Source organism: Gopherus flavomarginatus, chromosome 1, assembly GCF_025201925.1.
Source record: "Gopherus flavomarginatus isolate rGopFla2 chromosome 1, rGopFla2.mat.asm, whole genome shotgun sequence".
NCBI lineage: Eukaryota > Metazoa > Chordata > Testudines > Testudinidae > Gopherus > Gopherus flavomarginatus.
Window position 1 is genome coordinate 228,664,417 of NC_066617.1, and position 576,716 is coordinate 229,241,132.

The window sequence follows — 576,716 nt, forward strand, 5'->3', positions numbered from 1 at the left end:
CCCCGGACTGGTGGCCAGGACTTTGGCAGTATGAGTGCCACTGAAAATCAGCTCGTGTGCCCCATTGGCATGAGTGCCATAGGTTGCCTACCCATGGACTAGATGATGACAATGATCCCTACTAGCTTTAAAATCTAGGAATCTATAAATGTGATAAATCCTCACATTATAGATAAGATGACTAGTTGCATGACTCAAAGAATTACCATCGTAATTTCAGACATCATAAATGGATGGGACATTAACATTGGGTCTGGAGGGGGAGTAAGGACTAGAGCTTTCTGAAAGTTGGAATTTCTGTTCTACGGAAAATTCTGAAGTTCTTAAAATAAATGTGCTCCATTTCAGAATGAGAAGCACGCACTTTGAAATTTCCTGTGGAAGGGAAATTTGAAAAAAAATTGTTTAGGAATTTTTAAAATGTAATTGACCCTCAGACCCCAACCTCGGAGGCTCCCATCTCAGCTCTGCAGTAGGAAGCCTAGAAGCTGTGAGAGCACTCAAAGTTTCCAGACTCCTGACTCTGTGGTAGACCCTGGAGCTGCTGATTGTGGAAGCTCTGGGGTCCCCAACTCCAAGGCAGTCCTCGTGGCTGTGCTACCCTAGAGCCACAGACCCTGGAAGACATGAGGTCCCTAGCAGTCCACCAGACCAAGCTGTCAGAGCATCAGGCAGGTTTTTGTTAAAAACCTGTCTGTGATTCAGTGGAAGCTTTATGAAACAGATACCTTGCCACAAAATATTTAGGTTTAATTAGATGAGCATTTTCTGATGATAACGTGTTTCATTGTAAAATTCTTGACTAACTCTAATATGGACAGGATTTGCAGCACTAAGATTAGGTGGCTACAGTTACAGTAGCAGTTAGCAAAGTTACAGTTGAATTTGTCTTAATATGTAGCCACGTGGATTGTGTTGTACAGTAATCCAATCGCATGACCATGGCAAAGTTCTCTTCCACATGACGAATGTGAAGTATCCAGACAAAGCACTGACCCTGTAAATAGGAAGGTTACAAACATCAGGATCTTATTTTACTGGGTTGGAATCCCAAACTGAAAAACTCCTATATTGTATTGCACTTCTTTTTCAGTCAAGCATTCTAACCACAAAACATCAAGATGAGGTAAAAATATCCATTGTCCTGGATCCTACACACCTTACACATTTGTTAAACTTTACAAACATGAGCCATTCTGTTGAATTCAATGGGACTATTTACATCAGTAAAGTTTAGCACAAGTGTAAGTGTTTTCAGGTTTGGAGCATTGGTGTCTATTAGTGAACAGGGATCAATTACAACACATGGTAAATTGGGCATGATGCATCACAACACCAACAGACTATCACCTTTTAAAAAAATGCTATCTGAGTTGTGCTGAATACCTTCACTATTATGGATCCATGTACTAATATAGTGTGAATGGGGTAATCCTCTCATATCTAAGTTAATAGCAGTAGAAGCAGGGTGTTAGGGCAAATGATGCTACTTTAATAGCAATGTTTGGAAATGCTTCATTTTAAAATATAAAAATACACGCACATCAAGGAAGCACTTTACCATTGATTTTATGTGTCCACACAGAAGATGTGATGTAAAACGGTCATGAACCGGGCATCTGGATTTGCTGTGCTACATTTCTGGAATTTCCATTTAAAATTTCTAGAAATAAATATCCTCTCCCTCTCCTTCAAATCCCTTCTCAACACCTATCTTTTTCCACAGCTTCTGAAAGAACTGTTCCACAAATCTTTGTACCTAGACTCCAGCAGGAATGTGGTAATGGGCGAAGAAATGTGCAGCACACATAATGTGTGACACTTGGCAAGTTTACACTTTAAAAAATGTACCTATAGCATTTTGTAAGCAATCATTACTTTTTTAATTTTCCATTCAGATCTTTCAGTGTCCCTGCTCAGATTAAAGCACATCCTCTCCTCTTTCAAACACAGAGACGTCAAATTAAATTTCAAGAAGGACACATTCATTCAGATAATTCCAAATGAAATAATATAGAGGATTTTTCTACGTCCAACATTATTGTAATGTGTTAAATCTAGCACTAAAAATGCAGACTCTGGTAGCTAATGTTTTCATCACTGATAATCATGGTGTAATTCCAGACAAGATATTGTACCTACAGCCATGTGATGTGCCTATGGATTCACTCTCAAACTACAAAGGCAGACTTCTGGTCTTCAGAAGAAAACTAATTTTCTGAATTTTCTGAAGGATACAGTTAGATCCCAGTCTCCTTGGCGGCCTGCAGAAACAACTGGATCCAAACATAAAGGTATATATGCTGGAATAACAGACACAATACAGGCAGAGCGGGCAACGAGCAATCTTTGGGTAAAGAAATGAAAGCTTGACAAGACAAAGCAAGCTTATAGACAAAGCAAACACATTATAGGTGCAGCTGGTATCACTGCCTTAGTTAGGGTTGACTGACACTTCACTATAAGACCCCATTTACAGTTGTTCATAACTTTGCCAAAGTTAAACTTTTTGTGCTGAAATTTGCCAAGCTGAGTGTCTGCCTCACACTGTTATTTTTTGGGGGGGCAGGAAGGGGAAGGGAGTGCAAGAAGATTTCAGCTAAAATGCCCCAGTGATTTCCAAGAATGTGTTTAGAGAAACTCAAACATGTTTTGTCCATATTAAAAAATTCTTACAACCAATTTTTTGAGAAGCTGTAGTGTCCTCCATGCTTTGGAGGAAAGGCTTGAAATTTGGCAATCACTCTGGTGTCATGTCAGGGTTGTGTCTTTTGTTATTCCTGTGACATTTCATGGAAATTTGGCCATGTTATAAGTGTCTGAAAAATCTGTGTGCACATGCTCAGTAGAGACATCTTAAAGTTTGGCAGCTAAATTCTCCAAAGAGTCCATCTGTATCGAGCCTGCTCCATCCCTTCAGAACTCCTGCCTGTGACTGTACTGCACATGGGCCATTCCCACAAAGCAATTGAACATGCTGTATTCCAGGGCTGCAGGGACTGAACAGGTTTTCCTGGCGGTTGGTTATCCCAATCACCAGTAGCCACTATAGTGCCAGGCACAGGGACTGAGAGCAGGGAGGCTGTTTCACCTGAGCTCTCAATAATCACCCAGCTGGACCCCTAGCAGTATGAAGGAAGAGGAGGAAGCAACCAGAGTACAGCAGAGGGGTGAGTAGAAGAAGAAAAGAGGGGGCCCAGGGGCATGAGCCAAGCCTAAGAATCTACATTCCTCTACTGTCAGCAGATAGTTTTGAAACCCACTGGCAGGGTATGTGTCTCATCCCCTTCTAATATTTGCATCTCATAAGAGATAACAGCCTACTACAGCTACCAATAGTAGTTCTGTTAGGCCAAGTGGTAAAGTTCTGTGCTGGGGATCTAAAGATCTGAACCCTGCTGATGACCTAAACTGGGGGATCAATGTGGTTCCCCAAGATAATACCTCTGGTTTTTCTCAGTTTTTTTTTTAATTTGGAAACTACATCCAGAACACTATGATTAAAGGACATTAAGATTACAAATTCAAGTGCTCAATTTTTGGGAAATGCCAGAATTAAGGTTACCCAGGCTTAACTCAGCCTCTGTTTATGTATCCATTACGATGCAGTCTTTAATTATATGATCCACATGTATTTTTTTCCATGGGATGCTTTTCCAGGGAACTCTCAATTAACAGGAATTCTACATACATTTGCATTGAAGTAGATTTGTACACGTTATGAGGCTTTGGATATGAGCAGGGGAATCTGTGCTAATATATTCTTTAGAGGTGTCTGGAGGACAATGATTCCATTTTGAGTGACATTTGGTGTCAGAATGTTCTTTTTCAGATGAAATTGATTTAGGAAGATTTTAGTAAGTAAGTGACTCATGTGCTATAGCCTGGTACTTAGGGCATGGCCTAGCACATGGGAACCAAGGTTCAAGTTTCTATGCTGGCTGACTCAGAGCAGAGTTTGTCAAGCCAGATCATCCTGAGGTTTTTGTAGAAACCGATATGTCTCCACTAAAAGTTTCTGCTTTGTTGAAATGATCTAGCTCTATTCTTTATGCGTTATAGTCCCTGGAAAGAAATGGGGGTGTTTTGTAAAATAAACAAATTTCATTTTGTTTTTTAAATAATTATTTTATAACAAATTCAAATTATTTTAGATGCTTTTAAAATATCCCTTTGGGGTGTTCAATAGCACTGAAACACTTATAACATGCTGTTAAGTGTGAATTCTCTGTAATAAAAGTTGCTGTGTCCCATTTTATGACCAAGAGATGTTCTTTATTTAATTAGACAATCTGTTTTTTTGAGGAAACAATTTTCTCTTTGACCAGATGTTCTGTCTCATCAATGTTTAGAGTAAATACAGTGCCAGAGCTTACATCAGAGGCACCTGTTTGCATTAGGAAACTTTTGGTAAAATATAAATGGACCAACACAGGCTTGTTCAACAGAACCATGTCAAGCAGATGCAGACAATCTAGAATGCTTGAGACAATATAATTTCATGTTTCAGAGTAGCAGCCGTGTTAGTCTGTATCCGCAAAAAGAACAGGAGTACTTGTGGCACCTTAGAGACTAAGGCCTGGTCTACACTACTTGTTTAAACTGATTTTAGCAGAGTTAAACCGATTTAGCGCTGCACCCGTCCACGCAACGGGGCCCTTTATATCGATATAAAGGGCTCTTTAAACCGGTTTCTGTACTCCTCCCCAACAAGAGGAGTAGCGCTGAAATCGGTATTACCATATCGGTTTAGGGTTAGTGTGGCCGTAAATCGACGGCATTGGCCTCCGGGCGGTATCCCACAGTACACCATTGTGACCGCTCTGGACAGCAATCCGAACTCGGATGCACTGGTCAGGTAAACAGGAAAAGCCTCGTGAACTTTTGAATTTTATTTCCTGTTTGGCCAGCTTGGAGCTCTGATCAACACGGGTGGCGATGCAGTCCCAAATCCAAAAAGAGCTCCAGCATGGACCGTATGGGAGATACTGGATCTGATTGCTGTATGAGGAGACAAATCTGTTCTATCACAGTTCAGTTCCAGAAGACGAAATGAGAAAGCATTTGAAAATATCTTCAGGCAATGATAGACAGAGGCCACAGCACAGTGCTGTGTGACAAGCGTAACGGAAAGCCAAAGAATGAAATGGACGCTCATGGAGGGAGGGAGGGGATACTGAGGACTCCAGCTATCCCACAGTCCTTGCAGTCTCCGAAAAGCATTTGCATTCTTGGCTGAGCTCCCAAGGCCTGTAGGGTCAAACACATTGTCCGGGGTGTTTCAGGGTATATGTCGTCAATTTACCCCCCCGCCCCATGAAAGAAAAGGGAAAAAAATCGTTTCTTGACTTTTTTATATGTCGCCCTATGTCTACTGCATGCTGCTGGTAGACGCGGTGCTGCGCCAATGAATAGCAGCATCCTCTCCCCTCCCCTCCCTGGTGGCAGACGGTATAGTATGACTGCTATCCATCGTCATCATCAGCCCATGAGTGCTCCTGGCTGGCCTCAGGTGAGGTCAGCCGGGGGCACCTGGGTAAAAATAGGAATGACTCCTGGTCATTCCCAGTAGATGGTACAGAACAGCTGGTAACCGTCCTCATCATAGCAACTGGGGGCTGAGTTCCATCAGCCCCCCCCCCCTTTCATGTCTAAAGAAAAGATTCTGTATTGCCTGGACTATCATAGCAGCAGTATTCTGGGCTCCTCTCCTAGCCACCGTTTAATGTTCTGCCTGGACTATCTTAGCAGCTGGAGGCTGCCTCCCTCTCATTTTATCTCACTAAAAAGTCAGTGTTTCTTATTCCTGCATTCTTTATTACTTCACACAAATGGGGAGACACTGCCACAGTAGCCCAGAAAGGTTGGGGGAGAAGGGACTCAACGGGTGAGGTCGTTGCAGGGGCACCCTCCGTGAATGGCATGCAGCTCATCATTTCTGTGGGATCTGACACGGAGCGGCTGTGCTCTCTGGTTCTCTGATACACTGGTTCTCTAGTACACTTGCTCCATATTCTAGGCAGGACTGACTCTATTTTTAAATAAACCATAAAGGAGGGATTGACTCGGGGAGTCATTCCCATTTTTGTCTTTGCGCCCCCGGCCGACCTCAGCTAAGACCAGCCAGGATCACCCATGACAGCAGCAGACGGTACAGAACGACTGATAACCGTCATCTCATCACCAATTTACAATGGCACAGCAGACAGTACAGAACAACTCTGTTACCATCTCTGCTACCTTGCAATGGCAAATGAATGCTGCTTTGTAGCACTGCAGTACCGCCTCTGTCAGCAGCATCCAGTACACATACGGTGACAGTGACAAAAGGCAAAATGGGCTCCATGGTTGCCATGCTATGGTGTCTGCCAGGGCAGTCCAGGGAAAAGGGGCACGAAATGATTGTCTGCCGTTGCTTTCATGGAGGAAGGAATGAGTAACGACATTTACCCAGAATCACCCGTGACACTATTTTTGCACCATCATGCATTGGGATCTCAACTCAGAATTCCAATGGGCGGGGGAGACTGCGGGAACTATGGGAGAGCTACGGGATAGCTACCCACAGTGCAAAGCTCCGGAAATCGACACTAGCCTCGGACCATGGACGCACACCGCCGAATTAATGTACTTAGTGTGGCCGCGTGCACTCGAATTGATACAATCTGTTTTACAAAACCGGTTTATGAAAATCGGAATAATCCCGTAGTGTAGACGTACCCTAACAAATTTATTTCAGCATGAGCTTTCGTGAGCTACAGCTCACTTCTTTGGATGCATAGAATGGAACACACAGACAGGAGATATTTATACATACAGAGAACATGAAAAGGTGAAAGTATGCATACCGACAGGAAGAGTCTAATCAATTGAGATGAGCTATCATCAGCAGGAGAAAAAAAACTTTTGAAGTGATAATTAAGATGACCCATAGAAGGTGTGAGGAGAACTTAACACAGGGAAATAGATTCAATTAGTGTAATGACCCAACCTTTCCCAGTCTCTGTTTAAGCCTGAGTTAATTGTATCTAATTTACATATTAATTTGAGTTCTGCAGTCTCTCTTTGGAGTCTGTTTTTGAAGTTTTTTTGTTGCAAAATTGCCACCTTCAAGTCTGTTACTGAGGATTTAGAGATGTTGAAGTGTTCTCCCACTGGTTTTTGAATGTTATGATTCCTGATGTCAGATTTGTGTCCATTTATTCTTTTGCGTAGAGACTGTCTGGTTTGGCCATCTGACATCAGGAATCATAACATTCAAAAACAATACATTGTGTTTACTTGCCTTTTGTATCGCCTTTTATCAGATATGCTAAAAGTCTTCTGTTTCAGTAGACTGCCTTTAGCTAGACTAATAGTCATCTCCTACACTGTGAAATCTTTCTGGTAGAAAGACTGAACATGACTGAGAGATATACAACTGTAAATTAGTTTATATTATATGGAAATTCTCTCACACACAAAAAACTTCATTAAGATGCATTCAAGTTACTAATATATATTATCAGCCGTAAGGCCAAAGAAACCTCTCTAGATCAGTGGTTCCCAAACTTGTTCCACCGCTTGTGCAGGGAAAGCCCGTGGCAGGCCAGGCCAGTTTCTGTACCTGCTGCTCCCACTGGCTGCGGTTCGCTGCTCCGGGCCAATGGGGGCTGCGGGAAGTGGCGCGGGCCGAGGGACGTACTGGTTGTCATTTCTCACCATCCCCATTGGCCTGGACCAGTGAACCACGGCCACTGGGAGCTGCGATCGGCCGAACCTGCGGATGCGGCAGGTACACAAACCGTACCGGCCTGCCGGGGGCTTTCCCTACACGAGCGATGGAACAAGTTTGGGAACCACTGCTCTAGACTGCTATAGTTTTAAAAACCAACAACAAAATTAAGCATTCAGTCTCAGAAAAATAAGAGTTTAGGTTAAACTTTAAAGAAATCTAAACATTTGAAAATATGGAAATGCACAGTTAAAACACCCAAACAATCCAGAACCTGTCCCTGTAGTGATACTAATCTCCAAATTTTCTTTTATTTTCTTTTCATTTTTGGGGCCTGATCCTGAATACCCTTACTCATACAAATAATGGTTCGCAGAATCAGCTTTCTACTTTGTCAGATGTGCTATATTTGGACCAAGTACATTTACTGAAGGGTTTTTAAGAAGTTACAGACAAACTCAAAATTCTGAGTTAATCTCAGTGCAGTTTAAGGGTAGGGAGCAAGTTCTGCATTCCATGGATTCTGGAGATTTCCTTTGTGGCTTCTCAGGTTTTGGAGCTGGCTGGCAATCATTCTGGTCCCTGTGTAAACTAGAACAATTTACACCACATTGTAATGGCCAACAAGTAGCTGAGAACAGGCAGAGTGCAGAGGTGTTCGGCCTTATTCCTCTCTCCCAGCTATGCAGGTAATCTGTAGGATTGCAGAAATGAGTATGGATCAACATCTTTGGAATTTAAATAATGGTGCTTCTGCAAAGATATTAAGATCTGATATGGTGTTGTAGTTAGGCCTTAGCAACTTATCCCACCTGAGCCAAATAACTTCCCCGGTGGCAGAAAGATCCATCTTCTATACCTGATGTTTTTTATCTTCATATCCAGTTTTTTTTAAAAAAAAAATACATTTTTATTGCTTTTCTTATTGGACTATGTAAAGATTTTTTTCTCTAAAGGAGAAACACCTTTGTCTACAAGATTCATCTGCTGTATCTTTTATAAATTGCAAGTTAGCCTTTTATAATACCTCCTATAAAAATATTTCTTAGCACTAATTCAGATTCATTACTTTTATCACTTACTTCAGGCATACTGTGCCCATTTTTTCACCATAAATGCAGGATTTTTCAGTTTACACCTAGAAAAAGTACACATTTAACAAGATTTTTTAATAACAAATATCTGCTAAGGTGTTTCACAATACCACTTTACATTTTCAAGTAAGAGTCATATGAAAACTGGACAGTGTATATTATTTGTGGGGATTGAAAAAATACTTTGTATTTATTCAGAAAGGCTTTGACCTGAAGTAAGTTATTAAATCATCGTACTTACTGTGGTGTTTATGAGTATGGTGGTGTTCAAAAAAACACTATTAACATTGAAGGATGCATGATATTTCCTGATGCAGGCCAATTTTTGGGCAATGTTGGCTGGTTTTTCAAGAGTAATAATCCTATGGCAGGCTCTGGTTTTATTTTACAGAGCAGAATCTTTTTCAATTTTCTTACTTACATGTGTAGTCTGGGAGGTTATCATAATTACTATTTGAATGACTAAAACTATGGGGAAAATTCAGATATCTTACTACACTAAATTCTGGAAAAAGGCTTAGAAAATATTTCTCCTGGATCCCCATTCTCTGATTCCATTCATTGCCCTCTTTCCTGTGGTTTTCCATGCAGGAGTTATTACATGTTCAAAATAGATTTTCAGCCAATCACAGTTCTATACTCAAAGTTCCAGAGCTTCTCTGCAGAGCCAAAGTTGGTCTCATGAGAACATTAGAAGCTGTTTCCTTCTAGTTCTTGTAAATTTATATTTAGTTAAATAAAGATTAAAACACTATTTTTTCCATCCTTTCTTTTATATTCCACTTGGAGCTGTGAAAATGTATTCCAGACAAGTATCATTATAAGGTTATTTTAGGAGGAAGTCTTGGTTTAGGTCCAGTAACTGAAGTGAGACCCATCAGAGCACTGCAAATTTGTATGCTTCTAATGTTCTTCATGTTCTGATTCTGTTGCTGACTCACCATCTTTCCAGTGTTAAATTTGCAACATTTAGTCTCTCTCTAACTCTCTCTAGGCTTTCTGAAGTCCCTATCGTTGTACTATCTAAGCACTGTTTCGACAACAGGAACAAAACAAATCAGAACTTGTACAGTAAAACTTTTATAGCACCTCTCAAGGATCTCAAAGTACTTTACAAATATGAATTAAGCCTCAAAATATCCATATGTAGTAACTATGTATTAGTAAATTGTCTTTTCACAGATGGAGAAACTGAGGGGTATGTCTACACTACGAAATTAGGTCAAATTTATTTAAGTTGACATTTAGCCTTCGATTTTACAAAGTTGATACTGCATGTCCCCTCTAAGCACATTCCGTTGGCGAAGTGCATCCTCACAATATCAACTCATGGAGCTATCCACTGTGAGCAGCTATCCCACAGTTCCTGCTGCCAATTGGAATTCTGGGTTAGGCTCCCAATGCCTGTTGGGACAAAAACATTTTCACGAGTTGTTTTGAGTACATTTCGTCAGCCTCTCATGATGCACTTGTCTCCTCCCTGCCTGCCTCCCTCCATCCCTGAAAGCAACAGCAAATAATCATTTTCATGTCTAAGCCTAGGTTACCTGTGCAGATGTCATAGCACGGCAAGCATGGACCCTGCTCAGCTGTACACTGTTGTTGTGAGTGTCCCAAACACCTCGCGCAGCATCCTGCGGTATTTGCAGAGCCTAGCCAGGGGCCGCAGAGCAGAAGAATGTGATACCATGCAAATAGCCGTGCTGGAAGCCATGGAATGGAGCAATTCATACGTGGTGGCTGTGGCAACCGAGCTTGTTAACATGGTGGAATGCCTCTTCTGGGCTCGGAAAACAAGCACAGACTGGTGGAACTGCATAGTTATGCAGGTAAGGGATGAGGAGCAGTGGCTGCATAACTGTCGAATGCGTAAGGCCACTTTCCTGGAACTTTGTGAATTGCTTTCCCCAGCCCTGAAGTGCAGAAATTCCAAAATGAGACCTGCTCTGATCATTGAGAAGTGAGTGGCAATAACCCTGTGGAAGCTTGCAACGCCAGATTGCTACTAGTCAGTCTGGAATCAGTCTGGAGTGGGTAAATCTACCATTGGGACTGCTGTGATGCAAGTAGCCAGGGCAATCAATTCACTTCTGCTAAGAAGGGTAGTGACTCTGGGAAATGTGCAGGACATAGTGGATGGCTTTGCTGCGATGGGGTGATAGACGGAACACATATCCCTATCTTGGCACCAGACCACCTTTCCAAAGAGTACATAAACTGCAAAGGATACTTCTCAATGGTATTGCAAGCACTGGTGGATCACAAGGGCCATTTCACCGATATCAACGTGGGTTGGTCAGGAAAGGTACATGACGCTCGTGTCTTTAGGAACTCTGGTCTTTAGGAACTCTGCAAGAAGGAACTTTCTTCCCAGACTGGAAAATTACCATTCATGATGTTGAAATGCCAATAGTTATCCTTGGAGACTCAGCCTACCCCTTGCTCCCATGGCTCATGAAGCCGTAAATAGGCAGCCTTGACAGCAGTAAAGAGCAGTTCAACTATAAGCTGAGCAAGTGAAGAATGGTGGTAGAATGTGTCTTTGGACATTTAAAAGGGCACTGGCACAGTTTACTCACTACGTTAGACCTCAGCGAAAGCAATAATCCCATTGTTGTTGTTGCTTGCTGTGTGCTCCATAATATCTGTGAAAGTAAGGGGAAAAGTTTCTGGCAGGGAGGGAGGTTGAGGCAGATCACTTGGCTGCTAATTATGAGCAACCAGACACCAGGGCAATAAGAAGAGCACATCGAAGCACACTGTGTCTCTGAGAGGCTTTGAAAACCAGTTTCATGAATGATCCAACCCTGATGTGAAAGTTCTATGTGTTGTTCCTTGCCAGGCTGCCCCCTTTTTTGCATGTACTGCCCTGTAAACTAAACTCCCATCAAGCACAGTGTGCAAAGTGAATAAAGAGCCTCTTGTTCTCAATCCATGCATTTTTATTATGCTAACAAACATTGATCAGAGACAGCAATGAATAGCGAAGATAGCCTGGGTCTAAGGGCCTGATAACACAGGGGGTGGGGTGGGGGGAGGGCAAGGATACACAGCTTATTACAATTGCACTGTCTAGCAATCAGAGCTGTGTGAATGAGAGCCTTCTGCTCCAAGAACCATCCCCTGGAGTTGAGTTCAAGGGATAACAGAGCTTCTACCCCCTGCCCTCTGCATTCTAGGACATCTGGGAGACAGGGTATGGGGCTTGGTGAGGAGGACAGCTGGTTCATCATTGGGTGCAGCAGGACTCTAAAGTCTAGCTGCCTTTCCTGCACCTCAACCAGACACCTCAACATGTCTGTTTGCTTCCCCATAAGCCGCAACATCTTCTCTTGCATGTTACGCTCTTGTTCCCTGCATGCTTTCCTGACCTCTTGGTCAGTGTGCATGGTCTCCGACAGTGTAAGCCTCCATGTATTCAGCTGGGCCCTGTCAGTCTTGGAGGAATGCATCAAATCACAGTACATGTCTTCCCTGGTCTGCTTTTTTCGCCTTCTAATCTGGGACAGCCATTGTGATGGTGTGGAGAAAGCACCCACAGACAAGGTTGCAGCTGCAAGAAACCGCCCCCCAAAGGTAGCCTTACAGAAAATACATTGTTGAAAACAGAAGGTTAACTCTTGCAATGAATGAAACACTTTACAGCCGTAAATACATTCCCTGAGGTACACGGACACATTTTGTCTTTTAAAAGAAGTGCCTACCAGTAAGGTATAACACATGGCAGAGAGCTGGGCAGCAGATTTCAGTTTTCAGGCGGGCATGGTAAGCATGCAAAAAAGGGTAGGAGGTGTCAGGGCCACCTAGGGACATTTTTTGGTGGGGAAACTCTTGGCACATAAACAGGCTTTTCTGGGAAGCACACTTTGCATAGCTGGACTGGCCACCACTGTATCCCAATTGCTTACTTCAGATTAAACATTAACCACAATTGCATTTAACCCCTGGAGTGTGATTACAAAGTGTGCACTCACCAGACGTGCCATCCCCACCATCACAGTCCTGCAACAATAGGTCCTGGGTGGGGATTGGCTCCAGAGTTAGGAAAAGGTCCTGGCTGTCAGGGAGAATGGATCCTCCACTTGCCTGCTGCGCATTCTCCTCCTCTTCCTCATCAACAATGTCCTCTTTGTTGTTGCCCGAGGCAGCCTGGGGCCCCTGGGAGGTATCCACAAAGAGTGTTGGAGTACTGGTGGGGTCCCCGCCTAGAATCTCATGCAGCTGCTCATAGAAGCAGCATGTCTATGGCTCAGAACCAGAGTGACTGTTTGCCTCCCTTGTCTTCTGGTATGCTTGCCGAAGCTCCTTTATTTTCACACGGAACTGCTGTGTGTCCCTTATGTAGCCTTTGTCCCCCCTGCCCTGTGCGATTTTGGCATAGATGTCAGCCTTTGTTCTTCTGGTTCAGAGCTCTGTCTGCACAGATTCTTCTCCCAACACAGTAATAAGTTCCAGTGTCTCCTGTATGCTCCATGCTGGACCTCGGCAGGTATGGTCAGATGTGGTGGTGAGTTCTCCAAGCTGATCAAACAGGAAATGAAATCCAAAAGTTCCCAGGGCTTTTCCTGTGTACCTGGCTGAAGTGCAGTGGAGTTGACAGTGCTGTCCAGAGTGGTCACATTGGAGCACTCTGGGACACTTCCTGGAGGCCAGTCCCGTCGAATTACACAGTGTTGTGTCTATACTACCCCTAATTTGACCTGAGAAGGTCAACTCTAGCGCTGTTCCGCTCACCGAGGTGGAGTAATGTGTTTTCTGTGTAATGCTGTCACCTTAAGAATAAACGTGCTTACTTAGAAAGAACTGTGTGACTGCTGGGAATTCACACTGTCATAGACCCCACACATGTTGCTACCACATATGCCACAATTCAGGGCAACTGCACCTGCATTCCCCCTGTGTGGTTCCTTGAGAATACGCTAGGCTCTTGGTTCTTCAGTCATCATTCTCTGGGTAGAGCAGCGTGTCTCTCTCCCTCCATACGAGGATTTTTTCAGGTTACACAGTTCCCTGCCTATCCTGTGATAACCCCAGCAGTACCTAAAGAGGCCAGCACCTGTGCTTTGCTTTCTCTTTGAAGGCTATGAACAGCTGTGTCCAGTTTTAGGCACCACACTTTAAGAAAGATGGACAAATTGGAGAGATTCCAGAGGATAGCAACAAAATGATAAAAGGTTTAGAGAACCTGACCCATGAGGAAATGTTACTAAAATTGGGCATGTGTAGTCCTGAGAAAAGAAGACTGAGGGGGACCCTGATAACAAAAACATTCAGATCAGAGCGAATGTATATAAAAGCCTGTTCCAAAGTCCACTGAAGTTAATGGAAAGACTCAAATTACTTCAGACGGCTTTTGGATCATGCCCTAGTTGCTTTGTTACTTTTAGTGCAATGCATTTGTTTGTATCAAACAATCCAATTAAAGTATTTCCTGTGACTCACTGAAAAGTAAACAAGTGTTTTAATGCAATCACCATGTTGGTTTTATGGCAGCAATCTAATACCAGTCCAATGTACAGGCAGTGTTATACAGAGCAGTAAAATATTGTAAGCCACTGATATGTTAATAAGGGAATGATAATTAAAGCACCATTAGCAAGAAATCAATCCCTGGGGATTGGTCTATGTAAAAGGAGTATTCGATTAAAGATTATTTAACTTGCAGTATGAATTGATTTGTGAAACTCTGCTCTCTACAATTAGCTATGTAATTTAATTACTGAGCTCCTGTATTGATTTTCTTTTGCTATAGAAAATATTATTTAGTGTAGTAATTTATAGATGAGTAAATGCACTGAGATATAATTAATTACCATAGTAACTCTACTATCTGACTATTATTGAAAACAGAATCTTTTGAAGACAAAAATACTCGCATCCACATTTTATAAACTTTAGTGAAACTGTAAGGAACATGGGGAAAGAAAATATATAAAATCCCAAATAAAGAAAAAAGTCCAGAGTTCCTTTTCAAACTAACATAAAAAGGGAACCAAGACTGGTGTTGATTTCTCTGGCTAACTAAAATTTAAAACAGGTTGTAATAATTTTCTATTGCAATGTAGTTGTTACACACAAGTAACTACACGACGTGTCAGATTACTTGTCCCTCTTATTATATATATATTAAAACCAGGACTATCCAGTGCTATCTAATCCAGATTGTGTTTTATACTGGGAACAAAATTGTCTTTTGCCTAAACAATAACAGGTCACCTGAGGATCTTAAAATGTAGAAGGATTTTAAATCAACTGAAAGCTCTTCCTCTGCTTGCTAATTCAAGTGAAACATGATCCATTCTAAAAACCTAGAATAATGTCAAGGTCACTGCCAATAGCTTGGATAAGCAATAAAAAGAGACACAGAAACAGGCTAATGATATAAGGACATTAAAAATTAAAAAGGAGCTATTGATTTAAAGGTGCTATCTCAAAGGCTAAGTAGCACTAGCTATTGACCAAATGGTGGATCATATATTTCTGACAATGTGTGCACCGACCTATTAGTGTTTATCAGGCTTTTCCAGTTGCCTTGTAAATGTTACCTATTCTGCATTTTATCTGGACAGTTTGCATGTAGTTTTTAATAACATAATAAATAAAGAAAATGGGCATTCCAACCTTTTCACAACTCATTACAAACACTCATTTGAGCTTCTATATTTAGAAAAAAATTAGGAAAGGTAGTAAATAACAGAGATTATTTTAGGGACATTGCCGGCCTCATGAAAAGGTTTTGCACTGTGGCACAAATCTCTCCGAGCACTAAACTCATGTATCTTGACTGAACATTTGGGATCGCTGCTGATGGAGCAGGGGAATCCTCCCTGGAAGATGAAATATTCTTTTCATTATGTATGGAGGTTGGGGCTGCAGAGATATGATCAGAGAACTGGTGAAATAGTGAATGCCCTAGCCTGGCCTCTTCCCTAGGCATCACCAGCCCTGTCCCCAAACAACCCTTGTGCTCTTTGCAGAGTTGGCCTATGCACTGTACAAAGGGTGCATATCTCTTGTCTGGTTCTCCAAAATCTTGCTCTCATCTTGTGCAAGAGAACTACACTGCCAGGAATATTTCCACATGACCAGAGGAGGGGTAGGATTTGTCCCTGGGTGTTCAAATTTTAAATGTAGGCATTACCTACAGCGCCGGTCGCCAAAACGTGCAACTATTCCATAGGTGCAACTTCCACTGTATACTTGCCATTAAATCTCCAGACACCCTCCTTTGTGGTAGTTACCATAAGGAGAATGTTACATGCTTGAAGTGCATGCTGCCATTGGACTTGCTATCTCGTGAGCCCCAGTTCCCACCCAGCCTCTCCCCTTGCTCTGAGTGGGGAGCAAATTACTTGACTCTCTTTTGGAGTGCAACATACTCCCCCTGTGCATTAGGGGCAGCCATTTCAACTCCTCCCTGCCAACTTGCTCTGAGGGAGAATATTGTGTGAGCAACCATTGGCTGCCCCTTTGTGTCTAGAGCCCCCATCTGAGCAGCCCTCACTTGGCTATGCAAAGAAAGTAGTTATGGGGCCTTACACGCCTGCACAGGCAAGGAATATCTAGGGAATATTTAGATCACTACGTTTATGCCTTGGGAGAATCAAACACCAACAGAAACTAATGATGGATTGAGCAAACTCAAGTCAAGGAGTATCTTAGAAAAAAATTGTTCTTATTTACCACTGTGTAAATCCAGAGTAACTTCATCAGCTTCAGTGGAGTTCCTCCAAAATTATACCAGTGAAGTGAGACGGAAACCCAGCCCAGCTGTTCAATGGAACATTATTACATTGCGAAGCTGATCTCAGCACCCAGAAGAACAACACTTTTCATTTGTATTAAAATGAATGTTTAGATTATAGGGAATCTCGTAACATCCCTTTGGGATGGCTGAATTCTGAGACTGTGTACTTTTATAATTAAATTCAGGTAGAGCTGTTTGTCTAAGGATCAACTTTCAAATAGTATAATGAGTGATGTTTATGTTGCCATGAATGCACGTGGTTCTCTTTCCCTAGAGGATCTGCCCAACCTTAGCATATGTGTTGTATGTGGCTCTGTAGAGGGTGCACAACTGCCTAGTGGTCAGGCGAGGGTTGACCTGTCACCTCTCAGTTGAAACACAGTCCTGTCCTTCAGTGCCCCGTCCCAAGGGTTTCCAGTCCTCCCTTTTAGCACAGGGCTTTGCGGGTGGGGGACTTGGCCCCTCAAAGGGTCAAAGTCTTCTCCAGCGGGACTCTCACATAGGTGAAAGCTCTTGTTGTAACGTCCTCTTGGAGTGGGTGAGGGAGCCCTGGCTCACCCTCTCCACTAGGCTCCAGTCCAGGAGTGGGCAGCTCCAATCGGCACCTTGAAATGCTAATCAGCTGCCAGTAGGACCTCTTCTGACTCCAGCCTCCTTTAGCTTCCCAGAGTAAATCACTTCAGTCTAGTTTCTGACCTGCACATGCTGTCACCGGCCTCTCCTTGGAATGTTTGTACAGGTCTGTGCTGCCAGGTCCCAGGCAATGAGCTTCTGGGCAGTGCTTTCCCCATGGAGCAGCCATCTGTTGCCTTCTGCTGCCCACCCTTCCCAAACTGCTCTGCACTCCTTTGTAAAGCCCTGCCTCCAGCTTGTGCAGGCTTTGCAGTGTGTGTCTGGGCAGGGATACCTAAGCCCAGAGCTGTTCCTTGCTCTCCAGTGTGGAGTTTGTGTACACCATGACAGGCTCAAAAAAGATTACATTGTAACCTTGTGACCATCAAATCCTGGGATTAGAGGTACAGTTACGTCAGTGATCATGGGGCTAGGATTACCTGAAATTTATGGTACAATAGGATTGGACCTGGAGGCCATTCGGATAAAGATTGATGCTACCTACTGTCTTCCCCCACCTCTCAGTTCAGGAGCTTTTGGGTACAATTCACTCTATATCTGAGGTTAGATTGAAGTGTGTGGTGGTGCTTCAAAGTGCTCTAAACAGTCCCTTCCTATCCTACAATCTCTTACAGACTATCATCAGCATTAACTGAAACATATTCCTGTTTGTGCTAGATAATCTGAAAAACTCTATGTCTTACCCCAGACTATCTTTGCTAACATCATCACGCATCCTTATTCTTAGCAATTAAACTAGAAATATCAAAAGGACTTATTTCTATCAAGATAAATCCTGTTTTATAACTAGAGCTTTCCCATAAAGTAATGGCTTTTGATTCATATTGTGGAAATACAGATATTACACCCAAAGCCACAGACGCCGATTGCTAAAGAGAATGATGATGCCCTTCATGGCTAAGGAGAAGCCCAGGCTCGGGTTGCATCACTCAGTGGCTGAATGGTAAAGGCAATCATTTTCAGCATTCCTGATCCTTTCATCTTCATGAATAGAAAATACATCCAGAAAAAATGAGTGAGCCCTGATGGAAACAGAACTGCCAGAAAGGGAGGAGAAATTGAAATCCCTTTTTGTTTTCTGCCTACAGTATTGTACTGATTGACAGTGAGCCTCAGCATTCTGCAGCCCAATTTCATCCATGACTGTTAGGTTCATTCTACAGACCAGTAGGAAGGACCTTATGAGCCACTAATGATCCATGCACCCTACCCTGCGAATCACTGCTGCACAAGGGACAAACAAGTCAGAATCCTCGTCTCATGATATGCAACAAAAGCCTACTCCAGTAAAGTGTTGAAAGATAATTTTCTTCCTGTTTAATAAAAGTCAAGCATATACTCTTTATATTGTAATGGCTGACATGCATGTCTAAGTTTTATACCTCTCATTCACATGTAACTGTAAACTAGGGCTGTCAAGTGATTAAAAAGTAATCATGATTAATCACAAAATTAAAAAATAATCTGTATTAATCACTGTTTTAATTGCACTGTTAAGCAATAATAGAATACAATTTATCTAAATATTTTTGGATGTTTTCTACATTTTCAAATATATTGATTTCAATTACAGAATACGAAGTGTACAGTGCTCAGTTTATATTTATTTCTGATTATAAATATTTGCACTGTAAAAAAAATAGTATTTTTCAATTAATCTAAACAAGTACTGTTAGTGCAATCTCTTTATCGTGAAAGTTAAATTTACAAATGTAGAATTATGTACAAAAATTATGTGCGAGATGAGCTAAAGATTGATATGTCCCTTCATGCTTCAACCACCAGTCCAGACAACGTGTCCATGCTGATGACGGGTTCTGCTCCATAACGATCCAAAGCAGTGCAGACCAATGCATGTTCATTTTCATCCTCTGAGTCAGATGCCACCAGCAGGAAGTTGATTTTCTTTTTTGGTGATTCAGGTTCTGTAGTTTTCATATTGGAGTGTTGCTCTTTTAAGACTTCTGAAAGCATGCTCCACACCTCATCCCTCTCAGATTTGGGAAGGGACTTTGGATTCTTAAACCTTGGGTCGAGTGCTGTAGCCATCTTTAGAAATCTCACATTGGTACCTTCTTTGTGTTTTATCAAATCTGCAGCGAAAGTGAACAACATGTGCTGACTCATCATCCAAGACTACTATAACAGAGCTGGAGACATACAATTCTCCCCCAAAGAGTTCAGTCACATATTTAATTAACGCATAATTTTTAAACAAGCGTCATCAGCATGGAAGCGTGTCTTCTGGAATCGTGGCCAAAGCATGAAGGGGCATACAAATATTTAGCATATCTGGCATGCAAATGCCTTGCAATGCCGGCTACAAAAGTCCCATGCAAATACCTGTTCTTACTTTCTGGTGACATTGTAAATAAGAAGTGGACAGCATTATCTCCCATAAATGTAAACAAACATGTTTGTCTTAGCGATTGGCTGAACAAGAAGAAGGACTGAATGAACTTGTAGGCTCTAAAGTTTTGCATTGTTTTGTTTTTGAGTGCAGTTATGTAACAAAAAATATCTACATTTGTAAGTTGCAGTTTCACAATAAAAAGATTGCACTACATTAGAGGTGAATTGAAAAATACTGTTTCTTCTTTTATCATTTTTACAGTGCAAATACCTGTAATCAAAAATAATATAAAGTAAGCACTGTACACTTTGTATTGTATTGTACACTGTGTTGTAATTGAAATCAATATATTTTAAAATGTAGAAAAACATCCAAAAATATGTAATAAATTTCAATTTGTACTCTATTGTTAACAGTGCAATTAAAACTGCGATTAATCACTATTAATTTTTTTAAGTGTGATTCATTTTTTTGAGTTAATCACAAGTTAACTGTGATTAATCTACAGCCCTACTGTAAACCGAACAATAACAATATAACACAGGTTCACATACAAGTATCAAAAATGGGTCCTCACAAAGATAAATTCTTTTGGTTACTAGCTCTACGAAAACACTGAAGCAGCCTGGTAATACACAGTAAAATGGGCGTAGGCAGGGAACAGGTTTTTCTTCTGACATTAAACAAAAGCTTTACCTTCCTGAATAATTTTTGCACGCCTCTCACACCCAGATAGAAAAACTCTATTTGGATAAAAAGGATCACTTATCTTCAAATATGTTCTTTTAAATAGCAATTGTTGTCTTCTTTTACAGAATTGTAGTTTCATACACAAAGCCACATAAGGCATAGTGCTGCTATATAGTCTCACTCAAAGAAACCTTAGACATTTTTTAGTAAAAGGTTCAGTGTAATATAAAGATTAAAGGACCTGGTCGTGCCTACTGCAGGGAAACCTGCATACAGGCCCAGAGATGCTGCTAATGTCTGACAGGTCACTCCATCAGGGATGGGAGAGGATTTGCCTATGGAACAGGCAAAGGATATGGCCCACTGATCTCAATACATCTGTCTCAGGCTGGGGCATTGGTACAATTTTTTGGGCCTGCATCTCCCTCATGGCAAAATGCTCCTTCAAGAAATGTGCTTCCATTGCTTCCACTTCTGCCCCTGCCCCTAATTTGTCTCTCCAAGGAGCACAGGAGCTCACATAAGCTCACAAGTAATGCAGTCAAGGTCAGCATTACACAGGGAAACCTCTGCCTAACAGAGGGGAATGATGCCAAAGACAGGTGTCATTGGGGTGAAAGTAAATTTGAACTCTTACCCATACGGGGCCAATTCTGCCCTCCTGGAAGAGGTGCGGCCTTAGGCGGGAGGGGCGGGGCTGGGGGTCAGCGTCCCTCAGCCAGCCCAGCTGTGCTGCCTGGCCCACGCTGCCCGGGGTTCCAGCAGCAATTTAAAAGGCATGTGGCTCCGGCAGTGGCAGCCTGAGCCCCGGGCCTTTTTATATCGCCAGCCCTGGGCCAGCTGCTCCTTTTGCCCCCCTCCCCCATTGGTGGCCTGGTGGGGATTTGCCATCCAAGAACCTCAATAATTCTCCAGGAATGTATAGCTTACAATCAGACATTCTTGCTACATTTATAATTCGATGATGATTATGATAAAAAAAATCGAGAAATACAGAGTTCTGCTTTTCGTGAGTTTGAAACTGTGAGTGTCCTTTGTATTGTGTGAAATTGACCTAGGTACAAAATGCCAGCACAAGGACCTCTGTACCACTTAAATGGGAGCATCATACTCTTGAGGGCATTCTGAGAGAGAAATAAAAATTATGCACCAAAAATTCAAATTCTGGGCACACTATTTTAAAATTCTGCAAATGTTATTCGTCAAATAAATCTGCAGACTCTAGTGTGGCATTGGGGAGCACAGGCCACTGACTGTACAGAGATGGGAGATCACTGTGCAGCTCCCCCTGGGACATGGATTCAGTGATGAGGCTGCACCCAACCCTGACACAGTGCAAGGATCGGGCCTGCCCCAGAAACACTCCAGGGCCCTGCTCCTCCATGCCATATGCACCAGGTGTGGGCAGGCACGCTCAGCAAGGCAGGATCCAAGTGCGGAGGGGCTTAGTGTGGGGGGATCCAGGTGCGCGTTGAGAGGGTTCTGTGTGGGGCAATCTGGGTGTGGGCAGCTCAGTGCGGGATCTGAGTGTGGGGGGAATCTGGATGCACGGGGACTTCTTGGGGGGTTCTGGGTGCAATGATAATGGGACTATTCAGGAGGGTCCAGGTGAAGGAAATCGGGACTAAGTGTGGGGTGTGGATCTGAGTGTGGGAGGCTCAGCGAGGAGTCCAGATGCTGGGGGGAGTGTGACTCAATAGGGGTGGGGATCCAGGTGAAGCTGGCTGGAGCTTGGCAGGGTGGGGAATCCAGTTGTGAGTGGCTTGTCGGGGTGATCCAGGTGCAGGGGGAATGGAGCTTGTCAGCGGCAGGGGCTGAGGGTGGGGGGTGAGGCTTGGCAGGAGGGTCTGAGTAGGAGAGGGTCTGGATGCATAGGGGTTGGGTGAATGGGGGAGCAGCTACCTGTACAGTGATCCCTCCTTCTGCTACTGGAGAGCAATAGGTGCAGGAAGCATGGGGGGCAAGGGGAGGAGAAAGAGTTTGCAAAGCTTCCTATAGTCAGGGGAGAAATCTGGGGGTGGGCTCTGACACGGCCTCGGATGCCGTGCACAGGAAGAGGAAGTCCCATCCTCCCCAGCCCAGCCAGGACTAGCATCTGAGCCTAGTGCAGGGTAGGAGCTAACAGCTGGCTCTTCCTCAGTCTCGCGCCCTGCCTCACAGTGATTTACCTCTCTGCCACCTGCCGTGGGCATCCAAAACATACTGCTAAGAAGGATCTCATAATCACTCTTGTGGCTTCCCTTTGCTTCCCCATCAGAAAGTCATTTTTCTGCATGGAAGCAAAGAAATCTGTGGGGGACATAAATGCGCAATGGTGCAGAATTCCCCCGGGAGTAGCATAAGTAGGTCATAAGGAGGGCACAAATCTGGCACTGGCCCACAGCACAGGGATGAATTTCATCCTATATGGAAGGGTAGGATATCACTCATTGCCTTTCAGAAAGTTCTTGTGTGTCTACATCTCAAAATGGGGCACATTTAAAGAAAAAGATGCTGACAAGTCAGCAAAGAACAATACCAAAATGGTTTTGGGCCCAATCCTGTAAAACTTAGACACAAGAGTAATCTTATTTACAAGAGCATTGCTACTGTATTCAGTGACATTACTCATGTGCATAAAGATAAGCATGTATTTAAGTGTTTTTAGGATCAGGGCCCTAGTTTGTAACCTCTCTAGAATAAGGATTTTTTTCCTGTGTGTTTGTATAGTGCTTAGCACAACGTGCCCTAATCCAGACTGGAATCATTCTGTGCTACTGAAACACAAAATAAACGTAATTCACTTAGGGAATAAAGATAAATACCATGTGTTGATATAAATAATATGTACACAGGACTGGACAAAGCATTGGAGAATATATTGTAGGAAATAATTCTGCATTGGCAGTGGGGATCGACTGGATTACCTAGCATGTCTTTGTTTAATCTCTTAAATCTGTTATTGTGAGTCAGCTGTGCCGTTCCCCTACAACTCTACACAGTGATTTGAGCCTTTCCTATTTACTAATTATAGCTCTAAAATAATTATTTTAGTTTTGTTTTTAACTTCAGTCTTTTTTGGATCTGTCTGTACTGGATAATGTGACAGCAGAACGCTAATAACTCGCAAGCAGCAATGTGCTAAATTCACTTGTACAGCCCCACCTTTGCCTTTGCTCTCTACGTGCCCAGCCTATTCATGGAGGCTGCTGTCAGAAGGTAAGTGATGATGGATCTCCTTAAGAATGAGATAAAAGGAGGTTTTGGGTGTGTATGCTGCAAGTACATAGATATTTTTCTGTTCTCATTTCGGCCACACCTTCTAGACTAACTTCTAAAACAGAGATTTTGTTGATGGGTGGAGCAGAGGGGGTTGTGTTTTTTTGTTTTTGTTTTTGTTTTTAAATGCTAAGGCCTCCATTCAGAAAGTCACTTAAGCATTTGTTTTAATTGATCTCTATACAGCACATCATTGGAGCTTTCCTCTTGCGTTCACTGTCACGTGCAGCTACTGTGCTTGTGGTGATAGTTGCACAAGCACAGCTAGGGCCAAATCCCAATGTGAATATTTGGTATTTATTCAGGCAAAATATCACTGAAGTCAATGGCATTTTGCTTTCACAAGAACCAAGGAATGCAGGATTTGGACCTCTATTTGGATAAAAAGGATCACTTATCACTTATCTTCAAATATGTTCTTTTAAATAGCAATTGTTGTCTTCTTTTACAGAATTGTAGTTTCATACACAAAGCCACATAAGGCATAATGCTGCTATATAGTCTCACTCAAAGAAACCTTAGACATTTTTTAGTAAAAGGTTCAGTGTAATATAAAGATTAAAGGACCTGGTCATGCCTACTGCAGGGAAACCTGCATACAGGCCCAGAGATGCTGCCAATGTCTGACAGGTCACTCCATCAGGGATGGGAGAGGATTTGCCTACGCAGCAGGCAAAGGATATGGCCCACTGATCTCAATACATCTGTCTCAGTCTGGGGCATTGGTACAGTCTAGGCCCAGTAACAATTTTTTGGGCCTGCATATCCCTCATGGCAAAATGGCTCCTTCAAGAAATGTGCTTCCATTGCTTCCACTTCTGCCCCTACCCCTAATTTATCTCTCCAAGGAGTACAGGAACTTACATAAGCTCACAAGTAATGCAGTCAAGGTCAGCATTACACAGGGAAATCTCTGCCTAACAGAGGGGAATGATGCCAAAGACAGGTGTCATTGGGGTGAAAGTAAAATTGAACTCTTACCCGTATGGGGCCAATTCTGCCCCCCTGGAAGAGGCGTGGCCTTGGGTGGGAGGGGCGGGGCTGGGGGTCAGCATCCCCCAGCCAGCCCAGCTGCGCTGCCTGGCCCACGCTGCCCGTGGTTCCAGCAGCAATTTAAAAGGCATGTGGCTCCGGCAGTGGCAGCCGGAGCCCCGAGCCTTTTTATATCGCCAGCCCTGGGCCAGCTGCTCCTTTTGCCCCCCCCCCATTGGTGGCCTAGTGGGGACAAAAGGAGCAACGTCAGCTGTAGGGTCCAGTACCGGCAGCCACTTTTTACTGGTACACCGTATCAGCCCATACTAGCCTGTACTGCCTTATATTCACCCCTGGGTGTCATCTCCTTTAGGCACTAATTCATGTGCTTGAGGGCTGATCAAAAACTTTCCTGTGAAACTTTTTTTGGGGGGACAGACAGAAAATTGGGTGTTTGAATAAACACATTTTGGCAGATAATGTCTGCTTTCCTGGAGATCTTTCTAATTTTTGTTGGAAACCTGAAATCATGAAAAAAAATTGGCCAAAAACTGAAATATTTTCAGTTTTCAGCTGTTTTGGCTGAAAATTTTTGGATTTCAGATTTTTTGACCAAGAGTGGCTTTTGTTGGTCAGAGGAAGGTTTCTGTCGAGTTAAGGGGGATAATTTTTCTATACACGCTCACTAAAAAGCATTTAGCCTTTTTGCAAACATTTATCAGTTTTCCTACCCTCAGTGGGATTCTTGAGAGGACGCAGCCTAGCCCAAAGTAATTTAGTTAATCATTGATAATCCCTCTGTGTAACAGTTTCAAATCATATGACTGTGTAAATAATAGATTGAACTAGTAATATAGGGGAAGAATGTAGTAAGTAAATATTTAGTCACTAGCATACTAATGGCATATGTATTATGTAGAACAAATGGAGCTATGTACAAAATGCCATTTCCTTGCCATGGAAAAGAATTGATAATACCATTAAAAGATGCTGATTTTACTGAACAATAGAGTAACTATGGATTTTTCATGTCATTTCAGCTAATAGACAAACATTGGTCCATTAGGGAATATTTTATGTGCTGTCTTTGTTTACTCTATGATTGATTAATATTTAAATTAATCTTTTGGAATTACCATAGAAAAGAGTAGACATAAGATTTTAAATGAATGTCAAAGTGATTAATTAAATTTGTGTTTTAAAAAATGATTCTGAAAAGAAAAGTCCAATTTTAGAGGAATGGTTCAAAAATATGGGAGGTTGATGTTATGGAAATATTAATACCAATTACATACCCAGCAGAATAAGCAGAAATAAGCAGAGGACAAATAGGTACCAAAGGTACATCCGCACTGCAGCTGGTAGACAGATTTGCTCTAGCAAGGTCCAAGCAGGCATGTTAAAAATAGTGGTGTGGATGTTGCAGCTCTTGTTGAATCTAGGGCTGGCCACCGAAGCTCAGACCCAGGGGATCTGGTGGGCTTGAGTGTCCGAGTTGCTACCCAAGCTGCAACATCTGCACAGTTATTTTTAGCATGCTAGCTCAAGCCCTGCTAGTGCGAGTCTGTCTACCCAGCGTGCAAAAACAACAAAAAAAATCAGCAAAGCCATTCAGGTTTTTGAATATTAACATTTGATAGACATGCCTAGTCTTTTAAATATATGTAATCAGAGATTTCACTCAGTTCAATAAAATCACTAGAAACCACGTCATAGGTGTAATGATGCTCTCTGTAATATCATAACACCCTATTAAATAGGAACATCTGATGACTATATTCCTGTATAATGTCTCTTTAAACAAAAGCTCACAGTTGCAATGATTATTTCTGATCTTTACAGGGCAAGGATTGGTAAACCTGTTAATACTTGCTAAAAAAATAAACAGTGGATTCTGAAAGCCTTTACGTTTGGTTTGCACTTAGTGTTTGTTTCAAGGGCCCTTTATATTGGTCTGTTTCCCACTAGATGCAGTTCCCCATATAGAATTCATGTGTGTTCTAAGATTTAAAATGTTTTGTGTGGTTGTTATGTCAACTATGAGCCTTGCACTGATCTCATTTCATATTTATAGTTAATAATTTAACCACAGATTTCACATTATCTGCAGGTCCTCGGGAAAAACAGAACAGTAAGAAGCTGATGTTAACCCCTGCACACACAATAATTTTCATGCAATTATGAAATTGTCGTTATGTAATCAACATGAACAAGACACTGCGGCGAAACTGGGAACACCCAAACTGGCCATGCATATTCTAATGAAGGAGACACAGAGTGTTGGTAGTGATATGTTATAAAGCACTCATATACTTTCATTTAAAAATAATAAATATATGAATCTTTTAAGCCATTTCCTCTTCCTCTTGTGGAATGGATGCTCTGTTCCACAAGCAGGTGTCATCTTTTACAGTAGATGTGTTCACATGTTCAGCTGGTACTATGTGAGGTTGTTTTTAAAATGTTGTATGGGTGTTTTTTTCATTATTTGCTATTCTTCGTCCATTATTCTCCTGTTTAAAATGTTTTGGTTGTTCAGTAAGAAAGTTGGGACAATATCACGAGATAGAAGAGACTAATCATATACAGTGAACTGCCAATAGTCAAACATTTCCTAAAAAAAAAAAAAACCATGGTTGAAATTTGTTTGCATCAGCTGTTGGGCACATATTTAGCAATAACAAATGTTTGTAGACATTGGGATCAGTTTGTGAATTAACCATAAACGGAAATAAGGCTTATTTGCAACCAATAATTCAACTAGAATAACAATGATAGCTAGCTGCAAGAGTTGAGAATATATAAATAGCCTTCGGATATCATCCCTCAGGGCTTTGTCTTCACTGCAACTCCATTTACTGAACTTGAGCTAGTCTAGCTCCCAATGAGAGCAGCCACGCTGTCAAACAATACCACACAGAGCAATTGGATTAGCAGTACAGAGTGATGGGATTAGCAGTTGATGAGTTGTGCTAATTCTGTGGCTGGAACAGCACTGTATTGTTAGCTTCAGCGTCAGCTGCACTTGAGCTTTAACCCATACCTCTGAGTTCCATTTCACTTGAGCTAGAGATCTGTGTATATGAACAGGAGTTGGGTTGGGGTAACACTTGAGGTATTCCTTAAGCTAATACTGCATTCAGATGAGGCCAGGAGACTTGAAAGAAATAGATCTACTTAGACATCTTTAAAGAGTACAAAATGTGTAAATAGTCTTTGAACTCTCCTTTATCCAATATTTAATTATGCATACCTGCAACTCACAGACAGAACAGTAGAGAAGAGGTAATTATTTTCCTTCAGATTGTTATCTGGATATAAATGTTAATGGGCTATTAGCATCACAGGCTCAAGGATATTTGTAGATAGGAAGGATTGGATTTCCTGCAATATCTCTTCTCGATATTGCTGAACTTAAGTGCTCTCTTGAAGGGGACAAATTGGAGGAATTCATTTATATTGCCTCTCAGTGAGCCATACAGTGCCATACTTGCCTGAACAGATGGACAGAGATAAGACAGATAGATCCACTTTTAAACAGAGCTCCCCAATCGGATAAATGGAGACCTCTGCTTAAAAATGAATGGCATGATAGAATCAATAACTTTAGCATCAAGCTTACTTAATTTACAAATAAAAATTTAAACAAAAATGTTCTCTCCCTATCTTCAAAGGTCAGACTGGGAGATGCATGTGCAAGTGAGATTTTTTGCCTTGCACAACACCAATAGTCATAAGGATTCTGTATGAAATATATTTGACAACTTTGTTGACATTAAGGTTAACTGGTCAGAAAATCTGGTCCAATATACATATTGTTTCCCTCCAACTTTATTTTTTAAAACAATGCTATGGATAAATGTAAGTAAACACCATTCATGATGCTTAGTCCTCACTCAAAGTATTAGGCCCAAGTCATGACTTTCAAGTTGAACAGCAAGCCAGGAAAGAATCCTGCTCATTCTTCTACAGCTGTATTGGCCCTGTAGTGCTAACAGGATTATAGAGGTAATAACTTATATCTGAAAGTAATGTAAGAAGGTCTAACTTAGGAAAAATACAAGGAAGAGATTTTTTGAGAAGATAAAAAATGTATCTACAGCAATTATTGTTATAGAGTCAACAGTTACCAATAGTTACCATGCTGTGATATCAGAGGTACCAGAGTGTTTTTTTTTACTTTAGATGAGATTCTGACAGCATTACTCATATTGATTGCATCCGAAGAAGAAGTGGGCTGTAGCCCACGAAAGCTTATGCTCAAATAAATATGTTAGTCTCTAAGGTGCCACAAGTACTCCTGTTCTTTTTGCGGATACAGATTAACATGGTTGCTACTCTGAAACCTGTCATATTGAGTAGTATTTTATTCTGCAAGCAGCCCCATCAATTTCAATGGGACTTCTGGAGGAGTAAAGTTAATACCCAATGTGTTCAAGAGTATCAGAAGAACCTGGTCCATCTTCATGTCTCAGATGCCATGGTCTGGCAACATGTTGACTTTTTAATTGCTATCACAGTAGTCATTTTCCTGACCATAACCAATATTTTAACTTCCTTACAGACTGCTCTTTAGGAGTTGGAGATGTCTTTTGAACTTACACTAGGAAATTTTAGAATCTTGTGTCAAACCTTTTTATTTGAAATTATTATTGTTGTTGATTTACCAGTAACAAATCTATCGATGTATCTATGCCAAGCTTATTATCAAGGTTTATATAACAGATCTTTGGTTCACCTATACATAACACTTAGAAATGTCCTGCTAACTAGTTTGCTTAACTAAGTAAATATTTTGGTGCTTTATTATATGTTTGTTTCCCTAGAGAAATATTTGTATTAGTTTTGGGGATCTGGTCATTTAAAAAAAAAGTATAGCTTGTTTTAGTTTGGTTGGTTTTTATTGAAGAGAATCAGAAAAAAAAATACATTGAGTTTCTTCACTGAAGAATTCTAAATGGGGCTAGGAAAGCCTGGACACTAGAAAAACAAAACCCACACCTCCAAAACAGGCTCCAAGTTTGATCCTGCAAAGCTCTGAGCACTTTGACCCTGATCCAATAAACACATGAGCACATTTTAACTTTAAGCTGGTTAGTGTTTCCACTGACTTTAATGGAATTACTCACATGCTCAAGTGCTTTGCTGAATTGGAATCAGTATTCAACACCTCACTGAATTGTGCTCTAAATCCTGATTTAGCTAGGAGAACTGCAAAAGTCTAATGTATTTGAACAAGATCACAGAATCGTAGAAATACAGAACTGGAAGGGACTTAAAGAGGTCATCTAGTCCAGTTCTTTGCACTGAGTCAGGACAAAATATTATCTACACCTTCCTTGACAGGTGTTTGCCTAACCTGTTCTTAAAAACCTCCAGTGATGAAGATTCAACAATTTCCCTAGATAATTTGTTCCAGTGCTTAACTACCCTTATAGTTTAGGAAACAATTCCTAATGTCTAACCTAAATCTCCTCAGGGCTGCCCGGGGGGGGGGGGCAAGCAGGGCAATTTGCCCCAGGCCCCGGGCCCCGCAGGGCCCCGCGAGCCCTGGCCCAGCGGCAGTCCGGGTCTTCAGCAGCATTTTGGTGGTAGGGGGCCCTTCAGTGCTGCCGAAGACACAGAATGACTGAAGGGCCCCCCACCGCCAAAATGCTGCCAAAGACCCGGACTGCCGCCGGGTGAGTACAAGCGCTGCAGCTCACCTGCTTTGCCCCAGGGCCCCTGAATCCTCTGGGCGGCCCTGAATCTCCCTTGCTGCAATTTAAGCCCTTGTCCTATCCTCAATGGTTAAGGAGAATAATTTATCCCCTTCCTCTTTATAACAATCTTTTACACACTTGAAGACTATCATATCACCCCTCAATTTTCTCTTCTCCAGACTAAACAAACCCATTTTTTCAAGCTTTCTTCATAGGTCATGTTTTCTAGACCTTCAATCATTTTTGTTTATCTCCTCTGGACTTTCTCCAATTTGTCTATATCTTTCCTGAAGTGCAATATACAGAACTGGACACAATTCTCTAGCTGAGGCCTTATCAGCATGGAGTAGAGTAGAAGAATTACTTCTTGTGTCTTGCTTATAATGCTCCTGCTAATACATCCCAGAATGGTGTTTCCTTTTTTTGCAACAGTGTTGACTCGTAGCTAGCTTGTGATCAATTATAATCCCTGGATCCTTTTCTGCAATACTCCCTCATTCCTAGGCAGTCATTTCTCATTTTGTATTTGTGTGTGTGATTGATTATTCCTTCCTAAGTGAAGTACTTTGCATTTGTCCTTGTTGAGTTTCATCCTCTATAATTCAGACCATTTTTTCATCTTGTCAAGATCATTTTGAATTATAATCCTGTCTTCCAAGACACAGGAATCTGTTTTGAGTCCGCTTTTATTCAATATCTTCAAAAATGAGTTGGATAATGGCATACAGAGTTTGCGGATGATTCCAACCTGGGAGAGATTGCAAGTATTTCTCCCAGGTTGGAATAATCTGCAAACTCTGTATGCCATTATCCAACTCATTTATGAAGATATTGAATAAAACCGGACTCAAAACAGATTCCTGTGGAATCTCGCTTGATATACCCTTCAGCTCAATTGTGACCCACTCATAACTACTCTTGAGTATGGTTTTCCAGCCAGTTGTGCAGCAACATTAGAGTAGGTTCATCTCTAGGCTATATTTCTCTAGTTTATTTATGAGACAGTCACATGAGACAGTAAGATGCAGCTGTTCAGTTTGTACAGTCCTGCCCTGCCTCTCCCAAATGTGTGTGATTTACCCAGATATTGGAATGGATCTGAGGCCTAGATTTTTAAAGGTATTTAGGCATTGTTGCACTCAGTGAGACTAAATCTCACTTTCAAAGGGATCTAGGCATTTAGGCATTCAACTGTTGATGGGATTTTGGCTGCAAAATACCTAAATCCCTTTTGAAAATGAGATTTAGGCTCTTAAATCTGTTAGGTGTTGCAATGCTGAGGGCAGCAATGCCTAAATACCTTTAAAATATGGGCTTGAATGCTCCCCTCCCAGGTGTTACATATGGATGCTGATCACTTATCAGATTGAGTATAATTAACTGAAAATGCAGCAAAGAATCCTGTGGCACCTTATAGATTAACAGACGTTTTGGAGCATGAGCTTTCGTGGGTGAATACCCACTTCCTCAGATGCATGTAATGGAAATATCCAGGGGCAGGTATATATATGTGTGCTAGCAAGCAAGCTAGAGATAACGAGGTCAGTTCAATCAGGGAGGATGAGGCCCTGTTCTAGCAGTTGAGGTGTGAAAACCAAGAGAGGAGAAACTTGGCAAGCCATTACAGAACCAGTTTCTCCTCTCTTGGTTTTCACACCTCAACTGCTAGAACAGGGCCTCATCCTCCCTGATTGAACTGACCTCGTTATCTCTAGCTTGCTTGCTAGCACACATATATATACCTGCCCCTGGATATTTCCATTACATGCATCTGAGGAAGTGGGTATTCACCCACGAAAGCTCATGCTCCAAAACGTCTGTTAGTCTATAAGGTGCCACAGGATTCTTTGCTGCTTTTACAGATCCAGACTAACACGGCTACCCTCTGATAACTGAAAATGTTTCTAATTATGAAAACAATCATTTTTTTTCTGTATTTGTACAGCACCTAGTTCAATGTCATCCTGATCCATCACTGTGGCTCCTAAATACTACCATAATACAAATAGTAAATAATACAAATGTTCAATATTAGGTTGCTGTCCTTTTTATTTTCCCCCCAAAACCTAGATATCTTGAAACACAAGCTTACATTATAGATCAGTGATGGGCAACCTGCGGACCGTCAGGATAATCCACTGGCAGGCCGCGAGACAGTTTGTTTACATTGACCATCTGCAGGCACAGCGGCCCGCAACTTCCAGTGGCCGTGGTTCACCGTTCCCAGCCAATGGGAGCTGTGGGACGTGGCGGCCAGCACATCCTTGCAGCCCGTGCTGCTTTCCTGCAGCTCCCGTTGGCCATGAATGGTGAACCGCGGCCACTGGGAGCTGCGGGCGGCTGTGCCTGCGGATGGTCAATGTAAACAAACTGTCTCACAGCCCACCAGGGGATTACCCTGATGGGTTGAGTGCAGCGGCGGGTTGCCCACCACTGTTATAGATTAACATTCTTTCAAACACTTTAAAACAACAAAAAGTAGAAAGCACAATTTTTTTTTGGTTTGTGTTTCATAATATAAAAGGGACACATTTTCTCACATATTTTCAAAACAACAACAACAAAAAACCCACCTCATTCCAGGGATAACAGTTTCTCTGCCAAATTTTACAGCGTAGTAATAAACACCTGAAAGTAAAGAACTAGAATGGAAATACTGACACAACTGAAACTTATAGTGTCATAGCCTGTGCTGTTATAATACCTCGTGTGTATATTTCTAAAAGAAATAAACCCCTGAAGATTATGAAAGTAAACATGAAATATATATTGGCCAGAAAACTTTTTAGAGTAAGTTTGCCATATGGATACCAGGGCCCAAATCTTCAGCTGATGTAAATCGGAATAGCTCCATTGAAGTCAATGGATGTATGCTTATTTTAATCAGCTAAGGATCTGTCCCAAGAAATCTGAACAACAAGAACCAAAGTTGGTACCATATGTTGATTGAAAATGTAAATATGATTAAAAATTATAATTTATAAGACCCCCATGAAATAGACTTCCCCTCATACAGCCTGTGACAGGGTATATCTACCCCATACTGGCCCAGCTAGGATTGACCACACAATATTGGCTGAAGAGGCCACACTCCCTTACCCAGCTGGGCATGCTCCAACTGGAGATAGGATACAAAAGGGAGCAGCCCAGCTGAGTTGGGGCTGACTGAGAAAGAGAGCAGATGCATGCTGCAGGCTTCTGCCAGAAAGTTTGTAGCCTGATCTATAAATTAAATTATATTGTTTACTTAGGAATCCCCAATTATCTTTTAAATTATCTTCAGCTTTGAGGGTTGACAGGTTCTTGTCCCAAGATCAGGCCCAGTATTATTCAAATTATAATATAGTTGGGAACCGCTGTGCACAGTTGCAACAGACACACTATAGAAGCTCTTCTATATTTACAACTAGCTTATCAATACATTTAGCACAGTCATAAACGCTCCAACTCAGTAAGGTAGATAGAGATACTACAGAATATACATCTGCACGTCCATATACTCACACCATCTCCTGTAGAACAACCTGAAATATTAGCCATTATCTTCCTCATCGCCATCACCTTCCCTCTTATCACCAGTGGCCATCATTCTGGCACCTCTCAAGGGCTACATCTCCTTTCCCTACCGCCCTTAGGCTGGGATGCAACTTTTATAATATGGTATGCTGATGCCACTATGCTTGATGCATATCCAGTAGGAGATTTTCCCCTTTTTTTTTATTTACTAATTTGGTGTGTCCTTCTCCTATAGCTTAGTATAGCAATGATCTCAACTTATTATCAAATTAGTCAATTTGTTACCATGGCTGTCTTGTGGTTAGGTATCTGCGGATGTAGTTCATGTTCCTGTTACATACATCAGTTCATTGCCATGACACTCTTGTGGTTGGATCATGTATCTGTGGTCAGCAATTCCCCTTAAACACTATTTTCAGCTCCCCAATACTTGGGGTTTCCTTTGTGCTGTTTATCTGCTCAAAGTTCACAGGCCTCAAGCCTTTTGCTAACTTTGCTAATGTCTTACAGGACACAGGCCTGTAGGTTCCTTGCATTATTGCCCAATATCATGGAAAGCAATGAATATAATAGAGGCAAGCTAGCCCTTTGGGCTACTCGTTGCTGGAGTTCTGGACAGCGGAGGCTGAACAGGCTGAATTGATGGTGAACCCCCCCACCAACTCCGGGAATGGTGAGCTGCCATCTCCAGGGGAACTGATGGAGCAGGAAACAAGGAAGTGGCCCAGGGAATGTGACTGTTGGACTGGGAACCTAAATCTAAGTCAAATATTACTGGTTTCCCAGGGCCCTGTGTCAGGACCTGGTGGAGTAGGATGGGCCCAGGTCCCCCTATCCTGACCTGCATCTACTGCTGGGTGCAGGCACTGCCCATGAGGTCGGGCACAACTGCCCAGAGGGCAGCTTTAAGGACTTGGGCTGTAAGGCTGTGCTACCTAGAAGCTAGGGAAGCCCTATTGACTCTAGCTATTAGAGCCTGTTGCCATGCAGACAGGTGACAGTCCTAGTGACTTTTGCCACCAGAGCTGCTGGTTCCCAATTTTTGTGTTCCTCGACCCAACATCCCATGATGGGGTGTGTCTAACTCCGACACAGCCTGCCAACTTTTTTATGTTGGCTGACTGCTTTTATTTAAGATTTTTGATATACACAGAGTATTAAATGCAGAGATGTGGACCACAAAACCTCAGAGTCTAGCATGCCAGGGTACATCTTGATCAAAATGGACTCTTGAGTTGCTAACAAGGAGAGGAGTCCTCTGCTGGCTACTTCAATGACATGAATGCAATATGCCATGCATTGCTTGAACTCCTATTATTTTCTTTGGAACCATGACAGAGCTCAAGCTCAACAGAGGAGTTATATGATCTTTAGGAGTAATGCACAGTGTGAAATTTTTAGGAAAGATTGTTTAGGACTGTATGATCTTTCAGATTATCTAGATGTTAGTTTCAGGAAAAGACAGTCAGTGCATTTAGATTGTAGGGTAACTAAGGTACTGTTTAAGGTACCATGAAACACCACCACTACTCTTAAATCTAGCTCTAGAGACAGTGTTAATTATTGGTTGCTTGCAGAACATGAACTTTTGCTCCGAGTTCATTCTAGGGTTGTTTGGTTTTTTTTGTTTTTTTGTTTTTGTTTTAAAAACCACACTGGCCACATTCATAAGATGCCTTTGACATGGTTTACCTTGGGGGTCTTTTAAGAATGCCTAGTGGTTTTATTCATTACTGTGTTCACCTGATTTAGACAGCATTTGGGCATCTAACAGGCTTGGTTAGTATGTTTTATAGCTAGCTAATGTGTGTATGCAGCTAAACAGATTAATTATGGAGTTCTATACTGTCCTTTTATAGGATGGATGCTCTTAATAATTGTTTATATACCATCTTAAATCCCAAATAATCCAAAAGAACTTTGCAGACAGTAGCCAAAATTTCCAAAGGTAGTTGCCTAAAAATTAGCACAAAAATCTATATTTAGGCACCTAAAATTAAATAGTCTAATTACTGATGAGACAGTGCTGTTCTCATTGATGTCAGTGCAGCTGCATGCATTTAGCATATCAGATGGACATTTTCTTTGAGGTGACTAAATAGGGCTTTACATGCCCTGCTTTAGGCCCTGAAGCTTGAAAAGTGTGCTCTGTGTGTACTAGGATCACTTCACCTCTCATGGGGGGGAAATGCACTGGGAGTTATGCTATACTTTTTCAGAAGATGAAATGAAGTATGGCTTACCTAATTGAAGAGACAAGATGAATGTCGGTAAGTATCATGGAGTCAATTGATTTGTAGTTTTTGCCACTGCTAAGCTGATAATCAATTCTGCTGTATTGTTTGCAGCACTCTTTCTGTAATTTGATTGTCAGCATGTTGCTATTCTGCTTGGCTAATGTATACAGCTGGTATTCACAGCTACCTGAGATCCACATCTTTAGTAAAGTGAGGCAACTAGTGCAATTGGTAGCACACTTTCCCTTGTCAGTTTTGTTCATGGAAGTTTTGTTATTATTACAGTGTGTTGGTAACTGCTAAGACTTTGAATTTAACTTCTGAACATGCAACAGATATTGCCTCTGTGGTTAGGTCATTATTCTGGAACTTTTTAAAAAAAAAAGTCTGATTTACACAGTTGCTCAAGAAAAATCAGACAACTTTACATACTATCCTGAAGTTATACTATTATCAGAAAAAATGTTAGAAGATATCTTGGCATCATCAGTTATCACTGAGCCAAGATGATGTAATAAACTGGAATAAAACTAATTTATGATTCACAAAGGTCCCAAGTTAGTTTCACAGTTATCCTGCAATTATTAAAAAGAAAACAGTGAAAGTTCATGTGTTAATAAATACTCATTAGAAAGAAGTTGGAGGATCAGATGTTAAGGATAAAAAAATATAGACCAGATCTTCATCTGGTGTAAACTGACATAGCTCCATTAATTTCATCTGAGCTGAGGATCTGGCCTTATGACTAGAGTTCTAGCTGTGTACAGCTTTGTATTACAAAAAATAAAATGGATGTGAAATTGCAAATTGTCATTGCAATGCTACACAAAAAATATATTAAGGGCCAGATTGTACCCTGGCTGAAAGGCTGTAAAGGGGTGCAAAGGATAATAAGACCCCAGCACGCACCCCAGTACAGCCTCTCTGGAATCTGGGTCTGGGCAGGGATGGATTTAGGGACAGACAACCCAGGCGACTGCCTGGGGTATTGGGATTGGGAGCGGCGTCGGGCTTGCAGATTTAGAGATCTCAGTGTGCAAATTTATCATCTTATATGACGGAGATAAGTCATGCATGCAAATTGTGCATCAAAAGTTTTGAAATGGGCGACAAATGCATAAAAAATAAGATATTCCAAAGTTTAACAAATGGAGCGGGGATAGGGTGCCACAGATACTCTTTGCATGGGGCACAATTTGGTCTGGTGCTGGCCCTGGGTCTGGGGCAGAGGTGGCTCTAGACATTTCACCACCCCAAGCACGGCGTCATGCTGTGGGAGGTGCTCTGCCGGTCGCCAGTCCCATGGCTCTGGTGGACGCCTGCGGGAGGCCCATCGGAGCCGCGGGACTAGCGGACCCTCCTGCCTGCCACCCTCCTGGCGACTGGCAGAGCGCCTCCCGCCTGGAGCCACCCCTGGTCTGGGGACATAAGAGGTGATATTGTGCACCTGCTTCTCCCTGCTACTTGCAAGCAGATATGCAAGGATAGATGAGGAGGGAATGGAGTCTTGGCTCTACACTCATTACAATGACCAGTGAAACTAGCACAAGGAAGGGGGTTTAGTAATCTGTTTACTGATGTTAAAATCCAGATTACTACCCTCTGGAGCTAGGGGGCAACATTCAGAGAGCAAAAATTCCTTCAATTAGACAGGGCATATGGATAACTGCAATCAGCCTTCAAGGAAGAATTTGCATTTTACATCATAATGTTGATTCTTAAATTGTAACACTGAAAACCAGAGTCTGTTTTTTAAGCACTTGTCATATACAAATTGGATCACCGACAATAAAGGGCTAGATTGTGGCTCATCATCCTCTGCATGCTCTGAGTATCCATGTTATTTAGTGCAGTATCAGAAAGCTCTCAGCTGTTAAGTGCTTTGGTACTTAGAAAAACTACAGGAAAACCATCAATTTGGTACTACATAACTTATAATATAGTCCATAGGCCAGAAGGGACCAATGTGACTGTCTGGTCTGGCTGCCTATATAACACAAATCATAGAACTTCTCAAAAATAATTCCTAGAACATTATCTTTTAGAAAACCCTCCAATCTTGATTTAAAAATTGTCAGTGATGGAGACTCTATCATGACCTTTGGTAAATTGTTTCCATAGTTAATTACTCACTGTTAAAAATGTATACCTTATTTCCAGTCTGAATTTGTCTAGCTTCAATGTCTGGCCATTAGATCGTGTTCTAACTGTTTCTGCTAGATTGAAGAGCTCATTAAATATTTATTCCCCACATAAGTACAGGAGAACCTCAAGTTACAAACACCAGAGTTATGAACTGACCAGTCAACCGTGCACATCATTTGGAACCAGAAGTATGCAATCAACAGCAGCAGAGAAATTAAAAAAAACAAATACAATACAGTACATTAAATGTAAACTACTAAAAATAAAGGGAAAGTTTAAAAGAAGATGGGACAAGGTAAAGAAACTGTTTCTATGCCAGTTTCTTTTAAATTAAGATGTTAAAAGCAGCATTTTTCTTCTGCATAATAAAGTTTCAAAGTCAATGTTCAATTGTAGACTTCTGAAAGAACAACCATAATGTTTTGTTCACAGTTATGAACATTTCAGAGTTATGAACAGTCTCCGTTGTGTTCGTAACTCTGAGTTCTACTGTGCTTATAATCTGTAATTAAATCACCTTAACCTTCTCTTTGTTAAACTACATAGATTGATAGTCTCAAGGAGCTCACTATAAGACATGTTTTCTGATCCTTTAATCATTCTCCTGGCTATTCTCTGACCCCTGCATCTCTTCAGGAGCAATTCTCCTGTACGGCTCAGTTGCCTCTTCATACATCTAGGCATAGCCTCTTCTCTTGCTGGAGCCTGTCAGGATTTAGTCACTCTTCTCTCTTTCCCTCTTGCATTCTGAAGGAATTCAATCTATTTACTGTTCAGTAGGTTTATTGGAAACTGACTGTTATTCCTGGCTCAGCTCCACTCACTTGTTTGCAATTACTCAGTTGCTCTTGTTCAGTACACCTTATCCCCCCTCGCCCCAAGAGTTTCCAAACAAAGCATATTTATAACCCCCCAGGAATAGTTTAATCAAGAATTAAATATTTACTGTTTTCCTGTTCATTGCTAACCATAGCTCAGATTTCTCACTCCACTTCTCTAAAGTGAAGTGAGGCAAAACTTGTGGACCAGGACTGGGGACGTGCAGAAGAGAGGGAGAAAGTTCCAGAGCATGGTCTCCTATACTTCCAACTTCAAAGCAGCCTTTCTGTGGAAGTTTCAGGCATAGGATGGAGCAATATAGATTTAATGGGTTGGAAAAAGGTAGGGTTTAGGAAAAGGACATTCTCTGTAGCATCATTCTCCTCAAATTCACTGAGCAAACCAGGACATGATAATATTGACTGAATCATTAGTATTTTGCACGGGTTCCACTTCCAACTGTGAACCTCACCACTGAGGCTGTGTTTGTTACTTGGCAGCATACAGCAGCATCCTTTATGAGCCACAGCCTTCATGGTCACAACCAGCATCTGTCAGGAGAAATGCTGCTAGAAGAGAATGCAGGGAGATTGGAGAAGCTGAAGGCAGTGCAAAGGCAGAGCTTTCATACAAATGGCCCTGACCTCTGGCAGATCCCCAAAGATCAAGGGGGTTCTGTGGATTAAATCTCTACCATTATCTTGTTTCTAGGGGTGAAGAGGGGAGAGAACATACTGAGACTGCTTTTACACTAGTGTAATTCCATTGACTCCAGTGGAGATACTTCAGAGTTATACTAGTGTGGGGAGAGTACAGGCCCCAGTTGTCTCACCAAACCCCAACAATTTAAGGAAGTGTTTTATCTCTGTTTTACAGATAGTGAGAGTGGAGATTTCCAAAGGCCACCATGCAAGTAAATGGCAGGGCCAAGAATAGAATTTATGAGTCTCAGCTTTCATGTACCTGCTCTGACCATTAAATACCCTGCAAATATTGTACCCTGGGCTTGTAGTGTCTCTAAATATGTGGAACCACCATAAAATGTATAGTGATGCTGAAGTCAGTGGAGCTGTGCCAGTTTATATCGGCAGAGAATCCAGACCTAAACTTTCAGGTGATGTTAATATATGGCTAAATTCTACCCTCTGTTTCACCAGTGCAACTAATCTCATTTCAGTTTATTTACCTAACTCATGGAGGTGTGAGTCTTAATTAGCATCTTGCACATTGCTATATATTAAATTTATGCAGTAGCTTTAATAGCATTTCCTCCAGGCTTCTTGTGTAAGCGCATTAGCCCCGTGTACCTCTAGGTCAAAACTGAAAAGGCAGAATCTTGGTTTTAGACTTTGATTAACAAAGAGACAGGAGCAACATTTTTCTCCTTTTCAAATATAAAACGTGGACTAACATGCACTGAATGTCATTCTGAGGAAAATTGATCAGATAGTCACAAATATTTTCTTGACTACAAATTTCAGATTCGCAGTGGCAGCATTCATACCCTTCGTGTTTACTTTCCATAAATATTCTAGTTAACAATGTCAATGGAAAAAGAATTTTAAGTGAATTCACTAAAAGCAAATTTCAGTCATGAAATTCCAATATTTGCTCTGGAAACCTGATATTAAGAGTTATGTTCATCTATTCATGGAACAGAGACAATCCTCAGTCACCACTCAGATATCTCAATGAACTTCCCATGAATCATCATGACAATTATCATTGAATAATTAAAAATAATATAGATCTGAGTAACAATTTGTTTGCAGATAATTTGTCAGATTTTATCCTTATTCAGTAAAAATGATTCATTCAGCACTACCTCTGAGTTGAGTGAGGCAAATATGTACTCATAACATGAATGACCATTTTTTTAACCAAAATTATTCAATACATTTGTGTATATTTTACATTTCAGAAGAGGCTGATATTTTTCTATTCCAACAAATACTTTAAATGGCTAAATAATTAAAAACAAAGCAGAGAGTTTAATGATCCTGTAGATTATGCACATACCGTACATATTTACATATACGTATCTCCACTATAATCACACATATAGTGAGTAATGCATACAGTTTACACAAAAGGAGCAATTGACATCTTACACATGTGTAAATTAGGAGGAATGTCAATGAAGTCATGCAGTTACACCAGTGTAAAGATGGAATGAGACCAGAATGAGGGTGTTGAAGTATAAACTGTACAATATAATACATGTATTTTGAGAGAGATATTAGACCTCCTTATGATTTGGTCAACTGTTAATGAAAAAATATCTACACACACAGTTTAAAAGTGTTATTTCTTTACTCAAGATAATTAAAAGTTAGAATGTTATAATATCAGAATGTAAGTTGGAAGCAAAGTCCAGGAAGCAAGTTCCTGTATTTTTGCACTATAGTTACTTTTCCTGTTGCTCAGTTTACTAAATCTTAAGAGTGGAGCTTTTGACTTTTTTGTTTCCAGCTATCAAGTGTGAAAATAAACTCTAATTATTCAGAAGTTCTTAAACTTGAAAGTTTAGTTTGGTTACTCTAATCATATAACAATAGTATAAGGAAAGGAGCTGAAACATCTGCTACCAGGATTAGCAGAGTTACCAGGACCTAAAAAAACCTCTTCTATTATGCTGTCACTAATCCAGTTACTATATTCAAGTTCCTTTAGACTTCAATGGATATCTAATGTCTTTGAACTTCAATTACACTTCTAAGGGAACTCTAGAAACCAAGTACAAGTAAAAGAAACCACATGCATGAGCAAACTTAAAAAAGACTGATTGAACTAGAGAACAGTACCCCGGAGATTAAAGTAAAAGGGTCATGCATGCTTGCTGGTTTTATGAAAAGAAAAACATTTTTTGGTTTTGAATAAAAATAAAAAGTGATTTTTGTTGACAAAATGCAACAATTTTGTTTTAAAGAACAGTTTTCACAGCAAAACAACAAAGTTTAGGTGTAAAAATTATGACTTTTCACCTGGGACAAGGTGGGAAAATGTGATTAATTCTAGTGTACAATTTCATTGTCATCGTCAGGTGTCTAATCCTGATCTGAATATTAATATACCAATTTTCTCAAAAATATCCCATGGCTTTTGTTTTTTGTTAAGCAGTAGGGCAGCACTCTATGTCCTGGTCAGGGTTTCTCTCTTAGGAAAACAAGTACTCTTCTTCTTTACAACAGTTTTACATTGAAGTCAGTGGAGCTGCACCAACGGACTTTTGACTTACATTGGTCTAAGGAGAAGAATTGAACCATAAGAGTTCCAGGTTGCATATATTGTTGAGCACAGTAGCTGCTTTGTTTACAATATATGATCACTTCCTTAATCATTTCTTTGTACATTTTTTGTACATTTTTTAAAGTTCTTCCTTCACATTGGCATAACCTTACTGATTGCAATAGGGGTTCACTGGCATAAGTGAGGGAAATGTGCAAGGCACTAATCACTACATTTTTGAAGCATTGTGAAGAGTTTAAGTTGTGTCCCTCACTAAAGTCATATCAATTGTATGCAATTAAAACCCACACCATACTTTTTGAAACTTTAGGGATTCCAGAAATTACTCTGCCAAAATAAAATGTTTTAGGAGAAAATTGAAATTAAAATATTAATATGAATACATTGAAAGTCAGAATCCTTGAAGATGTGCCCTTATTAAATTACTATTTTTAAAGCCAAACATTAATTTAACGTGACTGGTTATTTTGAAGTGGAAGCACATTTCCTGATCAACATCTCTGCATACTTTACAGAAAATAAAGAAACCACAGTGAACAAAGAAACCACAACTAATGCACAGCAGTTTTAACAAGAGTTATGACAATTTTTCTAATTTTGTATTTTTCTAATTTTATCCTACATAAAACAATACTCATTAAGGTATGAATGCTGCATATAAAAATTTGACAAAAAGCAATTAAGATTATGCAGTAAGAGTTTACAAATATGATTCTCCTGAAGTTAATCACAGGAGAAAGTAAGTTCTTGTGCTACTGGAGGGGGACTTCTGACACAGGGCAAGATTCAGCTATGTCACATCAAGGACAGTATAGGTAACCTATGGAAAACGAGAAGGAAGAAGAGGCAGGGTGTTGTCAGAACACAGCCACTAAACATAAAAGCTTTGATTCTATTGTCTCCTATGTCATTCCCTGCAAATCCCCATGCCCAGATTTATTTCTATCACTTTAATGGCAACCCACTCATATCTTGTCTTAAGATAGGAAAGCCACATCCATCTCTTCTTTTGCAGTTTAAATCACTATCCTTGGAGCCTCATGTCATGCCTAGCAGAACCATTCCTAGCTATATGTGTGCTCCAGGTGGCAGCTGATGTGGTGACCGAACAAGTCACCAGAACTGGTTGGCACTGCTGTGTTTCAGATACACACTGTGTTAACAATTTGCCCCATCTCACTACTCCTGAGGAGTGGGGCACAGGTATTGTGCTGTGCCAGGAACAATCAACAGTCACCTTTCCTGCTTATCCCTAACGTTAGTCTATATCGTTCCAAAGAAGGAGGACTGTACAACACTTCTCTTAGAAGCTAACTATCCTGTTCCTTACTCAGCCTGAGGAGTAGATGCTGAATACTCTCAGCCCTGCTGGTATATGAGTGAGAGACCTAGCCTGAAAATCAAACCTGGGTCACCTGAATGGTGGTAAAGCATCTGATCATAACAAAGATGGTGCACACCTGGCAGGATTTAACCTGTAATCAGTGCAGTATCAAAGAAGAGGGTGATTTAGTGAAAACACTAAATGCGATGCAGAAGTGCTTAGAAGAATTCTGTACAAATTAGAACATTCAAAGAGATCTCTCTGTGTTTATGAAGAGAAACACCGTGTAATCTAGACTTGCAGTGCATGTATCACAACTTAAATGTCAGAATGGGATAGCAGAGAAAATTGAAGAGATTCCTGAAGGAATCGAAGGCTATCTGTAGTGGGACAGCTGCTCCACGCCAGCAGAACAGGGGTTAAAAGCAACCCTGGAGAGGGCTGTGGCTGGGATAAAAGGAGTGAGAGCAGCTGGGAGGGTAGCTGACCACAGGTGAGGCCCAACTGGTCCTGATAAGAGGGCTGGGGGCCAGGAGTTGGAAGAGTCTCACTCTAGCCCTGGAGTGGGAAGGCCTAGCTGCCTCAGAGCAGGGTACCTGAAGTGGAGCAGTGCTGGGAAGGGCAAAGGGAGCTGAGGAGCTCCAGCCTAGTAAACCACAGGCTACAGGCCCTGTTGAAGGCCTATGAAAGGTCCTGGGGCTGCAGAGGGGCAGCCCGGGGATAGGCTAAAGGTGGCAGGTCCTACCCCCGTGCCAGTGATGAGTGGCCAGTATAGACTGCAGTCGGCCCTAGAGAAAGGGGGCTAGATGATGACTGGCAGTAGCCACTAAGGCAAGGTGGGCTTAGAGGGTTGAGGGTTCCCCTGGGAGGGGAGACCCAGAGCATGAGATCCTGCTGGGGCAGAACCCTGAGGTAAAGGACACTGGGGTCTGGGAGGGACATGGAGGGGGCCTGAGGCAGGTGAGACACGGACTGGCAGAGGGCAATCTAAGCTGGAAAAGAGCTAATTCCCAGATGACCAGCAGGAGGTGCCATGCTGGTGAGTGTTTGACCTCTTACACTATCCTGAACACTAAATAGATGTACTGTTCCAAGGGCAGGGCTGGGAAGCCTCCTAGGCAGCAGGCATCCAAGAAGGCCTGGTTTCAGAAGGCAGTTTCCCAGATACTGGCTAGAAGCCTGATCTTGCCAAGGATTGCTGGAAGAGTTACAGTGGCTGGACCTCTCTGGACCCTTGGATCCAGAGAAGGATCTTACTCAAATACAGGCAAGAAGTCTAATACCAGGGGGTAGAGACTGGAATTGCCAGGGGGTGCTCCTTAGCTTCTCACCATCTGGACCTGCTGAAACCAGGGAGAGGGGAAAAATCAAGCAAGGGCTCAATCAGAACACCGTGTTCACCTGCAAGGGGGGATGCTGGGTCAGCCTGGAATGATGACATCTACCCTGGACTGAAATGGTAGGCAGTTATCCTCAGTTTTGCTGTAGGTGTGAAAATGTTCATTTAGCTTTACCCAAGACTTTCTTTTTTGCTAGTGCCAAAGATCAGGCAGATGTTTTTAATCATCTATCCATGATCACTTCCAAACTTTGTCTTGCTCAGGTTCAGAGCTGGATGTCACATAATTTTGAAATATAATACCTCCAAGCCTAAATTGATGCTGGTTAAGGAGCTAGGTTCTTAGAGTTTTGTCCTCTTTTGCAATATCCAGATTGAGAGACATACAATTAATTATGCTAGTATAGTGAAATTCACACTTTGGTGGAAGTCCTATACACTATTTATTTGCCTATTTTGAGAGCTGAAGTAGTGCTTAAATTGTGCATATTCCTCAAAATTTTCACACAAACATCTTTTTCTCTTACAGTGAGAGTGGCAAATTTCCTTATCAATGTTGCCTTGGAGTAATTAACGATTTTGCCATTTTTCACTGCAAACAGCTATGCTAACCAGCAAAATAAAAGATGGCTTTGCTGTGCATACATCCTACACTTTATCATAACTAAGAAACTCAAACTGGGACACTCATAGTCCAAATGTAGCAACTCCACCAAGTCAGGCAACAAAAAGGAATTCTTTCTTTTCCTAAGCTAGTAGGAATCAGATAATGTTGCTTTCTGCATATCTAACTGTGGTAGCCTTGTAAGCTGTTAGCTAGTAATGCTGTAGTTGTAAAATTCAATGGCCTATGGCAGAACATCTGTGAAGGTAATGTTCAACACATGACCCATAAGAATTCTTCTCATCTTTGAAAGGATGCCCCACAAATGCACTATGAAGCATTTCTTCTGCATGCAGTACACAAACAAGTCCTTTGCAAATACGTAACTGCAATGTTTTCACCGCAGTGCAGGAGTTACAACACTAAGCTGGGACTCAACGTAAAATACAGAAATTTTACAAAACCTACATTTTAAACAAGCTTATTTGGAAGCAATATGTGTGGTGCAAGCAATTATGAACTATTATCTTTTTTTCTCTGTACTGAATCTAACTGTACTGACAGTAATTGTTCAGTGTTGCTGCAGCCAGATAGATAAAATACACCTTCTGTGATCTCAAAGATTTTACTTTTATTCTTTCTTCTTGTTTCAGTGCTTCAGAAATAAAGGTAATTTGAACTGAAAGCATATGGTTGCTCTGTTATTCCACACTCAAAAAGCAACAATATTATCTTTTTGTAATATATAGAATAGTCTGGTCATTGCAATATATGGGAAGGATATTGCTAAGAATGGAAAGATGTCGTGGAAGACAAACAAAGGCTATTTTGCAAATGGATGTGCTGGTGTGGAAACTTGCCCTCAATGCAGTGGCCCTCTGACTTCAATTAATGTGTTTGTTAGCATAAAGGTTATATTAGCTTATTTATTTGCAGACTGAGTTGGAAAGTGAAGTCCATTTAAGCAATGTTCCTTTAAAACTGTTTGCAGAGGAGTAAATCAATGACAGAACTCATGATCTTCCAACAGCTAGCCAATCAAATTATAGCTGTTAATATGAACAGCAACGTTAGAAGTGGGAGAAAGTGGTGGTGGCCCAGGGTGCGTTAGGAGTGGTCGGGAAATAGTATTCAGCAAGCAATGCAATCAAGCCACAGGAGCTAGCAATGTTTCAGTAGTAAGGCAGGTGTGCAAAAGAGAATCAGTGGAGCTACTCCCATTTACACCAGAGGAGGATCTGGACTGGACAGTGGCATACAGTGAGTTTTTGAGAAACAATTCTAGTAGCAGAGCAATGAAGCCTGGAAGAGGAAAAGTCAAAGCCAAAAAAATCTTTCAATGACACAAAATGTAATGGGAATTATAAAAATGTTTTATTAAACTGAGTAATTTCTACTGGAAAAAGATATGGTTCTATAAAAGAATATTTCATGAAAAATCTAGAATTGTTTAAAGAGGTCCCAAAGTATTTTAGGTAATAGACACTCTGGAAAAAAATTAAATATTGGTTTCCTGGCATTTGAGGTATGATCTTTTTCTTTTTTCAATCTCAACCAGCAAGTATTAGGTCCTGTTTAAAAAATCTAATAGATATTCAATAAATATTTAGAATTGCAAATTATTTGGGCAAAAACATGGATTCCACACCTGGATTTTCATAATTTATAGACCATTTTTGGTAGCTTTAAATTGTCAATCATCATGAAGTCTGCATAGGACATTGGTCAGCTGACAGCTAATGTGCAGCACTGAGGTTTATTAAAATTTCTGTGGTTCACTTAGCCAAAGAGCTTTCTGGCATCACAGAAAATGACATATTATGACTTTCAGTTAGGACCACCATCACTTCAACACTTTAAATAATAAATGTATACAAAAAAAGTTGAAAAATTATCTTTAGATAGAAAATAATTGCTCACTCACTAATAGAAAGAAAAAAAAAAGATAAACAAAATATTTTTTATACCAGAAACTAGCTGTTCTTCTTCACCAGATAATAGGCATCTCACTGGCAATCCTGATCCCTCGCACTCTAACATTGCTAGCAATATCTCATGTCAATGGGGTGGCTCACACACAGCACAAGGTCTGCATCCACATATATTTAGGGGCACCAGAGCATTGCTGGAAACTCAGCTGACTTCAAAGTTCTACAATAGGCTCTTCAGCCATACACAGCCTCACTGACCAAAACCTGCTCAGGAAGCAACCAAGTAAAATGCCATTCTCCATTTTGAAAAGAGTTTATTTGTTAAATCTATACTAAATTATATGGAATACTTGATCTTTCTTTCATGCTAGTTCTCTCACTGTGTATCAATACTGCTAATGGGCTCTGTTGCCTCTGCTTCTCTCCTTTTCCTCTCTCACAGACTCCACAGCTGGCACCAGGGAGTGCATAGGAAGCTGCAGACTCTCTGAGCTGCAAAAACTTGCAGACCCTTATTCTTCTCTCCCTTACTCTTGTGTAAATAAGGAGTAATTTCATGGGAGTCAGTGGATTTACACTTATCGGTGGTAGTGGAAGCATGCCGTAATTACATCCACAATACACAACGGCTGATCTAGGCCCATTCTCCTTACTTCCAGACCACTCAAAGACTGCAAAAGGGATGGGGATGAAGAGGAAATTGTCCACGGGATCAAAGTTGCAGGGCATAGTTGGTCTGTTACAGCTGCAGCTGGACATTCCCCTGACACTACCACTAAGTTTTAAGATTTCTTTAGTTTGCTCTCGAGCGACACTGGCAGCCACTTATCCCAGCTAATGGACTGCTGAGAGGATTGGGGAATAAAAGGATCCTAAGAGAACATAAGTTGCTGCAGCATGTCAAGCTATCATATATATCCAGATACCCCAGATAAATATTCTAAGGATATCCTCAGAACAACTCAGCATACTCTCAGAGAAATGTCACCTGCAGCTCTTCCATTCCACTCAAAAGATTGCATAGAGCCAGGAACTCCTCCAGAGTACTTACATTCCCTCAAAAGGACCATTTGGAAAATTAGGGGCCTAAACAATCATCTTGGATCAGTTGGGAACCAAATGTGGCTGGATGAAAGCTTCCCAGTGAAGAAAGAGAGATCACTTAGGAGTAACTGTGGGTCTTAAAGTAGGTTTTATTTATAAATATATACTTCTGGATACACGTACACCCTTGGCACCACTCTGAAAAGCTGTGAGCATTAGGGTCAGCTGCATGTTCCTTCATGGGGCTGAATGTTTGATGCTAGGCTACATAAGAATCCAGAGCCCCGATTCCCTCAGATCCTTCTCTTACTTAACATTCCAGAGTCAGGATTGAAAAGTGGGAATGGAGAATGGGATGTGTGGATCTGTACAACTTCCTCAAAGAACCACAGTTACTGGTAAGTAACCTTTCTTTCTCCTTCAAGTATTTTCTTTATATTATCTCCACTTCTGAGAGATTAACTAATACTGACTCTCAAAGGTATCAGTTAAATAAAGACTGCAGACTGATTGCTCCCCCGGTCGGAAATCAGTTTTAGCTGCCAAGTCAAGTAAGTAGTACCATGAAAAGCAGGGCTGGCTCCAGGGGTTTTGCCGCCCCAAGCAGCCTAAAAAAAAAAAAAGCCGTGATCGTGATCTGCGGCAATTCAGCAGGGAGTCCTTTGCTCCCAGTGGGAGTGAGGGACCCTTTGCCAAATTGCCACCCAATACCTGAAAGTGACACCCCGCTCCAGAGTTGCCACCTCAAGCATCTGCTTGATAAGCTGGTGCCTGGAGCCGGCCCTAGTGAAAAGATATGAATAGAATGCTAACCTTGTATATCTCTGTAACAGAGACATTTCTGGAATGTGTAGATGCTGGCTTGAACCTCATGGAACGGGTTCTAAGACCTCCAAGGGGTGGAACTGCAGCAAGGTCTGGACCACTTTCATTGTTTCTGAGCAGAGATTGTCTTCCTCCTTAGTTATCTCAATAAATGGGTTCAATGCATCTTAACTAGTACCTAACAGCTTTTTTTGCATCTAAACTAAGAATCTTAGGCTCCATTGCTAAAAGAGTTTGATATGGAGAAAATACAGATAAGAGAATAGATTTGTTTAGATAGAATGTCTTTGACCACTTTAGTAATGAGTTGAGGATGTGGACTTTTAACTTCCTTTATCCTCATAGGACACTATACAAAGAGAGTCAACAATTGGAGCTTGGATTTCACTGACTATCATTCCTTATTAGGCGTGCAGTCTTCACAGATTGATGGCATAATAAACAATCTCAGAAAAGTTCAGACACAGGGAGTATATTAACTTGGTAAAAACTAAATTCAAGTCCAAAAAGATTATGGTTCACCTGTGGAAAGATTGTCCTTTTCGTCCTCTGCAGCTCTTGATAGTCTACTTCTTTGCAAATAAGTCTTTCTGAGGTATTCCCCACATGCTAGAAATTGCTTTACTCACTGTGTCCTCCAGTGATCATCCATGTAGGAAACTGCAATACCTGTCAATTATCTTCCAAAACATTGTCCTTCCTTGGAAGATGGACAACCAAAGATTTGATTAAAAAGAAGGTCCACCACTTCCAAAACTGAATCGCTTCCTGCCTCACAAGATTGGACAGCATTCCACTCTGCCAACCAATGCAATAAATGCAGGGGTTGAATTGGAAAAACAACAATAGTAGTGGTAAGTCTTAAACTCCTCCCACAAACAGAGCTCCACCCGTCTGAGACACTATTCACAGTAAATCTTCATAATATGATTGTACCCCTCTTATCTCTTTGCCCACCATTGTCTACCTCTACTATATCACAGCAGGTTAGCACACAATTTGTTTGAAGGATGTTGCGAAGCACCGCAGCAATAGAATTCAATAGGGGCATCCTCTATCCCAGTCTTTTCCCACAGGGACAGAGAGAATGCTGGTGCTTCCAGATGGACAAGATATTCCAAAGGGATTGTGGGTGGAGCCATGGCACTCCTTTCATACGCTCAGGAAGAATGAAATAGGCACAATGGAGAGCACACTTTATACGCTGAATAAGTACCCACCACTGAACACATATGTGCCTGCCAGGGCACTCTGCAACCCACATATATCTAAGAACTACCAATGATGTGATGACCCCTATGGCCTGGCTCCCCAGCATGATTTATCTAAATGTTATGATAAATCCCTAGATATGAGATATGCACAAATATTTTACTGAAGCCATTGTAGTCAGTTTGTTGGCATTTTTGGAACTTAAAAATGGAAATTGTTTTGGTAAATCTAGTAAAAAACAAAGCAACAACCTCCTCCTACCCCATCTCCTCCCCCCGCATGTTCCCCTGGATGAGAAGCTGCATGCTAACATCCACCCTGAGTAGATTTTTATGGACAAGTTACAAGTCCTTGAAAATACACTTGTATAATGGAAATATAAGTGCTGACAGAAATTTAAAGAGAATTAACACCCTAAGTAGGGACTTGAAAGATTTTACAATGCTTCCAAGGTGCTGTCTTCAAGGCTGCTTTTCCATGGCAGCTCTTCATTTTAGCTTTCTTCAGTTTTAATTTGCACCTTACTCTGGGCTTTGGGTGATAGCCTTTTACTGCCTCAGCAGTTGTACAGTTTTAGGAGCATTGCAATTTGCCTGGCAGAGAGCAGATAAATACACATTCATTTTGGGATGATGGGGAATTTAGTGGGTTTTAACTCCTTAGGTTACCTTCCCAAAGACAGTGTCTAAGGATCAAACTCCATAGGACAGAGCACATCTGTATAGCAACTAGGGTACTGACAGGTTGGTCATCCAACAGAGCAGGACAACTGTGTTGCCAGATGCAAATGAACATCCTCTATATAGAAAGTTTAAAGCCGTTTTGCCGAAGACAAGTAGCACTGAAGATTTCACTTTTGAAAGCCCAGTATTCTGAGAAACAGCATCTCACTCTTTATCTCACTGTGGTAGCTGCGTTTAGCTGGGGCACTGAGCCTGACTGATCCCAGATTCCACCTCATTATGGGTCTGAGCAACTGGTGCCTCAGAGGACACTTGTCTATGAAATTTAATAATGTTAACGATTAGAATGAACCCAAATCTTGCCACTTTAAGAACACCATGCAAGACTCATTTCTCTGAACAAGACTTCTCCTAAAATCTAGTGAAATGTATTTCCTTGGCAACTTGGTACTTAGATACAGATTATATCTAGGTGGCTTATTTCTATCTTTTATCTGTTGCACAGAGGATGTGATCTCTGTTAGCTTTTCTTGAGGAAACTGGTACAGTGATACACATCTTCTCCTGAGTGCTGGATTTTGCATTTGTATCTCTACGTCAACTGACACGTAAAAATCACACTTAGACGAAAGTTCCTTTTTTTTGACTACATATCTAAGGAAGCTCCTGTGCATTGTTGATTTCAGCTAATACTTGGCAAATATTGTGCTCATGAAATGTACTCATATATGCCAGCTTCTAGTATTAATTGGGATAAACTCTGACTTCTAGGTAAATCTGTCCCCATACAGCAATCTTTGAGCACAGAAGCATTAGGTGTCTTTTATAGGATACCCGTGTCCTGGACAGGCAAGTTTCCTCTAGTTATTCAAATCAATTCTTGTAAAACTTGTTGGTGCTCAATATGCATTTTCTAAGATCAGACTTGAGCCCTTACAGTTCAAGTCCTTCCTCTCTGAATGCGTTTAACTTCTGTCCACTTCAGTAGGAGTTACACACTCATACTTGTAAAAGAACGGATCCTTTATGGTGTGCATTCCCATAACTCCAGTTAGCAGGGCTAAAATAAAACTTCTTGTCTTCTTAGTTGTAATCTTCGAGAGTCACCATCAACTAAAACACACTCTTGTGTGATTTTTTTTTTTTACCTAGTATCACTGTAAGTAAAACCTAAGATTATTATAATTTTCTCTTTTTTAATTTGTTATATGTATGCATTTGACAGTGCTTTGTGTCTTGCCAATTTTAGTGCTTTTTCTGATAGTCATTTGCAGTGTTGTAGCCATATTGGTCCCAGGATACGGGAGAGACAAGGTCAGTGAGGTAATGTCTTTTATTGGACCAACTTCTATTGGTGGAGAGTTCAAGCTTTTGAACTATAGAGAGCTCTTCTTCAGGTCTGGGGAAAGAAGCAGAGTGTCTGAGCTAAATACAATTGGGACACATTGCTAAGCAGAAGGAGGTAATGCATGTTGGAGGTGGTCACTTGAAATGAAGTGGGCAATTTGGTGATTAGATTATTGTGTGAACAAGTTATAGTCAGTCCATTGGCTGTGTTGTTTACCTGGTTCTTTCACATAGCAAAAGAAGAGCGGAAAAACCAGCAAAATGTCAAGCCACATAACTTGTCAGGAGGACTATGGGGCAGATATATTACCTGAAATTATGTATAATTTTTAATTAGCTATTTTTTAAGAAAACTGATTAATTTAACTTTTAGATATAGCGTTTTTTAAGTAGATAAAGAGTGGGGTGGCACAATAGATTATTTTTTCAGATTTTTATATTTGTTACAGCAGGGTTGTTGCAAGCAGTGATTACACTGCCTTGAAACAGAACCACTTGGAGGAGCTAGCTTGTTATATCAACTACACCACTTCTAAGGCCATGTGTACACTTACTGGGAATCGACATTGCTGTGATGGATGCAGAGGGGGTCGATTTCTTGTGTCTAGCAAAGACCCCTAAATCAATGGCAGAGCCGCTCTGCAGTCAACTCTGGTACTCTACTGGAATGAGAGCAGTAACCTAAGTCGATGGGAGAGCATTTCCTGTCAATCCAGCATGGTGTAGACACTGCAGTAGGTTGACCTAAGTTACATCGACTAGCTGTTATTCATGCAGCTGGAGTAATGTAAATTGGGTCGACTTACCACGGTAGTGTAGATAAGACCTAAGATGCGAGCATTCAGCATATCAGGGTTGGAAGGGCTCACAGGAGCTCATCTAGTCCAACCCCCTGCTCAAAGCAGGACCAATCCCCAACTAAATCATCCCAGCCAGGGCTTTGTCAAGCCTGACCTTAAAAACCTCTAAGGAAGGAGATTCTACTACCTCCCTAGGTAACCCATTCCACCTCTTCACCACCCTCCTAGTGAAAAAGGACATAAATCCACACTGTGAAGAGGTCAAGCATAGGAGTTTATTACATACAGCACTGGCAGAGTATCACCTTGCTTATTAGGCTCAGACACTGTCAATCAATTGATTACAATGGAATATATAGATATTCCATGGGTGTGGGAAAGTGACAAGGTAGGCAGTTCCACACCCCGGGATAGGTTTTGCAGCAAGACAAGATAACCATTGGCTACTGTGCTAACAGGTTACAAAATGTCTCCACCCATGGTCTCAAGTTAGCAAGTTAACATTTAATTAATTAATACTTTGATAAAATGTTGTTAGTATAAAATATATATGTTGAATTCTGATTTGAGATCCATAGGAATGGAGCAACTCCTTTGATTGTCCAACAGGTACATTCCTAGGGGTTAAAGCAAAGAAATAGTGAAAGCATATGGCAATAAAGATTGTCTTCTTTGTGTCTTAAGGCAGACATTGGTCCCTTGGAAGGGCAGGTGGGAGGATGCCATATCTTATACTGATATGTGCCTACTTTTCATAAACTCAAGGTTGGATCTGTGGGAAGAACATCTCCCTACAGAAGAAACTAACACAATAGGAACAGAGATTCTTTGTTCAAGTTGCAACTCCGAATAAGACACAGTTATTTAGTTCTTAGCTCCAACACCTGGCAATTTGCTGACTAGTCTTATTTTAGCAAAACAAGAGTATCTGTTTACCCCAGCTTTCTCTTAGCTGATCACTATTTGCTAGGCCTCTGTTCTCTTGACCAAACTCTGGACTTTGGGTCTGGAAAAGAGCTGGAACAATCCATATATCAGGTTGTTATATAAAATGCACATGGATTTTAACCCTTCACTAATATCCAACCTAAACCTCCTCACTGCAACTGGAGACCATTACTCCTTGTTCTGTCATCTGCTCCACTGAGAACAGTCTAGATCCATCCTCTTTGGAACCCCCTTTCAGGTAGTTGAAAGCAGCTATCAAATCCCCCCTCATTCTTCTCTTCTGCAGACTAAATAATCCCAGTTCCCTCAGCCTCTCCTTGTAAGTCATGTGCTCCAGCCCCCTAATAATTTTTGTTGCCTTCCGCTGTACTCTTTCCAATTTTTCCACATCCTTCTTGTAGTATGGGGCCCAAAACTGGACACAGGACTCCGGATGAGGCCTCACTAACGCTGAATAGAGGGGAATGATCACATGTCTCGATCTGCTGGCAATGCTCCAATGTATACAGCCCAAAATGCCATTAGCCTTCTTGGCAACAAGGGCACACTGTTGACTCATATCCAGCTTCTCATTTACTGTAACTCCTAGGTCCTTTTCTGAAGAACTGCTGATTAGGCACTCAGTCCCTAGTCTGTAGCAGTTCGTGGGATTCTTCCATCCTAAGTGCAGGACTGCACTTGTTCTTGTTGAACCTCATCAGATTTCTTTTGGCCAAATCCTCTAATTTGTCTAGGTCCCTCTGCATCCTATCCCTACCCTCCAGCGTATCTACCACTCCTCCCAGTTTAGTGTCATCAGCAAACTTGCAATCCACACCATCCTCCAGATCATTAATGAGCATATACCTCAACAATTAAATGAGAAACAGAGACCTCATTCACGTTAGACAATTGCTTTGTCTTTTTTTCATTTTCTGAGGCTTGTATTTCATTGCTGGACTCTCTCATATTTGAACGTGCTGGTTACAAATGTGAGATGAATGCTGTAATTTGATACATCATAGAAACTTTGTCTGGTTAGGAAATATAAAAAAAGAGACAATTTTTTTAAAGAAATGCAGTTTAAAAAGCAACTCAAGACTTGTGAAAATACATTGATGTTAATGGGTGTTTTGCCATTGACTTCACTGGAGCCAGGATTTCAATCATGGTGGTTATAAGTGCAATTTTATTTTCAGAACATTGGTGAGAAATAAAAATGCTTGGAATATTATCACATACTTGAAATCCAACATCTCTCTACTAGGAGAATATGTAAACTTCATAATAATAATAATACCAGTCTGAGATGCACGTCACCCTTCTCAAACTTGTGGTCTTGTAATCTGCTGCTTGGGAGGAGTAGTTTTCTGGAGGTCCTCAGTCTCTCGGACTTGGCAGTTTTATTCTGCATATAATTATTGTGATAATGAAGAAAAGATATGCTGTGACCATATGTTGCTTTCCTCCTTTGGAGTATCACTTATTAAGCATGAATGTATATTTTGCTGTTTCCAAGGGCCAGTATCCAGAGTTGCACAAACAAACAATAAAGGAGGAAGTGAGAAATTTTAATCTCATGAAACCCAAATAAACCTTTTTTGGTGTTTTCTGGAAAATGTGATAAAATCAACTGGAGTGAAAAACTGTTAATTATTTGTTTATCTATGCCTATGTATCGGACCCAGTGTGTTCAAGAAGATAAGGCTGTTCGTGGAACTCAGCCTTTGGCTTGTATGTGATAGTGACAAACACTGGAAGTAGTCTTAAAGCTGTATATTTGGATTAGTAGTAAATACACATAGGGGTATTTTAGCTCAAGACAGCTATCATAAATACACTTTTTTTTTTTATGTAGTCCGGGATCTCAGTTTCTCAGTAGCAAACAAATAGGAAACTATGCTTGGTTTCTACTTCTGAATATGTTAGTGGACATCGTCGAGTTTTACATGATGTGTTGGACAACTGCAAACATGAACTAAGTAGATATTTTTGTCTTTTGTATAGGAAATTATGCAATATTTTCCCCTTCACTCCAGTCTTTATGGTTAATACTTCCTTAATCAGAGACGCTTCTATTTGATGTTAGTCTCCTAATAATGAGCTTGATCTGAGAGAAGAGGGAAAAGTAGACAATTCCCCTAGTTGCAGATAGATTTCAATGTTTGAAAATTCATCAGTTGGTTGGTTTTTCAGAAGTTTTATATATTTATCGAAGACTGTATTGCTTGTAAGAGGTGCTGGACTGACAGCTCTAGAAACGTAGCCTTATTTATATAATGGTTACTAACTGCACAGGTAGCAACTCTGTAAGCTTCCAGCAACTGCCCTGCCACTTGCCATCTCAAGGGTTAAGCAGGTGCTTCAGTTTCCATGTCCTTTCAATCACTGGCCTTTCTGCTGAGATTGCCAACAAACGGGTAATTGGTAAGTGGCACTGCTGTCCATTAGGGACTGGAATGAAAGTCCCTTGTCAGCAACACAAGATGCTTAGTGTCATGTTTTCTGTTTTCTTATCAGTGTGAAGACCTGAAGCTTCCAAATAAAGCAAGTAAGTTACTCATTAAATCCTTAAAATTCTGAGGCTGAAAATAATCGCCTTCAGATATTGGGATGTACTGCAACCACTTAATGCTTCTTATTGGACGTGGAGCTTGCCAAGTCAATTTGTAGCAGTCTCATAAGCAAACTGCAAAGCCCTCAGATCACCATTACATTTGATCACAGTCATCAGTGACATGCAACACTGACTGTCTTTGGCCACGACTGCGTGTGGGATCCTGCCAGTGGCCCCAGGTGTGTAGGATGGCTGCATATTGACCCTGGCCCATTCCAAATTGGTTTAGAAAGGGCCATGAGTGGCATAGTGTAACGTGGCGTGGCCGCGGTTTGTCCCGCAGCGGGGCTGTGGGATATCCCACCCCCTCACTGTTAGTAGCCTTAACCCTGGGCCCTGGTTAGGGCGGGCAACAACCAATGTGAGTCACTACGCTCGGGCCCTTAGGCAGGGCTGAGCAACAGCAGCTCTAGGCCCGGCCCTTAGGTCAGGGCGGAGCAGCAAACACAGCAGTCAACAGGCTCAGGCCCTTAGGCAGGGCTGAGCAATAACAGTTCTAGTCCTGACCCTTAAGTCAGGGAAAAGGGGGAGTCTGCCACAGCTGGAGGAGTGGCAGGGGGGGACGCAGGCCCTCCCACTCCACTGCGTCCCAGCCCGGGGCCCTAGCAGCGGCGGGGAGTCGCTGCTGTCAGTGGGGATCCTGGCCGCAACACACTGACATTGGTTCTGGCAGCGTTGCAGCCAGGCTGGGTCAGCTACCCCCGGGCCACTTCAACTCTCCCCCTCATCGAGTACCTGATTTGTCGTGGTGTCAGCAGAGGGGTCAACCACCATCGGCTCTTGGGGTAAGTGTTCACTGGTGGGCCCAGTGGGTCCTCGGGGTAGCGGGCAAGCGGCAGGCTCGGCTTCTCGGGGTAGCGGGCAAGCGGCAGGCTCGGCTCCTCCTCGGGGTAGCGGGCAAGCGGCAGGCTTGGCTTCTTGGGGTAGCGGGCAAGCGGCAGGCTCGGCTCCTCCTCGGGGTAGCGGGCAAGCGGCAAGCTTGGCTTCTTGGGGTAGCGGGCAAGCGGCAGGCTCGGCTCCTCCTTGGGGTAGCAGGAGCAGAGTAAGCTTGCCCAGTCCTCCTCAGGGTAATGAGCTAGGGGCAGGCTCAACCAGGCCTCCCCGGGGTAGTGAGCGAGGGGTAGGCTTGGCCGGCCTGGTGCGACATCAGGCCGACCGTGACCTTCTGCTGTCTCCCCAGTGGGAGCTCGGTCACAGATGTTTGGTCGCTCTGGCGGCTGGGGCCGCACTGAGCTCCGCCGGTGAGCTTTTATACTTCCAGGTCTGCGCCGTGACCTCTGAGGGGTGGGCGCAGGCCCTGGTGGCCCTACCCACAGTGGGTTTGGGAAAGGTTCGTCCCGCAGCGGGGCTGTGGGATATCCCACCACCTCGCTACACACCCTCCCCCTCAAGACTGGCTCCCGGTTGTCGGGGACAGCCCCATCCATGTCCCCCAGACGGGACAGGAAGTCTGCATTAGTATGGTCCTTTCCGGCCCTGTGGCTGATGGTAAAAGCATACGGCTGCAGGGCCAGATACCACCGCGTGAGCTGCATATTATTGTTTTTCATCTGAGCCAACCACCGAAGCGCGGCGTGGTCCGTGACAAGTACGAAGGGGGCCCCCAGTAGGTAATAATGCAGGGTGTCGCAGGCCCACTTTACCGCCAAGGCTTCTTGATCAAGCGTAGTGTCGTTCCCACAGAAACAATTTCCGGCTAAGGTATATAACAAGGTGCTCCTCTCCGTCCACCTCCTGGGACAGGACCGCTCCCAGGCCCACTTCTGAGGCATCCATTTGGAGGACGAACCCTCGGGAAAAGTTTGGGCTGTATAAGATGGGTTCGCGGCAAAGGCAGTCCTTGAGGGTCCGGAAGGCCTGGTCGCACTCCGGGGTCCACTCCACCCGTCGGGGCCTGTCCTTAGTCAGGAGTCCTGTTAACAGGGCCGTGATGGAGGCAAAGGCGGGGATAAACCTCCGATAGTAACCCGCCAGTCCTAGGAATTGGCGCACCTAATGCTTTGTAGTAAGGGGAGGACAGGCGGCTAAGGCTTGGACCTTCCCCACGAGCAGCCTCACCTGTCCGTTCCCAATAGTATACCCTAGGTAGGTCATCTCCTGCCACCCGATACGGCACTTCTTCGGGTTGGCGGTCAACCCTGTGGTTTGTAGGGACCGCAGGACTGTCACCACTCACTCCAAGTGGTTCTCCCGGCAGTCATTGTAGATGACAACATCGTCCAGGTACGTGGCCATGTACTCGTGATGGGGGAGAAGGAGGCGATCCATGAGTCGCTGAAATGTGGCCGGGGCCCATGGAGGCCGAAGGGCATCCGAGTGCACTGATAGAGGCCTGAGGCTGTGGCAAAGGCGGTCTTCTCCCGGGACGCGGGCTCAAGGGGGATTTGCCAGAATCCCTTGCTTAGGTCGAGGGTCGTAAGGAAGCGGGCCTTACCTAAGCGATCTAGCAGCTCGTCTACACGGGGCATCGGGTACGCGTCGAACTTTGAGATAGAGTTGACGCGGCGGAAGTCTACGCAGAAGCGCTGGGTGCCATCTGGTTTAGGAACCAGGACTACGGGGCTGCGCCATTCACTCTGTGACAGCTCAATAACGCCCAGCTCTCGCATTGCCCGAACTTCCTCCTCGCATCCAATAAGGTAAGGGTCTAGTCGCCTCTCAGATTACGACTCCCGGTTCAGTCTGGATGGTATGATAGTCCAGGGTCGTGTAGCCTGGCTGGGTGGTAAATGTCTTACGGAAGGCATGTAGGAGGCATCTGGTCTGTTTCTGTTGCTCATCCGTGAGTGACTCCCCAAGCTGCGGTGTTGTTGGGTCCTCGAGCGGGGCACCCCGGGGTCCTAATTCCAGCTCAGGTGGGCAGGGGTTGATTAGGAGGCCTTCTCGCTCCCGCCAGGGTTTCAAGAGGTTAATATGATACCTCTGGGTCTTCCTCCGATGGTCGGGCTGGTTAATCTCGTAGGTGACCGGCCCGGCCCTCCGAACTACCTCCTAGGGCTCCTGCCACAGGGCCAGTACCTTGGACTCGTTGAAGGGCAGGAGGAGCAGCACTCGGTCCCCCGGTTGAAACTTGCGAGTCTGGGCCCCTCGGTTATAGGTCTGGGCCTGGGCTTCCTGCGCCACCTTCAAGTTTTCCTGAGCGAGGGTTCCGGCGCGGGTCAGGCGGCCCTGAAGCTGAAGGACATATTGGAGAAGGCCTTGCATGGGTGAGAGGGTCTGCTCCCAGGTCTCCCTCATGAGGTCCAGGAGCGCCCTCAGTTGCCGACCATACAACAGCTCAAAGGGGGAGAATTTGGTGGAGGCTTGGGGTACCACCCAGACGGCCAGGAGCAATGGTGGGATCAACTGGTCCCATCGGCGCAGGTCCTCAGGCGAGAACTTGCGCAGGATGTCTTTTAGGGCCGGTTGAACTGCTCCACCAGGCCGTCGGTTTGTGGGTGGTACACCGAGGTGCGTAGCTACTTGATCCCGAGGAGTTCACAGACCTGCCGCAGCAGCCGGGAAGTGAAGTTGGTACCCTGGTCGGTAAGGATTTTCCAGGGCAGGCCTACGCGGGCAAAGACTTTGACCAGTTCGTCAGCAATGGTCCTCGCTGTGATGCTCCGGAGCGGGACAGCTTTGGGGAAGCGGGTGGCATAGTCCACGATGACTTAAATGTAGAGAAACCCAGTCCGGCTTCTCGGGAGGGGTCCCACCAAGTCCATCGCCATCCATTCAAATGGCGTCTCCACGATGGGCATGGGTATGAGGGGGGCTGGGGCCGTCCATAAGAGGGCAGCAAGCTGGCATGCCGGACAGGAGTTGCAATAGTTCCGCACCTCCTGATGCACCCCGGGCCAGAAAAACCAGGCCAGGATCCGGGCGAGGGTCTTTTCCTGGCCTAAGTGCCCAGCCGCTGGGACGTCTTGGGCAAGCCTCATCACCGCCCATTGGTGGCACTGAGGCACCAACAGTTGAGTCTGTAGTTCCCCAGTGCGGAAGTCCCGATCCACTCGATAGAGACGGTCGTGCCGCAGCTCGAAGTGGGGCCAGGTTTTGGCTCGGGTGGGATCAAGCAAGGCGCTGTCGACCACTGCAAGCTGCTCATATGCCCGGCCCAGTGTGGGGTCCTCCCGCTGGTCCTGGCAGAAATCTATGTTGATCACGGGGTTATCGACGGGCATCGGCAGGGGGTCCCCTGACGAGACATCCTGGATCTTTGGTTCAGCCTCCTCAGTCTCCTCGGCTGGGCCCTCGGGGCGGTCCCCTTCGAAGACGAGGGTGAGGTCCGGGTCTTCCTGGGTGTGGGCCTGCAGGACGCTCACAAACTCAGGCCAGTCCAGCCCCAGGATTATGGGGTAAGCAAGCCATGGGGCCAGACTGACTACGAGGGTTCACGTGACTCCCTCTACCGTAAGGGGAACTCGGGAGCTTGCATATGGCTGGACGTCGCCATGAATACACTGCAAGCTTATCGTTCCCAGGCGGCGGTCTTCCGGGATGCCGAGGTTTTGGCGGACGAGCGTCTGTCCACACCCCGAGTCAATCAAGGCTTGCGTCTGGTAGTCCCCGACGGTTATGGGCACGGTGATCTTAGTGACCTGTGGTCCTCAGGCGCGGTTCTTGCCAGTGCAGATGTGCCCAAAGCTGCAATCCACTGCCAAGCAGTCCCGCTGAAGGTGCCCCTGCTTCCCACAGGAGAAACAGGGCGCAAGTTCAGGTCGTCCCGGTCAGTTCGCACCACCTTTCGGGCTTTTGGAGTTTGCCGAGGGGTCCCATTGGGCCACCGAGCCTGGGGTTCCTGACTCCACAGGGGTGTCCGTGGGTTGGCGCAGGTGTTTGGCTGTCGCTAAGGGTTGGGGCGCTCAAGCTCTGGAGGACGGTCCCACATCCCCGGCCCAAGCAGGTTTTCTGCTGCAAGGAAGTTTTCCATGAGGGCGATGGCGGCGGCCACCATCTGGGGCTGGTGCCGGAGGACCCGGGCCCTTCCCCACGGCGGGAGGATGTGGAGGAACTGCTCCAAAACAACCTGTTCCAGGAGCTCTTCGGGGCTCTGCTGGTATGGCTGTAGCCATCTCTTGCATAGGTCTCAGCTGCTGTGCCACCAGCCGGGGTTGGGCACCAGCATTGTAGGCGAGACTCCGAAACCACTGACAAAAGGTTTCGGGGCTGATGTGCAGAGCGTCCAAAATTGCCGCCTTCACCTGGGTATAGTCTCTGACCTCATCTGTCGATAAACTCCTATATGCGGATTGTGCCGTTCCGGTCAAGTAAGGGGCCAGGAGGGTGGCCCACTGGTCAGGGGCCCACCTGACGACCTGGGCCACCCTTTCGAACATCACCGGGAAGGCCTCGGGGTCGTCTAGTGGGCCCCTCTTGGTTAGTCTTACAGGTGGGTTTAGCCGAGGGGTCCCCGCCGGGCCTCCCAGCTGGGGGTCTACAGGTCAGGACAGTGCTGTCTCGAACTGCTGTACGCATTGTCGCTGGAAGTCCTGGTGCTGGATGGTCAAATCCCGAATCAGCTGCTGCTGCTGGGCTCCTAGCTGCTCGACCAGCTGTTGTTGCTGGAGCTGGGCAGCCTGCTGCTCCTGCTGCTGGTGCAGCTGGGCTGCCTGCTGTTGCTCCTGGCTCTCTGTCCAAAAGGTGAAGAGCCTGGACAGGTCCATGTCTCAGGGGCTGGGGGGGAACGAACCCCTCCCTTCTCACAGGGGTCGAGGGCTCGTGCCCACATTCTGGGCATAAATCCCCACTTCTGTTAACAAGTGTTATGCGGCGCGGCCGCGGTTTGTCCTGCAGCGGGGCTGTGGGATATCCCACCGCCTCGCTGTTAGTAGCCTTAACCCTGGGCCCTGATTGGGGTGAGGCAACAACCAATGTGAGTCACTACGCTCGGGCCCTTAGGCAGGGCTGAGCAGCAACAATTCTAGGCTCGGCCCTTATGTCAGGGCAGGGCAGCAAACACAGCAGTCAATAGGCTCAGGCCCTTAAGCAGGGCTGAGCAATAACAGTTCTAGGCCCGACCCTTAGGTCAGGGAAAAGGGGGAGTCTGCCACCGCTGGAGGAGTGGCAGGGGGGACGCAGGCCCTCCCACTCCACTGCGTCCCGGCCCGGGGTGCAAGCAGTGGCGGGGAGTCGCTGCTGTCAGTGGGGATCCAAGCCGCAACACACTGACATTGGTTCTGGCAGCGTTGCAGTCAGGCTGGGGTCAGCTACCCCCGAGCCACTTCAACTCTCCCCCTCATCGAGTACCTGATTTGTCGTGGTATCAGCAGAGGGGACAACCACCATCGGCTCCTCGGGGTAAGTGTTCACTGGTGGGCCCAGTGGGTCCTCGGGGTAGCGGGCAAGTGGTAGGCTCGGCTTCTCCTCGGGGTAGCGGGCAAGCTGCAGGCTCGGCTCCTCCTCGGGGTAGCGGGAGCAGGGTAGGCTTGGCCAGTCCTCCTCGGGGTAACGAGCTAGGGGCAGGCTCGACCAGGCCTCCCCGGGGTAGTGAGCGAGGGGTAGGCTTGGCTGGCCTGGTGTGACGTCAGGTCGGCCGCGACCTTCTGCTGTCTCCCCAGCGGGAGCTCGGTCACAGATGTCTGGTCTCTCTGGTGGCTGGGGCCACACTGAGCTCCGCCGGTGAGCTTTTATACTTCTGGGTCTGTGCCTTGACCTCTGAGGGGTGGGCGCAGGCCCCGGTGGCCCCGCCCACAGCAAGTTTGGGAAAGGTTTGTCCCACAGCAGGGCTGTGGGATATCCCACCGCCTCGCTACACATGGCAAATCAAAGCTGGGTACACACTTGGTTGGGTCCATTATAAGAGACTGGTGTCTGATGTCAGCTACAGACCATTCTTCATGCCACATCAACATTGTAGAGAAATCTGGCATAAGTTAGCAGCCCTCAGACTGCTCTGATTTATGTGGGGGATTGCCCTTTGCACTTGTGTAAATGACTGTACAAAGTAAATCTTGTGATGCTAGCAGACCAAGTGCTTGCTCTTGCCAAGGCTTTAGGCCTCAGCTGAGCAATGACAAATTCATTACTGGAAACCAGTCTGTTTCACCTGTGTGTTAGTATGGTTAAGATATGTTTAGGCCTTACGAAATGCTTTAATCTCACTTATAATATCTTTATGTAACTGTAGCATCCTGGTGGCCAAGAAGGAGTCTGCTTTGCAGGCAGCTCTGGCCAAGAAAAGACATAAGCAGGAATGAATCGGGAAAACTTCCTTCCACCCCAGACACACCTGTTCTAAACCCCCAGAGTAAACACAGACACACACACTGGAATAGTACAATCAATATCATCATCATCATATTCTTATTACACATCGGGCATTTAGGGCAGCGATGAAGCTCCTCCACTCCTATTTGTTTCTGGCAAGTCTTTCAATGGTTCTCCAGCTGTGCCCCAGGTTTTTCAGCTCAGCTTCCACAGCTCTTTGTCATGTTGTTTTGGGCAGCCTTGTTTTTGCTTGCCTTTAGGTGTCCATCTTATTGCTACTCTGGTGATGGAATCCGTTTCCATCCAAAGCACATGACCCATCCATCTCCAACACCTCCTGGCAATGATGGTGCTCAGATCCTCTTGGCTGCACTGTGTCAATAGATCTTGGTTTGAGATTGTCCTGGGCCAAAAGATACAGAGGATTTTTCTGAGGCAGGTTGTATGGACTGAAGACAATTTGGACATGTCATCCTTTCTCATTCCCCAGCATTCTGCACTATAAAATAGTGTTGAAAGTATGCAGCTCTGATAAATCTTGAGTTTGGTTTTGGTGTTGTATTTTGATGATGTCCAGACTGTATTTAAGCTCCTGAAGGTGGACCTGGCTTTGCTGATTTTTGTTCCGGATGCCCTGGCTTGTTCCACCATCCTGGCCGATGGTGCTGATCACATATGTCAATGTTTCTACTTTGGTGAGAACATAATCCTCTATCCATACTGGTGATGGTGAGGCAATATTAAAGGTCATGATATCTGTCTTATTGCGGTTGAGTTTCAGTCCAATTTTCTGGCTGAATGTGTTGAGTAGAATTGTTTTTTCTTGTATATGGTGTTGGGTACATGATAGGAGAGCGACATCTGCGAAGTCCAAGTCTTCAAGGGATGAGAAGAATGTCCGTTTAATGCCTCATGGCATGTCTTCTGTTGTACACTGCATTTCCCAGTCATTGGCAATGTTGAAGAGGATTGCAGACATGACACACCCCAATGTACTCCTGCTTTGACTTCAAAACTGAGCTCACTGTGATCAACACTGCATGTAAAGTTGAAATAGAAGCTTTTGATTACATTGATTATATGGAAAGGAATTCCATATGCCTGCAGAATGTACCATAGGCTGGACCTCTGAATGCTATCAAAAACATTCTCAAAGTCTATGAAATTTATGTAGAATTGCCATTGCCATTGTAAGCACTGTTCTTTTATGTTTCGTAGAGTGAAGATCTGGTCTGTGCAGCCATGCCCTTTCCAAAAACCAGCTTGCTCTTTTCTGAGTACGCCATCAACTACCTCTGATACACGCTGGGCTATAATCTTACACAATACTTTGCTTGGCACAGATAAAAGTGTCATACCACACCAGTTATTAGAATCACTGAGAGTTCCTTTCTTTGGTATCTTCACTATAACCCCATTGGTCCCATATCTAGCATTTTTTCCCTTTACTAGACTGATGTAAATAAAAGGACCAGGATAGATGTTGCTAATTTAGGATTTACCTTGAACAATTCTGCATTCAAATTATCCTTGCCAGGAGCTTTCTCATTTTTTAAGGATTTGATGGCTTGGATGATCTCTTCCTTAGTTGGGGTGTCTGTGTTGATATCAAGATCTTCTTCTGTCTCCTGGATGTTTGCTTCCTCTTTAGGTGGCACCCTGTTCAGCAATTCTTTGAAATGCTCTGTCCAGCACATTTCTTATTCTTTTTCGGTTGTTAGTCAGTGTCCTTGTTTGTTCCTGACGACAGTGTTTGTTGGTGTCTGCCACTGATAAGCCGTGTCATTTTGTAGATAGTTCCTTGTTCACCACGAGCAGCTGCATCCTCTGCTTGTGTTGCCAGATTATCAATATAATGCCGTTTGTCGGTTCTCACAAGGCGTTTGACCTCCTGGTGTGCCTTGCTATACTGCTTGTGGTATTTGTCCTTTAGCTTCTGGGATTTGGTGTCTAAAACATTTATTTTTAGTGCTCACTGGTTTCTATGGTGCTCTATGTGCTGGGTGTAATCCACTCCTTCCTTCTCTTCTGCCTACAGCCTAGACAGGCTTCACTGCTCTGTTTATAAATTCCTGTTACTTTGTCTCACTTCTCATTGATCTCATCTGCATTTCCCTCCCCAAATGAATACAAGAGAGGGAAATATTTATTTACAGAGGGATGAATGGAGAAAAACAACAGGTGGGAATGTAGGGGGAGCAGTAAAACAGGGTTACATCCAACACAAGGCCCCACAGGCCCAGTAGTATCATAATATGAAAGGGCAGACACCGAGCGCTACATCTGCACACAGAGTTCAGGAGGCCTGAGAAAAGTTGCAGTCTAGTGGTGAGTCCAGGGTGCTCCTGGTCGTCTTTAGCACCAGTGAACTTTCCCCAACAAACCCCTCCATGCCCTCTTCTGCCGCTCTCTGCAAAACCACTCAGAGTGACCACCTCGCCACTTAGCTGGCTACAGCTTCCCTCCTTATTCCCAGTGCAAGGTCACAAGCCCCAGTACCCATGGCCCCATACAGGTCTGGGCAGTAGTGATCCTGGGTCCAGCACCAGTTTGTTCTTCTGGGATTCCACCCTGGCACAGTGCTCCTCCTGGCTCCTCTCCTGGGGTGTCCCCAGTCAGCCGCTCTGTTCCTTGAGGCACTGGGCAGGTTCTTGGCTGCTTCACTATGGCCATGTCTACATAATGTTGACATCGGCATCTTAGCAACTTTGTCACTAGATTTAGTGATGTTTTGGTTCCCCTAGCAAGAAAACAAGTATCAAAGTGATCAGTGACAAATCTAGTGACTTTCAATGCCAATTACAGTGACATTCAGAAAAAGAAGTCACCAATATGTATAGTCACAAGCAGCTCAGTAGTGTTAATAAAATCCATTCCATGCTCTTCTTACTCCATTTTGTTGCACTCCAAGTTAATGTCATTATGTCTCAATTGAGAATGTCCTCAGAAGGAATCATATTCCAGGGCTTCTTGGGCTGAGATCACTATAATCTGCAGGTGAAGAAAAGAAGTCTGTGGAGGCTAATTAAATACTTTGCTAAAGCCAGGCACACTTTGGAGAGAGTGGCACATTAGCCAAGGCTTGTTTTTATGTAAATGTGTTCTTTCTCGCTGCTCCATATTAAGTAGTACACCCTGTGATCAGGGAAAGATGGCTAATGAAGCGGGCTGGGCAGGGGAGGCAGGTTAGCCAGTGAGGCGAGCCACATAGATGGAAGGTGGGGTGGGATGAGACAGGATCATGTGCCCCAATGGGGTCAGGAGGGGGCTCCGTGCCTCCAGGAGTGAAGCCCTTACTACAGGATCAAAGGTGATTTCAGTTCCCCTTTACTCCTTCCCCTGGCTTGGCCACCTGGGATTAGCTGCCCAGCTGTTTTCAGAAACAAAACCCTGGAAGTGCGGGGAAGGGGTCCGGCTAGCGGATTTTTGTTTTTAAATCTTCTTTCTTGGCTCCATGCAGCGCTGAGCTCAGGTCAGGTGAATGTTCTCTTCCCCCTGGTTCTGGACTCTCCCTTTCACTAACCTGTTGGTTCAAATCCAGGCTCAGGGCTCAGCTGAAATTAAGCAACCCCAGCCAACCAGGGCTGCAGTGTACAGAGCGCCCTTCCCAAGGAGCAGAGGGCTGCAGTTTCCTTCCCAATGAGCAGACGGCACCCTCCTGATGCCAAGAGTGTACTAATGTAGTTGCTTCTGGTGCGCAACAGAATGTAGTAAGAAGAGCATGGAATGGATTTTATTAACACTATTGAGCTTCTTGTGAATGGTTTTGGGACTGTACTTGCCTGTGTGTGTGTGTGTGTTTGTGTATATATATATATGAGTGTGTATATATGTATATATAATCTGTTGAATTCTCTGGAAATTTTGTTCGGTGACATTTTTGACTACTTTTGAGTGCTTAAACAACTACATCTAGCGACTTGTCACAGTTTGTCTGATGACTTCCTGCTATGTGGAGTTGGCAACACTGTCTACATTACACAGGTAACTTGACATAAGGCAGCTAATGGTGACCAAACTGTGGAGGTGTATACACTGCAGTGCTTCTCCTGCCGATTTAACTCTCCTGCTACGCCGACAAAATAAAACCACCTTGACAAGAGGCGTAGCGCTCAGGGCGACGTAGTTAAAGTGATGCAGTGTCAGGGTAGACATTGATGCTTATGTCGCTGCAAGTGGCCTCCATGCAGTGGTGCAAGTAAACCAGTATGGTCAGGTACGCCGTACCATTAAGACATTTATTGCCAGTATGCTGTACCGGAGAGATACATTTTCAAGAATAAAATTGTAGATCCCGGTGTGGATATAAATTTATACCTGCAGATACGGACATCCACGGGTAGAAATCGGTATCCGCTGAACTGTAGAGCTCTCCTGGGAACCGCAGCGGTGAAAGGAACAGTACACGGGACCACTGCTTCCAGGATCATGGCAAGGAGGAGAAGGGGCATGAGAGGGACATGCAGCAATGCTATGCTAAGATCAAGGAGCTGAAGCTGGCATACAAAAAGGTGAGGGAGGCCAATCATTGGTCGGGTGCTTCACCGAAGACATGCCACTTCTACAAGGAGCTGTACACCATCCTCTGCAGAAAGCCTGCCTCCACCACCAAGTAGCCCATGGATACTTTGGGGGGGACTGGAGACAGTGGCTAGCAGAGTGAACCCCAAGTAGGATGCAGTGGGTGAGAAAGTGGAGTTGGAGGAGGATGGGGGACAGGCAACAGGGACATCCCATGGCATAGTGAGGCAAGGCCTCTTTAACTCCAGAGGGGTCTAGCACTCCAGCTCTGGCATGCCTGACGCAGGAAAGGGAAGCTCCAGTAAGTACTCATTGTGCTTTGATACTGCAGGATTACATGAGGTAGTACTCTGCTTTTTTTAAATCAAGGTAGAAGAGAGATTGAAATAACCAACATAGGTACAGTTTGTATCTGCTTCTCATTCCCCTTTCTGCAGCTGTGGAAAAGTTTGCACACCAGGATGTCCCAGGAATCCTCTGTAGAGATTGCTAAGAAACTTTCCTGGAGGTGCTCTGTAATCCTCTGCAGAAGATTTCTTAGGAGGGCGGCCTTGTTTCTTCCCTCCTGGTAGGAAACTTTTTTCTGCACCAATCAGCAATTATTTCTGCAGGCACCATAACAACACAGAGGTGAGCAGCATAAGGACCCAATCTGCAACTGTACTCATGCAGCACCAGCACCCCCTTGCATTAGGAGAGAGATCAGCTGCTATCACCCCTGCCTGTGAAAATGGAGTCAGTATTCAGAATATTGCTCCTAGGTACTGGTTAGAGATACCCCTCTGAAACCCATCCCACCCTTTATCCCATCTTGCCCCTTCCCTGCTGGACTGAGGTCACAATGGCTGGGGCTCTCACTGGGCTGCGTGTGCCTGCCAAGGAAAAGTGAGAAAGTGATGTCTCTAACCATGGGTGGCAAGTTTGTAGAAATTATGGTGGTGCCCAGAACCTGCCCCCCAACTCCGCCCCCCCAAACTCCACCCCAACCTGCCTAAGGCTCTGGGAGGGGGCTTGGGGGGGCAGGTCTGGGGATTAGCGTGCAGGAGGGGTGCTAGGTGCAGGCTTTGGGATGGAGTTTGGGTGCAGGCTCTGGGCTGCAGGTGGGGGTGTAGGTAGGAAGTGGGGGTGCACCTTCTGGGAGGGAGTTCGGGGATAGGAGAGAGTGCAGGGGTGAGGGCTGTGGGGCTGAAGATGAGGGATTCATGATGCAGGAGGGGGCTCAGGGCTGGGGCTGAGGATTAGGGTGCAGGGGGATGAGGGCTCTGGCTGGTCCTGAGGGGTTCATGATGTAGGAGGGGGCTCAGGGCAGAGGGTTGGGGTGTGGGTGAGGGCTGTGGGGCTGAGGATGAGGGGTTCATGATGCAGGAGGGGGCTCAGGGCTAGGGCACAGGGTTAGGGTGTGGGGTGAGGGCTGTGGGGCTGAGGATGAGGAGATCATGCTGGGGGGGGCTCAGGGCTGGGGCAGAGGATTAGGGTGTGAGGGGGGAGGAGGGCTCTGGCTGGGGCAGAGGATTAGGGTGTGAGGGGGGAGGAGGGCTCTGGCTGGGGCAGAGGATTAGGGTGTGAGGGGATGAGGGCTCTGGCTGGGGCTGAGGATTAGGGTGCGGAGGGATGAGGGCTCAGGGCTGGGGCAGAGGATTAGGGTGTGAGGGGGGATGAGGGCTCAGGGCTGGGGCTGAGGATTAGGGTGTGAGGGGTGAGGACTCTGGCTGGGGCTGAGGATTAGGGTGCGGGGGATGAGGGCTCTGCCTGGGGATGAGATTTGGGGCGTTGGAGAGGCTCAGGGCTAGGGCAGAAGGGCAGGGTAAGTGCAGCCTGCCTTGCCAATAGTGGAGGGCAGGCACTGGGACCCTGGGGCAGCAGACAGCAGTTCTGCCGGTAGCCTCTTTCTAGCAGCCCGAGCAGGCAGGGGAAAGACCTGCGCTGTTTTCTGTCAGGCGGGGACGCGGTGGGGGGGACACACGGGGGGGGGCAGGTGGCAGGCGGGGGCTGGGACCTGCTCCAGGCAGGGACGTGGTGGGTGGGGGAGACCCGCGGGAGCCGGGATCCGATCCAGGCAGGGCTGGGGAAGAGACCCAGCTCCAAATATTGCTGGAGGAGGGCACCCGGCCCGGAATATTCCTGGAGCCCGAGCACCACAAAGATATATAACCCGCCGCCTATGTCTCTAACTTGTTTGGATCAAGGTTGTGAGTGCCCTCAAAATAGTGTCTCTGTCTATTGTTTCTTTAGCTTTTGCAGATGTGTCCTAGAGGGTCTCCTCCTGCACACTGGCTGAGTGGCTCCATATGATAAGAAAACAAAACAGGAGTGGAGGAGTTCTGCAATCCTCTAATGCTTTGGCTTGTGAGCAGAGAGGCTATCAATGAGAGACTGGGAATGGAGAGCCAGGACAGGAAACAGGGGCAGGAGTGGAAGATACAGCTACTCCAGAACCAAACAGACATACTGAAGTTTCCTGAATGATCTTCAGGTGCAACATATCTGTGCTTGCTTCCCCCTGAACCCCATACCGAACTGCCTTCTATGCCCACCCCACACTCCCCACCCTCCTTTCCTCACATGTTCCCAGCCCGTCACAATACCCCATGCACTCCATCCCAAGGTACATGTTTCACAATGACAGCTGGACATACACCCTGCTGTGAGATCTTCATTGGCAAATGTTCTCTTAATGTTCATGTCCCTTGCAGAACATAGTAAGGTTTGCATTGGTGTTTAATAAAAATGTACTTATAGAAAGAGAAGGCATCTTTATTTGTCTTCTACACATGGTGGTTGCTGTTGAAATTCATACACAGTGTTAATCGGTGTATTTGCATTGCAAAATTAATACACACAGAGAAATCATTACAAGATTGATACTTCTGTGCAAGAAAACAACGCCTGGCTCAATGCATTACAGAAACCCACATTACTGAGGCTCATTGTCAAAATGGTCCTTTAAGGTCTCCCTGATTCAAATAGTTCCCCACTGAGCCTCTCTAGCAGCTCTGGTAGCTGGCTGCTCAAAAGCAGCAGCCAACTGATCCGCCTCAATGTTCCACCCCTGCGGAAACTTCTCCCCCTTCACTTCACAAATGTTATGCAGATCACAGCAGGCTGCTATTACCATGGGAATATTTTCCTCATTGAGGTCTAATCTGCCAAAAAGGCAGCACCAGCTACCCTTTAAGCAGCCAACGGCACATTCAATAGTTACTCTGTATCTGCTGACCCTGTTGTTGAAGCGATCCTTGCTACAGTCAAGGTTGCTGGTGAAAGATTTCATGAGCCATGGGAGCAAGGGGTAAGCTGGGTCTCCAAGGATCTGGCATTTCCACATCCCCAACTGGAATCTTCTGGTGTGGAAAGAAAGTCCCTGCCTGCAGCTTTCAGTACAGGTCAGTGTTCCTGAAGATGCATGCGTCATGCACCTTCCCTGACCATCCCATGTTGGTTTGGGTGAAATGACCCGGGTGATCCACCAGTGCTTGCAATACCATTGAAAAGTAGTCCTTTCTGTTGATGTACTCCATCACAAGGTACTCATGGGGTCAAAATGAGGAGATGTTTTCCATTTATTTTTCCGATGCAGTTAGGGAATCCCATTGCCACAAAGCCATCCACTATTTCCCGCATATTGCCCAGAGTCACAGTCCTTCATAGCAGGAGGCAATTAATGGCCCTGCACACTTGGAACACCGCAACTCCCATGGTGGACTTCCCCACTCCAAACTGATTAATGACGGACCAGTAGCAGCCTGGAGTTTCCAGCTTCCACACAGTGATTCCAACTTACTTCTCCACCATGAGTGCAGCTCACATTTTGGTGTCCACAGGGCAGGGTGAACTCTGCATACAGTTCCAGAAGGTGGCTTTGCACATCCAAAAGTTCTGCAGCCACCGCTCATCATCCCATACCTGCATAATGATGCGATCCCACCCTAATCGTACTGTCTGCTGTGGGCAGCTGTTCCATGAATGCCAAGGGCAATCTTGAATTGTTTCTGTCCGTGGCACACAGCAGGGCAGACACCACGGTGTCATCATCAGATTTGAAACTCATGAAATACTGCAAGATAGATACCCATGGTGCACTGCTCTCTTTGTTTATGTAAGAGCACCAACAGGGGACGTGCTCTGTTGTCACAGGGAGCTTTGTGTGGAAGGTGCAAAAGTGTTTTAATTACGGTGGTGGTTGAATGTCAATGTAACTCACCATGTTCATGTACAGCACTTCCTGCAATTGTTGCAGGGTTTGTAGAGTGTTGCATGTATCCCACAATTTTCAGCACGGCTTCCAAAGATATATGCATATGTATGTGATATATAATGCATATTTTAGTTCACTGGCAGAATTAATTGTACCACTGCAACTGCACCACTTTCATTTCTTCTTCACAGGAAACTGGTCCTGCAACAGTGCAAGGTGACTTGCTCATTTTATAAGCATTACAAGCATGCCAGGGTGTTGCAACAAGCTAAATGTTAGATATAGTGCGGACAAGCCTTCAGAAACAATGAAGGCACACACCCCTTCCAAGCAGGTGAAAAAGTCATACTTCTATCTGTGCTCAGCATCTGGCAGCCTCTTGCACAGAATTTTTTAGGAGTCTGTGACTCTCCTTCCAGTGGTCAGTGAATCAAGCTCTTCCTTCTCCCAAATGTCTTGGCCCAGCTTGGTATCCAGACCACAACTGACTTCCCAACACAAAGGTGGATATCCATTGTCTTAGTGCATCTCCATCAATCTCATAGTGGCCTTTCAGACTTCTGTCCTGTTTGTCTCTCTCCTGGGGATTGTAGTTGTTTGGGGATTATCCCATCCCATATATTCATGAACTCCCTGCCCTTCTCCCTAAATGTACTGTTTTTATTTGGTACAAAACCCAAGCTTGTAACAGACAGCAATCCAAAGAAGCAACAGAGCTGCTGCCCTGGCAACAAAATTCCTCACCAGCCTCAGTACAGTGCCATAGCTCCCCTTCCACTGCCTGCATACTAACTCCACCCACCTGCAGGAGGCCCAGAACATACAAAAACAAAAGTAATTAAAAAAAAAACTTTTAAAATTTAAAATTAAAATAATTCCCTTCCCAGTCCCTGTATATGATTGGTCATTCATTTCTCTCTCATTACATTGGCTGGAACATCAGGTTGATAGGATAATTTCTAAAAATCTCAGACTGCCAGGGTGAAACTTGTTAGATGTTATCTAATTATGGCAGTTTTGGAACTTCAGGGTGCCTGAGTCTACCAAATCCAACTGCATGGAGCAGTGTAGGGGTCATGGACTGGGAAAGGAGAAAGACATCAACACTGAACAGGAGATACTTCCACTCTGAATGGAAATGACCTATGAGGAAAGACTAAAAAAACTGGACATGTTTAGTCTAGAGAAAAGATGGCTGAGGGGAGACATAACAATCTTCAAATATATTAATGGCTGCTATAAAGAGGATGGTGATCAGTTGTTCTTCATGTCCACCAAGGGTATGAGAAGAAGTAATCAGCTTAATTTGCAATAAGGGAGATTTAGGTTAAATATTAGGAAAAAAATGATAAGGATAGATAAGCAATGGAACAGGTTACCCAGGGGAGTTGTGGAAACCCCATCTTTAGAGGTTTTTAAGAACTGTTGAGGGAAACATGTAAGAACATAAGAACAGCCATACTAGGTCAGACCAATAGTCCATCTAGCTCAGTATCCTGTCTTCCAACAGTAGCCAATGCCAGGTGCCCCAGAGAGAATGAACAGAACAGGTAATCATCAAGTGATCCATCCCCTGTCACTCATTCCCAGCTTCTGGCAAATAGAGGCAAAGGACACTATCCCTGCCCATCCTGGCTAATAGCCATTGATGGACCTATCCTCCATTGAACTTATCTAGTTCTTTTTTGAACCCTGTTATAATCTTGGCCTTCACAACATCCTCTGGCAAAGAGTTCCACAGGTTGACTGTGCGTTATGTGAAGAAACATTTCCCTTTTTTTTTGTTTTAAACCTGCTCCTATTAATTTCATTTGGTGACCCCTAGTTCTTGTGTTATAAGAAGGAGTAAATAACACTTCCTTATTTACTTTCTCCACACCAGTAATGACTTTATAGACTTCAATCATATCCCCCCTTAGTCATCTCTTTTCCAAGATTAAAAGTCCCAGTCTTATTAAATCTTATTAATCTCTCCTCATACGGAAGTCTTTCCATATCCCTAATCATTTTTGTTGCCCTTTTCTGAACCTTTTCCAATTCCAATATATCTTTTTTGAGATGGGGTGACCACATCTGAATGCAGTATTCAAAATGTGGGCGTACTATGGTTTTATAGAGAGGCAGTATGATATTTTCTGTCTTACAGACGCTCCCTGGCTTATGCAAGACCCGACTTACACAAATTTGCACTTACGGAAAAAGTTCCATAAGCCAGATATAGCATTTTCGAGTTGTGGAAATTTTTGCGTAACGTATGGGTATACGTTTCCAACTTACACAAAATTTGAGTTATGTAAGGCTTTCTGCAATGGAACGATTGCATAAATTGGGGGGTGTCTGTATTATCTATCCCTTTCTTAATGATTCCCAACATTCTGTTCACTTTTTTGACTGCCGCTGCATATTGAGTGGATGTTTTCAGAGAATGATCCACAATGACTCCAAGATCTCTTTCTTGAGTGGTAACAGCTAATTTATACCCCATCATTTTATATGTATAGTTGGGATTATGTTTTCCAGTATGCATCACTTTGCGTTTATCACCATTGAATTTCATCTGCCATTTTGTTGCCTAGTCACCGAGTTTTGAGAGAACCTTTTGTAGCTCTTCATAGTCTGCCTGGGACTTAACTATCTTGCGTGTTTTGTATCATCTGCAAATTTTGCCACCTCACTGTTCACCCTTTTTTTCAGATCATTTATGAATATGTTGAATAGGACAGGTCCCAGTACAGATCCCTGGGGGACACCACTATTTACCTCTCTCCAGTCTGAAAACTGACCATTTATTCCTACCCTTCTTTTAACCAGTTACCAATCCATGAGAGGATTTTCCCTCTTATCCCATGACTGCTTACTTTGCTTAAGAACCTTTGGTGAGGGACCTTGTAAAAGGCTTTCTGAAAATCTAAGTACACTATATTCACTGGATTCCCCTTGGTCCACATGCTTGTTGACTCCCACAAAGAATTCTAGTAGATTGGTGAGTCTAGGTAGTCTTAGTCCTGCCTCAGCATTAGGTGGCTGGACTAGATGACTTCTCAAGGTCCCTTCCACCCTACATTTCTATGATTCTATGACATGTGAGAATGCCATCTTTCAATATCACATATTGGAGGATGGCTTCTTCAGCACCTTTTCTAATTGCCAGATCCTCTTTGGCTGTACCAAATCACATCTCACATACCTCTTGACCTCCATGTATATCAAAGATAATATTCCCCCTGCCCCTTCAACTAACTACTGAGCAATAGAAAATACTATAATGCCATAAATTATGGAAACATTGATTTAATATGCTGACCTTCTTTCCTCATGCCTTTAGACTATTTTTTTTTCATTTTCATATGAACCTGAGCCATTTATTTAATAATGCTGATATGATTATACGTATGAGTCTAGTTTGGATACTTTTATATAGTCAAAGCATCTGCCAGTTCAATGAAATAACATTTCTGGATCAAATTTTCCTACATAATTTCCTTCCCTTAAAACAACAACAAAACTAAGGCTTACAGGGGAGACTGCCTTTATTTAGAAATGTTCATTAACATTAATATTCATGTTTTATATGATGCATATAACCTAACCCAGTATAAAACCAGTTGTTTTGCATGGCTAAGATTTTTGCATGTTCATTACTTCAGCCTACAGTAAATCACACAGACATTTAATATACTGTATTGTGTCCCCTGTGGTTTATTTGTAAGAATATTTCAATATCGTAAATTCAACATTTACAGTTACGAGTGTCTAATTTTAAACTGGGTCATTAAGACTTTACTGGCTCTAGAGCTTTTTATTGCTGCCTCAAGCAAACTGACCTGCCAGCTTAAGTGTTGTAGCCCTGTGGGTCCCAGGATATTAGATAGACAAAGTGGGTGAAGTAATAACTTTTACTGCTCCAACTTCCCCTGGTAAGAGAGACCAACTTTGGAGTTTACAAAGAGTGTTTCCCAGACCTGAAGAAGAGCTCTGTGTAAACTCCTGGTCAGGAGCCCTCAGGGGGTCAGGAGCTGTCAGCCTCCACCCCAAGCCCCACTTTGCCTCCAGCATTAATAATGGTGTTCAATATACTAAAAAGTGTTTTTCATATAAAGGGGGTCACGCTCAGAGGCTTGCCGTGTGAAAGGGGTCACCAGTGCAAAAGTTTGAGAACCACTGGTGTAAACGCCAAAGCTTGTCTCTCTCACCAACAAAAGGTGATTCAATAAAAGATTTTGTCTCTCACCCACCTTGTCCCAGCAATATAAGGCCCTTCTGGTGGGAGACTGGGAAGGGGGTATACAGACACCTTTCTTGCTATGCTCCTGTCAGAGCTTCTTTCCTGGGAGCAGCGGTCACTAAAGACCTGCCAGTGATTTAGGAGACCCTTGATCAAATTCCCTCAGAAAAAAATAAACAGGATTTTCTGCCTTGAGCCGCGCCCAGGAGAATTGGACCCTAAAGAATGAGCACCGCATCCTGATGAATTGTTCCAGTGGGCACCGTGCTCTCCTGAGACCGGGGGCGCAAACTCCTTTGAGGGGGCTGTAGCTCCGCTGAAGAAGCCAGCCAGTGTCTTGGCTCTGCTCCTCACGTCGGTTCCCCAACCCCCCCGTCCCCAGCTGGAATGGAAGCTGAGGTGGTTTGGCAGCCGCCTGTACACCCATAATTTGTGTTTCCTCGGCAGCTTTTCAAGTCAGCCAGATGCGGGACTAACCGTGCGAGAGGCGGCCCCGCTGCTCTGGGGCAGAAGCACGGAAGGGCCACAGCCTGCGGCGCTGCCTGGCGAGGGGGGCTCGGCGGGGGTCAGGGCGGCAGGGGAGCGCCCTGCGGCGGGACAGAGCCGCCTGGGAGAGCAGCGGCCCGAAGAGCAGCGCCCCCAGGGCACCCGCGGCCACCGCCGCAGCATCTGGCGCCTAGCTGCTGGGTTTCCTCCTCCCACGGGCGGCGGCTGCTCCAGCTGCCGGGACTGGCAGCGCCGCGAGCTGCCTCTGGCTCAGAAGCGGCCCGGGCAGCAGAGCGGCCGCAGCGAGCAGCCAGGGCTCCCCCGCCGGCCGGCCGGGCCAGGTGAGTGCCCGTCGCTGGGGGCGGGAGGAGAGGCACAGACTCCCGGTTACGGGCTGTCCAAAGGCTGCAAAGTTGGGAGCGGCTGGGCTGAGGTGGGCGAGGGGGGACTCGCTGGGGATGAAGGGACCTGGCTTCCTCCGTCTTGCCCAGTCCTGTTGCAGAGCAGTGGGGGGAAGCGGGTCCCGCTGGGTGGGGGGCAGAGAAGTACCTGGGGGAAAGTTGCCTGCTCAGGCCGGTGTTTGCAAGAGGAGGAGGCTGGTGCCATGTGTCTGGGGCTGGCCGGGCTGCAGCGGAGGATCTTGTTTAGCAGCCCGGCTCCTAGTCCTAGGTGAATGGGGGAGAGTATAAGCGTCTGATGAAGTGGGTATTCTCCTAGGAAAGCTCATGCTCCAATACGTCTGTTACTCTGTAAGGTGCCACAGGACTCTGTCGCTTTTTACAGATCCAGACTAACACAGCTACCCCTCTGATAAGGTGTAAACACAGGTCTCAGCCTGCCAAGGACCCAGCTTAAAAATATGCCCCTGACTCTCCCATAAGAAAAAACAATTGAAATAGCAAAGGCAGAAAGTGTGGGGCCATTGATCTATCTGAGGTTAGTGGGGTTGAACAAGTGTAAGTAGGACAGTGTCTTGCCCATGCCTTCGGTGGGACCAAGACTTCACCCAGTGTCTGTAACAGGCATCACGTTTGGTTTAACCACTGCTCCAGGGTTGTGTTTCTGATATCAGGAATAAGCAGTGAGATGGCAGCAAGTTTCATTATGATGTGGACATAAATATTGGTTTGAAATGAGTGGCTCCCCATGTAATTGAGCGTGTTTGAGAGGTACTGCAGTATGGGGTTCTTTTTGACTTTCTGTCTAATCAAGAGTGATAAAATGATTAACTTCTCTGAAGTAGCCAGTGTGTTACACAATAGCGCAGTGGTTCTCAGGGGCCACAGTTTCAGGGGGTCCACCAAGCAGGACCAGTGTTAGACTCGCTGGGGCCCAGGGCAGAAAGCAGAAGTCACACCACATGGGGCTGAAGCCTGGGGCCTTGAGCCCTGCCACCCTGGGCTGAAGCCAAAGCCTGAGCAACTTAGCTTTGCAGGGGCCCCAGGCAATTACCCTACTTGCTACACCCTAACGCTGGCCCTGGCTTTTATATGCAGAAAACCAGTTGTTGTGGCACAAGTGAACTGTGGGGTTTTTATAGCATGTATCAGGGAGGCGGTGGGGACAGCTCAGAAAGAAAAAGGTTGAGAACCCCTGCAATAGAGAATACCTTGTTTCTGTAATGTTTTGACTGACAGGTTTTTAACGTTTGGGTAGATCATACTTTTTAATACCTGCATCATGGCCATGTTTCTGTATTAATCACAGTAGGCCAATTTTGCTCTCAGTTTCACCTGTACTTGCCCATTGTTTTCTATGGAGATGAATGGGTGGAACTGAGAGCTGAATTTGTTGTTGTTTATCTTTTCATGTTACATTCTGAAACAAAAATGGTGAAACAGATGCATTTTAAACAAGATATTTTGAAAGTCATCTGTGTATGGTAAGTCATTTTATACTCTTGAGGGCATTCTGTGCCAAAAAAACCCAAAAAAACACCCCCCCCCAAAAAACCCGCACAATATTTTAAAATTCTGCAAATTTTATTTGTCAAATAAATCTAGAGGCTCCAGCATGGCATTGGGGAGCACAGGGCACTGGCTGCACAGAGGTGAGAGATCACTGGGCAGCTCTCACCACCCCAGGTTTGGACTCAGTGGTAAGGCTGCACCCAATCCTGACACAGCGCAAGGACTGGGCCTGCCCCAGAAACACCTCAGGGCCCTGCCCCTCTGTGTCAGGTGCACCAGGTATGGGCAGGCAGGCTCAGCAAGGCAGGATCCAAGTGTGGAGGGGCTTAGTGTGAGGGGATCCAGGTGTGGGTTGAGAGGATTCTGTGTGGGCCAATCTGGTTGTGGGCAGCTCATTGGGGGATCCAGGTGTCTGTGTGGGGGGCTTGTTGGAGGTTCTGGGTACAATGATTATGGGACTCTGCAGGGGGGATCAGGTGAAGGTGGTTGGGGCTCAGCAGGGTGGAGGGTCTGGGTGTGGGGGAGAAAGAGCTCGGCAGGGGGATATGGGTGTGAAGGGCTCAGTGTGGGTGGGGTGGGGATCTGAGTGTGGGTGGCTTGTTGGGGTTGTCCAGGTGCAGCAGGAATGGGGCTCAGACGGTTCTGGGGTAGGGGATGAGGCTTGGCAGGAGGGTCAGGGTATGAGGGGATCTGGATCCACAGGGGTTGGGTGGATGGGGGAGCAGCTCCCTGTACAGGGATCCTTTCCCCTGCAGTGGAGGAGTGATGGGTGCTGAAAGCGGTGGGGGGTGGGGCATTTGCAGAGCTTCTTTCAGCTGGGAGAGAAAACTGGGAGTGGGTCTGACCTACCCCCAGATGCCATGCAAAGAAAAAGGAAGTCCTATCCTTCCAGTCCAGCTGGGACTAGCAGCTGAGCCTGGTGCAGGGTAGGAGCCACCAGCTAGGTCTTCCTCAGTCCTGCCTACTGCCCCACAGTGATTTATCTCTCTGATGGCTGCCTTGGGACTCCGAAACACACTGCTGGGGAGGGCTGCATGACCGCTCTTGTGGCTCCCCTTTGCTTCCCTGTCAGAAAGTCATTTTTCTGTGAGGAAGCAAAGAAATCTGTTGGGGACATAAATTCTGCGCATGCCCAGTAGCGCAGCATTCCTCCAGGAGTAAAAATTTGAAACTGTATCTATTGCAACCTATCCTCTTATGTTGCCTTTCATGAGGAATGATGTGCATGGTAATTACTGAAACCATCTTTCCCTGAATTTATAGTGAAAAGGTGGGTGAAATACAAGCTTTCAAACTTACACAGGTCCTGAAGAAGAGCTTTGTGTATGCTCAAAAGCTTGCCTCTTTCACTGGCAGAAGTTCGTCCAATGAAAGACATTACCTCACCCACCTTGTCTCTCTAATATCCTGGGACTAACAAGGCTACAACATCACTGCATTTCCCTGATTTTGTCATTTTGTTATACTGAATTCAAAGAAAATGTTTCTCTCTTTCACCATTTAGAGACTATATTTATAACTGGTTTTTATATACAATATTTTTCTTTAACTCTTTTTATAGTGCACAGTTTTACATTCATTGTTTACAGTTGCTGGCTGCTGTATGTATGGTGATGTTGTTTTGATTTGTGCAAAGAACACCAAACAAAACAATTGTAAATTAATTTCTTAGCTTTCTGTATGTCATCTTGCATATTCTTAATGTGGCAGATCTGCTTAGATTCCCTTTACTGTTTTTATACCCTAAAATTATGGGCCAAATGCTGCTTGTCTTACTTTTGTCTTTAATGTCATCACTGGAACTATCTACATGAGTAAGGTATGCAGGGTTTGGTTCTATGCGAGGTGACACTAATGGTGTTTTTGTTTGTTTGTTTAAAATTTTTTGTCAGTGAAGAGTTGGGAAACAGTCATTGAACTAAACCAAAGAACAGAAACCGCTAACTTTGCCATGTTATAATTCAAATATTACACATTGCTAAGAAAGCACACATATTGCAATTTATGGCTGAAAATCATTTAAAGAGTGAAACATTTGAAAGCAGTCATATAATTATAAATAATGTGTATATCAAGTTTGCTTAGCTGTGAATTGGAGCCAATACAATCTTTTCACATACATGAAGTGGCAGTTAGATTCTAATATTAATATTTTAACTGGCTCTCTATAGGTCAGATGGAACCTGTGAGCAAATTTTTCCTCCTTAGTACATTCCAAATTGAATTTCAGGATTTAGTATTTAATACCTCAATATATGTGGCTCTAGTTGGGTGAGTGGAATGAAGAAGGGACTCAATTCCCATTCTTAAATTAATTAGCTTCATTTATGCCCCCTATATTGGGGGTTGTGGGGTCGTTGGCAGAACTCCCCTTGAATGCAGTAGTAATTTTGCCTGATTAAGAATAGAATGGCATGAGAGGAAGTATAGGAAGAAGAGTTACCTTTAAGTTCTGACAGTTTTAGCATGTATGAGACATGATAGTAGCTTCCACAAGTATGTTGCTTTTAATATTAAACACCATATTTGAGTTTTGAATGTTGTATTTTCAGCTAAAAGCTAGACCAGAATGTATTTGAAGGGCAAAATCCTAATAAATAATTTTAATGTATAGAAATATGTCTAAGGGTTTCGCTCTTATCACAAACACATGAACTCAAAAAATATTGCTTATTTTGTAAAATCAACATTGTGTACACATCAAGAGATTGATTTTTATAAAATATACAATAATAAATGCCTCATATGAAATTATACATTAATGCTGCTCATTTGGAAATCAGTCCTGCATTTCTTATGTGCCAAAAATTCCTTCAAAGTAAATTAGAGACAAGGTGGGTGAAGTAATATCTTTTATCAGCCCAACTTCTGTTGATGAGAAAGACAAGTTACAACAATTTGAAGTAAATTTAAATTCTGGGTGCTCAAGGAATACAGGATTGATTATACCCTTTGGGCAAAGACCAAGGGACAAATCCTGTTCTTCGTGCACATGAGCAGTATCACTCATGTGAATGGCTGATCAGAATTTGCCTCCAAATGTAAAGTAAGGATCCAATTCTGAAATTCTGCAGGACTTCAGTGTGAGTGTAATCTGCATCAGGACTGTGGGATCAGGGCCAACTTTTTCAGTCACTGTATATAAAATTTGTAGGCATTTAAAAGGTTGAGAGATATTGGACTTTTCATGTGTTTATTTTAGTCCCCACTTCAGGCTTTTCCATACATCTTCATGGTTATGTGAGCTGTAACTACACAGACAGTTCAGGTATCTGGTATATGAGCAACTCTGTGGAGTTGTGCCATTGTTGTTCACAATTTGTTCCAACAGGTGGGACTCAAAATAATGTCTTATCAAAGTGCTGGTCATCTTTTCTGATCTGATGGTCCTCTTGTGTTTTCGGAGACAACTGCTCAATTGCAGCCTATTGACTATTACAGAAAAAAAATCCTATCATCACAGTGGTTGGGATCATTTTGTAACTTAAAAAAATTTGTTTTTGAAGAAAAGAGGCAGTAAACCACATGTAGACGAAAGAGCAGATGGAGAAAAAAAACATACTAGAGTTTTGGAAAAGTCTGGTCAAGTTAAAATACTTATTTACTTCATGGCCTTCAGAAGAAGTTACTAGAATTTGTACTTAATATTTATATTATGTAAAATTAGAATGAAATAATTTTAGTTAATTTTTTAGTCACCAAACCACTAACCACAAATGTAGCAATAGACGTGTTCTCATTTATAGAGTTCTTTAGAGGATATTAATTTGAAGAAGCAATCCTGCAAGATGTTATGATGAGCGAACATGAAGTTGTCACACAAGATCAAACATGAGTGTTTAGGAGCAGTACAGACTGCATGTACCAGGAAAAGTGAATAATGTATATACACTGATTAGGAACATATTATTGTGGACTCATTCAAAAAACAAAATCCGGTTACTGGTATCTATGGATATTTTAAATATTAAAAACCCACACATTGTACTCTGTAGAGAATAGTTTAGGCTGGCTCTCTGCCTGGATTTGAGACTTCTGGGCATGCTGGATTATGGATATTGCCAAATTCTCCATTTTAATTTGTCTTCCAACCATGGGATTTTGGATTGTTCCATGTAGATTTTGCACTAAATTAATTCCAGGTGTTATTGTTGATTTCAGTGGAGTTAAGAATAAACCTGGCCCATTATACCTGAGATTTTTTAGCTTGTGTGCTGTCATTACAATAGTTATTCTGTGCATACACCATCTTTTTCACAATGACATGAAAAAGTGAGGTTATTATATTCATGTTAAACTAAGTCAGTACTTTCCTCAGTGTGACTCATTACTGAGGAAGCTACTCACTTTATAAGTGCTGATGATGAGCAAGAAGGAAAGAACCCAGATTGAGTGTCAGGTTCCAGACTGAGTTTGCCAAGATGACACTTATGCCTGGCCTACACACAGGAAATTTGAATTGGATTTAACTAAGTTTTTTTCTAAAACAGTGGCTCTCAACCTTTTCGGACTATTGTACCCCTTTCAGGAGTCTGATTTGTCTTATGAACCTCAAGTTTCACCTCACTTGAAAAGTACTTGCTTACAAAATCAGACATAAAAATACAAAAGTGTCACAGCACACTATCACTGAAAAATTTCTTACTTTCTCATTACTACCATATAATTGTAAAATAAATCATTTGGAATATAAATATTGTACTTACATTTCAGTGTAGAGTATATAGAGCAGTATAAACAAGTAATTGTATGAAATTCTAGTTTGTACTGACTTCACTAGCCCTTTTCGTGTAGCCTGTTGTAAAAGAAGGCAAATATCTAGATGACTTGATGTAACCCCTGGAAGATCTCTGCGTACCCCCAGGGATTTGCGTACCTCTGGTTGAGAACCACTGTTCTAAACTGAGTCAGTTAAAGTAGCCTAATCTTCTTGTGTGGACACTCAGAATGATTTTAAAAGTGGCTAATATCTATTTAGCTTAATTCAATTATATTAGCCCAACTTCAACACCTGGTTTGGCTGACCTTTGCCCTTCCCTTTCTCAGACAGCTTTTTGTCAAGTCTTTCTGTCATGTATTCCTTCTACACCCTAGTTTTGCAGGACTGCTACTGGCAGACCAGGCTTCTGTACTATAATATGAACTGGCTACAGTTTCCTTCCCAGAGAGATACACCGGATGCAGTCCCTGTTCAATCCTTTAATAGACTGCCAAGAATGGCTGTTGTGAGCTTAAGTACATTATACACAGCACCACTTGGGGGCTGAATAGTATAATACAATTTAACATGCTGTTAAACTCTCCTTGTAAGGGAGCCCTTCGTGTGCCACATACTGCACCAGCCAGGAGCAGCACTAGTGCGGCCAGGAGCTCTCCTGAGACAGTGTTTGGTGCAGGAGGGGCAGCACGTGTCTGCCCCTTCCATAGCACATACACCAAAGTTAGTGTAGTTCCCAGTGCAATATGTTGCCTAGGCCATGCTCCCCCCCTCATGTCAGACCAAAGCTATATGAAGAGTGAATCACTCCCTCAAAATGAAGAGCCATTAGCTTCTGTGCTTACTGTTCATTTGGCCATTGGGATACAATAAAAGTGAACTTTGATTTTTATTTTTTTTTAAAGTCTGCTAAATATTTCACCTTGCAACTCCTAAGGAATTCCAATAGCTGCAAGGAGATAAGAGACCTGCTGAATCCATAAAGTGAGGTATAGGATGAAATTACATCATCATTTTGCTTTCTTTGCTTCTGCTTCTGCTGCTGTATGAGCCAGGAGAGCATGGAAATGAGAGCGGGGGAGACTGTTTCACTACTCGCATGCATGCACACACACAGGATGATGGAAGAAGTTTAAGCGTGAGTTTTCAGGAGAAGGAGAGTATTCTTCTCTCTGGCATCCGTGGCTCTAACTTCAGTTTCTCCAAGATGGTACTGTGAAAATATCTGCCTTGCTCACTGCTCTGACTGTGTACATCTACGTCTTCAAAACCTCTTAGAGTATGTCTACAGGGCAGCTGGTAGCGAGCCTCCCAGCCTGGGTAGACAAACTCATGCTAGTGGGGCTTGAGCTAGGGACTAAAAATAGCAGCATGGACATTATGGCTTAATCCCTAAGGACTTGGAGGTCTGGTGGGCTTGGGAGCCTGCACTTCAGCCTAAGCCACAACATCCAGACTGCTAGTTTTGGCATAATAGTTCTAGTCCTGCTAGCATGAGTCCGTCTACATGGGCAAGGTGGCTTACTCCCCACTGCAGTATAGACATGCCCTTAATGGTTCCTCTCACCATCCACATCAAATTCAAGCTCAGTAGCTGAATTTCAAGGCTTTGTAAAACTTTACTTTTCTCACTTGCCACTTCTTCTCTTGTCCCTTCTGCTGAACTCAGACTACATGCCTAAGTGCTTCCCTGGTCTCCGTCTTCCACTTACCTCCTTGACAACTTGCATGAGGCCCTATATGTTTGGAATTTCCATCCTGACTTTGTCTGCCATGCCTTCACACTTTTCATAAAACCTATAGCACTACTTAGAGTAGAGTTTAACAACCTCCCACCCCTGTGGCACTGAGACATAAAAGCAAACATAGCTACTTTGTTGCGTATTGCAACGCTTCCTCCTCATCCTCCATCCATATTTTGTCTGTTTAGTTTGTAAACTCCTGGAAGCAGAGACCGTGGCCCCAATTATATGTTGCCTTAAGGCTTTTATGTTGATCCAGTCTTAAAGACTCTTAACAGATCTTTCTCTGGGGAGACAGCCCGTGTGTAAGGTGATTTCTTGGTCAGTGTAGATCTCTGTGAGGCTGTATGGCTGCTCTCACTTACTATAGACTAAACTATTTCCAGAATGGCCTTGGAATAAAAGGAGACACAAAGGTGACTTAAGGCTATAAACTGCCCCATTTCTGTACTGGATGCAAGAATTCAGGAACTCAGAATTGGGGTCTTTGTTTCTGGAAAAGCACTAGCTGCACTTCTAGTAGTATATAAAATAAGTCAAAATAATGCAAAATCCAACATTAGTTCTGTATTAAAATTAAGATTTACATGCTCCCAAAGTCAGGAAATACAAAAGGTAAGGCTGAATGTACAGTCTTTTGGATTCAAATGAAATAGCCTTATGTTTCATTATTTTTTATTGTGTCTGACACCAGTCACTCAGGTTGACACTAAGTTTAGGTGAGTAGATGCTTATTGGAAAAACACCCAGTAGGCTATTACACTCATGAACTGCACATATGAATTTTATATGAGTTTGTTTATACTATGTCTCAAACTTCAACAGAGTTACATGAGTGTAACTCAGGCAGAACTTGGCCCACTGTGCTTGGCTTCTTTGCATTTGTAAGAGACCATCCAATACCAATAACCTAGAATAAGTCAAAATATATATTCCCTCCCAAGGTTTTTCCCCTGATTACCACTAGCAGCTGAGCCAATGTTTTGAGATGCTTTGCTGTGGTGTACATACAACATTTTGCTCACTGTGAGCAGCTGAGAGGTGTTAGGATATAGCTTTCTTTAAAATGAAGTATTAAACGTTATTTGCATCACTTTTAGCCATTCACAAAAGGCCTACAAAAGGGGATGGAGGAGGGGGAGTTCTCCGAAGCCAGGGAAGACATGGCTGCTCTAGAGAAGGACTATGAGGAAGTTGGCAGGGACTCTGCAGATGGGGATGAGGCGGAGGAAGGAGAAGATTATTAAACATTTGTTCTACAAAAGCTTAAAAGTGAAAAAAAAACCTTGTACTTGTAGACAAATTGAAACAAGAAATATCAATTAAATTAAGCTTTACTTGTTACATGTTGGATAGACTAGCTGAAACACACATTCAGGACATATAAACACTTGTGGCAGCCAAAGGAAAACGTGGTATTCTATCAGAAGATAAACTGATTTTTACAGACTACTTGTATGTCTCAGTTTGCAATCTTCGGCCTTGTCTACACTACAGGTGAAATTTGATCTAAGCTACGCAATTTGAGTTACGTGACTGGCATAACAAATCGACATAGCTTAGATCTACTTACAGCGGGGTCCACACTACGCTGACTCCCATTGTCTCCCGTTGACTCCCCTTACTCTACTCTATCCAGTGGAGTATAGGAGTCGACAGGAGAGCATCATCTGTGGTCGATTTGGCGGGTCTTCACTAGACCCTCTAAATCGATCGCCAATGCATTGATCACCATTTGTCGATCCCCCGGTAAGTGTAGACATTCCCATTAGAAAACACATACACAGTATCATTCAAATAATTCTTTTACTGTCTTCTGGAAAAAACTGACCGCCTCTTCCCCCCCTTCCTACCCTCCCAAACTTAGGACAACATTTTTTGAAGGATGGTGTTATTTCTTCTGTTAAGTCAGTGGACGTTGTATGTGCCAGATTTAACAGTGACATAAGACTTTCCAACATAAGCATCCTCCCCATTACATCTCTCTTACTTCAGCCAAAGTTTAAAAATAAACTAGAAGTTTTACTACTTTCTGATGCCAATCTGGAAAATAAAGGAGCAGAGCTGATGGAAGAAGCTGATAGTCTTATTCTTATCCTGGAGAAAGCAATGGGAAGCACTGAGAGAGAGAGAGAAAGAGAGAGAGAGAGATACCTGCGCAGTCCCAGTCATCCTTCCTGTGTCTTACTCCTTACTTACTTCTTGCGGCTGGCATAATACAGGCTGTCTGTTGTCACAAAAATGCAACAGAAAAGGCTTACTATTCCAACACTTCCAACTTCAACAAAGAAAATATATCAAATTGCAACATGACACCAGAAGAATCAGAAAAATATCCTCAATGTAAGAAAGTGCTAAATATGTCTATATATGAGTGATCTTTTGGAGACATACTGAAGTACAGCATGGTTGCTAAGGGTGAAATCCTGGCTGCAGTGACTTCAGTGGAGCCAGGATTTCACTCCAGCTCCTTTTCATATCACTGCTAATGTTCTGCTTTTGTTTTAAAACTGTGTTGAGTTAATATAATATGATTGTTTTCATATGGCCTCTTTTTGCTCCAGTTATGTTTTTAACTTCAGATAAAAGCTAACAAAAATTAATATGAGAATAATTAAAACAGAAAAATAAATAAAAATATTAGATTAACACAATTTGTATTAGGGTTGTTTGCTAGAGGGAGCTACAAACTTTAACATAATGCTATTTTAAGGTATGCAAAATACTGTATGGAGTTTTTAAATAATTCTGTAATGTAGGAAAATATTTGTATTAAAGCCAGAGGTCTTTAATGGGGCTCTCTCTAAGTAACAGATGCATGATTAGAACAAAAGAGAGTAAAGTGCAACAGTAGACAACATACCTGATAGTTAGGTATGAATGAAGGACCATTAAGAATGTCTGAATTTCAAGTGTTTGTAATGATTTTAAATGGTGACAAGTTGTTCTGGATAAAGTTGGACATAGTATAATAAGATCCCAGTAGTTTATTTTTTAAAGTGTAAAGAGTACAAAAAAGAGAAACACTTATTGGTTTTCATATTCATATTCTTTTTGCTTAGTTGTATTAAAAAAGAACTGTGGAGGCTTTATGGAACTTTTAAAATTCAGTTTCACAAAGAGTACGGTACAGTGCAGGACAGTAATGTTCATAGTAAATACCATCTGTTTCATCTCGAGAGACTGAATTGGTCTTAAACCCACTCAAAAAGTACTTTTATCAAAAAAGCAAATCCTCTTTAGAAAATTGCTATTCTATTTCAAAAGTGCTGGCACAATATGGCACATGGTTTGGAAAAAGCAGTGGATGGCACTATTGCACCATAATAAGGTTATAACTAATAAAGGTCGTCTCTAATTCAAACAACTTGCACATTGTAAGTAATACTAACGATCATCTTAAATGTCATTACTCGAGAACACCAGTGAGCTGTAACTTAAATATATTCAGCTATATCCGTAGTGATCCTTCCAGAGTTCTTTAGCTCTAGTTGTTGCAGCACTTACAGAGTATAGTTTTCTCTAACACATTTGGACTGCTCTGCAACTGTGCATAAGAAATATGGGGAAGTTCACTCACTGCAGATTAGATGTGGCACAGCAGTTGTTCCCCCCGCTCCCTCTACTGTGGTCTGTTTCTTCTTGTGACTCATCCTTCTAACCATGTTACGTTTAGTCTCATCCCTTCTGGTAACTGAATGCAACAAAAGCAAGCATCCGATCCCTCCATTCAGTCTACTGCCCTCAATTCAGGGCCCAGTTGTCCATATGCCCTTTCTCAGGGCTTACAGTAGACCATATGCCCTTCACAGGGGCTTTATGACACCTTGCCAGTGGCTGGTAGGGGAATCCAGGCTCATCTTCTACACTGGGTTCCAGTCCAGAGACTCTAAGACAGGCAGTCAAAGTTCACACTTCCAGACTCCCTGCCGCCACTTCTCTGGACTTCTTCCTACCAAGTCTTTCCCTGGGGGTTCTTCTCATCCTGCAGGATCCTTCCTGTTCCTTACAGGTCTCTTTACTCCCAGCTACCATGAGAGTGACAGCAGAGTTCCTCCCTCTCTCCCTGCAACCTCTCAAACTTCAGTCGAAATGCCCCATAGACTTTACCATCACTCTTGGGCTTCACTGCCTCCAGCTGCCTTTCAGCTCAAGACAGGGCACCTCTGGACCCATGTTTCGCTGTCCTCAGCCTATCAGGTTTTCTCCTGGCGCAGGATCCACCAGTTCTGATGCCAGGCCTCCTGGGCTCTCTCAGCCTTTAGCCTAAGAGAGGAAACCTCTCTACTTATAAGCTGGGTCTCCTCCATGGCCTTCCTTTCCCACTATCTTGTGCTCCTTTTTTTATAAAGACCCAGCACCAGCTTATCTGGGCTTGATCACCAGTTATGCCTAATACCCCTCCAGGTGCCATCCAGTGGCCTAATTGAGCTCAGGCTCCTGTTACCTCATGGTTAACCAGTGTAGAGTTTATAGACCCCATCACAAGAAGCTTCTGTCTTAGTGATTCTGTGTCATATGTGCTCCGTTTACAAATGAAAATATGCTGTTCTAACTGCCAACTCTGCAAATTTAGCCTGGGCACTGAGAGTCAAGCTGACTTCTTTCCTTCTCCTACATGATCACAAATACTAAACTGTTGGCCAAATTCTATCCTCACTTATTACCCACAACCCTGCTGTCTCCAGATTATGTCCTCAATTATACCTTTGCAATTCCATTAACTTTTAGAATCTTTATTACTAGTTATGATGCACAAGCCAGAACCCACGTATGCTCTCAGGCTGCAAATTTATTGTATTCTTATTACTAGAAAACATGGTTTCCAAATGATTGAATTATCATATATGGTACAAACTGTATTCCAGTAGTTAGTCATAGCTATTGGAATATTATTTGTATACTACTATACAGTAGTGTGGTGTTTGGTTTGGTTTTAAATACATGTCTTAATACATTATCTTAGTTGTTTAGTTTCTTGTAGGTGTTATATCAGGAACAATTTTCAAGGAGGGAATTAAATGAGGATAATGTAGGAGCCTTGTGCATCAGTATTGTATGTGACATATAATAGGAAATTTGCTCTTTAATCTTCTGGATGATACTTCAGTCATTCCTAAGGTTCAGGGGAGTTCACAATTCAACTGTTGGGTGCTAAGTAGTACAGCCGATTCATTGTGCAATCTGTATGTGTTGAGATTGTTGTCTGAGAATATCCCTATGGGTAAATCCCTTTCCTTGCAGAGGAAGGAATTTGCCTATAAAACTGAGGAATTGGTTTACAACTTGATTTTTGTTAGGGGGAGAAGTCGTCTGAGGTCTGGGGAAATTTGCTGTATCTTAAGGTAATGGCTGCATACCCCACCTTTTGAATGGGCACCTCATTTATTTATGAATCAAAATAAACAATGATAAAATATAATATGGCACCAAGATCCTGCGAGTTTAACAACTCATATTACCAGGTTACATACATAAAAGCATTTAAGCACAGGTGTCTTCGTAATCAGTCTTGGGACAATTAAAGTAATTCTGCACTTCAATCAAATGCAAATATATAGTTTTATTTTTAGAAATTGGAACAGAGGTGAGCTGAAGACTGACTTGGAATACATTTCCTATGAATCTCTGAGCTGCTTGTTTGTCTTTAGATTCTGGTGTTTCTTTAATTACTTTATTTTTTATCTAGTTTCAACTCATCCTTGCTAAGACTCATGATTTATGTTAGCTAACTCTTCCATTCTAATGTGATATTTCTTTTTGTTCAGTTTTAGGCTCTTATCCTTTAGTCAACTGAGTTTTCCTCTAAAGGGCCTTTCTTTGAGGTGTTTAATTTCTGTAGCACACATGATAACATTACCCATGATATGCAGTACTTAACTTCTTCCAATTGATAAAAAATATTGGTACATTTCTTCCTTCAGAATTATTTCAGAAGGTGATGATATTCCAAATTATAGGCTGCACACTGTATCTCCAAAATGCATATAATATACTAGTTTCATCATCTCAATAAATCTACCTATACCCATTGTTCCCAACTACTATGGGATTTCTTGGTTATTGTATAGCTATTGGAAGCCCTGGTTGATGTTCATGCCAAATTGCTCTTATTTTGGACTAATGTGTATTTTCTATATTTACATTTGATACATTTGAGTGACACATACATATTGCTTCCATGCTTTTCCAACCACTTTTTTCCTGCTCATTTCTTTTGTTTGGTCCAATCCTTCTGCAGTGCAGTTGGCCCTTTTCAAGGTGGATACATTTGTTCTTTCCCTCTCAGATAACATAAGCCTATTAACACATTCTGATAGACCTTTAAATATCAGCACCTTCTTGCAAGTACCTGCAAAGTCACTGGCCAAGATTTTCAAAAACAAGTGCCTAAAGTTTTAAATATCTAAATAGATTTTCTTGATTTTCAAAAGTGCTGAGCACTCAGCTCCTCTCATTGACTGGTATAGTTTGCACTGCTCCCATCTCCTGATACCAGTACTCGTCTGTCATAGTATATCTGTAGTAACTATTCATTTTGTACTAATAAAATATTTTCATTAATTTGAATGCTTGCAATGGTCTATTTTTCAGCTCTAATCTAAAGAAAAGTTTACAAATGTGCACTTTCTGCAAATAGGAGGGATTCTATCACAAACTAAAATAGTAATTGCAGAAACATGATACATTGTTGGAGATATATATATATATATATATATATATATATATATAATTTTGGTGCGTCACAGAGTCCTAAGGTCTGTAGAGTATCTGATATATATATACTACATGTATTAAAGGTAATGCTTTGAAGTTTGTTTTAAATTGTAATAGAATCCCTCCTAATTGCAATAAGTGCACATCTATAAACTTAACTTTTGTTATAGCAGAAAAAGAGAAGCTTAACAAGAATTTCTGGGTCACTCCACATTCTAGCCCTCTACAGGAAGAATGTAAAGCTCATTTGGGTAGAAACAGCAGAGCTGAAAAGATTTACATCCATGTCTTGGAAGTATCATCTAATGTAATATCTACAATCCTGTCCTTGTTATAGAATATGATTTTTTTTCCCCTTGTGTGTTCTAGAATGATTGCCTGTGGAGTGCAGCACTGCTGTGCTGGCAGAATCCAGGAGCTTTTTTGGAAATTCAAGATTTCTCTAGCTATCATTTTACTTCACCTGTTTCTGGCTACCTCGGACATACGTAAGATATCTTTTTCCTTACTCATCCAACATTGATAGAGTGTGTGTGTGTGTGTGTGTGAGAGAGAGAGAGAGAGAGAGAGAGTATATAATCATTATTAATTTTATGGGTGGGATTTTTTTTCACATATGCTCATGATTGGCCAAATTCCACTCCCATAGAAATCTATGGTAATATTCCCATAGCATCAATAGGAGCAGTTAGATCAACTCTGAGCATTTTTGAATATCCTACATCTGAGCATTTTTGAATATCCTACATTCTTTCTTTATTTTTAATAAGGACATCAGGTATAAGTAATTTCTAATTAACTGTGGGTGAGAAAAATAAAATACAACTTATTTAATAGTAATATACCATAGAGATGGTGTAACAGCTTCTGTGCCACTCTTTGGCTATTGGGTGTAGCGCAGAGAAAGGAGGTGAGGAACAAAATCAGGTGTCAGAAGTTGGCAATTTTATGCTGCTTCTGGTAATAATAATAAACTATTTTATGGATATTCTTTACAGAGTTATTTTATTTCTAATAAAAATAAGGGAAGCAGCATTGTTTTGTGCATGTGATACAATAGATATGGGAGACCAGTGATTTGGATTTTATTCCTAGCTCTGTCACTAACTGACTGTATGACCTTGGACTAGTGATTTCACACTTCTGTGCCTCAGTTTCCTTTTATAATGATGCTTGTGTTCCTTTATAACGCATTTTGACATCTAAAGATGAAAAGAGATATATATTACAGGTAAAGTTTAAATGTTTCATAGATCATGTATTTTATAACGCCTTATGCTTAATTTTAGAAACTGACTCCTATGCTGTGTCATGTATTTACACTCGAGGAAGTCAGAGTTTTTATAAATTTAAACACATTTAGCAAATGGTGTGACAGCATTGACTATAAAAAGTGACAAAGAGTCCTGTGGTGCCTTATAGACTAACAGAAGTATTGGAGCATGAGCTTTTGTGGGTGGAATTTGGTACAATGATATGATGGACTAGTTCTGAACATACTGAAGTTCTCCAGATGGCTCTTACTCACGCATTCAGGCAGAGTGCCTTTAACCATTATCTTTAAAAAAGACATAATATTTCTAGAACTTTGGAGGAGCGGGTGGAGGTATGTCCCTTCCCACACCTACACAACAGCTGTAGCCAGCGATCCCTCCAGTGCACCTAACCTGGCAAATGGGGTGATCAATGTCCCTAGCTTCACACCACCCAGAAATTTTTCCATTTTGGCTGCCAGCACTGCCAGCAGCACTAGCCGTTCTTCCCTACCTCATTTCATCCCTAATATAAGGTGCCAAATTATGCCTTTTCCCTGTCTGTATACACTAGGAGAGAAGGTTGAGACTTCCTGCACTGTCTCTGACTTCTACAATACCCACACCAGGTGGCATAATTTATCCTCAGATATACAAATAGATCTGGGGGCAAAAAGGAGGGACAAAAGTAACTTTAAGCAAACAAATTTTATTTTCAAACTTCCCAGTCATTCAAGAAAAATGTATGTGAACCATTTGTAAAAAGTACCTTGATTGCCTTTTTAAACTCCAGTGAAGAAAAATTACAAGATGAAGAAGGTATATCATAAGGATTGGAAGGGACCTCAGGAGGTCATCTAGTCCAACCCCCTGCTCACAGCAGGACCAATCCCCAACTAAATGCCCAAATGGCCCCCTCATGGATTGAACTCACAACCCTGGGTTTAGCAGGCCAATGCTCAATGACTTCATTAGTTATAATGGCTCTTGTAAGTCAGATGTGTTAACAATTGACAAGCACTTGTAGGTAAATTAATGACTTCTCTTGCTACTTACATGCCAGAGCCTGGCAACATATAAACACTTGATCAACTTTACTTATGAGAGTACTCAGTTCTATTGCAGCCTTACTAATGTAAATAACTCAGGTGCTTAAGTATTTACAGGATCTTCTCCTGTGTTTGTTGTTGCTAATTACTTACTAATAGATATTTGCATTTGCTTATACATGCCAGTTATTATGCACTTGATTATCTGTGCAGAAACACAAAGAGTATACATGTATTTAATATGTAACACAATTTTTCACTTAACTAGTAAGTCATTTAAAATAATATTTTCCTTTGAAAACATCTGCATGTTTCCAATAGTTTTATTGGTGCTTGGTACAGCACATTTAATTGCTAATTCCTGGTTTGGGAAAATACTGAGAATCCAAGCTCCTGTGTGAGTTGGAGATGATGAATATATTGAGAGCTAGTGCTTCACACTCATGAAAGATGTCAAGTGCAGTATTATTACAGTAGAAGCCATTGAAAAGTCATTTTTTTGCCAACCATAATTATTACACAGATTTTAAGTATAGGGAAAAACTGGTAATCTCAGATATCACTATTTAACAGGGACAATTCAATTTCCTTTCTGCTTATTCATTAGGGTAAATTATCAAAGCACAGTAAGGGATTTTTGTGCAAAAGTCATTATAAAATAATTTATTTTAAAGTTATCCTTTCTTTATTTAGCTCAGGATGGTTTCTAGGAAAATAAAGAACTGTTTTTAAGACTGTACGTGAAGATACTTGGTCTCTGTCACCAGGAATTCATGTGCCTTCTCTGAAAGAATTCACAGTCTGTGTGTACCTTAAGCTAGTGATTTCTAGTAATCTCTGGACTGCTTTTGTATATAATATAAAAAGACATGGTAGTACTATTTCTGCAAAAAGCTATGAACTTTGACTTACTGGAGATCATGACAAATTGACAGTTTGGATGTTTGGCACTCAAATAAACTTAAAGGAGAAACTTAATGTGGACACTTGGTACCAAGTGTGCATAGAGTGGAGAAGTAAATACAAGGAGATGAAACTATTTATAAATGAAACAGAAAAAAGAGGCCAAGAACTGGTTTAAAAAAAAAGACCTTATTGCAGATGGCCAGATTTCACTTGGCTGTTCACGATCATCAGCCACATCTTCAGCTGTGGGTATGGTTGGTGAGCTGTATGTGTTCAGAATGTGGAATGAAGCAGATAAAATATCTGACTGCAAAGATGGTAATATTAGAGGCTGGAGAAAGAAAAATTCGGTCTATAATCATACATTTAGAAGAGAACGACACTTTGCCATGTGGAAAGTACCATATGTCACAATTAAAACAATATTTTTGCCTAATGCTAGTGTGACCACGGATACATAACCTCTGTATTTTTGATATTGGTTTTAATTTCCTGAATTCTTTTCTCCATAAAATTCTCCAATTATTAGTTTTCAGTTAAAAATTTAAAAAGGCAATGTCAAGGTTTGTAGGCCTTACCATTTATCCAATTTGTATAATGTCAAATGTGAAATTATGTCCTCAGTCCTGCAAACAGCTTCACTTTAGCAGACCTTTGTATAGCATCCTAATGACTTCAGTGGGGTTCTAAATGGTGCAGGGTCTGCCTGAAAAAAGTTCAGGATTCAGGCCTATGTTAATTTAATGTTAACTCTGTGGATTTAAACACATGCAGGACTGGAAATGAAGGATAGGATGCTAATAGTAACATTAACAGGTCCATGCTTTGCACACTTGCCCTATTGACGTTACACCACCTGATGATCTGGCCTGTATTTTTAATTGTTAGTTACCAGGCACCATATTTTCTTCTCAGTTCTGTCTATCTAGGTCTTTATACTATGCTCATCACTGTGGTATCTGAATATATTACAGAAGTATTATATATCAAGTAGTATGATCTTTCTTTACCTCTCTCCTTACCCTGTTATGGGTGGAAAACGATGTCAAAAGGTGAGTCTGCATTTGATCCTGAGGTTGTATGAGGATTTGACTTCAGCAGAGTTACGCAATGTATCAGTAAGAAGGAATTGTAGAACAGTTAATATTACTTATTAGAACTTTATCTTTTTCATTTTCTGTATATAAAATACATAGAAACTTAGTCTTAGATTTTATCAGTCTCGGTGTCCTCTCCAGCTTCAGCTAATGGGAGGGGAGAAAGTAAGTGAGATGCAAGATATAGCCTAGAAGTGATGTCACTCTTCATGTTTGCAGTGCTACTGTAGCCATATGGGCCGGGGGATATTAGAGAGACAAGGTGGGTGAGGTCATATCTTTTATTGGACCAACTTCTGTTAGTGAAAGAGACAGGCTTTCAAGCTTACACAGAGCTCTTCTTCTGGTCTGGGAAAGGTACTCTGAGACCTGAAGCAGATCTCTGTGTAAGCTCAAAAGCTCGTCTCTTTTACCAACAGAGGTTGGTCCAAACAAAGATATTACTTCATTCCACCTTATCGCTCTTCATGTCTTCCAAAGATCCTACCCACTTCCTCCAGCGAAAGAGGGAGATATGAATGTCTGATGTTTCTAATATTAAAAATACCAAGTATGAAAAAAAGTTGTTTGGAGATGAGTAGGGAAGGGGCGGAGGGAAAGAAATGTAATGATTTTAATCTAGTTTGCTATTCAGTTTTAGGGAAGATTTTTAATGATGGTTGCTATATGTGTTTCAGTAAGGCATTTTTGAAGTCTTTCTCATGCCACTTGTCTCATCAGCAGCTTGAGAGCAGCAATCCCTTTTCCTGTTGGGCCAGGAAGGCAGCCACAATTCAGCGAAGATATCATTCCTCTTGAAGGATTTCAGAATATGTCTGATTTGGAAACTTTTGGTTCAGCCACTTTTGAATTATTAATAAGCTAAATAAGTCTTAAATTTTCCTCTAATCTAAAGTGTATATGTTTCACGCTCCCTTATTTGAAAAGTAGCTGGCTGGATTTGCTTCCAATTTTTAAAAAGTTCACTTTTGAGATGAAGGCCAAGCATAAAAAGTTTCAGTCCAAAAAGACAGCGATGGGCATTTGAAAACTATTATGATACTCATCATAAAGTTATATTAGAAGTAAGAGTGTAATCTCAACTATTCTGATGAGAAAGGTCTATGTGAAGAGATGTTTGAATCTGTTTATCTTCATAATGTACCTTTTAAAAGAAAAACTGTACTTGGTTGCTTAGACAAATAATATGCAACATTATACTGTTGGCTCATATTCAATCTGTGATCCATTATATCACCCTGATCCTTTTCAAAAGTACTACATCTAGCCAGTTATTCCTCATTTTGTCGTTGTACATTTGATTTTTTGTTCCTAAGTGTAGTACTTTGCACTTGCCTTTACTGAATTTCATCTTGTTGATTTCAGACCAATTCTCCAATTTTTCAAGGTCATTTTGAATTCTAATCCTGTCCTCCAAAGTCCTTTTAACCCCTACCAGCTTGATATCTGCAAATTTTATAAGCAGACACTCTATTCCATTTTCCAAGACATTAGTGAAAATATCAAATAGTACTAGAACCAGAACAGTCCCCTGTGGAATCCCACTAGATACATCCTTCTAGTATGACAGTGAACCATTGATAACTACTCTTTGAGTATGTCTTTTCAACCAGTTGTTCACCCACTTCACCATAATTTAATCTAGACCACATTTCTCTAGTTTGCTTATGAGAATGTCATGTGGGACTCTGCCAGAAGCCTTACTAAAGATAAATAATGTCTGTAGCTTCAGCTCTATCCACTAGTAATATTGAATATATAACAGTGTTCAACTTGTGTAATTTTGGAGGGGTATGTGTGTAGGGTTACTATTGGTGGGAGGAATAGAGGTGAAGACCTTATAGAAGGTCTCCGTCCCTGGGATATTTTTAGAAAATACCTGCCATTTGGTGCAACTAGTACATTTCAAAGACAAAATATTTGTTTTTCAGAAGTATTTTTGAGGTCCATTACTAAATCATTTCTGGTAGGGAAAGTCTAGATATCCAGAGAGGTTTCTGTTGTCAGAGGCAAGAGAATCATCCTAACTTTCAATTTTGGTGGCAGAATTTTAACAGGGTGCTCCCAGGATCTCCCTAAAACCCTTTTTAGCCTATCATTGTAACAGTTATTTGCAAAATTATAACGACTCCCTTGAAATATATGCAAATATACACGAGAATAGTGCATAGCTGTCCATTGTAATATAGTTGTAAAAATACACACAAACTATGATAAAAGAACATTATTAATGTTGCAAAGTCAAGCATTCAGAAGTTAGGAAATGCAACTTTAACATGCCCACCCCGCATGTGCATGCTTTATGATACAGTCTTTAATTATATGATCACATACCATTTTCATTCAGTGCACAAGATCGACCTGCTCTGGGGATGAATCAGAGTTGAGTCATAAAGAAAGATGTTGCCTATAGGACCCCAGCCTAATTTTTTGTAATATGGCAGGGGATTACAGGAAGTGCAAGGATGGTTTCATGGGTAAGACAGTTCAAAAATAGTTTCTTGGGGGCCTCAAATTGGGTTCCTAAAATTAGTGGATATTTCTTACCTTATTCTCTCTGTGCCTCAGTTCACCATCTGCAAAATTAAGATAATACCACCTCGTCAACTCACAGGGGCTGTTCCGTCATTTGGCATCATATTGACACCCACATGACTTGCCAGCAGGCTTGGAACCTTTAGATCCACTGCACAGCCCTCTGCCACTTCAGCTAACACCTCTAGCATCTAGTTGTTGCCCCCCAGCCCATGTTATCCAGTCCCATATCTCCAGTCCTAATGGCTCCCAGTTTCCACTCTGTGCTCCTCCTCTAATCTCAGAGCCCTCCCACAACCCCTTGTCTCATTCTCTTTGTCCAGCCAGTCACAGTTATTCCCCTGCACCCCAGTTTCCCATCAGATTATCATTCCCCCTTCTCCATCCTCCTGCCCCACTGGTACTCATTCCCAGTCTCCTGCCCAGTCAATCCCAGTCTCTCCCATCCCACATCCCAGTCCTAGTTTCCCTCTGCCTCCACTAGCCTCCTTTATCAGTCTTTCCCATCCCCAAGCTTCTTGTCCCAATCTATCCTTTCCTCCGGTCTGTCTCTTGTCCCCTCTGTATTCGAATGAGGCAGTTTTCTCTTCCATGCCGCCTGGGCTCAGGAGCAGGGGCATTGAGAGCACTGGAGAGACAGGCTTCCTGCTTTCAGTTCCAGTGCTTGGACCCTGGCCCACAGCAGCATTTGCAGAGAAAGTCCTGCTCAGCCCCAGGCTTAAATATCTGCAGGATTAGGGTTCAAGGGAATTCCTTTAGCCTCCAAGATCATGACCAGGATGTCAGGAGCTACTTCCTTCCACTGGTCTAGTATTGCTTTGCAACAAACTACTTTTAAGTCTGAGGTATAAATGCGACTCTTGCCTTTGATTAATCACACAGACTCCGGGATCATCAGTTTGTTGCAGACAATCAAAATGGTAGAACATATACACTTTGCACAGGTGTCAATAACTCCACAAGGAGAATCAAGTCCATAAAGTCTGTGCCACTACTTTTCAGTTTACATTTTTCAGGCTTCTGCTAGCAGCTTTCTTATTTCTGAAAAGTGACAACTAGCGTGACATGTGCCTTATAAAGAAGCAGTGCCACAGACTGAAAACTCAAATCCATCCCATTTGAGTACTTTAAATAAATCTGTAATCAGTGTCCCAGATAGGCTTCTGTTTGGTGAGATGCTCAAACGTGGACTAGACTAGTGATGTCACAACTATAGTGCATGCAGGGGAAGGCACAAATTGTTATAAAGCTATCTGAGTTATAAAGCTCATTGACTATAAAGAGAGGGAAAATAGTGAGTTTAAAATTACATACATGTGGAAAGTCTATATTAGTTTTCCTATGTGGGACATTTAGCACAACTCTACAGTTAGGTTTTTTTAAGGGGTATTTACAGGTCACCTTTAATAATGATTTAACAATCAGAAGAAATTTACTGTTTAAACATTAAACCATTAGGTTACATATTAAACAGTAACATGCTTGTACTAATTGTAAATATTAGAATTGTTGTTGTAGTGTATATTTTTATTTATGTAAGGACCACAGAGAGCGTGGGATGGCTTTTATAAATCTAAAAAAAATAATTAAATACTTTTTAAACCAGAAGGAGGAAAGTAAGTATGGCTTTATAGTCTCTGGCTCACTCATAGAACCAGCGTCAGAAAAAGATGTTATTTTTCACTACCATTAGGAGCCTAAAAATTGTTGATTTTAATTGCATTCTTTTATATGAACACAATTCACAGTTTATATCTAGGCACCTTGCTTCCTCTAGACTTTCCTGTCCAGTCCTCAAGACTGTATCCTGGTGTCCTCTTCTCTGTGCAGCCCTCTCCCTCTTCTTTACTTCAGCGCTATGATTGTAGTAATCACTCTAGAGGAGGAGGAGATATAAGGGGCATGAAACAAGCAAGACAGAGAGCCTTTTCCAGATTGGGGCTGAAAAAAAGAAGTTAGTTTGTCATTCCTATTACTATTTTTTCTTGAGTTTAGAAATTTAAAAACCTATAGAAACGTTTGTGTTTCAACCAGATGACTAAACATGGGGAAAATTCTGTGACTTTAGTGTCTCTGTTTGCTTACTCCCATAGCTTGTGCTTTGTATCCATTAGAAGAGCTTAAATTTGACCGTTCTCTTTCTCTTCCTGCTTTTCATTGTCCTCTCTTTTTTGTGATATCGAAGTGCTCTTTGAAAATCAGCCTGCCAGAAGAAATGAGATAATCAGCTTCACCACAGCCCCTAGGCTATATCAGAGGTGCACTTAAATGGGGTTTATTTAAATGATAAGTCCCTGCATTTACAGTGAAATCTTGAAAGGTCATGTAATGTCAGAGCAGGAATAAAGATATTATGCCTACTTTTTCCATGTTTGCCTGGTACAACTCTCAAGGGTGTCTGAATTAGCTGGCCATTTTCACTGTAATTTGTCACAAAGAGAAATGGGCCCCTGATGAACAAGCACCTTTGCAGTTGTCTCCCATTAATTTCCCCCCAACAGTCTGTGACAAGTGTCACTGTGCCTCAGTAGGTCACAGCTGAGGATGTCCAATTCAGGACAAACTGCTGAGAAATAGGGGCAGGCTCACCCCAAACTGGTGGTTTTTCTATCATTAGATTTTACCAAGCCAGTAACAAAAGTAAACTCACTATGAGCCCTAGATGGAAAACTAAAACGGCTTTGAAAATATCATATGTGCCGGAGGATCCAATCTACATGGAAAGTAAATGGGAATTTATGTGTGTGGAAGAATTTCAGGGTTGGGTTTTTACTCCTCATCATTATTGTTACCTTGTGTGACAGGATGTTTTACTTCTACAGAAATTGTGGTAGTTTATTCATTGTTAGCAGCACTTTGCCTTTTTACCAGAAAAATTGGATTAAATATGAATCTGAGCATTTAATATGATGTTAAGTGTACCTCTTTTATATCTATATATGGCTGGAGTGACTTTTTTTAATGGTTAAAATAGTATCTGCATTGGTCTTTCTGTGTTAGAGCTGTTCAGTTTAGTTCATGAGCAAAGCTTCTGAGATTCAGGCCTGGTCTACACTACGCGTTCATACCGATTTTAGCAGTGTTAAACCGATTTAATGCTGCACTTGTCCGCACAACGAGGCCCTTTATATCAATATAAAAGGCTCTTTAAACTGGTTTCTGTACTCCTCCCCGACAAGAGGAGTAGCGCTGAAATCGGTATTACCATATCTGATTAGGGTTAGTGTGGCCGCAAATTGACGGTATTGGCTCCGGGCGGTATCCCACAGTGCACCATTGTGACCGCTGTGGACAGCAATCTGAACTTGGATGCACTGGCCAGGTAGACAGGAAAAGCCCCGCGAACTTTTGAATTTCATTTCCTGTTTGGCCAGCGTGGAGCTCTGATCAGCACGGGCAGCGATGCAGTCCCAAATCCAAAAAGAGCTCCAGCATGGACCGTAAGGGAGATACTAGATCTGATCGCTGTAAGAGGAGGCAAATCTGTTCTATCAGAGCTCCGTTCCAGAAGACAAAATGCCAAAGCATTTGAAAAAAATCTCCAGGCAGAGGCCACAGCAGGGACTCAGCATAGTGCTGCGTGACAAGCGTAATGGAAAGCCAAAGAATCAAATGGACGCTCATGGAGGGAGGGAGGGGGTACTGAGGACTCCAGCTATCCCACAGTCTCCGCAGTCTCTGAAAAGCATTTGCATTCTTGGCTGAGCTCCAAATGCCTGTAGGGTCAAACACATTGTCAGGGGTGGTTTAGGGTATAGCTCGTCAATTTACCTCCCCCCGCCCCGTGAAAGAAAAGGGAAAAAAAATCATTTCTTGACTTTTTTATATGTCACTCTATGTTTACTGCATGCTGCTGGTAGACGTGATGCTGCGGCACTGAACAGCAGCACCCTCTCCCCTCCCCTCCCCGGTGGCAGACGGTACAATGTGACTGCTATCCATCGTCATCATCAGCTCGTGAGTGCTCCTGGCTGGCCTCAGGTGAGGTCGGCCAGGGGCGCCTGAGTAAAAATAGGAATGACTACACTGGTCCTCTAGCACACTTGCCCCATATTCTAGGCAGGACTGACTCTATTGTTAAATACAACTTCAGCCAGGAGCACCCATGACAGCAGCAGATGGTACAGAATGACTGATAACTGTCATCTCATTGCCAATTTACAATGGCATGGCAGACGGTACAGAACAACTGATAACCATCTCTGCTATCTTGCAAAGGCAAATGAATGCTCAGTACCGCCTCTGTCAGTGGCATCCAGTACACATACGGTGACTCCCGGTCATTCCCAGTAGATGGTACAGAACGGCTGGTAACCATCTTCATCATAGCAACTGGGGGCTGAGCTCCATCAGCCCCCTCCTTTCATGTCTAAAAAAAAGATTCTGTACTGCCTGGACTATCATAGCAGCGGGATGCTGGGCTCCTCTCCCCCGCACCGTTTAATGTCCTGCCTGGACTATCATAGCAGCTGGAGGCTGCCTCCCCCTCATTTTATCTCATTAACAAGTCAGTGTTTCTTATTCCTGCATTCTTTATTACTTCATCACACAAATGGGGGGGACACTGCAACGGCAGCCCAGGAGGGTTGGGGGAGCAAGGAAGCAACAGATGGGGTTCTTGCAGGGACACCCCCTAGAATGCCATGCAGTTCATAATTTCTGCGGGATCTGACATGGAATGGCTGTGCTCTCTAGTACACTGGTCCTCTAGCACACTTGCCCCATATTCTAGGCAGGACTGACTCTATTGTTAAATACAACTTCAGCCAGGAGCACCCATGACAGCAGCAGATGGTACAGAATGATTGATAACTGTCATCTCATTGCCAATTTACAATGGCATGGCAGACGGTACAGAACAACTGATAACCATCTCTGCTATCTTGCAAAGGCAAATGAATGCTGCTGTGTAGCGCTGCAGTACCGCCTCTGTCAGTGGCATCCAGTACACATACGGTGACAGTGACAAAAGGCAAAACGGGCTCCATGGTTGCCATGCTATGGCATCTGCCAGACCAATCCAGGGAAAAAGGGCGTGAAATGATTGTCTGCCGTTGCTTTCACGGAGGAAGAAATGAGTGATGACATTTACCCATAATCACCCACGACACTATTTTTGCACCATCATGCATTGGGATCTCAACCCAGAATTCCAATGCGTGGGGGAGACTGCGGGAACTATGGGATAGCTACGGGATAGCTACCCGCAGTGCAACGCTCTAGAAATCGACGCAAGCCTCGGTACATGGATGGACACCACCGAATTAATGTGCTTAGTGTGGCTGCGTGCACTCGACTTTATACAATCTGTTTTACAAAACCGGTTTATGTAAAATAGGAATAATCCCATAGTGTAGACGTACCCTCAGTCATGGCAGGGATTTCCACTCAGTGGTAGTGTCATAGTAACATTCAATACAAATTCAAAGCCAAAAAACCAAAATGACATTTTATTTCTATTTGAAATAAAAATTTTCATTTTGACAGTTTTTGCAGGAAGATAGATAGAATTATTTTGTTGGAATTGCAGCAAAGAGTCCTGTGGCACCTTATAGACTAACAGACATATTGGAGCATGAGCTTTCGTGGGTGAATACCCACTTCGTTGAATTGACATTTCTCCACAAAACTAATTCAATTTTGATTAAACTATATTTTTCAGTGGAAAGATTTTCAGCACAATTTTTTTTGATCAGATCTAATTTTCTAAGACCAATCTATATTTGTGTTCCTAACATAATATACCTGAGAGCCTAAATGACCTTCTAACACTAGGGATCTGCCTTCAGGAATTGGTTCTTGGCCCTACACTGTTTAACATCTTTTCTCAATCACCTGATACAGTGGTGGATTAGCCACTGGGCTAACAGGGCCCATGCCCAGGGGGTCCAGCCAATTGGGGGCCTCCAGAAAAATGCCCCCCTACATGTCCTGATCCGCTCTGCCCACCTGGTACTCCTGCTGGGGAGCAGGGTCAGGGCGTGGAGGCTTGCTCTGCTCTGCCTGCCCAATGCTTCAGCCAAGAAGCAGAATCGGGGTGCAGATCTTGCCCTGCTCTGCCTGCCTGGTGCTTCAGCCAGGTAGCAGGGTTGGGATGCGGGGCCTTGCCCTGCTCCGCCTACCCACCCAGCAAGCCCCTGTGCCCCAACCCCACTCCCTGGCAGGAGCCCCAGGGAATGGGGGAGGGACTACAGGCAGAAGGAGTGGGGAGGGGCCCCCACTTGCTCTGGCCAGGGCCCCCTCAAAACCCTAATCCGCTCCTGAGCTGATATCAAAACCTAAAATCATCACTGTTAAAGTTTGCAGATGTCACAAAATTGTGAAAGTGGAAAATAATAAAGAGGACAGGTCAGTGATATAGAGCAATCTGGATCTCTTGGTAAGCTGGGTGCAAGCAAACATGCATTTTAATATGGCCAAATGTAAATGTATACATCTAAGAACAATGAATGTAGGCCATCCTTTCAGGATGGGGGGAGCTCTATCCTGGGAAGCAGAGATCTGAAAAAAACTTGGGATTCATGGTGGATAATCAGCAAAACATGAGATCTCAGTGCAACACTGTGGCCAAAAAGTATAACACAATCTTTGGATGCATAAACAGGGGAATCTCGAGTAGGAGTAGGGAGGTTATACTACCTCTGTAATTGGCACTGTTGTAACCACTGCTGGAATACTATGTTCAATTCTGGTGTGCACAATTCAAGATAGATGTTGATAAGTTGGAGAGGGTTCAGAGAACTGCCATGAGAATGATTGAAGAACTGGAAAACAAGCCTTACAGTGATGAGCTCAATCAATTTAGCTTAACAAAGAGATAGCTACAGGTATCTTGGTTACAGACACTAAGTATCTACATGAGGAATAAATATTTGGGCTCTTCAGTCTAGCACAGAAAAGTATAACAAATGGCTTGAAGTTGAGGCTAGACAAATTCAGACTGGAAATAAGTGGCACATTTTTAACAGTGAGGGTAATTAGCTTTCCCAAGGTCGTAATGGATTCATCATCACTGTCAACTTTAAATCAAGATTAGGTGTTTTTTTCTAAAAGATATGCTCTAGCTGAAACAAAAATTATTTCAAGGAAGCTCTGCAGTCTATGCTATGTGGGAGATTGGTCCCTTCAGGCATTAGAATATATATATCTAAATAATATACAGTCTTGATCAGCTAGATCTCAGTATTACACAACACCGAACTCACTAACACCATTCTGTGGCATTAGCCAAATATGAGTCACAGAAGACTGTGTTCCCTGTTCAGTTGCCAAGGTGTACCTTGGAAACCTTCCATCCAAATCTTGCCCCAGCCTAGTTTGTAAATTATGACATGAACAGAGGATACAGTGATGTGGCTGAAGTAGTCCTGTATGGTATTATAAGCTGTTCTATTCAAGCTCTATTCAAAATCAGAAATTTTGTGTAGTTCTCTTTTTGGATACAGACTTTTGCAGTGGACATTTGAAATTTTTCAATTTAGCATGGAGCTAGAAGAAAATTATGACTTGGAAAGTCATACTTGGAAGGTTAGAACTATGAAGATGACTTCAGTTTTTTCAATTAAAATGAATAGGAAGCAAAATAAGACAGGACAAAAGTCTTTAGTATGTCAGTATTACCTATTTAGCTAGGTACAGTAACTCCTCACTTAAAGTCGTCCCGGTTAATGCTGTTTCATTGTTACGTTGCTGATCATTAAGGAACACGCTCGTTTAAAGTTGTGCAATGCTCCACTATTACGTTGTTTGGCTGCCTGCTTTCTCCACAGCTGGCAGCCTCCCTATGCTCCCCCCTCACTGTGCCTCCCGCCCGCTGGGAGACCCTGCAGGTCAGCGCCTTCCTCCTCCTCCCCTCGCCTCCTGCCCATGGCAATCAGCTGGCTTGCAGCGTTTAGGAGCCAGAAGGGAGGGAGGAGGGCTGCACCTCCTCCCCTACCCCCCCGCCTCCTGTCCGCAGCAATCAACATTCAGAAGGGAGAGGAGGGAGTGGGGAGGAGCGAGGAGGCAGCATGCGAAGTAAAGGGGGAGGAGGTGCAGGGGGAGAAGAGGTGGGTCAAGGATGGAAGCTTGGGGGGAAGGGTTGGAGTAGGTGGGCCGAGGGTTGAGCCCTCTGCCCCTGGCAAAGTCAGTGCCTGTGCTTGCAAGGACAGCAAGAGGAGCAGCCGGACAATCAATCCTCTTCCACTCTCTGACTCAATCACCTCAACCAAGCGTTATACTCAGCAGCGATGATTGTAGTATTAAATTGTTTCTTTAAAATTGTTTAAAATGTATATAATGCCTTTTGTCTGGGAAAAAAAACAATTCCCTGGAACCTACCCCAGCCCCATTTACATTAATTCTTATGGGGAAATTGGATTCGCTTAACATTGTTTCACTTAAAGTCGCATTTTTCAAGAACATAAGTACAATGTTAAGTAAGGAGTTACTGTATTAAATGCCTCACCAATATTAACAAATTTATCCTCCCTGCAACTTAGAGTTGCTCTAAATTATGTTGTTTACCATTTACTTTAAGGGGGCATTATGGGAACTGAGTGCTGTTGTGATGCAAGGAATCTTATTCCCCAGGTAAACCTTATACAGTGGCAGCATGGAGGGTAGTGGTGTAAAAACTGCTAAGCTTGAGTTATACCTCAGAAAGACTTCTCCCTGTTCTTGCACATGGAGGTAATTCTCCTGGAGTGGGTACTGTGGCTTTAGGGCCTATCTGTGCAGGAGCAGTGTGAAGTGGTACCAGCACAGGCTAGGAGTTACTACTTTTGTTGTTTCATAAGGAATGTTATTGACCATAACTCCATCTTAACTCAGTTTGTGATATTGACTCTTCTTAAAAAATCCCCTGGAAATATGCTGTTTTTTCTTTTGTACAGAGGTAAAGACATACCAGTCTGAAGAATGCTCTTTTCTCTTTAGACTACACACAGCTGATGAGAGCCTCATGTAGCAATCTCTGCTTGTTGAAAATACTAAAATCCACCACTGTAAATTCATATTGTGGTGTTCAAGATGACTATATTTTTTTACTCTAGAAAAAGATGTGAGGAGACGATGACATCAGTTATTTATATAAGGTTTTTCTCTTTCCCTATCTCTACAAATTAATAACCTGAGAGGAAAATCCTACCTCCTTGGCACTAGTACAGATTTTATCATCAAACGCTTTGTGTGTCAGCCATGGGGAAATCTTAGACTCTACTTTTTAGCTTTCTTAAAATAAACTTTGGCTATTTCTTTGTCTAGAACTTAGGTCCAACAATGTGGGAGATCTGAAAATTTTAGGAGAGTTTGAATAATGCATAGATTTTATTTTATTTTTTTACACCATCTTAAACTGATATTCACAAATCTGATAATGTAAAAAGTATTATATATGTTTATCCAGAAAGATCTGCTTGTTTTATTTCTGTTGAGAAATGACAAAAACCTGATCAACAAAGAAACGGTTTTGCATCTAGTGATTATGTGGCAAATTAGAATATAAAATACTAAGAGTGGGCCTAAACCTGCACTTTGACAAATAGAAAACCCCACTCGCAGTAATAATTCCTACCCATACTCCCAGGCCGTCTCTAACATTTTTGCCGCCCCAAGCAAAAACAAAGAGCACCGCCCCAACCCCCGAGCATCGTGTCGCCCCAGTCCCCGCCCCCCTCAGCGCTGTGCCGCTGAAGCCTGCCCCCACCAAGCGCTGCGCCGCCCAAGTCCCTGCCTCCCCCCAGCGCCGCCCGGCCGAACCAAAAAAAACCAAAAACAAACTCCGAATGCCACCCCGTCCCAAGGTGCCACCCCAAGCATGTGCTTGGTAGGCTGGTGTCTGGAGCCGGCCCTGCATCCTCCTCACTCTGCTGTCGGAGAAGTGGAGGCAGGCTTGTGATCCAGAAGAAAATGCTCTGTCCCCTTACATGTGGTGCCTCCAGATCTGCAACTGGCTTATCGTTTATTACTTCAGGAATAACTGGCTCTTTATTTATTCTGTTGCATTCACTGATTAATGGGGCTTGACCTGATAAACACTAAAAAATCCACACAGTGGGCTGAATGAGGAGGAGAGGTGAAAGTAGAAATTTGTTCATATAGTCTTCTGTTGGTGTAACCTGAGTAGGGGGCCTTAGTCCTAGAGAATATGAATAAGTAGCATTTTGTTTTTATATGAAAGGGATGCTGCTGCTCATCTGTTTGCTCCTCCCATGCATGTCCCCTTCACACAGTTGTTTTCATGGTAGCAAAACTATTGTAGGGGGCAGAAGGGGTGTGAGTTCCATGGGCCCTATCCTGCAAGATGCTGACCGTTTCAAGATGCAGGATGCTTTAAGGAACTTAATACGGTCAATGCCCATTAATTTAATTGGAACTGAGGACCTTGGCAAGAGGTACTCAGCACTTAGCAAGATTGGGCATGTTTTGAGCAAGCCTGTGCAGGAGATGGATTTTACTTTTTGTGCTAGCTTGCATGCACACTGGAGTATAATTCTCCTTTTCACCCTCTTAAACCTCACAAATTGATTCCAATAATGCTTACTTACAGGGGCGGCTCTATGTTTTTTGCCACCCCAAGCACGCAGATTCAACAGCGTTTGTGCGGGTGATCTGCTGCTGCTGGTCCCGTGGCTTCGGTGTATCCGCCATCAAATTGCCACCAAAACCACCGGACTGGTGGACCTCCCGCAGGCAAGCCACTGAAGGCAGCCTGACTGCCGCTCTCACAGGGACTGACAGGCTGTCCCCGCGGCTTGCCACCGCAGGCACACGTTTGCTGCGCTGGTGCTTGGAGCCGCCCCTGCTTATTTAGCTGTTTCCATCTTAATCATTAATTTACATATTTTATAATTTTATATTGAAAAGGTATGGAAGTAGCTGATGGTAAGGAGAGAGATCATGTTCTGTGTCTATGGGAGACAGTGGAGAGGGAACACAGCAAAGGAGTGGGGCTTAGATTGCAAACTTTTCCATGTGGGTGACAAAAGAGGGCATAACGGAATCAGGGTGGTTGTTAGAGGAGAGTTGAAGAAGATGGTGTTTGACAATTACTAGAGTAAGTGACAGACTGATGGCTGTATGAGTCCAAGTTAAAGAGTGAGTCATGTTTGTGATATTAGCATATGCACCCCAACAAGGATGTAATGAGGAAGAAAAGTCTCCTCCAAGACTGGCAGACACTAGTGGACACAGCAGCCCTGAGGCTGGGAGATCTGAATGCACAAGCAGCCAGAAATAGATGGTGCTGTGAAATGTGTTTAGGAAAATGCAGTCTACGCACTATAAATAAGGAAGGGAAAGTGCTACTAGACATTTGTATCTCCAACCAATGGAGGATAACCCATACCTGGTTCCAAAAGAGAGTGAGTCATTTGTTTACATACATCAGTGGTGGAAACCAAAGCCAAATTGATATAATGTTGGTAAGGAAATCTCAGAGGAATTGAGGTGTGGACTGAAAAGTGATACCTAACAAGATGGTAGCACTGAATACAAACCTCTTATGGCAAAAATTCCAGCAAAGTGTTGGACAAGGAGGGAACTAAGCTCAAAAGAAACGAGATTAAAGTATGGAAGTTGAGGGAAGTTCATCAGAGAAGTTTGTGCAAGCAGTATAGGATAAATGTCTGTCTGAAAAGGAGTGGAACCACCTCAGAAGAACAGGAATTTTGTAGTGGAAGAGGTTTATGGACAATACAGATCAGGAAAAGGCAGGGAAGGAAAGGAGTCGTGATGGATTAATGACATGCAAGTAGCAATCTTTAAAAAGAAAATGGTATGTAAAGAAAAATAAATGAATACATTGAGAGTAAATGGAAATAAATACAAAGAAGCAAAGTGAGCTGCCAAGCAGGCAATGAAGAAGATCAAAGAGAGTGCCCTGGATGATTTGTATGCCAACCTTGTAAACAATCCCCAGATGGCTGGCAGAAAGACGTATAGCATTGCAAAAATAAGATGCAGAGGGAAGGAGGATGGTATTATAACACCATTTGTAAATGATGATCGGGGAGACTGCTAGAAAACACATGAACAAGTGAAGTTGATGTAGAAAAAATACTTTGAGAGTCTCTTAAATGAGGCTAAACTTTTTAGGGCAGAGTTTCCAACATGTGGTACCTGAGCTTGACATAGCAGAGGAGATGAGAAATGCAGCCCAGGAAATGAATAACGGTAAGGTAGTGACAAAGGACCTGGTGAAAGTCTTGGGTTAGAGAGGCATAACATGGATGAGCAGAGTGGTTAAAGCTGCATGGCGAGACAAGAGAATTCTCAAAGACTGGTGCAGGTCTGTCTGGGTCCCAATACAGAAGAAGGAAAGCATCCATGAATGTGGAAATGACCAAGGGATAAAGCTATTGTTACATGAGATGAAGATACTGGGACACATCTTGGATGCTAGGATTAGGGCAATAGTGGAACCCCTCCGTGAACAAGAACAGTTTGGCTTTAGGAAAAAATGAGGAACTACAGATCCTGTGTTTGTAGTTCGTCAAGGGATAGAGAAGCAGCTAGAGTACCAACAGGAGAGCTTCTGGGCTTTTATAAATGTAGGAAACTTACACAATAAAGTAGGATTGGAAATAAAGTAGACAGAAGAATTCTGACACCAGTTCTGAGGAAATATGCAGTGTTGGAGGATTTAATAACTATGGTGAATGCCCTATATAGATTACCTAAAACAGTGATCCAAAAATCTTTTGAAATGACAAGTCCCTTTGAAAGTGGTTGGTTATAAGGCTACTGCTGTTTATCATATTGATGAACTATATAAGCAGGAAGATCCCAATGGGATAAGGTGAGAAGCTGCTATATGCAGATGACACAGCAAGAAGGGCACCTTCAGAGAAGACCTAGCAGAAATAACAAGCCAGTTGTATGACCATCTAAACTGGCATGACATGAAAATGAACATGAATAATACGGAGGACCTGTGGGTTATTTGAGGTGCCTCAGAGAAATGAACATAGAGATGAACAAGTAGACTGACCAGTTCAAGCACTTTAGCAACTGGGTCACGGAGGATGATGAGTTTGAACATGAGTCGGGAGTGTGTGGAATAACAGCTCAAGGTTTGTATATGATAAGCATATGCCACTGAGACTAAAGGCCCAACCGCATAGAACAATGTTGCACCCTGCAATGCTTATGGTGCAGAAGGATAGATGATAAACAGATCATAGGTTCAACACCTATGGTTGTTTTGAGATTAGATGTCTTTGCACCATAAGAGGAGTTACACTAAGAGACACATTTCAAAATGAAAGTATTAGGATGGAAGTCAAAATCCATGATGTGGCTGACAAAATCCAGAAAGTGTGACTTCACTGGTTTGGATACAGGTGGAGGATGAATGAAGGGGACCAGGTGAAAATAGCATGGCAGGTGAGGGTGGTAGAAAGAGACCCTGAGGAAAGCCAAGGGCGCAATGGTTGGATTGCATCAAAGAAGATAGAAAGCAGGTGAATTTTAGTGCTGCTTTGGACAGATGAAGATGGTGGATGCTTGCATGGAGGCAACCCCAGTTGATGGGATAAGTAGAAGAAGATAATTGATATAGTATTCCATTCACCTTCACAAGCAGCTGTTTTGTTTAGCATCTCATCACTATTATTTCCACAAAGTTAATTATACATATTACTTAAATAATATTACATCTTAAAGAACCTCCATAAAGACCAATGTTTTACAGATGGCATAATGCCTAATCACAATAATATTTAAAAACCCAAACATTTCCACAGAACAACTCTAGAACACAAAGTTCTAGAACACACTTCTTATGGGATTAAATATTGTAACTTGACTTTGATCCTGTCCTCTATAGGACTTAAAACTGAGATCTGCTTTTTTTTACACTCAGGAACATTGTGGCTGCTTGATTTTAGTGTAAATAAATAGTAGATCTTCAGACTTCATTGGTCCAGCCTGGACCAATCTACACGGGAGGTCCACTTCCTAGACACCACGGTGCAAATAAGTGATGGTCACATTAACACCACCCTATACCAAAAACCTACTGACCGCTATACCTACCTTCATGCCTCCAACTTCCATCCCAGGCACACCACACGATCCATTGTCTACAGCCAAGCACTGAGGTACAACCGCATCTGCTCTAACCCCTCAGATAGAGCCCAACACCTACAAAATCTCCACCAAGCATTCTCAAAACTACAATACCCACACGAGGAAATAAGGAAACAGATCAACAGAGCAAGACGTGTACCCAGAAGCCTCCTACTGCAAGACAAACCCAAGAAAGAAACCAACAGGACTCCACTGGCCATCACATACAGTCCCCAGCTAAAACCCCTCCAACGCATCATTAGGGATCTACAACCCATCCTGGACAATGATCCCACACTTTCGCAGACCTTGGGTGGCAGGCCAGTCCTCGCCCACAGACAACCTGCCAACCTGAAGCATATTCTCACCAGTAACTGCACACCGCACCATAGTAACTCTAGCTCAGGAACCAATCCATGCAACAAACCTCGATGCCAACTCTGCCCACATATCTACACCAGCGACACCATCACAGGACCTAACCAGATCAGCCACACCATCACCGCTTCATTCACCTGCACGTCCACCAATGTCATATACGTCATCATATGCCAGCAATGCCCTTCTGCTATGTACATCGGCCAAACTGGACAGTCTCTACGGAAAAGGATAAACGGACAGAAATCAGATATTAGGAATGGCAATATACAAAAACCTGTAGGAGAACACTTCAACCTCCCTGGCCACACAATAGCAGATCTTAAGGTGGCCATACTGCAGCAAAAAATACTTCAGGACCAGACTTCAAAGAGAAACTGCTGAGTTTCAGTTCATCTGCAAATTTGACACCATCAGCTCAGGATTAAACAAAGACTGTGAATGGCTTGCCAACTACAAAACCAGTTTCTCCTCCCTTGGTTTTCACACCTCAACTGCTAGAACAGGGCCTCATCCTCCCTGATTGAACTAACCTCGTTATCTCTAGCTTGCTTCTTGCTTGCATATATATACCTGCCCCTGAAAATTTCCACTACATGCATCTGACGAAGTGGATATTCACCCACGAAAGCTCATGCTCCAAAACGTCTGTTAGTCTATAAGGTGCCACAGGATTCTTTGCTGCTTTTACAGATCCAGACTAACACGGCTACCCCTCTGATACTTGGTACTTCATATTGAATCGTAACAATTTGGCTTACAAAGCAATTTTCACTATGTCCCTTTTCATGGCCTCCACCTTGGCCATGGCTGTCTCACTCAGATAGTCCTACAGACAAAATTAATCCCTGATGTAACTTCAGTTAAATCAATGTCTCCACTGAAGTCAGTTTGACTTCGATAGGATTACTGTATTTGTGAGACTAAAGTGATTTGGTCCTTTTGTTGGATTTTTTCCTTGAGAAAATCCTTTTATTTATCAATAGGACAGAATATTAGCTAAAACTAGCAAGCAATGTGGGGGAAAACTGTCATAAAACATACTTGGATGCTTTAATATCTCTCAGGATATTTTTCATCTAGATGTATTTCATAATTACTGCTTTTAGTTTAGCTCAACATATCATGTCCAGCAAAAATGAACTGAGGTTTCTTTACATTTTGTAATACAAATTGTCTTTTTAATAGTATGTGAACCTCAGAGTGATCCCTCTATATTACTAAGGATTGTATTGGTATTCCAAAAGAGATTTTGTATCTCTCTCTTCTCTTGGAGTCAGAGAGGTTCTGCTAAAGTCCTTTTAACAGTTAGGTATTGCCCTCTACTGGTGAATACTCCCAGTTAACTCAATTGAATGGAAGACCAATAAGGATGGTTATATTTTTATCTGAATGGATTCAGCTTCCCCAACAAACTGTGTTAATTTTTTTTCTCTACAGCAAATGATGTAACTTCCAGATCATCAGTTGCAAAATCTTCAGAAACCATATCTGGTAAGAAAATCACTAACTGTAACATTCTGATTTATTGCAAATTCATGGCAGATAAGTGTCCGCCTCATGATAATTGAAGTAATGCAAAGAAGCTACTGTGTAAATAAGTTCCTATATTTCATCAGTCTAGTTTTATTTTTTCATAAGAATAAAATTGTATATACCATCTAGACAAACTCTTCTATTCTTAGTGGAATCACTCCAATTTAGCAGTAACTCTCTCAGGAATGGAATGATACATTCAAGTTGCCTGGCCCATAGCCTTTGACAGCCCACTAAATAATGAATAATTAGTGGGAGACAGAAGAGAAGGTGAAGACAACATGGAGATTTCCTCCCACCACACATACACAGCTGGTAGAAATACCAAAGACACATTTCAAGATGTTCAGGGGATAAACATTATCCATAAAATCATTATTTATAGCAGAATGTGGGTGGACAAAATTGATACACAAGCGCACAGCTCGCTGTTTACTGTTTAACACTTTATTGAAACATTTTTGGCATATTGTTACTTTTTAAATAGAAATAATTGTATATACATATGTATTTTTATTACAAAAGACAGTCTTGCTGTGCAGAACTGGTCCCCATCTGCCACATTTCCAATTAATTGAATACCCATGCTAAACACAATGCTGTAGGTAAGGCCAAGGTGCAATTTCCATACTAATGCCTCATTTATTGGTTGTTCACAGAATATCCCCTGTCCCACTGTCAGCTGAGACAAAATCTATTAGCAATGTACACTCATTCTAATCCCTGCTTTTGGGTTCCGCAATTGTCTTAGAAAATTAATTGTAATCATAATAGTCCATCAGAATCCTTAAAGTTGAAGGATTTGTGCCTAGCTGTTAATCCCATGAGCAAGGAGTAACGGTGTACTGTACAAGGGATTTTGTAAGACAGTAGGCCAAAATAAATTTATTTCCAAAATAATCTAACCTATGAATCAGAAGCTTTTTGCCCTCCTTTGCATCATGAAATAGGTTACTTATGTCTTGTGTGCAATTCTCTCTTAACTGATGTAATCATTATTTTTAGTACATTTATCATTTTTGTTTCTTTGATGACAATTGCCTTCTTAGCAACACTTTGGAAAACTTAGTACTGGTCTTTTCTGACAGATTGACAAACAGTTGTTGTATAGAGCCCTTCAAAGGCCTGGTCTACACTACGCATTTAAACCGATTTTAGCGTTAAACCGATTTAACGCTGTACCTGTCCACACAATGAGGCCCTTTACCTCGATATAAAGGGCTCTTTAAATCGGTTTCTGTACTCCTCCCCAACGAGAGGAGTAGCGCTGAAATCGGTAGTACCATATCGGATTAGGGTTAGTATGGCCACAAATTGACGGTATTGGCCTCCGGGCGGTATCCCACAGTGCACCATTGTGACCGCTCTGGACAGCAATCTGAACTCGGATGCACTGGCCAGGTAAACAGGAAAAGCCCCGCGAACTTTTGAATTGCATTTCCTGTTTGCCCAGCGTGGAGCTCTGATCAGCACAGGTGGCGATGCAGTCCCAAATCCAAAAAGAGCTCCAGTGTGGACCGTATGGGAGATACTGGATCTGATCGCTGTATGGGGAGACAAATCTGTTCTATCAGAGCTCCGTTACAAAAGACGAAATGCCAAAGCATTTGAAAAAAATCTTCAGGCCATGATACAGAGTCCACAGCACAGTGCTGCGTGACAAGCATAACAGAAAGCCAAAGAATCAAATGGACACTTATGGAGGGAGGGAGGGAGTACTGAGGACTCCAGCTATCCCACAGTCCCCAGCAGTCTCCAAAAAGTATTTGCATTCTTGGCTGAGCTCCCAATGCCTGTAGGGTCAAACACATTGTCTGGGGTGGCTCAGGGTATCGCTCATCAATTTACTCCCCCTCCCCCCACGTGAAAGAAAAGGGAAAGAAATCGTTTCTTGACTTTTTTCAGTGTCACTCTATGTCTACTGAATGCTGCTGGTAGACGCGATGCTGCGGCAGTGAAGAGCAGTATCCACTCCCCTCCCCTCCCCGGTGGCAGATGGTACAATATGACTGTTATCCATTGTCATAATCAGCCCATGAGTGCTCCTGGCTGGCCTCAGGTGAGGCTGGCTGGGGGCGCCTGGGTAAAAATAGGAATGATTCCCGGTCATTCCCAGTAGATGGTACAGAACGGCTGGTAACCGTCCTTATCATAGCAACTAGGGGCTGAGCTCCATCAGCCCCCCCCCCCCCTTTCATGTGTAAAGAAAAGATTCTGTACTGCCTGGCCTATCATAGCAGCAGGATGCTGGGCTCCTCTCCCCCGCACCGCTTAATGTCCTGCCTGGGCTATCATAGCAGCTGGAGGCTGCCTCCCTACCATTTTATCTCATTAACACGTCAGTGTTTCTTATTCCTGCATTCTTTATTACTTCATCACACAAATGTGGGGGACTCTGCCACGGTAGCCCAGGAAGGTTTGGGGAGGAGGGAAGCAACGGGTGGGGTTGCTGCCGGGACACCCCCTAGAATGCCATGCAGCTCATCATTTCTGCGGGATCTGACACAGAGCGGCTGTGCTCTCTGATTCTCTGATACACTGGTTCTCTAGTATACTTGCCCCATATTCTAGGCAGGACTGACTCTATTTTTAGATACCATAAAGGAGGGAATGACCCGGGAAGTCATTCCCATTTTTGTCTTTGCGCTGCCGGCCGACCTCAGTCAGGAGCACCCATGACAGTAGCAGATAGTACAGAATGACAGATAACCGTCATCTCATTGCCAATTTACAATGGCATGGCAGACAGTACAGAACAACTGATAACCGTCTCTGCTGTCATGCAAAGGCAGATGAATGCTACTGTGTAGCGTTGCAGTATCGCCTCTGTCAGCGACATCCAGTACACATACGGTGACAGTAAAAAAAAAGCTGAATGGGCTCCATGGTTGCCGTGCTATGGCATCTGCCAGGGCAATCCAGGGAAAAAGGGTGCGAAATGATTGTCTGCCATTGCTTTCCCGGAGAAAGGAATGACTGATGACATTTACCCAGAACCACCCGCGACAATGATTTTTGCCCCATCAGGCACTGGGATCTCAGCCCAGAATTCTAAGGGGCGGGGGAGACTGCGGGAACTATGGGATAGTTACGGAATAGCTACCCACAGTGCAACGCTCCAGAAATCGACGCTAGCCTCTGACCATGGACGCACACCGCCGAATTAATGTGCTTAGTGTGGCCGCGTGCACTTGACTTTATACAATCTCTTTTACAAAACTGGTTTATGTAAAATCGGAATAATCCCGTAGTGTAGACATACCCAAAGTTGTCACTGAGGTGTCACATGGTGCATCTGAGGTAGGCTGCCCTCCGAACACTATTTACTTCTACACTATATTGTATGGAAATACTTTTAAAATGTGTGTGTTCACGAATAAGCTTTTGCATACATCCCTGACTTTTAAAAAAACCCAAACATTTCTGCATTTCTGTTTCATGGCTTGTATTAACATAATTTTATTTTGTTTCATGTATGTAGCTGAAGTATTTATTTACATCCTTTTTCATTTGTTATCAAACACAGCTAATTTAAGGTACAATAAACAATCCATATTACGTATAGTTTACCACAATCCAGTATCATTGGGAATCTTTTTTTCAAAATTGTCACAGGACTATACTGGCAGGGCTGTATTCTGCAATAAAATAGTGGTGGGGAAATTAATTGCTACTGGCCAGATTAATCTCTCTCTTTTATGAGTGCTAAACAAAACTAAGGACAAAATTATCTAAAGAGCTCAGCTACTAACAACTTCAGTTCAGGCACTTAATCAGTGGCCAGGTGTTTAAAAGTGCTCAACATCTATTGTTCTGAATGTCAGCTTCTGGATACTGAATATTTTTGAAAATGTGACCATCTCTAGGTACTTAAATTGGATCTTGAACTCTTGTATTCTGTCCTGAGTTATAGGTGATGAGCAATTGAAAATCTGATCCCAGATTCTTACAAAAAAATGAAAGCACTAATTTTAGGCCTCTTCCCCAACCTTCTTCCCCTTTGGCAGAATCAGTACTATTGGTACTTTTATCACCTACTCTATTAACGCTTCGGGCAAGATTTTATTAACATATCTGATATCTAGATGTATCTAACCTATATTTTGCCTTTTTATTTTATTTTATTTTACTTTTTATTATTATTGTTATATTTCTTTCACAGATACAACTTCATTAGAAAAGACAAGCACTTCAGGTGAGAATTATTCTACCTACTATGAACTGTGGAATTAGGGACAAATTCAGACCTGATGTAAGCAGACAAAACTCCATTATGTTCAGTGAGGTTTTGTGCGTATTTAACCAGTGCTGAATTTTGCCTTAGGACATTTTTTCAAAACCTCAAAATATTTTGTTGTTATTTTATTTATTATTTGTATTACCATAGCATTAGGAGCCTGGGTCAAGGACCAGGACCCCACTTTGCTAGCAGCAATTTAGCAATTCCGTAGTTACGATTACATTGGAATTTGGAGATGTGAGAATGAAGGGTTGGCTTTTTAAAAGCTCCTGAGTAATGTCCACACTGCATTTGGGAGCTAGCATAGATTTGTGCTAGCGGGGCTAGCTCTAGTGACCTAAAAATAGCCTGGGCTCCAGCCCAAGTCACAATATCAAAGCAATGTCTACAAAGCTATTTTTTGGGTTCTAGCATGAGTCTGTAGACCTGAACTGGGAGGTTTGCTCCCAGATGTGGTGTAAACATACTCTGAGTGACTTATAAACATAAGTCATCATAGGAAAGATGGAATGGACATCTTAGGACTGATGGTAAAATAATAAAATAATATAGAGCCTTTCACCTCTAGATCCCTGGTTCCGATCTGGCCTACATAAGAAATGTTAAAAGAATATTATCATGTTACTGCCATGCCCTGGCCTATGTGACTTCTTTCTGGACAATCAAATAGATCATAAACATCACTTCAGTTTGCTGTGATTGACATCCTTCTTGGTAGCATCAGTGTAGGCCAAGGATTGAACTGATAAAGAGATTGAACAAGCCTGTCTCACTTGCAGTGGCGGATTAGCCACTGAGCCTATGGGGCCTGTGCCCAGGGGCCCCAGCCAACTGGGGGTACCGGAACTGGCCACTAAGCAGGCAGAGAGGGGAAAGCCCCTGTGCCCTGACCCTACTCCCTGGCAGACACCAGAGGGCATATACTGAAGCCATTAGTTTGACATCGCTCGGTCATTTGCAAATGTCTGTCATGTTTTGAGACCTGAAGAAGAGCTCTGTGTAATTCAAAAGTTTGTCTCTCTCACTAGCAGAAGATGGTCCAGTCAAAGATGTTGCCTCATTCACCTTGTCTTGCTAATGTTTTATAATGTGGGTTGGGCCTCTTTTTTTACTTTACCAGAGGATAATAAATGCCAGAAATTTTTGACACTGGTTAGAGGAGTCATATTAGAAGCTGAAGAAACAAAAACTGTTTTTATGGAGGCGGCTCTATACTGTAAATAATACTTTAGGTAAAATGGGAAACAAAATATATGCCATAATGAGTTATGGAATTATTGTATTTTGCGTTTATGCTCCATTGCCAGATGATATTAGGAGAAACTTTGTTTGACGAGGGAAGGTACAGATGTCAGATTAGCTTCCTCAGAAATTAGCAGAATAGAACATCGAAAAAGAATATTTGACCCATTTTGTAACAGCAGTTTAATGCATAAGGATATATTCTGACCTTTCCAGCAAATTGCAGAACAATTCCCATTTAGTGTACAAAATTATATTTTATAGAAATGACATATTATGAAAGTACTGTAATCATCCATAGAAAGTTTTTGTACCTAACATGAAGTATCTGCACTTGAAATAAGGTACCTAAGATGCCTGGGAAAGTGCATTTGTTGTAATATTAAATTAATATTCTATTAAAACAAAACAAAACTTCCCTTCCAGAATGTTAAGTGAGTTGCCTGAGTTAAACCAAACAGACTCATGATCATTTTTGCATAACTTTTTTTTGCATTTCTTAATTTGTCTTAGAAAATATATATGTTTTTCCTCTCTTTCGTAATCCTTAAATGTAGATGATGTAGGACCTGATTTTCCTCCCAATTACATCTATTTTAACTCTGTCTTCATTGTAGTTTTACACGTGTAAAGGAAGATTCAAGCCAAGAATACCTAGGATGGGAAATAGACTAAACAGTGGCAAGAATCTTTCTATTAAGAGTATAAAAATGTCTGAGAATTCCTGCCCATTAAGAGTTAACCAGGGATAAATATAGAGCAAAACAAGCTTTTTTTGTGCTTGTGTTGAGATGACTCTTATAAAGGATGTATTACAGAGTATGTGCATTTCATTGTTAGCATTGAGGGGCATCTCCTTTTCTTCCTTGAATTTCAGGTTACAATACCAAAAAACCTGACTCACACCTGTAATTCACAGTTAAAAGCCATGAGTAATAGAGTGAGAATTTTTTTGGCCATAATTCAAGTAAAAGTATCATGAGTCACTGGTTTTATCTCCAACTGATAGGAAAGAACTGTAGAGGATTTTTTTCTTTTTAAATTAAAAAAAATCACAGTCAAATGGAATGTGTATTAATGTATACATGCCATAGAACCTGACTTGCAAATTTCAAGCATGCTCTCCACCCTGTGGTATACCCACACCAGGCTTTGAGGTTGAATTTCTTAATAGTTCTGTAATAGATCTTGTAGTAGTTTCATGGGTCTTCCCACTAAGTGGTATTACAGTTCAATAGATGGGAATCAGGTTTGTTTCTGTGATGACAAATCACCTTGTTAGGAAGCCCTTCAGAAAAAATCATAGTACTGGTGTCTACTGATACTTTGACAAGCAGTTGTGTAGAGCCCTTCAAAGTAGTCACTGAGATATCACAGGTTGTACCTGAGCTACATTGTCCTCTGAGCTACACTGCCCTTTGAACACTATTTACTCTTGTATTGCAATGTGGGGAAAGACATTTTAACTGTGTTCATTGAAGAATAAGTTGCTGCATATATTCCTGATTTTTTCCCTGCATTTCTTTGTTCCTGCTTGTACTGATATAATTTTCTTTTGTTTCATGTATGTAGTTGAAACATTTGTTTACATCCTTTTTCATGTTTAGCAAAACCAGCTAATTTGATGCAAAATAGACAATTCATATTTCTTACAGTTTTCTATATTTCAATAAAATTGGTGATCTTTGCTTGGCAAAGTCACAGGACTAGACTAGCAGGGCTGTCACTGCTCAAGGTTGAGTTGAAACAGAAGGAAGGTGAGGAAGTTCATTGCTACTGGCCAGACAGTACCAGATTAATCTCTGTCTTTCATAAGTATTAAAAACACGAAGGGCAAAATTTTCAAAAGAACTCAGTTAACAGCATCTCCCATTCAGTAACTCATTCAGATTTTCAAAAGTATTCAGCACCCATTGTTCTCAATCTATACTGAGTATTTTTAAAAACCTGGCCACCTTTTTTTAGGTGCTTAAATTGTAGGTTTAGCTTTTTGAAATTCTGTCCCCATTTACTAATCTTGAGAGTTTGAAACTCTGGCCCTGACATTCTTAGAAAAAAATAAATGAATAAAGCGCTAACTTTATGTTTGTCTATTTTCTTTTCTTTTCTTTCCAGCAGAATCTTCTATTGTTACTTTCATCACCTACCCCATTAATGCTTCAGGCAAGAAATTAATATTTCTCATATCTAGATCTATTTAGCTTGTTTTACTTTTTATTTTGTCATTTTTATGATTTTTTAATATTCTTGTATTTTTCAGCTACAAGTTCAGATACAGGCACTGCAGGTGAGAATTATATGTATTACACAAAAATTGTAGAATTAAGGCCAAATTCAGACGTGGCATAAGCAAACAAAACTCCACTGTGTTCAATAGGTTTGTGCTCGTTTAAACTAGGGCTAAATTTGGCCAACTTTGAACTTTGAAAAAAAGGTTTATTATACTGGCTGTTTAGCCACCCCACAGTTAAGGTTGCATTGGCTGAGTTTTTAAAAAAAACTGTTAAATTGATATTTTACAGTTATCCAAAATATACTCCTTTCCCTTTCAGCCAGAACTTTAAGTGTGTTGCCAAAGCCAAACCATACAGGTACATGCTTATTTTTTTGGAGGTTTTTAAAAATTAATTTGTACGTTAGAAAATATTTAGGGATATTGGTTCTGTTTGAAAAGTGAATTCAGTGAGCTTGCTAAAACCACTTAAAATATTTTTGAATTATTATTAAATATCGAACGCATTCATTATTCACATTTGTATTGTGTCCACTACTGTGGTATATGGGCACACATTTCATGGTTTAAATTATGTCAGTAATGTTCCAGACAAGAGGGGCATAATTTACCCACTCTCCTGATCTCTGAACTTGGAGATAGATGAGCTAATTCTCCTTTTACTTGCAAAAGTTTGATTTTAAAGTAACTCAATCATCTTTTATAACAAGTTATTATGGATTAATGCTAGTGCAAACAGGAGGAGAATCTGAAATAAAAATGGGAAAGAGACCTGGCAGCTCATTTAAGTGACCAGTATTATATAGGCTTGTTATCAGAAATTCTTACATTTAAATTATTCATTTTTTCTACAGAAACTACTAATATCCCTGAATTTAACTTCTCCACAACAGTAGGTAAGGCTTTATATTGTGTTAAATTGTATTCTGAATGGCATAAAAGCATGGTTTATGAGCTGTGGGAGTCTATGTTCTAATATTTTAAATATTTTTTTTTACTATTGTATTTCACATTAGCAATCAGTCTTACTGTAGGCCAAGTTCATATGATTTCATTGTGTATATACATTAGAACAGAGATTGTAAACCTACAGGGTCCTGTCATAAAACATTCAGTAATGGAAAGAAATGGATTTAATGTTACAGTTTTGTCTGAATTTCCCAACTTGTGTTTGATTAAAATTTTCACCTCAACATTGGTTTTCTCTGTTCCTGCTTCTATGGATACATTTTCTTCTGTTTCATGTATATAGCTGAAGCAATTATATGCATTCTTTTGTCAATTTTTAGTAAAAATGGCTGTATGTAGGCACAATGTACAATTATATGAGTATGTTACACATAATTACCACAATTCAGAACAATTGGCTATCTTTGCAAGAGAGTCACAGGACTAGACTGGCAGGGCTGTCACAGCTTCAGTAGAAGAAGGGTGGGGAAGTTCATAGCTACTGGGCAGGCTGCACCAGACTAATCTGCTATACATGGGACAAATATCCAAGGGCAAAATTTTCCACAAAAGCTCAGTTACCAGCAGTCCCCATTCAAGCACTTATTCAGATTTTCAAAAGTATTCAGCACCTCTTGTTCTCTGTGGGTTCTAAGTATTTTTGAAAGTCTGTCTACTTCCTTCAGATGCCTAAACTGGAGTCTTTAACTTTTTTGAAATTCTGCCCCCAGTTGTGGGCGTAGTGAGCTTAAAATCTGGCCCCATTTTCTTACAAACAAAAATTTAAGCACTAATGTTATGCTTCTCTATTTTTATTTATTTATTTATTTTGCTGCAGAATCCTCTATCATTACTTTTATCACCTACCCCATTAATGCTTCAGGCAAGATTTTCTTAATATTTCTCATATTTTGATGTATTCAGCTTTTGTCTTACCTTTTTATTGTGTACATTTTTACTTTTTTCTATTTTTGTTCTATTACTCAGATACAACTTCACTAGAAAGAACAAGTGCTGAAGGTGAGAATTATTTTACACAAGTATGAAGTTTAGAATGAGAGCCAAATTCAGATCTGGTGTAAGAGACAAAACTCTCTTGTATTCAGTAGGGTTGTACTTGTTTAAATTAGTGTTAAATTTGGCCCATGATCATTATTTTCACAACCCTAAAATGTTTATCATATTGGCTGGTTAGCCACCCTTTTTCATTAAGTTTGCACTGATAGAGTTTTGAAAATATGAAATTCGTATGAAACTGTTAATCAAACAAAACACTTTTCCTTTTTAGACAGAACTTTAAGTGTATGGCCGGAGCCACACCAGACAGGTAATGCTTATCTTTACATAGTATTTTTCTCCATTTTTTTGTATTTTAGAAAATATGTGGGAATGCTGATTCTGTGCTGAATAGTGAATTCAGTAAGATTGCTGTGACCAGGGTCCTAGGAGCCACGCTGAGATTGCTCAATTAGGACAAGCCACAAAGAATGAGGCAGCTAATCCCCCAAACTGATGGTTATTCTGATACTTAGATTTTCCAAGCCAGCAACAGAACAGTTTCTACAGTACCTTACTGGTTACCCAGAAGCCAAAATCACAGTTCCCTTAAAGTAAACCAGACCACCAAGTCACATATGATGAGGATTACTGAAAATCTTGATCATCATATGAAAAAGTTCTACCAGTCCCAAAGAATCAGACACATTACCCATCAAGTTAATGAATATCTCAGATCTTACCCAAATACAGCCAATTCTTATTAATTAAACTAAGATTTATTAAAAGAAAAGAGAGAGAGAATATTGGTTAAAAGATCATTATACATACAGAAATGCATTGAGCCCTTAGGTCAGGTTCATAGTAGAGATGGTGAGCTTCAGAGTTACAAAGATTCCTTTCCTGAATCAGTTTATCAGGTTATAGTCCAATATCCATTTCCAATATCAGGGTGATCCAGAATGCACTGGAGACCATAGTCTTGCGACTCAAACTTCCCCTGACAAAGCGTAAGCAAATCTGAGGCGAAAGGAACAGGTCCCAAAAGCCCTTTATATATTTTCTGGACAGCATGCAGTCCTTGGGTAAAGAATATTTGCTTTGAAGTAGAATTACCTATTTCCTATGTATACACAGGTAACTAGTCGCATTCATCAGCATGAGGTAATTATCCATTAAGCGGTTCACAGACAGATTACTGCAAGCTTCAAAGAGAAGTATAGACAGTGAAATTATTACACCCAAGTTCCATTTAAATGTTAATATTCCCTTTTTATCTGTGCATCAGTAAATATAGAAACAGACAGGAACCATCTGTTTAGATGGTTAACATCTAACAAGATATAAGTAACCACATACAATTAATGCTACCTCTAATTCTCTAACAATACAGGTTTGTGTTTCAAAGCTCTAGTCTATTTAACATAGCTATGTTAGTTATTTATAAGAAATAGCCCTAATTAGCATTTATATACTTCTCTAATATGTCTTTCATGACCCATAGGAATTTGGGTCATTTAGCCTACAAGTTACTTAACCCTTTTTGGCCCTGTGTCATAATTGCTAAAACTACTCAAAATATTTTTGAAACAATTTTAAATATCCACCGCCTTCATTACACATATTTATATGGTGTCCATCATGGTGGAATATGGGAATACGTTTAATGGTTTAAACTGGGTCAATCTTATGATAAACAAGAGGGACGTAATTAACTCACTCTCCTGATCTCTGAATTTAAAGACAGAGGCCTAATTCTTCATTCACTTGCAAAAGTTTTATTCTGAAGCAACTCGCTCATCTTTTAAAATAAATTATTACCGATTCATGACAGTACAAACAAGAGGAGAGTCTGAACTAGAAATCAGAAAGTGACTTGGCAGCTCATTTATATAACCAGTATTTCACAGGCTTTTTATTAGAAATTCTTGTATTTATTTTTTTTCTGCAGAAACTTCTAATATCCCTGAATTTAACTTCTCCACCACAGCAGGTATGGCTTTTTATCCTTGTTAAACTCTATTTTGAGTGGCAGAAGTGGTTGGTTTATGAGCTTTGGGAGCCTATGATCAAGTATTTTGAATATGCCTTTTTTATTATGGTATTTCATATGAGAAATCAGTCTTGTTTTGTATCGTGTTCATATGATTTCATTGTATATACATTAAAGTTGAGATTTTAATCCCACAGGGCCCATCACAAAGCATGCAGTAAATGAAAGGGATAAATTTAACATTGCTATGTGAACCTTATCTTTGAATTTCCTAACTTCTGTTTGATTAAAATGTTCCCATTAATGTACTGTAGTTTTAGCAGCCACTATCTGCTGCACAGATAATCCACAGGCTCCTAAATACCTGAAAGCCTCCAATCCAGCTATTGACAAGGCCTAGTTTGACTCAGTTTATGGTATCTGTCAAGATCATACAGTTTGTTTTGATTGGCTGCTGTTATCCAGTGAAGCCTTTAGGATAAGGTAATGGGAGCGTGAATTGAGGCCATGATTCAGTAAAGCACAAATCCATTTATCTCACAGAGTAGAACAGGAAGTATGGAACAATATTTCAGAACAAGAGAGTGCTGTGTGGCCACAAAGCCCGTGTGGTGCTGCTGTACCTATGCGTGAAAGGGGCAGTATCAATATGATGAGTCATACATCTCTAATACAGTGTGCAGCTCAGACCTGTAGTGGCAGCACACAAACAGTATTTCTGGTGGTTGGAGCATCAGAGTGTGGAGGGGCAAGACTGTAGGATACGTTGGACCAGGAACCATCTTTCTTGAAAAAAAAAATGAAATGTTTTAAAATTGGTTGAGGATGACATCCTTGATTTAAAAACAGGTGTTTTTTTTCAATAAACTGACTCTTCAAACATAGTATTAACTGGCCAAATCAAATGTACAAGGTAAAACTGAGTTCAAAACAAGTTTGAAATTAGTATCTTCTAACCTATGTATGAATCCAACAGATTGGTTTAGCCTGAGTGGGATAGGCATTGGCTTTAAACTATTCAGTCAGACACAATTTGAATCGCAGTGTGAACACAGAATACAAGAAAATCACAGTGATGATGGCCAGCAGTTTTTGCAGGGTTGAGGCATAAAAGCATGTAGATAGTCCCTAAACTTGCTCTATGGCATTTACTGTATCCTTACTATTTATTATTTCCATTGTGGTAGCACATACAGACGCTAAACAAGATCAAGGCCTCATTGTACTAAGGCACAACCTTTTCTCAACCTAGTCTCAACCTTTTCAGACTACTGTACCCCTTCAGGAGTCTGATGTGTCTTGCGTATCCCCAAGTTTCACCTTACTTAAAAACTAGCTTACAAAATAAGACATAAAAATACAGAAGTGTCACAAGCACTGACTTAAAAACTACTTACTTTCTCATTTTTTCTATATGAAATTAAGTTTGTACTGACTTCACTAGTGCTTTTTATGTAGCCTGTTGTAAAACTAGGCAAATATCTAGATGAGTTGATGTACACCCTGGAAGACCTTTGCATACCCCCAGGGGTATGCGTACCCCTGGTTGGGAACACTAAGGCACTATACCAACACAGAGAAAGAGACAAGTCCATTCTTGTCAGCTTTGTGCTACTATCTAAATGATCTAAATTGAATCTTTCTAATGTCTTGCTTTTAATACAGTGTTAACTATTTTAATAAATTCAGTTACCTTTTATTTCTTTTAGAGAAATTATCTGCAAATAGAACCTTCAATGTAACTGACAGTGTTACTCTACCAACCACTGCCAACATAAATGGTAAGGCAAACTTATTTTAATTTAAGCAGTGAGCTGAATATATTAGTATTTTTGTAATACTGTATAATGAAGTGAGTTTATAAAATAATTAGAGCTTCAAACAATGTTTAAAAAGTGCCCCACAGGGACTGGCTTAGAACCTTTTACTTTTGTAAAATAGGTTTCAAAACTGGATCATCCAACAACCTAAAGTCACTGCCTTCTGATGGCTGTCCAGCACTAAAGTAAAAAAAAAAAAGTGCATTAGATATATTAGCCCTTTTTATTGTGTACCACAAAAAACATAAACCATGCTTCACATTTGGCATGAGATGATAGCCTCAGCAGAGAAATCAGGAATTCATTGGCTATGAAGACTGAACTACTGGCTCACCCCAAGAAGTGGTACCTATACAACAGGATTGAGGAGGGTTGGCTAAATGGGGTGTGAAAGTTTGCAATGCTATTGTCTGGGCTGATTATTGTTTGATGGACAAATAAAATGGAAGTATGTTTCAATGCTACTGTATTGGATTTATGCAGGAGAGCTGCATGTATACTGCAACCTTTATTTCTGATCATTACTTTTCTTTGTAGGTATAAGTCACTGTAAAAATGGTAAGTATATGACTTAGTGCATATATAAACATAGAGTCATAGAATATCAGAGTTGGAAGGGACCTCAGGAGCTCATCTAGTCTAACCCCTTGCTCAAAGCAGGACCAATCCCCAACTAAATCATCCCAGCCAGGGCTTCGTCAGGCCTGACCTTAAAAACCTCTAAGGAAGGAGATTCCACCACCTCCCTAGGTAACCGATTCCAGTGCTTCACCACCTTCCTGGTGAAAAAGTTTTTCCTAATATCCAACCTAAACGTCCCTCACTGAGACCATTACTTCTTGTTCTCTCATCTGCTATCACTGAGAACAGTCTAGATCCATCCTCTTTGGAACCCCCTTTCAGATAGTTGAAAGCAGCTATCAAATCCCCCCTCGTTCTTTTCTTCTGCAGACTAAATAATCCCAGTACCCTCAACCTCTCCTCATAAGTCATGTGCTCCAGCCCCCTAATCATTTTTGTTGCCCTCCGCTGGACTCTTTCCAATTTTTCACATCCTTCTTGTAGTGTGGGGCCCAAAACTGGACACAGTACTCCAAATGAGGCCTCACTAACGCCGAATAGAGGGGAATGATCACGTCCCTCGATCTGCTGGCAATGCTCCTACTTATACAGCCCCAAATACCTTTAGCCATCTTGGCAAGAAGGGCACACTGTTGACTGATATCCAGCTTCTCATCCACTGTAACCCGTAGGTCCTTTTCTGCAGAACAGTTGACTAGGCACTCAGTCCCTAGTCTGTAGTAGTGCATGGGATTCTTCCGTCCCAAGTGCAGGACTCTGCACTTGTCCTTGTTGAACCTTAGCAGATTTCTTTTGGCCCAATCCTCCAATTTGTCTAGATCCCTCTGTATCTTATCCCATCCTCCAGCATATCTACCACTCCTCCCAGTTTAATGTCATCTGCAAACTTGCTGAGGGTGCAATCTATCCCATCCTCCTGATCATTAATGAAGATATTGGACAAAAGAATACTGTGGGAGATTGTATCAAAAGCTTTGCTGAAGTCAAAGAACAACAAGTCCACTGCTTTCCCCTCAGCCACAGAGCCAGTTATCGCATCATATTGTACCATGTGAAAGAAAAAAAATTATTTTAACAATTGGATAAAATAATGGGATGGATCAAATAGAATAGTTTTTGAATCTCATGTGTTCATGAAATAAATAGCCAGAGTAATACCATCAAAAACACATGATAGTTTTTATGGTGGTTGAGCATGGCAGTATGTTAAGAGTCTGTTCATGATATACTGATTTATATTACATGGTAGTGCACAGTATATTAACCTTATTAGCTTAACCATGCATGTTTGTTTAATTTAATATTCAACAACAAAACTGACCAGATAAATGGCCTTTTCCTCACTCCTTGCACCTGGAAAGTTGTAATATGAATTACAGAAATGAACGTCTTATTTCATCTGTCTGTCTATCTAATATGATACTAAATTAACTTCCCATTCTAAGTATATGGAAACAGTGGCACATTGTCTCAGATACTAGTTTATGGAAAATATAATTGCTGCTTTATTTATTTTTTTAAATAGTGACCACTAAAATATGTTTTTATTATATCTAGAGAGAGTATGTTTATGTATATGTGTGTAGATATAGTATATAGTTATGCTGGGGGAAGAGTTACAGAACAATTTAGATAGATATACATTACATCTGAATACTGGGACTTAGATACCCTAGTGACAGGTGCCTTACAAATACCAGTAAAGCATAGATAGAATGTAAAATATTTTGCAAACCTGAAGACAGTTTATACAAACATTCATCATTTAAAAACATAATATTTAAATACATATGTTAAACAAGATTACATTTGAATTCAACTGGATTAATTTTTTTTGCAGAAACAAAACTATCTGGTAACAACTTATATAATTTATCAGCCATATGTAATAATTCAGGTTAGTGGTTTTTTTTCTTAAATGTATTATCTCCAAATATTTCTCTCTTCTGAGTAGTGAGGTATACATGCTGTACTTTTATAAAATCTCTAAAATATCCTAGGTTTGAAATTCTTATATCCTGGTTGTCAACCTAGAAAATAAATATGTAACTTTCTCTTACAAAATCATGTGCAATATTAAAAATAATATTTAAGAAAATATTTTCTGAGTTTGTACTTCACAAGTTTCATACTGAAGGAAAATATTAAATTTATAATTTCTCTCATCCACATATAAATATAAAGTTTATATACTACTAGTACTTATAATTATCAAGCTTAGGAAATGCAAATAATTCATTTAAAATTGTATTATAATAATATCATTAATGTTATTTTAAACAGTAAAATAGTGTTATATTTAAAAATAAGGATAAAAAGGAAACAGTAGAAAGCATATGTAAGTATTGAGGGAGCACTGTAATAGGTTCAAAGTTTGATGCATTACACAATACAATACGATATGAAAATTAAAACTAAGGAAACTAAAATTGACAGACTCATAATTAAGAGACCTAAGAGGGATTTTGAAAAGCGAAGACATAAAAACAAATAAGAGATTTGTTAGATATATTGGCAACAGAAAACCTCTTGATGGGTCAACTGGGCTATTGGGAAGTAAAATAGAAATTAAAGAGGGTGAGGACTTTGCAGAGAAACTAAATGATGTCTGTATCATTTCTGATTCAAAGAAATCATTTAGCTTCTCTGCAAAGAACACACAGTATGCTGGGAAGATATCTTTATTACCTTTAGTGACTTTTTTTCAAAGATTGTGAAGTCAAAAAGGAAGATGCTATGAAAAACTGATAAATTAAAGGACAAGGACCAGTTGGTGTATGTCCAAGAGCTCTGAATGAAATACCTGACCATCTATTAGAAGTATAAAATGTCTCATTAAAATTAGCTACTCCAAGCGAAGTTAACAAATGTTGTACTCATTTTTTTAAAAAGGATCTAAGGGTCATCTTGGAATTGCAGACCAATAGGCTTTATTTCAGTACCAAGAACAGAGGTTGAAAGATTGATTAGAAAATACTTATAGAACACTTAAATGAAAGTGGACAAACAACATGGTACTTCTCTAATCTACTTTGAGTGTGTCAACAAAAGAATGGATAAAGGAGTATTTGTTGGCACATATTTGGACCTTCAAAAATCAAAAAGTTTTGTTAAGGAAATTATGTAGTCATGCAGTGATAGGGAAAGTACCATCATGGATTAGACGGAAACAAAAAAAACATAGCCATTCCCTTGGTACAGAGCTGCCCTAAGGATGACATAGCAAGCTGTATATGGTGAGCCTTGAGTGGTGCACAGCTGATGTAGTGACTCTTGTATGACATTCCCTATAGCTAGAGCAGTCCCAGTAAATCATGACTGGTCTAAGAGCCTTTGGAGCCATTAACTGATGGTTTTAAATTACAGTAATCTAAAGGCTGCTCTAATTTACACTGATGCTGGACCAGTGCCCAGACTGCTCTATTCCCTTCAGCGACACCCCCTGACTGGTCACAAGGGGGGAATCATATAGGAGTCACTACATCATCAGTATGGCACTGGAAGATTCCCCCTATACCAGCCTGAAACATATAGAGCAGATTAAAATTGGGGAAGCAATATAATGCTGTCATTATGCAGATCAAGGTCTGGGTCACTGTCTGTGCAGTCTAGTTTTTCTATCTTGAAAATGATATAGGATAAAGAGGGATCGTTTAGAGATGGGCAGCAAAAATTATTAGAGACCTGGAGAAACTAAAGATATTGGGAATATTTAGTTTAGAGAGGAAATGAATAAGCATGGCAAAAGAATACAGAATAATGAATGGCTCAGAGTAGGTAGATTGAATACTTTTATTTATCTTCTCGCATAATACAAAACAAGTGAAATGTATAGTTCTCAAAATGGTTCTAAATCAAGCAATGAACCATGAACATTATTATTAACTTTGTTTGTCTTTTTGTATTTAGTTTTCTACCTGGGCTATGTAAAATTTCAGTACAGTGAAAAAAGCAATAATACTTCAGTAAGTGTTGAAATAGTAAGTCCTAAGAATTTTTTATCTATTACCCATTCTATCCATTTAAATTAATCTTATCCTAATATGATTTTTAAAATGTTTTGTAAATTGTTAACTTATATCACAATTTGCTTCATGATCGCTAATGGTTCCTTTGGTAACATATCAGTGTACTAGATGTCCGATGTCCATTTCAGCAAAATGTCTGCTATGTGCAGTAAACAAAGAAATATCAGTTGTTTGTGTGATGCTTCTCGGGGGTGCCCAGGGCTGTGATGTACCTTGTCACGACCTGCCCTTAGTGTGAGGAAGTCTTGTCTGTGCCTGTTGTGTATCAGCTCCCTTTCTCCACTGACCATGGGCAGCACAAACGCTCCCCACGAGACTTCACAGACCCCGCTGTTAATTTATAGGTTAGCAAATGGTACACCTCAGCCCTCAAGTTTCCCTGAAGTGTCCAGCCCTGGTCCACTGCTTCCAAAGAAACAGTACATCCCAGCTTACCAGATCCACTTCAGATCACCACCACGCTTAGTACAGAGCGGTTAGATAAATTTGTAGTGAAATCAAGTATTATTTAACAAAGCGTAGTGATTCAGGTAATAGCAAGTAGACATATTGGAAACAAATAGTTACATATAAAATAAAATATAACACATTCTAGACTAACCAAGTATTGCTCACCCAAAGTTCCTCAATGGTTTAGAGCCAGGCTTGGATGACCCTCCTTATACGAAACAAGTGTGCTGTCAGCTTGCCTTCACAGTGAAGGATTCAGTGTGGTTTTTTGAGATATATCAGTCCTATCATTCATCTTTATTCATAAATGGGACACCCTGTTGTTTATTTATTCCTGTAGATTTCATCTTTATATTTCACAGTCTGTTATTTTGCCTGTGGCTCAGTATGCAAATAGACCTACACTGGGAAGTGTACAATAGGCAAATGGCCAGACAGAGAGACATGTGTCTCTTACCTCCTGGCTGAAAGGAGAAATTCTGGGGTATGTCACCTCCTGGTGAGAGGGGCAGTGGGTATCATAGGCCAGGCTGTGGCCCTGCCCATGCTGTCCACAAAGCCAGCAGAGACTCGGCTCCAGCTGCGGCCTGGAGCTCCGGCTCAGCCAGCGGCTAGGGGTTGGGGCAACCAGAGGCAGCTCAGGCTGGCTGGCAGGGCTCGGGCCCACCAGTGTGACCCAGGGTGGCCAGCGGGGGTTGGACCAGCCAGGACAGCGCAGGGCAGCTCAGGTATCAGGCCAGCCAGCGGGGGTTGGGTGAGCCAGTGTGGCCCGGGTCAGCTCGGGGCCAGGCCCACCAGTGGAGGTCAGGCCAGTTGGGGTAGCTTGGACCGGCATAGCAGGGGCTGGCCCAGGGGTTGGGTCAGGCTGGCCAGGGTGGCTCTGGCAGCCCGGAGATCAGGCTCGCCAGTGTGGCCCAGGGTGGCCAATGGGGGTTGGGCCAACCAGGGTGGCTTGGGGCAGCTCAGGTATTGGGCCTGCTGGCAGGGGTTGGGCCAGGTGGGGATGTGGGATGCTTGGGGTTTCAGCTGCAAGGAGAAGAGGGAATCAGGCAGGTGCGGCCTCAGGCAGAAGGGATGAGGCCAGTGGGCTAGCCTCCCCAAAGGGTGGGTTCACCTGCTGTCCAAACCTGGTCACCTCCCTTAACTCCAAGACCATAAGAACATTGTTTTCAGTATAGTTATATAATTCCGTAAATATTCTCCATACATAGATTTTACAATGACTATGAATACCAGTGGGTTACTGGTTTTCGGTAGACACCTCACATGCCAGCCTTTGGTGAATTATCATGCATATATCTGGCCCAGAGGATCCCTGAAAAATCCTATATATCCTCTGTGCTCTCTGCCAGTTGGCATCCAGTGGTTCCTGGGTCACATTTGTTAAGATTTCTGTTAAAACATGTTTTACAGTGTGCTCATGATGAGTGCTTTTAACCTTTGCAATTTCAGACTGTTGGGCTGAGTAAGATGTTCATTTTTTAAAAGTTATATAAGAATTATATGTTTTAATTATTATTTGACTCTGTGTTTCTAACAGATTCATGATGTAACCAGTAGCAATAAAGTTACAAAATTAATTCCATTTACAACACCTACTCTACAAGAATCAAAGTAAGTAACTTATAATTATCATGATAAATTGACTCTTCCAATTCTGCTGAATACTGGTTGTATTTAAGATTAAGTGAGAACTGTTATGTCATCAGCAGGTTCTTCACTTCTCATTATTCCTGTATTTGTTCTAGAATGAATATTATTTAAGGAATGTATAAGGAATTTCAGTATTTTCTCACAGTATGGGTAAAATTTACATTGCTTAGACTATTCTTAGTTTTAGTTTTATTTATTGGTGTTTTGATATTTTACAAATAGTATTATTTGCTATCTTTATTTAGATTTTTATCCTGCAACTTCAGTGTGGCTCCACACAGATGCAGGGCTCTATCTTTGCAGGATCAGGGCCTTAGTAAGAAAATAACAACATGTGTTGAAGTTGTGTGAATTTCACCATGTGTACTGGCAGGCTGATTAAAGGAGAAATAGCTGATCACTTATCTGTTGTCAGTTGTGTAATCAAATATGGGTGTTCATCAGGAAAACATGGTTGACCCAGTTTTGGTCTCATTCTGCTTAGAAAATGAAATATTATTGTGCTTATGATTGCCTGCATGCATTTGTCACATTCACCTTGTTCTGTTTTGGACTCTGGTGCTACTTCTTCTTTTATAATATCCCAAAGATATGTAGTTTGCTTTCTTTGCAAACATCCAAAACTCTTGGTTAGGCAAAACAAAGCTGATAAGATCATTTTCCTAGCTCATTACTCTTTGACTCTCTCTGCTGTCTCTTCCTGTTTCACTGCATCAAATTCAAAGTTGGAGTGGCATAGGTTTGAGCAAAATTGAAGTGGCAAACTATAGATTGAAATTCAGAAAAATTCCCTTGCAAGTTGGTGCTTATTCTATAGTTGAAAGAGCCTATATGTCTCCTCTGTTCCCATGCCCTGCTTCAATTACAAATTCTCATTGTGTTCCACATACTTGCTTGTTAGCAGAACACTAGTCAGAAATTGTCTATTGCTCAATATTAAATTACTTTAAAATAAGTGAATCGATAATAAAATATGTTTATATGGGTGTGATGACAGAGGATTAAACTTAAATTCCTCTGACAATGTCAAGTAGCAAACAGGAATTACAGGGCTTCATCCAAAATGCCAACCAATTATTTTGTTAACTAATACTGTTTACTATAATATTAGACATTTGCACCTTTAAAGTAATTATACAATTTTAAAATATGATTTTGAGTTAGCATGTTAGGAAATCATTGCCAAGTAAATTTCAAAGAACATTTCAAGAAATATTATATATCTTAACATTCCTTTAGTTCCTACCATTTTAACTTCTGTGAATATCTTCTTTATAAACATAAGTAGAATCCACCATTTATAATTAACCTTTGCTTTTAAAGAATTTCAGAATTCAACAAAACATTGCAAGAAGAAAGTGAGGTAAGCACTTTTATTTGTGTGCTTATTTATTATTATAGCTATTTGGAAAAATGCACTTCCTATTTATTTCTGACATTCTCAGTAGCTGATGATCAAACATGTTTTCTATTGAAAGAATATTTTACTTTAATTTATTTTTTCTTACAGTCTTCTTTCATGGAGTGTGCTGCAGAAAACCAAAGGTCTGCCATGTTAAAGTTTTAAATAATAATTTTACCCCTAAGGTACCTGTGCTGTATTGTGTACAAAAAATAGATATGTAGTAGAACTGAAACAAACTAGCTAGGAAATCAAATGTGGGGCTGATCTTGCCTCAAATTAAGTAAATAGAAACAGGATTGAGGCCCCCTGTATACAGACTCAGAGACAGACAGAGAAACCCTGGATCAAATCCATTATCATTAGCCATAGTCCCATTGAAGTCACCTTGGATTTACTCCAAAGTGTCAGAGAAGGGAGGAAGATTGGCTAGAGTACATCTTTAGGGACCATTGCCAATTAGTGCAGGTTAGGATAGCTGCCAGGATAGGCTAATCTGCAACATGGTGGGTAATAGGGCAGAGGATCAAGGAACTGTAACTAGCTCCTTGAAAGCTTTGTTCCCCCGCCGCCCGCAGCTTTGATCATGCAACATAAAATGCCCACCCTTTCTCAGTGGAGAAGAGGATTTGGCCAGCTCAGGAAGGAGGAAGACTAAAGGGATGGCACTGGGGATAGAAGAGGACATTTCTCTTTCCCCCCGCCAACCTCGATGCCCAATTTGCCAGTTTGTAGGGCGATAGCTGATCATTTTTGGTCAGCCACACATATCCCCAGCCCTGGATTATAATGCTTCTTCTCTGGGCATGGGCACCATCTTTGCTGGCACTTAATGACTTTCCAGCCTCCCTCTCTGTGAGTTATTTGTCTTGAAGTAGGGTTGCCAACTTTGGTTGGACATATTCCTGGAGATTTTAATCAGATGACAATCTTTAATTAAAGATTAATCTTTAATTTCTGGAGACTCCAGAACTATCGTGGAGGGTTGGCAACCATATCTTGAAGGTGGCATAATTTTGTCTTATGGTGTATTGTGGGCCTAGCCAGAATGCCCCTCTGTGGGATCTGGAAGGATTTTTCCCTCCAGGCAGAACTGGCTGATGTCCTGAGGGTATTTTGACTTTTTCACATCTCCTGGGAGGCCTGGACTGGGAGGAAGGACATTTGAATTGTTTCCTCTGTTGCTCAGTGTGAGGTAGGGTAGTTGCTGACTGGCATGCTCCTGGGGTAATCTGATTTTGCTGGGGATTAGAAGGGAAATCTCTTAAATCTAGTGTAGATCAAAGAATTCCTAGTCTCTACCTTTATTTGCATGAGGGGAGCAACTGGTTGGATCCCACAAATGACAGCGAGGTCAGGTAGAGGCTGGCTGATTTCTTGTTTGGGGTTATGATGTAAAGCCATGACCTCTTGCACTGGCCCCTTATTTTGAGTGGTAAGATTTGGGGTACTGATCTCATCAGTATTACTTTGGTTGAACAGAAGTTTAAGCCTATCACTTAAACTCAGTCACTGTGTTGTGCCTTCATTCACTTACTTGTCTGGCTTAACTGAGTGCAGTGGAGGATTTGGCCTTAAGTCTTAGTGGGTGTCCATGGAACAAGGAGAGAGTAAACCAACACAAAGTAATACTCTTGTTCTCTCTATTTTTAAATTGAAAAGGGTAGGTTGTTAGCATAATAATAGTCCTCAGATTTAAAAATAGGTTGGGAAAATGGTACTTGAATTCAGATATTGGCAGTATTTCTGTATACAGCATATAAAGTTAAATCTGTTTCTTGTTTACAATTCATTTTCTTCTCATTACAGTATATCAGTCTGCAAGTTTATAGTAAAGCTGGCCAAGACTGTTAATATAAGCAGTTTATTAGCACGTTTAAAAAGAGCAGAAGTAGTCCAAATTGGTAAGTTGCCGTTAATATTTAATATATTTTTATTACAGTGTCCCTCTTCAGTCTAAGAATAATAATTTTAAAGATGACCTGTAAATGTTTTAACAGAAACGAAGCAAATGTATTTTTAAAATAAAAGAGTTAATTAAAGTTAGTTGCAGGAAGAGTATATGTAAAGTGTTTCTCTGCCATGTTTCCTATTTTGGATATTCAGACATGGAACGTATTTAGTGTTTGTATTTATTGGGGAGATTTTGTGTTAGAAAAACTGCTGATTATGTTTGTACAACAAATTAAGGAAGGACAGACTGCCACACTACTTGATAAGGTAAAGGTATTTTTATGGTAGTGGGTGATGCTATCTTTTTTAAAATCACAAGTCATGAAGTTGTGCATTCTACACTCCATTTGTTTGCAACACTCCAAAAGAGCCATCTCCACTGTCTGTGACAGCTTGTGCCACTCCATAAAGATGTGATGGTGTACTAATATTTATATTAATTTATTACATGATTATGAATGTGAAAAAGCTTGACACAAATTATCTCAAAATGCTTTATGGAATTTAAATGGTCAAAATATGATTTTTAACAATTGTATATAATGGCTACTGGACAAATCAGGATAATGCTTTTTCATGTCTTTGTCACCATAGAACTGTGCTTCTGTTCAGCTCTGCAATCTTGGCCCTCAACTGCTGAAGAGTTACAAATATTGCAATGGTAAGTATAAATAGCAAAGACTTGCTTTCCTATTTAAGGAATATTCTGATTTTTAGTCTGTAATGCATTAGCAAACACCCCAGCCACAACATAACAATTGGGAAGGAAATCTCCATAAGTAAAACCCACTGGAATTTTCCTCTCCTTTTAGCTCTCGTACGTGGGTTTTCCCACATGCTATAAGGTTCAAAGTCTAGCTATCATCCACAAAGTAGGCACCCAACATAGTGTTGCTATTACAATACCTAAATTACTAGTGAGCATTTAACAAAATAGAATTCAGAATTTGCATCCTCAAAGTGTGACAAATTAACAATATTTGTTGCCAGAGTACCACAGGCATCTGATCTGATGCACTGTTGTAATGATGTCATTTAAAGGTTTCCTTTACTGAAGCCTTATTAAATGGTGTTCTTTAATATATAAACAATGCTAAGCTTGCCACAACTTTCATACCATTCTTTTATTTTTCTATAGTTATGGACAAGACACAGTTGTATGTGCTGCCCCTAGCAAAAGTGGCCCTCCAGCTTCTCCTGCTGCTTCTTCTAGTAAAATTTCTATTGACAAACCTCCTCCTGATATTCATGCCCCCAAACAAACCACTGTTTTTTTTCCTCATCTTTCAACCAAACCTAGTACTACAAATCATCTTTTAACCAAACTTATTGCTATGCATTCCACCACACCTACCACAATTCCCCCTGCTACTCCTTCTCCTATAAACACCACTACAATTTCCCCTGCTACATCTTCTCCTACAACTATCATTACAATTCCCCCTACTGTGCCTTTCACCAAATACTTCACTACATCTCTCACCAAATCTACCACAATTTCTCTTCCTATGTCTCCAACCAAACCTGCTACTGTAGTTCCTTCTGCCATTCCTTCAACCAAACCTATAAATGTGTCTCCTGCTCCTTCCACTGAACCTACCATCCTCTCTCCTCCTGGTATTCAGTCGACCACCGATAGCCAAGCTACTGGGACCAACGGTAAAACAGGTAAATATGATAAACAGATAGCTTGGCATCTTTTGTCTGAGGGAGTTTTTTCCCTTCACAGAACTGAGATCTTACCTGTTTAATAAAGTTTCAAAACTGATTTAAGTAACATAGTTCTGAAAGAGCCTTGTGCTGTTAAGAGTCTTAAACAAACCTAATAGAGTACAGTTCTCTCTTTGGAACAGGTTCTGCCACCCTTACTCATGTTGACTACAGCCTTACTCTACAAGTAGACCCATTGATAACAATAGGAGTTAAGGCTCTATGTGACCTGTTTCTAGCACCACACATTGGACAGGCAAAATGCAGTAAACAAATAAGAGAGTGACAGAACTGGGCAGAAGAGTCTTGAAATAAGTTTGAATTTAAAATAAGTCTTTATGATTTTAGAGGCTTTTATGTTCAGTGAAAAAACATAGCAAAATAACAAGTGGGATGGGAGGGGGGAAAAGAGAATATAGTTGCAGGATTGAAAATAAATGTATTCTTCAGATAAATTACCAACTGCTTTCATATATTTCCCTTCTTTTTTTCCCTGAAAAGAAAGAGATTCAGAGTCATGGGAAAGAATTCTCAGTTGCTGTCATAAAAAAGAGCTTTGTGGAAACAAAGCAAAATTATCCATCAATACTAGATCTTCCTTAAAAAGTTGTAACTGGGTGGGATTATCCTCTGAGATTTTAGATATTTATATTTGTGTGTGTGTATGTATGTTGTCTCTGAAATCCCTACTGTCTGGATTTTATCCTACTCCCACTGAAGTCAAAAGATAAAACTTCCAGAAAATAGTTAATTAGAATGTCATTAAAGGCCAGACATATCATCAAATGTGCCTGGTCTACTGAGGACCACTGCGCCAGCCAGAGTGACCATGGCTTATGGTATCATACCAGACATTGTAGAGAGAAGTTCCCAAATCTGACTCAGTCCTGTGAATCCATGAATCTTTGGGGTGGCCCCTCAGGCAGCATCAGGTAGGATCCAGGCATACACCTCTTGTATGTTGATGGAGAGTCTGAGAGCCTGGTGTGCTTGGATATTTTTGTCCATCCTAGCAACATGGCAGAGGAGCATGCAATGCTGATTTTGAATGCAGTGAATGACTGGAGGAAGGGCAGATGTCTGCAAGATTATGGCATTTTGCACAAGTCAAACCACTTTACGTTCAGGATTTGGTGATGACAGTGCATATGGACTGCCTCTAGTTGCTCCAAGTCTGCCTGTAAGAGAGTCCAAGTTTGTGACCTATATAGCAGTATGGCAGTACACAAGTTTGATAGATCCTGAACTTTGTCTCAGCCCAGAGATGTTTTTGCATCCATAGGCAAGGCTTGGACTTCATGTAAGAGGTGGTGAGACCTATTTGTCAGAGGACATCTGGATTACTGTGACAGTTTGACCTTGGCTTGTGGCCCAGGTAGATTAACTCATTGGCGCTATCCATGGCACTTGACCCCACCTTTATTGAGGATTCTGGTGGCCCAGATCCAAGGTTCTGGACATTGGTCTTCTGTCATGAGACATTCAACTCTATGGTGTGGGCAGCATCTCGGAAACTTTGAAGGGCACGGTGGAAATTCTCTCGCTTCCCCACAAATAGAGCAGCATATTGGTCAATGAACGTGGCTTGACCAACCTTGATTCTGATGTTTGGAGTGGGAAATCCTAGTATTCAGTCAATAGCTCAGCAGAAGGCTGCCAGGGAGAGAACACATCTCTGCTGCACAACTGATGTTGTGCAGAAAGCCATGAACCAGTGCACACTTTCACACTAGTACCAGCGTGAAGATCGTGCACTTGGAACTCCAGCTCCTTTTAGTGTGAACCTGTCAATGAGATAAAAAGCTGACCTGGGCTGAAAGTGCTGACCTGACAGCCAGATCAAAAGCCATATATTGATGTCAATATATGCCACGTGAAGAGGGTGGTTAAATTCTTGGTGCATCTCAGCTGGAGGGTAAAGGACAGTCCCATAGTGAAACCTGATTGCTGTGGAAGTCTGTTAAGAAGTGGCTGCATCCTACCAAGCAGAATGTGAGCAAAGATCTTTCCAGAGACTGATAGCAGTAAGATCGGCCTGTAGTTGCCACACTCAGTGCAAGATCCTTTACCTTTGCACAGGGACACTATGATATAGTCTTTCCATTCTGCTGGTTCTCTCTCTGATGCCCACTTTTAAAAACAATTGGTGCAGACCAATGCACCTCTTGTCATGACCAGGACATGGGCGATCTGGCCTAGTGGGTAGGATCAGGAGACTGGTCTAGTAGTCAGTACAGGAGTAGGGCCTGATAGCGGAGCAGGAGTTGGGATCCAGGAGTCATAGGTTAGAGCCTGAGTCAGAAGCCAGGAGTCAAGCTGAAGGTCAGAACCAGAATCAGGAATCAGAGGTAGAGTCAGAGACTGTAGCTGGAGTCAGGGATCGTGGTCAAGCAAAGGGGCAGAGCTGAAGAACAAAGGCAGGGTCAGAAGCAGGGGGTCTGTTATAGCAGCATCCCAGGTACTGAAGGGTTGCACAGACATCTTTCTGGAATTTCCTTTATGCTTAAATAGTGAGTCTGGACCAATCAGAGGCAATGGAGAGGTGTAGCCAATCAAGTTTTCTGTGGAAAGCACTTCTTTTTGTGCTTAGTCTCCTGGGGTTTGTAGTACATTGATCATGGTTCTGCTATGATTGCTGGATGGGTGGTCTTGTAGCAGAGGCCACCCAAAGCTCTGCAGACCAAGATGCTATCTTCTGGATCCTTATGCCTCTGCTCAGCTGTGCCTGATGTAAAGACCATTGAATTCAATGGCAAGATCCTCTTTACATTGATACAAGAAAAACAGAAGAGTAAAAAATAAATGTCAGCGTTACACTTTTTATGGAATCAATATTTTTTGAATTTGGCATTTTAAAATAGGGATGCATCTGTCACAGCCTGGCCCAGTACTATACTGTACAGATGCCAGTCTGTTGTGAGTGGACCTAAATGCTGGATCTCAAGTGCTGGGCAGGGACTACTCACTGTTTCTTGCTGTGAGACTCTAAGGCACATATATAGGCTCCATCCTCTTAACTGAGCCCTTCTTGGGATGTGGGACTCCACAGTACAGGTGCTCCAGACCCTGTTCCAGACCTAGTTCCCAAGTTGCTTATACATACTCCCTCAGAATTCCATCTAAACTGTGGGAACTGTGGCTTCTTAGTTTAACCTCTTCAGGGACAACATGTCAGGAAAGCAGAGAACACAGACTTAGACAAGGATTTCTTAATTACAGTCACTTTACTCTTAACAAGCACAAGAGAGTTACATATCTTTTCAAAATAGCATCCTCCCCTTGAGTAGTCTCACTGCTCCAGTGAGTTTGAGGTTTGTCAGCCCTTCAGACTAGGCAGAGTGCCTCCTGCCATCTTTCTCTCCAGCCAGTCCTCCTTACATGTAGGGCAGGCAAGATTATACCATAATTATAAATATTTTACCTGTTAATGCATATTTTCTAAAAATAGCTCTCAATTTAACGATATAAAATTAGAATTAGCAGGCTGAAAATTAGAGACTAGTTTAAACAAAATAGGGTCCATTAACACCGGTGCTGAATTTTCATCTTCTTTATATATGTGAATAGTATAATTCCACAATGATTTAATTAGTGATGAATGTCCTCCTTCTGGGCTAGGCTTGCTGTGTGAAAACAAGCTGGGTGAGGTAACATCTTTAATTGGACCAATTTCTGTTGGAAAAAGATAGAAGCTTTTGAGCTTACAGAGAGCTGCCCTTCTGACCTGAAGAAGAACTCTGTGTAAGCTCGGAAGCTTGTCTCTTTGTCCAAGAGAAGTTGGTCCAATAAACAATATTTTCTCATCCGCCTTGTCTCTCTAATATCTTTGGCAGGTCTTCAGTGACTCAGCCAGCTGAGTCACACATGGTGGAATAGAAAAAAACCCTTTCAGGGTATACAGTCTTTAAACTGTCCTGGCCCTGGTATGGGGCATACCCCCTAGGCTTCCTCCCCATAGACATTGTCTTCCTGGAGCCCTCCCTGATCTCAGTACTTGCTTAGTCCTCACAGCCAGCCAGGAGCTTCTTCCTATTTCCCCCATTCCCTGCCACACTGAGCTGTCCATGGTTCTGCTGCTCTTCCAGCCAGCTAGGAAAATGGTCAGATCTTTTCCCACTCCAGGCAGCAACTGACTGTTCTGTTTCTGCTGCTGCTTTTTATATAGCCCTCATGGGCTCTGACTGGCCACTCCAGCAGCCCCAAACTGGCTGCTTCCCCTGCAGCCATTGTAGGCTGCTTAGAGGACTTCTCTTCTGCTCTTTTCTGGGGCTGGGTGAGGCAGGGCTATGCAGCGTCCAGCAGGGGCCTCCAGATGTAGTCCACCCCTTCACAGTAACCCACCAGTAGGTATGTGTTATGAGTCTGCCTCTGTGCCAGTCTGCAGAGAATAGGAACTGTTATAGCCTTAGCTCTGGAACCTAGTCTCTTTAATTCAATCCTTAATAACTCATGCTTTTAATTCTGTAGGTCTATGGGTTCAATCCCTGGTATATCAGCCTAGATCAGTGATTCCAACCTTTTTACACCCAAGATCACTTTCTGAATTTAAGGGCAACCCACCTAACCTGCCCCTTCCCTGAGGCTCTGCCCCTTTCCCAAAACCCCACCCCACTCACTCCATCCTCCCTTTTCTCTGTCACTCACTCTCCCCCACCCTCCCTCACTTTCACTGGGCTGGGGTAGGGGATTGGGGTTCAGGAGGGGCTGCAGGTTCTGGGCTGGGGCTGAGGGATTCACAGTGTGGGAGGGGGCTCCGAGCTGAGCCTGGGGCAGGGGGTTGGGGTGTAGGAGGGGGTATGGAGCGCTGGTTCTGGGAGGGGGCTCAGGGCTGGGGCAGGGGCTTGGGATGCAGGATGGGGTATGGGGTGCTAGCTCCAGGAGGGGGCTCAGGGCTGGGGGTTGGGCTCCAACCAGGGGGCACTTACCTTGGGTGGCTCCCAATCGGCAGTGCAGCGGGGCTAAGGCAGGCTCACTGCCTGCTCCAGCCCCACTTCAGCACATTGGCACATCCTTCCCATCACAAGCCAGGCCACCATCCCACCCTGCCAGTCAGTAGTGCATCACATGGCCATGACGCTCCAGGAAGGGACCAATGCGCTCTTGCGACCCCTGGAGAGGACACATGGCTCTGCGCACTGCCCTTCTCTGCAGGCATTGCCCCCACAGCTCCCCATTCCTGGCCAATGGGAGCTGCAGGGGTGGTGCTTCTGGGCAGGAGCAGCGTGAAGAGACCCCTGCCCCCCTCTGCCCTGTGGGGCTGCTGGGACATGCTGGCCGTTTCTGGGAGTGGCTTGGGGCCACAGCAGGCAAGGAGCCTGCCTTAGCAGCAGGCAGCCCCACTATGCTGCCGTGGCTAGAGATCATGATTGACTGGGAGAGTCTCCAGGATCGACCAGTTGATTGCAGTCGACAGGTTGGTGACCACTGGCCTAAATGGTAGCCATCACATAATGGCTCATTTTTCTCCTCAGGTTTATTCCCTTTGACATACACAATATTCTGATGGTTTTCAATTAATGTACACTATTTTTCTTCTGTCATAGGAAACATTTTGGATAATTCATCAAATATCACATATACCACGATTAATCCCTCTGAAGTTGACAGCATAATATCCAAAATGGAAAGTGCTCTGTCAGCCCAGAAAATAGAGCCAAAAGTTGCAAGAGAGATGGTCGACACAATTAGCAATCTCCTAAATGTTCCATTACTATCCCCAGTGTCTAAAAGGTATGCATTTTTGTAAACAGATGAACTGAATGTTGTGTTTGTCATCTTCGTAAAGTGATACACTATACGTAGCTCCTCAAATGATGGGCAAATTATCAGCCTGCACTTCTTTTCCTCACCCAAACTGAAATTTTATATCAGAGACATGATTCTGATTCCCCTGGGTTTACACTGATGTAATGCCATGGCCTTCAGTGGAGTTCCTTCTTATTTGCATTGGCATAAGAGAGATCAGAGAAAAGCTCTGATTGTTTTCAGAATATGCTTGGTTTGCTGTTTCACAACCTGCTTGAAAATGAAGCGATAGGCGCATTGTAATACTAAGCATATTTTGTCTTAACAGAATAATAAAAATAGTGGATGCCATTGGCTTAAAACTGAACTTTTCAACAGAATCCATTAATTTTACCTCCCCGGCTTTGGCTCTAGCAGTCACCAAAGTCCACAGCAGCAACTTCAGCAAAATGTCATTCGCTGTCCAAGATTCATCAGATCTTCAGGTAAAGCCACCTATGATTTTAATCCTTAAAAATTTAAATGCAGACTCTTTGTGGATAAAGTGCACTTGTTATATTGAAAAATAGGGAGAGAGATTTAATCAAGAGAATCTGAAATCCAGATCTGCCGTAGGATATTTGTTAGGCGTGTCTTCTGTAATCCGAGGGTCTTTATTAACTATTTTGCTTTTGAAGTCTTCAGAAGATTTTTTTTTATTCTTCCACTAAGACTTATAGGAGAAAAATTCTGTATCGATAAGAAGGGTGTAAGCTACTGTCCTAGCAGAAGCTGATATTTCACTAACAAGCTGTGAGTAAGGGAACAGCCAGAACACCAGAAGGATTTGGCAAAACATCTCCCTACTCCAGCAGCCTAAAATCATGAATAGTTTTCTCACCCACCCTCAGAGAATTGAAGAATTTCAAGGAGTTTTGCCAGATGGCCTCACCTGTCAGAAGTGGTATTAGAATTACATTGGCGGACTGGAAAAGAGCTATTAAGTTGCTTAATTGATGGATTTCATATATATTTGCCACTCGCAGCCAGTTGGCCTTGCCAAGAAACAAGTGCTTGGAAAGGTTTAACACCACTTTCTCACTTAAAAGTCTTTCCACCCCCTGATTTTGGGATATTTCTAAAGGGCACACTACAAACCTTTAAGGCTTTTTCTGTGAGAGATCAAAAGTTCTCAACAAATATTAGAGCACTGTTTGTCTTCCCAGGCAAGTTGGTAACACAGTCTGATTTGCACAATAAGGGTACTTGTATCCTTCTAGAATATTATAAATAATGTGAAATAATCGCAAGATCTAAGTTCTGTTTTGTTTTCCTAAGAATGTGTGAAGTATAAGTATGTGGTGAGACTAGGAAGGAGGTAGTAGTGGAAGCTTGACATTTGCTACTCTTGGAGGAATTCTGTACCACTGTGCACGCACAGAATTCATGTGTCCTCCCAGATTGTTTTGCTTCCCCACAGAAAATGATGGGGAAGCAAAGGGTAGCTGCCAGAGTGGTCATGAGATCCTCCTCAGCAGTGCAGGTGCATCATTTCGGGTGCCTGGAGCAGCGGGTGGAGAGGTAAATCACCTGAAAAGGGGGCAGAGCTGGGATGCCCCAGTGAGTAGTTTCTACCCTGCGCTGGGCTCAGCTGCTAGTCCAGGCTGGGCTGGGGAGGATGGGACTTCCTCCTTCTCTGCAAGGAGTGGCCAAGGCTACGTCAGACTCACCCCCAGCAGCAGGAAGCTCTGTACCCCTTCCTGCTGCCTGGCCCAATGCTCCTCAGCCACGGAGGAAGGGGACACTGTACAGGGAGCTGCTCCCCCATCCGCCCAACCCCTGTGCATCCAGAGCCCCTCTGCACCCAGACCACCCCTGCTGAGTCCCCCATACTCGAATTCCCAGCCTGATGGGACCCATGCCCCTGCACCTGGACCACTCTGACAAGTCCTCCACACCCAGATCCCCAACCCACCAAGCCCCAAGCAGCTGCACCCAGACCCCCACCCCACCAAGCCCTACTTCCCCAGCACCTGGACTCCCTCATCAAGCTCCATCCCCCCCACTCCCTGCTGAGCCTGAACAACTTTCACTTGGATCTCCCCTGCACAGTCCCATTCCCCCTGCCTCTGGAACCCCTTAATGAGCCCCTGTGCATCCAGATCCACTCCGCACCCAGACCACCCACCAAGCCATCTGCACCCAGATTGCCCCACACAGAATCCTCTCACCCCACATTAAGCCCCTCCACACTTAGATTGTGCCAGGCTGAGCCTGCCTGCCCCACACCTGGGTCAGGGGCCAAGACTGGGCATGTGAGATTTTGTCCCTTTCTCTTGCTATCTTGATGCACCTGGCACAGGGGGGCAGGGCCCCAGGATGTCTCTGAGGCAGGCCCAGCCCTTGCACTGTGTCAGGGTCAGGTGCAGCTTCACTACCCAGTCCGTGTCCACGGAGTGAGGGAGCACTGCAGGGTGATCTCCCACCTCTATGCAGCCAGTGGCCTGTGCTCCCCACTGCCATGCTGGAGCCTCCATATCTCTTTATGGACAATAAAATATGCAGAATTTTAGAATATTGTGTGAATAATTCTTAATTTTTTGGCACAGAATTCCCTCAGGAGTAATTTGCTAAGTAAATCTCATGATGTACTATAAGGGACTGGTAATGAAATATGCAGAGCTTTTTAACAAATTTGTATCTAGTCTGGATTAGAGTGATGGAAATGCCTTCATAAACTTAACTGGGGTCTCGGTGCTAACAGCCTGAGAGGTGAGAGACTGGGTTCTGGAGTTTGAATTACCCTTGCACACTTAGAAGTTACCCCTCCCTGACATCCAGGGCAGGACTGATGAACATTGTTAGGGCACAGCTGGGAAGCTTGTGCTGCTGTTTCTTGGCTGTGACTGTTCTTTTGATTATACATATGACTTCTGTCTTGAGTTCTGAGAGTCTCTAACACCTTTCATGAGCTCTAAACTATTACTCTTTTTTTAAGTTGTACAACTACAGTATCTTAGCGATACTAGTTACCTCAGAAGGCTGACGAGACTAAAACATACTTAATCTTAAAGGTATACCCCAAAAGTTTAGCTAAAAGTTAACATCCTGTTCGTATGATGTTATATCTTTAAGGTCTTGAGAAAACTGAACTACAGTTTATCTGGTTTATCTGCTAGAATGAATGACGTCACCAGTACTATAAACAAGGGAATAAAAATAAGCAGTTTAAAAAGGAATAATTATTTCAAACCTTTGCTTTGTATAGTCATAATTAAAGATGAGCCCACACCAAGATCCTAGCTCTGAAGACACCCAAATTTTGAAGGAGTTCAAATTATGATCCTAGATTTAAACCCAAATTTTACAAAATGTCCTTAGTTTTATAATAGGCCAAATCAAAATTCTGATCTGCAGACCTTTAACTACAGGGCTTGATCTCATCTCCTAGTTATGGTGTCAGATGTCTGGCAACAAATGATATTAAAGTTGGGATAATTGTCTCAAATTTTGTTTACGATTCAGTATTAAACTTCAGTTACAAACAGTGGCTATGTAGAGCTCTTTTGGATTCATACAGAAAGGGTTTGGGGATTTCTTTTAAAAAATAAAAATAATTTTGCAGTAAATCTTTAATAACATTGTCATCACTGCCACCTCCTTCCTGATGTCTGGAATTTAAGTAGTTAAATACTTCTGTAAATTTCTGTGCTACAAAATACCAACTTTGGATAAGCTTAAATATATGCAGAACTATATATCTGTTTCCCAACTCTCTCCTCCTTACCATCTCAGTGTTTCTTATAAAAGCAAACATTGTTTCCCCCTCTTCTCTCAACCCTGGAATGACTCCGTAAGAGCTAGATTGTTGCTAGCCCCAGAACAGCTGTGCAATGCCCCACCTCCTGCATAGCTCCTATATTAGATCTACCCAGAGTATGGCTTTGGGTCCTTTGCAAAGCACTGTTACCCACAATGCAGATGCTCTGTCCTCATGAGCAAATGGATGGAGCCATAGCTGGGTGCAAGAGCTGAAGTATGCTACACTCTTTTCAGAGCTGTGGTAAATTATTTCTCCTCTGGAGCTAAAGAAGAGCAGGGGATGCAGCTAATAGGAGGCAAGGTGTGCAACATGAATTTTCACATGGGGCTGGAGAGTGAGCCTGCCCCACATGCACCTGGCAGCAGCAGCTCCTGGGCTGTAGGGCTTGGCCCAGCTCCTTGCTCTGGGCATTGCAACATGACCCATTGGGTGGGGTAGTGCTGCAACCCCACGTACCAGGTTACAATGTCATTCACTCAAATTTGGCTTGGCCACCCTTCCATCACAACAGGTGGGTGGCTCGGCCAAACCTAAATGGCCCTGGAACCACATGCACTAGGGCTCAATGCCAAGAGTGGGGAACTGGACCAAGCCCAGTGGGACAGGAAGCACCGCTGCTGGGAGTGCATGGGCAGACTTGCTCTCCAGCCCACGATCAATGATCCATCAGCCCCCAAGTTGCAAAACCTGGCTCTGCCACTGAGGGGAAATAGTTTAATTCTGAGTCATGGTTCCTTCCCAATGGTGCTCTGGGGGTGGCACAGATATGTAATAGGTTGCTCCTATATCCAGGACTGAGCCTAAGGCACAATCTAATCTTCTGTTAGCAACAAAAATTATTGTACCTTTTAATGTTTAATTTTCAGATTTCTCTAGGCACCCAAGCACCTATAAATAGTGTTGGAGCAATTGCACTGCCTTCCTCATTGCTGACAAACTTGTCTTCTGAAGATATGCCTCTGGCTTCTAGAATTATATTCAACTTTTTTGAAAAGACAACTCCATTTCAGGTAACTTTTTGGGACCCTGTACGTGAGGGATCCTTCATAATATTCTTTAACTCCATGTTAGAACTGATCGAAAAATGGGGTGGTGTGAGGGGCAAATGAGCATAAATTTTCACAAAAAATCATTGTTTCTCATCAGAAGATTTTAATATTTCAGACATTTCTGCCCAGCTCTAATCATTGTGATAACTGAAATTGTGTGTGTGCATGCTCTATTGTATTTAATTTTTTTCTACTCTTAGTTACTTTTTTGTTGTTTCAGGATTCTTCACTTGAGAATCTCTCTCTAATCAGCAATGTCATATCATCAAGTGTAGCTAATCTCACACTTATCGACTTGAAGGCAAATGTTACTGTCACTCTACAGAATACCAGGCCTATTCAGGTATGACTTAGGTTTTAGAAGTTTACAGAATTCCATTTTACTGACTCACTTAGAATTGTTTTAGCACTTATGCTATGCTGAATATGCAGGCTGCTTCATTTGCTCTGTGGTTCTTTTGTGGTTTTCTCATCTAAGTTCATTGGCTTCAAAATTTCCAACAGATCTCATGTGAACCAATAATGTTTATTAATTAACATTATTCAAACCATTGAGTTGCAGTTATTAGGGATTTCTCGCTATTCTATCAAATTCCTACCCAGCCAGCATTATTTTATGTTGTTCCCCCTCAGATGAACGAGCATTTCATGAGTGGGGTTTAGGCAGTTATGGCTAATAGCGAAACACTGGCAACATGGCTTTCACAGAGACAATGCAGCCAGGAAACAGCATTTAGCATATAGTCTTGGCTTGGCCTGTGTGGTTGTCCTTAGATCCATACAGATTTAGGTAATCTATACATTTAGGGGGCAGATATCCCCTGCTTCTTCATGGATGGATTAAAATCTCCCCGTCTCCCAAGAAACATTCTGGGTTGAAACTGGCAGAGATTCCAGTCCCTTGTGCAGGATTTTCCCAAAGCTAGCTCTCTGTAATCAGAACTTGCACTGGTAAAATGTTGAGGCCAATGCAACAATATAGTATTGTTGTTCATAATAACGTTATATATCACTTACTAGCTACAGTGTTCTAGGATCCTCAAGAAAAATACAACACCTTTTAAAACTCTAACATTGCAATACTAAAACATGACCAAAAAACCTTTTCAAAAAGAACTAATTCCTTACCAGAGGCAAACTTACAGATATCACGTATTCTGCCCTTATCCTAAAATGAAAAGTTCTATTCCCTCCAAACTAAGAGTTTGATTCTTCAGACACTTATGAGTAGCTTGTATTCAGATGAGTAATCCCTTTGAAACCACAAGTAAGATGTGCAGGGTTGTGGTCTGTCACAGGCCAGTACTCTCTCCCCTTGGATTTCTTAATTCAAACTGTCCTCTCACACACTGATAACTAGCTCAACACTATGTGCTTTATTTATAACATGCTCTGCGACAGTTTGTTCCCCACAGCATGAGGCAGTGGTCCCCCAAACCTTTACCTAGTACCCAGACACAGGGAGAAGAGAGATCTCACCTCTCAAACTTCTCTGGCCCTTCCTTTCAGCCTTACCCTCCTGTCTCTGCTTGTCTCTTCTTTAACTGTCCTCAACTGAGGAACTAAATCATCTTAACTGGTTAATTACCTGGTGCTTAACCAATTATCTCAGTTTGGCCCTTGTAGGTACCCTTTGCAAAGTGCACAGAGTGATGAGTCAGCCTTAGGGGATTCACACTCTGTCACATGGTCCAAGAGGTTAAGATAATATTTAGGGTGTGAGAAACTTGGAAAGATTAAAATAAAACCTTCAATTCAATCTACACTGTCCATACAGACAACAAAACAGCAGGTAGTTAGAAAAAGCTCCTATTCCTACCACCAATAATAATCAATCTGCACAAGCTAAGGGCAATAGATCTACTCATATAGCCAAGTTTAGTTTGTTGTGTATATCCACATTTGTGTAGCTGTCCTCATCCATCTACAGTCTGGCACACCTTATGCTAACATAGAAGAAATAGCTTTTCCTTATTATGTTGTATTGCTATAGATACTTCTCTGTCCACTTTACACTCATAACTGCCTTACTCATCAACTTATAATTCAGTAAAATGTGTGTATTTTTTTCAAACAGGATAATTTAACAGTTAGATGTGCATTTTGGGACTTTAATGAAAATGGTAAGTATTTGATATCATCATTTCTAAGTGCCATGCCATCTCATCTGTGTTAACTTTTGTTAACAGTTTTAAGAGATACTGTAAATATTATCCTTAATGGAATCTTGTTCTCTGTAACAGGTGGCAAAGGAGGCTGGTCATATGAAGGATGCATGGTTAAAGAAAGGAGAGCAAATGAAACCGTTTGTACATGCAACCACCTCACAAGTTTTGGAGTTTTGCTGGTAATTGGTTATAAATAATATCCCAAACTGGTGCATTTGGATCCCTGATTCAGGAAGGCACTCATGCACATGCTTAACTTTAAGCAAATGAGGCTGTTGAACTGGGGGCATGAATAGAACCATTAAAGTCTAAGGGTATGTCTACACTGTGCCAGCTGACTTGGGCTTGCCGGGCTTGGGCTAAGGAGATGTTTAACTGTAGAATAGATGTCCGGGCTTAAAGATAATTTTTGTTTTCTTTTTAGGACCTGTCCAGAAATCCTACTTTACCACCCATCCAGACACTGGTTCTGACTTTTATCACCTATATAGGCTGTGGCTTTTCTGCAATTTTTCTTTCTGTTACTCTTGTAACCTACGTAGCCTTTGAGTAAGTACCTGCAGAGTTAAACTTACATTATAAACTTGATCATGATTGTCCATATCCACCGCTCTGAATGACAATGGATGAGTTCTTTCTTCTTCAAGTGATTGCACATGTCGATTCCAATATAGGTGTGTGTGTGCACCAAGAACAGTCGCCAGAAATTTCTTCCTCCATAGTACCCATCAGGGTGGCACTGGTGCCATCTGGTGCTGTGTGTTCATAGTACTGGTTTAAAGGGCCCAGCTGACTCTGTGCCCCTCAGTTCCTTCTTACCACCTGTGATGGTCGCTGGAATTGTTCCCCTTGCTACGGTAAGCTTTTCAGTGGACTTCCTTTCTGATTATTGTACATACTTTGTTTCCAGTTAGTTAGCAGAGTTTTCTCTGTACCCTTCAAGCCCTGTGTTACCTGCAGTAAGACAATGACCCTGAGTTGTTGGGTGAGGCTCACACTGGGTACTGGTGCCAAATTTGCAGGGACTTTAAACCCTGTACCAAGGAGGACTGGCAGGCTAGATTGAAGTTTTGCCTAATGGAGGCAGCACTGAGACCTTCCTCTGAGTTGGGATGGTCGAACTCAGCACCGAGCACCTCGGCGTCACTAAGAAGCGCTTCTCCTATGGTGTGGGAGTCCCAGCACTGTGTGCTAGCCTTGTTGCTGAGGAAGAGACACGGGGCAGCCGGCCAAGAGAGGATGTTCCCTGACCCCTAGGAAGGCCAGGCATGGAAAGCAGAGTGTTAGAGAGCTTATTCCTTCACTCTCACCCTTCCCTGGTCCTTCTCGCATGAACAGAGAGCAACAATACCCGAAGTCCAAGGTGCAAACAATTCGATGTTTATTGGGATGAACTTGCAGCAAGCTTAAATTCAAGTTCCTTTTCCTTATTTTTCAAATCCCAACTTACTTCCCGTTTGCCCCTAATTTATATAGTAATATTTTCAGCTATACCTTAACCAATCATTCTACTAAAATTTACCTAACCAATCCTAACGTATTGTAACATGATTAGCTAACCAATTATATCCCACCACCTTAATTAGTTTACACCTAGCAAAATTAATTATGCAGCAGACAGAAACAATCACAGAACCAGACAGAGACCATGCAAATAAACATACAAAACAATACAGAAGTAAGGATTTCACAGCTACATCTATACAGACATAAGGGTTCTCCAGCTGTGTCTATTGTTAAGTGAGTTCTTACCAGACAGAAAACTATCAAACTAAATTTCTAGGCTCTTTCTTTTCTTTGGAGGTGATAGATCGAATCACCTTCCTAACAGTCCCAGATTGTCTTATTTTAATATGACTAGTTTGGAATGTAAGGATGTGACCATACATTTACCAGTTTATGGCTGCTAAAGAACTAGTCCTCAGACTGTCACAGTAAGAGAAGGCCACTACACAGACAGTGACTTTTGATTCTTTCTTTTATACCTCTATAACTAGCTAAGTGATAAGAATACACCTAAATTCTTAAAGTATAGGCCTTTGCAGACAGGCCTGAATATCTATATCCTAACACAGAGCAGAGTGCAACCTAAGTCAGGCCACTCCTCTGTCTTGGTGTCAGTCAGCACTGTTGACTGTAGGCCTTATGTGGGTACTGTTGAGTGTGGTACTGGACGAACCATCAGCACGCGAGGGACAATGCAGTACTGGCACCACTGAAGTGCTGTCTACACCAGAGGCATTTGCTGCTGCCAGAGATCTGCTGGTGCTCTTCGTACCACTGTCACTGGAGTACAGGAACCATTGTTTCTGGTGCTGGTGGCCAGGAGGGAGCACGTAGCCCCCAGTGGCCGCTTGGTTCTGGACCCTGTGGTACCGTCTAGAAGGAAAACAACACAAGCTTCCTCACCTTGGCACCGATATCCAGCACTGGTGAGAAACACACCTCCTTGGTCCCCAGAGGGAAGCTCATCGTTGGAATTGGAGGTTGGGTTGTACTCCTCTCAGCAGAGGAGTCACCCTTGTTACCCCTCCAGTCATCCCTTCCCTGCCGTGGACCACAGCACAGGAGTGCCACTGAGTGCTTGGCCTAGTGGTCACTTACCTATGCCAATGCAATGGACCTTTTGGAACCCATGGGCATTGCCCTTGATCTTGGGGCCCCATTCGAGATGTTCATACTTGGTGGCCTCTGAGAGAAGAGCACATCCATCCCATCGGGCAGCACCTGATCAGGACATTTTGGGCAGGAGTGTCCTGGTGCTTATGGACAACACTGCAGCTGTGTTCAGTCTCAAAAGGCAGGGAAGGACTCGTTCTTCCTCCCCCCCACACACCCTGTATCAGGAAGCAATTCACTTATAGGAGTTCTGCATAGCCCACGTAATTTGTCTTGAGGCTTCTCACCTTCCGGGAGTGCAGAACGAATTGGGAGATTGCCTCAACAGCCTCCAATCCTCATAAGTGGTCCCTTTTGCTGGACATCATGAGGGATGCTTCCCAGTGGTGGGGGACTCCCCAGATAGACCTATCTGCAACTGGGCTCAAGTTTTGCTCCCTGCGAGGCCACAGCCCAGGTTTGCTCACAGATGCCTTCTTGCTCCCATGGACAATTCACCTGTTCTACACTTTCCCCTTTATCCTGTTCGTGCACAAGGCTCTGCTAAAAATCAAGCGGGATCAGGTGTGGGTCATTCTTATAGCCTCACTTTGGCCCTGTCAGCACTGGTTCGCCACACTGGTAGGCCTTTCAGTGGCTGCTCCAATTCCACTCCCTCTATATCTGGACCTGATCTCCCTGGACCACAGTCGTCTGTTCCACTCGAACCTCAGCTCCCTTCACCTGATGTCCTGGAAATTCTGTGGGTATGTCCTGGAGAGCTGGCTTGCTCCGAGCAGGTTCACCAGGTCCTATTAGGGAGCACATAGCCCTCCACCAGGGCTGCGTACCTCTCAAAATGAAGGCGGTTCTCCATGGGCTTCCAAGCAGAGAGTCTCACCCACACAGTTGTCTCTGCAAGAGATGCTCGACTATTTGCTATGCTTGAAATGGCAAGGTTTAACAATTTCCTCAATTAATGTCCTTTTGTCATTTCATCCCCCGGTGGAAAGCTGGTTTGTTTTTTCATGAGATGTCCATCCATTTCATCAAGGGCCTGGAAAGACTATACCCCCATGTACAGGAACCAGTCCCTCCATGGGACTTAATTTGGTCTTATCAAAACTTAGGGGTTTCCCATTTGAGCCATTGGCAACATGTCCCTTGTCATATCTTTCATGGAAGGTGGCTTTCTTAGTTGCCATTACTTCGGCCAGAAAGGTCTTGGAGATCTGCACCCTCATGTTGGAGCCTCCATACATGGTTTTCTTTAAGGATAAGGTGCAGCTGTGTCCTCATCCCAGCTTCCTCCTGAAGGTGGTTTCCCATTTTCATAGTAATCAGGCAGTCTTCCTACCTGTTTTCTCCTCAAAGCCACATGTGAGTAGGAAGGAGCAACATCTTCATACTCTGGATGTTTGACTGCCTTAGTGTTCTACACAGAGAGGACTAAATCGTTCTGTAGATCCACCCAATGCATTGTAGCGATTGCTGAAAGAAAGAAAGGTCTCCCTATCTTGGCTCACAGACTTTTATCGTGGATTACATCGTGCATTTGTACGTGTTATGAGCAGGTGGGTGTTCCACCACTAGCTATCCTGACTGCCCATTCCACAAGAGCGCAAGCATCATCATCAGCATTCTTGGCTAAGGTCCCTATTCAGGACATTTGCAGAGTGGCAACTTGGATGTCAGCGCATACATTCTCTAGTCATTACACCTTTACTTAACAGGCTAGGGATGATGCCCATTCTGGTCAAGCTGTTTTATGGTCAGCCTGTCCATGAACTCTGATCCTACCTCCTATGCAACTGCTTGGGATTCATCTACATCCTTACATTGGAATGGACATGTGCAATCGCTCAAAGAAGGAAAATCATCTAATAACCTTTCTGTAAATGTTGTTCTTCAATATGTATTGCACATATCCATTCCATAACTCCCACCGTCCTACCCCTCTTTTCTGGAGTTGGCTGGATAGAAGGAACTGAAGGGGTGCGTGGTCGTTTGGGCCCTTCATACTGGCGCTACGAATGCATGGCACGAGAGGGCGCCAGAGCCACTCTGACAGGTTCCACTATCACGCAGGGAAAAAATTTTCATGACTGTGCTTGGGACGTGCACACACCTACCTTGGAATGGACATGTGTAACACATCTCGAAGAACAACAGTTATGCAGAGGTTAGTTACTATTTTTCTAGTAGGTTTCATTTCTACCTCAATAGTAGTACACAGAATGGGTAGACTTTAAGGGGGGTATATCAAGATTTGATTCTCACCAGGGGCGAGTATCTTATAAATAAAATAATTATCATGCAGTTTTGTATAGCTGGAAGCCAAGGAGCTGGGAAGGGGTTACTACAAATTGTCCTAATAAAGTGGAATGTACAAGGAATCTTTTAAAAATAAGGTACATATATGCACAATACATTTCCAAAATATTAACATGTTGTTAGACCAGAGGTGGGCAGACCCCTCCTGCCTGGCCCCTGAGCTCCTGGCCCGGGAAGCTGGCCCCCAGCCCCTCTCCCACTGTTCCTCCCTCCCCGCTGTTTCCCTTCCCCCACAACCTCAGCTTGCCACGCCACTGGTGCAATGCTCTGGGTGGTGCGGCTTTTGCAGAGCTGCGGCCTGACCCGGTGCTCTGTGCTGCGCGGTGGCGTGGCTGGCTCCAGCTGGGCGGCATGGCTGCCTGTCCTGGTGCTCTGGGCAGTGTGACTGTAATGCCGCCAGCCACCGGTGCTCCAGGCAGCGCAGTAAGAGGGCAGGGGAGTTTGGGGTGGTGGTCAGGGGGTGGGGAGTGGATAGGAGGTGGGGGGATCAGAGGGTGGGGAACAGGGGGGTTGAATTGGGGCAGGGTCCCGGGGGAGCATTCAGGAAGGGGGGGTTAGATGGAGCAGTGGGGGGCAGTCAGGAGCAGGGGTTCTAGGGGCAGTCAGGGGATGGGGGGAGGGGTGGTTGGATGGGGCAGGGGTCCTGGGGGGGCCATCAGGGAATGGGGGGCGTTGGATGGGGCAGGAGTCCTGGGTGGGGCTGTCAGGGGGTGAGAAGCAGGGGTGGGGGTCGGATAGGGGTCAGGGTCAGGGGCTGGGCCATGCCTGGCTGTTTGGGGAAGCACAGCCTCCCCTAACTGGCCCTCCATGCAATTTCAGAAACCCAATGTGGCCCTCAGGCCAAAAAGTTTGCCTGCCCCTGTGTTAGACTGTGTGGATCTTGTGCAATAAAATGCAGTTACAGTACACTAGCTTTCCCTGTAAGTTGTCAGAACCTATACATTACTAGAGTCTCAGTTATTCAGTCCATTAGGCTAATTCTACCTCTTGACAGAGAACCCCTGAGCATGACTTATGAGCATCCTTTTATAGATTATTATTTGCCACTGTCAAGGTTTCCAGATACCCCGTAAAAAGACTTTCAGGCCTAGTCTAACCTCTAATAATAGAGAATGCGATGAGTGTGGTTGTGGTGAAGTACTCCAACAATAAGAAGCCTAATATACAAAATAGAAAAATATGGACAAAAGTAATAAAATATTTAAACAAACATTAAACGAAGACAACTGAAATTTAAGCAACAATGTTTGTATTTATAAGAGTTTAGAACCTGGTTGTAACAAGAATAGTGATGTCACAAATATTAACCTTTTCATTCATAAATACTTCTTAACCATATGTAAAATGTGTTATCTTAGCCCTCGTCCAGACTAACCCGCGGCATCGGCGGGTTAAAATCGATTGCTCGGGGATCGATATATCGCGTCTAGTCTGGACGCGGTGTATCGATCCCCGAGCGCGCTTACATCGATTCCGGAACTCCATCAATCCGAACGGAGTTCCGGAATCGACACGGAGAGCCGCGGACATCGATGCAGCGCCGTCCAGACTGGTGAGTACCTCGATTTTAGAAATTCGACTTCAGCTACGTTATTCACGTAGCTGAAGTTGCGTATCTAAAATCGATTTTAATTCCTAGTCTGGACGTGGCCTTAGTGTCTCTTCTGCATTAGGGACCAATGAACACAGAATCAGTGTGGAATCTACAGTAATGCTCATAGAATGATGAAAGCCTTACATCATCTCACTAATTTTCTTTTTAGAAAAATCCGGAGAGACTACCCTTCCAAAATCCTTATTCAACTGTGTGCTGCATTACTTCTACTCAACCTAGTTTTCCTCCTTGATTCATGGATTGCTCTGTATGACATACGAGGCCTGTGCATCACAGTTGCTGTATTTCTTCATTATTTCCTCTTGGTTTCCTTCACTTGGATGGGCCTTGAAGCATTCCACATGTATCTTGCCCTGGTCAAAGTGTTTAATACCTATGTACGGAAATACATCCTTAAGTTTTGTATCATTGGCTGGGGTATGTATATTTTTCTGGGTTTGGAATCTAAAATAAATATAGTTTCTTTACAACAATTTTGGATGGAAGACCATTTAAAAGTAACAACAAAGCCAGTATCAAATACCTGTTGCCTGTCAGAATCCTCAGATGCATTATCAATAACAGGGTTCTATTTACTTCACTATTCTGTGACTTCAGCATGTTGCAGAATTCACCCCTTATCGCAAAGTTTTTCAGATTGTAAATTCTCTTGGGGCATACACTATATATTGTGGGTGCTATTGCAATTCAAATGAATAATAAATTGTTTCTATTGGAACTACAGTTGCAGCTGTCTGAGAGCCAATTACACATTTGACTATTTCCATTTCCAACTCCCAAAGCAGATGGTATCTCTTCCATTGGGGAAATTAATGTTATTGCTCCAGAGTATCAACTACATATTCTACCTCTAGACTGCTACTGTTTCTAACAAAAGGTAGCAAAACAGTGCCTACGACTTAAGTGATGAGAAAACCCTAGGCCTTCTCTTCTCTTATCCATTATTTTAAATCAAGAGTAACTGTACTGAAAACAACAGAGTTAAACTAGTGTAAAACACATGTGAGAGGCAAAATCAAGCCCATTTATGTCCTTAAATTTGTGATATCAAAGAGCATATGCAACACATGTGGCTAGTTTAACGTAGGTTGCAAGTGATATAAGTGGATCAAGTCACAGAATATATAGTCTTGTTCAGAAATATTAAAACTTCAAATGTGTACGAGTTTATTTTGCTTTTTACGAAGTAAGTTATCCTGATATGACAGTCTGACAGCCTTCATAACCTGGCCCTAGGTTTCATAGGAAAATATAGTAATTTCATCTCATCACAAAACTTTCATTCAGAATTATAACTATTATCTAATCTTTCAGGTGTACCACTTTTAGTGGTAGGCATTGTATTGGCTATAACACCAAATAACTATGGGCTTGGATCATATGGAAAGTTTCCTAATGGCTCACCAGATGAATTGTAAGTTAAAAGATAGGCATATTTTTAAAGTGAATGCTAACAGAATGCTTTTATCTAATGGTTATGTGTAAGTGTGTATGTGAGCTTCTTTCCTGAAAGTGACACTTCTGTGAATAAATCTCTGCAGGATATGAGTTAAGTCTTCCTGAAACTGTTTGCAAGGCTCTGATCCTGGTCACAAAAGAGGGTATGCTCCAAAACACTGGCATGGAACTAGAGCATGAAAATAAGGTGAAGGCAAAACAAGAGAAAGAAAGGAGATGGGGGGATGAAGAATAGAGTGTAGAGGAAAGCAAGACTAAATGTAAAAAACAAAAACAAAAACAAAAAACACCATATTGCCTAAGGAAACAGGAAACCTAAACCTAATCCATTGGTGTATTTTTATTTTTATTTTTTTGCTTTAGCCCTTGGGATTCACTCAGATAGGATGATGATAGACACTGTTATAGACACCTAGATAGACAGATGAAAACTTGAATCAGTGTATGTGGCCTTCAGTATTGCAGGATGATGTATTTTCAACAAAATATAGCCATACCTAATACTATTCTTTACCTAATATCTATTACTAATAATGAATGTCTGATAATATGATCTTTCCTCCTTTGTTTTTGTATTCTAGCTGCTGGATCAACAATAACATTGTCTTCTATATTACTGTTGTGGGATACTTCTGCATGATATTCCTATTGAACGTCAGCATGTTTATAGTAGTGCTGATTCAGCTTTGTCGAATCAAAAAGAAGAAACAACTTGGAACTCAGAGAAAAACCAGTATTCAAGACCTCAGGAGTGTTGCAGGCCTCACATTCTTATTGGGAATTACTTGGGGATTTGCCTTTTTTGCATGGGGGCCAGTAAATCTGATATTTATGTACCTCTTTGCCATCTTTAACACTTTACAAGGTAAGTTTATGCTTCGTTATGGCCTTTTGTATAAAAATGTAATGAATAATTCAGTTCTAAGAAATGCTTTATTATGGATAAGAGTTTACCAAAATTATATCTGTACTGTTACATAATATGAAAAATAAAACTACCTTGAAGATGACCCTTCTTAATTGTTGTATTACATTTAAAGAAAATTAATGCAAAGCAAACACTTTCAGAAGTGACATGCTGTCTTTTTAGTGCATTGTAATGAAAATTTGTCATCTTAAGGTCCATTCACAGAATCACAAAAGCTACAGGACAAAAGACCTATTGGGTCACTTAGGCTCTGACGTAATTTATTTGCTTTTGAAAATTTTTACCCTATGTTGCATTTTCAAATGTGAATTAGGCATTTAGGACCTGATTTTTAAAAGTACACCTCTACCCCAATATAACGTGACCCGATATAATACGAGGTCAGACTAGATGATCACATTGGTCCCTTCTGACCCTAAAGTCTATGAGTCTATAATGCAGTAAAGCAGTGCTCCGGGGGGTGGGGCTGTGCACTCTGGTGGATCAAAGCAAGTTCGATTTAACGCGGTTTCACCTATAACGCAGTAAGATTTTTTTGGCTCCTGAGGACAGCGTTATATCGAGGTAGGGATGTAATTTGGTGTTGTTCCACTCAGCACTGCAAGGTATAAGTGATTTAGATGGTTGAGTCCCATTTTCAAAAGTTACTTAGGCACTTAGAAGGCTGATTCCCATTGGCTTTCATTGTGACTTACGCTTCTCAGTGCTCAAGTCACTTCTGAAGATAGGCCCAGATCTGAAAATCCCACTGATTTCAATGGAAGTGAGATGTCTAAATATCTTTGAGGATCTGGGCCTTAGGCCTTGCAACAATGAGCAGAGCAACATCTAAATACCATTAAAAATGTGAGCATTAGGGCCCAATTGAAGTGCCGAAAGATGCAGATTTTCAAAACCATCTAGGTGCCTAACTCCTGTTAAACACAATGGGAGTTAGGTGTCTAACTTACCCTGAGAATTGGTCCAGAAAATGCTAATCTCTGTCTTCTCCAGTCCAAACTTGTAGCTTCTCCTTTATTTTTCATTCCCTGTAATCTAATTTAAAGAATTGCACAACCACATTCTTCTTTGATACATTGTAGCTGGCAGGCAGTGTAAACATTTCTGACACATTTTCTTTGAAAAGTGGAAGGTTTGGAAGCAAGTACAGTCCCACTCTGTATGGGAAGCAGTGAGAAGTGGGTGGATCTGTGATAGGGTGACCAGATGTCCCAATTTTATAGGGACAGTCCCAATTTTTGGGTCTTTTTCTTATATAGGCTCCTATTACCCCCACTTCCTGTCCTGATTTTTCACACTTGCTGTCTGGTCACCCTAATCTGTGATCTGGCACATTTTGAGGTACCCAACATGTGTGATTTGCATCCTTCCAAGAAAAGATGTGGCTTTGAATTTGTGGTGAAGAGGGCTACAATTACTGTTATTTGAGCAGGAGCTGTTAGCCCATGTGGGCTTTCACTATGACTTAATTGTGACTGCGATGGGGGAAGCAAAAGCTGCCTGGTAACCTTAAATTTGTATTAGGTTTAATAAAATTTGCCCCAATGGCCTATCAACACCAACACTGGTCTGTAGGTGTTATTGATTCCATCACAAACAGCAGCAGAAATATATTAACTCCAAATAAAATATGGAGAAGTTCCACAAAGTATGTAGAGAGCCAAATTCAGTTGATTATATCTCATATTTGAAATTGTACTGCTATAATGAGGATGTGTTATCTTGTCTTGATTTCTGTACTGAAGATTCTAATAAACTTGCAGTTCCCCACAGATCTTCATATTTTAAACTCAATTACTTGATGTATTTGTATTTTTGGTACTCTGTATCCTCCTTATATCTAATGCATATCATGCAAGTGTAATAAGAAAAAGCATTTCAGGTAATGGCATCAGTCTATTGTTTAGACTATCAGTGTCTCTAGTGAACAAAAGAATATGAGAGCATTTGATTGGAATCAGTTGACTTGAGAAGAAACAAAAGAAAAACGATACATCCATTTAAAAAAGTTACAAAACGGCAAAAATTCTATGGCTTGAAGTAATATTCTGACATTTGGTACTTCACAGGATTCTTCATTTTTATCTTCTACTGTGTGGCAAAGGAAAATGTCCGCAAACAGTGGAGACGATATCTATGTTGTGGAAAATTCAGGCTGGCTGAAAATTCTGGTAAATATTGAACACTGTTTTCTACACTTGTAAATTATATAAATTACTGTCAGGTGTAAAGTCCCCATTCTCCTTAGCAAATATTGTTATGCAATAAATAGCATAGCAGTATTTCCAGATATATCTACTACTTTGTTTTATATTCCTGATGCAAAAAGATTGCGTCTTATTTAATTGCAAAATACTGCTGTATAAAGTATTCATTTTGATTGGGACTCTGCATATGTGTAAGGCTGTAGCCTCGTGGAGTCCTTTGTATGACTGGGACCTAAATCAATCTCCAGAGATCTGCTTTCTCAAAGTCAATGGTAGCCTTAGCAATGACTTTAGTGGGAGCAGGGTCAGAAGCAGCTTTGAGAATAATATGTCTTCCTAACAATTTTTTGGGGGTATTTCATTGTACCATAATTGTATTTGAAAAGTTATACGTACCCTTACACAATTTAAACTCAAAGGTGAAGTATTGCGGTTGCAGTTACTGGTAATCTCTAAATGGGCATACAGTCACAAAAGTATGATTAGTGACATTTTAAAACTAAGAAATTAAAAAGAAAAAATGTAAATTCTTACACATCTAGACTTATGCAATTCCTATGAGAATAGGAATACTGGGGAAAGATCTGGGAAAAGATCTTTGCTAGAATTTAAGTTAAATTGCATTAACTGTACTCTTGCATTTATTTGTGCTTGAATGTACTGCACTATTTTCTGTAACACTTATTCTACTATAGATTGGAGTAGAACTGCTACTAATGGTTTAAAGAAGCAGACTGTAAACCAAGGAGTATCCAGTTCTTCCAATTCCTTACAATCAAACAGTAACTCTACTAATTCCACCACACTGCTAATGAATAATGATTATTCAGTACACGCAAATGGGAATGGTATGTATGTTGCAAAAGAGTACTTCTCAAACTATATCCTTTTGTTATTTTAAAACAGTTTTAGGCTCTCTTATGGCAATTTAAAAAGGGCAGTAAACCAATTATTATTTATGAATACAGAATCAAAATGTTTTAGTGTGGTCTTATAAATAATAATACTAAAATTATCCATTGAGGGTAATATAGTAGTACATTTTAAAAAAAATACTCACTTCTCATACTTAACGTGAACTGGTGATTATATGCAAAATTGCAAATGGTATACATTATTCAAATACCCAGCAGAAGTGCTATTTATACCCTACTTGTCAGCTGAAGACAGAACTAGCAGTGAAAAACTTTTAAGAACATTTTGAAATAGCTATCAACTTTTAAAGAAAACACACTTTACTGATGAAAGAAATGTGATGACATCCAATAAAATAATTTTTTAAAACGTGAAAGCTATCATTTGGGAGTGCTATTAGTGTGTGAGGGCTTGATCTGCAGAACCCCTGGTATCATTACCAGGACACTCTCATGTAAATTCTTTATGAGGCTGGGGAAGCAGAGTAAGAAAGTGAGACTGGGACAACAGAGGCCATAAAATCTTCTCACTTAAGAGGTCACAGCCAGAGAGCTGCATAGCTGTTGGCTACTGGGTAAGTAATGGAGCTCAGGGTACGTCTACACTAGGGGATTATTCCGATTTTACATAACCGGTTTTATAAAACAGATTGTATAAAGTCGAGTACACGCGGCCACACTAAGCACATTAATTCGGCGGTGTGCTTCCACGGTCCGAGGCTAGCGTCGATTTCCGGAGCGTTGCACTGTGGGTAGCTATTCCATAGCTATCCCATAGTTCCCGAAGTCTCCCCTACCCCTTAGAATTCTGGGTTGAGAGCCCAGTGGCTGATGAGGCAAAAATCATTGTCGCGGGTGGTTCTGGGTAAATGTCGTCAGTCATTCCTTCCTCCGGAAAGCAACGGCAGACAATCATTTCACACCCTTTTTCCCTGGATTGCCCTGGCAAACGCCATAGCACGGCAACCATGGAGCCCGTTCAGCTTTTTTTTTTTTTTTTTTTTACAGTCACCGTATGTGTACTGGATGCCGCGGACAGAAGCGATACTCCAGTGCTACACAGCAGCATTCATTTGCTTTTGCATGATAGCAGAGATGGTTACCAGTCGTTCTGTACCATCTGCTGCCAGTGTAATTTGGCAATGAGATGACGGTTATCTGTCCTTCTGTGCTGTCTGCTGCTATCATGGGTGCCCCTGGCTGAGATCGGCCGGGGGCGCAAAAGCAAAACTGGGAGTGACTCCCCGACTCAATCCCTCCTTTATGGTTTCTAAAAAGAGTCAGTCCTGCCTAGAATATGGGGCAAATGTACTAGAGAAGCAGTGTATCAGAAAGCACAGCTGCTCTGTGTCAGATCCCGCAGAAATGATGAGCTACATGCCATTCACGGGGGGTGCCCCTGCAACAACCCCACCCGTTGCTTCCCTCCTCCCCCAACCTTCCTGGGCTACCGTGGCAGTGTCCCCCACATTTGTGTCATGAAGTAATAAAGAATGCAGGAATAAGAAACACTGAGTTTTTAGTGACATAAAATGAGGGGGAGGCAGCCTCCTGGTGCTATGATAGTCCAGGCAGGACATTAAGCAGTGTGGGGGAGAGGAGCCCAGCATCTCACTGCTATGATAGTCCAGGCAGTACAGAATCTTTTCTTTTCACATGAAAGGGAGGGGGCTGATTGAAGCTCAGCCCCCAGTTGCTATGATGAAGACGGTTACAAGCCGTTCTGTGCCATCTACTGGGAATGACCGGGAGTCATTCCTATTTGCACCCAGGCGCCCCTGGCCAGCCTCACCTGAAGCCAGCCAGGAGCACTCACGGGTTGATAAGAAGGACGGTTACCAGTTCTACTGCACCGTCTGCCACCGGGGAGGGGAGAGGAGCGGATACTGCTCTTCACTGCTGCAGCATCGCGTCTACCACTAGCATTCAGTAGACATAGGGTGACATTGAAAAAAGTCAAGAAACGATTTCTTTCCCTTTTCTTTCACGTGGGGGGGGGAGTAAATTGACGAGCTATTCCCTGAACCACGCCGGACAATGTGTTTGACCCTACAGGCATTGGGAGCTCAGCCAAGAATGCAAATACTTTTTGGAGACTGCTGTGGACTGGGGGATAGCTGGAGTCCTCAGTACCCCCTCCCTCCCTCCATGAGCGTCCATTTGAGTCTCTGGCTTCCTGTTACACTTGTCACGCAGCACTGTGTAGCCTGGAGATTGTTTTTCAAACGCTTTGGCATTTCGTCTTCTGTAATGGAGCTCTGATAGAACAGATTTGTTTCCCCATACAGCGATCAGATTCAGTATCTCCCGTACGGTCCACGCTGGAGCTCTTTTTGGATTTGGGACTGCATTGCCACCCGTGCTGATCAGAGCTCCATGCTGGGCAAACAGGAAATGAAAATCAAAATTTCGCAGGGCTTTTCCTGTTTACCTGGCCACTGCATCTGAGCTGAGATTGCTGTCCAGAGTGGTCACAGTGGTGCACTGTGGGATACCGCACGGAGGCCAATACCGTCGATTTGCGGCCACACTAACCCTAATCCGATATGATAATACCGATTTTAGCTCTACTCCTCTCGTTGCGGAGGAGTACAGAAACCGATATAAAGAGCCCTTTATAGCGATATAAAGGGCCTCGTAGTGTGGACGGGTATAGCGTTAAATCGGTTTAACGCTGCTAAAATTGGTTTAAACGCGTAGTTTAGACCAGGCCCTAGTTACAGTATTTTTTCTGTGACTCCATGGCCAGTCTTCCCTAATGGAAATGTATTTATGTGTTGCAGGAAATGGTTCTTAAGGACAAAATGCTTCATGACTTCACAGAATCATAGAATATCAGGGTTGGAAGGGAACTCAGAAGGTCATCTAGCCCAATCCCCTGCTCAAATCAGGACCAATCCCGAATTAAATCATCCCAGCCAGGGCTTTATCAAGCCTGACCTTAAAAATCTCTAAGGAAGGAGATTCCACCACTTCCCTAGGAAAATTTTTTCCTAATATCCAACCTAAACCTCCCCATTACAAATGTGCATGCTTCCACTTAGGACAAACATAACGCTCCCCATGAAGTTGTTATTCTCTGTAAGCAATGTGGACGTACTTATTCCCTATCCATCTCTCCCCTTTCCTGGCTCATGGAAATGCCGGTGTTCAAATGTCACGTCACTCCATTTCAGATGCAAATTGGAATGGCTAGTGAGAAAAATTAGATATGCACATAATTTGAATGCACCTACAAAAAAATGAACATCTTGTGGCTGAAAGTAATCTAAGTTTTGCATCTTTATCTAATGGCAGCACCAAAAACAAAGCATGACTTTTGACAGGGGTGGCCAAACCGTGACTTGTGAACTGCATGTGGCTTTTTTACAGCTAAAGTGTGGCTGGCAGAGCCCCCCACGTTTCTCCCCATTCTCCGCCTACCAGACTGAGGGAGGCAGGAGCCTGGGTCTTCAGCCCTGCAGCAGGGTGGTGGGGCTAAGGACTTGTGCCCTGCAGGGAGAGGTCTCAGGGCATCAGTCCTGTGCAGGCATGCCGCAGGGCTGAAGCACTGAGCCCCACTACGTGTGCCCCATGGGGCAGGAGCCTTGAACCCCAGCAGGCACCTCCCACGGGGCTGAAGCTCCAAGCCCTGGCAGGCGCACCCCGGCTCACGAACTGCTGAAGATTGTCGTATATGGCTCAGATGGTCAGTAAGTTTGGCCACCCTGTAAGTTTGGCCACCCTGACTTATGCTTTGGCCATGTTGGTTGTGCGCTCTGATGGTGCAGCACTTCGTCTTTCCATGTTGAAAATAAAAGAGTAACGAATCAGGCTATCCCACATTGTGGAGCACATAGGTCATCATATGTTATAAGACATAAATACTGTACTCCTGGATACCCAAAGGCCAATGTTTCTTTCCCTCAGTCAAGGGCTGAGTCTCAGCACTATTGTTATTGCTCAGATTGTTTTATATGCAGTTGATGAACCTCACAGATTGGCTCCTTTGTCTGTACTGTTGGTACTGGGATGTTTAAGATAATGGCTGTAGTTGTCCTTTAAATGTTATTTTTTAAGTACGTCTGAAGCAGGAAGCCTGCTAAACAGCCAGTGATGCCACTGAATGATGAGATGCTAAAGGAGCACTCAAGGAAGACAAGGCCATTGTGGAGAAACTAAATGAATTCTTTGCATCAGCCTTCACTGAAGAGGATGAGGGAGATTCCCATACCTGAGCTATTTTTTTTAGGTGACAAATCTGAGGAACTGTCCCAGATCAAAATGTCATTAGAAGAGGTTTTGGAACAAGCTGATCAATGAAACATTAATATGTCACCTGGACCAGATGGTATTCACCCCAAAATTTTGAAGGAACTCAGATATGAAATTGCACAACTAAAAACGGTGGAATGTAACCTAACACTTAAATCAACTTCTGTACCAGATGACTGGAGGATAGCTAATGTGACACCAATTTTTAAAAAAGGCTCCAGAGGCGATCTTGGCAATTACAGGCCAGTAAGCCTAACTTCAGTACCAGGCAAACTGGTGGGAACTATAGTAAAGAACAAAATTGTCAGACTCATAGATGAACATGATTTGTTGGGGAAGAGTCAACATGGTTTTTTGTAAAGTGAAATCATGGCTCACCAATCTACTAGAATTCTTTGAAGGGGTCAACAAGCATGTGGACAAGGGGAATCCAGTGGCTATCGTGTACGTAGACTTTCAGAAAGCCTTTGACAAGGTCCCTCACTAAATGTACTTAAGCAAAGTAAGCTGTCATGGGATAACTGGGAAGGTCCTCTCATGGATCTGTAACTGGTTAAAAAAGACAGGAAACAAAGGGTAGGAATAAATGGTCAGTTTTCAGAATAGAGAAAGGTAAATGGTGTCCCCCAGGGGTCTGTACTGGGACCAGTACTGTTCAACATATTCATAAATTATCTGGAAAAGGGGGTAAACAGCAAGGTGGCAAAATTTGCATATGATACAAAATTATTTAAAATAGTTAAGTCCAAAGCAAACTGCAAAGAGTTACAAAGGAATGTCACAAAACTGGGTGACCAGGCAACAAAATGGCAGATGAAATAAAATGTTGATAAATGCAAAGTAATGCACGTTGGAAAACATAATCCCACTATACATATAAAATGATGGGGTCTAAATTAGTTGCTACCACTCAAGAAAGAGACCTTGGAGTTATTGTGGATAGTTCTTGGAAAACATATGCTCAATGTGGAGCGGCAGTCAAAAAAGCGAACAGAGTGTCAGGAACCGTTAGGAAAGATATAGATAAGGCAGAAAATATCATAATGCCTCCATATAAATCCATGGCATGCCCACATCTTGAATACTGTGTGCAGATCTGGATGCCCCATCTCAAAAAAGATATATTGGAATTGGAAAAGGTTCAGAAAAGGGCAACAAAAATGATTAAGGGTATGAGGAGAGATTAAAAAGGACTGGGACTTTTCAGGTTGGAAAAGAGATGATTAAGGGGGGATATGATACAAGTCTATAAAATCTTGACTGGTGTGGAGAAAGTGAACAAGGAATTGTTATTCACTCCTTCACATAACACAAGAACTAGGTGTCACCTAATGAGATTAATAGGCAGCGGTTTTAAAACAAACAAATGAAAGTACTGCTTCATACAACACACAGTCAACCTGTGGAACTCTTTGCCAGAGGATGTTGAGAAGGCCAAACTATAATAAGGTTAAGAAAAGAACTAGATAAGTTCATGGTGAATAAGTCCATCAATGACTATTAGCCAGGATGGGCAGGGATGCAACACCATGCTGAGTGTCCCTAGCTTCTGTTAGCCAGAAGCTGGGCGTGGATGACAGGTGGTGATTCACTCAGTGATTGCCTGTTCTGTTAATTCCCTCTGAAGCACCAGGCATTGACCACTGTTGGAAGACTGGATAGTGGGCTAGATGGACCATTGGTCTGACCCAATATGGCCCTTCTTGTGTTCTTATTTTATGTTCTTATGTTCTCATATCCTGACACCTTATATTAGAAAAATAAGTAAACATCTCTCATATATAACAATGCTTTTGGATAATAATGTTAGATAGACATTTGAATTCAAGCTATAGATTTTACTCTACCATTTTCATATAATATTGTCCATATATGTAGGTGAACAACATGTTGTGAAGAAATCATGAGACTTCAGGAGATCAATCCTTAATGCCATTTTGCCATATTCTCATTAGCTTTTGAGTTTGTGAAATAGTTAATTTTGCCCCATCCCTCTCTAAAACCTTCCTCCACTGTTTGATACTAGCAGTATTAATGTTCTTGGTACCTGACAATTCAGTTCACAGGTAAAAAACAAAACAGTAATTCTCACTGCCATTAAGACAATATGGGTGAGGTAAAATCTTTCATTGAACCAACTTCTGTTGTTGAGAGAGACAAGCTTTTGAGCCACATATAGCTCTTTTTTGGGTGTACCTTCCCCAGACCTGAAGAAGAGCTCTGTGTGGCTCGAAAGCTTGTCTCCCTCACCAACAGAAGTTGGTCCAATAAAAGATATTACCATACCCACCTTGTCTCTGTAATATCCTGGGACTGGCACAGCTACAACTACATTAAATAGAAAGACTTACAATGCTCACCTAAGCCTTTGCTGTATTTGTGCATTTGTCAAGGTTCCTTCCCCACTCTGAACTTTAGGGTACAAATGTGGGGACCTGCATGGACACTTCTAAGCTTAATTACTAGCTTAGATCTGGTACACTGCCACCATCCAGAAGTGTGTCTGGAGCACTTCCTGTCCCCCCAAAACTCTCCCCTCCCTGGGTGGCCTTGAGGCACTTCACCAATTCTCTGGTGAACACAGACCCAAACCCCTTGGATCTTAAAACAAGGAGAAATTAACCATCCCCCCTCCTTTCCCCCACCAATCCCTGGTGAGTCCAGATCCAATCCCCTTGGATCTTAAAACAAGGAAAAATCAATCAGGTTCTTAAAAAGAAAGCTTTTAATTAAAGAAGAAAGGTAAAAATCATCTCTGTAAAATCAGGATGGAAAATACTTTACAGGTAATCAAATTCATATAGCGCAGAGGAACCCCCTCTAGCCTTAGGTTCAAAGTTACAGCAAACAGAGGTAAAATCCTCTCAGCAAAAAAAGACATTTACAAGCTGAGAAAACAGAAATAAAACTAATCCGCCTTGTCTGGCTGTTACTTACAATTTTGAAACATGAGAGACTGGTTTAGAAAGATTTGGAGAGCCTGGATTGACGTCTGGTCCCTCTTAGTCCCAAGAGCGAACAACACCCAAAACAAAGACCACAAACTTCCCTCCACCAAGATTTGAAAGTATCTTGTCCCCTTATTGGTCCTCTGGTCAGGTGTCAGCCAGGTTTACTGAGCTTCTTAACCCTTTTCAGGTAAAAGAGGCATTAACCCTTAACTATCTGTTTATGACAGTTGCAACTAAGCCACAAATCCCAGCACAGTTTTCCAGAGCAGAGGATTTTTGGTCCTCAGTGGTATTTTGGAATTATAGATAAACTCCAATCGTTTTAATAGGTGAGCAATTCCATTGATTTGAGGTCATCTTCTTGTCCTGTCCAATGCTAGCCTCTCAGATGACAGTGAGTCAATGGTCTGCTTCTGCAATGAGGTTCTCTTCAGGCTGAGGATCTCAGCATATGTCCTGAGTTGGTACATCATCTTCCTGCTGATGCACCATTGCAGGTGGAGGTGATGGCCCATCACTTCCTAACCCCCTTGGAAGTCTGAAAGGCTTTTATGATAGACACTCCCACACATGCATGGAGGTAAGCCACTTATTTTTACTTAATTTTTAATTGAATGTTTTGAATGCTGTGAGCCTGCCCTTGCAGCCTCCACTCATACCAAAAAAGAGTTTTGTTGAGTTTATGTCAGGTAGCTATCTTATATAACACTTTACAAATAAAACCACAGTATTCTAGAATACTGGTCTAAAACTCCAATAGCACAATTGTAGTGTGTTTTTGACACAGAAAATAACAGTGCTGATAGTGGTCCACAGTCCAACATCCCCATACAAAAATCCAGTGCCAAAAATCCAAAAATACGCCTTGAGGAGGTTGGATGAAGCTTTAGAACCTGTATTACAGATGTTCTCAAACTGGGGGTTGTGACCGCTCAGGAGGTCACAAAGTTATTACATGGGGGAATTGCGAGCTGTCTCCACCCCAAACCCCACTTTGCCTCCAGCATTTATAATAGTGTTAAATATATTAAAAAGTATTTTTAATTTATAAGGAGGGGGGTTGCACTCAGAGGCTTGCTATGTGAAAGGGTCACCAGTATAAAAGTTTGAGAACCACTGCTGTATTACATATGCCCTGATGGTTTCCTTCCTTTTTCTTTTCTCTTACGATTTGGGGGAGGAGGGTCATCTGGGGACAGTGGGTCCTCCTGGCAAGCCCTTCGATGAACCAGTTCCTTCCACTCATCTGGCAGTTGTACCTGAGGAGAGATAAATATGCTGATGGAAGCACAGGAGTATGCTGATGGTGGATAGAGTGACCCAAGATGGTAAGTTTGGAATTTTGGATGTATACAGGCTGTGGCTTTGCTTAGTTAGTGGATCTCTAATTTATAATTTTATACTGTCATTTCACACTAATGTCTCTTCTTCTGCCTTTCTCTTGCAGATTTGCAGAGTTTCTGAGAATAGGTGGCTCCCAGATGAACATGCAAATCCCATCACTCAGCTTTGTTTTTCAGTCTTTCTGTTACCTCTGCTTGTTTTTGCAGCCTTTATTTTATTACAAGACATGAAGAGGAATAAAATTCCCATTTATCTTATCTGTTTATTTGTATAAGTGTTTCAGTGACTGATAGTTTTGTGAATTAAATTGTGTATGTTTGGGTTTTGTGTCCTGTGTGTTTTTCCAGCTTTCTTTAGCAGATCCAACACTAGCCCAGCAGATTTACAGGGAACTGAGAATTACCATTGGATAATTTGCTGTCATCATTTTCTAAAATGATGAGAAAAAAACTAACAAATCTAGTCCTCATCAGAGCCAGATCAAGGCATAGGTATTATAGATCTGGACCAAGAGAGCCCTAGCTCCTGAAGATAGGTGATTTACATCAGAATCTTAGCTTTAAATTAAAACTAATAAAATTAAGTTTCATTTTCTGATTGCAAAGATAATCTTGAAAATATGACACAAGTGCAAATGATACACTGACATCTGCTTGAGTCTGTAGGAAGCCTGGAGCAATAGCTCTGAGACACGTACTCCACATAAATCTCCCCCCACCTCCCAACAGAAGACCATGTGGTAGGAGGAGAAGAGAGCAGCAATTCAAACCCAGCCACTCAAACAGGAAAAACCCTGTCTGCTGGGTTAAGTACAGGGCCCTCACTGCTGGCACTCCTGGGAACTAGAATACAACCCTATTGTGCTGCCTCTGCCTCTTTGGGGCAGAGCAATGGGGGAGTCTTGTGTTCTGCTGTGCCTCTGCCCCTGGATGGTCTTAATCTAGCTCTGGTCTTGGCTGGATCAAACCACAGTCCCTTACATGGAAGCACATCTTGTGGCCACTACACCAGTCTCTGATGTCTTCTTAAAGAAACAGAACTGTGAATTTCTTTTTCCTCTGTTAGTCAGAAGGATATTTTCATGCATTGGATTTATGACCTCAGATTAAGATATTCGTAAGTGTTATTTTTTTTTAAAAAAGTTTTGCCAATACTCTTACTAATAGTAATGTTTTTATCTTTAATGAATACAGTTCTCCGCCTAAATAACTGCACTGAACTTGCTTGTGAGCTCATTCCCGAATATTTGCTTAACACAAAACACTCTGTCTCAAAGGAAGAGTTTGTTCATTTTGTTTCCCCTTAACATCATATTTTTCATCACAATCAACCCACATCCTTTTTTTGTTCTGTTTTCATATCTTGTCATCTCCTCTGGCTCACTAAGAATGCATGGAGGAAAATTGTTTTAAAATGCATTCGTAATTTTCTTTTGACTTAATTAAATCAATTGTAGTAACTGTGGTGAAATACCTTGGAACTTTGAAAATCATTTGGCTACAACACATAACACAGTCCTTAAAAGGCCTACATAAAATATTAGCAAGCATGTATGCTATGGCTGACTTCTGACAGCTCTTTCAAGTTGGCCTACTTTACAAGAAAGAACTGCAGAAACTCTACTTTGAAGTGTTTACGCAGCTGGATTTTATTATCAGAAAAACAAAATAAATGCAAAAGAAAGAGAGTTAAAAGACAACTGAAGTATCTAGCATGCAATGTACAGAGATAGGAGATCCATACCCAAGGATTTAGGACTCTTAGAATTTCAGGAATTCTGGAACCCTTTAAGTTTTCTCGAAGCTCCACTGAGCTGATAAATCACAGTGAGTGCAAGTATACTTGTTCATAGCTGTGGTGGCACCAGAAACACTCAAACTTTCTATCCGTATGTGGGTTTGGATGCACACTGTGCAAGACCTGTATTTCATATGCTTCAAAGAAGTAAATTCCACAAACAAGACATGTTTAAAAGAGGTAAAAGCTCAGTGCTCCAGATGTCTTGCAAAGCAGGTAATCTCTTAAAAAAACATTAAATTAAAAATTAAAGTTTTCATTCAAAATTGTTTTAATTATTGTTTTCTGGGTTCCATCCTAGTAATTAATCTCATTTGATGTATTCTGATTATTTGAATTTTCTTGTTATACTGTATTTTATGTACTGCTAATTTAGCACATATATTTTTCATTTTGGTGTAAGTCAGTTGGTTCCCTTTTGTTTTGTTTGCGCTTTGGAATTAGCCACCATAAATATATAAATTATATCACATGTTGTTTGACTAATATGGGGACAAGATATCAGTGGGAGATAATTGTATGAGTAAGGTGAGAAGGATTTGGCCCTCTCTGTAATGATCTATACAGTTTAGGTCAAATTCTGTCCTCAGGCCACATGTGAAAATTATTATACAACCAATTAATTACAGAAAAATCCTTACTTAAAACTCATCCCAGGGAGCAAAGAAGAATGAAATATGAATGTTCTCAGTATACTCACTGAAATTTTTAAGAAATATGCATATCTTTGGTGCCTTTTCACTATCAATCATTCTGACTTGTGCCATGCTTTTATTTTCGCAGGTAATGTCTCCAGTGAGAAGAATGGTGTTTCTTTCAATGTACAGAATGGCGATGTGTGTCTTCATGACTTTTCAGGAAAGCAGCTCGTATTTCATGAGAAGGATGATGCAGACCACAAAAAAACCCGTGTCTCACTCAGAAGGACTTCAAAGAGGGGAAGCCTACATTTTATTAAGCAAATGTGATTTTTTTTTGAAAGCACATTGTTTTACACTGTAAAACACAGATTTTTACTTTAACTATTTTACATAATGTGAGAAGACTAGAAACTGATCCTTGTTTTGTAGACGGTACCGGAGCTTTGAGGCAGTCGTATACTGGGTTGATAAGGAGAGTTATAATTATTTAAAAAGTCATTGCTACTATTTGAAAAGGTACTTCAGATACTACATCACAATTGGTACAATTTCCAATTTGATTTTCCATTCTTCCTTTTCCCCCCACAAGGTTTAAAGAAAGGTTTGGTTTTAGACTCTTATTTTCTCAATATAACTACAATTAGTGTATCTGAATACAATACATAGTATTGTAAATGTAAATGTAGGTAACTAGAAATTACACTTAAACAAGATTCTAAGTTATCTTTCAAAATGTTAGTTTCAAATTGTCTACTACAACATTTTTAAGATTATAGATGCAGATTTTATAGCATTGTAAATAAGCAAAACAGTATCCATCTGTAAGCATTTTTATGCTATTTTTATATTTATTTCTTGTAATATAAATTTTAAAATATTCCTTTGTATAGAAAAATTGATATTTTGTTTTAAATTTATTGTTAGAATGTAGTTAAAGTTGATTATTTCAATTACCTTCTGAAGCATTCTACATTATATATTTATAGGTAATTTGTTCAGTATGTGAAATAATTTACAGTGGTTACAGTGTGAAGATGTTCACAAGACAGAGAACTGTAAATATGAACTGTCACTATAGAACCACTGACTGGGAGCCAGGAATACAGTGCATGGGTGTCTTGTCAAGGGATAAAACTCCGCAGGAGGGAGTGGTGGATAAAGTAGGCAATAGGCTACTAGCTATATACTTGGAGTGAAATCCTGGCCCCATTGAAGTCAATGGGAGTTTTGCCATTGATTTCAGTGGGGACATGATTTCACTCCCAGTGGCTGTAACAGAAATAAATATGCAGCCAGTTCATAACTGCAATATTTAAAGAAAAATAATTATCATTAAAAAAACAGTACCTGTTATTATTTAGTAGCCAACCGTTTGTTTCATTATTAAATTTTTATAAAAGATCAGTTTCTCTCACATCCTGAGCTATAATTCAGGTTTCTATTTGTTTTTGGTCTCTGCTGACTGTCAAATCCTGAGGTCCTTACTCAGTGTTTACTTGTTACCTACTCAACTAAAACTTCTAATGATCTTCAGTGCGCGTTTATGAGGAGAGACTAAAAAGACTGGGACTTTTCACCTTGGAAAAGAGATGACTAAGCGGGGATATGATAGGTCTATAAAATCGAAAATGGTGTGGAGAAAGTGAATAAGGAAGTGTTATTTATTCCTTCACATAACATGAGAACCATGGGTCACCCAATGAAATTGATAGGCAGCAGGTTTAAAACAAACAACAGGACACAACACAGAGTCAACCTGTGGAACTCATTGCCATGGGATGTTGTGAAGATCAGAACTGTAATGGGGTTCAAAAAAGAATTCATTGAGGACAGGTCCATCAATGGCTATTAGCCGAGATGGTCAGGGACACGACCCCATGCTGTGAGTATCCGTAAACCTCTAACGGCCAGAAGCTGCGATTGGATGATGGGATGGATCACTTGATAAAGTACTCTGTTCTGTTCATTTCCTCTGAAGCATCTGGAACTGGCCATTGTCAGAAGACAGGATGCTGGGCAAGATGGACCATTGTCTGACCTAGTATGGCCATTATTATATTCTTATGCTTGCCTGAATAAGGACAGCAGGATTAGGCGCTATATGCATAATATCTCATAATAGATAGAGAATGCTGCCTTTCTCCTTATGTTCTTGCACAAAGTCTGGGTGCAGCTGGAGACCTTGGGTCCAGGAGTGCAAAGACTTCTACCAGCCAGTACCCACACTAGTACCAGCCCCTGTGAAGGAGATTACTAGGGGGCTGGGTTATGTTGCCCCCTACAGAGGAAGAACAAATGCTGTACTTCCTTCAAGGTTGGTGCACTTGCAGCATTCCCTGGGGAACCCTGGAAACACTGTTCTAGAGTGGTGAGCATTGGTACTGCCTCCTACTTTGGACTCTGTTGCAATGCAACAATTTGAACTCTGAACATTCGACAAATGTAAAATCCTTCTGTATTGATACAATACATAGGTTCTGTTTGTCATCTATTTCTGAGATTGCCCTGAGTGCATTTGTATAGTGACAAATTTAAAACATTTGTTCTATTTACCCATAAGAGTTGTAACTGCATGTGAACCACATGTAAGAATGATCATGGTACCACAGTACAAACATTAATAATCTAGGCATGCATTTCAGTGAATGCTTTGGCTATTTGTCTTAGGGGCCTTTGCACTGTTTCTTATAAATACATGAAAACTAAATAATTTTATATTTTCAAATGTAAACAAAAAAATTTGTAGTAGGTAATGGACATTTAGATAATATGTATTTAATTTAGATAATATGCAATTATAAATTATCTATTTACATTTCTTAGAATAATATGATTCAGGCTACCTGTCCTATTCGAGGAAATTCTATCAGGCCCTCTATATTTGTTTAGGTTCCATCTTTCATGGTTTTAGCAGCCCTACTCTTCATAGAGGTTTGAACATGAACCCACCCAGAGCTGGTGCGTGCCACCCTATGAGTCTGCTGGAGGCAAAAACATGGTATGAGAAGTACCAAACAGCTGTTTCTGTCAAGTATTCTGATTTCCTGCCAAAAAAAACTTGTTACACCACCATTAAACTGCTTGGATTCTTAACTTGGTTTTATTTTTGCATCCAGTGTGTCCTCCTTGCATTTTTTATCCTTTTCGTTTGATTTCTTGCTTATAGGAGTTGTCACCTACATACCCCTCTCTATTAAAATAAGTAAACATCTCTCATATATAATAATGCTTTTGGATGATAATGTTAGATAAAGTAAAATCTATAGCTTGAATTCAAATGTCTAGCATTGTCACATAATATTGTCCAATATACTGTATCACTTTAGCTCAGTGAACAACCTCCCCCTATTACCCCACTTGAGAAAATGCTTGTACAACCACCTTTGTAAGAACTCATTTGGTAGTGGGTAAAGAGATGTTCTGTCTAAATTTTCATCTGATATGTCTCATACTGCCTTACAGAAAGCATGTTAAATGCCAGTGCATCGCTTAAATATTTTAGGGCTGTATTAATCAAAATTTTAAGTAATACAAATTACTAATCATTTGCACTTATACAACCATTTCAGATGTGTGCCTGTCCAGGAACAAGCTGGACTCTCCAGTTCTCCCAACAATAGCACTGCTATTTAAATGGCATCTTCTGCTAATCAGAATTTTTTCTAAACAGGGTTGAAAGGCTGACCACCAGGGCTGCTTGGCTGACAGTCTACTGAATTGGCAGAGGGAAACACTTTCCTTGGACTGTTTCTTATGTCTACACAAGTCCAAAGAAACAACTGCTTGCTACTGAAGTCAAGGTGATTAGAAAACATGTTACAATGCTCAGTAAGACACTGCTTGTTGTATTGCCAATGCCTGTGTTTTATAGAAGTGGGCAGGTGGCTTTGGGGGGGGGGGGGGAGAGAGAGAGGGGAAGAGTTAGAAATGCCTGCTTCTGCTGCCAGTCTGCCAAGTAGGGGAGAGGTAGCTGTGTAGGTGAAAGCATCCCAACTGAAGACAGACAGCTGGAGAGTTGCAGCAAGCAGGAAAAGAGGGAGGGGAAGAGAAAGAAAACCCAGAACTCTTTTAGTCTCTGCTACTATCTTGATAGGTAGCTGCTGCCAAAATACTATTTATACTGTGCCACAGGGTTTGCATGACCTATTACTGACAAATACTGTGATGGCATTAGGGTTTGGGAATTCAATCCAGACCAGTGAGGAATTGTGTCATCATCTTCCCTGTAATGTTGGGTGCCTCGCAATTCTTTGCTATTGTAGCTCCCAACCTGGGCCGCTCACAATGCTACCAGCATGCAGGTCAACCCAAAATGTCTGTGTGCTAAACAGCCCTGGTTCAGCAGCTCTGACCCCAGCAGCCTGTCTAGAGCCATAGCCGCACACTGGCTTCAACCAGCTTTGGTTACTACTTGCAGGGTGAGCCCAACACACACTCTGTATTTTCCCAAAACCATGTGCCCTGAAGTGTCCAGCCCTGTCCTGGACAGTTCATAGAAATAATATGGTTCATTTGTTCCTCTAAAGACACAAAAACATGATACAACTTATTAACTTAACTGGAGTGAGTACATCCTTCCCTTAAAACACCTCACTGAGTTGGTTTTTAGTAAAATAAAACAAATTTATTAACAATAGGGCAGAGGTTAAGTAATGCTGAGTAAGAAGGAATAAAGCTAGGAAAAAAAGGAAAAAAAGCAAACAGGATGTTAGGAAGTATTAAAAAGAGAATGAGGCGGAAAATATTTTATTGCTCTTATATAAATCCATGGTACGCCCACATCTTGAATACTGCGTATAGATGTGGTCTCCTCATCTCAAAAAAGATATACTGGCATTAGAAAAAATTCAGAGAAGGGCAACTAAAATGATTAGGGGTTTGGAACGGGTCCCACATGAGGAGAGATTAAAGAGGCTAGGACTTTTCAGCTTGGAAAAGAGGAGACTAAGGGGGAATATGACAGAGGTATATAAAATCATGAGTGGTGTGGAGAAAGTGAATAAGGAAAAGTTATTTACTTGTTCCCATAATATAATAACTAGGGGCCACCAAATGAAAGTAACGGGCAGGAGGTTTAAAACAAACAAAAAGTTCTTCACACAGCGCACAGTCAACCTGTGGAACTCCTTGCTTGAGGAGGTTGTGAAGGCTAGGACTATAACAAGGTTTAAAAGAGAACTGGACAAATTCATGGAGGTTAAGTCCATTAATGGCTATTAGCCAGGATAGTAAGGAATGGTGTCCCTAGCCTCTGTTTGTCAGAAGGTGGTGATGGACGGCAGGAGAGAGATCACTTGATCATTGCCTAGGTTCACTCTCCCTGGGGCACCTGGCATTGGCCACTGCCAGTAGACAAGATACTGGGCTGGATGTACCTTTGGTCTGCCCCAGTACAGTCATTCTTATATTCTTAAAAGACTACAAGCAAATAAAAGTAAAAATAATCTAAAAGTCTAAAACTTAACCTAGTAAGACATAGGCTTTGTGATGGTTTCTCTCACCTATCTTCCTTCTTCCCAGCTATGGCTGACTTTCCCTCCATCAGGACTTTTCACAGAAGTATAAGGTGCTTGTTTCCCTTGTCTTCTTAGGTGAAAGATCTTTATGTAAGCAAGTCTCTCACCAATATTCCGTTCTAGAGACGTCAGCCCCTCCTTGGTTGAAGGACCCGTCTTTCTCAGCTTGCAAAAGCACTGTTCTTCAAGGAATGTCCCTGTGGGTGCTCCACTTCAGGTGAATGTGTGTCCTGGCGCCTTTGGTCAGAGAATCTCAGCAACAGAGCTCATCTGAGTTGTGCATTCACTCTCCCCATCTCGGTGCCTAACTAGCGCAGCGTGACTAGACCCCTCCTCTCTTTTCCTTCTCAACCACCCTGGGCCTTAGACAAAGTTCCCAGCAGCATTAAAATCAATAGTTATCTTTAGGATTAGAATAGTCTTTTAGTTTTCTAGTTAGATTTAGTTATCTCCTTCTCCCCATTTCTTTCATTCAAATGTTCTTCCCTTCCTTTCCCCCTCCCCCAAGTTTGAATACCCCTTAGAATAATGTGTGTTCACCCTTAGGGCTGAACCACTACAATCTGACGGACTTCAAGCATTCCCTTTCCTGCCAGGAGGCGATCCTGGTCTTAGACACTTGCAGTGCATCCAGTGTCTAGGTGAGGCACATGTCCCACAAAAGTGCTCTCACTGAAGCAACTAAAAGTCTCAGGCCAGAAAGGCCAGAGACCTAGGTCTTAAACTTATCTGGATGGAGAAGTCTCTGTGATCAGCATTCGATCCCAAACAGTAGACACCCACACCCCGGACAACAGTCTCCTACAACCCCTTCTGAAAGACAACTTTCACCCTCCTCATAGAGGAAGGCTCACTCCTCCAAAAAGGCAGCAAGGAAAAGAGCATCAGCCATACTTATCTCAGCGATGCTGTAATCACCACTCTTCGATACTGATGTATCTCTTGTATGCACAGTACCACGTCAACCCACCTCACTTCTGACCCCTTCATTTTCCAGTGAGGAAGAAGACAATGAGGACAAGGGTTCTTTTACATCACACTATTCTTCTCCCATCCTCACTTCAGCATTAGGCCTAAATCTCACCACAGGGTTGACACCCAAACCTGGTATGGCCAGCCATGGATGCCTTTGCCATTCCCCATGCATTGGCCCTACTGAGTGGCATACAGGGAATAATACCCTGGCCCCCAAGCTCCTACAGGGAGAGGATTAGATCTTCCCCACTACTTTCAGTGGCTGCATCATCAGAGCACCCTGAGGAAAGCTTTGAAGAACAAGAGGAGGCCCTGGAACAAGAAACGACACCACCAGTCAACATTTCCTCTTTTTCCCCAATGAGGCCATAATGCCCCCGCCACCCCCAGCTGCAGATGATTTCAAACATTTCTAAGAGCTCATCAAAAGAATCGCCTAGCAATCCCTCTACAGGAAGTCTGAGAGTTCCAACATACATTACTGGACATTCTCCAAACTTCATCTCCATTGAAAATTGCACTTCTGATAAATGAAGCATTTCTAGAGCCGGATACAAACATATGGCAGACCCTGGCAACAATACTATCCACTTGCAAGAGAGTGGATAAAAAAAATATTATGTCCCCTCGAAGGAGACGGATGGACTTTTTATTTTCTCACCCCACATAAAACTCCTTAGTGGTTGATGTAGTCAAATAACGAGGAAGACAACACCAACCCAGATCCACCCCATATGACAAAGAGTGGAAATAGCTGGATCTATTCATCAGCCATTCTTCAATTTTGGATTGCCAATTACGCCGCACTGATGGCGAAATATGATCACACAAATTATTCCAAACTGATGGACTTTATTGACTATCATAGGACAAAAGAGACCAGTTTAAGGCCATCATCCCAGAGGGCCATCTCCTAGCCTGGACTTCCTTACAGCGTCTTTACATGCAGCAGACATGGCAGTACACTCCACAGCCCAATACCATGGTATGTGCCAAGTTTCATGGCTTCAACCTGTCCAGTTCCCACCATGGAAGACCTCCCTTTTGATGGCCAGAAGCTGTTTGCAGCAAAGACTGACAAGTCCCTCCACACTTTGAAGTACACTTGGGTGATCCTTCATTCCCTTGGGATATACACACCTGTATCAAGTAAAGAACAAGGTAAATACTATCCAACCCAGCGTACAAGGTCTGTCCCATACACCCAACAACAGAGGCAATATGACACACTAAAGCTCAGACAGAGACTTCCAAAGTATCGACCACCTCCAGCTCAATCATTGGTGTCCCAGCAATCCTCTGCAAAACAACAATTTTGAGGGTTTGGTCAAAGGCCTAAGAGAGCTCCCCCATTCCTCAGTGCTGACACCATCACTGACCATCTCCATTTTGGACGTTTTTGACTCCTTTCTATTTGGCGTGGAAATCCATCACCACAGACAAATAGGTTTTAGAAATAATCCACACTGGCTAGTTGATACCATTTACCTCCATCCCCCCTACCCTCCCTCCCTCCCTGTCCCTCTTCAGGAACCCCTCTCACAAACATCTTCTATGGCAAGAACTAAACCACCTCCAAAATCTGGGTGCTGTGGAGATGGTACCATCACAACACAGTGGGAAGCTGTTTTATTCTCACTACTTCTTAATCCAGAAAAAGAATGGAGGATGGAGTTATTCTAGACCTCAGAAAATTCAACAAATTTGTAAGGGTCCAATGGTTCAGGAAGGTCACTTTAGCAATAACAACACCAGCACTGGAACAGGGGGACTGGTCCTTGGCCCTTCACCTCCAAGACACCTATTTTCACATAACCATACATCCCACTCATGGGAGGTTCCTCAGATTTACTCTGGGAACAGAACATTGTCAATACAAAGTTCTACTTTTTGGCATTTTGACAGCACCATTGGTGTTTTCCAAAATATGTGTGGTAATGATGGCACACCTCTGCAAGCAGGGAGATAATCCATCCAATCACAAATTCTCCTCAGTTACTGCACAGGGTGAGTAACCTTGTCTTCTCTTGTGTCTGTCTAGTGATGGATGCCAGAGATGGCTTCTGTCCTTACTTATATCTTCCAAAGTTCAATTAACTTGTTTCAAGAGGCAGGGGGTGTCATAAACAGATAGTCAAGGGTTAATAGAACAGAAGTACTTCATGTCTCTTTTGCCTGTAAAGGGTTAAGTTCAGTGAGCCTGGCTGTCACCTGACCAGAGTACCAATCAGGGGACAGGATACTTTCAAATCTTGAAGGAGGGAAGTTTTTGTGTGTGCTGTTAGATTTTGGTTGTTGTTCACTCTGGGGGCTCAGAGGGACCAGACGTGCAACCAGGTTTCTCTCCAATCTCCCTGATACAGGTTCTTATAGATTCAAAATAGTAAGTACTAGGTAGATAAAGCGAGTTAGGCTTATGGTTGTTTTCTTTATTTGCAAATGTGTATTTGGCTGGGAGGAGTTCAAATTTGTATTTTGCTGAAAGGATTTTAATTGGTACTTGTATACTTAGACTGGGAGGGTATTCCCAGTGTCTATAGCTGAAAGACCCTGGTACCTATTCCATCTTAAATTTACAAAGATAATTTTTATTGTTTTTTCTTTCTTTAATTAAAAGCTTTTCTTGTTTAAGAACCTAATTGTTTTTTTAGTCTGGTGAGACCCCAGGAGACTGGGTCTGGATTCACCAGGAAATTGGTGGGGAGAAAGGAGGGAGGGGGGAGAGAGAGTCTAATTTCTCTCTATGTTAGGATTACTGTCTCTCTCAGGGAGAATCTGGGAGGGGAAGAGAGAAGGAGGGGGGAAGGTGCATTTTCCTCTCTGTTTTAAGATTCAAGGAGTTTGAATCACAGTGATCTTCCAGGGTAACCCAGGGAGGGGAAGCCTGGGAGAGGCAAGGGTGAGGTAAAGGGTTTACTTTCCTTGTGTTAAGATCCAGAGGGTCTGGGTCTTGGGGGTCCCCGGGCAAGGTTTTGGGGGGACCAGAGTGTACCAGGCACTGGAATTCTTGGTTGGTGGCAGTGCTACAGGTTCTAAGCTGGTAATTGAGCTTAGAGGAATTCATGCTGGTACCCCATCTTTTGGACGCTAAGGTTCAGAGTGGGGAATTATACCATGACAGGGGACCTCATGCTGTTCTTCTCGTCCTGTGGGCTTCCCATCCCCCTGAATGATTTCTACATAAATGGGGCTTCCATTGTTTTTTATTCCACGGTGCTTAATTTACACAGGAGACAAGTTGATAGTTATGACATTCCCTCCTGTCTAGGCAGACTGCACAGTCCAATATCAATGAGCATCCACAATCCCCCACAGAGTGCCAATACATACTTTTCATAATGATATTAAGAACCAGTGTGTCAAGCTTTCAGAAAAGACCTCACTCAATACAATCTGATCATTCAGTAATATTGTATGGAATCATTTGATTCAATTGCTTATCACTTGAGGTTCAGCACCCCCCCCCCCCGTCTTTATAGACCAGTGAACCTTTGCAGTGGATTCTTCTGAAAAGTAAAACTCAGACCAAGCATCTCTCTTTTGAGGAGTGGAGATGCCATGCTGTCTCTTCCCCAGTTTGTTAATGTGAGGTTTGCCTCCACCCTTTGTTAGCTTGATGGGTCTGTTTACTGATCATATATAAATTGGGCTAAACTCACATTCTTCCGTTTAGGATAGACTTATTTAACAACTTCCCCGACATACCTGGTTTATGCACACTTCAGTTATAATTCCAGCTGACATTCATAACTCTTAATGCCCATTATGTACATGTGTCACACAAGAATATTATTGACCTATGAGTTACTAGTTTTCAGATGATACCTGAAAGGCATGTTTTGTACAAAGAGAATTACAATAGCATGCAGGGTGTGAATAGAGGGGTGCTTAGTATCACAGTTGGCATGACATTACCGACAGATGAAAAAAAGACAAGTCCTCGTGCTAATGAGCTAACAGCCTATATTGGAAAAACACAAAAACGGAATATGGGAGGGACTTGGAAGGATAAGGGTTATAACCTTCAAAGTTAACGAGTTGTGCTTATTGGTAAATATTGCTGCATGCAGTAATGTAGCCACATTGGTCCCAGGATATTAGAGAGACAAGATGAGTCACCTGAGCGTTGAAGAAGAACTCTGTGTAAGCTCAGAAGTTTGTCTCTTTCACCAACAGATGTTGGTCCAGTAAAAGCTATTATCTTACCCACTTTGTCTCTCTCTTGTTACATATACAATTTGAGTTGGGAATTCATGTGATATCCTAACAAGATATCAGGTTTCTATAAATCATGGTGATGGGCACATTAAAATACAGAGAGAGTCATGCAACAAAGCCAGTCAGAGACAGGATGAAGTATTGAGAAACAGCTGCACATTTTAGGTTCTGCTAGACTTTTAACATTGTACCTGTCAACACATCTAACTATTGAGGCAGGTCAGTGCTGTTATGTTATTGCTTAACACTTAGCAGCCATTGGTCATAAGTGTACTGCTTCAACAGAAACAAAGCCATCAAGTCCATACTTGAGCTGTTCTAAAGATTTGAGAATAGGAAAAATCTGTGATCATGAATGTTGAACAAAGAAAACTCCCATCCATTTTCTCCTCTATGTTTTACAAAACTAACTATTTTAACAGGGGAAAATGGTGTTCCCTACTCCCTTCAGTTTGAATCTCAAATCTTAAAACAACAGCCAAGTATCATCTAAAAAAATGGCACTACCTTACTTGACAGATCTGGCCCCTGTGTGTATTCATAGTCTTGTCTGTTGACTTTAGTGATTAAAAAAAAGTTTATTACTTGTACTGTACTCCGTTCCATTAGCACTACAGAGTTAATATGGCTATGGGAGAGTGAGCTGCCTTCCGTTCTGGGATTGTGCCTCGTCCACTAAATTGTTAGCTAAATTCCAATTCAGGGTTCTGTTTAGAGGATTTAAGGAACTTCTGCATAGTAATTCTCCTTACCCCATCCTGTATTGTATACAGCAACGCTTCCAAAGTACAAAGACTGAATTCTCTGGTCTCCATTTCCTTACATCTTCTCTACCTTTACAGTCAGTTACAATCAATTTGGGAATCATGTCAAAAACAGAGTATTACAACATGAATGCTTTTCAATAACATTCTTAATTCCACATGCAAATCCCTTGAAGGTGTTTAGGAGTAGATTTTGTGCCTTCAACTATTTTGAAAATTCCCTTATGGGGTTAAACAGCCACTCACAGGTCTGATTCTTTTCTATTTAGGGGTGGGGGGAGGGAGCCAGTGGACGGGCAAGGAATTACAGGTTTTGCAACTGTCTGTTGCGCACATGCAGGTCAGGCATCTTTATTTGAAATCAAGACAGTTGCTCTGTGCCATATTGGGAAACTCCACAAATTTTAATAGAGTTATACCAGTGTAAAACAAGAGTAACAGTGGTAAATCTGGCCAAAAGTGCACATTTCAGCTGTCCATTACATCCCTAATGACTGCTTATAAGAAAAACAGTTTCATTTACAACTGGATAGTGTAAATCTTCTATCTTCATTAATTAATTAAAAAATAAAACACTAGAGTTGAATGCACCAGACAGATGGTCATAATCTCAAATCTGGTTTCAGTGCCAATTTGTTTTTCAGGTTAAAAAACAGTTCATATTCAAGTAAATGTCCTTACTTTTGCTAATGGCATCTTAGAATATTAAATAAAAAAAACATAAAATCTAATTTACTTTGTACTTTTTATTGTTATTTTTGCATTTCTCAGCTTGGACAATGGGAATAGGCTACTCGTTTTCACTTTTGTTTCTAATGACTTTCTAGTTAATTTCACTTTCTTATGCCTTAACACACTGTTCGATCTTTAAGATTGTTATCTTGCAAGCTGCCTCACACAACATTACATTAGCTTGTGAGTGCACAACTTGAGTCACAAATATTGTAGGGGAGAGTGTATTGGTTCTTAGACTCCCCCTCCTACCAGCCTGTTAATTAGAACTTTTAAAATAACTATTTAATGGAAACATTCCTATTGGTCTTAGGCTTTATACATATTGATCATTGTTAAAGGTAAATAAGGAGTCAAATTTTCCTTGAATCTGAAAGCCTCCCTAGACACGCATCCTGCAAACATTTATGCACGTGCTTAGCCTTACTAGCATAAGTACTTCCTTTGACTTCAGACACATGGACTGCTCATGCTAGTAAAGTTAAGCATGTTTGTAAGGGTTGCACATGCAGGCTCTTAAACTCTTCCAGGAATCTCTTTAGAGAGAGCCACCCCACTCCATATTACTAAATTCACTATTGCCACCCCTCCAGTGTTCAAAACTCATAGAAACATAGATTATTAGGGTTGGAAGGGACCTCAGGAGATCATCTAGTCCAACCCCCTGCTCAAAGCAGGACCAATCCCCAAATTGCCCCCTCAAGGATTGAACTCACAACCCTGGGTTTAGCAGGCCAATGCTCAATCCACTGAGCTATCATGAGTAAGGCAATCCCCAAAATCAGGTAACTGCATGAAAAAGTCTGAGACTTAAAAAAAACCAACATACCAATAAATGCTTGTGTCTCTTTAGTTACCCCTGTGTTTTGATCCTTCAGGGTTCCCAGTATCCAACTTTTCGCAGCCGCCATGAGAACTTTTTTAAAATGAAATGCCAGATTCTTTCTTAATAACATGACTCCTAGAGCTGGGGCTTTCAGAAAACAAACACACCAAATAGCTCAAGAGCAGCTGGGTGGGAGATTGGGCTCCGACGCAGGCTCTGCCCGGGCGTGCATGAGACTCCAGAGCTGCTAGAGAAGGACGGGTGGCGGCGCTCTGGCGAGGAGTTGAGAGATTTCCCGCAGCAGCGTGGCCGCCCCCGCCTGGACACAGGGTCCGGCACAACAAGGCGGCACCCAGTGGTTTCCCAGGAATTGAAATTGGGGGGGGGGGTGTTCGAATTTATAGGGGGGGTGTCAGGTCCAATGAGATATATAAAAGAGATATGAATAAAGTAAATGTTTTGTTAGGATTATGCAAATTTAACATAGGGAAAATGCAAGTTACACCAAAACACATAACAGATCTAGATTTCTAAAAAAAGAAAAAAAATTAAAAAAATGTATTTAATTTAAATTAACTTTTGAAAAGTAAGCCATCATGGGATAAGAGGGCAGTCCTCTCATGGATCAGTAACTGGTTAAAAGATGGGAAACAAAGGGTAGGAATAAATTATCAGTTTTCAGAATGGAGAGAGATAAATAGTGGTATCCTTGAAAGGTCAGTACTGGGACCAGTACTGTTCAACATATTCATCTGGAAAAATGGGTAAACAGTGAGGTGGCAAAATTTGCAGATGATACAAAACTATTCAAGATAGTTAAGTCCCAGACAGACTGCGAAGAGCTACAAAGGGATCTCACAAAACTAGGTGACTGGGAAACAAAATGGCAAATTAAATTCAAAGTTGATAAATGCAAAGTAATGCACATGGGAAAGCAATCTCAGCTATACATACAAAATGATGGCATTTGAATTAGCTGTTAACACTCATGAAAGAGATCTTGGAGTCATTGTGGATAGTTCTCTGAAAACATCCACTCAATGTGCAGCAGCAGTCACAAAAGCAAACAATGTTGGGAATCATTAAGAAAGGGATAGATAATAAGACAGAAAATATCACATTGCCTCTATATAAATCCATGGTACCTGCACACCTTGAATAGTGTGTGCAGATCTGGTCACCCATCCTCAAAAATATATATTGGAATTGGAAAAGGTACAGAGATGGGCAACTAAAATGATCAGGGGTATGAAACAGGAGGAGAGATTAAAATGACTGGGAATTTTCATCTTAGAAAAGATGACTAATGGGGATATGATAGAATCTATAAAATCTTGACTGGTGCGAAGAAATTGAATAAGTAAATTTTATTTAATCCTTCACATAACAGAAGAACTAGCAGTCATCCAATGAAATTAATAGGCTGCAGGTTTTAAAAAAACAAAAGGAAGTACTTCTTCACACATTATAAAATCAACCCAGGGAACTCTTTGCCAGGGGATGCTGTGAAGACCGAAACTATAACAGGATTATAAAAAGAACTAGATAAATTCCTGGAGAACAGGTCCATCTGTGGCTATTAGCCAGGATGGGGAGGGATACAACACCATGCTCTGAGTGTCCCTAGCCTGTTTGCCAGAAGCTGGGAATGGGCAACAGGGGATGGTCACTTGATGATTACCTGTTCTATTCATTTCCTCTGAAGCACCTGGCCTTGACCTGTTGTAAGACACAGTACTGGGCTATTTGGACCATTGGTCTGACCCAGTATGACCATTCTTATGTAAAAATTAATTATAATAATAAAAATGTTTAGTACAGAAACTCCCCAAAATAAAGACCTCCCAAGATAGAAACAATGTGAGATAACAACCTTGGCAAATAATGCATTTTAAAAATCTTGGCCTACTAGGAAACATATTTATATAAGTTTCCATTCCCAGTCACAAATCAAGCATTCTGGAGCAAAGTGACCAAAATATAGTCCAACAAACAAATGTTTATTTAACATGCCCCTCACTTTTCCCTCCACCGCACTCCACTCACCTGTGTTGTCCTTGGTCAGTGAAGACTCAGAGTTCAGAGGTGCTTTCACATGAGTACACCTTCCAGTTGGGGGACAAGAAGGCACCTTTCTTGTTCCTCCAGCTGCTCACTCTTTGCTCTGGCCACGTCTGTTCATTGTGCCACCGTTCACTCCACCGCTCTGTTGCCAATGGCCCTGCACAGTCACCTTCTGCTGCCATCTGCCACTGTGACCTCTATGAGCTGGTCTCGAGGTTCCACCAGCTCTCAGTGATTTCAACTGAGCTCTCAGTGCGGGAACCTCACTCGCTGCTAGTGCAGTCTGAGTTGTTTCTTACACAAAAACACTGTCCTCACAGGAACACTGTCCCCACAACAGGACTAAGCACTTAGACCTGATTGTCAGTGATTTCAGCTGCAGTGGTCACTTAACAGAACAAAAGACTATCTATGGAGCCTAATCAGCTCTAACTTTAAACAGTGGAGAGGGACAGGTCCCCACCCTCTCTCTTGATGCCTTCAAATCATCACAGGCTACAGTTCTACTGCCCTTTACTCATACAATAAGAACATTTCATCCCCCATTACCCCCACATTCAAGTGGTTTGTAACCCAGCCCCAGCCAAAATCTATCACTTGGACAACACAGTTTTGTTTGCTGGATACCTAGGTAGATTAGGTGTGAACGTCAATATAATCTGGCCCTGAAGCCTTTCCCCGCAGCCCCAGCTCATCACTAGCTGTCAGGGAGAGCTCATTTAGACTTTGCTTACAAATCATCATTTGAAATTATTAGGTTGGCCAACATCACCGAAATGAATGCACTGACATCATAAAAAACAGCTGTATAAGGAAGCAAGGAAGCTAGTCTATGTTCATACTTTTCAAATCTATTCTACTTTTTCAGATACACACATTTTATCATACACTGTATAAGCTTTTAAAGTGTGTATTAATGGTTCAGTTTAAATTCAGATTTCCAGTCACTGAATTGGTCTGTAACTAGCTCACAAAAACTGGGGGCTGTAGGGAATTCACTGGCGGCCCCGGGACGTTCCCGCAGCGCCACGCTCAGTTCGCCCGCTGCCCCCGCTGAGAACTAGGCTGCCGCTGCCCGGGTCCTAACAGCAGCGTAGCGCCGTTATTGATGTCAAAGGGCTTTAAAAATACACCCAAGAGAAAGTCCCCTCCTAACTCAAGCCTATTAGCAGCACCAACGAGCTCAGTGGCGAGGTGGGTTTTTTTTTCGTTTCTCGAACAAGCGGTGGTTCTGTTTGGGTGCCAGCCGCTCTACCGTCCTTGCATGGCCTGTGCGCCAGCGAGCTGCCGCGGGAGGGCGGGGCGGGCAGACCCCAGGTTTCCCCTCCCCCGGCTGCAGCGGCGCCGGCTTCTGCAGCCTGGTGTTCGCGGCGGCACCTGTCACTCGGCAGCCTGCCGGGGCTCGGGCGCCTAGCTGGGTGCGAACGGCCCGGGGCCTGCCCGCGGGGGGACTGCACGGGCCCGGGGGGCTGGGTTGCCTTCCCCGCCCCCGCAGCCCCTAGCCTGGGCAGCGGGTTGGGTTGCTGCTGGGCGATCCCTTCCTCCTCCCACGGCAGCGGGCCGGAGCGGGGCAGGCAGAGGATGGGCCCCCCGGTTGCCCTTCGGCAGGTGAGTGGCTGCAGAGCGCCCAGCTGCGCACATCTCGCCGCACGGGTGACACCCACATTGACAGGCATTTCCGAGCGAGTCGGGATCCGGCAGCGAAAGGCGCTTGTTGGCCGGTGGCAGGAGCCGTCGTAAAGGAAACAGGCAAAGCAGCCATCGGCCAGTCCCTGCAGCCCCATCGGATATTGAGATTACAGCAAATTAGTCCCCCCCACCCCGGTCCCCAACCCCCAGGGCCGGGTTGTGTGTGAAATTCTAATCAGCTGGCGAAGAGGCGAGTCGGAGCATCGCTGGCTGTGACACACGCCCTCTGGAATGCGGCAGCTTTGGACAGAGCTGGATTAACTTTTTGTGGGCCCAGTGCCCAACATATTTGTGGGTCCCCATGGGACAAGGCGCAGGGGGACGGGACGGTCAGTCTCCAGAGTGAAGGGCAGGCTGGGGGCAATGATGCACAGTGTGGTTGGAGCAGTCCCACTCTGTGCAGCCCAGCAGGAGGGCACTGGATACAAACCCGCAGCTGCCAGACGCATACTGGTCTGCCCAGCCCTGTGCTGCCAGCATGCCCCTTCCCCTTGAGAGCGGGCCCGCACTGCTCCTGTGCTCCAGCCTTATGCCCAGTGCGCCCTTGCTCAGAGACCTCCACCACAGAGCTCTACGCCCAGCCCCCACCGCAACTGCACAGCACCCTGCACACCACACTGCTCTCCCAGCACCTCCCCCCCCCGCCTATAGACCTCCCCATTGCCCACCACCTTCATCACAGTCCCACCATCACAGCTGCACAGCACCCCATATTCCTGAGGGGATTCTGCACCAAAAAATTAAAAATTTGGAGCACAATATTTTAAAATTCTGCAAATTTTGTCAAAGAAATGAGTCTCCAAAATGGTAGTGGGGAGCACAGGCCACTGGTTGCATGGAGGTGGGAGATTACCCTGCAGCCTCCCCCCACCCCGGGATAGGGACAGGGACTCGGCAGTGAGGGGCTGCAACCGACCCTGATTCAATGGAAGGGCCAGGCCTGCCCCCAGAAACACCCTGGGGCCCTGCCCCCCTGTGCCAGGTGCTCCAGGTGTGGGTGAGTAGGCTCAGCCTAGCAGCAGGATCCAAGTGCAGAGGGACTTAGTGTGGGGGGATCCAGGTGGGGGTAAGAGAGTTCTCTGTGGGGCACTCTGGGTGTGGGTGGCTCAGTGGGTGATCTAGATGCACAGAAGCTCATTGGGAGGTTCCAAGTGCAGGGGTAATGGGACTCTGCAGGGGATCCAGGTGAAGGTGTTTGGGGCTCAGCGGGGGTGGGGCTAGGTGCAAGGGAGGTGATGTTCATTTGGGTGGGGGGTCTAGATGGTTGGAGCTCAGTGGAGAGGGTGTATGGGGAGGGGGGTCATTGGGGTGGTACAGAGGCAGGGGAGGTGGGGCTTGTCAGGGGGAGGGTTCAATGGGTCTGCTTAACAGGGGAGCCCCAATTTCTGCCAAGGGATGCTGCATGCTGGGCTCCAGCTTCCCTCCTACCCCCGCTTCCCCCATCCCCTTCTCTTCCCATCCCATGCCCCTTCCCCACCGTTCCATCTCCTCCTCATCCCACCCCCTTCTTCCCCCCTGGCCCTGCTTCCCCCATCCCCTTCTCTTCCCATCCCATGCCCCTTCCCCATTGCTCCATCTACTCATCCCACCCCCTTCCTTCCCAGCAGGGCTTTGGAGCGGAGCCCAGAGCTGGAGCATGGAGCAGTGGAGCTGCTTCCCACTGCCCTCGCTTCCCATGCCCCCTTCTCTTGCCCATCCCATCCCCCTTTCCCACCACTCCATCTTCTCCCCAGGCTTGGGAGGCAGAGGGAAACCCTTTGACAAGAAAGGGTAAATATCAAATAAGTCCTGAAGAAAGATGGGGGTGGATGGGTCACTACAAAAAGTGGTAATTTCCCCTCTGCTGATACTCTCACCTTCTTGTCAACTCTTGGAAATGGGCAATTTCCACCTTGATTTCACTGGCCTCCTTAGCACTACAAAAGTAATTTCCCTCTTATATTAACCCCTTCTTGTCAACTGTTGAGAATAGGCCACTTCCACCTTATTTGAATTGGCCTCATTAGCCCTGACCCCCTACTTGGTAAGGCAACTCCCATCTTTTCATGTGCTATAGTATATATATTGCTTACTGTATTTTTCAGTCCATGCATCTGATGAAGTGGGTTCTAGCCCACGAAAGCTTATGCCCAAATAAATTTGTTAGTCTCTAAGGTGCCACAAGGACTCCTTGTTGTTTTTACAGTTTATTGTGTCCCTGTCTGTTTCTTAGATATTGAACTAAAGAGCTGTATTACCCTCTGGACTGATCCCCTATCCATGGGTAGGGTTACAACACAGAAGCTATAAACAATCGCTTACATTTATTGCATACAAAGGATGATTGTATCCATATAAACACAGTTCATATGGGGCAGTAACTTGCCCATTCATTTTAGGTGTTATAAAATGAAATGAAATATATTACTTCTGTCATATATATTCCTTCTACACTGGAGTAATATTGCTTGCTTATGTATCATAATAATAGCATGTAGACTTGTCATAACTAGGATTATATATGACAGAAGTAATGTATTGCAGTATGTAATATATGTGTGTTAGGTGTTTAAAACAGTGCACTCTGTTCTTGGCCTGAATTCTTTTTTTCTTTCATAGTGGTGTGAACATATCGAGAAAATAAATTAATCATTTGTGGCCTCTGATTATGTGAGGAGCATGTAGATAATGTCCATGGTGCAGTATGCACATTGATTACTGGCCAGGTTAATCTGGCCAGGGTTTGCATGCAGATGAAGGGGTAAACCTTCTCTATAATCCCTGCTTTGTTGACAGCTGTTCTGTTTATTTTGGAACAAGGGCATCAGTTGCTAGCGAGTGTCACAGGCAAGCTTGCTGCATGAATGAACCAGGAAGAATAAGAGGTGCTTCAGAGAGAGGATCCCAGCCGCTCTTTCTCTTCCTGCTGCTCTGAAGTGTGGGAGGGAGGCACACACACAGAAAGAGAGAGACACAAAAATCCCAGGTCTTAGGGAGATGAGAAGCAGAAGCAACTCTGGAGTCCGCTTGGATGGCTACGCCCGACTGGTTCAACAGACCATTTTATGTCACCAGGTGAGTGCAGAGTCAGCGGAGAGAAGAGTGGGATCCTTACACTCCTTCGCCAACCCTGTTGGACTTTTGTTTTGAGGGAGTTTTTTTCTCTCTTATTAATGTTTTTTTTTAAATCTTACTCATTGTTTCAGTCGGCTCTGTGGGTTTCTTGATATGAATTCAGTGGACTAGTTAATTGTTTAGTGGACATGGCAGTACTGGTTTGGGGCAGATCCAAGAGCAGCCCGTGCTTTTGGAGTATGTGCGTGGAGCTCATAATTGTATGGAGTATTGGTTCAGCGTGTTGCAATAGGGAGCAGAGTATGTTTGTACAATCTGTTATTCTAGGAAATAGAGTGTGGAGACTTATGCTATAAAGTATTTCTTAAATGTGGTATGGTATGAGGTGGAGTTTATTGTACAAAATAAGTGGAGTATTAGTTTAGGAAGAGAACAAAGAGAGGGGAACTGAGGCAGTGCTACAGATAAATATCCTGTACTGTATTCATTCTATAATGTGGATATTGGACATGCAGCATTCATAATAATAGAAAAATATTGCCTGTCTAAAGTAAATGGTAGCTTCTTTTCATTTTGAGTGGGCATCAAGTAAAATTAGTCACTGTAACTCAACAAGGATACTTAGTAGCTGATTATACAAGACATGAAAAAGCATATCCATTGTATGTGGAAACCCAGTGAGTTCTTAACCACAATGACGTTAAAATAAGATTTATGTTCAATGGCTTGCCTTCACTCAGAATGTGAGCTTGCATCATTGTGTATCTTTAGAAACTGGTGAACGTAGGCATAATGGTGACTTTCAGATATGTGGCTATGAATTTCATTTATCTGAAAGTAAGACTGTATCCGAAATAGAGCTGGTTCAGTTGCCAGCAAACATAATTTGTTTAGTACGTGTCTATAACAATACACTTCATACCAAAATCTTTGGCTTGATTCTCCTCTCAATTACACTGAAAATCTACGATCACTATGTTAACTTTAATGGAGTGACTTCAGATTTATATCATACTGTAACTCAGATCAGACTCTGACCCCTTGTTGTGTGGCTTGGATACATAAACAGTAAAAGAATGACACTGTCAAGGCTGGTAGGCAAAAAATGTGACCTACTAGATGTGTTTTCACTCATGGACATGCATAAACAGCTACCATAGTGTTCTCCATTTGCTCAGCTCGTCATTTTCATCCTTAGGAACAGACGTAGGGTAGAGAAAAGTTATAGTGTCCTTTGAGATGGTGTGGTTCAATTAAAATAGTTCAGCATATAAAGATGAGAGCAAGGAATTTTTGCCATGAGTCAGTTTCCAAATATACTTATTACTAAGCACTGAATGAGGCTGCAAGGCTGTGGAGGAGGGTGTTACAGACCCAAACCTGCTCGTGCTGAAGTCAATAGGAGTTTTGCCATTTCGTATATTTGTGAATAACTGTGTTTGGATAGTATTTGTTATAAGCAACATAGAAATCTAATAAGAAGGACTGATGTATTTAGTGTATACTGGGGTAGATTATTAGTTTTATTCCAGTTTATACCAGCTGACCTATAATCTTCAAATCACACATTACATTTTTTGTGCAAAATATAAGTGAAGAACTCTTTCTTTTCTATGGAACGGTCAATGTTGAGAAGAGTTTGGTCTTTAAAAAGAAAAGCCAATTTCCGTTTAGACACTGATCATCTGATCAGAGGGAAAATTGTTATCAAAGCAGTGCTTGTATGCATGTGAACAAAGAAGTGCTGTAAAATGGGTGCTATTATTTCTTTACAGGCTTAAAAAGTACACTTTTCATAACAGCAGTACATTCATTTAAAAAGAAAGTGTTGTTCACTTACCTAAGGGGATTCAGTACTTTCTTTGAGAAACATGATGTTCAGGAATTAGTTTCTAGGATAGTATCAGAGGGGTAGCCGTGTTAGTCTGGATCTGTAAAAGCAGCAAGGAATCCTGTGGCACCTTATAGACTAACAGACGTTTTGGAGCATGAGCTTTCGTGGGTGAATGCGTGCATCTGAGGAAGTGGGTATTCACCCACGAAAGCTCATGGTCCAAAACGTCTGTTAGTCTATAAGGTGCCACAGGATTCTTTGCTGCCTTTCTAGGATAAAAATCCAGTGCTAGGCATTTAGCATGCTAGGCATTTTGAAAAACTAGTGGTGGTGGTGTTTGTTTTTATTTGCATTCATATTACGCAAAGACAGAACTCTTTTAAAAGCAAAATTAATTTAGAAGATATGTGTTCTGAGCCAGGCATAAATTCCAAATGCAAGCTGTCATCCCACCCAGAGGTCTGCACAGGGGGATCCCATGTATCTGCATGGAGCCACACTGAAGTCAGAGCTCCTTGCAGGACTGGTGCCATAGTGAACATTCTATTTTCTGCTAACATATATGACCCTCGCATTGTATAGACGTGATAGGTGCTTTAGAAATGCAGATGGATATATTAAAGACCATAATTTGAGTTAATATGATGGAGAAGGCGTAGCTATGATCATATATTAGTTAATGATGAGGAAAATCCAGTGGGGAAAATGTTCAATATGTCTCCTCCATGTGCAATATCATTATTCTTCTGATACAGTTATTTTATTTATATAACAATTTTTATTTAAAGATTATTGCACTATATTATTTATACCCTCTATAGCCCAATGTACAGAAGAATAATGACTCAAGTATTTTATTTCACTCATTAGGTTGGGGTTTTTTGCATTTTTTGTGTTTTATCCAATGTCAATATACATTTTATGGACACATTTTAAAGTTTTTCTTTTTTAAAAAAGTATTACATGGGGTACTTAAGGAGAACAAAATATGTAGCTAAAATAGAAACCACTTCTGGCTATCTTATTTTTTTATCAGCTGACATTTAGTGGTAACAAAAATACATCACATTCAACTTCATACAGTCAAACCCAGCTAGAGTTTAGTGAAGGTCTGACTTTAATATCAGTACTCTGCTTGGTCAAAGCAGAGGTTATATAAGCCAATGTGTTTGCTAAAATATGCTCTGAGTGCAACTCTCTGATCTCCGTTATCTCAATTTAATTCTGTAGTAGCTCCAGTGTTGTCAATGAAATTACTCCATTTTACACCAGTGAAAGTGAGATCAGAATCTGATCTTTTTTAGTAGATTTTTGTTTCCAGACAAATAGATGTAGTGAAATGCGAATATATTAACTAGAAAGACACACAGCACACACAATTAAGTAACAATTTAAGGCCTCAGTCTGGCAATCGGATCTCTGCAACACAACCTTCTGTCCTTGCAGAACCCCATTGACTTCAGTGGTGTACCTTGGCACATGGATTTGCTCGTGCAGATCTCATTGGGAGGCCCCCATCCTACAAACTAAATTAAATTTTAAAATCATATGTTGGGCCTAATGTTACACCGTGCCCTGGCATTCTTTTGATATCCATGGGAGTTGAGCATACTCAGTACCTCATAGTTCACACTCAGTATCTTGCAGGGGTGCACTCTTTGTATACTAGCAGGGAGAAGTTGAAAAAAAATCCTAATTTTTAAGAGTAAGCATTTTATGAAGCAAACTTTTAAAAATATTAGTCAGTTAATGTTTCTTCCTGTGAATTGATGGTACCATAATGCGACAGAAATGCCTTTTGTTCATGATGTTTCACAAAAGGTCTGATCCAATGTCCATTAACGTCCAGAATGGACTTCATTTTTCGATCAAGTCCAGTATCTAGGTTAAGTCCCTCTGATTCTAATGCGGGAAGGGCGGCCAGCACATCCCTTGGCCTGCACCGCTTCTTGCAGCTCCCATTGTCCTGGAGCGGCAAACTGCAGCCAGTGGGAGCCGCGATCGGACAAACCTTCAGACTAAGCGGGTAAACAAACTGGCCCGGACAGCCAGGGGCTTTCCCTGAACAAGTGGAGGCCCGACTTTGAGAAGCACTGATCTAGATCTTGTATATTTTCTTAACATGGCACTTTTTAAAACGGTGAAAGCAGGCAGGTCCCTGGTGGTTGATGGGTCTCCCAGTGTCTTGTGTGAACATTGACATTTTTGGAGGAACAATCTTAGTGCCATTTCATTGCACAACTGGCCCAGAATGTTGCTGCTAGGGGGCTTGCTGTGCAATCTCTGCAATGCTAGAATTACAGCTACATAGACTTTCTTTGTACTGCAAGTGAGGGATGAACAAATAGCTGGAAATATGAGATTTGCCTTTGAGGCTCACCTTTCTCCCTATTCTAATTAACTTAGACTGCAAGTGGCTTCTGCTGAATCACTTTTTTTTTTTCTGTTCTGCTTATGTTTTTTTCCAATTTGGAAATGTCTTTGAGCAGTTAATCCCTGTTTGGGCATTTAAATGACAGTTTTATGAATGGAATATTCCATATAGCATCAGAGAGATTATTCGGCACTCATCCAATCTCTATTATTTGAACTATAAACTCTTTGGGATAGAGACCATCTCCACAATGTAGATGTTTATACAGTCTATGTGAGTATGCTGTGTGGCACTGATCCCTGATTTAGGCCACTGAATACTACTTTATTATAATAATAAATGAAAATGCTGATTATACCAGTAATGTTTACCTGGCTGCCATCCATGTCTTCTTCAAATCATTCCTGAAAAGCTTACGAGAAGACAGGTGATGTTTCCTCCCCCGCAAAACTACCTCTTCCCAGAAAATAAGGTTATGTTAACATTGAACTGAGCCAGCATATGCCAGTAATAAGTCAGTGTATGATTCTGTTATTTGTAATCGTTGTCCTTCTGCACACCAGCCTCAACCCCTGTGTCACTAGGGCTTGGTTCTGCACCACAGACATCAATGGTGCAGGGTCAGGCACTAAATACATGATAAGTTCTTGGAGCTGGGGACCTTCTCTTTTTATTTGTTCCGAATATTGCTAGGTCAGTAGGTGAATCGTATGCTCTTGGATGGGATGAGAACCGCTCAGCTGTATGTCATAGCCCCTATGCTACTAGCAGTCAAAGGAGATTCTCCTTTACCTCAAGTTTTGGCAGTCTGGTGGGTAGATCAACATTGTATCCCACTGTGAATATTTGAGTGTCCATTTCTAAGTGCAGGTAAGAGTATGAAGTCTTGTGTGGCCCTGTGTTTCTTACATCATCATTTGATATGGAAAGTGCTGCTGCAGTTAAATAAGATGACTTTTCAGGCGAATAGTGTGTGCTGTTCTGGTTTTCTTTTCTTTACGGTTAGAATCCAGTTACTGGACTGCTTTCGGCCAGCACAGAGCAAAAGGATGCTTGGGTCCGGGACAACGTCTACAGCATTCTGGCTGTGTGGGGTCTGGGAATGGCTTATCGGAAGAATGCAGACCGGGATGAGGATAAGGCAAAAGCCTATGAACTTGAGCAGGTATGTCTAAATATCACACGTAGTAAATTTATTGTTTATTCTCTCACAGCTTTTCTTTCATGTGATGCTGATTTTTATTTTGTGCTGTATTTATAATGCTCTTGTGGCCAGGATATACAATGGTTTCCAGACATATAGAGTCTGGGCTGGTGCTAGCACTTTCCATCTGTTTCTCTTGGGTACTTATCTAGCCCATGTTACAATAGTATCTGAGCAGCTCACAATATCTAATGTATTTGTCCTCACAGCACCTCTGTGAGGTAGGGAAGTGCTGTTATCCCCATTGTACAGGTGGGGAACTAAGGCACAGAGAGACTAAGGGACTTGCCCAAGGTTACATAGCCAGTCTGTGGTGCTGCAGGAAGTTGAACCTTGGTCTCCCAAGTCCCAGGCTAGCACCCTAGCCACTGGACCAGCCTTTCTCTCTAAACAATTTATAATCTAAGGTCCCAGTCCTCCAAACACCCACACGGTTAACTCTAAGCAGTCCCATTACAGTCAGAAGCGCCTAAGTGATTGCAAGATCAGGATCGAAGAAGGCAAAACATGAGGGTGGCCATGGAGGGAGGAGACAATGTACAAGAAAAGCTATGAGAGTGATAATTGGCACATGTGCTGTTAGTTCCATTGTCTTAAAATTGCAGTATTAATGATTTTTTTATTATTATTCATATGGGGAGGGTTGAGGTAAAGGGATGGCAAGGAGAGTGGCTTCATAGGAACAATGGGATGGTGGGTGGGGGATAGGAAGGGATGGAAATTAGAGTGCTGGCAGAGCAGGACTAGCTATGGAAGGACAGTGAGGGAGAGAAGCAGCATGAGGTTAGGGGAAGAGCCATAAGGTTGATTCTTCCCACCTGGAGACCCTGCTCAGCTCTCCCACTCCATGTAGTTGGGAGCATGGGTTTGTCCAGTGGGCATTTCTGCAGTGTCCTCTTGCAATTTTGGAGACACTGGGTGAATTTAATGCTTGACTTTAATCACCAACCTATGGTTGCCTTGGAAACCTATTATGGGAGAAATAGCCCAGGCTCAGTAATGTGTATTGTCTCTTTGTATTCTGAGACCATTGCATAACTTCAAAATATTCTTGTTTCAGGTACAAATATGTGCTTAATTACTGAATTTAGGGGAAAATCCTACTGTCACACTTGTCTGGGGTGGCTCATGACTGTGAGTGCCTGCCGCAGGGCAGACACCTCAAACTGGTGTTGTATTCTGTAATTAGATTTCACCAAGCCAGTGACAAATGTGAACTCACTGTAACAGTCTTACCATGGAGTCACAGACAGTTCCCTGAGACTCTCCAGCCTGTCTTGCCACCCAGACAAACTGGACTTTGTGATAAAATGGATACCTACACCAAAAATCACACCACATTTGGGTTGCTTCCCAAGAGACTAGTCACTTACTCCAGATCAATTGGTGCTCCAGATCTTGCACCAAAGAAACGCTGGCAGCCAGTTCTATAATAAACTAACTAAAGGTTTATTAACTAAGAAAAGGAAATGAGAGTTAGTGAGAGGTTAAAGCAGGTTAAATATATGCACTAGTGAATCACAGTTTGTAATTCCAAATGTTGGCAATGATGTAGTAAACTGCCAGTTTCACAATTTTGTAATAAACTGCCAGTTTCAGGGTACGCAGATTGTCTCTGGGGATTTCTGCTTTGCATCTGCTTCTCTGTAAGAATCTAAACAGTGCAGAGATTCAGGATCTTTCCTTGAGTCCATACTTATAGCTTCTTCTCACAAAAAACAAGCTGACAGGGTCACTACCCATGTGGGCTTTTCCTTTGATGATGATGAGAGAGGAATGCATTTTGAGTCTTTGACCTCCGATCATCACACACAATGACCATTTGCTTTGAAATTAGCACTTTTCAGTTAAAGTTCTTCATTTGCATCCGACAAGGCATCTTTCTCCTTTGATGGGTTATTTAGTTGCAGGGGTGTACACAATCGTAGTGTTTGCTATTACATTATAATAGGATACACATAAGTGAAAACAATGCAAGTAGCATCCCACTAGTTTTCATGAAGTTTAAACACCAAATACACTCTTATACATTTAACAGTGAGGTGAGAATACCATATATTTTCAAGTGACCACATATCAGTTTCCCCAAAAAGCACATTCAAGGCAAAAAATCTAGAAAATAAAACACACATAAATATATTTCTTTAAAAGGATTTCAAGATGTTCATGTTCACACTCATGGCAGGCCAGTAGTAGAGACCCTGAGCCTTGTTAAATACTGTCTAATACTGGTAAACAAACTGGTTACTTTAGACTTTAATTATTCTCTTTTATTCTTACAGAATGTTGTGAAACTGATGCGGGGACTTTTGCAATGTATGATGAGACAGGTAATCTAATAACCAGGAGTATTTACTCAGTTGCAAGGTCAGATCTGGTGCTTTAACATCAATTTGTGTATGAAAGGGAGAGATTAATTGTGAGAATATGGTATCCCAGATTGAAGGAGAGATTGAAATTCCCAAGACAAATGGTTCTCTGGAGTCCTTTTTGTATGCTAAAGAATGAATCCCTTTGGCACCTCCCTTAGCCTCATAGATTTGAAACAATTGGTAATACATGTTTTATTAAAATTTAAGTCACTGATCATATAAGTGTATTGCATATGAGCAAATATATTTATACCATGCATATCTGAGAACAAGTGCTTGTTATATTTACAAAGCATTTCATTTCAGAGCAGATATTTCTTTTCTTTTATCTGAGACTTCAGTTGGTTGATTTTTTTGTGTGTACAAATATGGATGTAATAAAAGTATTTGAACCTGTGCAATTGCTATGAGCAAAACTCTGCTCTGTCATACTTTTATGACTGATCACACCTATGACAAATTGCATTTATATCTGTGCAAATAAATTGCACAGCTTGTAACTAAGGCCTCAACTCAGCAAGGCACTTAAGCACATTCTTAAGTGCTTTGCAGAATTGGAGCATGTAAGAGTAAGATAACAAAAATCAGGGCACCAACTTATTATTTCCTATTCTTAGAGCATGTATGTTCTTGACTAAAAATCCTCTTGCAAAGTTTTTTGATTTTAAAATCTTGGGTGTTCTTTTTAGATGGACAAAGTAGAGAAGTTCAAATACACACAGAGTACCAAGGACTGCTTGCATGCCAAATATAATTCAGCCACTTGTGCCACAGTAGTAGGGGATGACCAGTGGGGACATCTACAAGTAGATGCAACTTCCCTTTACCTGCTCTTCCTGGCACAGATGACTGCATCAGGTAAGCAGAAGATGTTTTAGCCATGATCATTGGTGTAGATTTTTTTGATAAGTTAAACATCGGAAGTACCTTCCATCAAAACAACACAAATAAGTAATTAAAGTTTAATAATGTGGAAATCTGCCTTTCTTCTACAAAACGGAGTATGCTAAAAAAAATCACCAAAACATGTACTTGGGAGAAGCAGCCCTTTGTTATCAGAACTCCCCTCTTTCAAATTCAAGAGGACAGGATGTGACTACCTATGAGTGTATGTTAGCATTACTGTTTATTGACCAGAGGGTTTTCTCCACTTCTCTATGTACAGTGGGAACACTATCTTTGTTTTATCACAAGATCTTTTAAGTATAAAGAGAAGTCTGGGCTGCCTATTGGGTTTTGTGCATCATACTCTGCATAATGGTTTGAATGGGTTTCCCTGGTTCTACTTTTGCTTGTGAACCTCATGTCACCTTTTTCTTCATGGGGGCACTTACAAATATCAGCACTTTCCTTTAAGTGCGTTACCAGAGAGGATTTGCAGAGGAGTATCTTCCATAAATGAGATGGCAGTTGTATCATTTACCTAGCTGTGCAATGAAAGCAGTTATTGCTTAAACATTGTTCCTTGTTAAATATTTACATGCCCTGTGGCAAAATGCCAGAAAAAATAAGGCCGTGATTTACAGCAATCAACAGTGAGCCTCAAGTCTAGTTATTGAGAGTAGGATTCCCAACCTGAAATGTCCAAGCCAGTCTGAGTCCCGAAGGTACATGCTGGTAGGAAAGCAGATGATCTATCACTCTGTATGGAGTTTCTTCAAAAATGAAAACTTGCCTCCTATGGCTGCCTTCCCTTGAAGTGCACCCCTGCCCCTCCCAACATGCGTAATATTTTAGAGGTGAAGAGGGGCTGGTACAGTGAGCTGTAAAGGAATATCTATTTTCTTTTGATGCCACACATATGGTGCCTTGATAACTGGCAGGAAAATATCTCATACTCCTGGGATGGAATAAAATATGATAGGTAGAATATGTGAGCAGGGAGTACTACATTTGAAATTTCTTTGCACTTACGGGGATGTAATGTCTCTGTAAAAAGAGATCTGGATTAGTTGAGACTCAGGTGTTTATTAAGAAAACAATCACTTGAAGTAGTAAAGCAGTAAAAAGCAACAGTGAGTCCTGTGGCACCTTGAAGATTAACAGATATATTGGAGCATAAGCTTTCATGGGTGAATACGCGTAGCGAAGTGGCTATTCACCTACAAACGCTCATGCTCCAATACATCTGTTAGTCTTTAAGATGCCACAGGACTCATTGTTGCTTTTTACAGATCCAGACTAACTTGGCTACCCCTCTGATACTTAAACCAGTAAAGCTGCTCATAGAGGTGCAAAGCACATAGCGTATCCCCAGATCATATAAGTCCATTGTTCCTTTGAAGGGTAGATGGTAGTTCCACTGCTGCCCTGCCAAGAGCTTGGATCAGTTGTTGGTAGCCTAATTGTGTTCATTTAGTAACTCTCTGAATGCCATCTGTCCTGACCATGGTTCCCTGCTCACTGGCATCATGTTGTTTGAGTGCTTTACAGATGCCACCCACCATGTGGTCCTCTGGTACGTTCTATCCTCAGCGCCCTTTGCAACTGTCTTCCCCTGCAAAAGTGGGTGTCAAACCTTCTGGCACTCACCCCGTGTGTGAATGTGTCCCTGAGAGTTTTATGTTTTGTTGAGTCTTTGAAACAAAGAATATGTATTAGTGGCCTTTAAAGTGCTATCTCAATGGCAGCTATTATAGGGATCTTTCCACTGATTACAGCAGGCATTGGTTGCTAGTGATTAAAATGAAAATTTGGAACTAATTTCTGTCAAACATTTCAATTTTTGTGTAGGATTGTAATTTTTTTTTCTGTTTTTAATCAGGATTGCATATTGTATTTACCCTTGATGAAGTTGCCTTTATACAGAATCTTGTTTTTTACATAGAAGCTGCCTATAAAGTCGCTGTAAGTATTTAGTTTATATATAAACGATTTGAGTACTTCCTAGGAACTGACTGAATAGAATTTCTTATTTCTCTGCTGGGAAGTAATATATTCTGACTGAACGATGGGGTTGAAGCAGCAATCTGATTATAAGATTTCATAGCTGATTTATACAGTAATTAAAACATCATTCCCATTGCTTGGAACTTGCTGCTCTGAATAGGCAGGAAAACAAGCCGAAGTGGGAACCTGAAATGATTAAAGTTTAAGGATAGGTTCTTTCAGAAGAACTTCTTCAACCCAAGTTCAGTCATTTAAAAGCTTCATTTACCACACATATATATAGCCTGAGCTTGCTTGAGTTAAGAGAGGCTCTGAAGTCTGGATCTCACTCAGTGAACATGAGTGAGATTACCTCATTAGAAAGAATTGCATCTGTCTGAGATGATATCCAAATTTCCTTTGATAAACCATTTAACCTACCATATTGTTTAAAAGAGAAATATACAAGCACAAAAGTACCCAGACTGACCTGGAAGGAAGTACAAGTTAATAGGCCAAACTGTGCTCTCCCATATACTCTTGAATTCCTAATGGGCCTGATATGCCACTCTGGAGTAGCCCTTTTCTTTATGAGTAGCACCACTGAAAGCAGTGGGGGTCCATGGCTACAGTTCTCTGAAAGTAGAGATTTCTGTATCATATCGAAATTTGAAGTAAGATTTGGTTTTGTTTCTTGATACTTACTGTCCCAATTTTGTCATTTTAAAAAAAAAAATCATTCTTTGTGAAGAAAAAATTGCCAAGTTGTTTTTAAGGTGAGAGTAGTTAGATGAAGGGATTGGGAGAAGGTATATGGGTTGGGAGTTGCCTTCTTTGCTTTGACGTTCCTCCTCTACTAGGAAACTAGTACATGACTAAGGCCCCAATCCTGCTGAGATTTACTTGCATGAGATTTACTTGAAGCATGTAAGAGGTCCCATTGAATTCAAAGTTAAGCATAAGTAAGCCTTTGCAGGATCAGATCCTAACTCCATCAACAGATAGGTCCTTCCAATGGTGGTGTTGGGTTGTGTATTTTTAACTCAGCTGTTTTTCCTTCTTTTACTTTCAGGACTATGGAATATGGGAACGTGGTGATAAAACCAATCAGGGCATCCCTGAACTGAATGCAAGCTCTGTAGGCATGGCCAAGGTGAGAATATTTTTACTGGTTTGTTCTTCATATGTAGAATTAGAGCAGTGACTCTCTAACATGTTTGTTTGTCTCACTGTTTTGGTTCATCTGACCTTGTGGTTGCTAATTGCTTACATCAGAATATGTATTTTAGTGGCGATCGCGCATAAATCTCAATGTCATTTTAGTCCTTTTGTGGCCTTCGTTTTAGTCTCTGAAGCCTGGATATGTCTCTTTCTGGAGGAGGTTATGAATCTTTCAGAGATATAGCTAGATGTACTAACATAAAGTGCTTGCTTTCTCTTGGTATTAAGTATGCTGCTTCCATGGTGCTCTTAAGTCCGAAGGAAGTTCTGGAAAGGTAACAGAGTTACCTTTAGTTAACTAACCAGAGTTAGTTAAGGAGTTAAATAAAAATAGTTTGGAGAGGAAATGAATAATGGAGGTATAAGTCAGGCATTGTGAATGCCTCTGTCCTTGCACTGTGAGACAGAGACATTCAGTGAAATTGAAAGGCAACAAACTTAAAACTGACAATCTACTTTTTTACACAGTTCCTAATTAATCTGTGGAACTCACTGCCACCAAATAACTTGAGGCCAAGAGCCTAGTAGGTTTCCAAAATGGGTTATAAGGAGCCCTATAAGTCGAATTCAAAAAAAGGATTTATATGGATAGTGAGACATCTGCAGACACATTAGATAGTAAGAGGGAGAATTCTGCATGCTCTCACTGTAGACCAACCAAATGTTGATGGGAGTAGGATTAAGCTTGCTCCATAATTGTCTTGTGCCTTCCTTTGAAAACTCTGTACTGACCACTGTCAGTACTGGAGAGAGCACTGTGCTGTATATCTCTGCTGGGAGTGAGATGTCTGGCTGATGTTGCACTGCAGGAGGAAAAATGCATGTTTTGCTTTTCGCTGAACAATCTTCTATGTTTGCATGTGTGGAGGAAGCAAAGCAACCCTCTGCTAAACAAAAGGAAATTTGGTTTTCTTCGTTCAAACATTTACTCTCTTTCACTACAAATACAAGAGGTTAAGGAAGGGAAATGTGAAGTGGAGGATAATTATTCCCATGGCAGCAGTGCAGCATGGATCATGGTTTCTTGATGGGCTCTGTACGTGCTTGCTTGCCTTTAACTCTCCCCTGGGTCCAGCTGTAAATTCCCCTACAGGAAATTCTTGTCAGCAAACACTGACCTACTGATCTATACAGGAGACCAGCAGAGAGATGCTATTCATAGTTTCAGAGCTTGGCAATAACACTCCTGATATTAGCTTTGCAGGATTTTATATATCCGTGTCTCCAGAAAGAACAAGACAGAAAGGGTTATGTTCTCTACTTGTATGCTGCTTGTGTCAGAAATTAATTTGCACTGCAGTGAATACCTAGGGTGAAAACAGAAAAGGAGACCTTTTCACCTCTGGTGTAATTCTGTTGACGTCAGCTCCAGAAGAGAGCTCTGTGAGAAGTCTGCCGGCCTGGCTCCTGAGCTCCAGGCATCAGCTGTCTCTTTGTCCCATCCCTATTGCAAGTCCAAGATCCCCATCCCAGCAGAGTTACAGATTTCACAGCCCCTTTGGTATCGATCCCTCTGTCCCCATCATCAATTTTGGAGATGCTTCTGCAGCTCCCTCAGAGGAGCCCACCTCATTGGAAATATTCCTCCTCTCCCCTGTTCTTTCTTAAGACTGTAGCAGCTGAACTAGAAGGATATGATAATCCTCCTTTGGACTGAAATAGCCTCGGTTGGTTGACCTTGAGGTATGCTGTAAAGCCCATATTTTTGAATGGGCAGTTCAAGAGTGGTGGGGTGTGGGATTCTTTGAGAATTGGGGAGATTGGCAATATTTTATTGATTCAGTAGAAATGGGTTGATTGTTGTGCATTGCATTTTTAACTGATGGAAAGTGGGGGGAGTCATCTTACATTTGCTTAAATCTAAATCCATAAATAGGACTCTTTTCTAAAAGAGTGAGGTCAGAAGTTCCCACGTTTTCTTATCAAGTGTGTAAGAGCCCAATCCACAAGTCATTGAAGTCAATTGGCATCTTTCCGTTGTGTTGAATGGGCATTGGATCAGGCGGGAAGTGCACAAATCCGGATTGACATGTGTCTGTGTTTCTGAAGGCTGCACTGGAAGCAATTGATGAACTAGACCTTTTTGGAGCCCATGGGGGTTGCAAGTCTGTGATTCACGTCCTTCCTGATGAAGTTGAACATTGCCAGGTAAAGAGCAGCCTTCAAAGTTTCTTTGCTATAAGGGGGCACAAACAAGTCTGTGACAAGCATGCTGCTTGTAGAAAATGTTGATTAAGCGAAACCAGAACTTTAGCATACAATTTCACGCAATACACTGTGTATCCTATGTAGAGTAGGTTACGTGCCACTAATGAGTAACTTCGACCATTCCCGTTTAAATAGTTCTCATTCAATATGTTCCCAGCTATTTTGAACACTGATTATGGGCTCTTTTTGTATCTGACATAATCCCTTGAATGAGGCTGATTGTTTTACATACTTTGTTCTGCGTTTGTATTTTGCTCAGTCTATTCTATACTCCATGTTGCCAAGGGCATCCACGTCAAAGGAGATTGATGCTGGACTCTTGTCCATTATTTCTTACCCAGCTTTTGCAGTGGAAGACGTGAACGTTGTTAATGCAACCAAAAGTGAAATCCTCACCAAACTGCAAGTAAGAGTTCTCTCTTTTTTTTTCTTTTTCTTGGTCTGTTTGCATGCGGGGAGAGGAGGTAATCAATTGAGTTGTCTTCTCCTGCCAGTTAGCTGAAAGATTGCAGGGCATGGTGGGTGTGAGTAGGAGGAAGAGGTAGCTCTTCCCTCCCCAGAAGTAACATAAAATAAAAAAAGAACTTCTATTATGCAATGTCAATTTTTTCAGGAATGTTATTTTTTTTCCTACAGGGACGTTATGGCTGTTCTCGCTTCCTTCGAGATGGATATAAAACACCAAGAGAGGTCCTACTTCTGTAGATTTTCATTAGTCATTTTAAAGATTTTTTTTTTACCCAAATTTATCAAAACTTCATGCTTGTTTTGTTTATTTTGCTGTACATAAAATGATAGCCTGTATCATAACTAAGATTCTTCATCGTCAGGAAGAGTACACAGTGTTATACAATCCAAAGATCAACACATCCACACTGATAATGAACCCTGGCCAAAGGAGATAAGATGATAGAAAAACAATTATTAACAACAGGAAAACATAATTTGCCATTCTAATATCGAAACCAAACATATTTTTTATAACTGGTTATGGTTGCTAAGGGGAGATAATAGCACACTCAGAATCACAACCAGCAGGGAATAAAGACTAATTCCCCATGCACACAGTCATCAAACAGTGGGCAGAGCAAAGGTGATCTTGATAAGATCTAGATTTCTGGGATTGCATAGGGGTTTGGTTGAGTATGTGTAGGTACGTATATGTGAGAAGAAAAGGTGATTAATCTAGGTGTGTGGCTTTATCCTGTATTTCTTTTGGTTTTAGAGGGTTTAGGTGTGATACATATCTGTTCATATCAGGTACAGAGTATTAAATTAATATGATTTGATTTTTAGGATCCAAACAGGTTACACTATGATCCTGCTGAGCTCAAACTGTTTGAGAATATAGAATGTGAGTGGCCAGTATTCTGGACGTACTTCCTAATTGATGGAGTGTTTAATGGGGACAAAATTCAGGTAAGGAAGGAGCAAACTGCTTGAGTTAGGCTGGAATGGAAACGCAGTAAGCAGTATGGCTCTGTTATTGTGCTTGTTTGGACTGTCTGTTATTTTTCCTTGTTTCTGAGTAAATCCCTCTGGACTACTTTCCCCACTAGATCCCAGTGTTGGCTGTTTTAGGGAAATTCCTTCCATAGTGCCTGATGAGATGGACTGTGCATGAGAGGTGCTGTGGGAAGTCAGAGGAAGGAATCCTCTCCCCCCATCATGGGCAGTGAAGCAGCAATGGAGCCATTCTGCAGCTTGCTTATGGTCGCAAAAACCCCTGGAGATACTTTCCAGGGGCAGTGTCAAGTGGATCTACATAGCAGGGATTCACCATCCACATCTGATACCCCTTCCCTGTCAGAGTGAGCTCCCAGCAGCCTGACCTTTTTTCCCCAGTGCTGTGCTTGGCATCTGCAAACTTGATCTATCATGTCTACAGGCCTCTGTGCCTTAGGATTGGCCCCCATGAAGAGCTTCTCTTCTGCTGATGGAATAAGTAGTTTAATTATCTTTCATTGTTGATTCAAGCACTCCCTCCCCACGAATACCAAGTTGCCAGCCTTTTAATGATCATCATTTCAAGGAGGTGCTACAGGAAACTGTTAAATTATATAACAAGTCACCCAGACCTGACTCTATCAATTCACGAGTTTTGCAAAAACTCAAGAATTAAGAGGCTGAGGAACTAACACAAGTATGATTAAAATCACATAGTGTACAGGTGGCTGAAATGTTATACTCTCGTTAAAAAAGGGCACTAGGGGTGATACTGGGAATCACAGACCAGCAAGCCTCATTTCAGTACCTTGTACTAAATGGAGTGAAAGAATAGCTAGAGAAAGAATTATGAAACACCTGGAGGGCTATAGTATAATAGAAAAATACCAGCACAGCTTCTTGAGAGGAAATGCAAAATTAACCTGTGGAATTTATTGCTGCAAGATATCACTGAGGATAAAAGCTTAATAGGATTCAAAGTAGGACTCGACACATTTGAATATCAAGAGAATAGCCATTTATCAGGGTTATAAACCCTTATGCTTCAGGACGTAAGCCAACCACTAACTTCTTGTGGTCAAGAAGCAACTTCCCCTGCAGGCAGGTTATTGTGTAATTATCCATTACGGGGTTTCTTGTAGTGTCTTCTGATGTTGTCTGATCTTGGCAGGAAGACACTAGAGTAACGGATCACTGGCCTTATCCAGTGTGGCAATACCTGTGTTACCAGAGCTCTGGTCATTTGAATATCTCCAAAGAAAGCTTTCCCCTGCTTTCAAAGATATTTTTACTTGTGTTTTTAGTTTCTTTTTTATCCCCCAGGAACTGTAGAATTTTAGATGGGTTCTACTCTGATTCAGATTCCAGTTATGAATCTCACCAAAGGATTCTGAGAAAGTCAAAAGCTGTACAATGTAAACTTCGTTTGTTTTACTTACTTTTTAAAGAAAAAGCCAGTCAATAAACCAATGAAAAAGATCCTTTTTTCCTCTCTTCCCTACAACTTAATGGGGACACATCATTAATTTAAAATGGAAAGTTCAACAAAACTAGTGAATAAAATCTCAAATCAAATGCATTTTGGATCATAAAATCTTGGAAAACCTGATACAGCTGAGACTGGAAGATGTCTGAAAGGCAAAATAGATTCCCTGAATCTAAATGAAGACTGGAGGAGAATGAATCAAATTAATGCTTTGGGCACACAGGAGAGATATGAGTCAGAAACAAGTATCCTAACCATTTTGTCATTCCAGCTATATGTTTAAAACAAGTAGCTATGGTTATTCATAAGAGGTCACGGCATGCTTTTTAGAATGACAAATTGTATTGGCCTATTGAAAGGGAATCAAAAAATACAATTTCTTTCTTAGCAGTCCACAAGCTTTTCCATATTGTGAACCATGTTACAGCTATAGGGTTACTAGATAGCAACTGTGAGAAAACAGGACAGGGGGTGGGGGGCAATAGGCACCTATATAAGAAAAAGTCTCATAAAATGGGACTGTCCTTTTTAAAAATGGGACATCTGGTCATCCTAGTTACAGCAGAGAAAAGTTTTAAGGACCCTTGTTCCATATAAGCTGTAAAGAAAAGGAGCAAAGTTGTGACTTTCTTGGAGGTGATTTCTCCCCCCTTCCAGGACTGAGAATTTATGCTAATGCTGAATTATTAATATTTTTAAAATAAGGATTTTTTGCTCACCAATCCAGAAACTGAGTCTAAAATTTGAATCCAGATCTTCCATTTGGCAGCACGTTATAATCTCTTCACTGCTGTACTGTCTTGAGTCAGGCCTAGAATTAATTATAGCGGATTTATTAGCTAGTTCTAAGATTTCAGAATTGTTCTTTTCAGGCTGTATAACATTACCTTCATTCCTCTCTTTTTAAGGTGATATGAGCTTTCTGTACCCTTTTTTTTCCCCCCTCAGGCTCAAGAGTACAGAGAGGCCCTTGAGGGAATAATTATTAGAGAAAAGAATGGAATTCTTCTGATGCCAGAGTTGTATGCCGTCCCTCCAGACAAGGTATTGTGACAATGCAGCACCTCTGGTAGCTTTCCAAGTGCAGATATCAAAATAAGTATCAGCATGATCATTTCCTGTAGTTAAATATGGTTTGCGGTATGAGAAATGCCTTTGTCACTTCCTATACTTAACTAAAATGATTGTGCAGTGGCTTTGACTTTTTAAATGAAAAAAGATCTCACAGTTCCCATTGGTAAGACTCTGGTAAATTTTTATGTTTCCAGATGGCTACATGTCTGATATGAGGGTTATGAAAGAGGCACAAAAAGATGATGGAGTCCATTTTTATCTGAATGCATGTGGACATATTAAAGCTAATCAAAAAAATTCCAGATTAGAAATTTGTCAAAAGGAAAAAAACAAGGACAATTGTTTTGCAACATTGTTGTTTTTAGTTTCTTTTTTTTTTTTTTTTTTTTTTTTTTTTTTTTTTTTTTGCCATTGCAAGGGGATAAATGTAACAAATCTGTCTACCTTGAAATGAGAACAGATCCCCTGCAAAGAAATAAAGTAACTCTTCCCTGCCTCTTATATTATGTTTATCATCAGTGTGTTTTTTCAAAACCTGAATGTCCGAGATAAATTCCAGATAAATCAGATTTTTTTACATTTGCAGTTAGGGATCCACCTGATCCATTTCGTGATCAACAAACCGAGCCAGCCTTAGCCCTTTGCCAGTTTGAGCTACTAACCTATCAAATTCCTTCCTGCTAGGCCCGCCTCTCCCTCCTATTCCAAAACTTCCCAATTCTCATTGACTAAAGACATTAAATCCAGTGCAGACCAGAATATTTAAAGATGAAGTTTTGACATCTCCAGTCTTCTTTACAAATCTGAAGCTAAATAAGGGTATAGAAATACCTTCCTGCCTGCTATGTGCAAGCACAAGACTGAACCACTCATGGCCTTCAGCTGGAAACAGTGTAAATCTGGTAGGAATTTCAAGAAGTAGGTAGGGGGAGCTTTGCCTAACCTCTTTTGTGTCAGATCACATCTTACAAAGCCTCTTGTATAATAAAATCCCTCCCCCCCCCCCAATCAAGTCACCATTATATTACTGTGCCAATAAATTAATGGCTTTTTTTAAACAACAGACTTCCCCATTTCTTTTGTTGTGAAGCATCTTTACAAACACAGTAATGGTACGATAGTGTGTACTTTGAGGCTGCATGTGCAGCTTTCATTCCAGGAAGCTAAGGTGGGCCTGCATCAGTAGTGTACAAGGGTTATCTGGCAGGGGATCAGAAACGAGACCCAAAATCGATTCAGAGCCGTTGGGGGAAGGAAGCAATAGGAATGAGAAGAATAAAACATGGAAGTGTAAATGATTATATTATATTCATGCCCAAAAGTCCTGGTCAGCATGGGGGCTCTGCTGGGTTAGGCACTGTACAAAGGTCAGCGTGCAGTCTGAAAGAGCTTGCAATCTAGGAGGCGGAAGCAGGGTGGGAGGGACCAATACATCATAACTAATGATGGCAAGTTAAAAATCTGAAAGGTGCAGATCGTTAACAGCACAAAGTATTTTGAAACATATGGTCTGCGGTATCTCTTGTAACCAGGGAGGGCTCATCTCTTGCTTATGTTTGTTGGCAGGTGGATGAGGAGTATGAAAATCCTCACTCAGTGGATCGTCTCCCAGGTGGAAAGTTGCCTCATCTGTGGGGCCAGTCTTTATACATCCTCAGTTCCCTATTAGCAGAGGTAATTTATCTGTAAAACCAGCAAGTTAATTTTTCAGTTCATTTTGAGATGCACTGAACTCTGAGTACTGCCCAGTCCAGCCTGCTCTCATTCAGTGTCAACTGGATGCAGTATATTTTGTGGTAGAATCATATCTGTGAGTTGGTAGAAGTGATGTTTCTGTCAGTTTCTCTGTCCAACTTAAATTAGTTAGAAAGTGTTTGTTCTCTTTGACCGAGAGCTAACTTCATTTCAGTCCGTCTCTTACCTTACATTTTCATAGAGCGAAGCAAAAAGGTATCTTTGAAAACCCAAGCATATCTTGTTTTTATATGCTACATGAAATGTCGTCATTGTAAGGAAATTTTCAACTTGTGGAGCAAGAGATTTATCTGGGTTTCTCCTGTGGATACAAAGGGTGTGTCAGTTAAACCATTGTGTAGTCTTCATGTATGCATGCCTCTTGTGAACGACACACATTGTATACTCTTGGTTTTCCTTGGCAGAGAACATTGCAAGGCAGTCTGGGCTCAGACTAATGGGCAGGCTCTCAAACTGCTGTGAAAGTGGAAAGGGCCAAGCAGCAGGCCAAGCAGTGGACTGGCCACATCTGTTGCTGGGCTCTGCTACCAGTCTTAGAGATATGAGGAAAGTCAAGAGCTTGAGAGGGATCATAGGAAAGGGGTTGGTCACAGGGGAGGAGCTGGAGACTACTCTGGAGTGTGTGGAGCGGAGACTCTTCCATAGGTTTACATAGGCATTTCAAGTGCTTATTCAACCGTACTGAACCTCTAGTCTTCTGAGATTCACCTCGTATTAGTCCTTGACTGAGTCCAATAAAGACTCAGTAAAGGGTTCACTTTCTGGTGTGAAAAAATGACAGAAGCAACCAAATAATGTGCAGATGCTCTCGCTCTATCATGTGAAAGGCGGGCTCACAGACTGACTTCAGTCCTGACAATAAACACCTTTCCTGCAGTTTTTTTTAAATTAGAATGAATTTTTTTTACTGAAAATAGGGGACAGAGATGTTTTATGTTACATTTGTGGACGTTTGACAATTAGCATGAGGATCCCCTATAACTGGACTGGATATTAAAGGCATTTTACTTGGGTTCTTTCTTTTTCTGTTGTATCCCAGGGGTTTCTAGCTACTGGCGAAATTGATCCCTTAAATAGGAGATTTTCAACAGCTTTTAAACCTGATGTTGTGGTGCAAGGTGAGTGATTTCATGTTTGATACACTCTGGTGAAAAGATGAGCAAACAGGTGATTCTACCCCCTCAAGAAAGAGAGGCAGAATTGAAAGTAAATTTAAAAAAAAAAAAACCACTTCCCTGGTTTCTCTGTCTCAAATATCAACACCGGGGTATCCACATGCCATGCGCTAATTAAAAAACATGGAGCATGCCCCCAGCAGTGTAGCACTGCGTAGTGACCTGCCTCTCCTCCTTCACTTCACTAGTTGGAGCTTTTTAATTTATCGTGCCTGCTTTTTTCATGAGGAGGCACTTACTGCAATTTATGATTGTTTTTAAAGCTCTTTCATTAGCAGTTTAAGATTGAATTTGCCAGATTCCCAGCCCCTGCATCCACTTCCTTGGGAAAAGGCAGGTCTGGGCATGCTCCAGGATGATGACAGGGCAGATCTGGCAGGCAGCTGAGCAGATAGCATGCCAGTTGCTGTGACATATGTGAAGCTCTCTGCGCTTCCCCTAAGGAACCAAGTGTGGTGGGAGCAGAAGGAGAGCCCAAGACCTTCCTAATGGAGGAATCCCCAAACCCAGTCACTTATTGGAGGTCTTGGATGAACTAGCTAGTATAAGGCAGGCAGGCTGCTGCTGCTGATAAGCCAGGCTTACAGCCACTACTTAAGTATGTCCAAGAGAGGTAGGGACAGAGACTTTATCCCCTGAGCATCCCCAGTACCACTGCCAGGCACCTGCTCCCTTTCCTCAGTGGGAGTAGCAGCCAGAAAGGTGAGATTAGGGGGATTAGCAGATACCTGGAAGCAGTGTGAAGCTGATCAAGGGATAAAAGCTCTTCCACTGCCCATCTGTGCAGCTCTTGAGAAGCAGTCAGGAGCCTGGATTGTCAGGAGCAGCCTTCATCCCTCCTTCCTCCCTGCCACTTGTGACCCTAGCTGCCATCTGTCCAGTTTATCTCTGCAGATACCACGGAGCCTGTGGTTTACAGCTCTAGCTCTCCCCCAGAACTAGGTGTGGGATTGTTGCACAGATCCTGTGTGCACATCCAAACTGGCACGTTAGGGGGAGCAGTGTTCTCTTACTGGAGACGGTGTCTCTTTCTGGGACTATTTCTGTTCTATTAGCCAAAACTTTATAGTGTTCACTTCCAGTACAGATATTCATGGTTGCAAATTTAACATTCGCTTTTTGTCAATATTCATGAATGCAATAGTATTAACTAGCAAGTCTGTACTAGATTGTTAAATCCCAACCCAGCAAACTGACCCACATTGGCAAAACCCCACACAGAGCATTTTGCAAGATCAGGACCTTAGATTGTAAGTAAATTCCTTGGGGTAGGGTCTTCCTTTGTATTTGTACAGCGCCTATCACAACAGGGCTCTGATCTTGATCAGGCACCTGCATGCTGCTGCTATAGAAATAAATAGTGTTCATAGCGTCTGTATCTCACTGACGCGGACAAATTGACTTACTACAGTATCTTACAGAGACATCTTGTGAGGAGGAGGGAAGCTGATAAATCTGGGGAAATGAAATGCCAAATGCTGTTCTGCACATTCTTGCACCTCCAGAGGTATAACTGGGGTTGGCAAATCAAAAAAGAATACGACCTTTAGCATTTTTAGACACCCACATGGTGGGTAAATAGCAATGATGGGTGATGTCAGAGTAAAGGCGAATGATTCTAGATAAAATGATTCAGCTATTCTTTTCTGTTGTACAGTAACTGTCTTGGCAGAATCAAATGAAATTAAGGAACTCTTGAGACACCATGGAATCAGTGTTCAGAGCATTACAGACATCCATCCCATCCGAGTGCTGCCAGCACGGATCCTGAGTCACCTTTATGCCAAACTTGGTAGGTGCTGGAATTAGAAGTGTATGGTGGTTGTTGTGAAACCTATTTTCTTTTTCTTTTCCACTTCCACTGCCCCCATTTCTTTCTTTTTATTTATCAGAGGGGTAGCCATGTTAGTCTGTATCCACAAAAACAACAAGGAGTCCGGTCGCACCTTAAAGACTAACAGATTTATTTGGGCATAAGTTTTCGTGGGTAAAAAACCCACTTCTTCAGGAACTGTACTCCTCGTTGTTCCTTTTCGTTTGCTTCCAGAATCATTTAAACTTTTTATATATTGCGTGCATGTGGTGGTGAAATATACAGCACCTAAAGTAAAAGCTAGTAATGAATATACTAATGTGAATTGATGCCTTAGGTCAGGGATCTATTAGAAGAATATGTTCACTTTGTGAGCTGGCGGCCAATATAGTGGTTTCTGCATGCTCTATTTCAATGGAGTTTCACAGATGGTCAGAAGCTGGTTCTCTGCAGGGGCTAATTCTAGACACAGGCTGGGTTTTGGAAAGAGCCTGAAGTTATGCATCTAAATCCCCTTGAACTTCAATCTTGGGCTCTTTTGACATTCCCTTTCAGATGAGATTGGAGGCTTTGTAAAGCATAATACATACACACAAACATATTTCACCTGGTTCAAACCACTCACAGGTTTACTTGGTATTGTCATGGATGTTATTTTTCAATGTTAAGTCCAGTATGACACTGGATCAGGAGTGGCAATTTTCTCCATCACAGGCAAGGAAATTCACAGTGGGCAGCATTCAGTGCCACCTTATCAGTATGCCCAGTGGGAATCCAGTTTACAGGTATTGCATGAGGAAACATCAGTGTTGTTCAGTGACCCAGAGAGGCAACCCAAAATTCAGATGCTCTTCTTAAGATACTGGGCCTTGAGCAGAGATTTAAATAAATCTCATAAAGTATATATTTTACACCCACGCTGCATGGGCGGAAATAAGCAGGAAGGGATAAAATTAATTCTCATCTCTATCTGCAGGCAGTTGAGTAGGTTAACTTGAAGCAATGTTTTTGTTATTTTAACAATGACTGCTTTGTCAGCAATTGTAGATTATTCTTTCTCTGTGATATGATCGACCCTCTGCCCAGTGGAAGGGGAATCACATACTATTTTGGCACCATCAGTTCCTTCCTGACTTGTAGAGAGCTCTCCCTCGGGATGGGGACTGCAGGGGAAGGAAGGTCAAAGTCTGTAGTGGGTTTAATGAGACATGCATCACTCCAACCCCATGATCTTTGGGAAAGCCGAAATGAAAAATGTAGTACAGCTGAAGGTCCCCTTTGCTCTCCAGAAACCCCTTTCATGGGAGCCCTTAGACTAGGAGCACATGGCAGTTGAGGATCGCCTCAAGTGGAGCCATGTTATCTGAGAGCTGCATGTTGAGAGCTTTGTGAAGATGGTTCTGGCCTCCTGGTAATCCCTCCTTCAAACCCCCTTCCCTCCCAAGGATTTGAAGATCTGAGTTCAAAACCTGCTGCTTCATTCTGCAGTGGTGATCCCTCCCATCCTGGAGTCAGTTTGGGAAAAGCGTGGGGGTTATGTTTGCCTGCTGCAGAGGCCAAAGAGTTTAAAGATACAAAGGGGACTTCAGCTTGGTCCCTTAGCTAGAATGAGGAATAATACCCTCCCTGATGTCACTGCACATGATGGTCCAGACAAATGCCTGAGATGAAGGGAAGAGTGGCCATGTGTATCCCTCTGCACTGTGCCAGAATAGAGATTCATTCCAGCTGGAGGGTTGGGTGGGTCTATAGGGCTGAGCTGGCTCTCAGATGCTAGGTAGCAGTTGTGGGTGGTTTGTGTCACTGCTCCCCACCCCAGTGGACTTTCTGCTGCTAGGGGCCCCACACCCAGATGCTTGCATGAGTTGGACTTCTGAAGTGAATGTGGTCCAGAAAATAACAACTTTTATTTCCTTCTCAAGAATGTATTTAATCATCTTGCGGGTAGAGTCCCTCTGTTGAAACTAGAAAACTTTTTAGGTGACATAGCCTTCTGTAGAATGATCAAAGTGGGTGGAGTCCTCCTCTCTGTGGGTAGTGTAATCTGTTGGATATAGTAGAAACAGTATCTGTTCCTGAGGCGATGTTTAAGGGCTTAATCCTGCAAGGTACTGAGCACTCGCAACTCTCAGGGCTTCAGAGAGATCTTGAAGTCATTGTGGATAGTTCTCTGAAGATGTCCACGCAGTGTGCGGCGGCAGTCAAAAAAGCAAACAGGATCTTAGGAATCACTAGAAAAGGATAGAGAATAAAAGGCTAGGACTTTCAGCTTGGAAAAGAAGACTAAGGGGAGATCTGATAGAGGTATAAAAAATCATGAGTGATGTGGAGAAAGTGAATAAGGAAAAGTTATTTACTTGTTCTCATAATATAAGAACTAGGGGCCACCAAATGAAATTAATAGGCAGCAGGTTTAAAACAAATAAAAAGAAGTTCTTCTTTACACAGCGCACGGTCAGCCTATGGAACTTGTTGCCTGAGGAGGTTGTGAAGGCTGGGACTATAATAGGATTTAAAAGAGAACTAGATAACCTCCATGAGTTTAAGTCCATTAATGGCTATTAGTCAGGATGGGTAAGGAATGGTGTCCCTAGCCTCTGTTTGTCAGAGGGTCGAGATGGATGGCAGGAGAGAGATCACTTGATCATTACCTGTTAGGTTCATTCCCACTGGGCACCTGGCATTGGAAACTATCAGTAGACAGGATACTGGGCTGGATGGACCTTTGATCTGACCCAGTATGGCCATTCTTAGGTTCGTATGAGTGGCTGGGATTTGCTTTTTCCTAAAGACGGCCGGTGTGCTTTGGTTGTATTTGTGTTTGACTCAGCCAAAAAAAAAAAAAAAATGTGCTGTGTACAGTACTGGGAAGAGAAGAGGGCACAGCTATGAGGGGGCAGTGTTTCTCTTCTACCCTCAGTTCCGTGGTTGAATTCAGAGGAGAAAAATTAAAATTGTTATAATAAAGACCGGGATTCCCAGCTACTCATTATGTTTGATGTGGCATGAGGTTTTCTCCATTTTTTTGCGAACGTACCTCGTTTTGTTTGGAGGGCTGCCTGTCATTCACTGTAGATGGATTTATTTAACTTGCTGACAATTTAGTGTTTGTTCATGTATATCTTTTGTTGTTTTCCCATAGAAATCTATATGGCATTTTATCCCTGTGAACATTTGGCTAGCCAGCATCGGCATGAAATGCCAGCTAGAGCTTCATAGCTTCAGTGGATCAGCTGAATTCTTGTTTGATCTCTGTCTTTGTTGCACTCTTTTTAGGGCTTGTGTTCCTTTTTGTTCAGATTTTAAAAGAAATTGAGGCATCTTCTCCTCCATGTGTACATATGTATAATTTCCTCAGTGGAATGTGACTGATTTGGTGTTGGTTTTTTGTAAATACAGAATTTTTAGTGCAAAGAATTGTTATCCAGAAATAATTTGAAAAAGGAAAACATAATTGAAACCAGGAACATCAGTGTCACATTAGCATGTGCTATAACTTTCTTCTCATGGATCCATCACTTTTTAAAAGAACTCTAGAATTTCAGATGCTTTACAGTGAAATACTGCAATTGCGGTAATCTATTGAGAGCCAGATTTCAGAGCTCAGTTCATGTACTCAGTGGGAGCTGCTGGTTGCTGAGTTCTTTTGAAAATCTAGCCCTATGCTCTTATAGGAGCTGATCCAAAGCCCACTGAAGTCCATGGGAGACTTTCCACTGATTTTAGAGGGCCTTTGAATCAGGCTCCTACAGGATCAGATCCTATGATAGCAGGTGTGCAGAAAACTTAAGATAGGTGCTAACACCATAGCAGTTGGAGTTATTCTCTAATACTGTTTATTGTACATAAAAGGTGTCCCTTACTGAAGATTTGATGTTCACATTTAACAGAAAATTATGTAATAGGATTTAAATACTTGTAGATACTGGGAGAAGAAAAGGAAATATTAAATTAGATCTTTTTTATTTTTACAGGCCGAAACAAGAACATGAACCTGAGTGGTCGGCCTTACCGACATATTGGTGTGCTTGGAACATCCAAACTGTACATGATACGGAATCAAATATATACTTTTACCCCTCAGGTGAGCACGTTAAGTCAGTAGGAAAACTTCCTCTTACCTAATGTCTAGTGATTCTCTTTGTGACTCCACTCTAGGTCCAGCAGGACTGATAAAGCAGCTGTACTTTGCTTTGCTCTTTTATAGAAGCTGGATGGCAGACAAATAGTAATGCCAATACAGCCTTTTCTGTCTCTCAGCAGAGGCCAGCTGCTATAGGCTCATGATCCAGTGCACACTAGATCAATACTACAAAATCACTGCCCTCACGACAATTCTGGCTGTTTTTAAAAATAAATAAATAAATAAAAGTATGTGAGAGATAAATAGTTTATCTGAAGAGCTGATCGCTTAATAAATCTTTCTACTAATTACTTCAGTTGAAAGTGTAGTTCCAGTTTATCATGTCAAGAATTATAAACCTCCAAGAACATGGAATCTGATCTGTGCATTACATCATCACCATGGCCAGCAGTGCTACAGAAAGGAAATGTGTTCTCTCTGTTTTCTCTTAAAAGTCCTTTTGAATATGTGTTTGCAAGAAAAAGCCTGTATTTTAGAATAAATTGTCCTTTTTATCCATTTAATAAAATATTACACACTTCTAAGTACAGCCTTATTATAGATTGCTGTAATTCATCCCTGGAACATTGTGCTTGCCCTAGAGCTCATAATTAGACCTCTGCAAGGATATAAAATTTGGATCTGCATCCATCTGTGATCTGCAAAAATGGTCTACAGATAATCGCATCCGCGGATATAAAGCCGATAACTGTGGATTTGCAGGGCTTTCCTCGTAATTTCTTTTTCATGGACAAATGAAATAGCATTACCATACAGACTGGTGATAATGAAAGAAAAGGGTAGGAAAGCAGATGTTATACTTGGGCTGGTAAATTTTCATTATCGTACCATGCAAGGCAAGGTTAATTAGAGCTGTTTCCTTTTCAGCCTAGCAATGTCTATAGGGCTTTGATACATGACTTAAGGAATGAAAATGAAAAAAACCCTGAAAGAATACAAGCACTGATAAAGACTTAACTTACATGTTTTCTGCTCTCCAGTTTACTGATCACCACCACTTCTACCTGGCTCTAGACAATCGGATGATTGTGGAGATGCTCAGAACAGAGCTGGCTTACCTCACCTCTTGCTGGAGGATGACTGGAAGACCAACCCTTGCTTTTCCCATCACCCACACCATGCTCAGTAAATTTGATTTTGTCTCTGTGACTATCCCAGCCATAGATGATTAGTGTGGAGAAGTAGGAGGGTGAATCTGAGAACAGGCAGATTGCATGTCTATCATTATTTCTCTGACTTTAAACATTAAGAATAGGTTTGACTTCCTCTGGCTTGTGCCATATTTGAATGACAGCATGATGATTTATAAGGAATTTTATAAGGGTTTTTTTTACCCCTCCTGTCTATCCTTGCATCTCCCCACTGTACCCGTCCTGTTTCTATCTAAGGAACATTTGATATGAATTCTATTTGAAAGTTATCAGTGCTTTTGAATAAGTTAGACTTGTGTGCTGCCTTTGTAGCACTCTTGGCCTCTGTCTTGAACCTATGCCTAGTTTGCGTTGAAGAGGACAGCTAGTCTGTCTACTTGCTGGAAATATTTTAAAATGTTCCTAAATACTAAAACTAGTCCCCAGTTCAGCTAAGGACTTAATCACACACAGCTGTGTGAACACAATTGGGATCCTAATCAGTGACTCAATAGCAATTTTAAAATCAAAACTATTTTTGTTACTTATGAGTAAACTGATCATGTTAAAATGGTCAAGTGATTTAAAAATATTAAATAGACATTTGTTCCCAAACTAAATGAAACTTTTGTGTTTCTTTCTAGGCAATGATGGCTCTGACATTGATCCAGCAGTGCTTGCAACCATAAGAAAATTAGAGGATGGGTATTTTGGAGGGGCAAGGTAATGTCGCTGTCCAAAAGCCATTATTCCACTGTTTAAGTCCCATTTAAGCCCCCCTGTTTTGAAGATCTGAGTGGTTCATAGGCCTTATGCTAGCCCTCTCCGTAGGGGTGAATTTCAGTCTGAATTGTTACATGGGAATTAGTCACTAGTTGGAGTTACAAATAACAGCAATGTAAAGTTCTTAGCAGAACCAGGCCTACAGATCTAACATCCTATTGTTTTTATTAACAGATTGTTCTTTTGAGATTTCCAAGGCTTGAAATTAAATCTTAATTAAGCATCAGTAGTGGATGTTGGGGATTTGTGGGTTTTCAAAAACATGGTATAAAAAACAATGATCTTCTTTAAAATGCTTATCCATTTTTTGAAATTAAAGTTGCATTATATATGTGTATGTATGAGTAAGTGTGTAAACCCTCCTCCCCATCTCTCTCTCTCTCTCTCTCTCTCTCTCTCTCTCTCTTCCCCCCCCCCCCGCCCCTTCCCATTAGGTTATAAATAAAAGTAATGCTTATTTGTTTATTATTTCCACAATAGTTTTCTACTAAACTTCTCACTATTAGCATCTCTTGGAGCCTTAAATCAGCTTTACATCCTACCTGGGGCTTTTAATTTTTGTCAAAGGAGGCTGAACCCATGGTCTCAGTGGTGCTGAACCCTTTTCCATTAAACAAGTAGCATTCTGTGGGAATTCATTCCTGCTCCAAAAAGATAAAATTCTATCTCTTACTATATGTTATGTACAGCTCCTTGCACAATGGAGCTGTGACCTTGATTTGGGCCTCTAGGCACTACTATAATACAAATAAATAATAATAGCTTCATCATCCACCAGATCTGTGATTATTTACTGGGCACATTTATTATTTTGTTTCTTTGCTGGTACCAGTTATTGCCTAATTACCAAATGTGGATGAGACAGTGGGCCTGGGTGGATTTTGAAGGAGTTTCCAGGGTTGTCCAGTGAAGCACAATCCAATATAAAAATGGAAAGATGTTAATTCTTTCTTACATGTTTTCCTGTTCGCAGGGTAAAGCTAGGCAAACTATCAGATTTTCTTACCACCTCGTTCTATACGCATCTGAGCTTCCTGGATCCAGACTGTGATGGAAAACTATTCGATGATTCTAATGATGGCTGTGATAGTCCTGAAAGTGGATATGAATTAGAAGTTTATCCAAATGATTTCTTTGACAAAGGTAATAATCTTTAACTTGGAAGTATTGTGTGTCCTGTTGTTATAATTAACTCCTAAGTTTACTATAATACCTAATTTAGAGGAGGAAAAAAAGGTCTTTTACGAAGTGGGTATTCATCCACGAAAGCTCATGCTCCAATACGTCTGTTAGTCTATAAGGTGCCACAGGACACTCTACTGCTTTTATTTTCACTGTTTATGTGCATTTGACAGTTGATGATCAGTCGCTGTGTGTGTGTCAGTCACTAGTAGGGTGACAATACTCATATATTTCTTTGAGAGGGGAGCTCATGTGCACATTCTTCCCCAGCCCTCATAAGAGGGTATTTACCAGTAATAGCAGCAGCAAAACTGACAGTGAAGTTAGGTGTGTGCATGACATGTGTAATAGTGTTGCCCTATGACCCAGTCAAAAGACCCTTCTAAACATCAGCTAGAGAACCACCTCCCTTTCTTTCTTTCTTTCTTTCTGTTTAGGAAAAAAAATCCAGGAAATACTATTTCAAAGAGAAACCTACTAGAAACATGATTTTTGTTCAAGTTGTTCAATTAAAAAAAAAATCAAGCTGACAGTGTCCTCACTATGTTGTCTCTGGTCTCTGTCCTTTTTTGCCTTTCTGTGGAAAAAAGATATTGTCCCTCTAAAAGGAAGCACATGTCAATATTTCCAATCACTTATTTTAATAAGCCTTTTCTATCTGTCTTTCTCCAGAAAGCCAAGATGAGCTGGACCAGTATATAAATGATATACTGCAAAGCACAGCGCTTAAGTCCTACCTGCCTCCAACTTCAAAGAATGCTAATCAACCTCATGTGTTCAGTGCTGTTCACTCCATGCGAGAGATACTGTCAATAATGGCCAAGGCAAAGGGTTTGGATGTTCCATGTATGTTTTCTCTGGTTTTTTAAATTCTTACTGGATGATAAATGTGATAAATGTAAATAACAGAATTTTACAGTTGGTGATACAAGTAAATTGCAGTTGCTAGAAAGTAACAAGGTAGTGTGTTACTCTGTGTTCAGAATGATTGCTTCATAATTCCCTCAGTCCTATGTCATTTCACGGTATCTGTTCAATTAACGTGCCACGGAACTTAAACATTTCATATTGTCCATTTGGATTAAATCAGTTGCAATTAGACCCATTTATTTTGTACTCGTATTTGCAGGTGCTATTTTTGAGTGGAACCTACAATAACAAAAGACAGATAAAGACAAGGGAAGTGGGATACACAATGTGATTGGATGTATTGGGTTTTCTACATTTTGTTATTTTAAAGTGGACTGAACACTTTTTGTTTTTAATAAGAACATTGGGAAATGAAACATCTTTAACACCAGAAAATGGCAATTGATGTACATAAACTCCAGAATTACAAGAACAAATAACAAAAGGGCTGCATTGTAAACAATAATGGATAAATTGAAGGGCTATTAGATAATTTACCAGCTAAACCCATCTGTAAATAGACATGTAATGTATATGGAAATCCAGTGTCCATTGAAGTTAATGGAAAGACTCCACTGGACCTGGGATCAGGCCCTATATAAAAATATATATATATTAGTAGTGTACAAACCTGTTATCCTTATCCCTGTCCTTCATAAATAGCCTGTCCTGAGGCTATAATAAAAACAAGATGAAATTAACCAGGTGTTTGCCATTCATCTTCATCTGTCTTTTGTCATTTTTAGGTCCCAGTCAAGGAAAGCATATCCTTAACTCTATGCATATGAGTTGTGCTACTTGCCTTAGTTAGACTATTCTTGTGCTTAAAGTTTATCACACTCTTAAGTATTGTGCTAGATTGTATCATTAAACTGCAAGATCTTTGGCGCATGTATCATAACCTTAGTCCCAGATTTGGACCTTAGCGTCCAAAATATGGGGGTTAGCATGAAAACCTCCAAGCTTAGCCACCAGCCTGGACCTGGTACCTGCTGCCACCACCCAAAAAATTAGAGTGTTTTGGGGCACTCTGGTCCCTCTGAAAAACCTTCCCTGGGGACCCCAAGACCCAAATCCCTTGAGTCTCACAACAAAGGGAAATAATCCTTTTTCCCTTCCCCCCTCCAGGTGCTCCTGGAGAGATACACAGACACAAGCTCTGTGAAACTACACAGAGAGACTCCCCCTCTCTGTTTCCAATCCTGGAACAAAAAGTACTTTCCTATTCCCCCAGAGGGAATGCAAAATCAGGCTAGCAATCCAACACACAGATCTCCCCGATTTCTTCCTCCCACCAATTCCCTGGTGAGTACAGACTCAATTTCCCTGAAGTAAAGAAAAACTCCAACAGGTCTTAAAAGAAAGCTTTATATAAAAAGAAAGAAAAATACATACAAATGTTCTCTCTGTATTAGATGATACAATACAGGGTCGATTGCTTAAAAGAATATTGAATAAACAGCCTTATTCAAAAAGAATACAAATCAAAGCACTCCAGCACTTATATTCATGCAAATACCAAAGAAAAGAAACCATAGAACTTACTATCTGATCTCTTTGTCCTTACACTTAGAAACAGAAGATTAGAAAGTAGAACTACTTCTCCAAAGCTCAGAGAAAGCAGGCAGGCAGACAAAAGACTCAGACACTCAATTCCCTCCACCCAAAGTTGAAAAAATCCGGTTTCCTGATTGGTCCTCTGGTCAGGTGCTTCAGGTGAAAGAGACATTAACCCTTAGCTATCTGTTTATGACAGCATGGACTGTCTTTTACTGGGTGTTGGTAAAGAATCTAGCACAATGGAGCACTGACTCTGCTTGAGCCTTTGGGCACTACCATGTGATAAATCACATTGGATCAAGTCTCTATTTTTAAGGAGATAAGATAAAAACCTGAGTGTGAAGCTTGGTGTGTAAGTTACGTGTACCGTGTCCCAGACAGCATGGTTCTTGCAGTCTGATTGCTAGAGGTGCTTCTGACATTTTCACTCAGTACTATTCTTTTAACAGATGTTGCATTTCTTTTGCATGTTGATTGTTTTGCTTTTCAGGCGTTTCGATGACTCTGCCAACTAAAGTTTTGAACACTCACCGGAAATCTCTGAATCTCGTTGATTCCCCACATCCTTTTGAAGTGAAGGTGAGCTAGTGGAATGGTTCTACAAGTTCTGGAAGATCGTATTTGGAATGAATTTTTAGCCATTAAAGGGGTTTTTGTTTGGAAATTATACTTAATTGTGTGTTATTGAATGAAATGCTTCCTTTCCATTAGCGAAATAGTAAAATAACTTGTTATCTTTTAGAGGCAAATCCTGCCCCACCCTCTTCATAGCCATATAGGGATGATAGGCCGCGAGACCAGAACAATGGAGGGACAGCATATTAGGAACTTAGTGTGGTGTGCACTCCCCATCCACCATTGAGCTGTTCTCCCAAGAAGTTCAATTCACAGCAGCGTGTGGGTAGGGGGATTTGTGACATGGCGGGTGGCTATTGTGGCTTTACCAGCCAAACCTCACCAGGATGGAGATATAGCTCCAACAGAAGCTACTGCATTGTCAGCTGCAAAATGTTTCATATCCTGGAAGAATGGGATTCCGCCCCTTGCAGAATTCCTCTCTTCAAAGGCCAATATTCTCTTATGCATGTGGAAAAAGGATATGGTCCAGAGTTATATTAGTCATGCAGGACCTGACAGTTTATTAAACAGAATCACTTTCACCTAACCACAATTTTCCCTCAACTCATTTGCTGCCAGTTCATTGTATACGTTGTTTAGAAAATTTCTAAAGGCAATATCTTCACTTGAAAAGAACCATTTAGAAGTACAGGTGAAGAAACCAACAGAACTTGTTGGAAAATCTTCTTTTACTTGATTTCAACTAAATTTGTTAGTTTAAAAAATTATTAGATCAGTGCCCATGCACATCTGATTTATAAAGTTAATAACAAATGACAGGAGAGAGATGAGAATAGTTTGTTTCCTGCTGTTACAAAATGTCTAGTTTCTTTGGCCAAAAATCTTTCTCGCATTATAATATCTCTGCTGACTCAGTGGACCAAAAGTATGTGTGACCATAGACGGAATGTTCCATAGTAACTGCTATATTTTCTGGGATTAATCACCATCTCCACTGTAGCTTGATGCAAACCGCGTGGTGTATCTAAATTTCAAATAAGGAATTCCATTACTGTGCATTATGATGTCTTCTCCAGTGAGTAGCCAGAGCTAATGAGTTAGTCTTCCATCTGCTTATTCTTTCATACTTTTGTTGGTGTTTTGTTTTTGTTTTGTGTTTTTAATCTCTTCTGTCTTTGACCATCAGGATCCTGAAGCTGTTTTGCACTTGCCCAAAGATGATCATGGTGATTTGGATTGTGAGAAGTTAGTTGAACAGCTGAAGGAGTGCTCAACTCTACATGATCAAGCAGATATATTATACGTCTTGTATATAATAAAGTAGGTTATCAAGGGTTTTTGAATTGTCTCTTCAGCTTGTCTGGGAGTTCCATCATAGGTTTCCCAAACAAAAGCACAGATGCTGTAAACATTTCAGTCTACTTCAATAGTTTGTTTTTTATAGGGATATTTACAGGTACCTTAAGTATACTAATGCATATATGTACAGATTTTAAGTGAGACAGGTAAGAACACAGGGACTTGATGAGGAATTGTTTAGCATAAAATATGCACTGGCACTAGAGGCCTGGAACAAAACTCACTGGAATCAAATACGTAAGTCTTCTACAGTTGCAAAATACAGTACATGATACAATATTATTGTGTGCCAATAAGTTCACAAGAAGTTGGGGTAGAATTTTTATACACAGGTAGGTAGGCACGTGGATATTTGGTTCAGAATTGTTTCACTGTGTTATTTTTCAGTATATAAAAGAATATTGCTTGTCTGCATAGAGTACAAATGTCATTTTAATGAATTTTTCTTTGTTTCTTGCATGTTAAAGTGACCATTGGCTAAAATCCAACAATCCTCAAAATACTTTTGGGAATGTCTAATTGGAGCTGCTAAACATAGTAAAATAGCCCAGTGACTAAACAGGGTTGATGAGAACAGAACACAAATTTAATCCAACAGCGGTCTTGTAAGAGTGTATTTACTAATACATACTAATTTCTTCTTTTTATGTTGAAGAAACACTATAGGATCTTGGCAGAGAGTTAGCTTAAGGGTGGGGGACACTTCCCCCCATGCTGGGTTTACTTAATAGCATACATGGTCTTTTGTATACTTCTGTGTTTTGCTTCTCACAGCAGGGCCTTTCTGGGCTCTGGGATCTTTCTGAGCATATGTCTAGCAGCCTCATTTTTCTCCCTTGCCCTTTATATCAACCCACCCACATTTCCACTGTGTTGGGCCAATGTCAGAGCAACATCATCTTCCCAAAGGTAAGCCCCCTTCGATGCACTGCTTCCCACCAAAATTAGCTGGGGGGCACTCTGGTAATATTATTAAGCATAATCAACAGGGAGCCAAGTTCTTCACCATCATGACACTCTTGGAGGGAGTTAAAAACACAGAAGATGAACAAAAATTTTATCTGAACCTCTTCTTCATGCCCCTTCCAGAAGTTTAGAAATATGAAAGATGTAGTTTCCCAAGAAGAATGTCACTATTATTTCATTGGTATAATCTCCAGCAGTTTTTTCCAGAGTATTTGGATTCCTATGACCTATTGTTAGAGTGCAGAATTCTCAAACCCCAAACACAGTTGCAAAAATACACTCACTGCCTCTTTCAGCATCTTCACCCTGATGAACAGCAGCAGCATTACCGCCTTCTTTTGATGTCCAGAAGATGTCAAATCTAATAGGGTATAGTGTGGAAATTTGATGAACAACTTGAGAAAAGGCAACATGAAAAAATCTATGAGAAACCCTTGACACATTGAAGAAACTAATGCAATCTTCAGCACTGTTGGTGAAAACTGTTGTTTTTTGGCTTTGTCCTGCAAAGTGCTGAGCACTTTGGTCCTGATCCAACAACGTATTTAAACAAATCCTTAACTTAATGCATGAGAGCAGTTCTGTTGACTTCAGCGAGACTACTCACATGCTTAACTTTAAGCAAGAATGTAAGTGTGGGATTTCCAAAGAGATTCATGTGCCCAAATCCTATTGACTTCTAATACATGCCTAATTGCCCTCTGTGCTTGTAAATTCCTTCCCAAGTGATCTGTTGGATAAGGGCCAGACTGCTTGGCACCTTGCAGGATCATAGGGGAGTTTAGTTTCCTGCTTTCACCATCTGTCATGTCTCTGCATAGATGGTCTTTAGAAATCTGGGTTCTTTGATGCCCAGAAGCAAAGTTGTCATTTCTGCTTTTTCTTCTGGCAGAGGCCCAGACTGGGATACAGAGCTGAATGGACAGTATGGCGTCACCGTTCATTGTCTGCTCAATGAGCTTTACAGCAAGGCAGGCCTGAATCAAGAGTGGGGGTTAATTCGTTACATCTCTGGCATACTCAGAAAGAGAGTGGAAGTTCTGGCTGAGGTACAACGAACACAGATGTTGCCAATTTCTTCAGTTTTCCGCCTGTGTGCCCCAGAAACAGATATTCTCAAATAGTTTTGTCTATTAACACTCAAAACACAAATTACAATGTGGCCTATGTTTACCCCATTCTGGTTTTACCTTCCATCAAGTGTGTTGAAGCAAAGAGAATGCTGTAGTATATTTTAGAGCAGCAGTGAAGGCTTAGTAACCTTACAATAAAACTCTGCCTTTGAACTTTTCTGAGAAAGGTAAAATCTGAGTGAGGTTGCCCAATTATTTGGAGACTTGAGGGTTGTAGGTTAGTGAAGTGAGACTAGAAAGGTTCTGCAGTACTGGAGATGGTTAGATGAAGATTTTTTAAAAAAATAAAAAAGCGTCTTGATTATAGTAATTATTTATTTGTGTTACTGTAGTGCCTTGGAGCCTCAATCATAGAGTTTAAGGCCAGAAGGGACCACCAGATCATCTAGTCTGACCTCCTATACATCACAGGCCCTCAGCACCCGTGCACTAAACCCAACAATCAAAATTAGACCAAAGTATTACAGCCCACAGGAGACTAGACTGTTATGTGCCAAAGACAGAGAATAGGAGGGAGCAAGGTGCACCAGTGCCCAAGACCCCTGTAATGGCAGGGAAATCATAGGCCAGTACAAAAAGATGGTCCCTCTCCCAAAGAGCTTGCAGTCTAAAGTCTAAGTATATTGAAATATACAGGAATGACAAAACATCTGGAACTACGTAAGGAAAATGGCAGAAGTCAGTTGCCTACACATTAGGCTTGTCTGCATGTACAGCACTGTTGTAGCGCTTTAGTGACCAAGTTAATATGCTGATGGGAGAGCATCTTCCAGCTGGCATAGGGAATCCACCTCCATGAGAGGCAGTAGCTATGTCTACACTAGGGGTCAGGTCGGTATAACCATGTCACTCAAGGGTGTAGATTTTTTACGCTCCTGAGTGACATAGTTATACTGATGTGCGTTTGTAATGTAAACCGGGTCATTGATTTCATCCTCATCATTAAAAATTATTTCCTTTCAGCTGTCATAAATAAGTCTCCAATTGCCGTGCTTACACTTAGTTACAGTAAGTTCCTGAGATTTGCATATTGCTATCATTCCTAGCCATTTTTCGGCTTGCTTTTCATCCTGTGCAACAGCGTTGCAGCGCTTTGACCTCACACACACAAAGGCTACAGTGAGCAATTTGTTGTAACTGCACTGCATCATTTCCCTAAGCGTGGAGCATGTTATTTTCCTGTCTTCCTAGAGGGGCCACGAATGGCTAGCTGGGCATGGGGGCATTGAAAAATCTATAAATTAGGATGTTAGGACTCTGACAGTGGCGTGCAGAGGAGGATGAGGGTGTGATTAGTTCTCAGGGGGGTTGGGAAACACCACTCTGCTCTCAATGGGCTTTGATTCAGGGCCTTATATCTGTTAAACTAAACACCAGTCCTACCTTTGCACTAAGACCAACATAAAGAAGGTAACTTACAGCAGGACTGTGGGGGGTAGGGAGGCAGTGCCTATTTGGAAGTGAATTAAAGTGTCTAAACTGACTATAGGACAGTATATTACATACAGAGAATCTTTTTTTGAAGGCATGCAATTGTTCAGAGGCATTCTGGCTGTAATACACACATTCTCTCACATCCACACACACCAGTGAAGTTTTCTCATAACTTTTTATGTATTTTATCTTGTAAATAACGAAGTAATAATAATATAGGAAGGTTTAGAATACTCCATAGGCCAGAGCTAGCACCACTGAAGGTGAACTTGTCATATCTCCATTGGCTTCAGTGGACCTGTGACAATCGACATTCATGTACATTTAATCTACAATGGCTGAGGATCTGCCTCTGAACTGTACATTTAGTAGCAGATGCAAATACACTGAGGAATTACTGAAGAAATGCTTTTTTTTCTAGAATTAAAAAAAAAAGTATTGTTGCCATATAACTTAAGAGTGGGCTCTCTTGCTTTCTGTATTGGACTGTAATAGGCATGCACAGACCTTCTGTCACACCACAAGCAGCTTACAGTGGGCCTGCCGCCTGAGCCGCGTGAAAAAACTATTACTGCGTAAGTGTTAACTCTATCTCAGTCTGGATATCTTGTATTTCAGAGTTCCTACTGCTGATACAGTGTTTCTCTAACAGGGTGCTGGCCAGGAGAGCCTGAGCCAGCCCCCTGTTAGCCCAGATCCAATTAAGTATTCATTGGAGCTGGCTGAGTATGCCATGCCTAATTGATAGAAAGGAAGCATGTGTGGGCCTTATTAGCCAGGGGGCTATATGGAGGTAGCAGGAAGGAAGTTAAGTGGGAGAAAGGAAAGGGAGGAGCCAAGGGCTGTGTGTCCCTGTGTGCTGGAGAAACGAGTGGTCCCCCAGGTTGTTAGTTTGGAGCGGTCTGTAAATAAAAGGCGGTAGGAGCTGACACTGTAAATAAAAGGCACTGGTGATTGCACCCAGAAGAGGTGTCTGGCTGATTTGTGGGTGCAGGGGTCCCATAGAGAGAGGGCAAACAGGAGGCCCTCGTTACAGTTTCCAAATTATTAGCTGTTATTTTCAGAAGGAATCACGGGTCTGTAAGGTCTATAAAGCAACGTTGTTTTGGTGCATTTCAAGTTAGACACTTCAAATTAAAATCTCTACATCCAAACAGTTGACACATGTAGAAAATAACAAGCATCATAAGCATTCCTAACTGTCTGGTTCCCTTTCCTTAGCCCTCTGTCACCGGAAGAGTTGTCAAAGCTTATTTATGAAGCCAGTGGGCAAGACATCAGTATTGCAGTCCTTACCCAGGTATAAAACACGTGGAAGGAGTGGGGGGTTTTCATGCTGTACCTTCTGTTTCTTGTGTTGTCTGGTGCTGGCCAGAGTTGTGATGAAGGCCCCTGCATAGATATCCTTTGTTCATTTGCTCCTGCCAGGAGATAGTGGTATATTTGGCTATGTACGTCAGGTCACAGCCCAGCCTTTTTGCAGAGATGCTCAGACTCCGCATTGGACTCATAATTCAGGTGATGGCTACTGAGCTGCTTCGCAGTTTGAACTGTTCAGGTAAGTCCAATTGAACTGTAATACTGTAGTAAACATATATATCTCCTCTCCCCGCCCCCAATGATCAACATATCAGTTACATAGGACAAGACAAATAAATTGCTTATTATTAACATAGCCCTTTTCTTAAAAGATCTCTACCAAAATTCTCCCTTCAATAAACATCATAAAGAGACAATCCTGCGGGGACGGGCTTTAAAACATTCTTGGAAGGGGGGCTTTAAAGCATTTGGGGAGAGCTTTAAAAATCCTAATACAGTAATTCTATTTTTAAGCAGAGTCCCAATTTTGTGTGTGTAGTTTTAGATTTTATTTCCCTAAGAAAGCTCAGCTTAAACACAGTCTGTTTTTTAATTAAATCCTTTATCCAACACACACAGTTACAAATTTCAAAAATAATCTGCATTCCTAGCACCCTTTTGACATAAAGAAATACCCACACTCTTTTTAAAAATTGTCCTAGCCATTTAGATGATGTGCACATCGTCCTGCAGTACGGACTATGGGGGGGTGAACTGCAGCACACAGTAGTGTGCTATGCTGTAACTCCCCTGTGTGGAGGGTGCAGGCATGAAAGGTCCCTAGTGTGTGTTAACTTAGTCTAGTTTAGTGAGGGCTACGTTAACATGAACTAGATATGTTTTAGTTCAGGCCTGCAGTGTCCCCTTGGGGGGCGGAGGAGTTACAGTGCAGTACACTAGTGTGCGCTGTAATTCACACACCCCAAAGTCCAGACTGCTGGGCTGTGTAGTCAAGCCCTTCAGCTGCCCTAACTAAGTCACACTGATACCTGGTCTACAACTAAAACTTAGGTTGACCAATCTAAATTGCTCAGGGCTATAAACAATTTAGTGCCCTGTGCAGTGCTAATTAGTTAGGCCAATCTAACCCCACCGTAGACATCACTAGGTCAACAGAAGAATTCTTCCATTGACCTGGCTACCACATCTTAAGGGGGTGGATTTATTACTTTCTGTAGCTGCAATAAGTGTCTACACTACAGTGATGTAGCTGTAGTGCTTGTAATGTAGGCACACCTCAGGAAAATTCCGCTGTCCACATAGTTCAGCAGCCTTGCATGTGGCTTGTGTTTTGGGTGGTGGATCCTATTGTTTCAGCTATGTTCTTTCATAAAGAAGCCTTAACTGTTTCTTACATCTATCCTAATGAAGGGTAGCTGTCATACCCACTGGCTTCTATGAGGTTTTGCCCAAACCCTAGTACAAAAAGTAATTAGGGTTCCTTTTATGAAGAGTACCTCTTTAGGGTTTGTCAACTACTTTTTGCTTTCTTTAAAAAAAATAAGCAAGTATTAATAACAGACCATAACTAGGAATTAACCCTGTTTTCCTAGAAAAACTACAGTATGAATGACCTAGTATAGGATTTTTTCTCTAGGTGAAGAGGCCTCAGAAAGTTTAATGAATCTAAGCCCGTTTGATATGAAAAATCTCCTGCACCATATTTTGAGTGGGAAAGAGTTTGGCGTTGAAAGAAGCAGTAAGTTCTCTATTTCGTTGCTTGAATATGTTATAACTTGTGCATGTATATATTAAGAAAGAGCTATTTAGGTGCAGAATTTATTTTAAGTTTTATAAGCAGCAGTCTCCTCTTTAGAAATGTTTGCTGCAGAGATCATGATTATTTATGAAACACAAGGGTTTAATATCCAAAAACAAACATGCCTGTTATTTTCAGTACCCCAAGTATTATTCTGAACTATAGAATTTTTAATTTAGCAATATTGTAAGACCACTTAATCATTTTTGGACGCATCTGTGGAAATATGTGATCTTTCCGGACAGGAGGGATAGGATAAGAATTGTAGTGAAATTGCATCTAGCATTTTTATATGTACAAAGAGTGGTCTGTTTATAACCTATCTTGCCCCTCAACATGTGCATCAGCCAGGTGACATACCTTATCATGGCAGAGATAGTTTCATTGTTATGTCATCTCTTCATTTTTGACGCAGAGTAATCCTTAAAATGTAACTGTTCTAGCATTACTTGTGGCACCTTAGAGACTAACAAATTTATTTGAGCATAAGCTTTCATGAGCTAAAACCCACGAATGCTTATGCTCAAATAAATTTGTTAATCTCTAAGGTGCCACAAGTACTCTTCATTCTTTTTGCTGATACAGACTAACACGGCTACCACTCCGAAACCTGTTCTAGGATTGGGCTTTGGTGTGTGGTCATACAGCCCTTGCCACGTTGTTGTGCGGGGGATGGATGCATGTCTCAGTGGGAGCTTTGGGAGACATGTTAGATTAGGCATGGAAGGCCAGATTCCCAGATGGTGTAAATGAATGAACATCTGGAAGTGTGAGCCAGAGCAGCCCCTGCCTTACACTCTTTTACAGTGTACAATACATGCTCCCCATTCAGTATAGGCCCAGCTGTGAAGGATGTTACAGATGAGGAGGGGAATGGCCCTCTCCCCTCCACCTGTTTAGGGTAGGCTAGGGTTGCTGTCAGGACTAGCCAGGATCATTCTGAGCACAGGGACTAGGCTTGTGTCTGGTCTCTGTGTAGGGGCACAAAAGTGAGAAGCTCCTCGCGCTGTGTACCTACATGAGACCGGATACAACGTGTAGTGTTGGTTGATTTCAATTATGTGCACACAGTTAGGTGATAATTAAGGCTCATTATTAAACTTAAAACATAGATGTGGGTCTGAAACTGGGAGCTGATGAAAATGCTTGTGAATGGCAAATATTTATAGATGCTATAGTGCTTCAGTCATTTGTTCTGGGCATGTAATAGACATTGACAAAGCAGAGCTCTGTCTCCTTCCTACCAAACAACCATTTTTGAAGGTTCATCCTTTCACAGGGCTGCAAATCATGTCAAGTAACTGCACATCAAATTGTTTTAAAATACATGAATACAGAAAACATCATGCACTAAAATTAGCCCATGTCAAGTTCTCAGAGATATGCAGACAGACTTTTAAAATGAGAATGTTTAAGGTGATCAGGGTTGAAGGATTTTGAGAACAAAAACATCTGGCCTGTCTAAACTTCAAAGGGTATATCGAGAGTTCCCAAGAATTCCTGAGTGGCATTAGAACTGGCTGCAGATTCCCACTAGCTTTGAAAATTGGGCCAAAATATTTAAATATGGATTTAGAAGCCTAACTTTAGGCCATTCTGATTTGAAAGTTTGACTTACGCTTTTAATCTTATTGGAAGTAAAGAGATATCATGGAAAGTGAATAGTCCTGAGATACAATGTGTTTTTCCTTTAATTTTGACATACAGTTTTAAGTTGTATTCTTATTATTACTTAAACATAGCTACGTTTAATCTAGAAAACTGCCTTGTTTCTTTTTTTAGTGCGGCCTCTAGATTCCTCTACCTCCAGCCCTGCAATTTCTATTCATGAAGTGGGGCACACTGGAGCAACTAAAACAGAAAGAAGTGGCATTACTAGACTGAAGAGTGAAATGAAACAGGTGGGAGGATCTTCTTTTTTGTGCATTCTTTAAGCAGCACAGGATTTATGAAAGTCATTTTTTAAACTCAGGAGACAAAACTGATTATTTTTTGTTATATCTAGTCCCTATTACATTCATGGTAAATTGCAAACTTTTCCTGTCTGTTTTATTATTTGAAGTAGTAGTGGCTGTTTAAAAAAAAAAGGGAGGGGGGGAGGGGAGGTTGGGAGGAGGTAAGGAAATCAATATTTTTTCCAAACCATTTTCCTTTTTGGTTTTAATTTAAAATTCTGAAATTAGCATATTTCAACCAGCTCCTGGTTTGAAGCATTAAGGGCACCTGATAGACCAAGGGTACGTCTACACTACGGGATTATTCCGATTTTACATAAACTGGTTTTATAAAACAGATTGTATAAAGTCGAGTGCACGCGGCCACACTAAGCACATTAATTCGGCGGCGTGCGTCCATGGTCCGAGGCTAGCGTCAATTTCCGGAGCGTTGCACGCTGGGTACCTGTTCTGTAGCTATCCCATAGTTCCTGCAGTCTCCCCCGCCCTTTAGAATTCTGGGTTGAGAGCCCAGTGGCTGATGGGGCAAAAATGATTGTCGCAGGTGGTTCTGGGTAAATGTCGTCAGTCATTCCTTCCTCCGGGAAAGCAACGGCAGACAATCATTTCGCGCCCTTTTTCCCTGGATTGCCCTGGCAGACGCCATAGCACGGCAACCGTGGAGCCTGTTCAGCTTTTTTTTTTTTTTTTTTTACAGTCATCATATGTGTACTGGATGCCGCGGACAGAGGCGATACTCCAGCGCTACACAGCAGCATTCATTTGCTTTTGCATGATAGCAGAGATGGTTACCAGTCATTCTGTACCATCTGCTGCCGGTGTAAATTGGCAATGAGATGACGGTTATCTGTCCTTCTGTGCTGTCTGCTGCTATCATGGGTGACCCTGGCTGAGATCGGCCGGGGGCGCAAAGGCAAAAATGGGAATGACTCCCCAAGTCAATCCTTCCTTTGTGGTTTCTAAAAATAGAGTTAGTCCTGCCTAGAATATGTGGCAAGTGTACTAGAGAACCAGTGTATCAGAGAGCACAGCTGCTCCATGTCAGATCCCGCAGAAATGATGAGCTATATTGCCATTCACGGGGGGTGCCTCTGCAACAACCCCACCCGTTGCTTCCCTCCTCCCCCAACCTTCCTGGGCTACCATGGCAGTGTCCCCCCCCATTTGTGTCATGAAGTTATAAAGAATGCAGGAATAAGAAACAATGACTTGTTAGTGAGATAAAATGAGGGGGAGGCAGCCTCCCGGTATTATGACAGTCCAGGCTGGACATTAAGCGGTGCAGGGGAGAGGAGCCCAGCATGCCGCTGCTATGATAGTCCAGGCATGACAGAATCTTTTCTTTACACAGGAATGGGAGGGGCTGATGGAGCTCAGCCCCCAGTTGCTATGATGAGGACGGTTACCAGCCGTTCTGTACCATCTACTGGGAATGACCGAGAATCATTCCTATTTTCACCCAGGCGCTCCTGGCCAGCCTCACTTGAAGCTAGCCAGGAGCACTCACGGCTTGATAAGAAGGACGGTTACCAGTCCTACTGCACCGTCTGCCACCGGGCAGGGGAGAGCAGTGGATACTGCTCTTCACTGCTGCAGCATCGCGTCTACCAGCAGCATTCAGTAGACATAGGGTGACACTGAAAAAAGTCAAGAAACGATTTCTTTCCCTTTTCTTTCACGTGGTGGTGGGGGGGGGAATAAATTGACGATCTATTCCCTGAACCACGCCGGACAATGTGTTTGAACCTACAGGCATTGGGAGCTCAGCCAAGAATGCAAATACTTTTCGGAGACTGCTGGGGACTGTGGGATAGCTGGAGTCCTCAGTACCCCCTCCCTCCCTCCATGAGTGTCCATTTGAGTCTCTGGCTTCCCGTTACGCTTGTCACGCAGCACTGTGTAGCCTGGAGATTTTTTTTCAAATGCTTTGGCATTTCGTCTTCTGTAACGGAGCTTTGATAGAACAGATTTGTTTCCCCATACAGCGATCAGATCCAGTATCTCCCATACGGTCCATGCTGGAGCTCTTTTTGGATTTGGGACTGCATTGCCACCCGTGTTGATCAGAGCTCCACGCTAGGCAAACAGGAAATGAAAATCAAAATTTCACAGGGCTTTTCCTGTTTACCTGGCCACTGCATCCGAGTTGAGATTGCTGTCCAGAGCCGTCACAGTGGTGCACTGTGGGATACCGCCCGGAGGCCAATACCATTGATTTGCTGCCACACTAACCCTAATCCGATATGGTAATACCGATTTTAGCACTACTCCTCTTGTCGGGGAGGAGTACAGAAATCGGTTTAAAGAGCCCTTTATATCGATATAAAAGGCTTCGTAGTGTGTACGGGTACAGCGTTTAAATCGGTTTAATGCTGCTAAAATCGGTTTAAACGCGTAGTGTAGACCAAGTGCAACTTCCCATCATTCTTACTTAGGTAAAGATTCCATTCGCAACAAAGTAAAGGTTTGGCTCAAACAATATTCATACTTGTATTTTACACCTCTGTTTTTTTCTGGCGTACAAATCTTTAATGTCTCAGATAAAGAACTCTGTTTACGTTAGCAAATGGTAGGTTGGAAGGCAAACATTTGTTTAAATTAATTGCATAACTAATTTTTGATTCCAGATGAATAGGAGGTCATCTGCTGATGAAAAAGTAAAATAAATCTGTATGTTCATAAGAAGGAATGTTTTTCTCCCTCACTGCTGAATTGGTGTCATCAGGAGGAGGGAGAAAACTTGTTCTCCTTAGCCTCTAATGATAGAACAAGAAGCAATGGGCTTAAACTGCAGCAAGGGAGATTTAGGTTGGACATTAGGAAGAAGTTCCTGTCAGGAGAGTTAAACACTGGAATAAATTGCGTAGGGACGTTGTGGAATCTCCATCTCTGGAGATATTTAAGAGTAGGTTAGATAAATGTCTATCAGGGATGGTCTAGACAGTATTTGGTCCTGCCATGAGGGCAGGGGACTGGACTCGATGACCTCTCGAGGTCCCTTCCAGCCCTAGAGTCTATGAATCTATGAATTATTTATACTTGTCCGGGAACTAAGAGGCTTTTTGTATGCTCTGAATACAAAATGCTTTAACATTCAAGTAGTAAGTGATTTAATTAATATGGTGCAGTTTTCCAGTGCCACTGCTGCTAGTTTGTTGTTGTGAGCAGAATGACCTATGTTCCAGTATCTCCAGAGGTCTAGCAATTTATATCAAATTTAGAGTGTGGATATCAGTCACATGGCAAGTTGTGAATATCTGAGTTAACTGCCTTTCAAGTAGAGAACACATTATAATGTCCTGCCTTTTGGAATACTTGACTGGCCATTAGATGGCAGCATTATATTGTTCTACATAGAGATGTAGCAAAGTTGCAACTTTCTCTTGAAGTTTAAAGGTGGGAAAATGTTTCCTGAGATTAGTCGCTTTAGAAGGAGAGGTGCCATTTCTGCACAGAAAAGGAATTGAGTGGTTTCTTTCCTGCTGAGGAGAGCTGAACTTTTTCCATTCATGTTGATTCCCAGTAGGTTTTGTTGAGCCATCTGGAATATTCAACCTTTTGTATCGGGGGGTCGGCGGGAACTGCCTGTTAAAGACCTCAGTTGATGGTGAACATTTTGATTGTTTTGACCTTAGACTGTTTCTATATTGGAGCCAATTTTCAAATATGCTTAGCATCTCCAGCTCCAATTATTGATTTCTTTGGGTGCTCCATACTTCTGAAAATCAGTTCCATTCCTTTAACAGCTTATCTGAATCATTATTGTTTTAAAGAAAGCTATTAAGAATACCCTTAGGTGCTGACCAGCATCTAATCATTTCTCTTGGAAAACTGCCTCACTAGGGGTATGGCTACACTTGCACTTCAAAGCGCTGCCGCGGCAGCGCTTTGAAGTTTCGAGTGTGGTCGCAGCGCCACATCCTCGACGGGTACTCCACATCCTCTATGGGTGTACTCACGTACTCCACATCCTCTACGGGTGTAGATTGCCGCGCTGGGAGCTGTGCTCCCAGCGCTGCGGCACTGTTTACACTGAGGCTTTATAGTGCTGTATCTTGCAGCGCTCAGGGGGATGTTCTTTTCACATCCCTGAGCGCGCAAGTTGCAGTGCTGTAAAGCGCCAGTGTAGCCATGGCCTAGTTTTGCTAAGCATTACTGACCTGACTGGCAGCTTGCATGATTTGATAGCATGGGATAACTTTCTTTCTAGCACTAATATAAGGTAAGGGATGCTGAAGAGAAAATGCTTGCAAATCGACCCTGCATCGTGTGGCGGCAGCTGCATTCTGTTTTTTATCTCATTTGGGTTTTTATGTCTTTGTGCTATCTGAGGTAGATTCTGTGAAAAGCTTGTGATAGCATAGTAAGAGATGAATGTAAACCTCTGAAGATCCTTAAACATAAAGGGTCTAATTGTGATTTCACTTTACTGTAAATCAGGAGTAACTTCCCTGATTTCAATGAAGTTGTACCAGTGTGAGAGCCCATTCTGACCCAAAGAATGGTTCTCTCTTAAGTGAACAAGTGAGTTTAATTTTTATTGCACATTTGTTCCTTTTCACGTATGTGTCACTTTCATCTGTTTGTATTGTCATGACTGACTTTTTTTTTTTATTTCTGTTTTGTAGTTCTTTTATGGGGGCCATTCCATGTCCAGCAGCATGCACGCTTCCAGGTTCACGGTAAAATACCATTGAGAAATTTGCAGTCTGTTTCTTTTCTCCCTTTGCAGGCAGTCTAAACATAACTTTCAGCTTTTCTTATGTGAAATGTATGTGGTTTTTTTTTAACCCTAGCTTTTTGTTTCATTCACCTTCATGGACAGCCAGTTCTTATTTTTGGTCTTTTTTATAACAGAAATCCTGTTTTCCACATTCTTCTAAATTTTCAGAGTTATGATGGATTTAGCTACTTGACTAGGAGCTGTGTGGCTAAATTCTGTGCAGCCCTGAACATTTAATGGTAATGTGGAAATATAAGTTTAACGCAATTTATTCTCGGGAGGGGGGGTTGTAGTTATATAAATTTTGAATTAATAGAAGGAAAGAGATAATAGTACTGGTTAGAGCAAAGTGTGGGCCAGTTTCCAGGTATTGTAATATCTCGCCCTTCTATTCCACTCCTGTTGGGATAAAACTGAGGAGTAATTTTGTCTACTAGGGACTTGGATGAGATTCCCTTCAAATTCACTTTTACTTCTCAATCTAAATAAGAGTTTGAAATTAGGCCTGCCTTTTCATTTGAAGGATAAAGCATGTTAATTCATTATGCTAGCTGCTCCTTAACTCCCAAATTCTCCCAGTCTGCATGGACAAATAGCCATACAAGTAAAATGACAAATGTTAGCTATCTTAAGTGGTAGGATAACAATTAACACAGGGTCTACCTGTACTACACCAAAAGACCAATTGGCTTCACTCTGAAGGCGAGTACATAGATGCTGGAACTAGGGGTGCTGCCACACCTCCTGGCTTGAAGTGGTTTCCATCATGTTGTACAGGATTTACAGTTTGGTTCAACATCTCTCAGCACCCCCACTATACAAATTGTTCCAGCACCCCTGGTTGAGTACAGCTAAAATCTTCAATATTAGTAGCTGAAAGGTTTCACTTTTATGGGCTCCTAATTCATATCCTCAAGTATAACTTTGCAAGATCTTTAGTTTGTTTTAATACTCAAAAAATAGAATGTTTCTTCATTTCCAAATAACTCTCAAAAGTGACCAACTATGCTTAATAACTTGCTGCACTTTGAACCAAGAGTTGTACACGCTCGATGCAATACATCCCTTTTCAGTGGGTTTGCACCAGATGTAGGCATCATTTACAACCTGGGAGGTTAAATGGTACATAGGATTTGGGCTGGCCACTGTGGACAGGGATAAATATCACCCACTCTGAATATTGAAAAGATTACTGGTCCAAATCCTGGTCCAGTACATGAAGATGAATTTAAACCCATGGCTTTCACTAGTGTGAATTTCTTCTCCAGCCATCCATCTTTCTTCAAGGCCTTTAATGGAGAGATCTTCAGCAACTTCTGCTCCAACTAGGCTCTCACTCTTAAGAGAGAAGGGAGCTCTTGTCCCCTTCCCATCATGCCTTGCTCTAGTAACCTGCAGTTCCCAGATGCCCTCTCTGCTTCAGGCCCTCAAATTCCCATCATGCCGCAGTTGACAGCAGAAACCTGAAACTGGGCAATGCTAGACCTGGAAGCATCCCTTCACTGTCTTTAAAGGGACAGTAAACTCCATTATTCTCACACTCACCCACCCTTTGAGGTTTTGGCCAGTGGATCCATGTGTACACAGACCCACAGTGCATGCTACGCCTCCCAAACCCCATGGATATTGTACAATGTACCATCTCAAAACACTTTTTTGATGCACGCCATGTACCTCTTTGTGGTTTCTCCATGGCCTGCCTGACTCCTGCATAGTAGAGGTGTTGCTTTGCAGTCCTTCTGCACCAATGCATAGAGGGTCAGAATTTGGTCCCATATTCTCAGTGCACTTGATTCAATTGTAGTGAGTTATTAAATGAGATCTGGATAAACTGCTTAGTCAAAACAGGGACAAATGAAAATAGTGACTGTGCACACAGTAATTAATTCAGCACAGGCACTCCTGCTGAACTCCTTCATTACTTAAATGTCATCTCTGCTGAAATGGAGAAAGAAAGCTTGACTGTGCACCAGTCAGGATGCTGTACAAAGAAAATGAACATACTGCATCAAACCAGCAAAGGTAAGCTGGTGGGCTTTTTTGTTGTTGTATTGCATTAGAAGGAAAGGCCATTGAGTAGGTATATCATGTTTTAGAATTCAAGTCTGTAGTTTTCTAGCATTCTGATCCTGCAGACCTTATTCTGGCTAAACTTCCACAAATTTCAGTAGCAGTTTCCTTTGGGAAAGGCCTGTGGGACCAGATTGTCAGTGAGCTCCTCTCTAGGCAGTACTCCAGGCGCAGTTATACCTGGCCCTGCATGGGTATGCAAGAGTGGGCAAGGAACCTTTCTTACCTTAATACAGAACTGGGCACAATCTAGTTGACTGGAAGGTTTATGCAAGTCTAGAGCCACAGCTAGTGCAAGACTCTTCCTTCTTTGCACAGGACAACAAAGCTGGTTATATGCATGTGCATCACCTTGTCATAGCATAGTCTCTCTATGCTCTTTTTTGGGCACAATACATTCAGAAACTCTTGCAATAGTCTCTGCACCACTCCCAATCACCACTGCTCCCTAAAAGGCACCCACCAATTTAGCCCTGAGAGTGTTTAAACAGATAAACTGTGGAAGTTGTCCACACTAGGCAGGAAATCCCATTTTAATCTATGCACTCCGTTCTGGTCATGGAACAGAGCCTGCCTCTTAAGTATTTCCGAGTTAGATTCAAAAGAAAAGTCCTGTGAAATATGAAGATGTCTTAAGTCATTAAATTTAGATTTTACATAATTGTCTTTTGCTCTAACTGGCTCATTTGTCCAGTTGGTTGACTTGAAAATGTTTGTGTAAGCACCAACAGATACAGTATCTTGGTCTAGCAGTAGGAGTCCAGCTATGAAAAGTTGCTTCTTCCTTCCCAAAAAAATGGGAGGGACTGCTTTTGTTACTTTGATTCCACCTTTAAGACAAGGGGATACCCTCAAAGGCACCAACCCCCAGATGGAGTACCATGAAGGATATTTGTAAGCAAGGGGAGAGATGCTTGCTTCTCTGTAAAAATCTGAGGAAGATAGGAACATTGCCCAGGAGTCGTACAGTTTAGGAGGATTGAATGATTCATGTATTATAAGAAGATTCCAGGATTGCCAGGCTGAGTCAGTGTGAAGCGATGGAAGAAACTATAAGCAGGGTTGAGAGGTGTTGTTTAGAATGTCACTAGGTTCAATCCCCACTGGGTTCCATGAGCACAAAAGATGGAATGTTGGCATCCAAAGGTTCTATGGCAGTTAGAATGTGACAGTTGAGCAGAGGAGGTGGGAGTAACAGCTACATGGACTAACAAAAAGGGAGTGGTGCCTCCAGCCGGGGGCAGCTCTGTGTACGAGCTTTGGGGAACAAGTACAAACAGCAACATGGCTCGTTACAATACCCAGTGCATGGAAACAATAGCCCCTCAATATTACCTACCTACGTGTCTTCACTGTCTGATTTCCTATTCACTAATACACGCTGCTGTGTGGTGTTAGCATGTTTACTGCTGTGGCGTTTTGTGTGTGTTTCCCGCTGTGGTGTTCGGCAGAATAGTACACAAATGTACTGGTGTGAAAGACTGCCACAAGTACTAAAATAATCTGATTCCAAGCTGTACAGAATTGGGCACAAGTGTAAACAGTTCCCATGTGTACTGCAATATGATGGCACTGTTACCAGGACCACTCTGAGGTTTGACCACCTAATGCCAGCTAGCAAGCAAGCTACCCATGTTGGCCAGAGAGAGCCTAAAAGAAGGAAAATGCTGTGGGAAAAGAATCAGATAGAGAGCAAAGGTGGTGGGTTTACTTGGCCTAAATGCCATACCCATATGACAGCACTGGCTTTCATCTACTGATAGTGTATGTGTGATTTATTGAGTAGTCCCATGTATCAAAATGTGGGCCCTTGTCTCTCTCAACCTATGATGCCCTTTGCAGTGCATTCCTTTAAATGTGTGGCTTTTGCTTCCCGAGGCTGTGGACTGGCAGCTGAAGAATGCCAGAGCTATTCTTATGCAAGAAGAAATGAGGGCTTCTAATGCAGAACACATGTGATTTCCACTGGCCCTGGAAATAAGAATTTAATGATGGTGCCCCAACTTTACAGATAACAAAGAGCAGTAATCTGTTTGCCCAATTTGCTCATGATCAAGCCTGAAAGAGTAAATAACAGTGAAATCAAGAGCAATAATGACAGTATGTAAGTCTGACATGTGAAGAGATGTAATATCTTATATCTTCAATTATCATTTCTACAAGATAGATTCTGACCCTTGTAGCTTCTTGCAAAAGTGCCTTCTTGAAATTAGGGACCCATCATTTGTCTTAAAACACAACTGCAGATCCTATAATGTCTTTCACACCAAAGACTGTGGTGCAAAGAATTTATAAGGTCTGCAGACATGCTTGGCAGAGCTAGTAAGTTCCACAAACCAAATAAACTCATGTTCAAGGAAGATATAGACTCAGCTAGCAAGACCAGACGAATGTTTAAAATTCCAGGAAAGGTCTGATGGGGGAAATGCCATTTCTGCTCCTGGTGTCTCCCAGAGATTACTGAGATGGTCCAATGGAAGGTCTCCTCCTAGGGTATGAGGGCCTTCCTTTGCCTAGCTCTACCAGATAGCCGCAAAAGAAATCTGTATCTAGGTATCAGGAAACTGGAAAAAGCCCAGGTTGTGATAGTTGCCCCATATACTGCACTAGAGGGGGCAGAGAAGCAATCAAAATATTTGTCAAATGGACAGATTAACAAACATCCCTTGAGCGTGGATGGCTGGATCCCTCTCCATACACATATACTATGCAGTGTGAGCAAACAAATCTACTAATGTGTTCTGTTTAGTTTAAACATTTTTGCATGTCTGTGACCTTTTCATAGTATACCTTAAAACCACCATTGAGCTTACAACATATTTACAAAAAAGTTACAATTCCTTCCTACTACTTTTAGCTCTAAAGTTTACCTCTAGCCAAATCCCCAATATGTATTTTGATCTCAAGCTAAGGAGAGTCCAGCCTGTTTAGTTTTTGAATGGGAGAGCAAGGGGAAAGTAGCCGGTGCTGCCAAGTCAGAAGTGAGGCGTTTGTTCCCAAGTTTAAGTACTTTAACAGCAGCGCCACTTAGAATTAGGATTCAGTCTGTGTGGTTGCTCTGTCAAGTAAAGACATCCCCCCCACCCCCACCCCAACCATGATAGAAGACTTTTCTAAACTCACTTTATTAATTGGGTCAGATGAAGCTGCAAAGTCAAGCTGATTTTGTTTTGCTGACTGCTCATTGGCTCATTTTGAAATTGAGGCAAATAAGTAAAATGTGAAGAGATTTGTTGTGAAAGAAAAACGTTGACCTTATCCTCGCAACATCTTCAAAAGAAATCAGTCAATGTTCACTAAAAACTGCATTGAATTGAAACTATAACAGAATGGTGTAACATGCAAGAGTGGGTGCCCTCATGTTAACATGAATGGTCTGTCTCTTGCAGAGGGGCAGTACTCCATCATCTCCCACTAGGGCTTCATCTCCTACAGGGTCTACTGGAAACAACATCAGCTGGGGTGATCGCCAAGGGCAGTGGCTCCGCAGAAGAAGGCTTGATGGTGCCATTAACAGAGTTCCTGTAGGGTTCTATCAAAAAGTATGGAAAATCCTTCAGAAGGTAAGTTAATAGCAGTTGAGGGTGTACAGTATCTTGGAAGGCTGGTATTTCAGATGGAATATTACTGTGGTCAGGAAAAAGTATAATACTTTGTGGAATATGTCTGACTAATACACAAGAGCTCCATTCACATGTGTTCATGAATCAGTTTGTCCATGTATTTCCTCTGAAACCAGACTAAACTGCAGATGAATGATTAAAATTTGTAATTTCACATTGTTCCCCATCTTAAACAGGTCATGGTCATTAACATTGAAGGGCTCACAATCCGCAAACCCCAATTCAAGAAGATAAATCGGTAGAATAGGAAGGGTTAAATAAAAAGCTATCTTTCTTTAAAATGTCTGAGTTCTACTGCTGGATTTCATAAAGGCTAGACTATTTTTAAAACCAATTTTTAGTTTGCTCTACTATCACTGAAAATAATCCCTGCAGTTGCTCCTGAGTTTAGTAGTATGGTGCAGTAGCTGAAGTTGAAAATGATTTAAGAAACAGGGGAACATGAATTCCAGTTGACTTCAATGAGATTATTCATCTGCTTTTGTGTATTGCTGGATTAGGGCCAGAGTGTTCAGCACAGCAGCATTGAGCTGTATTGAGTACTAAAGTGGAGATAGGAATATATGCTCACAGTTGTGCAATTCAAAGCAACCACTCTAAAATACAAGCTTAACTGATGCCAGCAAAGACACAAGTCTTTTGTGAATTCATCCATTAGGTTTATTAAAGGGACATTGCCAACTTAAATTGCCTTTGTCTGAAATGTACCATTTTTACAAATAATACCTAAAGTAACTAAAACTGACAGCTCAGAGGAAAAATTGTTCAAGTTTTCCTTATGGATGACAGCATTTTTTATAGTTAGTGTCAGTTTCCCATGAATAGTCAGTCAGTTTCCCTTGTTGTTTGAGTGACTTCTACACAACGACCATGAAAGGAAAAACATTTAAAAGATAGCAAACTACAACTGTAAAATGACTGAAGTCATACTTTATTTGCAATATGGTGGAAATTGCGGATTCGACAATATTAGGCTTCTATTGCCATTTTGATTTTAATTAGCTCACTTTCCTGAACTACTGTACATGTAAGGTTCTTTTTTTTTTTTTCTTGAGAATCAAATAGGATTTTATTTAGTCAAACTCAGCCTATATTTTCCTTTGCTCATTGTCATCCAATTATTCTTAAAATCCCTTTGGACAATTCTTAATACCTCTCCCTCCTTGGTGTTTTCAGATGCCTAGATGAACATCATGCCCTGGTCATGCCTTAGCCAAGCTACATGTATTTAGGTTTTTTTTAAACTCTTTTCTCATATGCCAATTTGTCTAGCTCCTCCATAATTTTTGTTGCCTATTTTGAATGGCACTTTTCATTTACTGATATTCCATTCTGGTGCTCCAAGTCATATATCCTAAACTAAGTGATGTTTGACCCTAGAGCAAGAGAGAGGGAGCTTCACTTTCCTGGTCCATAACAATGCTGCTCTATTGGTGGGCTTATTTTTTTTTTTTTTTTACCCTCCTCTAATTGTTCTTTCGTATTGCAAGCTCATATCTAATTTGCTGTACTTTCACCTTTAAATGTCTCCTCCTGTTACTGCTTTCCAGGTACCTCCCTCCCACTGAACAGTTGTGTTTCAGCTTAAGTGTGGCATAGGGTTATTTAGAGCAACCAGTCTTTCCAATAGTTTTCTTGTCATATGATGAACTTTTTGGGAGAAATGAAATAATATTTTATATGGGTTTGCTGTTTTTAAAACTTGTCAGACATCAGAACAGCTTTTCCAGGAAGAATTTAAAACTCAAAAGGAATATAAGTTTCCAGATATACTTTTAAGGATTGTGTTTTTAATCAATATTGATTTTTAAAATTTTTTTTTAGTGCCATGGCCTGTCCATTGATGGCTATGTCCTTCCTTCTTCAACTACAAGAGAGGTATAGTAAATAATAATATTTTTTCCATGATTTTATGACAAGTTGTATGACTCTAAAGCACACGATGTAACAGGATCACTGGAGAAAGCGCTTTGTTTTAAAACATTTAAAATCTAAGCTTACAATGGAAGTTTTACCATTTGAATCTTTAATAGTTCTGCTGAATGTCTGAGTGACGGATGCTGTAGGATAGATTTTAATCTGAGATCCATGATGTTCACAGATGCAAGTCTTGAAAATACTAGGCTTTCCCACGACAACATAAGATTATATTTAGAACATCTGAGGTTTGCAGATGTGAGTATAATTTCTATGATGTACCATAATATTAGCCTCATTCACTTATTCAACATCACTTATAACTTATATTCTTTTCCCTCTGTGCATTTAAGAAAGTGAAGTTATTTTTAACCACAGGCAATGAAGCATCAGAGCTCTGCACCTGCAGTGAATTGATAATTAATCTTGATGGTACATTCTGAATTTAGAAGCAAGATTTCCCACTTGAAAATGTTAAAAACAGTCCTTGACCTCTGAATGCTATTTTCTAGGAAAATTGCAGTAATGTAATATTTTTGGTGGCCAATGTGCATTCAATCTTTTTTTCCTAATTTTCCCAGTTCAAGTATTAATTTTTTACTAAAGAAAGGTTAACGTTTCTCAGTTCTGTTTAAGTATTAAAACACTGAGTGGCAAATATAAAAGGGAATAGAAGCCGAGTTAGGAAAATTAAACAATTTGCTGAAATTAAACAAAGACAAATACCTTTTTACAATTCTGTGACTGCAGACAATATTTCAGCACTGTGGTTACAAAAACAAATACGAATCACAGACATGTGGCTAACCCAGATTTTGCCTTTTTAAACCTTTGTTCTTTCTTCATATAATTTTTTTGAGCTGTTTCAATCTGAGAGAGCAAGTGCTAGAGTCTTGCTTCCTTTGTGTGTTGTGACTATCCATCAATAGGACCCAGTGATTCCAAGTGATTCCCTTGTCAATGTAGATCATTTATGCTACACCTAGATGTTTTATTTTAGTTTTCCCTCATTCATGATCCTAGACTTTGAAGAGACCCACCTCTGCCACCACCTGAACCACAAACAATCTTGCATGTTTGATATAGTGTAATGATGCTCTGAGCCAATAAAACAGGGAACCAAGTCATAAGGCTAACGAGCTGTAGAGTGAGTAGGTTAAATTATTGTCTCTAAACCTTTCCTCTTGCCTGTTTCTCAGCATTTGGAGAGTAACTGTTTCACAGATTGCAAACCGTAATCATTCTTGTCAATTGAAGATATTTGAGTGTGTTCCCTCCAGGAAAAGAGAAGCATGTGAATTTCACCCCATCCCCAATCGAAACCCTACAATGCTCCATTCCTGTTTCCACTCTCAAGGATCTTTGACTCCCAACATTGTCTTTCCTTGGATAGCTACTTACCACCAGGGCTGCTTTGTCTCTAGAGCTGATGGTTTTTCTTCACCGTGGGAAAAGATCTTACCTGCTTCTCCAGCAGTTTCCAGGCAGCTCTTTGTTCACCATGATAAAAAACCTTCTTTTCTTGCTCTTAAATGCTACGGTTGATTCAATTGTGCAGTTTGCACAGGTGGCATTACACTTGTGAAATGCAAAATCTTTCTGCAGTGCGCTTGGTACAGCAAGCCATGTGTTTTAACAATTTCAAGTACCTCTTATGGTGTGACTGTCACCCATACCACTTATAAGGTGGCACCTCACTCATGGGTATATATTAATGAATATCAGTGTAATATTGCTGTTTGACTAAAATGAATACCATCCCTTGTAAAAGCATAATGTCTGCCTTGTATAGTGTAATACTGCATGAGTCTCATATTTCTAACTTGTAAACTTTATTGCCATTTAATTGGTTAAAACGCTTGGACAGCATTCACTCTCTTTCAAATCTGTTTTCAGAATTAACAGGATATGGTTAGAACTGGTAGGCCTAAAATTAGACAGTCTGGCTTTAAGTTTACAGGTGTATTATACATGCAAACAATGCCATCCTGCCTGTCTGCCTCACTCTTGTAAGTATGTAGAGTATTGAAATTCACAACAATCCTACTGAATTCCTATGCAATGCAGACTCCTGTCTGCTCATAAAAACAGAGCAGACAAGCAGAATGGAGGCACAGCTCAGTGTGCATATCTCTGTTTGAAACATAGGCATCACTCTGTTATGGTGCTGGTAACAGCTGCAAAAGAAGATGAAATTTTCTGTGGTATTGCAGTCCTTATTTTGTGGAAGTGATAAGTTTCCCCTCCTCCCCCCATCCTTCCCCAACAGCAGGATAGTTACAAAAAACAGGATTAATTTTTAGACCTCTCTGACCTTCACCGTATCTAATTTCACTGTTAATAGGAATCAAACTAAATAAGCATAACTTCCTGAGGCTATCATTTCATGTGACATCTGTACAGCTCTGCCCATGCAAAGTAGGTTGTTCTATCAGCAATGTAGATATCAGTCTTCGGGATAACATTCACTCTTAGCAGGTGATGTGGGTTTTTTTTAATCTCTACAATATCTTTGGCTTCATAAACAAAACCTGTGATCCAAAAAGATGCCTACACAAAATAATGTGAGGTTAATGTAGTGATCAAAGAATTAATTTGCAAGATAATAAGCATCAACATTCCCATATGTAAGCAATGTGTGTTGACAGATAGTAATAGTGTAACAGACTTTTCTGGAAGTTACAGAATTTTTTTGGATTGCTAGGCCTTGAGTCTGCAAACAGTTTGCAAGTGCTTAGTTTTTCATATGCAAGTAGTCCCATTCATTTCCATGGGACTGTTTACATGTGCAAAGTTAAGCACATGCTTAACTGAAGGATCTGGGGCCTTATCTGTTTCATCTTTTCACTAGGGCTGTCAAGCGATTAAAAAAATAATCATGATTAATCACACTTAAGAATAGAATACCATTAATTTAAATATTTTGGATGTTTTCTACATTTTCAAATATATTGATTTCAATTACAACACAGAATACAAAGTGTACAGTGCTCACTTTATATTTATTTTTGATTACAGGTATTTGTACTGCAAAAAAACAAAATAAATACTATTTTTCAGTTCACCTAATACAAGTACTGTAGTGCAATCTCTTTATCATGGAAGTTGAACTTACAAATGTAGAATTATTTACAAAAAAATGCACTCAAATAAAACAATGTAAAATTTTAGAGCCTGCAGATCCACTCAGTCCTACTTCTTGGTCAGCCAATCACTCTGACAAACAAGTTTGTTTACTTTTTCAGGAGAAAATGCTGCCCACTTCTTGTTTACAATATCACCTGAAAGTGAGAACAGGCATTCTCATGGCACTGTTGTAGCCAGTGTCACATGATATTTATGTGCCAGATGCGCTAAAGATTCATATATCCATTCATGCTTCAACCACCATTCCAGGTGACATGCATCCTTGCTGATGACAGGTTCTGATTGATAACAATCCAAAGTAGTGCAGACTGATGAATATTCATTTTCATTATCTCAGTCAGGTGCCACCAGCAGATGGTCGATTTTTCTTTTTTGGTGGTTCAGGTTCTGTAGTTTCCACATTCTAGTGTTGCTCTTTTAAGACTTCTGAAAGCATGCTCCACAGTTTGTCCCTCTCAATTTTTGGAAGGCACTTCAGATTCTTAAACCTTTGGTCCAGTGCTGTAGCTATCTTTACAAATCTCACATTGATACTGTGGCATTCCCCTCTGGTGTTACTTGGGCCGGTGATTTGCTAGGTCCTTCAAATCCTTGACTCTGGAAGCCAGCCTTATCCTGCTCTGCTGTGAGAACACCCACTCCTGAGCTGTTCAGGGACAGCCTCTGGCATGTAAGCTACTCCCAGCTACTTGCAACCGAATGACACTAGCCAATAACTCCAGCCCCAGACACCACTCTAGAAACCTCCATCTTGCAGTGTCCAGTTATGCCCGCTGCAAGCTTATATGAGTTTGTTCATTTAACAAAGAAATTGATATGTACCAGGCTTGTTATCCCAAGGGGAGTCTGACATGCTTCAAACCAAACACACTGCTTCGGGTAGAATAAGCAAACAGATTTATTAACTACAAAGATACATTTTTAAGTGATTTATAAGTCAAAGCATAACAAGTCAGATTTGGTCAAATGAAATAAAATCACAACACATTCTAAGCTGATCTTAACACTTTCAGTGCCCTCACAAACTTAGGTGCTTCTCACCACAGGCTGGCTGGTTGCTCTTCAGCCAGGCTCTCCCCTTTGATCAGCGCTTCAGTCACTTGGTGTGGTGTCTGTAGATGTAGGTGGAAGAGAGAGAACATGGCAAACATCTCTCCCTTTTATCTTGTCCTTTCTTCCCTCTTGGTTTTTCCCCCTCCCTTCAGGTCAGCATTACCTCATCGTAGTCCCTGACTTACCAAGGGAAGGGGGGTGACTCACTCGAGAGTCCAACAGATTCTTTTGTTGCTGCCTAGACCAGCGCCCTTTGTTCCTGTGATGCTAGGCTGGGTTTGTCCCATACCTGCCCATATGATATGTGAACTTCCTCTCTGTTCCTGGAAATTTTTTGCCTGGGCTTGCTCTAAGCCATGAGGATTCATTTTCAACCTCTTAACTATATACATGAAATTGTATCCTATAACCTTACTGTAACCTTACTGTAACAATTACTATAACATCACTATAACAACTATGCTCAGTGCCTCATGAACCTTCCTAAGAGACCCAGCATGATAAACTTTGCATTGGATACCACACAATCATTTTATAAAGATGAACATGGGGGTGTAGGGTGTTCCCCCAAGGTACAGAGTGTCACAGATACTTTCTTTGCGTTTTGTGAAATCTGCAGTGAAAGTGTTCTTAAAATGAACATGTGCTGGGTCATCATCCTAGATTGCTATAACATGAAATATACGACAGAATGCAGGTAGAACAGAGCAGGGGACATACAATTCTCTGCCAAGGAGTTCAATCACAAATTGAATTAACGCATTTTTTTTTAACGAGCGTCATCAGCATGTCCTTTGGAATGCTAGCTGAAGCATAAAGGGGCATACGAATGTTTAGCATATCTGGCACGTAAATACCTTGCAATGCTAGTTACAAAAGTGCCATGCAAATTCCTGTTCTCACTTTTAGGTGACATGGTAAATAAGAAGTGGTTGTAAATGTAAACAAACTTGTTTGTCTTAGCAGTTGGATGAATAAGAAGTAGGACTGAGTGGACTTGTAAGTGCTAAAGTTTTGCATTGTTTTGTTTTTGAGTGCAGTTATGTAACAAAAAAAATATATATTTGTAAGTTACACTTTTCCGATAGAGATCACACTACAGTACTTGTATGAGGTGAACTGAAAAATGTTCTTTTTTTTGTTTATAATTTTTACAGTGCAAATATTTGTAATCAAAATGATCTACACTTTGATTTCAATTACAACACAGATTACAATGTATATAAAAACATCCAAAATATTTAATAAATTTCAATTGGTATTGTTTACAGTGCGATTAAACCTGCAATTAATTGTGATTAATTTTTTTAATCGCAATTCATTTTTTGAGTTAATTGCATGAGTTAACTGTGGTTAATCGACAGCCCTACTTTCCACTAACCTATCCCCTAACTTTCCAGATGACCCCTTGTGAAATCAAGTTTGCTGTGCATGTGGAGTCAGTGCTGAACCATGTACCCCAGCCTGAATACAGACAGCTGCTGGTGGAAGCTATTCTTGTTCTCACACTGCTGTCGGACATAGAGGTGACCAGCATTGGGGGCATAATCCATGTGGATCGAATAGTGCACGTGGCTAACGATCTGTTTCTTCAGGAACAGGTGGGTACAGCAGATTTCCAGTAATATCTGAGTGTGGGGTTGGGAAGGTATTGCATTTGAAACTGTCTAACTCCATTTTTGGTATTTGTGAAGAAAAAAAAAATCCCTCCTCAAAAAGCAAGTCATGTAAGCATCTTTTGAAAATGTATTCAGAAGATTTAAACCTCCTGCAGTTAACAAAATACAGTCTCTTTTGGTGTAGTTTTACAGTTATAGCAGGGGAATGTTCTCTCAAGTCTAAATATCTGTTAAAATCACCTTTTACTTCACCAGAATACTAAAAACCAAAGGGACACTGTTTAAGTAGAGTTGGAAAAAATAGCTAGTCATGTGTTACCAGAGAAATGCAAAAAATAAGGTCCATAAAGGGGAAGTTAAGAGAACTGAATTAGCATAGGTAGAGAAAAAGGTTATTTAGAACCTTTTTCTCTACCTATGCTAATTCAGTTCTCTTAACTTCCCCTTCTAAATAACCTATGTTGTCCTACAGTCTTTGGAAAGGAATTTGTGAAGGGAGAACTGTTTTCCATATTCAGTGCGGATACAATAGTAGTCCTAGTCTAGTATTTTTTTTTTTTTTTAAGTTTAGTAATTCTGATCTGAACATGGATATCTGATTTTTCTCCTCCCCTCCTTTTTATTTCCCCCCCTCTCAGAAATCACTTGGAGGAAATGATGACTTCTTGGAGCGAGACCTCTCCACAGGAATTTGCCACTTTTTCTATGACAGTGCTCCAAGTGGGGCATATGGAACTATGACCTACTTAACGAAAGCTGTAGCCACCTATTTACAAGATTTCCTGCCTAGCACAGGCTGCCTGATGCAGTAGGCTCTGCCTCTTGATAAAAAACAAAAGTAAAGATTCAGAAGCTCTTTTCCCCCCTCTCCTCTCTCTTCCCTATCCATATATCTTTCACTCCACAGAATTTAAACGCCACTCATCATGTGTGAGCACCAACCTGTAGGGGACAGCTGAACAATGAAGATGGAATTTGGCCTAATTCCAGAACTATGAGAAACAATTACAATGAGTGAGGCCTATTCTGCCCTAAATGCAATGTGCAATTTAAAGTAAATTAAGTAAGAATTATGCACTTATGCCCAGAGGAAAATAATTAGTGTAGAGATCAATAAATATAAATAGGGAGATGCATCTCTGGCACAAATTTCCCAACTAAGGAAAGAGTATTTTTTTTGTATATTGGAATTAATTAACTCTCTCTTAAGCATGGCTTCTATAAGTTGATGTTGTGAATAGTCAAAGCATAGTTTAGTGTTATCCTTCTCTGATTTATTTGGTTTCCAGGTGATACCCAGGCAATATTTTTAATACACGTTGAGCCGGATTCTGATCTCAGTTTCACCAGGGTGATACAGGAGTAACACCAATGAAGTCAAGCATGAGATCAGAATTATGGCTTTCATAAATTGGTAGCCTCTCTCTGACGACATAGCATCTGCCTTGGGAAACCTACATCGTTTGGACCAATGCAGTTTTGGAGAAGCTGATCTCTGACTTCACCTTTTAAAGACAATTTTATGCTTATAATCATTCTGGCTAGACGAACAAACAGCTAGCTGCCTGTAGATCCAAAAGATATGTTTCCTTCACTCAAGCACTCTTTCTAAATCTTAATATATTGTCCACTGTAAATAGCCTAGAAGATGAGATACATAAGCATCGTCCTTCCAGAATACCATGTGTACTTACTAGAGGAAGAGTTGATGTTTGTTTCATGTCCTTTGTTTAGACAGATGCTCCTTCATCAAATGTAACTAGAACCATTAGAGATTTTTCTACTAGGGAGAACAACACTCTCTTTAAACAGCACCAAGATAATATTTAGTACCCTTTAATGCGTAGGCTCTTTTTGTGTTCTATTTGTTTATATTAAATATACAGAGCCACAGTGCTCCCTCCTGTGGCTTAACCCAGGTGAGCTCAAGGTGGAGGAAGATAATGATTTCCCCTTGTTTACTTCCACTGAAGGGTGAGGCTTGGGCTGAACAAGTATCTACTGGTTCTTAGCTAGAGCCATGTTAGAGAGGTGAAATAGTACAGTCGTTTGGTGAAATTACTGGCCAGGGCACAAGAGACGGTTGGAGTAGATTCCAAGTGGCAGATTAGTAAAAGGGTAAGTAGAAACTGTACCATCCAGTCTCTCATTTTTACTTATTATAAGTGACCTTGAGTGGGATCTTTCCTTAAGCACCAACACCCTGATGAAGAAATGGTCCTAGTGCCGTTAGAACTTTTGAACAGCACTTATTTGAGTCTTTCTGCAGGGAAATAGTTCTTCCATCTCATACATTTTAAAATGTTTTCCTAATTTCAAAATGTGTTGAGAGAAGGAAGAACAATATTATCTGCCCAACCCACATGATTTCAATCAAACTAGGTGGCAGGAGTCAAGATTCACCCCCCAAACTTGGGTATATTGTGAGATACTGCAGTGCACTTCTGCCACAGCCTTGCACATCCAGATGGTATTTTGTGCAGGCTGAAGAGATGAGTGCCATAGGTCAGAGTTGTCCTTTACAATGTCTTAGGCTTAGGAATTTCCCAAAGAGCAAGAGGATGCGCAGCCTTCCTGGATAGACTGTACATGGGGGAAGAGGCAGGTGCATGTGTGCTTATTACCAAGACAAAAAAATTGTTAATGGTGTAAGGAGCAGGGATGAGTAGCTCAAATGCATTTGGAAGTCAGTATCTTATATATGCCCATTTGTACTTTTGTTTAGTCATAGCTCTTAGTTTGTATACATGTGCTGAGAGAATGTTTTAGCTCATTTTCTAATTAAAATAAAAAAATTCTCCAGTTTAAACAGGGCAAGCCTTACATTGAAAAGTAATTTATACTGTATTTGCATGCTCATATGTGAGGGACTTATATAAGCTCTTATTTTATTAGGTTCCCTATAAAGCTTCAGTAATGTCAATAATTTTTCCCTTTTCATGCAGAGCTCTTTGATTGAGATGCAAGAAGGTTCTCTCTCAAATCTGTTTTAATGTGCTTTTTTTTATTCAGTCTGAGGCATTAACAGTTTTAAAATTTGCAGAGCAAGACAAGACGGCTAAAATCTGACATTTGTATGCTGCTAAATAGAGCTTTAAAATAGATTAGGGTCCACAGCAAAATACTACAATTTACACATTTAAATTTGCGTGTGCATGTAACTTTAAAAAAAAAAAAAAGGCAGAGAGTCCTGTGGCACCTTATAGACTAACAGACGTCTGTTAGTCTGTAAGGTGCCACAGGACTCTTTGCTGCTTTTACGGATCCAGACTAACATGGCTACCCCCTCTGATACTTTAAAAAAAAAAAAAAAAAAGTTACCATTCATAATATAAACTAGCTTGGTATCCATGGTTTAGAAATACTGGTTTTTAGTCTGTCTAAAAGTGATACTAACACAATCAGTGAAGTGCAGTCATAGGAAAAATACTTTTATGTAATTTAGAAGTCTGGGACAGTTCAGTACAAAAGGGTGAGAGATACTACCGCGAATTTTGAATTGCGGCGTGACTGGACCAATCACCCATTTATACTTCTAGATTGACTCACTCATCTGTTACCTTTTCCCCTGAACTTCTGTTTAAAGGACTGTGTTAAAATCTGTACCATTCATTGCTGGAATCATTGTTCCTGAAACAGGGCAAACTTAATTGGGTCATGCAGGTGTCTTGTAGCAACCTCTCTGGAGAGGATACAGATGTGTTAGGGAGTTTATGAATCAACCATTACTGAGTCTAGTGTGTGTCCAGCTACACACAATCTTTTTCAGTTTATTTAGGGTAAGCTCATTACCAAAGACTTGATTTGGTTGTCAGGCATCCTCAAGGAATGAAAAATGGATGCCATGTCCAACTTCTAACTCTGGGAACTAATTTATGGAAAATAAATAAGACTAGAGTAAACAGACACCTCATGTGTCTTGGAAATGGGGGCATTAATGGAATGAAAATAGAGCCACCTGAGACCCACTGTTTTAGTTTGACAGGCAGTGCTGTTGCAAGAGCAGACTGCAGCTGTCATAAAGGAAACACCTACACTGCTTCCTTAAAATATCAGACATGTCTGAAAACAGAAAATTGGTCTCAGATGGTGCAGGGACCAGAATAATAAAATGGTACTAGCATACAGTGGCTACTGTATAGCATAGGGGTCGACAACCTATGGCATGCGTGCCAAACGAAGGTGGCATGCAAGCTGATTTTTAATGTCACATGGTGTGGGCTGAGCCGCTCAGCCTGCCACCGTTCTGGGGTTTCCACTGCTGGTTCCTGCTAGCCGGGGTCCTGCTGTCGGTCCCACTCAGCGCCCGCTGCTGGCCTGGGTGAAGGAACCCCAGGCTGGCAGCGGACTGAGACCCCGGCTGGCAGGAGCCAGCGGCCGAAACCCCAGAGTGGGGCGGGCTGACCCACTCAGCCCGACACCGCTCTGGGGTTCCTGCTGCTGGCCCCTTGCCAGCCAGGATCCCCGCTGCAGCCCCACTCACCTTGCTTATGGCTGGAGTTCCAGCGCAGGCCCCTGCCAGACAGGGGCCAGGCCTCTCGTCCTGCTCAGCCCTACCAGCCGCCAGCTCCACTCACCTCAGCTGCTGATCTGGGGTTCTAGCTGGTTAACAACTGATCACTCAGAAGCCTGTGTGCAGCTCAAAGTATCCAAATACGTGCCAGACATTGGAAAACTCAGCAAGGGCAAGGATCACACTAAACTGATAAGATCTGCATTTTAATTTAATTTTAAATAATGCTTCTGAAACATTTTGAAAACCTTGTTTACTTTATATGTAACAGTAGTTTGGTTATATATTATAGACTTACTTAGAGAGAGACCTTCTAAAAAAACGTTAACATGCATTACTGGCATGCGAAGCCTTAAATTAGAATGTATACATGAAGACTTGGCACACCACTGCTGAAAGGTTGCCGACCCCTGGTATAGTGGTACTAGGTCCAGCTTTTGCATGAAGTAGCATTAGGGTTCAGTCTCCATTCATTGAATCAATACTCTTTTCTCCCCTCTCCCTATTGTATCAAATACTTAACTGTTTAACAGTGTTAGAATTTTGTTAAGCTTTTACAGTTTAATCACTGGTTCTGACCTGTTGCCTATACTTAGCATTCTTCACTTTCACTGTGTCTAATCAGTCCTCAGACAGCCTTACATAACAGTGAGGAAAACTTACTAGGCCAGGCACAAAAATCTATTCATATTAGTTATGAGTTACTTGCTCATTAAAAAAAAAAACTTGTTACAGGGAAGTAGAATTTGGAAAAGTCATTCACAGCATCCTTGAAGATAAATATTATTCATACTTTACAGCTGGGGAGACTGAAATAGAGCAATTACGTGACTTGTCCAAAGCAACAGCATATGTCAATGCAAAGATAGCCTCTCTCTTCCTAAGGATAAGTGGCTGTGCATCATCATGAAGTTGACCTCGGCTATTAGTTACAAAGGAATCCATGACAGAAGTGACTAGGACTATTCACTTCTTTACAGCATAAATGGAGAAAAAAATCAAGGACTGAATATAAACTATCGTTTCATTAATGCCCCATTTTCCTCAGCAGGGCCAAGCCTAATTTACGGCCTCATCCAGTGCCCATTGAAGTCAGTGGCAAGACTTCCATTGACTTCACTGGGTTGCTAGCTGAGCACTCTTGAAAAATCTGGCTATTAACGTACATCGAGAGTTCAAGAGAATATTCCAAAGAGGGCAATCTGTACACCTGTTATGGAAACATTTTTGCAGTTTAAGTACAGCAGAAATCTCCAGTGGATATTGCCAGCCACGTATCTATGGATCACTGAGTGTTAAGCCAATGGTGCTGGGCTTGCCACCAGTGTTATATAAAATCGGGGCTAGAGGTAGTGTACACATCTGTCACTAACAACTTGTTTTACATACTAAGAGAAATTGATGTACTTTTAATAGGTGTAGTAACAAGTGTTCTGAGAGGTTACAGTAATGGATCTCTTAATATGCATCTAGCCCAGTATCCTGTCTTCCCCATTGGCCAATGCCAGGTGCCCCAGTGGGAATGAACAGAACAAGTAATCATCAAGTGATCCATTCCCTGTTGCTCATAATGCAAAATATAGATGGGATATGTGTTTTCTGAAGATGTTATTCAGAATGCCCCAGCAGGTCCTCCCAGCAATACCTGCTCAGAGTTGTGTCATGGGCTTACTTTTAAAAAGTGTATTTTAAAAGTAGAGCTTAAATACTTCTTTCCTATAGATGCAGCTCTCTCCCAGAACTGGAGGAAGGCGTGGACAGCATGCAATGAATATCATTAATACAGCATACACTGTAGGAGTGTAGATCAATATTGATGACAAAAAAGTGCATGCTATCCAGCCATTGCGGCTCATAGCCTCGTGTGTGTGTGTATATATATATATATATATATATGTCCGTGCTATGATTATCAGTACTTTTTGAGAAATTAGAATGCAGTGCCTCTCTTTGCACTAACTGTATTCATATGAAGTGAACTATTTTAAGTGTAAAGTTGGACAGTAATGCACGATGATTTTCCAGCTGTTACCAGACTTTAGAAATGGTGGCTCAGCAGAGGATGTTACTACATTTTGGGATTAATTTAAAAAGCTTTAAATGTGGTTATTTTCTTCTGCTTACCAATAAACTTTGCTTTGAGTATCTGAGTTATTCTTCAGTAACATTAACTCTGGCTAAATGTATTTTTCAAATCCATGAGCTGAAACTTTCTAATTTGTTTTTTACTCAATATGGTATTATTTACAAAATTAGTTTTTGGTAGGGTTTCTTTTTCTTTCTTTCCTTGTTATAAAGGACCCCAAAATGCTTTTAAAAGTGCACTCAGAACATCACCCTCCATGCACAGCATGAAGAAATATGGGTAGTTTCCGTTACATACAGCAGGCCCGTCATTGTATCCCTCAGCCCGTGCTGCTGGCTACAGCCCCATTGACCTTGAACAGCAAACCGCAGCCAGTGGGAGCTGCGACTGGCCAAACCTGCAGACGCGGCAGATAAACAAACCGGCCCGGCCCGGCCCCTGCCAAAGGTTGCTGATCCCTAATATACAGGGTTTACAGTTTGGTTCAATGGCTATCAGCACCTGCACTATACAAATTGTTCCAGCACTCCTGTCAGAGCTCCTCTCACCCAGAAACTGGCAGCATGAAGGGAAGGGACAGGACTTGAGTATTTTTTCCCCTCTCATCAGCAGCACCTTTGCTTATCCAGGGAAGAGGCTCAGGGCAATATTGCCTGTGACTGAGCATGAGGTGATTAGCTCTCCATTCTCCTACTACCTCAAAATCCTCCTGTTGAGTGGCAGGAAGCTCCCTTGCATAGCAAGCTTCTCTGGGAAACTGCTAGGCACCCTAAAGGGTGTGAGGGGTAGCATGTACCACCTCCAGCCAGCTGACCGAGAACACTTTTCTAGTGTGTGCTTCCCCAGTACCATTGTACCTGCTTGTTTTCTCCCACAATGGGCAATGTGCTTTGCCTCCACCCCTTAGCCCTGGCCCTTATCACTCCATGGGAAGATGCTCCTCTGACTTTCGAGCACAAGCTATTTTTAAGCCAACCCCAACTTCCACGGGCAGAGTTTTTAACCACCATAGTGGTGATGTTTGGGGCTAGCACTGATCAGAAAAACCTTGAGGGAACCATTTTCCCATCAAAAAATGCAGTTCTTTTGAAAAGCATTGTGAAATCATGGCAATTCCACCAACATGGCATTTAAGAGAAAATATGAAAAAGTTCCAACAATGCCAAAACATGGTGGGAATGAAACATTTGATTTTTTTGTTTTGAAATTACTTTGGACAATTTGTATTACAAATACAAATTGTCCAAAGTCAACATTGAAATAAAAAAAGCAATAGTCAGAAATTCTCCTAAGGAGAATGTCTACGTTTTCAGGTTTTGTTCCCATCTGAAATGAAGCCAAATTTCAAAATCCTTCAGGAAATGGAATTGCCTTTACCTAGCTGTCTCTGGGGACTATTTGGGGGGATGGGCACATGTAAGAACTTCTCCTGCCCCCAACTTGACACTTTTATCCATATTTGGCAACAAACTAACCCAGTTTGAGCATCTAATTTGTATAGAACATCCCCCCCCACCCCATACACTCCTTTATTCTTTATCTGCCTTTGAACCCTCATATTCCAGTGATGGATGCAGCATAACAACAGACTGACATGCCCAAATGCTATGAGTGAAGTGTGAATGCTGATTCCTTCTGCTGAAAAACATCCAGTCATTCAGGGAACCTACTGTCAAGCAGGAGCACTGGTTAAAGTTGTTTACATTTCTGTGTGCTACATACTTGCCATTTAATTATTTTAAATGAAAGTCTGTTGTGACTCCTGCTTGACAGCCCATTCTTTCCATAGACAGGGTTATTTATTAGTGTACTGCAACCTTTTGGACAAATTCCTATTAATTACAGTGTGACAGTTTGATAGTTGGGACTTTATATCCATACCCACTTATACAGAAGAGGCATGTCTTAAAAATCTTTTGCATGCTATATAGGCATGATATAAAGTACCTAAGGAACATAGAATTCGAACTTTGGAAAGCAAAGTCATTGACATCTGCACATAACACAGCACCCTACACAGTTGGGATTATTTAGAAATCTGCCTGAATTTCATAAGTTGTCACATAACAAAGTTTTCCTTGTAGTTAGGTACTGCATTTCTGCACCCAAAGGAGAAGATCGTATGGAACAAAAAATGCACCTCCTATTCACAATATTTGCTCTTAACAGCCCAAAACAATGCAGCTGAAAGGACCAAGGAATAGACTGTCTCTGGAGCATACTTTAAGTTTATTTCCAAATTCCTGTCAAGCAACTGGAGACTTTGGCCTGATTATGAGGTATGTATCTTTCTAGAAGTGCAAGTATTCTTTTAGTTATTACAAAAGTAAATTTGCACAGAACTTTTAAATAAATGCAATTTAAGTGAACATTATCTAAATAAGCTTCCCTAAATCCTGAAGTGCCATGAGGCACAACAGTATCCTAAGAAAATAAAGGTAATGTAAATTGGAGGTATGCAGTATGTTACGAGAGCTCGAGTCGCGGTTCTCCTCCCTTGTCTGCTCACATAGGGCTTGAACCAAAGTCCATGGAAGTAAAGCAGGCCCATATGCTGCACTATTTCACATACAGCCACATATATTATATCTACTACATTCCTTTCAGCCACTAATTTTAATTCCTCCATCCCCCTTCCCCCAAGTTAATCGGATAGGATTTGTTCTTTATCTACCTGTTGCTCATAGTTACCATATAGACTCATGCTGTGCTTAATTTTTGCCAGGGTTGAGCCCCGCACCTCAAGGCTTGGCAATTCATAGCCACAGCACCTCTTTCATTACAAAATAAGCAGTGAACTCATGGAACAGGTTCCTGTACCTCCCTGATGTCAGGTCATGTCAGTTGCCCCGTCTTTGACTGGAGGACTGCAATATTGCCCGGTAAATTGTTGCTTTGGTGCATGTTTCCTCCCTGGAGTCCTTTCACATCTAGCTGTGTCAGGTTGTGAACAGATTACTTCCTTTTGGAGTTTCTGCCCCATCACAGGCTCTCACTACAGCTCCCCTCTGGGCTGCTTCCCCAGCTTTCTTCACAGACCTGAATGCCGGGTCAGCTTTTTCCCCACTCCTTATAAAGCAGCTCATGCCATATATGTATAGTCCTGCAGTCATCTGAGCTTGGTCACATGTTCCTTTAGTCACATGATGCTGCAACCCCTCACTCCATTTTAGGGCTAGATCTTCCAGAATGCCATTGGTAAGGCTGAACCAGGACTGGCACATGCTTGCTTGTAATTTCCCTTAAAAGGCCAGTGCACATCCAATTATGCGCCTCATCCTGCAGCTGAGCTCCACGGTTGGATGTCTGAATCCATGAAGGACCCCAAATGTTATTCTGTGCAGACAGTGCCAGAGCCATAGATGCTTAGGAACTCTTTTCTCTTAAAAAATCAATTATTTTAGCAGGGCATGAAGATTAATTCACGTGTCAGTCAGTACCAAGCTCAAGGCGCAGGAAAACAACCTAACTAGGAGTGCCAGCCTTTCAAACAAATCTCAGAGGTTAAAACATGACAAATTGTCAGTAATTAAAGCTGCAAAGCATAAAACAGGTGCCCTTTCTTCTCTTTAGCATCTTTTGTGTGCATGTTTTCAGTAGAAAATACCTAACAGCAAGGACAGTATGAATGTGTGTGGTATTTTTCAGTGATTTCTAGTGCTACTAACTTTATGCCCCCATGCTCTGGAAGTGGCTCAAACAACAGGATGTATATAATCCAAGGCCAGGTTCACACTACAAAGTTAAGTTGAATTCATGTAAGTCAACATCAAGCCTCCAATTTAAGGAAGTTGATCTTGCATGTCCACACTACGCTCATTGTGTCGACAGCGTGCATTCTCGCTAGCAGGGATTGCATCGAGGCACAGAGCGCTGCACTGGGGGTAGCTAGCCCACAGTGCATATAGCCGAGTGGAATTTTGGGACCAAAACATTGATGCGGGTGGCTATGGGAACATAGTATTAGCCTCCCATGATGTGCTTACCTCCCTCACTCCCTGAAATCAACAGGAAACAAAGCAAGCCTTTTTCACAGATTTTTTTGTAAGCTTAGGTTACCCACGCAGATGCAATAAAGCACGATAAGCATGGACCCCAGCAGACAGAGCTCCAGGAATCTATGTAATCTCCTTGGGGGTTACATGAGCATTACAAACCCCTTACACTTTATCCTGCAGTATTTACACAGCCAATATAGGAGCTGCCGCACAGAACAATATGATGGCATGCAAGCAGCCCTGCTTGGAGCCATAAAGTGGAGCTATAAAGTGGAGCTATATAAGTGGAGCTGCTTGGAGCCATAAAGTTATCCAGCTATGGGATGATGAGCAGTGGCTGCAGATGTTTGAATGCCACTTTCCAGGAACTGTATGAAGAGCTTTCCTCAGCCCTGAAGTGGAGCAATAACTAAAATGAGAGCTTCTCTGATAACGGAGAAGCAAGTGGAGATAGCTCTGTGGAAGCTTGCAATGCCAGACTGCTACCAGTCAGTGGGGCATCAAATTTGGAATGAGTAAATCTACTGTGGGATCTGTCGTGATCCAAGTATGCAGGGCCATCAATAGACTTCTGCTAAGAAGAGAAGTGACTCTGGGCAACATGCGGACATAGTGGATGGTTTTGCCGTGATGGGAGTTCCCTAACTGCAGTGGGGCAATAGACAGGATGCATATCCCTATCTTGGCACCAGACCACCTTGCCAAAGAGTACATAAACCAAAAGGCATACTTCTCGATGGTGTTGCAAGTGCTGATGGATCATAGTTTCACTGACATCAATGTGGGATGGTCGGGAAAGGTGCATGACTTTTCAGAAAGCTGCAAGCAGGGACGTTCTTTCCAAACTGCAAAATAACCATTGGTGATGTTGAAATGCCAAACATGATTCTGGGAGACCCAGCCTACTCCTTCCTCCCATGGCTCCCGTGGAACGTGCCTTTGGACATTTAAAAGGTCACAGTTTGTTCACTTACTAGGTTAGACCTCAATGAAAGCAATATCCCCATTGGTGTCACTGCCTGCTGTGTGCTCCATTATATCTGTGAAACAAAGGGAGAAAAGTTTCTGGCAGGGTGGCAGGTAGAGGCAGATCTCCTGGCAGTCAATTTTGAGCAGCCAGACACCAGGGCAATAAGACGAGCACATTAAAGGCTTTGAAAACCCATTTCAGCAATGACCCACAGTAATGTGACACTTATGTGTGTTGTTTGTTACCAAACTGTCCTCTTCATTGCATGTACTCCCCTGTAAACTCTACCCCTACCAACAACTGTGTGTTGAATGAATAAGGAGCCTTTTCTCCTCAATCCGTTAAGTTTTATTATGTACACAGCCACTGAGCGACAGCAAAGAAAAGTGAGATAACCTTTTGCCCCAGGTTATCTGTTATACTGTGAGGGGAGAAACAAGGAAAACTTGCTTACAGATGCACTGCAATAACAGTCAAAGGTGTGGGAATGGGAGCCTTCTGGTCCTTGTACCCTCCCCTGCTGTTGAGTGCAAGGGATGCTGCTGAACTTTCCTGCCCCACCTCATAGGACGTTTGGTGAAGGAGGATGTAGAAGTGGACGATGATGTAAGCAGGTTCAGCCTAGGCCGCAGAGGGACTCTAGCATCCAGCTGCCTTTCTTGAACCTCAACATGTCTGTCTGCTCCCTCATAATCCGCACCATCTCTTTCTGCATGGCACGCTCATGTTCTTTGCATGCTCTCCTGTCCTCCCTGTCCATGTCCAGGTTCCCGCCCCTTTTTTTCCCCCAATACTGCTTGCAATACATGGTGATGCCTTCCAAACACAGCCATTGCATGCTCAGGAAAGCGTGGTTGCATGACCCAGATTTCACCAAATGGAATGGATTACTTGTTGAATTGTTTGCAGTTTAAGGGTTAGCATTCAAAACTTCTCCCCTTTTCCCCTAGGTGACCCTATGCAAGGGAGCAGATGCTGTAAGTGTCTGGATACAGACCTGGTCCTTATGCTGCAATGCTGTTTGGTGCAATGATGCCAGAAGAGTTAATACCGGAGTGTCATGGGAAAGTGTCTTACTGTGATGGACAAAATAAGGCAGTCCTTCCCAGAAACCTTCTGCAAAGGATTGCAAAGTACCTCCATGAAAGCTTCCTAGAGATCTCCATGGATGATTTGCTGGCCACCCTTGGGCACATTAACAGTCTTTTTCGGAAAGCACCCTCTGTGTAGCTGGAGTGGCCACTGATACCCACTACACCTACTTTTTTGTTCTGATGAAACACAAAAAATAATAGCATGTAACCCCTACAGTTTGATTAGAAATGTGTACTCACCAGACGTGCCTTCCCCGATATTACGCTCCGCCGCCAACTGGTCCTGTGAGGGGATGGGCTCCAGGGTTAAAAACAGTTCTTGGTTGTGGAGGAGAATGTATCCTCCACTTGCCTGTCTCACATTCTCCTCCTCCTCAACAATGTCCTCTTGGTTGGTGCTCAAGTTCTCCCAGGGCTCCGGGGAAGTATCCACAGAACATTTTGGGATAGTGGTGGGATCACCACCGAGAATCGCCTGCAGCTTCTCATAAAAGCAGCATGTCTGTGGGGCAGAACCAGAAAAACAGTTCGCCTTCCTTGTCTTCTGTTACACTTGCCAAAACTCCTTTATTTTCACGTGGCACTTCTGTGTGTCCCTGGTGTGGCCCTTCTCCCCCATGCCCCGCACAATCTTGGCATAGATGTTAGCATTTCTTCTGATGGATTGGACCTCTGCCTGCACAGACTCTCCTCCCCACCCAGTAATAAGATCCACCACCTCCTATGTGCTCCATGCTTGAGCATGTTTGCGGCCTTGAGCATCCATGGTCAGCTGTGCTGATGAGCTCTCCACACCAATCAAACAAGAAATGAACATTCAAAAGTTCCTGGGGCTTTAACAGGGGTGTGGCTGTTTCCTGTGTACTTGGCTGATGTGCAGTGGAATTGAAAGTGTTCTCCACAGCAGTCACAGCAGAGCACTGTGAGACACCTTCAAATTACACAACACAATGTCTATGCTCTCCCCATGTTGACCTATGGACGTTGAATCAAACACTACACCTCTCATGGAGGTGGAGCACAAAAGTCGACTTTACAGGCCAGTTAGGTCCGCAGAAGTGGCTCGGTAGTGTAGACACATACACATTATTAGATCGACTTAATGCGGCTTATGTTGGCCTGTTTGTAGTGTAGACCAGGCCCCAGTTTAAAAGCAAGAACTGATGCTAAATTCCAGATTTTGCTTTCTTCTGGAAGGAGACTGCAGAGTATCATTTTTTTACAGTACTTGTAAGTCACCTGTAGTACACACACGAGGACTTCCCAACTTGGAGATCATGTTAACATTAAGGTAGCCTGTTGTATATTTCCTAACTTTCCAAGTTAGAATGGTATATACACTGAAGAAAAGAAAAATAATACATTATCAAAAGCATCTTCATTCTCTATAAAGCAGAATCTTCTAAAGACACACTGCAACAATAGTAAAAGTACTTCTGCTATTCTCCAACAGCCTGACTGAATAAGAAAATGAAGGAAAATAAAAGCCACACACATTTCTATTTGGGATTGTCACTTTTTTTTGTTAAATTTGAAAGCCATTTTTTTTCAATAAAATGCACCTTCTTATATTTCTTACAAGTGAGTTTGTAAGGAGTAGTCAATTTTAACAGTTTCAAAAAAGAAAAGAGCTCAATTTATCTACTATATTTATATCAGCACTGTAGCAAAGCGCTGACTCACCAGCACAGTGCCTCCTGTTGGTCGTCTGGGAATTAGCTCAATTCCAACCTTGGAGCGCCTCCTGCTGTCCAGTGTCTTCCTACCCATACCTGCTCTCTGTAAATCTCCACCACTTGTAGCACTTTAGGTCCTGCATCCATCCCGGACGCCGGTGCCACTTATCTTGGGGTGCTGCCCCACAGCAGTGTCCCCATATTCTGGGTCTCCCCTCCCAGGGGAACCCCAACCCCCTATACCCACCTTGCCTCAATGGCTACTGCCAATCATCATCTAGCCCCTTTTTTCAGGGGCATACTGCAGTCCGTAATGGCCACTCATCACTGGCAAGGCGGTTTGGCCCTGCTGCCTTTCTACCCCCAGCTGCCTCCTTGCAGCCCTAGTACCTCCCCTGGCCTTTAGCAAGGCCCCAGCCTGGGGACTCACCAGGCCAGAGCTCCTCAGCTCTGCCTGCCTTTCCCCAGGCCTGCTCTGCCTCAGGCACCCTGCTTGCTCACCCAGGCAGCCTGGTCCTCTCTGCTCCCCCGCTGGAGCAGGAGTCTCTCTCCCACTCTCTCGGCCGGGCCTTTTATCAGGGCTAGCTGTGCCCTATTTGGGTCAGCTATACCTGTGGCTGACTACCCAACCTGCTTTTAACCCCTTTCTGACTGGAGCGGGGTGACCACCCCCCTACAAGCACTAAGCACGAAAGTATCTAAACACTATAGGCATGACACAAAGTTTGCTGAAGTCAATTAAAAACAAAACACCGAGATCCTGTACTTCTGTCTCAAGCAAAATTCCCATTACAAATAATAAATAATGGGAGTTTTGCTTGGATAAGGAGTACTGTTTTAGGCCTAGGATAGCACTAGTCTATTCATGTGAGTAGACAATTCTAAGTGTGAATTGTCAAATCACCTAAAACAGTCAAAATATATAAATGCAAATCTACAGCACAAGCATATTTTACCTCAATTACAACTGAAAAGTAAGGCAGATATCTGGAAGATCATTTCCCTCCCATTCTGTTTTCGAGTGCTGTACCACCGTTATTTTTTCCAGTCCTGTGGTACCTTCCTTGTTCTCCGTGCTTGAAAAATAATTGGAATGATTCAAGTAAACTCATGAGTTCACTGCCTTCAAACCTCAGACAAGTGTCATCCAAACATGCTTCTTAATGACACCTCTTCATGCAGTACTCACAAGGTCTTCAGTGCTTCTAACTGGCACTGATCCTTCCAATGAAGTCAATGGAAAAATATTCTTATACTTCAGTGAGAGTGGGATTAGGCCCCAATGGCCAGAACATTTTGTTAAAGTAAGACTTCACAAGCTCACCTATAGGCCTTTATTACTCCACTTATCCCCCTTGTATCACACGAGTTGATTCTGCTTTTTTGCAAGCTAATTCTCTGCACACACAAATACTATTTCTTCTGTTAACCTTAATATCACTAAGCAGTCCCTTCTAGAGTCACACTGGCCACCTATTATTCTTTCTTTCTTTTATTCTCTTTCAGAGGAAGTGTCATTTGTTGCAGTTTATGATGGCACAGAATGTTCCAGTATTGTTCCAAACATACATTGAAATTCTTCCTCCCACTACACCAAGCTCAGTCATTTTCTTAATATCTCACACATTGCTTTCTTGGAATCTAAACCTCTTGTATTGCTATGTTCCATGACCCCATTCCATATGATGTTCAAATCCAAGAACTTTTTCTTTGCTATGTTGAAGCATCTCATGCTCAGTGCCACCAAGCTTCCTTATTACCATCATTTTCTTAATCAATTCCTCTTTAATAAAATACTCAAGTTATTTATGGAGGAAATCAAGACTTTACTGTGTGATCCATACAATACCAAGAGCAGTGAAGCAGGATAATATACCGCATTTCTAATTGCTTTGAAAGCTAAGATTTTTATTCTGTTATTGACCACATATTTATGCCCATTAAAGACAGTAACGTTCTTTGAGTTTAAACTTAATGGATCTCCATTCTTATCATAATGAGACCTATTCAGAAAAAACACATAAGGGAAGGCTTTTCAAAAGAACGTTTATTAACTACCCTAGCGCATGGGGGAATCAGTAACAAGAGCATGCACTTTCTGTATTCAAATAATAGGCTATGTATGTAAACAATAGTAAAAGAGGTAGTAGTGAGCTGAAGTTATTAATTTATTATCATCATGCAAAATACTAGTTTAAGTGTAGAATAATTTCTATAAATGGGTGTTTCTCCTCTCAGTTTTCAACCACAGGATAGCTGGTCCGAAGGATCTCTCTACTTTTCCCTATCAGAAAGGACTTCCTTCAGAGTACATCAATTCTTCTAATCTGTGAGGACAGTTGTTGAGCCACACAAAGAAGTTCATCTTAACTTCCCACAGGGTTAAAGGAGCTACACTGGCAGTGATCAAGTTCCCAACAGTCAAGTGATAAAGAAACAAGGACTGGAATCAAACAAGTTGCTAAGATGGCAGTGTCCTGCTCTACCATCAGATGACCACCTCATAAGAAGCATGTTAAAGTTTTTCGTCTCTTCTCTCTCATCATTAATATTCTCCAGTCTAGCAGCTGTCCACAGTTTACAACTGGCTAAGAAATGACTTCCCCAAACAGCACCATGCTTCTGGTTATCCACCTCATATGTTTACCATGCAGTCCCTTCTTTCTCAGACAGGCATTACATTTCTCAGTGCAGCATATCATCACTGGCAGATAGTCAAGCTACGGACAAGAACTTCTGAAATTAATTCTGGTTCTACTTCTTTTCAAATTTATTAACCACATGAAAGGCCTCTAAAAATTCATTGAAGTCAATGTTGCCATCTTTGTTGAAGTCAATGCTGCGGGCTAGCTTGTCAATGGATTCATCATCTATGTCGATTTTGAGATGAGAATTGAAGAGTTTCCACGTCTGGCGAAATTCCTCAATGGAAATCAGACCTAAGGAGACAGAAGAGAGAAGCAGGGCACTGTTCAGCTCACCTGTCTCCCCTCAAAAGGGCTATCTGCCACCTACCACCATTTGAATTTATTTGCTATGTAAGGGCCGCCTAAGACACACATCACTTACACACAATAACAACAAATATATGCTTCATAGATGTGTAGTTGTAAGCAGAAATTACCCTCATGTACCTGAATGATCTTTGTCAATGATGTTAAAGATTATCTCCAGATCAGTTCTGTATCTGTACAGGGTTTCCACCAAAGCTGGTTGAACCTAAAAAGATTTTCAAATTACATACCATGGGCAGATCATACCTCAATCTGATTTAGACTAACAAACAGGACAGACATTGTGCCACTCTAAAAAACAAAACAAATACACAAAGCATACATTTTCAAATATTAAAAAGACTCCTTCAGTACAGCTTCCAAGCGGGGATTTCTCCTCGGCCCTGAAAAAACAGTAGTAGACAGTACCTGTCTGTCTTTCAGTTGCCAGATACATTGCCACGAAATGGATAAGAGAATTGTCACTGGGATAAGGAGCCTTTCACATCTATGATCAGTGATTATTAATGAAAGCGCAAATAACCTATTGGGGGTGCTGCATATTATGCACTCAAAGATACACAACTTAGAGGTGCATATGGAAACTGACCCAGCTGTTCTTACTTTGAAAAAAATGGAAACTTCAACTACAGACCAGACTTGCAAAAGGGCTCAGCACTCAAGTGCTCCTATTTAGATGTCCATGGATCTGAAGTGGGTTTTTACCCATGAAAGCTTATGCCCAAATAAATCTTAGTCTTTAAAGTGCCACCAGACTTCTCTTTCTTTTTGTTTAGGTAAATTCACACTGCAAGTGAAATCATGACTGAAGCACAGTAGCATACCCATAGCAGCTTTAATCTAGCTTGCACAGCTAACATTAGAAATGGAAGCACAGGCTTCAGTACAGCCTTGCAACCTGCGTATGTACCCAGGGTCCCCAGCAGACTTGCACTCAGGTGGCTAGCCCAAGTACAAGCTCATGCCACCATGTGTTCACTGCCACTGTTACTCATGCTAGATAAATTAAAGGTATGCCTACCCAGACAACAGTCAGGCCTTCACTTAACAGCGTAGAAAAACCTTTAAGTCACTTTAATAAATGGAGAGATGTTAAAAGAGCTCACATCCTATTTAGCACTTTTTGAAAATATGACCATTTTATTTAACTTCCTATATGGAAATTGAGCGTTTTGAAATTCTGGCCTCAATTGTGAGTGCTGAACATTTTTGAAAATCTGGCCCTTAGCAGCCAGCCTCCAAGAAAATGTTCCTCTAAGATTTGGATATGACTCTTTTTCCTCTTACCTCTTTTATGGCTGGCTCTATTTCCAAATCATTAAAACATGAAAGATACTCGACACTTCCATCTGGAGCAAGCTGCACCAACCGAGAACGCAGAGTCCTCCATGGGAGATCCAGATGTAAAACAGATTCCATTGCTGAGGCCCATTCAGTGGCAGAAATTCTTCCTGTCAAAATGGATCATTTCATGGTTATAAATTATGCATGCCAAACACCACACTCATACTAACTGCTAGCCATTTTTGTTGCTGGTTTTTTTACCAAGTTGTAGAATAGTCTAATGCAGATATTCTTTGACACAGAAAAACTAGATAATATTTGAAGTGTTTCAGTACTTTTGAAATAACTGTATACTGAGCAATTACTTTATTCAAAAGAAATGTTACAGATTTGAGGTCCTGCAAACATGTACTGTAGCTATATTACCATGCACAGCTGACAGGTAGCTATATTACCATGCACAGCTGACATAAGACCTAGAAAATGTGACTTGACTGTTTAGCTCTGAAAAGGTGTTTATGACCTTAACATTTGGGTTATCACCTTTAAAGGACATCAGGTGAAGTACTGTCAGGAGGAAAAGATTTTCGGTGCCCCAAGATTTCAATCCCTATTCCTATGCAAAAAGTCCATCTAATGTCAAACCACCACAGATTTACCTTCACTTGATACCTCAGGGCTTGGCTACACTGGAGAGTTGCAGCGCTGGTGGTGGGTTTACAGCGCTGCAACTTACTCACCGTCCACATTTGCAAGGCACATACAGCGCTGCATCTCCCTGGCTGCAGCGCTGGCTGTACTCCTGCTCTGCCTGGGGTATAACGACTGCAGCGCTGGTGATGCAGCACTGCTCCGCCAGTGTGGCCACCAAAAGCGCTGTAATTAGCCTCCAGAGGTATTCGGAGGTATCCCAGAATGCCTGTTCAGCTACTCCTAACAGTGCTGCAAATGCTGCAAATGTGGCCACACTGCAGCGCTGGTAGCTGTCAGTGTGGCCACACTGCAGCGCTTTCCCTACACAGCTGTATGAAGACAGCTGTAACTCCCAGTGCTATACAGCTGCAAGTGTAGCCATACCCTCAGTGTTTATGTTCTCTAGTGCACTGCCTGACAGCTTCACCCATTCTTGGGACTTGTCAGACTATCTGGCAGAGGTGCTCACTCTCTGACATTTTACCCTTGACCTCAGTTCCACACCGACATAGCTTTCTGAAGATGTCTAGCAACAGAGGAGTTTGGAAATGCTCCCGAGGCAGAGACTGCCTTAGCACTGCTGGACTTGTCCCCGCTCAAACCCTCACTCTCATAGTTGGGGCATTTTCTATCTGTGAATTTCTTCAGCTGCCCACTTCTTTCTTAGTTGGATTCCTCTTCCAGTATGATGCTTAAGGCCCTGAGGCCTGGACTTCAATGCCAACCCCTTCATTCATTTCACCTGGAAAGAAGCATGCGTCTGACGAAGTGGGAATTCACCCACGAAAGCTTATGCTCCAATATGTCTGTCAGTCTATAAGGTGCCACAGGACTCTTTGTCGCTTTTTACAGATCCAGACTAACACAGCTACCCCTCTGATCACTGACTAACTGTCACACCTAAACCCCACCTCCCGGGAAACATGAGATGGTTTCCCATATAAAGAGTAATTGGAGACTCCCCAGCCACTGAGGCAGCAAATCAGGCTGGATAATCAAACAATTCCATACTTCAAAGCTCTCCTATAACAGAGCTACACAGGATCCAACAGAATCTATCAGACCCCTATATGAATAAGTGAACCGGTCAAGTTTCTCCCCACCTCCATCCCCCGTTTTCAGAAACCTTGTGCTGCAATACAGCGAGAGGCAGCTCTGGACACTGCTGACTTGGAAGAAACTTTTGTGCAGTTCTTAATTCCTAGGAACAAGAAACCCGCTGGGCCTAAATGGGGTAGTACAAAGTGTTGTGTGTTATGTGGTGGAAGATGGCAGATTGACACTCAAAGGTATGGAATCTAACTGCGCGGCATATTCTTTGGACAGAAAATGGAGAGGCTGATGCTTGAGCCAGGGACATTCTTCAGACTATCACCTCACTTATGGGGAACTCTGGGACCTCGTGAAACCTACACCCACCTGGCATGACTTGGGTCTGTTCGCCAAACCTCACAAATGCAAAACCCTGAAATTCTTCACAAGACTTCCACCCAGCAGTGTACTATGATGCGTCCTTGATTCTCTGGCATATTCTTCTACTCTGCCTTGTACTTACATAAGCACTCGCAAAGATCCAGTGATGAAGGGCAAAGCAGGAGACCGCTTTCTAGACCTACTCCAATGGCATCCATCAGCAACCTTTTCACAGGCATATTTAAGGCCTGATCCCTTTGAAGTGTTGAGCACCTCGTGTAAGGTGCTGAGGGCCCTTAACTCCTACTGACTTCATTGGGAATTGGGGACACTCAGTCTCAAAGAAATAGGCTCTTCCTTTGTTTAATCGTGTATTTTACAGATTACAGTTGCCTCAGTGGGTGTCATTCATGTGAAAAATATGTTGTGTTCCTGATACGTATCAAGTATTAAGACAAACAGTACTCTTGATGCACTCCAGTTTGGGGGAAGTTTGTTCTATGCAGTGTCTGTATGCCTTTACACAGGAAACTATCCTACTACACAGAAGAAATAATGTTATATTAATAATATAATAAAATAATAATACAAATCCAGATATTTAATAGCTGTTGACTACATTTTAGATAGTGTGGATTTTTAGTCCTATTCAATGACAATGAGGGCAACTTAATTTTAAGAGCTCATTACTTTCATTTGCAAATGAAAGGAGAAGTGTGGTTGGTTTCATTACCTGTGTAATTTGGGTCATACTGTCTGAAAGCTGCAATGAGTTCTGATCTCCGGGAGTAAAGTTTCTCTCGTAATGACTTTAACGCAGCCCATTCAACTACGCTTACTCTATGAAGAAAATAATCAGAGTGGACGATTAAAGGTTTGAAATTCTCTAGCTCTTCAAATTTTTCCATATGCAGTATTTATTGTGTACCAATCCTCTGTAACAAACAATCTCAGTTTAGGAGCCCTGCAATAAGCCCTCCTAAAACAATGACATTAAAAACCCAAAAAGAATTGTCTGAGCCTATCTGGTGGCTCAGTTATTTATGGCAGACATTACACAGTCAAGTTATAAGTCCTTTACATTAGCAAAGCTGACTCTAGTGCCAGGCATGGCAGAATTGTGCTGACAAAATTCTTGGGCCTGATTCACACCAGTATTCCTCCAGTTTTATGCCATGGCATTACATCAGCGTGAAAATGCTGTCATACAATGGCGAATCAGGCCCTACATATATCCTATACATTTGCTGTCTTATACAATTCAAATCCATGAATCTCTTTATACCACTGCAAATAACTCAGATCAAATTAGAGCTGTTGGAACCCCTTTTATCTGTTATCACATTTGTTTTAAATCCATTAAAAAAAAGAAAACCAAGTAACAAAGAGCTGTGCAAATACAATTAAACCTCTCATGTAACTTCTACCGTGAAAAATTCATACATTCTGGGTTCATATTGATACACTGTACATGTATCCACAGGTGCTGGCTTCTAATTTTCCCTGGGGGTGCTCAATCCCCACTTAGCCCTACACCTCACCCCCACTCCACCCCTTCCCTCAAGGCCCCATCACCACCTCACCTCTTCCCATCCCTGCTCCACCCCTGCCCCACCTTTTTCACCCTCTCCTCCGAGCACTCCTCATCCGTGCTCCTCCCCACTCCATCCCAGTGCCTCCAGCCCGCTGCAGAACAGCTGTTCAGGAGGCGCTGGGAAGAACAGGAGGAGCTGATTGGCAGGGGCCACTGGCGGGCGGGCGGGGTGCGAGGGGTGAGCTTGGCTGGAGCACCCATGGGGTCGGCGCCTATGCATGTATTCATTAGATGTGTTGTCCTTACTGTACCTCTGGTGAAGAGTCTGTTTGCGTGTGCATTTGCTGACTTGATACTGCACAAAGCGAGGTATCAAATCAGGATTCAGTTTTAGATAAGCACCACGATTGCTGCCATCTTCATAGTAGTTAGAGGCAGAAAAAATAGTGATAACCTGATAAAAGAAAAAAAGAAATAAATCAGACTGATTAAAGCTGCCCCTTATTGGGAACTGAAGTTTAAAACTGGCTTTAGAAGACTGAGAGGTTACAAAATGAATTAAATCAAGTGTAAAACCCTAATAAATCTATAAGTCTGCCAATGGCTGCTCAGCTAAACAAAATGTCAACTCTAGTCCTGCTTCAGGACTACATTTTTTATTTGTTCCATGAGGACTTCACTTTATAATACAAACAACATATAACTAAACTTGCCACAAAGGCAACAGTTCCCTGGGGTCTAAATGGTTTTGAATCTCCTTCCCTTCCTTCTAGCCATGCGTGTCAGAGAGAGAGGCCAAAAAGATGAAGGAAATTACTTGGAGGAATTAAAGTAACATGTACTCTGACATACATAATATACAGTGGGCCTTGACCTTTCCCTCACTGGAACTCACCTCCCACGTAGCAACACGAGAAGGACAGGGTGGTCATGATCTAAGTTCCCTTTAAGCTGCAAGGCTGCGCACCATGCTATCAAGGGCCACGCAGCTGGGGAGAGGTGCCCTGCCCCTCCCCCAGCCTTGGAGCTGCTGCTGCAAGGCGCTCCTCCCCTAGCTCCAGCCTCAGAGCTTCTGCAGCCAGGAAGAGGTGCCCCGACCCTGGCCCTGGCCTCAGAGCTGCCACGGCTGCAAAGAAGCATCCTGGCCATGGCCCTGGGCTTGGAGCTGCAGCAGTTGGGGAGACGTGCCTCTCCCGTGGCTCCGGGCTGCTGCAGTGAGAGAGGGCTGGGGGGAGTCTTCTTTCCCTGCTGCAGCCCCAGAGTACTCCAAATCCCTCATCTCTGGCCCAACCCCAGAGCCCACACCCCCAGCCAGAGCCCTCACTCCTCTGCACCCTAATCCTCTGCCTCAGCCCTGAGCCCACTGTCATACCCTGAACCCCACATCCCTGGCCCCACCCCAGAGCCCGCACCTTCAGCCAGAGACCTTACCCCCCTGCACTCCAACCCTCTGGCCCTGAGTCTCCTCCTGTACCCCAAACCCCTCATCCATGGCCCCACCCCAGAGCCTGCAACCCCAGGCAGAGACCTCACCCCCCTGCACTCCAACCCTGTGCCCCAGCTCTGAGCCCCCTCCCACACTCCAAACCCCTCGGCCCCACCCCCACTACACATCACCTCCATATTGGTGCACATAACAAAATTCATTCTGCACATGTTCGCAAACCCATGTAATAATGAATGAAACTCATAATAATGGACTAGCATAGATACAAAAAGATTATTGGAATTTTAGGCTTAAGCAACAGGAAATGACCAAGAAACATCTTCCCTATCAATTTCCCAGTCCTAGAATTTACCCACAGTAAGATTTCAGGCATAAAAATGTAGCTCAGTTTCTTTCCCTACCTTCAGTGGTGCAGCTCTAACTAGCTTTTGTGCTGACAAATTTCCAGTGTGCAAAAAAAAGTTGCAGAAGCATTTGCAGTAAGCTCTATAATGTTTCTATTACAAAGTGCTGGTCCTCACATTCAGTGGGCCTTTAAGTGAGCCTTTTGCAGAGACACAAAGACAAGCTTCTTTTAAAAAAATGCACTTTCCTAAGGAGGAGATGGTGCAACTTGAGCAGAGGTTTTCAGCAACTTCAAAGCACAGATTGCTACTGCACCATCTTGCAGTCATTAACAAATCACCCCTTAAAGGCAAGGAGAGTTTTGCCTAAAAAAGAACTTCATGATTCAACCTCACATGCGTACTGTGAATATTCCCAATATCTATTTTATAGAACTCACTCTTTTTCACCAATCATTTTAGTTGATAAGTTTGAAGTTACTCCTACAGGGTTTTCTGGGAAGTTCACAGCAGCATTTTATTTGATACGTGACGATCTTACCTGCCCATCATGGCTGATCTCATAACCTTCTTGTTTACATTCATGAGACCTGATCAGCATCTTCAGATTATACCGTTTAAGCAGCCTGGCGGTAACATCAGGCCCAAAGTAGCAACCACCTCCTCGAACTTTGTTTGGTGTGCAGCCATTTTGATTTTTTGGGTCACTCCAAAGAATATCAACCACCTTTGAACAGCAAACCAACGCACATGATTACTGACAATTAGTACAACATTGGCAACAACCTGGGAGATTATTTAGAAATGATGGCCATTACAGGGTCCCCAAGCACAATAAGATACAGCTAAGTGCCAGTATAGTCTTCTCAGGTTTTCTTTATTTCCTTAAACTAGTACATTCCTTTTGCTTGGAAAACCTTTCTTTGTATTTGCCTTTATTAAAAAAAAGCCATCTGAGTTGAGCTTTTAAATGTCAATCACTAGGTAGATTTTATCCTGTATTTCCAAACTATTTCAGGAACTAATACTCTCAAGAGAGAACAAAACACTTGCTTTTTATTTTCTGTTGTTTTTGGAAGACTCACATTTCAAAAGAATGGTCAAGTTCTACCTAGAGTTTTATCAGTCTCCATTGTATTGGTATAAGGACCTGCCTTCCTAAGTCACATGGGTCAGTGGCAGGAGACAGGTTTCCTATTTTAGAAGAGAGTTGCTTACAGAGAAGCCAATATAACCATCCACTTCTGCTTAAAGGAGCTGACCAAAGAGAAATTTAGAAAATATACCCCTGCCTAACAATTATATTTTCAGATTATAAGCACAGAGTTGTCACAATTTATTAAATTACTATAAACTGAGGTCTTAATCTTGTTCTTTGGTAAACAAGGCAAACGTGGAGGGAAGATGACAAAAGTAAATCCCTTCTCCCCAGACAAACAGCAGGCCCTGCATACCAGAAATCCGAACAGTTGGGATTTGTTGGGCAGGTCAGTGTCCAGCTCCCCAAGCCTGCTGGTGTGTGCATTGCAACCACACAATAGGTGCAGTTTTTGACTGATGACTGGGAAATTATAGCGCGTTTAAACTAAAAGTACCTTTTGTACTATCAGATCCTAACACACAAGGACACTCAACTGCATCAGATACTACTGAAATGGATTGAAATGTTTTCTATTGAGACATTCTGAACACTGAGGAAATATAATACATAAAACATATTTATTTATAGAACAGAATGACATGTCTTTAAACGCATCTGAATGACCAGAGGCAGAAGGTAGATTCAGCTATAATGAAATCGCCTTGACTGCCCAGAATGATGTCTGAAGTTAAAAGTTTTCTCTATACATCTCAGAATCAAAACATGCTGTTTACACAAAATAAATTCCATTTGTCTATACAAATAGGGTTTTTTATTAAGAAGCCTATATTTGGTTTCACATACTTGTTTCCATTCCTTTGCTGTTAATTCTGAAGGCATGCTAGGCATACAAACACTGGACTCTAGATACCGTGCCTCTAGGAGTGGGCCAGAGTTCACACCATCATGAAGTAGACACATGTGCTTCCCAACATCCAACAGATCACTGGTGTATTGTCTTCTATGGCTAGATGATGATGAAGGCCTGGTCATTCCTTTGACAGCAATATCCTGCCTTGGTGGTCTCAGCACAGACTTCATCTAAAAGACAGACTCATCAGTGATATTTACTGATGCTTATATAAATCAAAAAAGTCAAAGATGCACCATATTTCATCATATGCTCCATATCTCAAAAACAGCTCCTTTAAGGAAATATTAACTCAGCACAACTCTGGATTCAAACTCTGGGTTTTAACTTTCACCAAATACACTTCTTGAACTCAGGGCAGAAACTTTGGTACCTAATTCCATTGGAAGTTAGATACCTATGCTGAAAATCTGCCCCTTTATCAATAATATTGGGGATGAAATGGTATTCTCTGAGAAACATGGACCTGACTCCCCACTTTTTACTGTAGCATTACTCTGGTTTAACTCAGTTGAAATCAATGGACTAACACCAGGATAAAACTGAAGTAACCCAGTAGTGAATCAGACACTATATCCTTAAATAAACCTAAGCTCCTTGATTGTTCACCAGGGCTAGTGCTCTTCTGGAGCTGCATAGGTTGGCTATGGCAATTTATTTTAAAACAAACCTTTTCTTGAAAGAGTTAGGCTGCTTCTTCCATTCTCTTTTGAGATTCACTTGCACTAGCTCATTTTTTCAGCCAAAAAAGTATGTGTATTAAACAATTTATTAAAGAAAAAGAAAATTGATTCTACTACTACCATAATTTTCTTCCCCAGAGTCTGAGCAGAAGCTGTCTTTCCCCATTATCTTGACCAACACCCAAACAGGCACTGACTCAAAAATATGAGCTGGCCCCAATGGAGATTGTGTAGCGTGCAAAAAAAAAAAAAAAAAAAAAAAAAAAGCTAGATATCAGAAACTGCTTCTGGCAGCAAATTGTGCCAGGGATCAATTTGGAGTAGCACGAATGCAGCACATAGCCTGGAATCCGGCCCATAAATGTCTGACTCTTACTGAAGTATTTCAATACTCTCCTGTGGAGGTGATTTCACATGTTAATTATGAGTTGCATAGAAGCTGCATTAATATCTGCAAATAACAGACCAAGCATAGACTCGAGGTTAGTAACGTCCACCGTTTTTAGCAGGAGTTGCACCCGCTTAATCTCAGGGCTGAATTTGACCTCTTGTCTTCTGAGTTTGTTTCAATTATGAAAAGTGGAATTTTGGCTGCCTCTGGGCCTGATCCTGAAACAGGATCCAAATAGGCAGAGACCCTTGACTTCTGTGGGATTTCACCCAGGTGTGAAGTAGCTCCATGCGGGCTGAGGGGTTCTGCTTACACAGATCAGATTGTAGGGCTGGGGCCCCAGTGCACAACTATCACTAAAGGAAAGTTGAACTGTACTGAAAAGGAAGAAATTCACACACTGATAGATTTCCTAGTTCTCCTGAAACTTCCGTGAGTCGTTAAAATAAGGTAATTTTCATATTTTCTAAGCAAACATATGGTCTTACTATATACTGGGTCAGATGCTCAGGTGGTGTAAATTGGTGTAGCTCCACTGATCTCAATGGACCTACACTCATTTACACCAGCTCAAAATATCCATTGGCACCGTTCATCACAAATGTTTCCTTCTGAAGAAGTCATTGTCTCTATTTTGCTGTATTTTCTTTAGGTTATATCTACTGTCTTCTCTAAATGCTTTTTATTCTGTTTGTGATCTCTGAAAGTGTTTATTAGTAAAAATATTATGGTAAAGTTATCTAAGCACTTTATACAAAGAGTCCTGTGGCACCTTATAGACTAACAGACGTATTGGAGCATAACCTTTCGTGGGTGAATACCCACTTCGTCAGACGCATGTAATGGAAATTTCCAGAGGCAGGTATAAATATGCAGGCAAGAATCAGTCTAGAGATAACGAGGTTAGTTCAGTCAGGGAGGATGAGGCCCTCTTCTAGCAGTTGAGGTATGAACACCAAGGGAGGAGAAACTGCTTTTGTAGCTAGCTAGCCATTCACAGTCTTTGTTTAATCCTGAGCTGATGGTGTCAAATTTGCAGATGAACTGAAGCTCAGCATCTTTGAAGTCTGGTCCGGAAGTTTTTTTGCTGTAGGATGGCTACCTTTAAATCTGCTATTGTGTGTCCAGGGAGGTTGAAGTGTTCTCCTACAGGTTTTTGTATATTGCCATTCCTAATATCTGACTTGTGTCCATTTATCCTTTTACATAGGCACTCTCCAGTTTGGCCGATGTACAAAGCAGAGGGGCATTGCTGGTATATGATGGCGTATATAACATTGGTGGACCTGCAGGTGAATGAACCAGTGATGTTGTAGCTGATCTGGTTAGGTCCTGTGATGGTGTCACTGGTGTAGATATGTGGGCAGAGTTGGCATCGAGGTTTGCTGCATGGATTGGTTCCTGAGTTAGAGTTACTATGGTGCAGTGTGTGGTTGCTAGTGAGAATATGCTTAAGGTTGGCAGGTTGTCTGTGGGCGAGGATTAGCCTGCCACCCAAGGCCTGTGAAAGTGTGGGATCATTGTCCAGGATGGGTTGTAGATCCCTGATGATGTGTTGGAGAGGTTTAAGCTGAGGACTGTAGGTGATAGCCAGTGGAGTTCTGTTGGTTTCTTTCTTGGACTTCTCTTGCAGCAGGAGGCTTCTGGGTACACGTCTGGCTCTGTTGATTTGTTTCCTTATTTCCCCATGTGGGTATTGTAGTTTTGAGAATGCTTGGTGAAGATCTTGTAGGTGTTGGTCTCTGTCTGAGAGGTTGGAGAAAATGCGGTTGTACTTCAGCGCTTGGCTGTAGACGATGGATGTGTGGTGTGTCCGGGATGGAAGCTGGAGGGATAGCGGTGGGTGGGTTTTCGGTATAGGGTGTTAATGTGACCGTCACTTATTTGTACTGTGGTGTCTAGGAAATGGACCTCCTATGTAGATTGGTCCAGGCTGAGGATGATGGTGGGGTGGAAGCTGTTGAAATCGTGTGGATTATGAATTAAGGATTAAACAAAGCCTATGAATGGCTAGCAACTACAAAAGCAGTTTCTCCTCCCTTGGTTTTCACACCTCGACTGCTAGAAGAGCGCCTCATCCTCCCCGGTTGAACTAACCTTGTTATCTCTAGACTGATTCTTGTCTACATATTTATACCTGCCTCTGGAAATTTCCATTCCATGCATCTGACGAAGCGGGTATTCACTCACGAAAGCTCATGCTCCAATACATCTGTTAGTCTTTAAGGTGCCATAGGACTCGTTGTTGCTTTTTACAGATCCAGACTAACAAGGCTACCCCTCTGATACTAAACAGAATAAAGGTAACAGTATAGAAGTATGGTCTCTTACCTTATTTCTCTTAAATAAATTCAGGAAATCCAAGTCAGTGGTGTCTGATATTCCTCCATGTACGATTAGTACTTTGCTGTCAATTACAGTGGCAAGGGGAAGCCAGCTGTAAACATCTTGCAGAAGATTTAAAATTTTTTTGCCATGGGACTGTAAAATGTATTATTTTATTAGATATCATTCTAGAAAGCCTTTGGTGCTAATCACAACAAGTAAATATTGTAGAAGTTTCTTTTGACCTCATTGTTTTGCTCGGACTTCAACAATCTGTATGAACAATTCTGTCCATTGGTTTAACCCAGAAGTATAGTATGAATATATACATTCCACAATTTACCTTCAGGAATACTTGATTATGCCTTGATCATTTTGTTGCTCTTTTAGCTTCATTTTTTTCTGATGTTTACTGTTTGGCTTCATAAACTTTTCCTATTTCATCTCATACATCTCTGGACATAAATAAAACTAACAGTTCAAATTCTAATCTCATGATTACACTTCTGTAAATGCAAAATAATTCCATTGATCTTGAAGGAATTATTCTGTATTTACACTACATTCCTGAGAGCAAACTGTCTTGCTGACACACACTTCAGTTTGCACATGTTGGAAGCAAATAAGGCGGGGGAGAGAGGATATCTTACCCGGTACTTCTTCATAACTTCTTTTGTGAAGCCATATCTGAAAAAACAGAGGCAGCATCACAAACTGGCTTTTTGCATGATCACTTTTCACTATAACCCTGCAATAGTTTCTATGATTCAACACATCTGCCATAATAGCCAGTGCACACACTGTAAATCTTTAACAATAATCATTGCAAAAAATGAGGACTACAGTAACTTCTAGGAATTCTCCATTCCCTCTTTTCCTCTTCCATCCCTCATAACTTTTCCAGACATTTTCCTGATATAACCATGTGCACAAATGGCTTTCCTCTACTCTCCGATTCATTTAGTTGAGGATAAGTTTTGACCAGTTAATGGATGACTGAATGTTAATGGAGCCAGAACTTTCTGGGCAGAAACAGAAGCCAGAGCAAAAGGAATTGGTGGGCTCTTGCCCATTAGCAAAAGAGAAACTTCATGCAATTCAAAGGCACCTAAGTGACTTCAGAGCACAAGTCCCTGTGAAAGTCAATGGGAACTGTCCTCTTAAGTCATTTACATTCTTTCCAAAACCTCACCCACCATGTCTGTGTTTCACAAAAGGCAGGATTCTGATCTTCCATTGGTTTTATATGATTGTAACTCCACTGATTTCAGTGAAATGAAGTCCCCACACCTCTCAGCCTTCAAATTAGCCAATGTGATACAACCACTCAAAATATGTGACAAATGACCTTAATGTGGAAGACCTTAGCTTTCTTGCATGTCACACCATAATTGACAGATTTATGTTTTTTCACTATAAACCCCATTTTTAAGGATATTGTCTCACTGTGTGAATTAAACAAACCAGTTTTTTAAAAAACAATACTGGGAAAATAAATGTCATTATTTGCAACCATAAGGATCCTCTCCCATGGAACATCAACATGGTTTGAATTCTGAACCTGAGCTCCCATGCATAGCTCTCTAGCACTTGAGCTAATAGAGCAATTTATCCTCTGTGTAATGATCACAAGAGGGGGACACAACTATTTGGTCAGGCAACTATTTGCTAGACAGCGGTAGAATGTTGAGGATCAGGATTTCTGGATTCTCTTCCTGTGCCTGGGAGGAGTGTTGTCCGGTGGTGAGACCCGTGGGTACAGTCAGGATAGCTAATAACGTTGCTTTGGCACATGGCTGAATGGATGAGACTTGGGTCTGCCCACATCCGTAGCTTTTCCCGAGATCACTTTGTGCAGCTTCTCAATTATCTTATTTGTACAATGAAGGAAGTCTGATGCTAACCTGTCTCCTAAGGCTGGGGTAGGACTCCTTGATCAATAATAAACGCTGAAAAACAGCATTCAGTAGAGGTGGGATTTTAGCTCATGGTCTCCTGGCTCCTATCTTAGTGCATTTCTCCTGGTGTTACAATGTATTTGGACAGGGAGTGTCCCTTCTTTGTTGATGGAACACCACCTGCCTTATCAGTGCTGTGGAACCGGCAACCCGATTCAAACAAAATATGGATTGTGCCTCAAAATCTCATACACTTGAAAGTTCTGCAAAGTTGATTGACTTCAGTGGGCTTTGAATTGGGTCCTGAGTGAGAAATGAATCAGATTCATGTTTAAGATGGTTAGTAGAAATATCCCTTCCCCCTGCTAGATTAAGATGCATCATTAAAATCTGAGTGCCCAATAAAACATTGGTTTCTGTATGAGACAAGCCTGTGGCAACTAGATTCATCATAACCTCAGCAAAATGATCAAAAAGGCATTCACCTCTGTGACATTTGCATGGAAAAAGAACAGAAGAAAATGTTACCTCAGATTCACGATATGGTCTTCATGGTTCCCTCTGTTCAAGTGTAAATGGTTGGGGTAGACAAGAAGAAAGGCAAACAAGATAATAAGTATTTCTGTGGAATTTTCCCCCCTATCCACAAAATCTCCATTAAAAAGGTAAGGGTTTTCTTCTGAAGGCAGGCCATTCTGCCGGAGGAAACAAAAACAAAGTTGGTGAGGCAATGTACTTAACAGGCATAGCTTGAAATTAATTTCCAAAAACAAAAGCTAGAGGTTTTCAGATTGTATGTCATGTTATAGTTGTTTTTATAACATGATAAAGTGGAGCTGCAAGCAACACAGGTTATATTGCCAGATCATCTACATAATACGTGGATTCAGAGGGACAGTACTGTCACATTGTTCTCTCCTTTTTAGGACAGAGGTGCCCACACTGTGATCTTTGGACTACTGGAGGTTTGCAAAGCACTTGCTGATAATGACTCATGGAAATCTGACTCCTCACGCTGGTAATGACTCATGGAAATCTGACTGCTCACTCCTCCTAAACCTTGCTTCCACCTGCTAAATTATATTAAAAAGGAGCAATCAAATCATTACTCTCCTAATGTAATATTATTTTCCCATAAATGCCATTGCTGCAAGGAAGTGATACAATTGGAAATGGCAGGGAGGAGGTCTGTCCATCGTGAATTGGAGGTGAGGTGCCCATGAGACACTTTACTGCTAAGAGTGAAAAAGTCTGAGAAGCCCGGAGTTAGCATACTCAAGAAGAAAGCTATGATCTGAAAAGTTCTCAGACTCAGGGGACAAGAGATCTGGGATTTGTAGGCATAGCAATAATCCACACTTTGTTGTTCAGAAAATATAAGGTAATTCATTTTTAAAGATGACAATTTAGAGATATACCTTAGTGAATCTATTGTACTATGTTTTACCTGCATTGGTTGTCAACATACCAGTGGGTACTGTCAGCTTACAGGAAGCATGACGGCAATGTTTGTATCTCCATCATTTCTAAGGGACAGGAATGTTAGAACTGTTTATTCCACTTCTGACTTGCTATAGAGATCACCCTGCCAGAAAGAAACCCACTAGACATTGGCATATAGATGCACTACTGGCAGATTATCACCATACACGTTAACACAGTACAACTCCAATACTGTGAAGTCATCCAAAGCATTACATCCCCAGGGCACAGCACAGGTTATTCAGCATTCCTTGACAAAGTGCCTCCCAACTGACTTCATTCTGGGGAGTGAAATGGGACACTGATGGGGCCCACCATTGTATGCAAATTGGTGGCCTAAGGCCTGATCCAAAGCCTGATGAAGTAACATCTTTCCATTGATTTCAGTGGGTTTGTATCAGGCGCCTGATGATTGGTGTTTGCTCTGCTATTCAGAGAGAACAGTATTTGATTTCTGATCCTGGTCTCTCAATTCTCTGGAGAGCACAGACTGGGAATGTTGCAAAAGCAGCATGCTCATCCCCTGCAGCAACTTCCCTCTGATCAGGCAGTTTCTGAATTAAAGGTCACAAAAAGGACTATAACTATGAGAGTCTGAAGATGAAGTGAGTTAAAGTAGTAATTAAAAAAAAAGAGAGAGGAAGGAAGGTATCATAACCTTAGTCCCAGATTTGGACCTTAGCGTCCAAAATATGGGGGTTAGCATGAAAACCTCCAAGCTTAGTTACCAGCTTGGACCTGGTACCTGCTGCCACCACCCAAAAAATTAGAGTGTTTTGGGGCACTCTGGTCCCTCTGAAAAACCTTCCCTGGGGACCCCAAGACCCAAATCCCTTGAGTCTCACAACAAAGGGAAATAATCCTTTTTCCCTTCCCCCCTCCAGGTGCTCCTGGAGAGATACACAGACACAAGCTCTGTGAAACTACACAGAGAGACTCCCCCTCTCTGTTCCCAATCCTGGAAACAAAAAGTACTTTCCTATTCCCCCAGAGGGAATGCAAAATCAGGCTAGCAATCCAACACACAGATCTCCCCGATTCTTCCTCCCACCAATTCCCTGGTGAGTACAGACTCAATTTCCCTGAAGTAAAGAAAAACTTCAACCGGTCTTAAAAGAAAGCTTTATATAAAAAGAAAGAAAAATACATACAAATGTTCTCTCTGTATTAAGATGATACAATACAGGTCAATTGCTTAAAAGAATATTGAATAAACAGCCTTATTCAAAAAGAATACAAATCAAAGCACTCCAGCACTTATATTCATGCAAATACCAAAGAAAAGAAACCATAGAACTTACTATCTGATCTCTTTGTCCTTACACTTAGAAACAGAAAATTAGAAAGTAGAACTACTTCTCCAAAGCTCAGAGAAAGCAGGCAGGCAGACAAAGACTCAGATACAAACTCCCTCCACTCAGAGTTGAAAAAATCCGGTTTCCTGATTGGTCCTCTGGTCAGGTGCTTCAGGTGGAAGAGACATTAACCCTTAGCTATCTGTTTATGACACGCCCCCCAAATTGCAGACAGTGGGGAAGCTCACTGGCGGCGATTTCCTTCTAGAACTTTAAAATAAACAGATTAATACAACACATGCACCTTTACATATACCCCTAAGTATATAACTAACAGACTTCTACATTTTAAGAACACTTTTTAACTACTGAATTCTGGGAAACTCTCACGGGAGAGTGCATCAGCTACTTTGTTAGAAGCTCCTGTGATGTGCTGAATTTCAAAATCAAAATCTTGGAGAGCTAAACTCCAACGAAGAAGTTTCTTGTTGTTCCCCTTGGCAGTATGAAGCCACTTTAGTGCAGCATGGTCAGTTTGTAGTTGGAACCGCCGTCCCCAAACATATGGGCGTAGCTTTTCCAGGGCGTACACAATGGCATAGCATTCCTTTTCACTGACTGACCAGTGACTTTCCCTCTCAGACAGTTTCTTGCTGAGAAACACGACAGGATGGAAGTTGTGATCTGTTGCTTCCTGCATGAGCACTGCTCCTATACCACGCTCAGATGCATCTGTTGTTACTAGGAATGGCTTGTCAAAGTCCGGGGCCCTGAGCACAGGGTCAGACATGAGCATCGCCTTAAGCTGGGTAAAGGCCTTTTGACACTCATCAGTCCACTTAACGGCATTTGGCTGGGTCTTTTTGGTCAGGTCGGTCAATGGGGCAGCGATTTGGCTGTAGTGTGGTACAAATCGCCTGTAGTATCCGGCCAAGCCTAAGAAGGATTGGACCTGATTCTTTGACTTTGGGACAGGCCACTTTTGGATAGCCTCCACCTTGGCCTGTAGGGGGTTTATGGTTCCTCGACCCACCTGGTGCCCCAGGTAAGTCACTCTGTTTTGGCCTATTTGACACTTTTTGGCCTTAACAGTTAGTCCGGCCTGCCTGATGCGCTCAAAGACCTTTTCCAGGTATAGTAGGTGTTCGGGCCAGGAGTCTGAAAAAATGGCCACATCATCGAGGTAGGCAACTGCAAATTCTCCCAGTCCAGCTAGTAGACCATCTACCAGCCTCTGGAAGGTGGCGGGTGCATTTCGAAGGCCGAAAGGAAGGACATTGAATTCATACACCCCCGCATGGGTGACGAATGCTGACCTCTCCTTGGCAGGTTCATCTAGCGGTACTTGCCAGTACCCCTTGGTTAAGTCTATTGTAGAGATGAACTGGGCACGTCCCAACTTTTCCAATAGCTCATCGGTACGTGGCATTGGATAGTTGTCCGGACGAGTTACAGCATTTAGCTTACGGTAGTCCACGCAAAAGCGTATTTCCCCATCTGGTTTGGGTACCAGAACCACTGGAGATGCCCATGCACTGGTAGATGGGCGGATTATACCCATCTGTAGCATGTTCTGGATCTCCCGTTCTATAGCAGCTTGGGCATGAGGAGACACTCGGTAGGGTGGGGTTCTGATTGGGTGAGCATTACCTGTATCAATGGAGTGGTATGCCCGTTCAGTCCGTCCTGGGGTGGCTGAGAACAACGGGGCGAAGCTAGTGCACAGCTCCTTGATTTGTTGCCGCTGCAGACGTTCCAGGGTGGTTGAGAGGTTCACCTCTTCCACACCACCGTCTTTTTTCCCGTCGTAGTAGACACCGTCAGGCCACTCAGCATCATCTCCCTGGACTGTAAACTGACAAACCTGTAAGTCTCTGGAATAGAAAGGCTTGAGAGAATTAACATGGTACACTTTAGGCTTTAGTGAGGAATTGGGAAATGCTACAGCTCCCAGGCGCTCTTGGACCGTGAAGGGCCCTTCCCATGATGCTTCCATCTTATGGGCCTGTTGCGCCTTCAAGACCATAACCTGGTCTCCTACCTTGAAGGAACGTTCTCTGGCATGTCTGTCATACCAGGCCTTTTGCTCTTCTTGAGCATCCTTTAGGTTCTCTCTAGCAAGGGCTAAAGAGTGTCGGAGGGTGCTTTGTAGGTTGCTTACAAAGTCCAGAATGTTAGTTCCTGGAGAAGGCGTAAACCCCTCCCATTGCTGCTTCACCAACTGTAATGGCCCCTTAACCTCGTGACCATACACAAGTTCAAACGGTGAAAACCCTAAACTGGGATGTGGTACAGCCCTGTAGGCAAACAGCAACTGCTGCAACACTAGGTCCCAATTATTGGAGAATTCGCTGATGAATTTTCGTATCATGGCCCCCAAAGTTCCATTGAACCTTTCCACCAGGCCATTGGTTTGATGGTGGTATGGGGTGGCAACCAAGTGATTCACCCCATGAGTTTCCCACAGTTTTTCCATGGTCCCTGCCAGGAAATTAGACCCTGAATCTGTAAGGATGTCGGAGGGCCAACCTACCCTGGCAAAGATGTCTGTTAAGGCCAGGCACACAGTGTTAGCCCTGGTGTTGCCTAGAGCGACTGCTTCTGGCCATCGGGTAGCAAAGTCCACTAAAGTCAGTACGTACTGCTTTCCTCTGGGCGTCTTTTTTGGGAAAGGGCCCAGAATATCCACAGCTACTCGCTGAAATGGGACCTCAATTATGGGGAGTGGCTGGAGAGGGGCCTTGACCTGGTCTTGAGGCTTTCCCACTCTTTGGCATACCTCACAAGACCGGACATACTTGGCAACGTCCTTGCCCATCCCCTCCCAGTGGAAGGACTTCCCCAACCGGTCCTTGGTTCTGTTCACCCCAGCATGGCCACTGGGATGATCATGGGCTAAGCTTAAGAGCTTCTCCCGGTACTTAGTTGGAACCACCAACTGTTTTTGCGGCTGCCATTCTTCCCGGTGTCCACCAGAAAGAATTTCCTTGTATAAAAGTCCTTGGTCTATAACAAACCGGGATCGATTAGAAGAGCTGAGAGGCGGTGGGGTGCTCCGTGCCGCCGCCCAAGCTTTCTGAAGGCTGTCATCTGCTTCCTGCTCAGTCTGGAACTGTTCCCTTGAGGCTGGGGTCACCAGTTCTTCCTCAGACTGGGGACTTGGGCTTGGTCCCTCTGGAAGCGATGTAGGTGATGGGGTTGTTTCCGTTGCTGGTGAACCGCTCTCCGCTGGTGCACCTGAGGGTATTTCAGGCTCTGGCTGAGCCTTTTGGGTATGGCTGTCTGTTGCTTCTGCCAGTTTTGGCTCGCTGGCGCCCTCTGGCGTTGAGTTTGAAGATGGGGTTGCACTTGCTGGTGCTGGTTGCTGTTCCAGTTCCGGGCCTGGGACTGGAGGTGCTGGGGCTGTTTCAGTGGTAGGCATGGAATCTGGGTCCACTACCTCTGTCTGGGTCTCTGGTAACACAGACGGGGCCTCTGTGGACGGTTCAGGAACAGGAATGGGTCTGGAAGCTTGCCTGGTTTGGCTACGTGTAACCATTCCCACTCTCTTGGCCCGCCTCACCTGGTTGGCCAAGTCTTCCCCCAGTAGCATGGGGATAGGATAATTGTCATAGACTGCAAAAGTCCACATTCCTGACCAGCCTTTGTACTGGACAGGCAGTTGAGCTGTAGGCAAGTCTACAGCTTGTGACATGAAGGGGTAAATTGTAACTTTGGCCTTTGGGTTGATGAATTTGGGGTCAACGAAGGATTGGTGGATAGCTGACACTTGTGCCCCCGTGTCTCTCCACGCAGTAGCCTTCTTTCCGCCCACTCTCAAATTTTCCCTTCGCTCCAAGGGTATTTGAGAGGCATCCGGGCCTGGGAATCTTTGGTGTGATGGTGGTGTAATGAATTGCACTCGCATGGTGTTCTTGGGACAGTTGGCCTTGATATGTCCCAGTTCATTACACTTAAAGCATCTTCCATCTGATGGGTCACTGGGCCGAGGTGAGTTACTGGAGACTGGTGAGGTTGAAGGGTAGGGTATCTGTGGCTTTACTTGGGTGGTATGTGGGGTCTTTGGCTGTCCTCGGTTGTAGGGTTTATGGTCTGTGTGCCCCCTGGGGTAATCGTTCCCCTTGACAGTAGCTTTCTTGCTTTCTGCCAGTTCCATCCATTTGGCTCCAATCTCCCCCGCCTCAGCGATATCTTTGGGATTTCCATCTTGTATGTACCGTGTGATGTCTTCAGGAACACCATCCAAGAACTGCTCCATTTGTATGAGGAGGTTTAATTCTTCCAAGGTTTGAATGTTGTTTCCTGTTATGCAGGCCTCATAGTTTTTTGCAATGTAGTAGGCGTGTTTGGGAAATGACACCTCGGGTTTCCACTTTTGGGTTCTGAAGCGCCGACGGGCATGATCTGGGGTTATCCCCATTCGGTATCTGGCCTTGGTTTGAAAAAGTTTATAGTCATTCATTTGCAGCTTAGGCATTTCAGCTGCCACCTCTGCTAAAGGTCCACTGAGCTGTGACCTCAATTCTACCATGTACTGGTCTTCGGGGATGTTGTACCCAAGACAGGCTCTTTCAAAATTTTCCAAGAAGGCCTCGGTGTCATCACCTGCCTTGTAGGTGGGAAATTTCCTGTGCTGTGGAGCAATAATTGGCGCCGGGTTGTTAGGGTTGGCTGGCACATGCAGCCCAGCTTTTGCCATCTCCAGTTCATGTTTTCTCTGTTTTTCCTTCTCTTCATTCTCTTTTTGTTGTTTTTCCATTTCTTTTTGTTGTTCTTCCATTTCTTTTTGGTGTTTTTTCCATTTCTTTTTGGTGTTTTTCCATGTCTCGGCGGTGGGCCGCCTCTTCTTCTGCTTGTTTCCTTCGGTAGGCCAACTCTTCTTCTTCTAGTTTTCTTTTGTGTGCTGCCTCTTGGGCTGCCTGTTCTCTTTGGAAGGCTGCCAGTTTCATGCTTTCTTCCTTTTCTTTCATCTCCATCTGTCGCCTGTGTTCAGCTTCTTTGATTTGTTCTTCGGCCTCAATTTTTGCCTTAGAAGTCATGGTTCCTGTTTTCTTGTGTTGGGGTGCCCTCCGGTGTTTATCTTTTGAACTGCAGGTTCTGTTGCCTCCTGAAGTCTGCCTAGCAACAGTGCTTTTAGCCCCTTTCTCTCTCTAGCTAATGTTCAATGAAAGGAAACCAGAAAAACCACTTTATTTGCATGCATATAAGTGCTGGTACTTGCCTCCTAATGGGAGGGCTATTGCATGACAAAAGACCCTCAACAGTCTCTTAATGGCTTCTCGCTTAACATGCATGCCACAAACTGCCAGAGAGAGCAGAAAAAAAAATTCTCTCTGGTTCCCTTTTAAAACCAACTGTTTCTCTCTGCTAAAAAGCCCCTAGCAGAGAAAAGAAAAATAAAATATTTCCACTGGCTTCTGGATTCTGTCTATCCCGTAACCGCTGCTACACCATATCATAACCTTAGTCCCAGATTTGGACCTTAGCGTCCAAAATATGGGGGTTAGCATGAAAACCTCCAAGCTTAGTTACCAGCTTGGACCTGGTACCTGCTGCCACCACCCAAAAAATTAGAGTGTTTTGGGGCACTCTGGTCCCTCTGAAAAACCTTCCCTGGGGACCCCAAGACCCAAATCCCTTGAGTCTCACAACAAAGGGAAATAATCCTTTTTCCCTTCCCCCCTCCAGGTGCTCCTGGAGAGATACACAGACACAAGCTCTGTGAAACTACACAGAGAGACTCCCCCTCTCTGTTCCCAATCCTGGAAACAAAAAGTACTTTCCTATTCCCCCAGAGGGAATGCAAAATCAGGCTAGCAATCCAACACACAGATCTCCCCGATTCTTCCTCCCACCAATTCCCTGGTGAGTACAGACTCAATTTCCCTGAAGTAAAGAAAAACTTCAACCGGTCTTAAAAGAAAGCTTTATATAAAAAGAAAGAAAAATACATACAAATGTTCTCTCTGTATTAAGATGATACAATACAGGTCAATTGCTTAAAAGAATATTGAATAAACAGCCTTATTCAAAAAGAATACAAATCAAAGCACTCCAGCACTTATATTCATGCAAATACCAAAGAAAAGAAACCATAGAACTTACTATCTGATCTCTTTGTCCTTACACTTAGAAACAGAAAATTAGAAAGTAGAACTACTTCTCCAAAGCTCAGAGAAAGCAGGCAGGCAGACAAAGACTCAGATACAAACTCCCTCCACCCAGAGTTGAAAAAATCCGGTTTCCTGATTGGTCCTCTGGTCAGGTGCTTCAGGTGGAAGAGACATTAACCCTTAGCTATCTGTTTATGACAGAAGGAATCCTTGAGGCTTCAGAAAGGGTAGGGACATCCACAGAGGAGGAAAAGGCAAGGAACTGGTATTATGTGGAAAGTTGGATTGATTGGAGTAACATCAACTGGTAGTTCTCTAAGCTCTAACAATTCTCTCTTGGAAAAGCTTGTGACAGCCCTACTTTCTAAAAACAAATTTAGATTCTGAATTCAAAAACATAATTATACCTGGATTCCAAATTCAAACTGGTATTTTAGCTCTTCAATGTTCTCTTGCCAAGTTTTAAAGTGATTTCCATTTCTTCAATGTTCACTGACAGCCATAGTTCCAGAGCAAAACAAAATTAAAATCTATAGAAGCTTGAGACACTTCAGAGATGAGAACAAAAAATAGCTCTCTAATGATTTGCAGACTAGTGCTGTGACGCTGTTTGCTTCTGGGCATCATTATTGTCTCTTTTGTGTTAGTGGTTAATTAGCTTCTTTTTGTTACCTGCATTCTATTCAGCTTCAGGGTATCTCTACACGCCAATTTAACAGAGTCTAATTTAGCAATAAACAATTTAAAATTTCAAGGCTCAGGGTGAATGACTGGAAACACTGTAATTTAACAAAGACTCATGCCCGGAATGAAGCATCTAAACATTGGACACTTCGGTTAAAAAAAGGTGAGATAATCTTCTTTAAAAAATGAAAGCAAAAAGTATCAGGCATAATATTATGTAAAATACTTCTACTGATCATCAAATTTTTCCTTTAAATCTATGTAACTCCTATCCTTTTTAAATTCATGAATGGCTCAGACATGTGTATACATTTTGGCAAAAACTATATGGATAGCAAACCAATGAGTGTATAGTAAGCCACATCTGTAACTGAAAAGGGGGTTAGCAGCCACATCCAATCCACCAAGCTCAGTAGACAGCTGAGTTAATGGAATTCTTCAGCTGGGTGTTTAGACAATTGTATCACTTTGTCCCTCTAATGGGAAGCTAATAGCACTTGTTATCTCAAAGGAAGAAATTCCTTTTAAGTTTAAAAATGTGGTGCTGATAGAGTTGCAAATGGATCCCAGATGTAGTGCTGGCCAGATCCCCAGCTGATGTAAACTGCAGCTCCATTTCCCTCAACTGAACTATGCTTTACACAAGTTGACGAGCTGGAGCTTGTAGGATTGGGCAGGGGGAGGAAGGAAAATTCATTCCTGACCTGCGGCCCTTTTCTGCTGACTATGCCCATGAAAAGTGGCCACAAAAGAGCCCTGGCCTATAAGCCACCTTCCCCACCCAAGAACATGCCTGACATATGATGCATCCCTGGGATGTGCAGAGCCAGTATAGACCGTTGCACATACATAAGACCCTACCAAATTTACCGCCATGAAAAACACATCACGGACCACGAAATCTGTTCTTCCCCTCTGAAATCTGGTCTTTTGTGTGTTTTTACCCTATACTATATAGATTTCGCAGCGGAGACCAGCATTTCTCAAATAGGGGGTCCTGACCCAAAAGGGAGTTGCAGGGGGGTCGCAAGATTATTTTAGGAGGCTTGCAGTATTGTCACCCTTACATCTGTGCTGCCTTCAGAGCTGGTCAGCCAGAGAGCAGCAGCTGTTGGCCAGGCACCCAGCTTTGCAGGCAGCATCCCACCAGCAGCAGTACTGAAGTAAGGGTGGCAATAACATACCACGTCATCCTTACTTCAGCGCTGCTGCCAGCAGTAGCTCTGGTTTCAGAGCTGCACTTCTGGCCAGCAGCTGCTGCTCTCCAGCTGCCCAGCTCCGAAGGCAGCGCTGCTGCCAGCAGGAGCACAGAAGTAAGGTTAGCAGTACCGCAACCCTCCCTATAACTTTCCTATAACAATAATCTTGCGACCGCCACCCAACCCCCAACTGTTTTTTGGGTCAGGCCCATTACAATTACAACACTGTGAAATTTCAGATTTAAATAGCTGAAATCATGAAACTGATTATTTTAAAAATCCTGTGACCATGAAATTGACCAAAATGGACTGTGAATTTGGTAGGGCCCTGTACATAAAACCTCCCCATGCAGGAGCCCCTGGGGCTTGGTGGCACATCAAGGACATGTCAGGAGAGTGTCACTGGGAAATTCCTAAGCCTAAAGGCTACATAAATCTATGCTGAGGCTGAGCTTTCCCTATCTGCATCAATTAATTACTCTGCACATAAGTAAGATTCTCAACCCTGAATTCCCTGATCACTCAGGGCTTGGCTACACTGGAGTGTTGCAGCGCTGGTGATGGGGTTACAGCGCTGCAACTCACTCTGTGTCCACACTTGCAAAGCACAGCCAGCGCTGCAACTCCCTGGTTGCAGCGCTGGCTGTACACCTGGTCTGCTTGGGGTGTAGTGATTCCAGCGCTGGTGATGCAGCGCTGGTCAGCAAGTGTGGCCACCAAAAGCGCTGTTATTGGCCTCCAGGGTATTAGGAGGTATCCCAGAATTCCTGTCCACAACAAACCGGAAGAATGGCTGAACTCCAATCTCCCTGTAGCTACTTAGTTAAAAAACAAACACAGCTGCTCTTTGCTCCACCGAGTGAGCGAGCAGAGGAATTGCTTTGGAATGTTCACAGCTGTTTGCTTGAGGAGAGAGGGGAGGGGCTGCTGAGCAGCTGCTTATGTGGTGTAAAGGCTATTTAGGAGTGCATAATTTGCATTTAGTGAATAAGAGACAGGTGGGGGAAAGGTCAAAACTTTTAAAATGATTGAAGGTAGGCACTGTGTATCTTCCAGTCCTTACAACTTGCAAGGCAGGGAGCTGAGAACAGTGTCAGCTCCAAAAATCCACTTTCTCTGTCTCCCCCACGCTCCCTGTCACACTCCACCCCCCCCCTCTTTTGAAAAGCACGTTGCAGCCACTTGAACGCTGGGATAGCTGCCTACAATGCACCACTCCCAACAGCACTGCAAATGCTGCAAATGTGGCCACACTGCAGCGCTAGGAGCTGTCAGTGTGGCCACACTGCAGTGCTTTCCCTACACAGCTGTACGAACACAGTTGTAACTCCCAGCGCTGCACATCTCCAAGAGTAGCCATACCCTCAGAAGTCATGACAAAATGTTTGCTTTTTTTAATGTAGTTTGATCGAAGGATCCTGTCAATCACATCCTAACCATGGACGGCTTTTGGTAAAGTCCTGGCCCCACTGACGTCAAAGGCAGTTTGGTCACTGATTCCAGCAGAGTCATGATTTCATCTCACACTGAGGGCTGTTTTCATTATTTCATCCTGATTAAGAGACAAGCCCTGCTGTCCAATGTCATATTTTAAAAGGGTACGTCATATTCAGGGCTGTTTGCAGCTATAAACGTTCCAGTATTCACTCCCCAAATAGAATGTTTTACCATGCCATGTGTTTTGAGTATTGAAAGTATGCTGAATCCAGCCGTTCTTTCATGCTGGTCTAATATGCAATTTGGAAATGAAAAAGTTGTCTCATTGAACCATCAGCTAAAAGGCAGGGAAGCAAAGAAGTAGCTAAAATTGGTAACTTAATAACATGGGAAGTTGACCCCTGCATAAGTAAGTATTGTACTAAATTTTTTAAATTAGGTTCCTGCTTGGACAAAATATTCAAGTTTTCAGCTGACAGATGAGTGGAAAGTGTAACTGAGCCAATTAAACAAAGAGGAATTACATCATTCAAGGACCTGGATTAACTCATGCCAGCCTTGGTTCAATGCAGATGAATACAGAATAATCAGTCACAAAAAGAAATCAGAGGGAGTATCTGTTAAACTGGAAGGTGGTGAATCATACTAAAAAGAAAAGAAATTTGGAACTTATTGTAGGAAAATTCTTATGCTTCCAGCTAAATATACAACTGCAGAGGAGACAGCCTGGAGTTTTATTTCTTCCATGTTAGCAAATCATAATTATGTTTTATTTAACATGAAACACATGAACAGCTGCTGCAGGCTAAATAGAGGATGCTCAAGATATTTTCATTTTGTGCAAAATTGCATGACTGCTTGCAAAAAAAGGAAAGCTTTTAAGCAGATAGAAATGCTCTGCACTTCACTTCCTCTAAATAATTTTTTTAAAAAGCACTTTTGTAGATATTGATGGGAAGTGTAAATGAGTTTGGAGAGGTTGGAGAAAACTGCTGCATTCTTCATGATGGCTAAAACCAGCCAGGAACCCCTGGGTTATACCAGAGATGAATTTGGCTCCTTCTCTTTGAAGAACTGAGCCTTTACAAAATATTAGAGTAGCACCAGGACTTTGTAGAAGGTACAAGAAGCCATCTCTCATTTTGGTTTATCACACTAGTCCAGGGGTGGGCAAACTTTTTGGCCTGAGGGCTGCATCGGGTTTTGTAAATTGTACGGAGGGCTGGTTAGGGGAGGAGGTAGTGGCCCAGCCCCCCGGGACTCCTGCCCCATCCAACCCCCGCGTTCCTTGCCAGCCCTCTGGGACCCCTGCCCCATCCACCCCCCCCCCCCCGCTCCTTGTCCCCTGACTGGCCCCGGACCCCACCACCCCATCCAACCCCTCCTCTCATTCCTCACGCCCCGCCCCCCCAGGACCCCTGCCCCATCAAACCGCCCCTTCTTCCTGTCCCCTGACTGCCCCCGGAACTCCTGCCCCTGACTGCCCCGTGCCACCCCATCCAACCCCTGCCCTTCCTGACTGCCCCCCCAGGACCCCTGTCCCCATTCAATCACCTTTTTTCCCCCCGACCACCATCTACACCCCTGACCACCACCCCTAAATCCCCTGCCCTCTATCCAACCTGCTCCCTGCCCCCTTACCCTGCTGTCTGGGGCACTAGTGGCTGGTGGCGCTACAGCTGGGCCATGCTCCGGCTGCTGTCATCACCACCGCGCAGCACAGGGACTGGGTCAAGCCAGCCTGTGCAGCTGCGCTGCTCCAGGAGCTCACAACCCCGCCACCCAGAGCACTGTGCCGGTGGCACAGCAAGCTGAGGCTGTGGGTGAGGGGAAACAGTGGGGGAGGGGCCAGGGGTTCGGGGGCCGGGTAGGACAGTCCCGCAGGCCGGATGTGACCCATGGGCCGTAGTTTGCCCACCCCTGCACTAATCTATGCCCTCTGCTTGGCATTCAGTCAAAGACACCCAGATTTCTCTCTTCAAAATGGCCATTTGGTTCCTGAGGTGGAAAGACAGCAGTAGCTAAAGAACTAGCATAACCTACTGTTCAGCGAATATATATCACATACACAATACCTAACAATACCTGTGTGGCATGCAGTTGCTTTCCTAGCGCCACCCTAAAGAGTGAAAATGCTCAGGAATAAAGCATCTAATTACCTTGTAGAATATCAGCAAAAGATCATCCAGTTTTCCATGCAAATCACCTAGAGAGAACAGAATATTCAAAGTTTTGTGACAGTCTGTTATACTACTCTGATTAAATGAGGTGTCAAGATGATTTTAATCACATTTTCCCTTGTAGAACTGTCCTTGCACTTGGATTATACAGACTAAATTTTCAAAACGGTGTGCCTGAGCTGCACATCTAAATCTGGCAATCGCACACTAAAGTGAGCCTACAATAGCTTCGCACGAAGCTTTAATCTTTTTATGTGGGCGTGTTGGAGGGTAGAAGATCACTTGCACCCTTGAAAAGAGTTAGGTACTTGAAGAGCTGGGTACACTATGGACAAACCTATTATGAATCTTAATTCTTATATCTGTGCTTTGTTATCAGTGAAGGGTGCCCTAGAAATACTTACAAGAGAAAGACAGGAACCTAGAAATAAGTAAGTGTTTAGCATACCTATCATAGAATAATAGAATATCAGGGTTGGAAGGGACCTCAGGAGGTCATCTAGTCCAATCCCCTGCTCAAAGCAGGACAAATTCCTAACTAAATCACCCCAGCCAGGGCTTTGTCAAACCTGACCTTAAAAACCGCTAAGAAAGGAGATTCCACCACCTCCCTAGGTAACCCATTCCAGTGCTTCACCACTCTCCTAGTGAGAAAGTTTTTCCTAATATCCAACCTTAAGTACATACTGGCACTTAAGCAGATGGCCACGCTTAATTGGGCAACTAAATTAATGGTATGTTCACATGTAAATTATTGGGATTTTAAAATACTATTTTTTTCAAAAAAATCATCTTGTTATCTGACATATATTACATAGCATCTGTTCTATTTGTCTAATTTGGGACCAGAGTTTGGCTGTAACAGGTGGGGATGGGCAGAGAGAGTATAATCTTTCCAAGAACAAGATGCACCAATATCCCAGTTTTAGCTCTGTCGGGGGGGGGGGGGTTTCCTCGTGGAATAGTATACAGTACTATTCAACAGGAGGAATTCATCCTTGCGTAAAGGGATCCTGTACTACTTTAAGTCTTCAAAGTAGACTAAGTTGAATTTAACTGGTGCATAGGTCCCCTCTGCATAAGAGTGAATTTCACCTGGATGAGAAAGGGAGCCAGAACCGGGCTCTTAACTTGTATCTCATTATCCAAATAAACATAAAAAAAAGTCTTCCAAATTTACATAAATATACTCAATGATTTCATCCTTTCACCATTAGTATTAAAAATGGGGTGAGCGGAGGCATTTTTACTCTGTTCATAGGACATATATGCAACTATGTTAGAGCCTGAATTAAGGCCAATTTTAGTCAATTCAAACACTTCCCGTAAACTTCAATGGGCTATGGGGTTCAGATAGGAAAATATTTCAGAATAATACTTAATCCTCAGTTTCTGTATGGAGTTCAAAGGGGATCTGGAGGCAGGAAATCTTATTTTAAGTTAATATTTTGGTCTCAACATCAGTAAAAATTAGGCTTTCATCTGCTACAAAACATCTTTTTGGTCTCAAAGGCCATTATTTATTTGAATGGCAGGAAGGGACATCTTTTATGCTGCTTAAATAGTGCAAATGAGGCTACAGATAGGAGGATACATGTATACTGATTAGCAAGAGAGAAATGATCAGTCACCAATGTGAACATACACGTATTTGGTTCAGATTTTTGTGTTTTGTTTTTTTAAGTCTAGTGAACAATAGTTTACCCAAAAGACCTCATCCAGGTGCACAGCTGTGCATGTAAAATCCCTTGTTTGCAATTGCATTACATGCTCAACCAACTCTTATGAAAATTGTACACTTAATAGCAACTTATTATTGTAAGTAACTTTGGACAAGTTATAGTTGTCATTTACTATAGCCATTACTATTCTGGTTTGCAGCTAAAACTCCTTACCCAGGCTCGATTGTCCTTTTATCTATAATCTATGACAGCATTATCAAAATGGATGGTTAGTAGGCACTTTTCATTCTGAAACTTCTTCCCTGTGTCACAGTGCATCACTGTGTGAAGATTAACTAACTTCTTGCTAGAGAAAGATTAAGTCCTATAATGACATTAATCGCTTTAGAAGGCAGAAGGTTTAATAGGCTATTACACATGTTGTTACATACAATATAATCTATTCCAGAGGCAGGCATGTTGTCAATCAAGGGCCTCATTCTGCCATCCCCATCAATGGCAGCAGTCACAGAGTGAGGTACGACTAAATATAAAGATGGATGAACTTGGCCTGAAACATGGTGAATTTCAGTGTACTGACTACACCCATGGCAGGATGTTTCTATCATATACTCCATAACTCTAATCTTATTAACTGGGAAATATAGGGGCACCATTTGCTACCTCAAAGTAGCACCCTGGAACCTCCATATTCACCCTGGTGATATAATTATGATGGTTTTGTACAAAGTATGCCTTGTGAGGTATCATTTTAAAAGTCTTGATCTGTTGAACATTAATATCCTGTTGGATTGTATGTGCTGTCATTGTATGTGGAGTTATGAAGTATTGCTATATATGTGTGTTACTGAAATATGTTGTGAGGTTGGGAAAACCCATAATCAACCTTTCAGTTACAACAAAAGGGTAGCCCCCAATAGCCAGACAGTATTAATGGCTCATCAACACCCAACAAGAAAGAATCCACTATCCCAGAGATTCCTTAGAGAAGGCACATATGTAATGGAAACTGCTTGGTCCCCACATCACAGCAGAGATCTTTCTAGCAAGCTGGAAGAAAGTAGAGAGACAGTAACATCATCACTTTGCCTCTCTCTCCTCTCCCCCAATCTCAGCACCTGGAAGTATGTCTGGGAGACAAAGTTTTTGAACAGGGGAAGTTTGATCTCAGGCTGGAAAGGGAGTCCAGTCTGTGTTTTGGGGAACTGTAACCTGCTCGTACCATCTGTCGGGGGGAAAAAGATGTTAATCTACTCTTGCTTAGAGTAAAAGTTTTGGATTCAGAATGTGTGTTTCTATTTTTATTTTCTTAAGTTAACTATCTCTGACCTTTATGCCTACCACTTATAATCATTTAAATTCTAGCTTCTGTACATTTTATCTTTACCAGTGAGTTTGTCTAAAGTGCTTGGGAAATCTGTTCAGATTACAAAGGCTGTGCATGTCCACTTTCCGCGTCTGGCCAATGTAAAACGGTACAGTTCTGGGGTGCAAAGCTGCTGGAATGTATATGCGCAGTGCTTATCAGAGGTTGGTAGCTTGACATCAGCATCACAGTGTGAGAGACATCCCAGGCTGGTGGATTTTGGAGAGCTCAGCAGTCCCATGGTCCAGTTTGCACTCTGGGGACCCCATCACAACGAGTTTCATAACATTTCTACCCTTCAGCCCTGTTAGGAAATTTTACATCAACTATCAGAGCGGTAGCCGTGTTAGTCTGGATCTGTAAAAGCAGCAAAGAGTCTTGTGGCACCTTATAGACTAATAGACGTTTTGGAGCATGAGCTTTCGTGGGTGAATACCCACTTCATCAGATGCATCAACTATGAAATTCTAGGAAGTTCCTCATGATTTACTGAACATAGAGTTTTAGTCTCTTCATTTATTTGATACAAAGCATAGACCAAGAAGGAGCACAACCTAAGCATCACCCCTTAACTCAGGGAAATTCTTACTGAAATTATTGTTGAGCAAGACGTGATGGAAAGCTGCCTTTCTCAAGGACGTGAAAGTCAAGCAGTGATGCAGAAAGTAAAGGTTGACAACACTAGGTGGCATTTTATATATGGTTGTGCAATTTTCAAAGAAAAACACCAAAAACCCACCACAATCCCTACTATACTGCAGGTTCCGTGTTTTAACACTGAGGGTATGGCTACATTTGGAATTTCAAAGCGCTGCCCTGGCAGTGCTGCGGGAGCGCTGCCGCGGCAGTGCTTTGAAGTGTGAGTGTAGTCGGAGCGGCAGCGCTGGGAGAGAGCTCTCCCAGCGCTGCATGTAAACCACATCCCTTACGGATGTAGCGTGCAGCGCTGGGAGCCGCGCTCCCAGCGCTGCTGCCCTGATTACACTGACGCTTTACAGCGCTGTATCTTGCGGCACTCAGGGGGGTGTTTTTTCACACCCCAGTTGCAGCGCTGTAAAGTGTGAGTGTAGCCAAGGCCTAACTCACCAAGAAACATCTGACAAGGGAAAAAAAAGAGAGGAGGTTTTTGGCTTTCTTAAAATATACCAGTGGTGACTCAACAGCACGAGTTGTAGTAGTTTGGGGAGATTTTCACTTTTCTAAAACCATCTACAAAATTACAGTTATGGCTGCAGTCAGGAATATCCATATCATCCTGTGGCCAAAACCAGCTATATGTGCGGTCATCTTACCACAGATGGTTATCTCCTTGGAGTAGGAGGTTGACAGATGAATGATGTTAGGCATCTGTTTAAGGAGTTTCTTGGTTTCGTGTAGCAGCTGTAGGACATAGCGGGCATGAAGATGCTGTGAAAGGAATGTGGCGAGACAAAGGAGGCATATTATAAATATACATAGACCATACTACTCCATAAAAGTTCTGCCAACACAGAGACCCACCCACTACCAACAAGTTTGCAATAGGTACCTGCAAAAGATTGTTTATAGTAGACATTTACTTTCTAAACAGAATTACAGGCAGCATGGTCTAGGATGAAGAATCAGGAACTCATAAGGACGGCCATGGTTTATCTAGACCAATGGTTTATCTAGCCCAGTATCCTGTCTTCCAACGGCTGGTGCCAGATGCTTCAAAGGGAATTAACAGAACAGGGCAATTTTTTGAGTGCTCTGTTCCCTGCTGTCCAGTCCCAACTTCTGGCAGTCAGAGATTTAAGGATACCCAGAGCATGGAGTCTTAGAACTCCCAAATTCTAATCCTAGCTTTCCCAGTAAATTGCTTTGGGGAAATCACTTCACCTGTGTGCCTCAGTTTTCCCACTTGTACAATGAGGTTAATAGGTACTTAATATAGCTCTTTGAATAGATAAAGGTTATACAAATGCTAAATATTGTTAAACAACAAAACAGACTTCCTTTTAGCTGTGAAAGTTTAATAATGAGTAGTAAAGTACAAAAGAAAGGAAAAAAAACAGGAGAGAGAAAACTAAAGTCAGGGCTGTAAAGTTACTAGTTAATCTGCCTTTTTCTATATAAGCTACTCCTGACAGGATTCTGAGCACCTGCATGGATGCAGAATTCTTATGGTCTGCAGATTTCTGTGCCCCTGCGCAGAAAAAATTTGAGTGAGACACATGCCTCTTCCCCATTAGCCAAGGTGGCAAGTCTGTTCCAGCACCTGGAGCAGCCCTCAGAGATACAAATCATGGGGGGGGGGGGGCAAAAAGGAGAGGAGGGGCTGGGCATACATGCCTGCCTGGGAGACATTAATCACCATCATGGCCTGGGCATGCCTGCCTGTGAACAAGCAAGAGAGACTCTGTTCTTCACCCTTGCTACTGTGGAGCACCCGGTGTGGAGGCGTAGGGCTTTGGGTTGTTAGGCATGAGGCAGGCTCTGTCCCCTGACGCAGAAATATAGCAGCCTGCCTGCCTACATTCCTTCATTGCAACAAAGCAAACAGCTGTTTTGCCAGTGTTGGAATCAACCAGTGCTATCTCTTAAATTGCCTGCCAGCTCATTTGATAGCAGATAACAAGCATTGGATTGATAGAAAATTCAGTCAGTTTTTGCTTGAGAGGGGATAAGGTGTGGAAGAATAAGAGTCTGCTCTCTGCAGTCTTACACAACTGTTTCAATGTTTGAAACAAAACACAGTTCTTGATGTGAAAAAAAAATTGTTAATGTTGCTATTGATAGTTAATTGATCTCCTTCTCTGAGGCAGAAATGTAGCAGCCTGCCTGCTAGTGACATTGTTAATGTTCCTATTGTTAGTTAACTGTTCCCATTCTCAGTAAATTTCGCCAGGAGCATAAAATCTGTAAAAGTTTTAAGGCTCCTTTACATTGCCAGGTTGATATAAAGGAGCCTTATTACAAAAGACAGTAAGGGAATCCTCAGCTAGAAAGACTATGTGCTTTCTCACTTTTTTTCCTGTGCCAAAGTGGCACAATGGGGTTAGATTACAGCTCAGGATTTATTTTACTTACCCATTAAAAAAAAGACTGAGGGCAAATAAAACATTTACCAAGCAGTCAATAAAATGTCAGGACAATCGGAACTAAGCACTTCCCAAAGTACCCAGGCAGGTCCAGGTGAAGTTACCAAAGGGCAAAGGAATATTTGTTCTTTTGCACGATGTGAACAGTCTTCACATCATGCATCAAAAATGGCTCCACCAGCTTCTCATGGTGGAGAATTCTCTACAAAACTGCATGCAGATGGGGACAAATTATTCTGCACATCCTGGAATGTTGTTATCAATCATGATTGATGGTCTGTAATTGTGGATCATTTCGCATAAAAAACCCACATTATTTCGACAAAATATGCAGAATTTTAAAATATTGTGCAAAGAATTTTTAATTTTTTGGTACAGAATTCCCCCAGAAGTAAGCAAGCATGAGAATGAACATCTCAATCTTTAAAACTCATCCATTCTATCTCTTTGTTCCTCTCAGCTACAAAAATACTTTCCCACTGAGATTCCTTTTCTTGTACTTCCTGCTCTGTTAATAGCGTCTAGGATGATCCCGTCATCCAATGATTGCAGGTCTTTTCATTTAAAAATAGCCATCTCAATGCACCATCCACCTGAAATTCTACTGAGACTTTCAACCACTTCCGCTATGGAAGGTGGTACGGGGAGAGGCAAATTCACAGAGGCTAATTACCCCATCTCCAAAAAGTTTTGATCAAAGAATGAGCCTTAACTCCCACTTGGGAACAAGAATACCGGTGCTCAAAGGTGAAGCCTGTGTTTGCTCATTTACTCTTCTATTTACCACAGCTCCTCGTTCTAGAGCCATCACTTGAGATATATATTGGAAGCCCCATTTACTCAATAAATTTGAAACTATACTGGACTATTAATAGATAGCACTGAAACTGCAGTTCAAAGTTTCAAATTAATTGCTCCCCATAACACTCAACAATGTAAATATTAGCATCATTTTACAGATGGGGAAACAGAGGCAAACAGGCAAAGAATATGCCCAAGAGCACATACAAGGGAGTCAGTAGCAGAGCCAACTTCAGCTTTCCTAGCTCCTTGACTCATGCTCAGAACTTTAGATCATAACAAATAATCAGTAAATGAACAGCAGAGAATAATCCTGCATTGGCAGAAAGAGTAGAAAGATGTATTAGGTCACCTAGTTCACTTTATTTCTATGACCTTATAATTTAGTCTCCATAACAATTTTTGACATTACTTAAGTTTAATCATGATAGTCACAGGGCCGGTGCAACCACTAGGAGAACTAGGTGGCCACCTAGGGCGCCTAGTGGTTGAGGGCGCCTAAAAGCCCGCTCATGTGAAGAGGTGGAGTGGAGGTGAGCTGGAGCAGGGGGGCATGGGGAAGGCCGCCCACAGAAACGGGGGGGGGGAACAGGGGAACCACTCGCTGCCCCAGATCACCTCCACTCTGCCTCCTCCGCTGAGCACACAGCCCTCGCAAGCCTGGGAGGGGAGGAGAATTAGAGCGGCGCCAGCATGCTCAGCGGAGGAGGCGGAGTGGAAGTGTGCTGGGGTGGGCTCCTTGGGCAGGGTCAGCTGCCACGGAGGGGGCTCCCCAGGCCAGGTTAGCTGCCGCAGAGTGTTGGGGAGCTCCCCGAGCGGTGTTAGCTACCGTGGAGGGGGCTCCCTGGGTGGGGTTAGCTGCAGGGGAGGCTCCCCAGGTGGAGGGGTAGGGGGGCATGGTTAGCTGCTGCAGGGGGGCGGGGGGCTCCTCTGATGGGAGGGGCGGATGGGCGTGGATAGCTGCTGTGGGGGAGGGCAGCGGGCAGGGTTAGCTGGGTGCGGGGGTGGTGCAAGGTAGAAGTTTCACACTCTAGGCGCCAATACATTCCCAACTCCTAACTTGCCTGTTGATCCTTGAAAGCATGAAGAAGTGAATTAGTGTCCGCAACAGTCAGGGGAAATGACAGCCGAGGTCCATGGTAGGAGTCTGGGACCTCTATCATCCGCTCATATTCTAGTAATTGTACATCCGAACCTGTGGTATTAAAATCACTGGGACTATTGAAAAATGATAAATCAAATCTAGAAAGGGAGGGAGGAAGACAATGTAGAAAGTCTCATCTTGGAAGGCAACACAAATTCTGAACGTACAATAATCACTGGTATTTACACTGCTATAATAAAGTGGTTAATTAGTTCCCGCCATTAGTTTGTGGATCAACTACAACTTTCCAACAACTATCTCTGATTTATAAAATAAAAAAAATACAGTGTCTAAAGTCAGATTGAACATTGCTGCAAAATATTTTTCAACCACAGCCTGTAATTCTAGATTAGGAGAAATTTAGCTATCCAATCCGCCCTCCCTTCCCCCAACATAGATTTGAAGTTTATTGTTAACGATCGATAGCTCCTTCTTTATTGTTAATCATCAATAGCTCCTTCACCTGTTTACAACAATGTACTGTTAAACTTTTAATGGGGTTTAAAGCCAATTAGTTTTGTTGTAGTTACTTTTCTACATATGAGAAATGCCAAAAGCTCACTGAAGATTTAGGGCTTGTCTACACTCAAAATACTGCAGCAGCACAATTTGCGTCCCTGCAGCGCTTCAAGCACAGATGCCACCTACACCGATGGGAGGGGTTCTCCCACCGACATAGGTAATCCATCTCCCTGGAAGGCGGTAGTTAGGTCGATGGATGAATGCTTACATCGACCTAGTGCTGTCTACCAGGGTCGGCTCCAGAGGTTTTGCCACCCCAAGCAGACAAAAAAAAAAAAAAAAAAAAGCTGCGATCGCAATCTGCCTCAATTCAGCAGGAGGTCCTTCGCTCCTAGCAGGAGTGAGGGACCTTCCGCCAAATTGCCGCCGAATAGCTGAAAGTGTCGTCCCTCTCCGGAGTTGCTGCCCCAAGCACCTGCTTGATAAGCTGGTGCCTGGAGCCGGCCCTGCTGTCTACATGGGCACTTAGGCTGGCTTAACTATGCAGCTCAGAGGTATGGATTTTTCCAGACCGATGTAGTTAAACTGACCTGATTTTCTAGTTTAGCCCAAGCCTCAACCAAACAAACCCTATTCTCTCACAGCTGTGTGCCAACAATGGTGTTTCAATATCACCATTTTCACTAGAGCTGAGACACAATGTCCCCACGCGGCCAGCTGTCATAAAACTATTGCCTGAACCGCAGCAAGTATAAGTACGGCAGGAGAAAGAAACAGTCTGTTCTCCTGTTCTTCGTGGAGTGTGGAGAAGGTGGAAATATTTCTAATTGCTTCAATTCAGGGTTCTTTTTATATACACTCGTCTATACATGAGCATGTAGGGCATTGAAGTGTTTGCTTTAGCACATCATTGGTCTGCCTCATTCCTTGGGCAAACTGAGAACCAACTAGCAGCAGGATCCTTATTAAAAACATTTTAGCGGTTGCTCAGGTCAACCTACAGTGTTGCTCTTGTGAGGTTCCAGTTTTTAAACAGCTTTTGTTTTCTTGTAGTTGAGCTTAATGTTTTTCATAACCCTCATTAGACTTGATCTGAAATTCATAAAAAAGGGTTTATTTATTATTTATCATCATGGCCGAAGAACTGGATGCAAAATAAAACTCGCAGCAGCTGAATCCTTCTTGCATTCACATACATATTTTATATCATTCATAATGAATACAATGCCATCATATAGATAGAAGTTCAACTTGGCCAGCAACTGAAGAAAGTTCAAAATAAGAAGTATTATCTGAAGGAACAGAAAGGAACAGTTTCCTTCTTAAATGTTTACCCCTTTCAAACCCTGCGTCTGCGTCAATCTAACTGGAGCAAAGCATTAAGCAGCAACGCTAAGGGCTTTAGCCTACAAGGTGCTGAGCACTCCCAATTTCCACTGACTGCCCTGGGAGCTGAGTGCACATCACCATCTTGCAGAATGATCCATAACTGACTGACTAGTCAATACCTTATGAGTGCCTTCCTCTTTACAGGGTAATAACCAGATCTAGGTTAAACAGACTCTAGGCGCCTACCTACATGGAATCAATTTTGCAATGAAAAGCACAGTGATCTGAACATCCCAAACAGTGTGCACACCAGTTCTCACAGACAAGCCCAAAGAGAATAGCTCAGGCTACAGTTACTATCAAGTTAGCAGGGAGTATCTTGGAGATATGACACTGAAATAGGTTCTTCAGTCTCTCGCTTCTATGCTCTGATTGGTTCCTGTCCTCACAGCTTCTCATCCAGGACTCTGACAAACCCAGTCATTCCATCTTCTTACCACTATGCCCACTCTGATTCCATGCTTAATCTCAGGCTTTGCAATGTCTCCTTCTGCTCCTTCTAAAGGGCTGGCTTACCCCAGCCCCTACCCCTACTTTAGAGCAATTCCATTTTAAAATTAATTTTTATTGATTCACTAGAGATTGCATGGGGTGACAGGCAAGGAATTATGTCAGAAATCGAGGTATCTATGTTTGCTGTGGGCATATGGACGAGGAATTCTAAGAACAGCAACCAATCAGAGCAGGGATTTATAAGAGCTAGAGTAGGGAGATTTGCATAATTACTGAGTTTATACTGAGAAATAAGCATTCTTAATTACATAAATCAGAGCCCTACCCCAAGCCAGCATGCAGGGATTTGCCACACTGAAAGATATACGTACAGCCATGGATTAATAATTGTATAGTATCCTGTGTTCTCAACTAGTAGGGAGGACTCTCTTTCAAGGTGACATGAAATAAAGAATAGCTCTTCATATACTGTACCAAATAATTCAGTTCCCCACTGCATGTAACCAAAAGATTAAGACAAAACACAAAGGCGATATACGTTTTGTGTGTTCCCATACACTACAGTCTGTTACTTTTTTATTTAAATGATGGAAATTACCAAGAATATGTGCTATGCCAATTGCTTAAAACTAATTTTCTTTTCTCCTGGTAGAGATCCTGGGGGTGGATTGAAAGGCTGGGCAGGTACATTCACAACCCCCCCCCCCCTTTTTTTTTTGTTTTTAAGACTACTGAAAGGGCTTTTCCAGCTCCCTCCCACAGACCTCTTTGAAAATCACCTCCAAACACCACCAGAATATCAAGACTGCTAAGTGAACAATTTATACAATTATGAAGCATCTTGCTCACGATGCTGAAACTACACTGACATCAGGAAGAGGAGGAGGAGATGAGAAATAGCTGTGGGCAAAACAAATCGAAAGGACAATTGCATTAAGTGGAAAATGATCACAATTTTTTTAAAACATTAAAAAAAAACAGGAAAGTAAACTTACACTGTGATGAGCCAGGAAGATTTCTTAGGGGCTTAATTATAGTGCACCTCTACCCCGATAGAACGCTGTCCTCGGGAGCCAAAAAATCTTACTGCATTATAGCTGAAACCACGTCATATTGAACTTGCTTTCATTCGCCGGAGTGCGCAGCCCCGCCCCCCCCCCCCCCGGAGCACTGCTTTAGGGTGTTATATCCGAATTCGTGTTATATCGGGGTCTATAAGACCTTCAAAGATCCCCATCCCTCTCTTTCCTGCACACAGAACTATTGAACAGGACAGGCAATCTCTGCTTTACTGAGGCTCGCACAAGGGTCCAAGACAGAAGTTCTTGGGGAGAAACTTGGCTAGAGCGGAGTGAATAAGCTATGTTTCAGTTCAAGGTTCGACCAGAAAAATCCAGAAGAAACTTTAGCTAGATTCAAATAAAAAGATTTTAAAGAAAAATTGTCAAATTGAAAAACTTGACAAAACTGTGTGAGTTGACAGAAATGTTTCGGATTGGACCCAAACTAATTTTTTTTCCAGTTTTTCATTTCAAATTCATATGGTTTGATCAACTCGAATAGATTTTTTTTTTATTTTTTCATTTTGATTCAGTCTTTTTCAGGTGTTTTTCATTCTGTTTTTTTTTTTTCCTGGTCAAATTTCAGAACAGAGCGCTGTTTTAATATAAAAAGTTGAAACAAAGTGTTTCAACATGGCAGAAACAAAAACATTTTATATAATTTTTTTTTATGGAAATTATTTGTCAAATTAACTTAAACTACAAATAGTGTTGAAGCCCCGAAAAACGCAAAGATCATCTAAAATGTTTTGCTTAGCTCTACTCAGGACTTTTTAGCCCTGTTTCTATTACTCTAAGTTAAAGGAACATGTGTTGCGGAAAGCAGCAGCAGAATTCTTTTTACCGGATCCTGGGCTTCCTAAAACATTTGGACAATTGTCCAGGCTGATTTGCAGCTTCTTTTGTTGACTATGCTCACATTCACAGTCGGTCAGTTCCGTAAGGCCTTGAATCAGCAAGAACTTAAGCACCTGCTTAAGAATAACCCTGTTCAGAAAAGCATTTTAAATACCTGCTTAAGTCCCAGTAAAGTCAGGTTCTTAAATGCTTTGCTAAATAGAGATGGACTTAGGTATATATTTTAAGCTAAGCACATGACTAAATGCTTTGCTGAATCAGGGCCTAAGGCTTGTCTATGCTTCAAATGCTAAAGCAGCACAGCTGCCGCATTGCAGCTGCACTGCTGTAGTGCTTCAGTGTAGACACCATCTACACTGATGAGAGAATCCTTGCTGGTAGCTACGTCGATAGAAGAATTCTTCTGTCAACCTAGCACTACACTGGGGCGTAGGTTGCCATAATTATGCTGTTCGGGGTATGGATTTTTCACACCCCTGAGTGATGGAGCTGGGTCGACCTAACTTTTTAGTACAGCTCAGGCCTAAATGTTGATTTGACAAGCTTAGTATTTAAAAAAAACAAACCAACCCTCTACTGCACATTTTCACTGTGTAAGCACTTATAACATGCATATAGTTAAACCAATTCTCTTTGGTCAAGGCCTTGTGCTGCCTCTCAGTGAGGACTATTTCCATGCCATTCTTGAAACTTTCAATCCTCATTTTTTTCAGCTGTAGGCCTGAAAAGATTTTTTTGATGGGAAGCTTGTATTTTTTAGCCTCTTCTATTGTAAGAATGGTAGACCTTTTTACACTCAAAAAAACAACAAGAAAGAGAGTTATCTTTGGGCAGACACCAAGTTTCAAACATTTAACCCCAAAGATACAACTTTCTCAAAACTATATGACAGTGAAAATTGAGCTTTATCACGAAAGCTTTTTGTTTTTTGACCAAGAATCACAGAACCGTAGGGTTAGAAGAGACTGCAAGGGTCATCTAGTCTAACCCCCTGGCAACATGCAGGATTTGTTGCATCTAAACCATTCAAGACACATGGCTACCCAGCCTCCTGTTGAAAATCTCCAGTGATGGAGCTTCCGCAACCTCCCAAGGCAGTCTTTAACTATAACTAATATTTGCTCTTAATGCAGGTAGACCACACAGGGAAAAAAGGGGCAATTTACACCCCTTACTCTTCTGTGTGGGCACAAGAGGTGAGCCACGACTTCACCCTATGTAGTTAAAGTGTTTATCAGATGTTTACCTAAGAAAGGTCAATATATATAGATTTATCTAGGCTGGTTAGGGGAGACATCTCAGACATGATTTACAAGCAACTGAATAGCCAAGCTAACCCATCATCCTAAAAACTTTGGATTCAGTTGGGTTCAGAAGGTGAAGTGAAATACACCATTAGAGCAGACAACTAGGTAGATGATATGAATTTCATTAGATTTTCTTTGAGCTAGCCACTTTATTCTTATAAAACCCCACAAGAAAAGCGATCATTTGCAGACTGCACTTATCTGTCATAGTGCACTGTGTAGAAAAATTAATTGCAGGACTACCTTATTCTCCGTCTTGGCCCTGGAGCACAGATGTACTTTCTCCTTCAAGAAGAGTGCACTGTACATTAGGCACTCTAGACAGTTTAAGAGAGAACTGTGGTTTCTAATTGTTGCCATTAGAACACTGAACCACTAATGGTTTTTGATGGTTTTATTCTGCTATCAAAGTGCCTTGTATGCATTTTAAATGAAGTAATCAATGGCTGGCCCAGATGAAAGAGAAGTGACATTTCATATTCTTTTATGACTCAATAAGGTAAGGACTGCCTCCTTCTTAACACAGCTAGGTTCAGATTTGCTTATCTCTCTTCAGACCTCCTAAACAAATTGCTGTTTGTTTAACAGAAGTCAGTTTCAAGCTGTAGCTCTGTGTGGAACTTGCACTTCAAAGGCTAGTTTTATCCCAGGATCTCAAAACACTTTAAAGATCAAAGGCTAGTCTTTCATTGCCTTATTAGAGCTGGTTGCAAAACATTGTAACATAGCCTAATATAAAACTTAATTTGATCATTGTAATTGTTCACATTCTGAATGGTTTTGGTATTCCTTGAATCCTGTGCACTATTCACTTCAGTCATATAGGATGAAATTCAATAAGGATACATGCAAATACTCCACTTAGGAAGGAACAATCAGTTGCACACATACAAAATGGGAAATGACTGCTTAGGAAGGAGTACTGCAGAAAGGGATCTGGGGGTCACAGTGGATCACAAGCTAAATATGAGTCAACAGTGTAACACTATTGCAAAAAAAGCAAACATCATTCAGGAGGGATGTATTAGGCGGAGTGCTGTAAGCAAGACACAAGAACTAATTCTCCTGCTCTACTCTGCACTGATTAGATCTCAACTGGAGTATTATGTTCAGTTCTGGATGCCACATTTCAGGAAAGATGTGTACAAACTGGAGAAAGTCCAGAGAAGAGCATCAAAAATTATTAAAAGTCTAGAAAACATGACCTATGAGGGAAGATGGGGAAAAAATGAGTTTGTTTAGTCTGGAGAAGAGAAGACTGGAGAGTTTAAGAGCAGGTTAACCCAACCCTCTGTCAGGGATGATCTAGATAATACTTAGTCCTGCCATGAGGGCAGGGGACTGGAATGGATGACCTCTTGAGGTCCCTTCCAATTCCATGATTCTACTAAAGTGAAATTACAGGATGTTCCTGTTGTGGTCTTTCCTCCTGAATCTTCTCTGGCTTCCAACCCTCTGCTTCTACAACTTCTTCCTTCGTTGGCTGCTCCCCTTAATTTTCAGAATATCTCATTCCTACAGAGATCAGAGAAGTAGGATGGCAAAGGGATCCAAGGTCCTCCTGGCAAGTCTGTTCCAGCTGGGTTCAGTGATTACAACTATTTTTAAGAAGATAAAATTATCTATAAGCATCTGTCCCAAATTTTTAAAATTTATGACTAAACATAATCCAGTCATTGTTCTGTTAAACTAAAGCATTCCCTCTGGAGTGTCAAAAATCCATGTCATATCCACAAGGACTGGATTTTGCATCTGCAGTTCTGGTTAGCTAAAAAATGTGGAAAAACTCACGTAAGCAGACAACTTCCTACTGGCCCAACATAAAATGCTCTGCAGTAAAAGTCCAGAATAAGTTACACTAAAAAATGCTCCATATTTGCCTTTTTCATATGATGCCATAGAGAACACCTCTGTGCTTTGTTACATCTGCTCAGTATTGGTCAATACATATTCCTTTTTGAGACTTTTCCATTACAAATTAGAAAAATACATAGTTCTAGAGATTAGGGGTGGGAGCGTTGCAAGCAGTAAGAACACAAGAACAATTTACTAGCTCTTGAAAGAGACAATGTAGCATAAAACACTGTATACATTTTGGGGTCTACTTATATGTTTGACTGGAATCTCACACAGTTCAATCTACTGTATATATATATTCAACAGAATCAGCATCTATAGGATCAAGTTTTCACTACAGTGTATTCGAAGCTCCAAGCTAAGCTTCAGTCATGTGCATGTAGCTAGGCATCACACAGACAACTCACTGGCTAATGTCTGGTTTTAAACTGGAATTTAAATAAACTTCTTTTATCCTTACCTGCATCAGTCTCGTTGAGATGAGTAAAGTGATCCAGCATGAATGTAAAAAAACTGGACAGCTGAATAAGAAAAAAAAATACACTGATCAATTCAATTCAATTCAGGAGAACACACAAACATTATTGGTCTCTCATTTTTCTTTACTCTTTTCCCTCTAATTGGGACATTCAGCTAGAAAGATACAGAGGCACCTTGGATCTGTATCACTCATTTATGATAACAATGCAACCTTGTCCTCTTGTAGGAGTTGCAACTTTCTCCTTCCTCCTTACTGCAGGCTAGTGGGCTCACGCTGATTCATAAGCATCACTAATTGAATTCAACAAACTCCTTTAAAGCTAGTTGATACTGTTCATTTTCTGAACAGAATGAACATTAACTGAGCTTCATTAAACCATGTAAAACAATAACAAAAAGCAGCAGTGCAAGTAGCACGGTACAGTCCGTTATGCCGTACTAGCAAAATATCTATAGCTGGTACGGCATACCAGAAAGGAGCAGCAGAACGTGTGGCCGCTGGGCAGCCCCACACTAGCAGTTCCTCCAACGCAATTGTACTGCCCCCAGCCCTTTCAAGCACGGTCTTCTCCAGCTGTACAGCAACCCCAACAGAGGGCAGGGCTGCGGGCAGGGATGGGAGCGGTAGAGCAGCGCTAGAGGAGCTGCAGGCGTAGGGCCATCCGGTGGCCCCATGTTCTGCTCTTTTCCCCGCTGCGGTTCCCAGGTCCCGGAGGAGCTGTGAGCATAAGGCAGTGGCCTCACATTCTGCGGTTCCGAAGGTGCAGTGGGAGGAGGACAGAACCCCCACCTCCCCAGGTAAGGGGGGTGAATCATGGGGAGGGGACAGGGAGAGCATGGGGGCCCTGGACTGGGGGCAGGGAGGAGTCACATGGAGGGTCATGTGAGCAGGTCACATGCCCCCATACCAGTAAGAGATGGATTCCACTTGCACCACTGACATAAAGGGACCAAATTTTGAAATCCAGCACTGCCTGTTGAAATATAATATTGAATGTAGTCATTTATAATGTTTTGTAAGAATTCATTTAAAAACACACACTATTAAAAATGTAAAATGCTTTCCAAAAAATTAAACTGTATTTTTAAAGAAAAGTGTGAGAAATGTAGAAAAAAATGCGTGGCAAAGAATTTTCCATCTTGCTCTTGCCATTAGGTCAGTGAACACCCCAGAGGTGGCTTAAGGTCTCCTGAGGCCCTGAGCCAGAGCAAGTGGGGAGGCCACTAGGATGGAACGGTGGCCTCACCTCACCCTTTCTGCCTGCAGCTCCACCCCCATTCCACACACCCCCGTGACCCCTCCTCCTGTTCGCTCCTTTCTGCCACCACCACCACCCTACTGTAGCACCAAGACTGGAGAAGCTCTGTCCCCACTACCTCAGCCCTGCAGTGGGGACTGAAAGTTACTCCAGCCCCGAGGCCATGGCAGGGAGAGAGAGCTACTCCAGTCCCAGGGCTTCAGCTGAGGCTTCCCCTGACCGCCCCATGGTTTCTGCTAGGGCTCTTGGCTTCTGCTGCCCCATGGCGGATTTCTACTGGGATGCTCATTTTTCTGGGAGCCCCCAGGTACAGGCCTCCGGGTTCAGGCCCCATGGGCCCATTGGATAATCCACCACTGCCACCACTCTCTTTAAAATGTTGATGAGGATGATTATTTGTTTGTACTACAGTAGCCCTATTGGGCTAGATGCTGTACAAAAATAGTGAGAGAGAGTATCTGCCCTGAAGCACTGACAAATTACAGTGTGAGAAAGGAAATATTTTACATTAGTTTACTGCTATTTTAATTTTTTATTTACCCAAGATCACACAGGAAATCTGTGGCAGACCCAGGAACAAAATCCAGATCTCCTTAGTCACAGTTCAGAGCCTTAATTACAAAACCGTCCTCCTTCCTTAGTTAACAAACAAACCGATTACAGGCAAAAAGCTAAATAAACTGAACTTTTTGGTAAGCATCCAAAACATCCACAGGATTAGATGTTTTGTAAACATACAAGTAATATAATCCCTCCTGCTTCAGGGCGTAAAGTAACCTCTAACTTGTGGAGGGTTAGGAAGAAACTGCCTCTATAAGCATGTTATTCCATAATTTTAATTACAGGGGTCATGCACCTTCTTTTGAAGCTTCTGATACTGGCCTCTGTCAGAGACAGGTTACTGCACTGGATGGAACAGTGATCCAGTCTGGTATGGCCATTTCCACATTCCTATTTTTAAGTAAATCAGGAAATTGGATACCCAAAAAATTCAGGTGGGCACGCAACTTGGAAGTTGCAACCCATACCTGCAGTTATCCATTTGGTTTGTGCAGCTTAGGGATACATTTCTGGACAGTGTGGCCTTCATGTTTCACCATAACAACCCAGGAGAACAGACCTGTAGCTGAGCTTGTTCTTCAGCATATTCAATTGACTGAAAGATACTAAGAGCGTACTGCCGCCTCATCTCCAGCCGGGCCATGTAACACCGATACCACCTCTGAATGAGGATAGCTGCTTTAATTGCTGCCAAAATACAAAGCCACAAAAATACAATGAAACAAAGTTACTGTGCAGTTTCTCTGAAAACAGAAAGGCGTCCAGTTTCCACACTCCCTCCTCTCCAGAATCCCGTCCAGATATCCACACCCCTCTCCCCTCAGAGCCCAGCTGTGGGGTCCTCTGAAGCCCAGATACCCGCACCCCTCTCCCCCAGAATCCAGTCACGCCCCCACCACCAGCCTAGACACCAAGCCCTCTATCCCCGAGGGCCCAGGCATCCAGAGGGAGAACAGCCTGATGCTCAGTCCCAACCAGGCTTGCATGGTGGAGTTTCCTACGCACTGACAGTTGCCAACTTTCACACGGTAAATAAGCACCCGACTTTCACAATAAGCCAAAAATCAAGCCAACCCTATTTCAAAACAAGGCCAAAACAAGCCAATTCCTGAGAACCCCAACACGCTATGTGCCTAGATCCCCGCCAGCGTGCAGTCTGGGACTGCGGTGGGCCCACTGTGCACCCCTGACACTCTCTCTCCCTCTTGCCCCTGCTTGTCTGGAGCCAACCAAAAGAAGAAGCAGCAAGCTACAAGTCAAAAACCAGCCAAGAAGCAACTGACAAGCAATTAAGCCAAAAACAAGCCCAAATTCTGCATTTTTTCCATGGGGTTGCCATGTCTGACACACCGCACTCTCCTTCCCTTGGGGCATGAGAGGAACTGCAGCTGCTGGAAACCCTCCAGCCCCTCCTCCTCCTTTCCCTCCTCCCTGGCAGTATCTTCCATGTGTGAGTTGGGTTCAGCAGGGTCCAGCAGCCCCTAGTGGCAGCCCACTGCAGCTCATTTTTGTGGGAGAAAGGAAATTTTGCACAAAAAAAATTAATTTCTGAAAAAATCTGCACTGTGCAATAGCACAAAATTCCCCCAGGAGTACTAGTGGAGACACGTAAGAGTCTTTTTGCCAGTATAGTTTATACCAGTTCCCTGAACAAAATAAGATAGACCAGCAAAATGACTTCTTTGCTGGAATAACTGCATCTACACTAAGACTATGTACATACTGCAGCTTAGGTTGGCATAAATTGTGTCGCTTAGGGGTGTGATTAAGCCGCCGCCCTGAGTGACGTAAGTTACATTGACCTAAGCACCGGTGTGGATAGTGCTCTGTTGGAGGAGACTTTCTCCTGCTGACGTAGCTAGCGCCACTTGTGGGGGCTGGAGAAATGAAGTCGAAGGGAGAGCTGTCTCCCATCAGCTTAGACCATCTGCACTAGCAGCAGTACAGCTGCTCCAATGCCACTGCGCTGATGCAAGCTCTGTAGCGTAGCCATAGCCTAGACCTTCTGCCGGCATAGCTATGTTGGGTGGGCAGTGACTCTTTTCATATACTTAACTGAGGGATGTCTCCACAATCAATAGCTTTTCCCCTTCTCCTCTTCCCATCCCCACCCCTGATCATTAAAGGGACTGCATCAAGTAGTTAGAATTATTTGTATTACCACAACACCTAAAAGCCCCAGTCATGGACCATGATCCCTTTAGGCACTGTACAAATACAAAAGGCAGTCCTGTCCCAGAGAGCTTACTGCCTAGGTAATGGTTAAAGATACTGTTACTCTAAGTTCTGGTTAAAATGTAACTCCCTTACTAATGGGCTAATCCCGTTCAGCACCAGACACTGAGTGTTACAAGTATTCAGTGCAGGGTATTAAACTGGTGAGCAAAAGAGGGAGAGCATGTCATTTAAAATCTGTGACCCTGTTCCTCATCTGTAAAATGAGCAGAAAAATCCACCCCCCCCCCGCATCATGCTTATTCTGTTTTGCAGACTGCAAGCTCTTCAGGCTAGGGACTGTTTCTTACTACGTGTATGTACAGCACCAAGCACCATGAAGCTTTGCTTCTTGATTGAGTCTTTAAGCACTATTATAATGCAAATAATAATAAACCTTGTGCAAGGCATGTGAGGGGAAATAGAGCCATCCCCAGGAGCCCTGCGCAAAGGCTAGGTAAATTCTAGCTCTATGCCAAACACCACTGGCACATAGCACTGTCTGACATATTTTTTGAATGAGGAAATTGCCGGCATTAACTTTTAACAGAATTTTTACCCAAGTACCGAAGCGATTTGTCAACCTTCAGACTAACTGACATTAAGCAAGAAATAAAACAAAACACTGTTTTGCAGACTAATCATTCTGTAGTGCAGTTATTGAGTTTGACCATCACTGAGGTAGCTCTATTTGATTTCAGTTTCTTTTTAACTAATAGAGTCATTCTGCCTTAACCAACATTTAAAAGTCAGACATCCTCTAAAAGAGAGCATTTAAAACAGAATTTAATCTAAACTATTACTTGACAACAGGACTGGGAGGGGCAAGTGCAACCCTTTAATTCTCTTTCATTGTTAACAGAAGATAACAAGGCTAACAAATGACACAGGTGCAGCACCTACCTCTCTCTGACTTTTTTGCCCGACTCCCAGTCACAGAAGTGCCACATCCCATGGCTCTAGTACAGACTGTCCATCAATTTAATTTCTCTTCCTAGGCAATGGGTTTTTCCTCATCCAACTGTGTTACAAGCATTTCCTTTATGTTCCACTTATGATGCAATGAACCACCCCAAGCTGATTCACTCCTGTTATTAGCTCTAATGAGGAAGAGAAGCAGGGGAGGTAATAAAAAAGAAAGTGATTAATAGCATAGAATCTACTGTGCAACTCAGCAGAGATCATTAAAGCTCATTATGAAATACTGTATGTCATGTGATGTGGAAACTGAACCTAAAGAACAGTGTAGGGTTATTTTCCAGAACTCAGCAGCGCTAGCCTCCTATTGCTGTTGCCTGCATTAGGGTCAGATGAACATCTATGAATAAAGTTTCCTCTTCCGAATAAAATGCAACATACTGGCTGAAAAGCAATATGTACCAGTGAGCTATTGAAAGTTTTATTACCAGGGACAGGAAACTACAGAGAAATTACTTTTGTTAATGTGATTTGAAAAGTAGTGTATCAGAACTTAAAGAATTTAAAATTAAATGGAAATGATACTGCAACTATTCAACCAACAAAATACATTTTAAGATGACTCACCCTACCATTTACCAGTACACTGCACTTAATGTCTCATCACGCCATAATGCTGTTTACCAATTCTTCTGAGTACAGAAGCTCTTTAATGTACATTTAGTTAATATCAAATCTCAAATACACTTGAACACAATATAAGGTGACCCCTTGCAAAGTTTTAGTAGCAGATACGATGCTGTAGTAAGGTGTCTCAGAATAAGAACTCACTTATTTTTACTAAATGTACTACAGCACATTTAGTATGAATCATGATAACAAAACTAACCTAATTTTGTCAAATAAATGAACAAAGTAAATTTTATAATGCAGTCTTCTGGGTTTTTCTTTGTGTTTGTTCATCCATTCACTAATTCACATCATTCACAAATTTGCAACGTGTCTCCTAGTCAATGAGTTCAAATTAGTGAATTTCACTGTAAAATAAATTTGGTGAAATTTTTGAGCACTACACAATTCTATAGAGTTTTACGATTGTTGGGGTTTATTTTAGCCTGAACAACTTATCTGATCATACTTTTACTTCTCTTTCCTATGGTTATGTATGAGTCTGTAGCACAGACTGTATGGCTAAATTATTGTGCCTATTATATTTAATATCCTTTCAAAAGGTTTCAAAACAAAAAGCAAAGCACTCTCTCCAGCCAACCTAAATGTGACTACATAAATAATAGAACAAATGCTTGACTAGTGCTCTTTTGCTTCTATTTTACTGTTATGATAAACAAGATGAAAGGCATGAAGAGGCAGATAAAGGCAAAAATGTTTGTAACAACTAGTGCAGTCTACAAAGTTACTGTATTTGCAAGACCATAAACTAGGACACTGCTGTTGCAACATTTTTTGTAGTCACAAAATACTCCTACAAAAGACAAAAGTACACTTTAAAAATCTATGCCGGTCTTGCGACTGCCCAGCTTCTGAAGTCAGTGACACAGAGCATATTTCCCAGAGAGGAGGGTTTTTTCTAGTAACTCCAGTGTTCTGAATGAGTTTATCCTGAAACACAGAACAAGTGATGTTAACATTCACTTTGAGGAAAACAACAGCTTTAATGTCTGCACTCATTCAGTTTCTCTCTTTGCTCCACGCAGCGTTCATTGCACTGAACACCATCTCCTAACTTGTCTCCCTAGGATGTTCACAGGCCATTATGGGTCCAACTGGCACAGCCAATCACCTACCCTGCGCCCGGGGTGGCAGACTCCCCCTCTCCCTGGCCTGAGGAGGCCGGAGCCTGTTATTACTGCTCAGACCTGCCTGAGGCCCTGAGCACCTTGACTCAGCATTTGGTGCCCCGCCTTGACCTAGGGCCTGGGCTCATATCTCAGCCCTGCCTGAAGGGCTTGAGCACCTTGACTCAGCATTTGTTGCCCCACCTGAGCCAGGGCCAGACTAACCGCATTTTGGCTGGCTACAGCACGGGCTACCGAGGGAGACCCCCCCCGGCCGGACTAATCCTCTGGAACCATCGGTGTGTAGTGAGCCGGTGTGGCTCCCCACTGCCCTGGAGAAGATCGAGCCCTGGTGAACTCATGTACACTCCTCTTGACTAGACTACACAGTGCAATATTCCAGGGAATGAATCCTTCATCACTTACAAAACCCCAGCTAACACAGAGCACTGCAGCACTTCTCAGCAACAAAGGCTACCGTGAGCACATCTAATCTGTGCTCCATTCTCTACTGTGGATTCCCATCGAATATCAAGTCAAGATCAAGGTTTCGATCCTTATTTTCAAGATGCTCAATGGTCTGAGTATCTAGAAGATCGCTTAATGTTCCAAAATGAAGACTGGTCAACAACTCCCCTCCTCTGGCACAATGGAACACTCTACAATAAGAGTAAAGTTTGTTTGTGCAGGAGACAGCTTTCTCTGAAACCAGTCTGGGAGCGAGCTCCCTTAGGAACTAAGGATTGTCACAAACCTTACCACCTTCCGCTCTGAAGAAGTGCACCTGGCACTTGATCTGCCTTCTCTAATAACCACAGAGCAGTGAGTATATTAAAAAAACAACCCAAAACACAAAATCTTACCAACACTGTCCATATGGTTAATCCCCCAGGGGTAAAAATGACAGAGAACAAGCCACATATGACACATTAGTCACAACACTTTACAGGCCGCTGGTAGGTGCTCAGATACCAAGGTGATGAAGTAGCAACCTATTTAGAACAGAAAAGGAGTTCCACTGGACTGTTTACTCCTGATAAATACTGAGCAAATATTACCCAGTGTAGCAATGTGTCTTAAACAAAAAAAAACAAAAAACAAAAAACCCCTAACAATTTGATTGATGAAGTGAAAAACTAGGGCTTTCCTGGTGTTTCCAAAGAAGTTTCTAGGATACCAGTAAATCATATGAAAAAGCAGGACACAGGGTAGTTAGCATCCTAGCTGCTGTTTTTAAAGAAAACATGCTTCCATAAGGCAGACGATAGAACAACTTTTGGGACAATAAGGGTAAGCAGGTACTGCAATCTCTGGGGAGCAGTTAATGCAAAGTGCACAACTCCAGTTATGCAGAACCCCAGACATTTCAAGCTTCGCCCTGAGGAAAGGGCCACTGACTGGTGATTACCTATTCCCAGAGCCTGGAGATTCTTTATAGACCCCAGGCCTAGAGTGTAACAGCTGAACTGTCCAGTCGGGATGTGGAAAGACTGACACCTACCAAAGCCCTACGTTGGAGTTAGTGTGGCCTCTAGTAAGCATCTAACATGCAAATTGGTTATTTTATTGTTTTTTATGTTGTCTCTGTAATTGTTTTACACTAAGAATAAATGCAGTTTGCTTTGTGGCGGCTGGTTGGTAACTGGCATACGCTGTTGTAGTGTATACACCAAAATTGAAGCACCCAAATTAGTGGAAGCATTTGAAAGCTCATGTTTGACTTTTAATGAAATTAGATGGCAAGGCTTTTAGGGCAGGGAATGCACCTGTTTTGTAAAACACACCATATATTCACAGCACTATATTAGTTATGCTACAAGCCAATGAGCCCAAGGGCTGTCAGATATAAGACAGAGCAGACCTGAGGATCCAATGGCCATACAAATGAAAGGCACTAGCCTCTTCCCTCTCATTCTTCCCCTATCACCAGGGCTTAATTTTTGCCAGAGCTTGGCAGTTTGTAGTCCCGGCACCTCAGGGCTTGATGTGTCAGTTATGAAAATTAAAAAAAATTGCGCCAGCCCCAGCACTAATTGCTTGAGCCTGAGCAGCCTTCATTACAAATTAAGCACTGCCTATCACTGTTGCCCTGTGTGTTCCTTATGCTTCTTCATCATTTTCATAAATGAAGATTGAAGAGTTGTATTCGTTTTTCTCAGGACAGGATCCTTGCTAGGATGCAGCTGAATTTATGCTACATTGCACTTCCCCTGCAGGTTTTTTCAGTGGGCATTTCCCATTGTGCAAGTTCTCTATTCTCCCTCTCCCATTCCTATCTGTATTTCTATTACAGGGCATTTATAATGTCCTTCAGTAACATTTGTTAGAAAAATATTTGTGGTTTGATGAATTATGAGAGGGAGATGGATTTTCTAGGAGCATTTGAGGGTGTACATTTCTCATTAGAGGTCTGGCTTTGGCATCTCTCACTGCTTATATTTTGATTTATTAAACATTCCATCAGTGCTTGTGGAAGACTACTTCAGTTAAAGTTTCTTCCATGGAATTATGTACACATAAATGAGAGGCTTGATCTTGATAGGATAACATTTATAACATCTGGAAACCTTTCCTGAAATCTGTTCTAAGAGAGGCTAAATAAGACAATGGAGATTAAGGATGATATCTGTCTAGATACTTACAGTATATGGCCCTCATCACTGTTGTACCTTAACCCCTGAAAAATACCTGTTTATCAAGGAAATTATACCACGTCCAACACTGTGGCATTTGACCACTTCCGTGCAGTACAAGACCTTTTGTTGAGACCCTTGCAGAATGATATTGTTTATGGACATATTGTTTATTATCAAACTATACTACTAAGTAATATTTCCCAGAGCCTGGTGGGATAGACGTGGTGAAATTAGGAGCAATTTCATTAATTTTTCTTTACAATTGGAATAAAATGAAATCCTAGTGGTTCACTGAAAGAAAACTATCACTATAATCATTTGTGTTGCACAGCGTTAATTTACTCAGTTTTTTCTGTGTAACTATGATTAAGCCTTCTGGCTCTGAAACATTACTTTTTTTAATTGTTTTGTATAGCATTTGCATCCACTATACTAGTCAGTGGCTAAGATTCGTCTAGTGGTATGCAGTGCCAAAACCTGGAATTAGACCAACTGTGAACTTCAGGAGCATCTGGATCCAAACTTCAGGCTCCAGGACCCATCTCTTGCACATTTTATGCATGTAACCCACTTTTTATGAACAAGTAATTTTAAAAAGCATTTAACATTTTTCAAACAGGACTTTTAAAAATAGTTAAGAATATGCACTGGGTGATGGGATATTCATAAGGGAAACCTCTCATGTGTCCACAATAGATGCTATTGCCCTTGGAGAAACCGAAACATATTGCCATAGTTTAAGAGAAGAATGCTATAATTAGGGCCCTACCCAATTCATGGTCCATTTTTATCAATTTCACAGTCATAGGATTTTCAGAATTGTAAATTTCATGATTGCAGCTATTTAAATCTGAAATTTCATGGTGTTGTAACTGTAGGGGTCCTGACCCAAAAAGGATTTGGGGGGGGTCACAACGTTATTGTAGGAGGGGTTGCTGTACTGCTACTCTTATTTCTGTGTTGCTGCTGGAGGCAGCGCTGCCTGCAGAGCTGGGCCCTCAGTCAGCTGCCGCCACTCTTTGGATGCCCAGCTCTGAAGGCAGCAGCGCAGGAGTGAGGGTGGTATGGTACTGCCACCCTTACTTCTGCGCTGCTGCTGGTGGAGTGCTGCCTTCAGAGCTGGGTGCCTGGCCAACAGCTGCTGCTCTCTGACTGCCGAGCTCTGAAGGCAGCACAGAAGTAAGGGTGGCCATACCACTCCCTGAAACTCCCTTTTGGGTCAGGGCAGCCAATTTGAGAAACATTGTATACAGATTTTACAGAGGGAGATCAGATTTCCCAGTCCGTGGCATGTTTTTCATGGTCTTGAATTTGGTAGGGCCCTATCTATAATTAAGATTGAAGAAAATCTGCAATAAGTCATTTATGGCTGCATGTTGTTAAACACACTCAAATGGAAGTTGAAGGTGCTCAGAACCTCATAAGATTACATCTTTAAAATCAACAGTGATGTACCTGAGAAAGATAACAATTTCTAAGTTAAGAAGAGGATGTAAACAATAGCTTATGAAGAGCAATACGTTTTTTATCTACTGATTCTTTATCTGATAAGGCCTACTACGCAAGGCATGATTAGCATCTCTATTTAAGTGATTTGCAGTGACTATATATGTGAATGGAAGAAATCAAATACTTTCTGTTTCAATACATTATAAATAAAATAAATATTGCATGTAACAAACAGTTAATTTCTTGAGCCTATTTAGGGACAGGAAGCTAGGGTCAATATTGAAGTGACTGAACTATTTCTGTGCATTGCTAAGGGTGATGCCTCTGAAAGACCACGCCACGAATCAGTAGGGAACAAACGTAGTAAGCTATCTGAAAGCCAATACAGTCAACTCCAAATTCCTCTGGATCATGGAAAGTATAGTATTTTTGTTAGCAAAAATACTAAGTGTAATATGTTCCAAAACGTCAGATCACAAAGCACTCTGTTCTCATCTACTCAGAACTTCTGGATAGCTGGTCCAATCAATGTTAAACTTTTTAAGGTGAACCATTCTGATTTTTATCACAGCAGTAAGCAAAATAATCTATATTACCATACACAGCCTGTCATTCGCTGCACAAAGCTCTGATGCAGTTAATTTGCTTTTCTTAAAAGTGAATTAAAAGTGATTTTAACCCCTCCCCTGCAAAGAAATTACCTGTTTTCTTCTGCTGCAGCAACGCAGACGGCTTCCACAAAAGTGTCTTTAGGAGAATAAAAAAGCAGTCTCTTTTTGGAACTAGACGATATGACAGGGGTGCAGATCTGAAGAACAGGTACTCTGGTTCTCTTTAGGGCTCTGAGGCTCATAGACTGCAATTCTGGTGCCCTCCTTTCAACTTACACAGCTTCCTGTGAGGAAATCTTTTAAGCCCCGCTTCAAAAATGAATACAATAACCCAAAGAGCTGCTTTCCATCTTCCAGCTTATTGTGGGATCACAGGGCTGCAGACACAGAGCTAAACTGTGTGATGCTGTTGCTGGAGCTATATGTCACTATGCTCCCTGAATCTCAAACAGAGAAAGGATGTGCCGAAGTTATCTGCTGCAAATCTGAAGTCACATGATCACTTTCAAGAACAGCCATTGCACAGTGACTATGAAACAACAATTTGCCTCTGAGCAGCACTAGTACACAAAATATAACAGGGAGCTTAGGTCCTCCAATGTAAGATCCCAGCTGGAGAGACAGACTGCTAACTGCATTTAGGAATATAGCACTGTGTCTGTCAGTCAGTGCTGGAATATTTTAGAAAACAATTCTACTTTGTTATTGTGAGACACTCAATGACTATGCTGAGGAACTTCATAGAAATGCCTATAAACTAAATACATTCAGTAAGCTAAATACATGCACTGCTTAGAGAGGACCAGTGCATGGTTTCCCAACCCAGGCAGAGAGTGGGGAGTCAGGTACTCCATAGGGTTAGAGATTCATATGTGGGGCAAGGGGGGCATGGTAGGACACACCATCCCCGATTCTACATGAACTTACTACAAGCTGAGGCTTTTTTAACAGCCTCAGGTTTATTAACTCCTGAGCTGAGCAAATCTTGGCTGCAAAAATCCACCTTTAAAGAGTGTGGGAAGGTATGCTGGGAGATTCCAGAAACAGCTGCACCAAAAGCCCTTTCAGCCTAGAAAATTGTAGGAGGTTAGGAGGGAGCACACTGCATTCGGTAGATCCTCAAGGTCTGCCAGGATTTCAGGAGGCCAAATCCCCTGCTGCCTCCAGAGAAGGGTGTCCAACCCTCTTCTCTGTTCTGAATAAGGAATTCAGAGGAAACTCTGCAGGTTTCTTGGCCCCTGCACAGGTTTTCCTGTGTAGGCCATGATCTGACTTACATGTACATTGGTGTAAATCCAGACTGACTTCAGTGAAGTTACACTGGAATAAATTTGGAGTAACTGAAGACTGAATTAGGCTCAAAGATCTGTATTCTGCTCTCCCTTGTGGTATGTTACACATGATTTGGAACATGGTCTAGAAATGCTTCTTCTGTGGGAGCTAATTCAGATCCTAAGCACAATGCAATTTGCACGCCATGATTCTTTATGAATTGAAAATTATTCTGCTTTTGTTTAACCATAGCATGGTGTCACGGATAAGGACATCAGAGCTTTACATGCTGCTAAAAGCAGGGTGTAAATATTACTCAGTGAATATCACATCTCTGACGGCGGAGTGTCCTAGCACAATTTAATACAGGCTTTGGGCCTAATCCACACATACCCAGACCTATTAACAAACTTTATAACTCTAGGGCAAGGATGGGCAAACTACGGCCCAGGGGTCGCATCCAGCCCTCCAGATGTTTTAATCTGGCCCTCAAGCCAGGGAGGGGGGTCCAGGGCTTGCCCTGCTCTGGCTCCCAGAAGCAGCACCATGTCCCCGCTTCTGCTCCTATGCACAGGGGCAGCCACGAGGCTCCACATGCTGCCCCCGCCTCAAGTGCCACCCCTGCAGCTCCTATTGGCTGGGAACCATGGCCAATGGGAGCTACAGAGGTGGTGCCTGCGGACATGGCAGTGCACAGAGCTGCCTGGCTGTGCCTCCACATAGGAGCTGGAGGGGGAACATGCTGCTGCTTCTGGGAGCTTCTTGAGGTAAACACCCCCCAAAGCCTACACTGCTGACCCCCTCCCGTGCTCCAACCCCCTGCACCTCCCAATCCCCCCCCTCCCCAAACCCCTCGGTCCCAGCCTGGAGCACCCTTCTGCACCTCCAACCCCGCATCCTCAGCCTCACCCCAGAGCCCACACACCTAGCCAGAACCCTCACTCCAACACCCAATTTATTGGCAAGCCATACATTTTCCATACCCAGATGCGACCCTCGGGACAAAAACTTCACCCAACCCCTCTCAAAGCTCTCATCTAGTCCCACAGGGTAAAGCAAGGTATGTACAATACTTCCTCACTCTCCTGGGGTAAGAAAAATGATCATCAACCGCACCTTTCCCAATACCCACAATTTGGTCATGCCACTGCTCAGGAATCGAAACTCTTAATTTATTTATTTTTTTAAAGGGAACCAAATGGTAGAAAAAACTTCTAAAGATTTTACAAAAAACACCATTAAAATCTTTTCAGTTGAGATGCGAAACCAAGGTCCTGGCCACTTGTGGTCATTAAAGACCTATATGACACTTTTCCCTAAGAATAGCAGTGTTCAAACCCAAGGTCTTAAACAAATTTCTATTTGGATAGCAACATTCTGCCTACTTAAAATTTCTCACAGGGCTGTTTTTCCCCCAAGTCTAAAAAAATAAAATAAATTCTGTCTTTCTTAAAGCCATGGCTTTACTGAGCTCAATCTTGATCTCCTTCCTGACTCTCAAAACTCCCTTTGATTTCAGCAAAACTTTTGTCTGAAAAAGGAATTCACGATCAGCCCCAAAACTCTAAATTAAACTAGGTTTATACATCAAAATGTGCCTAAATCAGTTAATTTAGTATTTTAGTCAATCTGTAGATTCACAGAGTTTAAGGCCAGAAGGGACCACTAGATCATCTAGTCCAGGGATCGGCAACCTTTGGCATGCGGCTTGCCAGGGTAAGCCCCCTGGTGGGCTGGGCCAGTTTGTTTACTTGCCGCATCCGCAGGTTCAGCCGATCATGGCTCCCACTGGATGCAGTTCACCGTCCCAGGCCAATGGGGGCTGCTGGAAGCGGCACGAGCTGATGGATGTACAGGCTGATGCTTTCCGCCATCCCCATTGGCCTGGAGCAGCAAACTGCGGCCACTGGGAGCTGCGATTGGCCGAACCTGTGGACATGGCAGGTAAACAAACCAGCCCGGCCTGCCAGGGTGCTTACCCTGGCAAGCTGCATGCCAAAGGTTGCCGATCCCTGATCTAGTCTGACCTCCTATATGACATAGGCCATAGTATTTCATCTAGTTATCCCTGTATTGAGCCCAATAACTTGTGTTTCCAGAAAGGCAACCAGTCTTGATCTGAGGATGGAGAATCCACTACTTCCCTTGGTATTTTCTCCTCAGGAAGTTTCTTGTACACTGTAACAAGCCACCTCTTGAGACCAGACCCGTCCCTATCAATTACAGTGCTCTACGCAGCCTGAGCACCTGCTCCCCATCGCGGAGGATCTGTGTTGCGCTCAAGGCCTGCGGGGCTGCAGAGGCAGGAGCTGTGGGGGGACTGCTTTGGGGGCCCCCCACAGGCCCAGAACAGCCCGGGGGGGGGGGGTAGCAGGCAGCCTGGCACCGGCAGCAGGAAGTGGAACGACTCAGTCCCAGCCTGCTCTGCTCCCCTCACCCCAGCTGGGGGAGGGGGCTTTGGGGAAGGGGTCTCCCTCCTCCCCCCCACTGGTGGCAGGAAACAGAGCAACACAGCGGGAAGCCAGAGGAGTGGAGCGGGCTGGATTGCTCTGCTTCCTTCCACCACCAGTGAGTGTGGGGGTAGGCCTGACCCCCTGCTGCCAGCAACAAGCCCCCCTACTAATTCCCTGGGCTGCATCCATCGCTGGGGGAGGGGGCTTCGGAGAAGGAGTGGAAAATGGGGGTGAGGTGGGGGCAGCAAGAGGCGGGGCAGGGGGAGTTGTCCCCTGCCCCAGAACCCCCTAGGAAAGCACAGGAGAGCCAGCTCGGGCATGGGGCTGGCTGACGGTCCTGCCACATACCAAGCATGCAGCTGCGTAGGACACCGTGAAATCTGGGGCAACTTGATGCGCCAAATTTCGTGGTGCCCGATGCAACTGCATATTTTGCATATGCCTAAGGACAGCCCTGCTTGAGACCTATGTACAAGATCCTACAACGTAAAGTGAAATCCTAGTGGTAGAATGGATACATTTTTAAAGTGTACAATTATTTTGTGGCAGAACACTGAAGCAAATTATATCGTAAATTTATTAGTTTACATCTTAATTTACTGAGCTGATTTTTTGCGGCTTTTCTCATGTCCTATGCACACGTCTATTTTCTAAATCTGTTTTATGTTACTGTCCCTGTCATAATAAAGTTTGGGTAATAAATAAACACAGACACATCCTGAGATGATTTTATGTCATCCTAAAAAGTTTTAATTTTTTTTGACAGTATACACTTTCCCTCAGAGTTACAGTATCTAACCCTCAGAGTTACAGTATCTAATCCTTTATGTATGATCATTCTGTTCCAAAATACATGCAAATAAAAATACATTACAACCTCTTTTCACTACACTTTGGTGGTATATGTTATTTATCAAATATTTACTCTACGTGATATATTCATGCATGTGAGCAATTTTTAATATTTCAAAATAAGAAGATATAGGGCTTAGTCCAACTTTCACTGAAGTCTTTAGACAGGTTTCCTTTGATTTCAATGGGAGTGGGATCAAATCCTTAATTGTTAGCTTCCATAGGATACAAACCTCCATTGTGTGTTCACTTTCTATTCTATTCCTGTGGGAATTCTGTGCCAAAATATTAAAAATTCTGTGCCAAAACATTAAAAATTATGCACACAATATTTTTAAATTATGCAAATTGTATTTATTAATAAATAAGTGTAGTTCCAGCATGGCAGTGGGGAGCACAGGCCACTGCTGCATGAGGTGGGAGATCACCCTGAAGCACCCACCTCCTTGGGTACAGGGACTTGGCAGGGACTTGGCAGTGAGGCTGCACCAGGGCGAACGTTAGGCCGATTCCTCTAAATCGGGCACCACGCCTACGAGGGCCCTGCGCCCTAAAGAAGAGTGCCTAACTTTTTAATTTTTACTCACCCGGCAGCGGTCCAGGTCTTCGGCGGCGGGTCCTTCAGTGCGTGGAAGACCCGGAGTGAGTGAAGGACCCAGCCCTGAAGTGCTGCCGAAGACCCAGACCACCCTGCAGTTCCTAAAGCCAGCCCTGGGCTGCACCTGACCCTGACATAGTACAAGGGTTGGGCCTACCCCAGAAACACACCAGGGCCCTGCCCCTCTGCATCATGTGCACCAGGTGTGGGTGGGCAGGCTCAGCCCATCAGGATCCAAGTGTGGAAGAGTTTAGTATAGGGGGAATCCAGGTGTGGGGTGAGAGGTTTCTGTGTGGGACAATCTGGGTGCAGGCAGCTCATTGGGAGATCTGGATGCACAGGGGCTCATTGTGGGGTGCTGGGTGCAAGGGCAATGGGACTCTGCAGGGGATCCATGTGAAGGTGGTTGGGGCTCAGCGGGGGGTGTCTGGGTATGGGGGGCTCTGGGTGCAGGGGGAGTGGGGTATGATGGATTGGGGGGTCCAGGTGCAGCTGCTTGGGGATCAGTGGGGGTGGGGGTCTGAGTGTTGGGGGCTCATTGGAGGGGTCCAGGTGTAGGGCTTGTCAGGGTGAGGGTTCAATGTGCCTGCTTGACAGGGGAGCCCCGGCTGCTGCCAAGGGAATGCCGCATGCTGGGCTCCCGCTTCCCCACACAATTCCGCTATTCCCTTTTCTTCTCCATTCCCCTGATTCACACATTCCCCTCCCTCTACACTGTTCCACCCCCTTCCTTCCCCATGCCTCTTCACCCCCATGGCCCCCTTCCCTCATTTCTCAACCCCCTCCTTGCCAGCTCCACCGTGGGCACTTACTGTTGCACAGAAAAAAGGAAGGATCCCAGCACACAGAAGGGGAGAACGACTGGCACTAGGGTACCCAGGAGGCCGTGTTCAGCTGCAGAGTCAGTGGAGCTGAGAGGCAGCCTCCTTCAGCTGGGCAGCATTGCCCTTGCAGAAATGGTGGGGGGCAGCGGCATGTAACCCCATGTGCTCCCCATGCCTCACCTCTGTTTTGAGGGGGCAATCCCCCCCCCAAAATGCACCCAAGGTCATCCTCTCCCCCCCCCCCACGGCTTCCCTTTGGTTCACGGCCATTTTCTGCAGGGAAGCACAGGAATTCTGCAGAGGGGAAGGGCATTTTCTGCAGGAGCACAGTCACACAGAATCCCTCCAGGAGTACTATTTATAAAAGTTCTTGTTCTCTTAGTGATTTGGTGTGACTAGCCTCAGTGGGAATTTGATAAAGCGAATGGTCTGCGCCACCTCTCCAATTACCAAACAGGATCATGATACCATGCAACTTGAGGAAACAGAAGTGAATGCAGTTTCCAAGTTAACCCCCTCTATGTTCCAGTCCCCTGACATAAGTTATGACCTAACGAAGTGGCTTCCCCTTTTACGCATGGCAGGAAGAACACAGAACTTCCATGAGGAGGGCCAGGCATGTACTCTTTTGCTGAACATAAGGTACACTGTGCACCATTAAAGCACTGAAAGGAATCATACTGAGAGCTGATTCTTGAAACAGCTAGTAGGCAACAACCTATATCTGAAATGAGAGAGTTGGTGTAACATGATCATCAATAAACGCTGCTAGTGCAAAGGTTAGGTAATCTCTTACAATTGCATCCACCTGAAATATGACATACATGCTGTCATCATGAATGTACATTTTTTTGTTCCACATAGTGTTTCGAAACTAAGTTCTTAAACAGATTACCATGCATGAATGTCACCAACATAAGTCAAATTTAGTTACAGGCTTATTTCTGAGAAGCTCCAGTTACAAAGTGATTTAACTGATATTTTTCAGGGATGGACTATGACCACAAGTCAGAGAGAATGCGCTCCTTCAGAGCTCTGAACAAGTTCTTCCTCCTCTTATCCCATTTTGCCACAAAACTCAGAAAATAATTATTTTTAACAGTGCACACTTGGAGGCCATCCAATCACACAATAAAAGGGAAAAAAAACAAGAAGGGAAGAGCGGACCTGCATGTCCTGCTTGCGGTCCTCACTAGTCCAGATTGCACCCCAGAATGTCATATCCCCTGAGTGTCTTGTATAGCTGCAGCCCTTGCCAGCACACTCCAATCACACTCTGGCTTCCACCCACCTTGGTTACCACTTGCAGGATGACCCCAACACACTCCCAGTCCCAGATTTTCCTTCAAAATATGTGTTCTGCACTGTCCAGCCCTTTCCCAGACAGTTCAGATATTTTAGGTCCATTGCCCCTGTAAGGGGTCAATGTCCAACAGTTTGCTCCTTTAAATGGAGTTACCACACAGCCAAGTTTAAGCACAACACCAGATTCGTTTTGATTAAAGAATAAAACAAGTTTATTTAACTACAGAGAGAGATTTTAAGTGAGTACAAGTACAAGGCATTAAAATCAGAAATGATTACAAGAGAAATAAAGATAAAACTATTTCTAGTGCTAAAGCTTAACTAACTAGACTTGGTTCAAGATAAAATTCTTACCACATTCTCCCAGCAACAGGGCTGACCAAATTTCAGGGCAGGATCTCTCCCAGAGTCAAATGGCTGCTTCCTTTGTTGTCTTAGGTGAAAAAGAGAGGAGAGAGAGAGAGAGAAAGAGAGAGATAGGAAGAGATACCTAAGGTTATTTTTGCTTATCCCTTTATAGTTGTCCTCCCTTGAAATCCATTTTCCTGAGGTCAAGTATCAGAGGGTAGCCGTGTTAGTCTGGATCTGTAAAAGCAGCAAAGAATCCTGTGGCACCTTATAGACTAACAGACGTTTTGGAGCATGAGCTTTCGTGGGTGAATACCCACTTCCTCAGATGCATGTCATCTGAGGAAGTGGGTATTCACCCACGAAAGCTCATGCTCCAAAACGTCTGTTAGTCTATAAGGTGCCACAGGATTCTTTGCTGATTTTCCTGAGGATTATCCCTAGATAAAGTTAATTTCTGCTGTGAGGATGTAGACAAGGAGGCTGGTGGTAAAAGAAGTTCCATGCTGTTTGCTAAAATGCAGATCAGTTTGTTCCTGCCCTTCTTGCTTCCCAAAGAATGGCCATTTGACAGGTGATTGCCATCAGCTTTGAAGACATCAGGCTAGAAGCATCAAAAGGATGTGGAAAAAATGGAAAGAGTCCAGTGAAGGGCAACAAAAATGATTAGGAGGCTGGAGCACAAGATTTACGATATGAGGCTGGGGGAAATGGGATTATTTAGTCTGCAGAAGGATGAGGGGGGATTTGATAGCTGCTTTCAACTACCTGAAAGGGGGTTCCAAAGAGAATGGATCTAGACTGTTCTCAGTGACAGAAGATGACAGAATGAGGAGTAATGGCTTCAAGTTGCAGTGGAGGAGGTATAGGTTGGATATTAGGAAAAAAATTTGCACTAGGAGAGTGGTGAAGCACTGGAATGGGTTACCTAGGGAGGTGGTGGAATCTCCATCCTTAGAGGTTTTTAAGGTCAGGCTTGACAAAGCCCTGGCTGCGATGATTTAGTTGGTGACTGGTCCTGCTTTGAGCAGGGGGTTGGACTAGATGACCTCCTGAGGTCCCTTCCAACCCTGATATTCTATTATTCTATGATCAGCTTGTCTCTGAGAAACTGGTTTACCTAGACATGTCTGGTAAAACACATTTCAGACCTAATTTCAGCTTATGTTTATAACTTTACATATAATCATGCTACATACATTTCATCATGTTATTGACCAGTGAGTTGTGCCTTTTGAGGTATCATCTGAAAACTAACATTTTGTACAAAGATTGTTACAACGGTGTGTAGGATGTAGTGGTTGTCACATCTGCTTTACATGCCGAGTCCTGGGTTCATGCCCCAAAGAAACAAAAACCTCTGATTTTATTTTTAATAGGCAGCAGGTTTAAAACAAACAAATGGAAGTATTTCTTCACACAATGCATAGTCAACGTGGGAAACTCTTTGCCAGAGGATGCTGTGAAGGTCAAGACTGTAACAGGGTTTAAAACAAACCAAACCAAACCCCTATATAATTTCATGGAAGATAGGTCCACCAGTAGCTATTAGCCAGGATAGGCAGGGATGGTGACCCTAGCCTCTGTTTGCCAGAAGCTGGGAATAGGTGACAGGGGATGGATCACTTGATGATTACCTGTTCTGTTCATTCCCTCTGAAACACTTGGCATTGGCCACTGTTGGAAGACAGGATACTGGGCTAGATGGACCTTTGGTCTCACCCAGTATGGCTGTTCTTAAGTTCTTATGGATGTGAATACAGGGGTGCATTCAGTCACAAGGGTGTTGGGCTTTTAAATTGGAAAGAAACTGGGCCAAAACATGTAAGCCATCAGAATGTCTTCAGTAAAAAAGCAAAACGTTATCTCCAAACTACAGACAGAGACCCAAAGGTACAATTTTGTAACCCTGAAACACCCACTTTACTTATAATGTCCCATAATAGGTTTCTTAGGTACTTGGTGCTTTTTGTATCTTGAAAAGATGTAGCTTTTAGAGAGATTAAGAGATCTAACAATGATTTTACACAACAATTCACTTTCAAAACCAGCTACTGAGGGAGACGGTAGATACTCATTCATATCTCTAATATAAACTCCCTCTTCACTTGAAAAGTACGTACAATTGTGATAATAATCTAAAGAAAAAATCAAATATTCCTCTGACTTTTCAGTGTAAACTTACACTAGAAAGATGAAATCCATCAAAGTCTGAAGATCACGTGACACTGCCAAGATAATACCAAACATAGCAATTTGCATTCAAGTTTTTAAAAATGGAAACTAAAAAGAGACCAATTAAACTAATGTTGAAGTTCAAACACCCACACACAGACCTACCCACACACAGACATTGAGTACATGTCTCCCCAGTACATTAAACTCAGATTTCCTCTGCCTTAAATTTGGTAGCACATTTGGTAACCAAAAAACAAAAAATAAATAAAATAAAACATGGCGAGGAGATATCTTCAAAGGGTCCCATGTTAAAAGCCTCTCGGAAAATATTTATTTCAGTACTTTGATGTTTCCCCTCTTAAGATACCATTGAATCTAATTTTAAGTCTAATCCTATTTAAGTACCTTTTCCTTGAATGTATGACAAGGTAGTATAATGCATTAGACAGTACACTGGATTGGGAGTCAGAGATGTGGATTCTGGTCCCACCTCACCCATTCATCTCCCATGTGACCACAGGCAAGTCACTTCAACTGTCTTTGTGCCTCAGTCTCCCCTCCCAACTTTTGTCTGTCCTGTCTATTTAGATTGTAAACTGTTCGGGGGAGGGGGAGGTAAGAGAAACAGTCCTTCATCCCTACTGAGGCCTCCAGGAACTAATGAATATTTTTTTAAAGTATTTTTAAGGTACTGAAGGTACCATTATGAGAATTAATCCTAAAGCAGCGGTTCTCAAACTGTGGGTCGGGACCCCAAAGTGGGTCTCGCCCCTGTTTTAATGGGGTTGCCAGGACTGGCTTAGACTTGATGGAGTCTGGGGCCAAGGCCGGAGGCCCATCACATAGGGCTGAAGCTCAAGCCCATATACTATGGGAAGAAGCCCCAGCACATACAAATGTTTACAGGATCATGTTCTTACTGAGATGTGTTAACTAGCACTAAAAAAATGTTGCAAGGGTGCAATGTTGCAAAGGGTATTTCAGAATACCTACAGACTGTGTTTCACGGTACCTACCCAAACATATGTTATACCATAAAGATCAGGAACAGTTAGTTGGTTAAGGAGAGCATCAGGAACTATAGGGAATGAGCAACTCATCAAAGTGAGCACTGAGAGCCCTCTACTGACAGAACACATATCCTCAGTGCTACACTGTAAGAAAATGGCACCTCCAAAGCTCTTGTCTGTCTTTCAAGTATTGTTTGTGTTCACTGAAAACACACCCACATTAAAGTAAAAGTAACGATTTAGTTAAAAAACAAATGCCTCACAGTTAAGGCAATAACTTATCCTTTACGTACCCAAGCACTAGTGTCCTTGGTATAGCAGATCTGATGTGCTAGAACAAGAGGCAAAATGGGGTGGGTTAAAGAACACAGTTTTAGGCTTCTCTTTACATTTTTTTTCTTCTGTCATTTCAAGGAAAATGCTTAATATTTTTATGCAGATTTTAGAAAGCAAATGTCTTTGGTTTGTTTTCTTAATGCTCGCAAATTCAAACACTAATACATACTACATAATTATTGTTAGGGTATATCATAATAACCACTACTTTGGATCCATTCCGGACTATCTCACAACTTCTTAAAGGGGCACTATACAAGAGCAACAAATTCCATTTCCTTATTATCCTTTAAAAAAAAACTATCTTCTACGCCAAAGAAAATATATCACTGCTGTTTTTCTCCCAGTGAAAAAGTGGTTAAAAAAAGCTGCAATATATTATTGCATTAATACTCTCCCATAACTGATTTATAACAAATCCACACAGCCACGCTCCCCAGAAACAGCAGGGGCATGTATGCATCTCACTATGCTCATCCTGCCCTTAAAACATTCTGTCAGCATTCTGGGTATTGAAATGAAATATATCAATTTAAGAATGTGCTCTCTTCTTGTTCTCAAGAACAGAGCAACTAAGCAAAGCAGGAGACAGGCACGATATATACAACTATGGCTGCAAATAAAAACAAAGTTGTCAGTCCTGATAGTGTCATTTTTAAAAAGACAAAGTTTGATTCCCCCACCCACCTACTTACTATTACTGCCCCTTCAAAGCCTTTATAGTCCAGGGCTGAAAAAATTATTAAAACATTAAAATGTGTTAATTAAAAATGTTAAATACTTCTTAACTGCTCCTTCAGACACATCATCAAAATCTGCACTGAGGCATAAACAACATAGGCCCTCAATGCTACAAAGAGTCATACACATGCTGAACTTCTATGCAGGTGAGAAATCTTGTTGACTTCCATTACAATTAATGTCACATATAACTCTTTGCAGGACCCTCAGCACTCATGCACAATACTACTGTGGCTTTGTTCGTACTAGAGAACTGAGCTAAATTATTCGTATTTAAATACAATAGTGCTACAACCCAGGTCAACAACCATCTCCTTGGTTAGTGTGAATAGGGGAGTTTCATCCTGCTACTCATGCTGTCCCAATAGTGTAGGTAATTATATTATAGTTTCATAAAATGGTTGGAGGATCAAGTGTTCCCCATGTTCCCCCAAAAAAGTGTGTTCAAGAAAAGCATTTCATTGCCTATGAAAAATATGTCTCACGGGGGTCTACTACTTTCCCTGATCAGCATGGATAAAAGGGAGTTTGGTCTTTGAACGACATTACAAAACAGCGCTAAATGTACTAAGTGCTTTGGGGACTGACTCCAACATGACTCTCAGAAAATAACACCTACCCTGTTGTGCAGATTCCAGATCAGAACCATGTTGAAAAACAGCTATAGCTAGAACAGCCAGCACAGTACCCAGTGTGGACATGACCCCTTTGGTTGCCAGAAATTCCATTTGAATTGCAAACGTTCTAAATACTAAATAGACATTTATTTTTGTTCAGCCACTGGCTTGAGGCAGCCATTACACCTCTGTGGGCCTCAGTTTCCTCATCTATAAACCCAGAGATAGCCACAGCCATCTTTCTAAATGCGTTTACAGAGATCCTTGGATGAAGAGCTTTATCTAAGTGCAAGTTGTAGTAAGATTATTGTCATTTCAGACTGTATGCTCCTTGGAGCAGGAAGAGTCAGTCTCTGCACCTGGAGCACGCTGTGGGTACTAAATGATTACTACAAAATATCTTGCCTGATATTTTCTTTTTTCCTTGAACCTTCTGGTTCACATCCCTGGGCCAATCACCTAAGAAACTCCAATCATCTTGACCCACACGCTCACCTTTTAGATGCTGCAGGGGAGGAGAAATTAAAACCCCGTGTCTATTCCTGTTGTGCTCTACCCAGACCTAAGATAAATTACAGGCATGAACTGGAGAGTTTCTGTTCCACTCAGAAACTCAACCACATCCTTCTGCACATGCTCTGTGCTGGCCGCCAGAGCAGGGAGCCTCTCGTTGCTTGCACCTGTGGCATGGGGGCAGGCGAGAGGCAGGCGTCTCCTTCCCACCAACCTACCCGGTGCCCCTAGTTCCATGCCTGGCCAGTTCCTGATCTAGGAGCGGCACGGGCCGGCCTGGAGCAAGCCGCGCGCTCCCAGGCCTGCGGGCAGCAGGGGGCGACACACGCTCTGCACGGGGGCCGCCCCGCGCGCGCTGAGGCTCCTGCGTCTGCTCCCCGGAGGCGCCACGCGCTGGGGGCCGCAAGCCGCTGGGGCCAGCAGCCGCTCGTTCTCGCGGGGTGGGCGGGAGGCGTGAGGTAGCGTCCTGCATAAGGAAGGCGATGGCAGACGCTTGTCATGTGGCGGTTCCATAGTGTAGTGGTTATCACGTCTGCTTTACACGCAGAAGGTCCTGGGTTCGAGCCCCAGTGGAACCAAAGCCTGTGTTTTTGTTTTGGGTTAGGTTTCTGTTCTGGGGAAGGGAATAGTTAGATTCTTCCCGGTTTTCCAGTCGGGGTTTTGTTAAGGAGAATTTATAGTCACGTTTCGAAATAAATAAACCCGACTGAGGTCTGTGACGGGTGACACTGCAGCAGCATGCACCCAAAGGGGGTAGCGTCTGCGGCTTGCATCCAGCCACGTGCAAGCCAAGCTCCTGTTCCTGCCTTGGAAAGGTAACTCAGGTGCCTCGCAGGTTCACCATCCTGCAGGGTTTCTCTAGCTTTGCTATCTCACCAGAGACACTGTGCCATGCAGAGAGCTTGCCAAAAAAAAATCAACAGGCATGCAGGGGACTGGCCAAGATGACCTCTCGAGGTCTCTTCAAGTTTTATGATTCTATTGAATACACTTTATGTAAATTAATTGCACTTCTCTTCGGGTTTTTTTTGTTCCAAACGGTTTGAAATTAACTCATTTTTCCTTTAAAACAATCTTTGCAAGACATTTGTAATAAAAAATTGAAATCAAATTGTTTAGTTGATCAAAAACGGGGTTTCTGGGAAAGGAAATAGTTTGACAACATTTTCAAGAATGTTTTAGATAAAAAAAATTGGATTAAAAAGTCTCTTTTCAAAAGGCAAATCTATAATAATGAAAAAAGTAATTGCTACAATGCCAGTTATTGTTCAGAAAAAATGGCTTTTTAAAAAAAGATAATTTCAATAAACAATTCAAAAAATGTTGGCCAGCTGTAATACTGACTGACATCTCCTATTTGACTTCCTTTTGTAAATTTCCTACATACAGCGAGGGTTTATATGTCAAAGAAATATGAGGAAAGCATTTAATGCATTTTATTTTCTGTTAGTATACTTTTGCACCTGGTAATATGGAGGAGAACCAGCATCATATGACCAATTAGCCTGTGGCATAAGTGCTTTGTGGACAACTGCTGATCCACAGATCACAGATTATGTTCTGTGTCATAAGGAGCAATCCTAGCGCTGGAAAATATACCAGTGAACCATTGTTTCCTGGAGAATATACCAGAGGGAATTATTCCAAACTGAGGAATATACTATGGGAACAAGCCTAGCATGAGAGGAAGCCAGATCTTGGGCCTGATTCTCCTCTGTTTTGTACCTTGTGTGTCATTTACACCTATGCCAAGTGTATATAAGACACAACTATTCTGATCTCCTAGCACTTTAAACCCTCTTTGCACAGGTATAAATATCTATGCAAAGGATAGCAATGGCATGGGAGTCAGGTATTCTGGGTTCTACTCTCAGCTTTTCTACAGACGTTCACTGAGTATTACTTCTGGTAAGGTTGTAAGGCCAAAAGCGCTTATGGATTCTGGGTGGCCAGCTGAGGACACATAGGCTTTGCTTTTTAATAGTGCTTAGGACCGATAGCTTCAACACAGGACCAGATTCTGATAATATCAGTCACATTGAGTACCACCTCATTTCTTGAGTGGTCCCCATTGAGGTCAACAGGAATATTTGTGGATTAAAGTGCTACTCAGTACGAATAAGGTAGGCAGACTCAACCAAAATAAACAGAAGTTACAAGTGATCAGCACCTTTGAAAAATCAGTTCCAAAGCAACTCAAACTGGGCACCCAAAGTCAGTGCCAGCTTATAAATTTTTGGGCTTTAACCTCTGTACATTTTAGTTTCCCTATCTCTAAACTGGGGTAATAATACTTTCAGTAGTGTAGTCAAGCTGAACACAGGCAAACTGAGGTTACCCACTTCTCAGTTGGGGACTATGGAATTTATCTTCTCATTTGGGGAATCTGAAGTTGACTTTAGGTTAGTTTACCCTTTTCTTTTTTTTTAACCACCACTGAATACTTCCCTCAATGGGGTGTCATAAAACTAAATCCGTTTATATTTGTAAGGTGCGAAGATACTGTGATGATGAGCACTCTAAAACAATATGTGGATAAATAAACACAGGAGAACAGATCGGAGAGTGCAATCTTTTAACTGTTCCCTCCTCCTGGAGTAGAATGGCTTGAGTAGCTCAGTCTGATCCTCGTTTTAAGGTGTAAATCTGGACTGGATTCAATGGAATTTGCAGTATGAGTGTAAATCAGGCCTGATGTGTCCGAAGAGGTCTTTCCCGTCTCTGGTTTCTATGTACCATCCTCTTTTGTCCTTATCTGAGCAAAACTTAATGGACTGCAGTGAGAGTTTTGCTCACTAAAGAACCACAAAATGTGTCTCCTATGATTCAGACCTCTACAAAGTTAATGTGTACTGGTGAGTACAGAACTGATGAGAGATTCCCAGTTTCACGGAGTATATTTTGATTCCATAACCCGGGAGACAATAGTGAATAGAAACACTGATGCATGCAGCCTGGGGAGTGTGCAGCATTATCAGGAAGCGAGGGAAAGAGACAGAGGGAGTAGCATCTGAAGAGGGATGAGTGTTTCTAAGTACTGATAGCTGCTGTGATAATAACAGTTCTGCTGCTGCTTCCACCACCCACACACAGACTTCTGCTGCTGAATGCAAATAACCTCATTGTGACGCATGGTGGGGAACACTGAGGTCAGCACAGTAGGTAATTGGTGATATCATCACTGATGTGAAGAAGGCTTCATCCCACCTGCATTATCTATCATAGGTCTCTGCCAGAGAACTGCAGGGCAGTGTTCATGCTCCTGTGCTTGTGACACTTCAGCTAAGTGTCAGCATATTTTATCCAAGACCTAAAGGTAGTTTGTACAGCTTTAAATGCCTTTGATTTTATATCCATGTCAATTCACTTCTCAAATATTTCATTGTTTGAATGCTTGGGAAAAATGCAATTCCCGTCGTATGTTGTGTCCATTTTTCTTTGTGTGTATGTAATTGTTTTTACCCTTGATTTTACCTACGTACAACAAAATCAATACAATATTAAATAAGAGAAACGGAGACTTAAAATCTGGGCCATCTCAAATTGCATTGGACTGATATTTTTGCATTTAACTGTCTTTATAAAAATGCTCCTGCGTGATGTACACAGTGTTGTTGCAACCATGTGACCCTAGGATATTACAGAGACAAGGTGAGTGAGGTAATATCTTTTATTGGACCAACTTCTGTTGGCAGGGGCGGCAGGTTTGTATAATTTTTGGTGGTGCCCAGAAAGGGTCCAAGTCTCTCCCCCCTCCCACACACCTGCCTAAGGCTCTGGGAGGGAGTTTGGGTGTGGGCTCTGGGGTGGGGCAGGGAGTTGAGGTGTGGGCGGGCAGGCTTTGGGAGGGAGTTTGGGTGTGGCAGGGTGGACTCTGGGCTGGGGCCAGGGGTTGGGGTGTGGGGTGTAGCCTCTGAGAAGGAGTTTGTGTGCGGGGGGGGTGGGCTCTGGGCTGGAGAAGGGGGGTGGGGGGTGGACCCTGGGAGGGAGTTTGGGTGCAGGCTCTGGGCTGAGGCAGGGGGTTCAGGTGTGGCGCTTACCTTGGGCAGCTCCCAAAAGTGACCCACCACCCCCTCTGGCAGCAGCTCCTAGGCGGGAGGGCGGAGGGGGGAAGAGAGGTCACTGCACGCCATTGCCTGCAGGCACCGCCCCCACAGCTCTCATTGGCTGTAGTTGGCAGAGTCGGTGCTCTGGGCAGGGGCAGCACACAGAGCTCCCCCCCCCCCAGGGGCCACAGGTATGTGCCAGCTGCTTCCGGAAGCAAAGCGGGCAGGCAGGAAGCTGCCTTAGCCCTGCTGCACTGCCAGTGGTGGCGGCGGGGGCCCCAGCCCCTTTTAAATCACGTGGGGCAGCTGGGGGGGACGTTCCAGGGCAGTCATGCAGGGGCAGCAGACGGAGTTGGGGGAGAGACCCAGCCCCGAACTTTGGTGGAGCCGGGCCCCTCATGCTTTTGTGTTGGTGGAGCATGGGCACCACGGGCCCATACAACTCGCCACCCCTGTCTGTTGGTGAGAGAGACAAGCTTCCAAGTTTACACAGAGCTTGTCTTCAGGTCTGGGAAACTGACTCAGTGTCACAGTTAAATACAAGGAGGAACAGATTGTTTAGCATATGCAGTTAACACATATTTCAAGGGACCGTTCAAGATGAAGTGGCCAGTTGACACTCCTCCAGCTGTAGGGCAGAAAGGACGTAGTGGGGAAGCCACTGGAAGGGGAGGTTCTTAGTGGGTTAGTGCAGATTATGGTCCTAGGCCTAAGGCTGCCATCAAGTATATTTTCTGACAGTGGAATTCACTCTGTGCATAGAGCCATCACATGCCTGTGCATTACCCAAGTCCCATTTTGGGTAGTGCATAGGCCTTGTGCAGGCTGTCTGAATAGCACTGAGTATCACCCCCATGAGGGATGGCATGAGTGCAAGGGGCTTCAAAAGAAAACTAGAGTGTCTCACGGTAGAGTCCATTCCAGGGCTCAGAGAGAGCAGCTCCATGATCCCAAATCTTCTGGGGGAGAAAAACGATTGTTTCTTCCTGCTACAAGAATTGCTAACATTAAAAATATACCTCATCACTATTCAGTGGAGGGACTTTCTAATCCACTGTACCACAGAAGATATGGGCTGTGTGGATTTGAAGGGGAGAGCAATTAACTGTTGGAACTGTTACATCATTTGGAAAAGGATATTGAACTTTTTAAATAAAATTGTCTCTTCAGCTGATATGTCGTCACTCAAAGGAGATATGTCATCACTCATTAGCAGTTCAATTGTGCCATTAAGGCACAGTCCCTCCCCTCCCCTCCCCTCCGCCCCCGTAGAAGGCTGCTCAGAGCGTGCCTACCCCAGAGGAACTTCTGGCAGGCTATGGGAGGCTATGAGAGAGGGAGAGAATAGGAGCAACAACGCCATAGCACATAGATACAAAGGACCAGCTTTCACCTGTGACCTGGAAAGGAGAGGCAGGGCTGGAGGAAATGTCCTCTCTCTTAGAATTATTAACTGTTATTATTTAACTGTATAATTAAGTTTGGGTAAGAAGGCAGGCTCTGTTATGGCAACTATGGGTATGGCTAGACTGCTATAAAAAACCCACAACCCCCAGTCTGAGAGCTTGACTCAGGCTCTCGAGACTCAGGCTGCAGGGCTAAAAATGGCAGTGGAGATGTTTGGGTTTGGGCTGGAGCTTGGGCTACATTTCAGGGTCTCAGAGCCCAGACTCCAAACAAAGCCCAGACATTTACACTGAAATTTCTAGCCCCTCAGTCTGAGCCCTGCAAGTCCAAGTGAGCTGACCTGAGCCATCCATGGCCAAGCCATAAGTCTTTCCTTGCAGTGTAGATGTAACCTATTGGGCCATAGTCCTCCTTGGTAAAACTCTGTGTAAGCAGAGTCAGTTTGAGCCCTACCCTGACATCTGGTGGTGAATTATGGGGAGTGTGGAAAGGAATTTTAGGTATTTGCATTGGCACACCCATCCCACCTAGCATAGCCCACGGCAGCCTGGGATGGTTATTTTGACATCTCTGGGATCCCCAATTTCTTTGTTATTGGGGCAGGAGCAATAAAGTGTTGTCACCCTGATTATGTGAATGAGGAACTACAAGACTGCTTTATGACAGAGATGTCTCAGTATAAATTAGGTGACACTTGCTAGACAAGGGACATGGGTTCCAAAACCCAGTGAATTGAGAGAGGCTGGGGACAGGTAGCTGTGCCTGGTGGTGTAGGTGCCTTGCGTGAGCCAGAAGCACCAGTTCCACCCACTCCTCTCCACTGTCAAATATCAGAGTTGATTTTTTTATTCCCTTAAGAATCTAGATACAGGTTACTGAGCTGAACTCATTTTGGGCTAATGGTGCACTAGCACTGGGGCTCCCCTACTATGAGCTGAAATCACTAAGAGTTGAAATCACTAGAGAGCTGGAATTACAGAGCTGAGAGCACTAAGTACTGTGCTAACTAGTGGGGGAACCTGAAGCTATACTGCGGAACAGAGCGGCTGGCGGAGCGGAGCAGTTTCTGAGGACGGCTGGAGGAGCAGAGTGAAGTGGCTGGTAGAGCGGAGCAGTTCGTGGAGAAGGCGGAAGCAGAACCTCACAGAGAGGCAGGGCAGTTGGCCCCGGACCACATAAGGTGCCCCTTTCTACCCAGGCTGGGGGGGGACCTCTGTAGATAGACTCCTGAACTCTGGGGCTGCACTGACCCAGGACAGAGGCTTTTGGATTGTGGGACTTTTGGGACTGTGGGTGATTTGGGGGTTGCTGGACTCAAGAGCCCAGGGAAAAGGACACAGCCCAATTTCCTGGGGTGGGTCTTTGCTCATGGTTTGGTCTATGAACTCTAGCTGAGGTGTTTTCCCAATTTAATGCTTGTTGTTTATCTCATGTAATTAAACCTTTTCTGCTACACCGAGACTCGTGCTTGTGAGAGGGGAAGTATTGCCTCTTCGAGGCGCCCAGGGGAGTGTGTAAGATTTTCCCAGGTCACTGGGTGGGGTCTCGAGCTGGTTTTGCATTGTGTTATTGAAACGGAACCCCTGGATACTGAACCTGGCCCTTATTGTTGCCAACTCAGAGGGGCAGAAGAGTTACATCTGTATAAGTTGATGGAGTTACACCCAGGATGAATTTGCCCCATTATGGTTACATTTAGGCACGATTACCACAGAAGCTGCACAGTTCTAGTGATGTGAAGTGGAAAAAGAAAGATTATTTGGGGTTGGAAAGAGTGTCCAGGATATTTTACTTTTTAAGTTATATTTATGTGACTTTTTTTCACTCCAGCCACTCAATGACTTTTTCTTTAAAATGTTGTGCTAAATCAACATCCCTAGTTACGTAACATTTTCTTAATCGATAAGAAGCAAAGGGCAGAAAGCAGCAGTGGCTTAATCTAGCAGCAACACATTTGACCTATGCAGTGATTTATCTGATGGCTACCTGTAAAATCTTAGATCTCCTGAATCGCTTTTTCAGTAGAAACACCAATACTATCCTTCCACTAAAGTCCCCGACAGTCATACCTAGTTAATAGGGCTTTAGGCTCTGAGCCAAAGTGAGAGTCTTTCCACTAACTTCAATAGACTTTAGAGAAGGCTCTCACTGTCTTCAGTTTAAAACTGTTATTACAATGGTCTGCAATTTAAATTCCCTGATAGTGACTTTTAATGGAAGGATACTATGAGGTAGAACTTTTAGCAAAGGAAGGCTTCGTATGGTGGTTTATTTTTTGTTTCAAGATTTTACAAGTAGTCAGCAGATAAATAGCTGCATAGGTCAAATGTGCTGCTTCTCCTAGATTAAGTCATTGCTGCTCTCAATCCTTTGCTCTTTGTGGGCTCAGAAAACATTATAACCAGGGCTGTTTTCTAAGCATGACAGTTTTTAGAAAAACAAATATCACCAAGTGGTTATGGTGGGAAAAAATGAAGGGGGAAATATAATATGTACACACTATACACGTCATGCCTTTTAAATATTGTTCCTCTTGATATCTTCTCTAGGATGGAGCTTTGATGACTGCAGTAGTGTGTGGCTGGCATGATTGTATTTGGTAAAACCATGAGAGCTAAGGAGGGTAAGGTGCTTAATGAGGCATTGCTTAAGTTAATCTCACTCCTCAGAAAGCTGTGCAGAGCGCTAGGTACCCATTCTGGAAAGACAAAAGAAGAGATGAAGTTCAAGATGGAGAGCATCCTGCTGTCTTTTCTTTTCTGCTACAAAGGTATGCATGGTACCTACTTGTAAGCATTTTTGGCTGTTTTTGTTTATATTTCTTGTTTCACTCGCTCCTCTTTATTCTGCCTCTGGCTGTGGGGTAAAGAGTGAGCTCTTCTGAAATGCTATTGGAGGCACAATAATTTGTGTAAAGGAAAAATTCTAGAGCAGACATAATTTATATACACTTCCATTTGAGAGAGAGTGCGTGAGAGAAATGATTTCTCATAGTTCTCTGAATACCAAATAATTGCCGTTTTAAAACATTGATATATAATTTGCCAAAATATAAATTTGGACAGGAGACTGTAATGATTCTTAATCAGGGAGTAAATAATAGTTGTTTGAAAAATGAGGTACTGTATAATATGAAGGAACTGGTCTCTCATGAATCAAACTTCTTGATTAAGTGAAGGTTGGTTGTGACCCTTGACAGCATAACATTGCATTTCAGATTATACAGATCCTTAGTTTCCAAAGATTTTTCAGAGGTTTCCAGAACTGGAAAATCAGAATTGTAGTAGAAAGGTTTCAAAAGAACTCCTATACTGTATAAAAAATAGATATCTGTAGAAAAATTGAAAAGTATTTACTGATTTTGAAGCTATCCAAAATTTAAGTTTAAGGAAACCATCAATAATAAGATTTTAATATGAGTTGTCAAAATCCAGAAAATGTAGGGGTCACAGCTACCCTCCATCCTTAATTAACCCCATTGTGCCTAGGTATTACCAGCGTTAGCTACAAGTAGATACATTTATAGACTCATTTGAAATTCTGACCCCATTCGAATCAAAGGCAAAACTCCCATTAACATCAATGGGCAGGATTTCACCCCTTAATATCTAACCACATTAAGGATCACAGAATTTCACAAGTCAGAGAATATAGACAATCCAATTCATCCTTCTGAGAATGCAAAATTGTTTCTTTCAGTATATTTTTTATTGTTTTGTCTAGTCTAGTTTTTAAAGTCCCAAACCTATTCATATCTATGTCCACTATTTTAGCCTAATGTTTCTTGTGATTAGGCCAGTTTTCTCAAATTAGTCGTGTCTTAATTTCATCCTATGATTCTTTGTTGTAGCTCAGAGTATCTCACACAATAATTTAGCTCCTTTCAGATATTTGTACACTGTTATAATATCCCATATCTCTCTGTCTTAGTTTGCATGTAGCTGACTTGTCAGCCTTCTACCAGGAACTTATGGGTTTAAGCCAAAGCTTTAGCATTACTTGACTGGGTGTGGAGGGGCTTTATTGTGATGTGTTTCTGTTTTCCTATGAATCCCAGCACTGCTTCGTTTTGATTGGGCACCCACATTTCTGCAAAAAATTACTTGCGCCATCACTTTCCAAACTTTGCTTTCTGTATTTCATGTTTTTCTCTCCTTCCTCACTGAAGTGCCATCTATACTGCACATTTACCTCCTGTACATTAAAATGACTGGGGTCCAGTCTTTCATCCCAATCCCTTAGAGTTCCCATCAGCTTCTCCCTGTAACGTAAACCATCAAGAAGGTGCCACCAGGTCAGTCACGTAAGCTCTGAGCAGTTATCCTGTACTAACCAATTTAGTTGTTCTCTTCAGTTTGACATGCACCTTTTGGCTGGTTCTCATATTTGCCATGGGCCCTACCAAAGCAGCAGCAGATGGTGCTAAGGCAAGCTCTTGTGACTAGTGCCTCAGCAGTAGTTGGTCCCAAATCCATATGGAAATAAAGTGCACACCGAGCTTTCCATTGACATAAATATATTTTAATGCATTAAATGTGACATGTTTATTATGCATTCTTCTGTTAGTGTCTGTATATGCATGGAAAAATGAACTCATCCCTAAATTTTAAAAAAAAATGAGCCTCTTCTGTATTAGCTGTGGGTTTAAGAAGACATTCAAATCACATTAAAGGCCACCTTAAGTTACACCCAGGCTACCCCAATACATCTAATGGCAGCAATATACCTTATGCCCATCAATACTAAGGAAGAATGGTGTGAATCTCAAGATCAGAGTTGCTCAACATTACTCAGATGAAAAAAAATAATTAAAAAGGGCCTTTTTCAAAAGCAAAACAACCCATTTTGAAAAACTGTTTTTGAAATTATTTGTTTTTTGCAAATACTTTTCACAATACCTTTTTATTGAAAAATATATCAAAAACATTACTGAAAACATCAAAAACATTATCAAAATGGTTGTTGCAATTGTTTCCATTTACCAAAACATTGTAATAATCATTTTGTTAGTAGTTTTTGATAACATTTTGATTAAAAAATAATTGACTTTTCACACATAAAAATAAAAAAAACTAGAACTCTGAAGTGGATCCATTTTGGGTGTTGTGAAACAGAAACAATTTGAAAACTTTGAAGTCTTCATAATTTTTCTTTTTTGATCATCTGTAATTAAGATGCCTGAGGTGAAATCTTGTCCCACTGAATTCAGTTGAAGTTTTTGACTTCAGTGGGGCCAGGATTTCAGTCCAGATGCCTAAATTTCCAAATACATATTTATGTCCTGCCTACCCCAGGTCACAAAACATGATGTTTATATCATTATTTTCTACTTTGTGTTAAAGGGAAATGACATGGAACATTCCTAGCAGGTTTAAAGAGCAGAGAGAAGTTTAAAACAAAATAGCATCTGTCTCTTCTTGGGAAGTAGCTGGTTCAGGAGATGGCTAATGAGATACTAACCTTTCACCATTTATGTCTCTGGCTCAAATCCTGCCCTGATTGGTAGTTACTGAAATGAACTGGTGGCCTCAGCCCAGGAGACACACATAGCTGCATCACAACTGGCTCTCTGTTGGCTGTGGAGAAAACACATGAATAAAGTTAGAGCGGGGACCAGGAGTGAAACTGCGCAAGACCTGCAACTGCACTGAAGGGGACACATCAACAGGATAGCAGATAGGAGAACAGGTCCCTCTTATGCCCCACAGCAGCTCTGTTGATGTCTATTGGCAATCTTTGTAGACCAGCCAACGGATGCATTGGTGTGAAGACTTCAGGTCAAATTTTGAAAGGGGCCTTGAAACTTAAGGGCTGAAATCCCTTTTTAAAAGCAAACTAGGCCTTTAGGGACAGATTCTCCAAGGTATTTAGGTGCTTTAAGATGCCGATAGGCATCTACTAGGATCTTCAAAAGCACCTAGGTGCCTAACTCCCACTGAAATCAACTGTGTTCAAATCTGCCCGGTACACAAGGTACACACGATACCCATTCAGTGGAATTCACCCCTGTGGAGGAACAGCCCAAGACTTCTACTTCACTTAAGTTCCAGTAAAGCCCTATTTAGAGGTTTTAAGTTTGCTGCGCCTCTCTGACAGGGGGTAAAATCCAGGCCTGACTGACCACTAAGTGCCTAAGTTCGTTTTGGAAAAAAAAAAAATGGGACACAAGCTCCTGAATCACTTTGGCAGTTTTGGAACTTTTGTCCTGAGTTACTATATCACAAGCATTTGAACCCTGCAGCTCAGGGCTAAGGCACACGAAACGTACGTTGTTGGTGTCTGTGCTGCTTTTGTAACATCCAAGGAATAAGCCCTGGAAAAACATGAGACCCTGACTGAATCTGGTTGTTAATCCTGAACAGAAGGGTCCCCATAACACAATTCATCACAAGAGCAGATTGCTATCTAGTGCAAATCACTGTCGTTTCACTGACTGAATGAAATCAGTGGCGTGTGTCCAATTTACACAAGCTGAGCATCTGGCCCAAAGAGCACATTTTACAGCGGAAACGTCAAAGGGCTGAAATATTTGACAAATGGCTGACAGAGGAGTATTGCACACAAAAGGTGAGATAACCTGTGCAGAGGGCCAGCAAGAGGCCTATGCACCACTTAAATGCAATTTAAATACTATGGGTGAAATCCAGTGAAGTCAATGGCAAAACTGTGGATTTCAATGGACCCAGGATTTCACTCCCAGCACATTTGCCCTCAGCCACTTATGTCCTCTAAAAAGGGCTTATTAGCTCGGGCTGGTCCTCTGCACAGGGATGAATTACACTGAATACGTATCAGTATGACGTTATATATTTATATAGCATCACTTATCCTCAGAGATCCTAAGGTGTTCATTAGATTTCTACAGCGCCAATGGAATGAATTCACCTTTGGTAGAGAGGCCAGCAGGTAACCAGCACTGTAAGATATGAGGGGAGGGGAAATTATAAAGAATTCCATTTACTACTGTAATTACAGCAGAGAGATTTGAATTTTTATAGTATTACTTATTCCACAGAGACCAAATTAGTCTTAAATTTTGGATTATATCTTATTTATGATATTCATTGTATGAACTACTACATAAATATATTATACATTTCTAGCTTTTAAAACCCAGATATTCCCTCATCTTGTTGAAAAGGACACTGACAAGTAGTTTAGGACCAAAATTGGATGTACATGTCAATGGTTTTATAATTTCAAGAACTCATTTGTAAGTCTAACACTGCCAAGCATGTGTGAACATCTCAAATATTATAATTTAAGGACCGGAGACATCAAAAGTATGGAAAATACACAGATGCCTTAGGCCTAATTCTGCTTTCATTTGTTCCTGTGCTACCCCACTGATGTCAGTAGGGTTACATGGATGCTGAGTATTTAGTTTACTGCATGCAAAAAGCAAACAGACCCAAAATTGTATTTTCTTTTCAATAAACACAAACAGCAGAATACTAAGGAATATGTTTGGAAGGACTTTTGCCCATCTGCATAATTATGACTTCTGTTAACTTCTCTATAAAAAGGTAGTATGGGCTGGCATAATAAGCATTGAGTTGGGAAAGTCTCAGTTCTAATCTTGCCTCTGCCACTGATGCTTTGTGTGGCTTTGGGTAATTCACTTCAGCTTTCTATTCTAGTTTTCCTACCTACAAACTGAGTATGATAGCACTTATCTGTGGTGCGTGTATCTTGGAGTGGGGCTTAAGAGGATAAAAATAAATATCTGTGCAGTGTCTTAACCCTTTCAAGTGCTAAGTGTTGTATTATAAAACTCCATTTAATAATTTTATATATATTGTGACATTAAAGAGACACTATCATTTTGAAACCAAGTCAGATTCAGAAAATGAATTAGAAGTAGTTTTAGGTACATCACCTATTTCTTTCTGTCAGAATTTTGAAGTTTTTGTCATATTTTTTCATGTTAACATATTTTTCTTTGTCTTGTTACTGCGTGAAATGACTCACACAAACAAGAGGTGTAACTGATTGACTTACTTGATTATATTGGTGTGAAACAATTACATTGTGCCCTATAAACTGTAAAAATAGAAAATACGATTTACTAATTTCTCTCTTTATGGTATACTTAGCTGTTATCTACACAAATAATAGGCAAAATATTTCCAAGCAGAAGTGTGATTTTTAGTTTGACAATGTTCATTTAAAGAAGCAAATAAACAAAAATAAACATTCTCCACATCTGTGTTTAAAATATTTTGATTTACTTGAGTTTATTTGGTCATATAACATGATCTATTTTAATCATGTGTTATATAATCTAAAAAGAGTTCACTGTTTCATAAATAGATCTCTCATATGTTATTACATCTGTCATAAAACATAATCACTCTTGACAATATGCTCTAGCATCCTTTCAGTGTCATATATCTAATATGCACTGCCACATGTGATCTTAGTAGTATCCATGCTCTTTAAATGGTGTCAATTCTGTTCTTTTCCTTTGACTGAAAATTTGCTTCCTCTTAACAGTATCATTTTAGACCACAGTAAGCTGTATGCCTTACTTTCCCAATTAACTCTTTTTTTTTTCCTAATAACTATTAGAAATTTTATGAGAGGCTGCAACTTCCTGTTCCTTTCATTAAATGTGCTGGGGTTTTTAATATAATCATGGCAGTTTATCTCTCTTGTACCTGACCAAACCAGACTTGGCTTGATCTCCAGTTAATTGCTTTCAGTCATGTGACAATCGTCAATGTAAATTTTTTTTTAAAAGCTAGATGTTGGGTCTGCAGTGTAACTGCTGCCACCAAATTAACAGTGCTTGTCAAAGATCCACTCACTGTGATTTCCCCAATTACAAAAGAAAGCTATTCAGAACATTCAGGGCAGATAAGGTAAGGTGCAAAAGGGGTGATATGAGGCCCCACTTGGAGCTGAGCCAACAGTTTTTGCAGAGTCTCAGCTGTGGTGCACAGAAGACTATCAGTTTGTAATGATTAAGTCTCAGATGGTCATGGTGCTTTACAGAACATAGAATAAGACATCGTTCTTGCCTTGAAGACTGTACAATCTAGACCGAAACCAGACAAGACGCAGGACACCAGTACAGAAAAGGGAGGGGGTGGCGGTGGAGAGCAGGGATCAGTGAGTCTAGCCTAAGCTGAAGACTAAATGTGTGGGGAGAGCAGGACTGCTCAATCACAGGGACAGTGCCCAAGGCGGGCTACCCAGGGCTATCAACAACTCACAACAAAATGCATGGGCACTGGGAGCCAGCAGGAATGAGGACAGGGACGGAGAAGCTCTCCTTCCTGAGGCTGCTCCTTTTGTGCCGCACCCCCTCTTAGCCCCAACCCAAGCCTAGTGCTGCTCCTCATGCCTACTCCTCCCATTCGCTCAGCGTTCAGCCCTAGGGCAACAGCTGTTCAAGAGGCCATGGCACAAAATGGCCCCACAAGCAACTGACCGTTAGCCACCAGCACCCCAAAATAAAGCCAGTACAGACATAGAAAACTGGCTGTGGTTCTTCTTTTCACAAGAATTCATATGACATGAAATATGACACCAGCATCACTTCTTTTTTGTGTCTAATTTCAGAGTAAATTTTAGAGCTGGTAACAAACAAGAACATTTTTCACAACAAAATTATCCTCTTTTCACAGAAAATTGCTGGACTTCAACATTTTTCAGCAAGTTCTATAGCTGCTCAAAAAACAGTGACAATTTTTTTTTGCAAACTAATTTCTTTTTTCCACTGAAAAATTTTAGAATTAGATTTTTTTTTTGGCAAACATTTTGGCAAAAAAATTGTCCCATTTTGGTTGAAAACTTTTGAATTTTGAAAATTTCCAACCATCTTAAATAAATTCCTAACTTCTTCTTATTGTGCTCTCGCTTTTACCGTCCTTGAATTACCTGTGAACTGATCAACCACTCACCACAGGCTAAACCTTGTTCTCACTGAATCTCACTCTGACTTCAAAGGGCTCAAGATTTTCCCCATAATAATAGAAAGATTGTATACTAATCCATTTATATAAGGTATTAGAGAATTATAAAGTCAGAAGATACTCAACACTACATTATTTAGATAGGGCCAAAGCCACCAACTTTATATCTGGATCTAAACACCCCCAATGTTAGGAGTTCTTAGCTCTGGCAGGGGGGTTGGTTTGGCCCCTTCTAGAGCTTGGCCAGTGAGGCATCAAATGCAGACATCCTCAGTGCTTGTGGATGTTCAAATCTAGGGTTTTGATTTAGGCCCAGCTCTAGAATTAATAGGAAGTAGGCATGCCTCATTGCTTAGCAAAATGGATGTCATATGCAGCAGAAAGGACTGAGCCTTTTACTCCTTACTGAGGCAAAGCAACTCATTCTAATCAATGATATTTTTTACTGAGTTAGGAGTAAGAACTCTGGGATTTACCCAAATGCATAAACCACCAAATGAAATAAAAACTAAAATCACTGTGTGGTCTGTTTGCTGACAGAATTTAGTATCTCTGGTTCTGTTTCTGTAATTCAGTGATCCAAAGTGCACCAAACTGAATACACCTGCTCAGCATTTGTGTAAAACATGTTCTTTGCTGCTAATGGCCTGATCTGAACATTTATTTTCACGGTATTAAAGGCAATAAAGTACAGTACAAAATGGATACGAAACACACTGTATCATGAGAACCAAAATATGAAGGGACTTCGATGTTCAATTCTTACCTTGATCATATTACTTACATTTCAGTCATTTGTGCTGAAAGAAGTTAAAGCACTTGAAGTGCATAATTAAGCTTTTTTATCATGAATTTATTCTTTACAAAGGGCCAAAATCCAGAGGTCTCTACTTTATATTTAGTCATTTTTCCTTAGTCTGCTCTCATCCAAATTCCGGTTATAGTCAGTTTAAGTTGTGCCACTGAATTCAGTGGAAGCAGGGTAGGGCTTGTGGCCCACACACCTCTCAGCTGTACCTGATTGTAAGATGCATCATTCATTTTAGACCCAAATTTACCTCTATTCCACATAAATCTGGTGTTGTTGCCGTTTATTGTTGTAAATTGCTGACATCAGAAATGCTGACTCAGGGGACTCAGGTTAAAACAAATGTTGCCTTTTTTTAAAAAAAATTCCATCATATAGTTTTCAAGCTCTCACCTCTGTCGTGTATTTCATTTGAGAGTGTTGATGCATACTTGCAAAGCCATTGCCACATGTGAGAGGAGTCTACGTTTCAGCAGTGAATAAATTGCTCCTTGTCAATACATCACTACCTCGATATAACACCACCTGATATAACATGAATTTGGATATAATGTGGTAGAGCAGTGCTTAGGGGGGCAGGGCTGCGCACTCCGGTGGATCAGAGCAAGTTCAGTATAACACAGTTTCAACAATAACACACTAAGATTTTTTTTGGCTCCCATGGACAGCGTTATATCGAGGTAGAGGTGTAGTTTGTATTTCAATTGATCATGACTGTGAAGCATTTTGGGAATATTACGTGATGAAAGTTGCTATATACATGTAAGACATTATTAACTATTAGCATTATTTAAACCTTGCTAGGTTCAGCTATGGCCCAGTGTAGGAATGAAAACCTGTAACTGGAGTTCAGTGAACAATTCACAGACAGTAATTTATTTGCTAGGAAGAGCCTCTTTTATTGCTCACAGAACATGTAGATTGCAAATTTCTAGTTTCTCATTCAAATGTATTCACTTTTTTTCTACTCTATGGCTCCATCATCAGTAGTTTGCCAGTTCACTGCAGGTATTGGACACTGGACATTTGATGTTGAAGTTGTGTTGTTTGGTTTTCAGCAGTTACATGGTAGTTTTTTCTATTTCTTATTGGACGAGCAAATCTGATAGGGCCTTACTGAACTCCCATTAAAGTCAATAGACACAGTCCTATTGATTTCAGTGGGAGATGGAGCAGGCCTGTAATCAGGAAGAGTGCTCGAAGAAGCCATAATTTAGGGGGGGGGAAAGATAAACAAGGTCAGAGAATTTTAGAGAACTGTAAATTTTCCCTTTATTGGCCACTATGGTCTTGTCTGAGGTACCACTGCTAGAAAACAAATTAGTCTGCTGTATAATATTGATTGGTGGGGTTCAGTTTCAATTTAATTTTCTTTCATTCTAGTCACACAAAATGGTTGTGATATAAATACTTAGGGTAAAATCCTGACTTCACTGAAGTCAATTGGAGTTTTGTCATTGACTTCAGTAGGGCAGGGATTTCACCCATATATTAGTGTGTTCTTCCTGCCCAGTAGTCCATGTCCTTCTGCTACTACATGGAAGTCAGCTTGTGTGAAATATATTTAACTCTTCAGAACAGCAGGATTTATCTGCAGCACCTTCGATTCTTAACTTTCTTTTTATTCTTTCTACCATGCTTGATTATCTCGTCCACACAGCCACGCTGGCATTGTCGCCTGGTGAGGTAAGTCCATTAAGCTTACCTGAATGTTATCTAAGTACTCTCTGGGACCAATTCTGCATTGTGCTTAGCCAGTGAACTCTCACTGCAGTTAGTGGGAGCTGAGGGTGCTCAGCACACTGCAGGATTAGTCCCTGTGTTTGTGGCTTATTCTGCCTAAATATGCATTATGGTTGAAGGTCTTCTGCACTTGTTTGTTAGTTACCAGATCATCTGAATGCAACCTCCTGGTAAAAGTACAACACTAAGGGCATGTCGAGAATGGAGATATTTGCACCAGTGTAACCACATTGATGTAGTTCCACTGGTACAAACCCCTAACGTAGACTCATGCTGCACAAGTGCAAAACATGGCTTGCATCTTTGTGACTTACTCCAGTAGGTTACCAGAGTAAGACACATTGGAGAAGGCTCAGTTTTGCACCCATGTGCACATTTATATTGGGGGATTAAAAATCCCCAGTAGATGCAGGTTTTCAGAGTGGGAGAGCACAAAGCTAGCTTTGTAAATATCACACAGAGCTACAATATCACAAATTATTTGTGCTCTAACAAGAATGGAAGGGGCATTAATTATGGTTCATTCTGTCCAGTCATCCTTACCATATGTTCTCTAAAAAACACAATTTTCTGATCTCACCCAGGCTAGGACAAGACATTAACACAATTTTGAGGCACTGACTTACAAATCCCCATGCAATAATGCCATAATATATCATCCAATTTTGAGAATTGGTCCTAATGTATACTCTGTTAGGGCTAGATTCAGATCTCAATGGCACCACTGTATCAAAACAGTATAACTCCACTGATGTCAGCTGAGTTACTCTGAATTTATACCAATTTAATAAAGAGCACAATCTGGCCCTGAGTTTCAGAATACTGGTTCCTTAGCAGAGATGATTGTTTGGAAGATTTTCTTAAATATTCATGATGCATAAAAAATATGTAAATTTGGGTTACATTAATGGAAGTCTCATGAACCCCAAGAGTAATACTTTGCAGCATTAGATGTCATTGTTTATTTAGGGCGAAATTCACACCTACACAATAAAACTTAAGGTTGGTGCATGAGTCTTCTCTGGCTCTTTGTAATGGGATGAATTTCATCCTCAGCTCCTGTGACTTCCTCATTTAGGGACCATTTCTGTTTCCATTGAATGATAAAACTCTTATTCAGTGGAAGCAGGGTCAAGCCTTTGTAGCATACTAAAAGCTTTACATGTACTGTGAACAGACCCTAGGACAAAAGTTTCCTGGCAGATCTCTATAAATACAGCGGGTCTGATTTTTCCACTGCTTTGTGCCATCTTTTACACCCGTGCAAAGTAAGTGCAAAGCAGGAGTGAAGAGCTTCCCAGCACAATGGTAGTGTTCTACACTCACACTGGAGACAGATAAGTGACTACACAAAGTGCAAGGCTTTGAAGAATTAGGCCCAGTCTCCTCTCACCGCGTATGACAGCTATGTTGGTCTCTTTTGTATTACATTAGGATGACCAATTGGAGCACTGGCACAGTAAAGCTTGCAAATGTGATTGTCAAGGAAGTGCCAACTCAGTATGGGCCACCGGAACCAACAGCTTAGTATGCATGCCAGGTAAGGGATTATTTCTCTCCAAGTTATGAGCTATGTACTTCACTGCCTTTCTCTCTAGAGCTTCTTACAGCACTAGTTTCACTTGTTCTGACATCCTAAAATGCTGCCCTGGACTGTCGGTCTATAGCTTTTGAACAGAACTTAGCATGCAATGGGTCCTGTCTGATTCTGGGTGATCAGCTCAGCCCCAACATACTGGATCAATGATGGGATTGGTCAGAAAGAGAGTATTAGATCTCAGCTGGCTGTGTTACTAACTGCTGTGGATGCTATTGTGGTTAGTGTCATAAGGCAGCACTCATGTTGAACCTCTGAGGGTTTGCCTACATTGCAGTCATGGGGGTGACTGCAGCAGGTGCAGCCATACCTGAGCTAGCTTAGATTTAGCTAGCATTAGTACCAATAGCAGCGAAGCCACGGCAGCATGGACTTCAGCCCAATCTAGCCACTGGAGAACAGAGCTAGTCCTGGCCAGCTTTGTACAGCCCATGTGGAATCATGTGCTGCCTAGCTTCACTGCTGTTGGTGCTCGCAGCTGCTAGATTAAAGCTAGCTCAGGATGTCTACGGGGCATCAGAGCCAGAATTTCTCCTTAGGGGCTGGCACTGGTGACATCATCCAAGCTGCCAGCAGCTCTCAATGCTGGAATTGAGGCAAATTGCCTGTGTAGATGAGGGCTAAGATATCCCACATGAAGAATCAGAATTCTTCAAGCTTGCCCTTTTTCAGCCAGTGTCTCCACAGGGCAATGGTGTTGAGGACTAGCTCTGCAAAGCAGTTAAGAATGGAAATTAAAGGGTATATGAAGGAAAAGGCCTGTAGCTGAAGTTGCGTAACTTAGATCGATCCCCCCCAAGCCCACGTAGTGTAGACAAGGCCTAACATGTCTTCCAGATGTGCATCAAAGGCATCCAGGCTTGATTTGAAGACCTCAAGAACTGGAAAATCCACCACTCTCTTTGGTAGTTTGTTCCAGTGGACAGCGGTTAATCACCCTCACTGTAAAAAAAATTGGGCCTTATTTCTAATTCAAATTTATCTGCTACAGTTACCAACCACTGGTTCTTGTTATGCCTTTCTCTGCTAGGTTATCATTAATCCTTTAGTACCCTCTATTTTCTCCCCAGTAATCAAGTCACCTCTTAGTCTTGTTTTTTGACAAGCGTAACAGATTGAGCTCTTTAAGTCTCTCACTGTAAGGCATTTTCTCCAGCCCTCCAAGTTTTGTGGCTCTTTCCCACACCCTCTCTAATTTTTCAACATCCTTTTTATACTGGGGACATCAGAACTGTACACAGTACTTCAGTACTGATCTCACCAATGCTGTATACAGAGGTAAAATCACTTTCCTATGGCTGCTCCAACTCCCTGTTCATGCATTCAAGGATTGCATTAGCCTTTTTTGCTGCAGCATTGCTCTGGGAGATCATGTTGAGTTTCTTGTCCACTTCAACCCCCATTCTGGTATAGCCTGTATTGCTTAGATGTATAACGTTTCATAGATTCCAAGGCCAGAAGAGACCGCTGTAGTCATGTAGTCTGACCTCCTGTGGAACATGGGCCAAAGAACTTTCTCAGAATAATTCCTAGAGCAGATCTTTTAGATAAACATCCAATGGTGATTTAAAATTGTCAGTGATGGAGAATCCACTATGACCACAGGTAAATTGTTCTAATGGTTAAATATTCTCACTGTTAAAATTTACACCTTATTTCCAATCTGAGTGTGTAGCTTCAACTTTCAGCCTTTGGATTGCATTATACCTTGCTCTGCTTGACTGAAGAGCCCATTATTAAATATTTGTTCCCCATGTCCGTACTTATACACTATAATCAAGTCACTCCTTAAACTTCTCCTGGTCAAACTAAATAGACTGAACTCTTTGAGTCCATCACTATAAGGCAGGTTTGCTCTGAACCCTTTCCAGTTTATCAACAACCTTCTTGAATTGCGGGCATCAGAACTGGACACAATATTCCAGCAATAGTTGCAGTCGTGCCAAAGACAGAGGTAAAATAATGCCTCTACTCCTACCCAAATTTCCCCTGTTTATGCATCCCAGGATCACATTAACTCCTTTGGCCATAGCATCACACTGGGAGTTCACGTTTAGCTGATTATCTACCACAACCCCCAAATCGTTTTCAGAGTCACTGCTTCTCAGGATGGAGTCCCCACCCTGTAAGTATGGCCTACACTCTTTATTCCTAGATTTGTACATTCACACGTTGTTCTATTAAAATGCATATTGTTTGCTTGTGCCTAGTTAACCAAATGATCCAGATTGAGCTGAATCAGCGTCCTATCTTCTTCGTTATTTATCAATGCCCCAATTTTTGTTTCATCTGCAAACTTGATCAGTGATAATTTACTGTTTTCTTTCAAGTCCTTAATAAAATGTTATATAGGCCAAGAACCAATCATTATGAGATGCCACTGGAAATACACATGCTCAATGATGATTCCCTGTTTATAGATATATTTTGATACTTATCAGTTAGCTAGTTTTAAATCCGTTTAATGTGTGCCATGTTAGTTTTATATCATTCTATACTTTTAATCAAAATGTTGCATAGTACCAAGTCAAACACATTACAGAAATCTAAGTATATTACATCAACTGAATTACCTTTATCAAACTTGTAATCTCATCTAAAAAAATATGAAGCAGTTTGACAGGCTCTGTTTTCCATAAACCCATGTTGATTTGCATTAATTACATTATTTTCCTTTAATTCTTTATTAATCGAGTCCCATATCAACCACTCCATTATCTTGCCTGGGATTGATGTCAGATTGACAGACCTATAATTATTGTGGTCATCCCACTTACCCTGGTTAAAAATTGGCACAGCTTTAGCTTTCTTCCAAGCTTCTGAAATTTCCCCAGTGCTCCAAGACTTGTTGAAAATTAACATTAATGATTCAGTAAGCTCCTCAGCCAACTCTTTGATGCAAATTATCTGGACCTGCTGATTTAAAAATGTATGTTAGTAGCTGTTCTTTAACTGCCTCCAGAGATACTAGTGGAATGGAAAGAGTGTTATTGTCACCATATAATGAGGCTATAGCATCTGTTTTTTCCCCAAATACAGAGCACAAATATTTATTGGACACATCTGCCTTTTCTGCATTATTATTGATAATTCTACAATTCCCATCTAGTAACAGACCAATATTGGGGTCAGGGCTCTTTTTTGTACTTAATATATTTCAAAAACTTCTTTTTGGCCTCAACTCTGCTAGCCATAGATTTCTCCTTGTGCTTCCTTGCCTAACAATTCCTAACTTCTGATTTATATTCATTACTATCAAGTTCTCCATTTTTCTATTTGTTGCAGTTTTTTAACAGCTGACTTCCCTTCCCTTCTAAACCAGGGTTGTGGTGTTTTTTAACCAGTATGGCCTTCTTCCTCAATTGTGGAATTGCTTTTTGGGACTCTAGTAAGGTGTTCTTAAATGATTCCAAATTATCATTCACATTTGTCTGATTAAATTCTTCCTCCCAGATAATTTGCCTCATAATTGTTTTCAGCTTTGTGAAACTGGCCCTATTAAAGTACCAAGTACCAGGGTCGGGCAGAGGATTCAGGGGGCCTGGGGCAAAGCAGAGGAGCTGCGGTGCTTGTACTCACCCGGTAGTGGTCTGGGTCTTCGGTGGCATTTTGGCAGCGGGGGCCCCTTCAGTTGCTCCACATTTTTGGCAGCACTGAAGGGCTCCTCCGCCGCTGAAATGCCACTGAAGACCTGGACTGCCGCCAGGCCAGGGCTCGCAGGGGCCCTGTGTGGCCTGGGGCAAATTGCTACACTTGCCCCCCCCCCCGCTGCGCAGCCCTGCCAAGTACATATATTACTGGTTTGGACTTTATTTGGCTGTATTCAAATGTATTATGTTTCAATGATTCCCCAGTTTATCAAGCGATCCATATTGCTCTGTATGATTGCTCTGTCCACATCATTGTTTACCACACTGCTAACATTTCTGTCAAATGCAAATTTTAAGCAGCGATTTTATATTTACTTTTAGCGTATCGCTGAAAGTGTTGGACAGCATCAGGCCTAGTACTGATCTCTGCCAATGCCGGGTAGACACACTTCTTTTCGATGATGAGCCCCCACTGACAACTCCTGTTTGAGATCTATCAGTTAGCCATTTCTTAAACCATTTTGCATGTGCTTTGCTATTACATCATTCCAATATTTTAATCAGAATGCAGCATTACCAGCCTCAAGAGATCAAAAATCATGAGTCAAACCCTCTCAAAATCATGAACTTGGCCCCAAAATAATGAAAATTTTAGAAAGAAAACTATATTGTATTTTTGATCTGTCTTTTTTTTTTGAACTTCCCCTATCCACCCCCAGGGTGTGGGTCTGAGACAATTAGTTTTTCCCACTCTCTCAAATATATTGGATAAGGTGATTTTGACCCCTGCTGCAGAAGCTGTCACATCTATCCATCCCATGCCCAGCAATTAATCCTGTCTCTCAGGTCACTCCACCCCCCACCTCCATCAACCCCAACCCCAGTTCAGTGCAGTCATCAGTCCAGCCACCCCCACATCAGCCCCCCTCAGTTCAGTCCCCACATCAATTCAGCCCCCACCCACAGCTTCACCTCTGCTCCTCCTGGGGTTCTTCACTGCCCTTTCCCAGGCTTAGGAGGGGGCAGAACTTCAGGGGATCTTCACCCCTCTACCTCTTCCCAGGCCAGATGCTGCAGAGGTGGGGCGGAGCAGGGGCACTGTCCTGTCCGTATTTTTCACTGGACGGTGAGGGAGAGAAACTGTGCTGACATGCTGGGCTCTTTGCTCCCTCCTCTGCGAAAGGCAAGTGCAGGGAGAGACTCTGCTGGCTTCTGGCAGGGGTGCTGGTGCCTCTCATGCCACCATGGGACAGTCTCCAGAACCCCTGAAATCCTGTCACTTGCAAGAGCTAGTAATATGGAGAATGTTGTGTGGTAATAATACTTATAAAAGCCTAGGTATCTACACAGATACCTTTATCACCCAAACTTGCGCTCTCAAAGAATGAAATCAGGGCTATTTGATGGCTATAAGGGAGGGTATAATGGGAATTAAGTACTGTAGTTAGGCAGTGCCCCTATGAAGAACATACTTACATGTCTGAGGAGAACAGAATAATAAAAGATTACATTATTTTACCCAGAAGGCTCTTTCACTATAAACGAGAGTCTCCCTGGTAGAAATAACAAAACTGTGCCCAGGTTCAAACGAACAAACACAGAATTTGCATAATGTAACTGCAAAGAATTTATAAAGAGCCAAATTCTCCATGCGCTGCACTTCACAGAGCCATGCACAAAAGGTGCTCAACGTGAGTGGATCATGCTACACTCTCCTTTAGCCTCACTTTGCCCAGATCTAAATGACCACAAAATGTGCAAGGCAGTGGAGAATCAGGCCCATGAGGGCTAGCATTCAAGGGAGAAATAGTGATACACAGTGGTCCCCATTAAAGTCTTTACAAACAATTCTGCAAGCAATTAATATTACTACAGTATTCCCTAGCTATATCATATCTATTTGCAAAAGCAAAATTTAAAGGTTTTAATGGCAACCACTTAGCTTGTGCCAGTTTGTACACAAAACAAACTCAAACAGCAGTAGAGCTGTCACGCTGCTATCCCGGTCGGTCTCTTTATGCCTTTGCAATGTTGCCTCTCTCAAGCTCAGCTATCGTGGGAGTAGCCATTCTAATAACCACTTTAAGAGTTTTCTTAAGGTCAGTGATAACAGCATTAAATAAATTAACTGGTTGGTCCTGGCAGCCTCCAGACATCTGTTGAGTAGTTCTCTGTCTGTGACATCTTCCAGAGCTGAAGGTGACCCCTTAATTGTATTATGGCTGGGTGATCTACAGATTAGTGTTACTAAAAGTAAAATTGTTCTAGCTTCCATCCATCACGTTCAAGATGAGCCTGCCAAGTAGTAAATGTCTGGGGCCACTTAAGGCCAAGCTCAGTTTGCGGTTTCTTACACAAAGGGAACAACTTATTTTAATGCTGTGGAAAAGCTGGTTATGTTGTGAACTAATCACAAGAAGCCAGACTGATATAAATCCATTGGATGGTTTAACTCCTGCCAGTGGATCACATCAGCCCTGAAGGGAAATGAAAGCTAATTTCCATTTTCTTTTTATTTTTTTTTCTTTCGATGTGATAAAAAAGGCAAAGTTTGTGCAACTCATAGGGAAGGGAAGGGAAGGGAGGGGAGGGGAAGGACTATTAATCCCCCACCCCAGTGGGGGCGGGGGAGGGGAGATGGGGGCTTTCGTTTCCCACACACAGCCAAGCAGAATTTCTTCTCCTCATCCCCCCACCCCCACCCCGAGCCCATCAAGCAGTCAGACACTGTGGTAAGAAGCTCCCCCCACTTCCTGGCTGTAGCTCCTTTCGTCATCTCCCAAGCAGCTATCATAGACTTTACTTGGACATTCCCACCCTTGGGTGGGTGTCATAGGCTTTGGCAGTGCATGGGAGCTGCCTCAGTGTCCCTGTTTTGGCTGGAGACCCTGCCATCCTCAGCCTCTGTACTTCCCCTGGATCCTTGGTAAGGGTAGACAGAGAGTTTATTTCCCTGACCAGGGCTTTTGTGCTGGGAGAATGTCCCACAAAACAATGGTTCTTGTCACTCCCCTGCAGTATATGGCTATCTCATCCTCCTTCTCCTCAGGTATTCCTCTGCCTACCTTGGGAAGGTAACTTGATTCCTATTGGATACTGGCAGAGGCCTCCTCACTGTCAGCTTCCCCATTTACATTTTGGCTAACACAGTCCTTTTCAGGTCTGGAGTTAACTGGGGGCAGGGGAGGGTGATTTTATCCCTTCTGCCTTCAAAGCCAGAATATCACGCCCCAAAAGTAAAGAATATGGAGTATCTGACAACAGCCATATAGCCAGCACCCCGATGCTTTCCAGGTCTGTATACAAATCTGTGCTGTAGGTAGAGCAAAAGCTTTTACAGCAGGAACTAAAACCCACTTTTCACACCCTGGGAGCATTTAATGGGGTATCACCACATGGGGCTTAACTATAGTTTTAGCAACCCCAGTATCATTCCATCCAACGAATGTTTCCCCGTTAACTACCCCTTTTCGCTCCCACTGGTGATCGGATGAATCTTCGTTTCCCAGAGGGTGACACAGGACACACAGGCAGTGGTCTGGGGAGTGACTGGCTTAGCATGAACTCTATATGCCTCTACCTCGGTCTAACGTGACCCGATATAACACGAATTCAGCTATAACACGATAAAGCAGTGCTCCGGGGAGACAGGGCTGCGCACTCCGGTGGATCAAAGCAAGTTTGATATAACGTGGTTTCACCTTTAATACAGCAAGATTTTTTGGCTCCTGAGGACAGCATTATATTGGGGTGGAGGTGTATGTTATTGGCAGATGGGCTGTGTGATTCCCTCCCTCTGAAGAGTCAGTCCCACAGTTAACTCTGTGAGGTTGGGCTGCACCAGGCCTTTCCAACCCTGCCCTGGGCCTCTTTGGGCAGAATGGGCAATCTCTGGCAAAGTGACCTGGTTCACCACACCACTTCTCCCCACCCAGCCCAGGGTTCCTTGGAGGAGGATTCCCTCCTTCCTTAGCATGGGCTTTGGGTTGGGCCTGATCCCTGTCCTCTGATCCCGTTCCATCCCTATTAGGTTTCCTATCAAACCCAGGCCGACTATCCACATATTGGTCTGCCAGTTGCCCCTGTCATAGTATAATTCCCAAATCTGGACCTTAGCGTCCAGGATATGGGTACTAGCATAAAGTCCTCTAAGCTTAATTACCAGCTTAGATTTTGTAGCGCTGCCACCAATCAGGAATTCCAGGGCCTGATACCCTCTGGTCCCCCCAAAATCTTCCCTGGGGACTCCCCCAAGACCCAGATTCCTTGAGTCTCACAACAGAGGGGAAAAAACCATTTCCCTTCTCCCTCCTTTCCTCCTCCCAGATTCTCCCCGCCCTGGGTACTCTAGGAGAGATAGACAGATTACAGCTTCGTGAATCTAAACAAAGGGATTCCACCCTTCTCCCCTCCCTTCCCTCTCTCCCGGAGAGAGACACAGAGATAAACGCAGAGAGCACGTTTTTCTTCCCTCCTCCCTTTCCTTTCTCCCACCAATTCCTTGGTGAGTGCAGACTCCCTTCCCTGGAGTTTTACCAAAGATAACCAAAAAATCAATTAGATTCTAAAAAAAGAGGAAAACTTTAATAAAGAAGGAAAAAACATAAAAACAGTCTCTGTAATCAAGATGGTAAATATACAGGGTTTTTTAGCTTATAGACAATAGAAAGAAGCTTTCTCCAGCAGAAACACAATTTAAGCTACTTCCAGCAAGTACACATCTGCAAATAAAGAAAAACAAGTTAAAAGACTATGACCGCCTTTGTACTTACTTACTATTCTGAATAGATAAGAGACTGTAGTAGGGAGATTGGCAGAAACCTGGTTGCACCTCTAGTCCCGTCCAGGACCCAGAGAGAGCAACGCACAAACCCAAAACCCCCAAACAAAGGCTTCCCTCCACCCAGATTTGAAAGTATCTTGTTTCCTGATTGGTCCTCTGGTCAGGTGTTTGGGTCCCTGTTTGTTAACCCTTTACAGGTAAAAAAGACTTTAACCCTTAACTATCTGTTTATGACAGCTGCGCTCAAGTAACATCTCCAGGATCTTTGTCTGTTTTAGTGCTGATTTGAGCTCAGGATGGCAGCGTTTATGGAATTGTTCTAAACCCATTAATTGTAAGTCTCACTGACCATGGAAATCACCCAACCAGTTCCCCCTTTAAGTGAAATTGGGCTCAGTTCTCCTGTTCCAGTCCACATGCTCCCATTTGGCCCATTAAGAGGGCAGGACAATACCTGGGAGTTATAAGGATATGTTTACACTGCAGTGTAGTCACTCAGGCTCAAGCCTAACTCACCTTCCATCTGCACACACATTGCGCTAACCTAGGGCTTGGATCCAGGCTCCCAGCATCCCACAGGGTAGAAATTCCAAGCCTGAGTCAAGCGAGAACCTGGAATCAAGTCCTATTTCTTTGCAGTATAGATGCAGCCCCACTAGACTCGTGCTCTGGGAGTCCCCAAAAGTATCCCACAGTCCCACAGGTGACTTTCTTTGTGCTCCAGACAAGCAAGTTTGTGGGACAGTCAAGTTTTCCCACACTGCACCAAAGGCTAAGGGCTACAGTGGCTGCATTTTGGGAGAATGCATGGAAGTCTGGGATATGGGTGGTTGGACTAGGACCCACTGTGTGGTCGCAGGAGCAGCAGGTTGAGATTCAGAGTTCAATAATTCCTAACCTTGGGTTACAAACGAGTGTAGATGCTCAAGTCCTAGGTTAACAAACCTAAGGTCTGTGAGTTCAAGTTCTACTAAGCCTGGGCTTGCATTGCAGTATAAGACATCCCCTAAGAGGTTTGGTGAGCAAGACCTAGTGATCCAGAGCAGACTGAGTCAGTCAGGAGAAGAAAGTTGCCAGAGTGAGAGGGGTGTTGGTTCCTGAGAGAAGGCTAAAGGCAGAAGAGCAGCAAGAGAGGTTTTCTGGCTGGCATCCCTAAGCCAGAGAGCTGGCTCTAAGCTAGAGAGCCGGAGCCAAGGGCCAGGCAGGGAAGTCACAGAGGGGCTTACCCGCTGACCTCTCCAGGGCCAGACAGCTGGGCCCAGAGTAACCACGAGAGGGCCAGGGGAGTGTGGGACTGCTCTCTGGGTAAAGATTATCTCCCAGCAGAGATGCTGTGGAGGATTGCACTCTCACTGGGATGGCTGTCCTGGCAGGGGGACAGAGGTGTGGCAGAAGACACTGGGTATGGTGAGAATGAAGCTAAATTGTCAAAATTACATGCAGTGGGGTGATATGGACTATGTTTTGCTACAGACTGTTTGCACTATGTTTAGTTAATACATTATGTTGATGGACTAGAAAATAAATTTGTATCAGTTACTGGGGACTCAAAAGGGAAACTGAGGTGAGGGGCCACTGGCAGCACTTCCCTGAGGCTAGGAGGAGGTGCCCAGGAAGGAGCCATATGGTTACAACCCCTAATTTGAGTTGAAAACTCAGCATAGTTCATATCCCCTTTTTTTTGAACTCCTAGAAATAGTCTTCTATACACGTCAGGGGTTTCTTTAAACTTTCGCAATAATCCCGAGAGACTCCTCTGTCCATAAGGGTGAAAATGTCTAAAGCTCTTGTCCCTGGCAGTAGTGGAGCCAGATAGCATACCATGGCCTCCTGCCCCACCCCCTGTTCAACTCACACCCCATTTCAAAAGTATCTGAGGGGACTGAGCTATTGGCCAGCTAAGCCCAGGGTTGTGAGTTAAATCCTTGAGGGGACCATTTAGGGGTCTGGGGCAAAAATCTGGTGGGGATTGGTCCTCCTTTGAGCAGGGGGTTGGACTAGATGACCCGCTGAGGTCCCTTTCAACCCTGATATTCTATGATCTTCTAGAAACACATCCATGTCACCCCTTCCCCCTAAAGTAATTCGGAGTTTGTGCCACCCACCAGGCCAGGTACATAGGGTCTGGCTTCACTTATCAGATTAGGGTTTCACTGGCATAGCCTTCATCTTCAGCAGATGTTGATACTTTCCCTCTCCTCACTCCTCTTATGTTGGCACTGGTGCTTCTTCTATTCTTCCTGGTGCTGCAACTGTTGCTGCTGGTCCCTCTCCAGTTGTATCCTCTCTCGGTCCACCTGTGGACCTGTCCAAATTCTCAGTTGTGGTGAGGCAAGCGTCTTCCCAGCTTCCCTCCAGGGAGTTGGCTCCAAGATCTCCAAGGCCTGCTGGCCAGATGTTCCCTGAAAATCTGGACCATCGTTCCTCTTCTGAGCTTGAGAATCCAGCAAGTCGACTAGCTGTGTCTTTGTCTGCACCTCAGTGCTGAGCTGCCTTTCTCTGCAGAGCTCAAGCAGCTGACCTTTCTTCAGCTGTTCATAACTCATTTTCACCTCTCTCTCTTTTTTGCTATTCTTTCCCTGGGAAGACTATACAACTTTACTCTGTGCTTTCCCCTTCTGTGCTACTTGCTTTCACTGCAGTTGGCACTAATGGCAATTTACACTGCCATAGAGCTCACACATGCTGCCACCATATATATCATAGGTCAAGGCAACTGCATACATATTCCCCCTTAGTGCTCCTTGAGGGCACCCACTCCAGGCTCCCAGCTCCTCAGCCATCATCTCTGTTCAGTAGAGACCCACATCTCTGTCTCCTGAGCAGGGTTTTTCCAGGCTGCACAGCTCCCTGCCTACACTGTAATATCCCCAGCAAGCCAGACTGACTACATAGGCCAGCGTCTGCACTTGGCTTTCTCGCCAAAGGCTATAAATAGTGTAATTGTCAGCAGTTACACATTACCACAGCTCTTCCCACGTACACACATTCATTCTTATGGTGAAATCAGTACAGAGAAAACATACTGAAAACAATTAAAGAACTTACACATCTGCTAAAAAGCTTACCAGAGATCACCCCAGCTCCAGCCTCAGGCTCTGGTACCTGTCAGTCCTTCAAAACCCACAACTGGGTTTCCTCCAAGTTCATAACTGTCTCAGATTCAGAACCAGAACACCCATGAATAGTTCAGCCTTTTCTTTATACAGTTTGGGCCTTTAATCTTGGCTTCGTGATGTGACTTCTCACTCAGGACACCCAGAACTGCGAGCCACTGTTACCACTCTGCCTTAGCAGGAGTGAGCTTCGCTGCTAAACTATGTGTCAATCCCACGACACACCCACTTGTTTCCTTTGCCAGCAAACTCCTCAGGATTCAGCCAGTCCACACCTTGCCTGGCAGGTAATAATCAGTGAACTGGAGTTCCCCAGAGCCGTCTCCCAGCAGCGACCAGACCCTCTCGCTGGACACACACAGAAGTTATTAAGTTTGCTGCCTCCAAAGGGACAGCGTATGCACCAACCTGTTAGGTTAGCTGAGACCTCACCCGCTGCCACTAATACACAGCATCGAGATGGGTTTTATAATAAAACAAATGAAGAACGGAGACTTAAGTGATACTAAGCACGAATGAAAGACAAGTATGGTTACAAATAAAACAACACCCTTTCTAGTGACAAACTTCATTTAAGCATGTTACAATCTTTGCCTAAGCAGTTTTCTTATGTTTTAAGCAGTTTTATGTCAAATTACCAGCGTATCTTGTCTTTCAGGGCAAGAGGGTCCAGCTTTCATAAGCTCAAAGGGTCCTATGCCCTATCATCCCCCCAGTGATGGGTCCCTAAAATGTCACTTTGCCTGCCCCCGCCATATTACCCAAAGTCTGTTGTCCCTGTTTCAAGAGCCAGGAAGTTTTCCTGGATGCAGATTCTTCCCTATTCCTCTAGCTTGATGGCTTTGTTCATCTTACATGGAAATGTCTTTCTATTGGCCTCTGCCTGTAACCAAGCAAGTCAGACAGGTACATACACATTCCTTTGTCTAGAGCAGGCTGGGGTCATGCACTGCCTCCCAAATACATTTTAAGAACGTATTTCCGGCACACGTCTATAATTTTTTATATACAGTCTGGACATACACCCTGCAATGATTTTTTCCTTTGAGAGATTCATTGTGACAATAACTTTTTGTGGGCAATGAGTATGTCAGGCCTGATGTCAGTAACAGTATGGGGGAGCCTTCTGCCAGTTGGCACTGAGGCGTTCCAGGGGGTGTGTGTGTGTGTTACACATGTAACAAGTAATTCATAGACAATTACCTTCTCCTCAGGGCATAGTTTCAGCAGGCTGGGGGTTGTTTGCATAACTGGAGGCTTGGAATTTCATTCACCTCTTCCCAGATATTCCCCAGGAAATCCACTTCACACGTATTGTCCCAACAGTCCGGGCTTGTCTGTCACATTTTCAATATAGTTCTTTGAGTCCCCACAGCTTCACAACCTCCCACCCCGACAATCAACCCCGGCCCATGACAATACATAAAACTATGCCTTTAATACAGTGGACCCCAAAGATCCTTTACCTCAATTCACTAAGAGCTCCCAAAGCTAGGGCAGGCAAGTCTGTCACAACATGCTTAACAACATAGTTTTGGAATTTAAAGCAGTTCATGTTTGCAGTTATTATTCACAAGATTTTCTAGGCTGGTATTTCCTTGCCTGGAGGAAGGAGGGGTGGCAGCTACTTGTTTTTAATAGAAAAATATGTTAATGAGATATTTACCTACCAAAATATGTTAAAGAGATACTGAGCTTATATATACACTGCTCTACAGTGACTGTAGGAAAAGTCCTATAGGGACTAGAGGCCAATTCTGCTCTGGAAGGCCTTACACAGTTAGACACAGCTTTGTTGTTAAGGGGTTATACTGTGCTTTCAAATGCCATTCAGAAAGGAAGCTTTCCTGTCCACCATCTCAGCTTTACACAAGAAAGCAGATTTGTTTAAACAGGTCGGTGAAATTTGCATTGGTAGCTACCATAGGAGACAAATTAGCTGGTGTAATATGAATGTCTGGGGAGATAAAATATGGAAATTAAGTGCCTAGATTATAGGAATTTGCTGTCAATTCCTATTGGAAGCTTGTTAGCATCTTCGATTGTTTTCTCTGGACACATAACTAGACCTCTCCAAAAACGTGCTTCATGGAAACTGAGGCACTTTGCAGAGCCCAGCAGATTGGAATCGCAAAAGGGAAGGTGCATGTTCCACCAGCAATAAACTGTGACACACTTTTTAAAATAAAGTTTTAATAATAAATGTGCATTGCTGCTCTTAGTGGCTCTGGCAACCAGTTGGATTCTTTTTGAATCATCCCGAGATCATTCCTATATTATATTTAAACAACATGTCCAGCTGTTACGTATTACATTACTTGTATCATTGTTAACCCCATATGGAAGCAGGCTGAAAAGCGGTTCACATTCTCATGCACTGGGATCGCACACGGCCCTACCATTAGGTCAGATGGTGTCACATGGGATGTTTACAAAATGGCCACACCGAGCAGAAGACTCAGAAACATCAATGATGAGTAAAAGCTTAATGGCGCTCTCCAACTGACACTAACTGAGGATCTGGCCTTTTCGTTTTAAAAACGTGTCCATCATGCCCCAGTTTTCCAGATTTATCATGGCAGTACCAAATACTGTCTAGACTATTCCTGAGAGACATTTATCTAACCTACTCTAAAATATCTCCAGAGATGGAGATTCCACAACCTCCCTAGGCAATTTATTCCAATGATTAAACACCCTGACAGTTAGGAACATTTTCCTAATGTCCAACCTAAACCTCCCTTGCTGCAGTTTAAGCCCATTGCTTCTTGTTCTATCCCTGGGGGCTAAGATGAACAAGTTTTCTCCCTCCTCCTGATGACACCCTTTTAGATACCTGAAAACTGCTATCATGTCCCCTCTCAATCTTCTCTTTTCCAAACTAAACAAACCCAATTCCTTCAGCCTTCCTTCATAGGTCATGTTCTCTAGACCTTTAATCATTCTTGTTGCTCTTCTCTGGACCCTCTCCAATTCCTCCACATCTTTCTTTTAACGTGGTTCCCAGAACTGGACACAATACTCCAGTTGAGGCCTAACCAGCGCAGAGTAGAGCAGAAGAATGACTTCTCGTGTCTTGCTCACAACACACCTGTTAATGCATCCCAGAATCATGTTTGCTTTTTTTTGCAACAGCATCACACTGTTGACTCATATTTAGCTTGTGGTCCACTATAATCCCTAGATCCCTTTCTGCCGTACTCGTTCCTAGACAGTCTTTTCCCATTCTGTATGTGTGAAACTGATTGTTCCTTCCTAAGTGGAGCACTTTGCATTTGTCTTTGTTAAATTTCATCCTGTTTACCTCAGACCATTTCTCCGATTTGTCCAGATCATTTTGAATTACAACCCTGTCCTCCAAAGCAGTTGCAATCCCTCCCAGTTTGGTATCATTTGCAAATCTAATAAGCATACTTTCTATGCCAATATCTGTGCCATTGATGAAGATATTGAACAGACCCAGTCCCAGAACAGACCCCTGCAGAACCCCACTCGTTATACCTGGTGTAATCCCTTCCTGGAGGATAGTGCTGCTGCCCATGGTAAATGGGTTGATCCAATGCCTTGTGGTGTGAGCTCTGCTGGCACCTGGGGGAGCCAGGTTTGAGTTCTAATTGCAGCCCTTTGCTCCCAGAGGGTCAGATTGGGACCTCCTAGCACCTACTTACACAAATAGTCCCATTGCCCTCAACATGGCAGGGGGACTGAGGCAGCCCAAGCAAGTCAGCTCGCACCTGGCCTCACTAAAGCCCTTCCGCTAGCTGGGAGTAGCCCTTACTGGTCCCAAAGAGACTTTAATTTTAGCCAGAAGGATGATATCCTGCAGTGGAGAAATGAAGGCACCCTCTGGGGGATCCTCAGGGCAGCTGTAGAGAAGCAGCAAGAGGGGCAAAGGGGAAAGGATTTTTATACATAGCTCAAAACTGGAGGCCTTGCAAACAGCCCACAAGCTCAGAGGAAGAATCTCCTGAAAGCTCAGCCCCACGAATACACCTTAGGTGTGGCTCACAAATCCTGCAGCAGCGAGTCTCAGAGCCTGGGTCAACTGACTCAGGCTCATGCTACGAGGCTAAAAATAGCAGCTTAGGTGTTCTGGCCTGGGCTGGAGCAAGGGCTGTGAAACCCAGTGGGGAGAAGGAGCTCAGAGCCCGGGCTCCAGCCTGAGCAGGAAGCTCCATAGCGCAAGCCCTGGGAGCCCCAGTCAATTGAGCCCAGGCTCTGAGTCTTGCTGCGGCAGGTCTTCTTTTGCAGTGTAAACGTGCCCCTCCCCCAAAGGGGACGTGGTGCGCAATGGCTGTACAAAGCTAAGAAAGAGCTGTTAAAATAAATCCGTGCATCACAGAGTTGAAAATAAAGAGAAGGAACCTCCCCTCCCCCCATGAGTTCTGAAGTGCGTCTTTTATGGTTACTGAGACTCCTCAGGGGCGGAGTGAAATGAAGCCTGTAGCGCCATAGGTGTCCATGCCACACATTGCTGTTTATGGTCTGTCCTAACAGTGTGAAAACACAGTTTGAATCCACATGCCACAAACATGCTGAGCAAACAAAACCAGTCAATAAAAGCAGCCGCCTTTCCTTGGATTAACCTGCTTGTTTCTCTTGCAGAGTGTCCCTATCATAAACCCCTTGGGTTTGAGTCAGGAGCGCTTCCTTCCGACCAGATAAGCTGCTCCAATTCTGAGCAGTACACCGGCTGGTATACTTCATGGACTGCAAACAAGGCCCGACTTAATGGCCAGGGTTTTGGGTAAGCCTAACATCCCTGCAAGTCCATTACAATGATGAGTGTTGTGCAGCAATTCAACCAAGCAGGATGCAGAGTTGTAGGAGTCTTGATACTGACATAACAAAGCAAAAAAAAAGGGGGAAATGAAGTAAAGTGGGAGGAACAAACTGTGCCTTAAATATTCAGTGGCATTTCCAGCTGCTTACACCAGGGCTGAATCTGGTTCAGAGAATGTTGTATCCCCAAGACTATTCCTAGTTAATTTTCCAGTAAAAAGCTGGAGTCTTAGGGCCAGACTATGTTACCACTGAAGTCACTGGAGTTCTGCCATGAATCAAAATATTTGGGCTAAGATTTTCAAACATGACCAGTGATCGGGCTCCTCAGTTTCTGGCTGCCTAACTTGAGACACCTTATTTTCAGAAAGGGCTGAGCACCTGCCCACTTTCAGTTGGGCATTTAAACATGGAAGTACCACAGATCACTAGTCACTTTTAAAAATTCTTGTCCTTGACCCTTAACAGATCAGTTCCTTTACATTCCTTCCTTTCCTGGCTGATTCCCCCAGGACTAACACCTGTACTGCTTTCTTTGATTTGTCTGTTTCTGACAGGTGTGCATGGCTCTCCAAATTTCAAGACAATGGGCAGTGGCTGCAGATTGACATGAAAGAAGTCAAAGTTATCTCAGGGATACTCACACAGGGGCGCTGTGATGCGGATGAGTGGATGACAAAATACAGCGTGCAGTACAGGACTGATGAGAATCTGAATTGGATTTACTACAAGGACCAGACAGGAAACAACCGGGTCAGTGGGAGGAGCATTTTGGTGAAAATGGTTTTAAGCTAAATGCAGATTTTGGCTCACAATGGGTGATATCCTATGCAGAACACCAGCACAAAGCCTTTGTGCCATTAAATCAAATTAAGTTATAAGAGAGACTATGGGCCAGATTTCCTTGCACCTGCTCTGCTCGAAGCAGGAAGGAAGAATGTCAGCTAGTAGGTTGCATTCTCTGATCCCAGTGACTGGTTTGTAACACCCCAGACCTCAGCAATACTTAAAGAAGCTGCCAGGAAGCTCTGGTGTGACATATCTTAATGAACCCCTACCAGTGGAGGATTTAGCGTAGCAGAGCTCTGCTTTACCACATCTGGATATGTCCTTTCCGAACCCATCTACCAGCCTACCACAGGGGTGGGCAGATAGTGCAGGACCCAGATCTGTCACATCTATGCCAGCAGGGAGTTCTCTTCCTACAGTGCAATTCTCTGCTGGCCTTATGCAGCCATTTCCTTTGCACTGCTATAGAGAATCCTTGAAATCCAACTCATCTACTGCTGGGTAAGGAAAAACTGGGATTATGCTGACTCTTGTCATGAGCTCTACAAATTTGACCCCCTAACCAATTTGTTGAGCAAAGCCCTAGCTATAAATATGCAAAGTGACCCAATATAAATAAAGAAGCATAAGAAAACACAGAGGAACGCCCAAAACAGAGTAAAGAGAAGGGAAATATAAAGGCATGTATCCCTCAAGGGCAGGAACCCCTTGCAGCAGATCTTACTTTAATTACAACAAAAGGAAACCACACAGTGATCCCTTACTACTGGATTGAGAGACACTACCAGTTCCCTGGGTATTCCCTGTTTTAAGTGCAGAGACTAGTTTGCAAACTGGTAGAATCTTTGGCACTGTAAGGAACTTTTCAAGCACAGCCACAGTCTCTTTTCGAAATCTGAAATCCAAACTTATGCTCTTCGGGAGGACGTATATCATTTAGTAATACTTGGTCAGCATTAGATAAGGGCAATACCGTTAGATAAAGCTGGTGGATTGCAAGTGACTGCACTTCAGCAAATAACATCTGAGAGTTTTTGTCAGGGTGACTCCCATAATATAACCATAGTCAGACAGAACCGCAGCTAGGGATCAAAAGGAGTCTGAATGGGTCTTGTGTGAACCAGGTGTACATGAGCTCTCTGTAGGGAGTGAAGATCAGGATTTTCACAGAAGCCTGAGGTTGTGCTTTCCCCATTAACATCTTGGGATTTGTGATGAAAACTAGTGCAATCTGGTACAATTATAGAAGGCCAAACAGTTTTCTTTTAATGGCAGGACGAGATTCCAAAATTAAGTACAGCAGGACAGGGAAGCTGGCACAATCTTCAAAAGCTGTTGTGCCACTGTGTTAACCCTGATGCCAGTTGGACCCCCGAGCACCACAGAAGCTAACCTCATTCCCTATTCATCTTGCTGCTAGCAGCAGAGGGTGTAGAGTGCTGCGCAGATCAGCGCTCATTCAAAACACTGCCTTTGAGAGAAATGTGGAGCTCAGACCTGTCATTGTTTAAATACACAGTCAGTGACACCACTCACCGGAGCTGGCACTTTGACAAAGCCAGGCCAAATTACAAAGGGGAACCTGCCCAGTGCGCTGCAGTAGCCGGGCAACAAAGCCCAGACTGTGACCTACACCCCCAGTCTGATGAGGAGATGTCTCACATTCTTCCAAAATACAGAGGTGGCCTGACTCTCATTGACACTATGTCAACATTACTGTGCCAGAGGGATGGCAAAGAACCCTAGTACAAATGAGAGTTGGGTCCTTTGAATTAAAAATGACAAATCTTGTTGCAATTCTCCCCTGCCCTTCTTGGGTCACTTTTCTTTTAAAAAAGTGTGGGTTTTTTTGGGGGGGACAGGAACAACTAGATCTGAATCTCCCTGGACTTACACTCTTTTTATGCTGTTGTAACTCCAGTCCTGATGCTTCACGCTGACTTGGTGCTAGAGTAACTTTAAGCCAGTAGGCAGAATTGCACCATTCACTGTCCAAATGGAAGAAGTTTGTTGCAAATGACCAATACCGTCATCAGCACTGCCTGGTGCAGACTTCACATCACATCATTTAGCAATTCACATTCTTGACTTGCAAACTGGTGTGCTTGAAAATGGATTGTCACATGATCTGGGGAAGAGGGAGATCTAGCCTTTAACCCACTCTGCTTTGTGCTAACCTGCCTTTTTGTCTCTCTTGGTGTTGTGTAGGTTTTCTATGGAAACTCAGACAGATCATCCATTGTCCAGAATCTCCTGCGCCCTCCGATTGTTTCCCGCTACATCCGATTAATACCTCTAGGCTGGCATGTGCGCATTGCCATCAGGATGGAGCTGCTGGAGTGCATGAATAAATGTGCTTAAAGTCCAATCATGCGTGGCTTTCAGAGGGGTGCGAGGAAAGTCCCTAGCAAAATGTAGAAAGACAATAAACACAATGACAAGGATAGCAAAGATGCGCTCGATTCTGCCATAACAACTTGCAGCCTGTACAATGGGGCTGTCCAAGGATGGAAGTCAGAGCAGAATCTGGCCCCAGTTAGTTTTCTTGAAACTGATCTCTGGAGCTGAGCTGTGTGGAAATCCCTGGTTTTGTGTCTTGAAATTGTCACAATGAAAACACAGGTTTGGGGCAATTTCATCTGCTCTCAGCGAAATGTTGAAGCTGCTGCTCTTGTTCCAGAGGCCAGAAGAAAACATTTACCACAAAATCTCCCACTCAAGACCACTGTTTTTTCACAAGAGCTGCAGTGTGTCCTCACTTTCCACTGATGCCAATGGGACTTGCATATGGGAACTAAAGTCCAGCAAAGGCTTAATTAGATTTTCAAAGAACCTTTGCATATGATTTCACACAGCTCCAGTTTCTGATTATATTGTAGTTTAGTTGCTAATCTCCTCTTGTGTAACATTAAAAGAAATTCTACTCTATGTTTACTAAAAATGTGTTAAAGATTTAACGTGTATTTAGGAAGAGTTTAGAGGCTTGCTTAAAATTATATTTGGTGAATTGTAAATGTGATGAACATCTAGGTGCTTATGAGTAAATAATGAAACCAAACTCTTCATTATATATGTGTATTGCTCCCACAAATATACAATGTAAATGCTCATCCTGTAAATTAAAGGGCTTTCTGGATTTGAAATGGATTTTAACAGCACATAAAATAATAAAGCCAAAGCTATTATAGAAGTTCATTGATTTTTGAGGGAGAAACATTAGCAAAATTAGCAAAACTGGCTATACCGTTTTTATCAGGCTGGGGATCTGCTGTTTCTCAGCCTAGATGGATGGCTTCTTCCCTTGATGTCTATTCTTAACTTATTGTACAGGACTTGCTAGAGTAGATCAGCCTATAATTCCTTCAGGTCCAGGATCCTGTCTCTACCAATGGATAACCAGTGCTGCTGTACATGGTGGGGGTGAGCGGCGCAGGGAGAAGGAATTCTTTCCAGATTCCTGTCATGATCAGATTATATAGGACTTGAACCCACCAGCACATCACTCAAAATGTTGTTTGAGACAACACATAAAGCAAATGCTTTTCATATAAAATCTTTGAGTGAACAGCACTATCTACATGCAAAGTACTTAGAGTACTTTGACAGGCATTCAACAAATCCCACACTATACCTGTGACGTTGGTAAGTAGTTTTAGACTTGTTATACACAGACTTGCTTGTGCTCACACAGCAAGCAGGGGTAGCACTGGCAGCCGGACTTAGGCCTATACACTCCATGAAGTTGCACAAGGTCTTGTTCCACATGCAGGCATCAGACCAAGCAACCAATTCCACCAGCCTGTTGGATTCTGGTGCTACTGGGTTGTGCAGATATTAATTATAGGTGGTGATCTTTGTTTCTAGTGGAATGCACTGGTGTGTGGATGGACAAATACGGAACTTTGTAACGCACTCATCAGTGTGTCACACTAGTACCTGGCTTCCCAGTCCCTCAGGGGGAGTCACCAGAGGCCAGTGCATGTTTTAGGTCAGCCAGGAGGAGTCGTACATGTGGTTGTTGGGGAGGCAGAGAATGTGGAGAAAGTGGGATGGGACCCATAATATCAGTATGCTTTATACAGGGCCAAGTAAACCTATGGCTGAACTAGAGCTTTACTGCACTAAACACATTCCCCTTTTCGAGATGAATTTTACCTACCATAGGAGGGGAGGGATAGGTCAGTGGTTTGAGCATTGGCTTACTAAACCCAGGGTTGTGAGCTCAATCTTTGAGGGGGCCACTTAGAGATTGGGGGCAAAATCAGTACTTGGTCCTGCTAGTGAAGGCAGAGGGCTAGACTCAATGACCTTTCAAGGTCCCTCCTAGTTCTAGGAGATAGGCATATCTCCAATTTTTTTTTTATACCATCACCAAGCCCACTTCTATCAGGTCACTCATAGTTCTCTGTAGTTCTTATGAACTGGAAGAACTCTCTTATCAGCCAGCATCACCAGCTCCCCATCATTTCCTCCTGCAGATCCGTAACAAGTGTGTTTAGTAAGCAGCAACTCAATGAGTAACCTCTCACCACTGTGGGGTGCAACCATTCACTCCAGTTGTTTCCAATTTAATTTAATACAACCTTGCATTACCCATGTCAGGTCAGGACACCCAAACCTTCCAGCTGAAGATAAACCTGTGATAGCAGCTGAGGCCCTGCACCTCAGCATTTCTGAAAGAGTTACCCTATACCAAAGTGCACCAAAAGATTCCTATTGCATCACTGCACTTTGACCTCTTATTAAGACTGGTAAAGAAACACAACTGAAATTGTTCATCCATTCTGGAGAAGCCTGTGCAGTATGACACATTGGACAGGCCCCTCAGCAAAGCCTGGGTGTTTGGTTTTTTTGGTTTGTTTAAAAAAAATCCCTCTCCCTATCTTGGTATGCTACTTACTCCCATTGGAACCAATTGCAATGCTCTCTGCTTCCTCTTGCTACGGGCTCAATCCTGCCTGCTTGTATGCAGCCACATATCATGCTGTATGATCTGATGGTATCATACAACTGTTCTGTGGGTTTCCCAAGTAGTTGACTGCAGAAATCAGTCAGCAGTGAAGGACCAATATGCGGGAGAGGTTTATGCCCAGAACACTTACATAGATCCACCAGTGAGAATTTCCTTAATATAGACAGGGCCTTAGATTACTATGGCAATTGTAATCATTACCCAACCAGCTTCATGTCGAAGGTGGGATTATGACAGCTACTTAAGGGCTAATATTTTTTTACATTTTCTATATCAGTCTCAAAGGACTCAAGGGAAATTGAACACAAATGGAGAAGAAAGAGAAAGAACAGCAACAAAGGCCAGGCTGACAACTCACCAGTGATGACAGCTTTACAAGTCTGCATCTATTCAGGATATTAATACTTAAGGGGGCGGAGGGGGAGTGAGATGTGACAAAAATGTGGAGCACACCTTTTGCTGCAGGTAATTCATCAAGTTTTATTCATTCGGGGTGGCAGAGGGGGTGTGGTTCATGATTCATTTGAGCCCCCTGACAATAAAACAGAAATGTAAGAAGTATCTGTTCCTCTGGCAGGTTTGCAGACTTCTGCTCTTTTGCAACAATAGGTTAATGGCTGCAGTGCTACAGGAAACACCTTTCATCAGCTGCTTGGGGTGTTTCCTATAATGTTGTCGTTGGTCTCATGCCTCTCACGTACAACTTCCTTTAAATAAAAATAAAAGTTTCCCCAACATATGGACAAATTTGATTCTTTAGCAGCAGGTTGGAAAGTCTTGTTTTGTCATCTTTTGGGTTAAAGGAGGTTTCTAAAGTACCACACTAGCTGCACAGAGATAGTCCTTCCCAAAACTCTCCCTGAAGCCCAAAGGAATTCCACATGCACAACACTTACAGGACTGGTTTCTGGGGCAATGAAATGCCACTGGATACATTGAAAATAAAATAACATGTTGATGGGGTTTCTCTGTTTGAAATAACCATAGCCCACCTATAAAACTGAGTTAGCAGATTACACCCTCATCTTATGATTATGTTGAAGTGTTTTATTCCTCTTACTGTTGTTAGCTACTACTCCCCAATGGTCCTATCCCATGTCCACAGCAAACATGTCCTCCTCAGCATCTGATCACCAGCCCTCAATCTCAGACCTCTCCCTTCCTCTGTTCCTCCTTGCATCTCAGGAAAACTTGGCTCTCTTTTCCCCAGAAAGTGTAATTCCTTTTTAATTTAAATTCTAGTCAAGCCCCATGGGTCACTAAGGAGGCTGAGTGGGATGGGGAGCAGAAGTTGGGGCAGCGGTTTCTGTTGTGGGCATGTGAATAGGAAGTTCTGAAGGAAATAGCCAATTGGCATAGGGGAATTCATAGTGACTAATGAGCAAGATGTATATAACCTCGTAGCAGGTGAGAAATATATACACTCTGAGCTCTGATTGGCTAATAATGGCCTTCAGGCAGAGTACAGTGCTTTGTATGCTGTTTGGTTACTGATTAAAAACCTGGAGTTATTATACAAGTCACACACCTATAGCAAGTGAAGGGAGCACCATAATGTGAAATAAATTCTTGGTTATTGGAAAACAAATGAACCGTGCTCTTAGCAGATTAGATCATTGTCATCATTAGAGCCTAATAAATAGCACACTGACATTTAATTGATTCTTGCTCTACTATATAATAAAGTGAAAGCTGTGCAGAGGTACTGTCTGGGGAGGGAGTCCCTATGTTAAATCTCTCCTCAAAACACATCGATGGAGATCACTATTCCCTTCCCTTCATATAAAATGATAAATAAAGTAGAATGAATAAGCAGATGCTATATTTCCCAGCTGCACCTCATCCTTTGCCTACATGTTTTCTCTTTAGCTTGGACATTTTATGGGCCTGGGAACAGGCTTGCTTATTTAAATGTAAATAATAGCACCACAATTATTACTAGACGAGGAAACTGTTTTGATCCCACCTCTGCTGCTGACTTGCTACATAACCTTGAGGAAGTCACTTAATACCTGTGTCGCATCTGTAAAATAGGGATAATTAAGGCTAATTAAGGATTTTGCCATGGATATTTTTAGTAAAAGTCAGCGACAGGTTATGGGCAATAAAGAAAAATTCATGGAAGCTGTGACCTGTCCGTGACTTTTACTACAAATATCCATGACAAAATGGGGAGCTCTGGGCAGCTGTAGGAATGAGCTCTGAGTGCTGGGGGCCCTCACCACCCATGGGGGCTCTGAGTTTCAGGGTCCCCCCTCCACCACAGCTTGGAGCTACGGGGATCCCCCTGCAGCTCCCAGCCACTATGACTTCAGCCCATGGAGGTCTTTGGAAGTCACGGATTCTGTGATTTCCACTATCTCCGTGACAAAATCGTAGCCTTAAGGATAATACCTCACTGGGTGTCAAGAGGTCTATTAATTAAGTGGTCAGAAAGTACTCTGAGAACTGCACTTTTGTTGTTCCAACTCAACATGAGTGCAAAGCATTAAAGTAAGAGTGTGACTGAATGTGATGAAAGCACAGTAAAATTAACCAAAATACAATTATGAAAATCCAAAGCTATTCCTAATACAGCCTTTTATTAGCATATCAGTGTCTTTCTTACTCACTGACATAAGTGCCTCCAAGCACAATCAAACCGAATGGTGGCAGGAAAGACAGGGAGAAAAGGAGTGAGGTAGTGCTGAAAAAGGAATTTGCTCGGAGTGGAAATTCAGCTGGTAAGCATTGGTGACAACTTTAAAAACCCTGTCAATCATAATGACTTTGAAATAGAAGCAATGAGAGCATGACCTTGAAATAGCTTGCAATTTAATTAGATCCGCTTTTAGCCTGGAGGGACTATAAAGTGACAAGCAAGGTCATTGTGTTGAGTGGTCAAACCAGCCCGGATGTTGAGTTGCCAACTGTAAATTAGACAATAAGCATCTGCCTGAGGCCTTCCTATCGAACTGCTGTACACCACTTTTCTGAGCCAATGACTCTTCCCTCCTAATGGGTACAGGATGGAATTTTCCTTTTGGCTGTGGGAGAGGATTGAGACCACTTCACTCTCTGTCTTACCTGCTGGGAGGGAGACATCACCTCCTTACCTAGCTCCCGGGAAAGAGGGAGAGCCTATATTTCCAATCTCTTCAAGGAGAGTTAGCGCCTCTCTTTCCAAGTCCTTTATGGTTGCCAGGAGGACACGCACAGCTGAGCTAGAGAGAGAAGTCTGTCAGCAGGAGAAAAAGAAATGAACCCAAGCAGTTCACTTATGATAAAAGGTTGTTTCTCGACTCTGTAGGGGATATAGGTAAAGGAAATGAGCAGATAAAACAGCTGAACACAAGAATATTGGGGTCATGGCTGTGAGGTCGATAAATGAGGAACACAGCAAGGAAAGGCTGTAAGAATAAAGCTACATAAGAGAACTAGAGGAAATAGAAATTTCAAATAGATTTCTGGCCACCGGCAATTATGTGGGAGTTCAGGATGTTGGGCCTCTGGTACTGGATGAAATGAAAGCTACCAAAGCAGTGGTCTGCCTGCTTAAAAAGTGAACCAAGCCTAGTTAAACGAAGATATCAGCCAGTTTGGTGGTTTGTTACCATGGCAGCAGCACTTATCATTTGGGGGTGGTATTGAGGGTAACTCACGCCAGCCCATCGGGATGTGACAACATTGCAGAAACAGCACACTCCATTTCCTGGAGGTCACAGAATGAGGCTGACGACTGAGAGAAAAGGTCTCCATTCCTCCACAGAGCTGCATCCGACCATCCTTGGTGAGAACGACGGCACAGGGACTTTGGCAAGGGCAGAGGAGGGAGAGGCTAGAGGGCTCAGACAACTCTCCCCAAGGTAGATGGAAACCAAAATTCTTTAAATTTACTGAGCATCAACAGCCTGCTCAGTGCTGGACTAATAAAGAGGATACTAACCCAGCCACAAGTAGCTAACAAGTTACTGTAGACCATGTGGTGACTGAATCCGTGATCTAAGGAATCTTGCAGAGTTCATTGTGCCTTTGTGGAAGAGGCATATTGCAAGGAAGGATTTAAAATCCTAGAGAGGTGATTTGGTATGTACATAAGCAGGCATTTAAGCATTGAGGGCAACATGACTGTGAGGGGCTAGAAAGGGGCACATGAGGAAGATGTGGGAAGATATGAAGGGAAGAGAGATGGGGAAGAAATGAGAGGAGAAATATAGACAGGAAAGCAAGGCCTTTTAGGAAAGGTTAAAACAGCAGGAGGAAGCCAATGAAGCAATACGAAGGGGGAGTGAAATGGCCAGAGGCATGGAAGTGGATGCGATGGGCAAAACTAAGCAGGAAGAGGACAGGCAAAAGGTAAGACAATCTGGAAAGAGAAAGACACTCCAGTGATATCCTGGTTTTCATGCTATCAATGTAATGTATCTGTGTAATGGCAGAAGATTAACCTTGGTTAAAAATTGATCTGGAGTATGAAGGCTCACGGGCCAGATGTAATATTTAGGTGCCTAAAGATGCAGATAGGCACCTAGTGGGATTTATAGCATCTAGGCCCCTAATTCCCATTAATTCCAATGGAAGTTAGACACCTAGGCATGTCTGAAAATCCCATTAAGTACCTATCTGCATCTTTAGACACCTAAAGACCTAAAAAATCTGGCCCCCATATGCCCACCTGGAATGTGATGCAAGGTTCATATCTCAAATGCGCAGAAATTGCAGAGATGATTTTGATGAGGAAGCATGGAGAGCTAATCCACTTAAATGGATGCCATCAGTTTCTAAGGTTCAGGGAATGTGGAGACCCCAACAAGCCATCCAGCCTTTAACTCTCTTCCCCCAGCTTAGCAAGCATTCCTGAGCCTGGTGCATTCATGGCAGAGTTCTTCTTCTGTGGCTTCTGAGCAGGTCTCCTTCAAGGTGGAGCACCTTTTGGCCTTTTTTTGTAACAAGTGGTGAGCGGGCAACAAATGGAGACAATATGACTGGGGTGGATACGCTTCAAGGGGCAAAGCCCCAGAAATTTTGGCCGCTTGAGGAGGGAGAGGGAAAGATTTTGCTTTCCCTGCTGCAAAATAAGAAACATAAGCTGGGATATTAATGGATAAGACATGGCCCAAAAAGAATAGTACGTCAGCACCCATCACAGAAAACTCTGGCATAAAGGTGGAAGGAGTATGTTCAAGCTCTGAACACCTAGGCCAAGAATTTTCAGGGGGACTGGTGCAAGCCAAATATCTCAAACTGGGAAGAGGTCAAGATCCAGGAACAAAATGTGTCTACTGAGGCACATTTCTAAATTCCGATCCAATGCTGATCATCTGGATTAACACCTCCAGCATGTAGTGACACAATGAAAGGTTAGAGACAAGCTAATATGTCAAAAGAAACTCCATAGCTGTGGTGTGAAATGCTTTCTGAGTAATATTAGCCACGAGAACCTCAGTTTTCTAGTGCAAAACCTGCATTTTATTAAAGACATAGTTTGGAAGGCCCAGTCAAAAATACATTGTGCTCAGTAAAAATTAACCATTTCCATGCTGATAATTAAGGTTACCACAGGATATTTTTCTCTCTTTTATAATATTTACAGCAACAATAGAAATTGTACAGAAGTTAAGAATGGAATACATGCCCCAAAATAATTGATACGGTGTACCAACAACATGATACAAAGAGTTGTATATAAACACTTTACACATGGTTTATTAACTTGTGTGAAGTCTTCTTTACATATCCAACACATTTTAAAATCAGTTTGTATTCAAGGATTAAAAAGGTTAATACAATATCACATCCCTTCCACAACAGAAAGCATGGTAGATTTAAAAGTCTGTGCATTTTAGAATTTCTAATAGCTGCTAATGGAAGTGGGTAATTCTTAACCAATAAATTTGGAAGTTTGGAAAAATTACCTCCACAATCTCATACTTTTGGCCCTTTCTGCCAGGTAGTGAAAAATATTATCATCAAGTTCTCCAAGCCTTGTTCTTTTGCCATCCCTCTTCCTTTGAGACCATATAATTCAGTATTTGACAGTGGAGATCTAAGCAGTCCTGAATGGTTTTCTTCACAAATTAACCAGATTTACAAATGCTTCAATGGAGTTTCCAATAACATTACACTTTCAGGGAGGATTTCAGTTCATGATCATTGTTCCACATAATCTAAATTTATAGGTCAGAAATTACTCCTTTTGATGAGACATATCCTTTTGTATGATGCACCTAAAATAGGAGTACAAAAACACCTTGCTGGGGAGACAGCAAGCTGAGGACACAACCTATACTTTGGACTTAGCCTTTTACTAAACCGTGATATAAATCAGATGACAGAGAGTGTATCTCAAGAGCTTACACAAAGCACTTCAGATTCAATAGATTTGCAGAAATTCACATTCTGTGCTGCAGACTGGCTTTGGCAACTGGAGATTTAATGGAATCAGTTACTGTGAGCTGCCATATCCAGTCCTGTATGTTTATGACGTCCCCCTCTATTTCTGAGGCATTCCTCAGAATGCACATAGACAAACATGTGAAAGCTTAGTCCAGGTGCCTTTTTTTTTTTTTAAACTGTTCTAACTCATCATAGAGGTTGGTTTTTTTTCCCCTGGATGGAGGGCGGGGGGGAAATGGGACAATGAGATAAGATTTCTTCCTTGGATGAAGTGAAAAATTAAACTGAAGAAAATCCTGAGCAAGTCTAAGGATAGCTGTCTCTGCATAGAGCAGCAAACCAGGGTGGAGTAATAGATAAGGCCTCTATCTCCCTGATAATCTGCGCTAGAGCAATAGCAAAGAACAAGGCAACTTCAATATTTGACAACTACATGGAAATAAATGGAGGGCACAAAGGGAAGACTGAAAAGCAGTGCAAAGATGACATTAAGATTCCATGAGCGTAGCTGAGCTGGCTTAGAGGTTTTTAGAAGCACATTCAGATGAAGGCCAACTTAAGCTCTGCTATTAGGCTCCTAAGAGCACATAATTCTCTTATGTTAAAGTGTAAGATGGAATACTTTATAGATCTTTTCCTGTAAAAATTACAACATTTTATAAGTCAACGGTAAACTGAGGGCCAACGAAGCAAACCCTGACCACATTCTGTAAGAGTGAGGAGGTAGATCAACTCCTAGAGAGGACAGGACAGGTCCAGACCTACATTCCTGATCTCTTAGCCTTTAAGCCATCAACTCCACATTCGATCTCTTGGGCTGAGACACCAAACGTCCTGTGCATCTGGCTATATGTTTTGAACTACATTCTCCAGAAGGGTTGGGATAGTAACACAGTACATTGTTTTAATGGAGGGAGAGCATCCAAATGGACAACACAGAGATGGCTACCCCTACAACTGCTCTTGTGCATCTTACATTTAGTCATGGTCTCCAAGAGGTCCTCTTGCTCCAACCAATTGCCTGAACACCAAGATACCCTTGATCATGAACAACAGCCACGCAGAACTAAGTGCAGGTAAACTATAATCTAAATCTATCAAACTTGTATCTTATACATTCAGAAGGTGTTAAAGCAGGCCACTCAGCCAAGGGATTTTTCCATCAAGAGATGGTCTCCCCCTACCCCAAGATTGTTCCTGTGATTTGGGGGCTGACTGGTGAGAGAAAAACTTTGCAGTTCTCTCGTAACATCTGACCCAAAAGATGATGCTCCATTACTGGAACCAGCTTTTCCTAGAAACACCAAACTATGTTTAAAAGGTTATTCAAATTGCTCCTTAAATATCCCAAAGGCTAGAAGTTAAATGGCTTTTCTCCTCATTCACTGCAAGCCTCAGTTTATGAAGTGGTCAACATTATGACACAGATAGAAAACGGAAGTTGCACGGGGAAAGGCACCTGTTCCCAGAATAGTATCCTGATTTGAAGGATATTTTAGAAATGGTTAAATATGGCACTCTACCTTTTTTAACATCTCCTGTGCCATACTCCCTTCACTGCACACACTGGGCCTACATACATCAATTCTACAACAGCAAAGCTGAGTGGTACACAGCGTGGTCCCCTTTTTGGATGTCTGCTGTCTGCCAAGAGACACAGAAGAAATTAAACACATGTTCACAACCAACACAACTTATGCAATACATCATTATGGCTATTCAGAATATTCCTTGTGGGACTGACTGCGACTCTAATGTTTCTCATAGCTCTACTCACACCCATAGTTATAGTTCTTATATTAATTTGATGTATAAAAATTTAAAACCTGCCTGACTCTCAAATAGCTTTAGGATCATGAACAACTGTAACCAGAATAGGAGCCCAATTGACTTTCTGGCTGGTGGTTACCCTTGAAAGATTGCCAATTTTACTTTAGATAAACAACAATTTCATCTCCAACATTAGCTAAACTACATTGCTCCTATTAGAAGAAATGCCTAACATGCCTTAAATAATCTGCAGTAAGTGGCAAGTTTTTAAGGATGACCACTGCAGTATAGTAAACTCTCACTTGTAAGGACTTGTGGGGAAAATAAAAATCTAGTCTTTATTTTGTGGCTTTTCAAACTTCCTTAATCAGATGATCTTGCATAGACCCTCAACTGGTATTCTTAATAATGGCCAAATAATATCAAGCCTCTGCAATAATATCAGTCCACCTTTAAAGGCATAAGCCACCTTTGCTCCCAGAAACCTCTGTGAAAGAGGAAGGCAACAGGTCTGTAAATTATCTGAGGATGAATCAGTTTGAGGCCTGTCTTTACATTGATCTAAGAGAATGGTAGTTTGTAAACATGCATTAAAATGCAGAGACATTAGAACCTATACATTCAGTTCATAAGCCTGGATATGATCTGGCAGCAGAACTCAGAGTTTGAGGTTGGTCCTGAGCTCTGTGGGTTGGGAGAATTTGTAGAGGCAGCAGGTTGACTTCCTGAAGCAGAGAGTGCTACCCACTGTTCTTCTCAGACCATGACCTCTACTAGAACTCAGAGCAGTGATGGTGTTCCAGAGGGAACAGTGAACCTCTGAAGGTGCTGGTGGAGCAAAGTGTCTAACAATTTCAACCAGCCTTGCACAATTCCCTTTGCTAAGAATATGTACCTCCCTCCCGCCCGGTGAGTACCATATAATTAGTTTTTTCATTATCATTGTCAAAAGGGCAAAAAAATCTGTTTCTAGGTTAGCAAATTTTCATGGCAATTGTGAGAGGCTAGTTTAAGTCCATGTAGAGAGTATACATTTTAATTAAAAAGAGGTTAAAGTGCCTATTTTTCAGTTTACAAGAGCCGAATTCATAGACAAGTTTAGACAGCTCGAGTTATATAAATGACCCTAATTAATTCCTGTGAACTTGTTTCTTTTATGTTCTCATTAGTGACACCATCATAAGGCAAAACAAATTGGCAAAGAATGGAAACGTAAACCCTAATTTAGCTGCTTTATTCTTAGTAAATCCACTGAATATATAATACAGCAAAGTTAGACCCAGAGACCAATAATCTCCGTGAAAATCAAAACTCACACTTGACAAATTGTTTGCTCTGTAATAGGCTTTTCTCTACTCAAGAGTTAGCAAATCTCAATCATCCTAACAAGATTCCTTTGGAAGCCTTAGCCAAATTGTATTAGCAAGACACTAAATGTTGGGAATTTAGGCAGGGTTAAATATATGGGAAAATTTAAACCAACACCAGTTCACAAAATGAGAATTTCACTCTCTTTCAAACAGAGGTAAGAGAATTACATACATTAAACAAACAGTTTACAGATTAGTTATAATTTTTCAAAGTTTGTAGAAGTTTCTAAAGAGGAAATTGTGGTACAGGATAGAGAGAGATCTCGTCAATTTGGACCACCAAATATTCTGTATGTTTTCTGAATCACACTTGAAGCTGCAATAAGGAGGTTAAAGGACTGACGGCACAATTAGTAATCTCTCTTATTTAGCTTATTGCATGCTGAGGGGAAATCCACTGGAGGCTTCTGTTCTTCCTATAAATCTGCATAATGGCTCAGTGTGATTATGCAAGTGTGACGGCCATAACAGCAAGGTAAGACGACTTTTAGAGGCAAAATGCAATGATGTATTATTTAATGAAAAAAGAAGTTCTTATAAGACTAAAGAGCCAGACCCGGACGCTACCAGTCTTGCAGACATTCACACAATACTGCTTAGAGCCCCACTCTTAAACTAGAAATTGCATTATTGTCTACTGAGCTTATCAAGACATAAAAAGCACTGTTTTACACACACTACATGTATATTATATATAATATATAGTGTTTATATATTACATATATCAGATGAAATCTGAAAAAACAACACATGCACATTTTTTTCAGACAGCTGAGAAATCAAGAATTCCTGCTTTATAGTCTGCCAAACTTGTTACTTTTTTTTGTACTGTGCAAACCTGAAATATACTGTACCCTATAGTCAGCTTTTGCAAGTGTTGGTGTCAATTTTGTTTAAAGTTCTTAAATGCATTATTTTGGACTTTACCTCCTTTTGCAGTGAAGTAGGAACTTCAAATGTTGCTAAATGGCTATTTTTACATCTATATCTGTGGCTAAATTATGACCTTCATGCTCATCTTGACTTCTTTTCGGAAAGGACAGAATATCTGTAAGTATAATCGATATATAAAGATAACAGGCAGAAAGTGAGCTACACTGCAGATTGATGTGAGAGTTGAACAAATTAGTTTAAATGTAGGAAAGACTGTATTGTTCTGACACTACAGTCTGATGCTCCTCTCACCTACACCAAGTTTATACCAGTGTAACTCATTTGACTTCAGTGGACTTGCTCCTAATTTACACTAGTATGAGAGGGGAAATCAGGCCCTACACTTAAAATCCATTGTTATGAAGGCAATCCTTTTTCTTTTCATAATATTCTACAGGAGATTGAAACCTCACATCTAATATTTTGTAGACACTGGAAACTGACTGTGAATGGGAAAATTCTGATAGCGAGTTACAAGGAGAAATTAAGCTGCCCGGCACCATTCCCACCTCTATCTGAATATCATTATTTTAGTACATCCTGAAACAGGAAGAAAAAAAAAGTGCAAGAGCATTTTAAATTTAAATACAAGATTTATCTTTCTAGTTAGTAGACTTTTAAACCAAATGTAAAATACATATATGCATAAAAGCTTATACCATGATTTGCAGTGCCATGCTATGTGTAAGTGTCACAACTTTGACATGTCACTTGCAACTCATGCTATATTTCTTTGGTCTTCACCCTATTATTAAGTGGAAGAGCATCTGCTTTAGCTTGTGGCAAACAGGCACTTTCTCCCTTTAGAGAAAAGATAAGCAATACCAAGTTTCTTTTCTCTTGATGCAGATGCATAACTCCCATTGACGCTAATGAGAAAGCTAAGTGCACATTTAGGGGAGAATATACCACATTCAGATTATTGTACAGTTCCATAGTCTCTTACATTCAGCCAATACCTCCAACAAAATAGCCAATATAAAGTTTTGAAATGAATATACTTTTGTTTGCTATCAATAGTAATGCCTATAGCACTGTGCTCTCATAGCTGAGCAAGATTCATACTGTTACAGTCACACATATCCACATTCAACTCCCTTTTATTAGAAGTATAATACTGCACTTTATATCACAAATGTATAAAAATATGGCAGATAGTGTCATAACAATACTTTTCTTTTAAATGAGCATATTTTAAAAAATCAGACAGTTATTTACCATTTATATATATTTATATATATATAGAGAAAGAGAGAGAGAGAGAATAAAATACTCCTGATGCAATATATAAATGTTACTGTTAGTTTTTATAGAAACTACGGTAGCTGTTGCACTGCTTCACAATGTTTCAAACAGCTCAAAATAACTTTACATTGTAACAGAAGAGATATGATTATAACAGTACGATATTAGTTCATCATAAATAAATATTACAAATCCTATCAAATGTGGAAGTTTAAAAAACAAATTTAAGGACATACAATTCAACTTTAACCCTTAACAGGGATACTTGTAGCACATAAACCCCACTGTTTTAAACTAGTCAGCAAAATATGTAGTAAGGGCATAAGTCTAGACACTAATTGTTTCCGACCCTCCAAGTGCCAGTACATACTTAAACTCTCCTGGCTTTCAGACAGAGATGTGCACTGAGCTGGAATGTAAAGGTGAAAAAATGGCAACATATTTCTTCTCCCTGAATTGCACACACTATCAGCCAATGAGATTTCTGATGACTGGTAATGAATAATTCATCTTGTTTTACTGTATGATCCCTGACTATCAGTGTGGTGCCAAATAATATAGCCCCCACAGGTACATATTGCACACTTTTATAAAGCTGAAAATACAGTCTTACTATCACCAGCACCACCATCAAACCCTTGACTCAAATTCCCATGTTAATTGGTGTACAATCGGGAGTGTCATTACAAGGCTGTCTCCTTTAAATCATTCAGATTTGGCATTCGGGAGCGGTTTGTTCGGTTATACGTGGGCCCATTCTGTCCACTCTTGGAAGGCAGTTGATCAGAGTAGGAAGTCCCGTCACTAGCACTCCTGTTCACTGGAGACACATGCCAACTCGGTTCTATCTGGCTTGGTATCTGAAGTGTCGGCCTGCCTTTTGATTGGGGCTCCTGACGCACATTGCTGCTGCTGCTGCAAGTTTGACTTATGGGGTGAATTCGCACTTCAGAAAAAGACGTTTTGGCTGGCTGACTTGGTAATGGCTGGAAGCGGGATTCAGAGGGGATAGAATGATTTGAGGAGGAGGGCAGATGTAACAGCTTCCGAAGGGACTTTAAAGGTTGGCTCTGGAAGACAAAGAATGAGGGAAACATTTGGTCTTATGATCTGCTCCTGTTTCAAAGTGGAGTGGATCACAGTGCACTGGATAACTTGTAGTGCCCAGCAAGCAGCATGGTCCATACAGACACATAGTGCATGGCAGAGTAGGGGGGGGTAGATTTACAGCCCAGCTTGCCTCAAAGTAAGTGGCCAAATATTCTGTTTTTGTTTGAAAGCGCCTCTAATGCAAAAATATAATCAAAGCTTTTGCACCCTAAAAGGTGGGCACAGGGACTATTACGGCTTCCATCCTGGATTTTTTGCCACTCCAATAGTCCTACCGGTACCGCCCCGAATCCAAGGCTTGGGGAGGGGAAAGGAGGAAAGTTTGTGATGTCCTTCCAGAAGGTGATATGTACTGTATGGATTGTAATACACTGTTTTTCTCTCTGTCTCATATTCCTTACTTCTCAATTATGCAAAATGGCAGCCACAGGACTGAGAAGTAAGTGGAGGATAATGGCAAATGCAATTTTTCTGTTCACTGTCAAGACACCACAGTGAGAGGGTGTGGGGAACAGAAAATGACACTTACGTGAGTTTGGATTTCTGTCATCTTCTCAGGATGCCAATCCTTCTGCCTGCTGCTCTGGAGATTGGAAGAGTGAATGGCTTTTTGTAATGCCAAAAGATCCTGACCATCACTGCCGGGCATCTGCAACATAATAATAAACAGAGGATTTCAGTAAGTCCTTAAGAATAGGTGTAGGAACCATCCCCGACTCCTAGTTAATTATACAATGCAGGTGAAGCCCACTACTGCAGCTGAGTTGCAATGTCCTCTAAATATTTCCCCCCATATTATTGTGGATATCATGCAGATTTGTTACAACCTCAACCCTTAAAAGCATTCCCATGCTGTTAGTTGCTGGAAGAGAGAGCATTTTAAAAAGCCTACAAAAAGCCCTGCGGTGCCTTAGCCTCATTTCAATAGCATTCCATATTGTAGTTAAGACCGTGGGCCAGTTCTGTAAAGCCAAATTTTGCCCTGGATGAAAACAGATCAACACTGTTTTTAATTGGGTATATTGCTGAGTCTTGCTGCTACAAATGCAGGGGAACCCCATCCTCAAGTTCAACATATTTGTGTCTCTGTAAAACCTGACGGGAGGATGAAGAAAATGTAAAGCTTTTTAATATATAGGGGATTTACCTCATACCACAATTCCCTGGAACAACAGACAAAAACCAAACAACCAAAATTTGCTCTCACTAAAAAAAGGTCACCAGTAACAATTAGGACAAAGAAAAATCCAGCAGCAGCACAAGCTAATAAAAATTGATCTTTCATTGAGCCTGCAGTTACAATAGTTGATTAACTCAATTTGGACATAAGAGAACAATCTGTAAACAAAATATAAATACAATTTATAAACCAAATTATTTTCAAGTTTATTTGTACTGGTCAAACAAAAGGGAAAAGTCACTCTGTTTTACAGTGTAACTGATTTCAGGAGAATTTGCCTTTTTTACTCTTAGTCCCAGGCTCTTCCTCTCTTAGCAACTGGATACATTATATTTTGAGTATATCTTGGACGACTCAATTATGAATCCTTTTTATTAGATTTATTCTGATAGGACTGCTGATTGTATTTGAATGTATGGAACTGGTCCAAGATACTTAACTGGCTTAAAGAGAACGTGATCCCATGAAAATAGAATACATGCTGCTGTAGTCAGTAAAACAAGTTTACTGGAGCATTTTTCCGTGCTACTGTACTTAAAAATTAATACCATGGGTAGAGTGACTACAGGAAGCTTTTTCAAAGAAGAACTATGCTTTAAATGATTCTTTGAATTAAAAAGAGGAAAGAGGGATTTCTTGATGCTTGGATTCTCCCCGTTGGTTGATTCTATCTGCAATATAAGATATAAAAACTAAATGCATAAACAGTGCTTCAATGAAGTGATCTGTCCTTGACATATTCATGCATAAATGGTACTTTTAAATATGAAAAATAACTAATAGATCCCATACTTCCTGGAAAAGTTCAAATTGACTGCTATTCTGAAGAAAAGGATGCCTATGAAAGGAATCCCAGGTATCACTAAACCGCTCTATATATGTAAAGAATGTACAAATAATAATGAATGTGTGTCTACGTTCAGGTTGCTCCTTCATTGGATCTACAGAGCCTGATTCAAATCTTATTGAAATCAATGGAAAATCAATCATTTTAAGACTCTCATTAACTTCAATGGACTGTGGTTCAATCCCATAATTGTGGCGATATTTTACTAGCAGAAATATTACTAGAGAAGTTTGCATGTTCTGTGAAATGAAGTAATATTTATTTTCCAGATGTACGATCAATCATCATACTATGTTTTAACTATTGTAAAATAAACAAAAGCATTAGTATTTCTAATTTGGCTGAAAAGAGTTTGGGGCCTTAGATACAGGGTTGAATAAAGCACCTTTGAAAAAGGCATTTACAGTTGCATGATTACTGGCTGACATTTTGTTTCTTAGTGTATGAGAATACAACCAGAAGTCATGGCACTGGGTGCAAGTATACAAACAAACAAACAAACAAACATCCATTGTCAAAATCACAAATGGGATACACTTCCCTCTCAGTGGAAATTTATAAAATATGTGCAGTATTATTTTGTCTATAAAGGAAAACTTGACAGTATTTTAGACTCTAAGATTAATTAACAGAAAGACAGGCATATTGGTGAAATTCAAGCTTTTTAAAACAGCTCTGCTTCTAGTTTCTAGCTAGAAATTGTATAAATTAAGGACAAGAGATTCATTAGCTGGCTTAGCTCCTTTAAAATCTTATGGTCTGAAGATTCACACTATTTGTAACTCAGCAAATTTTGACGAAAACAAATGACCACCATGAAGGGTGCTCACAATGTTCTCTAAGAAAGCCAATTACATGTTTCTTCAGAGCCACACCATGGGGTATGTGCCATAATGCTACAAGATCTGGGTCCATGTGGAAAGCAGTGACTGTTGAGACTGCACATAATCTCTCATGTGGATCAAAATGTTTGATTCTAGGTTATGAAAAGAGTCACAGAGGCTTTAATTATCCTCAGTTCCTTTATGCTTCATCAGGAAGGACTCCAAGCAAACGGGAAAGGAGAGTGGATGGAAATGGCTCTGTAGAGGCACTGCCTCTGTGAGAACTCCAGTAATAGGCAAGTAACCTTCCTTACTCCTTCAAGAATTGCCTCTGGAAACCCCTACTCTTGGGAGAACAATCATCAGGAATAACTCTCTGCAGGAGAAAGGATCAGGATTAGGACTGGAGATCTTTGGCAAAATGAAACTTGCCAAAAGACACAGACAGTCCGGTAGTACCCAGCAGGCCAGAATGCATGCTGAAGCACTGTCAGCTCGCTGAGGCACTGCTTACAGACTGATTTCTCAGACTACAATTTTAGATCAGTGCCACAAATGGGGCTTCAAAGCCTTGATCCACATTTGGTTGCAATGGGTTTGTTCTGAAGCAGACACGTGCATTTATGTACTTGCCAGGGTCCATGAGACCTAAGAATCTCAGAAACGACTTGATTTGCCATGAGACTGTATCCTTATTAGCAATGTGTATTTGAATGTCAATGAATTTTTCTTGTGGTAGAAAAGCAGTTAACACTGTGCTGTTAAGAGTTTCTGCTACAGAAGCCAATCTCTGCATGGAAGTGAAAGCAGCCTTTTCAGGTTATCCCAAGACCTAGACTGTCAGAATAGGAAGAAAATAATATGCAGAGAAGGCGACATTGGGCCTTGAGAAGCTTGTCATCCAAATATGAGTAAAAAGAACATCCTGATGCTTTAGGTGGGCTGCCTCAACTGCCTAGTATTTGGTGAAAATTCAAGGAACTGTATCTAAACCGAACAGGAGCACCTCACACTGAGTACTGTCCACACATAACCTGAGATAATGTCTATGAACAGTCCTGTTAGAGATACAAAAGCAGGAATTGGAAGAGATCCTGGTCTGCTCAGACTCAGATGATTTCCCACTGCCTTAAAACAAACAGAGTGGCACACTGGTCACTGACTCCTTCAGTTCACTGTCAGAACAGATTGAGTACACAGATACAAGCGAGCCAACAATGCCAAGAGGTCAAGGCTACTGACACTGGTACTGACGTAGCCTCAGTTCTTACTTGTTGGATCCAAAGACCCAGTTGGAGTCAACAGGTCCCCAGATCAGGTTTTATGGTTCTTATCAGAGACTCTGGGTCCAAATCTGGCCACTTCTTTTAAGAATGGAGAAGAGCAGAAGTAAGCACTTGTAGACTCATGTACATCGACTATTTTGGTGCTCTTAGCTCAAAGAGCTTGTTTCAATTTTTTTGAATGCTTTGTGTGCAGCATAATCTAATCCACACTGTATGAACTCCTGCCCAGAGCTTGGTCTGGAAAAGGTGGACTCAGTGTTTATCTGCTAGGTTTTCAAGGTCTCTATCATCAACATGAGATTGAGACACCACTTCCTTGATGGGCTGAACCAGAGTAGGGTAGAACCTGTGCAAATTTAGGAAATACCCTTCTCACTAATCACCACTTGCATCCAGTGTGCTCATCTGTCATTAACATTTTACGACCACATAATCACATTTTTTAGATCTAGTTATTTTACCTGGGTCTGTCATGCAACAGACCAATTTTTAGTTGGGCAACAGAGCAGACAAATATTTTCAGACCCATGCAACAGCATGTACAAATAGCTTGGAAACACACATCAGCATAAATCTAACTAGCCTTCGTAAATACTAACATTCATTTATAAAAGGGGGATTAAACTCTTAATTTTTGTCTTGAAACTACTGCTAACATATAAACTAGATAAACAGATAAAACAGACCTGAACCATGATCCTAAGAAGTGTATGCTGCACACAGCCCCAAGAGTCACTTATGTTCTCTGAGGAGTGCGCTGTCAAGAGTTGTGACCTGCTGAACCAGAGTTAAATGGAGGAATTATGTGGTGCCAGCTGATATATTGCTGCTAAAATCATGGGAGCTTCCCTTTCTCCCACATGATATCATCTAGAATTCTGGCCCATTTTGTGATGATGATGATGACAGGCCTGTTTCTCTAGTCATTACAATGTAAACCAGGATGGTTCCACTGAAGGCAATAGTACTAAACAAGTATAAATACTGATGGGCATGAGAGAAAAATCTGATCCAGAGCCTTTGTATTTCATTAGCTCAGTTCAAAAGGTTTATTTATGCATCGCACTGCTGATTTTGCAACCAAAAGAGAGATGGAAAGAGGTTGCGGTGAGAAATACTCTGATATAAGATTACTGTAGCTGTGGCTATGAACCAGATTATTCTCCTCTCCCACAACTTTCCCAAACACAGAGTAAAATCAGTTCTGTCAGATACACATTTGGATACACTTCTGGGCTCTGGAAAGGATCTGAGAAGTGTTATAAGAGTGAAGATCTGACTTAAAAAAGGCGAGATCTCTGCTTCTGCATAGGACCTGCGCTAACTCCCACTGAAGTCAGCAGGAGTCTTTCAATTTCTTTTTGATGAGTTAAATCAGGCCTATCAGTTACATTGAAGCTGACAGAAGATTGATATGTTGCAAGTTGTGGCACTATTAAAGGACAGTTTCTAATCTCAGCTGCATCTGACGAAGTGGGTATTCACCCATAAAAGCTTATGTTCCAATACATCTGTTAGTCTATAAAATGTCACAGGACTCTTTGTTGCTTTTTACAGATCCAGACTAACATGGCTACCCCTCTGATACAATATACCCACAAAACACTTGCAATTTGTTTTTATTTATAGACTTTTCTATCATGATTGTAGCTCCAGTATCTGATCATTAAAATATTCATTGTCCCCATGTGCCTGTGAGGTAAGGAGTCTCCCAGTTAGGTATACTCTCCCAATTTTTATGAAGGCAAACTGAGGCACAGAGAAATTAGTAACTTGCTTCAGTCAAACTGCAGGTCTCATCAGAGCTTGGAATCAAACTCAAATCCCAAATCTACTGCCTTAGCAGTGAAACCATCCTTCCTCTCAGACCAGCACAGTAGAAGATATTTCTAGATACATGATCATTCACACCATGCATCTGATACAGGGGTCGGCAACCTACAGCACGCACACAACCTTTGGCATGCAAGCCGATTTTGCTGGCATGCAGCTGCCAGCCGGGGTCCTGGCTGCCGGCCCCGCTTAGCGCACGGCTGGCTGAGTGAATGGAATCCCAGGCCAGCAGAGGCTGAGCAGGGCCGGCGGCCGGGACCCCAGACCAGTGGCAGGCGCGCCCCCTGGCTCCCTCCTCACCGCGCTGGGGTTCTGTGGCTCCCGGGAGTGTGAGCCGCTGGGGCGTGGGGCCCTGAGCCTGCTGTGGGAGGCGCGGTGGCTCACACTTCCTGGAGCCGCAGAGCCCGAGCGCGGCGAGGGGGCATACGAGGACCACCGCCTGCATCCATCCGCTGCAGGAGTCCCCTCTCCCCCCTCACCACGCTCGGGATCTGCAGCTCCTGGAAGTGAGAGTCACCGCCACCGCTGCCCTCCTGCAGCTCCCCCCTTCTGGCTGCCTCAGCACTCCATGTGGAGTTTCACCTTCACGTGGAGCCAGCGTTTGACTGGCATGGGCCTGGTAAGGAGAGTCCTGGGGGGGCAGTCAGGGAGCGGGGGGGGGGGGGGGGCTGGATGGGTCGGGAGTTCTGGGGGGTCTTGTCAGTGAGCAAGAAGTGGTTGGATGGGGCGTGGGAGTCCCCAGGGGTCTGTCTGGGGGCAGGGTTGTGGATAAGGGTTGGGGCAGTCAGGGGACAGGTAGGGGATAGGGTCCTAGGGGGGTCAGTTAGAGTTGGGGGGTCTCAAAAGGAGGTAGTCAGGGGACAAGGAGCAGGGAGGCTTAGGTAGGGGGTGCGGTTCTGGGGAGCAGTTAGAGGCAGAGGTCCCAGGAGGGGGCAGTCAGGGGACAAGGAGCGGGGAGAGGGGCGGGTTGGGAAGGGCCGGTGCAAGGATGTTTTGTGTCCTAGGTGAAACTTCCACCTTGTGCCCTCCCCTGTTCCCGAGCCCCTGCCCTGAGGCACCCCCCGCGGCAGCTCCCCCCATCCTCCCTGAGGTGCCCCCCCACGGCAGCTCCCCATCTCCCACCAAGGCAACCCCCCCGACCCAGCTCACCCCTGCTCCACGCACGAGCACCCCGACACTGCTTCACTTCTCCCACCTCCCAGGCTTGCGGCACCTAAGCTGATTGGCACCGCAGGCCTGGGAGGCAGGAGAAGTGAAGCAGCTCACCCCTGCCCCGCCTCCTCCCTGAGCACTCCGTGGCTGCTTCACTTCTCCCGCCTCCCAGGCTTGCAGTGCCAATCAGCTTAGGCTCTGCAAGCCTGGGAGGCGGGAGAAGTGAAGCAGCCACGGCGTGATTGGGGAGGAGGTGGGGCAGGGGTAAGCTGGGGCAGGGAGTTCCCCTGCGCGCTGTCCCCCCCACCACTTGCTGCAGGCGGCCCTCCCTGCGCTCCCCTGCCCCAGCTCCCTCCGCCTAAATGCTGGCAGCGACCGGAGATCCGACCGCTGCAGTTGCCGCCGAAGAAAATGCTTTCCCCCAAATCCTAGTGCCCTAGATGACCGCCTAGGTCGCCTAAATGGTTGCACCAGCCCTGGGGTTGGGAGTTCTGACCGAGGCAATCAGGATGGGAAGTGGGAGGGAGTGAATGGGGGCGGGGCTCTCCCCTCTTTGACTGTTGAAATATGGTAACCCTAGGCAAGGGGAGAGCCGGGGGGTGCATGGGGGCTCGCGCCCACATACATCTACTGCAGCCTGGGCAGGAGGGCACAGCTGCTTCCTGCTAACAGCACCACCGCCTTTCCAGGGCTGCTGCCCCCCGCACCACACCAGCTCCTCCATGTCTTGGGCTCACTGCTGCCGCCGCAAGCGGGACGCTCTGGCTCTCTGGTGCCTCTGGAAGACGGCTCCCTCCCTGCTGAGCTGCTGCGCGGCCCAAGCCCAGCAAAGCCGGTGAGTGGACTCGAGGCAGGGGCCACCTGGGTGGGGTGGGAAGGGCTCGCGGGGGGGCTGTGCACCCTCCAGGGGAGTACAGGGGTCGGGGAGGGAGGAACCTGGTCTGGGGAGCAGCCCCTGGCCATGGCTAGCCCTTGGGGTCCATAAAGGCTTGTTGGGATTTGCCCCTCAATGAACCCATGTGCAAGGGGGGAGGGAGGGGCGCAAGTTTCACCTAAGGCGCAAAATATCCTTGCACCGGCTCTACTCCAGGGGGTGCGTGCACCCCAAGTTAAGAACCACTGCACAAAACTGATAAGATCTGCATTTTAATTTAATTTTAAATGAAGCTGCTTAAAAACATTTTAAAAAACTTGTTTACTTTACATATGACAATAGTTTATAGACTTATAGAGAGAGACCTTCTAAAAATGTTGGAATGGATTACCGGCACAACACCTTAAACTAGAGTGAATAAATGACGACTCGGCACAGTACTTCTGAAATATTGCCAACCCCTGATCTGATATTTGTATTAAATTGGTAGGGTCAGATCCTAACAGTTTACAAACACTCCAGTAACTACACATTCTCCAAACACCAATGCCTCGAAAGCCAAGTACAGCCATTATGAGTAATTTACTAGTAGAAAAAGCATGCTGCTTTTCACAATCTCTGTTTACAAATACATACTCTCATCCCAATCCCCCTAGACTTCTCCATCTTAAAATTTAGCAACATTAAAGTTTTTCTTTGTCTTTTTTTTGTTTTTACATAGTCGTTGTAAACTTTTGTTTGTAAACAAAAATTCAATCACTCTATATTACTGAACTTCTGTTCACATTCATTTTATGCCTCAGTAGTACAGGCTGTTTTGTGAAGCACACTGCCCTAATTTTTAACATTTATGCACTTTTAGGGCCTGATCCTAAGTTCAATTACGTAAATAGGAGTCTTTCCAATGGGCTTTGGCTCCAGATCTTAGCGTACAGTATGTAAACAGTATCAGATCATTTCAATATGGCTTCACAGCCAGCTGGTGATTCTACGATAGAAACAATAATTCAGAAATCTTAAATGCTGTAGCAAAATAAAATAAAATAAAATAAATAAATTCCGTTCACCACTGATGAGGAGTAAAGCTTGCTCTGACGAGCATATTTACAGTCCATGCAAATCTGAAGAATACCTAAGTGTAGTTGCGTGTAAGCCAATCTTATCTGCCTAAGTCTGAAGACAGACATCTTCCAGCATCTCTGATGCTGCCTATTGTTTTGCCAAACAGCAGCAGAGTGGCTCCCAGTGAATGGGAGCTATGGGGTTGGCACTCAGGGCAGGGGCAGTGTGTGGAGCCCCCATGGTTGCCCCTGTGCCTAGGAGCTGGAGGGACATGCCTGCTGCTTCCAGGAGCCACACGGAGCCAGAGCAGATAGGGAACCTGCCTTAGCCCTGCTGTGCCACCTACTGGACTTTTAGCGGCCGAGTCAGTGGTACTGACCAGAGCCGCCAGGGTCCCTTTTCGACCGGGCGTTCCCCCACGAAAGCTCATGCTCCAATATGTCTGTTAGTCTATAAGGTGCCACAGAACTCTCTGCCACTTGAAAACTGGACGCCTGGCAACCCTACCTCAAGTGTAATAGAATTCCCGGGGTCCTAGATGTAAGCAAATAAACGTAGAAAGTATAGCTCCTTAACAAGTAAACATTTGAATAGACAAATAGGTAAATCCTGAACAAGAAAAGAAGACAAAGCTAATAGATGTACACAGGTTTGCCCACACATAATATAACAATAAAGCATTGGTCTAACCCATTTTAAGGTGGCAGCTTCAAAACAATGGAAAATATACACTATTTTAGAAACTACTGGGTATACTTACAGTTTGAGATTTCTTCTTTTTCTTTTTTATTGCCCTGAAAAAACCTTGTTTTTCTTTCTCCTTGAGTTGCTCCGACTGACTAACATTTTCAGGACTTTTCCTAAACATGAAAAAAAATATTGTCAGAGAAAAATCTTTGGATGTTATGTCATCATATATCATCTTTGGATTTCATGTTAAAGAATGCAGATTTTTTTAAACCAAAGACATTCAAAATATTTTATTACTTTATGGCACAAGAATTAACATAAAACTAATAGATAAAACATTCTTAATTAAATGGAAAGCTAAGGACACATTGTTAGGTTAAAATGATTAACTAAAAATATCCAGTGAAGTACTTTAGGGAAAAGATTATCTTGTAAATTAGTCTAATTTTTCACTTGGGATTTTATATTCAGAGCAAAAACATCACACAGAAGATATTATATATAAAAAAGCAATATCTGAGCAAATGTACAGACAACTTATATCAGATAAAATCAGTTCTAATTCACCCATCACTTGTTTGAGGATCAGAAGAGCTGTAACGATCATGAGACTGAAAAAGACGGTTACTCACCTTTGTAACTGTTGTTCTTCGAAATGTATTGCTCATATCCATTCCAATTACGTGTGCGCGCCTAGATTTTAACCTAGCAACACTCAGTGGGTCGGCTGGGCGCCCCCTGGCGTGGCGCCGCTATGGCACCAAATATATACCCCTGCCGACCCGCCCGCTCCTCAGTTCCTTCTTGCCAGCTACTCCGACAGTGGGGAAGGAGGACGGGTTTTGGAATGGATATGAGCAACACATCTCGAAGAACAACAGTTATAAAGGTGAGTAACCATCTTTTCTTCTTCAAGTGCTTGCTCATATCCATTCCAATTAGGTGAATCCCAAGCCTTACCTAGGCGGTAAGGGGTCAGAGTGAGATACTGCAGAATGTAGAACAGCTGAGCCAAAGGCTGAGTCCTCTCTGGATTGTTGCATCAGGGCATAATGGGAAGTGAAGGTGTGTACTGAAGACCACGTAGCTCCTCAACATATCTCCTGGATAGGCACTCAAGCTAGGAAGGCGGCCGACGAGGCCTGAGCCCTGGTAGAATGAGCGGTAATATGACCCGGAGAGACATGAGCTAGATCATAGCAAGTACGGATGCACGCTGTTACCCATGACAAAATTCTCTGAGAAGAGACGGGTAGGCCTTTCATCCGATCTGCCACTGACACAAAAAGTTGGGGCGTTTTGCGGAAGGGTCTCATTCGGTCAATGTAGAAGGCGAGCGCCCTACGGACGTTGAGGGAATGCAACTGCTGCTCTCTACGAGATGTATGCGGTTTGGGAAAGAAGACCGGGAGGAATATGTCCTGGTTGAGATGGAAGGCCAAGACTGCTTTAGGGAGGAACGCCGGATGTGGACATAACTGCACCTTGTCTTTGTGGGACACTGTGTAAGGTGGGTCCACCATCAAAGCCCAAAGCTCAGAGACTCTCCTAGCCGATGTGATAGCCACAAGGAAGGCTGTTTTCCATGACAAATATAGGAGCGAACAGGTTGCCAATGGCTTGAATGGAGGAGTTGTAAGTCTCGTCAGGACCAAGTTGAGGTCCCAGGAAAGGGCGGGGCGTCATACTAGGGGGTATAGATGCTCCAAACCTTTGAGGAACCTCAAGGCCATAGGGTGGGAGAAGATGGAATGAGTACCTTCTCCTGGGTGGAAAGTAGAAATAGCTGCCAAGTGCACTTACAATGATGAGATAGCGAGGCCTTGCTTTTTAAGATACCAGAGGTAGTCCAATATAGAGGGAATGGGAACCTCCGTGGGTGTTACATTCAGTGTTTGACACCAGCAAGAAAATTGCTTCCACTTGGCCAAGTATGTAGACTGGGTGGAAGGTTATCTGCTACCCAGGAGTACTACTTGCACTGGGGCAGAGCAACGTAACTCCGACTGGGATAACCATGCAGGAGCCACGCTGTGAGATGGAGGGATTGCAGGTCTGGGTGGTGAAGCCTGCCGTGGTCCTGCGTTATAAGATCCTGATGAGGGGGCAGAGGGATCGGGTTGGCTATCGAGTGGTCCAGCAACGTGGTGTACCAGTGTGTTGGGGCCACGCAGAGGCGATCAGGATCAGGCTAGCCCTGCCTCTGCGGAGCTTTAAGAGAACGCTGTGCACCAGTGGGAAGGGTGGAAAGGCGTACAGCAGCTGGTTCTTCCATGAGATTAGGAAGGCGTCCGATATCGAGCCCGGGGAGAGACCTTGGAAGGAGCAGAACTTCTGGCACTTCCTGTTGTCACGGGAAGCAAAGAGGTCTATGTGCGGAAAGCCCCACTTCTGAAAGATGGAATGTAGAATGTCCGGGTGAAGTGACCACTTGTGAGACCGAAAAGATCTGCTCAGATGGTCTACCAGAGTGTTCCAGACCCCCGGGAAGAACGATGCTACAAGGTCTATTGAGTGGGCTATGCAAAATTCCCACAATTGGATCGCCTCCTGACAAAGGGGGGAGGATCGAGTCCCTCTCTGCTTGTTTATGTAGCGCATGGCCGTTGTGTTGTCAGTAAGCACTGAAACACAACGACCTTGCAGACGTTATAGGAACGTCTGGCACGCCAGGCGGACTGCTCTCAGCTCCCGGACGTTTATGTGCACCGCTAGCTCTTGAGATGACCAGAGGCCTTGTGTGCGACGATGGTCTAGATGAGCCCTCCTAGCCGAGAGACGACGCGTCCGTCGTTAGGGACACTGAGGGCTGCCTCAGATGGAACGGCAGTCCTGCACAAACCAAGGAGGGTGTTAGCCACCAGTTGAGGGAGTCTAAGATGCTCTGAGGAATGGGGACCATCATGTCTATGGTATCTCTGCCTGGACGGTACACTGAGGTGAGCCAGGTTTGAAGGGGACGCATGCGTAGTTTGGCGTGCTTGGTTACAAAAGTACATGCAGCCATGTGACTGAGGCGGCTCAGACAGGTGCGAGCCAAGGTCGTCGGAAAGGTTTGGAGGCTTTTTATAATTGAGACTAGTGCCTGAAACTGGGGCAGTGGCAGGCAGGCTTTTGAGATTTTGGAGTCTAGAATGGCCCCAATGAATTCTGTTCTTTGAGTGGGCACTAGAGTAGACTTCTCTAGACTGATCATCAGGCCCAGTCTCTCGAATAGATCCGTGATGATGGCTACATGCCTGGTGACCTGGGCCTCAGAGGTCCCTCGAATAAGCCAGTAGTCTAGGTAAGGAAAAACATGTATTCGCTGATGACAGAGGAAGGCAGCCACTACCGCCATGCACTTTGTAAAGACGCGAGGGGCCGTAGAGAGGCCAAATGGAAGAACTGCAAATTGAAAATGTTGGCGGTGCACCATAAACCGTAGGTACTGTCTGTGCGGGGGATAAATAGCAATGTGGAAATATGCGTCCTTCATGTCGAGAGCAGCATACCAGTCTCTGGGATCCAAGGATGGGATAATGGTCCCCAGGGATACCATGTGGAACTTCAACTTCTTTAAAAACATGTTGAGTCCTCGCAGGTCCAGGATGGGTCGAAGACCTCCTTTTGCTTTGGGGATTAGGAAATATCGGGAGTAAAATCCCCTTCCTCTTAATTCCTCCGGTACCACCTCCATAGCTCCGATTGAGAGGAACATACGAACCTCTTGCCAGAGGAATTGCTCGTGAGAGGGGTCCCTGAAGAGGGACGGGGAGGGGAGGGTGAGAGGGAGGGGACGAAATAAATTGGAGGTGGTATCCAAATTCCACCGTGCGTAGGACCCAACGATCCGAGGTTAATTGGGACCACGCAGGGAGGAAGGAGGAAAGGTGGCTGAAAAACTGAAGGGGATCCTGGGGAAGGATTGGTGCTCTGCTCTCGGGCGCACCTTCAAAAGTTCGCTTTCGGGCCCGGTGCTGGTTTGGCGGGACCGGTATTGTGGCAGCCTTGGGACCCAGATTGCCATCTGCGGTTCCCGCGACCGCGCCTTCTGCCAAAGTCTTGTTGTGGTCTGGGTGGGGGGTAAGGGTGCTGAGGCTGGCTATGGAAATACCTTCGTTGGGTCTGTGGGGTGTGCATCCCAAGGGAACGCATGATCACCTGATTGTCCTTAAGACTCTGTAGCCTAGGGTCCGTTTTCTGGGAGAAAAGGCCCTGGCCTTCAAACGGCAGGTCCTGGATGGTGTGTTGCAGTTCAGGAGGTAGACCTGACACTTGCAGCCACGAGATCCTCCTCATTGTGATTCCCGAGGCCACGGTTCTGGCCGCCGAATCGGCAATGTCGAGAGAGGCCTGCAGGGAAGTCCGTACCACTTTCCTTCCTTCCTCCAGAAGGGCTTGGAATTCCTGGCGGGAGTCTTGTGGGACCAGTTCAGTGAACTTACCCACCGACTACCAGGTGTTATAATTATATCTACTGAACAGGGCCTGTTGGTTAGCCACCCTAAGTTGGAGGCCCCCTGCAGAGTAGACTTTACGTCCCAACAGGTCCATCTGTCTAGCCTCCTGGATTTTGGGGCGGGGGCTTGCTGGCCATGGCGCTCTCGCTCATTGACGGATTGAACCACCAGGGAGCAAGGAGGAGGGTGGGTATATAGGTATTCGTACCCTTTGGAGGGTACCATGTACTTTCTTTCCACCCCTCTGGCCGTAGGAGGGACAGACGCCGGAGATTGCCAGATTGTGTCCGCTTTGGCTTGGATGGAGCGGATAAATGGCAAAGCTACGCGGGTTGGGGCATCCGCCGACAGTATGTCTATTACCGGGTCTTCAACCTCCGGGACCTCCTCCACCTGGAGATTGATATTTAAGGTGACTCGCCTCAGAAGGTCCTAGTGAGCTCGGAGGTCGATGGGGGGTGGGCCCGATGAGGATGTACCGGCTACTGCCTCATCGGGTGAAGAGGAGGACAACAGACCCAGTACGAGTGGTTCCTGTAGGGACTCTTGGTCAGGAGGTAAGTCAGGGTCCTGGAGGACCTGAGGGTCCGGTGCCTGAGGAGATTGATCTGTACCCGCTGGAGGGGGCGGCTAACAGTGGCCTCCGGTGCGCGATGTTCCGACGGAGTGGAACGTGATGGTACCGTGCGTTCGCCTTGGGCCTGATGATATTCCCAAGGCGTCCAAAAGGACCACTGATGAGGACCTTGGTCTGGACCTTGAGCCTCATGGAGAACACGGCTGTGTGTCTCTGAATCAGCACAGGCGGCACTATCAGCGTGCGATGACTCAGACGCGTGCGGCGATGGCAATGGTGGGGCGGAGACCGTTTGAGGATGAGCCCTGTCTCTAGGGTACCGTATTTCGTGCCGCACCGGAGAGCGGTACCGGGATCCGTACTGGTACCGAGTGTGAGATCGGGACCTGCGACCGGCACGGTGCTGGAAGGTCAACCGGGATCTTGATGCCCTATGATGAGAGCGGCTGCGGTGCAAACGGTGCCAGGAGCTGGACCAGTGCCTGGAGTATTGGTCCGGTGAGCGGGATCTCGAGTGGTGCCGCGAGTATGACCGGTACTGAAGAGGAGATCAGTACCGGGACTGCGAGCGGCGCCTGGATCTGGAGTGGTGATGAGATCGAGAACGTTGGCGGGACCTCGATCTTGAGTGCTCTCTGCCTGTGGTGCCAATGGAAGGTGGTCTTACCATGGCAGGCTTGCCTGTCAATTGAATAACCCGCACCGGTGGTGCCGGGGGTTGAGGCAGGGTGGGCTCCGTTAATGCAATCAGTTCTCTCGCCGTAGCGAATGTCTCTGGCGTAGTGGGAACGATAAGCTCTACCGAGGCATGTGCCAGGGAGCTGTCATGCACCTGACTTGACGGCTCTTACACAGCAGGAATCAATGGTGCAGAGATTGTCAGTGCCGCAGCAGTTACTGGTGCCGGGCGGCTCGACTTAGATTGCTGCTCAGACTGCGGTGCAGATAGTGGGGCCGCAGGAGCTTTGAGCTTTTTGGCACGCGGGGAGAGGGAGTGGTGCCGGGCCGGTTTCTGGGCCGGTGCTGAGATGTTTTCGCGGTTCTGGCGCTCTCCAGTGCCAATGAGGCACTTCTCCCTAGCGTGGACTCTCTGGCAGCCAGTGCCGAAAGTGGAGGAGTGAGGGCTGCCTCCATTAGGAGCTGCTTAAGGCGAAAATCCCGCTCCTTTTTCGTCTGCGGCTTTAACGATTTGCAGATCCGGCACTTGTCTGCAAGGTGAGATTCCCCCAAGCACTTGAGGCAGGAGTCGTGAGGGTCTCCTGTGGGCATCGGCCGGCGGCAGGCTGAGCACGGTTTGAAACCCGGAGAGCCAGGCATGGGCCTGGGCACCGGGTGAGGGAAAGGGCTAATCCCCGGCCCTCTGAACTATATACACTCACTACGTTTATGAAAATCTCTTAACTAGAACTATAGAGAATAAACTATATACACAATAAGTATTAGAATGAGTGAAAAGCTAGGGAGGTGGAGATCAGCTAAGCCGCATTCCACTGTTCCAATGACCGACACGGGCAGTAAGAAGGAACTGAGGAGCGTACGGGTCGGCAGGGGTATATATTCAGTGCCATAGCAGCGCCACGCCAGGGGGCACCCAGCCGACTCACCGAGTGTTGCTAGGGTAAAAATCTTACGATGGACGTGCACGTGGCGCGCACACACCTAATTGGAAGGGATATGAGCAAGCACTCGAAGAAGAACAATGGATTGTCTAAAAAAATTCTTGAGCTTTGCTGATGGCTCCAAATTTATCATCGTGGAAGCTGTGGAGATCTATGGTTGTTCACTTCTATTTAGTAACTCCTCTCAAACCTTTCTTATGGATGGGTCTCTCTCTGGATCATGGGACAGTGCTGGCAAGTGAAGACAGCCACAGAAAACTGGAGTTATTGAAAAGACTAAAATTTAAATTTCAGGCTGCCAAAAACTCTGTGATCCAGAGCTGATCAGCAACAGATTACTTTAAACGTAAGGAAAACAACTACAAATGTTTTTCATCATATGGATGAAAAGGCTAGGACATATCCCATACTCAAAGTATGGTCATTATAGCAGAAGTTGAGCTTAATTTCTCAATGTTATATATTACTATATAAAAGCAAAGTCAGATGGGAATCCAAATACGAATGTATGAGATGTCTAAAGGCTGTCACAAACTGCATTTGCTGAATAAGATTTTTTTTTTTTTTTTTGAGGAGGTGGGGTGGGTTTGCGAGGTCTAGGAAGAAAGGAGACGTGGAGATTTGCATAATTTATGGTTCTGGAACATACATCTATGCTAAAAAAACCCTCTAGAATGCTCCTTCTGGATTTCAATAATTAGCTTCCATGAAAAGTCATTAGTATAGTATTTAATGACTAGATTCTTATACAAATTTAAAAGACATCAAATTACTAGGGATTCCCAATTCCATCCAGCCTTTTGCATTTGGTAATACAGCAAAACTGCAGAAAGGCTGTCTTCTAACTATTCACCCATTTAATGCAGCATGGAGGAAATCCATCACAGATGTAACGTAACACGGACAACACACACACAAAGTCATTGACATAAAAGTATGTGGTTTGAGATAGTTCCATCTTCCCTAACTTGTAGGCCAAATCATAAAAGTACAGAGTCCAAGCCACTGGGCTGTGCACTGAGCAAGTGGTGCTGAGGAATCCTCAGCCTCACTCTGTAGTATCTAGTGTGCACCTACTACTATTAGGTATTATTACTATTACTATTAGAGAGGTGGGGTGGGAGAAAACAGGACAGTTTGCTGCCTGCCATTCCTCAAAACATGGGAGTTAAACAACAAAACTGACCCAGTGTAAATTGCAAACCCAGTGACCAGGTCTATACTGCTCCACTGGCCCATATACAAACCCTTCTGTCTTGCCACAGAGGTTAACACATTGGGTAATGCAGAATTTCCTGGCATGGCTTTTCTGCCTCCAAGTCCCATGTAAAGAAGAGTCACTGTCTATTTAAGATGGCTGCATCTTCAAAATCAAAACCAAACAGTTTTTGCACCATTTTTTCAGGGTAGTTAAATATTCAAATGCTCTATGTTCTGGTTCCCGTCCTTAATTCACTGCATCCAGGTCAGAAAATGTCTGCCTGTAGCGGTAGAGAAGACTGAAGGGAGGTGGAGCTCTATTCTTCACTTCCCTCTCCTCCAGAAAGAGGAGGAAAGTCATGTACAGACAGGCTGGTAGGTATTCGCCCTCTTACTCCCCAATCCGTTTGCTCAAGGGGAAAATGGAGTGTCTTTGCACTGATCAGACTGGTGCACAACTCCTCAAACTCATATTGCATATGCTGTGGTCTGACAAGCTTTGGCTTTGAACAATGGTTGATATAAAAACACTTGCTCGTTATATGATGAGAGTGAAATAAGAAGGTACAATGAGATTGTTTTGAGACTGTCTGCTCTAATGCTAAGACTTTGCACTGATTAAAAAAATTGTACATTTTGATTGATGACATGAACACCAGGACATTTCAAAGATCCAAAAGAAGTTAATGAGACACTAGTCAATAAAAAAAAAAAAAACAGGATTAGCCTAGTAAAAGTGGGATGTATAGTCACTCAGTGTTACCAACTCTGCCAAGTTTATGACAAGTCTTGTGATATTTGGCGTTTTTTCTTAAAACTCCAGCTCCTGGAGGTAAGCAGTTACATGAGAATCACAACTTTTATTATTTTTTTTAAAAAGTAATTTTCTAGCCCTTATGGTTGCAGAGAAAAACCTGATAATGTGATCTGAATGCATCCTAACAGCTCAGAAACAAGAAGGCAAATAAAAACAACTCAATTTAAAAAATAAAAAAAGTAATAAACCTCATCAATCTTAAGCTTGTCTCATGATTTTTGAATGCTTAGGTTTGGCAATACTGGTCAACTTGTGTGTTTTGGCTTCACAGGAGAGATGAATGTGGGTACAAACATTTAAAATTAAGTAAAGAGCAGAGTCAGACTCTACTGCTCACATGTAAGGGCACGTGTCATGTACAGGTGCACTGAGCTGGAGTGGAGGTGGTGCAGCAAGCATGTATGTACCAACAAGCCAGCATCCAGCTTTCACAGTAGGCTGGGGTGCTCAGTAGTAGTTCACAGCTCCAGAGGCATTGCTGAGTGTACACTGACGGTACGTCTCCAAGCAGATGGTACTTCTACACTGCATTTTAGAACCCATACCAGTGAGTCTCAGAGTCCGGGTCTACAGATTTGAGTTCATGGGGCTTGTGCTATGGTGTTAACAGCAATTTTGACATTGTGGCTTGGGCTGGAGTTCAGGCTCTGAAACCCTCGCACTCCTCCCTGGGGCTTCAAACCTTGAGCTCCTGCCCAAACCTCTACACAGCTGTTACTAGTGCTGTAACATCAGCCCCAAGAGCCTGAGCTTGCAGACCTGAGCTCTGAGACTCTCTGCCATGGGTTTCACAGCATGGCGTAGACCAGAGGTGGGCAAACTACGGCCCGTGGGACCATTCTGCCCAGCCCCTGAGCTCCCAGCCCGGGATGCTAGCCCCCGGTCCCTCCCCTGTTGTTCCTACTCCCCGGCAGCCTCAGTTCACTGCGCTGCCGGCGCAATGCTCTGGGCTGCAAGCTCCTGGGGCTGCAAGCTCCTGGGGCAGCGCAGCTGCAGAGCCGTGGCCTGACCCAGTGCTCTGTGCTGTGCAGTGGCATGGCTGGCTCCAGTTGGGCGGCACAGCTGCCTGTCCTGGTGCTCTGGGCAGCACGGGGGGGACGGGGCAGGGGGGGTTGGATAGAGGGCAGGGGAGTTCAGGGGGCTGGTTGGGGCAGAGGTGTGGATAGGGGTCGGGGAGGTCAGAGGAAGGGGAACAGGGGGTTAATGGGGGCAGTCAGGAAGGAGGGGGGTTGGATGGGGTGGCAGGGGTTCTGGGGGCAGTCGGGAACAGGGAGGGTTGGATGGGGCAGGGGTTCCAGGGGGGCAGTCAGGAATGAGGAGGAGGAGTTGGATGGGGCAGCAGAGGACAGCGGGTTCAGACGTGGTCAGGGGACAGGGAAGGGTGGATGGGGCAGGAGTCCGAGGGCAGGCATCAGGGGGAGAGAAGCGGGGGAAGTGGGATAGGGGGCGGAGGCTGGGACATGCCTGGCTGTTTGGGGAGGCACAGCCTTCCCTAACCAGCCCTCCACACTTTTCGGAAACCCGATGTGGCCCTCAGGCCAAAAAGTTTGCCTGCCCTGGTGTAGACATATATACTGTCTCTCACATGTCTGACAGAGTTACATTTTGTCCTAATCAAAGAGATTTTTAAAATCTTTATGAAGGTTTCTTTGAAAAGTGCTTACCACACATTGCCAGTAATTAAATTCTCAAAGTTAAATACTGACTTTTAAGTTAATTTAAAAAAAAATAGTCATTGAGTTACTGTAAATGAAGGCAAGACCATCTGAAACTAGCTAACTATTTTAAATACCAGTTCTCCTAAGAGCAGGATTTTTTAAACTTTTTTAAATTAAATGCCCTTGTCCCCCAAGATCTAAGGCAAAGATTTTGCATGTAGGGGTAAAAAAACACAGCAAATGTTTACTGCCAAGTTATCACCATTTGAAAAAAGGAGCTTCCTAGTAGAAAAACAGACACACAATGGTACCACCAGGTGTCACTACAAGAAATACATGAAATGCAACAAGACTACCTCAGTGCTTGACCTCAATAAGTAAATCATTTATTATGAAAACAGAAACTGCAGCATTGCTTTGTGCAACTAACTGTTAAACTTTTATAAGTGGCTGGACCAGAATTCCCCAAACTGGTATCATGTATGTGTCACTAGCTTTATTTCCAAGACAGAATCACAGTGCCTACAGGATTTTGGAAAGCTACTGTAAATAAGATAAAGGGTCCTTTCCTCTCTCCTCAGGCGCACTGCTGGCTTCCTCTTTCCCATTATAATGGGCAGTGTAACAGGGCATGACAACATTCCAAAAGATTAGAGTTCAAAGATCAGTATTTACCTGAATTTACATATGTTAATTGTGCACTATGGATTGATAACACACAAGGAAAAGATTAGCAAACAAAACCATGAATGACTGAGAAAGATGAAAGCATGAAGTATTGACAATTAGGATGAGAAGTGAGGACTGCATGCACAAGTATGAGGGCTCAGACACTGGGGAGTAGATGAAAAGAAAAAAGGCAAATACAGTAGGTGAAAATGGGGCTTACTTGATGCATATGAAAGAGATTTATGCAGGAAATATGAAAGGGAAATAAATTATATATATAAATAAATAAATCAGGAGATATGAAAAAGATCAAGCTATGCAGAGTTGGTAAAGAGCCAGATCTTCAGCTCAAGTAAATGAGTGTAGCTCCACTGAAATTACAAATCTGCAGCCCCTTGCAATATTCTAGTCAAATTCCAGAAGCGTAAAGGAACTCTGGTCTTAAAATTTAAACTATAAGTCTAAGGCACTCTGCAGATGTCAAGCTTCAGCCCACAGCTATGAATTCCTTGAAGTGACAGTAAGAAAATAATGTATTCATTTTTGCAGAAAGGTAGCATGCAATGAAGAGGATGTGACCAGCCATCTGTCATATGGGCACTGGAAAACATTTACACCTACATAAGGGATCTCACTAACTCAAGTTCCCCACAAGCCCCCAAATGTCTAATATGTGGCCATTTCAGAGACTTCCAACATACTGCTGCATAATTCAACACAATTTATAGCCTGTAGTGAAGAGAGCTGTAGTAGCAGTAGGGATAATTCAGGTCAAGACTGGGGTACATTGGTAGAGCTATGCAGGTAATCTCACAGCGCAGGCACGTAATGTACATCTGGCTCAAGGCCAGGCTATTACTGTCATCTGCATTAGTTGCATGAGAATTAAGTAAAAGAGAGCAAAATATCTACTCTCGTAAATAGAGAAGGAAATGGAAAAACCCAAGAATTTAGAGGGATATAAAGTGAGTGTAGTAAATACAAAAGTTCCCGATAGGATGAAAATTATGTTTTTGTTTAGCTTGGGCTGCCTAAATGCAGGATAATTTAAGTCATTTAAGAGTAAATCCTAATGACAATAGACAAGTTCAGCAGTATAATGTCTTTAATTTTAAAGATGCAGGACAGTGAAGCTAGAGTGTACAAAAGCATACATGGACAAGGGAACATCTGTGTCAGTTCAGCCTAAAACAGTCACAAAACCTTAGACATGAGAAAGAGGTAACAAAGAGCAATAAGATGAGTGAGAAGCAAAATCTTAGAATAGTAGGAAGTTCAGATGGATTACACATTCATTCATAACTTGAGATTAGTTTTCACATATCAATTATGTATGCCATTAGAACATTAAATATGTAGTTAATCATAAAATGATGCAATCAGAGTCATGTTCTATCAAAATAGAGTTAACATTTTTACATGCAATTACAGAATTTCCCCCACAAAAAGATATAAAGACAGAAACACAGACTCTACATTAGTGAAGAATGTGATTAAGTTGCACTTACAGCAGAGAACAATTTTGAAATATCGTTAAACCATTGCTAGGATTTCTCACACAGAACCACGTGTGCCAGTACTTTGGAGTTCATCCATTATATAACACTACATTTCCCTCTGCAGTCACTGTATAGTTAATACAATTAAAGATCTTACTAAAATCTTGCAAAAGATGTAATAGAGTTTGAAGGACAGTTAGTTCACTAGTGAGAACCAACACCATTTTTAATCATGTAAAGATGAGTCACAATCCTTTCTAAGAGTAATACTTATTTTTATTTGATGTAAATTATTGTATTTGTACAAAGCGGTAGAATGACAAGATTTTAAGAGCTAAATAATTGTCAATGACCAAATTATGTTTTCTTCTTTATTTCAGGGCTGTCAAATTACTGGTGCAATTACAGATAATTAATTCCTCTGTTATATGATGGAGTTAGATTATGTTTATTAGTAGGAATGAAGAAAACTAGCACATAAAATACTTAAGGGTAACTGAGTATACAATTTTCCTCTAAAAGTTTCTCTAAGCTTTTAAAAACAATATACAGAGCTAACACAGAAGGTTTGTCCTGTCTTCTCAATAGAATCAATTTCTTTCTGCAGTGTTAACTACTGTAGTTCTGTGGTGTATGAGCAAAAGGAGAGAAACAATAACCACATGTAGAACAATAAACTATATTCTTCATAAATACAGTCCAAATTATATATGAAGACATGCATCTTGGACATTTTTTCCCATTGGTCTGCCACTTGGTGATTCTGGAATCCACAAATGGGACTAATGGCCTTGTATACCACTCTCCCTCTTATCTTTAATCACAGATGACATATATTGGATAATGGAAAAATCAGAGAAAAATATATAAATGTTAATATATTTGTGTATTTTTTTAAAATGTGTTTGTTGGAATAACTTCATGAGATCCTTCTTGAGGAACCAGAAGGGGCAGAAATCATACAGTGTTATTTCAGCGTAGGCAAAGGGAACATATAAGGATGTTTGCATGCCAAACACAACTATAGGCAGCAAGGTGATCATGTTAATGACTTCTTTTAAGAAAAATCTAATTGAGGCCGCTCTTTAGCGGCCTCTCTTTCCATATTACCCTGTGTATGTCTGTGTAAACAACAACTCACCATGGATCAAATGTAGTTTGTCTTTTTGAGTGGTTTGTCACGGTGCTGCTGTCTGCTGGTAGTGCACTAACTCTGTTTGACACACTGTTTTCAAGGAACGTGCCCTCTGGACGTGGAGATGGCACTGCAAGAAATACCAATAATCAGAACCCATCAGAACAGCTGGTTGGCTCCAATGACCTTTAAATAGATCTCTAGATAGCTACTGGAGACCTCTGTATATAAATGTGCTTCATTTAAAGAATGGATTTTGTCCTTTAGTAAATCAAACAACAGATTTGAATTTAGGTCTCTAGAGATTAAAGGCTAGTATACCAATGCAATGTACCATAATTAACATTTTGTATTTAGAACACTTCTAACAGTTAAAATGGACACGATAGCATGTACATGGTATAGACTGGGAAAGAAAGTTTTCTGAACACAAAGACAGTTCATTAAATATGTCCTTGTGTGTTGTATATTGCTAAATGTGATCAGATACCTAGGTGAATAAAATGGTATATAAACTCTTATAAACTCCTTAATTTCACTGAGTTTATTTTTTCCCCCCAATACCCATGTAAGCAAATTGTCTTGTGCTCTGCAAAGTATTATACTATGTATGCCTTGTGGATCAGCAAAAGGTAGTATTTGCAAAAAATACTTTGTAGATATGCACTGTAGTAAAAGAGATAAACCAGAAGGACTCTATAGACTTAGTAATAGCTTGGTGTATTTTTTTCCAGTCACCTTTTTTACTTGTTCTTGCATAGCTCAGAATATCCTTCTTAGTGCTATGATTCTACTGTATGTTAAAACATTGGTTAATTGTGTACGGCACATTGCAAAACTACCTCTGTAAAAGCTGCCAACTCTTCTGGGAATAGGGTCATTATACAGAAGTCTATTTTCTTTACTAGAGGCTCCATCCTCTGGGTGCGGATCATGATATGTTCCACCCTAAGCCAAAGAAAAAACATCTATTAAAAACAAAGGATGACACTTGTACTGTTCTTCCACGAGATGTTACAGCATAAAATCCAGCCACAGTTTACCTTTTGTTTTATGAACCGTTGCTAAAATGAAACCCAACACTATGCAATAACGATTGGATTTTGTTTATAAAAAGACAAAGCTCGCATTAAAAAAATATTTGCCCCAAAGGCATGATATTTTGGATTTGAAAGTGACTCAGACCTCAGACTTTTGCCGTGAATGAAATGAAGTTGAAACGTCTCTGGAAGAATCTTTAACTGCAGATCTTGTTAGATTCATCTCTGGTGGGATCTGGTCACTCTGTCAATAGCAAATTTAAAAAAGCAAATAGGAAAACCATGTGATTTATGATATGTGCAATATTATATTATTATATTAGCTCTTATTATGTATATTATGGTAGTGCCTAGAGGCCCCATTGCTAGGCACTGCACATAACAAGCAGCAACAGTTCCTGCCCCAAAGAGCTTACAATCTAAATAAAGATGAGAAAAAGTGAAAGAAAGTATTGTTATCTGTTCTATCAATAGGGAAATGAGATAAAGAGATCCTGATTTAGGAAAGCATTTTAAAGTCCAGGTCTATTTAGGAAAGTCCTTATGCATGTACTTTGATTTCACTGGGAGGTAACCATTTGACTAAAGTTAATCAGGTGCTTACAGGGCTTTTTAGAATAAGGACCAGAGATTTTAAGTGACTTATTCATAGAATCATAGAATATCAGAGTTGGAAGGGACTTCAGGAGATCATCTAGTCCAACCTCCTGCTCAAAACAGGACAAATCCCTAGGCTTGTTTGTTTGTTTGTTTTTTATAAACCCCAGTTCTCTAAATGGTCACCTCAAGGATTGAACTCCTAACCCTGGGTTTAACAGGCCAATGCTCAAACCAGGACTTGCCCATGATCACACAAGAAATCTGTGATGGAGTCAGGAACTGAAGCCAGATTTCTCAGGTCCCAGTCCAGTGCTTTAATTAACCACAAAACCACCAAAAGGTATTTCTGACTAGGGCTGGGTCAGTTTCCACAGTTAGTTTTGAATTCACTGATCATTGTGGGTTCTAGAGATCAACTAAAACATCACTGCATTCTGCTTAGAAGAGGCATTGTGCAGAGTCCTGCACACCAGGTTAAAGTCTTAAATTGTCCAAAGCCGGTGAAAAGTAACATTTTTGCTCAATCTGTCCTATAAAGCTTTTTATAAAATAAGCACAAAATTGCAAACCCAGATTGGTACACACTAGATGTGTTTAAACAGGAAGAAATACTGGAAGGAATTTTCAGGACTTTTGGAGTGATTACAAATATGGAGAGGAATACAGGCAATCACCGAACAGGTGTTTTGGTTGGTTAATTTTGATAGAGCAAGGCTGCCACCCCCCTCCATACATTGCTTTTCTTGAGGCTATGGGACAACTTGCTAGGAGGAAGGAGTGAGCAGATGACAAGTGGTGTTGCATGTCAATCAGCCTCACAGTAATGGCAGTCAGGAACGGATTAAGGCAGAGGCACTAGAGGCTCATGCCTAGGGTCCCAGGTTAGGGAGTTATGTGATTACACTAGAATCTTAGCTTTCATTGGGAAAAAAAAGTCTCTGGCTGTTATGGTTGTGAAGAAAATTTGATAATGTGACCCAAGTGTAACCAATGGAGCAATGCTTGCCTAACAGCCTGAAATAATAGCCCTTGGACAGGTGAGCTAACGAATGTATCTCAATGGAGGTAGTAACTCTAAGACCTGCTGCTGTGGGGTGTGAGGAACTGCCAGGACAACTTCAGTAGAGGACTGTATGTGTATCAGGAGAGAAAAGTGCACAGGGCTCTGCTCATTCACCCAAATACCTCAGCAGTCAAGCTGTTGGTACTGGTGGGGGTGGAAGAGGGGGAGACATCCTGCTGCCACTCCTGCCTCTCCACAGGAGAAGAGGGGCCTCCTGTTGCCATTCCTGGTTGGGGGAGAAGGAAACTCTGTGCTGCTGCCCCAGTTTCTCCAAGAACAGGAAGAGCCACAGTCTTGGAGTGAGGCCACAGGGAAACCCTGTGTCATGATGTGCCTCTGGCCCCCAATTGCCAGAATCTGCTTGGACCCAGAAATTTACCACCAATTAAGTCCTGATTTGGAAAGATGTTTAGCCAGACCCTGTGAGAATAGATAACCAGATGACACCCCCACCACTGGTGGGTTAGTTCGATCCTTAGTAATATTTAGGATGTGAATTTAAGGTTCCTGCTATTGACCCCCCCAGGTTATTAATTTCTTTCCTCACCTCATTTTCCTCTTGCTTATTTCCTTCTATCCTGCCATCTAGCTAATAAAATCTGGTTTAGTCAGCCCGGATAGGTATATCCTGCAATGCTGCTGTTACCAGAAAGATAAGCTAAAAAAATATGCCTTAAACTACAGTGCAATTCTGCTAAAAATTTGCAAGGCACTAAAATGCCTGATAAAGTTGCTTCTTGTTTGATGTACCTGTGATTTTTCAGCAGTTAAACTGCAGGTGAGAGAGACAGAAGATGTCATTTATCTTTCCTATTCTTTTCCACTCTCGTGTTCATCTTTTAAAACAAAACACAAAATAAAAACAAATATCCACCCAAAAAGTAGATTTAAACAACAATCCAAAAGCTACTATCTAAAACTTGACTTTCTTCTTCCCACCAAAGGGCTTAGTGACATCTAAAAGACAGTCAAGCAAGGAATTTTCCCTTTAAACAGACCTTGTTGTACAGCTAACAGGAAGAGGAAAGGAAATTGCTAAAAGGAAATTCAGAAAACAGAGAGAAAGAGAGAAGGTGGGGGAAGAGAAAAAATGAAAATTTGATGAAGTATATAAAACAAATTTGTGCTCAACTCAGCTTTTGAGCAAAGAGCTTTGGGGAGCAGTTCTTTTAATACAGAGCACAGGCTTTCCTTTAACTAAAATACAGTTGACCTGACCATGCCACTCCATCTAATCCCCCACCCCCTGACATTTTGGAAAAAAATTACTTTATACAATCAAAACTGCATGAATTCTAACTAGTTTTGTCAACCCTCTGAAAACAAACAATAGTTTAAGAGAGTTGAGAATTTACAAACTTCCTGACATTCAATATCCTTTTTCCTTATGACAATTTTCTGACCATAACAGTTTATAAATCCATTTTAACTTTACCTTAGTATTGCACCTCAATATAGGGGGAAGAGCAGGAGAGAGCATAAAAGGTATTTAATTCTTACTTTGGATCAATATGTTCAAACCTAGGCTCCTAAATCCATATTTAAGCATGCAAGTAAAAATTGCCAGATTTTCAAAAGGTAATGGGCACCATTAAGTTCTATTAGCATCAGGGAGATGTATGAGGGCTCAGCAACTCAGAAAAATGAAGCCACTTCATTTCTTTACACCTTTACTTTGCCTAAATATGGATTTAGAAACCTTACTTGAGATATTCAGGGTTGAAAATGTTGGCCTTAAGAGACAAACACATAGAAAATGAATTAGAAACTGCTAAGTCAGACAGACATTCCTAACTAAGCCAAAATGAATCAATGCAATAGAGATGGAAGGTACAACATTCTTCCTAACTAAAATATGCATTTGTCAACTGGTTGTCAAAAGACAAAAATGATTTGATAATTACACTCAATGTCTTCACACAATGTGAAATACCATTAAAATTACTTATTGAATTAACATTCACTACAATAAGACTCACTGTAAAAAGATACTATTAAATCACAGAATAAAAATATAAGCTAGCATTAGGAAGCACCCTGTCACTGAATGGTGGAAAATACTGCTCTGTTTCAGTAACCATTATACCGACTGCATGATCATGAACACAACCAGCTTAACTGAAATGCAAGCTGTAAAATGAGCACACACGGGGGAAATAAAACCTAGTTTTGCAAAGCAACTACTGCAGCACCATTTTAAATGTTACTTTTCTTTTAAAAGTTGTCATGCTTGGCAACAAGAAGGGCTTTTCCTACTGCAATCATGTCTGAGATGAAGTTGCAAGTATACAAAAACTTGTATTAATAGGATTTCTAGAAAGAGGGTTGTATTACTTTAAGAATTAGCGCATTGGCAAATATTTCTCTCAGAGATCCAACATGCCCAGGAACAGAGAAACATTCAATTTATAGACCATTAGGAATGCCTAATTGATGGCTTCTTACTTAGCGAGCAAAGAGTGAAAGATACAGAAAGAGGCAGTATGGTTGGAAAGCATCATGGCATGGAGGGACAAGCATCAGGTGGTTCCATGCTTGGCCAATGTCTTGCTGGGTGGTGGTAGGGAATTCATGACACCTTTCTGTTTCACTTTCCAGCTCTGTAAACTAGGAATCCTCATCTTACCTATGTACCTACCTGAAAAGTGGGCTGGGAAGACTAATAAGTCAATGTTTGTGAAGTGCTCAGAACACGTGAAATGGTCAATAAATTCCAACTACTATTATTAGATACTGTGTAATGGGGAATCAAGCACAGCTTGGAATAACTATGCAACCAAATACATCTCAAATAGCTGGATATGCATGATTACGTGGTACAGAATTTTAAAAATAGCTCTAGCCCAGATATCAAACTTTATGCTGTCCCCTCAGCTGACAGTTCAGCAGATGGCTAAGGATGGCAATGATTAAACAGGAATGAAAGGGTAATTTCATTAGATATTGGAATTGACACAGATGCATGAAAAAGTTTGTCTAATCTCATGCCATCCTTGAATATATTCCTAAACCTTTCTATTACAAGTATTTCATAGATTCACATATTTTAAACTCAGAAGGGAACACCACGATCATCTAGTTTGATCTTCTGCATAACACAAGCCAAAGAACCTCCCCCAATAATTTATGCATCAAGCCCATAACTTTTGTCTGAGTTCCACACAGCTTTTAGAAAGATATCCAGTCTTGACTTAAAGACTTCAAGTGGTGGAGAATCCACCATATCCTTAGGCTATTTGTTCCATTGGTTAGTTACCATCACTATTTAAAAAGTGTGCACCTAATTTCTAGTCTGAATTTGTCTAGCTTCAGCTCTTAACAACTGGAACTCTTTAGGCCTTTTCCATTGGTTTGGAGATCTCTTCCCCATGTAGGTTCTTGCAGACCATGATCAAGTCACCTCTTAACCTTCTCTTGGATAAACTAAATAAATTGAGCTTGTTTAGTGTCTCACTATAAGGCATATTTTCTAGACCTTGAATCATTCTTGTAGCTCTTTTTGGAACCCTTTCAAATTTGTCAACAAATTGCACAGCATTTTTAAATTCCCCTAGAATTCACCATGCTGCTTATATTTACAGGTACTTAGGTGAAATAGTCATTGTATGTAAGTACTTCTCTTTGTCCCATATTACTGTCCAACTTTGCAAAAATCCCCAAGAACAGTATTAAGTTTTGAAAAAAAAGATTTTGGGACACATTTTGTATTGATTTACAACCCTATGTTTACTTTCACTGAAGTCAATAGGACTAAGAATCAAATCAGCACAGAAGCTGGCCTATTCTTTGGAGAAGATCCATAATACACAAATTAAGGCTAGACTACAGTCTCCACAAAGAGATACCATAACTGCAAAGTGCATAACCAAAATAACCTCAGCTCACACTGACCAGAAAGGGGCAGTGTAAAAGCAGAGTGAGAGGAGATGGTTCTGCATAGACTATGTAAATTATCAAGCTCAACAGGGGGGGTTGTGACACATACAGGGATCACCATTGAGAGTTAGCATTTAACAACAATTCCTACACTATGATCTCTCTCATCCCCCAGTTATTTATTACATTAGGCGTACATGGACACTGTAATTGAGAAGTCTGAAAGGCTGCACAGGTGATGGCCACTCAAGTATGTACCCAGGGTCTTTGGCAGGCAGGGCTATTTCGTGGAGCCAGCTGTGCCTTCACTGGTACTGTTACTCAAGCTAGCTAGATCAAAGCTAGCTCGGGCAGATCTACACGGGCTGCAGTCACACCTCTCAACTGCAGTGCAGATATACCCTTAGCGTAGAGAAATACTGCCGTATCTCAGATACCGTACTGTCACAACTGCTAGCAAAAAGCTGACTTTTTAACCATGACCACTGTGTCAATAAACTCATGCTGCAGGTTGAGTGACAGAAAATCTCAATTCAGAAATGTTTAAGATTACTATTTACAGCAAGGCATGCTACAAAATCCAAATACAGAAAGTTAATTAAGAAAAATAATCTAGTAAAAATTACATCAGTTAGCATAAACACTGGTTCAGTGACCACTTATCAAATCACATTATTTTACACCACTTGACTGTTCTCACATTTTCAGTATTTTACTAGAAGTGACTGGATGCTTCATTGATGCCCAAATTTTTAAAAGTGCCCTCTTATTTTGAATGGTGGATACCTCAGCACCTCAGAAAATCCAACCTCCCTTCTTTTGAAGAAAAAAAAGAACAAACAAAATTAGAGGCCACTTTTGGCCATCTGAGCCTACATGCATGCAAGAAATACAGAGAAAAAAAGCTTTTTCAATAGTAAACATTTCAAACTAACCCTATTAGTATCTTCTGTACAGTCTTCCCGTGAAGAGCCAACAGATCGTGTGAGTGACCTATGCTGCACCTGTGGAGATAACAGTTGCAGGCTGTTTGCTCTGGCTGCCATCCCCTGCCCTACGCTTAAGCCACCCTCTGAGCCCTTGGACCTCACTCTGTCTCGGCTCACATACATGGAATGTCTATGAGGGCGCTGCTGTGAGGAAAAGGGACTTGTGTAACCTAGACCATATGAAAATGATTCATGTGGGGCAGATAATGAATGTGAATGGCTTCCATCCATGTGATCTGGCAATTTCAACTCTTCCATGGTTTTGGAATGTCTTGTTGGCGGTCTTCGGGAATCCAGGGTACCATCACTTCGGTTATTCCTGCCCGAAGGACTGAGTAAAGTTCTATTGTCACTGTGCCGGGGAGGAGTAGGACTGGTAGGAGAGTTCAAGTCCAAACAGCTTGATGGAAAATACCTACTGCTGTTTGGTTCCACAATTTGAGCCCTGGCCTCAGAAAGATTACCCACAGATTTTGAATCTGTCAGAACCCCATGCGTCTTTGACTTTGTCCGATAGGAGGGACTCTTTGAAGACTGGGGAATAGTATCAATGTAGCTGTGGCGACTATGTTTCTCACTTGGCTGCAGAGTGCCAGTTTTGTTTTGAGAAGTTTCCATAAACGAGTGCCGGTTCTGCTGAGATCTGGTGTTTGACTTCAGATATTTTGTACCTGGACCATCAGAGGCTTTTGGGTCCAAATTAAAATCAAATTCCATTTTTGTCCTTGATTCCTTTGGACTGAGAAGATGTGGTATGTTGTTATTGGCTAGATCCTTGTTGCCAGATCCAGGTGGGTTGCTTGTTTTTTTTGTATGCATTGGACTGTGTGCAGCTGCAGGAAGATTTCCATTTAGAAAGCTTTCATTTGCTGGAAGAACCTCTTCTCCTCTTTGCAGTCCAGCTCCTAGAGTCTGCATATCCTTGCTATTCGATCTGTGATGTGACTGCACAGCAGAGCTTTTGCTGGCTTGATTTCTACATTAAAAAGCATATGAATAAAGATTAACACAGTATCATACATATTAATATATTAATAATGCCCAACTTCAATAAAATACACTCATTTCTAAATGGAGTACTCAATTCAAAACTGAGAGCTAATTTAACTGTGGTGATTTAAATACTGCAAATTAGGCACCAGGAATTCCACCATCCCAAATCCCTAGAACAGATATATTTGCAAGTGTAGCTGGTAAGAAACAACAATGTATTATGTCCTGAGAACCAAATTTTTGCTTCTAATTCGTACAATTAGTTAATAACAATACATGTTCAAACTTAACTTATACATTTCAACAGCAGCTTTGAATCCTTTCAATATCTACAGTGCTAATAATGTAAATGGGGGGGGGGAGATGAATAGCTAGGTTCTGGTGAAACAGTTCTTGAGTACATCTTACATATCAGATGTAACAGTTATTGAAATGTACAATGTGAAGTGTCACATCAGTACTGTCAAACAATGGATAGGCTGAAAAGGTGATACAATTGTTTGCATAAAAATTGTAACTGGTTATTTCTATCCTTTCCATGCTTATGATTTTAATGGTAATGCTTTCATTACATAGTTATATATTTTACATAGGGTTATAATAATAACTTCAACAACCTTAAACTAACCTTTTTTAAAATATAAGAAATAGAAGGAATCCTGAAAACTTTAATCATGATGATATGGGAGATTCTGTGCAGTGGGCACAAAGTTTTTTGGGGCTAGATCTCTCTCTTCCACATCACGCCTTCAAAGGTGCACAAGAACAGCAGAACAGGAGAGGAGATCTCCTAGGCATCTATAAGAACAATAGAGTTTCTCTCCTGCACATTGCAGATGATTTACAGAAGATTAATTTTGTTGTTCCAGATCTCACAGTGAAGATAATAGGTGCTCAATTTCAGTGGATCATACGAGGCGTGCAAGAGAAAAGGCCTGAGTCCGAAGATGGTCTAAGATCCAGAGGAGATCAGTCACTGCTCTGCATACCTTTGGGGTGGTGCCACTAGGGAAGATGCCTATTCTCTAGAACTCCTAGTGTCAATCACAACAAAGGACCCTGCTTTTGACTGGAGCTCCCTCATTCCCTCATCCACCTGCCCCATCTGTCTAAAGGTCTGAAATATAAAATGCTATGCATGTATTCTTACACATTGGTATATAATGTCTATTTTTATCTAGTACCTTCCACAATAGAGATAGAAGCATTTATGGAATTAAACGCTTATAATGCGGTTTATTTTTTTAATCTTTCACTTACAAATAAATTAGATTTACATGATCAAACTTTTGAGAGAGAAGGACTGATCAATATCATATTATAGGGCTATTTAAAAAAGTAGACGAGTCCTTTATTCACAAAAAATAATTAAAAAAGGTCTTTTTTTAAAACAATAATTCAGATTTCTAATTTAATAGTTGAGTTTGCTTACAATATTCACACAAATTGAATCATAACCTAAGAGTGTCCACAACCTACCTGGGCAATTTATTTCAGTGCTTAACCACCCTGGATAGTTAGGAAGTTTATCCTATTGTCCAGTGTAAACTGCCCTTACTGAAATTTAAAGCTCCTTGTCCACCCTGAGAGATTGAGAATTATTTTCTCCTTCCTCCTTGTAACAACCTTTTACGTTGGTGCAATAAAAGATATTACCTCACCCACCTTGTCTCTCTAAAATCTCAGAAGTCTATACTTGATATATGTGAAATGCAATTTTTCAGAGGCTTATGTGTTGGCCAAATTTGGGTGGATTTTCAGGGGAACAACAAAAGGCACATCCCTGTCACAAATGCCACTCATCTGCCAAATTTTAAGTCCCTGCTCCAAGGCAATATTTTTTAACATGGGAAAATCCTAGGCTCATTTTCAGAAACGGCTGAACCATTTTTGCTGATTTTTTCAAAAACTATCAGCCACAGGCAGACACCTAGAAAGGAAAGTTTCAGCTTGAATAGTTGAAGTTTGACAAATTTGTAAAGCAACTGAAAATAGTGACTTATAATGGGGAGTGTTGGGCAAGTTTAACAACAGCCAGTGTTATCAGTCCCATATTTTTATTACAACTACAAAAAAATACATTACACACACAGACACTTTCATTTTGTTTTATGTAATTGGGCCTTTAACCTATCTTTAATCAATTACCAAAAGTGAGTGTGGAAGAAGTGTGTTTTAGGGATGAACTGGCTTTCTCTCTCATGTTAAGCTCAGACATAGAAAACAATATGTATACCAATATGACAAAATTATCAGAAAAACTTGTGTTCTTTTTGTGAAGATGATTGAATATTTAAACCTGAAAGCTGATGAGGATCTAGTTACTGTATTTACCTGTTAGATAATGTGTTGCTGTCTACATGGTAAGGTTTTCTCTTAGCTGACCGTGAAGGTGAACTTCCACAACGATCCAAGAGTCTCTGAGTTTGAAACGAAGGATGATTCAGACATTGCTCTGTCAAGTACCTATCTGCTGGATCCAGCTTCAGCAAGTTCTTTGGAAAATAAAGTCTGGGTTTTAAACAAGTATTAGTATTTAAACCAGTCACAGCAAAACTTGTAGCTCAATAATTTTGAGCTTCTCATCTCAATGGTTTCTGTGAGATTATGTGCAACTGCAAGAATGATTTACAGTTATATTAACATACCATTTAACAGCAAATCATCACTCCATTTATACTGTACTGAACTCATCTCAATACTGAGCTGCACAGGTCTCTAAGAAATTCAGTTCCTTGTTTCTAATTGCAAGGTAAATCATGGAAGTGTGAGAGTGAACAACAATTCTGCTTTCAGAAGCAATAAACATACACACAAAAACGATACATAATAAAAAGGAGGTTTGATAAACAAAGTTCATTCAAAGAGCTTTGCTATTTATAAAAATATGCTTTAAAACTCACACACAAATGTAGAGAGTTTTGTTATTGATTTCATGGGGCTATGATTTCAACAGAAATTCATCTACAATAGTCAGAAGGAAATTCCTATTATAATTTTATGATGTTTGTTCCATTTCTGAAGACAGACAATGTTTTTGATATTTAGAGAACGAACATTTAATCATAAAGTTAGAAACTAACAGGGGTGATTAATTTGCAACATGTAACGACTGTTATTCGCACAAGTTCTGTAAGAAATATTAACAGTTGTGGTAAGTTAATATGATAAGCAAACATAATGCTTATGCTTGAACTAAAATAGGGCATTTTTGTCTACTCTGAACATAGAGAACATATTATTTCTATGTCTCTCTTATCCGCCAACAGTTATTGGTAATGTATATACAAATACAGCCTTTAAAAAGTTGTAAGATATCCTAAGGCTATCTGTGTTTCATATTCAGAACAAATACATACCATGGTGGAACATGAAAGCAAACAGATTACTCACAGTGTGTAAAGTTGTTCCATTACATACAGTGAGTAATCTCATGGAAACTAAACACATGCATAAGTCTTTGCAGGATCAGAGACACACTTAGAAATGATTGGCTCAATCGAACATATACTATCATCAGTTTCGATAAATGTATTATATTAATAATTCATCTTTCTGTATCCCTTACCTCTTTCTAAATAAATGAATAAACAAAACAAACAAAACAAAACCTATATTAAAAGAAAGTTATTCATGTTGCATCATCAACCACTTCAAAGTCAGGAAGTGACAGAATCAAGCGCCTGTGCAACCTTAATTCAGGCCTTGTGTGTGTGTCTGTATTATAACACACTGTTAATTACATGACAACATGCTATTTTCCCCCCACAGGACCCTTGCTTCATTCAGTGCACAGGATGGATGGTGCTCAGGAAATGAGGCTTCTCTTTATCCTCATAATACAATGTGTAGACTTGCCTGTACTACACACCAAACACTGCACTGAATTATTCATTTTTTCTGATCTTTTCTATGGCTCTCATCAGTACAGTATTGGACTGCCTCACAAATACTAATGAATTTTTTTCAAAAGTCCCCTGTGAGAGGAGATTATTATTCACCACCATTTTACAGATGGGGAAAGTAAAGCAAAGAGCCTGAGGCCACACAGCAAATCACTGGTGAAGCCAGGGTTAGAATTCAGGGTCACTGGACTCCCACCCTTTTGCTCATTCCTCCAGACACAGCCCCTTACTCCAGAGGAGCTGAAAATCCATAGTATCAATGGACTTCGATTACAGTTGAGAATGCTCAGCAGTTCTGACAATCCGGCTCCATGTGTCTGGGCATGCAGAAACTTTAGAACATACAAATAGGGGCCACATGTCAAAATTCTGTTTTAAGCGATTCTCCCAGCACCACTTAGGAAGTCTGCAGTAGAGGCTTGGATATTAGTGAATTCTCCTGTGTAGCATTCACCTGTCTTAACCACAAAACCGTAATTTCTCTTCTTGCATTCCACAGTCCCATTCTTTACATACTTCTAACCTCTAGGGGTTCTACAGACAACCACCTCATTCTCTGAACAACCGCTGAGCACCACCCATCCTGTGCACTGAATGAGGAAAGAGTCCAGTGGAAAAGATAATATGAGATCATATAATTAAAAACCATATCCTAATTCCCATGAATACATACAAGATAGATAGAATTAAGGTTTCACAGACAACTTTAATTCTGGCATTTCTTAATTTTCAAGTGCTTGATTTTGCAATCCAAATTGCTTAAAAATCTAGGAAAGAACATACAAAAAAACTAGTTACAAGAAAGAGGAAGGGGAAAGACAAATTTTATTACAAATAACGCCCTTCCTATCATGCATCTTCACCTCTGTGTTTCAGTCCTCAGCACTGCAACACACTCTGCTACCAATTGAGCTTCTGCTAATTACATTAGCTAACAATATGAAAAAATGGTTATTATCTTTGAAGCAGCCAATAAAGGGGGATGCACAAGACAAAGACAGTGGTTTATGCCTAAGTAGCCCCATTTTAGACTCCACAGAAAAGGATAAAGCTATGAGTAGCTCTTTTTTGAAAGGCAATATGGCTCAATGGATGAGATTTGGGCCCACTATATTCAAGATGAGTTTAGAACTCATGCTATCTTGGTTCCCATGATGAATTATTAGTATTTGTCTCTGTTCCAGGGATTCCCATCTCACTCCCATCAAGTCTCATGTAGTGTTCCATCAGTTACAATGCTGAGAAGGGAGGGTGGCTGACAGGAGCAAAGATGGTTTACTCTCCACCCCTGCCAATATAGCTACTCCAACAACAGCCAGGCTGAGTTTCGACTCCTAGCTGTTCAGAGTGCAGTGTATGGTGCTGCAGTGATGGTGGGGACCCAAGCTTGGAATATTCATTGTTTCTGGCATGTTGCCAAAATCAAGCAGTAACAGTGTAATACAGAACAGGGAAATGAAGATTTTCTGCAGCTTACAACTCAGCCAAATCGTGAACAGAATTTCATGGCAGTAGCAAAAGGTATTTTTCTGACCTCAGGGATTTCCCCCAGGAAATATCAAAGATCTGCTGCAAACAACTGAGGTTGTTAAAGTTTATCAAAACAAGTTCAGAAGATTCTTTTTTAAAAAGGAAATGTATTAGAAAATATAAATTTAGTGGTCCCTGCGAACTTCCCCTATATAACATACACAAATAATGTAGCTTTTCCTACCTTCATAAGATCAAGCAGAACACCACTTAAAATTCCTAAATATCTTCTCTCCAAAGATTGAGGATGGTTGACTGCTGGGAACTGTAAAAATAAGAATATAGCATAAATGTGCGGTGTCTGTAAATCACCAAAACATTTATATAAAGGGAAGTGGCTTAGACACTGCTTATTCTGTCAGACCAGTAGACATCAAAAGAGAGTAGGTAGTAGCAGGAGTAGGAAGCAAAAGGGGTACCATATGAAATAATAGGTGTGTTAAAGTGGACCCAGTGGTACCTGAAAACCACACAACAATAGCATTAAACAGACAGTTTTCTGTTGATATATCATATATGCAACAGTCCATTCAATCAAACAGAGCAAGGGAAGGTATCCTTGACGAACAAAATATTCAACCAGATGTTCTCATCAATGACTAAGATAATCCAGTCAGATATACAAATGACTGTTGCTGGTATTACGATTCATAGAAATATGGAAGGTATAAACAAGCTAATAATGGGAGAAGTACAAGAAAGCTGAAGATAGGTTTTATTCCAAAATGTTCTAAAATTGACCTGAAAATAATCTCATTTTGAGCATGACTGGTACTGAATTAATTAATAAAGGATTAAACAGATTACTTGGAAATTTTTTGGGGAAAAAAGATCACCTAGAAATAGAACAACCAATCTTCTTTCCAAGTATTAAGTCTAGCAAGAACCTTCTGGAACTAATTTTGTTGGATCTCAGCAGGCTACTGGTTGCATAATTTCCCATATAGTAATGTGTTAAAACTCAATATCACTCCCTTAACTCTAGCTGGTGCTAGGGTTGGCTACTGTATAGATGCAGTAAACACAGACCCTGAGGGAATTTTGTCTATTAGGCTCTTGCCAAAGTCAATCAAAGGTTGTGTCCAAGCCCAGCCCCTATTATCCAGAAAAATGGACAAGAGACACATGGATGCTTTGAAGATGGGGAAAGCAAAGTAAAGGTTCTCATATGAGGCTCATCATTTATCTGGAATGTGAAAGTGGGACCTTATAGATTTTTATGAGAGCGTAGAGAACACAGAGGTGAAAAATATGATTGCATCATCCAAGAAAGGGCTATAACAATAACAATTTTAAAAAGTGAATTTCATCAATGGGAGACATTTTGTTAGCCTGAAAATGAGCACAGAAACGGTAACTTAACAGAAGGGGTGTAATTTTTATGAAAGTTACAGTATTCTGGATAAGATCTTTCCCTAGTATTAGGGTTATACTTCTTGGATTTTCAAAATGTGCACAATTAATTTTCTAAAACTCAATTCCTGGCAATTCTCAGGAGACCCAGGGCTAACTTTTGCAGGTTTAACTTCTGGAAAAGAACTGTGAAAATTATATCTGATAAATAACTAGTGTTCACACAGAGAATACTAGTTAAATTTTGATTGTTTTAAAAGTCTTTTAAAGTTATTTTCTTGTTGTGACATAGTATGCGAGAGTGTGAAAGTGACTCTTCTAAATAGGTAATGTTAATTGTATGGAGTTTCATTACTGGGAAGACAGGAGTTTCCAGGAATAATTTACTTAACTTGAAACATTCCCAGTACTAAAAATAAAAACCAATATGTAACCAACATACGATTTCTTGTCTTCACTGATCATTGATGACGAAAGCTTGACTAGACAAGAGTTGCGTGGATGAGGTGGGAAAAATGCAAAGAAAAGGGAAAAGGCAGCGGTCAAATAGCTAAAACTAGTTGAGCACCAGTGAACTAAGTTGATGCTATGAATGATGGGATGTTTATCCCTAGTCGTAGCCCCCCAAAATGATCTAGATGATTGAACTTCTGCACCTCAGTATTTACATAATCATTACCAATAGTACAGGCCACCTTACTGAGTGTTATTTGGTACTTTGTTAAAATAATTTCATCTCTCAGATATAAAAAAATATTCAGCATGTGTAAAGACTCAAGAATGGCCCTTTTAAGAACTCTTTGGCTGGACATGAAAATGAGCAGAAAAACAGAAAAAAAGGTTAAAAACATTTCCCTCCACACATCCTTTCTGAAGTGCTCTTAAATTTCTGGAGAACTCAAAAAGCCATGACTGATAACCTTTAATTTTGATTGAGCTAAAGCAATCCTTCAATATTAGTAGTGGCACAATCAGAAATGTATAAAATGGGATATTTATAGACAAGTGTAACAGGGTTGGCACCCACCTCTTGCAAGCGCCCCCACCCCCCCAGTTGGGTGTGTCCATGGTCTTTAAACCAGTCCAGCCCTACTATGGGGCTGTATCTCCAGCACTTCCTCCCTGGAGACAATATCTTCCTGTTGCCCTCCCCAGGCTCAGTCCCTACTCAGTCCCTGCAGACAGCCAGGAGCTCCTTCATTACTCCTTTGGTCCCTTCCCATAGACTCCTTGGCTTAGTCCTAACTGCGAGCCAAGAACACCTCTTGCTCCTGCAGTTCCTGAAAGCAGACTTAGCTGTCCATAGTCCTGCTGCTCTTCCACCCAGGCATGCAGTCCTTTCTTCTCCAGCTCCAAGCAGCAACTAACAACCGCTTTGTTCTGCAGCTCCTTTTCACAGGGCCCTCTTGACCCATGATTGGCTGTTCCAGCAGCTCCTTTGACTGGTTGCTTCCTCACAACCACTGTAGGCCACTTGGGCCTCTCCACTCCTCCTTTCCTGAGATGGATATGGCAGACCCTGAGGTCTCCATCAGGGGGCCTTTGGGCCTTGTCCACCCAATCACAGCAAGAGAGAGTTACATCCCTGGACTTTTTACACTGAGAAGATGGCAAAGGTAAATTGGTTTATGTACACCACGACCTAGCAAAGTTGTCAAGAAAGGTTTTCTCAGTCATAATGACTAGATAGCATCTCAGATAGCATAGTCCACACAATGTTCAGAACCTCTATCTGCATCAGTCGGATATGTAATTTGGGCTTTTCTAGATCATTAAGATTGGCCACTCTATTATTTATTATTATTGTTAATATTGCTCTCCGATCTTGCTTCATCTGTAATCACCTAAAAAGACAGGTGGGATAGTCCAAGACCAATAAGGCCATGGAGGATATTGCACTGTTCAAGTCATGCATGGTGGGGGACAACATGCTGGAGCCAGCCAGTATAAAGAAACCAGTCTTGGTCCCTCAGTTCCCTTGACCCTGGAAGGAGATCTATAAGATAATCTAAAAGGCCTTGAAGGTGATTCAGATTCCTCCCTGTCAGAGTCCAAAGAAGAAACGTAGATTTCTACAGAACAGAGAGGAGTGGCCCTCACTGGGATTTGAGGCGGTCTGTTTAATGGAGACTCCTCGAGAGCCAACAAAACTGAGGGTCGAGGTGGATGGAATGCAGACAAAGTGACCAATGCTGGCATAACGGGTGCTGAGTGCATTAGTGATTTCAAAGACACCAAAGTTGCTTTAAGCAGAACCAGTTGTGGGGAGACATAGGGACCTTCTTGCTAACAAGAAGGGCTGCAGATAGACAGCACTGAAAGGGTAAATATTTGTCCATTGGTATTGAGATAGACTTGATTGGCTGGAATGATGAAGAGGGACCCGGTAAGGGGGAAGACACTGGTCTCAACAGGTGGAATCAAAAGCGCTGCCTCATACAAGAGCTAGTGAGTACCTAGATTTGTCATGGCTTGAACTGGTACCAGACTTCCTTAAATTTTTTTTTTTTGAGAATAAGACTTAGAGCACTTGTCAGCAACAGACTGCTTAGAGCACTTCAAGGAGACTAGTGGTAAGGGTGAAGGATGACCTCTCTCATCAGACTTACACTTTAAATCATGGGCAGTGGGAGGGGTGCTCCTCATGGACTCTGAATCTGCTACCTCGGGGTCAGAGTTCAGTTCCGATACGGGAAACATGGTCTTTCATATAGTGAACTTTGAGGCAGAAATCCCCCTGGTTTTTTGTCTTGGTGGGGAAAGAGGTACAAATAGGGCATTTTCCCCCTCACACAGCCCTCATCAAGGCAAATCAAGCAGCTACTACTATGTACATTATAGGCATTTTGAAACACTGGCTAACTAAAGCAAATACCATGGGGTATTCTTACTCTCACCATGGGCGGTGAGAAGGAACTCAGAGGTAAGTGGTGACACACTCATTTTATGCCTTCATCTGAGAGCATTTGGAGAGATGGATCATGTGAGATGCCTAGTGGTATTGCTGGCAAATATCTCTGACTCAAAGTGCCTTGAGTGCACATACACCTGCAGTGGAATGTACTTGTGCATAATCAGTTGAAGGAGAACTTACATTTTTAAACTAAGGCACATGTAAGTGTTTTCAGGATCAGAATCTAAGGTTGGGATCTTAAAATGGGTTTAAGGGATTTAGGTGACCAACTTCTGTTGATTTCTAATAGGAATTGAGCACTTAACTGCCAGAAGCCTTTATGAAAATCCAGTCTAGCACCACTAATCATATCTCATATCAACTATACAATTAAGATTAAAAGGGTTTTTTAATACTCTACTGTCACACACCAATAATGGTGTTAGTTGCTATATTTTATGCATATAGATAATAGTCAAAATTACATAATGAACCTATGAACAGTGTGATGGTTCAGTAAGTTCTGTATACACATCTCAGGGTAAGTTTTCAAAGCTATGTGGATTTCGTAAAAGTAAACACAGATATTCTGTTATCAGCTGAATATAGTTGAACAATTTTCAAAGTAGTATGCAGGAAGTTTTGCATTAAGTCTCCACTAGCATGAGCAGTAATTGTGAGCTTAACCTGCCATAAAACTACGTCATAAATGTTTTCTACCAATGCTTGTGCAACTGCATTAAAGTAAAAATCCTGTGAATATGGAATACATGGTGTTCTTTGCCACTCACGCTTTTTCTGTACCTGCCAAAAAACATCAGCAATGATTAATGTATGCTTATATAAAATGTTGAAATATATTTTAAAGAGCTGAAATAACTTGAAAATACCAGAAACAAACAAAATTAAGTTAACAGATTAAGATGCATCTCTTAACAAGCTACAACAACAAAAAATTAAAGGCAAAATACAAAAACAGATGAACATTTTAGAATACAGCACAGTTGTCACTGAAAAAAAGTGAAAGACCTAGAGAACTCTGGGCTAGATTCACAAAGAAACTTGGGTGTGATGAAGCTTATGAGATCAGACCCCACAGGCAAGTTAAGTGGAGAAATTCTCATCTGCTCTCAGTTTGTGCATCACCTTGTCCAAGCCTTGGGACTTAAGTGTCTGGATGCCTGGCAGGGGGATGCAATGTGCATTCTCATAGGCAAAAACATAGGTGCCTAGAGAACTGTTACTGCAAAAATTTAGGCACCGAGGTGCCTCCGGGGCCCAGAGACTGCTAAGCAAGGGTTTTGTGAATCCCAGTGGGGCCTGATTCTGGTATCTGGGCACCTAAAGTGGCAATTAGGAGCCTATGGCCTTTTTGTGAATCTAACCCTGAGTGCTTGGTATGAGCAGCCTCTGAGCAGGAAGTCTTGTAAAGCTACTTTTAAGTACTACCTTCTCATATGCACTCTTCAACCCTCACTTACATCTAGAGTGCTAGTAAAGCTTCCTTACTGTAAATATTAGTATCATATTTTTTAAAAATAATTCAATTTTATCCAAAGACAATTTATTAATATTTTTCCATTTGAGATCAGCAATTCTGAACACATAGAAGAGAACCTACCTTGTTTCTTCTTTGTTTCCACTAGCATTATTGTTCACAAATTGCATTATGATATGAACTTTGAGGGAAAATAAAAAGAACATGTTCACTATCTTCGTAGTCACAATACTACTAATCTTCAAGTTATTTTTATTTTCTTCATTTTACAGTGATTTACCACTGATAGGTTTGTCCATCTGCATGGCTTCATCATCTGTACTGGATGAACAATGGATGCATTCTAAAGGATCTCATGTATGGAGAACTTGCAGATGCTCCAAGGCCACTGGGCTAATTGAGACTCAGGTTGAAGAGGCACTTGAAAACTTTTCAGCATTGATACCACAAACTGGGCAGAAGCAGCTAGCAAGAGGCCACACTGAAGGGCTACACTACACTAGGGAATCAAAGAGGTTGAAGAGAGGGGAGGAAAGTGAAGAGAACAAATAGGAAACCACAGCAGACCTCATGCGCTAGTCCGGCACTGTGATACTGCAGCATGACCCACAGTAACTGAACTGCTCTGGCGCTTACTTCATTGTCTTTCGCGACTGGTGGTTGCCTACTATCAGTGACAGGGTTACATTTTTATAGAAAGTCTGCTATGTGATCTAAGAGAATACCTTAGATGACCTATAGCCCTGGCTACAATGCATTAATGTAATAAGACGCAAGAGGATCTCCAAAAGGGGCCACCATTTTGCCAAAAAGGAGCATTTTTCGAACAGATAATCTCATTCAGACTCTACTCTCCAAGAACTTGTTTAAGAGAAGAGTCCAGGTGCAGAGTATTCCTGTCTTCAAATGGAATAACTGACATCTAGTAGCCTCTTGAATAAGAAGCCACTAGAGAGATGTATGTTGTCAGAGCTGTGAGAGTTTCTAGATTCTGTGTCACCTTCTATTTCCCATTAGAGATTTTTCTAATTCTATCACCTGCATATACCTCAACCTACTTATGTGATGATGTTTACAGAGCCCTACACCGCCAACCCTGTTTTCTGCTTTAGATCTTGGGATCTGCTTCTGTTTATATCTTGGGATGTTCATTAACATATTTAGGGTGGGCTTTGGCTTGTTTCTGCTCTCTGTGCTGCTTTCCTAGGGTCTTTAAGATGCAACAGCTGTCTTCTTCCTCGAGCAAGGTGATAGACAGGCCACCCATTGCTCCTCAAGGCTCAGATGTAACAGGGTGTCTGGAGCTATCTCAGCACCCTGTCACTCTAATGCCTACCAGCAGAGCTAGAGCTGAGGGGTAATTTAGGGGGATGCAACCCCAGCAGCTAGGATTATATAAAACAGACAGGAAGGAAGTGTGGATAAGGACCTGAAGGACAGCTAACATACACAGGACTAGATGCTGCTAGTACCGTTCCCTTCCTTAGAAGCAAGTGGGGAAGCTGCCTATAGATTGTAAATATATGTAAACAACACTACAGGCTGTGGCCTGCTGGAGGAATACAATAAAACATGGAGTCAGTGAAGGAGATCTGGAGTTGTTGTGGTGAGTGACTGAGGCTGAAAGGACGTTCAGGGGATCAGTCTGCGGCACCACTGAAGGGAAAAAGCTATGTGGAGGGGGAGGAGCATTTTATCTGAATTTCTAAAATATTGCTGTAAGTGTCTATCCTAGACAGGAAGATGGTGCACGATGGTGGTAACTACATTAAGGAAAGACGGGGTTTCCTGAAGCCTAGAGATGGATGGATGAATTTCTTCTGAGAATTTCACAGGCTAGTCTGGTGCCTGCTTGTGTGAACGGATCATGCTGGCCTGGCTTGTGTGTAAGATCTGCATATTCCCAATATATGCATCGTATATTTATTAACCCTAAAGAGCATCTTTACGAGGACTTAAGTTTCTTAAAGCACTTTGGTAGCATGGGACAAAATTAATTCTATATTCAAGTGTTTCATGCTGTTCAAAAGGGAAGCTGTACCACCACTATAAAACTACTGTATTGAATAAGCATATATATACACATGCAGTTAGAAAAGATGTCAACATCTCACTCAGGAAAGAGCTACTCCAGCTCTCTTGACTATCTAACCTTCCCATGTCTGAATTACTAAATATTATAATTAACATTTTTACAGCACTTTGCATGCTCAAAGCACTGTACAGAAATTACCTCATTAATTCTCACATGACCCCTATTTGGTAGGTGAGTAAGTATTATTCTTCCAATTTAACAAACAGGGATAAAGAGGCAGTTACTTGCCCAAGAACAACCAGTAAATCACTGGCCCAATATTATGATATGGGCCCTCATGACACCCAGCCCTATGCTAATCGCACTAACATCATAGGTTTCAGAGTAGCAGCCATGTTAGTTTGTATCTGCAAAAAGAACAGAAGTACTTGTGGCACCTTAGAGACTAACATATGTATTTGAGCATAAGCTTTCGTGGGTTACAGCCCACTTCATCGGATGCAAGCAGTGGAAAATACAGTAGGAAAATATACACACCCACACCATGAAACAATGGGTGTTACCATACACACTTTAACGATGGATGAGTCATTACACAAAGTAAAAAAAACTATTTCCCTATATTTATTTCCCCCCCACCCCACTGTTCCTCACAACTTCTTGTCAACTGCTGCAAATGAACCATTTTGATTACTACTACAAAAAGTTTCTCTCCCCTCTGCTGGTAATAGCTCACCTTAATTGATCGCTCTCGTTAGAGTACTACTGTATTTTCCACTGCATGCATCCGATGAAGCGGGTTTTAGCCCACAAAAGCTTATGCTCAAATAAATGCATTAATCTCTAAGGTGCCACAAGTACTCCTCTACTAACATCATACTGTCTTTCTGAATTTTGAGTTTTTAAATCTACAAAATAAATACACTTTATTCCATTCCTCATTGTAACATTTTACAATGCATTAATCCAATAAAGTTTATGTTGGATGGTTGGAACTGAGGTGAAGCAGGATAGCACTTTACACTGTGGAAAACTTTTAATGTATTACCTTTGTGATAACATGTGTAATACTTCAGATTAGAGCAGAAATTCATCATTCTGAATAATATTAAATTGACAAAATGGCAGCAGTTGTCAAGACAACCAAAACTAAATTGTAACAAACCACAAACAAGACCTCTAGACACGAGCTGTTGGAGATAACACAGTAACTGCAAATATAAAACTATTTTGGGATCTTGCCATGTAGAGAACCTACTGTCTGAGCTAGAGATAAATTCAGTCTCCTAGTCTAAACAAATGCTTAACTGGAGCACTCTAACCTGCCAAAAAAGTCATAGCAATGATGTACATAATTTTAAATGATAATGTACACATCTACACATGCAACAGCGTAACCATAATGCAATTTAATTTATGAATCCATGATCTCCTCACAATCTAAACTCTCTCTTACCTTTTTAGATGGAAGTGCTCAGAATAAATAAGAGAATATATAAAACCTGAGGGAAAAAGGTCTAAAACGTTTATTTTCCACTAGATAATAGTTTAAATACCACATCAAGAGAAGACTGTAAAAAAAGGTTTTTGGTCAGTCTCCCTTACCCGCAGCCCATGGAAACGAGGATTGCTGTAGAAAAGCTTCATCTGCTCTGATGGAAGTGGTCCTAGCACCTTCTGAATTGTAAAAAGCTGGTCAATTTCACTTTCTCCAGGAAATAGTGGCTGCCCGTCACTAAGTTCCCCAAGAATGCAGCCTACAGACCACATATCCACAGACTTTCCATAAGGGGCTCTGGAAAGCAAGTACAATAATGTTCACACTAATCAACAAAATATCTTCTTGACAATCTATTTGCATTTATTAACTAACTTTTTGTCTTCATTAAGCTTGTAGCAGGGAAAATAAATTTGATACTTGCTTCTCTAGGCTCTCCATTTACAGAGTGGGTTCTCTAACTGTACTGCAGTTTGAGAAGGCAAGACTAGACTTGTCAATTACCCTTGAGGACTTTCATTTCTCTTCTGGAAAACTCACTAAGAACATTTTCAAAGCAGAAAAACAGATATTACGCTAATGTTCAAAGTTAAGTTAACAAAAACTTCTCTTCATTTTTCCTGCCTACAGAGCATAGCTGAATATAATATAATTGAATCTTTTTTTTCTTCTTATTCTGTGGAAAAAGGAGAGTGAGAATGGTGAAACTGGCTACTCAGAGAACAGAAATTATTAAGTATCAAATTTCTCTCTTATCCAGGCTCAGCACTTCTACAAAAGAATTTTAATATCAATGACTCCCAAAGGGAATCCTCCAATAACTATTTCAAAGTTGAGAAAAAAATGGTTAAGAAACATTTCAGGTAGCATAGCATACAGGACTCTCCAGAAAGGCACATTAGTCTAATATACATGTCTGGTAAATATACAAGCAGATGATCAAGTTGCTGCCCGGTAGATCTCTTCAGAGGACAAGACTTTGGTAGGTAATCCCTTATTTGATGGTCTTTGACCTTCCTTCTAAGATTTTGGTCCTTCGTATCACATACTACTTCAATTCAATACTTCTGAAATCTAGCAACCCCTTAAGATGTTTTTTTTTGGCCTGTTAGTGCTGGTGATACAAAACAAGCAAAACGACTCATTTTCTGTGTACTTGAATTCATGCAAGGTGGATTTAAATTGCTTTGTGGACATGCAGCATGTGATGAACTCTTCTGGATATTATGTTTTGAGCACGCTGTAACGAGAACTCTCCTGAGATCACTGAAATAACAAATGTTTGGTATAAAGGCAGAACTGAGAAAGATTGCTTTGTCATCTCTTTTCCTTTTCAGCACTGGAATCTGAGTGCTCACATTCTATTTTAAAAGGACATCTTATACTTGACTAGCTTGAGTGTCTCTGGGTTGAGAAGTCATTAAGAATTGGGAGCCCTGATAGATTCTGTTCTAAATCTGCTCCCTTGTCTCATGGATCAGTAGCTGGTTAAAGGACAGGAACCAAAGGATAGAATTAAATGATCAGTTTTCACAATATAGAGAAGTAAATAGCAGTGTTTTCCAAGGATCTGCACTGGGACCAGTGCTAAATGATCTGGAAAAGAGGGTGAACAGTGAGGTGACAACATCTGCAGGTAATACAAAATTACTCAAGATAGTTAAGTCCAAATCTGACTGTGAAGAGTTATAAAGGGATTTCACTAAGCTGGGTGACAGGGTGACAAAATGGCATATGAATGTCAATGCTGTTAAGTACAAAGTAATGCACAGTGGAAAAAATAATCCCAATTATACATACAAAATGATGGGCTCTAAATTAGCTCTTAGCACTAAAGAAAGATTTTGGAATCATTGCTCTCTTAAAACATCTGCTCAACATGCAGCAGCAGTGGGAAAAAAGCTAACAATGTTAGGAACCATTAGGAAAGCGCTAAATTAGTAAACAGAAAATATAATGCAACTATATAAATTCATGGCACACCCACACCTTGAATACTACCTGCAGTTCTGGTCACCTCATCTCAAACAAGATATATTAGAACTGGAAAAGGTATAGAGAAGGGCAACAAAAAATATTAGGGGCATGGAACTGTTTCCATTTGAGGAGACATTAAAAAGACTAGGACTGATCATCTTAGAAGAGATGACTAGGGGGTGATATGATAGAGATCTATAAAATCACGAATAGTATGGAGAAAAAGTGTTATTTACTCTCTAACATAACACAAGAACAAGAAGTCACTGCATGAAATTAATAGGCAGCAGCTTTAAAAAACAAAAGAAAGTACTTCTTCCCATAAAACACAGTCAACCAGTGGAACTCATTGCAGGGGATGTTGTGAAGGCCAAAAGTATACCTGAGTTCAAAAAAAGAATTACGTTCCTGGAAGACAGGTCCATCAATGACTATTTGCTAAGGTAGTCAGGGATGCACACCTATGCTCCAGGTGTTGCTAACCTTCAACTTCCAGAAGTTGGGACTAGATGACAGAGTGTGGCTCATTCAAAATTGTCCTGTTCTGTTCCTTCCTCTGATGCATCTGGTACTGTCCACTGACAGGATACTGAGCTAGCTAGACCACTGGTCTGACCCAGTATGGCTGCTTTGTTCTTCCTTACTTTGATGAGTGAATCTTACATTACGGGCTGCTCTGAGTCATTTACTTCATTCTGGTGCACTTTGTGAGGGGAGGGCTCAAAAGGGTTACTTGCATAGACAGCTTGGGCCCTGAGACGCTGGAGTGAGATAACCTGATTTCACCTGGGCAGGTCCCACAGGGAAGCCTTGCTTGAGAACAGGCCCACTGAGCCCAGCCTGCTCCAAGGGTGGGGAGCTAGAAAAGATGAAGTAGGAAGGCAAAAGTGCATGGACTGGTTGCCTACCAGAAGTTGCCATGAGACACTGTGATGCTTTCACTTAGGGGGAGAGGGGAGTATCACTAAGAAAAATTACTTATCCCAGCTGGAGAAGAGTGTTGGCAGCAGCCCAAGGATGGAAAGGCAGAGCCACGATGAAGCTCCTTAAAGGCCCAGGAGGGACGGCCCTGCTGGTATCTAGTCTCTGGTGCTGGCGAGGCTTGGTGCTACTGGAAATGTAATACATAGAGCTACTGGAGCTGCCTGGGCCACTGATTCCTCTTTCTGATCTAGCAGAGACACTTCCCATGCATCACCGCTCCCCAGACCTGATGCTGAAATTTCTCAATGCGATTTGTTTTTGTGATGCTGCTAGTATATTCAGACTGGGAGAAGGGTGGGAGCCATAGGAGGGCTAGTGCTCTTGTCCCCACTATAATCTGCATCACATTGCTAGGTACAGGTTCCAAAGACAAGAAGCTCCTCCTGTTGGTCCCCGTAGGGCAGGGGTTCTCAAACTGGGCGTTAGCCTCCACCCCAAACCCCTCTTCTCCTCCAGCATTTATAATGGTGTTAAATATATTAAAAAGTGTTTTTAATTTGTTAGGGGGGGTGCAATCAGAGGCTTGCTATGTGAAAGGGGTCACCAGTACAAAAGTTTGAGACCCACTGCCATAGGGGATACATGGCAGCTGTGGAGTTCCTGGAGCAGAGCAACTTCTGAGAGCAAAAACTGTGCAATTCTTCTGTTTGGCAATGTTGTAGGGTAAATGAGCACAACAAGCATCTTTTCTCCCTGGGCTTTTCCTTGGTAGGCTGGTCCCCCATGTGAAGCCTTAGGCTAGGGAAGGAGTAGGGAAGGCTGCTTCATGTTATGGCGCAAGATTCCTCTACAGTTGGAAAATGAAACCCCCTGTAAGTCAGTAACAATTTATCTTCCTTGCAAACAGGAGCGATGGGAAGAAAAATTCTGAACCCAGAGAGGCAGTTTAATAGATTTTTCATTGTGTGCTATAGGTCAAAAGGACTGAAGAATTGCCCATCTGCAGTAAAGCAGCAGATTAAACTGCGACATTTTCTAAAAGCATAGGTCAAGCCTCCACCTGCTGACAGGTAAGGTCCTGCCTCCTCAAACTGCAGAACAGAGGAAACAATGTAGGCATGGTGAGCCTGTATATGAGAAAGAACTCCTACACATTACACAGACAGGTCTACCCACAGTGAATAAAAAGGAAGCATAACAGTCCCTCACTGCACAGAATGCAGACTATGCTCCCAGACACTAATCCAATTGGTCTCTCAGGATGGTATGTCTTTAAACATCCTAGTATTTGTCAATAATTTATAACCCCCAAAAGGTACAATGTACTTCACTAAAAGTTACCTGAAGCGCTTTAAAGTAAGTAGATTTTGATAATGTATTAATAATTGGATAGTGTACAATAACGTTTCCTTCCCCTTATGAAAAAGTTAAGTACTTTCACTTTTTATACACACAGATTAAATGAACACATAAGCCTCTTTAAAATTATAATATTCTCCATGGTTTTCAAGAGTACAAATATTTACTATTGCTGCACAGAATATGGCTGCAGAGGAACACACGTTACATTGCGTCAATAAAAACCTAACTTTAAAATGAAGTATCAGCAATAGCTAAAGACATCACAGTGTCAAACACATTTGTAATCAATACTCTCTTCTGTACAAGCTAATTCAAAGTTTATGTTTATATTGAGCACCAAGACTATGCTGTATTTTCCTGTGATAGCAGAAAACTTGAAAATTAAGGGTCAATTTACATTAAGAATGCACAGTATATTACTGTCAAAAGTTACACTTCATTACTCTCTTCCTTTATGAGCCTACTTACTATTATACAAAGACATTAAAAAAAACAACCCTTCATGTTACATAAATAAAAGGCCACTGTTTATTCTCTTTTGTAACTTTTTATTACATGCAGCACTTTCATAGAATCTTGATAATGTATCTCTACAAGCTGACAAACTGGTATTTCTCTAGTTTTGTTCAATGACAACCATTGTGCATAAAGTGGATTTATTATGCCACTGTCATTGTGCACCAGTAACAAAAGTCCTATAGTAATGATGTCAGCCCAGCTCTGGAAACAGTAGGATGAATTTATTAATAGGGGAATGACACTGTTTCAATTTTGACATAGACAAGAAATTTCCACTATCCACTTATAAACCTTCAAATGTTTCCAATAAGATTTGTTTTTTAGTGGTGCTGAATACTTGCAACTCTTATTTAGCTTATTGAAAGTTGTGCATGCTCAGCAACTCCCAGAATCAGACCGTATAGTGACCAAATCTCTGTACTTGTAGAACATACAGCAAATACAGGTAATAGCATAATTTGATCATACTAATGTGCTTTATTCACCTTAAATATAGGAAACTTTCAGTAGAAACTGATGGTAAAGGAAAGACTGCAATAGATACCTAAGATTTCTTTTTCCTTTTTAAATACGGGGTTTTCTAGAGAATGCATCACGACTGTATATGAGCATCTAAAGGCGCATTCACCTAACTGCCCATGATTCAGTGACTACCAAGAAGTTCAGAGCCTACCTGAATAGCAACTGCAAAACAATTTTTCCAAAGCTTGCATCCAAGATGGAAGCAGCTGTGATAGTATAAAGTTGAATAAAGGTATGCATGGAGCCACTTTCATACAAAATCTTTGTATGTGGTCTTAAGGGCACTTTATCTTTGATTAACTGCATGTATGGAGAGTCTGCCATCAGTATGTGTTCTTCCACTGTTTTGGCTGATAGTAGTGCAACAAGAAAAGCAATCCTCTGAGAAAGGTGAACTAGAGCAGTGGTTTTCAATCTGTGGTCCGTGGACCCCTGGGGGTCCGCAGACTATGTCTAAGATTTCCAAAGGAGTCTGCACCTCCATTTGAAATTTTTAGGGATCTGCAAATGAAAAAAGGTTGAAAACCACTGAGCTAAAGGCTGAAATGGCTGCCAGCACTGTGGTTAAGTCCAAACCAGGAACTACATTTTTTAAAGGGGCATTAGAGACAAATAATACCTTTGAGAAATCTAACTACAGTTGGATTAGAAAATACTGACTTTCCATCCATTGGAAGATGATCAGCTATCTCAACTGAAGATGCAGTAAGTACTCCACAATGTCCTGAATTTTAGCAAACAATGGCTGAAAACTTCTGTCAGTTGACTAAACTGAAAATCTCTTATATTTAGCCTAGTAAGTGGATTTTGTAGATTGCTTCCCACTACTAAGCAGGACGTGTTGGACTACACTCAAAGACGACTGATTTATTTGATCTAGCCATTTAACAGCCATGTCACAGGCTTGGGCTGCTTGGGATCAAGTGCCAAATCCAAATGTGATGTTGCAACAACAGGTCTGGTACAGATGGCAGAGGTTAGACCGAGGTTGTGGAGGTCTAAAAACCAGCACTGTCTCAGCCAACCCAAAGCAGTGAGTATTATCCTGGCTTGATCCTGCTTCAACTTGAGAATGACCTGAGGAGTGGGGGGGGGGGGGTGGTACGACAAAACACATACATGAGGTCTGGGATACACTTCAGAAAGAAAGCATCAGTTGTTGAATCCAGACTGAGACCTGCCCGAGAACAAAACTGATGGCATCTCTTTTTGGGTCTTATAGCAAACAAATCGAATGATGGGATAACCCCAAGTCTGAAAATGATCCTCTATACTCTACTGTTGAGGAACCACTCGTAATTGCAATAAAGCAGTGTTCCCCAAACTTGGGATGCCGCTTGTGTAGGGAAAGCCTCTGGCAGGCCAGGTCGGTTTGTATACCTGCCCCATCCACAGGTCCGGCCGATCACGGCTCCCACTGGCCGTGGTTCACTGCTCCAGGCCAACGAGAGCTGTTGGAAGCAGCTCAGGCTGAGGGACTTACTGGCTGCCGCTTCCTGCAGCTCCCATTGGCCTGGAGCAGTGAACCATGGCCAGTGGGAGCCGCGATCGGCCAGACCTGTGGACGAGGCAGATAAACAAACCAGCCTGGCCCGCAAGAGGCTTTCCCTACACAACTGGCATCCCAAGTTTGGGAAACACTGCAGTAAAGGAATCTGCTGAGATGACTGGCCAAATGATTCTGAGAGCCCAGTGAGTAAGTAGCCATTGGGGAGATACTTTCCTCAATGCAAAAGTACCACAGCTTCATCATCTTTTGACAGAGTTGATCGGACCGAGCCCTTCCTTGTCTGTTCACATAATTCATCCTGGTCCTATTGTCCATGAGAATCCAGACAGACCTCGGACCTGGGGAAGGAAGGCATGGTAGGTACTGAAAACTGCTCAGAGCTCAAGAATGTTGATGTTCAGAGGTGCCTCTCATTCTGTCCATATCTCCTGGACTCGCAAGGATTCCAAATGTGCCTCTCAACCTGACTTTGAAGCATCCATAACTATGGTCATCACTGGGGATGGGGGGAAAAGGGAATGCTTCTGCAAACATTGTTATGATCCTGCCACCATTCCACGGATCTCAGAACAATTGGAGGAACCCTGGTCAACTTGTCTAGCAAATGGAAATTTGGTCAGTAGACTTTAGCCAACCATGGAGAATGTGCACATGCAGCCTTCCACGTAGTAGTACATAAGCAGATTAAGTCATGTGGCCCAAGAGTCTCAAACATATCCAGACAATAGTGGTTAGGTGGAATTTAAGGGTCAAAGTTGATGAATTACTTGAAACGTCTCTTGAGGAAAAAAGGCCATTGATTTTGTAGAATTACGTAGGACCCCAATGAACATGATCTGTGTCTGAAAAAACATGGATTTTCTCTATTTAGCGAGACTCAGATGATCAAAAGAGATAGGGGGATGACTTGAATGTGATTGAGAGCTCTGGTTTCTGATTTGTCCCAAACTAACCAACCGTCTGTGTAAGGGAAGATGTGAATCCCTTTCCTCCCCACCTGGGCAGACACCCTTGGGCATAAATTATAAATACATGTAGGGCCAAGGCCATTCTGAAGAGAAGCACCCTGTACAGATAACTATGAGTCCAAATAACAAATCTCTGCAACTTTCTGTAGCTTGGTAGTACTGCCACATGAAGATCCAAGTCATCTTCTCTGAGATCCTTCCTACCTCACGAGCAAAGCAAGACAGACGGCAGAAGATTTTGGAAGTGAACCTAACTGGTGGAGAGAGTTTTCACTTTGTGGAAACTGGTCCATCTATATGGAGAGAGGGCTGTATAGTTTAGATGGCCTCCAACTCTGTAGAAGGGGAACCAATCTCCTTGGGGACAGGTTGGCTGAGGTAGTCAGGAGGGTGTTAAACTAATGGCAAAAGTGGAGGGTAAAAAGAGAGAAGATATGATCACTCAGAACAATATTGAGATGTTCAGAAGAAACTTAATCAAGGAACCAAAGGACATGAAGAGAAAGAATTCTTTAAATTGCCTGAGTAACAAACAAGAGGAATTTATGAGCATAAATTCAATTTGGTGGCTATTAGGAATCATCCCACCAGATTTCCCTATGATTGAAACATTACAATCAATGGTTGTAACCCGATTAAGAAGGATTGAATGGATAAAAGGGATTGCGGAGTAGCATTCTACGTAAAAAAATGCATTAAATGTTTCCGGGTCACTGATAACTCAGAAGAAAATGATCTTGAATGCTTATGGATCAACGTCCTAAAAGATAAAGTACAAGATGGGGTACTAGTAGGTGTCTGCTACAGACCTCCAAATCACACTAGGGAAGAGGATGACTGATGCCTTACACACCTACCTGCAGTGTGTAGGGAAAAAAGCTGTGAGATCATGGGGGACTTCAATCTGCATGACAGATACTGGTGGTCTCATGCTGCCAGTTGTAAACCAGACTTGGAACTTCTGAACATTACAGGTGCCAAATTCCTAACTCAGAAAATGTTGCAGCCAAAATAGGGGAATTCTTTATTAGACCTTGTCTTAACAAATAAACATGAATTGCCCACAGAACTGAAAAGTAAAGATAGTTGAGATACAAATGATCATGACTTATAATGTGCAAGTAGAATCAAGTTCAGACTGTGTGTGAGAGAGAGAGAGAGAGAGAATGTGTATTTTTGGTGCTTTACTAGGGCCAATTTCACAAAGCTGAAAACAATTATGAGCCAGATCAGCTGAGGGGAAGAATTTAATCAGAAGCAGTGGCACTAGTAGTGTCCCATCATGGTATCAGGGAGCCATGGGATGAAGGCCTCACTCTACCCTGGGCACCAGGAGAATGCCCCTGATGTTTGGAGACCCCTCTTGATGTCGAGGGGACTATTTTGGACTTGGAATGGTTCCTGTCTGTTTTTATGGGTTCTCGTTCATATAGTCCATACAGGAGAAGAGGACTCTGAGTTCAACGGCCTGTCCAAGATCATTGCTACCTCAGAGGCTGGTTGTGGGATTGGATGCTGAAGGCCCTGGTGCCGAAGTAGATCATGCCATCTATTCCATGATTTGCTACTTGAAGTGAGTCTCTCTAGAGAGCTGGGATTTTTAAAACAAAAACAAACACTGCACTTCTCTTTGATATACCCATCACCAAGGCATAAAAGGTAGCTCACATGGGTATCACTGATTGGGATAGCTACCCCACACAACGAATAATGTTTGAAGCCCGGTGAAGGCATGCCATTGACCTCTCCCCTAATACTAGTTAAACTAATATTAACTAGTGGGTACTACTGCTAAACTATAACTATAAAGAATGAACTGCAAAAGCAAATATAGGAAAAAAATTGCTAATTGAATAGTAGCCACGAGATAAACTGGACCGGGAGCTTCAACTCAGGCCACAGGTGGTGAGATGGAACTGAGGGGGGTTGGGGCAGCACCACCCCTGAATAGACTTCGCTGAGGCCATGAGGAGGCATAGGGCATGCGTGCTGCCCAATAGGTGCTGCCACAGAAAACTTGCCAGCTCTGGTTGCGTGCACCTGAGCTGAATACGTGTAAACAACTCAAAGAAGAACTATTACCTGCGCTCTGGCTGCTCAGTGCCTGTGGCAAAGTTACTGCCTCCATAGGCCTCCTGACTGGCTGTGATGAGGCAGCAACTTTTGCCTCACTGTTCTCCACTGTCTTTTGACCTATTCTGCCATAGCAGTGTTCTGACCCTCAGGCTAGACCACTTGGTAGAATCCGGCCTCTTCTGGGCCAGAGTCCTTTGCTAAAGTTCTATAGTAACATACAAAAACCAAACCTACAGCTCAGCTGGCAGCCACCTTGTCACAGGCACGTCTTTGCTGCTTTAGACTGTCTTTCTGTGCCTTAATCTACCCCACAATACAGGGGTTGGTCCACTCCTCTCCTTATTCAGGGGCTCAGGCAGGCTCCAGCTCAGCCTCCAGCTCACCCCTGGAGAAGCTTGTCTGGTCTCCCCTTTTTCCTTCTCAGCCTTCCTTCAGGCTGCTTCTCACAACAGAGGAGTGGAGGAGTGCCCTCTATGATTCCTCTCCCAAGATGTGCTCTTTATTGAAACCAGCCCTGCTCTCCCCTAGCTATTTCTAATTAATCCTGGCCCATCTTTCAGATGTGAGCAGGCAGGTTAATTGACCTCTCAGGCCCATATTAACTCTTTCACATCACATTACAGAATCTTATGTGAAATGAACCGATGACTTGCCACATGGACATATGTCCTCCTGGCCAACAAAAAGACACCCTTAAAACTGACACCTTGCTTATTAGCCATCTCTGCAGAGCTGGCAAAGATGAAATGGAGACTGAAGTACACTCTCAAGCCAGAGTGGTGGGATCCCTCTAAGGGTGAGGAGGGTTTGCAGTGCAGCATGGAGCACTGTCTGCTGTATCCATTCTGTGGCTAACAAAACATTGCACACTCCAGGTCTGTTAATCCAGCACTTTTCACAAGCACTAAATACCTTTTTTCTTTTTTTAAAAATAAAGAGATGGTTTAAAACATAGTTATGATAATTTACTAATATGTAAACCTGAATCAAGCTAGCAATTTGTTCAAAGTATGCTATCATAGCATCAAGCCACCTTACAAGAAGTATAATCCAAAGTAATTAATGCGACATAATTAAATCTATTTATTAACCGACTACCATATCCAATGGTTGATCCTCACAAAAGTACTTGAGTAAATGCATTGGATCATACAAGATTTAGATCTCAGAGCTGTTACTTCTGGAAAGTGTACTTACCCAAGCAAGAGTTCAGGTGAACGGTACCACCTGGTGGCCACATATTCTGTATAGTTTGCATTGCTTCCTTCTGACAGATTCCGAGCAAAGCCTGCAAAAGAGATAATACAAAAGATTATGTCTCCACTTAAATGAAGATTTACATACTACTATTGATTATTGTATTAAAGGTCAAATCAATTTTTCATGCATCTGATTTAAAACAAATGTCTTAAATAAGTAAGTATTAAATGTAACTGATTAGTATTACATATTTCATTGTTACCCTGTTGCTTCTTAAACATATGCCTGTGTTCATGTATTGGTGAAAATATGTGTTTCTGCTTCACTAACAAGTTCAGCTGGCATCTGTCCCACAGAGGTCTATGTTTTTGGGTTTTCACCAGCATGGAACATTGTTGGATTGGTTAAATAGCCTCTCAGGAGGTTGCACTAGCTATATTCAAACTTAGATACTAAGTCTCATTGTGGAATCCCATATGCAGCAGGAAAGGATATGTATCTGTAGAAGAAAGTTAGAGTTCTAACATACTCAGTGAGTAGTGGGCTCACCAATAAGTAGTTCTCACTGCTTCTAGACACACAGATTACAAATATGGTAAGGAAGGTCTTCTGTCTTTGACTGGCCAAACGACTCCATCTACTCCTTTCACATCAGAATCTTGCCACACAAATTCATGCATTGGTCACCTTCATGTTAGACTACTACAATTTACTGGGTTGAATATAACCACCACCCAAAAATTACAACCCCTATAGTATGCAGCAGCCATTAACGGCCAGGACAAACACTTCATATGATGCTCAGCACACAACATTGGCTGCCTATCTGCTTGAGAACCAAATTTAATACAAGGCTCTTAATGGATTAGGATCAGAGTGTCCCAGAGGCCAACAGTGTTTGTTTGGCACCAACAACGCGCTATATATTTGCAACTATACAAAGATGGTACCTGTAAGCAAGAGTTTCCAAAACAGACACAAAGAGAATGTAAAAAGCAACAAAGAGTCCTGTGGCACCTTATATAGACTAACAGATGTATTGTAGCATAAGCTTTCGTGGGTGAATACCCACTTCGTCAGATGGATGACAAAGAGGACGGTATACTAGAAAATCCAAAACAAGGAATAATTTTGAATTTTTAAATATTGTTACCTATCCACAACCCACCAAGTAGGCTGAATATCACAGGGAAACTGCAGCTGGTAAAGCCAATAATAAACACTTTAGGGCATATACTGTCACCATTTTTGTAAAGTTCCAAGCATGCTGTCATTGCTAAAATCAATCAATCAGGCTGGACTGGGGCCAGACAGATCTCAGCAACTACACTCTGCATGTGGAACTCCTTACCAGCAAGTAAATTTGAGTCTAGTTATGTCATTCAAACTGAAATGCAGAGGCAAAATATTCATAACGCTCCTCTCCTGGGATATGGTTTTAGGGCCTGAGAGACAGCCCACTGAAATCAAACCACAGAGTTCTTCCATTGGTCTGTAAATGAGGAAGAAAGAATAAAAACTCTGGAATCCAGGAGAGCCTCAGAGCAGAGTTTCACTTTTGGACTCAGTAACTGCGCTCTCTCTCTCTCTGCTTTTGAATGCTCAGGTGGCGGCAGCAGCGCTTTCTCCTTCTTCCCCCTACCTCCCGTTTCTCTGTTTGCAAAGGCTGTGATCTTTATTCTGGATGCAGACCTCATTTCACAGCTTAGTCTGGCAGAGCTCAAATGCATGGTCCTCCAGGACATACTAAGTTCCACCCATTCTCATAGATCTTTGAACAGAAGATGGGTGGTGGAAATTATTACTACTCTATTGGGTTGAGTGGATGATAAATTTGTTATTGATATAGGATTCGTTTATACTTTTGTAAGTTTTTTATATTATTGTCCATGTACTTAGAGTTGGAATTGGGTCATTTTCTAAACCTAAATTAAATAAATATGTTTAACTGCAATAAATACAGTACTGACTCAGCCAAAAGGTGACATGGCCCATCATATTAATCATGTAAATGAAAAACCTTTCATTATATGCTTGGAAGAGAGAAGCAAGAGAAGAAAATTCCTTTCAGCCCCAGGCTGGGTTTTGGCTGTTTGACAGGAACACAATCCTGATACAGCAAAAGAATGAAAGAAAAAAAAGATCAACAAATCATAGTCAAGGAAGGGTCTTCCATCCAAGCCAGCCTGCAGGAACTGAAAGGGAACTTGGTCACAATCAGGGACACCTGGAAACATTGAATATCAATCATCAGCTAATGCAATCCTGAGGAAAATAAGCAACTGACTTCAAAAATGCTCAGCTTTAACATGGTACAGCAATGGGAAAGGAAAACTAATACTACAGACTTAATAAGTACACTGCCTATGTGAGAATCCACTTGATGATGGCTTACAAAATTCTTGACTGCTTGACACCTTTCTAAGAGGTACCCCACTGCCTATATTAAAGTGGCCTCAACTGGCAACAGATGTGTGGTTGTTTCAAAGTTTAACTATTAAAGTAATTTTAGCACCACCTTTCCCCTCACCTCCCCCCTTGCTAGTTACCCTAACTTTTATCACAATTAAAATGTTGATAACATTTTTGTGGCAAGGACTTTGTCTTTTACTTGCTTTGTAATTTTTTCCTTTAAATTAGAGCTATCCAAAAGCATCTAGCACACTTCTGCACCCTCTTTCTGAAAACTGCATCCAAGTGCTTTAGCACACAATTACATCACAAGTAGCAGTGTATTCCACACATGAAAGCAACAAATGCTAACAAAAAGTCCATGTACCTGCCACAGTGCGGATGTTTAAGTGACAGGATGCCCCAATACAGTGACAACAGGACCAAACTATATGATCTCTTTATGTTGCTGAGATCTACCAACACATCACTTCTCTTGTCCCAGTGGCTTCTCGCACATCTTTACAAATTCACTGTATTGTGTTCTGTACATATGGTGGTGTGTAATATTAGGTTTGTGTGTAATAGTTGTCTGGATGTGTTGTGTGGGCGTAGATTCTGCCAACAGGAATGAAGAAGGTAACAGTACTGAATGTAGACTGATTGCAACAGACTATTGCTGGAAGCACTCTGGCATTCCAATTGGTATATCAGCTGTGTTGATAGAATTTCCACCCCATTGGCAGAGCTTCTTGTCCTAACAGTCTCCTAATAACTGCATGGTATTGGCCATCATGTGGTGCATAAGCATGCTGACGTATGACAGCTTGTTCAGTATTGTTACACAGGTGGTATGGTATTCACAGCATTTTAATAAAGGAGTCAACCATCACTCCACAAAACATCTGCATACAATTAACATAACATTCCTGTTCTTTCCCCACCCCACTCCCCCTTAGTGAAAAAGAAGGCAGGATATGCTATGACTATTATTTTTGCAGCATGCAGGGATTTGTGAACATGTGTGCTAATGCAGTTGTGGTTCTCTCTGGCCATACTTTGAGGATACAGTGGCTTTTCTGATTAGCGTACCAAGCATCTTCTGGACAAAGTAATAGGACCAGTCCCTGGCACCTATTATTTCAACCACTTTTGTATCAGTCCCTTTATCCTACATGATCCATGTTTCCATTCATACATAGCATTACCAGTGTTTACCAGTGTGCAGGGGGATAATTGTTATTCAATTCTATTTAGGCATGAACAGTTTACATGCCAGACTCAATATTCTCAATTCCATCTTTAAAAAAACCTCACAGTAAAAGATACTACCTTAATTATCCATTTCTCAATGGCTTTGCCTACACTAAGATTTAAGGTGTGATGTTGGCACATGTTAGCTAACATATGCTAATTAATATGTTGAAAATGTCTAGCGTAGACAAGACTAACTAGACCAGTTTAGCTTTGTCTATACTAGATATTTACTATGTATTAATTTGCATGTATTATCTAACATCACACCTTTAAATTCTAGTCTAGACAAAGAAGGACAATATGTGCTTGAAACCAATATGGCTACAAAGTGCAATAAAAGCGTGCTTACTGAAATTGGTTGTATTAAGTAATGGGTTAATCTAGTCAGGGGTAATCAAATTTTTTGGTCAAGGTCAAAATTTCTTGGCCAAGACACAGTCAAGATCCAGACTCCAGAGATACTACTAAAAACAAACAGTAAATAAAAAGATGTTGGGGTCTGTTCAAAAGCATCTGGTTGTTGAGATTTGGCTTGCAGTTCATGTGATGACTAACCTGATCCTAGTCTAACATTGTCACTTTGTAGCAAAACTGAGTGAAGCTACAATAAATTCAAAATTAAGCAAAATCAAATAAGCTTTCTTTTGTGATTTCAGTTCAACCAAACCTAAATACAAAATAAAATTCCAAGCATGTTAACCTATATAAATAAAAAAAGAGTTAGCATGAAAAGTATTAGGTACTGTAGGTGCATTATTGTATGCCTTTCTTTTTTACTTAATGTAGGGAACGTCTGGCCACTACTTATGGGCAGGGCTGGCTCCAGGCACCAGCCAAGCAAGCTCGTGCTTGGGGCGGCAGATTCTACCTAAGGCAGCATGGCAGGTTCTCTTATTTTTGGTTCCCTGATCCGGCCGCCCTGCAGGAGGCGGAAGAGGGGAGCGCCCTGCAGCAAACTCGGCAGGACAGCCCACGTCCTTCCCTCCCAGCCGACTGGAGCAGCGCAGAGCCCCCCCAGCAGGCGGTGCGGTGGTCAGGGCCGTGGAGCGAGTGCTCCACTGAAGTCCTGGCTGCCCCCCTTTTCTCTCCCCCCACTCCCTCCCCCCACCAATTAGACCAGGCGCGCACTCTGCAGCACAGAGTCCCCCTGCACCCTGGCTCCGGCTGTCCTGTAGGGTTTTTTTGTTGTGTTTTTTTCCCCTGCTTCCCCGCTCCAGACACGACATATTTTTTTCCCCTCCCCCTGCTTTGCTGCTCCAGCTGCGCCAGGTTATTTTTTTTCCCCTGCTTTGCTGCTCCGGCCATGCTGCAGGTTCCCCACCCCCACTCGCTTTGCCGCTCCGCCTGCCCTCCCCCTTTTTTTTGTGTGCGCTTGGGGCAGCAAAAACGCCAGAGTCAGCCCTGCTTATGGGGAATAAAATAACTGTGCTTACAGACTATATGAAGTAACATAATTGCTTCAGACAAGCCAGGCTTCATCATTATCAGTCACTTAGTGGCAAAGCTATCAACCAAAATATGAACACATTTGCTTGGATTTTCATTTCCCTACAAAACTGTCCCATCCTTCAAGGCTACGAATTTCTTTTTGGTGTAAAGTAAACTGAGCTTAACTGAGACCTTCAATTTTGACTGAAGATTTCTGGGCTCATAATTTGTTGGAACGTGTAGTGTCTGTTGCCTATCCAGTCTTGGCTCACGCTAGCCGCTGCACCAATTTCCCCTTGGACTCCTCAGTAATTCACAACGGCTTTCATGTGTGCAACACCACCTCTAGAGATCTGGTTTACTCACAAAATTCAAATGGGAAAACAAAGCTCCCTAAAACTCCCTGGCTTTTCTTCAGCCAAATGTTCCTACACTTCAGCCTTGTTGGTTGGAACAGGGTCTCAGAACAACTCAGGCCCTGTCCCCAAGAGCTAAAAAGAGCCTTTGCATAGGGCTGCTTGCACCATCATTCTGCTCCCTATCAAGCAGCCACTCCCCATCTGAAGTCTCTCTGTGGAGGACCAAGGCCTCTTCTGGTTCTCTGCAGACATCTCTTTTATAACCCCAGATGACTGATTTAGCACGTGACCTATTTGTCACATGACATTCATTTTCTCAACTTAGGGAGGCGAGCTGAGTGTCATAAATAAGGCTAGGACCCACTTCCCTTTTAAAAAGAGACTTGTTGCCTGTGAAAGCATGTTTAAGCAAAAATGGTTCGTGTGTTTTTCTGTAGTTTTGTTTTCTGAACAGATCCTCCTCTTGGCCAAAATTAAAGAGGTTTGATTGGCAACTGGCATGGAAATAACCCTCACCAACAAATGCCCTTGACTACTCCTGTAAAATTGGTTTTCATTTGACTGGGTTAACAAAAATTGTAAACTCATTATGGACATAACAGTGTTGTACTCTGTGTTAATAAAGCACCCAGCAAAACGGGTCCCTGATTTTGACTGGGGCTCAGTAGAGACTACTCGTGTGTAAAGTTGCTCAAGTACTTAAGGTTTTGCAGAATTAGAGCCTAAAGAGGCATAGTTAAGCACTCACAAGTCAGAAAATGCCATACTTTTAAGTTGCACAAGACCATGTCTGTCTCCTGGGCACATGTATTACAGTGCAGTCTTTAATTTGCATATGGTTTCTCAAATAATACAACATCATACTTTCTCTTCTTTCAAGCCTAAAGACATATGTAGAATCTTGTAATACGGTGTATTATTTCATGTATGTCAGGCTATCCACAAAAAACATTTATATATACAGTAAGCCAGGCCTGCACAACATGCGGTCCGCGGAGCCTCACTGTGCGGCCCACTGGGGGATTCTAAATCCCCCGCACATGGTGCTCTGTGGGCAGCCCAGAGCTGGGAGCCCAGAGCCCTTTAAATCTCAGCCGCTGCTGGGAGTCAGAGGGCTCTGGGCTGCCCGCAGAGATTCCCAGCCGCCGCTGGGATTTAAAGGCTCAGGGCTCCCCGCAGCTTCGGGTACCCCAGAGCCCTTTGAATCCCTGCTGCGGCTCTGGCGGCGGGGCCGTGGATGGGATTTCAAGGGCTCAGGGCTCCCCTCAACGACCGGCAGCCCAGAGCCCTTTGAATCCCGGCCTGCAGCCGCTGATTACCCGCTCCCCGGACCCCTGCCCCTAACTGCCCCCCAGGACCCCCATCCCCTATCTAAATGCCGCTGCTCCTTGTCCCCCGATTGCCCCCTGCCAAGACCCCTGCCCCTAACTGCCCCTTGGGACCCCAGCCCCAATCTAAGCCTCCCTTCTCCTTGTCCCCAACTGCCCCCTCTTGAGACCCCCCCAACTTCCCCCAGGACCCTACTCCCTACCTGTCCCGTGATAAACCCCTGGGATTCCCATGCCTATCCAACTGCAGCCTGTCCCCTGACTGCTCCCCTGAACCTCCGCCCCATCCAACTCCCTCTGCTCCCTGTCCCTTGATTGCCCCCCGGAACCCCCCACCCCTTCTCCAACTCCCAGCCCCCTTACCATGCCACTCAGACCAGCGAGTCTGGCTCTGTGCAGCTCCAGACACGTTGCTGCCATGCTCCCCCATGGAGTCCACAGCCCCTACCCCCAGCACCTGCCTTCCAGATTTGAACACCTCAAAATTCAGGAGTGCTCAAGCTCAGTTTGGGCAGCTGTTACTTCATTTCTCCCAAATCAAATATACTGATCCACTGTAACTTGCTGTAGAAAAAGTAGGATAAAATTGAGCAAGAAATGCTTATTAGGACTGGAATTGCTATTTTCAATAGCCATTGCCTTTTTGTTTATTTAAAAGGAAGCTAGTGATATTTCATTGGCAAATTCCCCATAGAAAGAAAGAGTGGAACAAAAGAATAATAAAGGCACCTCAACTTTTCCTCATTTATGTAGGACAGTCTTATAATATGCATCCAGATATCCTCCAATCACACAAGCTGAAAATTGTTCCACTTTACTGCAGCTCTGTAACCATATGGGAACCAATCCTGTCTGTATTTTGTGCACATCCAAAATTCCTGCTGACTGACCCGCCCTGGGAGCGAGTTACCAGTGACCCAGGGCTGGGGTGGCAGGAGGTGTGTGTGTGTGTGGGGGGAAACCACTGGTGGGGGGGGAGCCCAGGGCTGGGGCAGCAGTGGGGTGGGGGGAGGGCACTGGTGGGGAGGAAAAGGGGGAATCCCAGCGCTGGGGTGGCAGGGGGTGTGGGTGGGTGGGGGTAGAGCCCAGGACTGGGGCAGCAGGGGAGTATAGGGGGGAGAACAGGGTTGGGACGGGGCGCAGCCAAAATTTTTTTTGCCTGGGGCAGCAAAAAACCTAGAGCCGGCTCTGCTGGGTTCCTCCAGCCGCCAGAGCCCCGGGCCCTTTAATTTGACCCTGAGGGCTCCCAGCCACCTCTTCAGCTGGGAGCCCCTGGTTGATTTAAAATCAAGTATCACCTTCCCACCCCCAACCTTCCTTTTTGGCCCACAGCTGTTTTGGTAGGGCGGTGCTGGGGAAGGAGGGTTTGTTTCCGCAGAGCTGGGCGGCCCTGGGGCAGGGTGTTTCCGCGGGGCTGGGAGGTTTCGGCCCTCAGCTGTTTTCTTTGGAGTAATGTGGCCCTCGCCGCTTTACGAGTTATGCAGGCCTGCAGTAAACCAATACTTATTCAACATACTAAATTATTTATGATACAACAAAGAGTAATGAAAAATTACTGATGTGTGGGCCAAATAGGTCCACACAATTAAGCATGCCTCATACTTGATTAATCCTCTGAACTGCACATAAGAAAATCTTGGCCAATAGTTGAAAAGAAAATGAATATTATAGGAATATGTCAACCTATCTTTGGGAACCATATTTTATTTACAGAATGAGTATATATAAAAACATACTTAACAGGTCCAAATCAAAGGTTAGAGATCTTTACAAATTAACGTGCTACCCAGAAATATGAACATAATGAATACTGACCACTAAAATGTGCTCAAAATACACATGCTGGAGAACTTACAAATAAACAATGTGGAATTTTTAAGGTAAAAAGTGCTTCTTTCAAAAAAATAAAAAGTAAGCAACTTACCAAAGTCACACAGCTTCAGAACATCACAGTGGCTTATTAAGAGATTTTCCGGTTTGATATCTGAAATATCAGAATAAGGAGAAAAAAAAAGTAAGACAGTTCCTAACATCCATTTTTAATTTTCAACTTATTTAATTGTAAGAGAATTACAGTGAGGAAGGGAGGGAGGATAGTACACTGGTTTGAGCATTGGCCTGCTAAACCCAGGGTTGAGAGTTCAATCCTTGCGGGGGCCACTTAAGGATCTGGGGCAAAAATCAGTACTTGGTCCTGCTAGTGAAGGTGGGGGCTGGACTCAATGACCTTTCGGGGTCCCTTCCAGTTCTAGGAGATAGGTATATCTCCATAACAACAACAGGCCATAGTAGAAAGTACTTGTAATCTGTACAACTAATTTTCAAACAATCCTGCACTTTTCTAAACAAGTAGAACTTATAGCTCCTGTATTGTGGTTTCTTTTAAAAATTTCTCAGAAGAAACATGGGAAGAGTAAATCTGCACTTGCACTTATGCACAGGCACAAAATCAACTTGAGCATGTGGAAATGTCATTTAATTACCCAGTTTATTAGCAAAATGTAGGATATGTAAGCTCAATATTTGTACACTGAAAATTACCTTCTGGGGCTCATTGTGTTTGTCTTCTAGAAATATTTTTGCTCTCTAGTTTCATAGGCAGGAGTTGTAGACCAAGCTGGTCTTTGACTATTAGCAGTAAATATGTCCAATGGCCTGTGATGGGATGTTAGATGGGGTGGGATCTGAGTTACTACAGAGAACTTTTACAGATCCAGACTAACACGGCTACCCCTCTGATACTTGACACCATTCAAGGCACTGCATTTAGCCGTATGGAGTGGAAATCCATCAACCTCATGAAAAAACTTGCACAAATACATTACTGCTTTTACAGAGAATTCTTTCCTGGGTGTCTGGTTGGTGAGTCTTGCCCACATGCTCAGGGTTTAGCTGATTGTCAAATTTGGGGTGGGGAAGAAATTTTCCTCCAGGGCAGATTAGCAGAGGCCCTGGGGGGTTTTCACCTACCTCTGCAGTGTGGGGCACGGGTCACTTGCTGGAAGATTCTCTGCACCTTGAAGTCTTTAAACCATGATTTGAGGACTTCAATGGCTCAGAGATAGGTTTGATACAGGAGTGAGTGGGTAAGATTCTGTGGCCTGAGTTGTACAGGAGGTCAGACTAGATGATCATAATGGTCCCTCCTGACCTTAAAGTCTATGATTCTATAAACATATTGTTTACTCAGATACATTTGGTATAGCACCTATTGAGTACATGCAACCTGTATAGAGTAGTTATATTTTTACAATGTACTTGAGAAAAGTTCTCTCCCCTGTATTTTGTTTAATTTCATTTGTAAGTCATTTTGTTCTCTATTTGTATTCCATTATGTATTGAAATCATCCACTAAGGAAAAACAAAAAACAAAACACAAAAACAAAAAGCCACCTTATGGAACCACACTGGAAAACAAGGCTTTATAAAGAACATAATAAAAGTAGATAAAGTCACACCTTACAGTATGTCATGTATCAGGAGTAGCCAGGGTTGGTGCAACCATTTAGGCAACCTAGGCAGTCACCCCCAGTTGCCGCCAGCATTTAGGGAGCTGGGGCAGGGGAGTGTGGAGAGGGCCGCCTGCAGCAAGTAAGGGGGGGGTGGCACACAGGGGAACTCCCCACCCCAGCTCACCCCTGCCCCGCCTCCTCCCTGAGCACGTCGCGGCTGCTTCACTTCTCCCGCGTCCCCGGGCTTACAGTGCCTAAGCAAATGGTACAATTTTGTCTCTAATTATACCCAGGAGTCAGCAGACTATTATATTGATGAACATCATTTTAAAGTAGTTTTAGGATCCCATGCTTTTGGTGGCTTCTAGGTAGAAACTTTAGCAGTTTTGTTTGAAGAGAAGTCTGTCTGTACAGGTAATTATATGGTAATATCTGAAGTCATTTAGGTGACTTCAGAGCTTAGCTAAATTGAAATAATTTTTCTATACCCACTTAAATATAGTTTGTTTTAAAGGGAACTTTTTGTTTAAAGTAAATCCAAACACATTTATGAAAATTTTTACAAACTGTAGCGCCTTTCCCCATAAAAAGAAAATTACTACAAAGGGTTCATTTCCATGTGGAAAGCTATACACACTTACCTCTATGAACAATGTCATTCTTATGACACCAGTGAATCGCTTTGATTAATTGGTAGATATAGCTTTTTACTTTTTCCGGTGGAACTCCATTTGGCATTTCTTCTAGCAATTCAAGCATATTCTAAATGTTTAAAATATAGATATTAATTGCTAAAAGTAGCTTTACCCATAATACGATCCTAACATACTAAAGTACTATCATTATGCCAGTAAACCTAGCTTTGCAAATCAGCAGTTTAATATCCAAGGGCCCATAATCTAGCCATATATAGCCAGCTTTCATTCTAGACAAAGATCTAGTGAATACTATCTTCTGTAAAGGTGAAACAAAAGCTCTTGTTAAAATATAACTGCTTAAACCCCCAAATAATTAGTAGACAGATTTAAACTGCTAAAAATATTCAGTATAAACTCATTTTATATATAAATAATTGCTTAGAACAGAACAGAATTCCCCTGCATGGTGTGACAATATGAACATTTCTCTAAAGCAAAGCATTTTACTAAATATCCTGCAATAGTTTATGCCAGTGCTTCCTGAACTTTTCAGCCAGTACTAGTTTCACTTACTAAGACCTCGTCTACACACAAAATTACACTGCTTTAACTATACCCGTATAGCTACCTATTCCCAGAGAGAAGGGAAAATAAGCTGTAGCACACTTACATGGATAACTGTGTCAACACTAAATGGTTGTACCAATTTAACTATTTCAGTAGAAAAAAAATCAGACGCCCTAACCAAAATAGTTATATTGGTACAAAACCCTTGTGCAGCTAAGGCCTGAGATTTCAATTATGTTGGAAAAGGCCTGCTACCTCCCAATCAACTTTGTGTGCAGAAATGTACAATAGAGATTAGTCTACGCTAAATCTCATTTGAATGGGTGGTAGACAGCAGCTGCTCTCTAGAGTACAGAAGAGAATTTCATTAAATTAGGAAGGGGGATGTGAGAACATCAGCCTCAAAAGCCTGAAATACCATTACTTGAACATATACCAATAGTTAATCACTGCTTATGGTGCTTGCAAAGGAAACAAAATTCTGATCCCTGTGCTGGAAAATGGAAAAAAATATTTTTGAATATTTTGTTTTCCACAAAGTATACAGTTATTGATTTGGGAATTTAACATTTACAAAAGCATTTCACTTCGCCTTTGGTGCACATTATCTCCTAATCTACAATCTAATTTTGAGGTTATTCTTAGAAGCTGTCTTAACATACATACACAAATTACAAAGCATATACTAAAATCAAAGTTTTTTTTAAAATATGGTAGTATTTGAAAGGCACTTGAATGCTTTTCAATCTATTGATAGATTTAGTAATTTAAGACTATGGGGTATGGGTTTTGTTAAATCCATATCTACAGTATGGACAAATGATTACAGATATGTCTATTAAGACAAGAGTACTGTTCACTGGTGGTACTGTAAAAACCTGGACAAATAGGGCAGTAAATTCTTTAGTGTTCTAATCTGAACAAGAATAGCAGTATCAAGGGGGTGAAGCATTAATCCTATATGCTTATTGACAACATCAGCTAAGGAGATGATGGAAAAAGACGACTAGTTAAATCCGGATTAGTGTAATCTGGATTTTAGCACTGCAGAGATAATACTCTTTAAAGGACAAAATGTGTTCATCAACCAGCAGAAATTGGCTAACTGTACAACATTTTTTCCATTCTTCTCCCTCTGCCTCACTTAAAATATAAGAATTGCCTATGCATTTATCATGGCCCTGAAGAATATCTGTAAGGGTCTGTGGAATTCATTTAACATATTATGAAAGCAAGAATAATTTATAAACTAAATGTAATTGAAAATAGAGATAATTACAACAATAATAATACCAAGCAAAAATTATGCATAGCAGCTACCCTCATGATTATATAATTTTATGTTAATAAAAAGTAATGTTGGGTCACAAAAATAACACAGGAAGGAAATGAATAATGGAAACACGTGAAACCTACTGTATTCTCTTGATATTTATTAATAATTCAAAATGTGATTATTAAAATACACAGTTGAAATATTCATCTTCTTCCTTATGTTGGTCTTCTGTACTTTTGGTATAGTAGTTTTAGCACTAATAAAAACTATATAAAGTAAATAACTACAAATATAACTAAATATACAGCATTTTCCATATCCTTATACACACACAGTTAACATACAGAAGACTGCACTGATCATAGTGAGCACAGGTTAATTAAAACAGGAACTTTAGAATCCAGACATTAAGGCTACAGAGGAACTAATGCAGTAGGAATTAACTGATTGTCAGGCAGTGCATCACAAAATTTATGGACAAAAGAACCAGAATATGCAATATAGGCTTAGTGTCACCTCACCCTCGATGTTTCAGATCACATTACATGATCATTTTATAATCTCAAGTAAGGGAAGCGGGTAGTGGTTAGGAGTCTCATGAATACTCATACAGCAAGCACTGCACACCTTGTTAGCAACAAATACTAAGGGCAGGCAGGACTATATATAGGGGGATTAAACTGAGGATAACACAGCACCAGAAGGACATAAAATTATGATTTTAGAAAAGAGAGCAAGGGCAGATGAACGTTCCAGGAAAAATAAGCTTTTTCTTCTTCCAAATGAAAAGACACAGAAACCAGAGTCTAGAATACAGAGCTACAGCCTACTCTTGCCCTAGAGGGCTTACAGAAATAGCAGAGAACTAGTCTGTCCTGGGCACTCTCTCATGAGAAGCAGATCGAGGTGTAAGGAGTGCTAGTATAGGGGTAAAAAGAAAACAGTGGAATGGGTTCTGATGCGGTCAGGGATGGAAGGAATTTAAGAAAGTCAGTCATAAGGAGATTTTGTGGGGTCCTACAATTTAGTTCATTTCAAATATTTCAAACTGTCTTCCAAAGATTAGATTTCTATGTGGAAAAAAAAAAATAAGAGCAACCCTATTTTTAACAACAAGAAAAGAGGAAAAAAAAACAAACAATGGATACATGAGGACAAGCAATCTATGTTCCTCGTGTTTTGGAAAACATACTACAGAAGGAATCTTGAGGTAAACACTTAAATCATTCAACCTTCAAATTAAACTGCTTTATGGACCTTTGGTCAAAAAAAAACAAACAACCTTTTCTCAAATGACACATTTCAGTCTAATAATGCTTGTTTGATTTTGCATCTCTGCTTCACTGTACTATGTAAATATTATTACTTACGTCATTTGGGTAATTTTCTTAGCAGAAGAATGGACAAGATATATACATTCTGTTTAGATTTTATTTAATTTCTTGGTTTCCCACTCCAAGATTAAAATACCTTCATTTTTAGAGTTCAAATCCTTGTATTTATTGTTCATAAATTACTTGATATTTTGCCCTGAAAGAGATATCAAAGATCAACTCACTTTTTCCACATATTCAAACACTAAGTATAATTTTCCTCTTCTTCTGAAAGCTTCTTTCAGCTCCACTATGTTTTCCTGTTTCAAAGTGCGAAGCATTTTAAGCTCTCGTAAAGTGGTTTCTTTGACTTCTTCATTTTCTAGAAGATAAACAATGGTAAGTGTGGTAAAACAAAACTTTGCAGAGAGCAACAATAACCTTAGTAATCAAGGTTAACAATCTGTACACTAATGTACAAAATTCAGTGGACATTCACAGTAAAAAGCAATCTAAAAACTGTAAGCTATTTAAGTGATTTGGGTACTAAATATAATTATATCTGCCAGTCCACATATACAACTATCATAATGGACTTCAAGCACTCTAGTTTTAAACATTCAAAGAATAATCACTGCACACTTCTCTCTCTCTGATACCACTGACTAAGGTTTATGATTTAACTTGCGCTCCCTCCGCTGCTTGGCTGGCTCTGCATCAGAAGAGGGAAAATACTGTACAATCATGTACAAACTTGATATCCCTCACCCCACCGCTCTTCAAAATTTTGGTTATCCGATAATTGTTTGCATTTACATGCTATCCATGCTGAAGAATCTTAGCATGCGTTACCAATTATATGTACACAGTGGACAGCATCAATGAAGTGGGAACTCGGTGCATAGCACACTGCAAACAGTGGGGAGAAAAATCATTGACCAAAAATGACCCTAAGGACAAACCCATACCACTCTGAAAAGTACCATAGAGCTCTACCAGCCATGGAGAGGAAAACAGAGCAGAACATACAGAATTTCTGTTCTAAAGGTTTCACACAAAATACTTTCAATATAGTGTTCAATGATACAGACACTCAATTCATTCATCTCAGAAGACAGAAGGGCTAAAGTTGATGTAGTAAAGATTTGAACCTGTTGTTCTACAGAGTCTAGGATTTCAATCTTGGATGACTTCTTTTAGATTCTAAGCTCTTTAAGACAGGGACTGTCATTTACTATAAGTGAGCACAATGGGGCTCTGACCTGGCTGTCCTCTGGGCAACAATGCAGTATAAATGTTAACTAAAACAATAAATAAAGCAAGCCAGTCAGTCAGCCAGCCATTGTCTTCCATACTGTTAGACTTGACAACATTCTGTTTTTTTGGAATAATTTCAGTGGATTATATTAATGTTTGGTTTAAAGCTTTTTTGGTTTTTATTGATTTATATGTACAGAGAAATTTACGTTGATTTGTGACATTTACTGACAAAAAGAAAGAAAGAAAGAAACAGAAAGATAATCATGTGTTCTATAAGCCATTCAATGTAGTTCATGAAATCTGGGCAGAATAAAGCATCCTGTGAAGAGCTCAGAGACCGTTGTTTTCTATGGCGGGATTCTCTCTTCAATAACCAGCTCCAGTTCTGAAAAACTATTCTGAAATATTGTGATGATTTGTTTGATAGGGATCATCACAATTCATTTCAGCCAGTATTTTCTGCTTTAGGTATAAAAACAGGACTTGGGAATGACAACGCTAAAAGACTTGCTGAATACATTATCCAGGCATCTTGGTGTTGGTCAGAGTTTGCACTGGATGAAATGACACAGAGGTAAATTTAACTTCCCTGATACATCCGTGACAACCAATTGCATCTTCGTTGGCCACATCCCATGGCAAACAGCACAGATAAAATATTTACCAAAATCTAATGGGTTGCATTTTTGAGCTTTATAATGAAGGCTATAATGAGCCATTAGACCAACACAGCATAAGTGGTCAGACATAGCTGCAACATCTCAGGAAGGAATTATGTCTCTTTGGGTAAAAATTCCTCAACTGCTACCCCTTTGATCTACAGTGGGGCAGAAAGTCACCTCACACTTGACTTATTCCCCTGCTTATGCCTGACCAGCTCTGATGGTCAGTGCATAGACAGTAGCGGGTGGAGTCTTTGCTCTGTTCATTTCCTTAACCTGTACGCACCCCAGTCCCTACTCTTGCAGCTCTGCCTGGTGCCATAATCCAGGAAAAGCTAATATGGCTGCACAGGAGAGGAAGGTGGGGATAGGGAGGTGGAGCTTATTCCTTGTATGGCTACCTAGTTCAAGGGCACAGTCTAGCCTTCACACAGGAGCTAATGTATCAAAGCACAGGACAGTAGTACAGCTAACACATCACTGAGGTTGTCATTTTTAAGTTCTCTCTCATATGTGAGGTCTTGTATTTCCATCAAGTATCCGCAACATGTTTATTTATACAAATGGTCACAGAGGAAGCAATTACCTTCACTGTCTTTGAATTTCTTGATGGCCACAATTTCATGTGTCTCCTATAAAACAAAAACAAAAGAAGGAGATAAGAAAGGCAAGATTTTTTTTTTGAGCACTTGGATCAAATAAAATATCCAGATCAAATAGTGTTTTCATTTTACATTTTCAAAAGGCACTCAAAAGCAAAAAAAAGAGTGAATATAGAATCTAGTAAAAATCTAAATGATTAAGCCAACTGCATACAAGCATATTCAGCAAATATGCAGTGATTAGACACTGAAACATGAAACTCATAAGTTAGACACCAAAAATGCATATTCAGATACATAAAATGAATGGCCTTGTTTTCAAAGGAGTGAGCACCTGCAGCTCCCATTGCTCAGCTGCTCTGAAGGTCAGGTCACCCATTTAGGTAATCAAAATATGGATTTGGGTACCTATATTTGTGCATCAAAATTTAAAAATATTAGCTGATGGCCAAGTTTTGCAAGACTGATTAGTGCTTTTGGGTTCCCAACTTGAAACACCTGGAAGGTGAGAGAGGTTTTTGGTACCTCAGCTTGGGCACCCCAAATCACTAGTCACTTCTGAAAATGTTGGCCTGTGTGCTTACCTCAGAACTACAGGTACTTGAAAGAGCCTCTTGAGTAATCTAGTCCTGCCTCTGCACCCAGGAAGGATTCTCATCTAAACTGATTGTCACCACACTGTACCCATTTTATTCCTGAACATCTCTAGTTTATTTCTACTAGAGCATCCCATACCCCCCAAAACAAATATACAGTCTATTCACATAGGGCACATATGAATATAAAAGAAAATTTACTTGCTGTCTCATGTATTTGTCTGTGTAGGAAACATGCTGCAAGGAAGTCCCTATGCTACCAAATGTAGGAGGTACATCTTTTTAAAATGCCAATACTCCAGAGAAGTAACAGCACTTCACACAATGCTGAGGTCTGTCAGTGTACAGGGGCTGAATTAAGGGCCAGGAGCAAAACAGTTAAATCAATTTTGGAACTTGTTCATACTTGTTATATTTACAAATATGAAAACATGCACACAACTAATTATTAAAGCAGAACATAAAGCATCTGCTCTCTGTTCTTCATGTCACCAAATGTCCACAATATGCGATCCTGAATGAAAACTTTATCCATCTATAAAAGACTACCATTTATTTCAGTGGGAATTGACTCAGGTCCTTTGAGATCCTTATGAAAATCATTAATATTAGCAATATTCAATAAAAAAAGGCATAGCATATTTATTTTAGAGCTGTTAGCGTGGAAACATTAAAATGCTCAGAGCCAGCTGTTCAGGGCACTCTGCCTTTATGTTTGCTTGCAGCATATAGTGGACAACGTTCTAACTGCAGAAAAAGAACACCCTTGCCCCACCCCTGCCCTGAGGCCCCGCTCCTTCTTCGAGGCCCTACCTATGCTCACCTCAACCTGCCCTCCCTCCATTCCTTGCCCTCCCCCACCCTCGCTCACTTGCTCATTTTCACTAGGATGGGGAAGGGGCTTGGCGTGCAGGAGGGGGTGAGGGCTCCAGCTGGGGGTAAGAACTTGAGGGTGCAGTCAGAAATGAGGGGTTCAGAGTGCGGATGAATTCCATGCTGGGGTAGGAGATTGGGGTGCAGGAGAAAGTGAGGGCTCTGTCTGGAGGTGTGAGCTCTGTGGTGCAGTGGGGGGGGGTCCGGGCTGGGGCAGAGAATGGGGGTGCAGGAAGGGGCTCTGGACTGAAGCAGTGGAGGGAGAGTGGGGTATGGGCTCTGAGAAAGTGTTTGGGTGCAGAACAGGGCTCAAGCCTGGTGTATGGGAGGGGGTCAGGAGTGCAGGCTCTGGGAAGTAGTTACCTTAAGCAGCTCCTGGGAAGCAGCAACATGTCCGTCCAACTCCTAGGCAGAAGGCTGGCCAGGGTGCTCTGCTGTGCACTTCCCCCACCCACAGATGCCACCTCTGCAGCTCCCATTGGCTGCGGTTGCCAGCCACTGGTAGCTGTAGCCAGCGCTCAGGGGCAGCATACAGAGCCCCTGTGGCCAGCCATCCACCGAGGAGTCGGAGGGACATGTCACTGCTTCCAGGGAGCCGCACGGAGCCGGGCAGAGAGCCGGCCAACCCCACTGCGCTGCCAACTGGAATTTTAACAGCCAGGTCAGCAGTGCTCACCAGAGCCACCGGGTTCTCTTTTCAGCTGGGTGCTCTGGCCACCCTAGGAAGCACCAGGCATGTTGTTCTTTCTATGTGAAAACAAAATAAATAATCATGTGGCAATAAATTCATTCTGTGATCATCATACATGATATTTATACCAAATCTGGCAAGTGTTATGTTGTGCATTGATCTTAATGACCGACTATCGCCTCTAAATGACCTCACTGAGGAAAGTTAATTTAACAAAAGCAACTCATGTGGAAGTCATTTTTGCTGTTAGTTCCTGATCATCTCTCATAGCACATTGTCCTGCCAAAACCCATCCTAAATATACTGGCCTAATTTGAAAGCTCATACGTTACTAAGTCCAGCTAAAATAAGACCGATCAAAGAAGAGCTCTGCTCACCAATTACAGAAAAAACGGATGACAAGGCCGAGGACAGAATATTGAATTCCAGCTAGAACCACGTTCTGAGAAGTTTGTATCTCTCACTTCAAATACAGCCACGCCCATACATTTGATTATAAATTAATTATTAATTAATTAAATTAGTCTAACCTAAATTCAGCAAATTGTTCTTAGTGGTTGTAATATCACCAATGAGTGACCTCAGTGTCAAAATTCAAATACATTCATCCACCTTGTAAAGCCATCTTTACGCAAAACCAAAGTTATTCATGGAGACTGCTCTGCTGACTGTTAATGTACACTTTGAATAATTATTTAAAGCACTGTTCTGAGAAAAAAGTAAACATGTACTTAGGCTCCAATATAGCAAAGACTTTTGCACATGCTTAACTGTATGCACTGTGAGTAGTCCCATAGCACTCAATGAGACTATTCACAGTACAAAGAGCACATGCTTGACTCTTTGCAGGGTCTTTATTCCACTTTCAGCAATGCTCACCAAAAGACATTGGTTTCCAAATAAGGGACTTTTTCATGCATACTATCTGGAAATTTTATAATTAATATATGTCAACAGGTTAAGAAGTTCAATCTACAGTTACATTTAACAAATTTTCATCCGGGGAACCTTTTTACTTGTATTGTTTATAAAATAATTTAGTTTTATCATGATGAAGTAATAAAAAATGAGCATGTAACGAAATTGTCTCTGTCTTATTGTTTAGGATTTTGAGTAAAATGATGAAATATTTTTAAGAGAATTATTACATAGTTCATAATTGAATAATTTTAAAACAAGAACACAGTAGAAATGGGAGCTAAACAGCAAGATATTTGAGGAACTGTACAGATAATGTCTTCTCTACTTGAGAATTCACTTTTCTTTATCTACCCAGGTTTTTAGGAACCATTATTCTGTTGTGAACTGCGTGATCTACCTTAGGTATTAGCTTGCTGCACACGTTGCAGAAGACCCAGTCCCTCAAGAATAAATGCAGTATTTTCTATCATAGGAAGTCCTCATAACCCGATCAATGGACAATCTAGTCTAGTATCCTGCCTCTGGCTGCATTGGTACATCAGGGGCTTTGAAGGTTTTCAAGGGGGAAAAAAACACCTAATGAGGGCTGTGATGCAGGGAAAGGAATAGGGGATACCTTTTTGACCTCTACAAGTATCAATTTATACTTTGAAGCATGAAGTTTGAGTCCATTCATCCATTCTTATCTCAGCTATATTTGTCAAAATATATAGCCTCAGTATTTAATTTTATAACATTATGAGGACATGAAAGCCATAGTTGACCTATATATATATATACACACACCATAATGCAGTACTAAAACTCCTGTTAACACCAGTGGTGCCTTCAACTATCACACAGACATTTATATATCATCCAATTGCAACTATTTAGCATTATAAAAAACTACAGGAAAAGTACAAATTTATAATAAATTATGCAACTAAAGATAAATGCTGCTGAATATACTTGACTTTCTATTTGTAGGAAAGTGAAGGTCAGATGCAAATTGGCTGCTCATAGGCCACGAGACCATGAGTGAGATCCATGAAGAGACTGAGGTTTTGCAATGATGAGTGTCCTGCTCTCAACTCTTAGGTGCCTAGGACATCACAGGAGCAACACTGTGATCCACAAAGCCAATTTAGGCACCTAGACTCCCTATACTGTGAATGGAGAGAGATAGGTACCTAGGAATGGGATTCACAAAAACCAGCACGCTAGGGAGGGAGCCACCTAAGTCAGTCAATGGGAGATGCTGATCGGGGGTATGTGCTAAGCCCTGACCCTTTCTCGGAGATAGGCACCTAAATCCGGGCTGCGGGACCTTTGTGGATTCCACCCCGCATGACCAGGACAGAGTAGTCATGCCTCCTCTCTAGTGCAGACACCCAACATCTCTCTCATGACACTTCAATGCAGGCAGATTAATTGTCAGTTCTGGGGTTGCCTTTCCCTGTCTCAGCAGAAAGGGGGGAAAACCTGGTTTGGCGAACAAAGGAATGGACCAGGTCCCGGGAGGGGGATGAGCTCATGCTCATATATACTGTGGCCAAGCTCTTTCTTGTGCCTCCAATGTGAATGTGGATGTTTGTCTCAAGGAGGGACTCCTCTGCCTCCTACTGGCCAGGTGTGGCGGGGGGGAATTAGTGCAGCCAGCTAGTACTCATTGTTCTTCTCTGAACGTAAAGCAATCCTGCACCTAAGAACTACCTTGTTGCTGCTGCTGCCCTCCCACTCTACGCGAGTCTGACTAATTGGCTGTTTTGGGGATCAGAAAATTATTTTTTCCAGTTGCCACAAATAAAGAGGGGTCTGGAGGGTTTTTTGGCTTCCTTGCAGCGTTGTAAAGTCACAGTTTAGGTTAAAAGGAGTAAGAACAGGAATTTTAATGTGAGGACATAATATAGGAATGTTTAGTTCATCACAATTTGCAGCCAGTGTTGAATGCAGATAAAGGCTAAAAGGGCCATCAAGACCTTGGATATGGCGGTGGGAGGAAGAGGTTCTTCTTCCTGTAAATATGGTTGCCGTCTCTCCAGGATTGTCCTGGGGTCTCCAGGAATTAAAGATTGACATAATTTTTAATTGAAGATCATTTGATGAAACCTCCAGGAATACGCCCAACTAAAATTGGCAACCCAGCTGTAAAGAGAAGGGGAGATCTGAAGTCTTCACAGACTGAGAGGCAAGGGAGAAAACTTAAAAGCGAGCTGAGCCCTAGGTTATATTTAAAAAAGTCCTCCACTAAGTATTGGTTACATGGTTTGAGCCCGTTAATCCCACACATCAGAGGGGGTGAACAGATAACGATGGGGAAATAGGCTAAGTTAATACAGTTGTGGCCTGCTGCTTAAATCAACCTCTGTGTCTGCATGTCCTCTTCAATGGTGGGGAGTAAGGCTGAGGATTGCATCTGCTGAGTTCTGCACATGGTGCATGCCTGGAATCTATGATCAACAATCATTTCTCTGATCATTAGTGCAGGATCCCTATTAGAGGAGTAAAGTTCTGGAACAGCCCTCCAATAGGAGTGAGGCAGGGAAAAAAAACCTAACTGGCTTCAAGACTGAGCTTGAAAGTTTATGGAGTGGCTGGTATGACAGGACCACCTACAATGGCATGTGGCCCATCAGCGACAGCCAGTGGCAAAAATCGCCAACAGCTGGAGATCGGACACTAGATGGGGATGGTTCTGAGAATTCTTTCCCAGGTATCTGCCTGGTGGGTCTTGCCCCATATGCTTAGGGTCTAACACAGGGTTTCTCAAACAGGGGTCACTGCTTGTGTAGGGAAAGCCCCTGGCTGGGCCAGGCCGGTGTGTTTGCCTGCTCCGTCCGCAGCTCCCACTGGCTGCAGATTGCTGCTCCAGGCCAACGGGAGCTGCTGAAAGCAGCGGCCAGTAAGTCCCTCATCCCACGGTGCTTCCAGCAGCTCCCATTGGCTTGGAGCAGCGATCCGCAGCCAGTGGAAGCCATGATATGCTGGACCTGCGGACAGGGCAGGCAAACACACCAGCCTGGCCTGTCAGGGGCTTTCCCTACACAAGCAGCGATCCCTGTTTGAGAAACCCTGGTCTAACAGTATGCCATATATGGGGTCGGGAAGGAATTTTCCCCCAGGGTCAGACTGAAGTCTTTAAACCATGATTTGAGAACTTTAGTAACTCAGTCAGAATTTAGGGGTCTATTACAGGAGTGGGTGAGTGAGGTTCTGTGGCCTGCAAGGTGCAAGAGGTCAGACTAGATGATCACGATGGTCCCTTCTGACCTTAAAGTCTATGAATCTAGATCAATTTCCTGGTCTCAAATCATTTGTATGCTTCTACCCAAGCAAATCATGAAACATTACAACTGAAAGCACAGATGTCACCTCATTTCTTATTCACTGTTAATTATGTAAAATTTCAATTGTGTCAGAAACCTTAAATTTAATTTGTTTCCTTCAGCTGGTTCCTAGAAAAGTCCCTAATGTCAATGGTGCAACTAATCAAGGAATACAGTTTTACTCAACATAAGCAAGGGTGGCAGAACCTGTGGCCATTTTTTGTCTGGATAGAGAAACATATCCTACCACCTTAACTTCTCTTTCTCTGACATGTCACACCTGCCAAGCTGAGTCTCATGTCAGGATTGGCAGAAAAGTCCTAGATTAAAAAAGAATTATAAACATGTTTTAATGGAGTAAAACAAGTTTCATTATGTATCAAGGACCCATCTGTCAGCTCCGACCTCAGGCACGGAGCAGGAAACAAGTCCTTAAAAAATATAGTTAAGATGATGTATTTCAGAAAACAATTTATTTTGCTATAATGCTAGTACCTCAGAGTATGTGTTTTAGTAACTACGGCCCCAAAGTTATTACTGTTTAAAAACTACTCAGACATAAAGGCTATTTAGAAAATATAGGACAGAAGGCTGAGAAAAAATCTCAAGTGCTAATGGCAAGATCTCTTCTGGCTGTCTGATAAAGCTTAGAGTTGCTGCAGCCTTTTAAAAGAATGTACTGTTGGTGCAGTTGAAGAAAATTCCCTTTCCCCCCGTCTGAGAATGAATCAAAAACAATATATAAAAAGTGAAGGTATTACATGATGTTGCCTGATACAGTACAGAAAAATAGGGAACTTGATGGACTCTAATACAGTGATTAAATTAAGTTATATGTATCAAAGGGAAATCAACTATCAGTGAAACAGTCTGGGCAAAACAGTGTAAACTTTAATGGCAGGGCAATCCCACTAGAGAGGAAAAAAACAAGTTGCTTTCACATTGATTTCTTTTAGTTTAGTGACAAACTGAAGAAGTAAGGCTACTGTATCCAATCAAGCTTATGCTATCAAGTAAGTGAAATAAACCTGTGCTAAGACAGAAAATAAAAGGAACTGAAAACCAAATTATGTTTTTATAAGGACACTTGATCACAGAGTGGAATAATCAGAAATGGTAACTGATTAATAATGCGCAGATTCAGTCCATTCATAATACCAAGGACCTACCACTGTTGTTAAAACAATAAGAACAGAAATGGAAGATTTATACAGCTGTTCTGCAGAACAACAGTTCTTGAAGTGGCTTTGCATTCTACAATTAACAGTTAAAATATGTTTAAAGAGAATAAAAATTTATATAAAGTTCTTCCATATTCTATTAACTTTAAACTGGACATTTCCACAGCTAGCAGAGAGTTGATGGAGAAAATGCAACCTGAGCAAGCATAATTGCAAAGCTGGCCCAGGAATGCAGTGAAGAGGGCCCAATGAAACTGACTTCTGGAGATAAGTGACCAAAATAAACCAGATAGTGTTCAAGGTATGTCCTGAGATGGATGGACCAACAGCTATGGCCAATTTGTCTTACGCAAGCTGTTCTGACAAGATATGCTGCACAAAGAGACTGGAAATTTCAGCCTCAGTTGTCAGTACTCAAAAAGTGATGCCTCATTCCATGACTGGGATAGTGAGAGGGGACAACTCTTCTTCGGAAGACATATGGATTGCCATCTGATTGGTCCATACCAGAACTTCCAAGAGGAGGAACCAAGTTGGACTACCTAGCAGAAATGGGATAAAACAGCCTGGTCTCCTTCAGCACATCATCACTTCCTGAAAGCCAAAATACACCTGGAAAGGAGAAAACTGAGTCCTGGGCCTGCCACCTGGGAATCTTCCTAGTGACATCAGGTACCTATCTCAGATATAGGCCTCTTTAACGGTCTGTATTTTCCAGTAATTTAGGGTTGCCCACTAGCGCACCAGGAGAAAACTATAGTTATGTCCATCCTTCGCTCCACCTCTGTTTGCAATGTCAACTCCTGCTGTGAACTCCTGCATGTGAAAGCTGATGGCTGAGCAAAGATCTGGTGATAAGTAACACACAGACTTCCTCTTGGGTGCTGACCCAAATTAGTCATTTAACTGCTTCCTCAAACCAGGCACCTACTTAGGAAGGAATTGTACATGTTTGCATATGTGCTCTAAAGATTGTCAGAGAGTTGCAGTGTGTATTGTTCTTTCGTGACAGGTTCCAACCAAGACTGTTATAAAGTAGATTTGAAACAGAAGTTACTGTTGTTAACTAAGATTGTAGAATACTGTACACACGTCTACCATAGTTAACGGTTTCATCCTGCCCTCCAAGTTCTAGGTGTATACAGACACAAAACAGACCAAAATACACATGCTTCTTGAACTGCACTCAGTCTACACAGTCTGTTATAAATGTAGGAGTTTATCTTAGGTAGTTAGGAGTGTTAGTCAGATACTGGGGTTAATATAATTTGTGGAGAAGTAGGTTAAAAGGGTTGACTACTTTAGATTATTGGAAAGGAGATGCTGGTGAACTGACATAAGAAATTGATCAAATTGTCTTATGCTTTATTTTAGGACTGGTTTCTTTTCCGCTCTCGCTCCCTGTTGTGTTAGCAATATAATAGGAGTCGATAGCCCATTGGCACAAGAGAGGCCCTATTCTGATGGATGCATGGTTTAAAATGTAAACACAGTTCACCTTCCCAACATAGCGATTGAGTATACAGTAGAACCTCAGAGTTATGAACACTAGAGTTACGAACTGACTAGTCAACCACACACCACATTCGGAACCAGAAGTATGCAATCAGGCTGAAGCAGAGACCAAAAAAAGAGAGTTTCTAAAAACCTCAATGGTTATATCAACCAATTTTCTCGTTTGTGTTAGCCAAATCATAGTTAATACTAGTTTATAGTCTCATCTCCTATACTATTAGTTGCTGTTAAGGTTATTTAATAAAACACTATAAAACTCAATTCAACTCTCAAGTCCTTTTCTTTAGTTAAGCAGCCAAAATTAAAATGGTACAGTAATCAGTTAAGCAGTTTTTAACTAAGGTTTGTTTTATAGCTTATCTTTTTTACAGTGCCATACGGGCCACTGGCATCAGGTCAGAAATCTTAAATCAGAACAGCGTAGGTCAAAAAGGTAAATATTAATACCACAAATGTCAAGTCAAATTATGATGCAATGGCTTTATTTTCTGAGGCAGCTAACAAGCTGCAGTAAATCTTAGGTACCATAACTGTACATATGAAAGTATTCCGGAAAGGTAAATATGAAGTCTAAAATCTCCAAGTTTGTTCCATTTTTCTTTAAAGAATAGGCATGGATTCAGTGTTTCCCCCTGTACTGCAATGGTCTTTCTTAACTTTGCATTTTTGCTTTAAATGGTACAACACTACTCTTTTTATGCACATATGAGAAATTAATTAAATGCTGAAGGAAAGAAAATGCCCTGTAGGAGCTGCGTATTATTATTGCAAGCATATTACCACCACTACCACCCCCTGCACACACTCTGGCTTTTATACTAGCAGCCATGAGAAAACAAGAGAAGAGGTAATCCATTTCACTTTCCTCAGAATTAGAAAGCAATGTGTGCTCTGACTTCCCAATTACTTGCACATATTGTGGGTGGAACCTGGAATGAATAAATAAGCACTGACAGAGTTCAATACTGATTAAACAGAGTGAATCTTTAAAGTGACTAACTGAGGGAAGAAGTTGTATAAAAAAGGAGTGACAAGATTAGGAATAGAGATTATCATGGGTAGATGTTTAACATGTTGCACAGAGAGATAGCTGTGACACACCCATCAGTGTTAATAGGAGTTTCACCAATCATACTCCATGCATCACACTGAACATTTACACAAAGAATTATAAATATAGATTTAACACGACATGGCATGTATTACTGGTTGATTAATTCACATCTTGGATGTGTTGAAGCATGAGTTTGCAGGTCAAGAATTAACCACATTTTTAGTTTCTGCAAGAAAAGCAGAATCAGAATTATTGCACAAGAGACATATTTGTTACCCATAAAATTTAATTCATAACATAAAAACAGCTTGCAATCTCACTTCATTTCCACTAATTTAGGATTACCTATGGCCCATTTACTTTGTCACAAAATAGCCAAAAAATAAAAATAAATGAACAAAGAAACCCTTCCCTCTATTCCCCACCCCCACCAACAGAATTCAGTCAAAAATATCTTCTTGATCCAATGGCCTTTCTAAACAAAACCAGTGCTGCATGTGATTTTTCTGACCTACGCAAATATTGCACTTTTGCAGCAATAAAATGAGCAGGACTGACCTGTCAATTATCTCACAAATAACCTAATGAAAAATTTAAATAATGAAAATTAACCAGTGTTCCTACATGAGCCTCACCAAAGTCCTACAGTACCATTACAATTAGGGGATGAAGTTATTTACCCTTTCTAAAGAAATGCTCATCATGAAAGCTGTAATTTTAGCAAATATAAAGATATCTGAAAAGATCTGCAGAAAAAAAGTTGAATTCACTTTATCTGACAATTCAACAGACAGAATCCAGTTGCTTACATGTTACCACTCTTTTCCTCCCTTCTTGACAGTTTTAATTTGATACATTAATTTTTCCATCCATCATCACTACATTCCTAACTATAATCTGACCAGTACTAACACAGGGGAGTGTTTCCTTCTTCCAATTTCCAGTTAATAAAAGACGTGCTACTAATAATAAATGTTACTAAAGATTCAGGTTCTTGGAAGGCCACATCATTAAGTGGACCTAAATGAATCACTAATGCGTCTTTAGGAAGACTGTTTACAGATCTGATCTGTTTTCCTGCCCCAATAACTTTGTGCCCTGGACAATACCACATATGAATAAAGTTTCCTATCTTTTCTCAACACCTCAGTTATTGGTTGTTTTATAAAATTCTTTTAAGTTTCAGTGGGGCATCTTAAAACAGAGGATTCACAAAAACTAGAGAAGAGATTTTCCAAAAACAATTAAGGAATTTAGGAATATAAATCCAATGGATTTTCAAAGGACTTGTGATCCTATCTCCTTCAGCAGCTTTCAGAAATTGCTAACCCCAAATCACTAGCCATTCCTCAATGTGCGTTTTTCTCCATCTCTTGAGAAAAACAGGGTTTTCCTTTGTGTCCTTAATGAGCGAATATTTATACATTAAATGACAAAACACTACGTTAATACAGAGTTGAGGTTGCTTGGTGGTATATCATCCCCATGGCAGAAAGCAGAGTTGAGCAAAACTCAAACTTCTGAAAACTAGGAAATACAATGTTAAGATGTTGCCCATGAAACCTTATCTCTGCCCTCTTTCAGCAATGCCCCACTATGCCCACTTAATGCACGTACCTTTACTCTGCAAACCTCACAGTTGCTAAAATGTACAAGCTCTTCACCTCCTCTTGCAATACCATCCCCTCTCATCCACAGGATTCCATCTAACACTGCTTATGGACAGAAAGGTGCGGGGGGGGGGATGCAGGGGGAGTTGCACATGCCACTTTCCCTCTATCCTCTTTCAGTAATGCCCCAATATGCACACACAGTGCATATACTGCACACTGGCCCTTGGCACTTAAAGATTCAGGACGTTCCAAATGCTGGTATATACTCACACACACAGTCATCGCCCCAGAAAGAATACCGCATCTGTACAGTTTTAGACCGACTTCACAGCCTTTTACAACTCCCTTATCCACAGGATACCATATCAGTCTACACATTTAACCATCATTAAAGCATTAGAACCCTCTCATATTCCACCTTACTGATGACAATATCCTTTGTAATAAAAGCCCTGTGCCCTGCTGCTGACATAACACACAATTTTGCATAAAAAAGATGCATATTTTCTCCCAAATATACATAGGCGCCTATTCCTCCCTTCCCTCAAACCCAAAAGGGTGGAAAACAGATCTCTTTATATCACAATCACTTCTGCATTACACTCGTCAAAGTAATCCACACATGTCCTCATATCACAGACAAGCATGCCCAACTACTGCCTACACCATTTAATGTAGGTACACCTAACACACTGACTGCACCGGGAGAGTATCTAAAGAATTCCCATTGGCTGCTGCCAGCTCCCAGGGAACAGAGGGAAGGTGGTGTGGGCAACCTTTTTTTTTTTGTCCTTTAATAGTGTTAAATGGAATTCTGTTGGTGAGACTGAATGGGTTGCAAAAGGAGGTGAAGAGCTTTTTACCGCCCCCCCCCCCCAACAGTTTACATTGTGAGAATGAGCTACTCTTTGAATCCAAGGTAATTTGTTAATATTTAGTTCTGAACATTCCCATTGCTCTGAATGTCACACAGAAACAACACCGGGTCAAGCTGAAGATAACCAATAAAGCTCCTAACTGTCAGACTAAGAATAGAGCTTTACTATTTGAAACCACCATTCCTCTATGCCAGGTTTTTGTTTCCTGCATATAAAACATTGTACAATACAGTAATCAGAAGTGTTTTGAACATAAAAGAGAGTTTTAAGTAGAATGTTCACTTTGATTACAGGTATCCTGCCTATTCACAGTAAATTAGTATTGTTCCATCTCTCCCAAGCCTTTTTCAGAATGATCCTAATTTTACCTTATCATGGAAACATATGACTACCAGTATTAATTTGTTGCTGGACTCCAAGATATCTATTTGAACCTTTGGTCAACTGAAATGAAATTTACTGCCTACCAATTGTTCTTCTGACGCTGAAAAGTTTATACCCAACATTTCAGACTTAAGAGTCTGGAATAGTGTCAGGGTCCAAAGTTAACTGAACTAAGGACATGTCTACAATGCATTTAAACACCCATAGCTGGCCCATGTCATCTGACTCTGACTTGGGGGGGGTCAGGCTGTTTGACTGCAGTGTAGACATTCTGGTTCAGGCTGGAGCCACGGCTCTACAACCCCATAAGTGGGGAGGGTCCCAGAGCTCAGGCAACAGATTGAGCCCAAATGTCTACACTGCTGTTAAACAGCCCAGCGAGCCTGAATCAGCTGACACAGGCCAGCTGCAGATTTTTAATTACAGTGTAGACATACCATAATTATTTGTTTCCTGAAGGGAACTGAAGGAGTTGGTAAGTGTAGCCTTATTAATTTTTTGGATTAATCTAGGATTATTGATAGACTTGTTTTTACATTAGTGACATGGGTTAAGAGGTTGACCTCATAGTTAACTACAGTATCAGGATTAGCAGGGTGAGAATCATCATTAGGAGTGTCAGGGAGGACCCTAGAAGCACATGAGGAACAATAACCATAACTGATGGACATCTGTAAACTTGTAAGTACTTTTATTAAGACTCTTACTAAGCCGATAAACAATATCAAAAACACTCCACTACAACAGGAAAGAAAGGGCTAACAGAATGTCTAGTCCTAATATGGGCATTATTTACACTTCCTAGTAGGGACCCTGAGATATCACCAGTGGTTGTCCTCCCTGTCACCTTCCCCTAAGACATGCAGGCCAGAACACAGCATTTATAGTGTGTTATACTGATGCCCCCAGTACCTTATGCTTATGCATAATGGTTTCAGCCCTTTTTCTTTAGCTGTACTTTTACACCTCACTAATTTCAGGGTGCCTTAGTTTTCTTAGGCTAACTCCTTAGTTTCTCATTAGCATTTATGTCAATGAATTATTATGGTAATATGCAGTCACTACAGAATTTCCCCTGATGTTACTACCAGTCATCTTTGGTATTAACTGATCAATTGCAACATATTTTCCAATTTATTTCTGCATAGTTTCCAGAACATCAGTACTTTAACACATCTTTTACTGTAATCTTATATTTCACTGGTACAGGGGTTTTCTCACTGTCAAGTAGTCATGCCAAGCTGTTTCAGGCCTGAGACCTTCTATGGCCAAGCTACATATCATACACCTAGAACCTGAAGGTCCTGTATTACAGCCTTATATTACTTATATACCCAACACATACTTATCGGTGCTGCAAACTTCTTAGTTCCACATCCCTTTGGTGTGATCCTTCTCATATTTTACCACTTAAACCTGCAAGTCAAATCTAATCTAATACCAGAGGTGAAAGTAAGCCGGTACAGTGTACCGGCAAGAGCCAGTACCCCGTGCTGGACTGGACTGTCTTCCGCAGCGGTGATTTACAGGGCCCAGGGCTCCAGCCATTTAAATCCCCGTCGGAGCTCCGGCAACAGGGCTCCCACAGTGATTTAAAAGGGCCCAGAACTCCGCAACGGCCGGAGCCCCGGGCCCTTTAATTTGCCCCTGAGCCCCGGAGCTCCCAGTCACCTCTGCAGCTGGTAGCTCCGCGGTGATTTAAAGGCCCCACCTCTTCCGGTTGAGGCCACGCCCCCATTCAGGATTCCGGCGTACCGGTAAGTCCTTTAAGTTACTTTCACCCCATCTAATACCCTTATATTAATTACATAATTATATGATGATGTATACATATTTAGCTTCACAAGTAACAAAATAATACTATCAGCACATACTGAAACTGTGTCTTGGACATGAGCAATTCTTTTTACTTCAGTACTTATTGTAGCATATTCTTTAGGTAAGTGGATCCATGCCCAATGAAAAAAGCAGGAAGACCGACCATTTCTGGATGGTACCTCTAGAAGTGTAAATTTCTAACATGTATCCATTAATCTTCACCCTACAGCAGGCTGTAAATATAGTGATTTTATTAATCTGAGATGGTTGTATTCAATTCCCTATTGTTCTGAAACTGCCTTCAGTAATCCAACTCTACTTGATCAAAGGCTCTATAAAAATCTAACACTAGCAACACACATGGGTCTGCCTTTGATCAGGCAGATCTCCTTGTGACAGAGAGCCTGTCTGATCTGTATGTATATGCTTAAGCAGTGTTTTAATTTATTAGCCAAACCAGAAGTCAGGAGGGGAAGACAGGTGTGGCTCAATCCAAAATTGCCCTGTTCTGTACACTCCCCATGAAGCTATAATACTGGCCTCTGTTGGAAGCAGGATATTGGGCTAGATGGACCATTGGTCTGACCCTGTTGGCAGTTTTTATGCAATATTTGTACATGGTTTAATAGGGAAATAGGCCACTAATAATAATAATGCACTACTGAATGATATCTGGACAGATGCTTTATCTGTGATAGCTATCCTTATCTGCTTTTGTTTTATGATTTTTTAACATGTACCTAAACTTGCCTAGAATGAAGAAAGAAATTGTTGATTAATACTGTCTACTCTTGATGTAGAGCATATATGGACGCTATATTAAACATTTTTCACAATAAGATTTCTTCTACCTGCCTTTCTTGTCTGTGGTCTGGAGATGGGGGAAGAGAAGTATACTGCTATCTTGTTTATACTATTCCAGACCTGAATCTAGCCTTGTGTCACTAACTGCAAGCAACATACTCAGCCCTCAGAGCAGCTGATGGGGTCAGTTTCTTAGTTTTATTTGGGAATCTCTTTCTACTTCAGCTTTGATGGCCTGCCATACAATTTCCTCTTACTCCTCTGGTGTCTCCCCTGACAACTCATTATGTCTTTCCTCAAGTAGACAGAAGGATCACAGAACTTTTTTCCCTTTTTTAGATTTTTAACAACAAAGGTTATTTTTTCTGGCAGAAGATCAGTTTAAGTGGGAAATCCCATCTGTATTTTATATCTTCAGTTTTCTTCCATTTCACTATGCACTCATCATATTGCAGGAGTTATTAGCTTCTATATCTGGATTTTGCTCTCTAGCCTTTGTTGTTGATAGGAATACAATTTTATGATTATAGCCCTGGGGTGATTCCATGAATTGGTAGGGAGAAAGCTCTGAGGGCACAGTCTGCTACTACTTCATCTTTTTTGCTCAGATTTTAAAGCTCTTTAAGGATATGCTGTACGAATAGAGCAAAAGCACCTCAACCTTCAGAGGGACTCCTTTTATTTTCCATTAGTTCTTTTTTCTCCATGATTCTCATATCATTTTACAGATCCCATCTTGTCCCTGTCTCTTAACTTCTTGAAACCATGTCACAGATTCAATATCACATCATCATTCTTTCCTACTCCAGTTTCAACTATGCTGACCCTCTCACTGAAGTCAGCCACACCCTTTTTTATGACCAGCATCATGAGGTAAGTATCAGCTCAATGCCTTGATCTCTGTTAGAAGTTCACTCATCTCAGTTTGTGGAGAAGAAAAAGAAAAGACTCTCTCTGCCTGAGGCAGTCTGCACAATATCTTGTCTGCCTCACGGAGTTACAACAAATCCCTCTGAGCTGCCAGACTACCATTTTACTTTCCTAAATATTTAAAGCTTGGATTCCTTTTGGGAATAGTCATAGGATCCTTTCTGGATGTTTAAGGAACAGATTATGACTCAGCGCTAAGCAGCAACACAGGAAGATAGATACAACCCCACCACGGTGCACATGCTTAGTTTCTCCTAATCACAGCTCCAGGTGTAGGAGAGGGAAAAGCAGGGCTGCACATCTGGTACTACTCTACAACAGGTGGGTGGAAAGTGAGCCTATAAGATCAGGGCTTGGGTATCTGAACTCATTAGCTTCGGGAGCTGAGACAGTGTGAAGGCAGAGGGAGGCAGTTTGGTCCAGGGGGTGTAGGGTGACCAGATATCCTGATTTAATTAGGACATCCCGATTTTGGGGTCTTTTTCTTATATAGGCTCCTATTACCCCCCCATCCCGATTTTTCACATTTGCTGTCTTGTCACCCTAAGGGGGTGAAGCACTGGACTTGGGAGACCCACTTCCTATGCCTGGCTCTGCCATTGGCATAGTGGGTGACCTCAGGCAAATCTAGGAAATGAGGATAATGATACTTAACTGTGGTAAAGGTATTTGAGAAAGTGCTATGAGAGCAAAGTAGAATTCTTGTTATTATAGTATTTGAGTGCTTCAAACACATTAATTAATTTCATAACTCCTCTGTGAGGGGATGGGGAGTTATCCCCATTTTATAAATGGGAAATGGAAGCACAGAGGTCCAGATTTTTATAGGTATTTAGGCTTTGCTGCATTCATGCTGCAATGCCTACATTTTATTTTCAAAAGGGATTTAGGCATTAAAGTACCCAAACCCCATTAACAGTCAACTAAGTTTAAAAGGATCCATTAATTTCATGTACCTAATCTGAGACACGGAGGATCTGATTTTTCAGAGTACTCTGAACTTGAAGTGCTATATATACACACACACATTTTAAGCACAGCTCCGGCTGACTTTAGTTGCAGGTTTAAGTGCTCAGCAATTTGGCTGATATGACCTCACAGTATTAAGTCAGTCACCAGACAAAGAGGAACATACAATTAGTGACCATCTCTGAAAAGTCAAATAAGACTATCGCAAAGATAGGGATAGAATTCAATTCGCCAAGGCAATATTCAACTGTCTTAACCATATCTCTGCAACTCCCTGCCTCATTTACTGTACAGCTTCCAACTTCTGCAATAAACGAACCAGGGGTCATACAGACAACAGCCTTAGTCACTACGCAACTATGATTCATCCCAGAACAGCTCCGCTCTGTGTAGGACATACACGTTATTTTTAATACTATTTTTATTTTAATTTCAGCCACATTACAGCAACTCTATTGGTAAGTTTCGAGTTCCACTGTTGGATCAACTAATACCATCCTCTCAATCAACTGGGTTGTGTTCTCAGCACTAAAGCTACTAATAAAAAACAAAAGAGTCTCATCTTTGCTGCTGAACAAGAAAGAATATCAATCTTGCCAACATAGTTGTTCAGCATCAACATTGCTATCACATCCCACAAGGCAATCTGCCACAGTTAGCATAAGAAGAGGCTGACTTCAGAAATTCTAATCTTCTCTTAAGTGTTGCAACACCCTATAAGGGCATTAAACTGGTTCTAAAAGTTTGTCTCACAGAGCAGCATTAAGATGATTTGCTACATTACATGTTATGTAATGAACATAGCTCTATGATTTTGAATCAAGTAAGCACTATTAGTGTTCATGTTGCGCTTCCCATCAGTACCGAGCTCAGGCTGGGGAAGGGAATGATCCAATCAGCGGACCAAATTTGGTGATAAATCCTGGTCATATGTCACTTGAGGCACACTGCTCATATCCTAAGAGCTTGAATGTTTTACACAGATAAGAAAATACATGTTAAAATTATTGGGTCTCCTTCTCGCTGTTTCTCTCCATACTGGTGCTCATCAAAAAAACTGTTTTATATATTTTTAAGCAGTTGAACAAATACATACCAATGATAAGATAATATTTAGTGGTGGCAAAAAATAAACGAAGTGCCAATAATAGAACTGTGCTGAGTGGAAAATAGCCTGGTGACATGGATTGTTTCCTCAGTTGCAAAGTAGAGTTTCTTGGAAGCAGTGGTTTTCTAACTAGTACATGTACAAGATCACTCAGATTTGGACTAAGCTGTCAGATAATCAAACAATATGTAGAAAGTATGGACTGGAGACAGGAATAAACGTTCTCTCTACTTCAGTTTTGGCCAGTGTTAAGATCTGAAAGTGCTTGAAGTGCTTTAGGCTTCCACCTGTGAACTCATGACCTTTTTGGTTGGTAAAATCCATTCAAGAGACAGTGGGTCCACTATTGGTTCAACGGGATTTTAAAACTCCCTTTTCTCCTCTGCTCTACTTACATCACCTTCTTCCACCCATCTGTCAGTTTCTCACATGAACATTTCCATGTCTTCCCTTAAAGATGGAATACCATCCATTAATTGTTCCAAGACACACACTATCATGACAAACCTATACGCAGTCAACTAAATTAATGATGGGTAGATTGAGGGAGAACTGGAATTTTATTATACAAAAGTAAACATTGTATGTGTCTGACTGTACCCCACTCCCCCGCATCCTGCATGTGTTGCTTGTTGCCTTAAATTGTAATATATTGTTTGTACATAACCTAGCACAATGGAGGTCCTGCTCTTAATTAGGATTTTCCATGTGCTACAGTAATAAAAATTTGAGAAATTTGTCAATTTTTTCTTTCAAAAAAGTAAGATGCCAGCTTTCCTTCAGGAAGCAGTTGTTAAACCCTTATTCAAACTCTTTCAATTCCAAGAACCTCACCAGTTATCTTCTTGTGGGAATTTTTATTTTTTAATAGAAGATTGATGAAGTTGTGGTAAGTTAATTCAGGTACTATATGGATTCTCAAACATCCTTGGACCCTATCAATTTTGCCTTAAGTCTAGGTGCCACACCAGAAACCACACTGGTCACGTTTGCCACGGGTTCCTTGCTAGTCATGAACAAGAGAAAGTATAATCAATGATTAGATAACCACCACTAGAAACAGTGTGTCCATCCTTCTCCCAGCGGCTAGAACACATAAGAGGTTTGAGGGTCTGCTAGTGCTTCTAGGCAAAGAACTGAGGGCAAGATCCTGAAAGGTATTTATGTGCCTAGCTCACATTAGGCACTTAATTCACATTGAAATGAAATACCCAGATCTGGGCCTCACTCTTTTAGCTAAAAGAGTATTGGCTCATGCTTTTATAGCTACTGCTCAAAGGTTCAATCCCCACTGACATCTCCTGTCCAGGAGTTAATCACAATTAGTTTCAATTGGCTACTTTAGATAAGTTTGATCACAAAACTGTGCAACACTTTTGAACTCTGGCAGGAACAGATAGCCAGCTCTAAAAGCTCCTTTTCATCACATCTCAACAGCGTAACATTAGCTTTCCCAAATAAGGTCAAAAGGACAGCTACGCAGATGAAGCTCAACCCAGACTTGATGGTGGATCCATGAACTAAGACTCTAGAGAAGGTGGAAATTATGTCCTACACTTCATAGGATTCCAAGGCCAAATGGGACCATTGTGATCATCTAATCTGACCTCCTGTTTAACACAGACCATAATACTTCCCCACAATAATTCCTAGAGCATATATCTTTTAGAAAAACATTCAATCTTGATTTTCAAATTGACAGAACAGCTTCAACAGAAGAGCTTTTTGCCATGCATTAGCTAATTAAAAAAAAAACCTAGTTTAGTGATCTGGTCAGATAGCCACCTAAGAGTAAAACAGCAGCAACCACTGCTGCCTAAAGTGTTTTATCCCCCTCAACTCACCTACAATTCATGAGGCAATTACAACTTTTCCAGTCAGGTGCAGGCCTCACCACAGCTATTTACATTTTTATCACCTCAAGATTGGATAAATGTAATGAGATACACTTTGACTACACCTGCACAGAACATAGCTGCTGTTTAGGTTGTGTTTTCAAAAGGACGCTCACATTCTACTTCCTGAACTTTCTGCTCTTTCCCCTCATACAATTCAAGCTCTTTATGGCCTCTTCAGAGCAGAGCAGAGCTCAACTGAAGCGTTTGTAGTAACAGTCCTTAGACTTCAGTGACTTTATGCTGACAGGTTTTCAGGGAAGTCTTGTGGATTTAAAATGCAGTCCATATGCTGGTCTGCCAGAGTTCTTCCAGACATGCCACAAGGCTTAACTATTTGGACACTTGAGCCAAAGATGGTGTTTGGGAAGGCTTGCAAGTTCTTTCTGGAAGCAGGGATTTTGAGCCCTTTAATTTATACTGAGCAAATTTGTTACTGCTTACTATTGAAAATAATTTGTTACTGCAGATTATTTTAGGGTAACTAATATATTATATAAATAAAAATCCTTAAATGTATGTATATGTATATAAAAATTACGAAAGGCACCAGTTAAGTATCACACTTCACTGTATTTCTTAGTCTAAACCAAACAGAGATGATGCCAAAGACAAAGTTCCTTCAAAAAAAGACTGCCTTCGGTTACATCTGTACAGCTCCAAGCATTCTGTTGGCATTCAATAATAATGTCGACCTTAGGCAACATAAAACCTAAATTTATTAGAATATCTAACCATTGAGATTTACAACATCTGTGTTTATTTCATTATATAGTACTGCAGACATGGTATTTGTTTTTATTAGTTCGAATTTTTACTACACTACAATAAAGTAGTGTGCTTTTCAAGCTCTGGGTCCCATCAACAATAATAAAAATACTAACAAGATGGATCCATCAGTTACCTAAAATTAAAATAGAATAGCCTAGGGATAATCAACTGATCAACATTCCCACACAGCCTCCACCGGAGTTCTACACCACTGCTTCCCAGGTCCACTCATCTTTCATCTCCTTAAGGGAGAAAAATTTAGGCCTTGTGGTGTGTATTGAATGTTAAAGTCAGAATCATTATTGGCGAGAGGGGAAAAGGATTCCAAAGGTCCAGGACTCTAATGAAGAACTCCGTGTAGATGGTTTCTGCACCTTTGCCACTTGCTACACTTGATTTGTTAGAATAATCACATTCTGTGCATGAACAAACTATTTTCATGCAACTTTAGTCCTTGGACAAATATTTTCAGGAATATTAGAGACATATATCATTACTGAAAATTGCATTCATGGTGAGCTTGAAGTTAGTAACTGGAGTTATCCAAACACACAAAATATTTTAAAACTATAAATACACCTCCCACAAAAATGGTAAAACAGAATTTTGTTTTATCTACATACAAAGTCACGTCTGAAAAAAGAAAAGACGTAAGATTTCAACAAAGAGGGTAATTTTTCAGGAAGTGTCTGAAATGTGGGCTTACAAAGAAAAAGTCACCCCTCAGCCAGAACTACAGAATCTCTACCACAAGCCTATAATCATGAAGTGTTACTACTGATTTTTCACTTCAGCATTTATACCTTTCTCCCAACCCTTTTGCCAAGCTAGCAGAGTCAACCTTTACAAGTCATGTTGCACAGTATAATGGACATATATTCAGATTTAGAAGTCTAGGAATGATCAGCATGACATGGCAGATATTATGTCCCAACTGGTGTATTATTTAAAAATATATTGCTTAGAGGCGGTAGGAAGCCTGGTATTGCTTCACTATCTCATGCTTACCAAAATAGAAGAAGGCTGACTGTTGCATCTCAATCCTTAAAAGACCTAAAAACTGCTACAGTCCAACACTGGAAAAAAAACACAACTAAGATTCCAAGAGAGCGTTCTAAGAAGATAAAAATGATTGTTCCAAATCATTTAAATGTGACCTACAATGTTAATAAAATTCCATCAGTTGCACCACTATTTATATTGCACAAGCACCCATGGTCCCTCTCAGGATTGGGGTCCTATTGTACTAGCACTGTACAAATACATAGGAACATATGCCCACACTGAAGACCATACAAACAAAACCAGAAACATTAAGGGATGCAATACACAAGCATAATAATGATGTGCAAATGCCTCATTAGTTCAATGTATTCATTCTTATCATGGAACTAGTGATGGTTACATAAATATGAAACAGGGGGAAGGGAAGGAGGACACTGAGGGGGGAGGGAGGGTAGAAAGAGAGGGGAAAAAAAGTGGGAAGGTTGAACAAACAGAAGACAATGTCCTGACATCACAGGCATCGAGATGTGAAGGCTGGGGTTGGGAAGGAGAGAGGGTTTGAGAATAGGCGGCATCAGCTTGTCCTTTCCCTGATTCGCTGCTGAGAAAATCCAAGAGTTCACTGGGGCAGTCTCTACCAGGACCACACTGGAACTTGGTGACTCTGAAGGCAGGGGCACTCAGAGTAGGGTGTTTGCCTGCTGGAATCCAAGGGAGGGAATGTTGTTTGGCCCCTTAATCTGCCCCCTGCTGCTCTCAGCTGTTACTCATGAATTTCCTGTTCTTTATAGGGTCTAGTACTACTCACCAACACATGCTCACTGCCTCCCCATATGCAGTTAGAAGGAAATTCAGATTATTTCTTTTATTATGGAATTCTGTTGTCCAGGCCTATCTGGATTTCTTGCTCACCAAACCATACCTGTATGGTGGTGGAATCATGGTGTGTCCTCACAGAGTCAGAGCATGTTCACAGCCTACATTGTAATCCTCGAAGGTGTTACCCCAAATATTTCTGATACCATTCTCAAGTTGCTGCCTCTGCTGCATGAAAAAATAAAAATCTGCAACATTCATGAAGGACATTTCATCCATAGTACTGGCTGCAGAGCAAAAACCAACCAGTCAGTTTCACTCCGCAGATGGTGCTGCCTGCTTGTAAAGTGCTTCTGTTCATAAATATGGCACTACTCCATAGCTGCTGTAAATGTTAATTGGCTTCAAGAAGATTGCTCACCGCCTGGTCAAGAAGCATGCTGTCAAAGAAAGTGGGCGAGCAAGCCAATTATTGACTTGCTCCATCCTGATTAAGTGTGTTTTGAACCTGTAAAACTCTTCCCTTGAACATCTCAGAATGTATCATACCATCTAAGCACTTAAACAACCCCCATCACTATTATACGTGAATACACCTGAAATAACTAAAATTAATAGCTTTCTTCATGGCCTGTAGCAGAATTATCATGCATGTTAATGGATGGGGAACTTGTTCAGTCCAAATCAAGACTAAGACATTTTGTATTTAGTTCTCAACATGGAAAGACTTGGGGTAGCTCTTCTGTTACTACATTCGTAAAATGGTTCTTTTGATTCATATCTCCCACGTATTCAGACAAGGCCTTACACAAGTTGGAATCCTTCTTAACACAGCATAACATTTACTATTTTAAAATTTGCAGTCTAAAGTTAATAAAAGGAGACCCTCAAGGAGATAAACTAAGTAAGGCTATTTGTGGTTTGAAACATCATGGAGACAAGACAGAACCAAAATTAATCTACATTTTAAAGCATTTTTAAGGTTGTGGACTACTGTACCTAATACTACACTAATTTACTTTCTGATTTAGAAATCAATACTTGACAGAGAATATAGTAATGAAAAGCCTCAGAAGCACTAAACCCTAGGGCTTACTGTTATATACACTATTTGTTGTTCATCTTGAAGAAAAGGTGTAAAAGTCTTATCCAGATTATTGTAAGGCTCAAGCCACTATTAGGGTATGTTTTCACTACCCGTCAGATCGACTGATCCAGAGGAGAATCGATTTATCACGTCTAGTCTAGACACAATAAATCAACTCCCAAGCGCTCTCCTGTCAATTCCTGTACTCCAGTGCCGCAAACAGAGTCGATGGGGGAGCGGCAGCAGTCGACTCACCGTGGTGAAGACACCACAGTAAGTCGATCTAAGTACGTCAACTTCAGCTATATTATTCACGTACATTTCCTCTCCCACCCCCTTGTAGACCAAGGGGTAGTTTGATAATAGTGTTAACAGTTGCTTTCATTCAGGAGTTATTTCTGCTCTTCTAACAAACAGTCCACATACCAATGTATCTTGAAAAATAAAGTCTCACATAATGGCTGATATTTTACAGTGGGGAGAGAAGATTGAAACTCTTACCACTTTAAAAGAATTTACGGTTGAGAAGGGACACAGCACTGCGAGTGTCAAAAAGTTAAGGAGGATAATACTAATAAACATTTCCATTAATTTAAGTTTTTAATTAAAACAGAACAGTTTAAATGAACATTCTTCTGAAGTGTCAGAATCCAAAAACACAATTGGATTGTCAATGTGCTTGTCAATAACTGATGGGGGGGAGCCAAGTTGGAGGAAATTGCATTTGTAAAACATGAATTGGATTCAAGCTGCCTGAAAGAATGCTTGTCTGTTTATGTACTCCCACAGTAATTTATATCAGTGGAAGCAATTCTGCTAAAATTTCCTAGATATGAATATTGGGGGCAATGTATTCTCAGTGGCTGACCCCAGTTCTGGAATTCGATTGTGCATCCCATCAGACCCACAGTTTGTTGAACTTTCAAGGTATGATGCAAGGCTCAACTATTCCCTCAGGCTTTTGCCTGACTGAAATGTGCTAGGTGCATGTGGTGAGGGAAATAAATTGTATTTCATTTAGTTATTAATGCCCTGTATAAAGTTTTTAAGTGTTTATAAATATCCCTGAGATCATTTATAAAATGATTAGAACAAATGCTTTCCATTTTAGTGATCTATTAGAAAGCCACATTCAAAATAAGCTATATACTAGTGCTTCTTAAAAGTAGCCAAAATTATTACCCTCAAATGAGTCCAATTCAGCAAGTTTGCCAGTTATTTCTAACCAGAAAGAGAGGGGTAGAGAAACCATTTTGAAGAGAATGTTCCACTAGAATTACATTTGGACTAAATGGTTGTGTAAAGCTACTTTACCCAAGACATTCAGAAGTTAAGATTTATTATCCATTACAAAAATGCTGGCATTAACTGAGGCCCTTGTTTGGTCTGTTTGCTCGGTCAACAAGAGAGACCGTACTACATTCTAGCCCCTATCAGAGGTCTCTCTGGTTTACAGATAAAGAACATCAGCTGGAAAGTCTCTCCTGTTGTTATACCTGTACAGCACAAGATAGCTGGCTGTAAGAAAGCTCTAAATTCACAAAAACAAATAAGAAAAATAAGTCTATTTCATGCAGAAATTTGAGAAACATTTATCTAGCATGATCTCATATCAGGTCTCCTTGGTTCTTAGTAAAAGCTTTGAAAGCCAGAGGGAAAATTCAGACCACTTTCTATCAATTCCCAAGTCTGACATGCTTTTGCTTAATGGGGATAATGTGTGTCAAAATTGAGTTTCGTACATTGTAAATTTAAATTTTTTCCAACTGGCCTTGATTTTGAAAGTTAGGTTCTTGCTAGTGTTATTGCTTTCTGGCATGGTGTACTTGTAGATGGTAGCAGTGGTAGAACTATGCAAGCTTACTCACATGGCTCTGCCAGCATGACTCACTCCTTGCACACTAATCCCCCTGTGTTGTCCAGTCCTCTGCCAGATCCATCTATTTATATTGTGGATAAACTGGACAAAACAACACTGATCAGTTCCATTTTTGAAATGCTCATTCATGACTAAGGACCAAACTGCTCTACTTACACATGACTAGACCATTGATTTACTGTGAGTAAAATGAGCATGATTTGACCCCATAAGATACAACCCCTGTTTTCACTTATAGTGCAAGATACACTTGGACCTCAGGTGTCCAGATGTCAAAAGACTAACGCATTAACCCAGTGATACTCCAACTGTATTCCTCTATTATTCGTATTACTGTATAGCCTAGAAGTCCTAGTCATGAACCTGGACGCCATTGCGTTAAGCACCAAACACACAGAACAAGAAGACAGTCCCTGCCCCAAGGGTCTTATAATTTAGGTATCACCAATGACTCAGAGACCTCCAAGGACCCAGAGGAATGGTGTGTCAAGAATCCATGAGGGTCTCTAGTTGAAATTACTATAAGATGGATGCATAACAGATTGAAAACCATGCTCAAAGAGTAGTTCTCAATGGTTCATTATTAAACTGAGAAGACATACCTACTGGGATCCCACTGGAGTTGGATATTATTCAATATTTTATTAAAGACTTCTTGGATAATGGAGTGAAGAGTATGCCTGTAAAATCTCTGGATGACACCAAGCTGGGAGAGGTTGTAAGCACTTTGGAGGACAAGATTAGAATTAAAAGTGACCTTGACAAACAGAAAAATTGGTCTGAAATCAATAAGATGAAATTCAGTAAAGATGAGCAAAGTACTTTGCTTAGGAAGGAAAAAAAATCACATGGACAACTATAAAATGGGGATAACCAGGTAGGCAGTCACACTGCTGAAAAGGATCTGGAGCTTATATTGAATATTAAATTAAAAGAGCCAATGTGATACAGTTGAGAAAAAGGTTAATATCTTTCTGCAGTGTATTAACAGGAGTGTTATGTAAGACAAGAAGTAATTGTTCCACTCTACTCAGCTCTGGTGAGTTCAAAGCTGGAGTACCGACTCCAGTTCCGAGCACCATGCTTAAGGAAAGGTATGGGCGAACTGGAGAGAGTCCACAGGAGAGCAACAAAAACAATAAAAGGTTTAGAAAACTTAACCTTGGAGGAAAAAAGTGAAAAAAAAAACTGGCTACGTATAGTCTTGAGAACAGACAAATGAGGGAGGACATACTAACAGTCTTCAAATATGTTAAGGGGTGTTACAAAGAGGACTGTGATTAATTGTTCTCCATGTCCACTGAAGGCAGGACAAGAAGTAACCGGCTTAATCTGCATCAAGAGAGATTTGGGTTAGATATTAAGAAAGGCTTTCTAACCATAGGGAAAGTTGAGCAAAGGAATAGACTTCCAAGGGAGGTTGTAGAATCATTGTCACTGGAGGTTTTTAAGAACAAACACAAGACAAACACCTGTCAGAGATAGCAGAGATATAGTTGGTCCTATTCTCAGAGCAGGGGGCTAGACTTAATGACCTACTGAGGTCCCTTCAGCCCCACATTTTTATGATTCTATGGTTGCTCATTAATGCATTTTGAAATCCTCAAATGGAGAATGTAATTACAAATGCAGGGCATTATTCTTCCTTTTAAATGATGAAATCATAGGCAGTTTAAGATCACTTGGCCTATCTTTCCTTCACAAACACTTTTCCAAGATGGCTTTTTCTTTCTTTACTTTTTTGTAAGACAACCTCCAGGATAGTCTAGAATCTCTCTCAAGGTCCCTTCCAGGCTACATTTCTATTATTCTGTGATCCTCATAGGTGAATCATGGAGCACTCAAAAAGGTATGAAAACACCCCTTGCATAAATTATGCCACTTAGCCCATTATAAAATAATTGTCAGTGGCAGGACTAGGTTCTAGTCTGATATTCAATCTACTTCAAACAGGTATGCACTAGCACAGAAGTAGCTATATGATTAACCAAGAATACTTAGATTTTAAGTTCTCTGGAACAAGAAACTTTTTTGTTCTGTATTGGCACAGCACCTAGACCAATGGGCTCCTAGTTCATGACTAGGGCACTGGAGTGTTCTGATAATACAAATAAGTACTAATACTGTTCCTTTACCAATCATGTGGTAGCCAAGAATTCTCTAATTCAGGGGTCCCCAACGTGGTGCCCATGGGCGCCATGGTGCCCGTGGGGGCATCTAAATGTGCACATGTCCTGGCCGGTGGTCAAGCATCCGACAAAATGCTGCCAAAATTTGGCGGCAAAGCCTCTCCATGAGGCCGCTTGCCACCGACAAGCGACGTCATCGAGAGGCGGCGACGCCAAAATGCCACAGAAATTTGGCAGCATTTCGGTGGATGCTCGACCGCTGCCATGGTTCTTCCTCTGGCGCCCGCCAGACGAAAAGGTTGGGGACCATTGCTCTAATATATCGCATTTCATCATTACCAATTAGCCAAAATGCTAAGATTTTAGTTTTCTTAAATTCTGTAAACACTACTCAAAGCTTTTTCTGCTGGTAAGATGGAGTCTCATACTTATAGTCAGGGTTTGAAAGAAAATATTTTCAGACTTCTACTGAAAAGTGATTTGTCTGGGAATTTTTTTTACATCAACGTAAGCATTTTAAATTATATTTACATCCAAGTGTGTGAAAAGGCAATGGTACTACAGAGAACTCATAATTAAAAGCCACTAGGGCAGCTGTACAGCATTCTGCTGCAGTCTTGAACATGACTCCTACATTAACAGCAATATGTACAATTCATTCACAGAGGAGATGGAAGCATGCAGCCAATAACAAAGGAGTTGGTTACTTACTGGTAACCTTCCAAGGAACAGCAATGTCATCTGCTACATGGGCAGCCGCCTCTTTACTTACCCAGCCAAAAAACATAACACAGCACCTGGCAAGAACTCATGAAGCATGTACATAAAGAAGGAACAGAAATAAATCGTGTTTTACAAAAGGACTACAAGTTCCATGTGATTTTGATTAATCAAGAACTATACATTTGGCAAATTGTGAGAGAATTTCTAATCAGTTGGAAAGAAATGGTCTGATATGATCAAAAAATAGTTCTCTAGCAGAACTTTTTTTTCTATCCTTTCACCCTCAACAAATGTCAATATAATAAAATCAATTGAAACTTCTGTTTGAGCCAAAACCAGATTTGTCAAAAACATGGCCATGACACATTTCTTGCCCATTTCACAAGAGAGGTTGACCTGTTTTCTGACATGCCTGAAACAGACACAGTATTCTATGTCCTTTGGATTATCTATCAGTTTAGGAGTCATGTTCAGGACTGCAGCAGCTGGAAGAACGGGGATTCAGCAACTATTTTTTTTCTGTTACCATTTCTTGTCACCTTTCGCTGTGTCTGACAATTCATTTCACTTTCTGACTGCAATCATATTCCTCTAGCCCCAGTTTCACTACCAGGGTTAATTACACAGACATACTTCAATACTTTGGTCTAATGATTGTCCTATTGCAGTTGCTTGCTTGGGACGCACCAAGATGTCCCAATTAGTTAACAATACAATATCATCCCAACATTACATTGCCTTGATTTTGACATACCAGATAATACTAGTTTTCTCTTTCTATAACAAGGCTGTTTCATCCTCTGAGAGGAAAGGTTCCTACCCCCCACTTAAAAAAGATTGAAGAGTCAGGACTGAATGACAAGAAGGCTGATTGAACACTACCACAAACTGTGATATGAAGGGACTTATATGAGAGACATTATATGAGGGGACCCACATTCATCTGGGTTGCTAACCTCTTGGATCAGCAAATTGCCAGAGGAATAAGCCACACTCTCTAGAGATCAGCAGAGTATGTACATCTCAGTTGTTTTAGGCATGAAGCTGTGATCTTCCATGTAAGATAAATAAAAACAAAACAAATTGTGTGGGTAGTTCATGCTGCTTTATATAATCTGGCCAAACAACCTTATATAAGTACCGTTACAGCTGAGAAAACGGCAACAACTCAAATACCAAAAATTTGCCATCCAAGCGGGTCTGCCTTACTCCAGCAGATGCCATGCCTATGGCAAGAATGACAAAACATGGTTACCTGCTTGTGCAGACTGCAGGCAGCAATCATTACAAGGCCCATTCAAGACAGCAAATAAACAATGTCTGGCTGAATGCATTACAGAGAGATATTACTGGGGCTCATTGTTAAAATACTGCTTCAGAGCCTCCTTGATTTGAATAGCCCCCCCACTAAGCCCATCTAATAGTACTGGTATCTAGCTGCTCAAAAATCAGCTGCCAGGTGATCAACCTTAACTCTCCACTCCTGGGGAAATGTTTCCCCCTTAGCTTCACAAATGTTATGTAGAGCACTGCAGGCTGCTATGACCATCTGAACATTTTCCTCATTGAGGTCTAACCTTCCAAAAGGGAATCAGCAACACTTTTAATCGGCCAAAAAGTATGTTTCATGGTCATTCTGCACCTACTGAGCCTCTTGTTGAAGCACTCCCTGCTGCTGCCAAGGTTTCCAGTGTAAGGCTTCATGAGCCATGGGAGTAAGGAATAGGCAGGATTCCCCAGGATCATTATGGGCATTTCCACATCCCCTACTGGAATCTTCTGGTCTGGAAAGTCCCTGATGGCAGCTTTTTATACATGCCAGTGTTCCTGAAGATGCGTGTATCATGCACCTTCCCCAACCACACCATGTTGATGTCGGTGAAATGGCCCGGTGATCCACCAGCACCTGCAATATCATAGAGAAATACCCCTTTCTGTTGATGTATTCTGTTGCAAGATGGTCTGGGCCAAAATTGGGATACGCGTCTATTGCTCCCCACCACAGTTACGGAATCCCATTGCCGCAAAGCCATCCGCTATTTCCCACACATTGCCCAGAGTCAGTCCTTCATAGCAGGAGGCAGTTAATGGCCCTATACACTTGCATCACTGCAACCCCCACGGTAAACTTCCCAACTCCAAGTTGACTCATGACTGACCAGCAGCAGTCTGGACTTGCCAAGTTCCACGAACAATAGCCATTTGCTTTTCCACCGGCTCTCATTTTGGTGTCCTTGTGCTCTAGGGCAGGGGACAGCTCCACACACAATTCCATGAAGGTGGCTTTGCATATCTGAAAGTTCTTCAGCCACTGCTCATCATCCCATACCTGCAAAATGATATTTCCCAAGGCCAGAAGCGATAGTCCACCATGTGCAGCTCCTCTGTGAATGCCAACATCAATCTTAAATTGTTTCTTTCCATGGCACATAGCAGGGCAGGCACTATGGATTCCTGTTTAGATTCGCAGCTCATGAAATATTGCAGGATCAGCCGTGTTGTGTTCACGCAGCACAGGATCCATGCTTTCAGGCAGAGAGCAGACGCACAGTTTACAGGGGCAATTGAAAGAAGGAACAAAACATAGTTGGAAGCCTATGGAATAATGGGACAGAGAAAATTGCATCATGGGATGCTGAGCCCACCCCCCACGATGCATTATGATCTATTCCCAGAGCTCCTAGAGGTAGAAGGTAGTGAGTTGCACAGTGCCAGTTACCCATGGTGCACTGGTCTGTCGATGCTACAGCACCAACTGTGTACATACTGAGCTGACACAAGGAGCGTTGTATGAACATGCACAAGTGATGTAATTACACCAGTTCATTATTATTGACATAATGGAAGTCAACTTTACTTTGTAGTGTAGACATGGCCTTGGTGTGAAGAATGAATCAGAGAAAAACAAAAAATGGAAGCCTAGCTCTAGATGTTATATCCCACTTGGGAAAAAGTGAAACCAATGAAACAGAGTCAATCTGCCAGTTCACTTTAAGAGACATAATGACATTAACAGCTTAGCTTTTTTCCTATCTGCTGTTGGATGAAATTAAACACACTGGATTCAATTTTCCAGTGAGTTACACTGGCGTAAATCAGGAATAACTCCTCTGAAGGCAATGGAATTACACCTTTGCGCCCTCTTAATTACACAGGTAGTAATGAAGTTCATCTGGGTTAAGAGGACAACAATGAAGAACGGTCAGCTAGGGAGAACCCTATAAAAGCATTTTACTAGAAAGGAAAGTCCAGGAAACTGTGAAAACACTAACACTTTACGTTCAAGGTAAATGCATTTACATCTGTTCACATGTATGGGTAGCAGATATGATTCTTAAGTTCAGGAAAATGATAATTTGAAGTGTTGGCAGCACTAGTCCAGTTTTCTTTCTGCCACTGCTGCCAAACAAAGAACATGAAAGCCACTGTACATAACAACATTGTGGGGTTCTGTTCCAGGGCTTCATGGAAAAAAGGCTCCAATATGCCTACTCCTGGATTCAGTATTGAAGTTGATGCTCCATGATGGAGCTGATTCCTTCAGACTTAGAATCAGAATTCAGGGAATGTGATTGATCAAAGAGCTCATGAAAAAGGGGTTAATGTGACCTACAGCAGCAGAATGACACTGTCAAATCCCTACCCCACCTTTCCTCAGGCATAGGAAGCCATGTTACCACCAGTTGAAGACAAGTTGGGATTGAGTTCCAACTGCTATGAGCCTTCAGTACTGGGAATATTGTGCCTTCATTGCCACAGCCAACTGTGGAAGTTTGATACAGCTCTCTTCAGCTCAATGAATGTACTTTACTAAAGGTCTTGCGTGTGTAATGTCTCTTCATGACTGGTGAAGAGGCAGGAACTCTGTCTGCCTGCCCGCCCGAAGGGATGGATCAACAACCTGCCAACCAGCACAGCAACTTGAAGTAAGGGCTCCCTTGCCAAAGGCAGTCTACAAATAAACCCCAGGATCTGGGGCAAGTGACTAGGCAAGCCCCAGTAAACTGGGCTAGCGGGGCCATGCCCCAAACTGAAGAGACTTGTAGGAAGTAGCCCAGGGAAGTGGGGAAGCAGATCTCTCTCTCCTATTTAGGGGTTGAGCTACGCAGGGCCCTGGGCTGGGACCTGGTAGAGAGAGACTGCCTAGGGCCCCCTATGACCCTCTCTGACCTTACAGGCTGCCTGGCCACAGAAGACTATCACACCATGAAAAAAGGCATCTTCCAACAGAGTCAAAACATGCTGGTGAATACTGAACACTAATTACACTATTATTAATTTAAAAAATATTTTAAAAGATAAAAAGCAGTAAGCTTTCCAAGGAGGCATCCAGCAGGGGCAATGACAGACAATGTCAAGTTCTTTCTAGCTATCACCAGCTGTTAGAAGTAAAACAATGGTAACCGGGGCTAGGCATAAAGCACAACGATGCTGTACAGAAAAGTTCAGAAGGTCTGGACTTCACACAACCAATGCTTAAAGACAGAAAGCAATACAAAGAAAGCATGTCTAAAATGAATGGAAATGCATGGAAGACTGATAATGGGAATATTGACTGTATGCACAAAACAGGATATTGAAAATTCAATGCTGATATATTCTGGCCATTGATCCAGAAAAGATCTTCCTACAGTAAGACACAACATAGGAGCCTTAATGCCATTAATCTTTCAAACTAATGGTAAAACTGGACAATGGGCACTGCCAAGACACCTAAATACCGCGTTGATCATCACCAACTGCATGGTTGTGTAAGCAGAGCAACTCTTGGGGTGCTCTAAACAAGATGCAGGTAGAAATGGCCTTGTAATGAGCAACAACAGGATTAAGGGAGTGCAAAGCTGAGCATAACTACACCTTTGAGTATGCACACACACTCTTGTGATGTGTTCCCTATAGCTAGGTCACACTGGAGGATCTAGCCCATCTTTTTACTTCATTTCTAATAGGATTTGTTAAACCTGAAGTGGTTTATTTTTTAAAAATGGAGGCAATTATATAATTTCATCCTATAGCCCATAAAATGGATGATTTGGGGTCATATTACAGGACTAGTATGCAAACTTATGCTATGCACGAGGACAGGCAAGTAACCTTTGGAATAAATACCTATATCTTTTGGCCTTCTGTGTTGGGGTGGACTCCCCATAATAGCCCTGCAAGAGCTGACTTAGGCCAGGTGAGCCCAATCAGCTACTTAGGCTGAAAGCAGGGGAGATTTAGGTTGGAGGCAGTTAATTAAGGACAGACTCACCTGCACAGAAACAAGCCGGGCCTGTTTAAAGCCAGGTAGCTGGCTGCTGAGAGGGAGGGACAGGATACAGGGAATTAGGCTACAGTCACTCCTTTGGCTGGAAGGAGTTGGAGGCTGACATACTGAGAATGCGGGGGGGAACCTGAGCATGTAGGAAGAAACCCAGGGAAACAGCAGCAAGAGGTAGACTGTGGCTGCTTGTTACGGGGTGCCTGGGCTGGAACCCAGTGTAGAGAGAGGGTTTGGGTTCCCTTACCAGCCACTGGGGAGTGGCAAGGGCATTGGAGGTGCCAGTCAGGCAGCAGGTCTGGAAAGACTGAATTCCCTGGAAGAGGAGGACTTTAGTGACCTGGCCAGATGGCCAAGCCATAGAGAGGAAGCTGCAGACCCGGGAGTGAGCAGGCAGCAGAGTGAGACTAGATAGGGAAAGATAACACTGATGGGTGAATACAAGCTGTCAGAGTGAATCCCGAGGATGGCCAGCAGGAGGCACTGCTCAAGATGAGCAGACCCCATGACAGCTTTATTTAGATATCCTTTTATCTTGAAAGTGTAGAGATGATGTAAGTAAAGTCTGACTTCTCAAATCTCTTAAAATCCAAAATGTCTTGAACTTATTTCTCTGACTGCATTCCTCTGCAAGAATAAAACAGCTAAACATATTCCTGTAAATCAATTTGTCACCCTGGAACATTGTCTGTTGGGCCTTAAGGTTACTTTGCTAATTCTGTCTTAAGAAACCTGTTAGCTGCTAATCTGGATGAATTTACATTATTCTTGCTGTTTTTTGTCAAGCAAAACAGGTAACACTCAACTTAGTCACATTTCTCACTTTGTCATAAGATATCAGATGCAGTCTGCAAAAGGTCATTTACAAGGTTTTGGGGAGTCTTCTAGCCTTCAGTGGGGAAAAACCCTATTAATTTGGGTGTTAGCTGGACAATTTAAATAGTGCTCATTTGATTCTGCAGGCAGAGGAGCATTATGATGTTACAGTTAACTCAGCCAGTCCTCCCTCCAACTCTCCAGTTCATTTGGATAGATCTGTCCCATTGGCTGGAGACACTAAATGATGCTGCAGGTCAGGACTGCAGTATTTGTAAGAGTTGGGGGTGTGGTACAGAGGTTCAGGACTGAAATAGTGGGAGCTGCTTCAGCTTAGGAGTTCTACTGGCTCAGAAGAAGTGAGGCTGGAGTTATAAGTTATGACTCCCTCCACACTATACCTGGCTCAGCCAAGATGACTCATCTTTGCCCAGTCAACTGTTTTTCAGCTCAGCTAAACAGTGCCCATTCTGTGCTACAGGCACGTATTCTACAGCACCAACTGGGCACAGTCAAAGTGAGAGTTGACCACGGCAGGCAACAGTGTTTGGTTTTAAGATTACGGTTACTGAAGGGAGGGAGGGAGGACTGGCAGAGTTACCGATGATGCGACAGTGCTGCTGCTCAAAGACTCCTGCCTGCACCAAAAAATGGGTAGTATCAAAAGGAATATGAAAATGTTAAAACAGAGAAGGAGGAGGAGTATTTTAGATTACTTAATACTAATATTTGGGTTTAGTGGCAGTACCCTGTAAAATTGCTTTAGGTTCAGGAATAGAGATTGTTGCATATGTAGGGCAAGCTGGCAGGTGGTTGGAGGGGCAAAAACAAGGTGTCTGATCCTCTGGTGAATATTGGCACAACCAGTCATACTGGTCCCAAAAACACAGAGAAACGATAAAAGAGTGGGAGGTTTATTGAAATATACTTACCACTGGAAAAATCTAGATTTCTAGATATTGATAAAGTAGGTACGAATGGATATAAGGGTATGTCTACACTACACACCAGATCGGCAGGCAGCAATCGATCCAGTGGTGGTTGATTTATCGCGTCCAGTTTAGACATGATAAATCGATTTCTGAGCGCTCTCCCATCGACTCCTGTACTCCACCGCCACGAGATGTACAAGTGGAGTAGAGCAGTCGACTCACCGCAGTGAAGACACCGCAGTAAATTGATCTAAGTACGTCAATCTAAGTTGCTTAACTTAGATCAATCCCCGCCCTGCCCCAGTGTAGACCAAGCCTAAGAAAGTTCTTTCCTTGTACACACTCATTCTGTTGTCATACTTTCTCTGATTAATCTCATTGGCTCACTCGGTTCAAATCCTGAAAGCCATTCTAGTTTGAACACACTCCATTTGGAAGCAAAATCCATCTATTTATTCAGGTCTTCCATTAATGGGAATTATTTGACATCCCTTTGGCAGTACATCTCCTGTCTGGAATTCCTCAGTCTGTAGTTGGCTGAGACATCAGATTGTAAGAGTGTATTTGCCATATTTGGAGAGAGAAGTGTGCCGGTCTGCTCTAGTTTATTTCCATAAATTGTATTCAGTTATGGGCTTATAACATAACAATCATGACTCTACTTGGTTAAAGTCAATGCCTCTATCCCCAAAACTACATGAAATGTCTCAAATCATGAGATGGAGTATGCTCAACTGTACAGTGTGCAGAATTTTAAACTTCAAGGTTGGCCTACAATCTGACAGATTCTTTTTTCATTGCTTCAGTTAACAGCAGTGGTTCTCAGCCAGAGGTCTGGGGTCCCCTGGGGGGTCATGAGCACGTTTCAGGGGGTCCACCAAGCAGGACCAGTGTTTGGCTTTCGGCCCTGGGCCCCAGCAAGTCTAAGTCCCACTGCATGGGGCTGAAGCATAGGGCCCTGAGTCCCACCACCTGGGGCTAAAGCAGAAGCAACTTAGCTTCATGGGACCCTGGGCAATTGCCCTGCTTGCTACCCTTTAATGCCAGCCCTTTCTCTTTATATAGAGAAAACCAATTATTGTGGCACAGGAGGGCCATAGAGTTTTTACAGCATGTTTTTTTGGGGGCAGGGGGTGCTCAAAGAAAAAGGTTGAGAACCCCTGGTTTATAGTACACTGCAATATTATAGATAATTGGTTAGTAGCACTGCCTATTAAGGCTGCCTGACACTTCCCATAAGACACTATTCAACTGATTATTAAAAACTTTCTGAAACCTCAACCATTTGGACTGAAAATTTCCATACTGGATGTCTGTCGGGTGATTTTGGACTATGTGTGTATTTTTCCCCTTGCAGGGAAATTGCAGCCTTTTAATGGTTCAACCATTTCCATAAACAGAGATAGGGAAAATACATTGTTTTGCCAATGTTAAAAAAAATCTTGAGACGTTTTCTCTGAAATGCTCTTGTGCATCCATGCTTTGGTGTCTGACAAAAAGGTTATCCGCTGCCAATGATCTAACTTTTGCCTTCCCTGTAAAAATCTGCCCAAATTTGGAGTTCAGTTAAGATTTTACAATTTTAACAGCTAAAAATCTCAAAAGATTCCATCCTCATTGAGCCTCTCAGCTCCCAGTACTGACAATATTGTGAAGTCACTATCCCTACTGAGCAACTGTGCATGATCCCTCCAGTCATGGGTTACAGGAGTGAAGCAGGACTTTCTCTGTAATTGCTGTGCACGGGTGTGATTTGGGCACTGCTCCCTCCTGCTGGCACCAAGGCAGCACAGAAGAGGGAGTGATTTGAATGGAGTGGGGACAAACTGGACAGAGTGTGGAAAGAAAGGAGCAGACTGGGACAAGGAGACTGAGACTGGGACTTCAAGTGGGGGTATGGGTGGGGGTTCAACTGGAGCTAGCCAGGCAAAAAGACAGGGAGCCCAAGGGGAAGAGGAAGGACAGGTTAGAACTGATTTGGCAAGGAGAGTGGGACACAGATTGGACAAGGTGCTGAGGAAGGAGGGAACTGGAACTGGCTGGACCAGGAGACTGGGACTAAGAAGCTAGTAGAGAGTTAGTGGGGAGGGAAAGGAAAAATTGTGTCAAGGAGCTGGGGTGCAAGGACAGAACTGGGTCGGCACAAAGAGACTGGAATAAGAAGCCAGGTACATTAAAATAGAGATTGGATGAGAAACCTAGAGTGGGAGATTAGGAGCCCGTAGAGTGGAGTCAGGGCCGGGGGAGGGGGAAGACTGATCCAATGAGGAGTACTGGGCTAGGTTTTGTTGGGCAAAGAGAAGACATGGATAGGAAAGAAAAATGTGTCCACTGAAGCACACTCTCAGCCTGGAATGGAACCCAAGAGTACTGAGTGTCATCATTCCTCTGATGTCTGCAAATATCTGTGAAGCATACCAACAAAATGTAAGACTTATTTTCCCCACCCCAACCAGTGCTAGTCCACCGAGGAGATGATGCCGTCAGTTCCTCAAGTGGCAGAGGTCTATGCAGTGGATCTAAAAGGTTTCAACCCTGCTAATGCACCATGTGGGTGTCATCATGATACCACATGATGGAATTTCAGGTATATATTTAGATTTTTTTTTAAAAGCAAAAAAAACTAAATTCCACACAAAATGCTACATTAAGAGAACATTAAGGTTGCAAAGACTGGCATTTAAAGGTAGAAAATACCATAATTAAGGTTGCTTGTGCAATCTCAGTTTGGCTCCTTTGTTTCTATGCATTATGATAGAGTCTTTAATTACATGATCACATACTGTTTTTTCCACAGGAGCCCTGTCCCCTTCAGTCCACAGAATGGAACTGCTCTGGGATGAATCAATCTTGTGTAGTGAAGAAAGCTGTTCCTTGCTTCATTTGATGCAGAAGTTGGAAGGTGTGTGGAAACAAGACCGAAAGAAGGGAAAGGAAACGCATGGTTCAGGCAGCTGATGGCTGTCTCTGCCACAGATTTTCTATGCAAGCTAGCAAATCACCTAAACCAAACTTTTCATAGGTGGTCACTAGTTGCATTTTTCATTTTCTGGGTACATGATTTGAGATCCTGGTATCTGATTTGCAGAAATGCTGAGCTCTCACCGCAGTAACTGAAGTCAAACGAAGCTATGCTCTGACATATGAAGTGCTAAGTACTCTGGAAAAACATCAGAGGGGTAGCAGTGTTAGTCTGGATCTGTAAAAGCAGCAAAGAATCCTGTGGCACCTTATAGACTAACAGACGTTTTGGAGCATGAGCTTTCGTGGGTGAAGACCCACTTCCTCAGATGCATGTAATGGAAATTTCCAGGGGCAGGTATATATATGCTAGCAAGCAAGCTAGAGATAACGAGGTCAGTTCAATCAGGGAGAATGAGGCCCTGTTCTAGCAGTTGAGGTGTGAAAACCAAGAGAGGAGAAACTGGTTCTGTAATTGGCAAGCCATTCACAGTCTTTGTTCAATCCTGAGCTGACAGTGTCAAATTTGCAGATGAACTGAAGCTCAGCAGTTTCTCTTTGAAGTCTGGTCCTGAAGTTTTTTTGCTGCAGGATGGCCACCTTAAGGTCTGCTATAGTGTGGCTATGGACTCTCTACTCAGACCCTATGCAACCAGCACTCCCAGCTATCTCCGTGACACCACTGATTTCCTGAGGAAACTACAATACATTGGTGACCTCCCAGAAAACACCATCCTAGCCACCATGGATGTAGAGGCTCTCTACACAAACATCCCACACACAGATGGAATACAAGCTGTCAGGAACAGTATCCCTGATGATGCCACAGCACAACTGGCTGCTGAGCTCTGTGCCTTTATACTTACACACAACTATTTCAAATTTGATGACAATATATACCTCCAGATCAGTGGCACTGCTATGGGCACCCGCATGGCCCCACAATACACCAATATCATTATGGCCGACCTGGAACAATGCTTCCTCAGCTCTCGTCCACTCACGCCCCTTCTCTACCTACGCTACATTGATGACATCTTCATCAACTGGACCCATGGGAAGGAGACTCTGGAAAAATTCCACCACGATTTCAACAGCTTCCACCCACCATCAACCTCAGCCTGGACCAATCTATACGGGAGGTCCACTTTCTTGACACCACGGTGCAAATAAGTGATGGTCACATTAACACCACCCTATATCGAAAACCTAACGACCGCTATGCCTACCTTCATGCCTCCAGCTTCCATCCCGGGCACATCACACGATCCATTGTCTACAGCCAAGCACTGAGGTACAACCATATCTGCTCTAACCCCTCAGACAGAGACCAACACCTACAAAATCTCCACCAAGCATTCTCAAAACTACAATACCCGCACGAGGAAATAAGGAAACAGATCAACAGAGCCAGACGTGTACCCAGAAGCCTCCTACTGCAAGACAAACCCAAGAAAGAAACCAACAGGACTCCACTGGCCATCACATACAGCCCCCAGCTAAAACCTCTCCAATGCATCATCAAGGATCTACAACCCATCCTGGACAATGATCCCACACTTTCACAGGCCTTGGGTGGCAGGCCAGTCCTTGCCCACAGACAACCTGCCAACCTGAAACATATTCTCACCAGTAATTGCACACCGCACCATAGTAACTCTAGCTCAGGAACCAATCCATGCAACAAACCTCGATGCCAACTCTGCCCACATATCTACACCAGCGACACCATCACAGGACCTAACCAGATCAGCCACACCATCACCGGTTCATTCACTTGCACGTCCACCAATGTCATATACGCCATCATATGCCAGCAATGCCCCTCTGCTATGTACATCGGCCAAACTGGACAGTCTCTATGGAAAAGGATAAATGGACACAAATCAGACATTAGGAATGGCAATATACAAAAACCTGTAGGAGAGCACTTCAACCTCCCTGGCCACACTATAGCAGATCTTAAGGTGGCTATCCTGCAGCAAAACAACTTCAGGACCAGACTTCAAAGAGAAACTGCTGAGCTTCAGTTCATCTGCAAATTTGACACCATCAGCTCAGGATTGAACAAAGACTGTGAATGGCTTGCCAATTACAGAACCAGTTTCTCCTCTCTTGGTTTTCACACCTCAACTGCTAGAACAGGGCCTCATCCTCCATGATTGAACTGACCTCGTTATCTCTAGCTTGCTTGCTAGCATATATATACCTGCCCCTGGAAATTTCCATTACATGCATCTGAGGAAGTGGGTATTCACCCACGAAAGCTCAAGCTCCAAAACGTCTGTTAGTGTATAAGGTGCCACAGGATTCTTTGCTGCTTTTTCTGGAAAAACAGGCATTTCAAATCGGTCCCTAAAAGGTAGTGGATGCTTTTGACTAACCTCTGTGCCTCCATTCCCCTTCTATAAAATGGAGATAAAACCCCTCACGTCACAGGGGTTTTGTAAAAATAATTTCATTAATATTTGTGAAGCACTCATACTAGAGTGCTAGAGATAAGCCAATAAGGACATTAATAATTGTCTCTTCAGAACAAGGTTTGATGCATGTACAGTAAATAAAGGCATGGGGTGAAGAAGAAATATTAGTTATCCTGGAGGAGTTTACTTTTGCTTTCATGATGATACACCCTTAGAACAGAATAGCTAGGTGTCAAAAATTAGGTTTTTATTTTGTATAGCCCATTCTCTCCTTATCTAAGCATATAAGCACACACACATACACCACATCACAATAGATATGAAGTTCAACAATAGTAAGTCACTATATCTTTTGATAACTTTGCAGTTATGGGACCAGATCCTCAGCTGATATAAATTTACATCAGCAGAAAATCAGGACCATTGCATATTACACCATTCTGTCTCTAAAGATCAGTAGTTAAATTCCTGCATTCTGATTCTCAGGAATAAATTGCTACTTCCGGGAAAGAAGGGAAAACTGCATTTACTGAGGGATCATTACTAGGGAGGAAGGTAAACTTCTGACAATTTGGTAGGATTTCCAGTCTATGTCCAAGAAACTCCTTTACTGGAATAGTGTGGATGTTGCGGATCAGGACTGAGTTGCATTAGCACAGCTGTGTTGGGAAGCCTACACAACCCCTACCAGCATTAAACGTGGGTCAGGCCACCATTATCAGTCCATCATTTTCATAAGCACTAAATCTGCCCATTGTATTTTTAAGCTATACAGAAGGAAAATGAAAATTACTTATTTAAAATATGAGATAAATCGTGCAGCATGTCACATCCATCAGTGAGATGAAAGGCTGTGATAATCATGGCATAATGGAAGCTTTTTGTCACAGCAGACACACAGGTCTAACTTGACTCTCACTGAACTGGCCTACATGACAGACTTAAAAAAAGCTGGAACGCCATTCATTTTAGATAAGCAATTTCTATTCCAACCACACGAAGTGAGGAGGCCTAGTATGTAAGTGTTATACAAAGATTTGAACTGAGTGAGAGTATGTGGGAAACTTGCTTTCCACTCAACTCCAAATTTCACTCAGTCATAAAAATAAACGTTTTAAATCAAAATAATCAGCAGTGAAGTAGTAAAAATGTTGACATGTATGGCAGGGCTATATTTTATAAGACAAACACACTTCTGTATGCAAGCATGTGTACATTCACATTCATACACAAATACCATAATTTTGTGAAGAATCAGGTAACAGTACATGAAAACTAGCCTATTTAGTGTTTAAATCTCCATGTCCTGGAATAAATATGAAATTTGCATATAAAATCAGCACTTCAGTGTTTGTTTACTTGTACACCTCAAAGTGCACAACTGTACACTTTTCTTTTTGGCTTGCAAATGGATTTTCTTTTTTAAGTGGCAGCTCTTACAATTGTTATTGTTAGAGAAATGACAGCTCTGAAACCTGAGAAGAATGACAGAAGTTCCTGCTCCTTAAAGCTAATTACAGGCCACCTGTAGACTTCAAATGACAAAGTACTTGATTTATAGTTCTCTTTGCAGACATAGGGAAAAGTTTAAACTGTGCAGAAACAGAAGAGCAGCATACCACTGCATAGTACCTCAGTCTTACCCTTTATGTTAGTAGTAGTAGTAGTAGTAGTAGTATTAATGTGTCATCACACTTGGAGCTGCAACATGGGAGAAATACACCCAGCTTGGACAATCACGGAGGAAGAGATGTTCCGAGAACTTAACTGTTTTACAGCAGAATTTTTGCCTTTCAGAGAACTCTTCTTAAAAATTAGGTATTTTGTACTAATATCTTTTTGTACTATTTGAAAACTTTTAAACATTTTTATTCATAATTTTTGGGACTGTCAGTTAATCGCAGTTAACTCAAGTGATTAACTCAAAAAATATTAATCACAGGTTTAATCGCACTGTTAACCAAAAGAATGCCAATTGAAATGTATTAAATATTTCGGATGTTTTTCTACATTTTCATATATATTGTATTCTCTGTTGCAACTGAAATCAAAGTGTATTTTTATTACAAATATTTCCACTGTAAAATAAGAAATTGCACTACAGTACTTTTATGAGGTGAACTGACAAATATTATTTCTTTTATCATGAAAATGCAACTTACAAATGTAGATTTTTCGTTTGTCACATAACTGCACTCAAAAACAAAATAATATAAAACTTCAGAGCCTACAGGTCCACTCTGTCCTACTTCTTGTTCAGCCAAATGCTAAGACAAACAAGTTTCTTTACATTTACAAGAGATAATGCTGCCCTCTTCTTGTTTACAGTGTTACCAGAAAGTGAGAACAAGTGTTTGCATGGCACTTTTGTAGCCAGCATTGCACAGTATTTATGTGCCAGATGTGCTAAACATTCGTATGCCCCTTCAAGCTTCAGCCACCATTCCAGAGGACATGCTTCCATGCTGATGATGCTCATTAAAAAAATAATGTGATAATTAAATTTGTGACTGAACTCCTCGGGGGAGAGTTGTATGTCCCTCACCCTGTTTTACCTGCATTCTGTCATATATTTCATGTTACAGCAATCTTGGATGATGACCCAACACATGTTGTTCATTTTAAAAACACTTTACAAAACACAAAAGGTACCAATGTGAGATTTCTAAAACAGTTACAGTTCTCGACCCAAGGTTTCAGAATCTGAAGTGCCTTCCAAAATCTGAGCGGGATGAGGTGTGGCGCATGCTTTCAGAACAAAAGAACCACCATAAAAGAAAATCAACCTTCTGCTAGTGGCATCTGACTCAGAATGAAAATGAACATGCGCTGCATCGCACTGCTTTGGATTGTTATCGCGCAGGACCTGCCATCAGTACAGACACATGTCTTCAGGAATGGTGGTTGAAGCATGAAGGGGCATATGAATCTTTAGTGCACCTGGCACATAAATATCTCATGACACTGGCTAAAACAGTGCCAGGAGAACACCTGTTCTCACTTTCAGATGACATTGTAAACAAGAAGCAGGCAACATTATCTCCTGCAAATGTAAACAAACTTGTTTGTCTGAGCGACTGGTTGAACAAGAAATAGAACTGGGTGAACTTGCAGGCTCTAAAATGATACAGTTTTATTTGTGGTTTTTTTTTGTACACAGTTCTATATTTGTAAGCTCAACTTTCATGATAAAGAGACTGCACTACAGTACTTGTATTAGGTGAACTGAAAAATACTATTTATTTTGTTTTTTTACAGAGCAAATACTTGCAATCAAAAATAAACAAACAGTGTACATTTGTATTGAATCAATAGATTAGAAAATGTGGAAAACAATCCAAAAATATTTAAATAAATGGTATTATTGTTTAACAGTGTGATTAATTGCATGATTAATTGTGATTACTTTTATTAATCATGCAATTAATCATGATTATGTTTTTTTAATCACTTGACAGGCCTACTAATTTTATAATACATAGTCAAGATAGTCAATCTATAAATGGCAATTTCATATAATCCTAAGGACTAAGTATCTCAAGTTGAACTTAAACATCTGAAACTAGATTTAGGAGGTAGGCACTACATGTTCTACAATTTTTATTTTATTTTAAATAGCTTTTCAAGTAAAAGGCAAGAGGGACAAAGCAATAAGAACACAAAAGAAGAAAATGAAAGTGTAAATAGACTCTTTAGTAGACAGTCTACACTAGACATTTTGGTATCTTAATTGCACAGCTGGAAGGGAGAATGAGGTATTTACTTGTTGGACAAGTTCCTCCTAACTTTTTGTCAGTTTTGATCCTTCCCTTCCTTCACATCAGCACCACTCTTCATTCCCTTTGCACTGATCCCATGAAAGTAAAATTTTTTTATATATATATACACACACACACACACACACACACAAACACACACACACTAACCAGATGGCAAAATTGGAGTTTATGCAAGAAACCCAATTTACATGTGCCTCAGTTATATTTTTTGGCAAACCTCAAATACAGTATATCATGTCCAAAAGCACAGCGACTAAGATAAGGAATGAGCAACCCCATCACACATTCCCAGAAACATTAAGTGATTCATTTTGTTTCAGGCACACTGAATTTCAAACTCCATTTGCATTTTCAAAACCGTTTTTTCTGTTTTTCATTTGTCCTTTGCCAGATTAAAGTGAATATTCTTTTACTGCAGTTAGATTATCGAACAGCAGCCATGGAAATTCCATGTATCAGTCCTGAACAATTTGTTGCCACGTTACAGAAACCAACCAGCTATATCGTATTAGCAAGATATGATTAATTACACAACAATAGTCTCCACTAGAATGTTTTGAATCATTCGACAAATTTTTTTTTATCCAACTCTCAATTTTAATTCCCAGGACTACATCTGAAGCATGACCAGACTAGTAACATTTAATATGTTCTCTGAATTTGTTCAACAATTTGTGTGTTAGAATTTATAAAATGAAACTGTCTTTTTGATTATATCTTACCCTAGATGCAGCTGTTTTTTGTCACAATATAGTGAAACCAGGACCCTGAACAACTGATTGCAGACCAAGGCCTGTCCCAACCAAGGCAGCAAAATGTATGTCTAATATATACTAAACAACCCAGGTCTCACTCTCCATGTTAAAAATTTCATTCTTGCTTTCATCCATGGACCAACATCTATGTACAATTAAAAGCACTCTATTTACCTTGTGTCTGCATTTAAGTACAACCCCATAAGCTCCTGAAACACAAAGGAAAAAAAACCAAAAACAGATTAATTACCATGCTGTGGGAAAAGTAAGCAAAATACACTACATTTCACAGCTGTCTAACATGTATTATGGATGCATTGTTCCCAATACAATCTTCTTACACTTACAGCTAAAATGCTTTGTTGCATTTCTGTGTAACAAAATTTAAAAATGAAGCTGCTTGTAAGTATGATTTTAAAATTCTTCTATGAATTCCTTATTTTTAGAAATATGCATATGCAAGAAAAACTGGAATAACTGCACATTCCTGTAATAAGTGGCTGTAGTATAGACAGCCAACTACTGGACTTGTTTAAAAAAAAAAAACAAAAACAGAAAAAAATTGTGATTTCATGTACATTCTGGTACATCTACTTTTTGTTTACTTTTAGGGCATCTCTCAGGGCTTATTTACACTGAAAATGTTATAGCAGCATAAATGTAGCGGCATTCTCCTATTGGTACAGGTAATCCACCCCCTCAAAAAGGAGCAGCTAAATTGATATAAGAATTCTTCTGTTGACCTAGCACTGCCTGTCTACATGGAGACTTAGGTCAGCTTAACTTCACTGCTCAAGGTATAGATTTTTCACACCCTGATATATCAGGTTCAGTTGGATTTGTAAAAAGATAGTTTTTCCATTTTTTTCGGACATCCTGACAACTTAAAAATTAGACAATGGTTTTATTACTTAATATGCTGACTTATATATGTAAATAATAATTTTGTCTAGATCCGTAATGTCCATAGTTATGGATATCAATTGTCAGAGAAATATTTTTTTTTGCGCAGCCTGGATAACAATGATTTGGTTTTTTAAGAACAAAATGACTCCCAACATTAAAGTAATCTTGAGAAATAACATTTTGCAGAATTTCATCTAATGGGAACAGGCTTTATTTTTTCTGTTTAATAATAGAATAATATATAACTAGCCTCTGAATTCTGCTAATTCTAATTCATATTTCATTAAGAACTGACTTACCTTCACCTACAACCCCAAGGATCTCAAATTTATTCATCACATTACCAATGTTAAGAATCTTCATGAAGACAAATTCCTCTTGTGATGAGAGCCACAGAGCATGGCACAGAGAAGAGTATCTAAAGGGTCTGTGGTAGACAAAACTGAAGACTTTTGACAGGAGAAATCCACATTGATTGACTGGACTTCTTACATACTTGTCCTAGTTTCCAGGAAGCTATTTAATGCCTGGAAAGAAATGAACGGTAAAATTAGCATCAGCAGATCTTGCTTTACAGGACGTAAAGGAAAACAATGGCATATATTCACAATATTTACCATCAGCGCTGTGTTATTTGATAAAGAAAATTGCCTCACCCCCTTTCTGGGTTTTACAATGAATAGAGCTCTGCAGCATGTGTAAAGGGAGCCAGCAAAGGTGACTACATATGATATATGGCACAGTCGGTTTTGTAATCCCATACGCAGGACATCATTTAAAATAAGAAAACAGCTTACATAAGAAATGTTTCCTGCTGGTATAAGAGAAAAATTGCAGTGATCTACCACAGTGGGTAGTTGAACACACATCTATAAATGCTAGTGTTTTCCCTTCCATTTATGTTGGCAGCTAGCTACAGAAAAATTGATTGTGATTAGCCAGTTTATTCTTCACTCACTCCCATGATAGAAAATCTTCATTGGAAGAATCTTTATTATGCTAGCTCCTCTTTTTCTATCTTTTCTTTTATTACATCTGGAAATATTTCTAACACTTTTCATGGTTAAATCTATTAGGAGCATATTAAGAATATGCTGAAAAATGTTTATGATATAAGAATTTTCAAAAAAATTAAGTATACTTAGTACTGTACAATACACATACCCTTTCAAAGTTCTATTTGTAGCAAAGTTATACAATTTCAGACAATAAATGTAGTAATTACAAAAAAATGAAATGAACACAAAGAAAGCAAGTTTCTACTCCAGGTAAAGTTTGTCACCTATAGTTTTAGTAGAATGAGAAGTGTATCAAGATTTATTTTGCCATTGTATATAGTATCATCAATACATACACCATTTATTTATTTTAAAATGTAGAGAGAAAAATAAACCACCAATACATTCACTGTAAAAGGGAACAGTTTTCACATCTCAGTGCCCTAGGAATGGGACTACTCATGAGGAACTAGCCTGTAGGATGGGAATGAATCCATATAACTAAACCAGCACATGGCACAGAGATCGAAGACTTAACTCTGCTGGATTCTGCACACAGAAATAAAACAACATCACTATTTTAGTGTTGCCAATGGATGTTGTTGAGAGTGCTGCTGTGAGTCAAACATAATGAAGAGGAGGGATATGAGATAAGGCCAGCATTGTGGTGTTTGTGCCCTGTCAAAAGACCTGGAAGACAAACTTGTTTGTAAAGAAACCAAAAGCTACATACAAAAAAAGAGAGAATCAAATACACAAGAAAAAAAATTGCCAGAGAGAAACAGGATCAACTCAGAAAATAAAATTTATTTTCAACTTTCTATTAAGTATCAGTCAACAATTTCTTTAATGAAGATATTAAACAAGACTAACACCAGTCCCTGTGATAACTAACAATCCAGTCACAAAATTTGGTACTTTAGTGTTTATAATTACCCTCTTAACGGCTCTTGTTTTTCATCCAGTTTTAAATGTACATGATAATATTGAAGCCATTATAAATTAGTGGAAAATAGTCTCTCATGAGACTCTATATCTAAATCTTTAAGAACCCTAAAGGTATGTCCACATTTCCCTTCATCTACTAATTCTGAAATTCTATAAAAACTGCAACTCAAGTCCAGCAATACCTGTTCGTCTTAAAGCCATGCTGCCCACTATACATGGTTCAGTTCTTTTACTCATTTTTCTTGATTGGGTCTCTTTCAATATTTGTTCCATATGTTACTGGGGATAAAGGCTAGATTTGCAAGAGAGAGTTATTGCTAAGGTCACTTTTAAAAAATTAGTATGAGTTTCCTTCCCCAAACCAGTCTTTCAACACATCTCCAATTTACCATCACCTTAAAAAAAAAGAGTGGCACAGTAAGTTTATTTTCTAATTACATTAGTACCTCTGGATGTATAACATATGGAAAGGCTGTTTTAGAGTTTGAGGGGTTTTTTTGGTTAGCAATTTACCAGTCTACCTGCATATAATCAACAGTTAATATTACAACAAATAATTTGTACATTGTGACATTGTAAGTTAAAACTAATACCTCAAATTCCCCTGAAAACATATTGGCCACGAACAAAGATCACATAGCACAGGTGCTCCTGATGTTAAACTAGCACTAGTAGGTGTACTACCATTTGCTGCACTAGTTTCAGCTTCAGAACAGCCTTGGTTACACTCAGAACTCCAAAGCGCTCCCGCGGCATCGCTTTGAAGTGCGAGTGTGGTCGCTCTCCCAGCGCTGCAGGTACTCCACCTCCCCATGGGGATTAGCCTGCAGCGCTGGGAGCTGTGGTCCCAGCGCTGGGGTACTGTTTACACTGGTGCTTTGCAGTGCTGTAACTTGCTGCGCTCAGGGGGGTGTTTTTTTCACACTCTTGAGCGAGAAAGTTCCGGCGCTTTACAGCGCCGGTGTAGCCAAGGCCTAAAGCTCTGTCTACACTACCCCACAGTTTGGACTACAGGGGATGTGAATAGCAGTGCAGGCTGAAGTGCTGCGCTGTAACTTTTTTTTTTCTTTTCTTTTTTATATGAGGGTTGGAAAGGACCTCTGCAGGTCACCTAGTCCAACCCCTTGCTCAAAGCAGGACCAATCCCCAGACAGATTTTTGCCCCAGATCCCTAAATGGCCTCAAGGATTGAACTCATATCCCTGAATTTAGCAGGCCAATGCTCAAACCACTGAGCTGCCCCTTCTCCGTATGAACTCCCCAAGTGCAAACTAAACAGTTCCTAGTTGGCATTAGTGTAGTTCTGTTTAAAACATATATCTCAACGCAAACTAGGAACCTTATAGTTTGTGCCCACAGCTTCCACACAGGGGAGTTTCAGCGCACTGCTATTCACACCCCCCGTAGTCCAAACTGTGAGGCCATGCAGATACAGCCTCAGTGTGTAGGTCCATTAAAAGCACAGTACAATCTAATATTAAGGTGACAAAGGCATAGATAATCATTACAAGATCCAGATAAGAAAAGGCGATAGCCATTAACTCAAATATCCAGCAGCAACCTAGAATCTAGTAATATACCTGAGCAGAAAACGTGTGTCCACACTCTGTTTATCAAGGTACTACTGTAAAAGCAAACAAGGTAACTAGCCTAATTTTAAACAAAGCCAAACCTTAGTTGCTTAAGAACAAAACACCAAGGCTGCTTAAACCTGCCCATGGCATGAAACTGCTACTAACATTTGCGAGACAAGGTGGGTGCAGTAATATCTTTTATTGGACCAACTTCTGTTGGTGAGGGAGACAAGCTTTCGAGCTTCACAGAGCTCATCTTCCGGCCTGGGAAACCTGAAGAAGGGCTCTGTATAATCTCAAAAGCTTGCTTCAGGCTATGGCTAACTACAGAGCTTACAGCAGCTCAGCTGCACTGCTATAAAGCTGCTTGTGAAGTACCAACGCAGATGCTCTAAGCAGAGAGCTTTCCCAGCGACTTAATTGTTCCGGCCCCAGCAAGCGGCAGTAGCTATGTCAGTGGGAGAGTTATCCCCACTGGTGCTTAGGTCAGTGTAACTTACTTTGCTCAGGGAGTTGTTTTATTCACATCCTTGAGTGACATAATTTATATCCACTTAAACTGTAGTGTGTACATAGCCTCTCCCACCAAAAGAAGTTGGTCCAATAAGAAATTCTCACCCATCTATTGTGTCTCTAATATTCTGGGGAAAAAAAACACTGCTATAAAACCACTGCATACTAACATGTGAATTCAGCAAGCCCCTATTTACAGTTATAATCACTAGAACTTCAGTTGTTCCCATCTATAGCTCACTCATCCAGACAAACCAAGAGACACTGGAAAAAGTCACACCCAGAATTGGCACGCATACTGAGATTCTCTGTAGAGAGAGGAAAAGACTAAATGAGCTTAGTGACTGAACTATCAGTGAAGATTCAGGTTCTGTGTTTTGTTTGGATCTGCTAATCCTCTACTTCATCCATATGGGAGTCCACCTCCAAAAATAAAACAAAGCTGTCCCAAATACAAAGAATAGTTCCAAATCATAGCTAAAGATGCAGGACAAAAACAATTAGTCATGTCCTCATAACTGTTGTTCTTCATGTCCATTCCAATTAGGTGTGTGCATGCACACATGCACCACAGCTGGAAGATTTTTCCCCACCAGCATCCGTGGGGTCAGCCTGAGCGCCCCCTGGAGTCGCACCTTTATGGCGTCCAAATAAATGGCCCTGCTGACCCACCACCCCTTCAGGTTCCTTCTTGCTCGCTAATCCGACAGAGGGGTACGAGGGTGATTATTAGAATGGACATGAACAATACATCTCAAAGCACAACAGTTACAAGAAGGTGAGTAACAGTTTTTTCTTCGAGTGCTTGTTCATGTCAATTCCAATCAGGTGACTCAAGTCCAAGTTCAGGGGTGGGATCGGAGTTGTCCACTGATAGGAGTACTGCTCGTCCGAAGGCTGCATTGTCTCTGGCCTGATGGCTAATCGCATAGTGCATGGTGAAAGTATGAATGGAGAACCATGTTGCCACTCTGCAGATTTCATGAGTGGGAATCTGAGCCAGGAATGCTGTTGATGAAGCCTGCAGCATGGTGAAGTGTGCATTGATTGCAGGTGCAGGAACTCCCTCCAGGTTGTAGCATTCACAAATGCAGGGCATGATCCATGATGAAATGCAATGCAACAACACAGGCAGACCTTCAATTCTGTCTGCCACTGCCATGAACAACTGGATCGATTTTCTGAACAGCTTCTTTCTCTCAATGTAGAAGGCTAGCGCCCTACGGACATCCAGTGAGTGAAGTCTTTGCTTCCTGCTGCTGGAATGCAGCTTAGTGTGGAATACCAGAAGAAAAATATCCTGGTTGATGTGAAACTGCGATACAACCTTTGGTAGGAAAGCAGGATAAGGTCTGAGCTGAACCTTGTCCTTATAGAACACAGAGCTCTGATATTAGGGCCTTAAGTTCAGACACTCTCCTGGCTGAGGTTATCGCTACCAGGAACATGACCTTGTAAAAAGAGAGCAGGGAGCACGACACCAAGGGTTCAAAGGGTGGTGCTATGAGTCTAGAATGGACCAGGTTGAAGTACCAAGCCAGGACAGGCTGCTGGACATGAGGGTATAGCCTGCCAAGACCTTTTAGAAACTGGCTGACCATCGGGTTAGCAAAGACAGAACAGCCCTCCACGCCTGGGTGGACAACCGAGATGGCAGCCAAGTGAACCCTTACTGATGACATCAAAAGCCCCTGCTGCTTCAGATGGAGGAAGTAGGCCAGAATAAGTGGCACTGAGGCTAGCATCAGGAACAAATGGTGCTGTGCCAACCAGATTGAAATTCTCTTCCACTTGTCAAGGCAGATAGCTCTCGTAGAGGGTTTCTGCTGCAAAGGAGGACTTGTCTAACCTGATCTGAACAGGAAAGCTCTACTGGGTTCAACCACAGAGCTTCCATACCATAAGATGCAGCGACCCAAAGTTTGGATGTTGGAGACTACCGTGATCTTGTGTCAGAAGACCCGGGAAGAGTGGCAGGGTGACTGGCGCTTCCATGGACATGTCTAGAAGAGATATTTACCAGTGCTGGCAAGGCCAGGCTGGAGCTATCAATATGATCAAGATCCGGAGGGAATGAGCTCAGGAGTGTCTTGTGAACAAGCAGTATGGGTGGAAAGGTGTATAGGAGACAACCTCCCCAAGGGAGGAGGAACATGTCTGTGCTGGAGACCAGGCTGTGATTTTTGGAAGGAGCAGAACTGCTGGCACTTCCTGTTACGTCACGTAGAAAAGATCTATCTGGGGAAATCTCCACCTCTGGAAAATTGAGTTCATGATGTCCGGGTGAAGGGACCACTCGTGGCTGTGAAGGGACCTTCTGAAGTGGTCCACCAGATCCTTTTGTACCCCGGGGAGGTACGACACTTGCAGGTATCATGAAACGTTCTGTACAGAAGTTTCACAGCATGAGGACTTCCTGGCACAGGAGAGAGGAGCATGCATCCCGTTTGTTGATATAGAACATTGCTGTGGTGTTGTCCGCCATAATTGGAGCACATTGTCCCGTTAAGTATGCCCAGAAGCTCTGGTATGCTAGGCGCACCACTCTCAGCTCTCTGACGTTGATGTGGAGAGCCAGATCCACCTGAGACCAGAGACCCTTAGTTCTGTGGTCTGCTCCCCAGCCCAGTTCTGATGAGTGCATCACTAGCAAAAAAGAGACAGTTGTGGACTGCTGACGGGGACCTCTAAGCCCACCTCCGGAGGGTAGAGCCACCACAGGAGGGAGTCGAGGGCTGGGCAAGGCAGGGTCACAATCCTGTCCAAACTGTCCCAGGCTGGCTGATACACCAATGCTAACCATGACTAGAGCGGTCAGAGCCTCAGTCTGGTATGTTGCACCATGTAGCTACAGGCAGCCCTGTGTCCCAGAAGCTTCAGGTAGTTTCTTGCTGTGGTGGTGGGAAACTGTCAGACCTCGAAGGATACTGGCCAAGGTCTAGAACCTCACTTCCGGCAGGTATTCCCTGGCTTGAGTTGAGTCCAGTACTGCCCCTATAAACCCTATCCTTTGAACAGGGGAGAGAGTTGATTTTGCTTTGTTTAGAAGGAGACCCAGGTTGTCAAAGATGGTCCTGATGAATTTGACTTGAGCTTCCACTTGGGTCCTGGTTGCTGAGGTATGGAAACACCTGTACCTGGTGTCTGCGCAGGAATGTAGCAACAACTGCCATGCACTTGGTGAAGACTCAAAGTGCTGCTGACAGGCCAAACTCAAGGACTATAAATTGGTAGTGGGTATTGTTCACCACGAACCTGTGGTGTTGAGTAAATGCCATATGAAAGTAAGCATCCTTCAACTTGAGGGCAGCATACCAGTCTGCTGGATCCAGTGAGGGGATGATGGAGGCCAACAAAACCATATGGAACTTGGGTTTCTTCACAAACTTGCAGGTCTAGGATGGGCCTGCGGCCACCTTTGGCTTTCAGTATTAGGAAATACCAGGAATAAAAAACCTTGCCCCTATGCTCCTGAGGAACCTCCTCCACTGCCCCTAGAGATAAGAGCAACTGCACCTCCTGGACAGGGAGTTCTTCGTGAGAAGGGTCACTGAAGAGGGATGGGGAAGTGAGGTGGAAGAGCACAGAATTGGAGTATGCCCTCTCTACCGTGCACTGCACTCAGCAGTCTGAGGTGATACGGGACCATGCACAGTAGAAAGAGGATAGTCGGGACGAGAATGTTAGGCGGGGTGGATCCAGTCTTTGGTGTGGTACACTGTCCTCAACCATGCCTTCAAAAGGCCAGTTTGGGCCCTGAATACAGCTTAGGTTGTCCCGAGCCTTGGCCAGAGGGTTGACGTAGCCTTCTCCTGCCGGTCCTGTTTCTCCTTCTGGACCCGTCCCCTGGAGGTTCTGGTGACCGAACCACTGAGGAGGCTATGGACGGAAGTGTCTCCGCTCTGTCGATGGTGTACAGAGACACAGGACCTGAGTGTAGCTCTGGAGTCCTTTATGCTGTTTAGCCTCTTGTCCATTCTCTCCGAAAAAGAAAAAAGAGAGTCTCCCCCTCAAAAGGCAGGTCTTGTATCGTCTGCTGGACCTCATAGGGGAGACCAGAAACCTGGAGTCATGAGTCCCTTCTCATGGCTACTCCTGTGGCCGTAACCCTGGTGGTAGCATCTGGCCAGTCAAGTGCCACCTGTAGGGGCACCCTGGAGATCAGTCTCTCCTCCTCAACCAAAGCTGAAAATATGGCACGGGAGTTCGAGGGGAGCAACTCCGTGAAATTAGTAATCGCCAAGCAGGTATTGTAGGAGTACCTACTGATGATGGCCTGCTGGTTAGATACTCAGAGTTGTAGTCCCTCCGTTGAGTACACCTTTTGCATGAATAGGTCTAGTTTTTTTAGCATCCCTATTCTTGAGGGAAAGGCCCTGAAAGCCTTGCCTCTCCTGCTGGTTAGCAGCATCCACCACCAGAGAGTCACCACCGGGATGGAACCTGCAGTGCTGGCTCATCCTCCTGCCTTGGGGGCAAGAACTACACCGTGAGACTCAGCAGGTCCTGAGACACCTCAAAAGCCTCCAGGGTGGAAGGGAGTCACAGGTGCTCCAAGGGGTTCAGCAAGCGTGATGGGCCTGGACTCGACTACCTCACTTGGGCAGGAATCCACGTAGCCCCACTCTGAGCCTCGGAGCCAAGACCCAACTGAGGTGCCACTGATGGCTAGTCCCTGGATCTTGCCAAGGGAGATTGGCCTCTTTCCGTTCTCCTCCTCTTCTGCGCCAGCGATTAGGATTGGTGCCAAAGGCTGGAGTGCCCCCAAGAGGCTTCATGACGGTGCCGAGCCTCTTTGGGAGCGTCTTTCTTTGACACTAAATCTTTTAAAGATGGCTCTGGCGCACGCTGCACCAAAGACAACGTACTGGGAGCGGGATCCCCAGCACCTAGGTCTGACTGAGGTCGGAGAGCTGCCTCCATGAGGAGGATTTTAAGCCGTTGCTCCAACAGTCCTCGGTCGGAATTCCTAATAGATCTTGCAGCAGTCTTTTTGGTGACCCTCGCTCAGACACCTTAAGCAGGGGTCAGTTTTAAGAATGCGCTTCACATAGACCTGGCAAGCCTTGAAGCCAAGGAGTTGTGCCATGCCCTGGTGTTAAGTAAGGGGGCAGGGGGAACCCACTCATAACTGAAACTTGTAAGTGAACTATCTATGCTATACTAACCAACTAGAACTAACTATCTACAGCGAAAACTGGAAGTACTGCTAAGCCACTTGCCAAAGCAAGAGCAAGGGAAAGTTCCAGCTACCATCACTGGTAAGAAGGAACTGAGGGGGTGGCGGGACAGCAAGGCTCTTTATTGGGCATAAAAGGCACGACTCCAGGGAGCACCCAGGCCAACCCCCATGGAGGCTGCTAGGGGGAAAATATTCTGGCTACTGTGCAGGTGCACATGCACACACGTGATTGGAATTGACATGAACAAGCACTTGAAGAATTATGAGCACCTCAGATAGCTATGGCCAAAATTTTCAAAACTGGATGCCTAACATACTTTATAAACACAGATTATCACCCTAGTGACCAGTTAAGAATTTGAAGATATCGGGACCCAGTTTCTAGACAGATTTGGATAAAAACATTAGACGTGCCCAAAGAATGCTAGACCTCCATTCCTCCTAACCCCTCCTATTCTCATTCCCTCCTCCTGAACCTGTCCTCTCCTTCCGTGCTCTCCCTATTCATGTATTGTCTTCTCCTATTTTAGTACAGAAACTCCAACTATAACATGTTACGTCTATGTAGTATTCTTGATAGGTTGTAAAATTGCATAGTTCAGTTGGAGATCCTATGAAGTGTGCAAGTATTTGAGAACATATACAAGCTGTAAGTCATTCATTTTTTGTTCCTTTCATTGTCTGTTTCTTTATTGGAGGGGAGGGGAAAATCAATAAAAAATTAATCACACACACAAAAGAAAAAACGGCTGTAGGAGACAGTGTCACTTAGGACAACTTTTAAATCCCCCACTGTGAGCAGGCCTGCTCTCAAATCACACAGAGCCCAAAATGCCCATGGTGACTCAGAAGGGTTGCCAACATCTCCTGAACAGGGGAAAGTAGAAAGGAAAAATAAACACTTGCTCACTGATCTTCTGTTCTCCATTTTTCTTGGAGAGCCTAATTTTCATTAATCTACAGGATTTACTCCACTCCACACTGCAGGATAGAGGAGAACTTTTGGTTCTTAGTCTTTAAAGCAAAAGAAAAATAAGGTATTAAATAAAGGTGAAGATACAGAGTATTTATTAAGACCTTATGAATGCCAGAACTAAACTTTGTGGTTATTCCAACACAGACCAAAATAACCACAATGTTTGCTATCCCACGTAATTTTCAACCCTATTATTACTCTGATCGTTGGTTCATTATTCAGATTAAAAAAAAATTCACGAAATCACTTTCTTAAACAAAAAAAGCACACATCTGCTAAAAATAAACCACCAAGAGGTCCAAAAAAAGCCCAAAACGTCTAATTATAAATTAATAGCACCAGGTACTATACTGCTATTAGTGAACAAAAATGTAATGTGTAACTAGCTGTCATAAACAGATAGTTAAGGGTTAATGTCTCTTTTACCTGTAAAGGGTTAAGAAGCTCAGTGAATCTGGCTGACACCTGACCAGAGAACCAATAGGGGGACAAGATACTCTCAAAACTTGGTGGAGGGAAGTCTGTTTGTGCTGTTTGTTTTGTTCGTTGTTTGGTCTTGGGGCTAAGAGGGACCAGACGTGCAACCAGGTTTTTCTCCAATCTTTCTGAAACAGTCTCTCATTCAAAATAATAAGTACTATCTAGAAAAGGCGGACTAGGCTTATGTTTGTTTTCTTAACTTGTGAATGTGTATTTTGCTGGAAGGATTTTTACCTCTGTTTGCTGTAACTTTGAATCTCAGGCTAGTGGGGAGGGAGTCCCTCTAGGTTACATGACTCTGAATACCCTGTAAACATTTTCCATCCTGATTTTTCAGAGAGAACTTTTAATTAAAGAAAGAAAAAGTAAAAATTTTCTTTAAGAACCTGATTGATTTTTTCCCTTGTTTAAGACCCAAGGGGATTGGATCTGAACTCACCAGGGATTGGTGGGGGTTGGGGGGGGGAAGGTTAATTCCTCTCTGTTTTAAGATCCAAGGAGTTTGGATCAGTGTAGTCTCTCAGAGTAACCCAGGGAGGGGAAAGTCTGGGAGGGGGAAAGGAGGGGGGATGATTTATTTCTCCTGGTTTTAAGACCCAAGGGGTTTGGGTCTTGGGTTCCCCAGGGAAGGTTTTGGGGGAACAGAAAGTGTGCCACTATATTATATATATAGCCAAAAATTATATTTTGGCTGGTGGTAGCGCTATCAGATCTAAGCTAGAAATTAAGCTTAGAAGGATCGATGCAGGTCCCCACTTTTGGATGCTAAAGTTCAAACTGGGGGAGAAATACCTTGACACTAGCCCTTAGAAGTATTTACCAGATTTCTACTATTCATTCTTGATGCTTTTTTCAAATCAGACCCACAGAGAAGGTTTTTCCCTTTTGTTTTTTAAATTAAAAACTTCTCTCAGCCAACCTCATAAAAAATTAAACATAAAAATGTATCCAGAACATTCCAAAAAGAAAAGACGCTTCACTTGCCATTTGTCATGCTAACAAAAGTATTATATTTTACTTACTTGACTCAAGATTACTTATCCTCCACACACTTAAAATTAACCTAAAGAAATGTCTAGTGTAGTAAACATCGTTACTTTGAATTTCTCACTGGTTGCACTTCCTGACTCTCAAACTTTGTTTGACTAGGACACCAACTGCTTCAATTGTTAATTCGAGGGCCATCAACTCCCCATCAGGAGAGGAAGCCAGCCCAACTCTTCCCTGGTACAGTACCATTTTTATATCCCTCATACTGTTTTCCCTCCTTCTCAGCCTCCTTCATAGCACTACTCCCTCTTGAAAAAAGCCCACCTGCAGCAGGAAGTGTGAATAGCAGGAAAGAGTATTCACTCATTTGTTGCTCTACTTTCTCCCTGTATTTACAGCTGAGAGATGAGGAAAGAATCAAGAAAGGGGCAGGAGAACCAAGGAGTTTCAAAAAGGGGAAGAAATCCAAGGTAAAATCAGCAAGCGCAGAGCAGGAAACATTGTAGAGAAGTAAGGAAAAAGAGAGGACGTGGGGACAACACTGGCACAGAGTTAAAAGACAAAAGGAACATTTTAGAGAAGAGAAAACATAAAAATGTTCTAAAAATTAGTCAAGTCAGAGGACAACTTGGGTGATGAATACATTTTAAAAAAACATCAAAACAGAATGGAATAAGAAGAAAAGGGGAAAGAGGGAGAAAGAACAGAGTATTTTATTAAAATATGAATTGTGTAGAAAGCCTATTTTACTCAAATTTTGAATCTAAGATTTAAATCGTGGTATGGCTAATTAAAAAATATTAATAGCCTGAACTTTTTCTTGGGGACATGTTACTTTGTGAAGATGCTAAAAGCCACCTTAAATTTTCATTCCGAAAAAGCTGAGTTATGAACTACTCATTTAATTATATTTTACAGAGACACCAACAATTTGAAATTTAGTCAGTCATTTTAAAAAAGAGTTAAAACATTGAGGTACTATCACCCTGTAAGATTCTTTGTCAATTTTTGTGGGGGTTTTATAACCATATTCCTATTTTTTTTTAAATGTCCCTCTGCCCTTTTGCTCTGCAACAGACACACACAAATAAGGGAAATTTAGTGTATACAAGGTTCTGTTAAATGCACAAGGTAAATATACTGAAAGAGCAGAAAATAAACAGCTTTTCTCTAATATCCTTTAGTTATAGCAAATGTAGTTGTTATAAGGAAAGTGAGAAAAATTTCCAAAAGGAAGTGAAATTTAAATTGATGGCATCCCTTTGTAAGATACATTTAATAAAGGAATTTAGTCTTATTTTAATTTCTACACTAATTCCAAAGATTTTATATTTTACTGTAGTTTTCATTTAAAGGGAGGAAAAAAGAATGCCTGTACAGCTAGGGTTCAAGTGCATTGCACTAGCATCATGTCACAGTCAGATGCATTTCTCAGAAGAAGTAGAGGGGAGGAGTTAGAACAAGTTCTAACTGATTTAAAGATAGATTTCATGTTTGTATTTCTATGGAGATGCTGAAGATTAGTTAGAGTTCAATTAGATTATAAAGCTGATAGCAGCCCTGATATCATTTGAAGAATTATTATGCACAGTACATTACTAGAGAGATTAGATTTTGGAAAAAACAAACAAAAACAAAAACAAAAAAACTTATTTTCAAGTTTGGCAGGATCCAAAATACCAGTCTCTCTTTTTAGTTTTACCTATTTGATAAGTATGCGTGTTCTCCTCACCCCCTACCTTTTCCAAATCAACGCAAGAAAACAAAAAGTCAGTAGTCCACTCATGAATAAACATACATTAACAAATCAGCATGAGCATAGGAAAGAAATATGGTTTTGATAAAGAGGTATTTCGACTCTACCTTTCAAGAGATTATTTGAGAGAGAGATGATGAACAAGGTTATTCGCCTTGTGCAGTAACGGAGGTTCTTCAAGATGTGTGTCCCTGTGGATACTCCACTGTAGGTGTGGTAACACCCCCTGAGCCTGGGATCGAAGATCTACATCAGCAGTGTTTGTCAGACTGCACATGCACGCCTCCTCCCCTCTCACGTGAGTGGGACATATATATATAGTGCTGTGTGGTCCGACTGCCCCCTAGCCCTTCTTTGCCATAAAGCTTATGTTTCAGCTCTGAAAAAGAGAGGACGAGGACAGGTACTGGAACACCCATACGGACTCACCTCAAAGAACCTCAGTTACTGCACAAGGTGAGTAACCCTGTCTTCTTCAAATAATGTCCCTATGGGTGCTCCACTCCAGGGGAAAGCAGTGCCCCTAACCGGAAGGCTGGGGCTTTGGAGAAGCATTTACTACAGATGCTAAGACAGCATGTTCTAGGAGAATATCCACTGTTGCATAGTGAGTAATAGCATAGTGATGGGCAAAAAAGTGTCTTATTCCCACATGGCAGCTTACAAATGTCAGTAATTGGAACATTATTGAGAAAAGCAATGGAGGTGGAAATCAAACAGGTAGACTGTGCTATAATTGTAGTAGGTTGTCTGTGTAGTTCATAGGACAAATGTATGCATTGCGAGATACTTTAGAAAGGCATTGTTTACAGATGGCTGCACTGCTGGATCTTTTGGTCATCGAAAGGAGGTGGTGGTGGTGATTTTCGGAAAGGTTAGTCCTGCCCAAGTAGGTCTCGTATGTTGGTATAAAAATTTGAAGACCCTTTAGAAAACATTTTGTGAGTGTGTGTGTGTGTGAAGATGGAATGTCTGTCTTTGCAGCAGTAAAGAGCAGTGATTGTGGTCAAATGCACCCAAATGGAGCTGGTGGATAGTCCCAATTGTTTAAGGTGTAATATATAGCCCAGAATAAGTGGTAGTGGAACATGTTCTGCCTCGACGTGATGGGAGACGCACCAGCACTGGAATCTAATCAATTTCTGAAGGTAAGTGTGTCTAGTTGTGTTGTGCCTGCTATTCAAAAGTATCTGTTTAACTGCTTCCAAACAAGCTATTTCTGAATCCCTGAACCTTGGAGAAGCCAGGCTTTGAGGTGGAGTATCTGTGGACTGGGATGGAGGATGCGTCCCATGTCCGGTGAAAGGAGCCACAGCATTGGATGGAGAGAGAGAGAGAGAGAGATCAGCCAGCATTCCATCATGCAAATGATGTATGTATGTATAACAGAACAGTCATGGCCATAGTAGAGCTGTAAGGATGACGTGAGCTCGGTCCTCCTGTATCTTGCAGAGTACTCAAAACAGAAGAGGGAAGGGAGAGAGCAAGAAAATGGTGCATCCCATGTGATGAGAAATGCATCTCCCAGAGATCCAAGACGCAGTCCCACTCTCGACCAGAATGGACAGCAGTGGGCATTTTGTGGAGTGGCAAAATATCTTTGGTAGAGAATCCCCATCAGCTGAAAACAAGCAGGAGTCACCGCATATCCAGTTACTACTTGTGGCCAAGGATAGGCGGAGAGTATCAACCAGTTTATGCGGCTGATATTTAAACTTCTTCCAAAAGGAATCTAGAGGGAGTCTGTAATCCTGCAGAATAATTCCTGAACGTGACTGAAGTCATCGTCAGCAGCCATAGAAGATGGAGGCATGATAGCTTCATCAGGGAAGAAGAGGAGAAACGTGCTGGTGGAGCTTCCGCCTCTTGTTGTTCTTCCTCAACTGGTACTGGTGGAGATTTGGTTTCTAGCAGGCAAGAGACCTATGGAGAAGGGCGAGGTGTAGGTCTCCGGCTTTGCTCCATGAGAGGTTTCCCAAATCGTGCCTTCTACATGGCCCAAAGGTCCCAATATGGCCACTATAGAGGAAGTGGAATGTGTGGTTGCATCCAGGGTGGTCCATACCAGGACTGTGGTCTGGATGTGGATTCCAAATAATGAGGATGCATAGATAAAATCTTCAAGTATCAGAGGGGTAGGCGTGTTAGTCTGGATCTGTAAAAGCAGCAAAGAATCCTGTGGCACCTTATAGACTAACAGACGTTTTGGAGCATGAGCTTTCGTGGGTGAATACCCACTTCCTCAGATGCATGTAATGGAAATATCCAGGGGCAGGTATATATATGTGTGCTAGCAAGCAAGCTAGAGATAACGAGGTCAGTTCAATCAGGGAGGATGAGGCCCTGTTCTAGCAGTTGAGGTGTGAAAACCAAGAGAGGAGAAACTGGTTCTGTAGTTGGCAAGCCATTCACAGTCTTTGTTCAATCCTGAGCTGATGGTGTCAAATTTGCAGATGAACTGAAGCTCAGCAGTTTCTCTTTGAAGTCTGGTCCTGAAGTTTTTTTGCTGCAGGATGGTCACCTTAAGGTCTGCTATAGTGTGGCCAGGGAGGTTGAAGTGCTCTCCTACACGAGGAAATAAGGAAACAGATCAACAGAGCCAGACGCGTACCCAGAAGCCTCCTACTGCAAGATAAACCCAAGAAAGAAACCAACAGGACTCCACTGGCCATCACATACAGCCCCCAGCTAAAACCTCTCCAACACATCATCAGGGATCTACAACCCATCCTGGACAATGATCCCACACTTTCACAGGCCTTGGGTGGCAGGTCAGTCCTTGCCCACAGACAACCTGCCAACCTGAAACATTCTCACCAGTAACTGCACACCACACCATAACAACTCTAGCTCAGGAACCAATCCATGCAACAAACCTTGATGCCAACTCTGCCCACATATCTACACCAGCGACACCATCACAGGACCTAACCAGATCAGCCACACTATCACTGGTTCATTCACCTGCACATCCACCAATGTAATATACCTCATCATATGCCAGCAATGCCCCTCTGCTATGTACATTGGCCAAACTGGACAGTCTCTACGGAAAAGGATAAATGGACACAAATCAGACATTAAGAATGGCAATATACAAAAACCTGTAGGAGAGCACTTCAACCTCCCTGGCCACACTATAGCAGACCTTAAGGTGGCCATCCTGCAGCAAAAAAACTTCAGGACCAGACTTCAAAGAGAAACTGCTGAGCTTCAGTTCATCTGCAAATTTGACACCATCAGCTCAGGATTGAACAAAGACTGTGAATGGCTTGCCAACTACAGAACCAGTTTCTCCTCTCTTGGTTTTCACACCTCAACTGCTAGAACAGGGCCTCATCCTCCCTGATTGAACTGACCTCGTTATCTCTAGCTTGCTTGCTAGCATATATATACTGCCCCTGGAAATTTCCACCACATGCATCTGAAGAAGTGGGTATTCACCCACGAAAGCTCATGCTCCAAAACGTCTGTTAGTCTATAAGGTGCCACAGGATTCTTTGCTGCTTTTATAGATAAAATCTTGGAGCCTATCTTGAATAAGAAGGTGCAATGGAGCCCTCTTTGTTGCTAGGGAAGGGAGGTGCCATCCTCGGAGGAGAAAGGGACGAATGTCATGAGTCCACCGAGGAGGGTGGGAGTGGTGGAAGTTCGTGCCTGAAAAGAGATGACTCAGGAGCGTCAGATATAAGCAGGTCTTTCGGGTATATGAATTCCAGTGGAGGAGGAAGAAGCATCATCAGTGCCACTGTATGATTCATTGCTGAAGGAGAGATGCATTCCCCTGAGCAGCCAGCAGGTAGAGCTAGAGACTTGGTCGGTGCTCATGACTCGCTCAGTGCCGAAAAGGATGCAAGTGCCAATGGTTTTGTGGGTGCCTTAGCTCCTGCAGATGGTTTATCTTGGTCTCCAAAACCAAGGGACAGTACTGAGGGCTGTAGGTCAGCCTGGTTAGGGTCTTTAGACGGTTGTTTTGAGCTGGAGGTTCTTGGATGGGCCATGTCCCATTGGAAGATATTGAAGCATCTGACCTCACAGGGGATAGAATCCTGGAGGGCTATGCCTCACAGCGTAAGGAGGAAGCCAATTTCTTCTCATCAGAACAGAAAGACAGACAACTTTCTCTTGGTGGGACACAGAGAATGAGCATCAGTGGACAAATTGGCCAAACCTGAAGACTGCACAGGGGGAGAATCTGATCCCCGGGCCTTGTCTCTGCCCAACTTGAGAAGGACCTTGTGGACTAATGGGAATGGAGGAAAGGCGTAGTACAGGTGGTCTTTCCACAGTATCTGAAAGGCGTCTGATAAGGAACCCAGGGAGCGTCACTGGACAGAGAAGACGACCTGGCACTTCTGATTCTCGCAAGAGACAAAAAGGTCTATGTAGGGAACCCCCCACGTCTGGAAAACAGAATGCATAATGTCTGGGCAAAATCAACCACTCGTGAGCCAGAAAGGATCTGAGCCAAGGTGCTCTGGACTCCTGGGAGAAACGACACCACCAGGTCGATCGAGTGGGCTATGCAGAATTCCCACAGGCGAATGGCTTCCTGACAGAAGGGGGATGATCGCGCTCCCCCTTGTTTGTTGATATAAAACATGGCGGTTGTGTTGTCTGTGAAAACTGCAACACAACTGCCCTGAAGGTGTTTGCGGAACACGTGACACGCCAGGCGTACTTCTCTCAGTTCCCATACGTTGATGTGCAGGGATCTCTCATGTGGACCAAAGGCCCTGTATGCGAAGGTCCGCAAGGTGAGTGCCCCAGCCCAGAGATGATGCGTCCGTGGTTAGGACCAGTGATGGCTGCAGGGCATGGAATAGCATCCCTTCGCATACAGAGTTGGGGTTCAGCCACCAGATGGGTTAAGATTTCTGTCGGTACCATGAGCACTGTGTCTATATTGTCCCGGCCTGGGCGATACACGGATGAGAGCCAGGCCTGAAGTGGATGGAGGTGCAGTCTGGAATGTCTGGTCACAAAAGTGCAAGATGCCACATGTCCCAGTAGACAGAGGCACATGTATGCTGTCAAGGTCGGGAAGCTTTGGAGGCCGTGGATAATGCTCGCCATGGACTGGAAGCAGACGTGTGGTAGGAAAGCATGGGCGAAATTTGAATCCAGGACTGCTCCGATGAAGTCTATTCTGTGGGTCGGCTGCAAAGTGGATTTTTCGACATGGAGCAGCAGGCCCAGCTGTTTGAACAAGCTCATGGTGAACTGAACATGAGATTGCACCTGGACCTTGGAGTGACCCTGAATGAGCCAGTTGTCGAGGTACAGAAACACTTGGATCCATGAATTAGTTGAGTCCGCGCAGCTCCAGAATGGGCCGTAGTCCTCCCTTTGCCTTGTGGATTAGGAAATAGCAGGAGTAAACCCCCCTGCCCCTCAGTTCCTTTGGAACCTCCTCTATAGCTCTGATCGTTAGGAGTGTTTGCACCTCCTACAGGAGGAGTTGCTCATGAGAGAGGTGCCTGGAGATGGACAGGGAGAGAGGGGGGAGATGGGGGACAAAACAAATTGAAGGCAGCATCCACTTTCCACTGTACGTAGGACCCAGCGGTCTGACGTTATGCGGGACCACACAGGGAAGAAATAGGAGAGGCTGTTGGTGAAAGGTGGGGAAGAATTCTGGAAGGAGACTAGTGCTCTGCTCTCAGGCACACCTTCAAAAGTTTTGTTTGGGCTCTGCCGATGGTTTAGGGGGGACCCTGGGTCTGGCCCACGTGAGGACCAGTTTGTCTCTTCCTACCACCCCAGCCGCATCTTCTACAGAAGTCCTGTCTCGGCCAGGGGTTAGCGTAGGTACGCTGTGGTTGAGGTCAGAAGGGCCTACGTTGTGTCACCGGGGTATGCATGCCCAATGAACGCATGATGGCCTGGTTATCCTTCAGACTCTGAAGTCAGTTTTGTCTGAAAATAGACCATGACCATCAAAGGGCAGGTCCTGAATAGTTTGCTGCAGTTCTGGTGGGAGACAGGAGACCTGCAGCCACGAAAGGTGGCGCATAGCTACGACAGAGGCTAGAGTCCTAGCCGCTGAGTCTGCTGCATCTGTTGAGGTCTGCAAAGATGTCCTGGCTACTTTCTTGCCTTCCTCTAGTAAGGTCCCAAACTCCTCCCTGGACTCCTGAGAATTAAGCTCTGAACTTTCCCATCAAGTTCCAGGTATTTTAATTATAGCGACTCAAGAGGGCCTGCTGGTTAGCCACTCTCAGTTGTAGGCCGCCAGCAGAATAGATCTTGTGGCCGAATAAATCCAGGCATTTAGCGTCCTTGGATTTAGGAGTGGGAGCTTGCTGGCTATGTCTTTCCCTCTCATTAACGGACTGTACAACGAGTGAGCGTGTACAAGTGAATATACAAGTACTGGGGGGGGAATATACAAGTACTGACAGTCTTTGGAGGGAACCAAGAACTTCCTCTCCATCCCCTTGGCAGTAGGAGGAATAGATGCCGGAGATTGCCAGATCGTATTGGCATCAGCCTGGATGGTTCGAATAAACTGCAAGGCTATACATATTGAGGTATCGGCAGATAAAATGTCCACTACCAAATCCTTGACCTCCACCACCTCAAGGTCCATGTTTTGTGCCACCCTGCAAAGCAAGTCTTGGTGTGCATGGAGATCTACAGGTGGGGGGCCAGGAGGAGGAAGTACCCACCAACACCTCCTCAGGTGAAGATGAGGAGGATACACCAGGGACTAAGGGGTCCTGGGGCAAGTCTTGCTGTGTGGGGTCTGGCTGTCCTAGGTCCATCATGCTAGGGGCATGGGCCTGAGCTGAGGGTAGGATTGTTGCCTCCGAGCCCCCTGGCAGGGGTGCGACTGACAGTGGCCTCCGGGACCCAGGGTTCTGAATGAGCAGAGCGAGAAGCCCCTGAGGGGACACCTTGGGCCTGATGATATGCCCAAGGGGTCCAAAAGGACAATTGTGGGGGTCCCTGAGCAGGATCCTGCCCCTCGTCATGCCATTGGCTAACACTGTCTGAATCCTGGTCATGGACGTGGTAGCCACTTTCTGCTTAGGACGACCTTGAGTTGGGGTGGGACGGCCAAGGTGGAGCCAATCGCTCACGCTGGGTCGCACTGTCCTGCATTGTCACCCTACGCTGCAGAGATGGAGATCAGTGCCACGGTCTCGAGCGGTACCGCAACCTGGATCAGGACCGATGGTCGTATCAGTGCTGGGAGGCAGATCTGGATCTCAATGAAGATCTACGGGCAGAGCGATGCTGGGATCGACTCCGAGCAGATCGGCACCGGGAGCTGGACTAGTACCGACTGTACCAAGAAGAAGATCTTCATGAGGCAGAGCAGCGCCGCGAGTGCGACCGGCGCTGAGATGGTGATCGGTGCCGGGACTGCGAGTAATGCCGTGGACAAGACCAGCATCTGGATCGGGACCACGACCGGAACTGAGACTGGGATCGGTGCTGTCCCGTCTCATTCTGCGATGGAGAGCACACCATGGCAGTCATTCCTTTCAAGGAAACAGCCCGCAGCAGCGGTACCGAAGGTTGCAACGCTCGCAGCTCAGTGAGCGCAATCAGGTCATATGCCATGGAGAAACTCACCGGCGTGGAAGGTAGGCCGAGCTCGACCGTGGTACACACCAGGGAGCTTACGTGTACCCGACTCAGCGGCACTTGTGACGCCGGAATCGGCAGTGCCAGAGTTGGAGCCTTCACGGGGTGGTCCAGCATGGGACACTGCTCCGAGGAAGGCACAGGCAGTGCCGGCAACTGCCCAGGAGCAGCAGGTTGCTTGTGCTGCTTCTTGGGTACCGGGGACAGCAAGCAGTGCAGGGCTGGTAGTGGTGCCGGAGACGTCCAATGCTGGGAGTCTTTACCGGTACTGGGTCACAAAGCTGTTGTTTCTGGTGCCAGAGGCGCACTTCAGATCGATGGGGTCGGCACCGAGTCTCGATGCAGAACTGAGGACATTGGGCTAAGTGCCACTTCCATAAGGAGCTGCTTAAAGTGAAAGTCCCGCTCCTTTTTAATCCGAGGCTTGAATGCCTTACAAATGCGGCACTTATCTGATTGATGGGATTCCCCCAGGCACTTCAAACAGGAGTCGTGGGGGTCTCCTGTAGGCATCAGCTTAAGGCAGGTCGAGCACGGTTTGAAACCCGGAGACCTAGGCATAAGCCCGGGTACCGGGAGGGAGGGAAGGGGAGAAGCCCCTTACCCCCAATTACTATGAACACTAACAACAACAACAACAACAACTACAGCTAGAAACTACTAAACTCTGTAAAAACTATCCACAAGTATAAACATGCTAAGAGCTAGGGAAGTGGAGATTAGCTAAGCCGCGTTCCACAGTTCCAACAACTGTCACGGGAGGTAAGAAGGAACAGAGAGGGCACTGGGTCGGCAGGGGCATATATCTGGCACCATACGGGCGCCACTCCAGGGGGCGCCTCAGCCAACCCACCAAGTGTTGCTAGGGTAAAAAATCCTCCAACAATTGTGCATGCTGCGCGCGCACACCTAATTGGAATTGATATGACCAAGCACTCAAAGAGGAATGTGTATTTTATTTCTTACAAGAATAGTTGATTCTAAATGATCTAGTTGTGCATTAGGAAACACATGATTACAATGCCTAGTTATTACTGTAACCCTCATCCTCCCTCTCCTGTTCCTTTCCATTGTGTTACATACACTTCTTGGGGTTTGTCTTAGATTTTAAGCCCTTTGGCACAGTATGACAGGGTCTGCTCTATTCACCTCTCAGTGGCACCTATTTGTGGCTCCTCTAGGGAATTAGCTCTGCCATCTGGTTGGACACCCCTTCCTGCAGTTACTCAGCCCATCATTCTACTCTCTCACTTCCCAGCCTCATGCTCCTGGAGCTGCAGTGTTTTCCTCTTCATAGCTTAGCCCTCCAGCCAAGTCACATCAAAGTTCCCGCCACTCTTCTGAGGTATCTGAAGTATCACAAGTCCTTTGAAGCAAACTGTCCCAAGCAGTCTGCTCCCCACTGCCTGATCTGTGCCACTCCCCCAGTGGCTGGTAGGGAAACCCAGATCCACCCTCTGCACTGAGTTCCAGTCCAGGGACCCTCAACACAACAGCTCTGAGCTTTTATTCTCCCAGCCCTTACTGCCCCTTCCCTGGACTACTCCCTGGTTTTCCTGCTCTTGCAACAGGGAGTGTGACTGCAGGTTTCTTCTCCCAGCCTGCCAACTTCCTCTATAGATCCTGCCCAGCTCCTATCGCCAGCTGGATTTCACCTGCAACCAGGCCCTAGCACTTCTGAGGTTTCCTCCAGGTGCAGCCTAAGATTAATTGGCCTCATTCATCCCTTCAGGCCTTGTATGGACACCCCATCACATGCAGGAACACTCCTTTGCTCTGCACTAGAGATCTCTGGGTGCTACTGCAATACAAGAGTATCATGTCTGAGATCAACTTGCTGTGCCAGTGACACTGCATTGATTGAAATGCTGTAGGTGAAACCTGAATTTGACGTGAAGTAAAAAAAATTGAGGTGGGGGCGGGAGGAGAGGCTGAATCAAAATGAAAGCATTAGGCAAGCGATTTGCTTTATCCGCAGGGGTAGGGCTGTAGTAATAAAGAGGAGTTTTGGCTAAATCATGGACTGACACAAATGCCAGCCTCTGGGATGACTAAGACCAAAGTAAGATAGCTTTTCAAGGAACTGTGACAGAGGATCTAACGTCTGTCAGTTCATTTTATTTATTTTTTATTACTTTCTCTTACCATAATTTAAGGATCACATCCTAGATATCTGCATGTTCATCAGAGATGGAAACTGAGGCCTTCTCTACACCAGAGAGGGTTTGTTGGTGTAGCTATACCAGCAAACCCTGCAAGTGTACATGCAAATTATATCAGCAAGAGAGATTACAAAGCAGTTCTCTGAACAAAAGAAGGTATACTGGCAAAAGCACTCTTTTTGCAGGTATAAGTGTTGTTAAAGAAAAACCACACACCCCTCTACATGACAGTACTATACCATCCAGAATGTCTAATGTAGACCAGACCTGAGTCTATCCAGCTAGAGTACATGAGCTAGCTCTTATAGAAATGAACAATGAGAGATCAGATTTTTAAAAAATGGAAGTTACTTGGGTTTTTGACATACCAGCTTGGGAGACAAGGCAGCTGTGGAAAACGTCCAGATGGATTTAGGAGACAGATATATGGTGTTCCTCCCAAATATTACTGCTAATTAAAGACTTATGTATAAGCATTAATGAAACCATGGACTCTAATACCTGAGCTGGGCATGACAAGAAAGGCATTGCTAGATATGCAAGTTACTAAGAAGAGACTCGAAAAACAGGTCCTGGGAAAAGGGAGTTAGCATGTAAACAGCAAGAAAAGCAGACAGCCTTATTACAAAAGGAGAAATAAAGGAAAGGATGGCATTTGGGAATGTAAGCTATTCACTTGTATTTTTATCCCTCTGTAATTAGCCAACTCAATGAGGCATTCTCAGTCTAAGAGAAGTAAGGCCCCACACCAGGGGCGATGGAACAGGGGAGCTGGGGGGTGATGGCCCTCCCATTTTTACTGGCGGGAAAGGAAAGTGATGGGGGAAAAAGGGGAAAAGGGGCAAAGAGGAGCAAACAGGGACAGGACCTTGGGGGGAAGGGGTAGCACACTAGCAGGGCCTTCAGGGAAGGGACAGTATGAGAGCAGGGGCTTGGGGAGAAGAGACGGTGCGAAGGCAGGACCTCAGGGTAAATGGGCAGCATGAGGGTAGGGGTTTGGGGGGGCAGGTTGCAGAGCCATGGTTTGGGTACCTGTGCCCCCCAACACACTTTCAGGGCACTTCCGCAGCTCCTGCCTCACACTCAACTTGGCATTTTTCTGCTTGTCTGCTGAAATATAACGCAACAACTTCTGAACACAGCAACTGTCAATCCAGGGAACGTTCTGGGCATCAATGGGTGGAATCCTATGGAAAAACAGAGGGAGGATATGGGACACACAGAGCCCCTGGCATCTCATTAACAGATTCTGCTATCTATAAAGCAAAGAACTGGTTGGTGACACCAGTTAACCATATATCACCATCATCCCAATGGATATTAAAACATTGAGCCCGAATGACTTATCTCCCACACAGATTAAAAAGAAATAAGTGTGGGAGTGAGGGTGAAATGGAGGGCTACTAGGAGCCCCTAGCGTGAAGGATGGAGGAAGAGAGATCAATATACAGAGCTCCTGGAAAGAGGGAGGAGGTGGAAGAGTTGCAGTGAGTCCCTGAAATATAGGGGACTGGGACGGTGGCACACAGGGAGAGGGGAAGGGGGGCTACAGAAGCTATAAAATATGTAACCATCTAGTGTAGCTTATGAGAAGTATAAATGCAGACAAGCCATTTAATTCACTTTTCCCTTTGCTTACTACATCTTGTCACTGTTGTATAAGTAATTTCCCCAGAGAATAAAAGAGAACATCATAACTTCTAAGGAGATGAGCTGATGGCTAAAGAGTTTATAGAATTTATACTCCCAATCAATTTCTGTCACGGGATATGAACCCTTTACTTACCACCGAAGGAGCTGTTTAGCCATTAGGCTGCAGCAGATGAACACCAGGAGAGAAGCCAGAAGCTGAAGAAAACAATAGTTTGCAGTGTTTGTCAAACGAGTGGAGGAAAGAACTGGATTAGAGATTATTTCACAAGCTTTACTTACATGAAGTGGTGGGGTTCTCTTTGGAAATTCCATCATTAATGGCTTTTGCACTTCAAAATGAGAATCAACTACCACTCTCTTTCTCCTATTCAAGCTAGGCCACAAGCTGTACAAAATGGGATGCAAAACATGGTGGCTACAATATGGTCTCAACCATGAGTCAAAGCAGAGAGAGAGAGATGAATTTCACAAAAGCTTAATATATATCCCACAAAATTACCTTATAAACATCACTAAAAATTAGATTATTATTGGCAAACAGAATCAGTCCCACACATATTAAAAGACTGCATAATTAGGCCCAGAACTAGAACCTTAAAAAGGAGGTCCCTCAGAAAAAGTATTTGTTAAATATTACATTTTAAGCTAATCAAAGAATATGTAAAAAAAAAAGCCAAAATCTTAAAGCCACCAAGAAGCTAAATCTATGCGTGGCAAAAATTCACATACGCAGCTTCATCTAATCTATGCAAGACAGTAATTATACACTGTTAGAGTCTACCCATTATGCATAACAAAATGCAGAGCTAAAAAAAAGGAAAAAAGGATATGCCACCAACTAGGAAAACAACAAATTTATGCATGAGATTGTTATTGTTTCTCAGTGACACAGTATGGCTAAAAATACAATCTCTTTCCTGTTCCTAACATAGATCACTAGCACGGTCTAATATCTAGTTTCCTCTGTTATCCTTGCACAATTATTAGAGTTCTACTCACTCAGTAAAGCCATAAGAAGATAGTGAAGAATTATTATTAGGTTTGCTGGATTGTACTTGAGAATATCTTTTCCTAATAATACAGCCATCTTTCTTGTCAAGATAAGATATCTGCTGATTTAAGAATGGTTGAGGACTTTTAGCCACTGCTAGAAAATTGTTTGTTGATTTGGTTTTTATTATTATAAAAAGATGCCAATTCATCCTTCTTAACTCACTTTAGTAGGTGGTGCTCATTAACTTGCCTTGTATATAAGGAAGGCAGGAGTAGTCCTTTCAACGGGATAACCTAGAGCAGGGGTCAGCAACCTTTCAGAAGTGGTGTGCCGTGTCTTCATTTATTCACTCTAATTTAAGGTTTCGTGTGCCGGTAATACATTTTAACATTTTTAGAAGGTCTCTTTCTGTAAGTTTATAATATATAACTAAACTATTGTTGTATGTAAAGTAAATAAGGTTTTTAAAATGTTTAAGAAGCTTCATTTAAAATTAAATTAAAATGCAGAGCCCCACAGACCGGTGGCTAGGACCTGCGCAGTGTGAGTGTCACTGAAAATCAGCTCGTGTGCCGCCTTCGGCACACATGCCATAGGTTGCCTACCCCTGACCTAGAGTCTGGTTAAGCTGTGCTAGGAGAGGAACAAGAACAGCCAAGCATGGGGAGAAGGTTTTGGGTTGGGGTCTGTCTGAAGCTATTATATATATAAAAATCTACTCAGACCTCATAAAATCCATATATATCTTTGCTCAGATTTTTAACTGCTTTCAAGGTGAGAATCACTGTAGGTTATTTTTCCTCTTACCAAATAAAGAGTAGCATTTCCTTTTTAATATAAAAATATACATTGAAAGGAAACCCTAATATAGTAGGTGTTTTTTGTTTTTGTTTTTTTACATTAAAAACTGTTTTTATATGTAGCTTGTTGAACTGGAAAAAATCTTAAATCTCTTATTTATTATGCTAAAAGCTTCACTGAGATATTCTTCAAGACCCAGAATGTTGAATATAATTTGTTTTCTTTATTTGCATCCATTTCTTCAACTATTCAGAATGCTAGTGAGTTTAGGAAAAAAAAAACATGCACCTGTCTGCTCATATAATGAGGGTTTTTTGTGGGAGCGGGGAGTGAGGGAAGGTTAAGGAAAAAATATATGCATGACAAGTTACATGATAGTATGAAATACTGTATTGGTAGCTGAAGTATTTTTCCACTGCAGGCTATCAGACTGCAATAATTCTATTTGTACTTTTAAGGCTTGAAACACACCTTCTGTTGAATGCTGTGAGTCACAGTTTTAATGACAGCGTGTGATGTTCTGTAGCTATGCAGCTTATGCAAGAGAATACTATTTGCATTAAATACCCAGATTTAGAAGCCACCTTTTCTTCATCATTGCTGATAGTGAACAACAGCTAGTAGTTAAAAAAGAACAGGCATATATTCCCTGCATGCACTCTATCACAGCTTTATAAGAATTCTAGTTTGCTACCTATTACATGGAATGCGCAGAAGTTTTTTTTGTTGTTGCTGTTGGTTTATGCATGCGTTAAACTTAAAATCTCCGTTTCTGCAAACAGGAAAATATGGCAATTAACTTTTAAAGTTTACAGTGTGCTCTAATTACACAGGCAATTTTTTAGAAGTTTTAAATGGACAGCGTTCTTCCTCTACTCACAAAAGAGGCATTGAAGTATTTCAAAATGAGAAACATAGCCCTCAGAAGTAAGGGAAGTAAAAGTCTGACAAGCCCAATTTATAGACTGGATCAACCACAAAAACAAAAAACAAAAAGCCAAGGACAATGAGTTTGATGGCATCAGTTACAAACACTTTGTAGCATCTCTCCCCTCCTATTGCCAGTTCTATTCTCTTAAGGCAAGGAATTGAAATAATCACAATTCCTGCTCTTTGCATGAGAAATTTATCATCTTCAGTCTCCTACTGGCTCATAAGAGCCGAAGGATGGTGCAACAGGGACACTAACCCAGACAATCAAGTAACAACTGAAGACCGCTTTAGCCCATATTTTGGACATGTAAAGGGATTGGGGGGAGGGGAAGGAATTGTGCTATCAATGAAATACTTTAAATTCAGTTTTTCTTAAAATGAGACTTCTCCAACCCCTTTTATGCTTTTCAGTTCTGACAGTGCCCCATTATTTATGTACTGTTCTTTGTCTTTTTTCCTCAAAGGTAATTACAGCCAGGGAGTTTGGCAGGGAATTGCTCAGAGCTGCCTTCGCTACCAAACCAGTAAATGAAACTCTTGTACAGATTCCATTGTGCAAGTAATTTGGTTTCACTAAACTCAATTTTAAGAACTGAGGATTTCACCCTTCATCCTACATTTGTTTAACAGGGTGTCTGAACTGGTTCTTGCACAAACTAATGACAAATGGGATTAAGAAAAATATATGAAAGGGGCAAATTCCAACTTGAGTATAATTTCCTACTTAGAATTTAGACTGTAATCAATCCTCCCTTCCACCACCTTGTTAGGGATGAACATGAGCAAGTGATATTCACATTTCCACCCTGCTTCAGAACAGCCATCAGGTGATGTTGAAATTTAACACTTATGTTTCAACCATAAAACAGACTCCAACCCAAAACCTCCCCACACTTGGCTGTTCTTATTCCTCTCATAGGCCTGCTTAACCAGGTTATCCTGACCAAACGACTACTACTGCCTTCCTTATATCCAGATCAGGTTAATGAGCAATGCTTACCAAATTGAGTTAGGAGGGCTCAATTTGGCATCTTCATGCAGGATTTCAACACCTGCTCAGAAATAATCAACAGAAGAATTCATTGCAACAGGATGATTCAGAGACAAAAGTCCATGTACCTTCATCTTAAGAAAAAACAGCGAAAAATCTGCTGATTGAGAGCATAGCATTGACATCCTCTTTGTGAGAGCTTCAGGTCACAGCAATCTTGTAAAATCTAATACAAGGGCCAGGATTAGAGTTCACACACGCATCACAGCTTTGCAAGATTGTACATAAAGAGCCTACTTGATTAGATGGAATCTGCACTTGCAGCAGACAGTAAGGCATACATATTCAGAGCACTACCTACTGCCCGACTGTTCTGCAGATAGAACTTTTGTCAAACATTGGAGACAGACACTGAGTACAACTACAAGCTGACAGTCTCCAGTCTCCAGGTGTAATCTCAAGACAGAAGGAACAGTACAACATTAGTCTGTTATACCTCAGGAGAATAAACTTTCATTTTAAAAACATGTAATTCTATCAGATAGGAATGACGACACATTTTTCACTTGACTATCTAAAGAGAGCTTTCCCACCTTTTGATCACAAAACTAATCCTCTTCCTTCTGTTTACATAAAAGCAGGCTTCTACCTTTTCCTTCCCTGAAAGAAGAAGATGTCCTCAAAGTACAGGTATCTCTCCTAATGCAAAGCCATGCAAGCTCTAGAAAAATAGTTTTAGTTTTAAAGAAGTTCAATTAACTTGAAAAAATATATTAATCCAACTTCTAGGGGTTAATAGAAATTTCCCCTGGTGAGTTTATTGTTTAGTTTAAATATATGGAGATATATCTCTCATATAGAACTGCAAGAGACCTTGAAAGGTCATGGAGTCCAGCCCCCTGTCTTCACTAGCAGGACTAAGTACTGATTTTGCCCCAGATCCCTAGAGTGCCCCCCTCAAGGACTGAACTCACAACTCTGGGTTTAGCAGGCCAATGCTCAAACCACTGAGCTATCCCTCCCTCCTTTTTTTGGTGCAAAATTTTTGCAAAATTTAACTTCATTTTCCAAAAAGTAATGCAGTACAGTCTTTCTAGGTCTGCAGCCAGGAAGTTCTAGTGACTCAGATGCTGCTGTATATTTGGTAAGTAGCAGCACAGAGAAACAGATTTTTGCCGGTTTCACTGCTGCTATTCAGAACAGGGTTTCATCAGAAAATACCAAATTTGAAACCAAAATATTTCACAGAACCCTACTGAGTTCAAACCAACTTATTTAGAACTACAGGCAGAGTTCCATCAGAAACCTACCTGGTTTTTGGTTTTTTCTGACAGCTTACTTAGTAGGCTGCTGGGGCCCAGGATATCCTAGGTCCATGGAATGGATTAGGGCTTCCAGACCACAGTCAGCTGGCTCCCCACTCCCAAATGGTGTGCCTCACCTAGGTGTTCCAGGGAAGGAAGAAAAAAAAACAAACCACTGCGACTCAAGGGTAGGCAGTGGCAAAAGTGACAATGTCAATTTCACTCAGCAGCTGCCAGGCCTTTTGGAGATTTTTTTGTTTCAAAACCACCATATATTTCCACAATTTACAGTTCAAGGGAAATTTTGAAATATTTGGCTTTGGTCTAAATCAGAACAAAACCAAATTTTGAAATTTCCCACAAATTGGAAATTCTGAATTCTAGGCAGCTGTATTCAGAACACTGTTGGCAGCAGCGAAAGTGACTAGAATCAAGATATAAGCAACAGCATAGTTCTCCACAGGTTAGTGTAAGAAAAACCCAGACCAAAAAAAGAAGTGTACAATATGATAAAACTACATTATACTCTTCCATTGAGGAGAAACTTCCACTAAATGCTAGAAGAAGACAAACACAATTTGTTGAAAGAAAACATTAGCAAAAAAGATTATAAATTTTCTCCCATAGGGTACATTAAAACCAACATTTCACCTACAGTTCTTGCGTTTCTATGAAATACACATTTAACTGAAGGCTTTCATATACATTTGCCTAGTTCAAAATCATCCGTCAGAAGACTTTATAATGAAGAAAAATTTTAATTTTTGGTGCAAATATACTCATCTCCGCAGCTAATGTCATCTTAAAAAAACCCAATAAATGACATGACAGTGTTGCCAACTTTCATGATGTACTGCGATTATTGTTATACCTGGTGCTTTTCTTAAATTCAAGTTCTTGGAGTCAAGCAATTAAATGAAAATCGCTGCTTCCATTTAAAAAAAACACACTAAGTTTCTAACACTCATGGTTAGAAAGAAAGCTTTAAAATGTAAACTCTAAAAAGCTCTAAATCAGAGTGTAAATAAAAAGAACCCATCATTTATTTTTCACATCTCAGGATTATGCGGGGCTTGACTCATGACTTCTCAATACACCTCTACCTCGATATAACCTTGTCCTCGGGAGCCAAAAAAAAAAATCTTACCACGTTATAGGTGAAACCACATTATAGCAAACTTGCTTTGATCCCCTGGAGTGCTGCTTTCCCACGTTATAACCGAATTCATGTTATAATGGGTGGCGTTATAACAGGGTAGAAGTGTAACTTGGGGTTGGAAATACTACCAACAGCATAATTTTATTTTAGGTTTTTTAAATACAAATTTGTTCTCAAACCTATTCTTAAAATCCAAGCAACAGCAGCCTAACCTTGCCTGAAGCACGCAATTAACGCAGTTCAACAAATGCAGCTATTTAGCCACCATTCTTTCAAAAAATCCAAGCAAGAAAAGACCAAGTGCACAGGACAATTTAGTCATCTTAATAATGCATAGGTTCTCCTTACTGCATATTAATCAGAATGAAAGGATATTCCCAGATCATACAGAAACTAATGCCAGCTTCATTTTACTACTCTGGGCAGCACTTTGATTGTTCTGGATTCCTCCAGTTGAACTCATTTGGTATTATGTAACTTATATGGAGGTTTACAATGTGTCAATTTAAATTTAGAATTGAAAGGGAGTGTTCTTAGTAACTGCCAGATTTCTTCCCATTTCAAACACAATAATTTAAAAATTAAGATTATTAAACTAGAATTAGAAACCAAAATAGAATCAAGTTTTCCAATAAGTTAGACCATGTGTAACTCCTTCATTTAAAATGTACATATTTTACATAATGTAAAAATAATTGACCATCTTTCATCCAATTGTTTAACTTACTTTTTTTTAGTACAATTGTGTTTAAAATGAACTAGATTCCACTTAAAACTGCATTTCTTCAGACACCTTCAGCTGTCAGTTGTATTTTGTTATTTCAAAACATATATTTACGAATTTAGTTGTGACCAAGAGAGATCATCCTTTATTGGTACAGATAGGTCTTTGATGTTAAAAAAAAAAAAAAAAAAAAAAAAAAAGTACAAAACCCATTGCAATACTACATATTACAAAAGGACACAGAGCAAGAGGCATAGTAGTGTGGCAGTACCCCCCTCCCAGCCTAAAGGCTCTATTTGGGGATGGGGGAAGAAGAGAATTAGCAGGGAAGTGAATTTAATTTTATAGGGAAGCTAGAGGAATGGGGTACCTTCACATTCATCAGACACACCCACTAACCAGAGACTGATATAAAATAGATAGCCTTCTCCCATCCCTCCCAAGCAAGGTCCAGGTACTGCATCTAGGCAGGATTAGCAGCATCTGTCTCTTCCCAGCAGCTGGGAGTTAAGGCTAAGTAAGTTGCTCAGAGGATGCACTTGAACCTTACTGATGAAATCCCTTTATTTTTAAAACCACCTATCACTAACAGACCTTTGGCTTGTAGATGCTTGTGTACTAAAAAAACAGGCCTTAATTCTGTAAGCTACCTTAGACAACCAGGGTAGTATGAGGATGACAGCATACCTGCACCGTCTTGTCCAGGACAGAGTTGAATGGATCCTGCCACCTTATCTACAGGTACACCTCTTTGAGAATCTTAGAATCACTGTCTTGCATTTTCCTAGGCATACACCAAGTCAAAAGGGACAGCCATAGCCATTTTTTCACAAACTGGTGAAATATTAGATCACCCCTGGGAGAAATGATCTTTTCCTCTTCCCCAGTACGTACATGCTACTTGATGAAAAGCCAGTATTATCCTCTGCATCTACAAAACAGTCCTGTTTGTGTTCTTCAGCAAACTCCCCTTATCTCCAGCAAGCTCTGAAGCATGCTGCAACAACGCGACGTTTTGACAACTGCCACGCAGAGCCCAAATGTACGAAGGCCTAAGGGGACACCAACAACAGAACCAGAAAACATCATCCTCCCTCACATTGCTGTATCAGTTTGCAGCCCCCAATTGTTGGACTGCACAGTGCTACTGGATGTCCAAACAGGCTTCACAGTGGGAATTCCCACTTGCAGCTGCAAGTTGCCAGAAGAGTGTACCCAATCCTATCAGACTCAGATATGGCCACAGCTTCCAGGGCTTGATTATTGCAACTTATATCTAGAAATGAAGCCCTACACCTGGAAAAGGCTTCAGCTTGTACAAAAAAAGTGTCCAATCTGCATAAGTGGCCAGGAGCACAGGTCCTGGAGCAGAGTCCAGTTTGAGGTCACTGAACCAACATTCAAAATCCTACATGAGAGTATCCCTACCTGCTTGAGAGACTGCCTTACCCTCTGCAACCATGAGGGACCTACATTCAGTGGAACCACAAACTTTATCAGCTAACGGGGCTTATATGTACACAACAAAACCTTCACTGGCCCTGGACTAGATTATGGAACTCACACTCTGAGGAGCAGGACCGGCACTAGAGTTTTTCACGCCCTAAGCGCACGGCCATTTCGCCGTCCTGCGTGCCGCTCCCGCGGCTCCGGTGGAGCTGCAGCAGCCATTTCTGCGGAAGGTCCGTTGGTCTGCGGCTCCGGTGGAGCTGCCGCAGGCGCGCCTGCGGGAGGTTCACCAGAGCCGCGCAGGACCAGCGGACGGTCCAGCAGCTCCACTGGAGCCGCGAACCAACGGACCCTCTGCAGGCATGACTGCGGCAGGTCCACCGGAGCCGCCTGCTGCCCCCCCCCCGGGAAAAATGCCGCTCCCCGAAAATCCTGGCGCCCTAGGCGATTGCCTACTTCGCCTCAACGGAAGCGCCGGCCCTGCTGAGGAGATACAAATACTGTAACTTGGAGCTTTACTGCTTTAAGAACTCTATGCAATTCTCCTCCCATCCCCTCCCGCTGCTCACATACATTCTCATGACTTTACACATACTTCTCAGCCTTGGAGCAAAACAACACATTTTTTAGTTATTTTTCTAAGAGACAGTTTTGTTGTTTGTTAATAAATACTAGAGACGCATTCAGATACTCTGGTGATGGCAGCCATGTGAACCACACAGATAGACAAATGAGATAACACTATCTAGTCACACACCATCACAACCAATAATGGCCCTTCCCCTTTGTGTTCTCTTCCTAGGAATACCTTCTCTTCTGCATTAACTTGAGTGATAGCTCCCAGTGCTGAGTATCTAGGTTAGCCTAGCTCAGGTGTGAGCAGCCATGCTTCAAAGTCATACTAGAGTTACAGCTAGAATCCATTAAAAAGTTGTATTTATCCCACCTCTTCCCCCTCTCCCCAACAAAAACTTATATCCTCCTTATAAGAGGCAGAGAAGCCAGAAGCCCAAACAGTCTCTCTCTAGCCTTAGAGGGAAATGGGCCTGGCTGCAGGGCACTGGACATAAGATACCTGAGTGAAGCAGGCCGGGGGAAAGGCAGAGGAGCTGGGGAGCTCTAGCCTGGAAAGCCCCAGGCAGTGGCCTAGCATTGGGCTAATAGGTACTGGGGGTTGCAGAGGGCAGCCCAGGGGTAGGCCAAGGCAGCAGGTCCAAACCCTCCTTGCCAGTAATGAGTAGGCTGATACTGCAGTCTGCCCCAGGACATGGGGCTAGATAATGACTGGCAGTAGCCATATAATGAAGCAAGGTGGGGACAGAGCGTGGGGGTTCCCTGGGGAGAGGAGACCCTGAGAGAAAGAGGATATTGCCAGAGGGCAGCACCCCATGTAAAAGGGCACCGGGTCCAGGGAGGGACACAGGGGCCTGAGGACAGGTGGATCACCAGCCTGCAGAGGGTGCTCCAGAGCTGAATTGAGCTAATTCCCGGAAGTCACCAGCAGTAGGCACTGCAGGGGTGAGCCTGCTCATCTACAGGCACCCAAACACTTAGGAGACATTTTCTTTTATTATCACAGTATGAAGAGCCATCCCAAACCTGCAAGACAGAATGCAGGAGGGGAAGGTAGGGGGACAATCCCAAACACTAGCACTCCAAAAATACATCATGCCCTTATATAGTTCCTTTCATTAGAGAAGCTAAGTACTTAAAGATTAGTTGTACACATTTTACAGATAAAATACTGAGGCCCAGACAAACTGACTTGACCAAAATCACATACCAAATCAGTGGCAGAAAAATAACTGAGGTTGACAGACAGCTTATTACCTGCAGTATTACCTCAAAATTAGTCCAGATTTACACAGAAATAAAGGGGGAAGGGCTATTTGGAAACACCATAGTCAAGATTTTAAAAGGAGAGCCCTTTCAAGATCTTGGTCCCTACCATCCAAGGGCATGGAAGAAAAGAATCCTTTATCCTTTAGTGAAATTATACCTTTATTTTGGTTATTATAATATTTTGAAGGAATAACCAAAACAAGGTGTAATACAGCTCAGATCTAATAATATTCATTTTTAAAATAAAACAAGATCAAGAGTTTTCTAAGAAGTGTGTCTGAAGGACTGCATCAGTAGCCAAGAAGATGATGGTGCAAAGTGGATGTGGTCATCATTAAACTTAACTAGTTGGTACTTTAACTAGCAGAAATTAGCAAGTCTTGACAAAATCTCTCTTTCAAGAGAAATTATATTTTGCAGGACATATGGTTTTTATTTTTAGACATGAGTCATACAATAATGTAAGTTATTAGAGATTTTATTTTTTCTCAAATACCAAATGGTATTTTATCTGGAGGTGCAGTGCTGATATTTTTTTAGTTCTTCGACTATTAATACTATGTATGTATAATTATTATGGAAAATTATAAATACTTTCAAATCACTAGCACAAATCACTAGCACAAAACATATGTGGAGAAAGGTATTCAGCATATATATAAATAAAAAGTGTGTGCATGTAACAAATACACAAATCTTGACAGAGACAAATTTACCCTGAAAACAGAGATCGGAAAATTTACCCCATGTGAACAGCACATCCAGACTTTTCTATTCTACATTGTCTTTTTTCAGTCAAATCTTTCAGAATCCCACGATCATGCAGGAATAAAAGCAAGCCATCGGACAATTGTATTTGGAACATTTTAACAACTCCACTATCTCATTCTGTACTTTTCACCACAGAAGTCATTATATCTAAAATGGAAGAGGAGGAGGAGAACAGGGGAGAAACAAGGCAGAGTAGGATGTGTGAAAAAATACCTCTAACCTCTACAAACTCTGGTTAATCCCATCCAAGAAAAAAAAAAAAGTTACTGAACCCTTTATTATATTTCAAGTACTACTTTTCCCTTATGTACCAATCTCTCCTCTAATTCTACTTACATGTATTCTTTCTTTATTCCAAACCTACAGTTCTGTTTTGTCAAGTAATTTCAAATAGATCTTCATGCTTCACACTGAATGGGTACCTCTAAGAGGACTGCTTAAAAGCCAAGGCATAGCACAGACCCCGTGGTTGCACGATAGCTTTAGGAAGAACTACAATTCAGATCGAATCCTGCTCTCCAGGATCTCAGGGAGCCACTAGCTGTAATTACTCTGAGCCAACACCCTATGAGGGGAAAGGTTAGCTCCAGCTCACACACTGAACTCCAGTCTTGGGCCAAAAAGCAGATTTGCAGTCTGAAGTTTTCCCAAACCCACGCACCACCCAAGGCCACAGGTATTGTTCTTTCAAAGAGGTCGTACTGGCTAAAGAAAAGCGATTCTCCTAAACCATAAATGAGCGGTATCCTATTACAACATGTGTTATTCTTAGCTTTCATTTTGTTTGATTTGGAACAGTAGTAAGAATTTGGTACATATCCACCATCTTGCCAAAAAAGTTATATACTGTATATATAATGTTAAGCAATAGTGCTAATACTACTAGTTCGAATGTGTACTGTTAGCAAGATGGAGGACAATTGATCAGAAACAAGTCTGAAAGAATAAAACTATTTCTATTGGCTGACTGATTGGACAAAATTATATTACTTGGCTTACAGTCAGGTACTAGATGGAATGCATACCCCAATTTTGGCTCCCAATCATCTTGTGACAGAGAACATCAACCGAAAGGGCTTGAAGGTGCTGGTGGATCACCAGAGCTGTTACACTGACATAAATGTAGGATGGTCAGGGAAGGCGCATGATGCACCATCTTTAGGAACACTGGATTGTATAGCAAGCTGCATGCTGGGATTTTCTTTCCAGAACAGAAGATTCCAATGTGGAATGTGGAAATACCCATGAGCGCTGCCAGCTTTTTTGCCACCCCAGGCAGCAGACGGTCCCACCCCAGAAATGCCACCCCCAACAGAGGCGGCAGAAGGTCCTGCCCCCAAAATGCCAGCCCGCAAATGTTGTGCCCTAGGCAACCGCCTATGTCGCCTAATGGGTTGCACCAGCCCTGGAAATACCCACAGTGATCCTTGGAGATCCCACCTACACTTTGCTCCCTTAACTCAGGAAACCCTAACACCAGGAACCTGGACAGCAGCAAGGAGCACTTCAACAGGCTCAGCAGGTGCTGAATGACTGTTGAATGTGCCTTTGGCTGATTAAAAGGTCAGTGGTGCTGTCCTTTTAGCCAGTTAACCCCCAATGAGGAAAATATTTCAACAGTCACTGCAGTCTGCTTTACTCTGCATAATATTTGCAAATTTAAAGGGGGAAATTTCCCCCCCTGAGGCTGATCAGCTGGCTGCTGATTTTAAGCAGCCAGATACAAGGGAAATTAGAGTGGCACAGCAGGAGGCTATTTGAATCAGGGAGGCTTTGAAGGAGCATTTTGACAATGATTCCCAGTAATGTATCTTTATGTGATGCATTCGGCCAGGCAATGTTTACTTGTTGCCTTGAATTACCCCACAGCGCTAGCTTCCTGAGAATTAATTAATTGCAAGGAGTTCCTTGCCTATATTCCTACCTATAATCACTGTGTAAGCACTGAGTGATGCATGTACGTATGTCACAAATAAAGACTCATTTTATTTCAAAGACTCAAGGTTAATGACAGGCTAAAACACAAACTTTTGGTCAAAGAGAACCACTAGACAGGCTCTGTTGCTAATTTTTGAATCTTATCCCTCCCGTACCATATAACAGAGTAAACGAGATCAATTTCCTCTAACCCTGCAGTATCAAAGCAAAATGAGCACTTACTGGAGCTGCCTTCTCCTGCATCCTGCACTCCAGAACACTGGAACTGGACCCACTCCCGAGTGTAGAAGAGGTGCTGACTCACCAAGCCACCTGATGACCCTGCAATGTGTGCTACATCATCCTCCAGCTACACTTCCTCATCTGGGTTGAATGTGCTGGTCACTGCCTCCAGTCTCCCCAAAGTACCCACAGGACTCATGGCAGTGGAGGTGGGGTTGCCACCAAGGATTGCATACAGCTCCTTATAAAAAAAGAGGCATGTCTTCGGCGCCGCAACAAAGTGACAGTTGGCCTCCCGATATACCTGGCTCAGCTCCTCCTGTGTGTCCTTTTCGTACCCCTTTGCATGAATGCCACTAGCAATCAGCAGTCGGCATCAAAATTCTTATGGCTGGTGTGAAGCTGCGACTACACTGCTTCTTCTTCCCATATACTCGACAGAACCCACAGTTCTGGTGTGTGCCATGCAAGAGAGTGTCTGCTGCGGAAAGCCAGCATGGTCAGTTAGGAAGATGCTGTGGGAACTGTGCACGCCGAGCAAAGGGGAAGAGGAATTTCAAAAATTCCCAGGCCTTTAAACAGAGGAGGGGCACATACCTGTATACATTCAGTGCAGTGGAGTTCAAACTGCTGATCAAAGCAGTCATGATGGGCATTGAGAGACAGCTCCTGGAGGCCAATTAGAGTGACATAACCAATCAACGTGTCTACACTGACACTGCATCACTCGATCTACACTGCAAAAAAAGCTATGCCGCTCATCAAGGTGGTTTTACTGGATCCGTTTATAACATATAAATGTAATTCAGTTCTTCCTGCATTTACAAAGGATAATTACACTTATTAATGCTTCTTTGAGGCTCTATGCACCTACGCTGAGTAACTTCCTGGCAGGAAAATAAAATATCAGTATTTCTCAGAATCTTCATCAATCTGGGAAGAATGAGTGAATAGATTTTGTCCCTGGGCTGGTAAACTTTCATGATGGGTTTTCAAGTCTGCTTTATTATAAACTTATGTTTTGGAGTTAGTTAAATGTTGTGTCAGTGCTCTTGAATTTTAGCCTGTGAGAGAATGTTTTCTTATATACACCACTACCTCGATATAACACCACCCGATATAACACAAATTTGGATATAATGCAGTAAAGCAGTGCTCCGGGTGGGGCGGGGCTGCGCACTCCGGTGCATCAAACCAAGTTCAATATAACACGGTTTCACCTATAATGCGATAAGATTTTTTGGCTCCCAAGGACAGCGTTATATCGAGGTAGAAGTGTGCTTCTAAGGAAAAGGAGGGGATGTGTTTCATTTACTCTGAGTAGATGTGACTTTTTAGATCTTTTGTATGATTAAACAAACACCATGGAAACAGGAAAGGCTGACCTGTACTTTTTTGAATGTTTTAGGAGCAGCTCATCCTGGAAAGGAAATGTGAGTCAGAATTACTTGAGGGTCTGCTCATACATTAAGCATGTGTGTGAGAATTGGTAAATTCTGCACATGGCATGATACATGCTTCCCTGATTTTGGGACAGATTATCACAAATTAAAATTTTCTGCTAACTGCTTGAGACTTTGAGCAAACTATTAGATCCTAGGGGATTTAATAAACTTCCAACAAGTATTTTTGTACTAAATGTGGTATGAACTTACAGTATGCATCTTAATAGCAATATTTGTTCAGCTACCATGGTCTCTCTAATTAGTAGGAGAATAGAGTTAGGGAGGTTTCTCAAAGTAATTTACTGAATGTGATTTTATGTTTTACTAGTACATCTCTGGCACATTTAGTTTCAGACTAATTTTACAAGTCTTCTAGAATCCCTCTGGCAAATAAAAAATAAAGTGAACATTCAGAACATGATCAAAATAGCACAGAAGGAAAAATTATCCAGGTGTGTATGCGTGCACAGTAAATAGGGTTTTACTTGTATTGCCCTTTTTTCTGCCTAGTACTGTGTGCACAGCTAGGATCCCATTCAGATTATGGAATATGCTTTGTAACAAAATAGTCGCAAACCCTATATCAAAACTTCTCTAATAGCAAGGTAACAGAAAAAATGACCTGGTTCACATGTTCTATAATCCTCCAGTGGCACTCAATTCTGAAACACAGATTTTAATGGAGCTTCCCTTTGAGACACTGGAGTACATCTACACAGCAAAGTAAGGTAGGACTGTATTACCTTACCCAAGGCCCCCAGTGGACTTCTGCTAGAATCGATCACATTATTATAGCACATGACCAGAATAGACAACCTTGTCTCAAGCTGGTCAGGTGCCTTTATTCTAGAGAACTTCTACTTCCTAGGCACGGAGATCTGAGACATTCTACCTCTGAGGAATGTACAGTGGTAAACGGTTTATTCCCTTGGAATGATACAGTATTATCAGCTGGACCTTGCTGCATTCCAGAATGTCTCATTTGGACACCAGGTTTACTATGTAGCACCTTGAGCTTTTCCTCACTACATCCACGAATGTCCTGACTGATCAACTCTAGGATGTGAGAAGACTAACAAACAGAATTGTATCACAGAAAAAGTAAAATATGCAGAATCACTCACCAGCTACAAATCATGTTCCTGGCATGGTGGTTCTTCCTTAATGGAACCACCAGCAGACCAGGGTCAATTCAAAAAAGCATTTGGTCCAGGAGCAAGATATATAGTCAGTCTAGAGATGATTAAAAGACTGAAACCAAGCGAAGATGGTGGTAATGATACAAGAGGGGCTGCCCAAGAGGGAGCAGAGGATTAATGGATCTGAATCCAAAGAAGATGGTGAACGAAAAAAACAAACACAGAGCTAAATACAACCAAGGGGAAAAGAAAGTACAACTTATAGCTGAAGGAGGATGGTGGTGGTGATGATAAAAGAAAACAGTACTATAGGTAGGGCGGCATGGCCCTACCAAATTCACAGTCCACTTTGGTCAATTTCATGGTCAAAAGGATTTTTAAAAAATCATGATTTCAGATATTTAAATCTGAAATTTCAGTGTTGCAACTGTAAGGATCCTGACACAAAAAGGCAGATCTGGGGTGATCACAGGGTTATTTTAAGGGGGTTGCGGTACAGCTATCCTTATTTCTGCACTGCGGCTGGCAGTGGCACTGCTTTCAGAGCTGGGCAGCTGCAGACTGGTGGCTGCTGGCTGCGAGCCCAGCTGTGAAGGCAGAGCCGCTGCCAGCAGCAGCACAGAAGGAAGGATGGCATAGTATGGTATTGCCACCCTTACTTCTGTACTGCTACCTACAGAGCCGGACCCTCAGTCAGCAGCCACCACTCACAGGCTGTACAGCTCTGAAGGCAGAAGTAAGGGTGCCATGGTATCTTATTGCCACCCCTGGAGTTGCAAAGTTATTTTAGGAGGGTCATGGTATTGCCACTCTCACTACTTTGTTGCCTTCAGAGCAGGGTGTCCAGAGAGCGGCGGCTGCTGGACAGGTGCCTAGACCTGAAAGCAGCAGCAACATAGTAAGGTGGCATGGTAAAGTATTGCACCCTTACTTCCGTGCTGCTGCTGGCAGGACGCTGCCTTCAGAGTTGGGCACCTGGCCAAGAGCCGCCCCTCTTTGGACACCTAGCTCTGAAGGCAACACAGAAGTAAGGATAGCAATACCACGACCACCCTAAAATAACCTTGCAACCCTCTTTTGGGTGAGGCCCCCTTATTTGATAAATGCTGGTCTCCCCCGTGAAATCTGTATAGTATAGGGTAAAAGCACACAAAACACCAGATTTCATGGTCCATGACACATTTTTCATGGTCATGAATTTGGCAGGGCCCCTACCTATAGGTAATAAGCGGGAGGGTGGGGACCTCACTTCTTAAGTTCTGTAGCTCATTTGAAAATACATAGGAGGCAAGAAGATCTCTGATACGAAGATCAAATTAGCAACCCAGTAATGAGAGCTGGCTTAATGTTGCCATTTAGAGCACATTGAAGGAGGGAGGAGTTTCAACAGTGACCATTTTTTATCTTCATTCAGAAGAACCATTTTATTGTGCAGGGTGTCCTAATCACAGACTCTGGTTTCTTGGGCTTTTCAAGAAGCCAAACAACATGCATAATTTCCCACACCACAACAGGTGTAATTAGCCTGGGAAGAACAATTTAAAGTATTTATTCTTGTTCTGCAGAGAATGGAGTTTGGGGCATTTCTTATCAAAGCCCTTGAATTTCGTTCTGAAGTAACACTATGTTGCCACTTTACAACCTTGAGGGTATTTTGGCAAATTATGCTTTCCAGATAGGCACTGTAAATTAGAGTGAATAAAATTGGATTCCTTAAGCCTCAGTAAATAAAAGGTTCACTATCTGTCATCTTTTCATTTCAAATAGGGTGACCAGATGTCCCCATTTTATAGGGACAGTCCCAATTTTGGGTCTTTTTCTTATATAGGCTCCTATTACCCCCCACACATCCCAATTTTTCACATTGGCGGTCTGGTCACCCTAATTTCAAATAATGTTTAATATTAATCACAATACCTGAGTTATCAGCCAGTAAGGACTGGTAGGGTTTAACCATCAGCAATTACTCCATTTAAAGCCACCAGAAAAGTCTTCGTTGTGACACTACACATTCATATCTTAATGTTTAAGAACTTCTGGTTTCAAAACTGAACCTGGCAATTCAGTTTTTATATTTAATCTGGAAGTTCTCTCTCTACAAGGCAAGTACCACTACCCAACTAATCAGAACACAGATATTGAGGGGGCAGTGGTCTAACGGTTTTAAAGTAGTTTTACTAGATATGCTAATTAACATCTGCTGTCCAGCTTGTTTTAAATTGAAAATGGAAATAGGAGTCCAATGAGAGAGGGAGGCTGTCTGTCTATACAGGATTACTGTACTCTCAGAATACTAACAGCAAACAAGATAGGTCTATTTTCCCCATTTCCATGTTTCAGTTTGGTAAGATTATTTGGAACAGGTGGAGAAAAGGAAAGAGGAATGGTTCCAGAAGCTTACTCCAGCACAAATTTCTGTAAAACCCTAAACTTCAGAGGTTGAAGGCATGTCTGTTGGCTCTAGAACTCCCCGTGCCCCCTGATTTTGTAGAAAGAGTTACTTTACATCAGGATGTGTCAGCAGAAGAGCACTGAAGATGAGCTCCACAAAGGGATTTAGGCACTACAGAGATCATCAAAGCCCTCTTTCAGCTGCTGCCTAACCATACCTAATTCCCTTGGTGCCTGAGTTTCAGCTAGTAAAGTTCCCAAAGCACCAAAGTCCTGCTGCTGGGCATGCATAAAACTATTTAAGTCCTAATGCCATCACACTGCTCAGCAATTTAGCCCAGGTGGGATTCTCGGGGGGCGGAAGGGAGTGTCCCGGAATACCCAATGAAAACACACATTACAATAAAATATTAAAAGCCAAACATAAGACTTAACTAGTAACATCACTTCTTACATTTTTTAAATAAATATCACTGCACATGTAGTGTCCATTTTCCCAGTGCTCTGATAATGTATTAAATATTTTGTTATAAGTCTGAAAATGCAAGACAAGTGCCTTGATAAGTGAACTTAAAATTGTTCCTATTTACCATACATTAGGGAATTGGGCACTCTCCATAAGGGCTAACAGTTGATTAAGTTCAAAAAACATACCCACATATGTATACATGCGTAGAGATGCAGGTGGTTTTGAAGGAAATTAGCAGGAAGATCGGAAAATTCTGATGCACAGCTGACTGGAGGTTTAGTGTTTCGTTTTTAATGCTGACCCTCAAAACACCTCTCCCTGTAGATAGATTACCCAGAAGCACCAATTTAAATGAAAAGAGTAAAAACCTTAACATCTATTTGAAGCACTGAAAAATCATTATTACTATTAATACAATGCAAATCTAGGGACCTGTGATCTAATTAAAATTTCTAGGACATCAAAGTTTCAATATCTAAAAGATTAAGAGAGGCTAAGTTCTTCATATGTAGCCTACAAAGACTCACACTGAAGTGTATTTAAGAGTTTATTTAAGCATTTGTCTTCCATTTTTCATTGTAAATAGAGCTAGTGGGAATTTTTTTGGCAAAACACTTTTCCATTAGATAATACCATTCTGACTGCACCAAATTTTGCAAAATCATATTGACTGAGGAAATTTTGTTTCAAAATGTTTTCTCTCAATTATTTAAAGAGTCAAAACATCCCATTTCAAAATTCTCAGAATAAAAAGTTTTGATTTTTCATTTAGAAATTTAATAGTTTATATTTAAAAAATAAAAAAAAACTAAAAAGGGTCAGAATTGAAATGGAACATTTCAACTGACCCAAAACAAAATTTTCAGAATTTCATTTTAAGACAAATTTTCAAGTTTTGGCTTTTCAGCTCCGCTCAGGATGGAAAAAAATTAAGATCTTAAAGACTTTCACAGGACAGAAAATCTCTTTCCCAAACAACTCTAATTATAAAGAAATGGGAATTCTCTTGTGGAAAGCACATCTGCTCCTGTGACTTATTTCTCATTTTACTATTGTGAACATCAGCAGGCAGACCTCCAGGTAGCAGTAAATTGGAGGAATGGGCTATGTAGTGTAAAATAATTTTAAACAATGCTGTCGGTCTGCAACAGGAGTCAGCAACCTTTCAGAAGTGGTGTGCCAAATCTTCATTCATTCATTCTAATTTAAAGGTTTTAAATGTTTAAGAAGCTTAATTTAAAATGAAATAAAATGCAGAGCCCCCCCCCCGGACCAGTGGCCAGGACCCAGGCACTCTGAGTGCCACTGAAAATCAGCTCGTGTGCCACCTTCAGCACCCGTGCCATAGGTTGCCTACCCATGGTCTGCAACATAGTTCTCACTTAAGATCTAATGATATAAAAAAAACAAACCACACACACACCACACATCACACACACACACACACACACACCACGATAGCAATGTTTAAATCAGTTAAACTTTAACTTGGAGCCAGAATTCAGCATGCTGCTGATTCAAGGTTCTTTGCCAAGTTGCCAGATACAGAATGGGCTCCCTTAATTCCCTGTCTAGCAAACAAGGCATAACAAGTCCAACAGCTGGAAACGTAAGCTAGACAAATTCAGATTGGAAATCAGATTCAAGGTGTTAACAGTGAGGGGACATCAACACTGGAGAGTAATGTGGTATATTTTCCATTACTAGACATCTTTAAAACAAGTCAGTTGTCTTAGTAAAGGATACGCTCTAGCTCAAATCAGAAATTATGATGTTAAAGCAGGAATTAGTGGGTGAAATTCTATATTCTATGCTATACAAGAGGTCAGAATGGTTGACACTAATTCCTTCTGGCCTTAAAATCTATTAGTCTTATCAGATGGTACAAAGAACATCATTTTACAGGGAACAGCAATAGCTGAAGTGCATTGCATCCAGACAAACCAGGATTACAACAGTTAATCCAAAAAGTATGTTCCACTACAGCTTTTTAGAAAATATTGTTTTGAAACAATGTCACTTGTTATAAAAAGACCAGAAAGCACGTAGCTTGTTTGCAAGAATATCAGTCAAGTCATTTCACTGTCACCAAAAGGTTAGGGTCCTAAAGAAACCAGTAGAGAGTTGCGGTGTTTTTGGTATGTGTGCCAGTCACTGAAGCATAAGTCATGTCAAAATACTGCAACTCCTTCCCATTTTGGAGAGGGAAAAATAATTACTGTATTCTCTATACAGGGCTAAAAAGGTAAAATATCCATTCCAAACAATAGACATTTGATACTGTTCAGGGTCCCAATACATCAACATTTTTAAGAATGAGCACTGTAACAAAACAAAAAAAGCCACCTCAATAAGGAGTACAGTTTTCTGCACCAGGGGTACAGCAGTGCCAGTGTACAGGGGTGGCAGGTTTGGAGAAATTTTGGCCGTGCCCAGAACCCTCCTCACCAAACTGCTTCTCCACCTTCCTAAGGCTCTGGGAGGGAGTTTGGGTGGAGGAAGGAGGTCTGAGGTGCAAGCCCTGGGCTGGGGGTAAAGGGTGCAAGCTCTGGGAGGGAGTTTGGGTGCTGGGTGCAGGCTCTGGGCGAGGGCAGGAGGAGGTGAGGGGTGTAGGCTCTGGGAGGGAGTCTGGGGGTGGGGGGACTGTGCAGGGGTGAGGGCTGCACAGATGAAGGGTTTGGGGTGTGGGAGGGGGTCATGATGCAGGAAGGGTGTCATAAACAGATAGTCAAGGGTTAATAGAACAGAAGTACTTCATGTCTCTTTTGCCTGTAAAGGGTTAAGTTCAGTGAGCCTGGCTGTCACCTTACCAGAGGACCAATCAGGGGACAGGATACTTTCAAATCTTGAAGGAGGGAAGTTTTTGTGTGTGCTGTTAGATTTTCGTTGTTGTTCTCTCTGGGTTCCGAGAGTGACCAGACGTGCAACCAGGTTTCTCTCCAATCTTTCCGATACAGGCTCTTATAAGTTCAGAATAGTGAGTACTAAGTAAATAAGGCAAGTTAGGCTTATGTTTTTTTTCTTTATTTGCAAATGTGTATTTGGCTGGAAGGATTTTAATTTGTACTTGTATACTTAGGCTGGGAGGGTATTCCCAGTGTCCATAGCTGAAAGACCCTGTAACATATTCCATCTTAAATTTACAAAGATAATTTTTACTGTTTTTTCTTTCTTTAATTAAAAGCTTTTCTTCTTTAAGAACCTGATTGTTTTTTTATTCTGGTGAGACCCCAGGGGACTGGGTCTGGATCCTCCAGGGAATTGGTGGGGAGAAAGGAGGGAAGGGGGAGAGAGAGAGATTAATTTTCTCTCTGTGTTAGGATTACTGCTTCTCTCAAGGAGAGTCTGGGAGGGGGAGAGAGAAGGAGGGGGGGGAAGGTGGATTTTCCTCTCTCTGTTTAAGATTCAAGGAGTTTGAATCACAGTGATCTTCCAGGGAACCCAGGGAGGGGAACCTTGGGAGAGGCAATGGTGGGGGAAAGGGTTTACTTTCCTTGTGGTAAGATCCAGAGGGTCTGGGTCTTGGGGTTCCCCGGGCAAGGTTTTGGGGGGACCAGAGTGTACCAGGCACTGGAATTCTTGGTTGGTAGCAGCGCTACAGGTTCTAAGCTGGTAATTAAGCTTAGAGGAATTCATGCTGGTACCCCATCTTTTGGACGCTAAGGTTCAGAGTGGGGAATTATACCATGACAAAGGGGCTCAGGGCTGGGGCAGAGGATTAGGTTGCAGGGGGATGAGGGCTCTGTCTGGGGCTGGGGATGAGGGTTTTGGGGAATTGGAGAGGCTCAGGGCTAGGATGAAAGGGCAGGGTAAGGGCAGCCTGCCTTGCCTAGGTGGATGGGGGGCACTAGGATCCTGCGGCAGCAGTTGATGCCATGGGGCTGGCAAAGCAGAGTCAGCGTGAGCTGCAGGCTCCCGGCCGGCTGGTGGAGGTGAGCTGGGGGCAGCAAGTTGGGGTTTGGGGACACTCTGGGGAGGTGCAGGGGGTGGCAGGCAGGGCCGAGGAAGAGTCTCAGTCCCCTTCCTGTCTGCTCGCTGACACATGCAGTGGTCTCAGCACATCTTTCCAAGTGACCCACCTGCTCCATTCACCAGGTGATCCCTCACTTGGAGCAATGCCGAACTGCTGGACCTAATCAGCATTTGGGGAGAGGAAACTGTCCAGTCCCAGCTGTGCTCCAGCCATAGGAAATATGATAACTACAGACAGATTTCACAATGCATGACAGAAAGGGGCCATGACCAGGACACACTGTAGTGCAGGGTCAAAGTGAAGGAGCTGCAGAACGCCTACCACAAGGCACACGAGGCAAAGCGCTGCTCTGGTGCTGTGCCCACGAGCTGCCGGTTCTACAAAGAGCTGGACTTGATACTCGGTGGCGACCCCACCTCTGCTGCAAAGGTGGATCCTTCAGTGGCTCATGTGCCAGTCAAGAGTGGACCAAGCCAGGAGGAAGAAATCTTGGGAGAGGATGTGGAGGGGGAGGTGGACCCAGAGGCAGAGGACAACTCGGAGGTAAGAGATGCATGCAGACCAGAGCTCTTATCTACCCCAGAGTAGGCTAGCCAGTCACAGCTGTCAGATCTTGGCGGAGTACAAACAGGAGAGGAGGCCCCTGGTAAGTTGCTTTCATTTTGGGAATTGCTGAAGCAAGATGTTGGGGGCAGGGGAGTTGCAGAAAGAAGACTTGTGTCTGTATGATGCATGTACCACCATATGCCAAGTCTGAGCAGTGGAACAGGGTGTTGATTGACTCCCTCAGTTCACAGCAATCTGCCTCAGATCTCCAGGAAACTCTCATGGAGATACCAGGAAATCCACTGCCGCAGGTTGTTTGGCAGAGCTGCTTTGTTTCTTGCCCCAGTAAGGATAACTTTCTCACGCCACTCTGCCATCACTGAGGGGTGGGTTTGGGGGAGACCACTGCTGCACACAGGCAAGCCGCATAGGGGCCAGGGCTGAAGTCACAGGCTTGGAGAAGAAGACCCTTCCTTGATTCCCTGCTCACCCTCAGCAGCAAGATATCTTCCATAATAAAACAAAGCCTGTCGAAAATGTGGGGACAGGAATGAATACAGTGCTGGCTCTCCCCAGAGCCACGTGTCCAGTGTACAGTATGGTCCTGGAACACTGATTTCCCCTGCCCCTGCAGTTACTCAATCATTCTTGTGTCCTTGTGCCGCAGGGCTGGAGTGAGCTCATCACACAGTTCCATGAATGTGGCTTTCCTCATCCAGAAGTTCAGCAGCCACTGCTCATCATCCCAGACATGGATGACTATGTGATTCCCACCACTCAGTGCTTGTTTTCCGAGCCCAAAAGTGGCATTCCACAGTGGTCAGCGCCTGCATGAATGCCACGGCAATCTCGTGTCATAGCTACTACATGTGGCAAGATCAGTGTCGCACCCCTCGCCTTTGTAGTTTAAGGAATAACTCCACTGCCACTCGCAACACGTTAGTCAGAGCGAGCAACATACTGGTCAACGTGGGATCCATTCCAACAGATCAAAGAGGCAAGAGCGCAAAGTACACAACCCATTGAAAGATGGCACCAATGCAGACAGAAGCACAGGGATTGCTGGGATGCGAAGCAATGCAACACAAGGCAATGGGACAGGACCCAGGATGCCCTGTGACCCCCCTCCACCTTCCCACAGCTCTTAGCAGCAGAAGAGAAAGAGATACTCTGTGGGATAGCTGCCCAGAGTGCACCGCTCCAAATACTGCTGCAAGTGCCACAAGTGTGAGCACGCTATTATGCGGGCAGCTGACAGTGTGAACACAGAGCAACTGTTTCCCTTCAGTGTTCTCTGAGCGGCACTGTAACTCCCAGCACTGTAACTCTACCAGTGTAGACATACCCTTGGTTTCCTTAGCTCCCTCATAAAGCCACAACAACGACTAAGATTCTTTAATATAACTACTGTGTATTTTATGAACTATGTCAGGTCTTTTCAGCTATGTTAACTGATGGAAACAAAGATATAAAACTATATGGATACTTTTTACCCCTTTTATTTGTTTTCTTCCCGCTTAACTCTAAATACATTTTATGGTAAATGCAGATACAAAATCCTTGTGGGAAGGATAAATAAATAAATAAAATCTCCAAAAAACTCGCATTCATTATATAGATGTGAATGAGAGTTTTTGGATTCCTGAAGTCATAACTGGCAGATTCTTACTCAACCTGAGCATGCAACATGCTGTTACATCATAGATACCTTTTAAAAAATTGCATGTCATCTTTACTAATGGCCCCTACTGTATTTATATTTTAACATGTAAATTTGATCTTTAGATTAACATTTGTAATGCAAAAAAAAGTTGTTGTTTTTTTTAATAGAAGTTACCACATTGGTCAGGAGAAGTTTAGCATTAAGCATGAAGCTCCAAGTACTTGTACCAGCCTGAGGCGACTGATTATTATCACATATTTAAGTATTAGAAGAAGGGAACATTTATTTTAATGTTTAATCCAAAGTAGCCCTCTAAGACAAATGTGGCTGTCCAAATAGCATCTTGACTTAAGACCAGCCTATTAATGATATGAACACTCAAATAAATACATGCAAGGGTGTTTTATGTACAAGATACAGCCTGCTGCCTCAAAAAAAAATGTTACAGTGCACTGACATTTCAAAACACTGCTGCTCCCTGGTGTATGTAATCCTTAGAATAGCAGAATCAGGGAAATTATAGATGGGAAAAATGTGTTAGGTCATTTCCAGCTCCCCTCCCTATAAAGATTTTTTTTACAATACATTTACAGTGCTTTGTCTAATCCAGTATTTTATTTATATATTATATATATTACACATACACACACACATAGGATTAGACAAAGCACTGTAAATATATATCAAGCAAATAAAGCTTTCACCACTTCCACTTAAAAGATTCTTCTTAAGTCTCACAGATGTCAGTATCAGGAAATTCTTCCTGATATTCTGCTTCCATTGCTAACCTTCAACTAATGACTTCTAGTTATGTCCTATTAAATCACCTTAGATAATTCTTCTCTCTCTTCGGTGTTTACAGTCTTCACTTCTTAGAGAGACTTGTCCTTTGCTCAGGGTATACTTTTTTAAACTCTTTCCTCAAAAAGTACTTCCAAACACTTGATTATTTTTGTGTTTCTCTTCTCTGAATTCCCTTCTATTTGTCAACATCTTTATGGCACCAAAGTACCCAAAACTAAATGCAATATCCTAATCGTGGTCTCACTTGTACTTGTGATGCAAAAAAAAGGTCAGGTTTCAGAGTAGCAGCCATGTTAGTCTGTACCGCAAAAAGAACAGGAGTACTTATGGCACCATAGAGACTAACAAATTTATTTCAGCATGAGCTTTCGTGGGCTACAGCTCACTTCTTCGGATGCATAGAATGGAACACACAGACAGGAGATATTTATACATACAGAGAACATGAAAAGGTGGAAGTATGCATACTAACAGGAAGAGTCTAATCAATTGAGATGAGCTATCATCAGCAGGAGGAAAAAAACTTTAAGTGATAATTGAGATGACCCATAGAAGGTGTGAGGAGAACTTAACATAGGAAAATAGATTCAATTAGTGTAATGACCCAACCATTCCTAGTCTGTTTAAACCTAAGTTAATGTATCTAATTTGCATATTAATTAGAGTTCAGAAGTTTTTTTGTTGCAAAATTGCCACCTTCAAGTCTGTCACTGAGGGGTTAGAGAGGCTGAAGTGTTCTCTCACTGGTTTTTTAATGTTATGATTCCTGATGTCAGATTTGTGTCCATTTATTCTTTTACGTAGAGATTGTCCAATTTGGCCAATGTACATGGCAGACGAGCATTAATTAAACTCTTTTTTCTTAATTATGAGAATAATCATCTGAAATGCATATTCATTGGGGGATAAGCTTGGAAATCAGTAATGTTAAAAGACAGGGGTGCTGGACCAATTTTTGTAGAAGAATTGCTGAAAGCCATTGATCCAAACTGTAAACCCTGTATTTAACAGAAATTACTTCAAGTCAGGCGCTGCGGCAGCACCCACACTTCCAGCTCCTATGCTGAAAGACATCTAAAGTTGGTACTCAAATGCGAACTAGATAGGCGCTTGCAATATAATACGGTAGCAGAAGAAAAAATCAAATATTCACCTTGCAGCTTCCAAAGCCAAGTCTCTTGCAAAATGAGTTTATATGAATGCGTGATCATTAGACCACCCGTTCAAATAAGAACACAAATTTCAATGGGCAGTCTGATCATCACATATTCAAGTTAGGCCATAGCACCCCTCTTGCCTCTTTCACTAAGGCCATGGCTACACTTACAGTTCTGCAGCGCTGGTACTTACAGCTGTGTTCGTACAGCTGTGTAGGGCCAGCGCTGCAGTGTGGCCACACTGACAGCTATCAGCGCTGCAGTGTGGCCACATTTGCAGCACTTGCAGCGCTGTTGGGAGTGGTGCATTGTGGGCAGCTATCCCACAGAGCACCTCATCCCATTTTGGCGCTGTGGCTTGTGGGAAGGGGAAGGAAGCGTGCGGGTCTTTCCACTTCCTGTTCCAACGCCCCGTGGTGCTTTGCTACACATTCCGAGCAGTTTGGCGGCATTGTGAGTCTGCAGCGCGATTTCTGAGATTTCTGTTACAAATGGAGCCTGAGCTGCTGAGGACCTTGCTGATGAATGTTGCCAGCACATCACGCATGGCAGTGGAGCTATTCCTTCAGCTGCAAAGTGACAGTGAGGAGTCAGACGATGATAATGAAATGCCTGACGCTCAAGACACTCAATTGCTTGTGGCAGTAACAGACGTGCTCAGCACCGTGAAACGGCGCCTTTGGGCTCGGGAAACCAGCACTGAGTGGTGGGATCACATCGTCCTGCAAGCCTAGGATGACGAGCAGTGGCTGCAGAACTTTCGGATGAGAAAAGCCACTTTCATGGGACTGTGTGCTGAGCTCGCCCCTACCCTGCGGCGCAGGGACACGAGATTGAGAGCTGCCCTGCCAGTGGAGAAGCGGGTGGCTATTGCAATCTGGAAGCTGGCAACTCCAGACAGCTACCGATCGGTGGCGAACTAGTTTGGAGTGGGAAAGTCCACCGTTGGAATGGTGCTGATGCAAGTTTGCACAGCCATTAATCGCACCCTGCTAAGAAGGACTGTGACTCTGGGGAACGTGCAGGACATTGTGGATGGCTTTGCACAAATGGGTTTCCCTAACTGTGGAGGGGCAATAGATGGGACGCATATTCCTATTCTGTCACCACCCCACCTGGCATCAGAGTACATTAATAGCAAGGGGTATTTCTCCGTGGTTCTGCAAGCGCTTGTGGATCACCATGGGCATTTTACTGACATTTACTCAGGATGGCCCGGAAAGGTGCATGATGCACGCATCTTTCAGAACAGTGCCCTGTTCAAGAAGCTGAGGGCCGGGACTTTTTTCCCAGACCGCAAGATCACAGTAGGGGACGTCGAAATGCCCACTGTGATCCTTGGAGACCCCGCTTACCCCTTAATGCCTTGGCTCATGAAACCGTATACAGGGAAGCTTGACAGGAGCAAGGAACGGTTCAACTACAGGCTGAGCTGGTGCAGAATGACTGTGGAGTGTGCTTTTGGCCATTTGAAAGCCCGCTGGAGGTGTTATGGGAAGCTAGATTTGGGGGAAAGAAGCATCTCCGCTGTTATATCCGTGTGCTGTACCCTCCATAATATTTGTGAAGGGAAGGGTGAAAGATTCAGTGAGGAATGGACCTCTGAGGTTCGACGCCTAGAGGATGAATTTGCACAGCCAGAGAGCAGGGCTACTAGAGAGGCCCAGGAAAGGGCTTCAAGGATTAGGGATGCCTTAAGGGAGCAATTTGATGCTGAGAGCCAACAGTAATGTTTGGTGCCTTTACTGTGCTCCTTTCTACCTTGGGTACGGTATTTACCACTTTCTGCAATAATAAAAACTATTGTAAAAGCCATAAAATCCTTTATTCAAAGTATAGTACATAAAAGGCCAGGGGGGTTAGGGTGGTGGACTGTACATTCAGAGGTTTGAATATGTCCTGTTTGGATTGCTGTTCAATGTCTGCTGCACTTCAGGATTACTATGCTGCAGAGTAATGGGGGTGGAGTGCACAGGGTAAGGATTGTAGTTATCAGGGCTGGTAGGTGATCGTACAGGTGTTGGGGGCAGCTGGGGGTAATAACAAACTGGCTGCTGGAGAAAGGTGTTTTGTGCAAATACTGGGGAACAAGAAAGAGCTTTAGGAGGGTTGTGGGTTACCATGGTACAGATCTGCCTGCATGGCTACGAGAGACTCGAAAGAGTCAGTTTGGCGAGCCAGGAGGCTTATCATGTGCTTTGAGGTTTTTTTGGTAGCCAATTCCTTTCTCCTGCTTTGTGTTTGCCTCCACTCATACATTTTCTCTCTCCATTCCTGCGTCTTCCTACTTTCTCTGTTGTAGTGATTCATAACTGCTTTGATCAATTCTTCTTTTGATTTTCGTGGATTTTTTCTCAAGTTCTGCAAGCGACGTGAGGCCGGTGATCCGGCTGCATTAGTCAAGGTCACTAAAAAAAAACAGATAGAAACATGTAATACACAGAGGCTACATTGTTTATTATCACACAGTGAAGGAGTTTGTAGACTTTTTGTAGCATCATTCCCACATACCTAACATAGCACAGAGAGGCCAGGGAAGCGAAGGCATGGCGAGCAATGGGGTGAGTGTTTCTGCCCCGACTTCACCTGGGAGGGGGAACTGACTGATGGCTCACTGGGGTTTATCTGCACTGGGTACAGGAGGTAGCTGGTGGCCTGCACAGGGGACTGTAGAGAACATGAAGCTGTCGAGCTGCGGGGGGGGGGGGCGGTCCGCAGCTACCTGCTGGAAGGGGGGGGGGGGGAGACCGGAACGCACCGCGGTGCTCGCGACCTGCTGCCGGGGGGGGGGGGCGTGAACCTGGCGCCCTGCACTCAAGTAGCCCTAAATTCTCAACAGGGTTTCCTACTGCCAGATATATCACTGCTGTGTGTTACCTGGGAAGAGAGGGAGGGTCTTCTACAGCAATGTGGATTCCGCCCTGGCCCCTATGCAGCTTGCCTGTGTGCAGCCATGGTCCCCCCAGCCCTCACTGCCCAGTGGATCGGACGAGTTAGCCTGACCGGGACAAGGACCACGGTGGCTCTCCCTATAAACTTGCGAAAGCACATTGCCCATGCTCTGGCTGCAACTTTTCAAGAGATTACCGAGGCCAATTACAGAGACGTGATAGAGCAAATCAATAGGCTATTCCACATTTAGGCATACATGCAGGCAGCCATAACCCAAACCCTCCTCTCCCAAAACATAAAATCTGCTTACCCCGAGCACGCTCCTCTGCTTCTTCTTCACCAGCAACTTCCCGCTGCTGCGACTGGCTAGCCTCCTCCTGGCTTGAGAAGAGCTCCTGGCTGCATGCCTCCTGGGACTCCGGGGTGTCTCCCTCCACCCCAGTAGCCTGACTCTCAACTTCCTCTACACCCTCCCCCACTTCTCCCTGCTCTGAACTCTCCATCGTGCTCCTCGGATTGGCAGTGGGGTCACCAAGTATGGCATCCAGCTCCTTGTAAAAACGGCAGGTCGTGGGGGCAGCTCCTGAGTGGCGGTTTCCCTCACGGGCTTTGCAGTAAGCACTGCGCAGCTCCTTAATTTTTACCCTACACTGCAACACGTCCCGTTCATGGCCCCTTATCAGCAAGGACTGTGATATCTGCCCATAGGTATCATAATTTCTCCGGCTGGAGCGCAGCTGTGCTTGCACAGCTTCCTCACCCCAAACACTGATGAGGTCCTGCAGCTCGGAACTGTTCCATGCTGGGGCTCGTCTGGGGCGTGGAGGCATGGTCGCTGATTGATTGATTGCACTCCACATCTGGCTGAGCAAACAGGAAGGGGATTTTTAAAATTCCCGGGGCATTTAAAGGTGGGGTCAGCTGAGCCCAGGGCAGTGGAGTGTGCAGGATTACCAGAGAGGCTTAAAAGGTATGCTGGGATACTTCCTTATACCCCGGAGGTCAATAAAAGCGCTGGTGGGGTCCACACTTGCTGACCAGCGCTGGATCACCAGCGCTGGAATCGCTACACTCGAGGCTCGACCGGGTGTACAGCCAGTGCTGCAACCAGGGAGTTGCAGCGCTGGCCGTGCTTTGCAAGTGTGGCCACATCCTGAGTTGCAGTGCTGTAACCTCCTCACCAGCGCTGCAACTCTATAGTGTAGCCATGGCCTAAGTTTAAATGGAAGGAAGGAAGGAAGGAAGGAAGGAAGGAAGGAAGGAAACTGAATTTAGGACTTTGTTTTGTTTTTAGTATTTTGGTTGTGATGTTTAGACATGAGCAATCCAGAGTTATGATTCTAATGATAGCAGAAACTATATTGCTCAAGTGGTGTTTTAAAAATTTGAACCAGAACATAGAGCTTTGCATTTAAACAGTGTAGGCTAAATATGTGACAAACAGATCATCTCCTCTTCTATAAAATGCCATCTAGTTTATTTATTCATGGTTTAAACAAAAAAAGTTTTTGGGTAAACAAGAGCAAGATGAAGAGCAATTTTCCAGCAATTTCTCTAGTCTAAATATTGTTGCATTTCAGTTTATTTTCCACTTAGAATCACTCAATAATTCAGCCCCCCACATTCACTGGTAAACCATCTTTGCCTTTTAAAACAGCCAATCCACACTACCAAGTTTTGTCTGAAGTAAACAGTATCTACTTGAAACATGGGGATGGAGCAAGTATGATGCTTTTAACTTTTCTGGCATGTCATTGCACTGACCTACAACATAATAGTCCCAGTACAGAAATGACCATTAAAATTATTGCTACTGAGCAGAGGATGGAAGAAAGAAGAGTCAGCCTACTATGAATTCTCATTATCAGACATAATTAAATGAAAATAGGAGTTTTATTACGTTTTGAACAAGTTTAAATTTCAATTTAATTTCAAATTTACAGTCATCTCCAGTGCTAAGACTGAAGCCACAGTTAATTCAAGAGAATGAAAATTTCAGTTTGCGTATCTAAAGTAGGAAATTGACATCAAAGCAGGATATCATGACATCTAACGTCCGGTGCTTCGGGCTATTAAGTAGCATCAATAAAACCGAGTAGATAGTTATAGTTTGGGCCACAGAGTGGCTGCTAATATTCAAATCTCAGTGTGATTAGTTTGGTGATTGTGGGAGACAAGATTTTTGTACTTCACCAGACTCATGGGTTTCCCCTACCCTCCCTCCCTGAAATCTCTCTTACTTGTTGCTTGGTGCCAGGAACAAGATTAGCCTTATCAGTTTCTCAAATGCCAGTAGTCACAGGGTGAACAGATGTCCTGATTTTATAGAGACAGTCCCTATATTTGTGGCTTTTCTTATATAGTTGCCTATTATCCCCCTCCACCCCCTGTCCTGATTTTTCACCCTTGCTGCCTGGTCATCCTAAGTAGTCCAGATAAGGAAAATACATACTTTACAGCTGCAATGCTTCTTCTGCATACAAATGTGGTTTACCATTGCAACAAATTCCTCTGAGTTGTTGACCAGCAACTTGCAGCAGTGCAGAAATTTCACTTTCCTGCTGGTTGCAAGCAAGCATTTGGGGGAATACAGTATTTGAATTGATCATTCATGTCTGCTGTAACAGCATTTGCTTCTTTAGGTAAGAGTAAGATTGTTAATCCTGATGTCTTGGCCAAAATTCCAGTTTATCAGTTACAGTTTCTCAAAATTCCTTATGCCAAATTAAGTCGTCATAGTTCAATACTGCCTCCCTAAAAGGATAATTTTTAGTATAGCTGCAGAATAGCTGACACTTGCCAGTTGAAATATGGCGGTAGTTCAGTGGCAGACTGAGAGGGAGGGATAGCTCAGCGGTTGGTCTGCTAAACCCAGGGTTGTCAGTTCAATCCTTGAGGGGGCCATTTAGGGAATTGGGGTAAAAATCTGTCTGGGGATTGGTCCTGCTTTGAGCAGGGGGTTGGACTAGATGACCTGCAGAGGTCCATTCCAACCCTACTATCCTATGATTCTAAGCGATGCCCCAAACATATATAGCATGCCAAGTGCTTTGGAGCCTTTCAAAATGAAAGCCGTATATAATATACCTATAATTTTAAATAGCCAACAACAGTCAACTAAGGATAGTTTTATTTTCAGTCAACACAATTATTTTAATGTTAGTTGTAGTGGTTCACCTTAACTTCATTATCAAAAGACATTTTAAACCGAAATGTAGAATCTGAATTCATGTAAGTTATTACAACAAAGGAAGTTATGGCTTTTATATCAATCTCTAAGAAATATATATGGAAAGTAGCAAATAAATTATAGTTTACAAAAA

The 576,716-nt window shown here is 42.3% G+C and overlaps 5 protein-coding genes, 1 long non-coding RNA gene and 1 other non-coding gene across 22 annotated transcripts; 4 read left to right on the forward strand and 3 right to left on the reverse strand.

The window, feature by feature from the left end:
- Window positions 1-7,951: 7,951 nt before the first annotated feature.
- Window positions 7,952-33,798, reverse strand: LOC127043061 (uncharacterized). The gene is made up of 4 exons (XR_007772129.1): window positions 33,668-33,798; window positions 32,737-32,791; window positions 8,797-8,852; window positions 7,952-8,408 (listed from the first exon to the last, which is right to left on the reverse strand). It is a non-coding gene; the product is annotated as an uncharacterized LOC127043061 (long non-coding RNA).
- A 43,855-nt stretch (window positions 33,799-77,653) lies between these two features.
- Window positions 77,654-179,434, forward strand: ADGRG2 (adhesion G protein-coupled receptor G2). Of its 9 annotated transcripts, none has more exons than XM_050936473.1 (35): window positions 77,654-77,738; window positions 92,853-92,971; window positions 115,191-115,244; window positions 119,449-119,481; window positions 122,884-122,931; window positions 123,029-123,055; window positions 123,321-123,359; window positions 123,856-123,897; window positions 124,788-124,832; window positions 124,937-124,969; window positions 125,238-125,276; window positions 126,897-126,938; window positions 128,648-128,719; window positions 129,296-129,316; window positions 131,181-131,237; window positions 133,250-133,320; window positions 135,359-135,432; window positions 136,795-136,834; window positions 136,982-137,016; window positions 138,683-138,777; window positions 139,421-139,487; window positions 139,965-140,494; window positions 146,080-146,266; window positions 146,610-146,766; window positions 150,950-151,093; window positions 151,353-151,475; window positions 153,210-153,255; window positions 153,376-153,479; window positions 153,725-153,849; window positions 159,996-160,264; window positions 161,162-161,261; window positions 161,887-162,170; window positions 164,303-164,404; window positions 165,136-165,288; window positions 176,484-179,434. In XM_050936473.1, the coding sequence occupies exons 2-35, from the start codon at window positions 92,854-92,856 to the stop codon at window positions 176,666-176,668; spliced, it is 3,561 nt and encodes a 1,186-aa protein (XP_050792430.1). In that variant the 5' UTR covers window positions 77,654-77,738; window position 92,853; the 3' UTR covers window positions 176,669-179,434. The 9 variants fall into 9 exon arrangements, with proteins under 9 accessions (XP_050792430.1, XP_050792433.1, XP_050792432.1 ...); XM_050936476.1 differs by having other exon boundaries at window positions 133,250-133,305; XM_050936475.1 differs by having other exon boundaries at window positions 122,887-122,931.
- A 13,415-nt stretch (window positions 179,435-192,849) lies between these two features.
- Window positions 192,850-262,926, forward strand: PHKA2 (phosphorylase kinase regulatory subunit alpha 2). 3 transcript variants are annotated; one of them, XM_050936471.1, is made up of 33 exons: window positions 192,850-193,044; window positions 195,901-196,179; window positions 201,394-201,552; window positions 203,874-203,921; window positions 204,653-204,821; window positions 206,728-206,810; window positions 207,904-207,984; window positions 210,102-210,200; window positions 210,520-210,666; window positions 210,897-210,950; window positions 211,557-211,679; window positions 214,141-214,236; window positions 215,833-215,940; window positions 217,061-217,139; window positions 218,854-218,988; window positions 222,984-223,093; window positions 224,134-224,278; window positions 224,928-225,006; window positions 226,040-226,209; window positions 226,921-227,094; window positions 229,208-229,296; window positions 230,483-230,616; window positions 232,514-232,670; window positions 234,684-234,763; window positions 235,410-235,488; window positions 235,617-235,746; window positions 237,145-237,246; window positions 239,089-239,207; window positions 243,890-243,943; window positions 249,444-249,617; window positions 251,502-251,555; window positions 257,195-257,395; window positions 258,052-262,926. In XM_050936471.1, exons 2-33 carry the CDS (start codon window positions 196,102-196,104, stop codon window positions 258,223-258,225), a joined length of 3,684 nt encoding a protein of 1,227 aa, XP_050792428.1. In that variant the 5' UTR covers window positions 192,850-193,044; window positions 195,901-196,101; the 3' UTR covers window positions 258,226-262,926. The 3 variants fall into 3 exon arrangements, with proteins under 3 accessions (XP_050792428.1, XP_050792427.1, XP_050792429.1); XM_050936470.1 differs by having other exon boundaries at window positions 195,925-196,179; XM_050936472.1 differs by lacking the exon at window positions 243,890-243,943 and having other exon boundaries at window positions 195,925-196,179.
- A 10,853-nt stretch (window positions 262,927-273,779) lies between these two features.
- On the reverse strand, window positions 273,780-343,772 carry PPEF1 (protein phosphatase with EF-hand domain 1). Of its 4 annotated transcripts, none has more exons than XM_050936574.1 (17): window positions 343,574-343,772; window positions 324,038-324,234; window positions 321,480-321,607; window positions 319,081-319,141; window positions 311,154-311,284; window positions 307,519-307,633; window positions 303,158-303,204; window positions 289,317-289,483; window positions 287,541-287,577; window positions 286,897-287,046; window positions 283,425-283,661; window positions 282,021-282,206; window positions 280,000-280,142; window positions 278,888-278,994; window positions 276,052-276,215; window positions 274,885-274,969; window positions 273,780-274,689 (listed from the first exon to the last, which is right to left on the reverse strand). In XM_050936574.1, exons 2-17 carry the CDS (start codon window positions 324,087-324,089, stop codon window positions 274,505-274,507), a joined length of 1,995 nt encoding a protein of 664 aa, XP_050792531.1. In that variant the 5' UTR covers window positions 324,090-324,234; window positions 343,574-343,772; the 3' UTR covers window positions 273,780-274,504. The 4 variants fall into 4 exon arrangements, with proteins under 4 accessions (XP_050792531.1, XP_050792530.1, XP_050792533.1 ...); XM_050936573.1 differs by lacking the exon at window positions 343,574-343,772 and adding an exon at window positions 330,635-330,953; XM_050936576.1 differs by lacking the exons at window positions 319,081-319,141; window positions 321,480-321,607; window positions 324,038-324,234; window positions 343,574-343,772 and adding an exon at window positions 314,533-314,620.
- A 324-nt stretch (window positions 343,773-344,096) lies between these two features.
- Window positions 344,097-344,169, forward strand: TRNAV-UAC (transfer RNA valine (anticodon UAC)). The gene has a single exon. It is a non-coding gene; the product is annotated as a tRNA-Val (tRNA).
- RS1 (retinoschisin 1) lies at window positions 344,130-383,315 on the forward strand. Its single transcript, XM_050936719.1, has 7 exons — window positions 344,130-344,406; window positions 351,714-351,814; window positions 361,433-361,458; window positions 362,950-363,055; window positions 379,207-379,348; window positions 379,941-380,136; window positions 382,381-383,315. Exons 1-7 carry the CDS (start codon window positions 344,330-344,332, stop codon window positions 382,531-382,533), a joined length of 801 nt encoding a protein of 266 aa, XP_050792676.1. The 5' UTR covers window positions 344,130-344,329; the 3' UTR covers window positions 382,534-383,315.
- A 7,250-nt stretch (window positions 383,316-390,565) lies between these two features.
- Window positions 390,566-544,159, reverse strand: CDKL5 (cyclin dependent kinase like 5). 3 transcript variants are annotated; one of them, XM_050936492.1, is made up of 20 exons: window positions 544,066-544,159; window positions 543,920-543,981; window positions 519,258-519,485; window positions 518,227-518,261; window positions 472,160-472,205; window positions 469,897-470,033; window positions 466,499-466,619; window positions 464,330-464,389; window positions 455,640-455,730; window positions 444,692-444,881; window positions 435,492-435,572; window positions 432,207-432,367; window positions 428,826-429,855; window positions 422,497-422,595; window positions 422,154-422,259; window positions 421,318-421,441; window positions 407,766-407,865; window positions 399,676-399,798; window positions 398,477-398,596; window positions 390,566-397,907 (listed from the first exon to the last, which is right to left on the reverse strand). In XM_050936492.1, exons 3-20 carry the CDS (start codon window positions 519,319-519,321, stop codon window positions 397,521-397,523), a joined length of 3,075 nt encoding a protein of 1,024 aa, XP_050792449.1. In that variant the 5' UTR covers window positions 519,322-519,485; window positions 543,920-543,981; window positions 544,066-544,159; the 3' UTR covers window positions 390,566-397,520. The 3 variants fall into 3 exon arrangements, with proteins under 3 accessions (XP_050792449.1, XP_050792450.1, XP_050792451.1); XM_050936493.1 differs by lacking the exon at window positions 399,676-399,798; XM_050936494.1 differs by lacking the exons at window positions 390,566-397,907; window positions 398,477-398,596; window positions 399,676-399,798; window positions 407,766-407,865 and adding an exon at window positions 419,765-420,990.
- Between the last annotated feature and the right edge of the window lie 32,557 nt (window positions 544,160-576,716).

Bases quoted from the DNA above. Each gene is read 5' to 3' on its own strand.
- ADGRG2 (XM_050936473.1), top strand. From the start codon at position 92,854: ATGATTGCCTGTGGAGTGCAGCACTGCTGTGCTGGCAGAATCCAGGAG. The intron at 131,238-133,249 runs GTTAGTGGTTTT...TTTTGTATTTAG, and splicing joins AGCCATATGTAATAATTCAG to TTTTCTACCTGGGCTATGTA. The intron at 160,265-161,161 runs GTATGTATATTT...CTAATCTTTCAG, and splicing joins GTTTTGTATCATTGGCTGGG to GTGTACCACTTTTAGTGGTA.
- PHKA2 (XM_050936471.1), top strand. From the start codon at position 196,102: ATGAGAAGCAGAAGCAACTCTGGAGTCCGCTTGGATGGCTACGCCCGA. The intron at 204,822-206,727 runs GTAAGCAGAAGA...GTTTTTAATCAG, and splicing joins GGCACAGATGACTGCATCAG to GATTGCATATTGTATTTACC. The intron at 224,279-224,927 runs GTAAATTTGATT...GTTTCTTTCTAG, and splicing joins CATCACCCACACCATGCTCA to GCAATGATGGCTCTGACATT.
- PPEF1 (XM_050936574.1), bottom strand. From the start codon at position 324,089: ATGGGATGTGGCACTTCTGTGACTGGGAGTCGGGCAAAAAAGTCAGAG. The intron at 287,047-287,540 runs GTAAGATATCCT...TACATTTTACAG, and splicing joins AAGTTATGAAGAAGTACCGG to TCCCATGGCAAAAAAATTTT. The intron at 274,690-274,884 runs GTACATGAGGGT...CTGTCTCCTTAG, and splicing joins CATTGACAAAGATCATTCAG to GTCTGATTTCCATTGAGGAA.
- RS1 (XM_050936719.1), top strand. From the start codon at position 344,330: ATGCACCCAAAGGGGGTAGCGTCTGCGGCTTGCATCCAGCCACGTGCA. The intron at 344,407-351,713 runs GTAACTCAGGTG...CTCACTCCTCAG, and splicing joins CCTGTTCCTGCCTTGGAAAG to AAAGCTGTGCAGAGCGCTAG. The intron at 351,815-361,432 runs GTATGCATGGTA...TCGTCCACACAG, and splicing joins TTTTCTTTTCTGCTACAAAG to CCACGCTGGCATTGTCGCCT.
- CDKL5 (XM_050936492.1), bottom strand. From the start codon at position 519,321: ATGAAGATTCTTAACATTGGTAATGTGATGAATAAATTTGAGATCCTT. The intron at 429,856-432,206 runs GTAAATACAGTA...TTTTTAATGTAG, and splicing joins AGCAACACATTATCTAACAG to AAATCAAGCCAGCAAAAGCT. The intron at 397,908-398,476 runs GTAAGTGTCATT...TTTGTCTTCCAG, and splicing joins TGACAGAAATCCAAACTCAC to AGCCAACCTTTAAAGTCCCT.